We start from the raw sequence: 576,716 nt of genomic DNA, 5'->3' as shown, positions 1-576,716 counted from the left end.
GAACTGGTAAAATAATTATTGGGAAAAAAAATATGGGTAGAGAGAAATAACATTTGCAGCCAGTTTGAAGGACCTGTCTTTTTCTTGTTTTGATGTCTATTTTTACTGAAACCTGGTTATTACCTTGTGTGTGTGTCCCTTGCCAGCCTGACAAATGAGCTTAGGTGTGGACATTGGAAAGAAAAATGATCAAACATCAGATGTATTTCTTGTGTGGAATGAATCTCAGCTAGAAATGCAAAATGTCCTTTTTCCTTGATGTGTACCTCCAGTTGTTGGGACAATGCTATGTTATTCTCTGGTCAGAAGTGGCTTTAATCTGATCTGTTGAAAGCAGAACATAGGACATAGAAGTTAGAGGTCTCTTAAGTTGGAATTTGAGTAATATGCAATATGCTTATTATGGATATCTGCATAAAATATCTATTTCCTTTTAGATGTTGCCCACATTTGCTATAAACTTTATTAAAAATCATTGATTGGATTCTTCTCCATGAACAAAAGCACCTCAAACAGTAAATAGCTCTAGCAACTATTCATATTTTATTCAATATCCATTTTTTAATGTGATTTATTTGAACAACCAACATTCCTTCAAACATTAAACATAAATAACCAATATTCTTCTAAGTATTTATATACTACTTAAGGTGAATAAATCAAAATGTACACATTTAACTATCCAGATGCTTGCACACTGATTGCAAACTCATTTAATCAAACTCTTCTAAACACTAAATAAAATCACAAATCTCATCTATCTATGCTCCAAATACCTTAAGCAGCAGGGGAAGAAATACACAGAAGTATAGCAACCAAGCTGTTTGATCTTATTAACACTAGTTTCAAACGTGCAACAGCCATGGACTGAGTGATTGATTGATTTCTTATATTTTTCTGGGGTTGCCATCCTGGAGTTGTAGAGAGTTTTATGAGACCTAAGAGGAAAAAGAATCCCTCCTCCTACCAACTGAAGTTGCAGGATCTGGTTGTCAAGCAACTGGTTCTTAGTCAGGACCCAGCATCTACTGTGCCATCCGAGACTTTTGAATGTGAGCAATAAAAAAAGTCTGAGTCCCTTTTCACAATTCAGTTTCTCTTTTACATCAGTGAGACTTTTAAGTCCATGTCTTTCAGGAAGATTTGGTTCTTTCTGTTTCCAAGAAATGATATATTCTTTAACTTTCACGTGGTCTGCATTACCAAGCTTATCTTGCTGTTATGACCTGATTTCTTAGCAGGCCTGAAATTTATGAGTGGTAAGAATTATATTTAATAAGGTCATGTAGAGTTTTTGTCTACAAATGAGTGAGGGGTAATTCCACCTTTGGGACATTTGGCTAACTGATCATCTTGGAACAATCACGTATGACCACTAGTGTTCATGACCTGCTAGATCCTGGCTTCAACTGGGGATCTCACAGTTCCCTGAGTTCTGTTCAGTTTTTAAAATATATTTTTTCTCTCTGTTTTTTATGTAGGATAATTTCTACTTTTAACTTTTAAAAAAATTCTGACATCCTCAATCTGCTCTTAAAATTCATCCAATGAATTTTTAATTTTAAGTATTACACTTTTCAGTCATAGAATTTCCATTTGGTTCTTTTTTATGGTTTCTATTTCTCTGCTAAGATTTTCCCTCTTTGCATTAATTATAACACATTTTCTTTTATGCCTGCAGCATAGTGAAAATGGTTGCTTTAAAATATTTGTCTACTAATTTCAATTTCTGGATCATCTCAGTTATATCTGATGATTGTCTTTCCTCTAAGTATGGGTATTTTTTTTTCCTGTTTCTTTGTATATCAAATAATTTTGGAATGTGTCCTATATGTAGTGAGTGATATACTATGTAGATTATGAATGCATGTCACTACAAAACCTATGGACATGTTGTTTGGGCAGGTAACCTACTGAACTCAAATTGTAAACTTTTCTTCCCCGTTTCACTTTAGCTTGCAGTTGAGCTGTGTGTGTGATTTGAAGGTCAGCAAGGGGTCTGGGCTGTGTTTATATGCAGAATCTGGTTCTCTGGCCCTCTCGTTTCTGAGACTTTCTTCCTAATTTTCCAGCTGCTAGTTCTCTCCAATCGGAAGTCTCTTATTCTTCAAGCCAATAAGACTTACACCAAAACGAATTGTTTTGAAAAACCAGGTTAGCCATCTGGTACAGACTGGAACCTCCCCCTCAGGTTAAAAATGATAAAATGAGAAACTAATCCCCAGTGCCTTCCTTCTTCCCTGTGTTGGTCTCCTAGCACCTTCCTTCTTTGGTTTTTCTTTAACATCCAGAACTGTTGTCTTCATATATCATCCAGAGTTTATAGCAGTCGTTTGTGGGAAGATTGGTCCAACAGGAACTACCTAGCCATTGCCAGAACATATCTTAAGGTCAAAGGTTCAGCCTAATTTTTCCAGTTTACCATAATACAGTTCCTTGCCTTACTTTTTTTTACAATATGAAGTCTCATTGAGCATTAAAATGTTTTACTACATGATCAGAAGTGATTGCAAGGGAAGATTTTCTCTAAAGACGGAGTGCTAAAAAAGTTAGCTCAAGCTTATATAAATGTAATCCCATATTATTTGGCAGAAGTTGTGGTGGAATGATCTAGATTGATTCCATCTGCTAACAACTGGATGATTTGGGGCAAGACTTTTAACTTCTCAAAATCTTAGTTTTTCTTTTTTGTGAAAGAAGAATGGTGACTCACTGTCCTCTCTACTTCCACAAAGTTTGTATTAGAATTAAGTGATATGCTACCCTGAGTAGTATTTTTAAATGAAAGCAATTATAATAATTTCCTTTATCTCATCTCATCATTCACCAAATATTCTGAGCATTAAGGGTGGGGATGAGAACATAATGGTTTTGGCGCAAGCCCTGGACCTCCCATCTTTCATATGTTGCCATTGGAAGCCTGGTGGCCAGCCCTTCCCCAGATGGCTGAACCATAGGTTGGTGTTCCAGAACAGATCTGACTGAACTAACCAAACTCACAAGAGTCTAATGTGCACAACAGAAAGCTAACTTACTAATTTGCAACAGAGACCAGAATATTCATATCTGATGTAGGGGGTGCTCTGCACCATAGTGTCAGTGTTTCTGTACACTGAATTAATAATCCACAAGTTGTTTCCTGGTGTGGAAATGGGACAGAGAGAGATGGATAATTACAATAAAAATAACTGCTATTGCTGAGTGCTTTGCATTCCTTTTCGTTCATGTTCACAGCAACCTTACGAAGAAGATATTATCATTCCTGTTTCACAGTTGAAGGAAATAAAACACAGAAAATTTAAATATGTCTTTCAGATCCTCAATCCCAGAAACACTGGGGACACTTTTCCAGCTGGAGTGAGATCAGACCAACCATTTTGGCCCTGCAAGAGACAGCCGGGCTCCGCAGTGATAGGGATTCTTATGTCTGCAGGTTCAATATCTGTACACTCGATGGTGCAGGAAAAGACCTGCAAATTCTCTTTCTCAAATGCCCTTGTTATCTAAGTTTCATGCTAACTGTGCTTTTGTGTCCTGTTGTTTTCCCGATTAATTTCTTAGTTTCATGTGCAACCTAGCCTACTCTCCTTGGTATTCTGCCCAAACATCTTGCTTGGTTGGATTAGCGAATGTCCCCAAGGCTTTTGGGTACAACAGCCACATACATGTGCTGGGCTGAGACTCTGAGACCCTGCTAAGGGCTAAGAATGATGCTCCCCTCAAGCTGATGTTCTTTACATTTTTGTCCAACATTTTTTAAACGAGTGCAAGGGAAACTGATTTTCCATTATGTAAAATTACTTCTTTCTTTATGTTCAAAATAAGATAATGAATTTCTGATATAAACTGACATTTTAGCTTATTGGTAGTTATCTTTCACTTCATAGTGCTGCCTTCACTCATAGCTGGGCAATGTAAGTGACCCAACTCACTGAGGGCCCAAGTGAATTCCACTGAAATGATATAATGATAGTAACACATTGAGCTGAACAAATGCCTGTCACTGCTCTGCTTGCCTTTTTAAATTCTCATGAAAATCTCTATCAGCTATATACTATTATTTCCATTTTTACAGATGTGGAAAATGAGGCATGGATAAGGTAAGAAATTTGCTCAAGGACTCATAGCTTGTAAATGGCTAAGCTGGCCTCAAACCTAGGCCTTCTGCTAATACACTGATCTGCCTGATAGTGCATGCTACTGTTATGGGTTGAATTTTATCCTCTCTGAATTCATGTGTGAAGCTCTAGCCCCCAGTAGCTCAGAATGTGACTGTATTTGAATAGTCTTTAAAAGGTTGATTACATGGCAGGATTTATTTCTATTTTATGGCTGAATAATATTCCATTGTCTAGATGTACCACATCTTCTTTATCCATTCATCTATTGATGGGCACTTCAGTTGCTTCCATATGTTGGCTATCATAAATAATGTGGCAATAAACCTAGGGGTACCTATATCTTTTTGAATTAGAGATTTTGTTTACTTCAGATAAATTCCTAGAAGGGGAATAACTGGGTCATATGGTATTCTTATTTTTAGTTTTTTGAGGAAATTGCCACAGTGGCTGCACCAGTTACATTCCCACCAATAGTGTAGGAGGGCTCCCTTTCTCCACATCCTCACCAACACTTGTTATTCCCTGCCATTTGTAACAACATGGTTAGACTTAGAGGGTATTTTGCTAAGTGAAATAAGTTAGGTGGAAAAAGGTAAATACCATATGATTTCACTTATTTGTGGAATCTAAAAACAAAACAAAACAAAATGAATAAAACAGAAGCAGACTCACAGACATTGAGAAGTGACTGGTGGTTACCATGGGGAGGGGTTGGGGTGGATAAATGACATAGGTGAACGGGATAAAGAGGCACAACATCTCAGTCATAATATAAGTTAGTCACAGGGATCAAAGTATAGCATAGAGAATATAGTCAATAGTTCTGTAACATCTTTCCATATTGAACAGATAATAGCTACACAAGTTGGGGTGAGGATTTAATAATGTATATAACTGTTCAATGTCTATGTTGTATATTTGACACCAATATATATTGCATATCAACTATAGTCCAATAAAAATATATCCGTAACAAAAAATTTTAAAATATAAAAAGGTGATTAAGTTAAAATGAGGCTGTTGAGGTGGGCCCTCATCCAACCTGACTGGTGTCCCTTTAAGAGGAGGAGATTTGGACACCCAAATTTCCCTTCTTATAAGAAGCACACCAGGGGTGCGCGCACACAGAAACCACGTGAGCTGCCAGCGAGGATGGCCTCTGTAAGCTGAAGAGGGAGGCTCAGGAAACCCAGTCTGCTGACACCTTCACCTGGGACATCTGGTTTCTAGAATTGTGAGAAAATACAATTCTGTTGCTTATCCCACCACATTATGTGGTATTTTGCTATAGAAGCCCTGCCAAACTAACATATTAATCTTGTTTTAGGCAAGTTTTGATGTTCCTTCCCTGCATTTCATTTATTTTTATCAAATGATTTTCCGTTCTCCCATAGTCCTTCCTCTTCAGCCTCCCTTCCTTCCTTTGTTCCTCCCCCTCCCTTCTCTTCCTTCTCCTCCTCCTTTCCCTCTCCCTGCAATCTTTCTGAAACAGAAGACTTATTAATCATGTTAAATAAAGACCTGCATATTAAATTTAATAATCATATTAAAGGGTTTACATTTTTTATAGAAAAAGAAATCATTGGCCCTAGTAGAAAGGCCAGCTATGCATGACTGATTAGAACATTCTGAGGTCTTTGCTGACTTTTGGCCTCTCTCAGCTGGTGAGCTTCATGGCCTCCCCAAGACCAGGGTGCCTTGTGTGGTGAGCATGTGCACATGGCAGAGAGCCTCCGTGTGCATGGACCAGCTCTCAGCTCTGCTCCAGGCTTCTGTCTACTCTGCAGGAAGTGGGGCAGGCTTATATTCTGCCATGTAAGGAATCCTGACATATGAGCTAGTCTACTGATGCTGTTATGCCCTCTAGAAATCAGCTCAGGGTAGCTGACTGTCTGGCCAACTGCTTAATGTAGCTTTACTTAAAAATGTCCTAAGGAGCTTTTTTCTCAATTCAATTCTCAGTGCTCAATTGTTTTAATATCAGTTTTATTATTATTGAGGTATAGTGAGGCCAACAGATCAGGATGGTTGCCATTGAAACGATAGTTTATTATCCACAATTCCCAAGACAGGGCTCACTATGCCATGCAGGGCCACACAGAAAAGCACCAGGGTTGGTCAGGAGGCAGAAGGAGCAGGAGGGAAACAGAAGGCATGTACCTTTACTATGGTTTCCGTAGGGAGGAATGGATGAGGCAGGGTAAGCAGGCTTAGGATTGGCTAGTTTGAATCACTTAAGTGGCCTCTGGAGCACAGGGGCTGTCCCTGCTTGTCTGGTACCTGAACTGGGGGATTAGGGTAGGGCAGAGTGGCTCAAAATCTGAGAGCCCCATAAAGGAGACAGTTGGGGGATGGGCTCCCAAACTGGTTGGCTTGCATTTTAGCAGGCAAGCTGTTTATTATCTCTAGGAATTGGCTAACCCTGGGAGGGGCAGTAACTCCAGGTCTACAAGACCCCAGAGCAATAGAATACAGAAAATGAAAGTTGTGGTTAATACACCATAAAGTTATGTCTAGTGACATTTTGCACATTTCCTGCACTGACACACGGCTGCAGATCTGAGGACGAAAAGCAAGAGTCATGCTCTTGTGAGGCAGAGCTGAAGGAGCATACAAAGTGAGGATTCCCAAATCTCCATTCTTTTCTTTTTTTTCTCAGCTGTACACGTCTCAAAAGGTAATGCTTTTTTTATTAAGGTATCATTGATATACAATCTTATACTCAGGTTTCACATGAGCAATATTGTGGTTACTACATTCCCCCTATTATCAAGTCTTCACCACATATCCCATTACAATCACTGTCCACCAGCATAGTAAGATGCTACAGAGTCACTATTTGTCTTTTCTGTGCTATACTTCCTTCCCCGTGCACCCCCTACATTATGTGTGCTAATCATAATGCCCCTTAATCTCCTTGTCCCTTGTTCCCACCCATCCTCCCCAGTCCCTTTCCTTTTGGTAACTTTTAGTCCATTCTTGGGTTCTGTGAGTCTGCTGTTGTTTTGTTCCTTCAGTTTTTGCTTTGTTGTTATACTCCACAGATGAGTGAAATCATTTGATAATTGTCTTTCTCCACCTGACTTACTTCACTGAGCATAATACCCTCTGGCTCCATGGTAGGATTCGTTTTCTTCTTATGGTTGAATAATATTCCATCCTGTATATGTGCCACATCTTTATCCATTCATCTACTGATGGACACTTAGGTTGCTTCCATGTCTTGGCTATTGTAAATAGTCCTGTGGTAAACATAGGCATGCATGTGTCTTTTTGAATCTGTGATCCTGTTTTCTTAGGGTAAATTCCTAGGAGTGGAATTCCTGGGTCAAATGGTATGTCTATTTTTAGTTTTTTGAGGAACCCCCATACTGCTTTCCACAATGATTGAACTAATTTACATTCCACCAGCAGTGTTGGAGGGTTCCCCTTTCTCCACGTCTTCACTAGCATTTGTTGTTTGTCTTTTGGATGTTGGCCATCCTAACTGGTGTGAGGTGATATCTCATTGTGGTTTTAATTTGCATTTCCTTGATAATTAGTGATGTGGAGCATCTTTTCATGTTCCTGCTGACCATCTGAATTTTTTCTTTGGAGAACTGCCTGTTCAGACCCTGTGCCCATTTTTTAATTGGGTTATTTGCTTTTTGGGTGTTGAAGCATGTGAGCTCTTTATATATTTTGGATGTCAACCCCTTATTGGATATGTCAATTATGAATATATTCTCCCATGCTGTAGGATGGCTTTGGTTCTGTTGATGGTGTCCTTTGCTGTACAGAAGCTTTTCATCTTGATATAGTCCCACTTGTTTGTTTATGCTTTTGTTTCCCTTGCCCGAGGAGATATGTTCATGAAAAAGTAGTTTATGTTTATATTCAAGAAGAGTTTTGCTATGTTTTCTTCTAAGAGTTTTATGGTTTTATGACTTACATTCAGGTCTTTGATCCATTTCGAGTTTACTTCTGTTTATGGAGTTAGACAGTAATTCAGTTTCATTCTCTTGCATGTAGCTGTTCAGTTTTGCCAACACCACCTGTTGAAGAGGCTGTCATTTCCCAATTATATGTCCATGCCTCCTTTATCATATATTAATTGGCTATATATGTGTGGATTTATATCTGGGCTCTCTATGCTGTTCTATTGAAATATGGGTCTGTTCTTGTGCCAGTACCAAATTGTCTTGATTACTGTGGCTTTGCACTAGAGCTTGAAGTCAGGAAGCATAATCCTCCCAGCTTTATTCTTCCTTCTCAGGATTGCTTTGGCTATTTGGGGTCTTTTGTGGTTCCATATGAATTTTAGAACTATTTGTTCCAGTTTGTTGAAGAATGCTGTTAGTATTTTGAAAGGGATTGCATTGAACCTGTAGATTGCTTTGTGCAGGATGGCCATTTTGACAATATTAATTCTTTCTACCCAATAGCATGGAATGAATTTCCATTTCTTAGTGTCCTCTTTAAATACTCTTGAGTGCGTTGTGGTTTTCAGGGTATAGGTCTTTCACTTCCTTGGTTAGGTTTATTCCTAGGTGTTTTATTCTTTTTGATGCAATTGTAAATGGAATTGTTTTCCTGATTTCTCTTTCTCTAGCTCATCATTAGTGTATAGGAATGCAACAGATTACTGTGTACTGATTTTGTATCCTGCAACTTTGCTGAATTCACATATTAGTTCTAGTAGTTTTGGAGTGAATTCTTTAGGGCTTTTTATGTACAATATCATGTCATCTGCAAATAGTGACAGTTTGACTTCTTCCTTACCAACTTGGATGCCTTGCATTTCTTTGTGTTGTCTGATTGCCATGGCTAGGACTTCCAGTATGATTTTGAATAAAAGTGGGGAGAGTGGGCATCCTTGTCTTGTTCCCAATCTTACAGGAAAAGCTTTCAGCTTCTTGCTGTTAAGTATGATGTTGGCTGTGGGTTTGTCATATATGGCCTTTATTATGTTGAGGTACTTGCCCTCTATAGCCATTTTGTTGAGAGTTTTTATTATGAATGGATGTTGAATTTTGTCAGATGCTTTTTCAGCATTTATGGAGATGATCATGTGATTTTGGTCCTTCTTTTTATTGATATAGTCAATGATGTTGATGCATTTTTGAATGTTGTACCATCCTTGCATCCCTGAGATGAATCCCACTTGATCATGATGTATGATCCTCTTGATGTATTTTTGAATTCTGTTTGCTAATATTTTATTGAGTATTTTTGCATCTATGTTCATCAGGGATATTGGTCTGTAGTCTTCTTTTTGTGTGGTGTCTTTGCCTGGTTTTGGTATTAGAGTGATGAGGGCTTCATGGAATGAGTTTGGAAGTTTCCCTCCTCTTCTATTTTTTTGAAAAACTTTAAGGAGAATGGGTATTACGTCTTCTCTAAATGACTGATAAAATTCAGTGGTGATGCCATCTGGTCTGAGGGTTTTGTTCTTGGGTAGATTTTTGATTACCAATTCAATTTATTGCTGGTAATTGGTGTGTTCAGATTTTCTGTTTCTTCCTGGGTCAGTCTTGGAAGGTTGTATTTTTCTAGAAAGGTGTGCTCTACTTCTAGGTTATGCAGTTTGTTAGCATAGTTTTTCATAGAATTCTCTAATAATTCTTTGTATTTCAGTGGTGTCCGTAGTGATTTTCCCATTCTCATTTCTGATTCTGTTTATGTGTGTAGATTCTCTTTTTTTTCTTGATCTATCTGGCTAGGCTTTATCTATTTTGTTTATTTTCTCGAAGAAGCAGCTCTTGGTTTCATTAATTTTTTCTATTGTTTTATTCTTCTCAATTTTATTTATTTTTCCCTGATGTTTATTATGTGCCTCCTTCTACTACTTTGGGCCTCATTTGTTCTTCTTTTTCCAGTTTCAATAATTGTGAATTTAGACTGTTCATTTGTGATTGTTCTTCCTTCTTTAAATAGGCCTGGATTGCTATATACTTTACACTTAGAGCTGCCTTCGCTGAGTTCAACAGAAATTGGGGCATTGAGCTGTTGTTTTTATTTTCATTTTTCTCCGCATATTGCTTGATCTCTGTTTTAATTTGGTCATTGATCCATTGATTAATTAGGAGCATGTTGTTAAGCCTCAATGTGTTTGTGAGCCTTTTTGTTTTCTTTGTACAATTTATTTCTAGTTTCATACCTTTGTTATCTGAGAAGTTGGTTGGTACAATTTCAGTCTTTTTGAATTTGCTGAGGTTCTTTTTGTGGCCCAGTATGTGGTCTATTCTGGAAAATGTTCCATGTGTACTTGAGAAGACTGTGTATCCTGCTGTTTTAGGTGAAGTGTTCTAAAGATGTTTGTTAGGTCCATTTGTTCTAGTGTGTTGTTCAATGCCTCTGTGTTGTCCTTACTTATTTTCTGTCTGGTTGATCTGTCCTTAGGAGTGCGTGTAGTGTTGAGATCTCCTAGAAAGAATGCATTGCATTCTATTTCCCCTTTTAATTCTGTTAGTATTTGTTTCACATATGTAGGTGCTTCTGTGTTGAGTGCATATATATTTATAATGGTTATAACCTCTTGTTGGACTGACCCCTTTGTCATTATGTAATGTCCTTCTTTGTTTCTCGTGACTTTCTTTGTTTTGAAGTCTATTTTGTATGACTGCAATTCCTGCTTTTTTCTCCCTATTGTTTGCATGAAATATCTTTTTCCATCCCTTCACTTTTAGTCTGTGTATGTCTTTGGGTTTGAAATGAGTCTCTTGGAGGCAGCATATAGTTGGGTCTTGTTTTTTTAATCCATTCTATTACTCTGTGTCTTTTGATTGGTGCATTCAGACCATTTACATTTAGGATGGTTATTGACAGGTTTGTACTTATTGCTATTGCAGGCTTTAGATTAATGGTTACCAAAGGTTCAAGGTTAACTTTCTTACTATCTAAGAGTATAACTTTACTTACTTAGTATGCTATTACAAACACAGTCTAAAGGTTCTTTTTTTCTCCTCCTTTTTCTTCATCTTCCATTCTTTTCATATTAGTTATCATATGCTGTACTCTTTGTCTATCTCCTGCCTGACTTTGGGGGTAGTTGATTCAATATTGCATTTGCTTAGTAATTAACTGTTCTACTTTCTTTACTATGGTTTTATTACCTCTGATGATAGCTATTAAACTTTAGGAACACTTCTATCTATAGCAGTCCCTCCAAAATACACTGTAGAGATGGTTAATGGGAGGTAAATTCTCTCAGCTTTTGCTTATCTGGAAATCGTTTCACCCCTCCTTCAAGTTTAAATGATAATCTTGCCAGATAAGGTATTCTTGGTTTGAGGCCCTTCTGCTTCATTACATTAAGTATATCATGTCACTCTCTTCTGGCCTGTAAGGTTTCTGATGAGAAGTCTGATGATTGCCTGATGGGCTTTCCTTTGTATGTGATCTTTTTTCTCTCTCTGGCTGCTTTTAATAGTCTGTCCTTATCCTTGATCTTTGCCACTTTAATTATTATATGTCTTGGTGTGTCTTCCTTGGGTCCCTTGTGTTGGGAGATCCATGCATCTCCATGGCCTGAGGGACTATCTCCTTCTCCAGATTGGGAAAGTTTCCAGCAATTACTTCCTAAAAGACACTTTCTATCCCTTTTTCTCTTTCTTCTTCTTCTGGTAGTCCTATAATACAAACATTGTTCTGTTTGGCTTGATAACACTGTTCTCTCAATATTCTTTCATTCTTAGATATCCTTTTTCTCTCTGTGCTTCACCTTCTTTGTATTCCTCTTCTTTAGTTTCTATTTCTTTTATCGTCTCCTCCACCTATCTAGTCTGCTTTTTAAACCTTCTATTGTATGTTTCATTTCTGATACTGTATTCCATAATGACTGGATCTCTGACCAGAATTCATTACTGAGTTCTTGAATATTTTTCTGTACCTCTGTGAGCATGTCTATGATTTTTATTTTGAAATCTCTTTCAGGGAGATTCATGAGATTGGTGTCATTTGACTCTTTATCTGGTATATGTATGATTTTGCTTTGAACCAGGTTCCTTTGATGTTTCATATTTGTATATGGTGCCCTCTGGTGCCCAGAAGCTCTGCTCTCTGGAGATGCTTGGCCCCTGGAGCAATGTCTGGGGTCACAGGGGAGTGGTGCTGGTGCCTGGGGGGTGGAAGGAGCTGTTTCAAGCTTCTTGGCTGCTATGTCTGTCTCCACTGCCAGAACCAGTGTTCTGCACACACAGGTATAAGCCTCTATGCTTTGTGTTTGTAGCTGCTATAGGCGGGGCTTCCCTCTGGCTGGGCTGATGCCAGGGCAGGGTTTGCCCGTTTCCAAGCCAGGTGCTGTCTGGCCAGGAGGAGGGTGCAGCAGGTTGCTTATCATGGTGGGGGGCCTTGGAGCTGCATAGCCAGCCAGGAGCTAGAGCACCTGAAGATCATGAAAGTTCCCAACATTGTGGGTAGAGTACACCTGGACAATTTTGTCTACCTGTCCTTTCTCCTGAGCAGTAAGCTCTGTGCAATTCTTGCCCTGTTAGCAGCTCTCTCACTGTTAGGAAGTCTCTCAGACTGCCCACCTTTCTTTTGTCCCAGAGCAGCTGGATATGGATCCCTATTTTCCACAAGTGGCTGGAATCACAGTCTCTCCAGGTATTCTGCCTGTCTTAGCTTTCCAACACTCCTAATCATCAGAGCACCATGCAATGTAGGTTTGTGCACCCAGAGCAGATCTCCAGAGCTAGGTGTTCAGCAGTCCCAGGCCTCCACTCCCTCCCTGATCCTTTTCTCTTCCTCCCGCGGTGAGCTGGAGTGGGGGAAGGGTTTGGGTCCTACCTGGTCGTGGCTTTGGTATATTACCTTGTTCTGTGAGGTCTCTTCTTTTCTCCAGGGGTATGCAGTCTGGTGCAGCCTTCTTTCCTGTTGCTTTTTCAGGATTAATTGTATTAATTATATTTTCGTATTATATGCGGTTTTAGGAGGAGGCGTCTCTCTCACCTCTCATGCCACCATCTTTAATATAGGCAGCACAGTATTTCAATTTCTTAAGACTTGTTTTCTACTCTAGCATATGGTATCTTAGGGAATAAACATGTTCACTTGAAAAAAATGTGAATTTTGCCATTGTTGCTTATATTATTCTGTTAATGAATATTGGGTCAAGTTGATTGATATTGATTTCAGATCTTTTAATTTCCTACTGCTTTTTTTCTACTTCTACAAAGTGGTGTTTAGCTACCCAGTTATGAATTTTTTCCTTTATTTCTGTCAATTTTTTTCATATATTTTGAAACTCCATTATTTGGTACATACACTTTGAGGATTTTTGTAATTTCCTATTGAATTTATCTTTTTATCATTTAAGCAGCCCTCTCTTTGGTGACACTCCTTGTCTCAAAAGTTTCACCTTTTCTGATATGATGATAGCCACATGAGTTTTTATAAGTTTACTGTTTGTGTTGTGTATCTTTTCTTATCCTTTTATTTCATGTGTCTTTACATTTAAGACCCATCTCTTATGGGAAGCATGTAATTGGGTCTTTGTCACAGGCTGTATTCTTTAAAAGCAGGTGATGAGCTAGCTTGGAGTTTACTGTGCAAAACATTTGCTGTAGTCAGCAACTGTGGAAAAGGAGCCCCAGGCAAGGATGGGGCAGAGAGAAAAGTCAGACTGCACTGAAGCCTTGAGGGAGCCTCAGCCCACCCCATCAGGAGCTCCAGGGCATGTACAACTTGTCAGAGTTGTCCACCCTGGGCTGAAATGGCCAGGTCCTCATGAACCTGCCTCAATCCATAATTGGATGTGGACCACACTGGGAAGGGCATGCTTTGAGTGAAGCAGTTCTCTGCAGCTGTGGCAAACCTTGAAGTAACTAATAGATGAAGGTCCACTTCTATCAGTCTGAGCAACAACCCCTTCCTTGAAGAGGGCCTGGTAGAGCAGCTCCATGTTCACCATAGTCTAAACTTTCACCAGTCTGTCTTTCCATGGAATGTTTGGTCCTTTTACATTTAACTTAGTTATTGATATGGTTAGGTTTTAATCTACCATCTTTTTGTTTGTTTTCTATTGGTTATTTTTTTGTTCCTTTTTCTTTCTTATTTTATTTGGATTAATCAAAAAATTTTAATATTCCATTTCATTCCTTGCATTGGCTTTTAGCTGTGTCTCTTATCATTATTATTTTTAGTACATGCATCTTTAATGCATCACAGACCACCTGTGGTCCTCCACTTCCAGCCACAATGGAGTGATATAGACTGGATTTATCATCCCACCTGAAACAAAACACAAAACAAAATATAAGAAACAAGTTTTCAGACACTGATCACCAGTCAGAGCTGCCTATTGTCCAATGCCTGAGGACTTGCCTCAGATATTATTTCCAGTTTTAGAGATTTTACAGTGGGAAAGTAAATCTTTTTATTGTTAAATTTTGTCATTAATAATAATTAATATTGACAGAGTTCTTTAACATCATACTTATTACTCAATATTTATTGATTGGGATGAGCAACTTGACTTGAATGACTTGATGTGAGTCTTATATGAGGAATAGTTTCCTCAGGCTTATGAGGACAGTGTGAGCAGCCTTTATACTTGAGGAGCAATTACTATGTTCTAGTCACCTTATTTGGAATATATCCATGTAATTCCTAACAATCCTGTGAGGACTGTATTGCTATCCATATTCATTACATGAGGAAATGGGACTCAGAGAAGTTAGTTTATTCATTGTTTTTCATCAATGAGAAGTGAGGCTTGGTGGTCAGACTGCAGGGCCAGTGTTCTCCTTTGATGACACCCCATTCCGCTCCAGCTTTACCCACCCCACAACCCTGTAGGCAGGTTTCCAAAGTTTAGGAGAGTTGCCAATGTGACCAAAGTTCCCAGGCAGTAAATGTTTGATCCAGGTTCTTTTGTCTTCAGATATAGACATCAAAAAGAATGATTATCAAATGAAGCTCATCTCCACTATATAGTTTCTAGCTAAAAGAATTATTTTGTTATTATTCAATTCATTAAAACATGCCCACATCTGTAAGTCAAGTGAGATTTCAGAAATTCTTTGCAGCTTTTGCCACTGATACATTAAGGCAAAATGTGTTCCAGGAGAGTTTTATTATGCCACATAGTTAATATTATAGATGGATAAAATGATGCATTTGATGTCACTTCAATTTTTTTTCTTTGATTACTTAGGATCACCCTGATGGTTAAATAATAGAGAGTACAGTCTAGACAGCAGCTGCAAAACACACATGCAAACACACACACACCAGACCACAGGGTTTGACTGAGGAAGTAGTCAATGCTCATCAGCTATTCATCACCTGCTTATCAATGTGAAATATTCTAGGAAGGCAGGAATTATACATCCTACTCTCTACATATCCATTTTTTCAGGGACTTACTACTAAGCACACCACCTGAAGAAATATTATAGTGCTGTGAAAGGTCATGCCCTGTCTACTAATAGCACCAGGCTAGAAGATTCCCTGATGAGGGTAAAAGAAAAATAAATAAAGATGAAAGGTTTATGAGCTGTCTCTCTTCTGGAATGTGAGTACAACTGTCATTTGGTGATGAATTTGGCTTCTCGGCTGCTAGGATGCTCCAAACAAAGAATGATTGCTGGATGTCACTTGGCACTAAGTTTAAAGCAGACAGTAAACCTTGATTAACCAGAAACATAAACACATCCAAATTTTTTATAGCTTATGACTTTGGGGGGGAAAGCATGGGTCATAAGGAAACCAGATTATTTTAAGATTTATTCAAAAAATTACTATGCCAGCTATGCCCTGGGGTCAGTAAAGACTTGGCTGTATTTCCTATGCATTTTCCAGAGGAAACCAGAGCAGGGGTCTGGATGTATGATGGCGTTAAGGCATTACAATAGCTTCAAAGTTCAAATAAGGATTCCATTTTGCTCAGAATATTACAGTTCCTAAGTTAGTAAGACAGAGAACTTGAAACACACATTTTGACCAAAAAGTGTGCAGGCTAATCCATTAAGTAATGGGGTAATTTCATCAAAACATCTCAGTCTCTCCATCTGCTCATTATTTTCCAAAGCAGGGGATATAAAATGTCTTTATCAACAAAAGATTAACAATCCTAGGTGGGTGATGGTCCTTAATTCATGTGGACAGGGCTTCTGCTGAGGAAGTCTTTTCTCTCTTCCCCCAGTTATCATGTTGTGTCAGGCTCTGCAACTATCACTGCTTTGCAGCCAACATTTCTGATATTGCTTTGGTAGAGCTGATGTTTATTATATATCATGCACTTATTTATTAATTTACAACAAACAACTTTTGAGCAGGCACTCTGAAGATAGATAAATGAGCAAAACACAGATGAGCTCTCGGTCCATATAGGGTCTAAGATCACAGATACACTCCAGTTCACTGGGTTGGACAGGTACAGGTCTGTGGGTGCACAGGGACTGTGCAAAGTAATGGTGTCCTTGGGGCTGGAATAAGGTGTGATCAGGCAAAGCTTCATAGCAAGTCCCCTGGGCTGGGTCTTGAACAATGATGGGAATTCCTCAGGCTTAAGGGAGAGCATCACCAGCCCTAACCTTGGTGCACTCCCACCAAGGAAAGTCACCTCACCTTTGTGTGCTCCTGTTTCTTACCTCAGGAGATGGCAACAGGTCATCTACACGCATTGTCACCCTCTTTGCAATGGAAGTACCCTCTTGGAGTAGGCTGAGTGGAGGATATGATGAAAGCAGATGACAGCCACTGGGCGGTAGCTGTGGGCCCCCAAGCCATGGGGATGCCTCAAAGGCCAAGGCTAAGAACACAACCCTCAGTGCTGGGTTTTGTTCAGACTCCCTGTACCTAAAAAGAATCCAGAGGCAAGCACCACTTTGGAGACAAAACAGGCAAAATAGCAACTTCTCATCTTTGTACAGACTTATTGGGCAAACAGACTCCATAGAATGTTTGGGCCTGGCATGTTTTACAGGTCTGCATGTTTCTCAGCATTAACTGATAAAACACAGGCTCTGGGCCCTGTGAAGGTATACTCCAGAAAAGCTCTACATTTCTAGCTTTCATGGACCCAAATATTAGTACATGTAATTTGTTAAGACCCCTGCCTTCAGGGAGTAGGGATGGCTGGCTCTTTGAATCACTCAGATCCTTGCCTATTCAGAGGGTCTGCCAGAAGGAATCACTGATCAATTTACATACTTGAAAGATGAATGGGCAACAAAATATGAGGGCATTTGTGGGAGGCAGGGGAGGGGTGAGTGGAACCAAGATTTGCATCTTTCAGTCCTCAGGGTCCTTGCACTCACTGCACTATCTACCTGTGGTGCTCTTCCCTGGGTCTCCTGAAGGCATTCATTCTCATCCTTGGCTTCATCTCAAATAGTACTTCCACATAAAACCTTCCCCAACCACCTGCACTTTCCTTATATCCAGAAACTATTCTTTTCCCATAACCCTGTTTCAACCATATCATCATTTTATGTTATCTTGATTTTTCTCGGTTAACTTACTTTAGGTCTGTGACTCCCCTTAGAGTATAAACTTGTAGGTACACTGTATTCACTGCTAAGCACACAGTACCTAGGGAAGTCTGGCACATACAGGAGGCCAGTTGACCCTTCACACATGGAACCAGTTCAAGGAAGTAGGGGGGCCTGGGGAGGAGGAGCTCCAGGCCCCTGCCACGCATGGCAGAGCTGGCATTGTGGATTGAGGACATGTCCCATAAGTGGATTCCTATCCCAGAGGTAACTCAGTCAGGCACTGCTTCTCATGCTTTGAAATGAAGGTTACATAAACCTTAACCAAGAGGGGCCATGCGAGACAGAACTCCGACTGATGTTTTGAAGAGGAAGAGAGACCTTTTCATTATAACGCATTTCATCTCCACAGGATGGTTACTGCTCTGTGGACAAATGACTTTTATTTTTGCAGAACATTTGGAGATAACCTGTCTGCCAAGTACAATATAAATATGAAATTGCTTTATATTGAATCTAAGGATAGGGAGGATTACTATAATTTAAGAACCACGATAAAATAAAATGAACATGGCATTAAAGTGCGTGACAGAAGTTATTTTAGACAGAACACCACTGGGACTAATGAAGGTTAAACTTTAATTTTGTTAGAAGCACAACTTTTGAAGCCCTGACACAAATATTTATCTTTTAATGTATGCATTGCCAAAGGGAATGAAATATGAATTAAAGAGGTCTCCCTTTAAGAAAACACAAGTTTCACCCTACTCTTGAAAATGAGAGTTTTTTAGGTGTCTTTTTGTCAGTGTCCTTTTTGGTGGGAGCACTTGGCTCCTATTTAGATAAAGGAGAGTAATAATATATGTTCATCCAGAGGGTGTGTGCGTCTCTGGCCATCACCATTCCAGACACCTACCTCACTTTGAAGTTGCCTTCTGTGAATGTTCACTTGTGGCTGTAATTTGGCATGTTAAGGGAAAGGGGAAGCATTATAATATATTCAGCTGATTCCTCAGCTTGGAAGTGATTAAGTGAACTGAAACTAATTCAAGGCTCTACTTTACATTTTTGGCAAATGAGCAAATATGCAGATTTGTACCCAACAGATGTGTCTGCCAGTTACCCCAGGAGCAGTTCCAGAAGCTGAGGTTCATTGAGCTAGTGCTCCAATTAGTGAGAACATCATAACAAGTATATAATTATTCTGGAACCTGTTGAGCTTTCATCTGCTATCAATTTCATTTCATTTATGCCCAATTCAGCCTGAACTTGCAGTGAACTCTATCATTTTAAATGGAGATCTTAGATTGGCACAACTTTTGTGTTCAACATGTGCTTTCAGGAGGTGGTCAGGAAATTGCCTTTGAACTGGTCACATTTTATATTCAAATGGTCTCTCGGGTTGATTATAAGGCTCTGTTGGTACTGCAATCATTTCTATTTACACTATTCTCCAGTATTACTGTAGTAAATTACCTCCAATGAAAACTGTGAATCCTAAAGGAGAGGTGGTAGGTAGCTCATTGGATATCTTGAATTATTATTCAGTCCATTCCTGCAGTTAACTGGCCAACCACAATGCGCTAGGCACTGTGTTGGGATACAAGGGCACTACGACGATGTGGTTTCTGTGGTTGTGGAAAACAGAACGGGAGAGGAAGCTGAGTAATCCCAGAAAGATTACAGCCAAGTGTGGTGGGAAGAAGAATGGAAAAACGAATACATTGTTGTGAGCGCCCTGAAGACTTAGCAGCTGATCCTGGAGAGGTCCAGGAAGGTTCTCCAGAGGAGGAGACATTTGATAAGAGTTCTTATATAAATGATTTCCAGGAAGAAGAAGAATGGAGAGAAAGGGGGAACTCCAAGTGAAAGAGACATATGCAGGACAGGGATTCATGAAAGAGTGGACGTGTTTTAGAAATGATGAGGACAAAGATTGGAAATTAAGGGAGAAAAGACTACAACAAAGGTTCCCAGACTTTCATTGCAACCTTTGTATCTCAGCAATTTTTTCATGGCACCCCAAAGCTGAAAGAAATACCTAAAAGTTTCATGTATTAAGCACTTAGATTCAAATAATATTTAAGTAGCATCAAAGAAAAACTATTTTTATTTCATCTTAAATAACCGCAGTTACTTATTGTGGGGAGTGTATGCATCAGTTTGACACTATGTAACTGCTCAAATCTTTGATTCAGATTGGACACAGCCACCCCTGCTTCCTGTGCCACCTTGATTTTCATGCATTGCTTGCTTTTATAAGACCTACCACCAAAATCCCAGCTTCACAAAGATATTACTCAACAGAATGTGTCACTGTCTAATGTTGAAACTGAAACCTATCTTAAGTAGTAATAATCTAATTTTGAGTACCTTGAACTCAAAAATTAAAAATATTCTTGCACTGCCCCTGTAATTTTCATGTGGTACCCAAAGGCACCTAGGCACTCAGTTTGGGAAGCACTGGGCTAGTGAATAGGCTGAAGTCAAACCATAAAAGCCATTATATGTAAGGAGACATTTCTGAAATGCAAATGTAGCATGGCCATGACAATGAAGGTATAATCAACCATCGATTACTTTGAATGAAATTTCTGAAGGTGATTTGAAAATATGTAGATGAGTCAGGCAAATAAACATTTTCTCTTCACATCCCTGATGCATAATAAAGTAAACAGGGATTCTTATATTTCTTAACTCCCAATCCACAATGCAGACAAATGTAAGGTCCAGCATAAATGACTCTTGGCTAGTCTATCAGCATTGTTCAACTAAAATGAGCTCTCAATGACATGCACTTTAACAAATATTAACCTTCTCTACAAATGTTCACAGTGGCATTATTTGTCATAGCCAAAAAGTGGAAACAACCCAAATGTCCACCAGCTGATGAATGGATGGATAAACTGTGCCATAAAAACACATGGAATATTATTTGGCCATCAAAAAGAATGAAGCACTGATTCATGAGACAACATGGAAGAACCTCAAGGACATTATATGAATGAAAGAAGCCAGACACAAAAGGTCACGTGTTGCATGATTTCATTTATTTGAAATGTCCTTAATAGACAAATTAGATAAATCCATAGCAACAGAAAGGGTTGCCTGGCACTGGAAGGAGGGAGGAATAGGGAATGACAGCCAATGGGTATAAGGTTTCTTTCTGGGGTGATGAAAACATTCTGAAATTAGATAGTGGTAATGGTCACACAACTCTGAGAATATACAAAAAAACCACTGAACTGTATACTTTAAAGGAGTACATTTTATGGCATGTGAATTATATCTCAAGGGGAAAAAACCCAGAGATGGCATCAGTTGTTCAGACCTCCATTCTCCTCTCCAACCCTCTCAAAGTCAAGGATTTCCAACTGTCTCAATGGGGCTGCCATATATGCGATGTTCAATATACCTCTTGGACATGAGAGCTGCCAAATTTACATATGCTCATGTCCTGGGGGATAGCGTGAAGGTCTTGGCCAGGATTCAGAGCATTATCTACTGTCCCTGATGGGGTGCTCCAAGCCGCTCAACTCTCCTGTCATCCCCCTGCCTTCTCCCCTGCCTTCCTCATAGTGCTGAAGTGTTCACCTCACTGAGCTCCAGGAAGTGGAGCGAGCAGCCAACACACTTGGTGAAAATCTCCTCTGTTATTTAGGCACATGCCTGGGGTCAGAGTCCCGACTTGTTATGTGCATTGTTACCAGTGGGACACTGGGTGAAGGGAACATGTGACCCAGCAGGGACAAACTCATCAGGCCTGCTACGAAAGGCAAATTCAGCAAATGTCTAAAGAAAGAGCTTGCTAACCAGCAGGATGTTTTAACAAGTCATAACAAACCACAGTGTTAAAATCTTCAAGTTAAGTACGTCACCTCACACCTAGAGTCACAAATTAGAGTAATAATCCTAGACTGACTCAAGGACCCTATTCCTCTGCCACTTGTAATAGTTCAGAAAAGTTCCTTGATATTTTAAGTCTTTATTGCACCATCTGAGGGGAAGAGATAAGATTGTTTTTATCAGTTAGTATTCATAAAGCATTTTGTTTTTCAGTGAAAAGTAACTATGTTGAAGAAGCAAAAACTAATAATAACTACAAGGTCAGTGGACATAGAGCACCCTGTCCATGACAGTGATTCTGCAGGCATTTCATTGCAAATCCTCCTCACTTTGCCTCTCTCCCTTGGGCACACAGAGAAGCATCTTGCCCATGGAATTATGGCAGGACCCTCCAAAGGGGTTTAGGTTTGTTTGCACAAGGGCCTTTGCAAGATGACCTCCTAAGTTCCAGGAGGAAAATACTAGAACTTTATTTATAGTTTTTTACACTTACATTAATCGTATCCTTTGTTAATATTTGCTTATTCTTAATTGAATTTCCATTCTGCTTCTGCCTTAGAATTTTATTCAAATTAATATATTTTTATGTTTGAAAGCCTTTTATTGAATGCCCTAAAGAAATAGTTAAAATTTGCAGTAGATTGTTTATTTTCTATGAAAGTTCTAAATTTTTTTGAATATGTAGATTGAATTATCATTACAATTAGTGGTACACCACTAAGGAAGTGATCAAGTCTATTATATGAAAAAGAAAAGGAAAAATCAGAAATGTTCATCTTAGTAGATTGTATACAGTTCTTTCTTTGATGAGTTCCTATATCCTTAGATGACTATTCTTATTGCTAAAATGACACAGGGCACAACACAAATTCTATACTGACTTTTCTTTTTTGTAGATGGAAATAGATGGAAATATTGACAACTCCTTATTCTCAAGTAGATGGGAATAAAGGCAGTTTAGTATAGTAACGCCACTCAACTGCTAAGTTCTCCCTGAGTTCTAATTCCCCAAATTAGCCTACTAATGTGTTCTCGAAGTGTATTTTTAAATGATCTATTAGCTGACAACTCAGTCAAGCTCTCCTCCAATTTTGTTGTAGTCAATGATTAGAAACGACCTGACTTAGAAAGGAATCGCTACCCACCCACTCCACCCCTGGGCATCTATCACTTTCTTAGATCCACATCAGTATTTCAAATGATTCTTTTGCACAAATGTTTTAACACTTAAAAGCAACATAGGATAATACAATTTGGGATAGGGGAAAGGCATTCCGTTCTTCTGCAAAGCAAGAAAGGGGGTCATTAGGGTAGAAGAGCTGGTGGGAATGAAGAAACACAAAGGCCCTTAGACCACAGGGACGTTGTCAAGTAGATCAACTGGTCTGCAAGGACCAAGTCTGTCAAATGTGCATGATGTTAAAACTCTTCATGCTCACACCACATGGAACCCCTGTTGTACTCCCATACCTCCAACTGCCCCTGCTCTCTGGGTTGTGTAGCCTTGGGTGGGAGAAGGGACAGGTGTTCACCTACAAGCCTGGCACCTGTTGGGAAAAATGACAATGAGCGATCTCCTGTGTCAAGGGAGCCAAAGGATGTGAAAGGACAGGAGTGTCTAGCAATCAGTGCCAAATGGTTTGAGGTTCTGCCTGTAAATAGTCCCTGTCTCCCCTGACCTTGTGAAAATCTGCCACACACAAGGGCATCAGCCGAGAGGGCTTACAGAAATCAGTAAAAGAAGCTGAGTTCCACTTGAGGTCAGCACGGAAGAGAGAAGAGAAGAGCTGATGGGGAGAGACAGGGAGAAATGCAAGAATCCCATGGAAGCAGGAACTTGGAACCAGAACTGACTATGGGAACAAAAGCCTCCAGGAAACTGCAAACACCTTGGAGAGGAAGAGGGTTTTGTCCAGGATGGAAGCAAGAGTTTGTATTAATCTTGTCTTGATCCCTGGAAAGCAGGAGAGCCTCAGCTAAAAGCTGTTAGTTTAGGGCAAATTAACATCTGGCACAAAGAGGGCAGAAGCCATCCAGTGTCCCATAGCCACTGAGTTCTTACTAATACCTGAACTAAGGGTTTGGCTATAAGACATGTAGTCAAAACTTTCTGCTCTGCCACTTACCCTCTGGTGACCTGACACCATCTCTGTGGCTCAGGGTCTTTATCAGTTATACCTAGCTTATTCATTCCTTGTGAAGATTAAGTAAGATCCTGTCTTATAGCACACAGCTTGCAGTAGCTATCTGCTATTATTACTGTTCTTAACTATTGGTTCTATTCTTGAGAACTCTGCTAAAATAGCATCTGTCCAGTTTTCATTTCACACCTTCTAGAATTCACCATTCATTCATCCAGCAAAGTTTTACTAAATGCCTTTTATGGGCAGAGCACAATGTAAACAAAATTTTAATGTTTTACATATTATTGTTTTTATCTATTATCATAATTGTATCTTTATTCCTAAAAGATTTAAAGCATCTAAAAAATGTATATTGGACAATTAAGAGATTTTACCCCAAAGATTAAAATATCATGGCAAAGGGAGAATTGCTGTCACATAAGATTAAAAACAAGGAAAGTTAACATATAGAAATATACAGCCTACTGGCCTAGTTGGTTATTAAACGTAGGCCATGTATTTAATGCTGAATTGCCTAGTTACCAAAGTAAAGCCAAAAGCATAATCAGTTATAACATTCCCCTTGCCCATGAAATGGAACAAATATTATTTCCATGAGTGATTACAGTTGTCAGTGGCAGCAAGATCTAAGGAAAACTGCACCAGGTGACACTGAATGGTGTACCATTGAGTGACATGGTGGGCAACATCCTGAAGAATGTTCCCATAATAGCCACAGCAATATTGCACTTCTATTAAAAATTAAAATTAAAAAGAAACTGAAGACTTCCTCTGGGACCCAATGGGCAATAAATGGGATGAATTCTGGCCAAAGAAGAGAATCAAGAATTCTTGTTGCTCCCTCTATAGGCAGGGTACTGTCCACATGGATGGTGGAGAGGAGAGTGGGGTGTACAACAGCGTACCACCTCAGAAAATTGGATGCTTTCTCTACCTAACTGCTTCTTCCAAGGTCTCTGAACGTGCAATGCCAGAACACAATAGTAAAAATGATTCTGTGATCTGGCTTGGTCCCAGGTAGATTATGAGCACAGAGAACATGGAATCTCAATTCAGAGTGTAACTGCTCATATAACTACAGGCTTCTTTGTCCCACTCCAAAACTTTGGATTTCAGAGCTGCACAGTGGAGCCGGGGCCTCAGCATTTGTAAGGAGCTCTTTGGCGATTCTGTGCTGATGGTCCAGGGATCACAGCTTGTGCAATGCAGATCTAAGAATGGTGGATGAACTATTTATATCCTTCAGAGAATCTTCCTGAAACAGAGCTACAGAGAGAAGTAAGTTATGTTCAAAGTTATATTTGTTAACAAGAACCCAGAATTCATATTCTTGCTGCAAGTTTTAAAGAGAGCTACATATATTTTTAATAGGTTTGCATCACCTTGTAAAAATCAACATAGTTAGACTTATGTCAGACCAGATGATGGACAAGGAGGAATATTCCCTAGTTAGGGCTGACATTTCTCCAAAACAGAATTCTGTGCCTGGTGCAAGCCTGGATCCCCAAATTCCACACTTGAGGTCTTTACTGGTATTATTCGGATCTGGAGAAATGATAAAGCTCTCATAAACTTCTCACCTGCCATAAAAAAAATCTCAATTATATACCTATGAAATAATTAACCTCTTCTCTTTGGGTATTCCATGTAAGATTCATCTAGGAAAAAAGTTGTGTTGTAAAAGCTTTAAATATATCCTAGAAAAATGATCCTGAGTCCAACCAGAGAGGACACTCCAACAGAATTATTATGAATAAACAAATTAACCATCAATTATAATAGACCATGAGGAATTTGGGTGGCAGAAAGTATTCATTAGGTATTTTAATTAACTTTGGTGTCTAATTAACTATATTAATGAGGATGCATTATCAGACCAAATATAGAATGTGTGTGCAAAGTTCAGAGCACTTTGTTCCCTGGGTTATAATACTAGAACAAGGAAGACTCCAGAGTGTCAATAAAAAGTTCTACTCTTCTCCAATTTCATTCACAAAATTTATAAACAGGTCTCTTTGTGTACCATTTTGCCATCAATCCATTTCTGATGATCAAACATAAAGGTTCTCCCGTGGATTTTGTTATACTTGGTTTGGGAGAAATGATAGATTTAAAATAAAATCACTGATGGCCTTTTCCAAATTTTATTTCATATGAAAACTCATAACCTGGACAGTTTGGGGTCTGTTTTGTTCATCTCATTTCTTAATTTCCAAGCTAAAAAATAGTCCCTTCCAAGCCACAAATTTGGAGCAAAAGACTTACAATTTCCTCAGATGTGAAATTTGTGAAGCCAGTTTAATTTGTCCACAATGTATTTGTAAGGAAACTTAACAACAAAAAAAATTGAGCCTTATTTTTAAGATCTTCAAACAGCAAAAATCCAGAAACAAAACTGGAAAACCTCGTTCCACCTCCCTCTCCACGACCCTTAATCTCACTGTCACATTTACAGAACAGAATACTTGCTAATAGGACAACATTGACTACTCAGGCCAAGCCATAAATCCCAGGGCTAGGAGCCATTAGGAAGAAATGACCAATCTGTCCTTAACACTATCTTCAGAGTGGAAATCAGATTTACCCTGTGCAATCATATAGAGTAATGCTTCTTTTTCCAAATAAATATTATCAATGTGATTAAAGAAAAATAATCTAGTCATTTAGATTTTTAATATTTTTATAATAAAAAGAATAATGATATACTAACAAAACCCTACGAGGTATATAGTATCTTACATATGAGAAAATTTATGCCTGAAAGGATTTAAAATTTTGCTTTGAATTTTAGATGGGAAAGTATGTTTGAAGTGAGCAAGTCCCTAACTGTCTATTTAATGCAGAAATTTTATTTACAACCTCTCCAACTAGTGATTATTTTTTGTTTGAATACTTTCTATGATTCAAGAATATTCCCTCCACTTTTGAACAATTAAAATTAATAGAGAGCTCTTATTCATATGAAGGTAAAATCTACTCCTGCCTGAATTTCTCAAAAGGTCTTAGTTCTGTGCCTGGTAGTTACATAGAATGAATCCAAACTTTTTATGTAAATAACCCTTGACATTTTGGAGGTGTTTATTTCAGTCAGTGGCTTACACCACAGTGCAATCCTGGTCATCCTCTTGTGGATAAATGTCAAGTCATTAGAAGCTTTCTCACACTGGATATAACCTTTATCATGTGATACATAAATGTACAGTATAGAACTATTAGACTTGGATACTAACACTGGTGTCCTGAATCCCATATATGTATTATACTGTTTTTAAAGCACCATGTTAAATCCTACAACCTCTAAGTCTTTTTCGTATGAAACACACTTAAGCTACCATTAATTAATTGATTTCCTAATAGAATTTATTGCATTTATTCTGTTCAACTTCCCCATAATTGTATTAGTGACAAATTTAAAGGGTCAATATATTTTCAAAACTTGATACTGCCATCTAACACATAAGCTACTCCAAACTTTTTCATCCAGAATTTTTATATCCTATCTATATTTTTACCCAATTCAATAGTAAAAATAGTGACAAGATTAGGGTGAATTATAGATTATTCCTAAACTGATTATCATTAACTAATAATCTTTGGAAACCAGTTATGACTCCACCTAAGGGGATATAGGCTCACCCACGTATCTGTTTTAAAATGAAGGTTTTGTTATTATTCAGGCCACAGGTCAGGAGACAATTACCATTAAAATATTAGTTTGTAACTCACCATTCCAAAGAGGAGGGGAGAACCATACAGCAAGCAGGGCCACAGGGGAAGCACCAGGGTCAGGCAGGAGGCAGAAGAGATGGGAAAAGGTGGGCAGAAGTCTTTACTGTGTTTTTTGCTGGAAAGAATGGGGAAGGCAGGATAAGCTACTAAGCAGGTTTAGGAAAGCATAGTTTGAATAATTTCAGCAGGCTGTGGATGACAGGGGTGGTCCCTGGTTGTCTGGAGCCTGACCCTCAGCTGACTTAGGACATCGGTATAGTGTCCAGAACAGCAGGTGCCTGATAAAAGTAGGTGGGTGAGAGTATGGGCAGGGGATTTGTTGGTTTGCATTAAAAGCGGAGCTTGCAAGCAGTTGTTTGTTATCTCCAGGAATTATCCTGCCCTAGAGGGGCAGTTTTTCTTCATGGTTAGTGAGATCCAGATTTCAGAGCATCAAGAATACAGAAAATAGGATATGTAGTTAATACAGTGTGTTCAAATTGTGTGTAAAGACAATGCCCTGTTCTGACTTAACTACACCATTACTGTGGCATTTAGTTAGCAATTGCTCTGAGCATTTTCTGTTTGTTATAAATGTGTATTTCTAAGACACACTCTAGACCTTCTAAGGATAAGACTGTAAGGGAAGCAAGGAGAGAACAGTGTGTTCAGGGGGCAAGCCAACCTCATATGGGACCCCTTCACATGAAATCCATGCCAGCCAGCCAGCCAGCCAGCCAGCCTCCACAAAAAGCCTATCCACTGGAAAAGATTTTATAGTCCCTCAGGGAAGGGAATTTGACTTTCAATTGCCTGACTCTTCTTATTAAAATCTTTCCTGACAGGAACATAGTAAAGATCAGAGCAGAAATAAATAAAATAGGGAAGAATAAAACAATATTAAAAAAAAAGTAATGAAACCAAGAGCTGGTTCTTTGAGGAGATAAAATCAACAAACCCTTAGACTAATCAAGAAAACAAAAAAAGAGAGGACACAGATAAAATCAGAAAAGAAAAAGGAATAGTTTCAACTGACACCGCAGAAATACAAATAGAGAATTCTATGAAAAATTATATGCCAATAAATTAGACAACCTAGAAGAAATTGAGAAATTCCTAGAAAAGTATAATCTTCTATGAGTGACCCAGGAAGAAGCAGAAAATCTGAACAGACCAATTACCAGTAACAAAACTGAACTGGTAATCAAAACACTCCCAACAAACAAAAGTCCAGGGCCAAATGGCTTCACAGCTGAATTACACTGAACAGTTAAAGAAGAACTAATATCCATACTCCTTAAAGTATTCCAAAAAGTAGAAGAAGAGGAGGAAATACTTCCAAGCTTATTCTATGAGGTAGCATCATTCTAACACCAAAACCAGACAAAGACAGTACAAAAAAAAAGAAAATTACAGACCAATATCCCTGATGAGCATAGATGCAAAAATGCTCAACAAAATATTAGCAACCAAAATAAAAAATACATCAAAAGGATCATCCATCACAGCCAAGTGGTATTTATTCCAGGGATGCAAGGATGATACAATATTCACATATCAATCAATGTGACACATAACATTAACAAAAAGAAGGGTAAAAACTATGTAATCTCAGAAAATGATGAAAAAAACTTTGACAAAATTCAACATCTATTCATGATACAAATTCAACAAACTGGATATGCATGGTACTTCCTCAACATAACAAAGGCCATATATTACAAACCCACAGCTAACCTCATACTTAACAGCAAAAACTGAAAGGTTTTCCTCTAAGATCAGGAACAAGGATGTCCACACTCACCAGTCTTATTCAACACAGTACTGGAGGTCCTAGCCATGTGGTCAGATAAAACAGAGATGAAAGGCATCCAAATTGGTAAGGAAGAACGTAAACTAACTATTTGCAGATGACATGATATTATAATAAAGATTCTACCAAAGATTCCAACTATTTGAACTAATAACAGGATTCAGCAGAGTTGCAGGATACAGAATTAATACAGTAATCTATTGCATTCCTATATACTAACAATTAACTACCAGAAAGAGAAAACAGGAAAACAATTCCATTTACAAATGCATCAAAAAGAAGAAAATACCTAGGAATAAAGCTAAGCAAGGAGGTGAAAGATATGTACTATGAAAACTTTAAGACACTCATGAGAGAAATTAAAGACACAAATAAGTGGAAATCTAACCCATGCTCATGGATAGGGGCAATTAATATTGTCAAAATGGCCATCCTGCCTAAAGCAATCTACAGATCAATCCTAACAAAGTGCCAATGTCATTTTTCAAATGAATTAGAACAAATAATCCTGACATTCACATAGAAACATAAAGACCTTGAATAGCCAAAGCAATCATGAGGAACAACAAAGCTGGGAGTATTATGCCCCCATGACTTCAAGCTATACTACAAAGCTAAAGTAATCAGAACGGTATGGTACTGGCACAAGAACAGCCCATAGAACAATGGAACAGAATAGAAAACCCAGATATAAACCCATGCATATATGGTCAATTAATATACAATAAAGGAACCATGGGAAAAAGACAGTCTCTTTAATAACTGGTGTTGGGAAAACTGGGAAGATACATGCAAGAGCATGTAACTGTATTGCTGTCTAACTCCATACACAAAAGTAAACACAAAATGGATTAAAAACCTAAATGTAAGACATGAAAGCATAAAGCTCTTAGAAGAAAACAGGCAAAAAATCTCTTGAACATAAGTATGAGCAATTTTTTCCTGGTCACATCTTCTCAGGCAAGGGAAACAAAACAAAAAATGAACAAGTGGGACCACATAAAACTGAAAAGGCTTTTGTACAATAAAGGATACTATCAACAGAACAAAAAGGCAACCTACCACATGAGAGAATATATTCATAAATGATTTATCCAATAAGGGGTTAACATCCAAAATATATAAAGAATTCATATGCCTTGACACCAAAAAAATAACAACAAGAGCAAAACCAAAAAAAAAGCTCAAATAACACAATTAAAAAATAGGTGAAGGACCTAAACAGACATTTTTCAAAGAAGAAATACTCATGGCCTATAGACACATGAAAAAGTGCTCTACATTACTAATCATCAGAGAAGTTCAAATCAAAACTATAATGAGATATCACCTCACACCAGTCAGAATGGCCACTATCCAACAGAAAATTAACAAGTATTGGTGAAGATGTGGAGAAAGGGGAACTTTCCTACACTGTTGGTGGGAATGTAAATTGGTGTAGCCACTGTGGAAAATAGTATGAAGGTTCCTCAAAAATAAAAATAGAAAACCAAATGACCTAGTAATTCCACTTCTAGGAATTTACCTGAAGTAAACAAAATCCCTTATTTGTAAAGATATATGCATCCCTATGTTTATTGCCATGCTATTTACAATAGCCAAGATATGGAAACAACCTAAGCATCCATCAATAGATGAATGGATAAAGAAGAGGTGGTACATATACACAATGGAATATTATTCAGCCATAAAAAAGAAAGAAATCCTGCCATTTATAACATGGATGGACCTAGAAGGTATTATACTAAGTGAAAAAATCCAGGCAAAGAAAGACAAATACCATATGATTTTGCTTATTTATGGAATCTAAAAACAAAACAAAACAGAATGAACAAAACAGCAGTAAACTCACAGACACTGAGAAGTGACTGATGGTTACCAAGGGAGGGTTTGAGATGGGTTAATGTGGAGGGTGAGGGAGATAAAGGAGCACAAAAATTTTCAATCACAATATAAATTGGTAATAGAGCATGGAGAACATAGCCAATGATTCTGTAACATCTTTCTATGTTGACATATAGTAAATGCACTAGTGGGGGTGAGGATTTAGTAATATGGGTAACTGCTGAACCACTGTGTGGTGTATTTGAAACCAATAGAAGATTGTAAATCAACTACACTTCAATAAAAAAATAATAAGCTAAAATTTTCTAAACATTTTAAAATTAATTGTACCCATGCCCAAAAGCATAGTAATTGGCTGTCATTCAAGGTGAAATGGATATACTACAGAAGTCAAACAATGTTAAGATAAATTGTCAGTTAATCTTATATTTTTTAACTTGGTGTACTTTAAACTTGTTAACTTTAAAGTTAAACAGTGCTGTACTATACACTTAACAATTTAAAATAGGTCTCATGTTAAATGTTCTTATCTCAATCATAGAAAGTCACTTACAAAAACTTACTAGATTGTTTATAATAAGATGATGTGTATGGAACAAATAACTAAGTTTCTTATATAAAATTACAAATACATTTTAGGTTGTGGAATTAAACACAGTTGCATAATAACAAGATTATTTTCTCCAAAACTCTTTGGTTTTCTGAACAGAGCAAGCGAAGCACATATGAGAAAGATCTTACCAAACATGTGCTGAAAAATTTATAATACATTATTATTCAAGAAAAACAGGCATTTTTGAGACTTTAAAACAAAAAAGCTTTCCTAACAAGATGGATATCATGTCTTCAAGCTATAGCACTGGGGTATGTTTTCCTGATTTCTAGGTAAGACCATGAACAAAAAGAAGTGTCAATGCTCTGAACATTCATCTGGCTCTCTGAACAGCAGAACTGCTGACACAAGGGTTACAGTTGGGGTCATTTTGCCATAAGGATAAGCCTGGTAGGGCCTGAAAGGATAATACCTGTTTGGGATCCCTGCTGAGATGCTCAGATTTCTATTCTCACCGACCCTTTCAACGATGTGGACTTTTCTGCAAAAACATAGCCACAGACAATAAAGGCTGGAACTCAAATTATCTTGTTTTCCATCTCTTCTGAGTAACTTCCCTAAAATCTGGGAAAGCAGAAAAGAATAGCCAGAATAAGCACCATGATCATCCTCATTTAACAGCTTACTTTAGACCTAACCTCTTGATTTGCTGGTCCTGTCAGGAGGAAAGGTAGGAATGGATTACATGCTAGTTGGTACAATACAGCTTCTTGGGAACCCTAGTTGGTGTTTCATGCCTGACTCTATCATCTCCTTCCTAAAATCCTGGTGGTGTTGAGGCTCCAAAGAGTATGCTGTCAATATTTATTTTTCTTCCTAAACTCATAAACCTAGAGACTTGGAGTGAGGGGTGCTCATTGGAAAGTCCTCATGAGATTTCCCCTCCCTTTCCACTATCCCAAGTCCATATGGCCACACTGGCAACAAGATGCTTCCAATTGAAAAATGTACTGAAATGCTATCCTGTGTTTTGCAGAGGGATGAAATGGGGAAGACAAAAATGTGTACATTCATTTCCTGATTCAACTTTGCTTTTTCAGAGCCAGGGAAGGTGTCACACCAGGAAAGAACATTACATCTTTGCATGGCAGCTAAGCATGTAGCTTTGCAGTCACACAAGCTGGGTTCATATTCCATCTGATCCACTAGTTGTGTGAACTCAGGGCAGTTACTCATCTCTTGGTGGCTACATGTCCACATCTGAGGAGCTGGAGCAAGTATAACAGCCACCTTGGAGGATGATGTGAGAGCTCCATGAAAGAAGGTGTGTTAAAGGGATTAGCAAAGTTTCCAGCATGCAAATGGTCCTCTAGTCTCAGATGAGGCACAGAAGTCCTCCATAGCCTTACCCTGTGGGAGTGCAGAGGACACTAAGTACTCTCTGCACAAGGAAATAACCCCCTGCCCCTTCTCTTACATGCACTGATTCCAAAAAGAATTCTTATGAAAATAATGGAGATTTGGAGGTTGAAAAAAAAGATAGCAGCATGGGAAGTGTGGTGGAAATCTCCTGCTAAAACCACATGTATTTTGAAAATACAGAAAATACAACTATTCCTAAAAGAATGACCAGAAGTAAGAGTGTACCAGCCAGTCTACATCTGAGAGAAGTCAACATCTCATGGAAAAGGGTAAAGGAAAAGGTGGGACCTGAGCACAACCCCACCCCATCTCACCAGTGGGAGGAATAAAATCAGTATGGGGAGGGAGTGGAAGCACAGGACTGCTAAATACCCAGTGCTAGAAATCTACCCTGGGAGTATAGACCCACACTGCATGGTGCTCTGGACATTAGAGGGGCTGAAAACCAAAGTCAGAAACTAAGACTGCAAACAGGTTCCCACAACTGGCTTCCTTGGGACAAAAGAAAAGCAAGAGCTTTAAAAGACTTCTAAACAGTCAGAAGGCTGCTAAAGGGACAAGGGTTCAGGAGAAGGAACAGGTGGACAAAATCATCCTGGCACACTCAACCCAGCAGGTTGGAAACTTCCAGGAGCTTCAGACGTCCTATCTCCCTGGTTGGTAATGCAGCCCTGAGGACCGTCACCACAATGAACAGCCTGCCACTCATTCCTCCCTACTGACACCTGCATGCAAACCTGCTGTCCCTGCCATTGTTGACCAGCCAGAGGGCAGCTCCACCTAAAGCAACTACACAGCTTAACCCAGAAGGTTCACCCTGCCCATGACTAAGTAGCCCAGACAGTGGAGACAGGTACAGCAACTAGGAAGCAGGAAGGGACTTTGTCCTCCCAGCTGACACCCATGCCACTTGCCTGAGACCACTCCCATTGCTCCAGGACTATGAGAAGGCAGAAGAACCTTGTTCAATCCAAAATCCCTCAAACGCCAGAAAGAGGGCTTGGTGAGACTGAAATCAACAATCTTCCTGAAAAAGAATTCAAAATAGAAGTTATGAGCATGTTAATGGAGCTACAGAACAATATTTGAGAGCAAAGGGACAAATTCAGGAGGGAAATAACAGAAATGAAACAAACAATGGAGGGATTTAAAAGCAGATTAGAAGAGGTAGAGGAGACAGTAAGTGGAATAGAAATTAGAGAACAGGAATACAGAGAAGCTGAGGCAGAGAGAGAAAAAAGGATCTCTAGGAATGAAAGAATATTAAGAGAACTGTGTGACCAATCCAAATGGGACAATATTTGCATTAAAGGGGTACCAAAAGAAGAAGAGAGAGAAAAAGGGATAGAAAGTGTCTTTGAAGAAATTGCTGAAAGCTTCCCCAATCTGGAGAAGGAAATAGACTTTCAGGCCATGGAAGTCCACAGATCTCCCAACGCAAGGGATCCAAGGAAGACAACACCAAGACATATAATAATTAAAATGACAAAGATCAAAGATAAGGGCAGACTACTAAAAACAGCCAGAGAGAGAAAAAGACCACATATAAAGGAAAGCCCATCAGGCTATCAGACTTCTTAGCAGAAACCTTACAGGCCATAAGGGAGTGGCATGATATATTCAATACAATGAAACAGAAAGACATCAAATCAAGAACACTCTACCCAGCAAGATTATCATTTATATTTGAAGAAGGGATTAAACAATTCCCAGATAAGCAAAAGTTGAGGGAATTTACCTCCCACAAACCATCTCTACAGTGTATTTCAAAGGGACTGCTCTAGATGGAAGTGTACCTAAGGTTAAATACCAGTCATGAGAGAAAATGAAACCATAGCAAAGAAAGGAGATCAATTAAATAGTAACTAAATGCAAAATTAAATCAGCTACTCAAAAAGTCAGCGAAGGGATACACAAAGAGGGCAGAATATGACATGCAACATATAAAGAGTGGAGAAGGAAGAAAAAGAAGGGAGAGGAAAAAGAATCTTCAGATTGTGTTTATACTAGCATAATAAGTGAGTTAAGGTAGATTGCTAGATAGTAAAGAAGCTGCCCTTGAACCTTTGGTAACCACAAATCCAAAGCCTGCAATGACAATAAATACATATCTATTGATATTCACCCTAAATGTAAATGGACTGAATGCATCAATCAAGAGACATAGAGTTAATGAATGGATAAAAAAGCAAGACCCATCTATATGCTGCCTACAAGAGACTCACTTCAAACCCAAAGACATACACAGACTAAAAGTGAAGAGATGGAAAAAGATATTTCTTACAAATAATAGGGAGAAAAAAGCAGGTGTTGCAGTACTTGTATCAGACAAAATAGACTTCAAAACAAAGAACGCAGCAAGAGACAAAGAAGGACATTGCATATTGATAAAGGGGTCAATCCAACAAGAGGATATAACCATTATAAATAACTATGCACCCAACATAGGAGCAACTACATATGTGAAACAAATACTATCAGAATTAAAAGGGGAGATAGAAGTCAATGCAATCCTTTTAGGAGATTTCAACACTCGACTCAGAAATGGTCTAAATCATCAATTAAAAGACAAAGATTGTCAGAGTGGATAAAAAACAAGACCCAACTATATGTTGTCCATAGGAAACCCACTTTATATATAAAGACACACAGATTAAAAATACATGAATGGAGAGTATTGCCGAGGAGGGGGCTCAAAATGGCAGTGTGAGTAGGGCAGCAGAAATCTCCTCCCAAAACCATATGTATTTTTGAAAATATAACAAATACAACTATGCTTAAAAGAGAGACCAGAAGATACAGTACAACAGCCAGGCTACATCTATATCTGCAAGAACTCAACATCTCATGAAAAGGGTAAGATACAAAGCCGTGACCTGATGGGACCCAAGCACTCCCCCCATACCAGCTCACTGGCAAGAGGAAAAGAATCAGAGTTGGGAGGGAGTGGAAGCACAGGAGTACTAAATAACCAGCCCTAGTAATCTGCACCAGGAGCACAGACACACATGGCATGGTGTACTGGATATTAGAGAAACGGAAAAGTAAAATCCAAGACAGAGATGGTGAGTGGGTCCCCACAGCCAGCTCCCCTGGCACAAAAGAAAAGTGGGTGCTTTTTAACAGTCTTAAAGGGACAAGGGCTCAACAGCTAGACAAAATTGTCCAAGCACACTCAGCCAAGCAGGCTGGGATTCTTGAGGATCTCAAGCTCTGTAACCCCCTGGGGGTTAACGCAGCCCTGAAGCCCCTCATGGTGATAAGCAGCCTGCCATTCATTCCCCCCGCTTGTGTTGTAATCAAACTGGTTGACCTGCCACAGCTATGGAGCAGCCAGAGAACAGCCCCACCCACAGTGACCACACAGAGTCTCCTCCCAGTGTACAGCTATCTGGGGCAGAGAAGTCAGAGAAAGGACTGGAAGGAACCAAGGGGACCTGTTCTCACAGGAGAACACAAACATCATGGCTGCAACCCCCTGCAGTGAGCTAGGCTATCCTGAGGGCCGCCCCACCCACAGCAGCTCATGAGATTATCCCAGAGACTGCTCCCAGTGTGTGTCTAGATGGCACAGGCAGCAGAAGCCGGAGCAAGGTCCAGAAGGCACAAAGGGGCACCGTTCTTGCAGGAGAACACACCTGGCATGGCTGTGACCCCCACAATGCACTAGGCTACCCCAAAGGCCACCCCACCCATGGCAGCCCAGGAGATTATCCCAGAGACTGCTCCTGGTGTGTGAGTAGATGGCACAGGCAGTGGAGAAGAGCAAGGTCACCAACAACCAGGAAGGGTCTTTGTTCTCCAAGCTGACACATGCACTGCTTGCCTGTAACCACTTCTATCACCATGAAAAGGCAGAAGAATCTGGTCCAGTCAAAAATCACTCAGACAGCCCCAGAGAAAGGGCCTGGTGAGATAGATATAACCAATATTTCTGAAAAAGAATTCAAAATAAAAGTCATAACCATGCTGATGGATCTGCAGAGAAATATGCAAGAGCTAAGGGATGAAGTCTGGACAGAGATTGCAGAAATGAAACAATCTCTGGAAGGACTTAAGAGCAGACTGGATGAGGTGCAAAAGACTGTAAATGGAATAGAAATTGGAGAACAGGAATACAGAGAAGCTGAGGCAGAGAGAGATAAAAGGATTGCCAGGAATGAAAGAATATTGAGAGAATGGTGTGACAACTCCAAATGGAACAATATTAGCAATATAGGGGTACCAGAAGAAGAAGAAAGAGAAAGAGGGATAGAAAGTGTCTTTGAAGAAATAATTGCTGAAAACTTCCCCAAGCTGGGGGAGGGAATAGACTCTCAGACCATGGAAGCCCACAGATCTCCCAACACAAGGGACCCAAGGAGGACAACACCAAGACATGTAATAATTAAAGTAGCAAAGATAAAAGACAAGGACAGAGTATTAAAGACAGCCAGAAAGAGAGAAAAAAGATCACCTACAAAGGAATACCCATCAGGCTATCATCAAACGTCTCAACAGAAACCTTACAGGCCAGAAGAGAATGGCATGATATATTTAATGCAATGAAACAGAAGAGCCTTGAGCCAATAATACTGTATCCAGCATGATTATCATTTAAATTTGAAGGAGGGATTAAACAATTTCCAGACAAGCAGAAGTTGAGGGAATTTACCTCCCACAAACCACCTCTACAGGGTATTTTAGAGGGACTGCTCTAGATAGAAGCACTCCTATGGCTAAATAGATATCACCAGAGAAAATAAAATCACAGCAAAGAAAGCAGACCAACAAAATACTAACTAAAGGCAAAAATTAAAATAAACTATCCACAAAAACAGTCAAAGGAAGCATAAAAGAGTACAAAATAAAACACTTAACATATAAGGAATGGAAGAGAAACAATGAGAAGGGAGAGAAATTAAGAATCATCATACTGTGTTTATAATAGGTTAATAAGAGAGCTAAGTTACACAGTTAGATACTAAAGAAGCTACCCTTGAAACTTTGGTAACCATAAATCCAAAGCCTGCAATGGCAATAAGTACATGTCTTTCAATAATCACCCTAAATGTAAATGGACTGAATGCACCAATAAAAGACACAGAGTAATAGAATGGATATAAAAGCAAGACCCATCTATATGCTGCTTACAAGAGACTCACCTCAAACCCAAAGACATACACAGATTAAAAGTCAAAGGATGGAAAAAGATATTTCATGCAAACAATAGGGAGAAAAAAGCAGGTGTTGCAGTACTTGTATCAGACAAAGTAGCCTTCAAAACAAAGAAAGCAACAAGAGATAAAGAAGGACATTACACAATGATAAAGGGGTCAGTCCAACAAGAGGATAAAACCATTATAAATATATATTCACCCAACACAGGAGCACCGACATATGTGAAACAAATACTAACAGAATTAAAGGAGGAAATAGAATGCAATGCATTCATTTTGGGAGACTCCAAAACACCACTCACCCCAAAGGACAGATCAACCAGACAGAAAATAAGTAAGGACACAGAGGCACTGAACAACACATTAGAGCAGATGGACCTAACAGACATCTACAGAACTCTACACCGAAAAGCAGCAGGATACACATTCTTCTCAAGTGTACATGGAACATTTTCCAGAATAGACCACATACTGGGCCACAAAAGAGCCTCAGTAAATTCAGAAAGACTGAAACTATACCAGTGAAGTTTTCAGATAACAAAGGTATAAAACTAGAAATAAATTGTACAAAGAAAACAAAAAGGCTCACAAACACATTGAGGCTTAACAACATGCTTGTAAATAATCAATGGATCAATGATCAAGTTAAAACTGTGATCAATCAATATATGGAGACAAATGACAACAATAGCACAAAGCCTCAACTTCTGTGGGATGCAGCAAAGGCAGTTCTAAGTGGAAAGTATATAGCAATCCAGGCCTATTTAAAGAAGGAAGAACAATCCCAAATGAATTGCCTAAAGTCACAATTATTGAAACAGGAAAAAGAAGAAAAAATGAGGCCCAAAGTCAGCAGAAGGAGGCACATAATAAAGATCAGAGAAGAAATAAATAAAATTGGGAAGAATAAAACAATAGAAAAAATCAGTGAAACCAAGAGCAGGTTCTTTGAGAAAATTAACAATATAGATAAACCATGAGCCAGACTTATTAAGAGAAAAATAGAATCTACACACATAAACAGAATCAGAAGTGAGAAAGAAAAAATCATGATGGACACCACAGAAATACAAAGCATTATTAGAGAATACAATGAAAATCTATATACTAACAAGCTGGAAAACCTAGAAGATATGGACAAATTTCTACAAAAATACAACCTTCCAAGACTGACCCAGGAAGAAACAGAAAATCTAAACAGACCAATTACCAGCAACAAAATTGAATTGGTAATAAAAAAACTACCCAAGAGCAAAACCCCTGGGCCAGATGGAGTCACAGCTGAATTTTATCAGACATGTAGAGAAGAGATAATGCCCCTTGACCTTAAAGTTTTCCCAAAAAAAAGGAGAGAATACTTCCAAACTCATTCTATGAAGCCAGCATCACTCTAATACCAAAACCAGGCAAGACCCCACCAAAAAAGAAAATTACAGACCAATATCCTTGATGAACATAGATGCAAAAATACTCAACAAAGTATTAGCAAACCGAATTCAAAACTACATCAAGGGGATCATACACCATGATCAAGTGGGATTCATCTCAGGGATGCAAGGATGGTACAACATTCGAAAATGCATCAACATCATCGACTATATCAATAAAAAGAAGGACCAAAATCACACGATCATCTCCATAAATGCTGAAAAAGCACCTGAAAAAATTCAACATCCATTCATAATAAAAACTCTCAACAAAATGGCTATAGAGGGCAAGTACCTCAACATAATTAAGGCCATATATGATAAACCCACATCCAACATCATACTGAACAGTGAGAAGCTGAAAGCTTTTCCTCTGAGATTGGGAACAAGACAGGGATGCCCACTCTCCCCACTGTTATTTAACATAGTAATGGAGGTCCTAGCCATGGCAATCAGACATAACAAAGAAATACAAGGCATCCAGATTGGTAAAGAAGAAGTCAGACTGTCACTATTTGCAGATGATATGATATAGTACATAAAAAACCCTAAAGACTACTCCAAAACTACTAGATGTAATATCTGAATTCAGCAAAGTTGCAGGATACAAAATTAATACACAGAAATCTGTTGCATTCCTATACACTAATGATAAACTACCAGAAAGGAAAATCAGGAAAATAATTCCATTCAGAATTGCATCAAAAAGAATAAAATACCTAGGAATAAACCAAACCAAGGAAGGAAAAGACCTATGTCCTGAAAACTACAAGACACTTTTAATAGAAATTAAAGAGGACACTAACTAAAGGAAACTCATCCCATGTTCTTGGCTAGGAAGAATTAATATTGTCAAAATGGTCATCCTGACTAAAGCAATCTACAGATTCAATGCAATCTCTATCAGAATACCAACAGCATTTTTCAAGGAACTGAAGCAAATAGTTTTGAAATTCATGTGGAACCTAAAAAGACCCCGAATAGCCAAAGCAATCCTGAGAAGGAAGAATAAAGCAGGGGGGATCTCATTTCCCCAACTTCAAGCTCTACTACAAAGCTACTACAGTAATCAAGACAATTTGGTACTGGCACAAGAACAGACCCACAGACGATTGGAAGAGAATAGAGAGTCCAAATATTAACCCAAACATATATGGTCAATTAATATATGATAAAGGAGCCATGGATATATAATGGGGGAAATGACAGCCTCTTCAACAGCTGGTGTTGGCAAAACTGGACAACTACCTGTAAGAGAATGAAACTGGATCATTGTCTAACCCCATACACAAAAGTAAATTCAAAATGGATCAAAGACCTGAATGTAAGTCATGAAATGATAAAATTCTTAGAAAAAAGCATAGGCAAAAATCTTTTGGACATAAACATGAGCAACTTCTTCATGAAAATATCTCCTCATGCAAGGGGAACAAAAGCAAAAATGAACAAGTGGGACTATATCAAGCTGAAAAGCTTCTGTACAGCAAAGGACACCATCAATAGAACAAAAAGGTACCCTACAGTAAGGGAGAACTTGTTCATAAATTACAGATCCAATAAAAGGTTGACATCCAAAATATATAAAGAGCTAACATACCTCAACAAACAAAAAGTAAATAATCCAATTAAAAAATTGGCAAAGGATCTGAACAGACAGTTCTCCAAAGAAGAATTTCATATGGCCACCTGGCACATGAAAAGATGCTCCACGTCACTAATTATCAGAGAAATGCAAATTAAAAATACAATGAGATATCAGCTCACACAAAGGATGGCCACCATCCAAAACACAAGCAACAAAAAATGTTGATGAGGATGTGGAGAAAGGGGAACCCTCCAACAGTGCTGGTGGGAATGTAAATTAGTTCAACTATTGTGGAAAGCAGTATGGAGGTTCCTCAAAAAACTCAAAATAGAAATACCATTTGACCCAGGAATTCCACTCCTAGGAATTTACCCTAAAAAAACAGGATCACAGATTCAAAAAGACATATGCATGCCTATGTTTATCACAGGACTATTTATAATAGCCAAGATATGGAAGCAACCTAAGTGTCCATCAGTAGATAAATGGATAAAGAAGATGTGGTACATATATACAATGGAATATTATTCAGCCATAAGAAGAAAACAAATCCTACCATTTGCAACAACATGGATGGAGCTAAAGGGTATTATGCTCAATGAAATAAGTCAGGCGGAAAAAGACAAGTACCAAATGATTTCACTCATATGTGGATAATAAGAACAAAGAAAAAATTGAAGGAACAAAATAGCAGTGGACTCACAGAACCCAAGAATGGACTTATAGTTACCAAAGGGGAAGAGACTTGGAGGATGGGAGGGAAGGGAGGAACAAGGCGGAAAAAAGGGCATTATGATTAGCAGACATAATGTTGGGGGGGACATGGGGAGGGCTGTACAACACAGAGAAGACGAGTAGTGATTCTATAGGATCTTACTACGCTGATGGACAGTGACTGTAATGGGGTATGTGGTGGGGACTCGATGATGGGGGGAGTCTAGTAACCATAATGTTGCTCATGTAATTGTAGATTAATGATATCAAAATAAAAAGAAGAGGAAATTTAAAAAATACATGAATGGAGAAAAACATGCCATGCTAGCACTGCCCAAAAGAAAGCAAGAATGGCTATATTATTTCAGATAAAGCAGACTTCAAAGCATGGATATTTATCAGAAATAAAGAAAAATATTTATAATGATAAAGGGATTAATATTAAAATCTAATGATAAAGGGTCAGTTCTCTAAGAAGACATAACAATCATTATATGTATCCACCTAACAATAGATCATATAACTAAGTGAAGTAAAAAACTAAAGAATTGTGCAGAGAAATAGATAAATCCATCATAGTTGAAAACTTCAACAGCCCCTTATCAGAAATGGACAAAACCAGCACGTAGAAAACCAGTAAGACATAACTGAACTCGACAACACTCTCAAGCAACTGGATATAAATGACATCTATAGACTACTTCATCTGAAAGCAGTCAAATACATATTTTTTCAAGCTCACTTGGAACACTCACCAAGGTAAGCCACATTCCAGAGTATAAAAAATATCATAACAAGTTTGAATCCTACTATATCTGCTCTCAGACCACAGTGGAATTAAACCAGAAGTAAATAACAGAAAGATAAATATAAAAATACTTGAGATTAGGCAACATACCTCTAACTAATACTTGGGTCAAAGAAGAAATCTCAAGAGAAAAATTATTTTGAACTAAATGAAAATGAAAAGACAACTTATCAAAATTTCTGGGATGCAGTGGAAACACTGCTCAGAGGGAAATTTATAGCATTAAATGTATAAGAAAAGAAGAAAAATCTGAAATCAGTCATCTCAGTATCCACCTTAATAAACTAGAAAAAGGGCAAACTTTAACCAAAGTAAGCAGAAGAAAAGAAATAATAGGAATTATAGTAGAAATGAATAAAATTGAAATTAGGAAAGCAATAGAGAAGATCAATGAAAACAAAAGCCAGTTTTTTGAAAAGGTCAACAAAATCTATAAGTCTTTAGTGAGACTAACTAAAAAAAAGAAAAGAAAGGGTGCAAATTACTAATATCAGAAATGAAAGAGGGGACATCTTTGACCCAAGTATTAGTCAGAGGTATGTTATCAAATCTCATAAAATGGAGATAAAACTCCTTGAAAGACACAATTTACCAAAACTCACAAAAGAAGAAATAGACCATGTAAACAGACCTCTATCTGTTAAAGAAATTGAATCAATAATTAATAATTTTCCTAAACAGAATTTTCCAGTCTCAGATGGCTTCACTATTGAATTCTGTCAAACATTTAAGTAAGAAATTATATCAATTATCTGTAATCTTTTTCAGAGGATTGAAGCAGAGGGAACACTTCCTAACTTATTCTATGAGGACAGTGTCACCCTAATACCAATGCCATCCAAAAACATTACAAGAAGAGAGAACTGCAGATTAATATCTCACATGAACATAGATGTAAAAACCCACAATGAAATATTAGCGAACTGCATCCAACCACGTATAAAAAGATGTATAAAACTCAACCAAGTGGGATATTTGCCAGGTATGCAAGGCAGTTCAACATTTGGAAATAAGTTAATGTAATCCATCCCATCAACAGGCTAAATAAGAAAAATCATGTGATCGTATCAACAGATGCATAAAAACATCTGCCAAAACCCAACACCTATTCATGACAAAAGCTCTTGTCTAGGAATAGAGGTGAGCTTCCTCAACTTAGTAAAGAATATCTACAAAAGATGTACAGCTAACATCATAATTAATGGTGAGAAGCTCAATGCTTTTTTTCATTTAAATCAAGTACAAGGTAAGGGTGTCACCTCTCACCACTCCTTTAAACATCTTACTGGAAGTTCTAGCTAATGCAATAAGACAGGAAAAGGAAATATGGGCATACTTCATTTTATTTTTTATAGATGTTGCATTTTTTACAAATTGTTTTGTGGCACCCCTGCATTGAGGAAGTTAAACAGCATCATTTTTTCAATAACATCTGTTCACTTATTGTCTCTGTGTCACATTTTGGTAATTTTCACAATGTTTAAAACTATCATTATTATGTTGTGCTTGTTATGGTGATAAGTGATATGCATGACTCACTGAAAGCTCAGATGAAGGTTACCATTTTTTAGTAATGCAGTATTTTTAGGTTAAGATATACACACTGATTGTTTTAGACATAATGCTATTACATACTTAAGACTTTAGTATAGTGTAAACACAACTTTTGTATGTACTGGGAAACCAAAGTTGTGACTCACCTTATTGTGATATTTGCTTTATTCAAGTGGTCTGGAACTGAATCTGCAATATCTTCCAACAGATTGGGAGAGAAGAAATAAAACTCTTTGTTTGCAAATGACATGATAATCTATGCAAAAAATCTGAAAAACTCAATAAAAAAAACTTCTGGAACTAATAAGCTGTTGTAGCAAGATTTCAGGATATAGGGTTGACATATAAAAGTAAAAAACTATACTATATACAGTAAAAAGCAAGTGGAATTTGAAATAAAAAACACAAAACCACTTACATTAGCACCCCAAAAACAAAATACTTAGGTATAAATCCAACAAAATATATACAAGATCTCTATGAGGAAAACTACAAAACTCTGATGACAGAAATCAAAGAACAAAATAAATGGAGAGAAATTCTATGGTCATGGTTAGGAAGACTGAATGTTGTCAAGATGTCAGTCCTTTCTAACTTGATCTATAGATTCAATGCCATCCCAATCAAAGTCCCAGTAAGTAATGTTGTAAATATTGATAAATTAATTCTAAAGCTTATAAGGAGAGACAAAAGACCCAGGATAGCCAATATAACATTGAAGAAGAATAAAGTTGGAGGACTGACATTACTCTACTCTAAGACTTACTATAAAGCTATAGTAACCAAGACAGTGTGGTATTGGTAAAAAAAATTGACAATTAGATCAATAAAACAGAAGAGGGTCCAGAAATGGGCCCACATGAATATAGTCAACTGATCTTTGACAAAGAAGCAAAAGCAATACAAAGGAGCAAAGAGTCTTTTTAGCATATAGAGCTAGAACAACTAGATATCCACATGCAAAAAAAAAAATCAACCTAGACACAGATTCTTTTGCCCTTCACAAAAATTAACTCAGAATGGATCACAGACATAAATATAAACTTCAAAATTGTAAAACTCCTAGAAGATAACAGGAGAAAACCTAGATGATCTTGGTATGTTGAAGACTCTTTAGATAACATACCTAATCATTATCCATGAAAGAAAGAATTGATAAGCCAGACATCATTAAGGAAAACTTTTGCTCGGTAGGAGACAATATCAAGAGAATGAGAAGACAAGCCATAGACTGGGAGAAAATATTTGCAGAAGACATATCTGATAAAGGATTGTTATGGAAAATATAAAAGAACACTTAGAACACAACAATAAGAAAACAACCCAATTAAATAATGTTCCAAAAACCTTAATGACACCTCATGATTTTAAAAAATATACAGATAGGAAATAATCATGAAAAGGTGTTCTATTTCATATGTCATTGGGGGAATGCAAATTAAAAAAACAAATTCTACACATCTATAAGAATGGCCAACATTTGGAACACTGACACCACCAATTGCTGGTGGGGAACAACAGGAATTCTCATTCATTGCTGGTGGGAATGCAAAATGGTACAGCAACTTTGGTAGACAGTTTGGCAATTTCTAACATAACTAAACATACTTTTACCATATCATCCAATAATAATACTTCCTGGTGTTTAACCAAGCCGACTGAAAACTATGTCCACACAAAAAACTGCATGTGGATGTTTACAGCAGTTTTATTCATAACTGCGAAAAATTAGGAGCAACCAAGATGTCTTTTAGGAGGTGAATGGATAAACAGACAGTGGTGTATGCAGAAAAAGGGATTCAGTCACAGAGAAATGAGCACTCAAGCTATGAAAAAACATGGAGGAAACATAAATGCATATTACTAAATAAAAGAAGACATCTGAAAAAGCTCTGTACTGTATAATTCCTACTCTATGACATTCTGACAAAGGCAAAACTATGGAGACAGAATAAAGATTGGCAATTGCCGGGGAGTGGTGCAGGGGAAGCAATGACTAGGTGGATTTTTAGGGCAGTGAAAATACTCTGTAGATACCATAATGATTGATATATGCCATTTTATATATATATATATTCCAAACCCATAGAAAAGATAACACCAAGAGTGAACTGCAATATAAACTAGGGACTTTGGGTGATAACAATGTGTCAATACAGGCTCAGCAACTGTAACAAGTGTCCCACTCTTGTGTGGGATGTTGAAATGGGGAGGCTATACATATATGGGGACAGGAGGCATATGGGAAATTTCTGTACCTTCCCCTCAATTTTTCTGTGAACCTAAACTTCTCTAAAGCAACTGTCTTAAAAAAAGAAAAAAAATCACAAATCCCATTGTTCATTCAATCAGTTAACAGCATAAAGCAAAAGAAGACAGTGGATATTTTAGCACACTTCAGAAAGACTACAGGCAGTGGAAGGGACACATTCTGAGCTATGTTCACTTGTCCTGTCTTTGTGCCTTATCAGCCTTTCCCCCTTATGATGTGGCTATGAGGACAAGAACTGAGGTTTGAGCAAGACAACTCACAAAGAAGTATGTCTTGGGCCAGTGACATAACCTTGCTCATCAGAGATATGTAGGCACAATAAAACCTGGCTATAGGTATAGCTTGCTATTAGTTTGTTGAACAGTCATGAGGTTTTTTTGTTTTGAGGTTACAATGGATGTCACCAATGAGTGGTGAATTAAGAGTTCTTGAGTATTGAGTGCTCATGAATATTTCGTGTATCCTGAATATTTTGAGGTTCTTGTATATTTAGTACCATATATGCTTTATACATACTTGATATATCATAAATATTTAGTACCTCCAATGTATTTAGTGTATTATGAATATTTAGTATCCAGGTGCTGCATGAATATTAGGTGTTTTCTGCTCCATCCACCCTAATTTTAACCTATGTTTAGCACACACATGCTCTACTTATAACTCTTTATCTTTCCCTAGCACATTTTATGAATCTTAATTTTGTGAATTGTCTATTCTAGCAAAGATTTTGCTTACTAACTTATCTATACTTAAAACACTTTAAAGTTGTTGCCAATGTTTTACAAGCTACATTTTCATATTTTATAATAGAATTGAACATTTCAAAAGTAAATGTGCATTACATGTATAAGAGCACAATGTCATAAAACATTGCTGTAATTGGAACTCACATACATAGAAAGATATACCATGTTCCTGGTCTGGAAAACTCAATATTGGTAAGATATCAACTTTCCTCAAGTTGATTCATAGCTTCAACACAATCCCAACAAAAAAACTCCAGCAGACTTACTTTGTAAGGGTAGGATGAGTAAAAACCCACAATCTGATTCTAAAATCTATGTAGAAACACAAAATGATTTTGAAAAAGAAAACGGAAGTTGAAAGATCTAAACTGATTTTAAGACTTACCTCAAGACAGTGAGATATTGCATACACATATAGAATAGAGTTCAAAAATAGATTTACATATATATATTCAACTGATTTGCAGCAATGGTGACAAAGTAATTCAATGTGGATAAAGAGAATCTTTTCAACAATTAGAGTTGGTTTAACTGGTTAAAAAAAATGCTCTGCAACCCAGACCTCCCACTATATTTAAAATTAATTTGACATACCTCATCACCCTAAATGTAGAAGCTAACAAGGAAACAAGAAATAAGAGAAGGACTTCATTAACTTGAGGTCAACAAATATTTCTCAGACTCAAAACACTAGCAAATTAAAAGAAAAAATTCAAACTGGAGTCTGCCAAAATGAAAAATTTCTTCTCTATAAGGACACCATGAAGACAGTGAAAAGGCAAGATACAGACTGGGGGAAAATGTTCACATTATGTGTATATGAAAATTGTCTAGTATCCAGAACTCAATAATAAGGAGAGAAACAATTCTTTAAAAAGTGGGTGAAAGACTTGAATGATAAATAAGGAAATGAAGACTACAAATGTCTGATAAGCCCACAAAAAGATGCTCAACATCATTAGTTATTAGGGAAATGCAAATTAAAATCACCGCAAGATACCACTCCACTAAAATGACAAAACTGACAATACCAGCTATTGATAAAGATGTAAAGCAACTAGAATTTTCCTGTGTTGTTGTGGGAGGATACAATCCTGCAACTACTTGGGAAAATCTTGTGTCAATTAATTTCTTACCAAATTAAATGTACTACTATTTATGATCCAACATTTCTACTGCTAGGTATTTACTCAAGGGAAATGAAAACATATGTCCATGAAAAGACTTGTATCTGAATATTAATAGCAGTTTTATTCCTAATAAACCTGAATCTGAAGTAATCTAAAAGTTTATCAGCAGGATAATGTCTCTCAACAGGATAGTATATAAAAAACATAATATAAGGGTACATATTGTATGTGCTTTCAGAAGTCTGTGAATGGCCGTCTGTCTCTGCTCACTTCTGATGTGGTGGTAATAAACACTGCTTTGTGGACCCCACCTTAATAGGCAGTGGAGAGCAGAGCTTCCCACAGCAGATAGCTGAAATAGATCCAGGGAGGAGGAAGAGATGTCCTTGTTTCTTTCTTTTCTATGCCCCGAGAGGTTTTTCACATCTTTTTGAGAGCAAAGGAACAGCCATGCTGTAAAAATCAGTTGGTGTACAAAGAAATATTATTCAGCCATAAAAAGGAATCAAATATTGATATATCCTACTACATGGATGGATCCTGAAAATATGCTAAATGAATGAAGCCAGACACAAACGGCCACATTTTGTATGAGTCCATTTACATGAAACATCCCGAACAGGAAAGTCCATAGAGACAAAAAGTGATTGCCCAGGGCAGGGGGTGGGGGCAATGGGAACTGACTGCTAATGGGTTTTCTTTGGGGATGGTGCAGAAATTCATCACCAACAGATTAGACTGTGGTAATGGTTGCAAAAAAATCACTGAATTATAAACTTTAAGAGGGTGAATTTTATTGTATGCAAATTACATCTCAATAAAAATCCAAAGGATACTTTTTTAGCCTTTATCTTAACTTGATGTCCCTGCAGCATTTTTCATTCTTAACTGTGCTCTCTTTCTTGATCCACTTTCTTCTATTTTTCTCTGTGATATTATATTCTTCTGAGTTTACCTCTATTTCTCAGATTGTCCCTTTTTGATTTCCATTGGAATATCCATTCCGTCAAGAAATATTGGTGGTTCTCACAGTGCTTTCACAGCCTCCCATCCCCAGTATCTCTCCACTAATTCAATTATCCTATGTCTCATAATTGATCAGTATGTCTGTATGTGCCACCCCACCTCTGTCCTAAGCTTCCTACCTTCCATCCAGCTTCCCACATTTGGCTATCCTAGTGCTCTCCAACTCAGTATATGCCAATGATTTATATGCTTTTGACTAAAACCAAACTTGCCGGTCCTCTTGTTTTTTCTTATCTTAAAAAACTAGGGATTGGCAGCCAAGATGGCGGCATGAGTAGAGCATCGGAAATCTCCTCCCAAAACCATATATATTTTTGAAAATACAACAAATACAACTATTCCTAAAAGAGAGACCAGAAGACACAGGACAACAGCCAGACTACATCCACACCTGCAAGAACCCAGCGCCTCACGAAGGGGGTAAGATACAAGCCGCGGCCCGGCGGGACCTGAGCGCCCCTCCCCCCAGCTCCCGGCAGGAGGAGAGGAGTCAGAGTGGGGAGGGAGAGGGAGCCCAGGACTGCTAAACACCCAGCCCCAGCCATCCGCACCAGAGCACAGACACAGTGCATGCGTGGGGTGCTGGAAACTAGGGAAACAGGACAGTAAGACCTGTGAGCAGGTCCCCGCAGCCAGCGCACCCAAGACAAAGAAAAGCAAGTTCTTTTTGAAAGTCTTAAAGAGACAGGGACCCAACTGCTGGATGGAAGCATCCCGGGACACTTAGCCCAGCAGCTGGGAATCCTGGGGAATTCTGGGAGCCCTAACCCCCTGGGCAGCAGCACAGCTCAGAGGCCCTTCATGGAGATAAACAGCCTCCCGGCCATTTTCCCTCCAACGCAGCTCCGCCATATTGGAGCAGCAGCCTGAGGCAGGCCATGCCCACAGCAACCATGGAGCTAAACTCCACAGTGGCCAGGCAAGAATCAGAAGCCCCATCTGTGCATAGCTGCCCAGCACAAGCCACTACAGATCGCTGTTCTCCCAGGAAAGGAAGGCCACAAACCAGCAAGAAGGGATGTTCTTCCAGCCGTCACAAACACCAGCTCTGCAAACTATCTCTATCACCATGAAAAAGCAGAAGAATTTGATATAGACCAAACTCACGGAGTCAACCACTGAGAAGGAGATAGACCTAACCAATCTTCCTGAAAAAGAATTAAAAATAAAGGACATAACCATGCTGATGGAGCTGTAGAGAAATATGCAAGAGCCAAGGGATGATGTCTGGAGGGAGATTACAGAAATGAAACAATCTCTGGAAGGATTTATAAGCAGAACTGATAAGATGCAAGAGGCCATTGATGGAATAGAAACCAGAGAACAGGAATGCATAGAAGCTGATGCAGAGAGAGATAAAAGGATCTCCAGGAATGAAACAATATTAAGAGAACCGTGTGACCAATCCAAAAGGAACAATATTAGCATTATAGGGGTACCAGAAGAAGAAGAAGAAGAGAGCGAAAAAGGGATAGAAAGTGTCTTTGAAGAAATAATTGCTGAAAACTTCCCCAAACTGGGGGAGGAAATAATCGATCAGACCACAGAAGTACACAGAACTCCTAAGAGAAGGGACCCAAGGAGGACAACACCAAGACACATAATAATTAAAATGGCAAAGACCAAGGACAAGGACAGAGTATTAAAGGCAGCCAGAGAGAGGAAAAAGGTCACCTACAAAGGAAAACCATCAGGCTGTCATCATACTTCTCAACAGAAACCTTACAGGCCAGAAGAGAATGGCATGATATATTTAATGCAACGAAACAGAAGGGCCTTGAACCAAGAATACTGTATCCAGCATGATTATCATTTAATATGAAGGAGGGATTAAACAATTCCCAGACAAGCAAAAGTTGAGGGAATTTTCCTTCCACAAACCACCTCTACAGGGTATTATAGAGGGACTGCTCTAGATGGGAGCACTCCTAAGACTAAACAGATGTCACCAGAGAAAATAAAATCACAGCAAAGAAAGCAGACCAACCAAATACTAACTCAAGGCAAAAAATAAAGTCAACTACCCACAGAAACAGTCAATGGAAACACAAAAGAGCACAGAATAAAACAACCAACATATAAAGAATGGAGGAGGAGGAATAAGAAGGGAGAGAAATAAAGAATCACCAGACAGTGTTTATAACAGCTCAATAAGCGAGTTAAGTTAGACAGTAAGATACTAAAGAAGCTAACCTTGAACCTTTGGTAACCAGAAATCTAAAGCCTGCAATGGCAATAAGTACAGATCTTTCAATAGTCACCCTAAATGTAAATGGACTGAATGCACCAATCAAAAGACACAGAGTAATAGAATGGATAAAAAAGCAAGATGCATCTATATGCTGCTTTACAAAAGACTCATCTCAAACCCAAAGACATGCACAGACTAAAAGTCAAGGGATGGAAAAAGATATTTCATTCAAACAACAGGGAGAAAAAAGCAGGTGTTGCAGTACTAGTATCAGACAAAATAGACTTCAAAACAAAGAAAGTAACAAGGGATAAAGAAGTACATTACATAATGATAAAGGGCTCAGTCCAACAAGAGGATATAACCATTATAAATATATATGCACCCAACAAAGGAGCACCTACGTATGTGAAACAAATATTAACAGAACTAAAGGAGGAAATAGAATGCAATGCATTCATTTTAGGAGACTTCAACACACCACTAACTCCAAAGGATAGATCCACTGGACAGAAAATAAGTAAGGACATGGAGGCACTGAACAACACACTAGAACAGATGGACCTAATAGACATCTATAGAACTCTACATCCAAAAGCAACAGGATACACATTCTTCTCAAGTGCACATGGAACATTCTCCAGAATAGACCACATACTAGGCCACAAAATGAGCCTCAATAAATTCAGAAAGACTGAAATTCTACCAACCAGCTTTTCAGACCACAAAGGTATAAAACTAGAAATAAATTGTACAAAGAAAGCAAAAAGGTTCACAAACACATGGAGGCCTAACAACATGCTCCTAAATAATCAATGGATAAATGAACAAATTAAAATGGAGATCCTGCAATATATGGAAACAAATGAGAATAACAACACAAAGCCCCAACTTCTGTGGGACACAGCGAAAACAATCTTAAGAGGAAAGTATATAGCAATCTAGGCATACTTAAAGAAGGAAGAACAATCCCAAATGAATAGTCTAACATCACAATTATCGAAACTGTAAAAAGAAGAACAAATGAGGCCTAAAGTCAGCAAAAGGAGGGATATAATAAAGATCAGAGAAGAAATAAATAAAATTGAGAAGAATAAAACAATAGAAAAAAGTCAATGAAACCAAGAGCTGGTTCTTTGAGAAAATAAACAAAATAGATAAGCCTTTAGCCAAACTTATTAAGAGAAAAAGAGAATCAACACACATCAGCAGAATCAGAAACGAGAATGAAAAAATTACAAAGAATTATTAAAGACTCCTATGAAAACCTATATGCTAACAAGCTGGAAAACCTAGAAGAAATGGACACCTTCCTAGAAAAATACAATCTTCCAAGACTGACCAAGGAAGAAACACAAAAGTTAAACAAACCAATTATGAGCAAAGAAATTGAAGCAGTAATCAAAAAACTACCCAAGAACAAAACCCCCGGGCCAGATGGATTTACTTCGGGATTTTATCAGACATACAGAGAAGACATAATACCCATTCTCCTTAAAGGTTTCAAAAAAATAGAAGAGGAGGGAATACTCCCAAACTCATTCAATGAAGCCAGCATCACCCTAACACCAAAACCAGGCAAAGACCCCACCAAAAAAGAAAACTACAGACCAATATCCCTGTTGAACTTAGATGCAAAAATACTCAATAAAATATTAGCAAACTAAATTCAAAAATATATCAAAAGGATCATACACCATGACCAAGTGGGATTCATCCCAGGGAAGCAAGGATGGTACAACATTCAAAAATCCATTAACATCATCCACCACATCAACAAAAAGAAGGACAAAAACCACATGATCATCTCCATAGATGCTGAAAAAGCATTTGACAAAATTCAACATCCATTTATGATAAAAACTCTCAGCAAAATGGGTATAGAGGGCAAGTGCCTCAACATAATAAAGGCTATCTATGATAAGCCCACAGCCAACATCATACTGAACAGCGAGAAGCTGAAAGCTTTTCCTCTGAGATCGGGAACTAGACAGGGATGCCTACTCTCCCCACTGTTATTTAACATAGTACTGGAGTTCCTAGCCATGGCAATTGGACAAAACAAATAAATACAAGGAATCCAGATTGCTAAAGAAGAAGTTAAACTGTCACTATTTGCAGATGACATGATATTGTACATAGAAAACCCTAAACACTCCACTCCAAAACTACTAGAACTGATATCGGAATACAGCAAAGTTGCAGGATACAAAATTAGAACACAGAAGTCTGTGGCTTTCCTATACACTAACAATGAACCAATAGAAAGAGACTTCAGGAAAACAATTCCATTCACAATTGCATCAAAAAGAATAAAATACCTAGGAATAAACCTAACCGAAGAAATGAAAGACCTATACCCTGAAAACTACAAGACACTCTTAAGAGAAATTAAAGGGGACACTAACAAATGGAAATTCATCCCATGCTCTTGGCTAGGAAGAATTAATATCATTAAAATGGCCATCCTGCCCAAAGCAATATACAGATTTTATGCAATCCCTATCAAATTACCAAGAACATTTTTCAATGAACTGGAACAAATAGTTCAAAAATTAATATGGAAACACCAAAGACCCCAAATAGCCAAAGCAATCCTGAGAAAGAAGAATAAAGTCGGGGGGATCTCGCTCCCCAACTTCAAGCTCTACTACAAAGCCACAGTAATCAAGACAATTTGTTACTGGCACAAGAACAGAGCCACAGACCAGTGGAACAGAATAGAGACTCCAGACATTAACCCACACATATATGGTCAATTAATATATCATTAAGGAGCCATGCACATACAAGGAGGAAATGACAGTCTCTTCAACAGATGGTGCTGGAAAAACTGGACAGGTACATGTAAGAGAATGAAACTGGATCACAGTCTAACCCCATACACAAAAGTAAATTCAAAATGGATCAAAGACCTCAATGTAAGTCATGAAATGATAAAACTCTTAGAAAAAAACACAGGCAAAAATCTCTTGGACATAAACATTAGTGACTTCTTCATGAACATATCTCCCCGGGCAAGGAAAACAAAAGCAAAAATGAACAAGTGGGACTACATCAAGCTGAAAAGCTTCCGTACAGCAAAGGACACCATCAATAGAACAAAAAGGTACCCTACAGTATGGGAGAATATTCATAAATGACAGATTCGATAAAGGCTTGACATCCAAAATATATAAAGAGCTCACGCACCTCAATAAACAAAAAGCAAATAATCCAATTAAAAAATGGGCAGAGGAGCTGAACAGACAGTTCTCCAAAGAAGAAATTTAGATGGCCAACAGTCACATGAAAAGATGCTCCACATCGCTAGTCATCAGAGAAATGCAAATTAAAACCACAGTGAGATATCACCTCACACCAGTAAGGATTGTTACCATCCAAAAGACAAACAACAACAAATGTTGGCAAGGTTGTGGAGAAAGGGGAACCCTCCTACACTGCTGGTGGGAATGTAAATTAGTTCAACCATTGTGGAAAGCAGTATGGAGGTTCCTCAAAATGCTCAAAATAGACTTACCATTTGACCCAGGAATTCCACTCCTAGGAATTTACCCTAAGAATGCAGCCTCCTAGTTTGAAAAAGACAGATGCACCCCTATGTTTATTGCAGCACTATTTACAATAGCCAAGAAATGGAAGCAACCTAAGTGTCCATCAGTAGATGAATGGATAAAGAAGATGTGGTACATATGCACAATGGAATATTACTCAGGCATAAGAAGAAAACAAATCCTACCATTTGCAACAACATGGATGGAGCTAGAGGGTATTATGCTCAGTGAAATAAGCCAGGCAGAGAAAGACAAGTACCAAATGATTTCACTCATATGTGGAGTATAAGAACAAAGGAAAACTGAAGGAACAAAACAGCAGCAGGATCACAGAACCCAAGAAGGGACTAACAGTTACCAAAGGGAAAGAGACTGGGGAGAATGGGAGGGTAGGGAGGGATAAGGGCGGGGAAAAAGAAAGAGGGCATTACGATTAGCATGTATTGTGCTTGGGGGGCATGGGGAGGGCTGTGCAACACAGAGAAGACAAGTAGTGATTCTACAACATCTTACTATGCTGATGGACAGTGACTGTCATGGGGTTTGTGGGGGGGACTTGGTGAAGGGGAGAGCCTAGTAAACATAATATTCTTCATGTAATTGTAGATTAATGATAACGAAATAAAATAACAAAAAAACAAAAAACAAACAAAAAAAACCACTAGGGATTACTACTGAAAATCCTCTCCTCTCAGGATGATCTTCCAGATAGGTTGTTGGCTTCTACAGAACTCCATACAAACTGGCTATGGCCAGCCCCATTCTTACAGCATTCGGTCCTGGTGGAGAACCTAGGTGGCAGACGGGCAGCAGAAGCCACTGGTCCATCGTGTTAGGGCTACAAGACTTGGATCTCACGACCTGCTTAATTTCAAGAGAGATCCTGAAGATTCAAGACAAAATAATTAAATGAAAAAGAATTTTGCAAAATGGGGAAAGTAATTTAGTTTCAGGAACAGGTAGATACCTCACTTTTTTTTTTTTTTTGTGAGGGCATCTCTCATATTTATTGATCAAATGGTTGTTAACAACAATAAAATTCTGTATACGGGAGTCAATGCTCAATGCACAATCATTAATCCACCCCAAGCCTAATTTTCGTCAGTCTCCAATCTTCTGAAGCATAACAAACAAGTTCTTACATGGAGAACAAATTCTTACATAGTGAATAAGTTACATGGTGAACAGTACAAGGGCAGTCATCACAGAAACTTTTGGTTTTGCTCATGCATTATGAACTATAAACAGTCAGTTCAAATATGAATATTCATTTGATTTTTATACTTTATTTATATGTGGATACCACATTTCTCTCTTTATTATTATTGTTTTTAATAAAATGCTGAAGTGGTAGGTAGATACAAGATAAAGGTAGAAAACATAGTTTAGTGTTGTAAGAGAGCAAATGTAGATGATCAGGTGTGTGCCTGTAGACTATGTGTTAATCCAAGCTAGACAAGGGCAATAAAACATCCATGTATGCAGAAGATTTCTCTCAGAACAGGGGGGGTGAGGTTCTAAGCCTCACCTCTGTTGATCCCCAATTTCTCACCTGATGGCCCCCCTGCGACTGTGCCTGTCTTAGGTTGTTCCTCCCTTGAGGAATCTTACCCGTCTCTGGCTAACCAGTCATCTTCCGGGGCTACCTCACTTTTAACTCTTTTAAGATGAGAATAAATATGAAAAAGGGGGAAAAATTGCCCAAATAGTGGGGCTGCTTAATTCAATTTCCTTCTTATTGCTTCAGGAACATGGTTCATGGATTTCCAAGCTAATCCCAGAAAAAAAGTAAGTTGTCTTGTTAGGGAAGTATCACGTCACAGTCCACTCAGGGTTTCAGGGCAACAAAGGGAAACCACATCTGTCTAAACACAAAACGAGGTAGAGAGACTGCAATAGAGAAGTCAAACTACTAGGGTTTTTAACAATGGTATAAAGGAACTGTAGAGGCCCATCTGGTAGAGAAGGGAAATGGAGAACAACTTAGCATACACATGGGATGCTTACAAAATACAAAAGAACCATAAAGAAGGAGGCCTTAGACAGCTATGGAAATTATCAGGAGCAGAGGGCAGAAGAAGTTAGAGCTTGAAGAAATAAAAAATGAATATTGCAAAAGCTGTCTCAATAAGGAGTTTTCAAATCACTGAACACAATATAGATAAAAGATAGCACGTCTTTGCCAAATTGGTTTTCAAGGGCTTATTTCAGATTATAAAGAAATACGAGAGCAATGAAATGGTTACTTTGCAATTGTTTTAGAAAAGGGAGAGAATTAAGATTTACGTCTGATCAAAAAGTCAATGTTCTCCAGGAGCTATGGAAACAGAACTAAATAGTGCTTGGAGATAACAAAGCAATTGATGCTAAAGGAAATGCATTGTCCTGTTTCCATTTTCTTCTGACTGTGGGTTTTAAAGCAAAGAATTGGTGAGTTAGAGACAGTGCTAAATATGAAACTAAATACTGGATAATGAATTTTAGTCCTGGCTGCACTACTGAAGAGGTCCTTGATCTTGGCGAAATCATTTCATTTCTCCGTTACAGATCTACCCACTGAGATTTGGTTGCACACTCAGTAAGCATTTATGCAGACCCCACTGTGTGCTAGGGCTGTATAGCCTTGGCTGTCTGTAGAGTCTGTCTTTAATGAAAGACACTTGTACTGATAGGACAGGCCATTTTTCGTTCTCTTCCCTCACTCAGCAGATGGATAAACTGAGATCCAGAGAGATTAAATATATCAGTTCAGATGTGTTAGCTGGCAATGGAGCTGGAATGAGAACCCTGGTCCCCTGCTGCCAGTGGCCCTGCACTACTGCAGGCTGAAAGCTCAACTGATATTCATGAGACACAGAAAGTTCTAATTAATGTGGAGTGAGAGTTCCTTTACTTCATTTGGCAGAAAAATAATATCAGCATGAGCAAGTTATTGCCATTTTTAACATGCATAATAAACCCTCATGGCTTCTGAAAGACAAACCTGGTCTTTAGAGGAAATTGGATTCATTAACAAGACTAGTTTAATGTTTGTTGATACCCATTATGTGTGGAGAATGGCCCTATAGGAGTTTTAGGGTTAGTGCTCAGCACTGTCTGGTGAGGTCACAGGTGAGGAAGCAGAGGCCCTGAGGAAGAAACAGCCAAGTCATGGGGTCACCGTGAGCTTGTGTGCGATCACCGGGGTTACTTCTGGGGTGCAGAGAGATTTGGAGGACCAGAGAGAAGTTCCATAGTTCCAGGAAGAGGCAAGGCAAGGTACTCAGCCCCGGAGTGACTGGCTGCAGGGTGAAGGGGGATGAACACTGAGGAGTGAGGCCCGGGATGTGGAGTGGATGCTGATGGAGTTGTGGAGGGTGGCAACCTGGGGGCTCCAAGGCCTTCTAAACACCAAACCTTAGCCTGTTAGCCCCTAAGGCCGGGGCAGGGGCCACGCTTCCTCCCACCCTTCAGACCCTGTGACTGCCTGTTGCCTTTCAAAGCAGCCAATTCTATCAAAATTAATACAAGTCCTAATACATGTGATAATAAAATATGAATGTAAATAATATCTGCAGCATTTAAACATGTAGTAATGTATAATACACACATACATAATATACCTTAATGAATATAATAGTCACCATTTATTGAATGCTTGTTATGTGGGAGGCACTGTGAAACATATTTGAAAATCCATATAAAATACTGCACCATTTTAAGAACTGCCTAAGGTCACCCGGTTAGGGGTGGCAAAGCCAGGATTTGAATCTAGTCGGTCTTATTACAAAGCTTATTGTTCTTAAATCTCGCTCTTCCTCATGGTCAAGAGCAAGTGGAAGGATTGACATGCATCTTCCCAGCCTCGGAGAGACTGTGTTTTAGAACTGTTGTTAGCGTGGCAGAGCAAAGAAGTGAGTTCAGAGTAAGCCTGATAGGAGACCAGAATTAGCATGAGGCATTTAATAGTGAGATACTCAGTAGGTCGGCTGGAATGATTGATGCCTGCATGTGAGGGAGCCTAGAGAGAAGATGTGACTGGGGAGTCCTGGCATCACCCAGCTGCATCTGTACCCACTACCCCCTCCAGCACATACCCTTGACCTCCATGCTGCCTACTGCCTTCCTATCTACCTCTTTGGCTACAGACATAAGCACCAGTGATCAAGGGTATTGGAGGGATGCTATGGGTCCCAGGAGTCTCAGGTTCCAGAGAGAGTCTGCTTTTCAGTAACTCAGTGTGGCCATGGTGAGTGATAGATGCCTTCCCAGAGCTTTCAAGACCTCCCAGTAAGAGGAAGAGGCCAAGCCAGGGAGCCTGGAATGGTCTTCTCAGCATGGTGAAGTAGAAAGAACATTAACTTTGTGGTCACTGGTTTGATTGTCTGCTGTGTGATCTTGCACTTTTAGTTTAAACACTCTGAGCCTTGGCTTTCTCATCCATAGAATGAGAATAATAATTTCTGTCTCATAATGTGACTGTAAAAATTAAATGAATTTTGCCCCTCAGGTAATTTCTATCCCAATATCCACCTAATTGTTCAAAACAGACGCCAAGGCTTTTTATCCTTAATTCTCCCTCCTTTGTCACTAACCCTATTCCTAACCCCATCCCTGCCTGTCTCAATGACACTCATGTCTGCAGCTCAAGGACTACTTGTGTCTCCCCATCCCCACCCATTCACTGCCTACTTTACAGCCAGAGTGATCTTTCAAGAGCACAATTTTTAATATGCCCTTCCATTTTTTGCAATGTTCTATTAGCTTCCCACTGCTCTTGAAATGGAGCCTGTCACATCCCAGGCCCTCCTGTCCCTCCAGCCTCACCCTGAACTCACTGCTCCAGGGCCCTTGTGAGTGCTCCCTTTCAGCAGCAGTCTCCTCTGCTGAGGTCCCCTACTTGTTCCTCTCCTTCCTCAGCCCTCAGGCTGGAGCACCTCCTCTCAGAGGTGTCTACTGAGCCCAGATTTGGTTAGGTGCCCTCTGGGCATCCCCCCTCAGCACTCCTCACCTTGGGTTATAGTTGCCCCTTTACTGGTCCATGGACCCCTCTATGCTCTGAGCACAGGTCAGGGACAATTATCCCAGCACCTGGGACCCCAACAGACCATAGAGAACTTCATAAATATTTGATTGGCTATGGAGGGGAAATGCTGGGTATAGGGCCTGGCAGAGAATAGGTGCTAAATAAATTGCCATGATTATTCTTTCTTATCCCAGCTCTACTATCCTGGGATTATAGAAAACTGACTAATTGCATAGCTAGCATCTGGTTGGCACCAATCTTACTGTGATGAGCCTACAATTTTTCACAATTTAAAGAACCAAATATAGACTGCACAGGCAAAGAATTCCTATTTGCAAATGGAGACATGACAGCGTACTAAATGGCTGGGTCTGGGGATGTCTCACAGCTAATGCGCTGTGGCTCACACTGTGCCCGTGGCATCTGTTTGATGCTGCTGTGTGCTCCCTGGGGGCCTGCTCCCACCTGGGCATGCGATTTCCTTCTCTGATGGCCCATCCCACGCTTTGTGCTCAGGAGCCTGCCTTTGTTTCTCAGCTGGGAGTGACCGCTCCTTTTCTCCACGTTCAAAGCACCGCTTCTTGTGCTGTGTTTTGATATTGACAAGTGGGGCAAGGACAACCTGTAGTACTGAACCCGTTCTGGTTACTTCACAGGCTGGGAACATTCTGTGTCATGTATTATCGCATGTAATCCCAACAACAAGCTCTGAAGGTATTATTGTCATCTCTATTTCAAAAATGCGAAAGTGGAGGCTCAGACACTTGCTCAGATGTAGCAAAGCCCTCGGCCTATATGAAGCTAAATTCCACAAACCTCAGTGCTACTGCAAGACAAGGTTGTTTTTCTCTTACTTGGTGAAGTAGACTTAGAAATAATTTCTTCTTTTAGTTTATGTTTTTTTTTTTTAATATAGACATTTGAAAAGAATTTAAGGTAGTTGAATTCTTTCTCCCCTTTTTAAATGGCTTCTGGATTTTGAGTCTTTCTTACAAAGGCCTTTTCCACTTTGGGATAATAAAACAGTCCTCCAAGACTTCCTCTAATTCTCTAATCAAGTTTTCATCTGAAGGATGTTGAAATGCTTCAGACATCTGGAATTTCTTTTGATATAGATAGGGAGTTAGAGATCCAACTTATTTTTCCCTCAATAGCTACTTGTTGACAGGGACATGAGTCCTGTCCCCACTGATGTGCAAAGCCACCCTTGTTTCGACCAAACGCTTATCTATCTATGCATTTATTTTTGGATTCTCTCTGTTCCCGTCTCCCTATCTATCTGTTAATTACTGAAGCTTGGTAACATATTTAATTCTTTTCAGGGCTAGATTGCCCTATTCCTGTTTTTAGAAGAATTTTCCTATTTTCTCACTGTTCTTAAAATTGCACAGAACTTTCTTAAAGCTTAACTTTATACAGATGACATAGATGTGGTCACAATAAGCACATTGATAATTTCACTTTGGGCTTTGGAGCACAGGGACTCACGAGCTGCCTTTAAACAATAATCTGCTTGTAGGTAGAAAAGGTGCTGTGCTGTGCGCTGTCTGGTGTTAATCAACAAAGGGGAAACTTGGAAGGAAAGATGTATAGTTAGAAGAAATATAAAATTGCCTGAGAACCAAGAATATTAGAGCTGGAAGGGATCTAGATCAAATGTCACTTGATAAACGAAGAGATGGCATTTTTTGGAATTTGAGTGACTTGGCTAAGATCATACAATTATGGTGGAAAAATCAGAATGACAACCTCTTCTTTCACCAGGTGAATCTTCTTCCTAGTATACAGTGTATCAACTCTTTAGAATCATTAGCAGAAGGTTTTGTTTTTGAAATAGAAGTGTGGGAGATTCCAGGTCTTTCTTTTCCCTCCCCTTTAAATTTTCCACAAAAGGTGCTTATTAAAAGAAAGTGTGCCAGATCTTAAAATTCGGTTGGATTTCTTCTCCATTCAAAGGCTACTTAGTAAGTTCGCCAGAGTAGAAGCATAAAAATGAGACTCTAGAATATTCTTTTTACCCAAATTAGTAAGGGTAACTCATACATTTTATAGGAATTGCACACATCTTTACCTCTGCTTTGCATGTTTCCTGTTTATAAAATATCCTAAACCATCTGGAGAGAGCTGGAGCTTGACTTTATTTCTCTTTAGCAGCCGTTGTGCACTGGGCAGTGAAGAGAGGAGAATGACTTGTCTCCAGAGTAGCCATTTTCCTAGCCAGAGACTGCTAGGTCTAGAGATAACTTTATATTTTTTTCTTCAGTGATGGAACATAAGTTTGCAAGTGGACCCCTTTGAGAGCTTACTTGGGGAACAAGGTCTCCCAAATGCATACGCACTTTACAGAAAAAATTTGAATGATATTTTCAGATAGCAAAGAGAAGACACACACTTCAAAATTAAATTTGATAAAGAATAACTGAGTGTGCAGCTCAGAGCCCATGTTTATCTTTAAGTGGTAAATTTGAATAAAAAAAATTTAATCTTTGCATGTCATGCTTTTTGCTTGGGGAATATATATTTGTGTTAATTATTTTCTATTTATGTGAAAGGCAGTTTAAAATGTGATAAAATGTAAACCAAACATATACTGCTTTCCTTCATTTGTGCCAATTTTTTTATGCCCCACTTTCCAATAATGCATCTTATTCCACAAAGAAGTCAAGTCAAGATGTATGGCCAGAGTTAAGTATATTGGGTATTAACAGTCTGTGTTGCACATGGATATTTATAAAATGCTCTATTTTTGCCATCTGTTCTGCACATCCTCTTGTCTCTTATTCTATGTTCCTCTCCTAAAATGCTAACTATGGCTCCTAAATTAATTCCCAAGTGATTTTTTTTTTTTTGGCTCAGGTTCCTTTTTGATATTTGCTATCATTCAGGGATTGTGTAATGAAATGTCATCCACTCTGCCCATCCCCACATTTTATACTTTGGTTCTCTCCTTCCAGCTCAGTGGAACATCCTGTAGCCTCTTCTTTGCCTGCCTTAGACCTAGAATGGATGGGAGCCTCCCTGTGGTGCTGGTGAGTCATGAAGACAATCGTTTTTCTGCTCCTCTTCCCAGACCAGGCCTAACTGCTTGTTGTTAGAGAAGCTTCTTTCATCCAAGTTGAGTCCATTTTTAAATTGCTAATTTGAGATGAACCTGATTTTCTTGGAGATCACAAAATGCAGTCTTTCCATTTTATGGATGTGGAAATTGAAATTCAGAGAGAGTAAATGTACTGCAGAAGGGTACTACATGAGTATTGGTAGAGTAGAACAATTTAATTAATAGATTTATACCCCACGCTTGTAACAGATTTAGAACATATAATTGGGAAATAAAAATAATAAATCCTATAAATGAATTAACAATAGTGAAAGTCACAAACTCTTATTAACCCTCATGATAACTTGTACATTAGTTTGCTAGGACTGTCGTAACAAAATACTGCAGAATGGGTGACTTAAACAACACGGATCAGTTTCTCACAGTCATAGGGGCTAGAGGTCCAAGATCAATGCACCAGCAGGCTTGGTTTCTCCTGGGGATGTTTCCATTGGCTTGCGGACAGCTGCCTTCCTGCTGTGTCCTCACATGGCCTTTCACCTGTGGGCTCCTCCCTGGTGTCACTCAGTGTGTCCAAATTTCCTCTTCTTATAAGGACACCAGTCAGACGGAATTAAGACCCACACTAACAGCCTCATTTTAAATGAATTACCCCTTTAAAGGCCCTATCTTCAAAAACAGTCACATTCTGAAGTATTGGGGGCTAGGACCTCAAAATATGAGTTTTGGACACACTTCACCTCAGTGAGGCCAGGGTTATTAATATCTCCATTAACTGACAATGAAGGGATGGCACAGAGATGTTAAGCAACTTGCTCAAGGTTGCACAGCAAATAAATGGTATAGTCAGGATTTGAATTCAGACAATCTGGCCTCAGAAAACCTGCTGAGAATGTTGTTAAATATTCTGGAGTACTGCTTGGAAAATGTTCTATGGCAACATTCTTATAATTTAAGAATTTTTCCCTGAATAATTTGTGCAACATAAAGATCCTTTTTTTCAAGGGACAGTTTCTGTTCATTTGCTATGACTTTTTCCAGTCCACTTGGTCCTTTGTTACTGAATGTAAGAAGGTCAGGGTTCTGTGTTGCCCAAGGAGTGTATAAATACATTTGTGCCACTGAGACATACATAGAAAATAATGCATGAAGAGGAATACATTACAGGAAATATTCAAAGCCGATAATGAAATTTTCTTTCAAAACACCTAATCTTAGATCTTCTTTAATAATTATATTTGAGATCAAGGTATATGAATAACAATTTTAATCCCAGAAGTTTTACTAAGGATAGTTAGCTACACCTTCATTTTATGGAAGTTTCCTATTCTCATAAGAGATGAAAATGGTCCCATAATAGTCCTATAATCTGGAGAAAATTTCCCAAGGAAGTTCAGTAACATAACCAGAGGGGGTTGAATTCCTAGGAAGGAATGATTTTCTGTATTGGAAGCTGTACATTCATATTTATTACTGGCCTTCCTATCATCTAATGCAGCAGTCAGCCTGTCAACCCCCTTCTTAATTGTAACTTTAACACATTTAGTGACAAAAATAGCTGTCCTCACTTCTTTAGATCTCCCACAGAAGTGACCTGCCCAGGCCCGGCTATTATAAAATTTTCATGGTCACTGTCAGCTGGATGGGCCCTGACACAAAATGTCAGTGAAACTGCTAAAGAAAGAATCAAGGCCTGTCCTCAGCTAAAGGGAGGTCCAAATTTTAACCTCTACTTAACACTTGAAACAAGATGAAAAAATGTGCACAAATTTATGCAGTGGCAGCAACATTTTTTATAATACTAAAGTCTTTTTCAGTCATAAATTTCAAATTTCTCAATGACTTAATTAAGAAAATGCATTTATAGATGCAATAAAGTTTTAAGCCCTTCATTTCCCCACTTTAATGATGAACTTCAATAGTAAACAACAAAATGTAAACCTATGCTATGGGAAAGCTGTCAATGACAATACAATAGATGCTTGATTTCTGATTAATAAGTATTTCTAAAATAAAGCAGAGTAAAAGTAAATGCAATGTATGTCTCAGTTTTAGTGATCAAAGTCAAGAAAAATTAGTTGTCTCTCTCTCTTTGTCGTTGCTTTCAATGGTTGACTCCCAGTTCTCTGAATGACACCTGGGTGCCTCTTAACAGGCCCTATATATAACCATAAGGAATGTACAGTCAAATTCCCGATTCATTTATGAGGAATTTCTGACCCAGATGTGTGTCTGTCTACATCATGCAGCTTCTGCTGTGTGAGGGTGCAAGGACTAAAATCCAGGTCTCCCTTGCCAGCCTTCTGTCCATACTTGTCTTTACAGGAAGAAGGCACTGAAGAGCGGTACAAAGACACTTTCTCCAGTACAGAGAACTTTCCAGGATCTTAACCTTAGAAAAATTATGATCCCAGTACTAAGCACAGTTTTATCTAAGGTAATGTTATGATATCATCTGGATACTTCCATTAAGCCCAAATATATTTTCCCCTTCTTCCTAAAATCACCTTCACTAAGATATTTACAATTGCAAAACCAGGTGCAGCTTTTCTCTCTTGCACAATAGTTAAGTATGCTAAGCAATCTGAAAAATTCCAAAGCATGCAGGTTTCACTGCAGCTGCAAACTTGTAAATATAGTGAATAAATACTTAAAAAACAATTGCAGCTGATTAGTGAGAAATGCCAGCACACTTCTTCCTAAAAAAGATCTGAAAAGCAAATAACCTGCCTGTGTAGAAACTGCCACAGAAAATAAGAGACATGTATTACATTACTGAAATGGTACCTTCAGTGATAAAATAATCATTGGTAGACTGGGTCTTTGCACCAAATAGAAGTGTATAAAAACGGGCAAGCTCCTGACATAAAACGCTAATATTTTGAAGTGACATAATGGCCTTGTGGTTGGGCTGCAAATTCATTTAGGGTTGCAGAGACCAGCACTAGCTCTTGGAATATTCCCCTGAAGCCTGTGTCGATTGAGGTGTTTGGTAAGAATGGATAAACCTTGTCTGGTTGTCCAGTTCTGTTCCAATATTGTTGTGATGGAGACATGTGTAATTATGTGCCATGATCCATGTCAATATATTATTTGAAATTTGAAGGAAGAACAATGATTTTGCCTGGTAGAGTAGGGAGGTATCTATATAGGTAGAGTTTAAAAGATTGTCCTTACATCAGGCAGAGCCGAGGTGTTGGGAGAAGAGTGGAGGACTTACAGGGAGGGCATAACCTGGGCAAAGGCATGGACGTTTCAAGGTGCAGATCTTAGTCAGGGTTGGGGAGACTGCTGCAGAGAACATGGCCCCAGGGAGCTGATTAGAGCCAGCCTATGGCCCGTCTTAAACTTTCATGGTGCTTCCAGTGCAGGAGCCTCAGAAGTGATACCATTAGGGCTCTCTTGAGCCTGTGTCTGTGGACCACTGCTTTTTGGTTCAGTATCTGTCCCTTCTAGAATGTAGGTCTGGAGCCATTGGTCACTTTACCAAGGGTTGCTTAGACTCTGTGATAACTGAGCCACACATTTCAAACCAAAGTTATGCCCAGAGCAGAGAATGAGCTACGGATGTGCCTTCTGTTTGACTGGGCACAGAGGTCAGTCTTCTGCAGAGTGTACCTCCTGACCTATTAGGCAGAAGTCACGGAGAGGAAACCATTGTCCCCTAGATCTTCAGTCCTCTTGTATGCACACTGGGAGCCTGGTCTCCGATGAGTGCAGAGAACACTGTGGTAGGCCCTTTGTGGCCACACAGAGTGACCTGGTTCATCAGCGGAGCTGGGTGGTCTGTTCAGCAGTGTATCAAGTCTTGATGTCATGTAACAAGGTTGGAGTCTAATTTTTTTCTGTTGCAACAGTGAAGACACAGTTCCTAGTGTTACCAGAGGGGCAGAGGTGGGAATGCCTCCCTGAAGGCTTTTCCAGTGAGCAAGGTTGTAAGGGACCTGAAGGTCTGGGAACTATGTGTATTATCATTTCACATATGTTCAGTGGGCTGTTCACCTACAGACAAAGACATATTACAGCTGTGTCTGAGACCTAGACCCTACTGGGTTCAAATGCTTGTCAATCCTGTAGTGAGAAGAGGGGTTTCAAGTTCTATGGTTGGGATAGGTTTAAACAAGTCTTTTCTAGACGTTCTAGTATTGGCATGGGTTGAATTGTGTTCCACCGACCCCTCCCCACCACAAAAAAAGAAAGCATATATTGAAGCTCTAATCACTGTGATGGTTAATTTTATGTGCCAACTTGACTGGTCTATGGGATGCCCTGTGAGGGGTGTCTGGAAGAGATTAGCATTTGGTACAGTAGAGATCTGCTACCAGTGGAGCAGGCACCATCCGGATCACTGGGGCCCTAATGGCATGGAAGGTGGAGGAAGGGCAAATTCTCTCTGTCTCATATTGAACAGAATGCTCATCTTTTCCTGGCCTCAAACATTGGAGTGCCTGTTTCTCAGATTTTCAGCCTTGAACTGGGAGTTACACAGTTGCCTCCCCTGATTCTTAGGCCCTCAGACTTGGACTGAATCACACCACCAGCTTTTCTGGTTCTCTAGCTTGCAGATGGCAGACTGTGGGACTTCTCAGGCTCTAAAACCACATGAGCCAATTCCTCTAAGAAATCTCTTTATATATAAAGATTATATATATATATATATGTATATATATATATATATGTATATATATGTAAAGATGAAATCTCGCTGTATATCCTATTGGTTCTGTTTCTCTGGAGAACCCTAATAAACCATCAGTACCTCAGAATGTGACCTTATTTGGAAAAAGGATTATTGCAGATGTAATTAGTTAAGATGAGGTGTTACTGGAGAAGAGTGGCCCCTAATCCAATATGACTGGTGTCCTTAGCAGAAGGGGAAATTTGGAGACAGACACACACACACAAGGAGAACACCATGTGGTGGTGAACACGCAGATGGGGGTGATGCTTCCGGAAGCCACGGAATGGCCAAGGTCGCCTGCAGCCGTCGGAGCCCCTGGGAGAGAGTTGTGGAGCAGATTCTCCTTCACGGCCCTGGGAAGGGACCAACCCCGCTGACACTTTGACGTACGTCTGGCTTCCAGAACTGTGAAACTGTTTAAACCTCTTGGTTTGTGATTCTTTATTTGGCCCCTAGCAAACAAATCCAGGTCTAATGACTGAGGAGGAGACCCTGCCCAAAAGGGGATGGTGGAAAGTGATGGGGTTTTTTCCCATAAACTATAACAGGACGTCTGCCTTCTCTTTGAGGAATTTCTGCCAGTTGCATTTTATCCAAATGCCAAAGTTCTCTCTTACCAAAAGGCTGGCTAATTTCAATCAAAGTCTGAACTATGATACATTTTTGGCTACTGTTTAAGTTTCTGCTGCTGCTGAGAATCTGGTCAATTCCTCAGGTTGTCTAAACTAGAGCAGAACTTCTGAACTAACTAGAGTGAAGTTCACACAAGTTTGTTCTTGAACTATTATTCATTGCAGACCTAATATGTGCAATATTTTATTCCAAGCGCTAGGCAAAGTGCAAAGTTAAGAATATAAAATCCCTGTCCTCAAATTAGCCTATAATGGAAAACATGAACTATGAATCAATAATCATAAAACAAACTTTAAGATGATAAGAGCTCTAAGTGAAATTTTGTTTCCAGTAATGGTGGGTTACGTTATTCAGACCAATCCTTCTTATGAAAATAATAAATCATACTGGATAACATATTTAAAATGATATCTTAAAGGCCCTGGAAAGATGACAAAGTAGTAAGGGGCAACCAGGGCAGCTATGAGGGCAAGTGGAACAATGAACACAAGGCTGGTCCTCTCATCTCTCCCCTCCACTGGGGCTGGTTCATAGCACACAGTCTCCTCAGAGCCAAGGAGTCATATTTCATACAGGAAGATTGGGATGCTATTCCTTGGCTTTGTCCTGGAACCATGAGCTATGAAATGCTGATAACTATTTAGAATATGCAAGGAGAAAACATCCTGGAATGGAGGAAATAATAAAAAGATAGAACTAAGATATATGGAGAAAGAGAAACCATGCCCTGGAGACATTTTCAGAGCCCTGGACCAAACTGTGTCTGAAGGGTTTGTTCAGTTACACAAGCCAGTAAACCCCTCTTTTGCTTAAGGAAGTCTTATCTCCCTCGCAAGGAAGAATCCTGATAGAGGAGCCATCTCTGTGACAGAGATAGTTAAGTCATGATTTGGATGGGTTATTTTTCAGATGAATGCCCACGAGCAGGAATCTGGGAAATACCTACATTCAGAGTCTAGGGAGAGGGTGAGAAGCTGCACCTGGAGCGTCCAGAGGATGGGGAGAACACAGCTTCCCAGATCCGAAGGGGAAGAGGGAGATGTCAGCAGTGTCGACTCAAGGACGATGAACACTGAAAGGGACAATTGGGTTTGAGGACTGGCAAGTTGGTGGTGACATTTGAGAGACTTTTCAGGGTAGTCACATGCACAGAAATCTGAATGCAAAAGCAAAGGAATACATGGGGGAAAAAAGTGAGACAACTTTCCTTATGTCTGAGAGGAGGACTAAGAGGGAAAAGGGTGACTGCCTTGGGGTAGGGTGGCCAGAGTGGAGGAGGCGAAAGTTGAAAATAAGAAAGAAGGAAACAGACTAGAAGAGTCTTTTAGGAAGGGGAAAAAAATCAGAGGTGCCAAAAAGTGTGATTATTGGGAGAAAGTTCTGAAAGTGGCCAAAGGAAATGAGAGTGAAAAAAAGGAACACAGAGGGAGAACTGCTTTTTATTGGAGCAGGAATGAGGGGGAAGAGCAGGCATGAGGAGCAGCGGGGGCCCCTTGTGCTCCTGAGGCTGGGGGAGGTCCTGGTAGAAATGCATGTGGTGAGGGGGCAGTATCCACAAATGGGACCCACGTACACTGTACCTTCTTACTTAGAACTCTGCTGCTCCTGACAATAGCTCTGGACAGCTGAAAGGGACTGGTTTGCATTTCCTCAGGCTTTTGCTCTCTTGCATGAAGGCCTGAGGAGGCAGCCTTCTACCTATCAGCCTGCCCAAGACACACGTGCAAGGACATCAGGTTACTGTACAGGTATACTTTCCCAGCTCTGTTACGGCAGTACCTGCAGCAGTGACCAGATTCCATTCAAATGCTACTACCAGCCTCAGTTGATCTGCATGTCCCAAAGGACTGTTCTTTTAATAAAGGTATTTATTTTTCCAAGGTGAGTCTTTTTGTAGGCAAAACAGGACTTAACCTTCTTGAAATTGCCTCTCATTCTATTAGTACGCTCTAAGAGAGATGCTGAATACCCAGTTCCTTAGAATGGCTGCCCTTGGCTGCATTTCTGTTCCATGTTCACTGGAACTTTCAATAATTCCACTGTCAGAACTAACTAGGTCCTTTGTTAAGCTAGCTCAGTCCCAAGGGGAAGTGCTGCCTCAGTGGATGAATGCAGGCCAACCCAGATCAACTTGGGTGGTGGGGAGAGGCCACTGCCGCCCTACTTCTCTCAAAATTCAGTCCCATGAGCAAAGTAACAACTCCTCTTGAGAATGCAAGCTGCACATTCAAGGAAGAGCTCCTCTCTGCTGAGACAGACACCACCCATGTACCACCTGCTGTGGCACACGCTGCTTTGAGAAACACATTAGGGTGTGAGCTCTGGAGAAGTTTCTCTCTAATTCTAAGGCAGTATTAGTGTTTGTATCTGAGCATCTGGCTGTACAGTTCTTATTTATGTTAGTAGTTTTCCTGTGGTGCTGAGGGGACCTTATTCCTGGCCTACAGTGGGGAGGGAGCTGGTGTGTGAGGAAGAGTTTCATTTGAGACTTCTGGCATCTGGATAAAATTTTATTTGAACAAGAGGCTCTTTAAAAAGGGCAGAAAACCACTATTTTAAATCCACCAAAGCCTATTACCAAGCACATTACTGGCAATTAAGCAAGCAGAATTTTCTGAAAGGGAAGCTATTATCCTGGTCTGTAAATAAGAACCATTGGGTGATACATTAACAATGGCAATGCCTCAAGAAGTAAACTGCTTTTTTTTTATTGTTGAAAACTTTAGTGAAACCCCCAAAGCCATATCTTCCATCTGTCAAAATTGTACTCCTAGTAAAAAGATATTTTTTAGCTGTAAGATCTTGCACAAAACATCTCTCTTCCAACAGCACATCCCAGATCCCCCAGTCGTTTTTTCCTCCCTCCCCGCTCCTTCCATAGCATTTGTTAATGTCTATATTATACTACAGATCACAGTAAACTTTGCTTTAGATTTGCTTTTGTGTGAGTTTGTCTTTTCCACAAGGCTCTGAACCTTCGTAAGGCTCTCGTTCATCTTCATATTCCCCATTGCACTTGTCTAGGCATGGAGACTTGTGGAGAGGAAATCCTAAATAAATGTTTGTTTTCCTGAATTCTCAGAAGTCAAAAGTTTTTCCAACAGGATAAGGTGGCTGAGCAAATCATCATCATCATAATGAAAGTGAAATAGCTGCTCATAATAATGCAAAGTATTTAGGGGAATGTTTTCACTTATTTGGAGAAGTCATGGATGGAAAAAAACATTGTGGTAAATAACAGGACAAAATCCTATTTAGGCTTAACCTCTCTTGACTATTCTGTTTCTAGAAACTGCAAATGTATCTAATAGGAATACTCCCAGTATACCTCAGGTACACGGGATCTGTTCATTGGACTCAGAGGCTTTGAAATGTCTTTATCATCTTCAGCCTATTGTTGACCAGGTGCTCAGTCTCCTAAGACTGTGTAACTCAGATGATCTCTTGGGGTCCCTTCTAACTCTAGGTTCTATGAATATCTGTGTTCTAGACTCCACATTTTTCTTCATTTTGATTTCCAAGGGAAGACTTTGAAGTTGTTTGAGTCACTGTGCTTGGGGATGAAAGCACAATATATGTGCATAAAATTTTCATCACATAAATATAGGACATGTAAGACACATTGATCATAGATAATGGGCAGTCCTAGGGCTAGTTTATTTCCCTCTGCTCATAGAGCTGGGAAACAATGATCCACCTCTTTCAGTTGTGTCTTTAAGGGTTGGGTGAGGAAAGACTCTTGGAAACACCAGTTCACTGAACAATGACCCCCAAGGACATCCCATTCTAATCCCTGGAACCAGTGATATGTTATTTAATATGGCAAAAGGGCTTTGCAGGTGTGATTAAGTCAAGAATTTTGAGATAGGGAGATTATCCTGGATGATTCAGATGAGCCCAATATAATCACAAGGGTCCTTATAAGAAGGAGGCAGGAGACTAGCATAGATGGTAGGAGATATGACAATGGAAGCAAGGGGTTGGGGGGATGCATGGAAACTCATGAGCCAAGGAGTGCAGACAGCCTCCAGAAGTTGGAAATACAGGGAGCAAATCTCCCCTGCGGCCTCCAGAAGGAACCAGCACTGCCCAAGCCCTGATTGTAGCCTTGCAATACTAAGTCTTCTGACCTCCAGAAGTGTAGAGACTGCATTATGTTGTTGGAAGCTACCAAGGTTGAGTAATTTGTTATGGTAACCATAGAGAACTAACACAGACGTTATGTATAGCCACAATTCATTTGAGAGTTTCTTATGCTGTTGTAGCACTGCATGCATGCACACACACACACACCACATTCCCTGCAGGATGCTCACAGGCAGAGCCTAGGAAAATGGGAACATATGAGTACAGTATATATAGTTTTTCCTTTAAAGACCAGAAGAGCACTGGACATGGGACATGCTGAGTAAGTGTACAAAAGAGCCTTTTTATAAATGCCTGTCTGTATCCCTTCCTTCCATTAGGCTTCCTTTATCATTGACAAGAATGTTCCAGTGGCTGTTGGAAAACTGTTTGGTGCTAATTAGAAGCTTTACTCCTGAAATAATTATAAACCTCTTGGTAGAATTGCCGATGTCATCACAGGATCAGAGGGGGCAGTTTGACATTTTCAAGAGGGGGCAGTTTGACATTTTCAAACATATTTAGACTATTTTGGTTGCAAAGAATACAGCTTCCGGATTCAATCAAGTTACTTTGTGGAATTAAGCATTTTTTAAGTGGAAGCTGATTGTTAAGTGTGCATGTATGATTTTGTTCCATAATGCTGGGGTGAAAAGAAAGGGATTTCTTTTAGTTTTTCTGAGTCACGTAAATTTGGCTTGACCCTTATTTGCCTGAGTTTGTAGGAAATTTACAACTAGTCATGGTTAAGTTCTCTCTTTCCCAGGGTTCTTGGAATCTGGGAAAGAATCCTAAGAACACAAGTTTGAAAGTGCACATCTCTGCTTGCATCGCACTAGTTGACCAAAGTAGTCATATGGCCAAGCCCAGAGTCAAATGAGTAGGGGGTGTTACACAAGGCCGTGGACACTGAGAGGTGGGGGTGGTTGGGGGTCACACTGTATGTGCTGTAACTACTAAGCACAGACTGACCTAGCTCATCCACTTACACATGGTCAGTGCAGGTTAAATTTCTCCATCGTGCATTTTTATAACACTTGCTGCCTGCTGTCTCTGTGCTCTATTAGACTGTGAGTACCTAGGGGAGGAAGCCTCATAGGTCTTGTTCCATGCCATAGCACTACCCAAAAGCACAGTGCCTGGAACATGACAGGAAGAGGTCCTCTTGCCCCAGGAGAAGGTGACCGACTGTGGAGACTTTTATGTGACACAAACATGGCTGACAAGGCTGCCCCATGAGCAAGTTTCCCTTAGACCTAGAAGACCCTGGGTTGGACACTCTTAGTACAAAGAAGTTAGGAAGAAGTTTGGGCAATATGTATACATCATTAATTGAGGGAGCTCAGGTCAGGTTATAGGCGCATCAGGTCCTAGGGCAGGCCCAGTCCCAGAGTGCCTTTCCAGTTTCAGAGCCATCCCCAGCATGAAGCAGTTTTTCAATGTTTCTTTGGTTCCCCAATAGGCTCCCAATTAAAAAGAGAGATTTCTCTCCTTGTCAACTATTATAATATCCTCCCATATAAAAGTGTCATGTGGACTGGTTCATGCACTCCACAATTTTTCAAATAGGAGTGTTTCAAAATTTTTGACCAGTGATAGCTGCTTGGGAAGAAGCCAAGTGGAATAGAGGTGAACATAGGCTTTACATTAAGGCAACCCTGGATGTGAATGACCTTTGGCTCTGCTGCTTCTTTTATCTGGCTAGTTTTGGCCAGTTTACTGAACCGCTGTGGGTACATGTGGTTCCACCATTTGCAAAATGGTTATAATAATATCCTTCCTTTAGGGTTTCAATGAAGATTGGATTAAATAACATAAATAGAGCTACCTTTTCCCCTCTACCCACCCCACCTTCCCTTCCCCCTTAGTGTGTCACCCACTTACTGACACTAAAGATTTTTAGGACAACAGATACAGGCCTTGAGTATATCATGATATTAAGTGTGGAGACTGAGCATGAAGCATTTTGGTGACACTAGATTAAAACAATTTTAATATTAGGAAGAAAATAATTTTAAAAATAACATGTTTTTAGGGTCTTAGTGAAGTCCCCAAGCCAAGAATAGTGCTCTATTTATTAAGTGAAAAATATTAAACACAAAATGAAAATAATGTATCTTAAAAGCTTACATTTACTGACTTGGGATGATTAAGTATGCATCTACATATGTGCTCCATGCCTTTCTATTTTTTTTTGTTATCATTAATGTACAACTACATGAGCAACATTATGGTTACTAGAATCCCCCCATTATCAAGTCCCCACCACATGCCCCTTTACAGTCACTGTCCATCAGCGTAGGAAGATGCTATAGAATCACAACTTGTCTTCTCTATGTTGTACTGACTTCCCTGTGTACCCCCCCTACATTATGTATACTAATTGCAATGCCCCTTTTTGTTGAGGTGTGTGAGCTCTTTATGTATTTTGGATGTCAACCCTTTATTGGATATGTCATTTATGAATATATTCTCCCATACTGTAGGATGTCTTTTTGTTCTATTGATGGTGTCCTTTGCTGTACAGAAGCTTTTCAGCTTGATATAGTCCCACTTGTTCATTTTTGCTTTTGTTTCCCTTGCATGGGGAGATATGTTCATGAAGAAGTTACTCACATTTATGTCCAAGAGATTTTTGCCTATGTTTTTTTCCAAGAGTTTTATGGTATTCATGACTTACATTCAGGTCTCTGATCCATTTTTTAAAAATTCATTTTATTATCATTAATCTACAATTACATGAAGAACATTATGGTTACTAGACTCCCCCCTTCACCAAGTCCCCCCCCACAAACCCCATTACAGTCACTGTCCATCAGCATAGTAAGATGCTGTAAAATCACTACTTGTCTTCTCCATGTTGCACATCCCTCCCTATGCCCTCCCCACATTATACATGCTAATCGTAAGGCCCCCTTTCTTTTTCTCCGCCCTTATCCATCACTTCCCACCAATCCTCCCCAGTCCCTTTCCCTTTGGTAACCATTAGTCCATTCTTGGGTTCTGTGATTCTGCTGCTGTTTTGTTCCTTCAGTTTTTCTTTGCTCTTATACTCCACATATGAGTGAAATCATTTGGTACTTGTCTTTCTCTGCCTGGCTTATTTCACTGAGCATAATACCCTCTAGCTCCATTCATGTTGTTCCAAATGGTAGGATTTGTTTTATTCTTATGGCTGAATAATATTCCATTGTGTATATGTACCACATCTTCTTTATCCATTCATCTACTGATGGACATTTAGGTTGCTTCCATTTCTTGGCTATTGTAAATAGTGCTGCGATAAACATAGGGGTGCACCTGTCTTTTTCAAACTGGAGTGCTGCATTCTTAGGGTAAATTCCTAGAAGTAGAATTCCTGGGTCAAATGGTATTTCTATTTTGAGCTTTTTGAGGAACCTCCATACTGCTTTCCACAATGGTTGAACTAATTTACATTCCCACCAGCAGTGTAGGAGGGTTCCCCTTTCTCCACAACCTCGCCAACATTTGTTGTTGTTTGTCTTTTGTATGGTGGTGATCCTTACTGGTGTGATGTGATATCTCATTGTGGTTTTAATTTGCATTTCTCTGATGTCTAGCGATGTGGAACATCTTTTCATGTGTCTGTTGGCCATCTGAATTTCTTCTTTGTAGAAGTGTCTGTTCAGCTCCTCTGCCCATTTTTTAATTGGAGTATTCCCTTTTTGTTTGTTTAGGTACATGAGCTCTTTATGTATTTTGGATGTCAACCCTTTATTGGATATGTCATTTATGAATATATTCTCCCATACTGTAGGATGTCTTTTTGTTCTATTGATGGTGTCCTTTGCTGTACAGAAGCTCTTCAGCTTGATATAGTCTCACTTGTTCATTTTTGCTTTTGTTTCCCTTGCCTGGGGAGATATGTTCATGAAGAAGTCGCTCATGTTTATGTCCAAGAGATTTTTGCCTATGTTTTTTTCTAAGAGTTTTATGGTTTCATGACTTACATTCAGGTCTTTGATCCCTTTTGAATTTACTTTTGTGTATGGGGTTAGACAGTGATCCAGTTTCATTCTCTTACATGTAGCTGTCCAGTTTTGCCAGCACCATCTGTTGAAGAGACTGTCATTTCCCCATTGTATGTCCATGGCTCCTTTATCTTATATTAATTGACCATAAATGTTTGGGTTAATATCTGGGGTCTCTATTCTGTTCCACTGGCCTGTGGCTCTGTTCTTGTGCCAGTACCAAACTGTCTTGATTACTGTGGCTTTGCAGTAGAGCTTGAAGTTGGGGAGTGAGATCCCCCCAACTTTATTCTTCCTTCTCAGGATTGCTTTGGCTATTCGGGGTCTTTGGTGTTTCCATATGAATTTTTGAACTATTTGTTCTAGTTCGTTGAAGAATGTTGTTGGTAATTTGATAGGGATTGCATCAAATCTGTATATTGCTTTGGGCAGCATGGCCATTTTAACAATATTAATTCTTCCTAGCCAAGAGCATAGGATGAGTTTCCATTTGTTAGTATCCTCTTTAATTTCTCTTAAGAGTGTCTTGTAGTTTTCAGGGTATAGGTCTTTCACTTCCTTGGTAAGGTTTATTCCTAGGTATTTTATTCTTTTTTGATGCAATTGTTTTCCTGATTTCTCTTTCTGCTATTTCATCGTTAGTATATAGGAATGCAACAGATTTCTGTGTATTAATTTTGTATGCTGCAACTTTGCTGAATTCAGATATTAGTTCTAGTAGTTTTGCAGTGGATTCTTTAGGGTTTTTATGTACAATATAATGTCATCTGCAAGTAGTGACAGTTTGACTTCTTCCTTACCAATCTGGATGCCTTGTACTTCTTTGTGTTGTCTGATTGCCATGGCTAGGACCTCCAGTACTATGTTGAATAAAAGTGGGAGTAGTGGGCATCCTTGTCTTGTTCCTGAACTTAGGGGAAGAGCTTTCAGCTTCTTGCTGTTCAGTATGATGTTGGCCATGGGTTTGTCATATATGGACTTTATTATGTTGAGGTACTTGCCTTCTATACCCATTTTGTTGAGAGTTTTTATCACGAATGGATGTTGAATTTTGTCAAATGGTTTTTCAGCATCTATGGAGATGATCATGTAGTTTTTTCCCTTCTTTTTGATAATGTGGTGGATGATGTTGATGGATTTGCAAATGTTGTACCATTCTTGCATCCCTGAGATGAATCCCACTCAATCATGGTGTATGATCCTCTTGATGTATTTTTGAATTCGGTTTGCTAATATTTTTTTGAGTATTTTTGCATCTATGTTCATCAAGGATATTGGTCTGTAATTTTCTTTTTTTGTGGTGTCTGCCTGGTTTTAATATTAGAGTGATGTTAGCTTCATAGAATGAGTTGTGAAATATTCCCTCTTCTTCTGTTTTTTGGAAAACTTTAAGGAGAATGGGTATTATGTCTTTCCATGCCTTTCTTATTAGTGGTGGAAAAATACTGGTGAAATTGGAAAGAGGCCCAAGCACCCTCATGTGAAAGAAAAGAGTTTTATTGTGATATGGAAAACAACACAATGAAAATTTTAGATTTTGTTTCAGTGTTTATCAAAGAATAGACTCAGAAGGTTTTATGCTCAATTATCTTGTGAAGTTGATACTTTGGATAATGCATAGGATTGTCAAGAACCAAATGGCAAAGTAGACATACATTAATATGATCAGTTGAAATTCACTGAATCATTTTGGAGAAGTCATTTTTAAAAGTGCTTTGTCCAGGAGCCTCAAAATCACTATTCAGGGAAGCCATGTTTCCCACATGTATTCTCTGTATTGCTGCTCATATAGCTTTAAGAACTCTATCTATTATTTGAATAGTTTCTTCATCACATTTAGATGCATTTCCATGGACTCCTTTTGACAAAAATTTTTCTCTTCACTTATTTTTTTTTCAAATTGGAGTCTTCCCTAATTAATCACTAAACTATGTAGGATTATGTTTCTGAAATCATTGAAATTCAAAATAAAAGGAGAGTATTGATTAAAAAGTATTTTAGAAAACTTTTGGAAGGAGAGATTAATGATGTGCCTAAAATGTTTATCTTTGTATCTTATGCATATCATTAGTTTTCTAATGGCCAATCTCCCCTATTCTAGATAATTCTCAGTATTGCTTTATAAAATTAGTTCTTCTTAATGAATTAGATATAGATCAATTAAAAATTTTTTTCTTTAAAATGTGTTTATTTGACCTGCATGTGATTTATGCCTGCCCATTTTATTTGTCGTCCTGTTCTGAAAGGCTGTTATGGACTGAGCAGTCGGGTTCCCTGAAAATTCATTTGTTAACTCCCCAGTGTAATGGTTTTAAGAGGTGCAGCCTCTGGGAGGTAATTAGGGTTAGAGGAGGTCACGAGTATGGAGCCCATGGAATCAGTGTCCTTAAAAGAAGGGGAAGAGAGCTCGCTTTCTCTCTCTCCCCCACATGAGGATACAAAGAGAAGGTGGGTGTCTGCAAACCAGAAGAGAGCTTTCACCAGGAACTGAGTCCCTGGCTTGATCTTGGGCTTCTCAGCCTCTGAAACCATGAGGGATAAATGTCTGTTCTTTAAAACATACTGTCTATGGGATTTTGTTAGAGGAATCAAAGCTGATTAAGACACAGACTTTCTGTCCTTTGAAAGTAGAACTGGACTTACTCAGCTGCTTATTAACGATTCCTGGTAAGGGGATCACATGAACAGCAAGGGAAAATGTTAATCAGCTGATGAAATCGTCTAGCCAGGGGGACGGCCACAGAGCCACAATACACACCAGTGGACATCTGAGAAACATGGATGACGTGAACATTCTCCAACAACCTCAACAATGATCCAGAAATTGCACATCAAAAAACAATATTTTTTTCTCCAAATTAATGAGTCATCCAATTGTTTTGGTGTTACAGTCATGGTCATTTCAGTACCTTTCTATGATTGATGGTAATATCATAATTTTGCAAGTACATTTTAAGAACTGTTGTTATATTTGATACACCAATGAACTTCCAAATGAGAGCATCTGTTATTTTCTTGTTCTTTACAAATTTTGTTAATCTTATAAATAGAACTATCAAATTTGTTGGAGATGCTTTATAAATTTTGTGAACTTATAGCATTATTTTCCTATTATCTCAGTATCAATCCTTAGGCCCCAGGGAATTACATAGGGAAGGTGGACTGCTCCTCCTTCCTTCTCCACTTCCTGATCTCCCTCTTCTGTCATTGTTTCTATGTGACCAGTAAGGCTCAGGGTCAACAGTACTGAACTTCCTTCTACATTTGAAGAGGAAATATTGATTTCAACAGTCTGGAAATCCATCTTAAGAATGAAAATAAGCAATGAAAGGACAATTATTAAATAGTCAATAATGCTATTCCCTTGGATGGTGAACTGGGAAAAAATCCCCCTAGACTTATTGCGGAATTTGCCACTTAACATTATAAGTTTCTGTTGACAAATGACTTCAGACCAGTATTTTCCTTTTTGATTTAAGCAGTTTTCCCTAAAGGGATGAACCGTGGGAGAGGCAGGCTTTCCAAAGGCAAATTCCTATGGATAAAATTTTAGCAGAATCTATAGTTTGTGCAGGAGTGATGTAAACCACGAGCAGGGTGTACCCTCAGGATTTGATGGTGCAATGAAAATAGGAAAATCACCTTCAAAGATAATTTGTTACTGATGAGAATAGGAAGAAAGCCTTTAAATAACATGAAAACATCCTCAAGGAGGTAATATGAATATAATTTAATAAACTTGGTCTAATTAATGGTGACATTTATTATTGTCAAGACAGAAGGGTGATATTCTGCATGGAGATTGGAAATGAAATAAGGAGGAGTAAGAATTTTTCAATATTTCTTGACTATAGTACAGTCCCAGGTGACTTAGGAAGAAATATTTTCCCTAGAGCAGAGAATAAAAATTTATCATGAAACTACATATCTTACCAGTTCCATTGCCATTGTTACTGCATAATTTTGGCCTTTTGGTTTACAAATATGAATCTGGGTATATTAATCAGAACCCTTTTATGAGCAGATAGCAGAAAACAACTTAGATTAACTTAGATAGGAAAAGAGTTCTTAGAGGCTGTAGCTCTGGGGGAAAGGGTGTTCTGGGCCGGCCTGGGGAGGTCCCCTATGAAATCGGTAAAACCAAAATAAGTCAAGGAAAAGGGTAGGTTAGGATAAAGGCTTTTATTCCTTAAAGTCACTACCCAGGTCCAGTTCCATCTGACTCATCCAGCCACTGCTTTTCCTCTCTACCTCCTGCCCACCCCTTCTGGGAGGAGCTCCATGGATGGGTCCTTGCTGACTGGCAGATGCCAGACCAATTACATACCAGGAATGGAGGAGAGGAGAGAATGGCTGTTGTCTCTCCACCCCTTGCCCTGGAGGCTGTAAGGCTCTTCAGTGATAAATAACCATTGGTATGTAAATGGCTAAGGCTAGGGAGGAGATTCTGGAAATTCTGCCATTTACCCCACAATCCACCCCTCCAGAATTCTCACCTCACAATCAACACATGCCTCATCTTCCGCAATGACCCCTGTGTGAGAAAGCTGGAGCACTGTAACCAGATTAATAACATGCAATAGCAACACAAATACAGGTAGCAATAAAATCATGACAATCCTTAAGCCTAAGGATCTACTTGGGTTCAAAGTCCTACTCAGATTAAGTCCATAGCTCACCAGTTCCACAGGAGGCCAGGAGCTGAGCCAGTAGGGAGCTCTGTGCCCACTCAGCAAGCAGTAGCTGTGGCTAGGAGGTGGGCCTAAACTGCGAGGACTGGAGAAGAGAGAAACCTTAAGGGCACTAAGATACATGTTTTAATGAAACCAGCATAGGCAAATTCTTCCCATCACATAGGATGCATGCAAGAGAGTGGTTCTGTGATAGGACAGTGGCAGAAATGGAGCCCCATCCTGGCCTACCATACCAGACCTTCACTCCTCTCCCTGTGGGTCTTATAGATTGGTTAATATGTAGGGCTATGGGAGGCACATGCACTGGCCATAATGACAAAACAAAACTTCCTTGTAAGATGCTCTTACCTTCTGGCTGCTTTGGGTATGCTCCCATGCTCTTTGGGGGCCACTCTGCTGTTACTCCAGGAACACACAAGAAGTCAGCTTCCAGGCCTTGTCTCCAAGGTGCCAAAAGGACTAGCCATCACTGGTCTACGTGTTGACATGTCTAGGGCCATGTCCACTCAACAGAGTCTCCAGGTTTGAGCACAGTTGGTGTTGGTAGCAGGATGTTGTTCTGCTGGCCAAATACCAGCTTCAATAATTTATCCTTAGTTTGCATCTGGGGTTTCTCATTCAAATGCCATAGCACTGTCCACAAGCAGGCTGACCAGCCCCACAGACTATTGGTGTCTAACTTCAGGCCAGATTTCAATAAAACATTGTACTTGTGTATCATGCCTGGCCTGGTAGGGTTATGTAGTACATGGAACTTCCACCTTATCCCTAATTGTTGCACCTATTCTTGTAACTCATGGGTAAAGTGGATGCGTTGATTGCTCTCAATCACCTGTGGTTGGCTGTAGGCTGCAAAGAGACACTCTAGGCCCCTTTTGGTCATTTGCTGATTGGCACAACATGCAGGAAATGCAACCAGCAGTCCAGTAGCTGTGTCCACACAAGTCATGGCATACTGATATCCTTCTGATGTGGGCAGAGGCCCAGTATAGTCTATCTGCCACCTGACAAGGGGTATCTTCCCGTTAACTATTATCCCATGTTGCTGCAGGTCTTGGTGTCAGTCCCTCTTAGAGCATACAAGGTACTCCTTCCAGACTCTGCTGACTTCTTCAAAGGTCAGTGGCAAGCCCCACCAACACGCTACAGCCCACATTGTCTTTTGCCGTGCATGCAACAAATGCTGATGTAACCATCAGATTACATCAGAGGCAGGCTTTCCTTCTAGCCAGCACACCTGGGCCAATGTGTCTGCTTCATCATTCCCTGGGGATGCCAAAGGCAAATGGCCAGTCACATGATACAAGGTAACTGTTTTAGTCTGACCAGAGGCCCATAGGTCTTGCCACAACTCTTGCCCCCAAAGGGGCCAGTGAATAACCATTCAATTGGCATGGTACCATGTTGGTAGCCACAGGGTCAAGTTCTGGTAGACAGCCCAGCTCTCAGTGCATAAAACTTTTGGGGAGGGCTCCTGAGTGATCATGAGCCATAGTGCCCACAACTAGGCCCATAGACTGCTCTTCCCCACTCCATCCTCCATCCATATGGGAGGCCTCAGTCTTAGGATGGAAAGCCTCAGTCCTCCACTTCGGGGGCTGCCCATGACTGGAGCCATCTGTATACCAAGCATCTTCAGGTATAGGGGCTCTCCCCTGCTGATAAGAGCTCTCTGTTACTAATGGCTCCAAAACAAGTTCTTCCTACTTTCCACTAGTGTTTGTCACTGGCCCCAATAAGCGTTGGATTTCTCCACTTATGGGACTAGTAGAGAGGGAGCTACACTGCTGTAAATATGCACCCCATTTGGCCAGTGTAGGTGTCTGTGCCATGCCACTCTGTTGCCTTTGGGTCCAGTCATGCTCCCACCCCATGATGGGGTAAGTTATTACCTTTGCTGGAGCTGTTTCACTGATGGTTCCATAGACAGCAAGGCATGGTACACAGCAACCAGATACTTCTCTATCAAGGTATACCAGACCTTTGCTCCTTCCCAGAGTTGCGACCAGAATCCAATAGGTTGAATCCAATTCAAGCCACTGTTAGAGGCCCCACCCATAACCATTTTTGGTTTCATGAGCATCTAGCTCACAGGGCCTTGATCCATCACACTCAAGGTCTGCACAGCCTTGACTGCTCGCTTAGCAGTGGTAAAGGCAGATGAACATGTTTCATCCAAGTTCCACCTGATACCTTTTTTACCAACTGGTATAAGGGCCTCAGAATTTGTGCCAAGTGTGGGATAAACACTCTCCAGTACCCCAAAAGACTCAAAAACTCTTGTAATACTGCCACACTGGTAGGGGTGGGGAAAGCCTGGACCTTGTCTATGAACCTCTTCCGGGATAACTTTAGTCTTACCTGACCAGACATCCCCCAAGAACTTTACTGACAAACCAGGTCCCTGAACCTTGATGCTGTTCATAGCCCATCCTTTTTCCTGTAGATGTTGCAGCAGTCTAGGAACTGCCCTTTCTAAATCTGCAAGAGAATCAGACATGAGCGTAATATCATCAATGTAGTGATACAGCTGCACTGTTGGTGTTTTCTCCCATGCTGCCAAGTCCTGGGCTACAAGTCCATGACAGATGGTGGGACTGTGGATGTATCCCTGTGGAAGGACAGTGAAAGTCCACAGCCGGCCTTCCCATGTGAAGGCAAACTGTTCCTGGCTTTCCTGTGCTATGTCAATAGAGAAGAAAGCATTAGCAAGGTCCACAACATAATGATACATCCCTAGTTTATAACCAAGGGTGTTCCATAAGGGCTACTATAGAGGATACAGCAGCATGCAGAGGGGGTGTGTCTTTTTTCAATTCTCTGTAATCCATGGTCATACACCAGGAGCCATCTGGCTTTTTCACTGGCCACACCAGGGAATTAAAAGGACTATGAGTGAACTTTATGATGCCCACCATCTCCAGCTCCTGTAGAGTTTCTCCAATTTCTTTGTGGCCCCTAGGCAATTTATATTGCTTAGTGTTCATCTCCTGCTGAGGTACAGGCAGAGTTATATGCAGGTGCTTAGCATGTCACCTCAGAACTGCCCTTACCTCACACATCTTCAGTCTGCACTCACCTGCAGTGGTCTGTAACCACAGGCCCTGCAGGATATTCATCCCCCAAATATATTCAGAGATGGAAGAAATATACACAGTGTACTCCATTGGGGATAAACGCCCCCATTCCCAGTGGAATTTGGGCTTCTTTCACTAATTGCTTTACCCCCATGGCCATCTATCATAGCGAGGGTCCCAGAAAACCACTCAGGGTTGCCGTACATTCAGCTCCTGTGTCCACCAGCACCAGGACAGATTGTACATTGTCAATGAATTGCTAATTCTACATGTGGCCTCCAGTCCCCACCATGACCCCCAAGCTGGGGGCCTTGGCCCCCTCTCAGTCAAAGTGCAATGCTCGGTCACCTTCCTGTGGGGGCAAGGGCCCATATGGGGTCTGAATACTCTCCCCCAGGTAGTCCTGCAGGCACATAGGCCAGACATGGGGCTTAGCCCACAGCTTCCATGTCTTGGATCTCATCAGCTGGAACTGATGCTCCAGCTTTAATTGATGCCACAGCTCTAGCAAGATTCTATTGGGCTGTCCATCAACTTTTTCTTTCACTGCCTCTGCCTTTATCCGATCAACCCATATCTGGGTCCCTGAGACCTTCACGGGGCCCTTTGAACCTCTTCTTTCAGTCGTAGACTGTATTTCCTTTTGTGCTTTTATTATTTCAACATTCCCAGATCTGCTATAGTATGAATAACCTCACTTATGGGTTGCCCTATGGGGAAGGCAGGGATGAGAATGACTAGGGACCCAAAGAGGGATGAGAGCTTTATGGAGCACCAGATTTCTCATCCCCATGGTGAACAACTCCTCATTGGGGCTCTGAAGGTCTATATTATACACGATATTTTTCATACCCAACTCCCATAGAACCTTCTGGAGCTCTGCATATGTTTGCCAGCTTGCGGGGAAATATGATAAATCACCATGATTAGGCCAAACTGCCCTGATGGCTGCAGTCAGCCAATCCAAAAATGCATGATTCCCTGGGGTCTGATGTGCATTTTGTAACCTCTGCTGGAGAGAGGGGTGAGTTGTTAGGGAAGCCAGTTTACCCATTTCTGACCCAGACAGAACAATGTCCTCTACTTCTAAATCCCAAAGATGCAAAAGCCATGGAGGCAGAAGCAACCCAAAATGGGTGCTCAAGTCCACCAGCTCAGCCTAAGTATAGGTGCAGAGCATGGAGGGCTCCAAAACCTGGGGAGGAGGCTGATCATCTCCCTGAGGAACCCGCAGTTGTCGCATCTTTATTTTCTTAATTACAGCAGGGGCTGGTACCTCAGGTGGTAGCCTCAGCAACAGCTCAATCCCTGGCCCCACGGCCTCATCATCCCCCAGCTCTTCCTCCCCTGACTCTCCTCTACCATCTCTGGGGCTGAAGTCACCACCCCCCACTTCACCTCCCCCACAGCCCCTTGTAGCTTGCCTTTTCCTGCTGCCTCCTCTGGCTCCACTAGTATGTCTCTCAGCAGTGAGACCTCAGTTTTCAATAGTTTTCATTCCACCCCACAACTCATCTTCCTGTTCTGCTAGTTGATGCTGAAGCGCATCTCTTTCCTTGGTAACCCTTTCCAATGCCTCAAGAAACAGCCACCCCACATTTCCTGCCACCCTGTGACCACTCAGTTCTAAGGAGGCCCCAATTTTCAAAGGGCCAACTCCACTGCCTCTGGTGTCCCCAACCTTCCCCAATTCTGGGGAGGGGCCCACTCTTCAAGGAGACACTTTATCCCAGACCAAATCCCCACTGGGGAATCCCTGGGTGAATTCCCACCACCCACAGGGAGTTCCTGGGTGTCTCCCCACCACCTACAGGGTAGTCCAAGGAGTCCATCTATAGGAGTAGCCTGCCCAAACATTGCACCTATGAAGACAGATTTTGGATTCACCTGATCCTGCTGACTGACACAAGATGTTTCTCTGGGGGCAGGCAAAACCGGTGGTACTGAAATAAGTAAAGGGAAAGGGTAGGTTGGAAGAAAGGCTTTTATTCCTTACAGTCACTACCCAGGCCTGGCTCTCACTCTCTACCTTCTGCCCACACCTTCTGGGAGGAACTCCATGGGTGGGTCCTTGGTGACTGGCAGATGCCAGACCAATTACATACCAGGAATGGAGGGGAGGAGAGAATGGCCATTTTCTCTCTACCCCTTGCCCCAGAGGCTGCAAGGCTCTGCAGTGGTAAACAACCATTAATATGTAAATGCACTAAGGATAGGCAGGAGATTCTGGAAATCCTGCCGTTTACTCCACAGGGGCTCACCGGAGTGGCTCCATGCACTAGTGACCCCGGTGGCTGCACACACAATCCCACATGTTCTGTGGGGGTCTAGGTTTCTGTGGTCCCCATTTTGACATTCTTAATAATTTTACCTTTCAGCTTATGTTTTGTAAGTGAAATCTGATAGGAGGACAGAGTGTGGCCATTGACTTGGAGCCTTGCCCACAGACCCCCAGCCTCCCTTCTCCACTGCTCACTTCCCAGTGCCTGGTGCCCAGGCCTAGGGCTGCCACATTTAACAAAAATAAATACAAACAAAAAGAAAGCAGGATGCCCAATTATATTTGAATTTCAGATAAGCAATAAATCATTTTTAAATATAACCATGTCCCAAATTGCACAATATATACTGCAAAGTGATCTGAAATCCCAATTTCACTGGCATCCAGTGTTCTATCTGGCACCCAACTCCATGGCTGGGTGGGTACCAGGGAGGACCTGGGTGGGGTGCATGTGGCCCTGGGGTGCTCAGGTGCTGTGGGACAGGGAGATGCCTGTCCAGATCCTCATAGGACAGAGCTGTGGGTGGGCTGAGTTTAGGCAGAGAAGCTTTGAAAGTAAAAGCAGGCCTGCCAGCATGACTGTGCCCAAGAGTGAGACCCTTAGGAGTAAGACACACTGGGATGGATCCAAGAGACTGTGGAAGAAAGGAAAATGAAGTATTTTTTAGTACCTTTAATGGTATGTTTTTCCTACTTTTGAACAAGGGGCCCCATGATTTAATTTTGCACCATAGCAGGTTCTGGGATCATTTAACCACCAAGGGCTGTGGTATTTTGGCAATTTACTGTGGGTGGACACTCACCATGGACAGAATCCTTTCTAGGTCACATCTCTGGTTCTTTATAAACTTTGAGTTTCTTGGAGCACTGCTGAAGGAGCTTTATGATTCACAGCTTTGCAACCAGGGTCAAAGGACAAGATTCTGGTGTGAGTAATGTTGGGCTGCTGTGGCTTTGGCCCCCGAACACCCTTGGACCAGTCCCCTGGTGAAATAGTGATTGCACAGTTCCCCTCCTTGTCAGCAGGAGAGAGTTGGGGGATGGGGGAGAGCCAACCATGTTTTGATAGGAAGTCACTGTGAGATTGTTTCATTTTTCTACTGTAATTTGATTTTCCTGCATTTACTTAGCATACCTCTTTCCTAGGGCTCTTTTACCTCTGAATTAATTCATACAATTAATTTTTCAAAACTGCAAAGTTTAAGGCAGGGTGCCCACCCACTATGACCTAACAAAATGCAAACCTCCTCTGCAACCCAGCCTGAGGGAACTTCTGCAAGTCAAACTCTCTTTTAAAAACTGCAAATATTCTTACATTTAGAGTACCTTCAAAATTATGTTTGGGAGATTTTCATGTGAAAATTAGTATTTATCCTTCCATTTGTTCATTCAACAAGTATGTAGTATATGCCAAGAACAAGTCTTGGTGGTTGAAGTCTGCTTGGTGGAGAAAGATCTTAAACCTGTAAATATTATTAAAACTGCTTAAAACTCAGAACCAAGATGGCGCTGTGAGTAGAGCAGTGGAAATCTCCTCCCAAAACCAAATATATTTTTGAAAATACAACAAGTACAACTAATCCTAAAAGAGAGACCAGAAGACACAGGACAACATCCAGACCACATCCACACCTGTGAGAACCCAGCGCCTCACGAAGGGGGTAAGATACAAGCCCCGGCCCAGTGGGACACGAGGCCTCTCACCCCAGCTCCCGGCAGGAGGAGAGGAGTCGGAGCGGGGAGGGAGAGGGAGCCCAGGACTGCTAATCACACAGCCCTAGCCATCCACACCAGAGCACAGACAGTGCATGCGTGGGGTGCTAGAAACTAGGGAAACAGGACAGTAAGACCTGTGAGCGGATCCCCACAGCTGGTGCACCCAGTACAAAGAAAAGAGAGTGCTTTTTGAAAGTCTTAAAGGGACAGGGACCTCACAGCCGGATGGAAGCATTCTGGGACATGTAGCCCAGCAGCTGCAAACCTCAGGAGCTCTGGGTGCCCGAATCCCTGCAGCACAACTTGGAGGCCCCTCACCATGATAAACAGCCTCCCGCCTGTTCCCCCTCTGACATGGCTCCACCATATTGGAGCAGAAGCCTGAGGCTGGCCATGCCCACAGCAACTGCAGAGCTAAATAAACTCCATAGCGGCCGGGCAAGATCAGAAGCCCCATCTGCATGCAGCTGCCCAGCACAAGCTGCTAGAGGCCGCTGTTCTCCCAGGAGAGAAAGGCCATAAACTGGCAAGAAGGGACTTTCTCTTACCCAACACACATGCCAGCTCCCCACAAATATATCTATCGCCATGAAAAGGCAGAAGAAACTGATACAGACCAAGATCACAGAGGCAAACCCTGAGAAGGATATAGACCTAACCAGTCTTCCTGAAAAAGAATTAAAAATAAAGCTCATAACCACGCTGATGGAGATGCACAGAAATATGCAAGAGCTAAGGGATGAAGTCCGGAGGGAGATTACAGATGTCCGGAGGGAGATTAAAGATGTCCAGAGGGAGATTATAGAAATGAAACAATCTCTGGAAGGATTTATAAGCAGAATGGATAAGATGCAAGAGGCCATTGATGGAATGGAAACCAGAGAACAGGAATGCATAGAAGCTGACACAGAGAGAGATAAAAGGATCTTCAGGAATGAAACAATATTAAGAGAACCGTGTGACCAATCCAAAAGGAACAATATCTGCATTATAGGGGTACCAGAGGAAGAAGAGAGAGAAAAAGGGATAGAAAGAGTATTTGAAGAAATAATTGCTGAAAACTTCCCCAAACTGGGGGAGGAAATAGTCACTCAGACCACGGAAGCACACAGAACTCCCAACACAAGGGACCCAAGGAAGACAACACCAAGACACATAATAATTAAAATGGCAAAGATCAAGGACAAGGACAGAGTTTTAAAGGCCGCTAGAGAAAGGAAAGAGGTCAACTACAAAGGAAAACCCATTAGGCTATCATCAGACTTCTCAACAGAAACCTTACAGGCCAGAAGAGAATGGCATGATATATTTAATGCAATGAAAGAGAAAGGCCTTGAACCAAGAATACCACATGCAGCACGACTATCATTTAAATATAAAGGAGGGATTAAACAATTCCCAGACAAGCAAAAGTGGAGGGAATTTGCCTCCCACAAACCACCTCTACAGGATATTTTAGAGGGACTGCTCTAGATGGGAGCACTTCTAAAACTAAATAGATGTCACCAGAGAAAATAAAATCACAGCAAAGAAAGCAGACCAACCAAATACTAACTCAAGGCAAAAAATAAAGTCAACTACCCACAAAAGCAGTTAAAGGAAGCACAAAAGAGCACAGAATAAAACACCCAACATATAAAGAATGGAGGAGGAGGAATAAGAAGGGAGAAAAATAAAGAATGACCAGACAGTGTTTAAAATATCTCAATAAGTGAGTTAAATTGGACAGTAAGATACTAAAGAAGCTAACCTTGAACCTTTGGTAACCATGAATCTAAAGCCTGCAATGGCAATAAGTACATACCTTTCAATAATCACCCTAAATGTAAATGGACTGAATGCACCAATCAAAAGACACAGAGTAATAGAATGGATAAAAAAGCAAGACCCATCTCTATGCTGCTTACAAGAGACACCTCAAACCCAAAGACTATAGGAACAAAGAAAGACTGAAGGAACAAAACAGCAGCAGAATCATAGAACCTAAGAATGGACTAACAGTTACCAAAGGGAAAGGGACTGGGGAGAAAGGGAGGGAAGGGAGGGATAAGGATGGGGAAAAAGAAAGGGGACATTACGATTAGCGTGTATAATGTGGTGGTGGGGGCATGGGGGTGCTGTGCAACACAGAGAAGACAAGTAGTGATTCTACAGCATCTTATTACACTGATGGACAGTACTGTAATGGGGTTTGTGGGGGGGATTTGGTGAAGGGGGGACCCTAGTAAACATAATATTCTTCATGTAATTGTAGATTAATGACAACAAAATAAATTAATTAATTAAAAAAAATAAAATAAATAAATTAAATTAAATTTTAAAAAACCTGCTTAAAACTCTCTAATAAACCCACACCAGAGACACCAAAAATAGGCATGGTGCATATACTTTCTTCTCTTTTTCTTTTTTTTAAAAGTTAATTGGGAAAAATAGGTTTGAATTGTGGAGTAAAGGCTCAGTCTGGCTGGTATTAATTTATTGAAGTGTTCTAAGGGACGTCTGGATAAAAATAGAAGGGGCCTTGAGGGTCTGAGTAGTCTAATCTTGCTTTTTTCATGGTGACCTGTACCTGGGAGAATTGCTCTGTGCTGGCTCCATTGCATCAAATGTAGGTGTAGCCTAAAGAGCGTAAACTGCTTTCCTAGGGAATTACTAAAGGCATGTTCTTACTGCAGAGGGAGTCAGAGACAGTTTTCCTTTTCTGTATTAAAGATGGCACCTTTCTTGCTTTCTTTATATACACATATAGTGGCTCGTTATTTCTGCCTCTTCTTTACAAAAAAGCAGTTAATACTTTGAAGTGAGAGAAGTGTCAAGTGGACTTGGCTGATTGATACTAAGGTAGCCTCTTAATGGTTTTGATTGTAAAGAAAAAAAAATTCTTTTGACCTCAATTTAACTTGATATTTCCTTGTGACAATAACTAGATTATCAATTTATAAAGAGTAAAAATCAATGACAAGGTTTATCTCAGTGCATGGTGCTGCAAACAGTACTTTGTGCTAATGTAAATAGGTTTGTATTTTTAATTTTGAATTTCACTTGTTCATTGCTGGCATGTAGGGACATGATTAACTTTTGTATGCTAATTTTGTATCCTGCAACTTTGCTGTAACTGCTCATTAGTTCCAGGTGTTGTGATTTTTTTTGGTCAGTTTTTTCAGATTTTCTACATAGATGGTCACATGAACATGGACAATTTCATTTCTTCTTTCCTATTATGGACTGAGTGTTTGTGTCCTTAAAATTCATATGTTAAAACCCTAACACCATCCCTCCCCTCAGATAATGGTATTAGTATGTGGGGCTTTGGGGAGATAATTAATCATAATGGTGGAGGTAATTAATTCATGAATGGGATTCGTGTCTTATAAAAAAGACCTCCGAAGAGTTGTCCAGCTTTCTTTCAGCCACGTGAGAATACAATGAGGAGAGAAACAGTCTGCAGCCTGGAAGAGGGTTTTCACCAGAACCTGATACCATAGTGGCTCCCTGATCTTGGACTACCAGCTTCCAGAATTGTGGGAAATAGATTTCTATTGCTTATAAGCCAGGATAGTCAGTCTATGGTATTCTTTCATAGTAGCCCAAACTAAGACACTTCTCAACTAAAAAACCTTAATTTCATTTTCTTGCCTTATTGCATTAGCTAGTTCCAGTGTGTTGCTGAAGAAAATTTATGAAAAGGAGCATCCTTGCCTTGTTCCTGACAAAAGTATTTAAAGTACCATTTCAGAGGTTATCACTTGACTTAATTTAAAAAAATCTAATATTTTCCATATTGTTAAGGATGAAAAGATGATACACAGGATGGGTAAGGGGATCTCTTACCCTCATAATAGGATTACAAACTGGTATATTTTCAGAATTCTGATCTAGAGTATCTACTTACATTTAAAATGAGCATCTATTTCAACCCAGAAATAAAATTTCTACGAAATGCTTACACAAGTACAAATATTTGAAAATATTGTTGCATTGTATTTAGCAGCAGATAACTGGAAGTGACCCATTTTCCCACCATAATGATAGATCAAATAAATTATGATATATTAACACAGTGGAATATGCTATGTGGTTTTTAAAAAGAATACTGGATTTCAATTATGTCCTGACATTGGGAAGATGTCAGTGATTGAGTTAAAACACAAGTCACAGAACAGAAGGCATAGTATGATTCCATTTGTGTAAATAAAGGGTATTTATAAATATGCCTATATAAGCACAGAAAATATTTGGTAGAATTCATGAGAAACTGTTATCATTCATGAGTAGAGGGAATGAGCATGTCACTTGAAGAGAAAGAGAACTTACTTCTATTCATATATAAAGTATAAATATAAAATATAAAAATATTTTCTACATGTTAAGAGAAATGATAAAATATTTAGCACTGAGAAGAACTGTCGCAGATTAAATGCTCTGAATCTATGAAACATTTGGGGCCTGTGCCTCATAAATGACTAAGAAAATGTTATTCTTTCTCTACTGATTTGCTTCTGGCCATTAAAAAAAGTAGCAAAATATTCCTTTTACTTTCTTTGAAATCTTATATTGCCTCATCAGTATTTAGAAAGGAGTTGTTTTTTTTTTTTGGTGACTCAGTAATATATATATTAAAACCTCACTGAAGCCTCAGAATATTCACTTGTATTTTTCTTTGTTGTGTTTTTAGGGTCTGGAGGGATATATCTAATTTTTTCTCATTCCCTTTCTTAAGGGAGTAGCCATGTTGAAGGGAGACTTATGCTTATATGTAGGAGAGAAGGAGAGAAAAAGAGGCAAAGTTGAAAGGTTAGGGTAGAATTTCAACAAAGGGTAGGTAAATAAATGCAGAGATTTGTTGAAGTGGAGCAAACTTTAGTCACTTGTTGACAATGATTTTCCATTTGCTGGCCGGGGCTCTGACACTGGTGAGAGTGGGTGAGGTGTGCTGGGGCAGTGGTGAGCTTGTCAGGAACCATGGAGACAGGGATGGTGGGTGTAGTCAGAGTAGGGTGAGGGCCTCTAGAAAAAGCAATGCAGGATATTTACAATCAGAGCAATGCACAATGTGCAAAGAAGCCCCTATGGAAACTCTGTGTTAAGCATTATGCAAAGTCAAGGTCACACTAATTCTCTAGGGTAAAGATACAAGACTAGGAATATAGACATTTTCAGTGAGATAATTTAAAGGTCAAAAGGCCAGGAGCAACTTGGCCTGGAATGTTTGAGTGTTCCACAAATAAAGAAGGGTATCTCAGCATAACCCATGACTTCACTGTAAACAGTCCTAGCAAACAGACAACAATCCAGCCCACTTTGGGGGCAGGGCAGGTGGTACAACTCCACACCCTAAGCCCTTTATCAGTTCCTGAAAATCCTCAACTGACTATAAATCCCAGAGACAACACACCATCATGGGCTCCCTTGTCCCCTCTTGGTGTGAGCCAGGAGCTCTGTTCTCTCACTGTATCTCTCAATAAACTCTCTGCCCTGACTCTCCTACCTTGGGTGTTTGTGAAATTCATTCTTCAACTCCGCAAACAAGAACCCCAGCATCACCATCTGGGGAAAAATAGTGCCCTGATTGTCACATTCATGGATTTCTGTGATATAAATACTCCCATCAGGATCAATTTCAGGATATCAATGGTTTAAAAATAGGCCTATGACAGTCCTGGAAATTTATTAATTGGAATTCATGAGCTGCTAGGAGCTGGCTACCTCCAGTAGACCACTGGAGGGGGTATATTAAGCCATTGAATAAACATAGTACCTCATTCTAGTGTGTCAATTTTATTTGAAGGTGTGTGGAGAAAATATCTTCATATTAAAACAAACATGGATATCATTTTAGTTCATTTGGGCTTCTATAACAAAAATACCACAGGGGATCACAGGAAGATGGCAGCGTGAGTAGTTCAGAGGAAATCTCCTCCCCAAAACATATATGTTTGTGAAAATACAATAAATGCAACTATTCCTAGGGGAGACACCAGTGGATGCAGTACAACAGCCAGGATGCATTTGCATCTGTGAGAACTCAACATCACATGAAGGGGGTGGGACACAAGCTGCTGCCAGGCGGGGCCCAAATGCTCCTCCACCCCAAAACCCGGCGGGAAGAAAGGAGTTGGAATGGGGAGGGAGTGAAAGCCCAGGACTGCTAAACAACCAGCTCTAGAAATCCGCACCCGGAACACAGACACAAGGTGCACAGGGTGCTGGATATTAGAGAAACGGAAAAGCAAAACCTGTGGGCAGGTCCCCGCAACTGGTGTCCCTGAGACAAAAGAAAAGCGAGTGCTTTCTGCAAGTCTTAAAGAGGCAGGGACCCCATAGCTGGACAAAGTTGCCCCAGCACTCTCAGCCAGCAGCTGGGAATTCCGGGGAAACTTAGGTGCCCTATACCCGGGGGAGGCAGTGCAGCTCTGAAGCTTCTCATGGCACTAAGCAGCCTGCCAGTCATTACTCTAACTGGCAGGGACCCCGACACACAGGCCCAGTAGGGGGAGAGTGGCAGCGTGCACCGGGGGACGGAGGTACCGGAAGGGACCAGGAGCAGATCTGTGCACCAGCAGTGCCAGACAGGACCATGACAGGATTGTGAAAGCCCATAGCAGTGCGAACAAACAGCCCGGGTGCAGCTCATGTGCACTGGTGGCAGTGGAGCCAGAAGAGCCCATTAGAGGCCTGTGTGCACCTGCAGCAGAGCCAGAGGGAGCAGGCGTGCTCCCAGCAGCTGACCGGAATCCCAGCCCAACGCACAGCTGCCCAGGCCAAACCCAAAGGCCGCTGCTGCCACACAGCTGCCCAGCAGGGGTGCTGCTAGCATGGAGGAGCGCACCTGGCCTGCCTGCCACTCCCTGTAGGGCTCCGTGCTGCTCTGACAGAGACCAACCCACAGCAGCTTAGGGGACTAAACCAGTGGCTGCTCCAGGAGTGTGGGTAACCATCACAGGAGGCGGAGAAGGGCAAGGCATCCAGCAAGCAGGAAAGGACTTTCTTCTACCAGATGACACACCCGCAGCCTGCCTACAGCCACTGCAATCACCATGAAAAGGCAAAAAATATAGTCCAGTCCAAGACAGTTACAACACCTCAGAAAAGATCTGCAGAGGCAGACCTAACCAGTATCCCTGAAAAAGAATTCAAAGTAAAAATCATAAACATGCTAACAGAGCTGCAGAGAAATATGCAAGAGCTAAGGGATGAAGTATGGAGGGAGATTACAGACATCCGGAGGGAGATGACAGATGTCCGGAGGGAGATTACAGAAGTGAAACAAACCCTGGAAGGATTTATAAGCAGAATGGATAAGATGCAAGAGGCCATCGATGGAATAGAAACCAGAGAACAGGAATGCATAGAAGCTGATGCAGAGAGAGATAAAAGGATCTCTAGGAATGAAACAATATTAAGAGAACTATGTGACCAATCCAAAAGGAACAATATCCACATTATAGGGGTACCAGAGGAAGAAGAGAGAGAAAAAGGGATAGAAAGTGTCTTTGAAGAAATAATTGCTGAAAACTTCCCCAAATTGGGGGAGGAAATGGTTGCTCAGACTACAGAGGCACACAGAACTCCCGAGAGACGGGACCCAAGGAGGACAACACCAAGACACATAATAATTAAAATGGCAAAGACCAAGGACAAGGACAGAGTATTAAAGGCTGCCAGAGAGAAAAAAAAAGGTCACCTACAAAGGAAAACCCATCAGGCTATCATAGACTTCTCAACAGAAACCTTACAGGCCAGAAGAGAATGGCATGATATATTTAATGCAATGAAACAGAGGGCCTTGAACCAGGGATACTGTATCCAGCACGATTATCATTTAAATATGAAGGAGGGATTAAACAATTCCCAGACAAGCAAAAGTTGAGGGAATTTGCCTCCCACAAACCACCTCTACAGGGTATCTTAGAGGGACTGCTCTAGATGGGAACACTCCTAGAAAGAGCACAGAACAAAAGACCCAACATATGAAGAAGGGAGGAGGAGGAAAAATAAAGGAAAGAAATAATCATCAGACTGTGCTTATAACAGCTCAATAAGCAAGTGAGGTCATACAGTAAGGTAGTAAACAAGCTAATCTTGAACCGTTGGTAACCATGAATCTAAAGCCTGCAATGGCAGTAAGTACATATCTTTCAATAATCACCCTAAATGTAAATGGACTGAATGCACCAATCAAAAGACACAGAGTAATACAATGGATAAAAAAGCAAGACCCATCTATATGCTGCTTACAAGAGACTCACCTCAAACCCAAAGACCAGCACAGATTAAAAGTCAAGGGATGGAGAAAGATATTTCATGAAACAACAGAGAGAAAAAAGCAGGTTTTGCAATACAAGTATCAGTCAAAATAGACTTCAAAATAAAGAGAGTAACCAGAGATAAAGAAGGACATTACATAATGATAAAGGGCTCAGTCCAACAAGAGGATATAACCATTATAAATATATATGCACCCAATACAGGAGCACCAATATATGTGAAACGAATACTAACAGAATTAAAGGAGGAAATAGAATGCAATGCATTCATTTTGGGAGACTTCAACACACCACTCACTCCAAAGGAAAGATTCACCAGACAGAAAATAAGAAAGGACACAGAGGCACTGAACAACACACTAGAACAGATGGACCTAATAGACATCTATAGAACTCTACACCCAAAAGCAACAGGATACACATTCTTCTCAAGTGCACATGGAACATTCCCCAGAATAAACCACATACTAGGCCACAAAAAGAGCCTCAGTGAATTCCAAAAGATTGAAATCCTACCAACCAACTTTTCAGACCACAAAAGTATAAAACTAGAAATAAATTGTACAAAGAAAGCAAAAAGGCTCACAAACACATGGAGGCTTAACAACATGCTCCTAAATAATCAATGGATCAATGACCAAATTAAAATGGAGATCCAGCAATATATGGAAACAAATGAAAACAACAACAAAAAGCCCCAAGTTCTGTGGGACACAGCAAAAGCAGTGTTAAGAGGAAAGTATATAGCAATCCAGGCACATTTAAAGAAGGAAGAACAATTCCAAATGAATAGTCTAATGTCACAATTATCGAAATTGGAAAAAGAAGAACAAATGAGGCCTAAGGTCAGCAGAAGCAGGGACACAACAAAGATCAGAGAAGAAATAAATAAAATTGAGAAGAATAAAACAATAGAAAAAAATCAATGAAACCAAGAGCTGGTTCTTTGAGAAAATAAACAAAATAGATAAGCTTCTAGCCAGACTTATTAAGAGAAAAAGAGAGTCAACACACATCAACAGAATCAGAAATGAGAAAGGAAAAATCATGACAGACCCCATAGAAATACAAAGAATTATTAGAGAATACTATGAAAACCTATATGCTAACAAGCTGGAAAACCTAGGAGAAATGGACAACTTCCTAGAAAAATACAACCTTCCAAGACTGACCCAGAAAGAAACAGAAAATCTAAACAGACCAATTACCAGCAACGAAATTGAATCGGTAATCAAAAAACTACCCAAGAACAAAACCCCCAGGCCAGATGGATTTACCTCGGAATTTTATCAGACATACAGAGAAGACATAACACCCATTCTCTTTAAAGTTTTCCAAAAAATAGAAGAGGAGGGAATACTCCCAAACTCATTCTATGAAGTCAACATCACCCTAATACCAAAACCAGGCAAAGACCCCACCAAAAAAGAAAACTACAGATGAATATCCCTGATGAACGTAGATGTAAAAATACTCAACAAAATATTAGCAAACCAAATTCAAAAATACATCAAGAGGATCATACACTGTGACCAAGTGGAATTCATCCCAGGGATGCAAGGATGGTACAACATTCGAAAATCCATCAACATCATCCACCACATCAACAAAAAGAAAGAAAAAAACCACATGATCATCTCCATAGATTATGAAAAAGCATTCAACAAAATTCAACATCCATTCATGATAAAAACTCTCAGCGAAATGGGTATAGAGGGCAAGTACCTCAACATAATAAAAGCCGTATATGATAAACCCATAGCCAACATCATATTGAACAGCGAGAGGCTGAAAGCTTTTCCTCTGAGATCGGGAACAAGACAGGGATGCCCACTCTCCCTACTGTTATTCAACGTAGTACTGGAAGTCGTAGCCACAGCAATCAGACATAACAAAGAAATACAAGGAATCCAGATTGGTAAAGAAAAAGTCAAACTGCTACTATTTGCAGATGACATTATATTGTACATAAAAAACCCTAAAGACTCCACTGCAAAACTACTAGGACTAATATCGGAATTCAACAAAGTTGCAGGATACAAAATTAACACACAGAAATCTGTAGCTTTCCTATACACTAACAATGAACTAATAGAAAGAGAAATCAGGAAAACAATTCCATTCACAATAGCATCAAAAAGAATAAAATACCTAGGAATAAACCTAACCAAGGAAGTGAAAGACCTATACCCTGAAAACTACAAGACACTCTTAAGAGAAATTTAAGAGGTCACTAACAAATGGAAACTCATCCCATGCTTCTGGCTGGGAAGAATTAACATCATCAAAATGGGCATCCTGCCCAAAGCAATATACAGATTCGATGCAATCCCTATCGAATTACCAACAGCATTCTTCAATGAACTGGAACAAAGAGTTCAAAAATTCATATGGAACCGCCAAAGACCCCAAATAGTCAAAGCAATCCTGAGAAGGAAGAATAAAGTGGGGGGGATCTTGCTCCCCAACTTCAAGCTCTACTATAAAGTCACAGTAATCAAGACAATTTGGTACTGGCACAAGAACAGAGCCACATACCAGTGGAACAGAATAGAGACTCCAGACATTAACCCAAACATATATGGCCAGTTAATATACGATAAAGGACATACAATGGGGAAATGACAGTCTCTTCAACAGATGGTACTGGAAAAACTGTACAGCTACATGTAAAAGAATGGAACTGGATCACTGTCTAACCCCATACACAAAAGTAAATTCGAAATGGATCTAAGACCTGAATGTAAGTCATGAAACCATAAAACTCTTAGAAAAAAACATAGGCAAAATCTCATGGACATAAACATGAGTGACTTCTTCATGAACATATCTCCCCCAGCAAGGGAAACAGAGGCAAAAATGAACAAGTGGGACTATATCAAGCTAAATTTCTGTACAGCAAAGGACACCATCAATAGAACAAAAAGGTATCCTACAGTATGGGAGAATATATTCATAAATGACAGGTCTGATAAAGGATTGACATCCAAAATATATAAAGAGCTCACACACCTCAAGAAACAAAAAGCAAATAATCCAATTAAAAAATGGGCAAAGGAGCTGAATAGATAGTTCTCTAAAGAAGAAATCTAGATGGCCAACAGGCACATGAAAAGATGCTCCACATCGCTAATCATCAGAGAAATGCAAATTAAAACCACAATGAGATATCATCTCACATCAGTAAGGATCGCCATCATCAAAAAGACAAACAACAACATATGTTGGTGAGGTTGTGGAAAAAGGGGAACCCTCCTACACTGCTGGTGGGAATGTAAATTAGTTCAACCATTGTGGAAAGCAGTATGGAGGTTCCTCAGAATGCTCAAAATAGAAATACGATTTGACTCAGGAATTCCACTCCTAGGAATTTACCCTAAGAATGCAGCACTCCAGTTTGAAAAAGACAGATGCACCCCCATGTTTATCGCTGCACTATTTACAATAGCCAAGATATGGAAGCAACCCAAATGCCCATCAGTAGATGAATGGATAAAGAAGATGTGGTACATATATACAATGGAATATTACTAAGCCATAAGAAAAAAACAGATCCTGCCATTCGCAACAACATGGATGGAGCTATAGGCTATAATGCTCAGTGAAATAAGCCAGGCAGAGAAAGACAAGTACCAAATGATTTCACTCATATGTGGAGTATAAGAACAAAGGAAAACTGAAGGAACAAAACAGCAGCAGAATCACAGAACCCAAGAATGGACTAATATTTACCAAAGGGAAAGGGACTGGGGAGGATGGGTGGGAAGGGAGGGATAAGGGTGGGGAAAAAGAAAGGGGGCATTATGATTAGCATGTATTGTGCTTGGGGGGCACGGGGAGGGCTGTGCAACACAGAGAAGACAAGTCGTGATTTTACAGCATCTTACTACGCAGATGGACAGTGACTGTGAAGGGATATGTGGGGGGGACTTGGTGAAAGGGGGAGCCTAGTTAACATAATCTTCTTCATGTAATTGTAGATTAATGATACCAAAAAAAAAAAAAAGGAAACGTAAACTGAAAAAAAAAAAGAAAATGCCATAAACTGAGTAGCTTATAAAAAACGAACATTTATTCTTCACAGTTCAGGACTGGTTAATTCAAGATCATGGCAGTTTCATTTAAAATAATATCAAACAGTAAGTATAAAATGCTTAGGAATAAACTTAAATAGAATTAAAAGACTTGTTCACTGAAAACTACAAAACATTGCAGAAAGAAACTAAAGAAGACACAAATAAATGGAAAAACATCCTGTGTTCATGGATTGGAAGACTTTATATAGTTAAGATGTCAATATTACCCTAAGTGATTTATAGATTTAACAAATCTCTATCAGAAATCCAACAGCATTTTTTGCAGAAATAGAAAATTACATCCTAAAACTTAGTACAGTAATCAAGAGGGTGGTACTGTAATAAAGACAGAAAGATAGATGAATGGAACAGAAGAGAGAATTTTTCCTTTATGGACTGGTTCTCAATCGCCTTTAGCTCAAAATTACCCATATGCCAAAGAGGCATACTTGAGGTTGCATATGCTGAATATGCCAATTTCATATTCAGATGCAAGGTCGATTGTGTTATACAAGTGCTTTATATCCTTTATTTCAGTTTGTATAAATCAGTTGATTTATGAGGGAGAAGATCTATTGTGGCTTTTATATATCTTCTGTAATATTTCTAACGTTGTTTTGAGGCTTTGTTTTCATGAATGTATCTACTTGCTGGATTGAGCCTTGTTATCAGTGTAAAATATCTCTTTGTCTCATAAATTTATCAGGTATTAATACTTCCATTTCTGCTTTCTTTTTTTATCATTGGTCCAGTATATCTGTTAATGCTTTCAACTGTTCTGGGTTCTGCAAATTCTATATCACTTTTTTTGAATTGTTATTCCCATTTTGTTTCAGTAGGCAAATTAAACTTAATGACATTTAAAAAATAAATTTTACAGTTGGTCCTATCCTTGATGTTTTGCTTTGTGCTTTTCATATGATGCATTTTTTTGGTTGATTCTTTTCACTTTGAATTTTGTCCGTTTTTCCTTTTTGTGGCTATCCATTACGTTTTAGGAAAATGTTTAAATTTAATATATTTGTCAATAAATACAAAGAATCACTATTTATGAGATTTAAGCCCCTTGGTCCAAATCATCTGGCCAAGCCAAGACCCTCAGAAAACTTTATCTTTTATTTTACAATTATTCACTTCCTACACATAATTCAGTGACCTATTGACTACTTTCTTAATTTGGATATTGTATTTTCTCTGTGTGTCTTATTCACAACTAGGGGATTCTAGGCTTTTGATTGCTGAAATTTGTTCTTGAACCAATTGGTCTGATTACAAATATTATGCAATCTCTAAATGCATCCAGAGATGAGCATTCATAAGAGTGCCTGTTGTGGTAACTGCTCTTATATTAAAGTAATGTGCATATTTTATACTTTGCATTTTTTCTAAAGTAAAGATGTAATGATATTCAATTCAGTGAATTCTGCTAGTGAAACACCTCCAGTCATAATCTCTTTCAAAACAATAACTGAAAACATGTATGCATATGTAACTGATATAAACTGCACCTGTGTGAAGGCAGAGGGAACATCATATCTGATAACTGAATCATGCACACTCTCTGGGGTCCTTAGAGACACTAGCAGTGCATCTGAGGGCTTTGGAGTGGCCCTGCTTCACCTTCTCGCAGAGCTGCCTCTGCCCGGGCTACCTGCTTCCTGAGCCAGCTGGCCGTACACCTTTGCCTATGCTGTCTTCTCTGCTTGTAATGGAGCAGGTCCATGAGAACAAGTTGAAAACATACTGCCTGAAAGCTGTTTAATAGAAATAAATAGATAAAGTATTAAGTATTATGGTAGGATTTGATTAAATCTAATGTGTTAGCTTGCTGGGGCTTCCATAGCAAAGCATCACTGAGTGGGTGGCTTAAGCAACAGAAATGTATTTTCTCACAGCTGCAGAGGTTGGAAGTCCACGATCAAGGTGCGAGCACATTTGGTATTCCCCGAGGCCTCTCTCGTTGGCTTGCAGATGACTGCCTCATCACATCCTCACATGGTCTTTTCTCTGTGCCCTCATGCCTGGCATCTTTTTATGTCCAAATTTCATTGTCTTATGTCAGATTGAGCTCCATCCTAATGACCTCAGTTTAACTTAATCACTTCTCTAGAGGTCATATCTCCAAATACAGTTGCAATCTCAGGTAGGAGGAGTTAAAGCTTGAACATGTGAATTTTGGGGGGGCCCAATTCAGCCTATAATACAGATCAGTGAAACAGGGGTGGAGGTGGGGGCTTGAAGATGAAGGAAGGAGGGAGAGGCCCCAATCCAAACCAGACATTGAGTATTCCGTGTCTTTCTCAAGCTGTCCTCCTCACCCCTCCCCGTCTCCACCTTCAAGTTCTCTAGACCATCCTTCACCCTACCAAGTGGTGTGGTGCCTAGAGAAACTCAGACATAAAAGTTACTGAGAAGCATAGAATTCTAGGTTGAGTGTAGGCATCAGTAGGCCTGGTCTGACCATGCTTAGGTGAGGAACTTGGTAAAACAGGGAGAAACCTGGCAGGTGCTTTATTCTGATAGAGGTCAGGTGTGGTACTAACATCTTGAGATTCCTCACATGAGGTGCTGTGAGAGTCTATTTCTGAAACTTCTCTCTGCATATTTTATCACTAACAATCAGCTGCACACATGAACGCACCCACCCCCCAGGCCCACTAGGTCTCCAACTCCTTGCTTCTGCCCTCCCATCTCACTGGAACTTCTAACTTTGCTTCATTGGAGAATGGCAATACTCAGTGTTCATCTTATCTAAGTGCAATTTGAATATATTTTCCAAAATATCATTGAATAGCTGGTTCTGTTTGAAATTATGACTCTCATAAATAAAGGACTTGCTATCTGCTGAGTGTGGCTACATTAAATTGACTAGATACTGAAACGCATATGCTATGGGAATGGAAATAGTGGGGGAAGAAACATGTATGTGGATCTTGTTTGAAACATTTTGGGATTAGCAACTCCAATTTTCAGGGCATTATTTTACCTGCCTTTTTAAAAAAATTGCTCCTTTTGGCAAAAATTTATTGCTGCTTTTGGCAAAGATGTCATTACTTCCTAACTGACTTAAGTTTATTTTCTTGTTAAAGACAAGTTTAATGACTGAATTCATTATCTCAGAATTTAACACTCTAGTTTTTTAGCAACTGCCCATCATTGCAGTACTCCAAGGAAGTATTAATCCAAAGAAATCTGTATACATGTTATTTATCTAATTAGGGTCAGTTAAAAGAGAATAAACATTCAGACCTGAAATGGAGTTCTTTAACAAATTGCTATGAAGTGAATTGTGCCCCTCCGCCACCACAATTTATATGTTGAAACCCAATGTGAAGGTATTAGAAGCTGGGGCCTTTAGGAACTAATTCAATGTTGATGAGATTATGAGGGTGGGGTCCCCATGATAAGATTGGTGCCCTTATAAGAAGAGACCAGAGACCTTGCTTTTCCTTTCTCTATGACTGAGGAAAGGTCATGTTGATGCCGGGGTTCTTGTTCACGATGCCGAAGAATGAGCTTCACAAACACTCAAGGTAGGAAAGCAAGGTACAGGGTTTTATTTAGAGATAATGTGAGAGGACAGAGCTCCTAGCTCACACCAGGAAGGGACAAGAGAGCCTTTTGATGGTGCATTGTCTAGGGGTTTTATAGGCAATTGAGGATTTTTGTGAACATGAAAAAAAGGCTTAGGGGTGTGGACTTGTACCACCTGCTCTGCCCTTACGGTGGGCTGGGCTATTGTCTGTTTGCTAGGGCTGTTTACAGTGAAGTCATGGGTAATGCTGAGATACCCTGGTGGAACACTCAAACATTCCAGGCCAACTTGCTCCTGGCCTTTTGACCTTTAACTGATCTCACTGAAGATGTCTATATGCTTAGTCTGATAGCTTTTCCGTAGAGAATTAGTGTGACCATGACTTTGCATAATGCTTGACACAGAGTTTCAATAGGGACTTATTTGCCCATTGTTACATTGCTCTGACTGTAAATATTCTGCCCTGTTTTTCCTGGAGGTCCTCACCATACTCGGGCTACACCCATGATCCCTGTCTCAGTGTGAGCAGTGAAAAGGCTGGAAGTGGCTTCTCACTGGGAACTGAATCTATCAATGCCTTAAACTTGGATTTTCCAGCTTCCAGAACTATGAGAAATAAATATCTGTTGTTCAAACCCACCCAGTCTATATTTTGTTATAGTAGCTTGAGCTGGCAAAGCCATAACTATTCATATGTGATTATCATATTTAAGAACCGTGGATAAAATTGCAATATTTCCAAGGATTAAAGATGGCAGCATGAGAGGAGAGAAACAGGCTTTCTCCTAAAACCATATACAATTAGAAAATATAGTTGGTGCAACTAATACTGAGAGAGAGCAACAGGAAAGAGGATGGTGCCAGACTGCTTACACCTGGAGAAAAGAGCAGACCTCACAGAACAGGGTAACTTACCAAAGCTGTGGCCAGGCGGGACCCAAGCCCTTCCCCCACCCCAGCTCACTGGCGGGAGGAAGAGAAATGGAGCAGGGAGGGAGTGGAAGGTCTGGGACTGCTGAATACCTAGTTCCGGAGATCTGCTCTGGGAGCACAAACCTATATTTCATGGTGTTTTCATGATACTCACATGATTACGGGGTTGGAAAGCTAATACAGACAGAATCCCTGGAGAGACTGAGATTCCAGCTGCTTGTGGAAAGCAGGGATCCATACCCGGCTGCTCTGAGACAAAAGCTTATACCTGTGTGCTTGGCCCACTGGTTCAGGCAGTGGAGACAGGCATAGCAGTCAGGAAGCAGGAAACAGCTCTTTCCTCTCCCCAGGCACCAATACCACTCCCCTGCTATGTCAGATATTGTTTCAGGGGCTGAGCAGCTCCAGAGTAGGGCTTCTGGACACTAGAGGGCGCCATATACAAATATGAAATGCCAAAGGAACCTGGTCCAGAGTAAAATTAATATAACTCCAGAGAAAGATTTAAATGACAGGGATAGAAAGTGTCTTTGAGGAGGCAGTTGCTGAAAACTTCCCCAATCTGGGGAAGGAGATAGTCTCTCAGGCCATGGAGATCCACAGACCTCCCAACACAAGGGACCCAAGGAAGACACATAGTAATTAAAATGGAAAAGATCAAGGATAAGGACAGACTATTAAAAGCAGCCAGAGAGGAGGATCACGGGAAGATGGCGGCATGAGTAGTTCAGAGGAAATCTCCTACCCAAAACATATATATTTATGAAAATACAATAAATACAACTATTCCTAAAAGAGACACCAGTGGATGCAGTACAACAACCAGGATACATCTACATCTGCGAGAACTCAGCATCACACGAAGGGGGTAAGATACAAGCCGTGGCCAGGTGGGACCCGAACGCTCCCCCACACCAAAACCTGGTGGGAAGAAAGGAGTCAGAATGGGGAGGGAGTGAAAGCCCAGGACTGCTAAACAACCAGCTCTAGAAATCCGCACCTGGAACTCAGACACAAGGTGCACGACGTGCTAGATATTAGAGAAACAGAAAAGCAAAACCTGTGGGCAGGTCCCCGCAACTGGCACCCCTGAGACAAAAGAAAAGCGAGTGCTTTCTGCAAGTCTTAAAGAGACAGGGACCCCATAGCTGGACGAAGTTGTCCCGGCAGCTGGGAATACTGGGGAAACTTAGGTGCCCTAAATGGAGGCAGTGCAGCTCTGAAGCCTCTCACAGGACTAGGCAGCCTGCCAGTCATTCCTCCAACTGGCGCGGACCCCGACACACGGGCCCAGTAGCAGGAGAGTGGGAGCGTGTGCCAGGGGCGGAAGTACTAGAAGGAACTGAGAGCAGATCTGTGCACCGCAGGGCTAGCCCGCAGCAGCACAACCGAACAGCCCGGGTGCGACTCATGCACACCGGCATCAGTGAAGCCAGAGCCTGGTAGAAGCCTGCGCAGAAAAGCCCCGCGCACACCTGCAGCGGAGCCAGAGGGAGCAGGCGTGCTCCCAGGAGCCGACCAGAATCCCAGCCCAAAGCACAGCCGCCCGGGCCAGACCCAAAGGCCGCTGCTGCTACACAGCTGCCCGGCAGGGTCGCTGCTAGCACAGAGGAGCACACCTGGCGTGCCTGCCACTCCCTTCAGGACTCCACGCTGCTCTGATGGACACCCCGCCCACAGCAGCTTAGGAGATAACCCGGTGGCTGCTCCAGAAGTGCAGGCAGCCGTCACAGGCAGTGGAGAAGGGCAAGGCATCCAGCAAGCAGGAAAAGACTTTCTTCTCCCAGCTGACACACCCGCAACCTGCCTACAGCCACTGCAATCACCATGAAAAGGCAAAAAAATCTGGTCCAGACCAAGATAGTTACACCTGAGAAAGGATCTGCAGAGGCAGACCTAACCAGTCTCCCTGAAAAAGAATTCAAAATAAAAATCATAAACATGCTGACAGAGCTGCAGAGAAATATGCAAGAGCTAAGGGATGAAGTCAAGAGGGAGATTACAGAAGTCCAGAGGGAGATCCCAGAAGTGAAACAAACTCTGGAAGGATTTATAAGCAGAATGGATAAGATGCAAAAGGCCATTGATGGAATAGAAACCAGAGAACAGGAACACATAGAAGCTGATGCAGAGAGAGATAAAAGGATCTCCAGGAATGAAACAATATTAAGAGAACTGTGTGACCAATCCAAAAGGAACAATATCCGCATTATAGGGGTACCAGAAGAAGAAGAAGAGAGAAAAAGGGATAGAAAGTGTCTTTGAAGAAATAATTGCTGAGAACCTCCCCAAATTGGGGGAGGAAATAGTTGCTCAGACTATGGAGGCACACAGAACTCCTGAGAGACGGGATCCAAAGAGGTCAACATCAAGACACATAATAATTAAAATGGCAAAGATCAAGGACAGGGACAGAGTATTAAAGGCAGCCAGAGAGAGGAAAAAGGTCACCTACAAAGGAAAACCCATCAGGCTATCATCAGACTTCTCAACAGAAACCTTACAGGCCAGAAGAGAATGGCATGATATACTTAATGCAATGAAACAGAAGGGCCTTGAAACAGGGATACTGTATCCAGCACGATTATCATTTAAATATGAAGGAGGGATTAAACAATTCCCAGACAAGCAAAAGTTGAGGGAATTTGCCTCCCACAAACCACCTCTACAGGGTATCTTAGAGGGACTTCTCTAGATGGGAGCACTCCTAAAAAGAACACAGAACAAAACACCCAACATATGAAGAATGGAGGAGGAGGAAAAAGAAAGGAAAGAAATAATCATCAGACTGTGTTTATAACAGCTCAATAAGCAAGTGAGGTCATACAGTAAGGTAGTAAACAAGCTAACCTTGAACGTTTGGTAACCACAAATCTAAAGCCTGCAATGGCAATAATACATACCTACTGATAATCACCCTAAATGTAAATGGACTGAATGCACCAATCAAAAGACATAGCATCATTGAATGGATAAAAAAACAAGACCGATCTATATGCTGCCTACAAGAGAGTCACTTTAAACCCAAAGACATACACAGACTGAAAGTCAAGGGTTGGAGAAAGATATTTCATGCAACTCACAGAGAGAAAAAAGCAGAAGTTGCAGTACTAGTATCAGACAAAGTAGACCTCAAAACACAGAAAGTAACAAGAGACAAAGAAGGATATTAAATGATAAAGGGGCCAATCCAACAATAAGATATAACCATTATAAATGTCTATGTTTCCAACACAGGAGCACCCACATATGTGAAACAAATACTAACAGAATTAAAAGGGAAATAGAATACAATGCATTCATTCTAGGAGATTTCAACACTCCACTCACCCTGAAGGACAAATCAACCAGACAGAAGATAAGTAAGGAGACAAGGCACTGAACAACACAGTAGAACAGATGAACCTAACAGACATCTACAGCACTCTACAACCAAAAGCAACAGGATACACATTCTTCTCAAATGCACATGGAACATTTTCAAGAATAGATCATATACTAGGCCACAAAAAGAGCCTCAGTATATTCAAACAGACTGAAATTGTACTAACCAGTTTCTCAGATCATAAAGGTATGAAACTAGAAATAAATTATGCAAAGAAAATGAAAAATCCCACAAACACATGGAGGCTTCACAACATGCTCCTAAATAACCAGTGGATCAATGACCAAATAAAAACAGAGATCAATCAATATATGGAGACAAATAACAACAATAATTCAACACTGCAAAATCTGTGGGACACAGCGAAGGCTGTGCTAAGAGGAAAGTATATTGCAATACAGGCCTACCTTAAGAAAGAAGGACAATCCCATATAAGCAGTCTAAACTCACAATTAATAAAACTAGAAAAAGAACAACAAATGAGGCCCAAAGTCAGTAGAAGGAGGGACATAATAAAGATTAGAGCAGAAATAAATAAAATTGAGAGGAATAAAACAATAGAAAGAATCAATGAAAGCAAGAGCTGGTTCTTTGAGAAAATAAACAAAATAGATAAACCCCTAGCCAGACTTATCAAGAAAAAAAGAGAGTCTAAACACATAAACAGAATCAGAAATGAGAAAGGAAAAATCACTATGGACACCACAGAAATACAAAGAATTATTAGAGAATACTATGAAAAGTTATATGCTAACAAACTGGATAACCTAGAAGAAATTGACAACTTTTTAGAAAAATACATCCAAGGCTGACCAAGAAAGAAACAGAAAATCTGAACAGACCAATTACCAGCAATGAAATTGAACTGGTAATCAAAAACCTACCTAAGAACAAAATTCCTGTACCAGATCGCTTCACCGCTGCATTTTATCAAACATTTAGTGAAGACCTAATACCCATTCTCCTTAAAATCTTCCAAAAAATAGAAGAAGAGGGAATACTTCCAAACTCTTTCTATGAGGCTAGCATCACTATCATACCCAAACCAGGCAAAGACACCACAAAAAAAGAAAATAACAGACTAATATCCCTGATGAACATAGGTGCAAAAAAACTCAACAAAATATTAGCAAACCAAATTCAAAAATACATAAAAAAGATCATCCATCATGATCAAGTAGGATTTATGCCAGGGATGCAAGGATGGTACAACATTCAAAAATCCATCAATATCATCCACCACATCAACAAAAAGAAGGACAAAAACCACATGATCATCTCCATAGATGCTGAAAAAGCATTTGACAAAGTTCAACATCCGTTCATGATAAAAACTCTCAGCAAAATGGGAATAGAGGGCAAGTACCTCAACATAATAAAGGCCATCTATGAAAAACCCACAGCCAACATTATATTGAACAGCGAGAAGCTGAAAGCTTTACCTTTAAGATTGGAGCAAGACAGGGATGCCCACTCTCCCCACTTCTATTCAACATACTACAGGAGGTCCTAGCCATGGCAATTAGACAACACAAAGAAATAAAAGGCATCCAGATTGGCAAGGAAGAAGTTAAACTGTCACTATTTGCAGATGACATGATATTGTACATAAAAAACCCTAAAGAATCCACTCCAAAACTACTAGACCTAATATCTGAATTCAGCAAAGTTGCAGGATACAAAATTCACACACAGAAATCTGTGGCATTCCTATACACTAACAATGAAGCAGCAGAGAGAGAAATCAGGAAAACAATTCCATTCACAATTGCATCAAAAAGAATAAAATACCTAGGAATAAACCTAACCAAGGAAGTGAAAGTCCTATACTCTGAAAACTACAAGACACTCATGAGAGGAATTAAAGAAGATACCAACAAATGGAAACATATCCCATGCTCATGGATTGGAAGAATTAATATTGTCCAAATTGCCATCCTGCTTAAGCAATCTATAGATTCAATGCAATTCCTATCAAAATACCAACAGCATTCTTCAACAAACTAGAGAAAATCATCCTAAAATTCATATGGAACCACAAAAGACCTCGAATAGCCAAAGCAATCTTGAGAAGGAAGAATAAAGCAGGGGGAATTATGCTCCCCAACTTCAAGCTCTACTACAAAGCCACAGTAATCAAGACAATTGGGTACTGGCACAAGAACAGACCCATAGACCAATGGAACAGACTAGAGAGCCCAGAGATAAACCCAAGCATATATGGTCAATTAATATATGATAAAGGAGACGTGGACATACAATGGGAAAATGACAGCCTCTTCAACAGCTGTTGTTGGCAAAACTGGACAGCTACATGCAAGAGAATGAAACTGGATTATTGTTTAACCCCATATACAAAGTAAACTCAAAATGAATTAAAGTCTTGAATGTAAGTCATGAAACCATAAAACTCTTAGAAGACAACATAGGCAAACATCTCTTGAATATAAGCATGAGCAACTTTTTCCTGAACCCATCTTCTCGAGCAAGGGAAACAAAAGCAAAAATGAACTCATGGGACTACATCAAACTAAAAAGTTTTTGTACAGCAAAGGACATCATCAACTAAACAAAAAGGCATCCTACAGTATGGGAGAATATATTTGTAAATGACATATCTGACAAGGGGGTAACATCCAAAATATATAAAGAACTTACATGCCTCAACACCCAAAAAGCAAATAACCTGATTAACAAATGGGCAGAGGATCTGAAGAGACAGTTCTCCAAAGAAGAAATTCAGATGGCCAACAGACACATGAAAAGATGCTCCACATCACTAATCATCAGGGAAATGCAAATTAAAACCACAATGAGATATCACCTCACACCAGTAAGGATGGTCAGCATCAAAAAAGCTAAGAACAACAAATGCTGGTGAGAATGTGGAGAAAGGGGTACCCTCCTTCATTGCTGGTGGGAATGTAAGTTAGTTCAATCATTGTGGAAAGCAATATGGAGGTTCCTCAAAAAACTAAAAATAGAAATACCATTTGACCCTGGAATTCCACTCCTTGGAATATATCCAAAGAATACAACTTCTCAGATTCAAAAAGCATATGCACCCCTATGTATATCACAGCACTTTTTACAATAGCCAAGATATGGAAGCAACCTAAGTGTCCATCTGTAGATGAATGGATAAAGATGATGTGGTATATATATACAATGGAATATATTCGGCCATAAGAAAGAAACAAATCCTACCATTTGCAACAACATGGATGGAGCTGGAGGACATTATGCTCAGTGAAATAAGCCAGGCGGAGAAAGACAAATGCCAAATGATTTCCCTCATTGTGGAGTATAACAATGAAGCAAAACTGAAGGAACAAAATCACAGCAGACTCAGAGACTCCAAGAATGAACTAGTGGTTACCAAAGGGGAGGGTTGTGGGAGAGCGGGTGGGGAGGAAGCGAGAAGGGGATTGAGGGGTATTATGTTTAGTACATATGGTGTGGGGGATCACGGGGAGAACAGTGTATCACAGAGAAGGGACATAGTGGATCTCTGGCAACTTGCTGCACTGATGGACAGTGACTACATTGCGGTATGGGTGGGGACTTGATGATATGGGTGAATGTAGTAACCACATTGTTTTTTCATGTGAAACCTTCGTAAGAGTGTATATAAATCATACCTTGATAAAAAATTTTTTTAAAAATTGTGATGTTTCCAGAATCTCTTGCCTGGCCTTAATGCATCTCCTTATCAATAGGGGTTTCCAAGGGGTGGAGAGAAGTAGTCCATCTCCATATCAATAGGTAATTACAAGGTGGAGCGAGGGAATATCTGGACCAGAGAGGGTTGGGTGGGGTCCATTTTTGGCAGCTGGGTCGTGAGGGACATGGGCGAGCAGAAGTGGATGACTGCTTGTAAGCAATAAATGGGTTTCTCCATCTCTATTTCTCCCTTTGACTGATTTCAATTTTGAAGGTATTTTGCCCCAGGCTGGGAAAATATTTTCCTCCCAGAGTTATAAGAACATTCTACAGTTCAAAACTTTATAAACTTTGGGGTAGGTAAAGCATTCAGTCCATGTAAAAACAGACTCTATTCCTTATCAACTCAAATCTAGATGCTATCCAGTCTGTCTGCACTGTCATGATCTTATTAGCATGCCCAGAACAGGATTAAAATAAACACATGAATCAGCAAGTGGTATTGAAATTTCTTTGTGTTCTATGTATCTGGCAGGGCACTGGGAATGCAATGGTCAACAAGACACATAATGATCCCTGATGTTGTGCTTACAGTACACAGGAGATAGCAAGAAAATAGACAATTATAAGGACAAGTGTTCTGAAAGCAGCAGAATGGACTGCAGTGGGAGCTCCAGGAGCCTGTGGAAGGAGTATGCAGAGAAGCTGAGATTAAAGGTGGTCAGGAGTTGGAAAACTTAAAAGCACAGGAAGAATTCAAGGCAGAGCACTATTTGAGAAACTGAAATAAGTTGTCTGAGGCTAGAAAACAGTAAGAAAATAGTGTCATGAGAAGTGAACCTGAAAGAGTTATGCCCATCTAGACTATGCAGGGCTTTCTGATCCATAGGAGTGTGAAGTTTATTTTAAGGGCACTGATGAACCAGTGAGGCTTAATGGAATGAATTGATTATATTTACATTTTAGAAAGATTATTCTGGTTCCTGTGTGAGATGGATTGGGTTAGAACAAGAAAGGAGACAAAATACCCAATAGCTGAAAATGTAACAATCCAGGAGAGAGATAATAGAACTGGGCAGAATTTAGAGGTAGACTCACTTTGGTAGTTGACTGGGAATTGGAGGAGTCAAGGAAGTAATGATAGAATAATGTACAAGAAAACAATGTCCATTGGCCTTTGCCCTAGAAAGGTCTGTGAGGACCTTGGTGAGAGCAGTCCCAATGGCATGGTGGCCAAACTGAGCAGCCTGAGATAAAGAAATGGAGTTAACAGGGAGGACCCTTCTTCGTTGGAATACTATTTACTGAAACACACCATTGCCCATTTGCCACATAATACATAATTGGGAGAGAATGATGTGGGGGAAAACCAAAATACTGTGTTTTCATGCTGCTGGGCAGATGGATTTCCAGAATATGGTTCTGTGGATTGATGATGTTTCTCATAATATACTTATAGGTTGGGATGAGGTTGGAGCAGAGCGGATTTCTGATAGCTCTTCATTCCTGACATTCCAACACCACTGTGCTGAATTAGAGTGGCTCAACTTTGTGACTACTTGTATACCAGAAGCCCTGAACCACTGCTTACTGCCTTGAATTGAGTTGAAAATAAAATGATACGTTCTGGTTGAACATCTGGTCAGCCAGTTGTCTTGGCTTGATCCTAAGATGGGTTGGGAAACAGCGTGTTTTATTCTGGTTTCCCCAAAGAAATAATACTGTTTATTCAGAGAAATTTGAAGAAGTCCTTAACCAGCCACAAATCATTTCTACATCTAGCGTCTTTTAAGACTGGAATAGGTGGCTTACAGGGAAGCTGCCAAGAGAAGCCTTGGGTAAGTTTCTTGGGAAGAAGTCAAGTTATGGCTTCCAACAGGCTAGTTTTTTTTTAAGCTGGGAAATTCAAATAGAAGTCAATTTAGCAATTCAAGTGAGAAATAAGAGTCAATTTAGTAGTTTAAGGTGAGAAGTGACAAAGATGTGAAATAGAACAGTTAGGATATATTTGAGACAATTAGATACTATAATCGACAGAACTTGGTGACAGATTGACTGTTGGGGAGGAGGGAGTGTGAGTAATTGAAGATACCACTGAGATTTTTCACTTGACGTTCAATGATGCTTTAATGAATGAGGAGAAACAGAATGATAATAATGTTAGTTCTTTATATATTGAATTTCAAGAGCTTCTGAAATGATTAGGTAAGTGAAATTTGGTAAGCAAACAAAATTAATTATGTAGAGCTAGGGAGACATTCAAGGTTAAGGATCAACACTATTAATCTATTTAGTTTTCTTTATTTGCTTATTTTTATACTTCCAAATTTCAAAATAAACCGAGGTCATTTTCAATATACTGGTATACCACAAAAGAGTTTTTAAAGAACACAAAATGAAGAATCTTCAGAGTGGAATTGGCAGTGGAGAGCAGAAGTGTTAAGTTTAAAAAAATCCCCATTTGTACAGTACATACACACACACACACACACACACACACACACAAGCCCACCCACGTGTACTTTTACATTTTGTTAGAAGTAGGCTTCTCTGAGTTTCCTATGATCCAGTATGAAGAGGGAAACATTGATTTATAGTATTTACAAGATAGAACTGCTATTTGGAGATACAACTATCTTTGGTACTGAGATCTGAAAGACATATCTTTTGGGAGTTCTCATAGAGGGCCACAGGGAACAAGATTCTTAACAATATCCATAAAACTAATAATAAGGGAGCTTATATTTTTAAAAAATCATTTACAATGGGCCAGTGGCATAACACCAAAGGCAGTTCACTCACCATAATTGTTTATGGGGAATATGATGGGGGCTGGGTTTATAAGCCATCTGGTTTCAACAATAAAAAAAATAAAATCTAGATCTACAAAGATCACAAGTGGTTGTCTATAGGGCATATCTGGTCAGTAGACATTGTTTTGTTTTTTTTCCCATAATAATACAAATTCAAATAATTATTTAAGAAATTAATTATTAGGTGTTTTCATATAAAACACTTATCATCTTTTGCTTTTCTTGAGCCACAGAACTTGGCACCATGGGGCCTGCCTTCCTTTATGGCACCACTTGGGTAGCTCTCTCTTTAGTTGGGGAATGTGCCCCTTAGTTTGCCATAGACACCACTCATTTACATTACTTGCCTGACCCCTGTAGATATAAAATGTGCAACCTCTGCTGCATAGAGGACTACATGCCATTCAGGAAATCCTTAATGTGTATTGGTCATTACAACTTCAGACAATTATTGTGTGGCAGAGAAATATAAGGTTATATACTATGATAACAATTTGGAACACAGGTAGTATATCAATCAGCATTTTCAGAAGACAACCAGGCTTCAACAGCCAATTGCCCTTGAGTTAAGTAAGGTTGATACCATTTTATGAATTCAAAAAATTGTTGCTGAATGTCACGTCACTCTCTCTTCACCCAGCAGTGAGAGGAAAGAGGCCTGGCATGAAGGGTAAGGGTTCTCCTCAAAAGTGTTTTGAATTACCACTGAGACATGAAGAATTGTTGATAGAAGTCCCAAATGTCTGGTTATGATAATTTAGCCTTGAATACATTACAGTTGATGTTGTACCCAAAGAATCATAATTCTGAGTAATGTCATTTCTTTTTTTTTTATTTAAGTACTGTTGATGTACAATATTATTATATTGGTTTCAGGTGTACAACACAGTGATTCAACAATTACATGCATTAGTAAACACCATGATAAGTGTAGTTACCATTTGTCACCACACCAAGTTATTACAGTATTATCAACTATATTCCCTATGTAGTACTTTTAGCCCCATGATTAATTTATTTTATAATTGGAAGTTCGTACCTCCTTATCCCCTTCACTTATTTTGCCTACCCTTTCCCCGTTTCCCTATGGCAAACACCAGTCTGTTCTCTGTGTTTACAAGTCTATTTCTGTTTTGTTCATTTATTTTGGGATTTAGATTCCACATACAAGTGAAATCATATGGTATTTGCCTTTATTTGACTTATTTCACATAATATAATGCCCTCTAGGTCCAAGCATGTTGTTACAGATAGCAAGATTTCATTCTTTTTTATGGCTGAGTAACATCCCAGAATCATGTTGTTTCCTAATGAACCCTCCAGGTAAAAAACTGTGTTTCTAGATAATTGAATATCGTGACTTGCTACATGTATTTAAACCTTGCTTAAATTATGGAGATTATTTACAACATTTCTGATCTACATCTAGAAATTATGATCTACTTAGTCAAAGGGTAATTAGCTAGCAGGGAAGGTTGTCTGTAGAGGCTTGAGCCAGTGAATGCCAGTAAAATAATTTCACTGGCACACAGAATATTTCTTTCCACCACGTGGGTTGGGAAGGAAGAAAGAGGATGTATCCAATTCACCAAAAATGAATATTGATTCATGAAGGTACAAGTTAAAGAGCAGGATTAGGAGCAGAACACATTCCTATTTCACCCACTGAAAACATGCACTGTATGATAGTTGATAGTCTTGATGTCCACAGTAGTTTTGCCTAAATCCCAACAGAGGTGGATATGCTGCATTTATAGCCTATGAAAACAAAGGATGAACAAACATCAGTAATACTAACAAACAACCTTATGCAATTCCTGACTCATTTCTCCTGAAGGCAATAAAGAATTGACTAAAATCAGTAGTGAAATAACTACACTGAAAATCCCTCTGATCTTTGTGGAAATTTATTTTGGGAAATCCATTCTTGGATTATATCAAAAGAAAGTGGGAACACCTTTTGGTTGTCTGGTGATTAAAATCTGGGGGACTAGATGATTGTTTCTTTTCTTTAGGTCGGAGCTTATATGTCCCAGCCTAATGAAAGGAGAACCTTTACCCTGCATGCCAGGCCTCCTTCCTCTGCCATCTGGATGAAGAGAGAGTGACCTTACATTCAGGCACAATTTTTAGTGATCTTCTGGGTAGAAGATGTTAGTTAAAGCCACAGAAGTGAGGAGAGTGCCTAGAGAGATAGAAGAGGAGGGCTGAGAAAGGGAGCCCCACATGGAGGCAGGGGACAAGGAGGAAAGGCCACCGAAGAGGGGAGAGGGAGAGCGCAGACAGGGGGGAAGATCCGGGGGGAATCCACTTTCCTAAGTTTTAGGAAGGAAATGTCCAATAGTGCCAAATGCAGCCGGAAAGGTCAAATAGGAGGAAGGAAAAGGCCATTGACCTTGTGAATTGATAAGTGATTTATATTTTTGATAGGTAATTTGACAGCAGTAACTTGTGTTATTTATTACTGTCTACTAATTTGTAGCTTCTGAGCTAGCTGATTTCAGAACAGAATCTTTATCTTCCCCACAACCACCATCCTTTAGATGAGAAAAATTAGGCTGCAAGAATTTAACAAATTTATCTATGGTAGTGTTCATTCATTCAAAACAATAACAAAGCCATGATGGAATTTATGCTTTTATTTTTCTACTTATGAATGAATAATGTTATATTTGTACTTTCTTCATTCAAGAAGAGTAAAACAAAGGGAGGAGACAGGAAGAGGAGGAGGAGGAAGGGCAGGACAAAAATCTAGGGTTTTGGTTTTGTCTGGGTAAGTTCAGCACTATGGGAGACAGAATGAAAATGGTCTCAGAAAAAACAAAAGACAGGAAGAGAAGATGGAGAGATGCCCTACAAATGAAGTAAAAAATAGTTGAATTTAAAAACCTACATGGAAGTTTAAGCCTTGAGAAAAGATATAAGGAATCTCTCTGAGTCAGTGGCAAGGATGGTTCTAAATAAGATGGATTTTGATTTTCAGGAGGAGGGCCAACATGGCTATCTATTATTTTGTCTGAGAGAAAGGCAGCAAGGGTGTCTAATCTGTGAAGGGTTGGGATGGTACCAGGCACTCAGCAGGCTGGGTAGATACACAGAAATGGTACGGCATTGCCTGAAAAAGAGAATTTTAAAGACAGAACTGATTCAATCAAATGGTTTGGGTGGTTATTGGCTTTGGCTCTGCTGTTCAACTGAGATCCTATTGCATGTGGTAGGTGCTGTTACACTTTGACACCATTGCAGAACCACAAGTGCAACCACAAGTGGTTTCTTTGTAAGACTCCAGTGGTGCTGCCTTCCTGCACACGTGTTCTCAGTGTGGCTGTTTCTCATTTTCTCTCTTTTTTTTAGCACTCACTTGTCTGAAAAATGCAACCTTTACCTAAAGTCTCTCCAGACCCAATTCCTTTTTGCAAACCAGCTCTAGGTACAAATCCTTCAGAGCAACGTGCACTTGCTCTCCTGCATGGTTACATCTTTTTCAAACATCTGTCAGATAAATTCAATTCACACCGGGTATAGTTGCCAATTTCATTCTCAGTGATCGACTGGTGTGTCAGTCAAGACTATTCTCAGAGCTCTGCATATTTAGCTAGAGCCAGTTCTCTTCCCTTTCAATATTCTTTGCTCACTATACCATAATTTGCTTGGTATCATAATACACTACTGCATTCTGTTTATAGTTTACCAAGACACTTATTTCATTGCTCTTTACTTTCAAATGAAGTTTTCCTAATTAATATTGTTATTTAATGCAATAAAGACACTTTCTGTATTATTTTTAGGTGTTGCAGGGTTTTCACTATAAGGATGTGCCATCTAGTTTATTTCTTACTGCTTATTTTTCTGTTCCTAATTTTTATTCTTACTTTCCCAGTTATGAACATTTTTGTAGATATATATTTGTCCAATTGAGCAGGTTCAATTTTTTTTTCAGTTGATTTTTGAACAATTGTGTTTCTTCTTTAAGGGAAGTAATAGAAATACACACGTATATCTGTAACCAAGTGAAAAAGTGGCATCTCTGCCTTTATATATATCTGTCTCCTTTGCTGCTTACTCTTTGGGTCGAAAAGCTTCTGCTCAGCCCTGCAGCACTGTACATGGACTGGTTAATCATCAAAAGAAATTTCGCTGATGCCTTAAAATTGAAGCAACCAGTCCCTTACCCCAAACTCGCCTCCTCTGAGGGGATAAAGAAATATGTACAAAAATGGCGATGAGATTGTCAAGGACTTATAGGAAAATCATGGCTGGACCAATGTCAACAAAATGACTGGAGGCAGCTACCCAGGGATGAGGAGTTTCACCACCTCCTCAGGCCCTTACTGGCATTCAGATGTCTCAAGTCAGTCGCCACCTCCTGACCTCAACCTCCTACTGTTACCCACATTTCCTAACATAGAAGAAGGTTTCAATCAACCCCAAGTTAAGACAGTGTTTTAGAACATTAGTCTGCCATCTTCTCGGTCTGCTGGCTTTCCAAATAAAATCGCTTTCCTTGCCCCAACACCTTGTCTCTCCACTGACTAGTCTTGTCATGCGGTGAGTGGCATGAACTTGGACTCTGTTAATATATCCATCTCCTTAGCCTATTCCTAATTGCTTATAATTCCCGCCCCCCCTCTGTGTCTCTTTCACATTTGGAATAAAACTTAGAAAATATTTCCCACCTCAGGTGAGATTAATATACCATTTTTGGAGTTGTACTTTCTCACCATTTTATCTTCAGTCTCTATGACCTGAGTTTTGGGTAAGAGATGTCCCTAGTGGTGAACTGGTTATCCTAAGACTATCTGTCAAAGAGGCCATCCTTTTTGTACTAATTTAAAATTATCATATATTGAATTAATTTGTATAATATGAACAGATTCTATTTTTGGACCCTTAAATATATTCCCGGGCTCATAGCACACACTTATTGTAAACTTAATAGGATGGGAGGGTAAAGCACCATCAATACATTCATTTGAAAACAAAATACTTTATTATTCTATTGCTTTATTTTTCATATAAACATTATAATCATTTTGTCAAGCTTTTTAAAATATCTTTGTGGCTTTGTTTGGAATTGTATTGTTTCCAAATTCATTAGAGGCAAATTGCATTCTTTATCAAATTAAGTTTTCTAAATACGGTGCATTTTCTTTTTTTAAATTTTCCCCTTAAGTATAAATTTTATTTTTCAGATTATAATAACAATACCTACTCATGTAGAAAATATGAAAAAGTACAAATAGCCATTTATTTTTCTCCATTTTTTGGAGGTCACACAGAGAGAGTTGAGCTAATTCTGTATCCCTGTGGTCCATCAAATGCTCCTTTAAAAGTCATAAAAGGCTAAGTGCCATAACAAACAACCCAATGTCAACAGCTCAACCCAGCAGAAGTTTACATTTTGCTCATGTCCATTTGATTCAGCCAGGGTAGGGTGGGGACTCTGATCCGTCCATTCATTCAGGGACCCAGGCTCCTTCCTTAATATGCCTCCCTCACCAGCCCCACCGTTCTGCGGGCTGTGTTAGATCCTCCCAGAATAGTCTGTACGGATCTCTGCTTTTGCTTTTACCACCAACTACTATAATATTAAGAGTATCTGGACTCATTTCTCGACTAGACTGTCTTCTTTAAGAAGAAGTGTGTCGTATTCATATTTACAAGCCCAACACCAAGCATGTCAAATGGTTGTGATTTGCAAAAACGTTCCTTAAAAATCACACCATAAAATAATATAAATGTTTGTAAAAGAGACTGGAAATAAGTACATCAAAAGGGTGGGCTTCAAGTGTTTTTACATTTAGCATGTGTTAATTAGAGTCAGAAAAAAAGAAAACTCTAATAAAAAAGGAAACAAGTGATTCTTGAGGTTTTTTTCATTCCTTTGTTCCTTCTAATAGTTTTCTTTATCTGTTTCTATTTGTTACTTATAGCAGTTTTGAAACATATTCAGAGCTTATGCTACAGTTCCCTTTCAACATTTTACAAAGGAAGGGTTTTATAACCCAGGACTCATACCAAGTTGTGTAGAAAATGGAAAATTTCTTTAAAACAAGAAAAATTAGAATGTTTTAAGAAAAACAACTGTATAAAGCCTAAACCCTAATTTTGTAGAAAACTCAGGCACTTAGACACATCATCTTTTTGAAAAGTACTTTTGTTCATTGCCAATTGTCCCTTTTATTAATGTTTCAACAAATTATTTAGGTTTTTAAGTCTCTTGGTGATCAAAGACACCTCTGAAATGTTCTGTAGCACTTTCCAGAAATAAAATAAATAAGTGAAACATATCCTAGAAATTGATGTAACTTAATTTTAAATTTCAGGCTTGACCGAACTCAGCTTTGTTTATTTTCAGGTTTAAATCACTTTGTCTTGAGACTAAGCCTGTGAACACCCCCTTCTCCTCCTATTTTCCCATCTTAGGCCCACAATGTCCTTGCTCTCTTCCTAGGGTTAGAAAAAATCAGGAACTCAGACATCTGTTAAAATGACCACAGTGTACTTTATTTAATGATTTTGGTACCTTGTGTTGCAATAAAATAAAAAAAAATCTACAAAATCCAAATATATAAAATTTCAAGTTTTCTTTTTTTGTTTTACAAGAAAAATCATGTAACCAAGGAAATTTGTTCATTATGAAGCACTACTTTCCACTTCATTTCATCACAAATTGAAACTTACTTAACAGACCAAAATAGCTATGGTATTGTAATACATCAAATACGCCACACACTGTGCTTTCGACTAGAGCACACAGGGCCTCAGCCCAGAGACGGCGGCCTCCAGCCAATAAAGACACTCTTACAATCCGAACGCTAAAGGAATGTTTGGATACATGGAATTTGAGTATATATATTTACAGGAAGGAAAAAAATTTAATAACTAGTTTAATTCTTCATTTCAAATAAAATTCCAAATCCATTTGTACAATGTTTACAAAGGAAAAGCACAAGAATTGCCAAGGTTATCATTCGGTCCAGGCCCTGTGCTCGCACTGGGGGAGATGTCTACACCGTTCCCTGAACACATAACCCAGGGTCTCCCAGACTTTCTTTCTGCAATGGTCATGGGAGACAGAAGCCCAGGAATGACACTTGTCACATCAGAATGTCATGTGGAGTTGACAACAGGGAACTGAGAAATGACTGGTCCATTCTCTTTAGTTTGCTGTCCATCTGCCACCTGTTAGGTTTCCTTTTCAGAGAGAGACTTAAAACAAACAAACAAAATTGAACAGGGAAAGGAGCACAAAATGTTTAAGGCAAATTAAGCAAGTATAGAGCAGCTTCTCTTGGTGTTGAGTGGAAACGAGGATTTTACCCCAAATCAAATTTAGAAAAAAACAAACAAAATTAGGTACAACCTCCTGAGGCTGGGTTGCTTATTGTCATATACAAATTTTTGAAAATTGCTTTGCACCAAGTATCCTTTTGAAATTTTAAATGAAAAACTTGTTGGTTACAAAGTGCATGATTTCATGTTTCTAAATAAAACAACAGTAGCTGAGGTAGTTAGATGTGAAACTTACTTACTTAAAATAACTGGAGAATGAAGAACAACTGTCAGTAGCAAAAATCCTTGCATTTAGAAGCAGGTTTATATTGTGAAATGGTTTAATGCTGAGCAAAATACTCCTGTTTTTCTATTAGATGTTGTTAATTAAACCAGAATATTAATGGTGGTAGTATTTGTTTCCAATTTGCTTGGTAGGATGTTAGTACAAAGTCTGTGTCCCAGTAATTTTGTTTGTAACTCATACTTTCACTGTTTCTGCTTTGAAGCTGTAACATACATAAAATGGCATCAGTGATCCTGAGTATGAACTTCTGATGTAAGCTGTAAAAAAGAATTTAGTAAAAACTGTGAAAGAATAACAAGGATGATTTCACTCACGTTTGTGTCTTAGCCCTAAATTCAATGTACTATTTGGTTTCAAAGGGGGAGGAAAACTCTGGCTCACTGGTTGCCCTCCTTCTTCTAAGAATGGGAACAACCTAATTTGCACATCCATCATTTCTCCCTCCTGGTTAATGAGCTGTCTGGTAACTGAGCAGAAAAGCAGGAACAATCCGGTAGAGGCAAGGTCCTTACTCAAGCCTCTCTCCCTTCCTGTCCCCCACCCCCTATTAGTAAAGAGTGGTTTCAGGTGGAAACTTCAATAAACAATTGACAAAAAGCTTCATTTTTTCAGCCACTTCATACCATCTAAATATGAAATAATAATATGTGATAATAATATGTCAGGGATAAGAATGGATATAAATGAGTTGGGAGACATTCCTTTTGAGCAAAAAAGAGCTTTCCATGTGTTTCCTACCATGTATTTATGGGACAGAATGTTAATGGGAAGTAACCATGAAAGCTGACTATATTTAAAAAGCATCCCATACATGATGATGACATAAGGACTGGTCCATAGCAGTGGTTCATCTCTGTGAAAACTAGTATCCTGTAAGAGTCTCTTATTTTCAGGGAGAACTTTGGAGAGTTTCCCTTTGGGTTGGAAAGCCTTAAAAGAATAAAAGTATGGGGCATTCCAATCTCCTTTTTCCCAGTAATTATATGTATAGCTTGTATCTAGTAACATGCTGTCTTCACTTGTTTTTCCATCTATTTGGTAAAGGATTTAGATTCTGTCACTTCAAAGACTTGTCCAGCTCTAACAATTAAATTTTGTTTTGGACCTTTGTGGTAAAGCCTCTTAATGACATAGTCTCCCAGCTGCCCTCTGCTCATCCTGGCCAAGCCACTTGAAAGCTTGCCACACCTTTCCTGATTTCTGTGCTCCTGCATCTAGTCCAGGTAACTGCAGTGTTTCTTATGCAAAAATAAAGGAAAGTCATGGATGTTTCCTTTCAGAAATAAGGATATTCTGCTGCATTTCCAGTTTAGAAGGTAACTGATGCTAGCAACTGGGAAAAAAAATCCAGAGATATCCAAATTATTCTGACTCACTACACTCATATTTTGAGTCAAAAAAACCAGCATTCATCTTAAGTCTGGTGTGGCAACTTAAATATTTTTTAAATGGATGTGATAATTGCCTACGTTAAATTCATGCTTCAGAAAGCTTAACACCATGCATTAGAAATGTTTAACTAAGCTGGAATTTCAGCCTTTGCTACACCATTGGCAACTAGGTTTTAGAATCCAGAAGAGATTATGTTGAATGTGCACATTGTCAGCTCCAAGTGTAACATGGTGTTAACCCACTTATCAAGATAAACTTTCTGAAACCTTATTTCATATTTTTAAGAGCATGCAAATATTTTTGGGAAAGGAATATAATTATTAAATAAGAGCACAATGATAATACTTATGTACACAACTTTGCCTCATGAAGTCTGATCATTAAGACATTATCTGGATTGTTAGTATAGATTCATAGGTATATCCCTGTTTATATTATTGTCTCCATGACTTAAAATGACAAATGTTTAAAACCCGAAATCATGTTATACTGGTAGTTCTTATCAAGACTAAATATTTAAGTAAGAGGAAACATTACTTTTGGGGAAGTTGTACATGTTCTCTGTGGTTGTTTCCCCATCACCTCCTTTGTCCTTAGTAGTACTCAGATCTATGCACGCATAAGGGCATATATATATATGTGTGTATCTCAATGTATACCAGAAGTTCTTGTATAAATACTTCTCTGAAAAATTTAAAATGTATTTACAATCTGAAAATGAGTCAACTCAGAAGTTCCAGGCAGAAATAAGGCTTTACGTTCCTTTATTGGGTTGTAAAGGGTAAGATGTGTCATCTTAGAGATGAAAAATAACCTCACTGTAAGTAACACAAAATCTATTCTCAATAATATCTATTTAAAATGTCCCCTCCTGATAGTGGGTCGCTGAACAGCGCTTGGCAATCATTAGTACTGAACTCAGGTATCATGCATGCATTCTGGAAAAGGTAGTTTGGGATCATGCATGCAAACTCCTTAGACATCAGAAGAAGCCAAGTTTTCTGGGTACATTTAATGAAAATGTAGTAAAATCCAGTTTTGCTATGAGGAAAATTGTTATTTTATACGAAGCTTCTCAATGTTTGTATGAAAGGAGTTAATTTTCTCCATAAAGAGCAGATAATTAAAAAAGAAAAGTTCTATGTAGACCTTTGAACACGTTTCAATGTTATTCAGTGATCAGGAATAATCATACCGTCTGCTTGCGGAGTCATTGTGGTGTGTCTGTGAGCTCCTCCGCCTCCTCCAGGACAGCCTCTCCTGGGCTGGTCACGGTTCTTCTCTGCTTATGCTACTTATCAAGTGCAAAAGCACTTTACAAATTCTAATCTCAACACTACAATGAGGTAGGTAAATATTCTCTCTCTTTTTCATGTGGGAAAAACCAGGCCGGGTGAGTTTCTGAGGCTGCAGTGACCCACCTGTGATGAGGAAACAAAGGTGCTGGGGTTCTCATCATGGGCCTCTCCCCTCCATGTCCTTGTCTCCATAAAGGAACAGATTTCACAGTGTAAAAGGATACTGTTTCACAAAATAAATTTGAGTATACTTCAAACAGTCATTGTATTCAACACAGGGATTTGGGGTTTTCCACTAAGCCATAAATTCCACCCAATTATTAAATAATGAAAGATAACTGAAAAATATGCCTACTGTATTTGTAGTGGCAACTGATTGCCACCTCTTTGTTGCCAATTCAGTGAAACACTGCACTGAACAGCCTGTCAGTGACATGAAGGTAAGATTTGGAAAAGGATTCAGTGGAGCAACAATTTCAAGGAAGACTTGTGTCAAGTCGGATTGGTACGCATCTGTGAGTGGAAGGAGCAGCTATGTTGGCCCAGAAGCTTTCACACGTTGTGTGGGATAGCAAAACAGACCTGTCCTCCAAATTTGGCTTTACAGAACCCAATTAGCACAGAGTAATGACAACACCGGCTGGAGCATGCATTTGATTTCAGGGAACTTCGGCACCGGTTGGGAGGGGGGACCCAACAAGGAAGGAGAAGGGACTGTCCACCCCCTGAAATCATTCTAACTGGGCACTAAATGTAGAGCTTGACACAATCAAAACACTACCCAAGAACCCATGAAACATTTAGATTTTCTCTGGAAATCCTGTCATGATCTTTGCATAGCTGAATACCTTCCTGTGCTCTGGGTGCCGGCTTACAGTCAAGACTTCGGAACAACATCTGCAATGTCACTTCACGTAATAGCTTGCCTGGTTTCCTGTCCCACTTCAGAACAGTAAATGAGGTAAGCACAATCTGATGAAACACACACACTCAACAATCTAGAGCCAAATCAGATGAAACAAGGAAGACATGTCCACAAGTAATCACAAATACAAGAGTCATATGAATATCTCAAACTTCCCTTCTGGAAAGTGAATTTCCCTTTGACGTCACTTCTTTTTTCTGTGGCTACAAGGAAAACATCAATATTCCAATATGTGTAACCAATTGGTCCTTGGCAGTCAGAATGACATCAAGAAACCAAACCAAAAAAAGTCATGTATTTTGTTTAACTTGAGAAAAATAGCTTTTCTTCTATGGACATCATAAAATTCACCATGAAATAACTGCATCAAATAGCTTAAACTCTTTTTATGCTTACAAGGTATAAGAAATCCTTAAAGTTAAAACTTCCTATTTGAAGAATGAAAAGTTAACAAATTTGTTTTTCCTATGAACAATTCTGTTAAGTAGACCTTGTGAATGATTAAAATTATGTGAAGAGAAAAGGGGCAATTATACAATTATGAAAGATGGAAAAGGGCTAAGAAAAAGTGTCCTTGCCTGGAAGGAGCGGAGTGGCAGGCCTCCAGAACCGTTTTCTGAATATCTATCTGTTTACAATCATGTCTGAATACACCCAAGCTTACCTTCCAAACTTCTTCTATTTGTGTTTGTCGATAGTAAATAAAAATCAAATAGCATTTGCTGTGCATTATTTATTTCTCTTTGCACAACAAAGATATTTTTAGCAGCAGAATATCACCAGTAATAGAGCACTGTACAAGAAAGTTCAATTTCATTGCCTACAACACCTGAGCATTTTCTGTCTATCTAGGCACCACCAGACAACCAGATGAAAAACTGTATGACTCAAACATCTGGATTTTCTGAAATATCCAGATGTTTGACATCACAAAGACCCAATTTACTTGGTCATACTTTTCACTTTTCATTGGTATATTTGCATTCACGTGGACACTCTTTATGTTTTAATACCACTACTTCAGTTGTGTGACGATGGTTCAGCGATCATTAGCCACGAGGGAAAAATCAAAGCTTTAGGGCTATCTAGTGGTTTTGTCTATTTTGAAAAATTGCTTACTTTTCCACTTTTATCACTTTTATTATTCTGAAAATCATTCTCACAAGCATTACTTTTTCAGTTTGGGGATAGATACACAGACTAAGTACTTGTAAACTGGTTTAGTGGATCTGAACGCAGAGGCTCTCGTGATTTCATGATATATTTACAATGGGATGATGAGTAAGGCTCTGGTAACCCTGAATTTCATTGCTGTTAAAATTAGGGATAATCCAATGGTTCATATTCTACAAGCAAGAGTACTTAGAAAACCTTAAATATCTCATAATCCATCAGAAGCTCTTGGCGTGCAGAGTTACCTAGCAGTGCAGAGGCCAAGGGCCAAGGAGAACTGCTCCCTTCAGGACCATTAGTCTCAGATATGAAGCCACTGATGTCTCTATGTCCCGCTTCGGTCAGGTGTTGGGCTTTCATAAGAGCACGCATCTATTGTCATCATTATGGAGTAGCAGGGGCTACCTTGAACCTCTGCTCTATAAAAAGGCAAAAATTCTGTTGAGACACTGATGGGCTTCCCCTTTGACCACCACACCTGCCCCTCTACAGTAAAGGAAACCTTCTGTCTCAACACCACTTATCATCACTCTGACTCATGAGCCTTGTTTAAGAGGATTGTATATTGCGCCTGTGTCCCCACAGGCAACCAACTCATTGTACAGTACAGAATATCTTTGTGCCCGTTTTGGCACTGGGGTTCAGGAAATTAACAATTTCTTCAACTTGTTAGTTTTCATTGCCTTGCAGTTGAAAATGAGTCAGGATGGCAGGCCACTTTTTTTTACCATTACATTTCAGTGCTTCTGCCAAGAGCTATTTCTGAAAAATGCCTTACCCAGGAGGGAATGCAGTGTGCTACTGGTGCCATAACAGGCTATCGTTAGTAGCTCTTGGTACATCTTGGAGACAATCACCAAGATGGTCACTTTAGGAAGGAGAAACATCTCTGAAACACAAGAAAATTATCCTTATTTATCCTTATTATTTCTGTAAGATTGCTTATGGGATAAATCTGATGACTTTCACTCATTTATTTAGGGTTCACTCTAAAACTGTTATACCAAAAGGTGAGGCAGAAAACCTTGTAAGATCATTTGGATGCCTGATTCTCTTGTAAACTCTTAAGTTACAATCTGAAGTACATTCATTTTTGTCTTGCATTCCAACCTTTTCTTAAAAACGGAGAAGCAGGTATGAAAGAATCATGATTTTTAATTACGAGACTACCTGTCCCTTTTAAGTGAGCACTTAGGCATTAAGAATGTCAGATTGGTGATCTTAGAGCTTGTAAGCAAGGTTTTGCAGGCTCTGAGAAGCAGTAAGAAAGCCAATTCTACATACATATATACCTTAGTTTGAAACTGGCAATGCCACCACCTAGGAAAGCAGGAATCCAATTATTCAATAGCTACGTCCATGTAGATTTTACTTCTGAAATTGAATTTTAAATTCAGTATTTATAAATTGGTTAGTACAATGCTGACAATGGTACTCTTAAGAAATGAAGGAAGGGCAGCAGCTGTACTCAGATCAGTTATTAGAGGTGACAATGACATTTCTTTTCCCTGTCCAAACACAAGTAGATGTGTAACCATTTAAAGGGAGTCTCTGTGATCCAGCATCCATTCTCTGAGCTGTGCAAGCCCTCAGGATTCCATTGGCTGTCTTCCCTTTTTTCAAAGCAGTGTTACTGGCAAAAACAAATGAAGTGGCTGAATGGTCACAGCATGAATGACGAGGAAGTAGCGCAGAGGCCTTTCCCTTCAGGCCTGGGCGCGTCATAACACAGCACAGAGCAAGGGCTCCTTTCCACTAGCTGATTAATTTTCCCTTGCAGTAGCTTGGCTACAATATTGTAAGTCAAGAATTTGCCAGATTAAAGGGTCTGTGGAATTAATAACTCAAATCACCTTCAGTAAAGCTTGACAAGTCCCAAGATGTTTCTGTAGAAAGAGAAGGGAATCGATAGCATCAGCAATATACAGCTTTGCGACAATCGAGGCTCACACTTCTGAGCACCCCCCCTCCTGTGGGCACCAGACATTTTATTCTTTTCACAGAGCACCACGCCTCTTCAGACTAAGGAAAATGTTTCACCCCAGGCTTTCAAAACAGACGTCAGAGATCCATTTCCTTTTCTATATGCAATACCTCAGAAAGGTTAATAAGAGAAGTTGAGTATTTTCCTTCTTTGACAGCAGGATAAAATAAAATGACAATTATCTGACTAGCGGACAGATCTCCTTTGGTTACAGGATGATATGCTCTGGCTCCTGATGTGAATAGAATGAGAATACACAGTGGGACCTATAGAAAGCCACAGGTCCAGGGTTAATTGCTAAGTGAATGTAGCAGTACTCAACACATCCGAAGTAGCACTCATTTCCCAAAATCACAATGGCTGAAATGCCACTGTTGATTAAGACATATTCTACTGGTTTGTCATCAAAATAGGAATTTCTTACAATTGCAGAAACTGGAAATATATTTTCAACACACCTCGGAGTGTTTTAGAACTTCTGAGAAATGAGTTAATTTGAAATAATTAAGAGTGTTGATGTAATACAACTCCATATCAGAATGCCACTAAAACAGTTAAATTAGCTTAAACATAACATCTCTATTTATTAATATTTGTAGTACTTATATGAGAATTTGATTAGTTCTATTTTAATGCAAATCAAGCAATGGAGAGAGGAGAGGGCCACCAGCTTAATTTGGTGGATGAAAATACAATAAAAGCATGAAACCTTACATTTTCTGAAATTCTAATAACAGAGTAGGTGACAGGCTTTAATAATAACAGGAGAAAATTTCATGTTGTACTACGCTGGTAATATTTGCTTATCAAATTGATTAATACATTTTGGTGTTGATCTGTTTTGTTAAACATGATCTTTTCTCTGCAAACATTGTATCAGTAACTATGCTCTTCTCCTTGGGTGCAATGGCTAAAATAGCAGTAATCACAGTAATGAACTATAAATGGTGGCATGAACCTAGAAATCATGCCTTGGACCTTGCAGCATTATGAAGTCAAATGTTTTATTGAGGCTTAATGGGAACTCACCAAGGAATTTTTAAAGTTATTCTGTGCTTGCACAAATTAATATGCTTTTGTCTCTCTTCCCTTTTGTTCCACAGAGGACCCTATTGGTTTATGCATTCCCTGACCAGAATTACTACACTTAGAGAAAATTAGTTATGCAAGTTAATAGTTATCTTTAAACAATACACTCCTTGTATCAGTGGGAAAGCCAATCACTCAGGGCCATATTGCAGGAGAGACTTGGACTAGGTGGAATGTCAGTATGAGTTTCCGCATGAGGTGGGTCTGGCTGTCCCAACTCCTCAAGGTAATGCAGCATGTCCTGGACATCAGAAGTATGGCTTTAGAACAACCTCTCAGGTTGCAGTAACTGAGTTTTATGTCTGGAAATTTGTTACTCCTCAATAACTGGTATGCTAGAGACATATTTTATGAGCTAATGAAGGATGTTCCCTGAAGATAGAGAAGCAGCCTATTAGAAAATTCTTGAGACATTTTAGAGGCATCCTAATTTCATGTCTCTTATTAACAGAAATGTTCAGGAATATCTTCTGTGTTTATCCAGAGATGATTGATTTGAGTCAAATACTGTGTGCCAAAAGAGTATTTTAATGTTTTCGTTGCTTTGTGGCCTTGCTTTAAAAAAATCTAGTGTTGAAAATGCATAAAAACAAATTATAAAATTAGTTTCTCTTTACAGGCAGTCATCCATTGTTGATTTGTCTTTATACTTATATTTTCTTATATTTGTCATTGTGTGTGGCAATTGTTTATTATGAGGTTTACATAATACAATCTTGGAAAAGCTTATCTTTATTGCTCTAGTATAGAATTAAATATAGATGCAGTGGTAGAGCAGAAAAGAATTATAGTTGAAGTTATAAGATTTTAATTCTATTACTAATAAGCAAAGTGTGAGCTGCTGAAACATGGATTCCTTTTGCATTTGACAGTATATTGCCTGGCACTGCTAATGATATAAACCAGGCTTTTTGAATGAAGGACTGAAGGAATCCTGATCACAAAAACTATCTGATCACTTTGGATCTCAATTGTCTTATCTACAAAAAAATGTGCTGAAGGAACACTTAGATCACTTTTAGATGCTATTTTCTCTAAAAATTAGTGACTTTTAATTTAACATCACTTCATAGAGATATGCTTACATTTTATGAAAGTAGGAGGCTGGATGATCACTTATATTTTTAATAGGTTAAATTCAGAGTGATCACTGCATATTTTTTAGAAATAAACACCAGGGTTGAGAAAACTTTTGGTTTATTATTAGCTACCTTTTTAGCATCAATTCAAACAACACGCACAAAGCTTACTACACAACATCATCAAATGGCTAATAACTCCGTCATCCTGTATGATTAGAGCCTGTTATATCTAAGGTAAGGAGAAAAAGGGTACATCAATTGTTTTATAATCAATTCAAAAAATATTTGGAAAACATTTGCTATCTTCTTGTATCTAACCTTTCAATCTAAAACAAGGCTCCTAGATTTATAAGACAGGTCAAGTTAGTGGTATAATCATCTCAAATACTAAATTTTGTGACCTGAAAGACACTGAATAAAATTTGGGGGAAATTATGGCAATGGAGTAGAATAATGTCACTCAAGATTTGTTGATCTTTCTTTCCCTCCTTCCTCTCTCTCTGTCTCTCTTTTATTTCCCTGTCAGAGTGCTAAAATAAGTAGTTGGACTAGTTCTCAGTCTGCCTAATTGGATGACATTAGTGCACAAGTGTGGAATAACAGAAAAGAACAATCAGTTAATTTATATTTATCACCTGCTTGAGTGTAGAGTAGGGCCATGGGTGGACAGTTGTCTGGATGGAGGAGCAGCGTTTCTCTGCCTACCTGAATTAGGGAATTGAAGTAAAATTCAGTTATAGGTGGTACAGACTTCCATCCTCATCGTTGACTTCTTTAACTTTTTATTTTGGAAGACATCTTTCACTTTCAATGAAATGTTCCTTGAACAATTTGATTGTTAGACCATGATTTTGTTTCTCCTGAAGGCTTGACAGATGAGGAATAGATTTTGGGGGGAAAAAAATATTCCTTGGGCTTCCGGAAGGATTTGTGGTTGTTACAAGTTGTGTTCAACTCTCAGATCCACTGTTTCTTAGCTGTGGGACCTTTGGCAATTTGTTTAGCCCTCTGAGCTGAAACTTTGTCTTCTGTAATTGGTACTTAACTCATAGATGGTTGTGAGAATTAAAATGATATCCCATGGATAAAGATCTCTAGTAGAGCACTAAGCACATGACAAGCTCTCAATCACAGTAAGCTACTACTAATACAGGGAACTGCAAGAAAATCTAAGGGGAAAAAGTAGCTAAAGAAAAAATTTGCTTTAGTCGGCATTTCTGACTATTATTTCAGTATATTATTTATGTCAGTAAAATATTTTAGCAAAACAATTAGACACTTTGGAGTTATTAGGCTATCCCTTACTTAGCAGAACATTTCACAAAAAGTTCACTGAAATCTTACATTTCTGGGCTAGGTCATTGCATGTACTTTAACAAGTCTGTTCTTTTTTTCTTTTTTTTCTTGTGGAATCTAAAGGAAAAGCTTCAAAAGGATAGTGTGAAACAACATACTGCCTCCAACACTCAAGGGAGAGTTTCTGAACCCCTCATTTCTGTGGGCAAGTGGCTGCTTGCCACTTCTTCCATTTGGCTTTCTGCTGTGAGAGCAAGGCTGCATGCGAGCTAGCCTAATTGCTATAATTAGCAAAATTAAATGGCTCATTGTGTTTTTGTACAATTCCACCATATCCTGTAGAGTTTCACTTTGGAACGACTAATTATACTATTGAGGCTGTTGCTCACAGGCTCATCGTAAGTCTTTCTATGTGCCCATTTTTAGGAGAGCAACTGGACAGGACATATGTCCCCAGAGAGAGCTCGGCAGCAGACAGTGACGCCTGCCGGAGTGTGGAGAGGAGAGGCAACCCAGCTGTCAGATCCTGTACAGCCTGATCTAGGTCAGGGCCGGAGGCTTGGAGACGAGGGTTGGATGGGGTGGGCATGTGCTGGAGGGAACTGGCCCATCCTTAGCCATTTTTAAATGCTCCAGCTTCATTTGGAAGAAGGGGTTTTATAAGTCACAAACTGGCAAAAGTGATCATTTTGATTGTTTTCAAAAGTGACAATGAATGGCTGAATTGAACATAAGTCGATCTGCGTCCCCCACTGAATTTATAGAAATGACCACCTCAGCCCTGCTGTGTCTTCACCATGCACTTCAACCATCCTCTGAGCTATACTTCTGAAAGACAGTCTGAACTATTTTTAAAAAGGCTTTAAGGAATTCTCCTTAGAAACATAAAAATGCAGGCATCTCATCCAAGCTTTATATAGAAACAGTAATGGCTAATGGAAAAGATGTGTGAGAATGCACAAGAGCATGTATTTAGTCTAGGAAGTGGTTCATTAGGAAAAAACATCTCTGGATTCTTGTCTAAACATTGTGCCAGAACTTGTTTCCACTCAATGGCACGTGGTCCATTGAGAGGCAAACATGTAACCTTACACAATCCTGGTATCAGAGGTTTTCCTTGTGTAATTCAATCAGTTCAGAGAAAGAAACTTTGAAATGACTCAAAACTATTCTATTCAGTTGCTTAAAGAATGAGATCCTTAAGGAGTGATAAAGCTCATTCAAGCTCAAAGAGCTAAATTATGTTTAGTTATTTCCCGCAGCATCAAAAGTGTGTTCATATCTTATGGAAATGGACAGTAATCTTGACCTAATGTTGAAAAAGGAGTAGGAAAAAGCTTTTCAAATGAAAGTTCATGTGTTGGTAACATATCACACTATATGCATGAAAAGGCAGTATTCATTTCTGTTGCTTTAGTTGTGTGTGTGTATAAAAACATGTATATGTGTTTTATATATATATATATATATATATACACACACACATAACATATACACATTATAGTAGTTTTTTAAAAAGTCATTGAGATTTCAGTTATTCATTCATTTTTAACTAGTTAATCATCTCATTTCTTCATAGAGCAAAATAAACTGGGCATTTAGAACTTAAGCATAAATACTTCATTACACTTTTACCTTCAGATTGTCTTTGTATTTTACATTATGCTAATATTTGAATTGCATATTCCTGCCATAGCAGTAAAAGAATTTATTTCATTTGTTGGGCTCATCGCATTATCATAAATGAACAGTAACCGAGTGTCTGCAAAGCCAATGTTACTGAACCAGACAGTGCATAATTAAGTAAGGCAAAGTAAAGGTGCTAAGAGAATTTAAAGGACATAGTCATTTTGGTGGACCAAACTTTGACTTATGTGGAAAAACAGTTTTTTTTCAGACAAATACTTATAGTCTCAGTATGGTTAATATGTGTTCCTTAACTTAAATATGCTTTCATTTATAAACACTAATTTGAAAGTGAAAATATTTATAATATTTTCTTTAAAAAAATTTTATGGTCCTATGCAAAAAGCAAATACGAAAAGCAGACCACCCTCTCAAAGAAGCCAAGTAGATTCAGGCCCAGGCCATGGAATCCCACAGAAGAAGAATCCAGCATTTCCAGTTTGTATGCTCACCGTAGCTTGTTCCTTTTGGATTCTCCAATTACTTTTTGTGGAGGGTTAAAGGGCAGATTGAAAATTAAATCTTAGGAAGAACTCAAATATGAACACAAAAATCAAACTTTGTTCCTTTGTACATTGACAATGTCCCTTTAAATCCTAATACTTTAAACTCTCTGTTATCTGTGTCTTTGGAAACTAATCCAGGTTCTGATCACCACACAGTCTGATGACAGTGCAGGACTTTCTGAATCATGGAAGCAGGAGCAAGTCATGATTTTCCTTGGAAAGAAATTTTTTTGTTTTTGTAATCTGGAGAAAGTATGTAATTTATAACATGGTGAAGATGTCCTTTCCTTAGCAAGAATTTTGGACTAACTGAACACACATTGTTATCTTCGAGAATGTTGGATAACAGAGTATTTACAGTATTTGGGAAATCACTGAGAAATTCAAACTTCTTACAGCCTCCTGACTGCAGTCTTAACTCCCAGACAAAGCACCGTACATTATCTTTTGTTCACATAGCACTCATTTTGATTCTTAACATGTTAAATGAGGGACCAAGTTGGAAATAATGTAGGACTTAAATGATTGATGAGTGGTAGGCCTGTGGTTTGTGTTGATTGACATTATTATTCTGTAATCTGTTATTTACTTATGGAGTCAAAGGTATAGTTCAACTGAACAATTTCCAAAGATCATCAATTAAAAGTTGTCTTGGAAATAATGAAGCTAATGACTTATGGTTCTGCACAAAAGTGAAGAATTTGCCAATATAATTATTATTTTTTTCCCTTCTACAATGGGGGTAGAATGTTTTCACCAGTTGCTGACAAGAAGAGCATCTTCCTGGACCTTTACTGGTGACTAGGTGATCTGTTCACATCTGAACAAGAGATTATTATTTTTTAGAGGACATCTTGCTTGGAGGATCAAATCATGGAGTACTAGGAAAGTATGTCTACTGATTAAAAATAGTCTACTTTCTACACATTGCCTTCACACATTGTACCATAAGAAGTCCCAGGTTGAGCCCCCTGTCTCTTCCTGTGGATATTATCATGAGGACAGCAGTCTCTGTGTGACACACCCACTACCGGGGCGGCTATAGCACTTGACTACTTTAAATGACTTGGACAGTCCACATAACTGAATACTTAAGTTAAACTGACTTTCTCCTTTTCCTTGACTTGACTAATATTGGATATCAGTTGGATTAATATAAAACCAGGGAAGGAAGTTTAAGACATCTTCCACTGTGGTCAGGTTTGTCCTAAGGGATGGATGAAAGTGATCATTTACAGCTTTGATTTCCTGGGAAACATTGGCCAGTCTTGACAAGCCCTTTCTAGTTAAGCTGATTCTCTCATCACCTGATAGATATTTCTGATAGCACCCCTGGCCAGGTTCCTGGGGGCACCAACATTGCAAAGTAGGGTGATCTTGCAAGAGATAAGTATTCTCAATCTGCCAAGGCAGGCTGATGGAATTTGTGGACCAGTTTTGTGACCATCCCAAGTAATTATGATGCTTAAAGTATTTTAAATAATTCCAGGTCTATAAAAAAAGTGATGATGCCTATGTGTATACCCTATATTTTTTATTACAAAAATATTGAAATAATCCATGAGTTATTCCACTCTGCACCAACTATAAAAAAATACTATCAAAGTTTGACCGGCACTTTTAATGCAACAAAAAGCACCATGACCGAGGACACCGGGAACAGAAAGCGGGGAATGTTAACTTGCTGTACGGAGGTATTTAAAACCCAGAAGCTTGTTGAAAGAGCATGACTTTACAAATGATTCAAATACAAATCTTAGCTGGATCTAGTGATAAGCCCTCAATCAGTTCAGATGGGTTTTCTCATTGTATATTCACTGCATTTTTCTGCTCATACTTACTAAAAAGTGTCCCAAAGCCTCTAAAAGATACATCATTTTGACCTTGGACTGGGGGGTAGGGTATCTGTACACAGTGGAGAATTTGATTGTTCATTCTCACGTCCGCTTTTGCGGGGCTCATTTCCAGTTGTTGGGGGCTTCCGTGTCAGTCCTGTGGTCGGATGGCGTTTGGCACGAGAAGGGTGTGGTATGGCGTGTTCTGGAGTCGCCCGCCTGCATTCACACAGAGCCACGCTTTCCCCGCCATGGAGAGCTGATACCTCTCCCGCTGCTCTGCACCTACTCCAATGTGAGCTGTGCAGGCCGGGAAATCAGATGCTAGTTTTGCCTCGTTTTCCTACTTCATTTTTGTGTATTTATCAAATTTTTGCAACTGAATACTGAATCATGATTATTATTTAATTTACATTACTAAGTTATCAAGCTCCTTGGTCTTGTCAAAAGCCATACGTGTGCTGCATAGGATTTCTATCATAAAGGATGTTCTTAACTGACAACGTAAAATAAAAAACAAATCCTGAAATGTGTCGAAAACGAACCATTCCAAAAATTCTAATACATGTGTAAACACACTTGAGTTTGCTGTCCATTGGATAGGCTTTTCACACATTGGTTTCCAATCAATTGGTTATGAATTTGTTTCTAAGCAGTACTATCTTTTTTTTCTCTTGAAGACTTGAGAGAGATATTCTCTCTGTTTTTATATTCCTGTGGAAATCAGAGCATTGCATCAAGAAAAATCATCTAAGCTATGTTGATAGAGGACTGGTGTTGTGTGTGTTAGTGTGTGGGTACCTGTGTGTGTGTATGCGTATGACTGAATATTTTTTTAAGCAAAGATCGTTAATTCCATCCAAACACCCAATCCAGTGGAGGCAACATTTTCCATCATAATAGTGCCCCCTGGTGGATATGCTGAAGACTGCACGAGGGGTTGATAGCAACCAGGAGTCCTAAGGGGCTATGTCCCCTCTGGGTGGAGCAGGGGACTCTTTCTGGTCGCTATTTTGATAGGAGACCGGCAGCTGGCAGTCAGCTGATGGAGGCAATAATCATGACGATCGCAGACTAAGAGCATTATGGCTCGTTGCCCTCCTCTCGGATGAAATTTCATTATTGCCACAGCCCTGCTGTCACCCCTTCCTCTGGAGGTCAAGGCCCCTCCAAGTCCTTCTGTTTTATAAAGTGGTTTCGTACTCCAGCCTCTCCTGAATAAGGGCATCATCTTTGTACTGCAGCCTTGGAGGAGATGGGGAACATTCAAAGGCTAAAATGGCCTTTCGTAGGCTTCGGTCCAAAACGTGTCTCTCCCACGCTGGGTACCTGTTCCTGAACAGGTCAATTTTAATGACAGATTCTTCAATCCGTGGCGGGCGAGAAGAAGGGGTGGATGGAGCAGTGGGCCTCACCTGAAACACAGGCACACAGCCGTCCCGCTCTGCGAATTTCTGGTCGCTGACAACACCACGGTTGTTGGAGATGGAGCGTAGCGTGCTTGAGGCCACTTCTGGAGGCAGAGTGAAGGCAGCAACTGGGTCTTCACAAGCGCAGCTTGGTGACTGCCCGAACCTGGGTCCGTTGGGGTGAAAGAAGGCATAATACATCAGCATAAAAACAACGCCCGTTAAAAAGCTGCTGAATACCACACACAGGGCTGGGATGGCAAATGCATCTGCAATCTGGGGAGCCTTGTAGAGGTACCAGAGGGCACTCAAGGCTGTATTTTCCAAAAGGATCACAAAATAGTAAATGAAGAGCCTGCAGCGTGTCCTGCCTTCCTTGACATTGAACCAGCTGAAGATGTAGATGATCCCCACCACCATGTCGAACACAATCTCTTCCCATTTGGTGATACAGAACTCTGTCTCACAGTGGACGATCCAGAAGGTCATGATGCACCAGTGTAGGACGATGAAGATCCCGAAGTAGAGCTGGAAAACTGAGGCAAAGAGGGCGAAGGTGATGACCCTGGCGGCGATGGTGAAGAAGTGCCAGCAGAACTGGATGATGACAGCCATGTAGCTGATGGGCTTCTTGTCGTCTCGAGAGTCCCGGAGGGCCTTCTGGTAAGAGGCCAATGCCCAGGCCAAAGACACGAGGGAGGCTGCAGCTGTGAAACCTGCAGAGGTGAACAGGAAGACATTTGGTCAGAAGTCGTCCCCTGGAAACAAGCCATGTGGAGCTGTGGTTGGGTAGGGGCTTGGCACTGGCTCTGACCTCTGCAAAGCCAGAATGTCCTTGAATTTCAGCGGGCCTGCACACTCAGGTGGGGTTCTAGCATCTGTCTTCTTTGGGTCCCCGGCCATATGGAGAAGTAACAAAGCTAACGGGAATGCTGTGCACATGTGATGTGGTGTGGGATCTGCATGTGATGTGGTGCGGGATCTGCAAGCGGGGTGGGTGTTGATATTCTATATATAAAGTGGAAATGTCCTCACTTTTAAAGCGGATGATCTCCAAGGCTCCCTGTCAGCTTTGAGATTCCGTGATTGAAAGGGTAAATAATCACAGGAAACTTGAGGGGCTAACTGCTTTACTTTTCTGCTTCTAAACAAGAATTAATGTAGCTCATTAACAAAAGAAAGTTGTCTTTCTTAAAAATAAGAAAATGAGTCTACAGCCCTCCCTGGCAGCGGTTCTCCTAATGCCTGGTGTGCTGTCTGTCCTAATGTAATCTGATACTTTTCCTACAGCTTCGGTCTGTCCCTTCCTGCCTTTCCCTTAGTAGAAGACTTTCTGCTTATGGTCATTCATCTCTTATTTTTTTTGTAAATTAAAGATTTTACAGAAGTCACTTCTCAACTATTTCTCTTAACATTTTATGAACCCTATTTGGTCAGTATTCCCTCCAAGGGTATGTTTCTAAAATTATCAAAGCATTTTTGTTGCTTCCCTTCAGTGTTATTCCACCTACTGTGTCTGAAACATTACCTCTGTGGTCCAGATGTGAACAGGGCTTACGTAAAACCCACTGGCCTCCTTGAGAAGACAGCTCTTTGGGGGAACCCCACTTTGTCACTGAAATGGTATGCCAACCTGCACTGTAGTTGGTTTACTTAATGAGCTGTATGTAACAAGACTTACCAAGACTAAGAATTTTTTGTGTGTGTTTTAAAGTCCATCTGGCTTTTCTTCACCAAATCTATTTTTAATCATACTGGGGCACATTAGAGTCATTGGACTATAGCGGAAATAATAGGAGAGGATTTGCCAAGAACTTGTGATGGTACTGGTGGTTTTATTTTGTATTTTGATAGAGAAAATCTGTTGTCTGTGATTTTTGAAAAATAAGTTTGAAAAAACTGACTCTTGTGGGAAAGCAGCATACTGATAGAAAAAATTTCCACCTCAACAATCACTTCTTACACCTTCTCCTTGAGTAAGGTGAACTCCAAAATACAGTATTGATAAAGAAAGTATTTTCCAACAGCCATTTCTCATATCTACTCCCAATAAAACCAGCAGAATGTCCATGTCTTACCCCGGATCCTCAGTTTTTTTCTAGCCAGTACAAAAATCTTTCATCACCATAATGCTCAGGCAGTCAGGGCAATATTTTTAGGTCAGTTAGAAACCAGTACTTAAAGGAAATAGTATAATTTTTATGTGGTGGAAAACACCTACATCAATTACAAAGAAAATTCAGAAGTAAAAAGAGGGCTGGAGGAAAAGTTAATAAAAAGAAGAAAGGTCAGAGGACGGGAAATAAAAGATGATGGAATAATGACTATACAAATGATACACATCAGTTTAGGATTTAAGAACGAAAGGCAGTGAGCCATTTTAATTTCAACACCTTTGTGTGGCATAGAAACAGCTAATGACCTCGCTCCTTGTCTGTGCCATTTGCGAATGTATGGACTGCTTCTTGAACCGACTGTACGCTCCTTGTGCGTGTCAGCAAGCTGCGCGCACTGGCTCGCCCCTCTGGTCGGACGCCGGCGTCCTCTAGGACAGGGCTTAAGCACAGCGCCGCCTTCAGGAAGGCGACTGCATTGTCGGTCAGGCGCGAGCAAACAGAAGCAAGCCAGGGGACACCATCACGATGGTCAAGGCAAAGTAACAAGTTTTCACAGGAAATTGTTATTAAACACTGTTTGAAAAGCAGTGAAAACAGTAAAAAAAAAAAAAGAGAATATGTACACATTATCATAAAATTATCTGTTTTCATATTGAAAAGTATTGTAAAATCGACTTAGTCCAAATTCCACTGTAATCTTCACCCTTTTTATTGCACACCCTAAAGAAGTAAATTCAGGCTGCATTTGACACTCCAGGAACTTAAAATGATATTCTGGCAGTATTTTAAAGCCACTAGAGTAGGAGGGAGCTACTTCTAGCTTCTCAGACTCTGATTTTGAATTGTTACAAACACTACTTAGTAACTCAGAGACTAGTTTCGCAGATGACTAAGACCCTTGTCCATTATGAATAAATAATTTTTCAGAATAAGGGTTATGAGTCTAATACTAGCGAGTCAGCTAATCAGCATTCCATAGGGAACTGGTAGAAATCGATATCATGTTGTTGAAGTGAACAGCAAACTTCTGAATTTCCTCCCTCTGTCTCTTTGCTTCCTATGGCTGTCTTTTCCCGTTATGGTGTCTCCATGACCCCTTTCCTGTCCTTCTATCCGTCTCTCCTCTGATTTGCTTCTGTTCTACCATTCACTTTTTCCCTATTTCCTGCTTTCTTGAACATAACATAGAATTGAATTACTAAAAGAAATACTAATAAAAAATGTGTTAATGAAATAGTATCTGGTGTTCCCCATATCTACCCTCACAACTGTTCCTAAAACTCAAATAGACTCAAAATTTGTATTTAAATGTCAATGGTCTTCTGCAAGTATTCATCTCCCTCCCCTGCTCTGAATCCTATGGCCTTGCTCCAAATGCAGATTTACTTTCAAGGCTTCCACAGCTCCCATTACCACTAACCTCTGTTTTTCATCACAAGTTACTTCTTTCCTATAATCTTCCTCTAATTTGGATCTAAATGCAACCTTAATGAGAGATGTAGGGAGTTCTTTATATTTTATTTAGGATTATACAAAATAACAGCTTAGAGGGCTATGGGAGGAGTTTGTGGGCAAAAGCTGTATCATCTCAATTTAAACATTCTTTCTTCTCAAAAAGAATGGATAAAGAGTTAGTATGGGGTGATGTTTGGAAGTATCATAATCCAAGAGACCTTGATTTTACAGCCTCTAGACTAGGAAGGGGCTACTTCTTGTCTCCAAACATAAATTCGTTCTCTCCACGAGCATGTATTCATACCAAATACCTCATCTGCTTCCTTCAGAACATTTACCCCAGTTTAGAATTATGCTTCACTTTGTGCTTGCTTAACTATTGTGTCTCACTGGAGTGGACATTTAGGTAAAGATACATGCCGGCCTTGCTTACTTTTCTGTCCTCTTCTGCTTGGTACAGTGCCTGGCTTATACTGAGAATTGGCACTTTATAGAGAAAGGAAGACGGAAAGGAAGGAAGGGGGAGAGAGAGAAATCTAAATACAGAGTCACCACCACAGACAGAATGAGATATAAAAATATGTACAATTCTTCTTTGCTCTCCTATTCTGATTCTTTGCAATTTTAGTCTGAGCTGCAAATGTCAAAACACTGTGAAATAAAATCTGTACTCTTATCTTGTTGTTTGTGGTCTGGGTATAAACAAGAATTCCCGGAAATCCACAGAGAATGCTTTATAGGATTTATAGCCTATTTCCTTAGAGGTAGGAGGCTCAGGAGATTGAACCAAGCACTCTAATTCTGTGATTTTTCAACAAACAGAATGAGCCTGTCTCTCTTTTTCTCCGTAGAAGGGCATAACCACGGCTCTCCCCCTGCACTAGGCCAGCCCAAGGTTATGTCTCAGGAAGACACCTGACCGCTGGCCCATGGTCACAACCAAGCTGCAGCTGGTGAGAAGGGCCCTTTTTCACAACTTAAAACTTTTATTATTATGCAAAATTTCAAACATATACAAAAGCAGAGAGAATAATAGAACAAATATGTCCTTTATGCAGAATCAATGAAAGCTCTGAAATTCATGACCAGGAAACTAGGGCCTTTGGCCCGTAGGTGGACCCTCTTGATGGAGTTTTGGATCCTCTCTTTCCTGGATCTTCCTGCATCTACTCTCCCCACCACACCTTTCCTGAACTGACAGGGAAGAGCCATGCTGATAGACTAACTTGCTGATCATTGATGTTTTATTGGCACATCTTGGGAAGCCTGACCTCATAGCTCTCTCCGGGCCACCCAACCTCTCTGGCTCATCGTATCCCTGCCTTTCTCTGCTGCAGCCACACTGTCTCTTCATTCCTCACCTGCTCCGGCAGACTACATCCTCTCCCCAGAGACAGGAAATGCTGTGTTTCCCTTGAAAAGCCACTTCTCTCCAGTTAATCACTACTTGTCCTTCAGTTTTCAGTCTCAGCATTAGTCATTCCCTAAAGAAGTCTGTCCTGGCCTCGAACCCAATCCAGTCACCTGTTCTAAGTGCCCACAATCTCAGCACTTGTTCTTCAGGAGTCTGCTCAGCACACCTGTTGTAGGACCATCTGTGTGGGTGATGACGTGCTTTCCCAGGTGGGCTGGGTCTGCATCCTGTGGCTGACTGCTGTGTCCCCAGCATCTGTCACTCTTTTGTGTATCACTTTTGGAAATCTGTACATTTGTCATCTATTGTCTCCTAACTGCCCACCATCTTGACTGTAGGTATCTTGACTTTCCTTCTCTTCACCCCATTTCTTCATTCTGCCTGTCATTTCAACAATTTGGAGGAAATTAGTTTTCTCACCACTAGTTTTGGAATAGATGCTTTACAGCATAACCCTCCTCAGCTATGACAGCGAGATGTGACTGCTCATAGCATGCACAGTCTTTTTATAATACACACACAATAATTTACCCCCTAATGGTACAGTCCCAAAACAAACATTGAATTTTAGATGATAATATAATATTGATTTATTGTAGTCAAAACCTTTATGTTTTCTTTGAATTTGAATCTCATGATCATAGACAAAGGAAGAAGGAGTCGATTTGTTGGGCTCTAGGTTTGTTCACAGAGATATGCGGGTTACCTACATCTTTGTCCAATTTAAAATTTGTGGTAACACTCTGAGGCACTGCTTTGCACTCAGGGAAAACAGACCCAAAGAGAGGTTACGTAAGTTGCCCAAGCTCATGTAATTAGCAAGGAGGGCAGGCATCAGAAGTCACAGATTCCAGACTCTGTCCACCATGACAATAGACAGGCATAATTATCTGCACTGTCAACCAGGGAGATGAGATGTAGATAAGTGCACTGAGTTTTTTTAATCACCCACAATCTAAACTCATGTGATAACAACACAGTGGGGTGTAGAGGACCATCTTCTGACACCCAAGGGGCTACATCACACCTACTCCTTCAGGTTTGCAGTAACCACATTTGTTCCCAGGCCAAAGGATCCCATCTGGGATTCTTTTCACGCAATTGGATCAGAAGCACAAGCAACTTGGAGGAGAATCATGCTTTTCCCTTCTTCACATTTTTTGAACTAAAACTGCCCTCCTAGTTTTCCTGGATTTTTATCTGAGGAAAAATGATGCCCAGTTCAAGCTAATTCTATGATCTAAGAGCGGCAAGTCACAAAATGAATATCGTGAACCAGACCGGTTTTCTATTTCTTCAGCATGTTTAGAGCTTGTCTGTTAGTTACAGATATAAAAGCAGTGGATCCACTTGGCTGGACTCACAGTGAATTCACCAAGTGAAAGGATATAGTAATTGAAAAAAATGTAAAGCCCTCTCTGTTCTGATCTTTGTTGAGTGCTGGGAAGGTAGGAACGTAACACAGCCCCACTGGTTCTAAGAAGTTCCAAAGCTTCTTGCATCGAAACTATTTTATCTCTGTTTCAAGACTTGTAATTGTCCTGATTAAAAATATTTAAGTGCTTTAATATGTTTAGTTTTGGTAGGGAACATTCTTTTTGTAATCCATTCTGAGGATTTCAACTTCATTGCAAGGTAATTGTAAGGCTGCTAAGGTGTTGATAAGGGAAACACTGATTTGAAATAAAAAGTGTTTAAATATGAAAGTACATTAAGAAAATTGTTGAGAGAAGCAGTGTCTCTCCTCCTTAATAAATGTGGAAAGTTATTTCCTTCTGATTGGAAAAAATATCTCAGATGATCCCATTTAAAATTTTTAAATTTTATTAATTTTAGGTCTTTACTAAAACTGCCCAAGAATGTAAACATTTTGTGTGTGGGAATTTGAAAACACCCAATACTTTCTCTAGGAAAAAAAATTATGTGTACTGAAGGCAAGAAGTTGCTGTTCTTCGGACAATATCATATATTGCATGGTTAAATTTACACTGAAAATAAAATAACAGAAATTGCTATGCAAAAGACAAAAATTGCTACTCAAAAGACAAAAAATGATAATAGAAATTGTTACTAAAAAAAAAGATGTGAGATGCCCAATGGAATTATATTTTCCTTTAGAATAAGTTTATTTTCTATAAGAATTTTTTTTATCATGTTATTTTTTCTTGAAGTTTTTCTTCTTTGGATGGTGGGGGGAGAGTGTCATGGGCATTGCTCACATTAGAGAAGTGAACTAATTTCACTGGGGGTGGGGAAGAGGAACAGCAAACTCTTTCTGTAAGGGGCCAGACAGTAGATATTTTGGGCATATGGGCCTCTGTCACCAGCGTTCAGCTCTGTCATACCAAGAAAGCAGCCACAGGCAATACCTGAATGGATGAAAATATTGGCAGTGGGCTGAATTTGGCCCACGGGCCTTATTTTCCTGACTCCTCAACTAAGCCATGGAAGTAGCAGATTTATACTCACATTTTATACCCACATTTTTCTGACCTTAAAGTCCTTACATTTTTCTCTAAGCATTTTGAAACATTTTGGGCTAGTCATGAAACCCGGTCCCTTTGGGAACACTTTGTTAGGTGTTGTGCGGCGTTGGCTGTCTGAACTAAAGCCCAGAGGCCCTGGGACAGACCAGCCAAACAAACAGAACCGCAGGAAACCTCTCGGCGTCAGCATATCCTATGCACAGGATGAAGCTGGGGCATGAAGAAAGGCCTTGCAGGTTGGTTGACCCTTTGGACCTCAAGCTATCTAAAAAGGAGTACAAATGCCATGCTTCAAAAACTTCTTGATCATTTCAAGGAAAGCTGGTAAGCCGGGAGCTGCAAAGTGAGAGGGCAGCATGGTCCAATGGTTCAGACTGCACGTTATCTTCTGTCTCTGCCCATGGGAAGGCAGCTCCCAGACCTGGCTTGGGCCCTAATCCAAGCAGACACATCTGAGACAGAATCAGTCCTTGTTTCTCCTTCCTTATGTTCCCAAGGTCTGCCATGCATGGGACTTTGATGGCTCACATGCTAGAAATCACCTGATAGCATCACCAGTATTGACAGTTACCAGCCTATTTAGGGGGATCTGTAATTCAGGGCATCCATGAGAGAGTGTCAGAGTCTGGGATTCCATAGTTTATAATCAGGCGTTAACTCTAATGAGAACTACTGTCTGATCACACACATTCAGAGTTATTCATGCTTAAATGACTTGGAAGGGGGCCTAGAAGATGGCGAATGGTGACAAACTGTGGCCAGGTAAATAAAACTAAGGAGAGCATGGCATGCTTGGAATGGCAGGTGTCGGGGTGGGTGGCAGAGGCAGGGCCAAGGACCTGTAGGATGGTGCTAGAATGTGATGGCCATGATGATGTGAAGTGGCATAAATATTTCTGTTCATGGTCACTGACAGTAACAGCCAAAGCCCTTTTCTGGTAGGACAGTTGAGTGTCTGCTTAAATGCAACTCTTCCTACCTTGGAAAGAGGAAGACAGAAAGAAGGCCCATGGTGGGAGAATTGTCAAGGGAGAAACCACATCAAGAACACACAGACCATGCCCACTTGTGCTGATGTGCATTTGGCACCATCTTCTGATGACAAGGGGGTTGCATCTGGAAGGCCCAACTCAGGTCCTCCCTTCCATCCCTCCCTTTCTCCCCATTCCTCAGTTCTTTCCTCTTATATTTACTGAACACCTATGAAGTACCAGGCATTGAGGGCACACATGCAGGAGGAACTGCAAATCAGTGAGGGGAACTGACATATGTTTGCACCACACATATTTACAGCCTGCTGAGCAGGCTGTGGAGAAAAAAGAAACAAGTGGCTTTTCCTTCGGGGCTTTGTCTAGGATGGGAAGGCAGCTCAGGATGGGGTGCATACACCACAGCTTGTGGTACAGCCTGGCCACATTGGAGCATTTGAAGAGGAGTGTAGAGCTGGCCAGGGGACCTTGGACATAGCATAACAGATGCAAGGACTTGGACATGGGCCTCATCTTGGAGGCAGCGGCAACTGCAGTAGCCTCATGGCTAGGTGTGCATGATGCTTGAGGTGCAGGGCAAGCGAGGTGGAGGAAATGCTCCAGGCAGAGGTGGGAGGCTTTGCAATACATGTGGGGAGATAGTAGTGAGGTGGGGAAATTTTATACCTACTAGCTGGTCACTCTGGGCAAGTTACCCGATTTTACCTGTTCTTCACAGGTCAGGGTGAGAATCAGTGAAAGAGTGTCCATTATTTGTCATCAGAAAACTTTCTATAGAAGTATGATAAGCGATTCCAAATCTTAGCTTTCTGCTTAATTTTGCCCCCTTCTGCCAGATTCTCCCTTCCCCCACTGTTTTATGTCTGGATTCAAAAGAAGTCTTATTGGAGGAGGCTGGCTGTAACAGAATAATAGGGCAGAGAAAGACTAGGATGAGAGGTGCAATCTCAGTAAAGACTTTTTTTCTTTACAGATATTAAAGAAATTCTTTTGACAGGATGCTATTTCTAAGAATCACTTTGAAGGAGGAGGAAAAATTACTTGACATTATTTACATAGGTGGAACATGTATTTCACTTTATTTAGGTTAAAGTATGATAAAGTAGAGGCCACTCAGATGGAAGGAAGGGATGTGGGAGAAAGGGTTTCTGGGTTTGTAGAAAAGTGTGAGGCAGAAACAGGTTTCAGTGGCCTGATCTTGGGAAGCCCAGGCAGCAGGGACAGTGTAGGTCCACAGGATTTCCTCAAATGCATACAAGAAAGGAGGATTCCTAAAGGAGGGTAGGGCTGGCCTGGAGCCCAGGTGGGAGACCACTTCCACTGTTGCAAAATGGAAAAACTAGATGTCCATGTGACGGGTGCCTCTAGCAGCAACTTGCTGGCCATTTGCCTTGGCATCCCCAGGGACTGATGGAGCCAATGACTTGGTGCAGCGCTGCAGTCCGCCGAGCTTGTTAGGCAGAAAGGGGGACATAAGTGGGTGGAGGGAGAATAAAGCCCGTAAAGCCCACAAAAAGGGACTCAAAGAGTTAACCAGATAAAACCAGAGAGCCAGAAAAGACTTACAGAGATGATTAGTTGAAGTTTCAAAGACTAGGAGTTACTTGGAATGTCCAAACACTCCCCAGATGGAAAACAAAAACAAACAGAACATCAGAAAACAACAAGCACAGAAATCATCAGAACGGCCCCTGTCTTCTTTTTATCAATTAGACCAGGCCTCCAAGGCCAAAGACTGTCAGTTAAAGACTTCTCTGTCCTGCCAAGACCCCATAAAATAAGCCTCAGAGTAAACTGCCTGTACCTATCTAACCTTAGGCAGGCCCACTCTGCTCTACAGGGAGAAATAAAATTTACTTTGTTTTCCTAACTTTGGTTTTGAGTCTCAGTCTGACTTCCCTGCATCTCTGAACCAACTTTCTTCCAAACAAGCTCCCTCCCAGGGGCCCTGGTGAAGCTGGAGAGGAGGCTGTGGAGACAGGACAGGGGCCTGGTTGGAGAAAGGCAGAGAGGGAAAGGCGATGGGCCCCAAACCAGCTGAGGTCCTTGGGGAAGTCAGAAGGCACCTCACTTACCTGCTCTTACTGCTTATTTTCCTGGCTTCATTTCTCCAACAATTTCTGGTGGAAATGGATGCCAGAAATCCTTTCAAAATAGCTTGCTTTTTACAGGATGTAGCTTTCCATAAGGATCCTGAGTGTCTGTTTGTTTGGACTGCAGGGTTCAAGTTGAGCAAGAAGAGGCCATTTTGGAGTATGGGGGTGGGAGTGGGAGCTGGAAACCCCACTTGTGTCTTATTTTCCAGGGTCCTGCCCTTTGGGCTGCATCATCTTTACAGTCAATAAAAAGAATGTGACTTGCTGCTGGACCATTTAATAATGCAGCAATAAGTTGTGCTTTCAAGCCCAGCAATGTCTTTCTAGGTGATTTACAAAACATGACTCAATCCCCCAGGGCGCAGATGTGCAGCATTAACTGTTTTTATGGTTGGACTAGCTCAGAGAAGCTCATGCTGCAAGGACCCCAGAGAGTTCACAGCCAGCACAAGGCCTGGGCTGGGTTTGGTCTTTCCAACCACCCTTTCCACTTTGGTTTTGAGTCTGTCTGACTTCCCCGCATCTCTGCGAATAACTGCAGAGCAGCCCCAAAGGTCATGGTAGTGAACTCAAGGCTGGAAGGTGAAAGCACTTTGCAGGGAAGTTGTGTCTTATTATTGTGGCCTTCTCTCCAGGTGCTGAGACTTGTGCCTGGCCCCACCTTGCAGGGGTTACCTTGTGTATTTCCAGAATCTCTTGCCTGGCCTTAGTCCCTCTCTATATCAATAGGTGTCTACAAGGGGTGGAGAAAAGCTGTTCTCTCCTTAGTCCATTTCTATATAAATAGATGTTTACAAGGGTGGAGTGGTGAGCTTGTGCCTGGATGGGGAGAAACAGGGGAGTGAGAGTAGCTGCCCAAGAGGGACAAACAGAACCAGGCTTCTTGTAAGCAATAAATTGGTTTCTCCCACTTTAGTTTTTCCCTCAACTGATTTCAGTTTCATGGATTTATTCACCTCAGGCTGGGAACACGTATTCCTCCAGAGCTACACCTGGCAGTAGTTGGCAGGACCTCTGATCCTGAAATCTGTATTCATGGGTACAAATGTTTGGGTGGGCTGCCCCTAGGGATGGTGGGGTGATACCCAGAAATCCCCCTGTGGATGGTGGGGACCTCTCCCAAGGATGGTGTAGCTTTTTCTGGGAACCCTCCATCTGTGGGGCTTCCACTTGGAGAGCCCCTAGTGGGGAACTGGTCTAGGGTAAAGTGTCTAGACAAGCGGGCCCCTCCCTAGAAGCAGGGAAAGATGGAAACACTGTTAGCTGTGGAATTAGCCCTCCATGAGATAGGAGACTGCTTAGGGGACCTGAGCAGCCATGTGGCAGCAGGAATTGTGGAGTTATTGTTTCTTGGGGCATTGGAAAGGGTTACTGAGGAGAGAGACACTTCAGTGTTGCGTGGATGAGCTGGGTGATGAAATACAGGATGCCTTTAAGAAAGAGAGACAGCTATTGAGAACTGAGGTCACACTGCTGAAAGACACCCCAGTGGTGAGGATGGAGGAAGCAGGAGATTCTGAGCTGCAGGAGGCTGTGGGGGAGGGAGAAGGAGCGGTGCTTTCGGCCCTGGTGATGGCAGAGGAGATGCTGGGAGAGGATGAGGGGGTGGGGCCGAGGGTGGAACTGCTGCTGAGGCCACTTTCTGAGGCACAAGGTCCTCCCATATTAAAGGCCCACCTGGTTGTAATTAAGAAAATAAAAATGCAAAAACTGTGGGTTCCTCACAGGGGGGAGCAGCCCCCTCCCCAGGTTGTGGAGCATGCCATGCTCCACCCCTATAGCCAGGATGAGCTGGTAGATTTGAGCATCAGGTTTTGGCAGACACCTCTGCCTACATGGCTTTGAATCTTTTGCATCTCTGGGATATGGGGGTGGAAATCATTGCTCTGTCGGGTTCTGAAATGGGTAGACTGGCTTCCCTGACAACTCACCCTTCCCTCTGGAGCCAGTTGCAGTGCCTGTTACACTGCAGGGAATCATGTGCTTCTGAATTGGCTGACAACAGCCATCAGGGCAGTTTGGCCTAATCAGGGTGATTTACCGTACTTACCCACTAGCTGGAAAACATATGCAAAGCTCCAACAGGTGTTACAGGAGTTGGGCATGAAAAATAGCATCTATAATATGGACCCCCAGGGCCCCGATGAGGAGTTGTTCACCCTGATGAATGAGAAATCTGGTGCTGCATACAGCTCCCCCATCTCTTTTGAGTCCCTAGTGACTATTCTTGCCCTCCACATAGCGCAACCCATAAGTGAGGCTACTCGTACTTTAGCAGATGTGGGGGAGGTTGAAACAAGAAGGGCACAGAGGGAAGTATGGGCTACGACTGAAAGGAGAGGTGCAAAAGGCCCCATGAAGGTCTCCAGGACCCAGATATGGGTTGATTTGATAAAGGCAGGTGCAGTGAAAGAAAAACTTGATGGGCAGCCCAGTAGCATCTTGTTAGAACTGTGGAACCAATTAAAATGAGAGCGGCAGTTCCAGCCACTGAGGTCAAAGACATGGAAGCCGGAGACAAAGCCCCATGCACAGCTTGTGTTCCTTGAAGGACTTCCTGGCGAAGGACAGGCAAAACCCTCCTGGACCTTTCCAGAGGACAGTTTGGTGTTACAGTTTGACCAAGGGGAGGATCAAAGCACCTGCCTTGGGGGGCTGGCTGGGTCCTCCTGCAACAGAGGCCCTGTGTTGAGCAAATGATCAGTCCCCAGCAAAGGTTTAGTGTGTCCTGGCTTTAGTGAACACAGGAGCTGGATGCTTCTTGGTTTATTGTGACCCTGAGCAGTGTCCTAGAGCCCCCACTCCTATAAAGGGGTGGGGCTATCAGAGTGAAAATAAGCCTGAACTCCTTTGGGAATAGGGCAGTCTAATGTTGTATATGATGTTATGCTCACCTCTGATTCTCTTACAGATAACTTTGGCATTATTGCAAGAGGTTTTGGGTCTTACAGGCTACTAGAGGATGTTTATCCCACAGTTGGCACAAATTCTGAAGTCCTTGTGCCCCTTGGCGCTCAGGGGCATCAGGTAGGCTGGGATAAAACATGTGTGGTCCTCCACTGCTGCAAAATGGACAAACTAGATGTCCATGTGATGGGTGCCTCTAGCAGCAACTTGTTGGCTATTTGCTTTGGCATTCCCAGGGACTGATGGAGCAGATGACTTGGTGCAGGGCAGAAGACAATGTGGGCTGTGGTCCATCAGTGAGGCCTGCCTCTGATGTTTAGAGCAGTCAGGAAAGCCTGGCAGGAGCACACTGTGTGACTGAGGCCCACAGTGATCTGGAGGCTACATGGCCTTAGACATCTCAACACACAGGCCAGCGATGGTTGGCCCTTCTGGCACCTTGGGACAAGGCCTGAAAGCTGGCCTCCTGTGTGTTCCTGAATAACTGCAGAGTGGCCCCCAAAGATCATGGTAGTGAACTCAAGGCTGGAAGGTGAAAGCACTTTGCAGGGAAGTTGTGTCTTATTATTGTGGCCTGTGCCTGTGCTTCCAGGAGTGCTGCATCTACCCCTTTCCTGCCACTGTCCTATCACAGGACCACTCTCTTGAATGCATCCTACCTGATGGACAGGATTTCCCTATGTTAGTGTCATTAAAAAATGTATCTTATTGCCCTTGAGGTTATTCTCTTTTACAGTCTTTGCTGCTTGAGTCCACCTCCTGGCTACATCTGACTCAGTTCTGGGAATCCTCAGGTCTGCATTCAGCCAGTGACCTGCTCTTGCATTGCTGCCTGCTGAGTGTGCACAGGGCTCCCTACTGGTTCAGCTGCTGGCCTCCTGTGGAATGGGTGAGCCATGGACTTAATCTGAATAGAACTTTGAACCTGGCTGGGTCCTCCAGGTTGAGGATTTTAATAATTTGATTGCTGTTGTTATTGTATGTTTTTTCCTTTCCAGAATCTTTCACCTGGCTTTAACCATCTCCATATCGTTGAAAGAAGCTGTTCCCTCCTTAGGCCATTTCCATCTTAATAGGTGTTTACAAGCAGGGAGAGAGGTGAGCACACATGGGGATGGGAGAAACAGTGGAGCCAGAGCAGCGGCCAGAGAAGCAGGTGAGTGGGAGTAGGTGCAGGAGAGGGATGAACAGAGCCAGACTTCCCGTAAGCAGTAGGTGGGTTTCTCCCACTTTAGTTTTTCCCTCGACTGATTTCAGCTTTATAGGTTCATTCACCCTGGGCTGGGGTCACGCACCCCCCTGGAGCTGCACCTGGCGTGCACCTACAGGCTGTCTCTGAGACACGCTCGTGCTCCTGAGAAGAGGATGCGCACCTCTTACACCCTGACAATGTTGGCCCTGGAGGAGAGCTACTAGTTGCAGCTGTAAGAGGGGGTGTGGCACAGGGTTTAGGCCCAGCTGGCAGGGCCCTACTGGCTTGGGGTGAGCGGTCCCCTCCTCATGCCCAGCTGCCCCCCTCATAGCCCCACTGCATGCAGCCTCCTGGCCTTCAGGCCCCTTCTCCGAGCTCTGCGGCCTTTTCACTGTGGTTCAGGAGAACTGGCTACAGTGAACAACTGTCAAATCCTCCCTGTGAAAACCCTCCAGGCCTCCTGTGGGCCCGCAGGATATGTGAGACCTGAATGCTCTTCCAGAACCCTCTGGCTGTGCCCCCCAGTCCTCTCGCCCCAGCCCCTCTGTGGCCTGGGCCAGTGTGGGTCCCTCTTCAGCCCATTTCTGTGCTCCTGGCTGCAGCCTCCCTGCTACTCCCACCTCCTGGGCTAAGGCCCTGCACTGCCCATCCCCACCCAGGACACAGAGGAAGGAGCCGTTCTGCCTGGGAGAAGGGTCTTCCATTACTTGTGAATAAATAGGCTCAACTCAACTCCAGGCCTGCAGCTAGGAGTAGGGGGCATGGCTGTGAATGTGCTTTGTAAACTGTAAAGAGCTTGACAAACATTGGTTATCTACATTGTTCAAATAATAAAATCCAGAGGAAAGGACCTCACAGGATTATTGAGTAATACTGTGAAATATCTTTTAAAAAACCTCTCAGTGTGACAGGTCTTACTTTGTGAAAGGAGAGACCATCAGAAGGTCAAGGACCCTTCCCTTCTGGGAGTCTTAAAATGACAAGATGTCTGGAGCTTTGGGAGTCTGCAGAAACTTGTGAGTGATAACCAGCTCCCAGGTCCTCCATCAAGGGGTACTGAGACCAATGCCACCAACCTTTTCTAGTATAATCTTACTGAAGAAACAAATGAGCCCTTCACCAGCTCAGGTTCTATATGTACATGCATGATTAGGGCAAGGTTCCTCACCACACCTACTCCTAAGAATAGAAGGAATCACCTTTTAATGCATCTGTCATGTTTTCAGGTGCTTTTCAGTTACTGTATATTTGAACCACAAATTCTATTTGGAAAGACGCAGTTACTTAAAATGACCTACATCATTTCTGGATTATAGAGATTTACAGACTGAATCAGTGAGAGAGAGAGCAAGAGAAAAGAAAAAAAGGAGATAAAGAAAATTAACTCAGTTTAGAAATTATTCTTGGAAGTATTTGTTCACAATTAAGTTTTGGTTCTGACAGAGTTCAGGACATTCTGCCCCCAAATATGACACCTTGGCACATTGAATATTTCAAGCTGAATTTGAGAAACAGTTACTGCAGAAAGGATTTTTCTTATCTCTCCTTAAAGCAGGTCATAAGACCCTCCTGTGAGAGGCGCCTCACTGTAACTGGAGGAAAGGAACAGCCTGATTTCCAAAGATCGTGTGACTCAAGAGAGGAATCTGAACCAGCACACCTTGCTCAGTTCCCCCGTTTACTGTATACACTTAGCTCATACCTCTCTAGTCCTCACACTTTCCCATAATGCTCCCATCTTCATCAAACCCAGCAAAAAAATGCTCAGGTTTATCTGCCTCTCAGGTCTTTATTTCCTTGTGAAGATTTATGTGTCATGTAAAACTTAAATAAATTTTATTAGTTTAGATTAAACAAATTTGTACGCTTTTCTCTTGTCAGTCTATTGTTACAGGGGCCACAGCTGAGAATTTAGAAGGGTAGAGGAGGAGATACGCCTCCCCTGTAGCTCTTACAAATTATGTTTTTAAAGCAACACAGTAAGTGGTTATATGAAGATCACTGATAGCAAATGACAACATGTGTCGGGTGGCACGGTCTCTATCAAGAGCCTCAAAGACCTGCTCAGAATCTGCAGTGTCTTGAACAATGCAGGAAGAGGGGGGAGAGCAGTGCTCCTGAAACTGTCCTAGACGACTAAAACATGGTGATGGAGGAAAAAGGTAAAATTCTTCAATCTATGTATTAATTGATAGGTACGTGTGACTGAATCAAGTTAAACAGTATAAATAGGTATTCAGCTACTTCATCTCAATCCCCAAATGTTTATATGTTAAGCTTCAAAACTATGTTCTATCTCCTTGAAAAAAATAGAGGGTTTGCTTTATATAAAGAATCACCTTAAAATCAGGTAACTACACTAATCCCCAGTTCACACCAGTTTGTACTCTGAATTTGGAACACCTTTACAGAGCCATACAAACGAGTAGTGGTCATCCCTTCACCGACACTGTTCACATATTGTGCTTCGTTTTAGATTCCTTCACACTCTCATGTAATTCCATGAACATTTGCTGGGCACCTTCCTCTCCTGCCTTGAGTCTGCTCCTGGGCTAATGCTGGGAATGTTCAGGGAGATTATGGTCCTCCACCTCTCTCAAATCTTTCGGGTTTTTTGATCAATGTCTGGGCCTGGACCTCTGTCCCATTCCCCACCCCTGACCTTATGATATCTGCATGAGACATCTCCTTTGGGAAACTTGTCCCATCTTCCAACTGTGTAAGTTCCTCTTCAGTGGTCTCTTACCACCTCAAGTGCAACTTTGATTTTAATTCTCAAGATATTTATTAGCCTTTCTTTTTTTGTGGAATCCAGATGGTAGCAGACTGAGTTCTACTCATTGCTATACTCTCAGAGACTCAGAAAATGCCTAGCACACTTGATAATTACTTGATAAATTGCACTGAATTGCATTGAACTGAATTTGGAAGTGTTGTAAATTGAGGTATTGCTTGGATGCCATTCTTGCTATAATAAAGAGATACAAATGACCTGCACCTCGGATGTTTATTAGTGTCCTGGGGCCAAACTAGCCCTGAGAGACCGACTGTATAAATCACAAATCATCAAGATTCCAAGGTGCATTTCTTCCCTGACCAAGACATGTTCCTAATAGGACAGAAGTAAATTAAATGCATGCCATCAGCAGGTGTAAAGGTTTTTCAATTAGGTTTTGTATGCTGGCAAGCAGTAAAAGAACAGTAATTTCCCAAGACAGTGACTTTAAAATGGAAATGACCAACTCCAGATACATGGCTCTAAATCTTCTAAAATTGACCAGAATAAATTATTTTGAGCTTTCTAAAATACATGTAGGGACAATTTTGATTGTATTAAGGGAAAATTAAGTCTGAGTAAAACTCTGGGATTATATGTGTCTCCAAATTTTTCCATTAGTACAATGCAAGGCATGGTACAATTTGGAGATTATATTCAGGTGGTCCAATGACCACGACAATTACATGATCATTCTGAAGCAAATAGCATTTAGTTTATTCTGAATGACAGACTTGTGAAAAATATTTTCAGCAGATAATTATAAAATGAACATGTTTAAGTAATGATTAAAAGAGAATAAGAAAAAAAGTGATACTGCAACTCTAGGCTAATATTATAGCTCTAATTGAGCACTGAAATTTATGTCTGCATTTCCAAGATGTCAAAGTCAAGAATAAAAAATTAAAAAATAAGCTAATGGGTTAAGTAATTCTCACTGTTGTTTTTGTAGAAGTACAAATAGTATTTGTCCTGTCAGAATATTCTAAAAGTATTGGACCAGCACATAGTCACTACACTTTTCATGGGATAAGTGGTAGGTTCAAAGACTACTGTCTGCACTATAAATTTTCCCCAAAATCTAAGTCAGGTCTGTTCCTCATGTACTTCTCCTCTCAGGTATGAGACAGAATGAGGGCAGGATGGACCTAAACTCTAATTCAAACAAGTCACCAAACCAGCTTTTACCAAAAGAAAAAACAAAATCAGTGTTCTCTACAAGGTGGAAGATAGGGAGTGGGCCTTCCTAGGGTTTCAAAAAGGTTCTTGAGGAGACACTGAGAAAAAGCATGCAGACATGAAGACATTGCTGCCGGGCAGTGACTGAACAACTCATTGTAGGACAGGCCTAGAGTACACGCTCTGACATGTAGTTGTTCCTATTGACTGAGGTCTAAGTGGGGACACTTGGATCTGGTGAGTGATTTCTACTGGGAGCTCTTCAGCCCATCTATTTGATCTCCAGGTGGTAGAGACTGCAAAGTGGTGCAGGAGTCCTTTCTCTGCACTACCCACTTTCCTAAGCCCTCCTGGGATGTCCTGTGGGTTAGCAGAAATCACCAACTGAGTTGTATCTGCATTTTATGCTTTCATGGGAGTGGGGGCATACCAAAACCTGTACAGAGTATAGGATGTGCATTGGGAGGAGAATTGCAGTCTACCCTTCCATTGGCCCAGGGCTATGAAAAGGTGGCTGCTGGCCTGCTAAAAGAAAAATCCAGTTCACCAATCTAGACCGGATAGTGCATAACCTGTATGACCAAACATGACAGCCCTAAAGAAAGTTGCTTCAAATGTTCAAATATATATATTTTGATATAGGAAGACTATTTAATGTGTGGTAGATAAAGCCTGATTTGGAACAGATTACTTAAAGTATTTTGGGGTCTTCTTTATTCCTAACAATTTTTTTTTAATTCGGTGATGACCAACCAGAATGAAGACCAGTAAAGAAACAGAGGATTTGAACAACAGTGTGTACTAACTGGGCATAACAGACATATGTGCAGAATACTCCATCCAATAATACCAGATACATGTTTTTCTTTAGAACACATGGATTATTCTTCATGGTAGACCACATGTTAGGACACAAAAAAGTCTTAATAAATTTAAAAAGATTAAAATTAGACCAAACATCTTTTATACTTAAAATGGATAAAAGTAGAAATCAATGGCAGATGGAAAACTAATATTCACCAACATGTTAAAATTAATACACTCTTCAACAACTAACAGGGTTAGGGTGTCAAAGAAGAAATCACAAGGAAAATTAGGAGATGTCTTGAAATAAATGAAAAAATATTACAACATACCAAAAACTATGTGCTTTTATATTTAACAATCTCATCTAATCTTCCCCAAACCCTACAAAATTAATGTTGTTAACAAAATCATTGTTCCCTTACCTGCCAGGGCCCCGAAGTTATTTAGGTTTGAAACCTATGAAACTCCACCTTGCATCTCTCCTGTTTCCATCATCTTGCCAGCACACATATTTGTTGGGGAAATAGCTGTTCTCAGTTGTTGGTACAGACATCTGATAGACTGGCAAGAGATTGGATTTGGACTTCAGTTTAGATGTAGAATTGCATATTAGTTCAGCCTTCAGCAGTCCTACAGCACATGGAGCTTCCTTGTCTTATGTATAAAGTAGGGTTAACAACATTGATTTTGTAGGTTTGGGGAAGGTTAGATGAGATTGTTAAATATAAAACCACATGGCACATGCCTATTGGTCACCAGAGGGTTCAGCAACTGTTGGTTTCCTTCTTCTCTTTGCCTCCATAAACTGTCAGTCTTCCTGTGAAAGGGAATGGTGACCATGCCATGTGATTTTCATGGATTAGTGGTAGGAGAGGATGAGAAGGGTGGTTTGGTAGTCTGCATAAGGGTCTCCTGTGGTGAGTTAAATGGTAAGATCCTAGACACTAAGGACTGGTCATTGTCTTTTATCTATAGGTCTAATATGCTGCTTAATGAGTGCATAGAGAATAATCATTGAATTTTGTCAAGGTGGTAAAAAAATCACCAAAATGGCATTCACCTCTAGCTTTGATGACAATCTCAGGGAGAAAAATATATAGATCATCTGGACTTTTGGGAATAGAATATATCTTTCAATACTGGTGAAGGTAATACCTTATGCTTGCAGAAATCTGGAGAAAAATTAAAGGTAGGAAAAAAGGAACTCAAGGATTATGTTACTTATGATTCATTTTTCCCTTCTTGCAGCAATATTCTCATTTTTTAATGTTTTTTTTGGCCCAATTTGCAGGAGCAGATGCTTGTCCCAGAAATTCTGACCAACTTGCTCTAAACCTGTCTTTCCTCTCTTCAGTGCAGAGCATTCCAGGGGCACATTGTGGGCAGACAGTGTTTCCGCTCACCTTTACTCTCAAACTCCAGAGAACTAGGATGGAAGAGATCAAGGAAGAAAATGAATGTTTATCAAGTTTTTGACACTGGCTATTGCTTTTCTTCGCTTTTACTTTCAACCATATGCATGCCCTGTTTCATAACAGAAACTAGGAAGGTGCACCTAGGGATTGATAAAGTCATAGGCTGGGGGGAAAATCTCTAGGCTCCATCCTGAATTCCAGCTGTAGCCCAAACAAAACAAAACAAAACAAAATCAGAAAGGAGAACTGTGAGCTAAAGCTGGAGCAACAGCTGGATATTTAGCTGACCACTAAGTAAATAAATAATTAGAGACCAAATTAGTATTATTAGTGCATGATGGCTTTTCTTGCCAAGCTGCTGCAATCAGTTGCTTTGAATTCTCCCTGTAATCTTTGCAAATTTCAGCTCCATGGCCTTATAGGTCCCAGGGGCCATCTCACAATAGGTCACTGCAGATGTGGAGAGCTCTCTCTCTCTCTCTGTTAAACAGACCACACTTCTGGAATACTTTTCAAGTTCTTATCTTGTAAATTTGCAAAAATAATACCAGACATGATATTTTTCTAGTCGTTATTTTTCCAAAGATGAAGCCCTCTGGAGCTGAAAAATTGAGATCCCAAGAACTACTGTGTGTCACATGGTAAGTGGGAAATGCTTTTCAAATGGCAGGAAGAATGATCTTGAGAGAAAGTTGCTTTAATTTAAGAAACATGCTAATAACCCCTCTATTTAATAGACCTCTATCCTCCAGGCATTTAAAATAATAATGACTCCTTGATCTCAAGTTAATGTAATAGTATTTTCAGTGTTTTTTTCATACATCATCTTAGGATTCACTGTGGTTTGATATCCTTCACATTTAATGTTTAACTTCAGTGCCTATAGTTTCCATGAGATTACTATCTAGAAGTCAATCAATACCCCCTTCTGGATTCTGAAGCTGTTTATTAAAATTTCCTCATCTAAGCAGAAGATAACCAAATTTAAAAAGATGGTATTTTATCTTATGTTTGATTGAAATACCAGTGGATAAATCTGTGGAGGCTTTGTTTATGGCCACTGAAGACTTCTTTCTCACTCCAAGCTTTACCACCTAGGAAGGTGGTTGAATATCCAGTGTTAGTTCCAAACAGGGTCCCAAAAGCACACTGCCTGGGTGTGAATCCTGGTGCTGTGACATTAGGCAACTCACTTTAGATGAGTCAGTTTCCTCATCTACAAAATGGAAATTCAGTTATTCAGCAAATGATTATGAACTACCACTTGCAAATCTCCAAAGCTGGGCTGTGGTGGTGAGCAAAACCCAAAATGTCCTTGATCTTCTAGAACTTTTATTTTATGGAGGGACAGAACAACAAACAAATGCCCTAGGGTGAACTTGTTCTGAAGAATATTAAACTGCGGAAGAGGGTGGAGAATGATGGGCGAGGAGCACTTGTTCTCCAGAGTGCATGGAAGCCTCCATTGGGCAGCATGTGACAGAGCCTCTCGGGAAGTCCCAAAGGAGCCCTGTGGGTCTGGAGAGCGGCTGTAGCAGGCAGAGGAAGCAGTCATTGCGAAGCCCTGAGAAAGGGCCAGCCTGCACATTAGAGGAACAGCGAAGAGGCCAGCAGGGCCAGCTACATAGGCAAGTGGCTGGTCCCATGCAAAATGAAAAGTGGGGTCCTGGCCAGGCGCGGGAGCGTCCCTCTTCCCTTACTACGGCGTCACCACACTACATGGTAGACGGGAAACACAAAGTGCAACCTCCGCGGCAGGACGCGCTCGGGGCCTGCCAGGTGGCTGGGGGCACGCGGTCCCCGGGCACCGCACGCCCTGCGCAGGACCCAGCGGGGAGCGCGGGCTTCCGGGACCAGGGGGCCCATACGTCCAAAGCCGCGGGGCCGGCGGTCCGGGCGCCGGAGGCAGCGCGCCAGGCGGCGAGAGGGCGTCCTGGAGACGGGAGTGAGCTGGCGGCGGCGTCCAGCCAAGGCAGGCGCCAGGCTCTGTAGGCCTTGCTTACCCCGCACACTCAGAGATAACACTACTAAGAATATCAGCAGGCGACACAGCGCCAAGCCCCTCGCGGGGGCCCTTGCGCCCTGCACCCGGTGGCGGGGTTGCCGCGGGCCTTGCAGGGCCCGACGAGGGGCGAGCGGAGCGTGGGAGGGGAGGGAGGGCCTCCCGGCCGGCCAGCACGGAATTGGCGCCCTATCCATGGGGCGGGAAGGCGCCCCAGGCCTTGAGCGCAGGGGTGACCTATCCGGCTTCTGTTGTAAAAGGAATACTGGCTGTTGTGTGGTCCCTAGACTTCGGGGGACAAGGATGGAAGCAGAAAGGTCAGTTAAGGGGGAGCCATTAGAACAGTCCAGATGGTTTGGAATACGAAGCATCGAAAATGCAAACATTCCAAATTTGCAGTTTGCTGATGGATTGGAGGGGGGGGAGTGAACGGAAAGCATCTAGGATGGCATCGCCAAAGCATTTGGCCTGAAAAGATGAAGAATGGAGTTACATTTTCTGAGATGGGATCTTCTTGGGATGAAAATAAAGATAACGGGACCTACTTGCAGTATTGGATTGTTGTGAGGGTAAAAAGTCAATAAAGCAAAGTTTATAACAGTGACATATAATAAACATTCAATAAATACTAGTTACTTTTCCCCCAAGCTATAGCACATTTTAAAAATCCAGTAGAAAAAAATGAACTGCATATCTGGTACTGTGGTCCATTTAAAAACAATAAAGTTAAAAAGAAACAAAAAGTCCCCCACAGCAGTTTTGCAGAGTTCTTATCAGAGCCTTTTTCATTATCATATTTTGATGAGCACATACAAGTTTACAGTCAATCTCTTAACTGACTTTCAGCATTCACATTAAGTACTAAAAATAATAGGGAAATGGCAATTTGATAAATGGGCGTCTGGGAAATACTCAGAATTTTGATTTTAGAGCGTTAAAATATTTTTCACTGATCACTGAAGCGAGGGGTAACATTTTCGTAGACCAGCTGCATTCATAAGTCAATCTCCTTTTCTTGACGCATACAGGGTGAAAGCACTTAACGCTTTGCGAAATGGTAGGGCGTGGGGGGAATTCCCGGACAAGCTCTTACAGGTTTCATTCTCAGATGGAGAGCACTACTGATGGAAGAGATACACTGTCATGAATATTTGATTTAAATTTTCCCCTACAACTATTCATATCTACTGAATAAGTCTTGATGTATCAAAAGCTACTTTATTATGATGGGATTATAATTTATAAAAATATTTCAAACATTTGATAAGTATTGCATTTGGGAAATTAATTTCCCACTTCATGCAGGATTAGATATTTAGTGTTTTGTTTGAGATGTACTTGTAGTTTGTATGACACATAGATATTCAAATACAAAATCACATTCAAAAGACAAATAGATTTCTTTTTGGAGTGTAGCTTTCTGCTTAGTTTTTAAGGAGGTTAATCATTTCAGAGTTGCCTGTAATTACAGGTTAGGTTTATAATAAAAATTTGCATTACTTATGCAAGAAGTATACTCTTCAATCTTGAAACATTATTATCAATGCTCCTAATTTTTACATGAAAAATCTGAGACTCAGGAGGCAGACTGCCTTAAGATTTCACCCTTTGTAACAGGCAGAGTCAGAATTTGAACCCAGGTCCTTGGTTGACTCAAAAGCAGGTACATTTTAAAAACTACACTATGGGGTCCTTTTGGCTGCTGTTTAAAGAGAGATTCATGTGACCAGTGCTGAGTCTGGGAATTAACTGAGATGCTGAACAAGTGATAGTAATCCTGTTGGATGTGGAAAGGGTCTGAGTCTTTTTACGTGTTAAGCGTTAGAGCTTAGAAGGATTCTCCTTAACCTGAATATCTCCATCCACCTCAGTAAACTTATTTCTAAATAAACCAAGTACTCAGTAAACTTAATACTATTACTAACTTATGGTAAGTAATACTATTACTTACTTATGGTAAGTATCAGGTTGGGTTTATAATGAAAAGTAAGTACCTGGCTTATTTCACTTAGGATAATAATTTCTAGGTCCACCTATTTTGTCACAAATGGCAGAATTTCTTTTTATCGCTGAATAATATTCCATTGTGTATATTTACCACATCTTCTTTATCCATTTATTTGCTGATGGACCTTAACATATCTTGGCTATTGAAAATAATGCAGCAATCAACACAAGTGCATATATGTTTTCAAATCAGAGATTTTGTTTGATTCAGGTAAATTTGCAGGAGTGGAATTACTGGATGATCATATGACATTTCTATTTTTAGTTTTTTGAGAAACCTCCATACTGCCTTTCACAGTGGCTCCACCAATTTACATCACTACCAACAGTACAAGAGGGTTTCCTTTTCTTCACATCTTTGCCAACACTTTATTTCTTGTTTTTTGGATAGTGGCCATTTTGAATGGTGTGAGGTGGTATCTCATTGTGGTTTTGATTGAATTTCCCTGATGATTAGCTACATGGAGCATCTTTTCTTGTGCCTGTTGGCCATATGTATGTCTTCGGAAAAATTACTATTCAGGTCCTCCGCCCACTTTTTAATTGGATTATTGTTTTGGTGTTGAGTTGTGTGAGCTCTTTATATATTTTGGGTGTTAACTCTTTATCAGATACATCATTTACAAATATATTCTCCCATATTTTAGGTTGCCTTTTTGTTTTGTTAGTTTCCTTTGTTTTGTAGAAGCTTTTTCATTTGATATAGTCTCACTTGTTTATTTTTGCTTGCCCAGGAAGATGCATCCAGAAAAAAATTACTCATGCATGCTTATATTCAAGGGACTTTTGTCTGTTTTCTTCGAAGAGTTCTATGGTTTCATGTCTTATATTTAGGTCTTTAATCCTAAATTTTGACTTTTGTGAATGGAGTTAGATAGTAATCCAGTTACATTCCCTTTCATATAGCTGTCCAGTTTTCTCAACACCATTTATTGAAGAGGCTGTCTTTTCCCCATTGTATTTTCTTACCTCCTTAATCATAAATTCATTGACCATATATGTATGGGTTTATTTCTGGGCTCTGTATTCTGTTCCATTGATCTACGGTCTGTTCTTGTGTCTGTATGTACTGTTTTAATCACTGTAGCTTTGCAGTATACCTCCAAATCAGGTTGGATGATCCCCCCAGCTTTGGTCTTTCTCAAGATGGCTTTGGCTATTTGGAGTCTTTTGTAGTTCCATATGAATTTTAGGATTATTTGCTCTAGTTAATTGAAAAATGCCAGGTATTTTGATAAGACTGCATTGAATCTGTAAATTGTTTGGGCTGGATGGCCATTTTGACAATAATGGTTCTTTCTAGGTATAAGCATGGGATAGATTTCCATTTGCTTGTGCCCTCTTCAATTTCTTTCATCATTGTCATAGTTTTCAGAGTACAGGTCTTTTACTTCCTTGGTGAGGTTTATTCCTAGGTATTTTATTCTTTTTGATGCAATTGTAAATGGAATTGTTTTCTTGATTTCTTTTCTAGTTCATTGTTAGTATATAGGAATGAAACAGATTTCTCTATATTTATTTTGTATCCTTCAACTTTTCTGAATCCATTTATTAGTTCTAATAGTTTTTGATGGAGTCTAGGGTTTTCTATAGTATCATGTCATCTGCAAAGAGTGACAATTTTACTTCTTCCTTCTCAACTTGGATGCCTTTTCTTTTTTTTTTTTTTGTCTGATTTCTGTGGCTAGGACTTCTAGTACCATGTTGAATAAAAGGGGTAAGAGTGGACATCCTTGTCTTGTTCCTGATCTTAAAGGAAAAGTTTTCATCTTTTTACCATTACAATGTTAGCTGTGGGTTTCTTTATTACATTAAGGTATGTTCCCTCTATACCCATCTTGTTGACAATTTTTATCATGAATAGACGTTGAACTTTGTCAAATGCCTTTTTAGCCTCTATTGAGATGATCATATGGTTTTTTACCCTTTTTTTTCCTGTTAGTATACTGTATCACACTGAGGATATTGTACCATCCTTGCATCCCTGGAATAAATTCCACTTGGTCATGATGCATGATCCCTTAGATGTATTTTTGAATTCAGTTTGATAATATTTCACTGAGGATTTTTGCATTTATATTCATCAGGGATATTGATGTATAATTTTCTTTTTTTGTAGTGTCTTTCTCTGGTTTGGGTATTAGAGTGATGATGGCCTTATAGAATGAGTTTGGAAGTGTTCCCTCCTCTTCTATTTTTTGGAATACTTTAAGCAGTATGGGTATTAGCTCTCCATTAAATGGTTGGTACAATTCACTTGTGATGCCATCTGGTACTGAACTTTTATTTGTTGGGAATTTTTTGATTACCAGTTCAATTTTGTTATTGGTAATTGTTTTGTTCAGATTTTCTATTTCTTCCTGGATCAGTCTTGGAAGATTATGTGTTTCTAGGTATTTGTCCATTTTTTTCTAAGTTGTTTGACTTATTGGCATAATTTTTCATTAAATTCTCTTATAATTCTTTGAATTTCTGTGGTGTCAGTTGTAACTATTCCTTTTTCACTTCTGTTTTGGTTTGTTTCCTCTTTTTTTTCTTTATAAATCTAGCTAGGAGTTTGTCTGTTCTGTTAATCTTCTCAAAGAACCAGCTCTTGATTTCATTGTTTTTTTTCTATTGTTTTATTCTCTATTTTATTTATTTCTGCTCACTCTTCATTTTGTCCCTTCTTCTACTAACCTTGGGTTTCATTTATCCTTTTTCTAGTTTCTTTAGTTGTGAATATAGACTGCTTACATTGTTCTTGTTTCTTGAGGCAGGCCTGTATTGCTATGTACTTCCTTAGAATGCTTTCGTGGCATCCCACATATTTTTAAATGTTGTATTTTTGTTTTCATTTGTCTCCATGTACTGGTTGATCTCTGTTTTGATTTGTTCACTGATCCACTGGTCATTTAGAAGGTTGTTTAGCTTCCATGTGTTAGTGTTTTTTTAAATTTCTTTACATAATAAATGTCTAGCTTCATACCATTTGTGGTCTGAAAAGATGCTCGATGTAGTTTCAATCTTTGAATTTATAGAGGCTCTTTCTGTGGTATAATATGTGATCTATTCTCAAGAATGTTCCACTTGAGAAAATGTGTATCCTGCTGCTTTTGGGTGGGATGCTATGTACATATCTGTTAAGTCCATCTGGTCTAATGTGTCATTTAATGTCTCTGTTTCCTTATTTACTTTCTGTCTGGATTATCTATCCATTGATGTAAATGGGGTGTTAAATTTCCCTACTATTTTATTGCTGTCACTTTTTCACTTTAGGGCAGTTAGTACTTGCTTTATATATTTAGGTGCTCCTATGTTGGGTGCATAGATTTTTTACAAGTGTTATATCCTCTTGTTGGACTGATCCTTTTATCATTATAATGTCCTTTTTTCCTTGTTACTTTCTTTGTTTTGAAGTCTATGTTTTCTGATACAAATACTGCTACTCCTGCTTTTTTTCTCCCTTTTATTTGCATGAAATATCTTTTTACATCCCTTCACTTTCAGTCTATGTATGTCTTTAGGTCTGGAATGGGTCTTTTGTAGGCAGAATATAGATGGGTCTTGTTTCTTTATCCATTCTGCCACCCTTTATCTTTTGACTGGTGCATTCATTCTGTGTACATTTAAGGTAATTAGTGATAAGTATGTACTTATTGCCATTTTGTTTTATTGTAGTTCCTCTCTGTTCCTTTCTTCTTCTTTTAAACTCTTCTCTGTGATTTGATGTTTTTCCTTAGGTTATTCTTAGACATTGTTAAAACATTTTTTTTGTGTATCTATTATAGGCTTTAGGCTTGTTGTCATAGTTTCCTAGATATATGACAGTCTATATTAAAGTTGATAGTCACTAGATTTTGAACACATTCTAAAAAAACTACATTTTTCTTCTTCTCCACACTTTATGAATAAGATGTCATAATCTACATCTTTTGTGCATTCCTTGACTAATTTTATGTATAGCTGACTTTCCTACTTTTGATTTTTTAACTTCATACTTGCTTTATAGATTATTGGTGTACTACCTTTACTATAGGTTTATTTTCACTGATGAAAAATATTTGGACTTAAGAATATTCCCATCTAAAGAAGTCTGTTTAACATATCCTGTCAGTCCTGTTTAATAATGGTAAATTCCTTTAACTTTCATTTATCTGGGAAACTTTTAATCTCACCTTCAATTCTGAATGATAATCTTGCTGGATACAGAATTCTTGGAGTAGGTTCTTCCCTTTCAATACTTTGAATATTTCATGCCACCCACTTCTGGCCTACAAAGTTTCTGCTGGGAATTCTGCTGATAGCCTTATGGAGTTTCTCTTTTAGATAACTTTCTGCTTCTCTTGCTGCTTTTAAGATTCTCTCATTATCTTTAATCTTTGCCATCTTAATTACTATATGTCTTGGTGTTGTCTTCCTGGGGTTTCTTTTGTTAGGTGCTATCCATGCTTCTAGGACCTGGGTGTCTATTTCTTTCCCCAGATTGCAGAACTTTTCAGCTATTATTTCTTCAGAGAGATTTTCCTACCATTTTTCTCTCTCTTCTCTTTCTGGGACCACTAGTATGTGAATATTGTTTCATTTGGAGTTGTCACACAGCTCTCTTAGAATCCTATTTTTAGAAATTCTTTTTTATCTCTGTTCCTCAGCTTCTTTACTCTGCAGTTCTTCTTTTTCCACCTCACTGATTCTTTCCTCTGTTTCCCTGCAGGGGAGCATTGATTGAGTGACTGTATTAATTTATAAGCAAACATTTTGAGTTCATATTCTCAAGTTAATTTAACTTGAGGCAATTTTTCTGAAATATTTCTTGCATGGTGCTTTTAAGGTGTACAAACCTATGCATTTGATAAAGAACTGCTTTTACTATAAATGGATGGATACACAAGTTATTAACTAACACAGCATTCAGGGAACACAAGCAACTAATATCACTGTGAGCAGGAAATCAATAAATCTTTCTTTTATCCATCCCTGAATGGATAAATGAGAACTGTGCAAATAGTAACATATTGGGTAGAGGATAGTATCAGTCACCTTTATGATCACCTTATGTTTCTCTAAGATGAGTCCAGAGATAGGTTGACTTTTCATTCTGTTGCTCATTAATTAATAATAAAACAAAACCCACAGTGATTTCATATGAGTGTCCTATGTGCCAGATACTTTTCTAAGAGCCTTAGGGACTATACCTACTTTAATTCTTGCAATTACCCTGTGAGGTAGGTACTGTTATCATCACCATTTTATGGATGAAAAGACTAAATCTTACTAGATGGAATATTTGGCCCAATAAACTGTGCCAAGTATTATCTGTTGATAGAAGCCTTTTTCTACTGTCCCTTTTCTACTTGGACTTTACTAGTGTCCCCTAAATTACTGTGACTTTTTTTCCTATTGTCTCCTAAACCACTGTGGCTGGAAACATGAAAATCTCATTTTCCAGATGCCTTGCTTACCTGGGTCCATGGGAGGCAATGGAAGGTAATCATAACTAAAAAATGTGTGAAGAAAATAGAAACTATCATATTTTTGGCAGTGGCAGGTGACTACAGACCACTGCAGTAGTTGCCAGCAGTCCTAGTACCACAAAAGTGAGCATGGATACACACACACACACACACACACACACACACACACATACATACATACATACATATATACCACATCTTCTTTACCCACTTATTCATTTATGGGCATTTAGGTTTTTTTTCCATATCTTGGCTATTATAAATAATACTGCATTGAACATGGGGGTGTTGACATATTTCTGAATTAGTGTTTTCACTTTCTTTTGATGAATTCCCAGAAGTAGATTTTGTGTGAGAAACAATCTTACTGTTTTCCATAATGATGGCACCAAATTACATTTCCACCAACAGTGATCAAGGGTTCCCTTTTCTCCACATCCTTACCAGCACTTGTTATTTCTTATCTTTTCAATAATAGCCATTCTGACACATTGAGGTGATTTGCATTTTTGCATGTCTCTGATCTGCATTTCACTGATGATTAGTGATGATGAGTACAATATAGCTTTCCATTTATTTGGGTCTTCCTCAATTTCTTTCAACAATGTCTTACAATTTTCAGAATGCAGGTCTTTCACTTCCTTGGTTAAATTTATTCCTAGATATTTTATTCTTTGATGCAATTGTAAATGGGATTGTTTTCTTAATTTCTCATTCTGCTAATTCATTATTAGTGTACAGATATGCAAAAAATTTCTGTGTATTGATTTTGGTATTGTGCAACTTTATTGAAATTTGTTTTAGTTCTAACAGTTTTTTGGTAGCATCCTTAGTAGTTTCTATAGATAAAATCATGTCATCCTCAAACAGTGACGTTTTTACTTCTTCCTTTCCAGTTTGGATGACTTTTATTTCCTTTTCTTGCCTAATTGCCCTGGCTAGAACTTCCACTAAATGCTGAATAAAAGTGATTAGAGAGGCATCCTTGTATTATTCCTGATCTCTGAGAAAAGCTTTCAACTTTACATTATTGAATATAATGTTAGCTTGTCATATGTGGTTTTTATATTGAGTATGATGTGGACTTGTTATATATGGCCTTAATTATGTTGAGATATATTTCTTCTATATCCATTTTGTTGAACGGGTTATCATAAATAGGTGTTGATTTTTGTCAAGTGCTTTTTCTGTAACTATTGAGATGGTCATATGATTTTTATTTGAATCTATTTTCAACCGGGATATTGGCCTATAATTTTCTTTTCTTGGGATTGTTGTTTGGTTTTGGTATCAGAGTAATGCTGGCTTTGTAAAATGAGTTTGGAAGTGCTCTGACCTCTTCAATTTTTTGGAACAGTTTGAGAACGATAAGTGCTAAGCCTTTAATTGTTTGATAGAATTCACCAGTAAAGCTGACTGGTCCTGAATTTTGCATATTGGCAAGTTTTTGTTTATTGGTTCAATCTCCTTACTATTAATTGCCTATTCAGATTTTCTGTTTCTTCATGATTCAGTCTTAAAAGATTTCATGTTTCTAGGAATTTATCTTTTTCTTCTAGGCTGTCCAATTTGTTGGTGTGCAATTGTTCATAGTAGTCTTGTGTGCTTTCTTATTTCTGTGGTATCAGTTGTAACTTCTATTTCATTTCTGATTTTGAGTCCTCTCTCTTTTTTTCTTGGTGAGTCTAGCTAAAGATTTGTTAATTATGTTTATCTTTTTAAAGAACCTGCTCTTAATTTCACTCATTTTTCTATTATACTTAGTGTTTAATGTACTTACAATTTTTAGGAAATGTGAACTATTAAAAAGACAGTATTTCAACTTAAGAAAGTTTATAAAACTTTGACAGACTATTCAGTACTGGATTTTCCCTCTTGCCATAAAAGGCTAGACCTGGACAAAATAGACAACTTACATAGATACTAGACAACATGCAGTGCACACATGTATCTTAGAAAGGAAATAAATCATGTAAGACCAACAATTGCCCTGGTTTTTTGCCTGGAGGAACTTTCTAAACTGTGGTGTAGGAAAGGGAACTCAAGTGGAACACTGCTCTGAAGATAGATATCAGTGTTCAGGAAAGATGAGATGTTTGGAATTTGTTGGGAAGAATACTGAAGAGAAGGATATGATGCAGAGAAAGAGCTCCAGAAATCTGCATTCAAATTTTTTGCTGAATACCAAGCCACATATGCATAAGCCAAACAAAAATCAACTACTAGGGAGCTGTAAATTGAATAATTCTCAGAGCTTACATGGAGCAGGCAGACTGTAAATTCTGACCAGCTAGAAATGAAAGACCTCAATTAATACCTGGAGCACTGAGAAAAGACCCCAGAAAGACATGCTTGAAAAATTAGGGCCAGTGTAATGGGTACTCCAGACTTGGCTTGGCAGTTCTTTAAAATAAACCCTGAATGATGAAGCTCATCCACAGGCAAATTAACTTGCTAGGTCAAAACTCAACATTCTTCAAAAGACAACAAAATTCAGATTCACAATATCCATGATCCAATAAAGAAATCACCGGACATGTAAATATGCAGAAGCATGTAGCCTAAAACTGGGAGAAAAACCAGTCAATAGAAACAGATTGTGAAATGACAAAGATGATGGGATCAACAGAGAAGGACTTTAAAACTGTTCTTACAAATTTGCCAAAGAATTTAGAAGAAAGCATGAACATTATGAAGAATGGGAGACAGAAAAAAGACCCAAGCTAAGCTTTAGAGATGAAAAATACAGTCAGAAATAGAAAATACAATGGATAGGATTAACAGAATACCAGGCCTCAGAAGATTAAATTAGTGGACTTGAATACATAACAATAGAAACTATCTAATCTGAAGCACAGAGAGAAACAAAGTCTGAAATAAAAAAGAGACCCAGTGACTGATGGAACAATATAATACTACCTATTATATGTGTAAACTGAAGTGCAGAAGGGTTGGGGGGCAGAAAAGATATTTTAAAGTAAAATGGATGACCAGTTGTAAACCCAAGCATATATGGTCAATTAGTATACGATTAAGGAGCCACGGATATACAGCGGGGAAATGACAGCCTCTTCAACAACTGGTGTTGGCAAAACTGGACAGCTGCATGCAAGAGAATGAAACTGGATTGTCTAACTCCATACACAAAAGTAAACTCGAAATGGATGAAAGACCTGAATGTAAGTTATGAAACCATAAAACTCTTGAAAGCATGAACATTATGAAGAATGGGAGATAGAAAAAAGACCCAAGTTAAGCTTTAGAGATGAAAAATACAGTCAGAAATAGAAATTACAGTGGACAGGATTAACAGAATATTAGGCCTCAGAAGACTAAATTAGTAAACTTGAATATATAACAAGGCAAAAATCTCTTGAATATAAACATGAGCAACTTTTTCCTGAACACATCTCCACAGGCAAGGGAAACAAAAGCAAAAGTGAACAAATGGGACTACATCAAACTAAAAAGCTTCTGAACAGCAAAGGACATCATCAGTAGAACAAAACAGCATCCTACAGTATGGGAGAATATATTCATAAATGACATAACTAATAAGGGGTTGACATCCAAAATATATAAAGAGCTCACATGCCTCAACAACCAAAAAGCAAATAACCTGATTAAAACATGGGCAGAGGATCTTAACAGACACTTCTCCAAAGAAGAAATTCAATTGGCTAACAGGCATATGAAAAGATGCTTCATATCACCAATCATTAGAGAAATGCAAATTAAAACCACAATGAGATATCACCTCACACCCGTTAGGATGGCCAACATCCAAAAGACAAGCAACAACAAATGCTGGCAAGGATTTGGAAAAAGGGGAACCCTCTTACACTGCTGATGAGAATGTAAATTAATTCAACCATTGTGGAAAGTAGTACAGAGGTTCCTCAAAAAACCAAAAATAGAAATACAATTTGACATAGGAATTCCACTCCTAAGAATTTACCCTAAGAAAACAGGATCACAGATTCAAAAAGACATACGCACCCCTATGTTTATCGCAGCACTATTTACAATAGCCAAGATGCGGAAGCAACCTAAGTGTCCATCAGTAGATGAATGCATGAAGAAGATGTGGTACACAATGATAATGGAATACTATTCAGCTATAGAAAGAAATAAATCCTACCATTTGTAACAACATGGATGGAGCTTGAGGGTATTATGCTCAGTGAAATAAGCCAGGCAGAGAAAGACAAGTACCAAATGATTTCCCTCATTGTGGAGTATAACAATGAAGCAAAACTGTAGGAACAAAACAGCAGCAGACTCAGAGACTCCAAGAAGGGACTAGTGGTTACCAAAGGGGAGGGCTGGAGGAGGGTGTGTGGGGAGGGAAGGAGAAAGGGATTGAAGGGTATTATGATTGGCACACATGATGTGTGTGTGGGGATCACAGGGAAGACAGTGTAGCACAGAGAAGACAAGTAGACTCTGTAGCATCTTACTATGCTGATGGACAGTGACTGCAGTAGGGTGCTAGGGGACTTGATATTATGGGTGAATGTAGTAACCACAATGTTCATGTGAAACCTTCATAAATATGAAATTGATACCTTCATAAGGTATCAATGATACATTAATAAAAATAAATAATAATAAAAAAATAAGTAAAGTGGCTGGAAATTTTCCAAATTTGATTAAATTTTAAGCCAAGAATCTCAACAAACCACAGGCAGGAAAAATGCATGCGCACACACACACATGCACACACAGACACATACATACCATACACAGTCCCCAAAACATTTCATAGTCAAATTGCTAAAAAGCTGTGATAAAGAAAAACAATCTTAAAGCAGTCAGAGACAAGAGATATTTTATGCACAGGAACAGATAAGAATGATTGCTGACATTAGAAACACCACAAGTCAGAAGACAATGGGACAGAATCTTTAAGGTGCTGAAAGACAAAAAAAAAAAAGCACCTGGCAAGCCAGAGTCCTTTATCTAGAAAAAATGTCCTTCCAAAATGAAGGCAAAGTAAAGGCACTAAAAAAAAAAAAGAAGCTGAGAGAATCTGTCACCATTACAATGACACTATAAGAAATGTTAAAGGAGATTTGGGTTTGTAGGGAAGTAATAGATGCAAACTTGGATCTACACAAAGTAACAAAGAGTTCCAGAAATGGTAAGTTTTGGGTAAATACAAAACACTTCTCTTGATTTTAAATTATTTTAGGATAACCTACTGTTTAGGTGAAAATGATTACGATATACTGTGGGGTTTACAACATTTGAAGAAATACATGCATGATGATGACAACAGCATAAGGACTTGGGAGCGGTAACTGGAAGCACACTATTGAAAGTTTTTAATAGAGTGGTTTAAAGTGATTTGAAGGTAGTTGGTGAAAGACAGTATGAAGAGCCAAGACTTCATCTGTTCACTCCTAGTTTAATTTTTGAACGTAACATTCCAGGGTTTTTGTTTTGCAAAACTATCTCCAGGTTTTTATTATAAACGTTGCCCCTCTTTTGTGGAAGTCATTAAGTAGTTTTTGAAAGGGTGGCACTGTTACTGTTATCTTTTACAAAAAGTAATAGATTTGATATTCTAGAACAGTTTTAGGTTTATAGAAAACTGAGTGGAAACTACAGGGAGTTCCCATAAACATCCCCCACCCCAAGTTTCCCTTGTTATCAACATCCTGTAGTAGTTGGGATACTTGTTACAATTGATGAGACAATATTGATACATTGTTCTTAACTGAAGTCCATAGCTTACATCACAGTTCATTCTTGGTGTTGTACATTATGTGAGTTGTGACAAATCTATAATGACATGCATATACCAATACAATATCATAAGGTATAGTTCCATTGGTCTCAAAATCCTCTGCGCTCCACCTATTCATCTCTGCCCCATGCCCCTGGCAACCACTGATCATTTTATACTGTCTCTATAGTTTTGCCTTTTCCGGATGTTATATAGTTGGAATCATACAGTATGTAGCCTTTTCAGGTTGGCTTATTTTATTTAGCAATATGCACTTAAGGTTCCTCCATATCTTTTCATGGTTTGGTAGCTCATTTTCTTTCATTGCTGGATAACAGTCCGTTGTCTGAATGTACCAGTCTATTTGTTCATTCACCTACTGAAGGAGGCATCTTGGCTGCTTCTGAGTTTTGTCAATTATGAATAAAGCTCTTATAAATATTTGTGTGGTTTTTGTGTGCACATATATCTTCAACCCATTTGGGTAAATAGCTAGGAGTCTGATTGCTGGATCATTTGATAAGACTATGCTTAGCCTATTGAACTGTCCTCCAAAGAGGCCGTACTATTTTGCAATGAGAGTTCAGCAGTATGAGTTCCTTATGCTTTACATCCTGTCCAGCATTGGGTGTTTCACTGCTCTGGACTTTGGCCATTCTAATACATATGTAGAGGTAATCATTGTATTAGATGGTTTTTTAAATTTTATTTAATTACATGTCACAAACCATGTGATAGGATCATATTCCCGAGTCGTTAACTCAGGTTAGTTAGTAACTCCTGCTCCCCCTCCCAGAGGCAGAATTGTTGTAGAAGAAGATTGGAAAATCAAAGGAAAGAGCCACGGAGCTTGGACAGGCAGGGTTGTGCTTAGTGTAAGCTGAGGCTACTTGGTTTGGAAAACTGTGTGTGCCAGGACTGCCAGACAGTCACCTGCAAATGGTTCTGTCTGTTCAGGCCAGCTTAGCACAGATCTCCCCAGCTGGATGGCTTTGTGTCTAATTAGAAAATAAGCCATTCCTTCTTTCCTCTCTGCAGCTTCTCACAAGCTCTGACCTGTTTTCTCAGCGTGACTTCTCTGGGGTGAAATGGCACCCATTCCAGACCAGGGCAGTGGTTTGTCTTCCGCACCCCTATGCCTCCTGCTCAGCTCTCAGCCATGGCAGCAGCCAGTCCCTTCCCAATACTCCAGGGCCTGGGCTGACCAACCAACAGGAGAGAAAGCAGAGGGAACACAGCAGCCAGTCTGTAACCAGTGGGAGATGTTTTTCACAAGTTTAACTTATAAATTTCCTGGCTGGCTTGTTTACCTCACAAAGGTGATCATCCATAGGTTCCGTGGGTGCAGAGACACTCTCTCATTCTGTTTTTCTATGAAACCTCCTCAGCTTTGTTCAGGTTCTCTTGTTGGTGCTAAGCATCACTGCACCCTGCACACCTGAGGCTATAACTGGGCTGTGCAGAGTAGAGGAGAGCCTTTGGGGGTTTTCTCGGGGCTGCCTTTTGGCTCAGTGGCTTGCAGAGACTTTCACTTCCTCTGCTCTTGAATACCCTTTAAGCTCTGTCTGCTAATCCTCCTGAACCCATTTTCTGAATGCTAAACCAACCACCTGTTTTATATGAGAATCCTTGTGTGCACATTATTATTTGCATTTAACGAACTAGAGAAGTATTCATCCTTTGCAGCAGTCCTGTTCTACGTGTACCCCATCTGGCCTTGCCACAGCTAACTTTCCTCATTATCCAGTTCTGTATCAGTTCTTCTCTTCACCTCCCCTTCCCCTCTCATCACAGCAGGGAAGGTCTCTTTATTCTTTGCCTTCATTCAGCATTTCCCTTCATTTGTTGATTCATTCATTTATTTAACAAGTACTGACTTTCTGCTTTATGCACGATAGTGTGCTAGGTGCTAACTACAGCCAAAAACTGATGCCAGCTGGTGGGGGAGGAACAGAGGGGCATGTTAATGATGATAACAAAGTGCTCGTTGCTTCTGTGGGTAGAAGTAGTGCTGCAAGGGCATGGGAAATAGCACCTCTAAGTCTTCAGCAGAGCTGGGGATGGTCTGGCAAAGCTTCCTGAAACATGACCAACTTGGTACTCAAAGGCAAAAAGGGATAGATAGGAGAAAAGTGGAGTCCTGGGGGAATGTACCAGCAAAAGGGAGCTGCTTGTAAGGAAGGCTGGAAACAAGCATGTGAAGGACCTGGAAGCAGTACAGTGTGGCTAGGTTGTAGAAGAGTTCTTAGGCTGGTTGCATAGTGAGTTCTGAGGCTCACTGCACAGAGACAAGGAGGTGCAGTGTAGGAAACCATGCTACTAGGGCTCTATCTTGAGAGAAAAATGGAGCCACTGAAAGGCTTTAAGAAGGGCTGTGACATGATTGTGTTCATGAGTGGGAAAGACTTACCATGCAAAGTGGGTTAAAGTGGAACAAGAACAGTTAAGAAGATGGTTCAGTAATCCAGGGAAGAGGGAAAAACTGGAACAAAGGGTAGAGAGAAGGTGACAGATTCCAGACACATTGAAAATGAACAAGTGCTCTTGGGTATTCACTTGTGTTAGAGAGAAAGAAATCAAGTACATTCCCAGTATTTTTGGCTTGGGAAACTGACTTGACAATGGTGCATTCACCTAGGTAGGTGAAATTGAAGAGGACAGCTAAAAAATATTAATAAATTAATTTTTAGGATAGTTTTCGGTTCACAGTAAAACAGAAATTTTCCCATATACCCCCATCCCCATATACACACAACCTCCCCCACCATCAGTCTCCCTCATGACAGTAGTACATTTAATACAATTGATGAACCTGCCCTGAAAAACCATCACCAAAAACTCGCCATTTACATTAGGGTTCACTCATGGTGTTGTACATTCTGCGGATTTTGGCAGATGTTTAACAACGCAGATCCACCATTGTCATATCATACACAGTAGGATCACTGCCTTAAAAGCTGCTATGCTCCATCTACTCATGTCTCCCACCACCCAACCCTGGCAACCACTGATCTTTTTTTTTTAAGATAATGAAGGGTAGTTGACACACAGTATTACATTAGTTTCAGGTGTACAACACAGTGATTCAACATTTATATACATGATAATTCTAGGTACCAGCTATCACCATACCAAGTTGTTACAATATTTTGACTATATTCCTTATGTAACATTACATCCCGGTTACTTATTTATTTTACAATTGGAAGTCTGTATATATATATATATATATATTTTTTTTTTTGTGTGTGTGTGTGTGTGTGAGGGTATCTCTCATATTTATTGATCAAATGGTTGTTAACAACAATAAAATTCTGTATAGGGGGGTCAATGCTCATTGCACAATCATTAATCCACCCCAAGCCTAATTTTCATCAGTCTCCAATCTTCTGAAGCATAACAAACAAGTTCTTACATGGAGAACAAATTCTTACATAGTGAATAAGTTACATGGTGAACAGTACAAGGGCAGCCATCACAGAAGCTTTTGGTTTTGCTCATGCATTATGAACTATAAACAGTTCAAATATGAATACTCATTTGGTTTTTATACTTGATTTATATGTGGATACCACATTTCTCTCTTTATTATTATTTTTAATAAAATGCTGAAGTGGTAGGTAGATACAAGATAAAGGTAGAAAACATAGTTTAGTGTTGTAAGAGAGCAAACGTAGATGATCAGGTGTGTGCCTGCAGACTATGTGTTAATCCAAGCTAGACAAGGGCCATAAAACATCCACGGATGCAGAAGATTTCTCTCAGAACAGGGGGGGTGAGGTTCTAAGCCTCACCTCTGTTGATCCCCAATTTCTCACCTGATGACCCCCCTGCGACTGTGCCTGTCTTAGGTTGTTCCTCCCTTGAGGAATCTTACCCGTCTCTGGCTAACCAGTCATCTTCCGGGGCCATACAGGGAAACGTAAAGTTGGTAAGTGAGAGAGAAGCCTTATTGTTTGAAAAGGTTAGCTTTTGACTTCTTTGCATATTTATGCCCTGTGGCTTCTATGCCCAGCATTTGTCTTGAGGTGTCTTTAGCAATTGGAAGAATTATGATACTTGGTAAATTTGATATGAGGCACGAATTCTATTTAAGGGTTGTAGTTAGGAAGGAAGAAGAAAAGCTATAGAAGTAGCAGGCGGAAGAAAACATGGGAAGATTGATTATTTCTTTGACATATCTTCTTGTAGAGTAACTTCAGCATGTATAGGTTTTAAACTACTAATTAAATTGCGCACACACATTAACATAATAGGAGTACAGTTACATAACCAAAGCATACCTGTAATTACCAGCCATCTCCAGTGAAACCAAGAAAACCAGTTAGGCACCTTAGGCATTTGTGAAAACTTATCTATGATATGGTGGATATTGTCCAACTGAACTTGAACAGTCTGAGAGAAATCAGACAAATTAAAACAGTCCCTTCCTGGGGACTGTTCACATCCCGTATGTTCTTTTAACAGTAAATAGTCTGTAGTTGTAAGATTTTGGAGCGCTACAATTTGCAGTTCTCCTAATTCTTGGTTGAGTTCCAACAGTATAGATCCAGTCAAATTTGTTGTTTTACTGTATGCACAGGCCAGCTTAGATATGTCCTTCTTCATTTCCATGGCAAGTCCAGGAACTGGTGGGATGAGTGCATCTACAGCTGTACCAGTGCGTGGATGTTTGTTGGGGATTTTTGATGATCATCTTCTGGCATGAGTCTTCCAGAGAGTGCTGATGTTGGAAGTTCTTTTTCATATCATATCTTAGTTCATTTTCGGGGTAGCCAAATTGGGCTTTGATCCTCTGTATAAACACAAACAGACCCTTTGCCTAAACTTTTATATGCCCTTTATATCATTGTGTAGAACTCATTAGAGGTCACCACACAGGAACTGCTTTTTTTTTTATCATTAATCTACACTTACATGACGAATATTTTGTTTACTAGACTCTCCCCTATACCAGGTCCCCCCTATATACCCCTTTACAGTCACTGTCCATCAGTGTAGCAAAATATTGTAGAATCACTACTTGTCTTCTCTGTGTTGTACAGACCTCCCCTTTCTCCCACCCCCCCATGCATGCTAATCTTAATACCCCCGTTCTTCTCCCCCCACTTATCCCTCCCTACCGACCCATCCTCCCCAGTCCCTTTCCCTTTGGTACCTGTTAGTCCATTCTTGAGTTCTATGATTCTGCTGCTGTTTTGTTCCTTCAGTTTTTCCTTTGTTCTTATACTCCACAGATGAGTGAAATCATTTGGTATTTCTCTTTCTCTGCTTGGCTTGTTTCACTGAGCATAATACCCTCCAGCTCCATTCATGTTGCTGCAAATGGTAGGATTTGTCCTTTTCTTATGGCTGAGTAGTATTCCATTGTGTATATGTACCACATCTTCTTTATCCACTCATCTATCGATGGACATTTGGGTTGCTTCCAATTCTTGGCTATTGTAAATAGTGCTGCGATAAACATAGGGGTGCATTGGTCTTTCTCATACTTGATTGCTGCATTCTTAGGGTAAATTCCTAGGAGTGCAATTCCTGAGTCAAATGGTAAGTCTGTTTTGAGCATTTTGATGTACCTCCATACTGCTTTCCACAATGGTTGAACTAATTTACATTCCCACCAGCAGTGTAGGAGGGTTCCCCTTTCTCCACAGCCTCGCCAACATTTGTTGCTGTTTGTCTTTTGGATGGTAGCCATCCTTACTGGTGTGAGGTGATACCTCATTGTAGTTTTAATTTGCATTTCTCTGATAATTAGTGATGTGGAGCATCTTTTCATGTGTCTGTTGGCCATCTGTATTTCTTTTTTGGAAAACCATCTGTTCAGTTCCTCTGCCCATTTTTTAATTGGGTCATTTGTTTTTTGTTTGTTGAGGCGTGTGAGCTCTTAATATATTCTGGACGTCAAGCCTTTATCGGATGTGTCATTTTCAAATATATTCTCCCATACTGTAGGGTTCCTTTTTGTTCTATTGATGGTGTCTTTTGCTGTACAGAAGCTTTTCAGCTTAATATAGTCCCACTTGTTTATTTTTGCTGTTGTTTTCCTTGCCCGGGGAGATATGTTCAAGAAGGGGTCACTCTTAAGAGGTTTTTGCCTATGTTTTTTTCCAAGAGTTTAATGGTTTCATGACTTACATAAAGGTCTTTGATCCATTTTGAGTTTACTTTTGTATATGGGGTTAGACAATGGTCCAGTTTCATTCTCCTACATGTAGCTGTCCAGTTTTGCCAGCACCATCTGTTGACGAGACTGTCATTTCGCCATTGTATGTCTATGGCTCCTTTATCAAATATTAGTTGACCATATATGTCTGGGTTAATGTCTGGATTCTCTAGTCTGTTCCATTGGTCTGTGGCTCTGTTCTTGTGCCAGTACCAAACTGTCTTGATTACTATGACTTTATAATAGAGCTTGAAGTTGGGGAGTTAGATCCCCCCTACTTTATTCTTCTTTCTCAGGATTGCTTTGGCTATTCAGGGTCTTTGGTGGTTCCATATAATTTTTGAATTATTTGTTCCAGTTCATTGAAGAATGTTGCCGGTAGTTTCATAGGGATTGCATCAAATCTGTATATTGCTTTGGGCAGGATGGCCATTTTGACGATATTAATTCTTCCTAGCCATGAGCATGGGATGAGTTTCCATTTGTTCGTGTCCTCTTTAATTTCTCTTAAGAGTGACTTGTAGTTTTCAGAGTATAAGTCTTTCACTTCTTTGGTTAGGTTTATTCCTAGGTATTTTATTTTTTTTGATGCAATTGTGAATGGAGTTGTTTTCCTGATTTCTCTTTCTATTGGTTCATTGTTAGTGCATAGGAAAGCCACAGATTTCTGTGTGTTGATTTTGTATCCTGCAACTTTGCTGTATTCCGATAACAGTTCTAGTAGTTTTTGGGTGGAGTCTTTAGGGTTTTTTATGTACAGTATCATGTCATCTGCAAATAGTGACAGTTTAACTTCTTCTTTACCAATCTGGATTCCTTGTATTTTTTTGTTTTGTCTGATTGCCATGGCTAGGACCTCCAGTACTACGTTAAATAACAGTGGGGAGAGTGGGCATCCCTGTCTAGTTCCCGATCTCAGAGGAAAAGCTTTCAGCTTCTCGCTGTTCAATATAATGTTGGCTGTGGGTTTTTCATAGATGGCCTTTATTATGTTGAGGTACTTGCCCTCTATTCCCATTTTGCTGAGAGTTTTTATCATGAATGGATGTTGAACTTTGTCAAATGCTTTTTCAGCATCTATGGAGATGATCATGTGGTTTTTGTCTTTCTTTTTGTTGATGTGGTGGATGATGTTGATGGACTTTCGAATGTTGTGCCATCCTTGCATCCCTGAGATGAATCCCACTTGTTGATGGTGTACGATCCTTTTGATGTATTTTTGAATTCGGTTTGCTAATATTTTGTTGAGTGTTTTTGCATCTACGTTCATCAGGGCTATTGGTCTGTAGTTTTCTTTTTTGGTGGGGTCTTTGCCTGGTTTTGGTATTAGGGTGATGTTAGCTTCATAGAATGAGTTTGGGAGTATCCCCTCCTCTTCTATTTTTTGGAAAACTTTAAGAAGAATGGGTATTATGTCTTCCCTGTATGTCTGATAAAATTCCGAGGTAAATCCATCTGGCCTGGGGGTTTTGTTCTTTGGTAGTTTTTTGATTACCGCTTCAATTTCGTTGCTGGTAATTGGTCTGTTTAGATTTTCTGTTTCTTCCTTGGTCAGTCTTGGAAGGTTGTATTTTTCTAGGAAGTTGTCCATTTCTTCTAGGTTTTCCAGCTGTTTAGCATATAGGTTTTCATAGTATTCTCTAATAATTCTTTGTATTTCTGTGGGGTCCATCGTGATTTTTCCTTTCTCGTTTCTGATACTGTTGCTTTGTGTTGACTCTCTTTTCCTCTTAATAAGTCTGGCTAGAAGTTTATCTATTTTGTTTATTTTCTTGAAGAACCAGCTCTTGGTTTCATTGATTTTTGCTATTGTTTTATTCTTCTCAATTTTATTGATTTCTTCTCTGATCTTTATTATGTCCCTCCTTCTGCTGACCTTAGGCCTCATTTGTTCTTTTTCCAATTTTGATAATTGTGACATTAGACCATTCATTTGGGATTGTTCTTCCTTTTTTAAATATGCTTGGATTGCTATATACTTTCCTCTTAAGACTGGTTCTGCTGTGTCCCATGGAAGTTGGGGCTTAGTGTTGTTGTTGTCGTTTGTTTCCATATATTGCTGGATCTCCATTTTGATTTGGTCATTGATCCATTGATTATTTAGGAGCGTGTTGTTTAGCCTCCATGTGTTTGTGAGCCTTTCTGCTTTCTTTGAACAGTTTATTTCTAGTTTAATGCATTTGTGGTCTGAAAAGTTGGTTGGTAGGATTTCAATCTTTTGGAATTTTCTGAGGCTCTTTTTGTGGCCTAGTATGTGGTCTATTCTGGAGAATGTTCCATGTGCACTTGAGAAGAATGTGTATGGCCTGTTGCTTTTGGATGTAGAGTTCTGTAGATGTCTATTAGGTCCATCTGTTCTAGTGTGTTGTACAGTGCCTATGTGTCCTTACTTATTTTCTGTCTGGTGGATCTGTCCTTTGGAGTGAGTGGTGTGTTGAAGTCTCCTAGAATGAATGCATTGCAATCTATTTCCTCCTTTAGTTCTGTTAATATTTGTTTCAGGTATGTTGGTGCTCCTGTATTGGGTGCATATATATTTATAATGGTTATATCCTCTTGTTGGACTGAGCCCTTTATCATTATGTAATGTCCTTCTTTGTCTTTTGTTACTTTCTTTATTTTGAAGTCTGTTTTGTCTGATACCAGAATGCAACACCTGCTTTCTTCTCTTTGTTGTTTGCATGAAATATCTTTTCCATCCCTTGACTTTAAGTCTGTGCATGTCTTTGGGTTTGAGGTGAGTCTCTTGTAAGCAGCATATGGATGGATCTTGCTTTTTTATCCATTCTATTACTCTGTGTCTTTTGATTGGTGCATTCAGTCCATTTACATTTAGGGTGATTTTTGAAAGGTATGAACTTATTGCCATTGCAGGCTTTAAGTTTGTGGTTACCAAAGGTTCAGGGTTAGCTTCTTTACTATCTTACTGTCTAACTTAACTCGCTTGCTGAGCTATTATAAATGCGGTCTGATGATTCTTTATTTCTCTCCCTTCTTATTCCTCCTCCTCCCTTCTTCATATGTTGGGTGTTTTGTTCTGTGCTCTTTTTAGGAGTGCTACCTTCTAGAGCAGTCCCTGTAGGATGCCCTGAAGAGGTGGTTTGTGGGAGGCAAATTCCCTCAGCTTTTGCTTGTCTGGGGATTGTTTAATCCCTCCTTCATATTTAAATGATATTCGTGCTGGATACAGTAGTCTTGGTTCAAGGCCCTTCTGTTTCATTGCATTAAGTATATCATGCCATTCTCTTCTGGCCTGTAGGGTTTCTGTTGAGAAGTCTGATGATAGCCTGATGGGTTTTCCTTTGTAGGTAACCTTTTTTTTCTCTCTAGCTGCCTTTAATAGTTTGTCCTTGTCTTTGATGTTTGCCATTTTAATTATTATGTGTCTTGGTGTTGCCCTCCTTGGATCCCTTGTCATGGGAGTTCTGTGTACCTCTGTGGTCTGAGAGGCCATTTCTTCCCCTAGTTTGGGGAAGTTTTCGGCTATTATTTCTTCAAAGACACTTTCTATCCCTTCTTCTCTCTCTACTTCTTCTGGTATCCCTATAATGCGTTTATTGTTCCTTTTCGATTGACTACTCAACTCTCTTAAAATTCTTTCATTCCTGGAGATCTTTTTATCTCTCTCTGCATCAGCTTCTCTGCGTTCCTGTTCTCTGTTTTCTAGTCCATTAATGGTCTCTTGCATCTCGTCCATTCTGTTTTGAAGTCCTTCCAGAGCTTGTTTTATTTCTGTGTTCTCCTTAGTTCTTGCATATTTCTCTGGAAGTCCATCAGCATGGTTATGACTTTTGTTTTGAATTCTTTTTCAGGAAGACTGGCTAAATCTATCTCCCCAGGTTTCTTCTCAGGGGAAGATGTAGCAGATGCCGAAGCTGTCTGGGTTAGTCTTGTCTGGATCATATTTTTTTGCCTTTTCATGTTGACAGGTGCTATTGACTGTCAGCTGGGAGGGCCAAACTTTTCACTTGCTACTGGCCTTTCTTTACTGGGACAACTGCGACCCCTAGTGGCTTGTGTTGGGTAATTGCGTGTAGGCTGGGTCTTTGTGTCTTGCCTGGCTGAAGTGTAGGAATTTTCCTTTCTGTGGGCGTTTTGCCTTAGGCTGTTTCTCTGGTTTTGCAGCGCCCGGACGGGTAATGGACGGGGGTGCTGTTTGGCTGTTTACCTCCGTGAGGGGTCTCAGAGATGTTGCCCAGGGGGTTAGTGCACCAGGTTTTCCCTGTAATTTCCAGCCACTGGGCTGTGACCTGTGTTGTTTCCGTCTAACTGTTAAATCCCTGTCCCTTTAAGACTTTCAAAAAGCACTGGCTTTTGTTTGTCACAGGGGCATCAGCTTCGGCACCCGCTCAGAGGTCTTGCTGCCTTATTGCCCTAGTTTCCAGCCCTCCACGCATGTACTGTGTCTGTGCTCTGGTGCGGGTGGCTGGGGCTGGGTGTTTAGCAGTCCTGGGCTCCCTTTCCCTCCCGCCGGGAGCTGGGGGGAGGCGTGCTCGGGTCCCGCCGGGCCGGGGGTTGTATCTTACCCCTTTCACCAGGCTCTGGGCTCTCGCACGTGTGGATGTAGTCAGGCTGTTGTCCTGTGTCTTCTGGTCTCTCTTTTAGGATTAGTTGTATTTGTTGTATTTTCAAAAATATATATGTTTTTGGGGGGAGATTCCCACTGTCCTACTCATCATGTTGGCTCCCTATCAACCACTGATCTTTTTACTTTCTCCACGGTTTTGCCTTTTCCAGAATGCTGTATAGTTGAACTCCTACAGTATGCAGCCTTTTCAGACTGTCTTCTTTCTTTTAGTAATGTGCATTGAAAGTTCCTGTGTCTTTTCATGGCTTGATAGTGCATTTCTTTTTAGCACTGAAAAATATCCCATTGTCTGAATGTACCACAGTTTATCCATTCACCTACTGAAGGACATTTTGGTTGCATCCAACTTTTCGCAGTTTTAAATAAAGCTACTGTAAACATTTGTGGGTGCAGGTTTTTGGGTGAACATGTTCTCAGCTCATCTGGATAAATACGAATGGGTGTGAGTGCTGGATTGTATGGTAAGAGTGTTTAGTGTGTAAGAAACTCCCAAACTGTCTACCAAAGTGGCTGTACCATTTTGCACTCCCACCAGCAATGAATGAGTGTTCCTGTTACTCCACATCCTCACCAGCATTTGGTGCTTTTAGTGTTCTGGATTTTGGCCATTCTAACAGATGTATAGTACTATTTCATCATTGTTTTAATTTGCATTTCCCTGAGGTATGATTTGGAGCATCTTTTCATATGTTTATTTGTTACCCACATTTCGTTTTTAGAGAGGTGTCTGTTATGGTCTTTTGCTTGTTTTTTAATCACGTTTGTTTGTTTTCTTATCATTGAGTTTTCAGAGTTCTTTGTGTATTTTAGATAAGTTTCCATTATCATATGTGTCTTTTGCAAATATTTTCTCCCACTCTGTGGTTTGTTTTTCTTTCTCTTGACATTATTTTTCACAGAACAGAAGTTTTTAATTTTAATCAAGTCCAGCTTATCAGGTCTTCCTTTCATAGTTTATGCCTTTGGTATTGAAGACAGAGCTTTGAGAGAAGATACATTCAACTCTGTTCTTGTTGGAGCCGAGTGCCCTCTGGACACCCGTGAGGACTGGCCCCCTGTGGACGTCCAGCTGGGTGTAGCACAGTCAACACAGAGAGAGGCTTTGTCTGGCTCACTGGGGACCCGTCTTCTCCTTGTCTTCTTCCCCGGTGCTCATGCGCCTGGATGGCAGCCCTGCTCCCCCTGTAGGCACTGCAACCACATCATGGTCTCTCCTGGAAGCCTCCTCACGTTGCCATTGGGGGTTTCCTTTTCAAAAGTAGCAATTCAGATTCAGAGGCAGGGAAAAGCTGCTGTTTCCTTGGCATTCTGGGGCCAATTTCCTGCTTTCTGCCGTTCAGGAAGCAAAAGCTTTCTATATACACTGTTCTCTGGTGAGCGGCTTGGCTTTACTCTAAGATATTCTTGGCTTTGCATTCCCAAATAGGGTCTGGGAAATTTGATGTTTAGTTGCAAGATGGCACATGAGAGACTGGTGGTATAATTTGGGCTCTCAAGGGGCTTTGGCTCATATGATCCAGAGCCAAAGACTGTTGGACCGACCACAGATACAAAGCCACAAAGGGGGAAGATGCAGCATGTGACAAGGTGCCAGGACATGCAAAACAGTTTAGCACTTTGCTTTCTGCCTGGAACTAGGGGAAGAGACCATGTCCCAGGCTGACCCCAGTGGAGTACACATGGCCATGTGGTGACTAGACCTGTTTGTGTTGTCAGTTCTTTGGCATCTGGATGGCTGTTTGCCTTAATCTCAGAAACTCTCAATAGGGAAAGTCCTTCCATCTTCTGGCTTGGATCAGTTAATAACAAATGCTTAGAGATGAAGTAGAAAGAGATTCTGTAACTAGCTGCCCAAACAGCTGCCTCTTCCCTGATACCTGGACAGTACTAAGTATCCAGCCTGGAACTTAGATCACCACCTGGCAGAATCCTGAATTTGGCCTAGTCATTCACAACAGACTAATTTGCAAAACAGGAGGGACTGAGTTTGATGAATGAGTGGGGTTAAGATATTTTTTCCCTTTTTCCCTTCCCCTCAATGTAAATCAGTACTCTCAAGCAAGATGTGTAAAACAGGCCCATTTCTGCACAACTTATAGAGAATGTGAGATTTGTATCTTTTGTCCTATCTCCCATATCACTTCTGGAACATGAAAGCTTTTGGTTCTCAAAGTCCATAATGTCCAATGACAGCATCCTTTCCCTAACTTTGCTGCTATGAACATTGTGTCCCATTGCAGCCCACCTGTGAGGCATCTGCTTATGCTCTTCCTCTTTACATGGCTCCCCAACAGCATCTCTAGCCATTTCAATAGATTTCAATATTTATGTTGGCCTTTTGTTACTGTCTTGAGCCGCACGGCTCCTTGACCTCCTTGCCATGAAAATCATTATCTGCTAATAGCAACCACAGAGTAATACCTTACTGTTACATTATGCTGCTCTGTTTTCAAAAGTGTGGAATTGCTGTGCCCCTCTGTCTCCCTTTACCTTTCTGCAATCCTATGGAGCCTTTAGCTTTTGGGACCCAATCAATTCAGTCACTAACCTGCTTGTGGTCTCATCTACTTCTCTGCCCAACTTAGGTACCACAGTCAGCTATTTTAACATGGCTCTCTTAATACTCAAGGCCTTCATAAGCATCCTGCCATGCCCAATTTTCTACCATTGCTATATTCATTCTTCATTTCTGCTTCTGAGACAGTGTTTGCCAAAGACAGTTCTGGAACTTTGCCAACTTGATTTACTACACATTCATGTTAACTTTAAGTGGGCACACATTTCTGCTCATAGGTCCCATCATTAATGTCTTTTGTATCTCTAGAAGACTGCAGTGATCTTCTAAACCAGAGTACATCCTAAACCAGAGTACATCCTAAAATAATTTTGAAAATCCATATTAGTTAATATTAACCTTTTAAAATAAAAGTGCTGCCTTACTCCTTTAAATGAGTCTAGTATAATAGAAATGTAAGGTAATTTGACAGCTGGCATTATCCATTTAAAACACACAAAGTCTTTTTTCATAGACAGAGATTTTACATTACTCCTTCAACTTCTTGAGCTTATATTCCATTCTGCTTCCCCCAAATTTTATCTGAATGTACTTGTATGTTTAATGCTATTTATCACTCTATTAGACTTCTATACAATAAAATGCACATGTATCTATTCATTCATTTTTATTTACTATGACTACAAGACTGTTGTGTGTTAAAACATTGTTTTCTGTACTGGGTTATGATGAAAATGATTATTAAAAATAGAGTTGCTCCATACCTTATATATATATGACAGCTTGAGATATATTTATTAAAACAAATGCTTATTGGAAAGGCGTATCTTCATTAGACAGTAAGAATAGGTTATCTGGTTACTTAACGAAAGCAACTGTTGAGTTTTTTCTTTGTTTTGTACACCTGGGCAATGTATGGGATGGGTGAGAGATTTGTGTACTTTTGAGGAAGTGAAGAAAAGGAAGGTTGTAAGGGAGAGTGAAGAGAGAACTGCAAGATGCACCAACTCATAGGGTCACAAGGATCCAAGGATCCGGAAATCAGTTTCCTATGGCACTCCTTACCTTGTGATCCCAGGGTTCCTGGGATCCTGCTTTGAAGATCAGTGTCCTTGAGCGCACCTTTCCTTGAGCCCCAGTTCACAAGCAGTGAGAAAAATGGCCCAATAAGATCTTCATTTTTCATCCCTGCTGCTGTAAAAGATCTGATCTGTTCCTATTTTCTTTTCTTTCTCTTTTTTAGAAGATGTTTCCTTGCTTGTTAAGTCGACTTATTTCTTCTCACGAATGTATTTTCATATTTTTAATTGCATCTTCTCTAGTGAACCACCTTCAATTTCTTTCTTTATAGATGCTTTTCCTTGCAATAACCTTGCCAGCTCTCTTCTGATTGTTTCTTCAAAGAATTTTTAATTAAAAAAAAAAATCTTCACTTGAACTTGCTGCCTCATCAGCATATATGCTATTTCCCTTCTCTGTGAAGTTACATTTTAGAATTGTGTATCCAACTTCTATGATTAAGTTCTCTCAGTATTTTATCTCCCACCCCCAACCTGCAATGACCAACACTTATATTTCCTCCCTAGAGTCTTATCCATGTAGTCCACTCCCCAAGTACATTGATTTACATTTTCTGGATTTTCTACCTCTTGAATACCAACTAGTCTGTCTGCTTTTCCTGTGTCCCCATGTGGTGTACTCCCAATGCACCCAGGTGGCTGTTTTTCCCCAGAACCTTCACAGACCTCTGCTTGGTGCTGAAGCTCTCTTCTGATGGGGATTACTCACCGGCTCAGACAGTCTGCCCCTTATGCAGAAGTTCAGTTAATGTATTTTTGAGACTTCATCTCTGAGCCATTTTGAAGTGCACTGTTTAGCTTCCAGGTGTTTCCACCTAGTCTCCACTACCAGTGCAAGAGGGAGTGGATCAGCTTGCCTTTTAAATCCTCCACACTCTGGCGCAGTCTGTTTTCTAGCTCCATTTCCTGTTACTGCTTTCAACGGAAACCTGATTTCCAGCCTAATTTCATGTTCCATACCATTCTTTGAGTATTACCTTGGGCCTTCCTGGCTTTGCATTTTGCTTATATTTAGAATTCTGTGATGATCATATTTTCTTCTAGTTTCCCAGATAATGGTTGCAAAGTTATTTTAAGGCTATTCTACTTCTTAGTTTATAACAAGACTGTATTTGAAATTATGGAACAATAATGAGTGTTGATTCTGGAGGAAAAGATACAACCTAAAAAGAGTGATCAGATTAGTGTGTAGGATCTGGGTTGTTAACCACATACCCAACTTGTTACCAAACAATACAGAATACAATGCCTTAAAATGTATGATGAATGTCTATTGCTATCTGAATGAATGACTATATAGTCAATTCCCACACATATTCATTTGCTCTGAGAATTTGAGCAAATTCCTCATGTTTTCTGAGTTTCTTTTGAACAGGGCTATTAATAATGATTCATTTGCAAAATGCCTGGGGTAAGATCTCACATTTGCAAAGGTTTTATATATATATATATATATATATATATATATATACACACACACACACACACACACACACACACATATATATATAAAATTAGTAACAGCATGGCTTGAGGTCTCACAGAATATTATTATAGTATTTAATCTAAGAGAACAAATACAACTAATTGAGGCCTGTTAAATAATGAAGAATAAAGATTTCTTTTCTGGAAACCCAAAATACCTTCGATGAAAATTATTAGGTTAGCAAATTTAATGCAAACAATATCATTCTATTATAACCCTTTGAATTTATGTTGTATTCCTTCTGAAGTTCAAAGAATTTAATTAAATGACTTTTTTTTTACAAAACCAAATATATAATCATTCAGTAAAATCTACTCATTAGTAAATGAATCACAGAATAATAGTTTTCTGTGTACGCCTGTACATGCATTTATAATTTCTAACATGAAATTTCACCAGTTAAAATGGTATCTGTTTCTTGTAGTGAGTGGCATTTTGACCACTGGAGGGATCATTCTAAAATTCCTTTCCGTGCCTATGTAGTACCTATTACCTGTGGTCAGGAACACCGTGAGTCCTCTTATTGGCTTCTACCTTACAACACACATAGGCTGGGCTGGCGTGAACATCCTTCTCAGTGGGCCTCACACTGGTGTCCTTGAACTATCTCTGCCCTTAGAAGACTGGTGAAAATGCCATTTCCCAGGCTCTACCCCATAGCCACAGAATCAGAACATCCAAAACTGATCCTGAATCTGTTTTCTTTTTTAAAGCACCATAAGTTAAGTCAGAGCTCATTAAAATTTACGAATCACTGGCCTGAAACAAGACAATCTGTATTCTCAGGGATGGACTTGCTCTGTCCATACCGTAATTTGACTCACCTGCCCACATCCCTGGGGCATTAGATATACTATCTGCTTCTGAGAGCCATTTTACATTACTTTTGTATTATCTGGTAGGGATAGAGGTCACTATTTTGTCTTCATCTTATTAGTAGTCATCAGCCTTACTTACTACCTTGATATCTGTGTACTGTTTAGTATTACTAATTTTATACTATATTTCTATGTTTATAGGTTATTACCTTTTGGTTTGTAGTTGCATAACATGCATATGTTTTGAGTCCCTGAGCAGATTCTACACTCCTCAAAGACAGAGAGAATAGCTTGTTTCCTTAATATTCTGGACCAGTGCCTTGCTCAGAACTCCAAGGCCAGCAGGTGTTCATTAAATGCACTTTAACAGACTGGTTTTCTGCATACATATATTCAGTTTTAGAAGAACAAGTATGCCCTGGGAGCTCTATGGTAATGCAGTGACTGGATATCCATGTATAGATTACCTAATGAGATACCCAAATACAGCATTAGATACATGGCTCATTTGGCACCTCGTGAGAGGGAAAGGGGCCATTTTGGTATAGCCTTATTAGCATCCAGGAGGGATCTGTGATTAATTAGAAATGTTAGTGATCATCAGTGCCTGAGAGTCAGGGGAGATGGTTATTCAGCATCTTCTCTAATTACAACTTAAATGCCAAAAAAATTTTGCCTATATTCTAGTCACTTCAGTGTATAGTTATTCCAGGAACATCTTAGAATAATAGATGACATTTCACTTAAACCAATTAGCATATCCTAAAAACCCAAGAACACTTTAGTTTCTTCTTCTGAAAAGAACTTTGTACTCTTTTGATTAAATGGCATTGTGTGTGTGTGTGTGTGTGTGTGTGTGAATAGTGTATATACAACCATGTGGACACTTAACAAGGCCACCTCACTTTTAGCTGTGATTGAGGACAGAGCACTAATATGTTTGCCAAAAACTTAGAGCTAAATTTAAAGCTCAGCTATGCCAATTATGCAGAGATTTAACAGCTGAATATCTGTATTATTTTATCATCCAGTCTTGACATTTTATTCTTATTTTTTTCAGAAGCCCCTACCTGGATCTCCATGGAAAATGTGGAATGAATGCATTAATGAAATAAATAAATAAAATAGGATTATTGCTTTATGATTTTGTAGGGATAAAGATGTTGGACAAGTCATAGAACCTTAATTTTCACCTGCAAAATAAGTAGAATAATATTTTCCTCCTACTTTACAGGATGGCTGTGAGGATTAATTTAGGCCTGGCCAATTGTGAGGGACAAATGGTATTTTTGTAGAGGTCCCAGGTTTACAGCTTAGGCTATATGCACTCTGAGGATTCAGACATGTCATTAAGGTATGTGGGGCAGGCCCTTACACTGTGAAGGATTAGAAGAATCCTAGAAAGGAACCCATCCTAGGTGAAGGGAGGATTGAGGTGAGCTCAATTGTTGTCTAATGTTTGGGCCAATATCAGGGAGTGAAATAATTTTATTTTATAGTATGCTAGCCCTTTCATGGCATATTCATGCCATGGCCCTGGGGAAAGAAAGTACAGGCATACCTTGGACATATTGTGGGTTCAGTTGCACACCACTGCAAAAAACGTGAATATCACAATAAAGAGAGTCAAATGAATTTTTTTGGCTTCCCAGTGTTATGGGAATATAGTTATGTTCATACTATACTGTAGTCTATTGAATATGCAATAGCATTATGTCTAAAAAAATGTGCATAACTTAATTAAATACTTTTTTTGCTAAAAATTGCTAACTATCCTCTAAGCTTTCAGTAAGTCATAATCTTTCGGTTGGTGGAGAGTCTTGCCTTGATGTTGATGGCTACTGACTGATCAGGGTGATGGTTGCTGGGTTGAGGTGGCTGTGGCACTTTCTTAAAATAAGACAATAGTGAAGTTTGCTGCATCAACTGACTCTTTTTTTTCATGAATGATTTTTCTGTAGTGTGTGATGTTTTATAGCATTTTACTTACCATAGAACTTCTTTCAAAATTGGAGTCAATCCTATCAAACCCTGCCACTGCTTTATCAATTAAGTTTATGTAATATTCTAAATCCTTTGTCATTTCAACAATCTTAAAATCATCTTTACCAGGATTAGATTCCATCTCAAGAAACCATTTTCTCTACTTATCCATAAGAAGCAACTCCTCATCTCTCCAAGTTTTGTCATGAGATTGAAGCTATTCAGTCACACTTTCAGGCTCCACTTCTAATTCTAGTTTTCTCACTATTTCTACCACATCTGCAGGTGGTTCCTCCACTGAAGTCTTGAACCCCTTAAAGTCATCCAGGAGGACTGACATCAACTTCTTTTAAACTGTTAATGTTGATATTTTGACTTCCCATGAATCATAAATGTTCCTAGTGGCATCTAGAATAGTGATTCCTTTCCAGAAGGTTTTCAGTATACTGGGCCCAAATCCATTAGAGGATACACATCTATGGCAGCTATAGCCTTATGAAATGTATTTCTTAAGTAATAAAACTTGAGAGTTGAAATTACTCCTTGATCCATGGGCTGCAGATGGATGTTGTGTTAGCAGGTCTGAAAACAACCTTAATATCATTGTCCATCTCCATCAGAGCTCTTAGGCAACCAGGTGCATTGTCAATGATCAGTAATATTTTGAAAGGAATATTTTTTCTAAGCAGTAGGTCTCGAGAGTGGGTTTAAAATATTCAGCAAAACATGTTATAAACGGATGGGCTGTCATCCAACTTTGTTGTTCCATTTAAAGAGTACAGACAGAGTAGATTTAGTTAATTCTTGAGAGCCCTGGGATTTTTTGAATGGTAAATGGGCACTGGCTTCCACTTAAAGTCATCAGATGCATTAGCCTCTAACAAGAGTCAGTCTGTGCTCTGAACTTTGAAGCCACACACTGATTTTTCCTCGTTAGCAGTGAAAGTCCTAGATGGTATCTTCTTCCAAAAGAAGGTTGTTTCATGTACTGAAAGTCTGTTGTTGGGTGTAGTCATCTTCATTTGTTTCTTAACTAGATCTTCTGGATAACTTGCTCCAGCTTTTCAATCAGCACCTGCTGCTTCCCCTTGCACTTTTAAGGACAGCTTCTTTCCTTAAACCTCATGAACCAACCTTTGCAGCTTCAAACTTTTCTTCTGCAGCCTCCTCACCTCTCTCAGACTTCAGAGAATTGAAGAGAGTTATGGTGTTGCTCAGGATTAGGCTTTGGCTAAAGGGAATTTTTTGGCTGGTTTGAGCTTCTATGCAGACCACTGGAAGTTTCTCTAATCAGCAATAAGGCTGTTTCACTTTCTTATCATTTGTGTGTTTACTGGAGCAGCACTTCTAATTTCTTTCAAGAACTTTTCCTTTGTATTCACAACTTGGTTAACTGTTTGTCACAAGAAGCCTAGTTTTTGGCTTATCTCAGCTTTTGACATGCTTTCCTCATTAAGTTTAATCATTTCCAGCTTTTTATTTAAAGTAAGAGATGTGCAATTCTTCCTTTCACTTGGACACTTAGAATTCATTGTAGGGTTATTAATTGGCCTAATTTCAGTATTGTGGTATCTCAGAGAATAAGGAAGCCCTAGGTGAAGAAGAAATCTGTTCACAAATCTGTCCCTTTCTAATGTAAATCATTAGAGATGTAAATCAGTGGGATTCACACTTCTGTGATCCCAGCTGGTCTGAGGCTGCCAAACAAAGGGGTAAGAGTAAGCAAATCACACCTTGAGAAGCACTGATTTACAGCTCTACTGTTAGTACCCTAATTTTTTCTCTAATTCTTTCTCACTTGTCTTGGTCATTTTACTCTCCCTTCCCCCAAAACTCCAGTGCATCCTTTATGCCATGCTGTATAAACTTTCTATGATGATGAAAATGTCCATTCTGTGCTAATACAGTGGCAAGTAGCCATATGTGGCTCTCGACTTGCCCTTGAAATGTGGTTACTACAATTGAGGAACTGAATATTTAATTATTAAATTATTATTTAATTTTCAATGCAATTAGTGGCTACTATATGGAATGGTGTAACTCTATACTGTTGTCAGACTGTTCCAAGACAAGAACCCATTCATATTTCTTCTTTGTTTAAAATATTCTAATGGCTCCATATGGCCTACAGTATTTATACTGTATTATATAGTATTATATATATAGTGTAATTATAGTGTAATACTGGCTCTAATACTTAAGAGCTATGTTGCTTTAGGCCATTGAGTTCATTTTTGATTTTCAGTTTCTTTGCTACATAAATCACTTATCATAGGAATCATAACACGTAGTCAATAAGCAGAAACAATTTATGATAAGCTGATGATCATTACTAATAATGGTAGTAATAGTAATAATTATTATTCCAAATTCCTTTGTAGGGCATACAAATCCCTTCACAATTTGGAGCTTGATTCTTGATTTTTTTTTCCAATTTTAATTTTGATATGTGTCTAGTATATTGACTTCCGAATTCTCATTTGTTTGTGTTTTCCCCAAATAATTTTACTTAATTCATGCCTTTATTCCTTTCATTGTGTTGGCTCCTTGTTGGTCTATCCTGGTGAATACTTTCCTTTTTACATGATGTTCAAGGGATTACCTTACCTATGAAATCCTGCTTTCCCCTGTCATAGCAGGTAGAGCTGACTACCTCATTCTCATTGTCTGAATAATGCACACTATCTATTACAACACATATCACCCTTTACTACATTTAACTGTCCACAGGTATCTCCTAGCCTGTGTTACTGGAAAGCAGGGCCATTTTCATTTTGTGTTCCCAGGACCCAGCACATCGCAGGCACTAAATATCTATTTTTGAGGGAATGATGGCCCAGGTCCTGTGAAAAGCTAGGTTTTGATAGTTCCTTGAACTATAAAAAACTGTTCACCTCTTTGGTTCAAGATTTGTTCCTGAGTAGCTATGTGACCTTATTAAGTTGCTTCACTTCTCTGGTCTTTACCCATGGATGACTGGAGAAGAGGCTCTCAAGAGTCCATTTAACTCTAACATACTCAGCTTTCAGTGTCTTCTGCACAGATTTAAAAAAATTTTAAAGTTCAGCTGTATTTCACTGACATGTAATATGTTTTTTAGTCCCAGGAAAAACAACTTTTTGAGTGAGGATAAAGACTTAAAATTATATATTATTTTTTCTTTTTTGGTGAAAATAGACATCCCAAACATTGCAGAAACTTTAAACACTGAAAATACAAATTCAAAATCAAACCAAAAAGGCAAGGATATGGCAAAATATAGGATGTATTCAGGAAATTATGTGTGTGTTGGATGGCTAAGACACTGGGCGTATGCTGGGGGAAGACAAAGGAATGTTTGGAAACTAGTCTGGGCTTAATGTAAAGAGGCTTCATTGCCAGGCTATGTAGTTTGTTCTTAATTCATCAGACAATAGGAAACTATAAGAAAGTCAACTGGGCTACAGTGTTCTGGATTAATCAAATCAGGGAAGATTAAAGAATTTTCAACATTGAGTCCTGGAATGATATACTAGGAGCCTGAACTTATATTGGTAAGAATTGAAAGGAGGTTAAGGAGACAAATATTGCAGTGGACAGGTATTTGGCCTAGGATACTGATTAAATATTGGGAGAGAGAAAAATGAAAAATGGTCCCTTATTTCATACCAAGAAGGAGAGTAGTAAAAATTCTAGGACTATGGAAACCAAGATGTTTGAGGGAATGGCAAGAGTTTGACTTTGAAATGATAGTGGAATGTTTTACAAGAATGTATACTAGGAATCTGAAAATTAAAAAGGAAGAACCTAAAGACAAGACTTAGGACTGGGAGTTTTGAAAGGTCCAAAGAAAGAAAGGAAGCATAAAATCCTGAGTCAAGCATCACGCAGAATGGGAATGTCATACTTCAGTAGGATCTCAGATGTCAGCTAGTGTAACTTTCTCTTTCAATAGATGAGAAAATTTAATGCCCAAGACTTCAAGGAAGGCTAAGGAACTTACTTATATCCTTATATTATGATTTATTCATCTATAAATGAAGGGAGGACTTGAGGCTACTTTTTAGCAGATAAATCATGAAATGATTTTGTTTCTGCCAAGGAAATATTTCATCATTATTTCTTTAATTCAGCAGGGAGAACTAATCTTGCCTGAAAGACATACTCTTTCAGTTATCCAAAGTGTTTCATTAAAAAAAAAAAAGAATAGTTTTAGGCCACAGAATAAATGGAAATAATAACTATAATATGAATTAGTCTTAGAGATGGGGATAAAACTCAAGACCAAAACTAAGAGCTTTAGAAAAAAGCCATCTCATACTTCTGTTTGTTTTAAAAAACTCTGAGCTGTAATTTGACAGCCCAAAGACAAAAAATGGAAAACTAAAAAAATGGAGCTGACACCTGATATCCTGAACTATTAAGAAAACAACCATCATATATTTCCCTCCATCAAGCCATTTGAAAGAATGATGTATTCATGTCTCTTGCTGGATACCTTGGGTTAAAAATTGGTTTACATAAGAATCAGAAGACTGCTGGGTGGTGCGTTATTAGGAACTCATGTGTATTCAGTTTCCCTAGTCTAGAGTCCCTGCCATGTGAGATGGAAACTGGAAATTCCATCTGATTCTTTTACTTCTGTCTTTGTAGAAATAAAAAGCTCTTTTTGCAAAGGAAAAGTAAAAATTGCCGAAGACTATAATAATCTTGATGCTAATCAAGAAATCCAAGACTTCTTACATTGCCATACCTATGTCCCATGGTGTCAAGCCAGCAGTACTTGCCTGTCTTTGTCAAAGATTAAGAATTATGATAATATCCAGTAATGGGAAAACTAGAATTCTGTGGGTGGGGATATAAATGTTCCTTAGAAAATTTGGCCATCTGAATCATAATCTTAACAAATGTGCAATATCTTTGTGATAGGCAGACTTCTAAGAGCCCTGATTTTCCTGCCTCCTATTGTACTTATCTGTACAATTCCCTCCTCTTGAGTGAGGCAGGACTGTAACATGACAGGTTGGCACTCCTGTGATTAGGTCATAATATATGACACAGACAAAACCATTTTTCAGATGCAGTGAAGGTTGCCAATCACTTGACTCTGAATTAACCAAAAGCAAAGTTATCCTCAATGGGCCTGGCCTAACCAGGTGAGCCCTTTAAGAAAGGGTCCAGAGGTAAGTAACAAGGTTTAAGAGCAGCAGATGCTCTTCTGCTGTTTTTGCAGAAGCAAACTATCATGCTTTGAGGCTGATTACATGATGGAGAATGCACGTGGCCTCTAGGAGCTGAGAGACAGTCCTTCAACCACAAGGAACTGAATTCTACCAACATCACTGAACTTGGAAAGGACCCAGTACCCCAGATGAGACTTTGTGTTGACTGACATCTTGAATGTGGTTTGGTGTGATCCAGTGCCAAGAATCCAGCTAAGGCCTAACCCACAGAAACTGTGGTAATAAATGGGTGTTGTCTGAAGCTGCAATGTTTGTGGCAATTTGTTCCACAGCAATAGAAAAGTAATATATATTTTGACTGAGTAATTAAATCTTACCTTGGGAATTTATTGTGAGATAATAATAAGGTATGCAAAAAAAATATATGGATGTTTCTTTTAGCATTAACTATTGGTGAAAGACTAGAAACAATCTAAAAACCCAACAATAGTGTGTGAATTAAACACATTCTGGTATTTCATATAATATATGGAGGACTATACACCAAAGTGATAGCTGATTGTATGAGCAGTAAGATTGTGAGTCAAGAAGTTTGTTTTCCCGTATTTTCTGTTATTTTCTTTGATAAATATCTATTGGTTTTTAAAGCAGCCTTATTGATGTATAATTGAATGCTGTTAATATTTTAAGCACATAGGTTGATGATTTTGAGTAATTTATACAGTCATTACTATAAACCATTTGAGAACACTTCATTACCCCAAAGTGTTCCTTGTGCCTGTCTGTAGCCAGTCCTCACTCCCACTCCCAGCCTCAGGAAACCACTGATCTGCTTTCTGTTTTTATGGTTTTGATTTTACAGAATTTTCACATAATTGGAACTTTATGTAGTCTTTGTGTGTGAATACTTTTATTTACAATACTTTTGAGGTTCATCCATATTATTGCATCTATCATAGTTATTCCTTATGTATTGCTGAATAGTACTCAACTATCAATATACTATATTTTTTATTGAAGTATAGTTGACATTATATTATGTCATAATATTATAATAGTTTCAGGTGTATAACATGGTGATTTGACAATTACCTGCATTCAAAATGCTTACCATAGTGTTATTACCAACTGTCACCATACAAAGTTATTACAATATTATTGACTATATTCCCTATGCTGTACTTTTCATCCTCACTATTTTTTTAATTTTATAATTGAAAGTTTGTACCTCTTTATTCCCTTCACCTATTTCACCCACCCCTACCCCCACCAGTTTGTTCTTTGTATTTATGAATCTATTTTTGTACATTCATTAGCTTTGGTTTTTAGATCCACATATAAGTGAAATCATGTGGTATTTGTCTTTCTCTGTCTGACTTATTTAACTTAGCATTATACCCTCTAGGTCCATTCAAATTCACCATATTTTGTTTATGCACTCACCAGTTGACAGTCATCTGTTTTTTCCCCCAGGGTTTAGCTCTTCTGAATAATGTGGCTATGAACATTAGTGGACAAGTCTTTGTGTGGACATGTTTCCATTTCTCTTGGGAAGATACCTGGGAGTGGAATTTCTGGGTCATATGCTAATTAATGTATATTTAACTTCTTAAGAAATCACCAGACTCTGAAAACTACAAGACACTCATGAGAGAAATTAAAGAAGATACCAATAAATGGAGACACATCTTGTGCTCATGGATAAGAAGAATTAATATTGTCAAAATGGTCATCCTGCCCAAAGCAATCTACAGATTCAATGCAATCCCTATCAAAATACCAAAAGCATTCTTCAATGAACTGTAACAAATAGTTCTAAAATTCATATGGAACCACAAAAGACCCCAAATAGCCAAAGCAATCCTGAGAAGGAAGAATAAAGCTGGGAGGATCTTGCTACCCAACTTCAAGCTCTACTACAAAGCCACAGTAATCAAGACAATTTGATACTGGCACAAGAACAGACCCATGGTCCAGTGGAACAGAATAGAGAGTCCAGATATTAACCCAAGCATATATGGTCAATTAATATATGATAAAGGAGCCATGGATATACAATGGGGAAATTATAGCCTATTCAGCAACTGGTGTTGGCAAAACTGGACAGCTGCATGCAAGAGAATGAAACTGGATTATTGTCTATCCTCATACACAAAAGTAAACTCAAAATGGATCAAAGACCTGAATGTAAGTCATGAAGTCATAAAACTCTTAAAAGAAAACATAGGTAAAAATCTCCTGAATATAAACATGAGCAACTTTTTCCTGAATACATTTCCTCGGGCAAGAGAAACAAAACAAAAAATGAACAAATGGGACTATATCATGCTAAAAAGCTTCTGTACTGAAAAGGACACCATCAGCAGAACAAAAAGGCATCCTACAGTATGGGAGTATATATTTGTAAATGACATATCTGACAAGGGGTTAACATCCAAAATCTATAAAGAATTCACACGCCTCAACACCCAAAAAGCAAATAACCCTATTAAAAAATGGGTGGAGAATATGAACAGACACTTCTCCAAAGAAGAAATTCAGATGGCCAACAGGCACATGAAAAGATGCTTCACATTGCTAATTATCAGGGAAACACAAATTAAAACCACAATGTGAGATATCATCTCACACCAGTTAGGATGGGCAACATAGAAAAGACTAGGAACAACAAATGCTGGTGAGGATGTGGAGAAAGGGGAACCCTCCTACACTGCTGGTGGGAATGTAAATTAGTTCAACCATCACGGAAAGCAGTATGGAGATTCCACAAAAAACTCAAAATAGAAATACCGTTTGACGCAGGAATTCCACTCCTAGGAATTTACCCTAAGAATGCAGGATCCCAGTTTGAAAAAGACATATGCACCCATATTTTTATTGCAGCACTACTTACAATAGCCAAGAAATGGAAGCAACCTGCGTGTCCATCAGTAGATGAACGGATAAAGAAGATGTGGTACATATACACAATGGAATATTATTCAGCCATAAGAAGAAAACAAATCCTACCATTTGCAACAACATGGATGGAGCTAGAGGGTATTATGCTCAGTGAAATAAGCCAGGCGGAGAAAGACAAGTACCAAATGATTTCATTCATCTGTGGAGCATAAAAACAAAGCAAAAACTGAATGAACAAAACAGCAGGAGACTCACAGAACCCAAGAATGGACTAAAGTTGCCAAAGACACATTACAATTAGCACACATAATGTAGGTGGTGGTGGGGCACAGGGAAGGCAGTATCACACAGAGAAGACAAGCAGTGACTCTGTAGCATCTTACTATGCTGATGGACAGAGACTGTAATGGGGTACCTGTGGGGGACTTGATAATGGGGGGAATCTAGTAACCACAATGTTGCTCATGTGATTATATATTAATGATACCAAAATAAAAAAAAAAGAAATCACCAGCCTATTTTCCAAAGCGACTGGATCTTTTTATGTCACCACTAGCAATGTATAAGAGTTCTAGTTTCTTCATATTCAGGCCAACACCTGGTATTATTGGTCTTTTTTATTACAGTCTACTGCATGTGTGGTTTTAATTTGCATTTCTCTAATTGTTAAAGATGTTGAGGATCTTTGCATGTGCTTATAGTGATCCATATATCTTTTTTGATGAAATCTCAATTCAAATCTTTTGCCCATTTTAAGAAAATTGAATTGTTTGTTTTACTGGTTTGTAAGAATTATTTATATATTCCAGATACAAGTTCTTTATCACATACATCATTTTTTAATATTTTATTTCAGTCCATGGCCTCTCTTGCCATTTTCTTAAAGTTGTGTTTGAAGAGCAAAATTTTAAAAATCTTTTATGAAGTCCACTTTCCAATAATTTTCTTTTGATGTCACACACATTTAATAAATTGTTTGCCTAAGCCAAGATCAGAAAGATTTTCCCTCTGTTTCTTCCAGAAGTTTTATAGTTTTAGTTCTTATAGTTACATCTGTGCTCTATTTTGAATTAGTTTTTGTGTAATGTGAGCCAAGTTCATTCTTTTCCCTTATGAAAAATCCAATTGTTCTAGCATTGTTTGTTGAAATGACTCTCCTTCCCACATTGGATTGTTTTGACCTCTTTGTCAAAACTCAGTTGACCATAAGAATGAGAGCCTATTGTTGGACTGTATATCCTGTTTCACTGATCTACAGATCTGTTCTTACTCCAGTATCATTACACTATCTAGATTTATGTACTTTTATGATTAGTTTAAAAATCTTGTACATACACATTCACCAAATTGCATTTCTTTATTCAAAATTATTTTGGCTATTTTACATCTTGCATTTCCATACAAATTTTAGGACAGGCTTGTCAATGTCTCTGAAAATTGCCTGTTGGAATTTTGATAGGGATTGAGTTGAAGCTATACATATGGAATCTGGGGAAGAACTGCCATAGTAACAAGAAAGTCTTCTGATCCAAGAATGTGTATGTCTTTTTAAATTTAGATCTTTAAATTCCTCTCAGCAATGTTTTGTAGTTTTTGGTTATAGATTTTGCCCATCTTTTTTCAATTTAATCCTAAATATTTTATTTTTTAATGTAATTGTGAAAGGAATTGTTCTCAATATAATTTTCAGATTCTAGATGTACTATTGACTTTTTAAAAAGTATATTTTATTTTTCAGAGCAGTTTTAGGTTCACAGCAAAATCTGAGTATAAGGTACAGTGACTTCCCATACAGTTGATTTTTATATATGGATCTTGCATAGTATGGCTTTGCTAAATTCATTTACTAGTTTAAATAGATTTTTTTTGTAGATTCTTTAGGATTTTCTACAAACAGATCATATACTTTGTATAAAGTTTTAACTTTTCTTTCTAATCTGTATGCCTTCAATTGATTTTTCTTGTTTGATTGTACTAGCTAGATCCTCTAGTACAAAGTTGAATAGAATCCTTGTCTTGTTGCTGATTTTAGGTGAAAGTATTTGATTTTTTTTATCATTAATTATAATGTCAGCTGTGGATTTTATATATTTTTTTATGTGTGCACTTATCAGATTGAGGAAGTTCCTTATATTCTTAGTTCCTTAGCAGTTTCTATTGTGGATTGGTTTGGATTTTTAAAAATGACTTCTTATTTTGGATAAGGTTGAAGTTCATAGTAAGCTGCAAAAATAGTGCAGAGTTCTTGTTCACCCTACATCAAATTTTCTCCAGTAATTATATTTTAACACAACCATAGTGCATTGTCAAAACCAGAAAATTAATGCTGGTACAATACTATTAATCCAAGTATACTTTATTTGGATTGAGTATTGATGTTAACAAAATTTTTTTCTGCATGTATGGAAATGACCATGTGGTCAGTATTCCACTCGTAGGATAAACTTCACATAGTCATCATGTATAATCCTTATTGGTTTGCTGATATTTTGTTAAGGAGTTTTGGGTCTATGTTCATGAGATATTGTTTTGTAGTTTTTAAGTCATGTCTGTGTCTGGCTTTATATATTAGGATAACACTGACCTGATAAAATAAGTTCTGATTATTTCCTCTACCTCTAGTTTTTTGAAAGAATTTGTATAGCATTTTTGGTATTCTTTCTTTCTCACATATCATCAGAGACTCTATTAGAAGCTGTCCTTTACTTGTGGGAAGACTTTAAAATACTAACTCAGTCCTTTTACTTAATGTAGTAGGAAGAATTGGAAAACAGCTCAACTCCAGAGTTTCCTGCTTCATGATATACGTGTCCTGACCTTGCATGCTGAGGGGAAATCAGAATCTGACGGCTAGGTTATGTTAGAGCAAAAGCAAAGGGGAAGTGATTTTTGGAAACATCATTAAGGTCTCAAGTCAGTTGACTTCGAGTTTTAAAAGGGTAAATATGAATTAATCAGGTGAAAGCCCTTAAAAGAGGGACTGGGCCCTTACTGAAGAGAGATTCTCTTGCTGGGCTTAAAGAATTAAGCTGTCATGTTATGAGAGATGCTGGGAGAGGACTACATGAGAGGACACTGCAGGCTGCCTCTAGGATTTAAGGACACCTTCCAGCTGACCACCAGCAAGACACTGGGGTTCTCAATCATACTGTAGCAGGGAAACTAATTTTGCAACAACCTCAACGAACTTGGAAGCCATCTTTCCCCAGTCAAGCCTCCAGATGAAAACAGCCCTGATGCACCCTAGCTTGTAGTATTGTGAGACTCTGAGCAGGAACCCAGCTAAATTGTACTCAGATTCCTGATCCACAGAAACTGAGATAACAAATGTGTATCACGATATCAATTTTGTAGTAATTGGTTACACAGCAATAGGAAAATAATGTACTTGATATAGATCTGTTCAGATTTTCTATTCATGAAAGAGATTTGTTAAACCGTGCCTTTTAAGGAAGTTTTCCATTTCATCTAAGTTGTTTAGTTTTTTGTTATAAAGTTGTTCAAAGTGTTTCCTTAAAATCTCTGGTTCTGTCTGTACAATGTTTCCTCTTTTATTCCTGACTTTGGTGATTTCTATTTTCTTTGTTGGTATTGGCTTATCAGTTTTGTTGATATTTCAAAGAACCAAAATATAGATTTTTTCCATTGTATTTATATTTTCTATTTCATTGATTTCTCCTCTGATCTTTATTATTTCTTTCTTTCTGCTTAATCTGGTTTTGATTGCATTTTATTTTGCTGGCTTCTCAAAGTAAAAGCTTGGATTACTAAATTTAGATTTTTTGCCTAATATAAAAGACTTAAAACTGCAAATTTCTAAGCAATTTTTTAAATGCATCCAAAAAATTCTGATATGTTGTGTTTTGATTCATTCAAGGTATTTTCTTAGTTCCCTTGTGATTTTTCCATGGATTATGTGGAAGTGTGCTACTGAATTTTCAAATATTTTGAGATTGCCTCCATTTCTGTTGTTAATTTGTAATTTAATTAAACTGTGGTTGAACAAACTTTGCTTGCTTTCAACTGTTTTAAATTTATTGAGACTTCCTTTGTAGTCTAGCAAATAATCTTTTCTGGAATATGTTCCACATGTACTTGAAAATAATGTGTATTCTTTTCTTGTTGGTTGTAGTATTTTATATTAAGCTAGGTTAAGTCAGTTCAAGTTTTGTATATCATCATTAATTTGCTATCTAGTTTTTTATATTATTTACAGAAAGATCATTATTACAACTATAATTATTGAATTTTATTTCTCCTTTCAATTTTGTTAATTTTCCCTTTTTTTTGGCTCTGTTGTTTGGTGCAAATACATTTATGATCATTTTATCTTCTTGATTAAATTATTCTTTTATGATTGTGAAAAATCCCTTTTGGTGTCTAGTAATATATCTTTGCCTTAAAGACTATTTAGTCTGATATTAATAACTCAAGCTAATATTTACTGTTTGTGTGTATTTTTTTTATTCTTTCACTTTCATCTTATTTGTGTATTTGAATCTGATGGATATCTTTTGTAGGCAGATTATAGTTGCATCTTGCTCTTTAATCCAGTCTAAAAATCTCTTCCCTATTTATAGTACATCTAGTCCATTAACACTTAATGTATTTATTGATATGGTTGGATTTGTGCCTGCCATTTTGACATTTGTCTTCTATGTCATGTACATCTTTTTGTTCCTCTGTTCCTTCCATACAATCCTCTTTTGTGTTACACAAGTATTTTTTTAGTGTATTAGCTACTCTGTTAACTTTCTGAATATTTTTTGAGTTAATTTTCTTATTGGTTATTCTAAGGAATGAAATATTTATTATGTTTGTTGAGCTTATTACAGTATACCTCAGGTTAATGCTGACTTAATTCCAGTAAAATATAGCAAGTTTGCTAACAATATAGCTTGATTTCTCTCCTCCTCCTCTGTGCTATGTAGTATATATTTCATCTATATATGTTACATACTCAACAATTGTTTTGCAATTATTATTAAAAAATTTTTTTAAAGGAAATTAAGAAAAGTCTTTTAATTTACCTATATATTTACCATTTCCAGTGTTCTTCATTTCTCCTTATGGATTTTAGTTTCTGTCTGGGAACATTTTATTAAGCCTAAAGGGCTTCCCTTAGTTCCACTTACAGCTCAGGTGTGCTAGTAATTCATTCTCTCAGTTTTTGTTTATCTGGGAACATGTTTATCTTGCCTTTATTTTTTGATGAATAGTAGATGCAGAATTCTTGGTTGATAGGTTTATTGCTTTTGTTTTTGTTTGTTTTTAAATCAGCACTTGAATATGTCATTCTGGTCTTCTGGTTTCTATTGTTTCTAGTGATGTCAGTCACCAAACATATTGTTGTTTCACTCTACATCATGAGTTATTTTTCTTTTGCTGCTTTCAAGATTCGCTCTTTGTCTCTATGTCTCATTGCTTGACTATAATGTGCCTAAGGGTGAATTCTGTTGTTTATCCTATTTGGGATATGTGGAACTTCTGAGAGTTTTAGCTTTTTTTCATCAAATTTGGGAATATTTTAGCTGTTATTTCTCCACATATATGTTTTTCCCTTCCTTTCTCTTTCCCTTCTGGCACTCTCATTTCATATATGCTGATATGCTTAATATAGTCTCACATATCTATAAGGCCCTTTTAATATTTTTAAATCTTATTTTTTTCAGAGATAATTTTTATTGATCTTTCAGTTCCTTGATTCTTTCTCCTTTCCTTTAAAATCTGTAGTTGAACATAACAAGTGAAACCTTCATATTGATTAGTGTACATTTTAGCTGTAGAATTTCTACTTGGTTATTTTTCAGTTTCTATTTCTTTATTGAAATTCCCTATCCATTGAGTTATTATATTTTTTCCTTTAATTCTTTGGTCATAGTTATAATAGCTGCCCTAAAGTCTAAGTTTGCTAAATACATTATTTGGGTCTACTCAGAGACAGTTTCTATTGACAATTAGTTTTCCTGATTATGGGTCATACTTTCCCGATCCTTTTCATGTTTAGTAATTGCTCTGCTTAAAAATTGAAATTTTACACAATATATTGTAGCAACTCTGAATTCTGACTAATTTTTCTGAGAATTTTTCTGAGAATTGTCATTGTTTAAGTAACCTCCATAGACATAAATGTACAGTATTTCTTCCCCATGACCTACAGCTATTAAGTTGACCCTGTCTGCACAGTGGTCAGTGAAGATTTCAGCAAACAGAAATAAACCCATACATATGTGGTCAACTAATATTTGACAATGGAGTCAAGAATACTCAATGAGAAGACAATCTTTTCAATAAATGGTGCTGGGATAATTGGATATTCACATGTAAAAGAATGAAACTGGACCCCTCTCTTATACCACTCATGAAAATTGACTTGAAATGGGTCAAAGACTTAAATGTAAGACATGGAACTCCTAGAAGAAAAAATTAGGCCTAAAGCTCTTTGACATGGACTTGGGTAATGATTTTTTGTATATGATATCTAATGCCCAAGCAACATACTAAATAAACAAGTGGGACTACATAAAACTAAAAAGCTTCTGGAAATGAAATAAGCTGTCAAAAAGTGAAAAGATAACCTATGAAACGGGGGAAAAATATTTTCAAACAGTATATCGCATAAGGAGTTAATGTCCAAAGCACTCATGAAACTCAATAGCAAAAACCCCCAAATAACCCAATAAAAAATGGATAAAGCCCCTGAATAGACATTTTTTCCAAAAAAAATATGAAAAGCTAACAAGTACATGAAAAAATGTTCACCATGAGTAGTCATTAGGGAAATGCAAATTTAAACCACAATGAGATATCACCTCATGCATATTAGAATGACTATTATCAAAAAGTCAACGGATAACAAATGCTGGCATGGATTTGTAGAAAAGGAAATCCTTGTCCACTGTTGGTGACGCTATAAACTGGTACAGCCACTATGGAAAGCAGTACAGAGGATCCTCAAAAAATTAAAGATAGGACTACCATATGATCCAGCAATTCCACTTCTGGAAACATAGCCAAAGGAAACAAAAGCACTAACTTGAAAAGATATCTGGACTCCCATGTTCACAGCAGCATTATTTGTGACAGCCAAGATGCAGAAACAACCTAAGTGTCTATTAATGGGTGAATGGATAAAAATGTTTATGTGTGTATATATACATATATATATATATATATAATAGAATATTACTAAGCCATAAAAATGAGGACATCCTACCATTTGCGACAACATGGATGGACATTGAGGGTATTGTGTTAAGTGAAATAGGTCAGACAGAGAAAGAGAAATATTGAATAATCTCACTCATATGTGGAATCTATAAAACTGGAAAATGGAAAACAGAAAACAAAAAAACTCATCAAAAAAAAAAGAAAAGAAGAGAGATCAGATATGTGGTTCCCAGAGGAGGGGGTGGTGGGAAGAAAGTGAATTGGAGGAAGGTAGTCAAAAGGTACAAATTTACACTTACAAAATAAGTATTAGGGATGTGATGTATGACTGATGACTATAGGTAACACTGCTGTATGTTATATGGGAAAGTTTCTAAGAGAGTAAATCCTAAGAGTTCTCATCACAAGGAGAAATTTTTTTCTATTTTTCTCTTTTCCTCCTTCTTTTTTCTATATTGTATTTATATGAGATGATGAATATTAGCTGAATCTGTTTTGATAATCATTTAACAATGTATGTAAATCAAACCATCATGCCATATTCCTTAAACATATGCAGTGATGTATGTCAATTCTTTCCCAATAAAACTGGAAAAAAATGACTTGGGCAGAGATCTTTCTCAAACACTTTGAGCCCATAATGCTTTACCTTCTGCTAATCAATCTTTCTATGAGTTCGAAAGCATGCAGAATTTTACCATTCTCAGCTTTGCCTTGGTGCTAATTTCCCACCAGCCTCTCTTGAGTCTCTGCCACACATAAGCATAGGCTTCCCGGAGGCCAGGAATATATGGAGAGCGTATCCAGCTCTTCTATGGGTCTCTCATTTCCCTGTTCAGTTTTTCATTGGGCTGCCGCTTGTCCTAACTAGGATTGCAACCTCAGGCTGGCATAGCAACAGCTTTCCTCTTTTGCTTCATATTCAGTCTGCCAATTTTAGAAGACAAAGCTATGGGATTTTGACCCATTTCCTCCCCCAGCCCCCAAATTGAATCATTCCCCTCTGGCACCAAAGCTGATGGTTTCCATGTCTAACCCCAAGCTGCTAAAACTACTGTTTTCACTGATAAACTGGCACAAGGGATGGGAGCAGTTCTTGTGCAGAAGGTCAAAGACTTCCACTGGACCTGTCTGGAACTATATAAAATTTTCAAGAATAAGTAGGTCTCAATTTGTTGTTTGCCTTTAGTCAATTTGCATAGTTCTAACATGTTTTGGCATTTTTTTCCAGTTTAATACGTTTTTTTTTCTCCTGAGAGGATTTGTTGAGCTCTTAACATTACCATGGTTGCAAAAGTTCAAGTCCTCTATTGTTCATATACTAAATAATAAAATTGGATTTCAGGTCTACTAGAACACTGTTTCAGGTCTGTAGGGCACTTGACCACAGAGCCGTAAGGAGTGTATTCTTCCATGGCCACTCTCTGATTTCTTGATCTGTATACATGGCTGCCTTGGCTGGTTCACCATGGTTCTTTATAATATTATGAGCAGGACATAATGTGCTTGTTTGGTCTCTAGCCTCATTTCTGTTCCAGGAAGCAAAGCTCTAGAAAACTGGGTTGATCACACTGAATTTCAGTTGACTGATTGTGTTGGCCATAAGGAAGATCTTCAGTGGTGGAGATAAATGGTGGATAAGAAACCAGAAAACCAACAATCATAATCATCTTATTAAAGGGTAAAATCTCAATAAGAGAAAAATACATAAAATGTGCTAGTTAGCAAAACCACCTGGAGCCTGTATCTTAAACCACAATCTCTCCACTGATTAAAAAAGTATCTCACTTATGAAATAGACGTTACACCCAAAAGTAGATTTTGGTTTAATTAAATTCCAGTCGCATGGGTTTCCCTGGATTCATTTTGATTGCAAAGATCTCTTCAATCAGTAACTTGTAAAATAAATGTTTAGATTTTTTGAGACCGAGTTTTACTTTGCACAAAATGGTTTTCATTTCATTGATTGTTCATTGTACACACTGCATCTTGTTTTCTGGCTAGAAGTCCAAGTATATGGGAAGATGAGCACTTTATTGAGTCAGTCTTTTTCAGAGCAGTGACTATTTTGTATGAATAAAATGAAGTTTATTAAATCATCTGGTAATGACAGGCTTATGAATAGAAACATATAAAGCATAGAAAGGGGAACAGATTTCTGCCAACCTAAAAATACACTGAAAAAAGAAAGGAACTGCAAGATTGTACAAGCTTGGCTGTTCCTACTTTTACCATTCTTTTTAGCAAAACTGACAGGCAGCTTGCTTGCCAGCGAGCTTTGTACCCACAACTGACTCAATCTCAGGAGTGAGCATGGCAGCTTGGTGTCATTCACTTGCTGACTGATATCCTACCAAGAGTATCTGACAGACGGGCACCATTTACTTTGAGGGGCTAATGTTACCTTCCTTCAAAATGAATAGTTTAATAAACCAAGCATCAAAAGGGAGTTAAGGAAGTCTCAGATTCCCCAGTCTCAGGCTCCAGATCTGCTGGAGACAAAACACAGATGGAAATATAAGGAGCTTATTGGCTGTCTGTTAAAATTCTACAGGTTAGAAAGGGCCTCAAGAAAAAAAATCTTGTCTGAATTTTATTGCGAGCTGCAAAAGGATTGCTGGTGATGAGCAATTTCTTTTCTGTGAAGGGAGACCTATGAGGTTATCTTTTAGATAGTAGAGGACAGATGCCATTTCATGGCACTCAACAAACTCAGTGAAGGAATGATAATGGTGTATAGTGATGCTAACATAGCAGTAAAAAAATAGCATCAAAGGACTTGCCAAGTGAGTCTTTGCTTCCACCCTTGCTGTTACTCTTGTTCTTTCCTTTCTTTCTCTGCCAGCCTTCTTGGAAACCAGGATGTATTTGCTATTTTCATGTCCTGCCCTCTTAGCCCATGACAAAAGCTGGAGGGTAAGAGTGTGCCATCTATCTCCCATGGTTTCACCCTCGGAATGATGTACGGATTTGGCTTTCACTATGCATCTGATTTAAGTCATTGCCTCTTTTCACTCTTGCCACATAAAGTGGTTTCTAGTATATTCCTGCGCTCTCTGGCCCAACTGTTAGCAAGTTCCTAGATTTAGCTTTGATAGTCTCAGAACTGGCAGATCATTCAGCTCCTATCTAGATAAATGGCCCACATAGGTCTCCATCTGTGCATTTTCATTGGTAAGGGCTTTATTCACACTTCAACCCTTGCTTTATTTTTTTCAACCAGATAGGCTATACCATCATTTCAAAAAAATGGGTGAGAGATAAGACTAAGTTTCTTCTTTGGGGTTAATTGAAATTAGATTTTGTTCTATCCAGTTTTTTTTTTTTTTTACAAAAGAGGGATTGAAGTTTTTTTATAATAAACATAAATGGGGAGTATACTATACTTTTCTGCAAGGTTCTCCTCCTTGGGGATTCACTGTCCCTCACTTTGTAGGTATTGATTGACCCAAGCAGGTGGCCACATCCTTGAATAGTTGGAGGAATCTCTTCTAGAAGATACTGGAAAAAAGGGCTTGGTTGTCACTGAGTAGGTATCTATTTGATGGTGGATACATGAAGCCACTTTACTGGGCAAGCTCATCGCAGTAGAATTACGCTGCTGAAACAGGTGAGCTAAAGCAGTTTTGTTTCAGTCTGAAATCTCCCAGTGCCAAAGTTCTGGAGGAACTGCCAAGCCAGCCAAGTTCAGGCCCCATTAGCCCACTGTGGCATGTAGACATGTCCTATCCTTTGTATTCCTAGGGATAAGGCTGTAGATTTGGGCTGGAGGCAGAGCCTGGAATTGGGGTGCGGAGAAGCAGGAGGACTAAGTCCAGAAGCACAGAGGCAGCAGTTTAAGGACAGTTATCTGCCTGGCTCACTCACAGTCATCCCTGCATGCAGAAATGGCTCAGAGCCCCAGACAGCAAGAAGAGATTTATCTTTGGAAGACTTTAGCAGGCATGCAGTTGGGGACGTGGGCTTATGCAGCTGGCATTGCAGACATAGAATGGCAACCTATTTAGCAAGGCTTGGTACTGAGCAGCCATGCATGTGAGTAAGAATACCTGGAATAATGTTGCTACTCTTGCTGTGGTCAATTACTTTTATAATTGTTTATTTGTCAAAAGCTTTTGGTGTGTGTTGTGGGGAGGGACAGACCATGTCTTCTGAGTTAACTAGGGACAATCATGCCTGATCAGCTGGGGAAATGGGAAGGCATCCCATTCAAATCTTCCTCTCCAGCCAGAGCATGTTCTGAGGAACCACTTTCTCTCTGTTCATGGTCCAAAAATGCCCCATACAAGGTATAATTTCAGGCCAGACCAGAAAGTTCAACCCATTATTACTAGGCCCTTTTCTTTTAGGGAAGAAATATTTAGGAAACTTTCCTTAGTTCAGTGAGAATCTCATATTAATGGGGGCAGGCATATTCATATAATCACTGTATATAAAATTAAATGTATATAAAATAATCAGAGTGCAGTGCCCTTCTGTGATTTGCTTCTCCCCCTCCATTCAATATTATGTTTTTAAATTAACACATGTTAATATAATTGTGGTTCATTCATATTCATGGTAGTATAGGATTCTATGAGATGGAATTTTTACTTTTCCTCTTTACAACCAATTGACATTCAGGTTGTTTTGTTATGATTACAGATAATGCTGCTATGAATAATCTTATACTTATCTCCTGATATGCATGCAAGAATTTCTCTAGTGATTATGTATTGTGGTGGAATTGCTGAGTCATTGGGTGTGTGTATATTAATAGGTAATGCCAAAACTATTGTTTTCCAAAGTGATAGTATGATGTACATTACCATTTGCAGTATATGAGAGTTCCCAACTCATCAACACGTGATCCTGTATAACTTAAATTTTTATCTACTTGGTAAATATGGTTTTAATGTGTATTTCCACAATTTCTGAAATGTTTGGGCGTCTTTTGCAAAGTTTATTAGTAATTTGTATGTTTCTTTTTTTAAATGGCCAAATGGCTTATTTTTTTTATTGACTTAAGAGAATTCTTTATATATTCAGGTTATTAATCCTTTGTCTTGCAAATATGTCTTCCAAATAGTGACTGGCTTGCATACTTGCATTATTGCAACTGGGCCTGAAGGAGTTAAACACTGGTCTCTAGCTCTCTGTGGCTGACAGGAGGAAGATAAGGGCAATGGCATGAACAGGACAACATTGTTTTGTTCCTGGTGTTTAGAAATGGAAATAGTCCAAAGACAAACCAAGGATGGGGGGTTTCATGACCCTCCTCAGACCCTCACTAATGTCCAGATGTCCAGTTTTCTGTCACCAAGTATGACACAGCATGCTTTTTCCTTCACATAAAAGGAACTTGAAATCAATCCTGAATTAAAATGGGCCTTTAGGACAATAGTGCTCCCATCTTCCAACCTGCTGGCTTGTTGAATAAAGCTCTTTCTCTACTTGATACTCTGTCTCTGGGTGTACTGGCTGAATCTGGTGGCAATGGAGCCGAACATTCATGGTTACATTATCATTCTTTGGTGAGGTGTTTTCATGGAACAAAATTTATTTGTTTTAATGAATCTGTGCATCATATTCTTCATGTTTTTTCATTTTCTGTACCTCAAGATAAATTAACTGGGATCCTGAGTTCATAAAGGTTTTCTTCCATTACTTTCTTTTAAAGATTTAAAGATTTTGCCTTTTATAGTTTCATATCTTATATTTCTTCATCTGGAATTGCTTTTATGTTATGATGAGTCTCCTTTAATTTTCTATACCTATATTTAATCCCCAGAAGGGTCCTTCCTTTCTCACTGTTACAAAGTACCAGTCTGACATATGTCAGGTATGCATATAGGCGTGGGTCCGTTTCTTGGGCATATTATTTTGTTTCTTTGTTCTCTTCATTTATATCTGAAGCATTGCTTTACAGTTTTAATAACTAGTGCTGTCTCTTAGTCTTCATGTTTGGTCCTCTTTGGACTATTTTTAAGCCTTTGTTTTTCTGTATAAATATCAGAGTTATCTTGTCATATATACAAAGCCCAGCAGTAAATTTTATTAGAATTTCATTATATCTACATATCATTATGGGGAAAGCTAACATCTTTACAATATCAATTTTTTCCACATGGAGTTCTCTCCATTTATGGTCTTTTAATGTTTCTGAAGTCAGATTCTTAATTTTTAGATAAAATTCTTATGCATACTTTAACTCTGTTTCTAGGTATGATGCATTTTTTTGCTGCTTTGAGTATATAATTTCTTCTTGGAAAAAATTTTCTAACTATTGCTGTTAGAGGAAATATAATTGAATTTTTCATGTTGCTGTCATAGTCATTAATTTTACTGAACTATGAATAACTAGTAATTTTCCCATAGATTTTTCATGCTTTTTAAAATGTAAATGATCATAAGTCTGAAAATACACAGTACTGTTTTTTTTTTCTCAATCCTTACATCTCTTGTTCATATGGAGTTAAAAAAATTCAGTCATTGAACATCATAGTTGCTGAGGAAGTATTTTCTTTTCATCACTACTGATTGTTAAATTTTATCAGTAATGTTTCTGTGTGTATTGAAATGTTATTCCTTCATTAATCTGATAATGTGGTATATGATTGTCATATATTTTCTAATGTATTAACTTGATACTGTTGCTTGACCCTGGTGAGTTATCTTACTATAAATTGTTGGATTCAGTTTACTACTGTTTGCTTATGATTTCTGTGTCTATGCTCAAGAAAAAATGTCCTATACTTTTTCTTTCTTGGAATCTCTTTGCTGTTTCATGATTAATGTTGTATTAGTATGATAAGACGAGTTGTGTTGCTTGACTTTCTCACCTCTACAGAGTTTGTTAAAGACATAGAATTCACTTGTAAAATCAAATGGGCCTGATGTTGACTTTGTAGAAAGATTTGAGACTACTGATAAGAACATTCAGACTTTCCATACCCTCTATTTATTGAGATGTAATTCACATGTCATAAAATTCACCTTTCTAAAGTGTTGTACACCATCTCCTCCATTTAATTCCAGAAGATTTTTATGACTCCCCGTTCCTCTTAGCATTTACCCCCCACCACTTCCCTCTCCCTCCAGCTCATGGCAGACTCTAATCTGCTTTGTGTCTCTTTTGAACATTTCATATGAGTGGACCTTTTTTGTCAAGTTTCTTTTACTTAGCATAGTGTTTTCAAGGCTCATCCATGTTATAGCTTGTATAGTATTTCATTCTTTTCTGAGGTTGAATAGTATTTCATTGTAAGGATATACCACATTTATCTACTCAACAATCCATGAACACTTTTTTCCCTCTTTTGGCTATTATGAATAATGTTGATATAAATGTTAATGTACAAGCTTTTGTGTGGACATATGTTTTCAATTCTTTCGGCGATAAGCCTAGGAACTGCTGTGTCATGGCATGTCTATGCTTCCTCATCTTTGGCTACTTCATTATTTACTGAGAGCTGTGTTAAAGTCTGCTTTGGTGTTGAATTTGTAAATTTCTCCTTACATTTCTGAAAAATCTTTGCTTCATATATGTTGTTGGTAAATTATGAGATACCTATAAGTTTATAAGTATTGTATTTTCCGAGTGATTTATTTATTTTTAATTGTAATTACCTTCTATTGCTGTGTTGTACCTTAAAGCTTCTATTTTGTCTCTTGATAATTGTACCAGCTAGCTAGCCAGCTAGATTTTATCATATTTTCATCTTTTAATCTTTTTGAGTCCTTAGATTTTAGGAGCATAAGAGTCTGAAAATTCTTATATTTTAATTGTTGATTATACAGTCCATTCACAAGCATTGTTATTTTCAGTATGTTTTCATTTATCTACCATATAATTTATACTTTATATATGCCCTACTCTTTTAGTCTCTTTTACTTTCTGCTTTTATCTGCATCATTTTAATGATTAATATCTCCCCTTCTTTCCATTTTTCTTGAAACTAGTTTGGAAGTTATATACTCTATTTATATTCTTTTAGAGATTGTCTTAGAAATTTTAACATGCATATTTAATCTAAAGTTTAAATTGAAATCTCAGGTAATTCCAAGACCATAACTTCTTTTCAGTCTGATCACCCTGTCCAGATTTATATGCTATTACTTTAATTCTACCTCAAAATCCAAACCAAATCATCTATCGTTGTTTATTGTTTAATATCATCACTGTTTGCTTAGATTTACCTATACTGTGATCTCTTTTTTCCACCCTCTCTCCCCATCCCTTCATGCATCTTCTTTATGGAATCATTCTTAGTCTACCTGGAGTTTCACCTATGTTATAATTTCCTCTAGTGAAGGCCTGCTGATATTAAAATATCTGTTTTGTTGCTATGAAAATGTCTTTATTTAGCCCTTTCATTGAAATAGATTTTGATTAGGAATATACTTCTAGGTTGACAGTATTTTTTCTCTCCATACTTTGATATATTATTCTAACATTGCCTGGTTTCCCTTTCTGTTCTTGAGACCTAGTTGTTAATATAAAACTAATTCTTTGTAAGTATTTGTCTTCATTGTCCTTCTTCCCACCCATAGCACCTTATATTCCTCTACTTATCATTATTTCTTTGAGGTCCTCAAGCTTCACTATGTTATGTCAAGTTGGGGATTCACTTTTGTATAATCTGCTTAAGGCTAATTGTTAGGTTGCTTGAATATGAAGATAGGCATATTTAATCAATTCTGGAAAATTCTCAGCCATTATCTCTTCAAATATTACCTATCCCTAATTTTAATTTATTCTTTTGCAATTGCCATTAAGTATATGGCAACCCTTTTTAGCTCCATCTTCTACATATTTTTAAAAAATAGTGTCTATGTCTTTGTTTATACATTTAAAAATAGTGTCTATGTCTTTGTTTTCTTGTGCTGCATTTCTTCAGATTTCTTTTCCACTTCACCAATGACTTCCCTGGATTCATCTAATGTGCTGTTTAATCCATCCATTGAGATTTAATTGTTCATTGTTTTACTTCTATACATTCTATTTATAGGATTCTAATCCTATCTCAAAATCCAAAACTTCTAAATTAGACATCATTGTTTATTGTTTAATACTACCAGTGTTTGCTTAGATTTACCTACATTGTGATCTCTTTTTTCCATCCTCTCTCACCATTCCTTTGTGCATCTTTTTTATGGAATCATTCTTGTTCTACCTGGAGTTTACTTGTCTTATTTCTACACCATATTTTCATTTCTCTGAAAATATTAAAAATTCTTATTGTATATTTAACTCTGACAATTCCAACATCTGCTGACTTAGCAGATCTGTTTCTGAGGTCTTCTGGATCTCACTCATGGTGGCTCATTTCCTTGTATGTTTAGAGAATTTTGGCTGGGAAGGAGCTCATGTTCCTTGAGACTTCATATGTGACAATTGTTTGAGGTATGTATTTAAAGTGCATTTGTGTTTACTTCTGACAAGTGCTTGGGGAAAAAAAACAATCCATGGCATTTTCAATTAAACTTATAGCATGAAAATTTTCAGATCTCACAAGTAATGGGAATTTAAGACACACATTCATGTCAGACTGAGCAGCGGTTGCAATTTCTTAGAGGAGATATTTTAGTTTTATTTGCTTCTCTGCTTAGAGTCCAGGCTGAGCTATGCAAGTTCCGCTGTGCAAGATTATTTCCTCCATTTCTGCCCTCCTCTCTGCTGTAGTTTTAGCACATTTGGGGTTTCTGGCTTTATGGGAAGGGGTCTGTGATAGGCTCTCTTCACCATAGGCTCACTGAAATTCAGGTTTTCTGCCTGTATGACTGGATGATTGGATGAATGGATGATTTCCGAGTATAAAGTGGCTTCATACTCAAAACTTTGGCTTTCCTGTTGTTTGTAGCATCTCTTCTTCTTATATTTATGTCAACTCAGCTATGCCTCAAAATATACTTTACCCAACATTTTATGAGTTTTGCACCATAAGGTTTTCTTTGTCTGTGTAATAGGCCATATTGCCTAGCATAGATGACCATGGATTCCTTAAAATTGATTTGGGCAGGTTCAATTCTTGGCATCTTCTATAAGCTTCTCTCTTGGTGTTTTGCTTCCTATTCCCACATCTATTCACCTTCAAGACAGAAAGGAACTTGTCTGCATTACTGCTCACTGAACATGCGGGGCTATGTTGGCACATCACTTTAGGTATTCCTCTTTGAATTGAGTTCAGGCCTAAGTGAACTTCTTCTGGTAATATCATCTGGTAATATGCCCCTAGGGTCCCACTTCCTGAGTCATTCTGGATCCAAACTCTCTCTTCAGCTGCTCTAGCTATCATAGCTTCTCTTATGATTACTTCTGGGACAGTTTTAGTTTTAATCCATTCATCTTGTTTCTGACCCTTTAAAGGAGATCCCATGATTCTGCCTCTTTGTTCTTTGTAGCTCACTTAATATTTCCTTTTAAAATTTCACATTCTTATTGCTCACTCATTTAAATCAACAGTTGGGTGTATTTGTAAACTGCATTCAAAACAATTCTTAGTCACGATTTATAATAAATGTAGACCTATTATTTGCTAACTTGACTTGGGTATTTTCTATGTTCCATGTCTTGGTTTAATCACTGTTTAGCATTATCTCATTTAATCATCCCAACCTCCCAATAAGCAGGTATTACTTTTACTTAAAATTGTAATGTATATAAATGTTGAATCACTATGTTGTATACTTGAAGCTAATATAATATGTCAATTGTACTTCAATTAAAAAGAAAAAAAGTCCCCATTTTATAGATGAGGAATTTGAAGCAAATTCAGATTAACTAGCCACACTATTGTCTGTGAGCAAGAGTAATGCCATCTTGACAAACCCACTCTGATGACTGCTGCCTCATCTTACCCCCTCCACACATCCTGTATGTCCAGTAAACAGGGCACATCCCATAGTTAAGATCTCATTTGGAACAAACAACTTTGGGAAGATGTAAGCTCTTGCTTTGGCTAAACACACAGACAGCCCCTGTACAGTGGACCCTTTTTCCTTGCCTCTATAAATTAGCATCCTTAAATCAAAGTGGTGTGGATATCTAAGCATCTGTGGCTGCCCAGGACAAGCCTCTGTACATAAGCTTTCTGCAATAAACTTCTATGGAATTCAAGTTGGACTTACCAGCCTCTTTCTTTGGTCTCAAAGCCCCTTTGGACTTCAGGGGTTGGTTCTCTTATACCTTCTCCAAGTGGAACATCTATATTTTATTATTATTGAATAGTGTAGGTGGATTTGACCTAGACAGTTGATTTCAGAACCCCTATCTTTTCCAGTATGAAACTGCTTTCCAATAAATAAAAATTATGTATATTAACTAGCACTGTCCATGCTACACAGTAGGCACTCAACAAGTGTTTGTTCCTCCTCATTACATCATTCACATTCACTCAGCTCAATATGGTTTTGGAGAACTGGTGGAATTTCTTTACAGCAAGTCTCTAAAATTAGCCAAGCAGGTAGCTGGGGAGCCCAATTACAATACGGAAGCTTTGGACTCATGCTATGAACTCTTGAAATTAGATCAGAATCCCTCAGCCACCTGCTGTATTGCTACTTAACCCTGATTCAAAAATCACATGTAAACTTCTAAACTTGATTTGGGTTAGAAACCTCCCTCTTTAATATAGCAAATTGAATAAGCTACTTGCTGAAATCATCTTCTGATTCAGGTTGGGTATTAGAATCCTGCTATCAATACCTTTATGCACAAGTTACTTCCTTGACAAAAACTTTTTTTCTATGAAGAACACATATTCAATCTTTAATCTCTGTATTGAATTCTGAGCAGAAATGGCAAATCCCATAACCTGTGTAACATAGATTTAGTTTCCTTGTTTAGAAAACTAGATAGGACAGAAATAGCATGAAAGTCATGAAAAATGCTGAGCACACACATATGTGTCTGAGAACCCTCTCAGAGTGCCCAAACCCAGGGCTCAGATGTACCAACAGCCAGACCTTCTATGGTATCTCAACCAATCAGCTCTTGAAGCATGAATGGTCCATAATGATAATCAAATCCAACACTTTTACTTTGCAGAGGAGCAAATGGAGGCTCAGAGAGGAGGGAATGACTTGCAGGGGCCAACCCTTTACCCTGTGCCCAGTGTCACAGAAGCCAAAGACCAAGCCATTTCTCTCTTCTCTCTATGTGTGTGGTTTAGAATAAAGGACATTTCTTTGACCTGTTTTTATAAATAGTTTCATAACTGAACATGGCTGCATAATAAACTGTGTGTAATTTCAGTTTTTTGCATTAAGTCTGTGCTATCTGTATTTTTCTATTTCTCCTGCAGATGAAGACCTACAAGAGATACAGGATTTAGCCCCAAACATGGATACTTAGTTTGGCCAGTTTTCTGACCATGTATTGGTGAATGACTACTTGTGAGATTCATGTGCCCACTTGTCTGCAGTTCAGAAAGCTCAGGAGGAGCCTCTGTGGATTTTCTTTGATGCTGTTTTAACGAGGCCTCAGATCTAAAATAATGGCGGCAATCTATAACAGCACTGTTCAATCTAGGATAATGTGTACAGATAAATTTATTTTTATTTGAAAAGAATATTTATTTTATGGTTATGTAGAGTTATATATTTAGTTTTTAGGAAAAAAACTTTTTCATTTATGTCATAGGCAGCATTGGTAGCAACAGGAGCAATATTAAGGGCCAGGCCATTTCTGATGACATGTACTTGGCAATAAACTGTCAATGTGGGATGTTAGAGGTCCAAAGACCATAGGGAGAAAAATCCTCTTTGAATTATAAGAAAAAGTGTGGCCCAAAAAAGCCAAAATGTCTTTCCTAAGTAATGGAAAAAGACTTCTGAGGTCAAATCCAAACATATTTCTGGAATTTTCCAGGATAAACTTCAACTTCTGTGCAACACCATTCTAATTTGGTTGTGGTAAATATAGGTTTCTGATCAGCAACTTGTCAAATACATTTATTTTTAAACCCTCTTTACTTAAAAGCACATCTGTGGGCTATTCTTAGAAAAGCTGCAATACCAGTGACACACTCATTTCTTAACTGATTGTGGTACTGAAGGACTCTCAAGGGTTAAATTTTGGTTGGCTAAATATTGTCATTAAAAATAGAAGCACCATAAAGTAAAGCATCTAGGCATTCTGTGCAAATCAAGAACTTGTTAATTTACCTTAATAAGGAAAATGTCTGTGATTGAATATATTATGTGGCTGTTTTAAAAACCCAATTCATCAAATGGCTTGTACATTAAAGTTAAGATAGATATAATAGATTTGCATGTGTAAGGAAAATGGAGTACTTGATAAATATGTAGCATTTGAGGAAAATGCAGTAGACCCTTGAACAATGAGGGAATTGGGATGCCAACTCCTATGCAGGCAAAAACCTGTGTGTAATTTTTGACTTCCTAAAAAATGTAACCACTAATAACCTACTGTTGACTGGAAGCCTTACAAATAACATACAGTCAAGTAATACATATTTTGTATGTCATATGTATTATGTACTGTATTTTTACAATAAAGTAAGCTAGAGAAAAGGAAATATTAAGAAAATCATAAGGAAGAGAAAATACATTTACAGTATTGTACTGTATTTACCAATACCATAAGTTTACATTGTTTATAAGATGAATCATTTTTCTGTCAGTACCTACAATAATATTGTCTTAGATGATACAAAATATTGTAGATGTCATTTGTATTACTTAGCTTAGACATCAAAAATGAAAAGATAATATAAAAAAGAAATTCATATTTATTTACAGGAATAACAATTCATACAAAGCAGCAATACAATTGCTTTATGGTAGCCTAGTATAGTCCATACAGTTGCTTAGCCTATATATGCACGAATAAATCATTAAAACATTTTTATGGTATACAGAATTATAATCATATTCATAATACAGTATTGGACATACCTAACTGGTTCTGATTTTTTCAATATTTCTAGGCTATGCGGTTTGCCGGCAAGTTTTTCCAAATTGATGCAAATCTCCAAAAAATTTTCCAACATATTTATTGAACAACATCCACATATAAGTGGACCCACAGAATTCAAACCCGTGTTGTTCAAGAGTCATTGGTGCACTGTACTGAAAAATGCTTTGTAAGAGGGCAGCTTGTTTTGGGCAGCCCAATGTGCAGAAAATTTTGTAGTGTTACACCTTTTTGTCCTCAAACACAGTACTAGCAGCACTTTGAGGATGAGCTGGAAGGTTTCAGGAGCAGCTAACTTATCTCTAAGTATTTTAAGTGGATTAAAAGTTAGAATTCTTGTTGGGTCAAACCACAGGCAAAACTATGAAATGGGCAAAATGTGCCTGGATGTTCCTTTCCTTCTGCTGCAGGCATATTCTGGACTCTTTATGCCACTCTGTGCCTCACCTTTAGTGGGGTCATGGTGATCTCACTGGATGATCAGGTGCACGAAACCCTTTGAACACCTTGCCTTCAAGCTAGTTGGAAGTCCTATTCACAGCAGACTTATCTGTGGGACTTGAAAGGAATACAGCAAGAACACATATGTACACCAATGTTTAGCCATCCCATTCTTTATAATTAGGAGCAAGTAATGGACAAGGGTTCGATGCAGTATTCAACCATAAAGTTAGAGCTTAGGCTCACAGGAGCAATTTCCAGGGCAGGTTTGAATTCAGCTTCACCAGCCTTAAACAGCAGGCTGTTTGTAATGGAATTGCCACTCTGTGCCTTACCCTTAGTGGGGTCATGGGTTCCATGAATGCCCTAAGCTTCAAATTTGTCTCCTTTCTTCTCATGGATGCTTTCCTCTACTGCACTCCCCTTTAAGGAAGGAGACTCCTGCGTCTAGGACACAATGGCTGATAATGGGTCAATAATTCAAACCAATCATAATATGTGTCATCAAACTAATATATGACCCTTATTAAGTGGGTTGAGTGCTTGAACCTAGGCAAAATTCATGCTTCTTCTGAAAACCCTCAGCAAGTGACCCTGTAGCTGGGATTGGTACTACTCTGGTAGACTGATGGGGGTGTGTTTTGACCAGGTAAGACTTCTGATATCACTGTGTGGGTGAGTGGCCTGTTTTCAAAAGCATGAACATTCCTTAGACTTTTAAAAGTGCCTGTATGCATGCTTAGGTATGTGTGTGTAGTAAACTCTTTTGAGTTTTGTGGGATGAGGAATTGTATGTTGGGTTGCAGGGTGAACCCCTCCTTGCAGGTTAGGAAAGGGAGAGCTGACTATGCGTGCCTGCTTTGAGTCTTTGAAGCCAGGCAAAATAGTTCTGGGGCTTAAAGAAGCAGGCATGGTGTAACCATGCAAGGAATTTTTGAATTAAACTGTCCTTCTACTGAACAAATAAAAAGGCAGTTAAGTAGAAAACAGTGGGATTAATCTTTCCCCCACTGAGTGGGTGGAAATCCCATTACTAGGAATAGATTTACACATGTAAGTCCAACACATCCACAGGAGAGTGTTTGCAAACATTGTATGATGAATAATAATGATAAAACTAAAATCTTAGGACTGATTATTCTGTGCATTTTAATGAGGTGTAGGGTATCCATGATGGAACCTCATTTTCAATCTGACTTGTACACTGTGATCTGATTTCACCCAGTTAATTAAAATCTAAACAGTCTTGAATGTCAGAGAAAAGTTTAGTATCAAGCAAAAACAACAGAAATGAGGATTTTCAAATTCACATTAAGTTCTTCATGAGATATTTTCAAAGCTGCATTTAATTCTTTTCCATTGGTAGAACTATTCAAATTGACAAATAGTTAAAATAGGAAGGCTCCCTTCAGAGCTGATTGAATTATGTTACAAGTTTTGGAGAATACAGAAAAAATATGCTGTAGATTTATACTGTGGTTCATTATTAAATGTATCTAATATATATATACATAAGCTCATCATATTCCACATGTATGTATATATATATATTGTAAAGTAAACAATTTTAAATAATTTTAAATAAAAAGAGAAGAACATTATTTTGACTTGGCTTTTTCTTTGGTAATAGCTAATTCTTTAAAGAGCTGGACTTGTGCTCTCTATCCCTTCCTTCCATTCTGATGTGGAGTTTTACATCAGAAAATTAGCTCCTTTCTCTCCTTTTCAATCCTTCTGATTAGTCTTGCTTTCCCAAAGAGTTTCATTCATTCAAAGAATATTTTTCCCTTTGGAGAGATGATAATGTTTTTTTCTCTGGGGTAAAATCCAGACTCATAGAAACTCAAACTTCTTTTCATTTACTTATGACATCAGTGAGCCAGAAGAAGGGCCCCATTTAAATCAGGAGTCTTGAAAATAAGAGTATAAAAAGTAAAAAAGCTTGAGTTAATGATTTGCTATTATTGTCTACCTCTATATTAACCATTATTCAATCACAGCTATAATAAAAGGAGCTCCCAGATTCTATTGGCAGATAACTAAAATGCTGTCACTTACTGAATTTTGTATAAATTCACTATTATTGTATGCCATTAATGAAAAAAAATCCCTCTGTGGTGTGTTATAATTCAAAGCAAAAACTTGCTTGTTAACTGACATTTAAGAAATTATAAGCCAATTGCATTTATAGATAACTATTTTTTTCCCCTCTGTGATATATTTTGTCTTAATGTTTTGAATGGGAAAAAAAATTCTTGGGCTCAGGAAAAATAAAACACTGCCACTGTAAGAGAAGTACCATATATACTTTCAAAAATAATTTGTATTTTAAGTGAAAATCTTAAATGTTTTAAGTAAACTAAAAAGAAATGCCCCTCTAAGAGCCTGTTTGTCTCCTTGAAGGGTGGACACAAGAGGGCAGACAGGGAACGGGGGTGTGGGGGGGTGGGGAGAACCGCAGAAAGACCCATACTGACCCGTGTGTTCCATGACCTCCCTTTTCCTTGCCCTTCTCTGATACAAGGAGGGGTATAAAGTCAAGGAAGGAAGAAGCTTGGGCAAAGGAGAGCCAAGTATGGCCTTTTCATGGAAAAAGTGATGATAATAAGGTCAAGGGAGGCAGTTAGATAAGAAGCCTTTCTGGAAAAAATGAACAATAAGGATGTAATTCACATAATTGCTCTGATAAATAGAATTTCCTGAGAACTTCATATCCCCCCACAAATATTTTCATATTCACAAAACAATAAACATAGAGCATATATATATGTATTCATCTGTCCACCCTTTAGCCTGTGGTGAGGATTACTGCCAATACCCATGAAGTTCCCAGGGCTGCTGCCCCCTCTTCCATTCCCCACTTCTTGCCATTATCTGCCTTATTCTATCTAGTTGGAGGTAAAGCCAGATTGGATACCAGGATAATAGAAGGAGTAGATGATTTACAACAGCTCAGGATGAAAAATATGCACTTACACAATGCTTATTTGTGTCAGGTGCTGTTTTAAGAGCTTTAAAATAATCTTCACAAAATCCCTAAATGATAGGTACTACAATTGCCCTCATTTTACTGATGAGGAAATGGAGGCACAGAGAAGTTTGTGGTAGTTGCTCTAAGACACATAGCAAATGAATGGTGGAGTTGGAATTTCAATCCATACAGTGGTGCTCCAGAGCTCATGGCCTTAAACACTACATTCTGCAGAGACAATAACCCTCTTCGTGCCCCTGCTATCTCCTGTCCCTCCACAGGTCAATGTCCAGATTGCAATGGGCTCTTCATAGATAAAATATAGCTCTTACAACCACAGAGATATAGTTTTAAATTATAGAGAAAGCTAAATGCTGCAATCCATAATGTTATATAGGCATGACTGGATTAATCATCAATGGGTTTGTTCTTCCTGTCCATGAAGAAAGAATCAGATGCCAGAATAGTTCAATTGAGCAACACTCAAAAAAATGCATCTTATCTGATAATAGTGAGTTTTTCTTGAGCAGTTTGTTAGCCTTTCCAGGAATACAGCTAAGGAAAATATAGAAGAAAGTATAAGACAATAAAGAAATTTAATACAAAAATTGTTTATGCCAGGAACCCAAAAGTACAGTTTCAGATTACTGTATGGGGTTGAGATGTTGCACACATGATACATATATCAGACATTTTTGCTAAATGCTAACAAAGAACTCATTTTGACAACATAGACAAGCATGTACTTCTTATGCTCAAAACAATAGGAATGACATGATAAGTCCTCCAGCTAGAAACAAACCCACATTCCTGGAATCTCAGCAGACCAAGACAATTGATCTTTAGTTGTAGTTACTGATATTATTAAATAGTGGCATTAAGGACATTTTGAACTTTGATTCTGAATTCCTTTTAACTTGAACTGAATTTGCATTCAATCTGTATGTAGAGTTACACAGTCTAGTGATGTTTTCGGTATTAAAGGAATTCTGTCAATTAAAATCACTTAAAAGCTTTTCTCTATATAAAACAAACAGGCACTTAGATGTTCTTTCTCTCTTCTAATAACCTTTTGCTTTATCTCAGGGAGAAGACTAAACTTCTTTGGGAACAAACCTAATTACTCCTTCACTTAATCAAGGTCTAGTTACTTGTAGTATATTTCACTTATTAATCAAACACCTTTATGCATGCTTTTTATTTTATTTTATTTTTTGTTATCATTAATCTACAATTACATAAAGAACATTATGTTTACTAGGCTTCCCCTTTCACCAAGTCCCCCTCACAAGCTCCATTACAGTCACTGTCCATCAGTGTAGTAAGATGTTGTAGAATCACTACTTGTCTTCTCTGTGTTGCACAGACCTCCCTATGCCTCCCTCCCCACATTATACATGCTAATCGTAATGCCCCCTTACTTTTTCCCCACCCCTATCCCTCCCTTCCCACCCATCCTCTCCAGTCCCTTTCCCTTTGGTAACTGTTAGTCCATTATTGGGTTCCTGATTCTGCTGCTGTTTGTTCCTTCAGTTTTTCTTTGTTATTATACTCCACATATGAGTGAAATCATTTGGTACTTGTCTTTGTCTGCATGGCTTATTTCACTGAGCATAATACCCTCTAGCTCCATCCATGTTGTTGCAAATGGTAGGATTTGTTTTCTTCTTATGGCTGAATAACATTCCATTGTGTATATGTACCACATCTTCTTTATCCATTCATCTACTGATGGACACTTAGGTTGCTTCCATTTATTGGTTATTGTAAATAGTGCTGTGATAAACATAGGGGTGCATCTGTCTTTTTCAAACTGGGCTGCTGCATTCTTAGGGTACATTCCTAGAAGTGAAATTCCTGGGTCAAATGGTATTTCTATTTGAGCTTTTTGAGGAACCTCCATACTGCTTTCCACAATGGTTGAACTAATTTACATTCCCCCCAGCAGTGTAGGAGGGTTCCCCTTTCTCCACAACCTCACCAACATTTGTTGTTGTTTGTCTTTTGGATGGTGGCAATTCTTACTGGTGTGAGGTGACATCTCATTGTGGTTTTAATTTGCATTTCTCTGATGACTAGTGATGTGGAGTATCTTTTCATGTGCCTGTTGGCCATCTGAATTTCCTCTTTGGAGAACTGTCTGTTCAGATACTCTGCCCATTTTTTAATTGGATTATTTGCTTTTTGTTTGTTGAGGTATGTGAGCTCTTTATATATTTTGGATGTCGACCCTTTTTCGGACCTGTCATTTATGAATATATTCTCCCATACCATAGGATGCCTTTTTGTTCTATTTATGGTGTCCTTTGTTGTACAGAAGTTTTTCAGCTTGATATAGTCCCACTTTTTCATTTTTGCTTTTGTTTCCCTTGCCCAGGGAGATATGTTCATGAAGAAGTTGCTCATGTTTATGTCCAAGAAATTTTTACCTATGTTTTTTCCTAAGAGTTTTATGGTTTCATGACTTACATTCAGGTCTTTGATCCATTTCTAATTTACTTTTGTGTATGGGGTTAGACAATGATCCAGTTTCATTCTCTTACATGTAGCTGTCCAGTTTTGCCAGCACCAACTGTTGAACAGGCTGTCATTTCCCCATTGTATGTCCATGGCTCCTTTATCTTATATTAATTGACCATATATGTTTGGGTTAATGTCTGGAGTCTCTATTCTGTTCCACTGGTATGTGGCTCTGTTCTTGTGCCTGTACCAAATTGTGTAGATTACAGTGGCTATGTAGTAGAGTTTGAAGTTGGGGAGCGAGATCCCTCCACTTTGTTCTTGCTTCTCAGGATTGCTTTGGCTATTCGGGGTCTTTGGTGGTTCCATATGAATTTTTGAACTATTTATTCCAGTTTGTTGAAGAATGCTGTTGGTAATTTGATAGGGATTGCATCGAATCTGTATATTGCTTTGGGCAGGATGGCCATTTTGATGATATTAATTCTTCCTAGCCAGGAGCATGGGATGAGTTTCCATTTGTTAGTGTCTTCTATAATTTCTCTTAAGACTGTCCTGTAGTTTTCAGGGTATAGGTCTTTCACTTCCTTGGTTAGGTTTATTCCTAGGTATTTTATTCTTTTTAATGCAGTTGTGAATGGAATTGTTTTCCTGATTTCTCTTTCTGTTAGTTCATTGTTAGTGTATAGGAAAGTCACAGATTTCCATGTATTAATTTTGTATCCTGCAACTTTGCTGAATTCTGATATCAGTTCTAGTAGTTTTGGAGTGGAGTCTTTGGGTTTTTTATGTACAATATCATGTCATCTGCAAATAGTGACAGTTTAACTTCTTCTTTACCAATTTGGATTTCTTGTATTTCTTTGTTTTGTCTAATTGCTATGGCTAGGACCACCTGTACTATGTTGAATAACAGTGGGGAGAGTGGGCATCCCTGTCTTGTTCCCAATCTCAGAGGAAAAGCTTTCAGCTTCTCATTGTTTAGTATGATGTTGGCTATGGGTTTATCATATATGGCCTTTATTATGTTGAGGTACTTGTCCTCTATACCCATTTTGTTCGAAGTTTTTATCATGAATGGATTTTGAATTTTGTTAAATGCTTTTTCAGCATCTATGGAGATGATCATGTGGTTTTTGTCTTTTTTTTTGTTTATGTGGTGGATGATGTTGATGGATTTTTGAATGTTGTACCATCCTTGCATCCCTGGGATGAATCCCATTTGGTCATGGTGTATGATCCTTTTGATGTATTTTTGAATTTGGTTTGCTAATATTTTGTTGAGTATTTTTGCATCTGCGTTCATCAGGGATATTGGTCTGTAATTTTCTTTTTTGGTGGGGGTCTTTGCCTGGTTTTGGTATTAGGGTGATGTTGGCTTCATAGAATGAGTTTGGGAGTATTCCCTCCTCTTCTATTTTTTTGGAAAACTTTTAGGAGAATAAGTATTATGTCTTCTCTGTATGTTAGATAAAATTTTGAGGTAAATCCATCTGGCCCAGGGGTTTTGCTCTTGGGTAGTTTTTTGATTACTGCTTCAATTTCGTGTCTGGTAACTGGTCTGTTTAGATTTTCTGTTTCTTCCTTGGTCAGTCTTGGAAGGTTGTATTTTTCTAGGAAGTTGTCCATTTCTTCTAGGTTTTCCAGCTTCTTAGCATATAGGTTTTCATAGTATTCTCTAATAATTCTTCATATTTCTGTGGGGCCCATTGTGATTTTTCCTTTCTCGTTTCTGATTCTGTTGACGTGTGTTGATTCTCTTTTTCTTTTAATAAGTCTGGCTAGAGGCTTATCTATTTTGTTTATTTTCTCAAAGAACCATCTCTTGGTTTCATTGATTTTTTTTTATTGTTTTATTCTTCTCAATTTTATTTATTTCTTCTCTGATCTTTATTATATCCCTCCTTCTGCTGATTTTAGGTCTCATTTGTTCTTCTTTTTCCAATTTCGATAATTGTGACATTAGACTATTCATTTGGGATTGTTTTTCCTTCTTTAAATATGCCTAGATTGCTATATATTTTCCTCTTAAGATTGTTTTCGCTGCGTCCCACAGAAGTTGGGGCTTTGTGTTGTTGTCATTTGTTTCCACATATTGCTTGATCTCTATTTTAATTTGGTCGTTGATCCATTGATTATTTAGGAGCATGTTGTTAAGCCTCCATGTGTTTGTGAGCCTTTTTGCTTTCTTTGTACAATTTTTTTCTAGTTTTATACCTTTGTGGTCTGAAAAGCTGGTTGGTAGAATTTCAATCTTTTTGAATTTATTGAGGCTCTGTTTGTGGCCTAGTATGTGGTCTATTCTGGAGAATGTTCCATGTGCACTTGAGAAGAATGTGTATCCTCCTGCTTTTGGATGTAGAGTTCTATAGATGTCTATTAGGTCCATCTGTTCTAGTGTGTTGTTCAGTGCCTCTGTGTCCTTACTTATTTTCTGTCCGGTGGATCTATCCTTTGGAGTGAGTGGTGTGTTGAAGTCTTCTAAAATGAATGCATTGCATTCTATTTCCTCCTTTAGTTCTGTTAGTATTTGCTTCACATATACTGGTGCTCCTGTATTGGGTGCATATATATTTATAATGGTTATATCCTCTTGTTGGACTGAGCCCTTTATCATTGTCTAATGTCCTTCTTTATCTCTTGTTACTTTCTTTGTTTTGAAGTCTATTTTGTCTGATACTAGTACTGCAACACCTGCTTTTTTCTCCCTGTTGTTTGAATGAAATATCTTTTTCCATCTCTTGACTTTTAATCTGTGCATGTCTTTGGATTTAAGGTGCATCTCTTGTAAGCAACATATGGATGGGTCTTGCTCTTTTATCCATTCTATTACTCTGTGTCTTTTGATTGGTGCATTCAGTCCATTTACATTCAGGGTGATTATTGAAAGATATGTACTTATTGCCATTGCAGGCTTTAGTTCGTGGTTACCAAAGGTTCAAGGTTAGCTTCTTTAATATCTTCCTGTCTAACTTAACTTGCTTATTGAGCTATTATAAACACTGTCTGATGATTCTTTATTTCTCTCCTTTCTTATTCCTCCTCTTCCATTCTTGATATGTTGGGTTTTTTATTCTGTGCTCTTTTGTGTTTCCTTTGACTGCTTTTGTGGGTAGTTCATTTTATTTTTTGCCTTTACTTAGTATTTGGTTGGTCTGCTTTCTTTGCTGTGATTTTATTTTCTCTGGTGACATCTATTTAGCCTTAGGAGTGCTCCCATCTAGAGCAGTCCCTCTAAAATACCCTGTAGACGTGGTTTGTGGGAGGCAAATTCCCTCAACTTTTGTTTGACTGGGAATTGTTTAATCCCTCCTTCATATTTAAATGATAATCGTGCTGGATACAGTATCCTTGGTTCAAGGCCCTTCTGTTTCATTGCATTAATTATGTCATGCCATTCTCTTCTGGCCTGTAAGGTTTCTGTTGAGAAGTCTGATGATAGCCTGATGGGTTTTCCTTTGTGGTTGACCTCTTTCCTTTCTCTAGCTGCCTTTAAAACTCTGTCCTTGTCCTTGATCTTTGCCATTTTAATTATTATGTGTCTTGGTGTTGTCTTCCTTGGGTCCCTTGTGCTGGGAGTTCTGTGTGCTTCCGTGGTCTGAGCGACTATTTCCTCCCCCAGTTTGGGGAAGTTTTCAGCAATTATTTCTTTGAAGACACTTTCTATCCTTTTTTCTCTCTCTTCTCCTTCTGGTACCCCTATAATGCGGATATTGTTCCTTTTGGATTGGTCACACAGTTGCCTTAATATTGTTTCATTTGTGGAGATCCTTTTATCTCTCTCTGCATCAGCTTCTCTGTGCTCCTGTTCTCTGGTTTCTTTTGCATTAACAGCCTCTTGCATCTCATCCATTCTGCTTTTAAGTCCTTCCAGAGACTGTTTTATTTCTGTAGTCTGCCTCCCTACTTCATCCATTAGCTCTTGCAATTTTCTCTGCAGGTCCATCAGCATGATTATGACCTTTGTTTTGAATTCTTTTTCAGGAAGATTGGTTAGGTCTATCTCCCCAAGCTCCTTCTCAGGTGTTGTCTCTGTTAGTCTAGTCTGGATCAAATTCTACTGCCTTCTCATGGCGATAGACGTAGTTGTGGGGAGCTGGCGTGTGTGTCAGCCTGGAGAACGTCCCTTCTTGCTAGTTTGTGGCCTTCCTCTCCTGTGAGAACGGCGACCCCTTTTGGCTTGTGCTGGGCAGTTGCATGCCAACGGTTCTCTGAGACTGGCCCAGTGGCTGTGAAGGTGGCTCTGTGCGGCTCCTGTGGGCGTGGCTGGCCTCAAGCTGCTGCTCCACTATGGCGAGGCTGTGACAGAGGGGGAATGGGCGGGAGGCTGTTTATCGCTGTAAGGGGCCTCCGAGCTGCACTGCTGCCCAGGGGGTTAGGACACCCAGAGTTCCCTGGGATTCCCAGCTGCTGGGCTGAGTGTGCAGTGATGCTTCTGTCCAGCTGTGAGGCCCCTGTCCCTTTAAGACTTTCAAAAACCACTCGCTTTTCTTTTGTCCTAGGGGCACTGGTTTCGGGGACCTGCACCCAGATTTACTGTCTCATTTCCCTAGTATCTAGCACCCCACACATGCACTGTGTCTGCGCTCCTCATGCGGATGGCTAGGGCTGGGTGTTTAGCAGTCCTGGGCTCCCTCTCTCTCCCCTCTCCGACTCCTCTCCTCCCACTGGGGAGCTGGGTGGTGGGCGCTTGGGTCCCGCCGGGCTGGGGCTTGTATCTTACCCCCTTCATGAGGTGCTGAGTTCTCGCAGATGTGGATGTATCCTGGCTGTTGTACTGTATCCTCTGGTCTCTCTTTTAGGAATAGTTGTATTTGTTGTATTTTCAAAAATATATATGGTTTTGGGAGATTTCTACTGCTCTACTCATGCCACCATCTTGGCTCCACCTATGCATGCTTTTTAAATTAAAAATTTCATTTTGAGATAATTGTAGATTCACATGCAGTCATAAGAAATAATATGTAGAGATCCCGTATGCCCTTTACTCAGTTTCCCCCAGTGGTAACATCTTAAAAAACTATTGTACATCACAGCCAAGATACTGACATTGATACAATCATGATATGGAAGAGTTCACCAACATTAGGCTCCTTCAGGTGCCCTTTTATAGGAACGCCCACTTCCCTCCTAAACCAGGGCAACTACTAATCTGTTCTTCATTTGTGTGATCTTGTCATTTCATGAATGTTACGTAAATGGAATCATATGTTTGTTTAGCCATTCATTCGCTGAAGAAAATCTGGGTTGTTTCCATTGTTTGAGTATTTTGAATAAAGCTGTTATGAACATTTGTATATAACTTTTTATGTGAACATAAGTTTTCCTTGCTCTAGGATAAATGCTCAAGTGTGCAATTGTTGGGTTATTTGGGATTTACAGAGCTAGTTTTTAAGAAATTGGCAAACTGTTTTCCAGGGTGACTGTACCATTTTAATTCCCACCAGCAATGTATGAGGGATTCAGTTCCTATTTATCCTTATCAGCATTTGGTGTAGTAACGATTGTCTACTTTAACCACTCTGATAGGCATATGGTAATATCTCATTGAAGTTTTAATCGCTAATGATGTTGAACATCTTTTCACATGCTTACTTGCCATCTATATATCTCTTTGGCAAAATACTCTTTATGTCTTTTGCCCATGTCTTAGATTGCTTATTTTTTTTACTGTTGAATTTTGAGAATCTTTATATTTCCTAGATACTAGTTCTTAGTCACATATGTGGTTTGCAAACACCTTTCCACAGTCTGTAGCTTGTATCTTCATTCACCTAATAGAATCTTCCACTGAGCAAGTTTTTTGTTTTTATTAAGTCCAATTTATTAATTTTTCTTTTTATGGATTTGCTTTTGGTGTTAAGTCTAAAAATTTTCTGCGTAACTCTAGATCTCAAAGATTTTCATCTGTATTTTTTTCTAAATGATTTGTAGGTTTGCATTACACATTTAAGTCTATGATCCATTTTGAGTTAATTTTAAATAAGGTTGGAGACTTAGGTTGATTTTTTCTCCCTATGAATATTCAGTGGCTCCAGCACCATTTGTTGAAAAGGCTATCTTTAGCCTATTGAATTTCTTTTGCATCTTCATAAAAAATTGGTGATATTTCTGTGTCTATTTTGAGGGAGTTCCACTGATCTATGTACCTTCACATGACTTGATTACTGTAGTTCTGTAACACATCTTAATATTTCATGGATTGATTCCTACCATTTTGTTTTTAATTTTCAAATATCATTTTAGCTATCTTATTTCCATACAAATTTTAGAATAATCTTGCCTGTATCTAGAAATAACATTGCTGGAATTTGAATCAGAATTCCATTGAACCTATTTATCAATTTGAGAAGAATTGACATCTGTACAATGTTGAGTCTTAAAAGTGATAAGCATGGTGTATCTCTCCATTTACTTAGGTCCTCTTAACTTTCTTTCATCAGTGTTTTATAATTTCCAGTCTAGAAGTCCTGTACATGTTTTGTTAGATTTACACTGAAGGAGGAGAGTGGCTTGCTGACAGCTGGTGGAGGCAGCAGTCTGGGGTCCCCACGTGATCCCTCCTTACATGAGGAACTCATTACTGTCTGGTCGGGATGGAAGTCCAGGTTCCTTGCTTGCCTTTTCTAACACCACCTTGACGGGGCTTGGGCAACTTGTTACAGCCTGATAAGGGGTAAGTCTAGGCTCCCCACTCAGCCTTGCTGGTGTGAGTAGATGTAGGATCGCAATGTTTTCTGTGGTATTTGATTGGAGTAGAGCAGCTATTGTTAAACGTTTTCTATTTTGCTAGGTTACCACTCTCCTGGTCTTTTAGCTGGAGAGAGCAGGTTTTCTCAGGGCTTTATTCTCTGTGCTCATTGGTATTTCTAGGTTTTCAGGCTTGAATTTCTAATCTGGGATATATGTAGCAAAAAGAAAACTCGGGGAACTCACTGCTGTGATGTTCATTGGGTACCAAGGTCCCTCAGTAGTTTGGTTTATTCTCTATACCTTTCAGAGTCTCATATTTGTTTTATATATAATATCCAGGATTTTTAGTTGTATTTAGTAAGAATAAGGATATGAACATATGAACATACATTCCATCTTCCTAGAAGTGGAAGTGCTACAAATATTTTTTAAGATACAGTAAGTTACATAAACCACATTCAGTTTCCATAGACTGAAAAAAATTACACAGCATTCTATTTGTCTCAATAGAATTTAGTTCACACAAATGATAATCTTCCCTTAGAGACTGCCTATTGCAGCTCCATTATGAGACTCTGAGTACTGGTTTCTCAAGTAGCTCATCTGCAGAATTGGGATAATGACTCTAAGCTCCTAGAGGAAGGACCATGCTTATTTTTCACCTTTACAGACTTGAACACATACTAAGGGCTTGCTTAATAAACATTTGTTGGAGGGATAAACAAATGACATCTCTGGGATGATATAACCATTAAGTAGGTATTGACTTTTGGAAGTCAAGACATTTGTTCAAGAACATTTGTTTGAGAGTCTATTATTTAGTTGGGAATAACTAGTGCTTCTAAAACTAAATTAAACAATTACACAGAGTGTGTATGACAAATGGACCTTTCAATCATGTTATTTATAGAGAGATGGAGAGAACGATTTTCCTTTGCGTTATGTATTTGCTTGTAACCAAAATTTTAACATACGGTTAAGCATTGATTCTAATTAATACCATAAAAGTATATCAACTGTGATATACTTACTCATATCCAACCACAGATAATTTAGAGTTAAACCATCCTTTTATCTTTTAACCATTTTCGTAATAATTATCTAACATGCTTTCACTTTGATCATATCTCTTCCAGTTATTGGATCTCTATTCTGTATACAGTAAAGCATTGTTTGTAACTTTCAAGATTACCACAGAATATCAAATTTAATAATGTTGCTATTATCCAAATATATGTTTACATGAGTGAAAAATGTAATATTACAACGATAATCTAAAAGGCTGTTACTAATAGTGACCATCTTTTATATGTAGCAATGACCTAATTTGCTTTTACTACCTGGAAATTCTGGTAAATTTGCTGTGAATGGTAAGAAATCATTATTTCACAAACAGTATTACATCATCTAAGAATTTACAGAAAGTCAATATTAAGAAATCAATTTATCTCTATAGTCAAGAGACACCATTCGTTTGTCTAAAAATACTAAGATATTTGGAAAAAAGAAAATATATCCAACTGCTCAACTTTTTAGCACAGTTTGGGTTGGTTTCCTGATTGGGGATGATAAAGATGTTATCTGATTTTAAATTGTTGGTTTGAGTTGCTTCTAGCTCAACTTATCCTAAACATCAGACCCTTATTTACTATCTGAGCCACACTTTAAGTTTCTGGTGTCTTTTGTTTGCTCATTCATTCCTTCATTTAGTAGCTTTGAACTACTCTGTGCTTGGTTCTTGGAGTCTTTGCCCTTAGACATGTACAGGTCTAGTAAGGGAGATACAAATGTGAAAAGATAATTAAGATATGATTTATTAAGTTCCATGGTAAATGTGTGGACATATCCTTAGGGGAGTATAAGTAAAGGGGACCAAACCTAGCCTGTTGTGTGTGTGTGTGTGTGTGTGTGTGTGTGACAGGGCGACAGGGGTTGGGATGCTGTGAGTTACAAAGAAGGACTTCCAGGAGACTGTGCAGAGTTTTAAATACCGAGTAAGAATTATCCAGGCAAAGACAGAGGGAAGAAAAGGAGTAGAGTTAGCATGACTGAAGCAAAGCAAACTCTACGATTGTTCCTACCTAACTTTGAAAGATCAAGATCTTTCAATTAAAGCACGGGCTTCCATTGCTATGTTTATGAACAAGAATCTGTCTTACAAAAGTCTCTACCTTTTTATGTTCATGTCACATCAGAGATCATTCCAGTTATTCATTTAATTTTTGCTCAGGGAAGTCAAAGCAGTTTGGTGGTACTGAGGAACCAAGAGGGAAGTAAACTGTGGTGGGAATTCAGTCTGGAGAAGGGGTGGGGCAGAAGGGGCTGGACCCTGAGGGCCTCTGTTGCAAGGGAGGGAAAAGATTTTACACACTTGGGGACACCCAAAATATTTATTTTTTAGCTGGTCACCCTAATGTTTCTTTTGGGTGGCCTTGGAGAAGCCATGGACAGGACAGCTGTTACAGGGGATGGACCAGACCGTGAAGCTCAAGCCAGGAAGCAGCAGAGAAAATACATTAAAGATGATGGGCTTGAGAAATATTTAAGTGATAGAGTCTCAGGCGACATGAGAGGGGGAAAATCACAGGACACCCAGACTTCTGGTGTGGGTGACTATAGGGAGCCAACAACACATACCTCCACAGGGGAGGAGATCACAGAGAAAGATGCATTTGCAGGTTTGGACAAGCTGAACTGGAGACTTCTCCAACACCTTCAGGGTGATGTTAAAGGAAATGGCACGTGGCAGCCTGATGCTCAGGAGAAGGGTCCAGACTGGGCTTCCCCATCTGATGATCACCACCCTTAGGGCAGTAGCTGCAATCCAGACAGTGAGCAAGGCCGGGAGAGAATGAGCAGAAGGAAAATGAACAAGTGGATGGGCACAGGTGATGACAGATTAAATTCCCAAAGGGCAAGGAATTGCCCTGTAGGCAGCACGCTAATTCCAGAATTGGCACTCATGCTTTTTGTGACTCTGAAATTATGGATGGCCTAACTCCAGGCTGGACTCTTAGTTACTCTAGCTCTGAGTTTACTATTTGCCTCAAGGGGCCAGGAAAATAACATTAGTTAAGGTGCTTGATTGAAAGGCAATAAATAAATGTCCAGCTACTGAGGGCTCCGATGCTGATTTAACCATGCTAAGGCAAGGTGGTGCCTGAGGCAAGCAGAGTGTGCGCCCATCTGAAGAGGGCAGCCATGGAACCATGGCTCGCAGAATGTAAGTGGAAGCTGTCAGGTCTTCCAGTTTTTCATAAGAATTAAGAAATTGAGATTCTTATGTAAAATATTCCACTTTTTCAATCTTGGCAGCTAATTAAAATTCAAAACTCAATGCAGAGACCTAGGGGAAAGTAAAAATGTCTGTCGTCTCCTACTTTGTATTTTCTGCAACAGGCAATTTGGGTGGAAACAACAGAGAATAACATTGGGGGTCAGAAAGTGGTGAAATCCCATTCACAGGGACCACAAATCCCATCAACAAGTACTTATTTCAAGCCTGATATGTGGTATGTTCAAGGGATTTAGTGGTGAATAAGAGAGTCAAAACTCCTGAAAAAATGAATTACACGTAAGGAGCTAAGCCCCCCTTCTGGTTTTTCTCTTTGTGATATTGACATGTGGTTGAAACAAATCTCCATGTTTGTGGTGGAAGGATGAGGCCAGTGCTTGCCAGCATCACATGGCTTCATATTTAGCCTGTGACTTATTTGATGCCATATATTTGTCTCTCCAACTCTTAGAAACAGATCCTGGAAAGGTTCTTGAATTCTCTGTGCTTCTAATGAAAATACTAACTTATAGAATGACTGCGAAAATAAAGTGAGGTGTTGTCTATAGAGTGGTAAGTAAGCCCATGTTATGGCTCATATTACCTATGAAAGAGGTTAGCCATAGTGATGATTATGGTATGAGACTTGGCACCCTGCCCACATGTCTAAAACAAGTGATTTATAATGCTTACAGGATGCAAATATGATTTTTACTCATGGAAGTATGAGTGGCCATTTGAGAGGCAACCTACACATTTGAAATCTGCACTTCAAAGAAATTGATTCCTGGAGTACAGGGCAATGTTTGGAAGTGATCCTAAACAGGTGCGAAATCAAATTAATTGCCAGTCAGTTTCATGCACTAATACAAATAAGATCTCTCCTGCTGAACTTCTGGCAGGGCACAGATGTGTATTTGGATCCTGTCGGGACTGGGGGTTGCTCTTGACAGTACAGTTGCTCCAGAAAGGTTTGTTCATATGGCTACAAACTGACATTTCTTGTATTTCAAGTGAACTGATTCACAGAAAATCATTTGCTGACCCTCTATGGTGAAGGGGTCTGGCTGACCTCATGAGACAGAAGCTGTGAGTTTGATTGGGTCTGACAAAAATTACACATATCAAAGAGTCTGTCTTGTAACATAAAGCATTTCTTCAGTATCAATTAGGCGTTTCCTATGTGCTAGGTGCTGAGACAGGTGCTGGATATGAGAACAAAACAGGTAAATTCACAAGCCTTCAAGGAGCTTCTAGTCTAATGAAGAAGTCAGGCTATTAAGCTAGAAACAGCATAAGTTAAGGCTGCTAGTACTGCACAAGAGGGAGCACTTAATTTGAGGGATAAGCAATGGTTTCCCAAAGGAAGTCATGCAAAAAGTGACATCTAAAGTTGAGTAACACAGAAAGCCAGACAAGGGAAGAAGTTGAAAGTTCAAAGATGAACAGGAGCAAGTGTTTATTCCATTATGAAGTCAAATAAGGTGTCTTTTGACTCAGATGGCCACCATTTTGCAATGTCAAGGTTTGGTTTTAATATAATTTCCAAGACATGTTGTTGTTGATCTAGTAGTTTATATTATTAAAGTACACAGCCTAGGAGCATCATCTTGGACTCACTGCCATTTTAAAATGAGCATATCACCTGTCAATTTCATAGATCGCAGAGACACTGCATGTGCAATCCATGTTAGAGACAGATAATCCATCTCCCATTTATCCCTCTTTCTCCCATCGCCTCTTCTCACTTAGATCTTGTTACTGAACTAATACAGTATCGTCTTCACTGATTTCCTTACCTCAAGTTTTTCTTTTCCCCACTTCAATTCCTTTTATGCTTTGCTGCAAAATTAAATTTCCTGAGGGGCAACTCTGATTCTACCGTCCCCGTGTGTGCAGTTTCTCATGGAGTCCCTACAGCCTGAGATGTTGGTAATAAATCATTCATCCTGGCACTCAAAGCCTTCTGTCTGATTCAGCCTACCTTCTCAGTTGCTCTTGCACTACTCTATCCCATGGGAGTCAACACAGACTACTCGGTGTACTGCTTTCCTGTTTCATTATTTTTAGTTTACAACATCCTTCAGCTCTGAATGCATAGCTCCAGCCTGTGCATGTTGAAACAGCCACTTCATGGACCAGCTCAATTGTTCCAGTGACTGTGAAGTCCAGCACGAACCTCCTCACTGCCTTTTGTATTTTCTCTTTCCTTTAAATCCCCAGCACTGTACCCAAATGCACAGTACCATGTGTATATCTCTTGTTTTGTACTTGTAAAATTATATCTTATTAGCATAACATGTGTATATAATCTGATGCACTTGAGGTAAGGGTCATGTATTCCTCAACTTTGCCCCTTTTAGACCTTTTAGCATAGGATCCTTCACATTGGAGGTAACTAATATTTACTGAAGTCTAGCAATTCTGCTAGCTAGTAAATTTTTTTTCACTGATGAAGTGTTATTATTATCAGAAGAGGGAAATTAAGTAAGACTTTGAATTCAATTCTGTTAAGAAGTTTGAGTTAAAAGTCTAACTAACTTACCTGCAAGGCTAGTTTTTTTCTTTATCAAGCCAAGATAGCATAGAGTTTGCTAAGTTATTCTGAAGTATCACATACAAATACTTTATATTTTCAACTTCATTAATCAGCTTTAATAATTAAACTACAAGGAATGAGTACAACATTCATAATATATAAAAATAATAAAATATAAAAGAAAAATGTACTTTAGCAAACTGTCTGAGCAATGATTGCAAAAAAAGATACTTGTAAACACCCTTCTGGACTTTTCTTGCTCTGGACTAGGAAGATAACATGACTTCCTTTTATGCATATATTTTAAAACTAAGAGGGTTTGATTCCATTTATTGTTCTTTCTGCATTCTCAGGGAGAAAGGTTTCATCTAAAAAGCAATAGCAACATAAAACCTAAAACAAACACCAATTCCCATCATAACAAAACAAAAAAAGAGCTTTCTGTGTACATGGTGGCTCTTCACTGAAAGTACCAAGGCTTTTTATTACAATGATTTGAGTGATTCTTAGTTCAGAAATCAAATAGCAATAATTTTCCCCTGACTTCAAAAGGACAGCCTGTTGTTATCACTGTGTTATTAAAAGAACTGGGGGGAAGAGGAAGGAACTAGAAGAAGCTGATGAAAACTAGTGACAGTTCCAAAATCTTTTCCGTTCTACCCATCTGATTCTCTTAATTATCCTAAGTAAAAGCAACAACCGATCCAAAACAAACAAACAAAAACTTTCTTGAAGCTTTATGCGATGAAAAGAAAATGGTCAGCTATTGAAGAGAATGAGAAACTGGACATCAAGGAACAACAAATCAATCTGTTATTAATTTGTTAAGTAGTTGGACCCTAACTAGGTGTCAGGAATCATTTTGATTCATTCTCTTCTTAAGAATATATCATTGTCTTTAGAAGCCCCAGGGAGCTAGCTCACTTACATCGTGTATCAAAAATATTTGAATATATCAGTAGTAATAACAAAATGCTACACTGAAAATTGTTAGAACTAGTACTAAGTATTGCATGGAGGCTAAAATGGCCGGTTTTTAAAGATGAGTCTAATACATCAGAACACCAGTGAGGTGTTCTCTGAGTTTTGCAATTCAGTGTTTCTTTCTTGGTATTTCTATTGATGGATTGAGCTTGGACCATGTGCCAGGCACTGCTCTAGGGGCTTGGAGATTCCAGTGAACACAATAGACAAAAACCCCTGCCTGTCCTAATGGAGCTTGCCTTCTATGGGGAAAGACAGTCAACAAGTACATGTAAAAGGAGAAAAAGGCAGGACAAGGACTGGAAAGGCAAAGCATCAGATGGAAGCATGGCCAGGAAGGCCTTGCTACGAAGGTGACTTCTGAGTAAGCGTTTGAGAAAATACAGGAGGGGGCCAGATGGATGTCAGGAAGGGTGTCTAGGCAGAAGGAACAGACACTGTTAAGACCCTGTAGAGGCTGGAAGCAGCAAGGGAGAGGGGATGGTGGCTAATGCCCTTCACTGAAGTTGGAATGGTGACTTTGTGTGGGTTGTGGGGGCCTGAGAAGACCTGAGAAGATAATAAAGAATTTTGGACAGAGGAGTCAGAAGATCTGAATTTCCATTTAACAAGATCGCTTTGCTGCTTATTGGAAATAGGTGGAGGGAACAAGGGCAGAAGAAGAGTGACAAGTTAGACCAGTTTCACACACTCATGTAAGAACTGGACAAAGTTATTGTATCGCAATAATGGGGCTGGAGGGTGTGAGACACAATTGAATTCTGGATTTATTTTTAAGCAGAAACCAATAGGGTTTCCTGATGGAAGAGATGTGGGTGTGACCAATACAGTGTAGTTGAGGACAGCAGCAAGGCTTTAGCTAGAATAACTGGAAGAATGAACTCACTATTAACTGAGATGGGGACGTGTGAAAATTAGCAGGTTTGGGGAGAACTACCAGGAGTTCATGTCAGGTTCAAATGCTGTTCCTATTGATGGCTCTTAGCTGAATTCCTCTTTGGGCATTACCCCCAAAATGGTGCTGCCTTGCCAAGGTTGTGCCTCTCTATGAGGACAGCCTAGTTCCAATCCAGTGGCTACTCGAGGTGGCCTTGCCCCAGGGGAAGGCCTTGTCTCCTGGCCTTCATGAGGGACCACTGCAAGGACCCCTGGAACTGGCTCAGGCCTCTGAGGCAACTACATCACCTTTCAGCGCCCCCGGGCCCAGTGCTGTTCCCACACCCCCATACACACAGTGTCATTCCTGAGAGTGCACCCCAATACATTTTCTGCACACAAATCTCAGTCTGTTTTCAGGGGATCTACTTTAAGACACCTTCTGTGGGTCCCGCCAAATAGAAATTATGTCTTTCTTCTTGGGGTAGCTGACCCTATCCAGTTCTACTTAGCACCTGCTTTGCAGAGAACCATAACGATTATCTCCCCACCCAGATTATACTGGCTCCAGCATTGTGCTACACTTATATCTATAGTTGGCTTCGAAAAGTTATGGAATATTGGATAGATGTTATGTGGTTAACAGGTAACTGGATGACTCTGAACAGAAACTAGAAACAAGAAACTGAAGAGGAAAAGCAAACCTTTAAATTGAATTCAGATAAATTTGTTTCTTTGTGATTCATATAGATCAGCAAAATAGTAATAACCCTATAGCTATTGTTTTCTTGAAAATTTGAGTGCTGTTAGGTCTGTCAGCATAGTGACCAGTTTGCTATTAACTGGTTTTCTCCTCAGCCCTTTAATATACATTTGGATCTGCAGTTTATCCAAAACTTGAAAACTGAAAGATCTAGGCAACTATAAGCAATTATTTTTGTCAACATTGCACCAAAGAACATCAGATTTGACTGTATCTTTTTGAATGGACTGATCTCTGAACTGAATTAACCTATTTGTGAAACATTTGGCCATTCAGTGAGCCTGGGAAGAAAATAAAAGAGAAGCATTTCTTACAAACCCATGAGCTGGGTGCATAATGGACTGCAAGGCCTCATCTGGTCCATTCTCAAAATGCCCCCTCAGGGAGGACCCATGTGACTCCTGAAAACTGTATTTAGGGGAAAAGGGAAACTAGAGTTTATAGCATGGTTAACCCAAGTGGTCATTCTTCCAAGTCAGTCTGTCTGTGTGATACTAATGTGTAGACAAGGTTGCAAATTGCTGCTCATCAGGTAAAATACATTTGTGTCTAGAAACAACGGAATGGAAAGCATCTGACCAGATACAGTGTAACTAAAAGCAATTGATGGTAGCAAGTTGCTTGGTATGATCCTGCTGCTGTCCCCTGACCTAACCCCTTCCTGTCATCGCTTGCTCATGATGCTCCCTCCAACCATGCTGGCCTTCTGGAAAAAGCCAAGCTCTTCCTGCTGCTGAGGACAGCGTGCCCCAGATCACTTTGAGCATTTTAATGTCACCCAACTTCCTACTGATGAAATTGATCCCAGCCAAATAACGTCTAGTCAGATGCTTGAGTGCTCTGCCATTCCAGCAAATGACATTGTGAAGCTGTGGTTCAGAGAGCTTAAGAAATTGGCACAGCAAGTAAGGGGTGGGCATGTAATTCAAACCCACAACTAAAATATCTTCGTAAAAGATTCTGAAACTTCCTGTGTTAGCAGAGAAGTTTCTTCTGTAATATAATCTAAATGAAATGAGTAACAAACCATCCTTCATGGCTCCTAAGTTAGCATCCTTCACAGGACTCTCTTTTCCTACTCAGTAGCTTCATTTCTTATGGGCTTATCTCATTGGCCTGCTTTTCCAGTTTTTTAATCACTCTCAGTGCTTTCCTCAGGGAGCTCTCCTAGTTCTACACATTCCTTTAACTTGCAGGGTTCCAGACCAGGCCTTTAATTACAAATATTTAAATTATGGCAGGCGTGGAAACATAATAACCTCATATTACTTAGTGCTATGCTTGCTTCTAGAGCCAACACCATTTTGTTTCTGTTGCATTAGCTTTAGTTCAAGGTTGCTCTAAGCCACGAGGTTATAATTATTCTTATCAGTGTGATTATTATTAATAATGATGATGACTTCCACTTACTACACAGTTACTATATGCCAAGTTCTGCACTAAAGGCTTTTCAAGAGTTGTATTATTTAATCTTCATAACTCTGTGAATTTAAGCCTTATGTCCAAGGTCACAGTTTTTAACTTGCAGGACCACGAGCAAGCCTAGGTATCTTTGATCCCCAAATCTATGTGTTTTTATTGCATAATCATTCTGTCCTTAAAACAATTTTCAAATTAGGTTTTATTGTTTGAATGTTAGAAAATAAAAATGTTGGGACCAGGAATTCTTTGTAATAACAGCCTTCGAAGGAGTCTACTGGTTTCCAAATACAAAAGAGGATACTAGTTTCCTCTAGCAAAAAGTTGCTGATGTATATTCAGATTTTTAAAAATTCTTCCTCCATGGATTCAGCACCCACTCATAATAGGAATGCAATAAATGCTTGCTGAATGCAAGGCAAGGGTCTAAGGGATTTCTTTCTTTTCCCACACTGTATGAAGCTAACTTAGCCGCTATGCCTTTAGCTTCTGATGTACTCATGACTTTTTACAACTGTGGTTTTCCTGGCCAATTAACACATTCTTTTCCAACCTATCCCCACATTTAGTCCTGGCTTGCTAGTTCCAGGGTGGTTCCCTGCCCTCCCTGCCTCACACAGACTTAACAGGGTAATAAATGGAAGTTCTGAAGTATAAAACTTCACTTGACTCCCAATCTGAATCACCTGAGATAAAATCGTGACTTTGAAAAGGCAGTACATATTGCTGTCTGGCATTTCTTTGTGAAGCTGTCTTTAAGATTTCAGTTCTTTCTACTGCATGATTACAGACTATTGTTAGCTATGCAAGCTGCGCTCTGCCTGTTTTGACAGGACTAAACATTCTGAACAAGAAACAAGGAGAAGAGATGTGAAAAGCGCTCCTGCACACCTTGGTCTCCTGTCCTGGAAGCACTTCAACACCACATTATTTTCTAGCATGTAAGATGCTTGAGATGGCTAGAAAAAAAAATATTATGAATCCTTAATAATATATAGAAGGCAGAGGAAACAGCATGTTTTCCCCCTTCCTAGAGTTCTTATTAGACTTTTGATTCAAGATGATTTTGGAAAATTGGATGGGCAACTCCAGACACAGCAGTGAACCTTGTTGTCCTGTGTTCGCATTTAAGTAGAACAGTAGTGGGCAACCTTTAAGGTGGCCCCAGGGCTCCCCCTGTCCTGATCTGCCTGTGCTTGTGTAATGCCCTATCCTCGGTTGTAGGCTGGACTTAGTGAACAGAATATAGCACATCTGAGATTAGGCTGTAAAAATACTGTGGCTTCCACTTGAGTGCTTCCTCTTAGACCAGATGCCATGGAGGAAGCCAGCAGTCAGATCATGTGGCAGCCCTATGGAGAGGCCATGGGCCAAGGATGAAGGCTGGCCAGCAACACAAGAGTATGTGGGAGCAGATTCACCCCTCCCCACCTCAACCCGGTTGAAACTTCAGATGAGATGGTGGCCACAATCTTGACTGTCAGCTCATGAGAGACCTTCAGACAGAGGAACTCAGTTCAGCCAAACCCACAATCCTGTATGACAGTAACTATGAGATAAATAAATATTTGTTGTAAGCTTCTAAGTTTTGGGATAATGTATTGAACAGCAATGGGTAAATAATATATTAAAGGTGCAAAAGCTTTCCTTCTATTAACTCCAGTGCATTTTCTTCCCCTTGTCCTTTGTGATAAAATACCAACACATTCTCCTATGGCATTCACTACTTTGTAACTTTTATTATAGATATGGGTCATTTTCCTGCTTGTCTGTAAACTTCTGGAGAACAAAAACTCACTGCTGCTGATTTTTGAATTTCTCTAGGTCCCAGAAATGAGTCTCACACAGAACAAATGCTAAATAAATATCTGATTAGTAAATATGTGAATAAATCTCATCTTTAAGGACCAAGATGCAGGGGGTAACTTGATGTTAGGCAAGGCTTCTACATGACCTGCTAATCATTTCCTTGATTCTTCACACATCTTACATCTTACTATATTAATAACTTACTTTCAAGTGTAGTCGCTGCCAAGATTTCTTTTTTCTACATAAGTTTGGGTCAATGACGTGGGTTCATTATTTCTTTATGATGTAGGTAATTTATAACATGCATTCATAAATTAAAGGATAATCTTCATTACTATCATCAAAAAAAGGATGCATTTAGGTAAAAATGAGTAATCATTTGAAAGTATAGAAAAAATGAGCTGTCTTTATCAGCAAGGCACAGAACTACTGCTAGTAATCAAAGCAATATTTTCACTTAAAAATTTACTTTATATTGTTGGCCAATCTTACTTTGTTATTGTTTTCTTTTAATACAAAACATAACTGGCATAGGAAGGAGAGGAGGGCTACTGAGAAGTGGAAACTGGGCCTGAGATACACGATGTCACCTGTGTAACAGCATGTGCCACTGTGATTATTATGTGAACTGGTAGAAATCAGACTGAGTTTTGAGGGACTTGAACAGAAACAAAGGTTTTAAAAATTTTTTACAGTAAAGGACTTAAAAAGGGCGCTCTTTTGCTGCCATCCCAAAAAGAAGCAATAAGGGAAACAACTTAAAAGTGAAGATTGTCAGAGGACAGTGAAGATATGTCATTGCTGTGTGGTCAATAGAGCCAGTGACTTTTTCATCTTAATTTCTTCTCACATAAGAGGAAACAATCACTAAAATGCTGTCATGTATATGATTAGATGTGAACAACTATGACTAACTAAAGGATCTGGAAATGTCAATAAAATCATCCAGAGTGCATCTGGGTTCCTTCGTCTCTGGTTCCTGCCCTGCAGCATGGACATCACTGTCGATGGTTCTGTTATCTGACTCAAACATACGGATACTACTGCTGGTGGCTTTAATTACTTTCTCATCAGAGCCACATTGGACAGTCTCAGAAATTTCTTCTTTGCCTCCCAGGACACCTTAAAGGACAAATGATCCTCTTCCCTGTGTTGTTCATCAGCAGTGGCAGCAAATCATTTGGTCTTGCCAACTTGAGTCAGGTTCTCCGGGAGCTGTGTGTGCACAGTGGCAATGGAAGTGTGTGTGTGGGGGCGCTTCCCAACTTCTCACAGCTTAACTCAGTCAAAACAGTTGTTCTTCCAGAGCCGAGATTCTCCGATTCAAATCAGGCTGACTAGAGTTAAGGAACTCAATGGTCTTTGTTTCAATCATTTCAAATATCCTTTTATATAATGAATTCTTTGAGGGCTTAAAATGCTTCCGTTTCATCTGTGTCATATGGCCTCTTGTGACTGAATGAAGGGGACAGCATGCGTTGGGTGAGCAAAGGACACCTGGAGCAAATGTTGCAAATAAATTAATGTGGGGCCAGGAATCAGGGCCCTGGGGGCTTGTCTTGGCTCTGCCACTATAACTTCATGGATTTTACATTTTTTTAATAAAAGAGAGGGCTATTTTCCTCTTTACTTATCTGAGAGCTGTGACTGGGATCACAGTTCATAGAATGATAACTTTGGAGCTGAGAAGGACTTTGGATATCATGTTGTTGCCTGCTCCTATCTCAGATTTACAGTGAGGCCAGTTCCCGTGTTCACAGTTGATGGATGAATGCCAGGGCTGCACAGACAGCTGGTTCAGACCCAGCCCACAGCCACCCTGTTTTTCTGCTTTCCCTCAGTGACTGGCCAAGGGGTCTCTATAGCCTCCACAATCTGCCCTTTCTGATTGCCAGCCACAGATTTGGGTTTCCTCTGTCTGGAGCCCTACGATAATTTCCAGCTGCCTGAAGGAGGCTGATATGTGATACCATGTTTCCCTGAGTCATCCCCCTACCTGATTTTTGGGAGACTACATGTGAATCTTCTAAGATGTGCAACTTCCAGAGAAGCAGGCTTTTCAGGGAAGCCACTTCCAGTCCATGAGCTGACAGGATGTCTTGTCACTGAGCTTCATGGAAGAGTGCAGCCTGAGGGCTGGCAGGCAGTGTTGGGCCCAGGGGACCCAGGTGCCCACTGTGATTGATCGTTACTGCACCTGGCCCATTTTCCTCCACTGGCGATGGAGAGGCCACCCGCTTGATCAAATTCCATTTCACTCAGCTTGAAGCAGACGCTGATGGCTGGGGGGAGAATGCCGACCTACTTAATGAGGCTGCTCTCATTCCCACATAGCCAGGGGGCTTTGGTCTTCGGTTTCTAGCCTGCTTTTTCCATTTGTGTTCTGGGCATCAGTGTTAGATGGGCAGGTGGCCAACTGACCAAGAACCAGCAGAAGCACTAACCTCACATCATTCTTAGGTTGCTTTCATGTGACCCTGAGTCTCTGGATTTAACACTTTTTTGAAATCTCATTGAGTGCTTTTCTATTTTTCCTGGCACAAAACTGAGGAATGAATAATAATTTATAAAATCAAAGCTCACACTTATGGAACATGTGCAGGACTGTGTGCTAAGCACTTTACCCATGTTGTGACTGTCAGTCTTCATGGGAATCTGATCCTCATCTAACACCTCAGGAAAGGAGAGCGATTTGGCCATTGGACTCAGGTTTCAGGTCCCAGGGTCCTTCTCCAGAGAGGCCTGCCAGGGGCCAAGTGAGAGGTGGCGAGGTCACAGTAGAGCAGGGACAGGTGGGGATGGGCATGAGTAGACATGTGGAGCTGGAGGTCTGGTAGGCCAACTACATCAGAATCTCAGGGCCAGGGGAGGACTCGGGCTGGGGATTAGATTGAGGGAAGGAGGGTGAGCCAAGAGACAGGAGGAGAGGCCTTCAAGACAGAACTTTTCCCATCTCCATTTCAAAAGGCCTTACTTAGTTTTTAAAGGCAAATGAGAGAGATGAATCAACCAGCCACACAAACAGAAACGCAGTAATCCCCCATCATCTCCCAGCTCTAGTTACACTGTTCAACACCATTTATTTCAAACAGATGAAGATGTGCTTCCCTGTAGCTGGGAGCAGTCAATTAAAGAGATTAAAGGCAGAAAAGCTACTGCAGCAAAAGTATTTATGTTCTGGTTCCTTCTGCAGCTGTGCTTTCTCTACTTCTCAGCAACCCACTTCCTCACCCTCTGTTCTCTCTGACTGTTGGAATAGAAGGGAAGTTATTTCTTTTTCTCCTACAGGATTTTTCTTTGTTTAAAGAGATACTAAGGTCATAGATTTCCATTATTTTCAGTATTTATATTATGTATTGCCTAAGCACAGGAATGTTTTATTTAGCTTCAATTACCTTAGCATGCCCAAAGAACTCATCCCTCTATCCCTAATTTATAGCTGAGCATATCAAAGTTAAAGGTTTTCCTAGAATTAAATACTGTAGGTTAGGCACCTTCAAAAAAATCGAACCTTTGATTCCTGTTCCATTGATCTCTCCAGACAAATCACCTTTCAATATCTATTCTTGTTGATTTGTGATGCTTAGAAAAAGTCAGAGACTGAAAATTGGACGGTGCTATGGAAATTATCAAATCCCACTTATTTTTACTGACTTCAGCTCCCTCTGGTTAAATAACTTTCCCACAGTTCATAGTGCCTGAGCATCACCCCCGGCCCCCATCAGCTGAAGCTTCTCATCACCCCACCCACAGGCTCAGTCCCACCTCCTGAGCAGGAGGGACTTCAGAAAGCCTAGCCGTCAGGGCACCTGCACTGGCTGCCAGACCGGGGGGGTCTTTCTGGCCCAACTTTGAACACACAGCTTCGGTGTCACTGCTGAGTGTGGGACCCCAGCACCCCAGTTTCAGTAACTGAAGGTCTCTGCTGTCTCTGGGCCTCAGTGTCTGCCTTGGACCTATGCCCTAGTTTAGTCCCTCCTGGACACCGGAACCTGCTTTCCCCACCTCCACCTCCTGATTCCACAGCTCTGTCTTTGAGTTCTATCTAGCCAGTGCTTGGGGCGCTGCCACCTTCCCAGAGATTGTGAGCTTGGACTGCTCATTTCCTGCTGCCAGACTGCCCACCTGTCAGGAGACCTCAGGGCTGTCTCAGGTCCACTGTGTCTACAGCCTCCCGAAGCGCCTCTGCCAGGTGCTCTGGACTCCTGGTCCCCTTGGGGTTGTTCAGCTCCTGCGGGGCCTGTACCAGCGCTGGGGGGCTGTTCCTGAGTCCCGCCCCCTCACCTGTCTTCTTCATCCTGGTGCCCCGGTCCACAGTCTGAGATGTTACATAAAACGAGTAACAAAGCCAGGACCATGAACTTCTGAGCCTGCAATGTTTTTTATTGAGTCATGCTTTCTCTTTCATTGCTGTGTGACCTGGGCCCGCCACTTGCTAGCAGTATAATAGGGCAGATTCTGCCACTTCTCTGGGCATCGTTGTCATTGGATAGAAATCAGGTGATAATATTAATTTCCAAGGGTCACTAGGAGGATTAAATGAGATAAAAAGAGTTTGTGGTATCTACTTGGCCCTCACAAAAACCATTTTATCTTAACTGAAGGTTCTTGTTTTTTTTTTAAAGCAACGGGTATTTATTCTTTTACCGTTTTGAAGGCCAGAGGTAAAAAATCAAGTTGTTGGTGGGACTGGTTCCTTCTGAAGGTTCTGAAGGAGAATGTGTTCCCTGACTCCTCAGTTTTGGTAGCTGCCAGTAACCTTTGGCATTCCTTTGGTTGCAGCTCCATCATTCCAATGTCTACCTTTGTCTTCACGTCTCCTTTCCCTCTGTGTGTTGTTTCCCTGTTCTTTCTGAGACGATGTCATCTCAAGATCCTTAACCTCATTATATATGCCTAGACTCTAATTCCAAATAGTCATATTCACAGAGACTGAGGGCTAGGACTTGGACATATCTTTTCTTGGAAAACACAATTCAATCTACCACTACACTCCCCAGTGAACCACCTGGTATTCATGTCTTTGTGTAGTCCCCTCTTTTGTATGTGGTTGGGCCCCAAGACTCACTGGTCACCAATGAAGTGCCTCAGAAGTGATGCTGTGTGACTTACACAGTCAGTTCAGGAAGAGCCTTGCAGTTTTCACCTTGATCTTTTGGAACCTTCATTCTCAGGGTAGACAGACACCACGTAAGAAGTCTTACTGCCCTGCTGGAGGTATCACTTGGAAAGGACTCAACTAAATATGGAGAGGGAGTCAGGTAGCCTTCCAGACTTCCTACCAGGGCATCAGGGGAGTGAAACCCATTTCCTAGCTTCCATTTAAATAGCACCAAGTGACCCCACTTGATGCCATATGGAGCATCTATTGATTACACAGCCAAGAACTGACAAAATTCCTAACCCACAAAAACATGACAAATAATAAAACGGTGTTGCTTTAAGTCACTAAATATTGTGGTGGTTTATTAATAGCAATAAATTGGAAGGTTCTTGTTTTTTAACACTCATCTTTTTTTTTTTTTTACTACCGATCTGCCTTCTCCCTGTGCTAAGAAATGTAATAGGGAGTCTGCAGCAAGGCAAAGCACCACCTTTTGTGGATCTGCACTGGAGCAGCCTATAAGCTAAGCTCTACTGTGGCTTGCTACTGAAGGAACTACTCATTCATGCCTTCATTTATTAAACTACTGATCTGGTTAAGTATTGAGAATGCTTTCAAATGCTGGTATCATGTCTTCAGGTTAGCTACACAAGGGCATCGGATATTCATGAAATGTGATCAGCTGGCCTTGTTTTCAAGGTCCCATTGAAGCCTTCCATGGCCTTTGTTGTGTCTTTCATGAAAGAACGGGCATGATGATGCTCCTTTCTGCAGGTATGAGAGCAAAAATAAAGGCACATATCCCATGTGGAGCAAAATCAAATGAGACCTGTCCACTGAAATGCTTACCAAGGAGAAGTGGCCTGCCTAGTGCCCAGTCTTCTCAGTAACTTCTTAAGGTTTTTGCCAGCACTACTGGTACTTGGTGCTCCATGCACATTATTTAGTCCTCACAACAGCCCTGGGAGAAGGCATTTTAAAATTCATTTTGCAAAAAGAGAAAACTAAATCTCAGAGAGACTGAGAAACTTCCCTGGTGACACCAGAAGTGAGTAAGTGGTGGAGCTGGGCTTTGAGTCCAGGTGCATTTGACCTGAAGGCTGACTCTGCTCCACTCTGGGACACTGCCTCTCCAGTCAGCTGACCTGTGAGCACAAGACAGGGTCTGTGACATAAGGGCTGAGAACTGATGACAGTGGGACCTGTGGATGACACTGAAGCTCTTGTAAGCCAGTAATTCTCAAGTGTGATATTGAAAATCATTCTAATGACCTCTGAAGCCCTATAATCAGATGCCTGATTTCCTTTTCCTCCCTTCACAGGATGATGATTTAAGGGGACAAAGTAACAAAGGCTCAGCTTGAGTCCTGAGAATTTCCCCTTTTCACTGGAGACGACTTCTGCCTCTAATCAGGACCTGAATACTGTTTAAAAGCCCAAGTGTGCTCCATGTGAGACCGATCCTGTGTGGTCCTTTCTGACCATGATCCTTGTGGGGTGGGTGTGTGGCCCTGCCTCTCAGACTCCCTGCAGTCTGAAGTCTGTCCAGCTGGGGATCTGCAGACATCTCAGGACCTATGGTAACCCTTGGTGAGTGATGATAAAGGTCAACGGGGCCAAGAGATGGTTAACTGTATTTTCTCAACTTCATGGTTTCCTGGCGCCAAGAGTTTGGATATGGGCAACAAGAACAAAAAGATGTGAATCTTTTTCTATAAGAACTACTATAAACTATTTATTTATTTCTAACAAAGTCTTATTGGATATTTTGGTCAGCAATCATGACCTGTCTTCCTCCCTGCCCTCTGTATTTACTGACTCCCTGAAGGAAGAAAAGGAACCAATAACGAGAGTCTTGATAGTTCATTCATTTGTTCATTCATTCATTCTCCCATGTATTCCCTCAATAGACACTGAGTGATTCATTATGTATCAGATACCACCAGACTCCATGCTCCCCATTTCACCTTTTCGGCAATGAGTTAAGTATTATTATCCCCTCTTGCAGCTGGGGTAAATTAACTTCAGAAGCTTTAAATAATTTGCCTCTCCTTACAATGTTAATAAAAGCTAGGGCTGGGATCAAATGCTTGTTGGCACACATATTGACAAATGTTCATTGGCCGGAGAGCAGAAAGCAGGGAACACCTTAATTCTGGGGTCAGGCTGAGCTGGGTCTCTCTCTCTCTCTCTGTTCGATATTTATGTATAAGCTGTGCAATCATGGGCAAGGTACCTAAGCTTTCTGAGGCTCAGTCTCATCTGTGCGATGAGATGGACCAGCATCCACCTCAGAGAGTTGCTGTGAGGACTGAATGATGCATGTGCAGGCCTGAGCACTGTGTCTGTTCAGGTAATGCTCTGAAGTAGTGGTGACTATTACTGTTACATTATTTCTCATAACAAATCCAGAGGCTGGAAGAAAAGAGGCAAAAAGGGAAGCACTTGACTGTCTTCATTAAAGTATTAGCTAAATACATTTTACAAGTCTTATGGCAGTCAAATCACTGTTATCCAAAAGCCATGACTCCAGCCAGATGTCCTACCCCAGAGGTTATAGGAGGAAAAGAGCCAACATCCCTGTGCCACGGGCCACCTGATCAATCGCAAATGGTTAGAACTGTAAGATCCACATGTGGTTTAATGATGACCCAGAATCACATGGCCATGGTGATAGTCACGGCTGTGGGTCCAGATGCTGGTCAGTTCTGCATGCAAACAGAAGGACTCACTTAGGAATAAGGACACCTACCATGGAGTCACAAAGGTCTATTTCCACAGTACGTGTTCCTTAAAGGAGGCCCTCCGAACATACCAGCTAAGGAAAGCTGTGAAGTTATTCTTGTAAAACAACTCCATTTTGCCTAAGTCATACTCTTCTTGGCCTAAGAGAACACTTCTGAACCCACCTCATCGTTCAGATACCCTGGAAGTAACCATACTCTGACATGAAGGGATTCAGGGGGCCAAGGAGCACCAAGAGCGCTGCCAGTTCAGTACCTCCTGTGGCCTCCTCACCAGCTCATCAGGGCCTGCCAAGTCCTCGTCAGAGCCAATGGCTACAAGGCGTGAGTTATAATGTGGTTCCATCTTAACTTGTTGCCATGTAACTGATAGAATCTTAGAAGCAAAGAGGATGACACACTGGCGTCTCTCAGCTCTCCTCACCATCGAGAAGAAGGTATGGTTTCTGTATTTTCAGGAAGCAGACAATAGAGCCAGCTAGCTATGCTTTCCTGAGGATGGGTGCCGTCCTAACTGTCATTTAAGCTTTTTCAGGGAGCAAATCCTAATGTGGGCATGGTTTTACCATCTACTGCTATCAGATATCCTGGTTTTTTCTCTTGCCCCTTTCTTGGCTTGCCCATCCAGGCTGCCAGGCCTGATTCTTTGCTACACATATCTAATCTGACCATGATAATACTGACAGGTGGACTTCCAGAGAGGATGGGAGGGTTTCTCTTCTGGCCCAAGTTAGACCTAGGGTATTACTGGTATTTCAGGCAAACAGCCCACCATTCTCACAAAGCAGAGAAACACTTTAAAAGAAATGTCTAAATCACCTGGTGTATTAAGGCATCAAATTCTCGCACAAATTGTAACAGACATTCTTTTCATTGCGGAGAGACAGAGATTTTGCGAAGATGTCAAATAGCGTAAAGCCTCAGCACAACACAGCATCAAAGATGTAATCTGTGCCGGTTGCTTTGTGAGGCAGGAAGGCAAGTAGGCATTAATTTATCACTTGAGTGAAGTGGATCCAAACAGTTTATGCCTCCACCTGAGGAGCAGGCGAATGCTTTGCAAGACTTATTGTCATCCTCTCTGCCCCTAGATATCTGCTTTCTTTTTCTCATCTGCAAAGCAGCCAGCAAGACAGGCTGAAATCAAGAGCTGTATATATTAAGAGCTTTGATCAAAATCTTATTCTTGAGAAATGAGATGAGCTGGGACCAAGCAGTTCAAGCATGTGAAACATATGGCTTGTTAAGTATTGATCACAAAAATTAAAATAACAACAATGGGATTAAGAAGATAAGTGGACACAAGGGCATTTCTGTTGGTAGTGTGGAAATAGAGGTTTACTTGATCTTTCTTCATGCTGGAAGCTCTTGGGGGATGAGTCCACCCTGCTGCCAGCACAGAAGATGCAATACAAGATTTGCTGCTCATCACAGTTGCTAAATACGACTTCAGGTAAATTTCTCTGATCCCTAATCATGGAATAAAGGTATTGTGCTCTAAATATCTATCTATCTATCTATCTATCTATCTATCTATCTATCTATCTATCCATCTATCTATATCTATCATCTATCATTTATCTCTTGTCTGTATCATCTATTATCTATTTCTATACATACACACATACATCATTTACCCCTCCTCATATTAACAGATAACAATAGAAAATGTTAATATTTTGAAATTAGGGTATGATAAAGCAGAGTTTAAGGTAATCAAATATATATACGCATACACATACAGATACATCTATACATATGCATGTGCACTCTTTCAGGAACTGCTCCTGGGACTGCTGTCTATGCCCCTCTTTCTCCAAGGCAGTAGCAGGCTAGTGGAGAGCATAAAGGGGTCCCAGCCAAGTGATAAAGGCTATGTTGACATCAGGCTGGAAGGGCGCAGCCAACCTATGCTCTGGACATTCTGTGAACTTCTGAGATGTGAAACATTCCAGGTCTCAGGAGCGAATACCATAAAGTTTGTGCCTGGGGGAAACCCAGAGTTCCTTACTACATGAAGGTGCTTACTAAACATTTATTGAATGGATGAGGGAAAGTGGCAAGAGAGGGAAAAAAGAAGAAAGTTGGCAAGGAGAGGCTTGATGGAAGCTCTGGTGGTCTGTTTCAAGCTCTCAGAAGACTGGTAATGTTAAACTGTCTCAAAAAGCAACCTGCTTTCCATGGTTTTGCTTATAATGGACACTCAGTGCAGACCTGCCAGATTAATACACGATGATGAAACAAACGCAAACGCAACCTTTTAATTACTTAATTGCTGGTCATAAAGTGATGGCTGACTGCCCAAAGGCTAATGCTCATCTGCAAAAGGATGGCATCTTTTGAAAGGTAAGTCTATTTATAATTTATTTGTCCTTCACTGGCAGATGTTCACAGTTTGAACAAGATACTTCTAATTAACTTATCTTACTAAAATTATAAGTTGTTCCCACATAAGTAGCTTAGCTATAAATTGAAAACATGGTAGAAAGTTAGAAACTATTTAAAAGTCCAAGTAATTAGTCAGAGGTAATTTTGGACCTTAAAGGCAAAATTTGCAAAGTTAATGGAAATGGCAGTTCAAAAAAGATGTTCATAGAAATCTTTAAATGCTCAGAGCAGACATGAAATATTACATTTAAAAATTAACAGGATTTAACTACTCATAAAGTTGAATATCCTATTATGTTATAGATCTATAAACTATCCTGTTATAGAAATGATGTTAGATATGCTCTGTACAGACACCTTATGGCTTCAAGTGGAGCAACCAGCAAGCCAGCCCTCAATATCTGAGACAGCTCTCACTGCCCACATAGTGTTTCTGGAAGGAAGCCAAGCCCCAGCCTGCCCTTGCCCTTTCTGATTCTGATTTGTGATGCCCCTGACCTTGAGCTGAGTAGGCAGGGGTCTGTTTTCCTGACCACAACTGGGCAGCCTGACTGGCTGGTGTTGCTGACTGCTGTATTTCCCTGCTGGGCCCTCATTGGGGTTCATCTGGCTCCAGCTTGTTAAGCTGACCCAGGGCCCTGTGTGCTTCCCTTGCTTGAAGGTTCGATTCAATGGCCATTATCCTGAAGGCTACTCTGACTCTGCTTAACCAGCCCCACAAGGAGAGAAGCAGCCAGTGCCCACTGTCTTGCCCCATGACAATATGAGGGTCTATATGTTAGCGAAAATGAAAGTAGTGCCTTGTGGTAAATGTCTCAAATCATTTTGAACACAAGCTGCAGATACACAAAAGAAGGAACTTATGATGGTCAGTCTGGAAGAGTGGACCTGTGCATGGCTTCCCAGGGTGTGGCTACCCCACTTTCTAAGAAGCACAGACTTGCAGGCATCACATGAGTGACAAGGCTGCTCTTTTGGACCCACACTGGCAAATGGGAAACCATCTTGTCCTCAAAGGAAGCCTTAACCCTGAGATCCTTGGAGCAATGTTTCTAAGACTGACTTACATGGTGGTTAATGATCTAAGTGACAGGCCTGCATTGGTGAAGGGGGCTCCAGGGTACTGCCCAAGGCAGACCCCACCAGTCCCCTGCAGGGTGATGCCACAGTGCAGCAGTTCTCAAACTGGGTCTGGAAATGGAAATCCCTGGGGTCTCTGACACCCTTCCAGGGGGTCTTCAAGGTAAAAACTATTTTCAAAATAATACTAACGTATATTTTATTCATCACACGAGATCCAGTAGACCTTTCTAGAGGCTATATGATAATAATGGAACAGTTTGAATACAGAAGAATATACAAGAATCTTCTATTAGCTAGACATTAAAGTGATTTGCAAAAAATGTAAAACAGCATCATTCTCATTAATAATTTTTTGTTTTGAACAGTAAAGTTATTTTTCATAAGACAGGCTGTTTTTGTTTATACTTAATGTTGATTTTATTATTGTTAACTTAAAATGAATTAAATGTATATTTAAAATTTTTCTGTTTTTATTTCTAAGATGGTAAATGTTGGTATATATAAGCAATACAAACAAAGTCCCTTTGGGGTTTTCAGTAATCTTAAAGGGTGTAAAAAGGTCCTGATCTCAAAATGCTCACAAACTGCTGCCCTATTGGGAAATACATGGGCTTTGGTGTTAAAGAGATCCAGACTTGAACCTGGAGTCAACCCAAAGCACTAAGAACTTTAGCAAGTTTCCAACTGTCTCTGTGCTTCAATTTACTCATTTTGGAGCGAGGATAATACTCAGCCCCAGGGAGACCCTGCAGCCTAGCTGAGATATGGCATGGTGGCTAGCAGGCACTCCAGGAGTGGGGGCCATGGAGGAGGGTAGCAACTATAGCTGTGCCCATAGCCATCCCTCAGGTCCCTTAGCTGCTGGCTGGTGAGGTGACCGACAGCACCTGCTCCTTTGTCCTCAGCCTGGCATAAGGAGAAGGCTGCTTTTGGTGAACTTCAAGGACCTGATTCACTCATGTAGGTTCCTGCTCCTTTCCTCCTTATCCTGAAATGCATGATAATTAAAATGCCTCCTGCCACTTTATGCTTTGGAATACCAGATGGTAGGAGATGGGCCATTTCACTCACAAAGGGAACCACCCTCAGGACAGCCAAGTAATCACTAGCTCAGCTGGCATGTCCTCTCTGGCTACAGGTGGAGCAGGTGGAGCACAAAGCATCTGACCAATATCTGCCATAAGTGGCGATCCACATGTAAATGATACCTCCTATGTATCTTCAGTTGGCTGCTGGCCCTTGGCTGCTCTTTGCAGACACTGTGCTTTCCCAGTGACAGGTACCTGGGGTTGAGTGAATCAAGCACTGTGTCCGCATGAAGGCACCCCAGTGGGAGCCTGCAGGTTGGGAGCTAGGTGTGCAAGGCTGAGTTGATGCATCCTGCTCGTTACTTCCACTGCCTCTAAGACTATGATCTCAAGGTCTTTCTCTGGGTGATTCCATAGGGTGCTCAGGTGTTCACAAGGCTGCTTGGAGTGTCACAAGAGCACAGCACACAGGCAGGCCAGCTTGTGGACACAAGTTTGAAGAGGGAACACAAAGCACAGTTACTTCAGGTTTTGAGATCAATGTGTATGTCCAAGTCTGTGTCATTCAGGAAACCATTGCTCACCCAGCTGGTACAATCTATATCTGTTGATTCGCTGTTGGAATGGAAACCTCTTGGGAAGTGGGCTAGACCTATTCATTTGGAAGCAGGGGTAAAATTTGACTTGGCTGTGGACTCTCACGCTCATGCTGTCTTACTGCCATCCCCCTGCCTCAACCCTGCTCTGACCCGCTCAGAATGATGCAGTGGTGTTCCTTTCTCTAGCCTTATCCCTTGACCTCAAAGAGATATGATCCCACAGGGACCATGCATGCCATGTGGTTCCTGTATCATCAAGGTAATGTTTCTCCAAGAGTGGTGCAGTGACTGCACCTTCGTGGGAGCCACTCAGGCAGGGTGCATCAGAATGATTCGGGTGGGCAGTCTGAAGGGAGGGCTGCCTTTATCAGGCCCCAAATGGTTCTTACATAACCCAAATTTAAGAATTATTGTGTAATGATATCACATATTTTCATATAGTGACCTTAATTTAAAGGAAGTTTTAAGAGCACACTTGCCTGAGCTTGGGGATGGGATCTTGTTTGAGTGTTTTCATAGAAGATTCCAGAGTTGTGTGTAACTGATAACTGGGGCTAGGAAGGAGGTAATGGTTTTGGGGGTGCAGAGAGTTGCAACCTAGTTATGAACAGGGCACCAGAAACTAGAATTGTGGGGCCATGGGGAATCTAGGTCTAAACTAGATGTTTTTGCATTTCTTAGAGATGATACTTAGGCAGATCACTTCTGTGCAGTGGGAAGTAAGATGGCCAAGGGCAGCCCTGGAGGGAAGGAAATTTGAGGGTGCCTGTCACAGGTTAGAGAATTTTAGGTCTAGGAAAGGCCTTTACTACACCTGTTGGTTTCTTCCATATCTAAAACCTATAATTTGGAAAGCTGAACTTACATGGTGGCTGTATGCTCTGAAATGATTTTCCCCAGCATATAGGTATTTGAGACTTCCAGCCTGTCTGAAGGGTGCCAAGGACAAAGGTACAGATGAAGCCTTATCTGTCCTAGAGTGTGAATTTTTATGTGAGAGTAGCACATACTTAGTATGTCGGGGATTGTGGGAAAACCCCACAGGGTAGGAGCAAAGTGGGGACACGGAAGTGCCTTGAAGTTCCTCCCAGGGCCCTGGGCATGCTGGGCTGTTCCTGGCTTGACAGTTCCATGTTCTATATACTGAAGCCTCACTGTGGCTCTGCAAGGCTCTCCCTCTCCCTGCTGGTCTTACATTCCTGATGCTCACCCAGCCCTCCTGCCCAGGAAGAAGGCACCATCCTCCTGTCTGACCCTTGGCTGTCAACATTCAGCTCCGCCCTCCCTGGTGGCTGGACTGGCAGGAGCACCCATGTCAGAGAACTGTGCGAACACTTTCCTTCCCAAGGACAGCTGCGATGACATATTTGGATTCCTGTCTGTGCCCTTATTTTAAGATCTCAAGGTCTTGATTGCATTTCTACACATTTTAGAGGTGGGGATGGAAATAGGAACATGCATTTTAAATAGACAGAAATAACATGAGAGGTCTAATAAAGTCAGGTAAAAATCAAAATTACAGACTATTCTGCTCACATAGTGAACATGCAACTTATGAGCTGTCACTGGGAAGAAGTTAACTCACAAACCTATTGTTTAGCCCTGGCTTGTTTCAGAAAAAGTGGCTATAAATGCCACTTGTATTTTAGGCTGAATTACATCTTTTTTCCTTTGGTCCCTTCTGTCTCCTTCCATGTCATACATCCATCTTCCATGCCTGGGGGCAATAAGAGGTGCAGAAAATCCTAGCCCTGTAGAGTTGGAGGCGGCTGTGCCTAATAGTCTTGTTGGGCACATGTTGTGGGAAATGAAGTTGGGGGCAGAAGAAAGACTCCAGTCCCACTCTCACTAAATCTCTTTCCTGGAGGTAAACCAGGACAACAACTCCATAACTTACAAATTCTGGAGAATCTTTGTTGGTGGAAAATAGAGAAATGGGCAACAGTGCTTTTTTATATGAAAATATTGCCATGATGCAAAATAAAATTTGAATTTGAAATGTTTATGAAATCAACAGGCAGGTGAGCTTCTGTAGAAAATCATTACTGTTTCTACAAAGCCTCAAACATGTCAAAACATCATCTTCTCAGATGATGATATTTGAAGGCCACAACTTTAAAGATCCTCTGGCGAAGGTTCACCCTGAAACAAATCTGCCAACATGTTTTACTTGGTTTCAGAATTTTATATATAAATTTTCTTCAGGTTGCCAACAGGCCCTATTTCCTTACAACTTTGTCTTTTCACTCATTACCAATTCCTTCTTGTCCCCTCCTGATGGTTATGAAGCTGATGCTGTCTTTTTCCTAGTGTTTTCATTTCAAAGATAAGGGCCCAGAGAGGTGATCTACCCATAGTCCTAGACCCTATTTAACACCCAAGCAAAGATTAACACCCTATCCCCCACCTCCACTGTGTCTCTTTCATCCCATGATGATGCCTCACCTTAATTTTTTAAATCCAGCCAACGAAGAACAAACCTATTCTGATGTATTTCTATGTAGCATGCTATTTTGGACTGATACAGAAATTTGCAATGACATAAAACAATATATCTGCAGAATGACTGTGCTGGACCAAGTCTAAACCATACCTAAACAAGGACCTTCAGCCACTGGCCAGCTTTCATTTTCTCCCTAAGTTAGCCAGGTAGGGGGAGGAGGACAGTCTTTGTCACCTCTTTCCTGCAGCTGCTCTGGTGCTCTGGCTGGCTGAGTGAGCAGGTGGGGGTTAGCATCACATCTGGGGACTGTTTTGGCTCTGGGCAGCCTGTTTTGAAGAGAGGAAGATTTGGAGGAGAGAGGGAAACTTCTATCCTTTCCATCCTTTCAAAGTGCCCCTACACTCGGCAGGGCTTCAGGAGTCTTTTCTATATATAAAAACTAGGTTCTGTTATCCCATTACTTGAAAAGGACTACATAGGTTTTCACTAAAATTGGGAGATATTTGAGTTGGCCTGATTTGACATAATGCCACAGCACATACATGGATGACCCCCAAAGAGGAAGTCACCCCCTTAGGAGATAGACTAGAGCCCCTAAGGGTGGTTCACACTCTCAGGAAAGTTCAGATCCTGGGGATGGGGGGCATGTCCTTAGGTGGTGCCCTGCCATGAGTAGTAGCAGGAGGCCCCGAGGGGTCCTCTAATCCTACACCGAGTCAGGTGACTGTGTCAGGACACTGAGGGCTGGGCCCAAGGCAGCAGGGTTTTTCAAGATGGTGCAGTGAGGCCTACAGACCACTGACCAGTAAGGACCTTAGCTGAAAACTAGCTGACTGTGATAAGGGGACTTAGAATGCACATGGGGCTTGAGAGGGGTGTGTGTGTGTGTGTATGTCTGTGTGTCTATGTGTATGTGTATCTGTCTTCATGTGCAAGTGTCTGTATGTGCATGCATGTATGTGGCAGGGTGGAACAGCAGGAAGGAGTTTCTAGGAGATATAGAGAAAGTTGTACTTCATTACTGACAGCTCAGATAACCGCAGAATCCATCCCACCAACTGTTCAGCATAGATCATGGTTGTCTCTGACTGGGGCACTCAGACACCTCTTACTTCCAGGTCACAAGTTTCTAAACCCAAGTTAATCCACCACTGAGAGATGCTTGTTTTACCTTCCATGTGCTGCCCAGAGATAGGCAGCCACAGCCTTGTGAATACAGCTATGTGAAGGGTTCTGGCTTTCCTTGCATTGTTTCTTGAAAACCTTTCTATTGAGATTATACAAAAGAGGGAAGAATTAATGTGGCAGAATAAATTTTACATAAAACTAGCATTATTTACACATATTTAAGTGAATGCTCATACAATTCACCTCTTAAAATTTTTTCAGTTGAAATAAAGAGAATAAATGAAGCAAAAATTTTGCTCTGACTTAGCTAGATATTGCCTTCTTTCTCATTTTTGTACATGTAGACATAGAATTAGGGGAACCAGGGAATTTTGTACATGTAGACATAGAATTATGGGGAAATATCAGTCTTAAACAAAATGACAGAATTTAAAAATTAACCCAACATTTCTCTTCTCTTACATTGTTTTACAGGTGATCATACACAAACTACTCCCTGAAAATGAAAAGATGGCAACAGTAAGTATCAGATGTTGGAAAACAGTTTCACAGAGATTTCTCAGTAGATTTTATGTTTTACTTATAAATGACATGACTACAACTCAGCCCACTACAATGGCTAGAAAATCCAAAGTAAATACATATGAATTCTTTAAGTAGTTTTAGTTATTGCAGTACTATTAACCTTACTAATTTACTTAAAAAAATGAAACCATGGCTGGAATGGGGCATGAGCACAGATATGTGCCTTTAGGATATACTCCTCAAAGAAACCACAACAATACGTTTTCCTTTCTGCCTTGCTATCCTAAAGACAGCCTGAAGAGTGAGGAAATGAAGAAATACAAGGGGAGTTGCTGGCTTACAAACAGTTGTGAAGAAGGGGAAACCTTTCTTCATGCCCCTCCTTCTGTACTATTCTTGTCTCTCCTCCCTCTCTGGGGCTCTGCTGACATTCCTCTTTCCTTCAGCCACCTGATGCACTCAGACTGACCCCCGAGTGCCCAGAATTTTCCACAACATCAATTTCATTCCTTGCAATGGAATCCCCTTGCCCTCTATCCCACCAAGAAATTTGCAGGGTGTCTGCCTACCCCAAGTGATAACCCCATGAGAATCAGGTGTAGATTTGCTGCTGTGCATTTTCCCTAGCCAAACAGCACAGGCTTTTATTTTCAAGGGGCCTTGAGTCTTGTATGAACTGAGTAATATAAAAATTGTCAGCAATATATCAGGTATAGTGAGAAAATATCTTGTGAAAGGCAGTTTTCTCTAATGTCCCTAAATCACAGTTCCTGGAAACTACATTGCTACTTGTCCCCCAGACCTAGGGAGCAGGATGGCCCCGACCACTTAAAAACTCTCCTAATGGGCCTTTGCCCTCATCTCTTGCTTATTTAGCCCATTTATCATGTTCATCAAGATGAGGGACCACCTGACAGTACTAAGGGCCAGGGCCCCCTCCTTTCAAACCTCCCCTGCCTCCCCATTACCTGTTAATCCTAAACTCCTGTTCTGTCATCCCAGACATCATCTTTCTAGAAGGCTGGGCCAGCCCTGCCTCGCTGGCCTCTTGTTTGACCACGCCCCTGTGAGAATCCTGTGCATGCTACTTTCCATTTCTCAAACACCTGCTCTCATCTTCTTCATGGCCATGTTCTTCCTCAGCCTGGACCACCTCTCCCTCCACTCTCCGCTGGCAAACTACCACCTTCCTATTTCCAGATTTGGCTCGCTTACTCCTTGCTCGGAAGTCCAGCTTGAATCTTTGCATGCTCTATGGCATCCTCCACAGTAGAGACCACACTCTTCTGGGTGGCTCTCTATTGGAAAGGGGTATTGGTCCTATTCATTTGAGGACCATTCTCAGTGACTCCTAGGCTCCCTTTCCCTCTCCCCAGACCACTTCCCAGAGTTCCTCAGCAGATGTTAGAGGAGGAGAAGTTGCATGCTACTGTTCGATTTGTACAATGCTTGTTGTCTGAGTACTAATTGTCCAAGTCATAACTAGGCCACTTCACAGAGAAGTAAATATTATGAATAAACTGACCACTTATACAACTAGTTTCCTTAACCATGCCTGTTCAATTAACACTAGCATCTATTTTGATGGAATATCTTGGTCAGGCTTGCTGATTTTTGGATGGCAATCCAATGCAGTGATGATAAAATGAGAGAAAAGACAGGAAATTTTATGAAGTTGATGAACTGATGCTGGGAACCCTAAATCACAAGCCAGATAAGTGGGTATTGGCAAGTGAAGGCTAGATCAGTGAAAAAGAGAAAATAAAAAAACAATTGAGGACATGACAGGTGCTTCTAGAGTGAATGATTTGAAGAGAACAGAGTCAGAGATACTTATGGGAAAGCTGGTACAATGTGTGTGTGTGTGTGTGTATGCAGTTGTGGTGTGTGCTTTATGCTCTTTATGATCCTGCTGTGAGAGCCAAATGGGAAGGGAGAAATATTATATCATGTTATTATAACATTTGTTGCTAAAGATTATGCCCACACCCTCCATTAACACACCTAACTTGGTGTTCTGTGAATTTTGGTGTAAATATAAACTATGTCTTATTAAATGCAATAAAATAAATATATTTTCATGATGTTTAGTTTTATTTTTTAAGATGAGGACTCAATCAATATTTTATATGCCCACCTTTTCTATGAAGTTTTGGCCCTTACTTATGAAAGTTCTTTTAACTTGTCCTTTTCTGGTATCAATTTTCTTCAAATAGTAAGTACTTCCTATAGTTATGCAGTTGTCTGATGACCTTACCAGGGGGTAAGCATCTTGCAGGCATGAACCATGTCTTCATTCTTGTATGTACACTATGCAGTCTGTACTCAAGGGGGGATTAAATGAAGGGGAAGCTAGTTAAAATTAATAGTGAATGGCAAAGTTGGGTTGGTTTTCCTTTGCTTAGCAGGGTGCTAAGAACAGGATTCTCTAGGGCTTTAGAAATGCAATCTAGTCTCACAACCTTGGTCTACCAAATCCAGAGTTAGATTTGTCTTTTTCTTATGTCTATTTCTTAAATTTATTCTATGTTCCCAATTAAACTCCTCATGGTCAGGGTCTGTGCTTTGTTCTAAATGCTTGTGTCAACTCAAAATTCCTATGTTGTAATTCTAATACCTAATCCTAATGTGACAGTATGGGGCCTTTGGGAGGTGTGTAGGTCAGGAGGGTGGAGCCCTTATGAATGGGAGTAGGGCCCTTACAAGAAAGTATCCAGAGATCCCTTGGCCCTTTTACCATGTGAGGACACAATGAAAAGGTGCCAGCTCTGAATCAGGAAGAGGGCCCTCTGCAGAGAACATATTCAGGTTGGCACCTTAACCTTGTACTACCAGTCTCTAGAACTGTAAGAAATAAATTTCTGTTTCTAAACTACCGATGCTGTGGTGTTTTATTACAGCAGCTTGAACAGACGACGACTGCTTTCTTTTTCAACCTCACTGTGCCAGAAATGCATCTTTCTGTATGTCAGACAGAAAGAGCTCCGGCCGGTGACTAGCTTGCTTGAGCAGAAGGGGATTACTCAGATAGGCTCACAGGCACAATCTTAAATTCCAGAGAAGAGAAAATTCTAGTTCTCACTTATTCCAGTTCTCATTATTTATCTACATTTTACATTAGTGTTTTAAGATGATTCAATTGCTTCAAAAAGAATGTTTGTTTATTATGAGCAACCTACCATCTACACTTTGGATCCTCACCTGAAACTAGCAGCCAGCTTGCTGTCTTTCAACCATGACTTTATTGCCAGGTACCCTGTCATCTACAACTGGCTTGATTATTGCAGACAGCAGGGCAAGACAAACTGCTCCAAGGTTTCTTTATTGCATAAAATGTTTTCTTAATTTTTTATTAAGATTCAAACAAAACCAAAGTGGAGAAACTAGTCTAACAAGCTTCTGCGTATCTATCATATAACTTCAACTGTTACTGTTTTGCCACATTTGCTTCATTTAATCCTTCCTTCTTTTCTTCTTTAAGAAGTATATTCCATTCATTTGTCATTCCATCCTTCCTTACTTCAAACAGTACCAGTTAGTGCTTTTGAAACGCCATCTTTTAGAATTTCTGCTTGATTCCTTGTGGTGTTAATTCAGTTTGATTATATTTTTGCTCTTTCTGGAGAGGAGGTGGTGATGGGCCCTTCATATGGCATCCTTTTAGGAGAAACACAATGTCTTGTCCCCTTTGCACCGTGCTAAGATGGTCTGATCTCTACCTTATAAAGTTTCCTATTAAACTTTTCATCAAATGGCTTCATCCACTAATGATCCTTGCTGAGCCAGTATTCCCTTTGGAGTTTCAAAATGATGATTTTTCTAATTCTGTCACTTTCTAGACATAGGAACTAAAATTCTTTTTGAATAAGGATTTTTCCTCAACTGAGGCAATGTGAATACTGCAAAATGCTGTTCTTATAGGAGAGGCAAGCTAAATGTCTAGTTCATTACTTTTAACTGCCAACTTTTGGAGTAAGAATTTGGAATGCTAGTTATTTCCAAAGTGCTTAATAAATTTTTTTCTTCTTTGGGCTTTTTCTCTTTTATTTGTGAGTCTCCATTCAAACATTCCTTTTATATATATTAATGTACTTCAATCAATTGCATTCACTATTTTTTTTTAATTAAAATAATTTACTCTTTTGCCAATGGAAGTTCCTTCATGTTGCCTTTGGTTTCTTTTTCATATAATCTCTGATTCTTTGGTAGCTTCTTTGCTTTCCAGGACAACAAGATGTTCCAAGGCTCATCTTGTGTGCTTCCTCCTCTGGCCTGGGAATCAGCCATTCCTCCAAGGAATTCCCTTGCATAGAAAATGATATTCAGACTTGCCAGGCAGGGCTCTTGCTGTATTAGCTGCAGCCAGGTTATTGTGTATTCTATTCCTTTTTCCTTTTTAGTGGGCATGTATACAAAGTTGATGTATGGAAAACAGCAGCAGAGAGAAAGCAAAACAACATTGGGCAAACCAACATGTAAGAAAAATTATTAAAACACAGGTGCACAGCACTGCACTTCAGTGAAACAGGATTCTTGTCCCCATCCCACAGTCTGAACTTGTTCAAATGTGGGTTTCAATGGGAAAAGAAAGTTCAAAAGTCTCAATCTTACAGACGTTTACAGGGTCTCCCATATGTCAGCAGAAACAACAACAAAAAAACATTTGGTGCAAACTATCTCATCTGTTGATAGAGTAAAGATGCAGTTCTTCCTCTGTGAAAAAGCCTTTCTGGAATCCTCTAATGTGAGAGCAAATGGTACAAGGCAAAGATGAATTTCCTCTTGATATCAAGATTTTATTTGTTATCAAGGCTTTATATTGCTAATCATAAAATTTGGATTGAAATTGACAAATGACATCAGTAACCTAACTTCTTCAAGTTTTTGGTGTGACTCACAAAAACATCAGTAGAAGTCTGAGACCAAGAAATTAACTAGAGGAAGAAAGAGATTTTCTTTCTGTTTTTAAATATACCTCAGCCAGAAACCTCCACAGGCTCACAAATGAGTTGTTAAATTTATCTCTTGACCTATGGGGAAACTTGCGGGAAATTGAGATAACCACAGGCCAGTTTCCATTTGTCAAAATTTGGCTCTTTCTCTTAGTATTTTGCCCGGGGATCTAGACTCACTGCAGAGGCCTCCGTACAACCTGCACAGAACAATTAGGGCACAGAGAGCGGCCTTTGGCACAGACTTGGCGAGCCTCGGGTCAGACTGAGGAAAAGAGAATTATTAGATGTAGAGGGTCAAGCAGGCACCAGGAGTCTGAGGGGACGGATGTGTTTCCAGGTAACTGGAAATCACAGTAACTAAGCAGAGATGAGAGTGGGTTGCCAGGGACTTAAAGGTAGGCTTACAACTCCATTTTATTTCAACAGATATTTAATAAGCACTAGAAAAGGCTGGCAAAGCAGACACTCAGTAAATATTTGTTAAGCAGTAGATGCTACAGGAGATAAAATCCAGCACTAACTTAATTTTTCTACCATGTATGGTGTATTCATGTTCCTTCTTTATTATTTGCCTGTTGACTTATTTCACTTCTTGAAATTTCATATTAAAATGCACATCTCCCAATACATTTTCTGATGGACTCCTTGAGGCAAACAGTATCCATCAGCCACTAATGTGGCCCTCATCTTACCTTGTTCTTCCTTTTAGAATTAATTTTATAATCATTTTGGGTCTTCTGAACATTATGTAAATTCTGAGTAGGTTACAGGTGACAGTTCGGAGTGACACACTAATCAGCGAGCAATCGTTCTCCATCAGTATGACGACTGCATTGGTTGGCTAGGGCTGCTGTAACAAAATGAATGGTGTAGACAACAGAATGTACTGTCTCTCATTATCGGAGCTAGAAGTTGGAGATTCAGGTGTTGGCAGGGCCATGCTCTCCCTTAGGGGAAGGTCTGCTCCAGGCCTCGCTCCTAGATTCCGGCAGCTCCTCAGTTTGTGGCCGGATGACTCCCTTTTCCACACAGCACTTTCCTTGTGCATGTGTCTGAATCCAGATTTCCCTTTTTAAAAATAGACCTGTGATATTGGATTGGGGCTTACTCTACTGACCTCATCTTAACTAATTATATCTGCCAAGATCTTATTTTTAAATAAGGTCCCAATCTGAGGTCCTGGGGGTCAGAACTTCAACATATGAATTTTGGGGTATCACAATTCAGCTCAGAGATCACAGTGATGAGATCATCAGTGGAAATTAATTGATTTTAAATGCATGGGTACAATCCTAGTTAACAGATCTTAACGTGGAATTAATGGAACCCAATATCCTCTTGTTGTGAGATGGACATGGCTGTGAGGCCTGTCAATAAGAAAAATGTAAGGGTAAAAAATTGTAAATAAAGTAAAAAAGTAAATTTTTTTTTATTCCAAAAGAAGTCTTTTGAGAGTATACCAAAAAGAATACGAGATATATCTTGCCCTTAAAGGAAATTGTCCTTTGGGATACCTGAACACATGTATTAGAATTTATAGAGCAACCTCTTAGTTAATATTAATGACACTCTTCTGATCCTGCAATGAAAAGCTAAATATTCAGACAGATATGATATTAAGGTAACTGTCATATAGCCCTAAGGGACTATTTCAAATGGAGAAGCATCTATTCAAGAAAATCTAAATCTCTGTAAGAGAAGCAAGACACTGTGGTATTTGAGCCAGGACTGCTCACATTCACTCCCCATGTCCCCCAGCTCAGTGTGACAGAAGCCCCATCCTGGGTGAGTATGGTTAAGAAGATGAGGATCCCTCTCCTGTCTCTCAATCTGGAGCCACAGTCTTGCCATAGTGGGGGCACGCTGTTGGTATGACTCACTGTCCCAAGCTTCCAGCTCTGTATTGCAGACGTTTGATTCCAGATGGGTACAGCCACAGGATGAGGCAGCCTTCCCCCACTGAGGCCCCACTTGTAAGTCTAAATTCTAATCCAGACCCAGCTGGTTGAGAGCACTGGGCCCTGGGCTCCTCCCCTGCCCCAGCTTGCTCACTGGGCAGAAGATCCATTCTGGGAGCAGCTAGCTGAGGAGACTAGGATCTACCATCACTACTGTTCTGAGAGAAGTTGGCTGTTGCCACCAGCCCCGGCTCAGGGGTAGTGGCAGAAAGGTTCTATCTGGGAGAACAGGCAACCTCGAGAACAGAGAATTCCAGTGTGTCTGCCTAAAGGGAATGACCTTTATTTGGAACTGAGCATGGGGAAGTTGATGCCTAAGGGCATTGTCAAACTGGAGATCTTGGTGGTGAGCAATAAAGAAGGTGATCCATGATACAGCAAAAGTGAAATGGTTAAGGGAGCCAAGAAAACAGAAATTGGGAAGAACCCTCTTGGGGTCACAGCAGCCTCAAAGACTGGCCGTCCTTGCTCCTATAAAGGGACACGACTTTAACAGGATCAGACTATGGGGCAATTTATGCCACAGGGTGTTGTCAAAACAATTAGAGCGTTCAGCTAATAAGTAGTGGAGACTAGTGGCCAGGCTTGATACCAAGAGAGGCAGACCAGGCAGAAGCCTGATGGGAAGATCAGGAAACAGAAAAAGAGCCAAGCTAAAACCATACTAAAATTGCCAAATGAAGACCAAGATTTTAAGTCTCTGATTTCATGTGGTATTTCATGCAGCATTTAATGCTGTTAATATTTGCTATGTGTATGTAGATCTGGATTTTTTAGAAGGGAAAGACTATGGTATGTAACACATGTTTAATGAAGTTTCTTCACATAATAGAATATTTGTCTAAAATTAAAATGAAAAGAAGTGTTAGAAGAGAGAACTCTACCAATTGAAAAGGAGGTGCATTCATTCCAATGGTTTGTATTTCCACTCCCATTGTGAAATACAAGGGTGCAGAGGTTTGGCTATCCTGCTGCATACTTATGTGTTCTTTGCTACCGTATCCCATGAGAAATTAAAACCAAATTCCCGTAGAGGCAGCGTGAGTAGAATCACCTTCACTTTCATGTTGTCAGTACTGGGTGGGACTTCACCAGTTCACAAACTGCTTATTGAACCAGCAATTAGAAAAGTGGGAAAACATATTGAAAAGATGTCAGTTTGCCTGGCCATTATTTGAACGAATGCCTTTTGGGTTCGGCTATACCCAGATCATAAGATGGGATTTTTATAAAAAGGCTTCAATCAGTGCTTTGTAAGGTGTACTAATTGACTACTGGAGACAAACAGCCACGATGAAAGGTCAGGGCCCAAACTCCCTCTGCAAGGACTGTCAGGCTCCCCGAGGCATGTGTGAAGGTCACTTGTGGAGCAGGGCAGGCTGTGGGAAGGCCGAGAGGATGCATGCGTGGTGATGCAATAATTCCCAGATGCCGGTTGGGGGTTCCTTAGGATTTGTATGTTCCTGAATTTGCCATTAGGGACATTTCAGCTCCTGTTGGTGATTATTTGCTCTTCCCTAGTCCTATAAGTGGATAAGCATTTTGATGTTGTGACATTTCCTCAGGCACAGGTGTAATCTCCTGCAGAGAGTAGCTGGGCTGCTTTCAGAGTTTCTTTACATATGCTTTGCATAAAATGATTGAAAAAGAATTTTTAAATCTTGTACATATGAAATATATAAGCCATTAATAGAGAAAAATACAGGTAGCACACAGAATTTGATGGCATCAAATAAATTTTTGTTTCTATTACCTTCATTACCAGTTCTTTTCAGAGTCTTTTTGTTGGGACAACAGAATGTCTGTTCTCTTGGTTCTTTCCAATGCATTAAGCAAAATATGCATGTCAGTGAGACTATGTACTTTCTAAAAGCTGAGGCTAAAGATGAACCAGTTTCTTAAATATAACAAAATGTGCACATCAAAGCTAGAATTACTGATTTTTCAAAGCAATTTTCTTAGGAGGTCGCTCTGTCTCCTCTCTTCTGTGATGCTACTTTGCTTAACATTCACTGGAAGTGGCTTATTTCATTCCATCAATCAGCAAATATGTACTGAGCACTTATTATGTGCTAGGTACTCTGCAGAAGCTACAGATACAAAGGCAAATAAAACAGGATTCTTCAAAAAGCACATGTCCTGGTGAGGAGGGCAAAAATAAGGTACATGCCAGTGGGTGTGTGTCTCAATTTCTACTGGGGGCCAGAGACAGCTTCACAGCAAGGAGGTAATACCTGAACCAAGTGTTAAAGGGCAGGATTTTGCCCAACTAAGATGGAAAGGGCTCATTGGTGAGGCCTAGTGAGTTAAAATGAGGACCCACAGAGCCCTGGAGTATTGAAGCCTATTAGCTAGCCTTCTAGGAAGCTATGTTTTTGTCTCAATCAGGGTGAGAAGGAAAATGCAGAAACAGTGGGCCAGCTGGTGGGCAGGGCTTCCGATAGAAAAGCCTTACTGAAACACTATAGATCTTTGTAATCACAAATTTTGGTTAACCCTAGAGAATACTGAAAATTTAGAGCACCTTTCTTTACTGGACTGAATTTGGTTTTTTTTCCACATACTCAAAAAAAATCACACCTACTCCCAAAGAAAAAAAATAAACTATTCATGTATTAAGGACATTCAAAAGAATGGCCATCAGTCATGATGGCAACTCTCAAAGATTTTTTTGGTATATTTTTACTATGACAGTAACTCACTAAGCTTACCCATGGAATCTGCTTTGGAGGTGCCAAAAATTATTTAAAACTTGTATGTTGGTGTATTTGCTGAAGAATCAGACCCAGTGCCTTACAAACACACTCATGTGGGCTGATAGATGCTTTTAGAAGCAGCTTGCAGTCACTCTCTGCTATTGGCTTTGATTGGTTTGCTTGACAGCCTATATTTACCACCATGATGCCTAATCTCCTGTTTACTAATTTATAGGTAAATATCTCCATGGTGTTTTACTGTCTTGCTATTTTCAGGGATCTTTTTCCCCCAGGTAGAATAAACTTATCTCCCTGAGTCTCATAGCCAGTGGTTCTGTTAAATACAAACAAAGCCAAAAGCACAGAGTCCTCACCTGGAATTGCCATTTCTTATCCTATCTTTTGGCTATTATTTTCTCCCTTGGTAAAAATATTTCAGCAGTTCAAATCTTAAGTTACAAGGCTACTATTTCTACTTTACTGTTCTGACCCTGCAGCCATTCTTACTCTAACCATGATCTGACAAGTTAACCACAGCCAGTAAAATAATACAAAATAAATAACACACTTGATCCCACACATTTTTCCCAGTGTGCACTTCCCTTTCCTCTAGAAAAGTGAAAAGGATTTTCCTGAATGCTTTCTTCTGCCTGTAGGAGCACCTGACTCAACTTGTTCTTCCAAACTGAGCCCACAATTCCTGTAACAGGCCTCATGCCCTGTGCTTTGATGTGTGCTTCTTCCTCTGGAAAAGTTCTCTCTGAAATATTACACTTTCCACACTGACGTTCTGCACGTCCAAAATGATGCAGTACCACTAAAGAGAATTTGCCAGGGGCACTCTGGATTCTCCTTGACTCCTCCCTTCACTAATTATATATTAAAATATAAGGCAATATGTGAGACAATTTATGGGCGAAGATGGTTTGTAGTACAGTGCAGTGGCTGCATGTGTTGTCCCTGCAGCCAGACTGCCTCAGTTGGAATCCTGGTTCTGTCCTTTTTCTTCCCATGACTCCAGACAAGTTACTTTTCTGCACCTTCTCTTCTTTTAACATGACATCTGGGTAATAAAGTACCTATGCAACCTTCTCATTACCCTCAGGTACATAAACTAGACATTACTGGAACTTTAAAGGCCTCTGGAAGGATTAAATGAAATTAATACCTTAACAATTAGAACACTGCTCTAATTATTAGGAAAATAGCAATCATTTCAGAAATGTTAACTATTTAATACTTATCATCTTAGCAAATCCCAAATTACCAATTCACCAAAAATAAAAACCAGTTATGCAAGAAAATGAATACCCAAGCCCCAAATGCCTGCTCTTTCAAACACTCAGAATGCCTAAAGTGAGAGTGCCTGGGTGACTCCCTTTGCTGTGATTAACTCCTTCTCCTTGTCCCTCTAGGCACTTAATACAGTTCCTGTAGCTCTGTGCTGTTTGCATTGAGGATTAAAAACTGTGCCAGAAACTTCAGATACATAAGAGAGCTCTTTAGGTCCGAGTCGTGACCAGCCAGGTGAAGGCTAGCTGAATGCAATTGCCCTTCAGTCTGTTTAGGTTAGGCATTTGCACATTCATTTACTCACCCCACCTTTGCCCTGGTCTGTGATGTACATGTCTATGCATCTTACACTCCCCACCATTCTTCCCAAGCAGGGGCATATTTTAGAAATTAGTAAGACCAGGTACCTAAATCCTGAATGATTAAAAAAAGAGCTGCTTAAAAATTAGTAAACATTAATAAATAGAACTTCCTTCCAGATTACAAGCTGATAAAGCTTGGTATTAGTTGGGCGCTCACTCAACCTTCTTCTGTAACAAAACAAATTTTTACAAACTAATTTTCCACCTTTAGGATGTTCTAAGTGTCAATGGAATCAATACCTAATTGTAATCTTCCAGAATCGAAGTTCTGACCTCCAAACGCCCTCCTTTTGCCTCCCTTTAATGGTCCCACTGCAGCACTCTTGGCAACATTAAGAATCACCTGATTACCTTTATTGCTATAAACTCTAAAACAAGCCACCTCAGCCATATCAGCTAAAATATATTACCCCTCAGTAAGTCAGTATCATATTTTATTCTGCTTCTCAAAACCTAGTAGCTAGCATTTTATTCTTTGGAATATATTCACAACTGCCTTTAAAAAGTGGTTGTATGACAATAAATGCTACTGCTTTGTGTAATAGTGTCATGTTCAAAGTGATCTTGTTCCAGGTCAATGACCATTTTCATTCATTACTGCATAGTCCTGTTGGAATTGAGTTGAATACAAGTCATACTTTGAGTTCTTCTACTAAATTGTCAAACCTCAGCATCAGACAGATAATTATTGCTTTTCTTGGCCATTTAGGACGAGAAAAATTGACAAAGGCATCTCTAATTATAATGTTTTACAGAGATAAAGAACAATGCTTTCTTTTAATAGCAGCATTTAGAATTTGCACAATATTTAACTTTTTGAGGAGCTTTATAACAGAAACACAAAGTAACTGGAAAATAAGACACAGGTCTCTTCCTGACCCTCATCTGACCTCTCCCCTTAGTTCTGGTGTTTAACCCTCTGGATCTCAGCTCCCCATTTAGAAAATGGGAGCAAGAATATAGATTCCACCTGTGCGTAGAGGGGAGGCAGGGTAAAGCAGAGCCACTTGGATGAAATGATGCCATCTAAATGTTTATTACTGGAATTTCCACTTAATTTGAAAACCTATTAAACATCCTCAAAGAATTCATATTTAACAATATTAAGACACCTTATTATTGATTCTAATTATTATCCTTTGCCTTGGCAAAAAAATATTTCTCAGTTAAGAGAAAGAGGCAAAGGAATAAATGGCATGATAAAATATGAAAGCAGAGATCTGAAATACATTGTATTGAGAGTAATTTTACTTTCTTCTTGAAATGAAAATATCATCTTTTTTTCAACATGTCTTGCAAATTTGGACTTTTTTATAATACTTGGTTTTATTATCAACTACATGGACTATATGTATTGCCAAGTCTCCTGTGTTGGATGTGCAACACATCAGAAATTAATTTATTTTTAGATGTGAAATGATTTTCAAGGATAACTGTTACCTTAATATTAGATCTACCAAAAAAAAAAGGTGGACAGAGTTTTAGTAAAACATATTTTTGACTGAAATAAACATGATTTTGCTTATTTTGAATCTTAGATTTAGAGATGACCTAGCTAAGTTCCTTCTCTGAGTGCATAAATCACCTGTGCAGGATTCTGTTCAGAGTTTTCCATAATAATAACTAGTTGGCGCAAAGCACAGAGCAGTTGCTAGAGATATCAATTCTGCAAAGCCAACAGAGGGAAGTCCTGGAAGCACACAGGTGGGCTGTTAGAGGCATGGGTTCTCCTTTGGGTGATTTAGTGGATAAAGCCCAGTTTCTGTGTTTGCAGGTGGGCTTAAACCCTACCTAGTATCTCATAAGAAGTCATTTGCTGGTTATCTGAATAAATAGAAAACACAAATAAGTAGGAATGAACAAAATGAGAAAAATACAGCAGCTGGAAGTTCACTTAAACTGTAAGTTTTTGTTACTCTCTAGATGTTTGCATAAGCAGAAGAATGTCCCAGAACTCAGATTTAATTTCCTGAGGGGTTTCCTTTTCCTTTCCATATTTAGAATGAACTTCTCTTTTCTCAATAATTTCGATTATTATAGGAACAGCTTGTACTCTTCTACATGCTATCACAGACATTTTGTAAACTTCTCTTATTAATTCTTGAAGGGGCTGGACTAAGGAAAATGGCCAAATCCAGCAGCCTTTTGATGACATCAGTCTTTTGATTTTGCTTCCCAAGATGTCACAACACATTCAGTGTCATTGGCCCCTTCATTTAAGCATATACTTAAATCTGATTATTCCTCAGGGATACCTGGACATATTTGAAAGACTAGGATGCTGCCAGATTCCCTCAGGGGGCCTCTCATCAGAACCATCAGAACAGGAAGGCAGCAGGCAGTTCTGAGGACAAGGGCTTTCCTCATTGTGCACTTCATTATTTTAGGACAGTAAGTGGATGTACACATAATGTTTTTGAGTTAATACTAAGTGCCAGGCCTTGAGCTCAGTGCCTTAGGTGTGTTAGGCCATAGTAAGCGTTCCCAGCATTCATTAGACACCCTAGGAGGTTCTTTGTTTCAGAGGGAATAAATTGAGCCTCTGAAAGCTTGAGACATTTGCCCCAGTTTTCAGTGTGTGGCGCTCAACTTGAGAACCCCGGTGGGTTCTCCCAGGGCCTCTGGGAGTTCTGCTTGCAGGTGGCACAGTGCTCAGGAAGGAGTCCGAGGAGCTGGTTGGGTGACAAAAGTGCATCTTGCTCCACTGACCTTGAAGCCTGAAGAAAAACCAGAAGTGGAGGACAGCAGCCCAAATCTCTCTATTCTCATTTCCCATACAAATCCAAATGAGTAGGAGGGAACTCCAGGACCTGAGAAATTGCTACAATGTCCCAGAGCACATTTGTAATAATCACGTCTCCTATCTGGGCTCTGAAATTAAGTAGGAACCAGCAGCCAGCACAGGGCGTTGTGCACTGTAGGCACTCTGTAAAAGCTTGTGGAAAGAAAGAAGTAAGAGGATGGTTCTATCTTCTTGATTCTGCAAACCAAAAGTGAGCATCTTCTTGAAACTCAATTGACATGGTAATCAGCCCAATCTGAAAAGCAAGTTATTTTTGGGTAGTTAGTTGGGGGAAATGAAGCACCTGATCACTGAACATGAAATAATTAGATGCCTCTTAAGTTCAGCATGTTGCTAGTTTGCAGGCAGGGAAGTTGACAAGCCAAGCTGACAGTCACAGAGAGAATTGTGAGTGTTGGTGTCAGACAGAACCTCTGACCCCCACATTATAAGTTCCATCATCAACCTCATAATATGGCACCTTTCGTAAAGAATCTCCAAAAATCTGCTCATCAAATAGTGGGATTACTTATCCTAGCTCAGCTAGGATAAAAGACTAACTTACTCTGTAGTCAAACTGGGGTAGATGATTGGATGGTAACTGTAGAATTTTTGGTTTTGCATGACAAAAACATAGTATTTCCCCAAAATGATCAATTCATCAATATCATATTCCATGTGATAAATAAAGAGTGGATAGTTTTCAAGCTGGGAGGGAGGCTACTGACCATTTAGCGTGCCTTATTTTATAGATGAGAAAAATTGAGGCTCAGCCAAGGTGACAGGCCAATAATCACTTAGCTAGTTAGTAGAAGAGTCAAGACTTGAATCCACTGCCCCTAGTCCATTTCCTTGCCGTATTTTATTCTCCCTCTCTACCTCTTCAAGTGAATTTTTATTGTGAATATATTTCACTGTCTATGTGGAGTTCCAAAAGGAATAATACAATACCTTTCAACTTAAGAAATTGAAATTATCCATGCCTATGAAGCCCCTTCCTCCCTTGGCCTCATTCCCATGGGTGACCACTTTCCTGAATTCCAAGTTAATCATTCTCTTGTTTTATTCCATAGCAGGTTACCTCTCTTGATTTGCAATCTCTTTTACTATGAGAGCCAAATGCACAGATGTTCCCTGAAGCACAATGGCTACTTTATAGGTCTAATATAAGATCAGATTTTAAAGTCATAAAAATAGCCAATTAGTCTTCCAGATCAATCTTGCCCTGGCACCCCATTAGTCACTGACTCACTCTCTTTGGCTCTCAGATGACACTGCTGCTCCTGACCATTAAGAACTTGCTTTTTGGCATTTCCGCATCCTTTGATAATGTAAATGTAAAGAATAATGAGCTCCTTTGGGGGATTCTTTGTTTCTTTAAACTCACAGCACTATTTCATACCCTACTCATTTTAATGTACTATTGTTTCAAAACCAGGAAATAACGACAACAAAACTAGATCTCTCCTTTCCCCAAGCACTAACACAGCTTACGGGGACAAACACAGTTACACTCCAACGTTGTCAGTTTTAATTTCCATTCCCAGATGAAGACAACAATCTGATTGGTACCATGGCAACATGTTGCCTCGAGCATTGAATAGGTATTACTCGTACACAATCTTGCTCACAAATTCTCTTTATAAGTGTTAGGAGAGGTGTGATATTCTCCTAGAACTCACTAAATTAAAAAAGGCTGAGGAAAATCTAATTAGTGTTTCCAGAAGTGCCTTTCTGGGGTCTGATAGTTATCAAATTACCGTTTCATATTTTTTTACTGAATCTCTGAGGTGAAAGGTGCAGCATGTAGAACCCCCGCCAAGCACTGAGTATGCAGAGAATTAAGTCAACAACGGAACGTGCAGGCCCAGTGAACTGATGGAGTTCTGGTGTTTTTCTTTCAATTTTTGATATTTCAGGTTGTTGAGCTTTTCTCCTACCTTCCTGCCATCTTTTCTCCCTCCCCCTTTCCTTGAGGAAAAAGAAGTGGTAGAATTCCTAACTAATTCCCTGAGTTTGTTAGGGAAGTCTTGGTGCTGTTTGATATTTTGGTTATAAATGGTCTGCTCTTTGTTGTCAGTACTGACACATCACAGTTAAACATTCCCTATGGAAGAGAAGCTTCCTGAGTAGCTGCCACCTGCCAGGTATGATGTGGGACATTTGCCCTTTAGTGTCTCAGCAGGTTCTGCCAGATGCTTGCTCTGTGAGGTGGGGCTCACTTTTCCCATTTCTTCAATGAAGGAATAGATGAAGGCAGGTAGAGAAATGAGTCAAAGCTCAAAGATATTAGGTGGGGGAGCCAAGATTCACAACAGTCTTTTGAATCAGAACTTCCTCTTCATCATGGCCCTTGAGGAGCCAGCCTGCATATCTCTCTCATTCTCTGAGTGGTGGTGGAGGTGGAGGACAAATGCCATTGTCATTAGGCATCATGACTTGTAAGTTTGAGAAGAAGTCTGTGCCTGAAACACTAGGCACATTTGTATTTCTGGGTGTGTGTGTAGACAGTAAGAAAGAGGGAGAGAGAAAAGGGTGTGAGATGAGGAAATGGAAAGAAATATAATCACTTATGATGATTCATTTATTGGACTAATGCTTTTCATGGAAATAAGAGTGAACCCTCTGTAAACTATGGACTTTGTGTGATGATGCGTCAACACAGTTTGCTCTTGGTAACAAATGTGAGATGTCTCTAACATCAAGAAGATATGGCAGGGAAGGAAACAGAAGGTGTACAGATTGAGAAAGAAGTAATACAACTATCTTTGTTCACAAATGACATGATTATCTATATAAAAAATCTGAAAGAATCAACAAAACAACCCTAGAACTAATGTGATTATTGCAAGGTTGCAGGTACAAGGTTAACATTGTTTTCCTATATATAGCAGTGAACAAGTAGAATTTGAAATGAAAAACATAATACCATTTACATTAGCACCCTCACAATCAAAATACTTACGTATAAACAAAACAAAATATGTTCAAGAGCTAAATAAGGAAAGCTACAAAACTCTGGTGAAAGAATTAAATAAAGACAGAATTAAATTCAAGACAGTGTGTTATTGATGAAAATTTGGCAAAGAGATCAATAAAGAATAGAGTCCAGAAATGGACCCACATATCTTTGACAAAGGAGCAAAGGCAATAGAGGAAAGACAACAACAAAAATCTAGAAACAGACATTATAATCTTTACAAAAATTAACCCAAAATGCACTATAGACTTAAATGTAAAATGCGAAATCACAAAACTCTGGAAGATAACACTGGAGAAAATTTATAGAACATAGGGTATGGTGATGACTTTCTTAGATGCAACACCAAAAGCACTCAGTGGAAGAAGTGGAAGATAAGCTGGACTTTATTAAAATTGAAAACTTCTGCTTTTCAAAAAGCACTGACAAAATGATAAACTACAGACTGGGAGAAAATATTTGCAAAAGGTATATCTGATAGAGGATTATTATCCAAATACAAAAAGAACTCTTAGAACTAAACAATAAGAAAATACAACAACCCAACTAAAAAATGGGCCAAAGACCTTAACACATACCTCACCAAAGAAATACAGATGGCAATAAGCATATGACAAGATGTTCCACATCATTTGTCATCAGGAGAGCATAAATGAAGAGAACAATGAGATACCATTATACATCTATTAGAATGGCCAAAATACAATACACTGACATCAAATGCTGGTGAGAAAATCTCATTCACTACTGATGGGAATCCAAGATGGTAAAGATTGGAACCATCTGTACCTTGGAAGACAATTTGGTGGTTTCTTACAAAACTAAACATAATCTTACCATGTAATCCAACAACTGTGTTTCTTAGTACTTACCCAAAGGAAATGAAGACTTATGTCCACACCAAACCCTGCACATAGATGTTTATAGCAGCTTTATTTGTAATTGCCAAAAAGTGGAAGCAACCAAGATATCCTTCAGTAGGTGACTGGATAAACACACCATGGCACATCTAGGCAATAGAGTATTATTCAGTGCAAAAGAAATGAGCTATTAAATCATGAAAAGAAATGGAGGAACCTTAAATAAATATTACTACGTGAAAGAAGGCAGTGGAAAGCTACATACTGTGTGATTCCAACTATGACATTCTGGAAAAGGCAAAACTATGGAGACATTAAAAAGATCAGTGGTTGCCAGGAGCTGGGGGAACCAGGGCAGCACAGAAAATTTTTAGGATGGTGAACATACTCTGTATGATACTACAATGGTAGATACATATCACTATACATTTGTCCAAATCCACAGAATGTATAACACAAGAGGGAACCCTATGTAAACTATGGACTTTAGGTGATAATGATGCATCAACACAGTTTAGTCTTTGTAACAAATGTATCATCTGGTGGGAGATATTGATAATGGGGGATGCTATGTATCTGTGGGGCCAAGGGGTGTATGAGAAATCTCTGTACCTTCCCCTCAATTTTGCTGTGAACCTAAAACTCTTTTACAAAATAAAGTCTATTTTAAAAAAGGAGATAAAACTTCCAATTTAAGGAATCTTATACTTTTCTAGGACTTTAGAAAATATCTTAACATTGAAGATATGAATGCTAATAAGCTTGTGTGAAAAAGAAATTTTGATGTCTAATGAAGCGAAGATGATGTGTTTTCTAAATTTTCTAAATTTAAAGACAATGCACAACATTTTTTTCTCCCATAAATGTGCATTCTTTCAAAAAAATCAAGGTTAAAGGTATTTTGTGCTAAAAATATAGGTCAGTGAAGAGATCAAAGCCTAAGTGGTATTTGCTAGAGGATTTCTGAGGTTCATAATCCTCAGGGACGACTCTGAGTTCAAGAGACAAGAGCACAGCAAACGCACTTGGTGCTGGCTCCAGAGGGCGTGAGTGACCTAAGGCCAGACAGAACTCTTGAGAGACAGCAAGCTGATATTTAACTTTAAGGTTAGGTAAAATGAGTTCAAAATGGTCTATGGTCATTTAAAAGAGAAATCAGATTGAATTATGAACCTCATTTTACAATGCAGACACATGCTGAGGGTGCTCTTCCCCTTTCTCCATGAGACAGGAGGGGAGGAAGGGAGAAGATGGCAAAGGGGGACCACTGAAAACCTCGTGTGCCACACAACAGGCTTAGGTTCTTCACACTGTTTGATCCTAACACAACACTGCAATTTAGATATTCGATTCTTTTCTGGTCAGAGAAGGTAGGCTTCAGTGTGGTTATGCAACACCCTTAAGGCTGCAAGGTGAGTGAAGACATGAAGATGACTCCGGATGGAATTTCTCTACATCAAGGTCCTTTGCCAAAGGGATGGAGTCTGGATGGAACCCTGGGCTCTGGTCCAGCTCCCTCACTGGTGGAGTCTCCTTTATCAACTCACTCTAACCTTTGTTAACCACCACGGTAGCTGAGTAGGACCTGGATTAGAGAGAGACACTGCTTTTGTTCTGCTTCTAAAGTCTGTCCTACAATGATTCCTCCACCATAGTCTTGTTTGTGTGTAGATCCTGAAATTTGTAAGCTTAGGCACTTCACTGATTGGATTCTTCCCTTTATGGTCTCGAAATTCTGTACTTGCTACCACTATTTCATCTTGTCCAATCTGCATTCTCACTTCTCTCCTAAACTCTGCACTCAAATGTTCTGGTGTGTTCAGTAATGTCGTAATTGCCAGATCTAACTGATGAGGTTCAATTCTCTTCTTGACCACTCTCTCACGGCATTTATTTTGCAACAGCTGCCTTGCTACCATATCACTCTGCTCTTTGATCTTTCCCCTTCTCTTGATTTCCTTCTGCTCACAGGCTCCTCTTCTATTCTGCACCCTTAAAAGGCAATGTTCCACCAGGATTCTGTTCTTGGCCTTTTTCTCCTCCACTGATCCCTATCACCGTACCCATGGCAGCCTTTGCACTTACTCATCCACATGTTGCTCACTCTGACTGGGCTGGAAGCCCTGCAAGGGTAAACGGTCTTAGGCATCTTCATTTTTCCAGGATCCAAACCAGTGCCTGCTGACTGAGTGAATGAAGGTTTCCTTCAGGCCCTAAGTAAGACATTGCAGCCTATTGTGGAAAGATGTGAGGCTGGACCTGAAGAACAAAGAGTGATTTTCAGAACCCCCAAGCTTCAGAATTCTGTCCTGTTTGCTGGAATTTGCAGTCTTAGCACCCACATGCCTCATGATCTGACTTCCTTCTCAGGGCCCACAGACCTCCCAACCATTTCTACATCCAGACTCATTTCCCTCATTCTTTAAGGTCCCATAGTCCCTCTTTCACAAAATGCCCTGGCATCCTTGAATTTGAAATACATATCTCCTTGTGTGTTCATAAAAACATTTCAGAAATGAAATTTACTTCAAGTGGTGTTTGTAGTGGCTTCACTATGTTGATTTTTTAAACCTGTGATTTTAAAAATCCGTGCATCTATTTATTCAGTCATTTATCCCAAAAGCCTATGTTAAAAATATTTGTTTCCTATTTTTGTCATAGGAGATGCATTTTAAGGTTTTCAAATTTGAATTTTCACTCAGTGTTACAGCTATCAAAAATCTGGAAGTACTTCATCAAAACTCCTATGTTGGCTAAAACCCCACAGTTGGAGAACTTCATGCCCTATAGAATTGTCCAAATTGATAATATTATGTACATTTGAAAAGTTTTGGAGCTTTGAAGTCTTGTTAAGTCTCCTGGCCTCTCAAGCTTTTTCTACAGCTGAGTGGAAAGCTGTGGAAATTTAGGATCACAATGAAAGTGCTGACAAAACCTCAGGCAGGCAGCACTCAGCAAGCCCATCCTTCTGCAATCAGCGCTTCATTGTCAGCTTTGAGGAGAGAATCTCCATGAGGTTTTAGACTAAGGGACGTTTTCCATACCAATTGAATCACTTGCTCTTCTCACCGCCTGCTTGCATCTGGCTCTGACAGTACGCGGGTTACTGGATCTCTCTCCACTGCATACATATACACTGCTATGCATGAGCAGTACATTTTCTTAAAAAGCCTTTCTTGAATCATTCAACAGGAAATGATACCAGTTTTTATTCCTGCTGAGTCATCAAGAAGATATTAGCTTACATGTCTAAGGGCTGCTCTAAGGCTCAGTCTAACTCCAACCTGCCTGGTGAGTGCAAAATACAGTCCTAGGTCAAAATGTGCACTTTATGATGGCAAATGTTTGCTCATAGTGAGCAGGCTGCAAAGTGAAAACTATTTAAGTGGTTGTGGGAGCTTCCCTCATCCACCCACCCAATCAGACCTGGGCCAGAAAATCCTGATCATGTACTTGCTACCACTGTCTGTGGCTTCCTAGAAAAAAAAGCTATTTGGGAAAATACCTGAGTAAGCCACTTCTGAATTTTGTATTAGGTTGACCTCAATTTGCCCTTGCTTGGTAGCATTTTGAGTATTATTCACACTACTTATTTTTAGTATTTAGAAATAATCATTACAGAATGTTAATATTCAGTGAAAGTAAACACCTGCTCTGAGCTTGGGCTAAAGTCAGGTAAGTGGAAAATAAACATGGGCTTCCGTGCCCTTGAAGGTATGAAGTCTGAAACACTCCTGATATCTGGGGAGGTTGGCAAATTAGAAAAGGCCTTGAGAAAGTCAAGGGACAGTGAGTGAATAGAGACAGAAGCACTGTAGACTCGCCCACTATTCAAGTAGAAGCCTCTGCTCCCAACAGGGTGTGCCAACCACTGTGCACTTGTCTATCAGATCTCCTCTCCACAGCCATGCATGTGCAGTTATTTACATTCTCTGTCACCCCCTCTAACCCACAGAGCCCAGTGTATTGCCCTGTGCCTGAACATACACACAGGCTCACCACATCTCCCAGGGATGGAAAGAAATGGAGAGAGAAGGAATACTGAGTGGAAAAATACCAAGATTTGTGCTTGATTATTGGAGATAATTAAGTAGAACCCAAAAATAGTCAGGCCTTTATTTCATATTATGTTCAAAATGATTCAAATTCAAAACTATTCACAGCTGTGGTGGGGGCTGATAAGCCGCATAGAGTTGATTTCAAGCAGTGGAATCAACGATGAGCAAATGAAGCTTCTCTCTGTTCTTCTAAGTATAACTTGGGGTGGTACCATCATGACTCAGAGGCTATTGAATATGAAATAAGGATCAATAACATCATTACCCCCATGGCACTTATCTTTTACTCTGCCAATACTTTCCAGTAGAGTGGAGCAATGTGGCCAACATGCCATGTCAGTTTTGCAAGTCTCTCCTTACAAATATGATGATGACAACGCTTTAAAAGCTCAACTTCATATATGTATTGATCGAGCAGACTGGCATTGTACTACTTTATTGATTTATGTATCGGTAATCCCAAGCACTGAGCAGTGCAAAAGCACAGGCTGAAAAGTAAGAAATATAGGAAAACAGGTTGTGTTTTGCTTAAACCATATATGTAAGGATTTACCCTGCTACTAGAAAGACCTTTCAGTGTAAGGAATAAATCTGAGTATGTGCTGTAAATGGCACCAAGAATCCCATTGCTTCGAGGAGACTATCATCACCACCATGGCTGAACAGACAGATGTGGACAAAACCACCAGCTTCCCCTTTCTGCTTCAGTTCACATTGCTATCCTTTCCTTATAGAACGATGAAATGTTAGGCACAGTTTGTGATGCAGCTCAAAGGCCACTCTTCTCATGAAAACTTTCCTGATCCTCCCAATATCCCCTGACCCTCCTCTTTTGAACATGGACAGCATGGCATTCTACTTCCTTGGTGCCATTTTCCAGAGATCATCCTGTGTCACCAAAGGGTCTTAACATGGCCACCAGTAGGATGCAGCTTATTGAGTTATGATAATTTTCTGGTCTTTCTTTTCCATTAGGTTGAAATCTGCGCAAGCAGAGGCTATGTCACTTGGTTTTGTATCAATCACACCTAACGAAGGGCTTTGTCACACATCAGGCATTCATTTTTCCTTTTATTCAATACATATCGATTGGTTGCCTACTATGTGCTAATGGTGGTGGTTCCATGCTCCTGGGAAGGAATGTGTAATGGCCTTTGAGTTCAAGCACTACACTGGTGTCACCTTGTCTAGGAATTTGTCAGCACCAGCAGGGGAGAATATGCTGTCTTCCTTATACCCTATAGGGCTTCACACTAAATGCTGTGGAATACATTTAATATATTTATAAAGCCAAAGAAATCACAACTGTCCAGTGAAAGCAGCTGCTTTGTAATCTTTTCAGGGTTTAGCTCTTTACAAGTTTTCTTTGGTCAGATTTTTGGCTTGTGCTTTGAGGAATTTGCATTTGCTTTCCTTATAATTTTGTTTCAAATCAAGTATGGATGATGCTCTTCTTAAAATTTTGTTTCATCAGTAGTGAACTGCTGTTGCTCAATGGGCTAGATTTAATAAAGTTTATAAAGGTGGGGACAATGAAGTAACAAGGAAAGAAATTAGGACGCTTTCTGGAATTAAGCCCTGCATATACAAATGGTCACTATTAAGAGCTATTTCTCCAGTTCTCAAGCGATTTGTCCCATTCTCAGTCAGTATTTATTGCCCTCATTGACTCCCTGTGCATTTGGATCAGAAACCTGAGACACTGCAGAATTCTTCTTAAGAAATGTACTATAAAATGGCCAGTGTAACAGTATGTATCGAAAGTCTTCAAACCCTGCTTCCTCTTGAGTCCAGTAATTTCCCTTTCAGATATTCATCTTTGACAGATAATTAAGACTATCTACAAAGATTTGGTTCTTAATGTGTTTATCATAGGGCTATTTATTATAGCAAATATAGATGATAATGTATGATTTCAAAAACAGAATTAATGGAAAAGAAAAAGATAATCCTTACATTGGCAAATGATGCAGTCATTAGAAATGATGTAGAATTATGTATATTTTAATGGGTATGTATGTTCATGAGGTGTCAAAAAAAGGTTACAAAATAGTATCCATATTTTAATTATGTTTTAATGTCATATATACTAAAACAGGAAAGAAGTCTATAAAGATAAGCAGCAAAATAGGATAATTATTTTTCAGTGGCAGGATTTGTATTATTTTTGAGTAGTAGGAGGCCATTTTTATTTTCTTCTTTGTGCATATTTGTGTTTTCTATTTTATCTCCACTATCAGGTGTACTAGAGAGTAAAAACTTAATATTTTAAAAATTCCAAATACATAGAAGTTTTAAAAATATAATATTTGGCAGGGGTAACTCATGTCTTTCATCTATATTAAAAAAAAAGTATGATTTTCCATGGAAACTTAATCATCAGTCTGTACTGCCTAGTCCTGTTGAGAAGCCAATAAAAAATAAAATAGCTCCTAAGTATGCTAATTACATGCTAAATTCTGTAGTCAGATAATATTTCAGGCTAGTTTCTATACTCCTTGCCTTCCAGGAGGGGTGACAGAGAAGAACAATACTAATACATATGAATGAACACAATTTCAAGTGGCTATGGAGAAAATAATGGAGATAGGAAGAGTCTAGCGGTGGGGGAAGGTGACAAGTTTTAGACATGATGTTCTAGTGTGGTCCTGAGTAAGGAGAATGAACCATGTGCAGGTCCAGGATGACAAGGCAAAGCAGCAGCAAACGCAGCATCTCTGATGGGGAAGCAAACCTGGCTAATCCTCAAAACAGCAAAAGGCCAGTGATGCTGGCCTTAGGGAAGCAGGGAAAGGGCAGAGAGGCGTGGACGTCCCAGACCAGGGTGCCTTGTCACACGTTCATTACAAAAAGCTGTACTTGTTTTAACTGCAATGGAGAGTCATCAGGGTTCTAAAGAGGGAAGTAAACTGACAAAAACCAAAGCAAACCCCACTATGGCTGCCGCATGGCAAACAGACAGCATGGAGGCAAGGAAGCCAGACAGCAGTTCATTGGAGAAGTTCAGCCAGGTGGTGGCTGCGATGAGGGAGTGAGGGTAGTGGTGAAGGGCGATCAGATTTGGAATGTATTCTGAAGGCGGAGCAGATAGGACTTCCTAATGGATTGGGTAAGTGGGTGAGGAAAGAGACTTCTTGATCAAGGATACTTTTTACCTTGATCGTTATAAAGAAATGCAAATTAAAATCACATTGAAATATTGCTCATCGCTAGAATTAAGACTATCAATGCCAAATTTCGGAAGTGATTTGCAGCAATCTCCACATGAAAGTACTGCTGTAGGAATGTAAACTGGTACTATCACTTTGGAAAACACTTGACATTATCTGCTACAGTTCAACGTGCCTGTACCTAAGACTCTGCAGTCTCACTTAGTATTAACCCAACAGAAATATGTGCATACATGTATCAAAGACATAAAACCCATTCATAGTAACATTAGTCATAATGCCCCCAAACTGAGAAGTGTTCATCAACAACAGAACCGATAAACAAATGGAAGTTCATTCTTATGACAAATTATAGAACGAGAATGAGTTACAGCTACATGCAATTATACTGCACGAGCATAAAGACCAATGAAAGAATCCAGAAACACACATATGTGTGTAACACACACAATCATATATGATTCCATTGATAGAGAGCTCAAAACCTGCAAAATGCATCTATTCAAAATATTGAGCACACTTGGAAGAGGGAGATGCTGATCTGGAAGGGGTAAGAGTAGGGCTTCTGTGACGTTGCTAATGTTTCCTTGGTGGTTAGTTTCTTGTAAGTGCATACTTTCTGTGTATATGTTACACTTGAGAAATAATGTTTAAATACTATGAAACAAAAACAGAGACAGAATAGGAAGTGAGGAAGAGGAGAGAGTATAGACAGATCTTTCAAGGAGTTTGTGAAGAGCAAGGAAGTTACATGTTAGTAAGTGATGTGGGCTAATATTTTAAATCAAGATGAGGGTTATGACAGTATGCTTGTTTATGTGTGATTGCAATGATCCGGTAGAAGGGAAAACTCAATAATGCAGGACAGGGACAGAGGGGATAGTTCCATGAACAGGAAGCTTGGGCAGGGGACGGGGAATGGAATCCAGTGCAGAAGAGGAGGGGTCGGTAGATAGGGGCCTGGACAGTTTATCCACTGTAGACGGAGGGAAGCCAGGTAGATGGAGGCAGTGCATGTAGAGTGGTAGATTTAGTCATGGAAAAATAAAGCAGTTTTTATTTTATTGCTCCTTTTTCTCACTGAAGAAGTGAGGTTAGCAGTCAGAGTGATGGCGGCAGATCACTGGGAGTGGGGGACACAGGAGAAGGTAGGAAACAGTCAGTTTGGAGCAGTAAAGTGCAATTTCGAGGAGAAACCAGGTTGGGTTGCTAGGCAATACTGAGTGACCACCTGAGATCTGTGGTCATAACGTTTAAGGAGCAGCGGAGCTCGGCAGCTTGGACTTTTTTTACATGGCACAATCTCCGTGACCTTCGTGCCTTTGTCCCATATGACAGTCTTTAAGGCTTTTAGTAGGAATAGCTTTAACAAGCTTGGTTTTCAAGTTTCTCGGCTGAAAGCAGACAAAAGCAACAGAACAGAATGGGGAGTGTGTGCCAATCACCTCTTCCCTGGGAGGCAGGGGCTGGGACTGTGGCTGTTTCCCAGCTTCTGGCCCATTAGGTTCTGCTGAGAGGGGGCACTCGCTGGGGTGGGAAGGTGGGAGGAGAGCACAGGAGACTTTTCCAGCTTCCAGCTCCCATCAGCATCCTATCACCATTGGACCTCCAAGGCTCCTGCCTGCAGCCGGGCTTCTTACGGCTCGCCCAGCAGGCAGGTGGCTAGGACCCATGCCCTCAGCAGAAGGGATACTGGGGGATGCTTTGTTCCCTAGCTGCCTGGCTCGCGTCCCGGGGCAGGCTTAGCAGCTGCTTGGCTGACCCTTTGATCACCCAGCACTCATCAGGCTGGGCCCTTCCCCAGGGATCTGAGCACTTCTTCCTTCTTCCTCTGGCCCTGGAGGTAGGAGCGCCCTCCTTTAATTAGGAATCTCTCACTTTTATGAGCATCTGGTTTTTGTCCTCTCTGCTTTCCAGCAACTGTGGAGTACTTTCCCTGATCTAAATCCTTTCTTTTTGAAAGGGCTAACATGTGATGCTTTCCTGCTTGGGGATGGTGCTGTACTCGACACCTCATTATAAAAAGCAAAACTCAGCAGGTAACAATCAGAGATATGACACCAAAACCCACAGAGTGGTTTGGGGACATTGGAGGTACGTGCATACAGCTCTTGGCAAGCATTGTGCAAAGACGAGCCAGTGGTACACAGAGCAGGCTGCAGAAGAGCAGGGTGGCAGGTGCACGGCCCTCATAATCCACAGCATTCTAGGGCAGCACTCGCCCCCCTAGGGGCCAGACAATGGGAGACAGGAAAGGGGTCCTGACGCTCTGATGCTGTGTGATTACAGGAGCACACTGCCCTGCTCTGGTTCCAAAGTTGTCAGCATAGATCTCATAGAAACAGCTCTCTTCATCCTCTTATTCCGTCAGTAATAAGCTGTATCAATTAAACTAAATGGTTGCAAGAGCAAGGACGTTAAAATAAACAGCTTCAGAAGCCCAAACTGGCTCTTTGCAGCCTTAGTGGGGGAGGGTGAGCTAGTATGCCCTTAGGGCTCCCCCCCAGATGGTGGAACTGCCTGTTCTGGAGTACACCCAGATAAATTAGGTGTTTCTAAATATGTTTTGTCACATTGTTTATAATGTCACATCATAGACTTTTAATAAAAAGTGAACTTTTTTTAGGCCATATTCTTCAGAGCTTCGCACCATCATGCACACAATAGACATTCAGTAAATGTGTTAATTAACTAATGAAAATAGCAACCTCAAAGTAGAGATATCTAAAGGGATGTGGGACGTGGTCCCACTCACAGACTGGAGCTCTCGCCTTTTCCTCCCCTGCAGAAGTACAGAGGTGGGGCCAAGCACAGGCAGGGACAGGGCACTCGGCAGAGGAGGAAGGCGGAGCTCCTGGGGGTGGCTGGGCTTCTTCTCTAACCTGGGCCTCAGACAGGCAGCAGGGTGTGGCTCACCCGCTTCACTGTGAAGTTGAGCAACTGAAATTCAATGATTTGGATCTGGAAAGTCCTATCAGGTCATGACAAGTGAGGTATGTTCACACTTCAAGGTGTCACAGTTACCCACTGGGTACAATCCAATCCCATATCCCATGCGGATTAGCTGGGGACAGAGTTTGCCAGATGCTTGAGGGCAGTACCCTCACTTCTGACTTCCCTGGTAGTCTCAGGATGCAAGACAGGAAAAGAACTAGAGGAAACTCCCTCTAGTCCTCTGTCCTCCCTTCCTTTTAGGAAGTATTCAGGGTAAACTGTCAACAGTCCTGGGCACATGACCTGTGAGAGGGCGTTTGTTAGTAATTCACTTTGCACATCACAGCTCAAGACTGTAAAATGAGAGTTTCCCACAATGACAAGGAAAGGTGGAAATTGGAAGTGAAGAACTAAAGCCATCTGGAAGGAGTAAACATTTGAAATGGTAGATTGGCATCCACTCACATCTGGTGAAGACCTTATTTTTTGTTTTATCTAAGTGGTTTCTTAAATGGCTCCACTGGGTGGGCCGTCGGTGACAGATAACCCCGTGCTGCAGGCAGCCCGGCTGTGGTTTGCACGCACTCATCGTGAAGGTTCAAACCGCGAACCGTGGTGTGCCACAGTCCTTCACAGATTCCCAGGGCTGCTCCTAGGAAAATGGCCCTAAGTAGCACTCTGTTGCTAGCCAAGGCCTGGGGACAACTGTTTGCATGTGAATCAGTATCTTCTCTTCCAACTATGGGAGGCTGGGCCTACACAACAAACAGGGTGTTCAGATAGTCACATTCACAAAACTAAAAGTGACCCTCCTATCCAGCCTGATTATTGTACAAGTTCTCCTGGTCATCCAAAATGCCAGGTAGGCTAACTTCTGTCTCTGGAGGTGGACAACTTTCTGCCTTGGTTTGCACCATTTAGATAGAATCAAAGATCCTAGATAGGTTTGAGATGTCACTTGAAAATAGGATTTATAGGTCTTGGACCACATCTTACATCTTTAGCACCACGAGCTGTGTCCTCTACATGGAGACTAGTAGGGCACCACTGCCCACCTCTGCTTACTGGGCAGAGTGTATATTCCTCCTCCCCTCTCTCCATCCCTCTGTCCTTCTTCTCGGCCTCTCTCTCTCTCTCTCTCTCTCTCTCTCTCTCTCTCTCTCTCTTCTGGTGCGGACATGGGACCGGATTGGAAAACCATAACAAGGTGTGAACTGGAACCTCTCTAAACACAGAGTACTGTACTGAGAGCAGCCTTACCTACCATGTGTACCTTAGTCATGCATGTAGAGGAAGGCCTCCTTGGAAATTTCCTATACTCCAGATATAAATGTCAGCAGTCCTGGGCACATGGTCTGTGGGAAATTCCAGGTCTAAAAAAGAGCAGCAGCTCTGTCTAAGGTGACCGTGTGGACTGAAAAGAACTGGATGTTCATGATTGCGGTTGCACTCTGCCCTGATTCTTGGTCTCAGAACAGGAGTCAAACTGTCCTTTCTGGGACGGTACAAACTGAGGCATGAGAAGCAATGATGTTTTTCTGAAACAGCTCTCCATGGAGGCTGTCAGCCTCCAGTACAACAAGGTACCTCTGACTTAACTATTCAATAAGTAAGGAGAGCTGGGGTGGGATTTTCACAACTTACAGTGTTTTAGGACTACACCTACTTCCATAAGGAGGATACAGTTTTTAAACATCAGTTTTGAAATGTCATATTTCCTGTTTGATTTTCTTATTGGTTTTAAAAGAGTATCCTTCAAAGAGTACTAAATAGTTGAAACTGGGTTAAAAAAAAGCAATTTTCCTTCTATCTGTAAAAAAATAACAATTTTAGACACTCATATATGGAAATGACTTGCAGACTTAGGGCCACTCTCTATCTGCCAAATAAGAATATTTGAAATATTAGAATTCAGATCTGTTTTCAAATCTTTCACAGGTTTCATGCCATTGATTCTTTGCATTCATTGCAGAAAGTTGTGTTTTACATACAAGTCCCAGGAATCTTTTACAATAGAGATGTATGAAAATATATGTTAGCCTAGAGTCTATCACATTTATTTTTCTCTTTCTAGAGGGGAAAAGCTCTGTTCTTGTAATTCACATCAACTTATAAGCTGATTCATTTGTAAGTGGGGCCATCTATCAACAGAGAGTTGAATTTAGAAGTTCTCTCTGAAGATAGGTTTCTCTTCAACATGCAGAAGAATTTAGACAGTGCTTTCTGAGATGGTCTTCAGTTATTGGAAGTAGCTGTTTGTTGTCAGGTATTTCTACTCTTTGGTTTTTTAACAAAACTTTCAGTCCACCTCTCTTGTTAAAAAATGGCAACAATAAGATCAACCTAGTGGGCTATTCCTCATCTCATGCCCAATGACTTGCATTGACCTTAGTGACCTTTGGACTAACCTGTCTTTTGACCACTTTGGGAGTGATACAGAAGGTATTTTCCTCACGGCTTTCTAATTCCAACAGCAAACCTTGCCTTGGTGAAGGATGAGGTCCAGCTCCCAGTCTGCAACAAGCCTGATATAAATGTGAGCTTAGCATAAGCTGGGGGCCCCAGGTGTCTGGGAAGAACCACATCTCTTAAGAGAAATTTTGACTCCTATGTTTAGAATGAATAATCTGATAAAGACTAAGGATTGCCTTTTTCTACTTTCTTTTTTATAAAACTTCACAGAAAACTCTCAAACTGAAAAGTTGATCTCATATTCTTAGACTCTCTCTTGCCTTTCCTCCTCTATTGCCATCATCTTTAGGATAAAAACTTTTTGCGATTTTCTAAATCTTTTAGAAAACTAGTAGAGACACTCAGCGATTAATCTTGAGCCACAAGAAGGTGACTTGCAACATTCTACATTTGGGTTTGGATTTTCCTCTTCTAGAAAGTTCTCAATTGTGCGACAATACTAACTGTACTAGTTGCCAAGTTGTTCTGGTGATGAGGACTAGCTTCTTTGATAGAGATTTAGTTTGATGTTGCCTTTGAGCTTGTATCCTCATTTACAGACCACTTCCCTGTCACATTTCTGGCCCTGCAAGTTTACTGGACACTCACTGATACAAAGATGTTAAGGAGCTTGGAGATCATCTAGTTTAGTTTGTGACCTTTACATTTGAGAAACCAGGGCCCAGAGAGATGGGGTGACTTGGCCAAGGTCTCACAGAAAGACAGTGAGATACCAAAGCCTTGCTGTGCAGCTCATGGTCTTCCCCACCAGACATGGGTGTCCACAGCTAATATATATGCCTCACCTTCACCATACTTTCTTCTTCTGTTTCTGTGCCCAGACACCATTTTCTCTTTCTTCCAATTTGCTTTCTAGTATTTCAGAATCACATCCCATGGATCTTGTTGACACTTTTCTCAAACTTCTTGAACCCGGCTATTCTAGCACGGAGCCAGGGTTGGGCCAGGAGTTCATAAATAATGGGTCATATAAATAAATGGCTGCCAGTACACCTCCATCTCTCTTTTCCTATAGTATGCTTTCCCCCACCCCCTGTCAATTAAAGCACTCAGCCTAAGCTAATGTACTCCCTGCTATAAAAAGTTTTAAGGACACTGTGGCAATTCCCTAGACCAACCAGATCAAGTCTCAAGTTAGAGCATGGCCCAGAACATAACAGGGTATGTGTACATAGAGGAAGTCACAGCAAGGCTCTGCTGAGACTGAAACAAAATGAACACATTATGATGTGTTTAACTGTTTCACAACATCTATTTAGTTATGGGATTGACAAATTACCAGCAAACTCTTTACTTAGAAAATGGTTACCATCATTTTCTAAGTAAAATTTTCTAAGTAAAATGGTAATCCATCATCCATACCCGCATTTACTCATCTACCTATCCATTGGTCCTGTCTAGCTTTTTCCTGCTTCTAGAAAAGATTTGAGCAGCAGGTCCTAAGGAAACATCACAGCAGATTTGTTATAAACAGAATTGTCTTCCTGATGAGATTATGAAACAGGAAAGCAAAACACAGAAATATTAATCTGATGTTTGCTTTCTAAAACTTAGTATATAAACAATATATTATAAAATATTGACAACACTTTTTCCATGTCACCATTTAAAAAAATATTAAGGTAATCCTGATCATTTCCTTTAATCTCTCTCTGTTTCTTAATGTCAAAAGGAAGTAAAGGAAATAGAGATTACCCTAATATTCAAATACATATAATATTTATTAAATATATATATATGATGTTAGAGAGAGCGAGCTATGGCTTTTTTTTCAAATTTTTGGAAATTACTCTGTCACACAAACCAGAAAGCCTCAGTTGACTCTACTCTCATATTGATCAAGTTTAAAATCATAAAGATTTTTTTCCACTCAGAGGGCCAGTGGAGGGCAAAAAAGAATTGTCTTTCTATAAATTAGCCATGACAAGTGACGGCAAAGAAAATATGCATCATTCACACATTCCTGCATCACACAGCAAACGAACCACAGGGAGCACCATGGCCCTGCCAACAAAGGGTATTAGAACAGTTGCTTGGATTGTGACAACAGTAGCCAGCCAATCTTCCCCCAAATTCAGAAACCAAATTGCAAGCCCTTACCTTGGAGGGCCTGTAAGCTATGAGTCTGTACGATAATGCAGAGCTGCAGGACCAGCTGTGGAGCACTTTCCAGAAAGGTGGCTAGCAAATGCAGCATACTCACATCTGCATACTCATACACCATTCTCCAGTAAAACCTCCATCTGTCACTCTCCCCACTCTGGCGACTTCGGATGCCTAAGTATATTGTGTGGAAATATCTAGAAAGAAAACACGGAGAATAAGAGAGATAAGTGATAATTTGTCATTCAAACACCAGGGCTGTTTTTCTTTTCTGCAAGTTGCCATCTGCGAGCACACCCAAAAAAGAATTACCTAGTGGCCTATAATGAAAGTCTGAAAGTTAACCTTTTAAGAGGACCCTTATTATTCAATCTTCACTTTGAGAAGTCACTGTAATTTTAGTTCCCACTAAAGGCTTTCCACTGAATTGCAATGGGAAAAGTGAGGTGAAATGTGTTGGAAACTCAGGTATCGAAGGGATTTGCTACTTTGAAAATCTATGTTGAGACTTTCTTGTCAGTGCCTCTAAGAGCTCAATGGTAATCAGGAGGTGAATTTCTCTAGGGCACGATGCAAATTTGAAGTACTAGAATGTAAGTGCCCGTAACCCTCCTGACGTCTTGTTAAGAACTTATAACTGAAAATTTCAAACCTATATAAAAGAAGGAAAAAAGTAGCACACTAGATCTACCCAGATTAATTATCCATACCCTGCCAATCATTTTTCATTGTACCTCTACTTACTCGCTGACATCAGATTATTTTGAAGCAAATCCTACACATCTTACTATTTCATTGGTAAATATTCTATAAAAATGATTTACAAAATATAAATGTAATAACATTATTACAAATAAGGGTAGTTTCTTGATAGCATTAAATACACGTGTTCATATTTTCCTTATCATGATTATTTTTTCGGGTTGTTTGAAGTACCACCCAAACAAGGCTCACACTTGATGATTATTTGATATGTATCTTAAGTCTCTTTTATGCTTCTAATATTTCCTGCATATTTTTCATTGCCTTGCTTTGGATGACTGTACTCTACTCACAGGGTGTGGCCAACACATCAGCCCTTTGTGTTTTCTTCATTTGGAGAGTTAGTATTAGAAGTCTGATCAGATTCAAGGTGGATCATTTTTAGCAGGTGATGTTAAGCGCTTTCTCGAGGAGGCACTGATGTTCTCTCTATGAACGTCATCATCTGAAGATGATCCTTTCCCAGATCCACTCATTCACTAGCAGGTGCCAAAGGAGGATATTCTGTGTCCACCACCCTTCTTTTTTTATGGGCTAAACTACTTTTCCAGTCTTGTGTCAATGTCTTTACAGTATGTTTTACTGTCTGGAGCTTATTCTCTAGCAGATCCCGTAAGAAAGGTACACAGGGATAATGTTCTCCGAGTTCTTGCATATTTATCACAGTATGTGCCTATCACTCTTCTCTTGGGTGGGGAAATGATACCTTTTTCTATGCAGACCATGACACCTAACAGTTTTAACTGGACACCAGTGCTCTTTTTTGGAATCTGTGGAAGAACTGCACCTACCCAAGGCTATGACTCACAAATACCAAGACAGAAAGATACCAACCAAGTGCCAAAACAGAAGAGCTGGGTGACCTTTTCACTGGAGAGTCAGGTCAGATAATAAAACCCATGCAAAAGTCAAGATCTGCAGTTTGAGCATATTAAGTGTTATTTCATTGTTTAGTAGCATTAAGTGTTGCTATGGAAGTCTGATAAAAACCTGATATTCTTTCTCTTATAAGCTACTTGATCTTTTTGCTTACATGTCCAAGAAATACTCTGTTTCTTTTTAAAGACCTATAGTTTTATTAGAATGTATGTTGACATAGGCTGTTCTGCATCAGGTTCCTCAGGAATGTGGCTTATATCTTCATTATGTTGTTTCCAGTTTCAATACGTAGTTTCAAGTCTTCTTTAATGACACTATTTACTATGCCTTTTTAATCCACCACTTTGGTTTTCTTCAAGTACTCCTATGGATTAATGTAACATCTTCTTTATCTATCAGCTTCTCTGAGTCCGTTCAATCTCAAATTGCTCTTTGATTCAATTTTTTTCCTCCTTCTCATCTTCTATTTATCTTCTAACTATGGTGTTTGAATTGTGACTTAGGGGGTACATAAGTCTCCTATCCCTCCCTTGCTCCTTATATTTGATAATGGACTACGTTCTGGAACTTTTATTTCCTCAATATATGTATTTTCCCCCTCTTGTCTTAAGTTTGATTCTCTGCATTTCTGGTTTGGTTCTGGAACCTACTACAGTATGGCCTTGGCTTAACATCTTGCCATCTCTAAAGGGGGCAGATAATAGTATCAATTGTATATGTTGTTCTGCAAATTAAATGACATAAAATTGAAGGACATAGCACAGAGCCTGGAAATAGGTGCTGGGTAATGTTCATTCTTAGTATTGATCAGCTGTGAACTCTCTAATGGGTTCTTCCCATTGCTTCTAGGCATGATGAATCTAATCTCTCCCATCTTAAAACCTCAATGACAACGCATTGCTTTTAGAAGATAAAATGGTGAACTCAAACAATGCAAATATCGATATTTAAGGGTTTTAGTTTACCCTTTCCAACCTAACTTTTGGCCTCTAAGGCCCCAGTCCCCATCGCATCCGATCCTCTATGTCCTGCCATATAAACCCCTTGATGCTTCCTGGCTATGCATGCACACCTGAGTACTTCCACTTCTGTGGTTCTCTTTCCTGGAAAGCCTCTCCATGTCCTTAAACACACTGGAATCTCTACTATTTTATGACTCAAGTGTCCCCTCTCTTCCTACCCAGCTAGAACTGGCCATTTCATTGTTTGTGCCCAAACTATCTTTATTCCGACCTTGACCAGGGTGGAAATAACATAATTCTTATATTTATTCATTTGTGAGTTCATCTTGCATCCCGGAATATAAGCTCTTGGAGAGAAAAGAATGTCATTTGTCTTTGTATTTCTAAGACTAGTTCAGTTTCTGATGATTAATTAATTCATGTCATTTTATTCATTCAATAGGATGTCCTGAGCACATGCAATCTTTGCATTTTGCATTTTTTTTCCCTCAGGGAGATGAAGTTATTAGAGAGTATTGAGCAGAAAAGTGAGGAACTGACTTGATTGTAACAAAATTGGTTACATGTGGAAAAGAAAGGGCAGTAGGGCAAGGGGTGAAACAAGGATATTGGCTAAAAGACTGTTGTAATAACCCAGGTGAATGACATATAGTATAGATGAGGCTGCCGGTGGCACTGGTGTTGACAAGGCACCAACGTTGGATGTATTGTGAAGAGAGCTCCAGCAGCCTTTGCATGCTAAGTGAATGGATTAATGAATTAATGCTCAACTTCCTTGCAATTATCACAGAAATTTTAAATCCAGGACCCCTATGGCACTAACAAAGACAGCAAAGCTTCCTCTCAGAGTTATTTTATTTCTACTTTTCACCTGGGGAGGAGATTATGCAGATTCTCAGCTCTTCTGCCACAGGCTAAAAAGTGACAAAATGTGTCTCTCAGGCCTGTGGCCCACAGGGACTTGAACTCTTCTGGTGCAAGGAAGCACTTGGTTTTGTGGCCACCAGGGGCTCCCAGTTAACCTGATACTGGTGATAGGTTCATCACAAGTATTTGGCCTCATGGGGTTTTATATAATAAGACACAAAATCAAGCCTTCCAATAATGAACATAGAGAGTTCAGACACCTATACCAAGGATGGTAAGACAAGCTATTTCCAAGTTCTGAATGGGAGTTGTGTTTTTTTTTTAATTGTGGTAGAATACACATAATATAAATTTACCATCTTAAATATTTAAGTGTTCAGTTCAGTGGCATTAAGCACATGGACACCGATGTGATTCTATCACCACCGCCCTTCTCCAGAACTCTTTATTGTGCAAAAGGGCAACCATGAAACAGCTCTCCCCTCCCCTCTCTCCCCAGCCTGTGGCAACCATCCTTTTATTTTCTTCCGTCTTTATGAATCTGACTACTATGGTAGGTATATCATATGAGTGGAATCATACAGTATTTGTCTTTTTGTGATCCTTCTTAAAAATTTAACATAATGTCCTCAAGTTTTATCCATGTTATAACAGGTGTCAGAATTTCATTGCAGTTGGGGAGTCCTAAAATGCTTGAATCTTTGTTTAGGAGGAAACTGCCCATCCAGATCCACCTATGGTGCAGGGACACAATACAAGTGCTCTCAGAGCAAAGCATGGAAGGGATGGAATTAATCCGTAGATTCTATATAATGCAGTAAATCCTTGATGAGTCCAGCTCACAAAAAAGTCAAAAAAGTGAAATGGGATACTATTCACCAATAAAGCTCCATCAACTAGCCTGCAAGTGCTGCCATTAGGGAACAGGGGGCAGGGTCAGCATGGGTAGAGTGCCAGGTGTCCCAGTCATATTTTTGCTCTTTTAAAATAATAAGTAGCAAACATACACAAACAGTTCCCTAAAAATTAGCTAAAAAGATATAGAGCATAGCATTATTTATAATATAAAAAATGGTTAAACTCCAAATGTCCAACAATAGGGTAATAAAACAAAATTACATTACATTCATTGTATGTTTTTAAGGCAAAAGGCAGGTTAAAACAGCATGTGCAAAGCATTCCATTAATAATTTTTAATGTGTGTGTTTGGGCACCCAGAATAAAGATTAGAAACTTAACAACAACATAATATTAACATGGTAATCTCTGAGTGGGTACCGAGCATTGATTTATTAGTCTTGAAATTCATAAATGATGATGTGATAAGCTTTCAGATAACTAAAATTTAAGTTCTGAAAGAGCTTTACTATTTTGTATATATTGTATATATTGTAAAATTGCTCTCTAGAAAGACTGTAACAATGGCAGCATATGAGTGTTGTTATTTTCTTAAACCCTTATGTGCTATCATTAAAACAGACTTCTTGTTAATTTTATGAAAAATAACATAGGTTTCAATCAATGACTTCCTTATTACTATTGAGGTTTAACATTGTGTCTACTGTCCACTCATTTTCAACTTTTATATGTTAATTTTTTAAGGCCCTGATTCTCAAATTTGGCTCTATCTATGGACCACACTAATTAAATCCCTGACAAATTCCCATCTTATAACTTACACTATAATATTACAGACTAGAGTTATGAAGGGCTGTATGTAACTGGGAAGATTTAGGAAGAAGTGGTCCTGGGTTCCGTGGCTGAAAAAAAAAGCTAGGCCAGGACCCCAGATATTTAGATGCCAAGTCTCATGATCTTTTATTAACATACATCCAGATCTAATTATTCCGATATTCACCACACACACAAACAAAAACCCAGACACAATTTGGTGTATTTATTCTGTTTTCTACATTTGTTTGTTTAGGTTAAAAATTTTTTATTCTGGGGATAGAACAGACTACAATCTTGGCTCTGCCAGTTTTAGGACTCTGAGAAATTATATTTCCTAAGCCTTAAGTTTCCCTTCTGTTAAAAAAAAAGATGATGGAATAATTAAAAGTGAGATTCAGTGATGTAAATCAATTACCTAGCAAGCAGTCAATAAATGTTAAATGTCATTAGCAATAAGCTGTTTTAGTTTTTTCAGAAGTAAAATGGGAGGTCGCGTCATGAGACTCAAGGATATGAGTCACCTTATCTCAGAGGACTCTAATTCTGTGGAACATTATCATCTATCTACTATCTATATCTGTACTATCACCTATCTTTATCTATCTATAGCAATCTGTCATCTATCTATTCCATTGTCCAACCATCCATCCATCTCTGTTAGTCTTTCCAAAAAGAAACCAAAATAAAACAATAAAATTACCCCATTCACTGAAGAAAATTTCCTTATAAATAATCACCACTGTGATAATATTAAGTGTTACATGTTAATATTCCCAATATGGAAAAGTATGAGAATGAACAGCAGCTTGACAACCCTAAAGCCAGTGTTGTTTCTTCCAGGGTGTGAAGGGCGCTGCCTCTGAAAGGCCAGTACATTTCATCTTGACACACCTGTGTTTGTTCTCTAACAATGAAAAAGAAGCTAAATCATCTTAGGGAGAGACAAAGACAGGAGGGCATGGATACCACAAAGAATGCCAAGCAGCGAGTCTCTGATCTAATTAACACTCTGCTTTCCTGTTCCTGGAGGCACACGACGTGCTCATGGCTATGGATGAGTTCTCAGACTCTGGACCTGGAGTATGGCCAGCCCTAAGAGGGACAATGTTTCTGAAACACTTCCTCCCTATCCTTTGCTTCTGGTTCATTCCCTAGGGTCATTATAGAAAAAATTCAATCCATCTTTTCTATACAACCTTTGAAATATTGGAAGACAACTGGGAGTCCCTGGAGAATTCCCTTTTCATCTCCTCCCTGATGAAAGTTCTAGCATCCACAACCATTCCTCCCCTGACACCCAAGCCCCCTGACCATGCTGGACACTCTGATCATGCTTCATTTGCTCCTTCACAGCACTTGGAAATCTAATCACTTGTAAAAATAATATGGATTTATGTTATATTTTCCCTCACTGTGAAGCCAACTCTGCTACCATTGTCTGGGTCAAGGGTATTACGGGCAGCATTTCCGTGCTGCTTTGCCACAGTGCTGACTTATTTATGTAAACTAGGTTTGTATATTGTCCCTTTGTGTTCTATTTCATTCTTCATTCAATAAACAGCATTTGAAAATTTGATTCTGGAACAGAAATAGAAAGTGGTTTTGCTTCCCCTCTGATGTATTAGGGGACAGGGCATCGGCAGTGGGGAAGGTAGGGACGTTTGTTACCAGAGTTGCTGCACATTTCATGCCTCACATCACTGAATATTAGGGTTGTCTTCTCACTTGCAGAAGGTTGACCAGAAAGTTGAGGTCCTTAGAATAATTTTATCTATTTAAAAATTCAAAAGTTACCCAATACATGTATGTGTATATATACATACATACCTCTTATACATGTAACATCCATGTGCAAACGATTTCAGAATTTTTGAAATTCAGAACATGCAAAAAAAAAAAAACCTCAAGAACTTCAGGCCAAGGGAACTACATATGCAAAGGCACAACCAAGGGAAAAGTGTCCTGTATTCTGATAATAAGTGCCTTTGCATACGTAGCTCCTTTGGCCTGAAATCTATTTTGCACATTCATGTTACCTTTTTTTAGAATGCCCTTCCTTCTTTTCTTCACTAAGGAAATTTATATTTGTGGTTTAAAACTCTGCCAGTATATCTCACCACAGCAGACCTTCACTGATGGCCCCCAACCAGGAATCACTCCCTGCATCAGCCTGATGCATACCCCCAGTATTGTACGTCTTTCCCTGAGTTGGCATTACTTACTTATATACTGGCTTCCACCCAGACTTTCCAAGGCTGGAATATGCCTGTTGATCACTGAAGCTATACCACTTGACACTATGTTTTTGTTCCAGGGATTCATCAAATGTGTGTTGAATTAAGGGAAAAAAATATCAAATTATATTTCTTTATAATCAGTTATTTTCATGAGATTAGCAAGTAGCCTATATGAGATCAATTTTTGCTTTCAGTGGGAAGCACACCATGGTTTATGATATTTAACTAACTCTAGCACAGTTATGAACATAACTTAGTCCATCACTCTGTCATGAGGAAATGTCAGCTTGGGCTTTTCTCAAGTTTATGCTGCGGAAAATGGTGAGTTGAAGAGGTTATACAATCACATTGGGTTTTTTTTCCATCTTGTCATTATGTAAAGAGTTTACCACATTTTGGTCATATTATTTTTTAACTTTATCTTCATCTGCTGCCAGAAGGAAAGGTTGAAGTAGGAAAGAATCAATGAGGGTGAACATAAGCCTATACTATGTATCACACATGCTCCCGTTTATTCCTCACAACGCCGTGAGAAAAATTTGCCCCAAGTGAGTGGGAGAATGGAGACATAAATTTGTATCTCAATGTCACATTCTTTTCCCTCTGCCATTGCTACCACCTATGTAGGCCACTTGACACCTGCCTTCTGGTTGTAAAGCAAGTCCTGAGAGAAGTCTTCAGTTCTTCAGCTTTTGTTCAACATGGGACCACTGTTCAACCCACATTGTGCTTCCACAGCATGTATGGCAAGAGGTTTGGTTTCAGGGAGGGCTGATATCAAAATGATTTTTTTCTCAGGACAGGTATTTCTGTCTGTGTTGACAAAGAGCCTCAAACAGCTGTCCCCTAACTGGTAATATGGCCTGTTCTTGAGACAAGCCATCAGTGCAGAGAGCAAAGGAAGACTGGCAATATTTGTCATTCAATTCTAACAAATGGGGGAAAATGTTGTATTGTTCAAAGAAGCTACACTGGCCTTCCATTATGTTGTTTTTTTTTTTTGAGAGGGCATCTCTCATATTTATTGATCAAATGGTTGTTAACAACAATAAAATTCTGTTTAGGGGACTCAATGCACAATCATTAATCAACCCCAAGCCTAATTCTCAACAGTCTCCAATCTTCTGAAGCATAATGAACAAGTTCTTACATGGTGAACAAGTTCTTAGATAGTGAATAAGTTCTTACATGGTGAATAGTGCAAGGGCAGTCATATCACAGAAACTTTCAGTTTTGATCACGCATCATGAACTATAAACAATCAAGTCAGATATAATTATTCGTTTGATTTTTATACTTGATTTATATGTGAATCCCACATTTCTCCCTTATTATTATTATTATTATTATTATTATTATTATTATTTTAATAAAATGCTGAAGTGGTAGGTAGATGCAAGATAAAGGTAGAAAACATAATTTAGTGCTGTAAGAAGGCAAATGTAGATGATCAGGTCTGTGCCTATAGACTAAGTATTAATCCAAGCTAGACAAAGGCAACAAAACATCCACGGATGCAGAAGATTTCTCTCAAACCATTATGTTTTTGACTAGTAATTTTCATAGAGGACTGAGAAATAAATATAGAAGGATGGACCCATGAGTTCCTTTTATACAGAAGTTTAGAATAACATGAAGAAGAGCTTGCATTCCAGTAAAAATAATTGTATTCCTGGGACAGAAGCAAAATTGTCAAGTTTACTCTTCCATTGAAGTATTTTTGTTTGTTTTTTTTAATAGTACCTGGCCAAGAACCTTGAAGTTACTTCCTATGTAAAGCATCTTTAGGCTTTGATTAGGTTTCAAAAAGGAAAGGGTTTTAAGAGTGAGTATCTTCTGTAAAGAATTACAATCCATTTGGCGAGAACTGACAATGTGCTAGACATGAGGCTTTAGGTCTGGAACTGAATCCCAGGAGATGGGTCCCTGACTAGGGATGGCAGTGTAAGATCACTCAGAATCATCACAGGGACAGAAGAAACTTGAGAGGTGCTGAATTCCACCTGTTGGTCATAGATAGATACAGTGGTAACATTAGCCTCTGCTTTCTACCATCCCCATACAGACCCTCATCATGACTGCCTTTGCACATTCACTCAGCAGATCTGATAAATGCATCTACCGTGCTCTGTCAAATACACCAGGGGAAGTCAGGAACCCAGATGCTTGTCAGATATGCATGGTTGGTGCTCTAGGCACTGAGATGCAGCAGCTTGGTCCATATGACACCCCATTTCAGCTTCTGGATGGTTCTTGGAAGTGATCAAATGGGTAAACAGAGTCAGGAAGTTCATGTTTGTGAGCTACCTCCTAGTCTAATCCCCATCCTTCACACTGCATTAGAACTACAAGTCCACTCTGACCCTGGAAGAGAGCACGGCTGTCCCTGAGAAATGGCCCTTTCTATAGATGGAGGCAAAGGCCACACAATCTTGTCCCCTTGCCATCTGTGCTGTTCTCATCTCACTGGAGAGGATGTCCTCACTCTGCTTCTTACAGCCACTTAGCTTCTGAGTCAAGTGAGGATGACTTGCCTCCCTCACCAGGCGCTGCGAGGGCTCAGGGAGAGGCTGTGCCTTACACACGTGCCTGGCTCATGACAGCAGCACTGCTGTTCACCAGGGTTGCTGATGTTCTGGGTTCCTCTATATGCTCATCTTTTTTACCCTAATAATTTAAGATAGTTTGATGTCTCCAGTTTTCCCCATTTTCTTTAGGCATTTTTCTAGGGAGTGTTTCCATCATGTTGGATCTGGCCTTCCCTTGATCTTCCAGAGGCAGATGAAGATTGCCTAGAAACAAGACACTTTCTAGAGCATCTCTTGAGTGTCAAAGGAATCCAGGTTGGGGTTTTAGTGGGAAGTCCTGGGGACTCACTAAGGTTTTTCTCCTTAGGATTCTGCTTTCTGTCTTGATGAAAGAAACAGTATCTCTGAAGAGGGCATAGATGACCAAGGCAGTTCATAGTAATGGAAAACTTCAGTGCTTCTTAGAGACTCATACAGACGGCTGGGAGGACTCATAGAAAGCCATATCTACTGTTAAAAATTTAGCACATTTACCAAAGAGTATCATTTAAAATGGGAAAAAGGTTTCAAAGCTTTGCCATTGAGGATTAAATATGCCCTGAGTGAAGAGAGCAGTGCCTTAAATACACAGTTCTCATTAATGTTAATGGGAGATGTCCCCAATACAGGCTCCCTTCGAAATGTCAGTGTGTCCTGCCTCCTCCTCCAAGGCAAACACACCGAGAAGGCATTGGCTGGCCCCACTGTGCGGCTGATTCGCTTTCTAATTGAGTCATTCTTACTATTTACTGCCTTGGAAAGCATACTAATGGAAGATACAGTTTTCTTGCATCACAAAGGTCACCAGGAATTCTGCACTTTATCAACATAATCTCAATCTAAAAATATTATTGAAGATGCGTACACAAACTCATCTACATAACTCCCTACCACGCTGCGCACACAGACCCCCAGGCAAAAACCCCTCTTCCCATACACACAGACACAAAATCAAGTTCAACGATTTCCTGAAGATTTAAATTGCATTTAAATTCCCACTTCCTTTTCATTCATACTTTCCAAGTGCAAAGAGCAGCCTGGACTAAGTCACAGCATTGCCTCCCTCGTTGCCAACTTCAGTCTAGACGTAATATGGTGAAAGCAAGAAACTTGGAAGGAAAACTCCAAATATTTGACATGTCAGGCATTATACAGCTGGTATGTGTTTAACCCAAAATTTAACATGAATGAGATTATCCTTCCATTATTTGTGAGGAAATGAGATGTGTACAACTCATGTTTCAGATAGCCTGTATTTATAATAAATACCTCAATTTTAAACAATATTTGATCAAATGTTAACTACTGATGTCTAAATAATTGAATTTGAAATCATTAATAGCTCTGAGGATGTGCATATATATTCTAATATCTTATATTCTTTTATAGTACATTAAAGACTTCAGCTATTAACAGCTATTATTTTTACTATCTGAAAAATACAGAGTAAAAATCTATGCAGAAGAGCTTTAAAGAAACAACATTAATAACCAGTGATTCCAGCAAGTGGTATTTCCTTCTGTTGCCTGGCTACAAACAAAGCTTTACACTCTCTATATGTATTATATTTATGGTATATATATGTACACAGCCACACATGTATAAATCTGCTCAACAGTGGGCACTAGTAAGTAACATCTGAATGGTTTGTCACCTTAAGAAGTTCCTTACTGGATATATTAAGCAACAACAAACACTACAGCTTGTTTACACCCCAGAACATCAGGTTTCCACCATCTCCATTTATGCTGAATAACAGTAAAATGACTAAAAATTCTGGCCATATTTTCATGCTGTGGGAAATTTTCTTAATGTCAATTGGTTTAAAATAAGATCTATTTCTTAGTCATCATTCAAAGGGGAGAAAATGTGTGTTCAAGGGGGAAGACGGAATTGGATGACCTTACATCTGACACAACCTTAGGGGTCACAGCTGTAAGAGGACGGTCTGAGCTGCTGTCACCCTGAGAGGATGGCAGTGAGCTGTACCCACACCACGGAGCCGCCTCCTCATGCCACCCCACTCAACACTGTGACAGTGCCCTGAGGATGCCATCTCTGTCCAGAAGCGCATGGGGGCAGCCAAACCAGTGGGCGTGTTTGCAGGGCACCTTGCAAGTTCATGTTATGGATACTTGGCAATATGAAAAGAGAGGCAGGAGCATATACCCAGGATTTCCCAAGAGATCCTTGAATGGAACAAAAACCTGAACGCTTTTTCCTCATTTATGGTATGTTTATTTTTTTCCCTGAAGGGTAACGCTGTCTCTCAAACTAACATGGGTTTGGTTTTTTCTGCATGTATTTGACTGGTGAACTCTATTTCTGTTGCCTCTATCTCCTGCTTGCATAATTAGAATTAGTTTGGGTCCTCACTAAAGAATAGAACTTTGCTTGTCATGGTATATAGCAATCTTATATAATATAAGCTTATACAAGGTAAAATCATATGGAGTTATAACTTCTATTTGATAAAAGTCCTTTTTTATTTATTTTATTTTTATTCTTTTGTGAAAATAAAATTTATCTATGGGACATGGTTATTTTTGTTTGTTTGATTTTCATGCATACCTCTTATAAAGATAGTTATTATATAAATAGGCAATCTTCATATATTTCCCCAAATCTGGAGTAGGATATATTAGAGTTATTTTTCCACCAAATCATTTCCCTGTAATAGGCAGTGTGTCCAAGGCCTCCTGAGAAACTTGGTAAGTCCAGCTGAAACAGGTGAGCGAGTTACTGAACTTAAAGATTCTTTATTCACTCATAACACCTCACAGCAACTGTTAGTTAGCTCTCAGCGAGAACAAAAGAAGCCTTTCTTCCCTAGTTATTCTTTGCTTTAGAGTCCTAATATGCTAGTATTTTAATAGTAAAATGTGTGATAAAATGGAGAAAAGTGGTATGGAGAAAATACAGCAGTCTACTATCTGACATAATATTCATATGGTATAACTTAAATTCAAGTCTTCAAATGATTAAGAAATGACTGGCGGAAATTATTAACCATATTTTTTTTCAAAAACCAGGTTAACAGAATATTTGTTCTTATATTTGTTATATTTGTTCTTATAAGAAATAGTGATTCTGACAGAATCAGAACCTTCCTACTAAGCCCTTTTTTAATGGATTTTATGGACAACAAGCAAAATTCTGAGTGTGTGTGCATGTATATTTGTGTAACATTTTATTCTTAAAAGACAAGATATTGCCTTGCAACCTTTAAATTCTTGACTTCAGCAGACTTATGGACATTTATAGTTTTCAGAGTTACCTGAAAATCCATAGGTCTGGGACATTTGACCTGTCACATCCCTTGGGTGGCCAAGTGTGGGAGGGAGAATGAGGTGGCCAAAGGTGTCAGACCATGGACACCTTCTGAGAGCCCGGAGGGGGCTGAGTTCCTGGGTGGCTTTGGGGTCCTTTTTGAAGTATCCACTAGCAGATGTACATTACAAGGTCTATTTCATCAGCATCACTGAATCCTTAAAGTTGTTTTGGGTCCAAATGCAATCATTTTGCATTCTCTTTAAGACAAACTTTATTACTGTTCATATTATTGTCAGTATAATTTTACTTATTCATTCATCCAGAATCTTGGAAGAATTAGGCCATGTAAAATAGTGTTGTGGAAGGATGAGGGAACTAAAAACCACAGGTCTCAACACCTCATAGCAACTGGTAGCTAACCTATAGGTCTGGACAGATTGGGTCAGAAATACTGTAGTGCTTGTGCCCAGGACAGCTCTACCATAAGCAGATTCTCTGCCTTTGTGTCACAAGCCTGCAAGCGTCATTTTCTACAGAGGCCTTCAATTGTGCCCTGTGTGGCAAGATTCTGAGATGGGAACATTAAATGTTTGCCTTCCCCAAGCCTACATTGGCTGAGTTAGTCTAAAATTTATCACACTTTTGCCCTTGGCAGCCTGATTTCCAAAATTGGAGAGCTGAAAGGCTCCAAGGGTCAGAGATTTGAAACATGTATTTCAGTTCAGTAGGAGGGAAGTATGATAGGAACTTCCTGTGCTGAGTGCCAACTCTTGTCCTAAGACTAGAATGTTCCCTCCTGGGGGTGGCTAACATGATGTACAATATAGAGTGGCTCATGGAGATGAATCTAGGAAAGTGGGAAGACCTCCATCATTATAGACATAATGATTTTCTTATCCTATTTGTTCCACAATCTGTGTTCTCTACTGTTTTTAATGCCCCTAGGAAAACTGTCAATTGGCTGTAAAAATTTAGCAAATGGGATGTGAAAAAACAATGTGCTAAATATGGCAGGGAGCTGAGCCTTTGTCCAAAGAGTCTAAGGACATGTAGAGTCCTGTTTGGGAAGATCACAGTCTCAGCTTCCACGATCACCTCTAAACTATTAACTATAGAGATTGTTCAATAGGAATCGTACTTATAAATGAAGAGTTCAGTGTTTCTAAAGGCCAAGTCCCCTTTGCCTAAAATAATGAATTAATTTACTCATTCATTCAAATATTTATTGAGCACTTATTTGGAGATTGACACTCCTTTGACTATGGGATTATAGCAGGGAATGAAATACGTACTTACATCTACTGGGAGAAGGCAGGCCATAAGCAAGATAAACAAGCAGCAGACAAAATATAAAAGCTCATGCTATGTGCCAAGGAAAAATAAGCCAGAAGAAAGCAGGATAAGGAATGTTGGCCTGCTTGTCAATTTAATTATATAGCCAGGGAAATTTACTGGTGACATGTAATCTGGGTCAAAATCCAAAAGAGGAAGGGGAAGTAAGCCCTCTTCACTTAAAAATCTGTGGAAGAACATTCCAGCCAGAAAGGACATAAGGATTAAGGTGCTGAGGTGGGCATGTGCCTGGTCCATTCCAAGAGCATCAGGTAAATGGGTATGAGCAAGGGGGAAACAGTAGCAGGTAAGATCAGACAGCAAACAGGTGGGTCAGACCACGAAGGTCCTTGTAGGCTCTGTACAGACTGTAGTATGAGTGTATAAAGAAGCAATTTGAGGGTCTGAACAGGTGAAGGACGTGATCTGGCCATTTTGCAATGAAAATCTGATAGTTGTGCTAAGAAGAGAATGAAAAGCAGCAAGTACAGAATCAAGGGGCTATTGCAATAACCTTGGCAAATGATGATGGTTGTTTGGACACAGATAGCGGCAGTGGGGACTTAGGCAGATTCAAGTATTTATTCGAAAGTCAGGGTCAATGGAATTTGCTGCCACATCAGACATGGGTGTGAGAGAAAGAGGAGGCAATGCTGAATCCAAGATGTTTGTCCTGAGCTACTACAAAAATGGAGTTGTCATTTACTGAGATGAGGACACTGAGATGAGCAGACTAGCAGGTGATGATGACGAATTTCACACAGTTACTTTTGAAATGTTTCTTAAATATTCAAGTGGAAATCTTGAGTAGGTCATTCGATAAGTTTGGGATCCAGGCCCAGTCTAAGGATGATTTGGAGACATTATAATATTTCAAGCTACAAGACAAGGTGAGAACTCCCCTACTTATGGTGAAACTGAGCAGTCTTAACAAGTTGGTGCCCCTCTTCACTAGGTACGGGTTTGATGACCACCAAGGGAGAGTATCTTACTTCATAAGGCACCATGCCTAAAAATATATCAGGTGACTTCAGGCACAGGAAATCCAGGTTCTCTTGGGGAAGTGTGAATGCTCAGGGGTCTCTCCCTTCCCAAGGACTGAAGCAGGGAAAGAAGGCTGCCAAAGGGTACAAGGATTATTTCAGACTCCTAGGAGAAAGTTGAACAGGATGGGTTTGAAAGTAACATGATGATAACTTATCCATTACATCTAAACTTAGGTGCAATCAGGTCACCTTTTCTCAATAGATATGCTGGTGAAAATGACAGTTTTCTTCTGAAAGTTCTTCCTTATAGTAGCCAGAAATTGCTAGGCTAGCCCTTAATTGGAAAGGGAGAGAGGAAACAAAATCCAGGTCACCCTCAGAGTTTTTCTCTCAACCCGTATGGGCAGCTTGGAAGGACTGAGGAGCTAATGCCCTGGGTCAGCCCTCTGTCAATGACAAGGGGAATGGATGGATACATACCCAGCTGCCTCAGGTGGTGTAATCCCTACTGCCTTGTAGAGTCCCTGGTGGCCCAAGTCCCAGCTGCCTGCAGTGGTGACTACTCATTAACACACATGCTTCTGACTGCCTTCCCTTCCCTGTACACTTCCTCACCCCTACCAGTGCTTCTTGGGATAGCCTTCAATGAGCCATGTCGTACGCTCAAGTCATCTTCTTTTTTTCATCACAGGTTCACAGTGGCACCCCGATGATATGCTTTCCGCCTCTGGACATAAGTCCTCTAAAAATACACTGGCAATCATATCAGTGCAATCATCAATTACTCACAAATGCCACCCAGTTTTCCTGGGTGTCTTCATTCCTCTGCTAAGCTCCCCAAATTTTATCTTATCAGGTCCAAATTCATGGGATATCTTCTTGCGTGGCAATGCGTATGTGATCCATGTGGACTGTCTCTCCGTTCCCGAGTGCCCTGCTACTTCCTCCGTCGGTGATCACTCACATCCGTCCTTCTGCTCAAAGTGCTCAGCCACATCCAAGCACTGTTCCTCTGTGCTTAGCTCGCTTTCCCTCACCACTACTCCTGCCACTGTGATCCTTATCCCCTGAGATTTTATTGAACTCAGCACCAAAAGTTTTGATACCCAATCATCCCTAATCCATGAATGAAAAATAGGTTTTGTTTTGCATACTAACTGATCCCTTGGAGGAACTGTGCTGAGAAGGATTCTGAGCTAGTCTTTGAGCTTCTTAGGTATTAATTATTGACACTTGCCATTTGATGAGCAATAGCCAATGCAACAGGTATTTGTTCAAATTGCTTCATGTCCTATTCAGTTCTGACTCATTAAACTATAAACCCCTCAATTCTATGGTACTTATTTTCTCCCTCCTTTGCACCTATCAAATTCATGAATCTAAACAGATTCATTAATCTAAACATAAAGCTGAATTATGAGGTTTAAACTCATATATATATATATACATGTTGGATGTATCGAACACCACCACCATCACCACACACACACCATACATCACATAGGTCAGGTTAAAAGGCATCTCTGTTGGCTGGAAGTTGAGAGTTAGCTATGTATGCAATCAAACCTAATAGCTTTTAAACCAGTTTATTCTCATCTTCTGAGCATTCTGCTATACAGACCTTCATCTTGTGCCAAATCATATTTTATTATCAACTTGTGTGTCCCACCCAATTTGTCTCAAAATCACAAAATAAATCAAGAGAATTGGGGGTGTACACTTGTTCCTTGAGGATATAATTTGTACTGTTTTGGTAATCTATGAACTGAAGTAGTATGTTGTGCTTTGGACTCAATTCAGCAACATCAGGTCAATGGGACCTGATTTTGTGTTTTCTAACATAGAGGAGAATCCAATTGATTTCACACTTTATTTAGAGGATGGCTTTAGTTGAGGAAAAACAATACTTGTAAAAATCTCACACACTCATAAGCTTTTCCCAAATCTGTATTGCGGTTTATGGAAATGTGACTCATGACAATGTATTAAATATTAAAACAATGTAAGATATAATTGAAATTCATAGGGCAGCTTTTCTTAATTTACTATCTATCGCATAATTTTTAGCATGCTACATAAATAACAAAGACTGCCTACATCCTTCTGTTGTTTTACCCTATCCCAGAATTAAAATTAAATCTGTTGACACTATAAAAGAAAAAAAAAAGGAAGGCACTGTGCAACCCAGACTCAAACTTCCAAGTTGGTTTTGAGAGGCAGCTGAGGGGCAGTACATGGAACTAGTCTAGTATATGTGAGCAGTTTCAAAGTTTCCTTCTGCCTTTCAGCCTTCTGCTATGAATGTGCACAATCAGGCAAAGGGAATTAACTCTGCCTAAAATACACAGGCACTGGGTAAAATGCTTTATGAATGTTTTTTGAAGGTGATATCATTTACTGCCTTTGACCCACAAGGAATCCTTGCCATAAGAAGCTTAGGTCGCTTACAAAGGCAACACAGCTAGTGAGCAGTTGAGCTGACCACAGATGCCATTTCTGTCGGCTTTCAAAGTCCATATCATCCAGACACAGGCTGACCAGTGTGCGCAGCATCCTATGGTGTCAAACAACCTCTGTCTCCCAGTCCAGTCAGCTCCCCATGCACAAACACCACTTGGTCTTATATTACAATGTAATTTGGGCCAGAACTAACCAGTTCCCTTAATATGACATTGCACCCGATAACTATGTGGTTCAGAGCAGGTTTTAGAGTGTGAGCTTCTAGAAGGGAAGGCTGGGATTCCTACCATGGGTCCTCAAGCAATTTGCTTGTCAACAGCTGCATGAAACAATTCAATTGATTGATTGATTAACTTTCTACAAACAAGCATGATTTCTCTTGAACATGTTTTTAAAATTGTCTGTGCAAATCCAAAACATCCAAAAATCAAACCCTAAGGCTTGACCTGGTTGAGAAGCCCACAGCTTCAAGTGTTGAGGAGTGACTCTGCTTAACTCCCCTCACTATGCCTGCCTCCTCACCTCCAGCCCAACTGGATTTCAACTGTTGCTGAGTTCACTGGCATCTCACGAGGAAATGGGATAGCATTTTTTCCCCCCATCTTTGCCTCAGATTTCTCACCCTTGGGGCCCCTCTTGATCAATGAGGATCGGAGGAGTCACTGGTTAAAAGCTCCCCTCTTCCTCATCCAGGATCCAGTTCCCACTGGATAACCCCTGGGCTGGGAGTCCCTCCTTTTCTGTCTCCCACTCCTGTTTCCAGGGACCACCTCCCCAGATGAACAACATGCGCACTAGCTCTTGTCTCAGGCTCTGCTCTCTGGGGGATCTGGGCTAGGACACTTACCATAAGGGAATCTAGAGCTTCATTTTTCTCATCAAGGATTGTATGGGAAGGGGGACTAGGTAAGTGACAGTTGCCCACATTAAAGAAGCAAAATTGAAAACAAAATTTGGGGAAGCAATTATCATTTTTAAAAGCAGATCCTATTTTTATATTTAAGAGCAGATCTCAAATCTATGTGACTTTCCATTTTCATGACCCCTGACAAATTTCTTACATTTTTTAACTTATTGCTCAATTAAGTTTATCATACAGGGCATGCTAAGCCAGTTTATTTCTGTAATCAGTTTTTGTTTCCAGGCATCTCAGGGAAGAGACAATACAGGAGACACACTGCTCACAGCCAAAGGAAGACACTTGATATTGAACACGGCAGCAGGGTAATCAAATGTCACATGTTTGCCTTATAACACACTGAGGAAAATACCCTGCCTTTTCTGTCAAGAATAAGAAAACTACTTATCTTATTCTTAGAAAAGACCACAGGATTCAGAGGTAAGAAAAGCTAGCAAAGGGTCTTCCTTTAGCAAATCTTCATCTAAAATAATTCAGTAATGTTTCAGATCATGTGAACTTTTCAGAGCCATTCCTTGCATGCCTACCTATTTATGGAAATACCGATTTATTTTACCATTATCCCTCCCAGCACATACACATTTTCTCTCTCACCCCCTCCCTTCTTCCTTCTCTCCCTTTTACAGCTTTCACCCTTCTCCATGTCAATATTTGAAATGATAGGCCCTTCCTAGATGTTTTCACCCTTCCCCAGCATAAACTGAGAACAAAGAGTAAGAAAACACAGCCAGGTTTATTTCTGAGCACCTTCATTACACATTTAAAGACTGCAATTACTAGTTGAGAAACATGGCCTTGATTCATAAAATATCATAAAGGAATATTAAATTATTTGCAGGCCCTCTTAAGGTAAAAGAGAAGCATGAGGAAAATATAAAAACTAGTGAAACAGAAAGTATGATTTGATTAATGGGGCATTATATTCAAGAGTTCAACTTGGGTTCCAGAAACCAGCATGTTGCCATTTCTTGGAACTATAATATATCTTCTGTTGAAAGGCAAATCTTAGTAGAGGAGAGACTTAGGCCCTGCTCAGTGATGAGACCACATTGCCTCTCCATCTGCTATTTCCCACTGAATTCATGAATTTATTGACAGCAGTCACATCCACTTTGGGTTAAAAGCTGGACATGATGTAATTGTATCACACAGAAATGTTTCAGACCCAAATATAAAGCACGATGGTTAAAGTATGTATGTACAAAGTGTCAACATTCCACAAAGCAAAAAACGAAAGAAACTTGCAAACTTAGAATTGTTTGCTTTTGGAGTTCTGCTATGAAATATATTCACTAGGTCGTTTGTTTAATAATAGAATGAGAGTTTACTGTGACCTTAATTTATACACACCACTATGCTAGTCACTGAGAGATCCTGAAATGATTAATAAACAATCCTTGACCTCATGGTGTTCATAATTTAGTAACAGAGAACTGTAACTGGAAAATGTATGTAACATTCTAAGACACAGGTATTCATTCTTGCATTTATTCTGCTTGCCTGCATTTGTTTATTAAACAGCATTGCGCTAAAAATACTTTATTCTTTTTCCACCCAGTGTATGTTTTTAAGATCCATAGGTATTGCTAAGTGTATATCTAATTCACATAAAGATTATTTCCTTTAATTACTGCATAGTATTGCAAAGAATCTCTTAATTTCAAATAATCCTATAAAGAGCCATTTTGTAAAGTAAACAATTCCTTGGAAATATATATATCCCATAAATAATTTGCTTAGTGAATTTAGGTTTCTATGTATTAATTCTTCTTAATATATTGTGTATTTTTATTATCTCTGTGTTTGCTTCATGGTCTTACATGTTTATGAAAACATTATCAGATACTAACAACCACTGTCTAAGTTTCAATCCAGGGCATGCATGATTAATGGGGCATTATATTCAAGAGTTCAACTTGGGTTCCAGAAACCAATGCTGTCTGAGAATAGTCTAGAGTTCATAGCAGCAGAGCTAACCACCCATGCATGGAACAGTTCCATAGACCCATGCTATTCCTGTAGGTTGCTATCAAGCTCACAACAGCTGATTTTGAGATCTGCTGATCCCAAGCCTACGACTGTAAGACCCAGAAATAGCATGAAGTAATCCAAGAGCAGTGTTATCATTAGCAAAAGGCCCAGAAAAATTAGCTACATGTACAGGCTTCAAGTACATGATTTTCACACAGGACTAGAGGTCACATATCCTTAGTCCTTCAGACACAAAAATGTTTCTTTTTTTCTGTGCAGCTTTCTCATACAGAAGGGAGCAATTTTAGGCAAGGCCCACATATTATCTATTCTACCTCCATGCATATCTCAGGTGATCAGGCCATCAGTTGCTTTATTAAATGTTTTTTTAAATTTCCTGAAGGCACAGGTATAGAAGGATGGTATTTTTGGTGATTATAGGGAATTGAGATTGGAGAGGGGGGGCTAGGAATATGGGTACAAGTTTGATCAGACCAAACTCAAGTATGTATCACAATCACCTGGAGAGCTGGGTAAAACAAAGGTGCCAAGATGCTCCCCAGGAACTTCTAATACACAAACAGGGAAGAAGAATTTGCTGCTGCTGCTGGTCTGGGGGACCACATGCTGAGAATCTCTGCTATATATGGGGTTGGACAAGAACCCAGTTCTGAACCCCAACTGTGCCAGATTAATATGTATACCTGTATCAGCCTTCCTGATTTTATTTGTATCCTCTAGATTGACAAAGGACATCCATAAATGTATTTGTATTTACCCAATATGTAGTTTCTGGCACAGCGAATTCTGTTCCCCTACATAGTTATTTCATAGCAATTACCAAATATGAGTTTCAACATTCCATGCCATTCATTCCTCTCAGTCATCTCTCCTCCAGTAATGCCCACCATGCACATATCTTAGGGTTAAGTAGGAGATACTCTTTTTTGTTTCTATTTTTTTGTTTATTAAAATTGTACAGTCAGTGGTATCAGCAAAATGGCTACCTAGCCTTACTCCCCAAAAGAAATATTAAATAAATAATACAGGCTGGCTAAAATAACTATATAGGAGCTATGAAAATTAATTCAAAGATCTACAGCAACCAAGTGAACTCCTAATCAAGAAAAAGTCACGTTGAAAATGGTAGTAAATTCATAGTCTGTTTACTCACCTTTCACCCACCTCTGCCACCCCTGCATTGTGCAGCATGGTTTGGGGCAAGCAGTGGCAAGGTCCCTAGGTACCTTCCACAAACCAGGAATAGCAGAGCAGACAAAATATGCAATGCCTTAATCTGTCAGAGGGAAGCCTGAGGGATTGGTCTCTGTGTGACCTCATCTGGAGCAGACAGCTAAAAGTAGCACAACTCAGATATCAAGTTAACTGAATCCCTGGAGGCAGTAGTCATGGTTCAAAAAAACTGCAAGGGGACTACAGACCCACATATGCCTGCAGCAAGAGAGTACTGATTGAGGAACACAGTAGAACAGCTAAGGAAGGCCCCGTGAAGAAGCAGAGGTGAGACTCCTAGGAAAATTAGGACCTTTAAAAGCAGTCACATATACAGGAGAATCAGAAAGAAACACACACATGCAGGCTCAGGGAAAAGTACACATAGTCACTGGACTTACTGGATAAGGACTTTAAAACATCTGTCTTATATATGCTCAAAGAGCTAAAAGAAAACATGGACTAAGAACTAAAGGACATCAGAAACATGATATATAAACAAAATGACAATATCAATAAAGAGATAGCAATGATAAAAAGAGAAACAAACAGAAACTGTGAAGCTGAAAAACACAATGACTGAATTGAAAAATTTACTAGAGAGATCCAACACCAGGCTCAATAGGTAGAAGAAAGAAAACTTATAATTAGGTAATTTGAAACTATTGAGTTTGAGAAGCAAAAACCAAGAAGGATGTAGAAAAGTGAACAGAGTATGAACTTGAAAAAATAATGGCTAAAAACTTCCCAAATTTAATGAAAGACATATCAATGGTATACAAATAAAAAACTCAACAAACTCCTCCAACTAAGATAAACACAGACACCACACTGAGATCCATTATAATTAAACTGCCAAAAGTCAAAGACAAAGAAAGAATATTGAAGAATAATGAAGAATACTGAAACAGAAAAAAACAGTGACTTAACTATGTGTAAGAAATCTTCAACAAGATTTCCAACAGATTCTTCAGGAGAAATCTTACAGGCCAGAAGGCAGTGGAATGACATATTTAAAGTACTGAAAGAAAATGAACTGTCAACTGAGAATTCTATATCCGGCAGCACTGTCCTTCAAAACGAGGGGGAAATTAAGACATTTCCAGGTAAAAAAAAAGCTGAGGAAGTTCACTTCCACTAAACCTTAATGTAAATACACTAGCAATAACTTGAAGTCATATGAATAAATAAAGATCTCTGGTCAAGGTAAATACATGGACAAATATAAAAACCAGCATAATTATTTATGCAACAATCCTGACCCAAATAATAGCAAGCTGAATTCAGCAATATATTAAAAAGATTATCTATCATGATAAAGTGGAATTTAATTGTACAATGCAAGAATGGCTCAATATATGAAAATCAATTAATGCAATAAGCCACATGAATAGAATGAAGGGGGGAAAAAACCATATGATCATCTCATGCAGAAAAAAAAATTTGAAAATATTCAACACCTTTTTTCATGATAAAAACATTCAACAAACTAGCAATTAAAGGAAATTACCTCAACATAATAAAGGACATATATGAACAGCCCACTGCTAACATCACATTCAACAGTGAAACACTAAGTTTTCTTCTTGGATAAGAACAAGCTAAGGATATTGGCTCTTGCCACTTCTGTTCAAAATAGTACTAGAAGTCCTAGTCAGAGCAAATAGGCAAGAAAAATAAATAGAAATAATTCAAATCAGAAAGAAAGAAGTAAAAATAAATAAGTAAGTAAAATTTAGGGTAGAAAACCCTAAAGATTGTACAAAACATTGCTAGAGCTAATAAATTCAGTACAGGTACAGCACAAAAACCAGCACACAAAAATAAGTTGCCTTTCTTTACATTAAATTTGAATGACTTGAAAAGGAAATTAAGAAATAATTCCATTTACAGTGGCATCAAACAGAACAAAATACATAGGAATAAATCTATCCAAGGAGGTAAAGGGCTTATACATCGAAAATTATAAAATATTGCTGAAAGAAATTAAAGAAGACACAAATAAATGGAAAGACATCCCATGTTTATGATTAGAAGACTTAATACTGTTAAGATGTCAACACTACTCAAAGCAATGTAAAGATTGAAGTTAATATCAATGCTGTTTTTCACAGAAATGAAAAAACACCATCCTAAAATTCATATGGAATCCAAGGGACCCTAAGGCAATACAATCTTAAGAGGAAAAACAAAGTTAGAGATCTCACACCTCTTGATTTCGAAATTCATTATAAAACTACAGTCATCAAAACACTAAAAATATATAGATCAATGAAATAGAATAGAAAGCCCAGAAAAAAGCTTTTCCATGTATGGTCAAATGATTTCCAACAAGGTGACAAGGTCGTTTGATGGGGAAAGGACAGTATATCAACAAATGATGTTGGAAAATTGGATATCCACATACAAAAGAATGACTTTGGACCCTCACCTTACACCATATGCAAAATTAACTCAAAACAAATCAAAGACCTAAATATAAAGACCTAACCTAACATACTCTTAGAAGAACACAAAGAAGAAAAGCTATATGACATTAGATTTAGCAATTATTTCTTAGAAGTGACACCAAAAGCACTGAGAGAAAAAGAAAAAGTAGATTGATTGTATTTCATCAAAATTAAAAATGTTTGTGCATCAAAGGATACTGTTAAGAGAGCCACACACAGAAACGGAGCAAATATTTTCAAATACTACAACTGATAAAGGATTAATCTCCAGAATATATAAAGAACCTTTAAAACTCAACATTAAAATATAAATAACTTGATTAAAATATGGCAAATGACTTGCATATATATTTCTCCAAAGAAGGCATGCAAATAGCCAATAAGCACATGAAGACATGCTCAACATCACTAGTCATTAGGGAAATGCAAATCAGAACCACAATGAATTATCACTTCACTATCATTAGGATGGCTATTATTTATAAAAACAGAAAATAAGTGTTAGGATGTAGAGAGATTACTATCTTTGTGCATTGCTGTTAGGAATGTAAAACAGTGTAGCTGCTGTGGAAAATAATATGGCAGTTTCTCAAAAATTAAAAATAGAATTACCATATGATCCAGTAATTTCACTTCTGGGTATATCCACAAAATAATCAAAGCAGGGACTCGAACAGATATTTGTTCACCCATGTTCATAATGGCGTTATTTACAATAGTCAAAATTATAAGCAATCCAAGTGTCATCAATGGATGAACAGGTAAAACATAGTACATACATACAATGGAATGTTACTCAGCCTTAAGAAGTAGGAAATGTTGACACATGAAACAACACGCATGAATCTTAATGCATTATGTTAAGTGGAATAACATCACAAGGGCAAATACTGTATGATTCTACTTATATGAGGTACTTAGAGTAGTCACATTCATGGAGACTAGAAGTAGAGTGATGGTTTTCTGGAACTGGGATGGGGGACTGGAGACTTAGTGTTTAATGGGCATGAGGTTTCAGTCTGGGATGATGAAAATGTTCTTGAGATGATGGTGACGGCTGCATGACAAGGTGAATGTACTTAATGTCACAGAACTGTACACTTAAAAATGGTTAAAATAGTAAATTACATTACCATGCATATTTTACCAAAATAAAAAAGATTGTATAACATGGAAATGATCCCTATAGACTCAAAACCTGAATAAAATACAGACCTTGCTGGCTAGTCACATATGAGCCAGCACTGCGGTCCTCCCCCACCCTCCCACCTTGTTCTGGTCAGCAGGAAGCACTTATGGTGAGGATGCTATGACCCCGTGAGGAAGAGGATGAACCCCATCATGGAGAACTGTGAAGCATGCCTGGATATGGACAGCTAAGGGATATGCAGGTGAATTTTAGGAAGTTTAGGATCTTGGTAGAAAGCTTAGGGTGAGCATGAACTTCATTACTACTGACTTCAATCACTTTGGGTAGAATAAGCAACCTCTTAACTGCATTATATCAAGAGGAGTCAAATGACATTTAGTTTACTGTGAACCATAATATATGTTTTTATAGAATAGCATGTCTTTCTCAATTTTTTACTTTGAGAGAATTCAATACTAAGATGAATCATAATTCACTACTTTTCATGTGTCAGATACAACAGTAAGCCCTTATGGGTATTTCCTCATTTAATCCTCATTCCCTGCCTCTCCCTGTGGTAAAAACAATCATTTTTCTCATTTTTCAGGTGAGGAAACTGGATCTTAGTGAGACTGGGTAACTGGAGAGAAGTCACCTAACTAGTAAGTGGCACAGCTGGGCTTCTGTGTCTGTACTATTAACTCCTTAGCTATATTGTCTCTTTATTTTGGGGACAGGTTCTAGCAGAAGAGAAATATTACATGATAATTAAAAAATCATCAATAATGTCTGATCTGGCTCAAAGATGATGATGATAGTGATGATAATTATGATAGTATACCTTATATTTATAACCACACTCAATTAATAAAGGCCTTTTACATATGTTCTTTCACTTCATCCTGGAATTAACAGTGAACTCATTCTTGTTCCCATTTTCCAGATAGATCCTAAGGCTTGATGAGGTTAAGTGAAAACTAGAAACTGGTAGAGCTCATATTTAAACCAAATCTCTGCACTCTGTGTCTAGTATCTTCTATCACATCATGTTGCTTCATGTATTGGTGTGTGTGCTTTTGATAGCTGAAAATAGGCCCAGACATGGAAACATAAAGCAATATTCTTGATGATAAAATAAGAGGATTTATTTTTGTGGGTGGATTGATGAAACCTTATCATTTCACAGTCACCTTTTATATGGAACATTGGAAAACCTTATATATCTTTGAGAAAGAGCAAGGGAAGGAGATTCTGTAAAAAGTCTAAGAGGTACAGGCTAATAAACAGATATTACATCTTCAGAATCTCTAATTATTAAGTTATGTCAAATGTAATTGTGTTACCTTTTATATAGTATACTATTATTGCTTAAATGTAATCCATGTGGAACTTTATGTAGACTCTGTAGGCTAATATGGGATTGTAGACCCCTCTTTCCCTCTACTTTTTCTCTACTCTATTTTTCTTCATGATTTTAAATACATGAACTATGTGTTCTACCACCCTGGGGTAGGGGCCAGCACATGAGAAGATTTAGAAACCCAACATTCCTGGTTGAAAAGAAAATACCAAACAATCAAATCAGGGTTACTGGAAAGATCCACACATATTCACTGAGGGTCTACCTTATTCCATGCACTGTTCTAGGTGCTGGAGAAAGAGCTGTGAGCAAAGGGACCCTTGTCTCAGGGTATCAACAAGGTTGTGGAAGTGAGACCAGGAGCAATACATGAACAGAGTAACGTCAGGAATAATAATAATTAAAACAGAGAGTGCACATACATGGTGGTGGAAAAAAATTGAGTCAGCAGTTAGGGAAGGATTCTCTTAGGAGGGGCCCTGTAGGTGAAATCTGAATGAGATTGCAGTGCTAACCCTGAGGAGTTTCAGGAAACAGAACTGCAAGCAGGAGGGTGGTAAGTGCATAGGCCCTAAGGCAAGCATGGGCTTGGTGTGTTCAAAGAGGAGGGAGAAGGCCATGTAGAGGGACTGCCGTGAGCAAAAGGAAATGATTTTAGAGAGGGAGCAGGCTGGGTGAGGCAAGACGAGCAGCCTGAGCCTACTTGCTCCCATGTGGAGGCTGGATTGTGGGGAGTACAGATGGAGGCTTTTGTGTTCTCGGGGTAAGACAATGATGGTGAGGTTGAAAGGCAGTAAATGGGTTGGACATATGTTCTGGGGGCTAAATCACTGGCATTCCAAAGAACTAGATGTGTGAAGGAAGGAGATGCTTCCCAAGGTAATTTAGAGAATCTGAGGCATTACTGAAATGTTATTTCATTACGGACAACATTCTCTGGGCCATTGCTGTTAAGTTCTAGAGAAGGTGGGCTACCCGATGATAAGGACTGTCCCTTCCATGTCACCATGGACTGCTCCAGTGACATCATGAGACTTTCATGTGAAGGTAACACATGACAATTCAATCCACAGAGATTGGAATGTGAACTTTTCTAAGACTTGACATCATCACTACACTATACTAGGACTTTGATTCCAAAGCTATATCTCATTTTGTACTGCCAGAGTTAACAATGGGAATTTGGTAACTGGCATCTGATTTGTTGTGGTTGAAAGGTCAGGCAGACTTATTTTTCTCCATTTAAAAATGTCAAAAAATTTGAAATTATTATAGGGAACATTTGTTTTTACTCCATTACTTTGCTGAGTTCTATGTCAAATATGTTCTTTATGACTAAAAAACATTAATTAAGCTTGAGGCAATCACTGAAAAGATACTATGCTACACTTGTAGTTACTAAGGACACAAATACTATTTGACTACATGGTCTCATTAACAAATGGCTTCTGCAAAGTACAACCTTGAAGCAATTAAAACTTATAATGACCTTAATAATAATGAAGCGGAGAGGCTTAGTTGAACTCCAGTTTGACCTCTGTGCCATCTACAGCAATGAATTAATAACAGTGTTTGCTAGAAATTAAGGGGGAAACTGCCTTCAATAAATATGTGGGCAGTTTGTGTTTTTTACAGGCACCATTTTTCCTTCCTCTAGATTTTGGGACAGTATAAGAGGACTTCAGAGCAAGGAATGGATTCTGAGTGTATATTGTAAACAGTTTATTTTTTCTAATGAGGAAGAAAAACCTCTCGACTTCAATAAAAGGTCTCTCTTACAAAGGTCACATCTAGGCAAACTGTGAAGTAAGTTCACAGGGTTCTTATCATTGCCCTGCTCCCCTCGTTTCTGGGACAACTGACCTTTTGATTTGGTTTCTGGACGAGCTAGTAGAAGCCTTTTGGCCAGAAATTATCTGATATGTTTTATATAGGCCTTGGAGTGAACTTAATTGATTGTGTTTCTTCTGGTACTATGGCATCCTCGGTTTGCCTTGGGTAAAATGATTCCATGCATGCAGAAGCAAGTGGGAGGAGCTTCCTCGTCATTCCTGAGATTATCTTGTGTTTGTCCTGCATTTGACTCTCGGCCATGTTCATTTCCTGGCCTCTTTGGGCCTCCCTGTCCTTGAAAATTGAAACCAATTAGGCTCTGGAGCTCAGACAAAATTTTTCAGCCTACTTTCAAATCCAAATAGACTTAACTTTCACAACTTGGAAAACCAGTTGAGGATAACATTATGTAATGTACCTTAGGATTCAGTGACCTGATTCATAAGCTCATCAAGAAAATCACTTAATCGCTGTGAAACTTTCTTCATCTGCAAGAATGAAGACAGTAACACAGACCTTGTTTGGTTACTACAAGAACTGGAAGTAATGTATGTTAAGGTCCCATGACAGAGCCTGGAATAGCAAGTACTAAACAGATAGTTGTCATTATTATCACTAATATCCCCATCCAGGTGTATACAGTTTCCTGTCTGGGCAATTTTAGTGCACCCCTACAGGGTTGCCTGCCTCCATGCTTCTATCCTCTACATTTATCTTCTTAAATATCACTCACATCAGATCATTCTGCAACCCAGATGTTTCATTGGTTTCTGTTGACAACAGGATCAAGTCCAAACATTTGGTTTGGCATTCAAAACTGCATACTACACAGTTTGACTCAATCCACACTTCATCCTTATCTCTGCTCTAAATTGAGGCACACTTATGTTACTGATTTGAAATCTATCATACTCTATTTTGTACAATAGCTTTTTTTCCTTGTGAACAAACCTTATACATATATATATATATATATACACACATATATATATATATATATATATAAATTTCCTAGGGAGGAATTATCATGATTTATTCTTTTGTAAAAATTTTCCCATAGAATCTATTTGTATAGTGTCTCTTAAATAGGAAGCTTCTAAAAAATTGTCTCATGACAGTGGTAAGATTGTAGGCCAGGAAGACAGGAAATCATGTATCATAATACATAATCAGGAAGTGGACAATATTTTAGTAACTGGTGTTTTTGAATTTTGTCATCTCTTCTTGAATCCTTCTGAAATGAATTAGGAAAGAAAAAATAATATTGAAAGTTGACGTAAAAACATTTGCATAAAGGAAAAGGAAGCTTTTCTTACAAAGTCTTCAAAACTCTCTGGGTTTTAACACATTTTATTTATATTCAAATTGAAAGGGCAAAGTTTTCAACTTAAACTGAAGGCCCCAAGAGTAAACTTTTTACTCATGCCTACACAGTAAATGAATAGAGGATTTGGGATCAGAATCAAATCTTTCTACCTTGCTGTCTGGATACTCAAAACAGAGATTAACGGAAAGAATTCCTGAAGTCAGGAAGCTGTGGAAGCAGACTCAAAAGTTAGTTTAGCATATATAATTAAACCTACCCCATCAAACTCAAAATAATTATATGGGCAAATATATAGGAAACATGTTTTACAATGTGTGCTCCTCTGATTTTGTTTTCTGATTATACCATATCAATATTAACATCTTCAAAATGGACAATTCTTTGCAGCTCCTGGCCAAAACATAGCTAAAATTATGCCTCATATCTTTACCTTTGACTATGGCTTTATTTTTATTTTTTATTTTTTTCCAAATCTCTTTAATATGATTTTACTTAGCATCTATTTTGTGGTATGTAAATTTTGTGGTACATGAAAGATGTACATATTTTTTGAGAGATACATAAAACACAGTTTTCACTCTCAAGAATATTTCATTCTTATTGAAGAAATAAAGAATACATTAATCAATGAACCTACAGGATTATGTACTGAGAAAGATGGTAAAATATTTGCATAGGAGGCCACATTGAAGGCTTTTAAAGTTTGACATGGTAAAGGAAGGCTTTGAGAGTGTGAGGGAGGTGGTGGTAAAAGAATAGGTCTTTGTGTTAGACCCCGTTCAGTTAGAACCCTGCTGCTGACGTACTAGTTGTATGATCTTAGAAAAAACTATTGCCTGTACCCTAGTTTCAACCTTCTTCTATATAAGTCAGGGATAAATATAACCACTTCATTGGGGCATTGCTTTCTAATACAAGGCCTAGTGTGTACCAGGAACTCAAGAAATGACAAGTTTTCTCCTACACTGAGTTAAGCCATAGTAAAATGTGACAATGTAGAGATAGAGGGGAAGGTATTTGAGGTTAGTAAACATTGAGCAAATCTCCAAGTTCAGAGGAAAATGGTATGTTTGTATAATAATGAATATGTGTCTATTTAAGCTACAGAGCCATGGGAAATCAAGACGGGTAGACAATTAAGCAGTAGTGTGGGGACCTTGGGGAATCTGGATTTGTAAATAGCAGGGGAGGAATTAGTATCTGAGCTCTTAAAGATGTGACCTTTCTATATTAAGGTGTAACTGAAAGCTCATTTTACTGACTCTTGTTTTTTGTCTTAGTTTGCAACTAGTTTGTTCTTCCTAGATTCTTTTATACCCTTAAGAGTAAAGGAGGGGGAATTGCTGTAAAAATGGAAATAGACTTGGCAGAAGAAATTCAGGGATGTGAATGCAGACAAGAGAATGTAAGAAAATACTTCTGTAGCTTTAGAAGAAGGAAATGGAATAGGCAAATATGCTAGAGAATGAGAAGGGAAAAAAGATTTGAGAGATATTTAAGTACTGTCACGATTAAGTAAGTCATGGTTTGGTTCTAGAGGAGGATGAGAGAGAGACGAAGGTATCCAGAATGACTCCTGGGTGGCCACACAACAGGAGGAGGGTGTTGTCTTTCACTGAGAGAAAGAATTATTGATGAGAAATAAGTTAGCAAACTGCAGGTCAAGTGTTGAGTTTTGGATATTGAGTCTGACAAGCTTTTGAGCCATTCAGATGGAGAGTCCCATAGGCAGTTTCATATCTGTGCTTGGACTGAGAGCAGTGGTTCTCAACCTGGAAATTTTGTGTCCACCCCAACCCTCTCCAGGGGATATTGGTCAAAGCCTGGAGACGTTTTTATTTTCACAGTTGGGGGAAGAAGTATTATTGGTGTCTGTCCAGTGGGTAGGGCCAGGAATACTGCCTAACATTTTACAGTACAAAGGACAGCCACCACCCCAGCCCCAACTAAAGAAGTATCTGGCCCCAAATGTCAGCAGTGCTGAGGTTATCAGCTCCTAAGAAGAAGGAGGAAAAAGGAGAAGAAGGAGATCCCTAATTCTGTGTATGAACCCAAAGTGTCAGGCTGCCTTCTGAGCTGTGTTTACAAGCAATAGATGCAAAGCACATAGTAAAGGTTTTGAGGACAAAACTGATATTCAAACCACCTTCCAAATCTCATACTAACCTGAAAGCGGTGCCTGCACCAGACAGATGCAAACGAGTGGCTTTGAAAGCTGAATTGAGATTAGAACTGCCACCCAAAGAAGCTGAGATATAAATTGTGGCCCGTATAAAACTGGATTGATTTCCTCTTAAAGGAACAAGCAAGGAAACATTAACATACTATAGAAGATAATAACAAGATCGAGGACACAATCCAAAATTATACAACATATGGAAACCAGAAAAATATGACCAATTCTTAAGAACAAAAACAACCAAGAAATGTCAACTCAAAGAGACCCAGATATTAGAATTATAAAAAATATTAAAGCAGCTATTCTAACTATGCTTTATAAGATAATGGTAAATATACTTAAATAAATAGAAAGGTAGAATGAATAAACAGTGAAATAAAAGTTATAAAAATGAATTAAATGGAAATGTTATAATTGAGAAGTGTAATTTCTGAAATTAGAAAAAAAGTCATTTCCCAGACTTAATAGTGAAACAGTGATGACAGAGAAAACAGTCAGTGAACTTGCAGATGGATTACTAGAGATTATTCAGTTTGATGGACAAAGACAAAGCAAATACTGGGGAAAAAATGAACAATGCACCAAGGATGTATGAAACAATGTCCAACAGTCTAATGCAATGATCTGGGAATCTCAGACCTAGGTTGTTTACACAAGAGAAATGGAAATCTAGGTTTATACAAAAATCAGCATGTGAACATTTATAGTGGTTTTATTCAAAATTTCCAAAACCTGGAAACAACCCAAATATTCTTCAACTGGTGAACAGATAGACAAATAGTATATCCCTACAATGGGAAATTATTCAGCAATAAAAAGGAACAAAATACTGATAAACACAACAACACGGCTGAATCTCAAATGAAGGTATCTCAAATCTCAAGTGAAAGAAGCCTTCCTCAAAAGGTACATACTGTATGATTCCACTTATATGACATTCTAGAAAAGACAAAATTAACTAGACAGAAATCAGGTCAGTGATTGCCAAGGGCAAGAATTGGAGTTGGGGTTGACTGCAAAGGAATAGAATTAGTGAATATTTGGGATGATAGAGCTGTTCTATATCTTGATTGCAATGGTGGGTACAGAACTGTATGTATTTGTCAAAACTCAGAACTGTACACTATGTAAATTTTACCATGTGTAAATTAAAGAATAATAATATTAATAAATTCACATTAATAAAGGAATAAGATCATATGATTATCTCAATAAGATATTTGACATGATATGATTGTTTCTGTGTTATACCAAAAAGAACCTAAGATAAATGATTAGAATATTAGCAAGTTTGTATTGTAAAAGGTCAGCAGAAGTCAATTATAAACATAATTTTAAAAGAACATGTTCCATAGCAGGAAAGTGCAAATTAAGACTGATGAGATACTATTCTACATGTATCTGATCAGCAAAAGTAAAAAAGTATGATCATATCACATTTGGTAGATTATGCAAAAAAAGAAGTTCTCAATCTCTAATAGTAGGAATATAAATTATTTTTAAAAATCAGAAAACAATTTGTTAGTGACAGGGAAATTTAGAAATGTTCATATCTCATGGCCTGGCAATTTCAAGGTAAAGTATATCCAAGAGAAACCTTTGCACATCTGTAAAACATGACATGTGAATGATCATAGGTGCTTTGTTTTTACTAGCAAATAAATGAAACAACAAAATTTTCATCAACAGCAAAATACATAAATAAAAGATGATACATATGATATGCACATATACACATTTTAATACTATATATAGGTGACGACAAAGGAGTTACATTTCTAAACAAGAACATGTTAGAGACTTAGAAACATATCATTGAGTGAAAAAGTCACTTTAAAGAAGAATACAATATGGTTCCAATTTATACAAAATTCAAAAACATGCTAAGTTAAGCAGCTGCTTAGTGATAAAGTATATGGCAAAATGGTAAGCAAGAGTGTAAGCATAAAGCACACAAATTAGAATAGTGGTTATCACTGAGGAGAACAGAAAGAATGGGGCTGGGAAGGTGAAGAAGGGATTTTGAAGATAATGGAAAGCATGTATTTTTAATAGGTGGTGGGCTCAGAAATGTAAGTTGAATCATTCTATTTTATACCATTAACATATATTATAGATAGTCTTTTTATTTCTTCAACACTTAATAAGATGCAAGGTAAAATATCTAATGGCTAGGTTGGGAAGGACAAATCTGCAAAAAACACGGAGAATATGGAGGAGTGAAAAATGAAGCGTGATGTCACAGATGCCAAGGCCACTGTCTACAGTTTCAGGTGCAGCTGAAAACCCCGTTAAAGGACAAAAAGTTCCTGCAGAGTTCACCATCACACAACTCCTGGACAGCTTCACAAGAATGGATTCAATGAAGTAACTAATGGGTGGGATGGGTTGTGTAGAAAGCCAAGGCTAGAATTGGAACCCATAACTACAGACAACACTTTCAACAAGCTATAGTTGGTGGCTGGAGTCACTGGTGATTTGGTTTTATGAGAAAGCAGGAGGAAGCAATGATTAAAAACAAAGCTAGATGGAGGGATTGGTCCTAGACAGAAGAAAAGTTAGCTTCTCTCTTCTATTATCAGGAGAGAAGGAAGAAAGGGGAGGTGAAGATGGAGATTTAACGGAGGCAAGCTAAGGGGTTCAGACCTGACTCTTCTTTTCTCTGTAAAGAAGGATGTTTGGAGAAGGTAAGGAGGTGGATGTCTCAGGCTTGAAGAATGTAGAGAAGGTTTGAAATAGTCCTTTTGGATACAAAGAGTAAGTCAATCAAAGGAACAGAGTTAGGTCATCAATACTATTGAGGAGAGCATGGGGTGGGTGATCATGCATGTCTAGCGGCACTAATCTGTCTTGTTGGAACCGCTGTGGCAGTGCTCCACTCCGTGGGGCTCAGCTACTCTGATTCAGCCGAAGAGCTGGGTTCATCCAGGACTGGGACTTAGCAGATGTAAGTGACAGGAAAAAAGAGTATCTTGGGAGTTTAGGATCCTGTTAAGAGTATTATGTCAGAGTGAAGACAGGAGAAGACTGATTGATGGTCCTTTCATTCAGAGAGCTTGTGGCTACCTTAAATTTAGAGGGAGGCACACAAATAAATAACTATGACAGGAAGCTGCTCTGGAAGGCACAAAGAGGGACATGTCCTTTGTCTGTGAGGGGATCATGTCTGACTTTATGGAAGGGATTAACATTGAGTTGATTCTTGATAAACGATGCAATACATTATTGAGGTGGACTACCAGAATAAGGCAGGATAGAATCAGGCAAGATGCAGTGCAGATAGAGTAAAATGTCATTATGCTCCCTAAAACACTGGCATATTAGGCAGACCTAATGTAATGTAATTAATGTACCCTCAATTTAAAGTCCAAAGAAAACATTTCTACTTTTGTGAAAAGACCCATCCACTGTGAGTTTTCGTAGTACCTGTGCAAAAAACAGAGCACTCCTTCCTCAACCATTTCCTGGAGCAACCAACTTCTGCTGCTCAGGGCTGCTAACCCCACATTTGCACAATGGTTCAGTACCAGTAGGCTATTTTTTGATATAATGGTGAGCAACTTGATTTACACTGAACTCAAAGCTCTTCCATCATTCTGCATAGTTACTTAAGGGCTAGGTAAAGTACATGAACACCTACACATTACCAGGGCAACTTCTGAGCCTAAAGGGTGAGGTGCTGAGGCTACACAGAAGTCAAGCAAGGGGTCTGGCTTTTTTTCTTCAATAGAAATATTCATTGTTTGAACCTACTTTTAGTTTGTTGTTTTGCTCTGTTAAGTACTGCCTTTCAGTGACTTTTTCAGATCAATACATAGTAACGCTTTCCAGCCTGCCTTACCTGATAAAACCCATTGCAATGTGCTTGGCTCCTTCTTAAGCCCTTGTGTTCTGCAGGAGACGGCAGAAGGAGATGAAGTGGAGAAATGAGAGAGGATAGAGGGAGAAGTCAGTTTCACCCTTCCAGCAAGGAACTGGGGGAAAAATGATCATAACTGCTCTTAAGGCTCCTTTATTTTACTTTGATTAGTGCGACCCCCTCTTGGTCACAATGCTTTGCTGAGAGCTACCAATTACAGGTTGCACAATCATACAGACATCATTTCTGCCACTGCCTACCAGGGAAAACAGGGAGGAAGTATTCCAACTTTCCAAATAACTTCTAAAATAAAAACAACGACTGACTTCCTAGAATTGTAAAGATTCAGAAATGAAAATAGCTTTTGCCTAATGTAGGCCTTTAATATTTATGTGTATTTTACAGACTTACCATAATGTGTCTTGAATGTCACAGTTGAGTATGTCTATGTTGTTTCCTCGAGTAGACTGTAAGCCCCTTCAGTGAAGGAGTCACAACTTATTCATCTTTGTGACCAGCAACACATATTACAGTTTCTTGCTCATGAATTAATGCAAATTGGAAAATGATTATTTTCACATTTTTATTCTTAGAACAGAATGGCCTTTAGGACCATGGCAAATGACTTCAGCATAGTAACCTTACAGTAGCCAGCAGTGTGTGCACCAAAAGAGCGATATATTTGATATGCAAAATGAATTTAGATACTTATATTTCATGATGTTAATGGTTAAAGAACAATGCTTTTGCTTTTCTGTAGTGAAATTATTTAAAATTCACTGAAGAATCACAAATTGCAAAATGTACTTTATGTCTTAGTAATAAGTAAAAATGTGTGAATCTAGGTTCTACATCTTTTATCAGAATTTTTGTTATAAAAAATCACAGAAAAAATAAGTAATGTAAGAGTTTCTTTGATCTGACTTGATTATGAATTTTTCCCAGTGTTTTTCTCTCTTTTCTCTCTCACTCTGTAACAGGATGTCACAATGACCTTAATAGTTCTCCATGGAAAAAAATTAGATGCAAAGAGAGCAAGCTACCACAAAAAGAAACAAAATGAACCAAAGTGGACAGTTTACAATCTTGGGAGGCACTGCTTTTTTGTTTTGCAATATGTACTGTACTAGAACATTGTTATCCTACAATTTTAATATTGAAACTGAATTTATTATCCCCTAATTCTCTTTCTGGTTGTGGATCTATATTGCCCTATTTGTTGATTTGTCACATCTGACAACAGAGGACCTTTTAACAACTCTTCCTGCAAAGTGGGAAGCACTTTCTCGTATGAAGTACTGGAGTTGAGGTTAGGTGTCTTATGGGAACAGACTTGCTCCATTCTAGGGATGTGTTCTGTGTTCTCTTTGCTTCCAGACTGTAAGCTATGTCAAGACAGTAATCACTCGGTATTCATCTCAGCATTCCAAGAGTCCAGCGCAATGTTGGCCACAGAGAAGGTTCTTGATAAACGTGTCCAGATGGTAAGCATAAATCCCATTTCCCAATCCTGATATTTCTCATTTCACAGAAAAAGCACATCTGCACTTTACCTACACCCCACTTTGAGGCCATGCAAGGGAGAACGGTCCTTTGGCTTCTGTCTGAGGTTGAAACAAACTATTACTCAGAACAGAGGAGAGGCACTGAGGCCAGAATTGTTTTGTTTCTGCCATCTTGGCTTCCTGCACTTTTTCCAGTTGATAATAGGTGTTCAATAAACACTTGTTGATATGAATAGAATAATTTCATTAGATCTTTACTGGCAAACAACCACTTCTCAATGATCAAGATATTTATAATGCTACTTCTGCCTTCACTAGTCTCAGGATTATCTGTTCTTTTTGTACCTATCTGTCAGGATTCAAATTAGATGGAAGAGATGGGCCAATGATTCAGGATAGTCAGGGTAATTTTTAGTAAGATGTTTGCAGAACAGAGGATCACTCTGTCTCCTAGCCCCAAACCTAAAATGATCCAAAGCCAGCAGACAAGCCAGCAATTGAGACAACTTAGCATCAAGGCAACTTTGGACTGACTTTAGTCTGACTATGAACATTGGTTTTAGTAAATGGGCTTGGCTTATTACTTGGCCCCTATGAATAAATTACATCCTGGTACTACATTTTCAGGAAATGGCTTCCTGTATGGCTTTTGCTTTTGTTTTTGTTTCTGGATTCTTCAACTGCACCATCCTTGGGCTACATCACACACCTGAAATCAGGTTCCCATTCAACATCTAATCTCTACACCAGTATTTCATACAAGACAGCACTTCCCACTTTATAGGAAGAGTTGTTACAGGTTTCCCTGTTATGAGATATGACAAATCTGGTCCTGTCCTGAAGTTCAGTCTCTGGGGACAGACCCTGCTACTTCCTGTGGACCTCTTTGCCACCAATCAGGTCTGTACAGCTGGGTGATTTCCAAACCATTTTCCTGACATCATGCTTTTTCTGATCACCTGCTGCTCAGGTTGTCATGGCAGTCTGTCACCCACAGTAGTGAAGTGATCTCCATGCAGAGCCTCCCATCACCACCTGGGCCCAGCATGGATGACAGCAAAGTCTGTCATGATCACTGGCTGGTGGTGAGGGCTGACTCTCAACAAACTCGGCTGAAAAACAACACAGTAGCATTTCTTCTCCATAAAGATACCAAAGCCAAGGTAACATGCAAATGTCATATAATATGAGTCCTACTTTCTCAGAAGTGGTATGAATTCTTTCTTCTAACAAAAATGAAATAATAGGAGCAATATTTTAATTTACCAAAGCCTTGCTCAAAGAACTTAGACTAAAACCCCAGACTCAAAGACACACAATAAATATGAGGTTTTACAAAAATGAGGGCTAATTACAGAGAGGGGGGTTGGCTTTTTTTATTTATCTGTGATCAATCTTTCAGAGACATTTAGATGCAAAACAGACTAATTCTATGCTACTGAAGATGTGAGTAATTGTTTCTGCCACTCATCATCTATGGTAATATGCCAAGTAATTCAGATAAATATTTGAAATGAGAGACCAAAATCTTTCAGAAATGAGCAAGCTAACGATTACCTCAATTTTTTCCCCTAGTTTAAAATTTTCTAGGACAGATATCTTTGTATACTCTGGCATAAAAGAGATTTTTGTTATTTTAGAGGGTAGTAGAGGTGGTAGAAGAGATGACAGTGCATAGGGATGGGGGGGTGGATAGTGGAAGAGAAAATAAAAATCAATGTTTAAACACAGCGAATTGATTTGTGTTTATTCTCTTCAGGTATTGCATCACTGTCCTGCATAATATAGGAACAATAACTATTTTAGGGTGGAAAGATCTGGCACAAGGCCACAGTTATTTTTGCAGGGGCAACCTTAGAGAGTTCATACAGGTAACTTTCTCACTTTGTAGATGAGGACGCTGAGGACCAGTAAGATGTTGAGAGCATGACCCACTCTGCAGCTTCATACAAATTCTCTACCTATCACATTACGTAGACTTCTACATAAACATACATTTGGATCCCTCTTTCTTTGGGGAACTATGTCAAAGTTTGTTAACAAAACACTGTATTCTATAAATCAAATGGCTGTTCTAAACTCTATGCAGGACAGATTCAGTGAGTGAAATTTTAAGGACAATGGGGAAACGACCCAGAAAAGAAAGTGAGGTAGAGCAGGGACATGGGATAAGCATCATGATTAATTTTTCCTGCCTATTAGCAAAGGCCTAGTTTATTCTTTAACTTAAACTTTACCATGTTGTTTCCCCTTGTTCTAGTTACATTACTCAATTAAGTACTACTGCATCTGAGACAGGGGACATACCTCCAGAGTGTAACCAGGACAGAGAGCAGACTCTGGAGTGTTAATTAACCTATGTATCTATTTTGATGGATAAAGAATGGCAAAGTACAAATCAACAATGACAACCCCGTTCTTAAGACAAAACTTCCAAGGAATTATTAACCACCTGTATACATCATGCCTTTTACTGGGCCTACTCAAAAGGCTTTATAAAAACCTATACACAAACCTTTAAGTGCACCTCTTCTCTGAGGCTGCCCACACTCCCCTTTTCTTTACAATGTGTACTTTGCATTAAATAAAACCTTCTTGCTGCTGAGCTTATTACACTTTGTTTCCAAGTTCTTCCAGGACTTTTGGGAGGTTAGTAAGAGACCTGTTTCCATCACTGGTAAGTGACTTTGCTACCTTGCTATTTTGTTCAACTTTCTAGTCATAAATGCAAGCCTTTTCTCTCTCCCTATTTTATTTCAGACAAGTAGGGAAGTGGCCGCAGAGACCTCTGATTTGGGGGCTTGCACGTTCCCATCACCTGGGTGACCCGGACAGGGCTGCAGCCATACATACGATCATGTTCTTTAACAGCCTGCCTGAACATCTCCTTTTCTTTATTTTGGGAAGTTCTAAGACCATAAACTCATTCCATCCAGGGTTCTGCAGCTTCCCCAGTTCTGGGGTGGTAGGGATATAATCCCCACACCAAGCAGATCCAAAAGGACATTGGAATGCCGCGTGACCCCGGCTTTAGGAGTTAGCAAGGGATTTTTCCTCTGCTGAGCTGTACTTCAATGAAATTCCCTCTCCTTCCTCTGTTCTTTCTTGCTTTCCACCTGCGTACGTGACTGCATGTATAAATGGGCCACTCTTTCTGGCACTGCTCAACTTTGACACTTTTTTTTTTTACTTTGTTTGTAGTGAATTCCTTCTCACTTGTACTTGTTCGACCTCCTTGTAAATTCTTTCTCAATCAGAGTCAAGGACCTTCTCCTGGATTGAGGTTTCATCTAGAGTGCAGAAAAGAAACCACCCGAGACAAGACTGCTGGCAACAAAAGGACATAAAAAAGAGGAGGAAAATGTAAAGTAACATGACTAAGGATAGAATGCAAGTGATGCTTAAAGTTGAAAAGTTTTAAGTGTAATAAGCAGGTGCTTTAAAGAAAATTCTGGAGAACTCCAATGAGTTAGGTGCTGATATCAGCCACCACTAATTCAAGTCTTCCTGACACAATCGTTTCATGGGAGATACTGGTTACAGATTTAATTGACCAAGTGCCTCTTATATGTCAGGAAAGAAATATTAGTCCTTAACTATTACAAGTAAATTTAATCAGCCTCAGGCTATTTTTAACAAAGGCTACAGAGTCATCTCCACACTCTCCCTAACTCCTCTGGCAGCTTTATTTTTTAAGCCATAGAAATTAAGTGTTTATTAAAAGCTTCCCAGCCAGTGATTCCTTTCAATTATCAGTCCCCTTAAGATCTGATATCCTTCTGTTATTCCCTTAAGAACCATTTTAGCAGGAATCGCACTTAATATTGAATTTGCACCAGAGAAATTCACTAGATACAAAGAGTATAAGAATTCCTTTATGCATTGCAGAGGTTCTTTTAATTCAGTTCAAACCACTGTGCCTCCTAATCATATCAAATACTCTTGGGGGTTGAGGTAGAGAATGGGTGGAGGGAGCAGGACCAGAGGAAAGAACAAGGTGAAGGAAGGGGAACTGGGTGTTCCCTCTAGGCTAGGGGCAGTACAGGGAAGAGGTGGAGCAGGACCCAAGGAAGGGACTAAGGCAAGGAGGGAGCAATGGGGTTTTCAAGTGCATTAGCTGGAATACGAGACAGCTGACTTTGTAAACCATATTTCTAAACCCAAGTCAATGTGGTTTCCTTTCATGCCCTCTAAAAATGATAAATTTCTATAACAGCATTTCAGCTATAGATATATTTGGGCTCTAATCAACTTTGAAAAGGGGGTTTATCTAGACAAGTCATGATGTTATTCCTGAATCAAAGGTACAGGCATGTCCTAAGCTCAACCACTACGAGCATGAGAGCGGGGTGGACTGCCTCAGCCGGAGCCTGCGTGTCCCCTTCTTCACAGCCTGAGACTTGGTGCTGCTGGTCACAAGAGCAAGGACAGGAAGATTCGGCATTTGGGTAAGGAACTTCCCTCAAGAGACATTCAAAATAAGAGAAAATGCATGTGACCATGCTTTAGAAATTGTAAAATATCAACATGAATATTATTGTTGTGGAGAGGGATCCCATAAAATGGTTCATCTAAAATCTGGCAGAGCCTTATGTTTTAAAGACTCCACTGAGTCAAACAACCGGCTTGAAGGGCCTTTACTTTCTGTTGATTTTGGCTTCATGCAGCCCTGAGCCAAGGCCTCCCAGCCCAGGATGGCAGGAACCTAATGAAGTTCATCAACGAGTCTTCTTGCTTTTAGTTCAAGTTACATTAAACCATGAGGGTCCACCCAGGTTTTAGGATTTCCAGAGAGATGCTATAGTTTTCCTGTGTTAAGCATTTTACTCAGGGAAGCGCACTGAAAATATGGGAAGTGCATTAAAAATGTCAGTGTTTCTTTAAATCTGTAGTTGTGGACAGCCACTTTCTCCTTTTCACAGAACACTGGTTAAGCACATCTTGGGTATTTTCTGGACTGAAAGGCATAAAGAGGTGGTTTCGTAGAATGAAGAGTTTTTCCAGTTTGAAAGGGTTCTAGGTTCCTCCTGGGAATGACACAGCCAAGGGTGTGGTCACCAGCGGTGGAGCTGCCCAGAAGTCTCCCTCAGAGAGCAGGTTAGTTGTCCTGGCAAAGCTCTGTTTATTTATTCTGCAACATTGCCCAGAAAATGCTCCTTGCTGACACTGACTCAGACTGGACAGGAAACTCAACCCTTTATTGCATTTCCAAAAACTCCTTTGGAGCCATTGGATGGTAAACTCCTGACCTTGAGCACCTGGCTTGCTCATCTCTGTGTCCTTGGAGCCCAGCACAGTGCTGGGTACATGACAGCTGGTCTATGAATGAGTGAGTGCTAAAACTAACTGCTAATGAAATTACTACCTGCCCTTTAAAATTGGTCTCCCTTTCCCATTCCACTCAGGTATAAAGTTGACACATTGCTCTACCCTGGAATTGTTCTTTCAGTAGGACAATCAGGAAATACACTTTAAGTCTTAAAGATTGTTAGTAATGAAAACAATGCCATAAAATCACCCAGTTCAGGAACAGCAAATGCATGGCATTGTGTTCTCTCTCACCTCTCCTGACCTTGTAGTCAACATTGCTGGTCCATCAGGACATTCCTTCCATGTGGACCCTGAGCCTTCTCCACACTGACCTAGCACTGCAGGAGAACCTGCCTTCCCTGCTTCATCTACCTGATTGTACCATTTTATGGATAGAAAAGCTGAATTCTTCAGAATCAGAATGTAAGCCGGCTCTCCCGACAGCTGGGCCGGAGGACAGGATTAGCTCCCAGGCATCGGCAGGGGATTCTCATTGTGTTCTCTGTCTCCCTCTGTCCAAGCTTTTTTTGTTGTTAACTGCTTTGGGTGCAGAGAGTAAGAACATATGGATTAACAGCAATGACAAACTTTGCAAAAGTATTTTCTAAATTTATGTTCTTCCATAATCATGAGCAAAATGAGGGTGAACTGCCTTAAAAATTCTAAATAGAAAAAAAGAAATCTTGAAATTGTGTTATTTGTTTTAAGCTATGTCTAAATATCACTTCATAAATACCATACTGGCTGTATACTTGCTGTCATATAAAAAATGCCTTTCTTTAACACTGATGGGGAAAGTTTTCTCTATATATGAATCTTTACCATGCTCACAGTTCCTAAACAACAAAAATTTTAAAAAGATTAGCATTAGGAGTATACCTTAAAGGCAGAATATTTATGCTGAAAGAAAAATATTATGCTCAAAAAATTCTACTCCTTAAAGAGAAACATTTACACTTCATCTTATCAGAAATACTAACCAATCCTCCAGTAATCTTTGTGTAACAAAAAGGTGTTTGTATCAGCCTGGCAGTTTCTCAAGGAATTGAATGTCAGAACAAATAGTGCCCACCTGCTGCTCTTCAAGGTCAATACCCCAGAGATGTGGGCTTGGGGCAGGAAGAGCATCCCAGGTTATCTTCAGCCCAAGGAAGACCTATTAGGACTACCAGGTTTCCCAGGGTCAAAACCCTCATGCCTGGGGTTGGGATGTAATTGAATTACCTCTGGTACAGGGAATAACCTCCCTGACCTAAATTCAGGGAGCTGTCTGCCAGCTTTTGTTTGGCACTGGGTGGCTCATAATTTGATTCACATTTTAAAATCTTAATTGCTACAATAACCGTGCCTGCCAAGTTCACCATTTGGCCAAAGCCTTAAAAGAATTTTAACCAAAGGATGGAATTTCCATCTGGGGTTGGCTGAACCCTGGAATTACCGCTGCTCCTGCTGGGTGCTCTCTTCCTCAGATTCATTCACTAAGGGCTGACCACAATTGCAGCCCACCTGTAAACCCTAAGTTACCATCACCTTGGAGAGCTGTTGCTGACAAGAATTAGTCTACTCACTGGGAAGACAGAAACTGTAGGGCCTCAGGGTTTAAACAATGGGGCCAGAATTATTCCTAACTCTGGAGAAAAACTGAGCAAAACAACTCACTTTTATTCTAATTAGGCATTCTGGAATGACTGGTTTCCCAGAGGACCACCACTTTCTACCAGGAGCCCCAGGGAGCAGATCTATGGCCATCCTTCCCTGGTCAAACCAACGGCGGCAGCAGGGGCCTCAGCAGCCTTGAAGTCACTTCTGATATTCAGTACATGTCCCTTTCTATAAAAGAATGGCACCCAGTAGTATGGAACTTACTTTTGTAAATTACCATTGTAACCTTTCTTTCACACCAGTTGGCTTATGGGGTATTTGACCAGACTGAATAAGCAGACACCCCCATCTAGTGGCTTCCATAGCTGCCTGCTATCTCTCAGCATCTTGGGGCTGGTGGCTGCCCAGACATCACACTGCTGCTATGTAGCTCCTGCACTTATTTCTGTTGGAGCCAGAAACTGCCAAGGGTACTGCATCCAAAGCCATAATGCCATTTTGATCTTTTTCTGAAGTAAATTTCAGCAAATCAGCTCTCCCTTCACTCCGCCCATTGCTCTAATAGCGTCCTCAGAATGGGTTGGACAGTAGGCTTATACAAATCAATGTTATAGCTTCTTGACAATTACTGTTTATCCAACCCTAAAGTATTCCTCCTACTCATGATACTGATGTTGTAAAAAGAATACAATGTCTATAGCAATTTTTATTTCAAAGAGTGAATTAGGGAATCTATCAAAGCACTAAAAGACTGGGAAATGCATAATAATAACACTTTTTACTAGGGATTCAATCTACCAAGGGAATTATGTGTGCTTTATATAAACCACAATATTAAAACAGCAATTAAAATGCTAAATTCCTATAAAGGAAGGAGAATAATGTAACCAAACAACTATGTCATGTGTGTCTTTAAGCAAAAATAATCAAATGCTCTGTCTTGTTTAAAGAATCTAAGTGCAAAACTAAGGGGCAAGACTAAAAGATGACCATCTAACGACCACAACAATCTGGGTCTTTCCTCTTTCTCCTTGTCTTGATCCTCCCTATGAGCTGAAGATGACAGGAGGGGTCTTAGACTATAGCTGGCTTTTGGATTCTCGTGATTTGAGCTTTATCAGAAAGTTTTCAATTAATTCTATCTTTTTTACCTTCATTATAAAAACAGAAACTCATGAAATTCATGAAAAGAGACTACTTCTAAACAAGATCCTGATGGGCATTAATTATACTGATGATGGACTATTGTTCTACCACTATCTCAACAGAAGGAACATTGGTAACCATGTAATCAATCGTATCAATGAAACAAGTATCATATATATTACTTAAAGTCTCATGTAATGAGCCTTGAAAAAGACAAAGGTTTTATTGTAGGTTGGCAAGGTACGAATTATTGGTAATGTGAATCAACAGAAATATCTAAGTGAGTCTCCTATTTTCAGAAAGAAATCTCTCACTTTTCCCATCAGGGTAAAAAAAAGTTAGGGTGGGCACAGACAAAAACTTTAGTACCCACACCTAAAAACCACAGAACAGGGTTAGAAGTGGCTACATTTGCAACTAAAAATCATAAGAGGCTCAGGGCTAAAAGCTTTTTGGATAAATTATCCTCATTTGACCATGAAATTAAATTGTGCTAGAACAGGCTTTTCAGAGCAAATCTAAACGAGAATCTACTGATTTGATTCAGTAGCTGGTAGACTCCTCTGGACCACAGAATGAGGAAAATCCATAACATTATTAACATAATCAACCATGGAAGCTCTTCTTGTGTTAATTTTTTTTAAGCTAAATTACAGAGGCATTTTTTGTTGTTTAAGGCTTTACATAAATTTTGTTTCACCTTCCATCATGCAAAGATTATAAAAATTTTATGTCTACCTAGCTTCAACTCTTTAAAAACGATTAATGTGTTCCCAGTGACTCCTCTCTCTAAAATAGGTGGATGTTAACGGGAAAACAGAATCTAGTCTACAGGTTATCATCTCATTGTAAATTAGGAAATTTGGATCCTCTTCTCCACTGTTACCTGTTTCTACTCAAACTGTGTGTGACGCTAAGACTACAAATTAACTTACATCACTCACTTCCTGGCCCAGCCCCTCCTCACCTTCCAGCCTTTAGCTGTTCCTCTCTCCTTCAACCCACTTATCCTGGCCTTATTTTTAATTCCTGGAATGTCATGTTCTCTTTAGCTAGTTGGACATATCTCACCATTTTCCTATTTTGCTTTGCTAGTTTTTTCTTTTCCTTCATTTTTCTCCTGAAATTACTCCCTCCGCTGTTCCCTGGCCCCTAGGCTGAATTAAGACTAACTCCTCTGTGTTCTTCCACATCCTGTGTGCATTTAGCCCCTCCTAATCATGTGTCTACTTGTCACTTTACTCCACCACATTATAAGTGCCATTAAGAGAGAAAAGCTCTGCCTTGCAGATGCTGCCAATATTTTCCCCATGCCCCCTTGGGTCCCTCTTTCATTTTCAGGGATGCCAGCTCCCTGTGTGCTTTCACTCTTATAAAAGCCAACAGTTGCATTTTTTGCCAAAGTGCTGCCCTCAGGCCATCACAAGTTGCTTTGCTAGCTCCTGTGCCGAGCAGGTAATGACTGTGAATTTTCCTAAGTGTGGACTGCCTAAAATAATGATGGGGGATTAGGGGTATAAGTACCACAGTTCCCTGGTGGAGATGATGCTGGTGGTGATTTTTATCATCTCTAGCACTCTCTGCAGGACTGACACTAAGACACCCTCTGTGGGTCTTAGCTTGACCTTCTCTATCTCACAGCACCGCCTGCCCCATTTTTCCTGGGTACTACAAATAAACCTATTCTCATGAATTCCCTGCTCAGGGTCTGCTTTTGGGGGAACTCAACCTGAGTCTCAGGGACTCCCCATAAATGATTCTTGAGTGAATTGATGCATCTTGGTAACTGGTGCAGACACAGAATCACTCCAAATCAGAGTCTTAACCCGCTTATTCTATGGCTTGGGGCTCAGAGATGGTCTCACTTGTCCAGACTTACTTGGTGAGCCAATGACAAAGCAAGTCTGCTAACACCGATGTTCCTTCCACTCAATTGTTTACCCTTTATTCTGTGATTTCACACAGTTCCTTTGACGAGAATAATCTGAACCTTTAGTTCTTTCAATCTGAACCATAATAATCAGGCCACTGATAAGAACTAATATTTATTGACTTCTTGCCATGTGTTAAGCATTATGCTAAATCATTTATTGCATTACTCCATTTGAAACTCACAACAATCCATGAAATAGGAAATACTATTTCCTCATTTTATAGATAAGAAAACTGAGGCTTAGAAAGGATGAAAGGATGATAACCTTGCCAAAGGTCACAAACCTACTGGATACAAATTAAGGTGTTGGCAGGTCTGTGTTATTTTCTGAAGGTTCTAGGGAAGAATCCATATCCTTGCCTTTTCCAGCTTCTAAAGGCCCCTGCACTCATTGGCTCACTGTCCTCTACATCTATCTTCAAAGCCAGTAGGAATGGATTAGGTTTTCCTCACATTGTACCCCTTCGACCTCCTCTTTGCTTCCCTCTTCTATTTCTGAGGACACTTCAAATTAAATTGGGCCTATCCATAAAACTCAGGATAATATCTCCATCTCAAGGTCATCTGATTAGCAAGTTCAATTCCATCTGCAATCTTAATTCACCTTTGCCATGTAACATAACATATTTACAGGTTCTGGGGATTAGGATATAGACTCAGTTTGCTTATCCATTTACCTTTTGCAGATAGTTAGGACTGATTCTAGTTTTTATCTATTTCAGATAAAGCTTCAATGAACATTCAAGTACATGGTTTTGTGCAAACATAAGTTTTCATTTCTCTAGTATAAATGCTTAAAACAGAATTGCTAGATTGTATGGTAGGGGTATGTTTAATTTTATAAGAAACTGCCAAGCTATTTTCCAGAGTGGCTCTACCATTTCACATTCAATTCACCAGCAATACATGAATGATTCAGTTTCTCCACATCCTTACCAGCAATGGTTATTGTCACTATTTTTTATTTTAGCATTTTGATAGCTGTGCAGTGATATCTCCTTGTGGTTTTAATTTTTACTTCACTAATCACTAATCATGTTGAACATCTTTTCATGTGTTTATCTGCCATCTGTAAATCTTCTTCAGTAAAATGACTCTTTATATCTTTTGCGCAGTTTCTAATTACATTGCTTGTTTTTTATCTGTTGAGTTTTGAGAGTTCCTTATATCTTTTAGATACTAGTTCTTTGTACAAGTTCTCAGACTCAAAAAGACATATGCACTACTATGTTTATTGCACCACTATTTACAATAGTGAAGAAATGGAAGCAACCTACGTGTCCATCAGTAGATGAATGGATAAAGAAGATGTGGTACATACATATAATGGAATACTATTCAGCCATAAAAAAGAAATAAATCCTACCATTTGCAACAACATGGATGGAGCTAGAGGGTATTAAGCTCAGTGAAATAACCCAGGCAGAGAAAGGCAAGTACCAAATGATTTCCCTCATTTGTGGAGTATAACAACAAGCAAAACTGAAGGAATAAAACAGCAGCAGACTCACAAACTCTAAGAAGGGACTAGCAGTTACCAAAGAGGAGGGGTGGGGGAGGGCTGGTGGGGAGGGAGGGAGAAGGGGATTGAGGAGTATTATGATTAGTACACATGGTGTGGGGGGATCATGGGGAAGACAGTGTAGCACAGAGAAGACAAGTAGTGACTCTGTGCCATCTTACTAAACTGATGGACAGTGACTGCAGTCGGATATGGGGGGTCTCAGTAATATGGGTGAATGTAGTAACCACATTGTTTTTCACGTGAAACCTTCATAAGAGTGTATATCAATAACATCTTAGTTTAAAAAATTGTTTAAAAAAAAGAACTCATTGCCTAGTCTTATATCCTAAAGGTTTTCTCCAATGTTTTATTCCTAAAACTTTCATACTTAAAGGTTTTACTTTTAGTTTATGATTCATGTTAGTTAATTTGTGTATAAGGTGTGAGGTTGAGGTTGAGATTCACTTTTGTTGGCCTGTGGATGCCCAGGTGCCCAGTACCAATTGTTTCACTCCAAGGCTAGCCTTCTTTCATTGAGTTGCCCTTACACCTTTGGCAAAGTTGAGCACATTTCTGTGGATCCACATATTTTATAGCATGTTGTTTCCTTATCTTTTTTTGCACTGTTTTAGGAGCTGATTTTCTTATTCTCACTTACATTTGATCTTTTTCACTGTGTCTCTATCCTTTAAAGTTGAATAGCTACCTATAGGACATGCTGAGTAGCAAAGTACAATATCACTGAAATGAGCATTTCCTTAAATGAAATCAGCCTACTATCCTTTTCAATGTTTATGAACCATGTAAAGTTTATCTGCCCACATGCACAGCTTTCTGACAAAAAATGCACACAGCTTTTATTTATCTGTTTTGGAATAGGTAAATATGCCCTACTTAAAACAAAACTGTGGCATGTGAAGTTTGCCTTCCCCAGGCATTGTCTAGATCTCAAGATTCTTGTCCTGTTTTCACCCAAATTTTTCAGCCCCTTTGGCTAGTTCCTCGTAGTCAGAAAGGGAAGACAAAGTGATTTATTTACATTTCTTGATTGAATTCATTGGAATTCATTTATGCTTAAATGTTACACTTGAAATTTATTTATACGTGAAAGCTTTTGATACCTGATTCTGGTAGGAAAGAGTGTTATTTTAATTGGTGGGAGGGTGATAAAGATATTTCATGAATCAGTAAGCCAACTCGGAATTTTTTTTCCTTAAGTGATTTGAGAGGGTTATTGAATTTGGTGAGTCAGAAAGGGGAACTGCTGGAATTCTATTAGGCATATTTCCCAGACATTAGTAGTATTATTCCTAATGTTTAAATAGTGCTGTGTTTTTTAAGTTAATAAGGAATTTTATACAATATTTAAAATATAATTCTCTCCTGGCCATTGTTAGGTATTATTATACCCAATTTAGATAGGGAAAGTCCGTGACATGTAAATTTAACTGAAGTCATCTGACTTCAAGTCCAATATTCACTCTGCTCTAACAAGCTCACAGGCAATTTGGAAGTGAGAGGAGAAGCTCCACAGTCTTCCAGTCTGCACTCCCTTTCTCTAGATTTCCTAGAACAACGAAGGGTCCAGGAATGCTTGTCTCAGCCCAGGAAGCTCCTTCTAGAGCAACACTGTCCAATGGCACTTTTTGCAAGGACAGAAATGTCCTACACTGGGATGCCCATATAGTGGTTACTAGCCAAATGTGGCTATTGAATACTTGGAATGTGGTTATATGCTAGGAGGAATTTAATTTTAATGTTACTTAGTTAGCATTTAAATCTGAATAGCTATTTGTGGCTAGTTGCTGCTGCACACGACAATGAGTTCCAGTCTTTCCATGTCTCTCCCATTTTCACTGGCTGAGTACAGTTTGGGTGCCTTCCCACCATCTCTGACCTTGGCCTACTCCTTAGCCTTACCAAACACAAATTAAGTATTTTAAATTTTCAATAATTTATTTAAGTGTTTAGTAATCTCATTTTTATTATCTCTCTTTTCTGATGTCATGAAGCTTGTTTTTCTGCCTCTATATAAGGTGTCTGATGAGAGAACATCCTTATGGACCTCACTTTATCACTATTATTCTCAAGTTAAAATATATTCCTCCTTTACTCTTAGCCTTATCACAGTCAGCTGTTCATTGTTCCCTCCTTCCCCCACAAACGTTTGCCTTCCAGAAACCCTATTCCCAGGAAATTCTTCTCCAATGGTGTTGTCATCTTTTCTGGGGTCATCATCTTGCCTTAATGAACCTGACTTTGTCTTGCAGACCCTCAAGTGAAACCATCTTCTGACCCCACGTTTAGTAAGAAGCCCACACTGAGGGTGGCCCAGTGTCCTCTCCTCTCCCTAGGGTTGTTCCCCACACTTATCCCTCCTCCTTACTCTAATGTCTCTCCTCATCATCTCTCCTTGCTGTCACTCACCAAAGTGTTTGGTACCTCATCATAAACTTACTTTTTACTCCAAGACCCATCACTATTCAGATGTTTTCATCACCCACAAGGACAATATACCTGAGACTTGACAGCCTTACCTACTCAAATCCCTTAACCTCAAGAACTTCATTGTCACCCACTTTATAGCAATTGCCTGTTGCTATCCTTGACCTGGGCGTCATTTCACATACACTCAAGAAACTCTGGAACATGAACATCCCTGTCGCTGATCTACACCCCTCTATACCTCCCTTCTTCTCACTCAGATAAAGCTGCTCATCTAGTGCTGAACCAATAGAGGCTCATCTTCAACCCTCCATAGAGCTTTGCTTCCTTCAATGGGCAGCTTAGAATCTGTCCTCTATCATTTCAGTTGCTCATATGCCAGTGATTTCCACTCCCTTCCTTTATGGCCTCCTCCCACACTCACCTGTTCCTCTGAACAGCGTCTTTCACCTTTTCTATACCTGAGCTATAATGTGCTGCCTGAGAAGTCACCCTATCTCCATGCTCTTATCTATGAACTTAACGGTTCTCCAACTTCAGTGAAGCCATCAACACTGCCAGACAGTCCACCTCCCGTGCTCCAAAATCACTCTTCAGGCTGGCCTCATTCTCCAGGGATACAGCCTTCAGCCTATGGTTACACTGACAGTGCGGTAACGATGCCTAAGTTTGTATCTCTGGCACAAACCTCTCTCTTGGAGTCCTGGAGGATGGCTGTTTTTGGATGTCCAACAGCCATCTCGAATGTACCATGCCCCAAATGATGTCCAGCCTCTTCTAACATCCACAGAGCTGCCTCCTCCTGGTTCTCAGCCTTAGTGGCTTACACCAGCCAGCATTCTGTACACACAGCACCATTTCAGGTGTGACGCGACCCAGTCTCCCCCTTTACGTCACATCACCATGTTCTCTAGATTGACTACTACATTTCTCTCAATATGTTCCATCTTTTCATCCTCACTTTTACAATAATTCAGATCACAATAATTTTAACAGAACTCTCACCCTGTTATGTGCTCTCAATCAGATCAATTCACTGAATTATCTTTAACACATTAGCATTCTAATAAACAAAAATTATTATGTCCTTAACTGAAATTCTCCAATGATCTCCATTGCCCTCAGAATTGAGTTCACATTCTAAACCCCTCAGCACCCTCTAGATTATCTCTAATCCCACTGTTTGCTTCTCCCTTCATGCTTTAACTCCACAAATTATAAGCAGGTCATACCGAGCCTCTTAAATTTCCTTACTGTCATACATACACTCTTGCTCTCTCTGCATTATGCTCCCCATGCTGTCACGAATACCTTTATTCCCCATTTCGTCCTATGTGTACTTATTAGCACCTATTTATTAAGATTAGCAGGGAAAGATGAACTCATTTTTGAGAGCCATTCTATAAAAGAATTGACTGTTTTTCAAAAAATGTCAATGTAATGAAAGGTAAGATAAACCTTAAGAAAACTAAAGAAATCTGACACCTAAATGCAACATACAGTCCTGGACTAGATCCTGTGTTAGAGGAGAAAAAGGTAATAAGGTGAACAATTGGAAATAGAGCAATAGGGACTATAAACCAGTAAGAGATCTGTATCAATGCTAATTTCCTGAATTTGATAACTGTGTATTAGATGTAACATCTATTATTACATTAGAGAATATCCTTCTTCCCTGGAAATCACACTGAAGTATTAAAGGGTAAAGGAGCATGATACATCCAGGTTATTCTCAAATTGCTCAGAAAAAATAAATTTTATACAAACATTTTTTTTTTCCCCTTTCTCCCTTCCTCCCTTCCTCCCCACCTGCCCTCCCCTTTGGTAACCGCTAGTCTCTTCTTGGAGTCTGTGAGTCTGCTGCTGTTTTGTTCCTCCAATTTTGCTTGTTGTTATACTCCACAAATGAGGGAAATCACTTGGTACTTGTCTTTCTCTGCCTGGCTTATTACACTGAGCATAATATCCTCCAGCTCCATCCATGTTGTTGCAAATGGTAGGATTTGTTGCTTTCTATGACTGAATAGTATTCCATTGTGTATGTGTACTATCTCTTCTGTACTCATTCATCTACTGATGGACACTTAGGTTGCTTCCATATTTTGGCTATTGCAAATAGTGCTGTGATAAACATAGGGGTGGCATATGTGTTTTTGAATCTGAGAACTTGTATATACACACATATTATTACATGTAACTATCTACATATACAGTGGTATATATACACACACCCATGCAGAGAGAAAGAGGAGAAAATGATTAAACAAATGTGGTAATATGCTAAACTTGGTGATTTTAGGGCAAGGGGCAAAAGAGATCTGTGTATTCTTCTTGCAACTTTTCTATAAGCTTGAAATTATTTTACCAAAAAAAGTTAAAAAGGAAATTCTAGGATTTGTGATTTCTAGTTTTGTAAATGTTCTCAGGCAAATGTTCCCATCACTATTTTTGGTATATAAGAGCTAAATTTAAAAGGTGTTATAGAAATTCTTACAGTGTAAATTTTTTTTAATTGCTGGGTAAAAGCCAGAAGAATAGACTGGAAGTATAATTAATCATATGGACTGTTTAGAGAAATTCTGATTGTATTCAAAATTATATTGTCACTGGATGATGGAATTATTGATGTAATTTTATATGATTTTATTTTCTTTACCTTAAGTAAATGTGAGTAAATTGGTTAATAAAATTGAAAATAAATTTAAGATGCTTTAACAATGAACAGAAGAGAGAAAAGAAAGTAAATAGGCTCCATCACCCCCACAGTCTTGATTGTTAGGGTCTGGGAGTAAAGCCCTTTAGACAGAGCCTTCTACTTTAGGAACATCTTATGTTACTTGATTGTCCACAGGCCTAAGGAATCTAAGTATGTTATTCTTAGAGAAAGAAGTATTCACAACAATTTTTGTATATTTAAAAGTTATGACAATTTTCCACATCTTCCTTATTTCCATCCCTTTTCCAATAAAATGGCAACCCTGGGTTCTACCCGATAAGGACATACTTTTACATCCCAATAGATCACAACAAGATGATATGACAGGCACCTTATGCCAAATCTCAAAAATCCCCTAAATTCTGTGCCCTATATGCCAGTGTTGAATGTTGTAGGTTTTTTGAGGACCGGGACCCTGTCTGTTTCAACCACTGTTGAGTACCCAGCATTTAGTGATTTTTATCAAATATTTCATGCAGAAATAACACCATTCTAGCTCATCTTGCTTGAGTTGAACATTGTCTACTCCTTCTAATTTTTTAATTTTAATTTAGCATAATATCTTGGTTTTAGTTCATAAAATATGAATTAAGTATTACTTATTCATCAGATTTGATGGTTCCAGTCTGAACTTGGAGCCCCTGCTAAGTCTGTTCCCCAAGCACCTGACACCTCTTCCTGTTACTGCATCAACCAGACTGTATTGCAATGAACTGTTTCTAGTCTGTGCAAACCCTCCAGGCCCAACCTAAGAGAACATAAGCTCCTTGAAGCATTTATTCATATGTCTAGAATATCATGTGGTATAGAATTGGTTTTAAAAGTGTATCTTCCTTTGTTGATAAATCTAATTTGACATTCTTATTTTAAGATGAACAAACAGAGGCCTTGGGCTGTTAAACCTCTTGTTCAGGACCACACAACTAGATATTTACAGACAGTAAAAGAACCCAGACTTCTTCATTACTCGCCACTGCTCTTTCTTTTATAACATAATGCTGTTCTTTCTTTTGAATATCTGTGTATGCTCATAAACACACAAATGTTTCACTCCAAAACAAAAGCTGTAGTGAGTGTGAAAACTGCTGATTTCAGCTGTCTTGACTGACTTTTCCAATATTAAGTTCTCCCCTGAAACTGCCTCTTCTCAGGCAATTTCTTTCTATCTAAACTTCCATCTTCTGATCTCAACAGAAGCTCAACCATGACCTTTTATGTATGCATGATGGGTCATTATTGTTCATTAACTCCCTAAATTTTCATTGAAATTGGGTTCCAAGGATGAGTTTCTGTGTGGGATCTGCATTTGTTTTCCCCATAAGGAAAAAATAATAATAATGGCAAATTAGGAAGATGGATAAAGGAGCCAAGGCCTTAATTAACAATGAAATAACTTGACTGTAACTTAACAGATAATTATGACATAACCATTAGCTGCTACCCAATACCCAATCCAGACCCTTCTTTTAATAATAGGATGTCACATTTTAGCTGGTCATATGGCCATTCAGCCATGGAATCATTTTGCAGACTCCCTGGAGTCCATGGAGGGTGGCCCTAGACTAACTTTTGTACAAGGAAATGAGAATGCAAGTGATATGTGCAGTATCTGCTCACCCCCTTACAGGGAAAGGAGATGGCCCTGCCTGACTCTCTTTCCTGTTGTGCTGCCTGGAATCCCAGAATGTCAGTGGTAGACAGAGCAGTCATCTTCAATATAAGACGGACGATGTGTGACCAGGCTGTCAGAGCAACAGGATATAAGCAGCCTGGATCTGTCCAGCCCCATACCAGCCATGGCCCATTTGTCATCCTTCAGTATGAGAGAGAAATAAACGATCTTATCCATGTCACTGTTATTTTGCATTTGTCTGTTACAGCCTACAAACTGATAGCCTATGAAATACAATCTTCATTTAATGCTATTCAATCAAAGTCAAAGATTTGTGGAGTATGAAATAATACAAATGGAACGAAACAACTAAAACCACTTGAACATAAAGTGAATTCCTATGATCAAAAAATCTGCCCCATTTATATGCTATCAGGAATAGATAATTAGTACTTATACTCTATTGGGCATTTTAAATGTCATTTTTTGGCAATAAACTTAGTGGACAAAATTCTAATCAAGAAGAAGGCTGAAATCCAGTGAGTGCCAAGCAAACATACTGTGTAAATCAATAAGTGCCTCTTCTTATGCCAACGATCCTATTTACATGTACACAGCTTTTACCCCTTATGTCCCACCACTTCACACAACCCATTTCTCCAGCTAAGCTGATTTACAGTTTGATGCAAGAATCATTTCATATACTGTTGCTGTTTCTTTGCCCATGCTACTATACATATTACGTGCTCAATTAATATGTATGGAGAAAATGGTTGGACATTTCTTCAGTTTAGTCAAAATTAAAGTGCAAGCCTCAAAATCCATCTCCTCCAAGAAATATTACCTGATGCTCTTGGCTGGAAAAGATCTCCTCTTTCCCTGACTTCTCATAATACCTTTCCTTTGTCTCTCTCATGTCATTTATCACTATTTGCTGTCACAGAAATTCATATTATTTCCTCCTCCTGCCTATGTGGAACTTGGAAGCAATGGCAGATGTGAACCCATGCCAGAATCACCTCTCCATTCCTTGTATGGCTAGCATAATTTCTTACACTTAGTGTTAGTAGTATTAACACATACATTAATACACAGTATGAAATACATATGTTTTGCAGATATATTTTTAGCATGAATTATCTGAAGTGGTTTTGCTGATATGGCATGGAGAGGAAACAATGAACAGAAAAGAAATGAAAGAGATATGTTAATTTAATGGTCTTCTATTGGCTTCTTAAGGAGCAAAGGGGAATTGGATTGGATGAGGTTAATTATGGGAACGTGGTTGGGTAACATTTTCAACTGGTTTTGTATGAATTTCCTCACTGGAATCCTGAGGGTTTCCTCTCTCCCCTATGTCACTAAGTAAAACCAGAAACAAAGGTTGCAAATACTCAGCTCTTAAGCGACCAGAGCAAGCAGTCCAAGTGATGGAAGAATTCTGGGGACTGCTATGAGAATGATTTTTCCAAATCCTGAGATGCTAGGTAGGCAGATTTAAGAGTTCTAGAGACAAAGAGGGAGCCACAGAGCAAACGTAAACCATTCCAGGAAGCTGTGGAGCTGGAGTCAGAGTGAATTGTTCCTCTTGATACCATCTATTGAGGATTACCAATCCCCAGATGTTGTCCATCAACTGTCCAGTTGGAGATACGCTTATTTGTGTCCAATCCTCTTCCTGGTGGTAACTGGAATGGATAGCTTAAATACAGATATACAAAAATCACAAATTGATTGATATTTTTACCTGAGTATTTTATTGCCCAACTGTTAGTCTAAATTAGCCATATGAAGGTAATTACGACAGAAACATGATTTGACACTGAAATCATAATCCATAAAGGAAGATTAATAAGTATCATCAAAATCAAAAACTTTTGCTCTGAAAAAGACCTTGTTCAAGACAAGCTAGGTTCTGGGAGGAAATATTTACAAACCACATATCTAACAAAGGTCTAGTATCTAGAATATATAAAGACCTTTCCCAACTTAACAGTATAAAAGTAAATAAACAATACAATCCAAAAATATGAAGAGACTCTCCACCAGTAAGGATATACAGATGGCAAATAAGCACATAAAAAGATGTTCAACATCATTAGCCATTAAGAAAATGCAAATTAAAACCATAAGATGTCATTGAGTACCTATCAGAATGACTAAAATTAAAAAACAACAACAAAACACCACCACCAAATGCTGGTGAGGATGAAAAGAACCTAGATCAGTCATACAGTATAGGTGAGAATGTAAAGTGGCCCAGTCACACTGAAAAATAATTTAACAGTTTCTCAGAAAACTAAACATACAACTTCCCTATGACCCACAATTGCACTCCTGGGGAGCTATTCCAAGGAAATTAAAATCTATGTTCATACAAATGTATGTGTTTATAGCAGCTTTATTCATAATAGTAAATACAAGTAAAACTGGAAACCATCCAAGTGTCTTTCAACAATAGTAAACAAACTATGGGGGCATCCATGCCTTAGAATACTACTCAGCATTAAAAAGGACAAATTTTGAAACAAGGAACAACTTGGATGAATCTCCACAAATCTACTCTCAATGAAAAAGAACTAATCCCAAAGGTTACATACTGATTATTCTAGTTACATAACATTTTTGAAAAGAGAATAGATTAGTGGTTGCCAGGGTTTAAGTCAGGGGAGGGAGTGAAAAGAAGTGAGTGTGGCTACAGAAGGACAACTGGACTGTCCTTGAAGTGGAAGGTTCTTTCTTGACTGTAACAATGCCAATATCCTAGTTATGATACTGTACTCAAGTTTTGCAAGATGTTACCATTGGGGAAACTGGATAAAGAGTACAAGGATTTACCCACATTATTTCTCACAACCCCATGTCATTCTACAATTTTCTCAAAATTAAAAACCTGAATGAATAAAAACAATAAAAAAAATCAGCAGTTGTAGGAAATAATAGCATTTGCTTTAAAAAAAAAATCTGCTCTGTACTGAGTTTAAATATTCTCCAAGCATAAAATTATTATTTGGTGCACTAGGAAGATAAGACAGAAATTACTTTTAACAAGTGAATTATAATATCTAGTTTCATTCCAGAAAGTACCTTCAGGATCCATTGTAGAAGCCACTGTTTTGAAGTTTTTAAGTATAAGATTCCTAAGTGAATTAAATGAATTTTACATCCTTTAATTTTCTTGGCAATACCTTTAGCTATTATTTTTTAACTACTGTAAAACAGCAAAGCCTAAAATTAAGTCGCTAGACATTGTAATCTTCACAAACAACAGGGCTCTTTGCCTGAGTCCTTGAACACCAAGTCATCGTCTTTGTGTGTGACTGCGCACTGAATGTTCCCCTGGTGGGAACACACTGCTCTGATAATGATAGAATCCCTCATAATCTTAGATGAGAGGAGGAAAGGAAGGGGGAACATGTCTGTGCAAAGGAAATTCAGTCAGGTTCTAATAGTAAGTCAGGGCTGCTCTTTTTCCTACTAACAGACTCAGGCTAGCAGTACTCAGAGAAAGCCTCTTTTAAAATTTTCGTTTAGCAGAATTTTAGCAATAATGCACAATAATGCTTCTAATTCCCACAAGCAAAACCCCTTAGGAATGGTGTTCTGTGTAAGGCCCTTAGGGTGAAAAGGGGTGGGGAAGGAAGGGACACTGGCTGGTCTCCTTCCTCCAAATAGCAAGCAACCTGTTAGTCTGCAAAGAAGGCCTTCTGGTAAACCCACTGCATCTGGCTTTGCTGGTATAGCTGGTATTATGAGCACACAGTGTCTCTTAGCATCCATTTCCAACATCCCCTCTCTCTTCTTAGGTAAAGGATTTTCTTTGGCTCTGGGTTCCCTGACTGGAATCCTAAGACCTCTTAAGAGGAGCTGAAATATCTTGGATATTGAGAACTAGTATTGGGGGAATCCTAATGTTTATTCTCACCAGAACTTCAGGCGTAGGAGATTTGCCTGACATCTCCAACATGCAAATGTACTGAGGTCTAAAGTGATTTCCAGTATGGCCTTGAACATAGCCGCCCATCACAAGGTTGCCCTTTGAAATCTCCAGTGACCAGTACCTGATTACTTAACAGATTGTATTCCAATTCTGACACTTCTAATTTGCCTATTTATATTTTGATTTTTTGAAAGTACAAGTTGGTTGAAAATGTTGGGTGATTTGTTGATATGTATATATGTTAATTTATAATGCTTCCTGAGTTATGGGCATTATTTTCAAGAAGTGTTTGAAGTAACCTTGTTTGGACACTTCAATTTTCAAAATCAAAGTGTAAGTTCCTCTTCTGTACTTCAATGTTCTCTAACCAGCCAGATTTTGTGTGCCCCATTTTTATATAGTCCAGGTATGGATGAACTAGCACCAATATACTTTAAAAAGAATCTTTAAAGCATGGAGAGAAAAACAGGGATGCCAAAAATGAAAAAACAATGTAAGTCAAGGAGTATCACAAAACCATGCTGTATTTTTGGAAGTTAATAATCCCCTAGATAAGTAACTTTTTTTACTAAAGCATCATTTAAGGACAAATTTTCTGGAGGTCATTATTTTGGTTCTGAGCAAAAGTCCACGTCAGGTCACTTCATGTATCTTTCCTTAGAACACAGACTCTTGAACATTTGGCTATAAATAATATTAAATCTTGGTATTTTGAAGAAGGCTCTCCTATTTGATGGGAAGTGGGCACTAATCACATGTAAGCAAGTTCCCTATCATGCACACTCGCTGAAGGAATAAACCCAAAGACTCTGGTGCCATGAAAGAGAAAAGGAGCACAGCCTTCCAGATGTCATCAGCTTTCCAGCTGAAGGGCATGCATCTGTTTCGTGGACCACACTGGCTGCTGGCCTCATGCCGGACACCTGTGCCAGCTTGATGTTGGAGGGCAATCCCTTTCCAAGGGTGCTCACTCTTGTCACCCTGTGGGCTCACCACTCAGAGCACAATCCACAGTGTCATGTCCCTGTGAAGCCAGAACACACAGCCTCCTACCCAGTTCTCCCAAAGTAGAGAGGTTGCCACTTGGCACAATGCCTTTGAAAGATGTCTATACTGTGCATTCCCACCAGGACATGGGGGAATAAATGCCACCTACTGTCCAACAGTAACCCTGAAGACTAAATACTTTCTCTGGCTGTCTTGTCTCCACATTTTCATAAATTTTATGTTCCCCTTTCAGACTACCTTCAGCCTCTCCACCTTTTGACTTTCCCAGACAATCTCACTGTGATTTGACTCCTTTCTATTTCTCTGTCCTTTTTACTTTCAGATCCAGAACCACTCATTTCCCAATTGTCATCTTGAGATAGGAGACCCTGAGAAATCCTCTTTATTTTGCACTGGGGCTCTTTGACAATAACTATGACAATTCTTTCTTCTTGTGGGAAATAAATGTGGCTGTTATTCTCAAGCCAGGGACTGCAGGGCTCCATGCAGCCTCCTCAGAAGACAGATTCACACACGCAATGGGGGAAAAATCAATAATGTCTGTAGAATTCCTGCGAGGTCCCTCTTGTTTCCATTAGAAAATAAACACATGCTTGCTTCTTAGTGTCCTGAATGAGCCAATGTCAGTTGCCTTGAATAAGGTATGAATGGTATCACAGACTGACATCAAGGGCAGCTGTTGGGAGGGTGAAATATAAGGTTCAGAACAGTTGTTCCCACGTGCCTATAATTCTTGGCTACAGTTCAGCTGCACTGGGTAAAGCCATCTGATGGTCCCCAAGACCAAGTGAACTACTCAGCTTGGAACTTTGAACCACCTCTGATGGAGAGGTGAAAGCAATGAGTGTAATATTGAAATACAGAATAAAAGGGCAGAAAAACTCGTTGAGTGGATTCCCCTCCTGTTTCATTTCAATTAAAAGGAATTAGCAGGCCCCACTCTAAATATACCTTTTACTCATCTATCTATCAACCTACCCACCTATCTATATATAGCTTTCTTACCTCTTCTTTCTCTCACTCTCTCATACACACACACACACACACACACACACACACACACATCAACCAGGCTAATTTAATTCATTCATTCAGTTAAAACTGTGTGTTGCTACTTTTTAAAAATGCAATATATATATTTTTCCAACTCAAGTTTTAACTCTAGGGATTTCCTACTTCCCATTTCAGCCTTCAAGAGTCTCTCCTCCCCCTTCCCTCTATGTATCCTTTATGGGAAGATAAGTCATGCCTACATTCTTGAGCACCAGTAATTTTGTAGAGTAACATAATCAACTTTACTTCATGGGTATATGTGATTATTTGATATACAACTTAATTTTGGCCACCCATTCAGCTGAGATCAGAGGATCAAAGGGAGTGAAAAATAGGACACTTGTCCAAAGATGGAGACAGGAGCGGAGGGGCTTACCAATCACTGTTAAGAACTTGGGCTTCTCCTCTGAGAGATGGGTCATGATCTGCCTTGTGTTTTAACAGGATAAATCTGACTGCTATATTAAAAATAGTGTGAAGGTTGGGGTAGGAGGGCAAAACAAGAAATTATAGTAACTAAGAGCAGCATCTGAATTAATAGTACAGGGTTGGATTCTGGGTTTATTATAAAGGTATAGCCCACAGGACGCACTGATGGATTGGTGTGCATTGTAAGTAAAAGAAAGGAGTTAAGGCTGATGCAATAGTTTAAAAATATGTCCACACATTGTTTGACAATCCTCCCTGTAGAAGGTGGAGACTAATTGCCTTCCTCTTTAGTGTGGGCTGGGCTTAGTGACTCACTTCAAATGAATGGGAAGTGGTGGAGGTCATGAAGTGTGACTCACAAGACTAGGACATAAAAGGCACTATGGGCTCCTTCTTGCTCACTCTATCTCAATCGCTCGCTCTGGGGGAAGTCAGTTGCTGTGTCATGAGGTCACTCAAGCAGCCCTATGGAGAGGCTCAGGTGGTGAGGAACTGAGGCCTCCTGTCAAAAGCCAGTGAGTAATGGAGGCTCCCTGTCAACAGCCATGAGGGGAGCCATCTTGGAAGGGGATCCTCCAGCCCCAGTCAAGTCTTCAGGTGATGCAGCCCTGCACGGTATTATCTCAGCAACCTCATGAGAGGTTCTGAGCAACAGCCACACAGTTAAGGGGCTCCTGAGTTTCTGACCTGCGGAATTGGGAAAAAAATAAGTACTTCTTGTTTAAAAACAAATTAATGAATCATTAAAATGTAAGAAAATAACAAATATTAATAAAGATGCAAATTACATAATTTAGTAAATTTATTGATTTAATTACTGTATTTTCTCACATAAATAAGAGAAAATATTTTCTGTAAAGAAACTTAGCACCTTGGCCATCACCTCCTCCTAATTCAAGCCTCTATATCTCTATTATTAAAATCATAAATAATAAATAGGTCTCTAGGCTTCAGTAAAAAAGAGGAGAGGAGAAAGCATTTGCCTGTACCCACGAGTTAATCATATTCAACTTCTGTCGTGGTTAGGCTTCAGTGAGTAATCAGGGCAGGGTTAGTAAGGATGGCTCAAAGCAGCTACCATGTTCTAGTTAAAAAAATTACCAAAGAGTAAATTCCCTGCTATGTCCTCCTTCTCATTCCTGGTAATTTCCCAATAATGCCAGCTGTGAAATGGGCTGGCCTCATGTCAGACCTGAGAAGAATGTTTGGGAGTCATACACAGACTTCAAGGAAAGCCATCTGATGAAACTTTAATTTCCTTTGCTATTAAGGGAGAAATATATGTACTTTTAGATGCACAAAAGTAAATACTTTGTTAATTATAATTATATTGGCACTTAGTCATTAAGAAGGTGGATCTGGAATGGAAAAAATTACCAGCATTCACCTCCACAAAACAGCTCTGGCTGTCAGGATGGTAGTGTCTATTCCAGTATGCCTCTGCTGGATCATTTTAAACAGTCAGCGCAGACATTTGGATAGCACTTTACAGTTTATAAAGCACTTTCTACACATGTAGAAATCTGTCATCTAAACAGTTATGTTGTTTATACATTGATAATGATGTATAAAGTTAACAGACAGGATTCTGAGTCTCAGAGAAGATTGGAATTGCTCTGGACCACAGAACAGCTGGTGGTGGAGATGGTATTCAAAAGCAGGTTTTCTAACTTTAGGTCCACTATTCCATAGCTACTTCTCCAAATCTTCTACTTCTCACTTGTCACAAGAAATAAATCACTTTGCATCATGCCAGGTATATTATAATAGCATAATAAATGATTATTACCATTAAAGGAGCAAAAATGGCACCCTTCTCTGAGAAAGCACTGTGGCTGGAATTCTTTCCTTAGAGTAAGTTTAGGTTATGGACCTCTCTGACTCCACCCCACTGCTAGTCAATATGCAGTCTGACAGCTGTGTTTAATGTTCAGCACGTAAAGTTTTGAAGAAGTCTTTCTTGAAAAAAATCACAGAAAGGAGTTCACTTGGGGATTTTTTGATGGAGCATTGCCAAGGCCCCAGAATATAAACAAGAGACGTGACTTAAAAAATCTCTCCTATCATCTCCCAACCCCACTTCAAATCAAGAATGAATGAGTCATAAGAAGTTTTTCTCTTGAAGTCCACAGTTTCCTCCTGTCTTATAGGTTAGCAACACTTGACATTGGCTGTGAGGCTCTCAGTTCAATGTGAGTGGCATGTATGTTTCTAAGTTTTTCATTTGAAATAATTTTTCCAACTCAGCTTTTCACTTTAGGGATTTCCTGCTTCCCATCTTAGACTTTGAGGCCCTCCTCTCCTCTCTTCCTACTTATATACATCCCTTATGAGAACAAAAATGATGTCCATATCACTGAGCAGCTAATAATTTTATAGAATAAGATAATCAACTTCACTGAATGGGTATGTGTGCCTATCTGATATACTATTTAATTCTGACCAGCTAACTTGACTGAGATCAGAGATTATTTAAGGTAAACCACTATCATCATAAACCTAGTAATTTTTCCAACATTAAGAAAAATTAATATTAAAATTCTCTTAGGAAAGAAATTGCCAAACTGCTATAGAGAGAAAAACTAAAACCCAGAGAAATTCTATGGTTTTCCTAGAGGCAAATTGGAGTTCATTTTTCCATTGGTACCTATTGTCATTTGAAACCTGATCCACCATTAAAGACCAATCTCTCCTAGCTACAAAGGAAAAGGTAATAGAATATGCAGTTCTTTATATAGTATATTTTAACAAAACTGTTAGTTCAAGTTCAGAACAAAATCTTCTTAGACCAGTCTAGAACTGTTAATTAGGAGATTTTTGCATTGACATTCACAAGAAAGTGGACAATTTTTAGTCTTCAAATCCATTGTCCTGTAATATTTTAAAGTCTAGAATGGTCATTATTTAGTCCTCTCTTCCAAATTGTTATTAATTTTAATAAAACCAGTGATACCTCATCTTATTAAAGAGTCTCTAAATGATTTTTATTTTCATATCTAAAATCACTTTAAAAAATCCCAAATATCTTACTAGTTCAAAGTTATCATAGTCCTTTAAAAATGATTATGATCATGGCAAGTAAAGAGTATTCACACTCATTTAAAAAAACAGAAATAAGTGAAGTGTAGGCTTAAGCTGTGCATCTCATTTATATGGTCTCACTGTAATGACACAGAACAATAATTTACAAGCTGATTAATGGCAGGGAATTCACAACCAAATGTTCTTGTTTAAGTGTCAGGACACCCTGAGTTAACATAAGCTTACCTCACAGGTTTGCCCGTTTGCACATTATGAAATGCCAATGATACTCTCAATTCAATCTGATGACTCAGTATGTACATAGCAAACTCTCTTTAGTGCCAGAAGGAGACAGGAACAATGGCTTGGACAAATACAAAAATACTTCGGTTAATTCTTAGTTACTTGAAATACACCCTTGGATTAGGGGAATTGAAAGCTTTTCTAGTCTCTTGATACAAACCTTAATAAAATGGCTTTATTTTTATTTCAAAAGTGGGCACTCCTTCAAACAAGTAGCTTGTATTGAATGAAACACAAAAATATATTACAAAGCCAAACAGAAATGATTTGTCCATCATTAATGATAATGTTACCTTTAGAAATTGGATTCATCTCTCAAACAATTGAGAAAGCTTTGTCAACTCTTTTTCACCCTCATTCACCCTTTTTATGCCCTCATTACCATTGGCTTGTATTTGAGAGATGAACAAATCATGGCTTTATTCTGTAAAGTATAACTGTTTGCATCTAATCTGAGCATATTCAGCCATTTCTCTGTTGCCCTCCACAGGATAAAACTCCCAGAGAAAGTATTGCAGGCAGTTGGCACCACTCCAGAAGAAATGAGTGTGCCTTCATGATGAAGACTTGCTCACCCTGGATAATGAGGTTGGGAGAAAGGGCTTTCCTAGCATCCAATCCTAGCTCATACAATTAGCATTTGAAGAGGTAGCCCAGGCAGAAAATAAAAGGCTCTTCTCAGACAGTGGCAGCTTTCAAACCAGTGAAACAGGACAGTTGTGTTGAAACTATATTCACTCTACTAAACTATATAATTTGCTATCCTCATCACTTCTGATATATCAAAATATAGGAGATGGATAACAGGTTAACTCAACAGCAGTTGGCCCACTAAAAAAGTGGGCAAAAGGTCATATCACAATTGAGACAACTCAAGTGGGCCCTGCCAAGTGACAGTAGAGGCCACTGAAGTGTCCCACCTTAGTGTCACTGGAAAATTCACAGAAGTACAGTGGGTGGAGATCAATGGCATACTATTGGTGGTTTGGACATTTTAGATGTGGAAAAGAGGAGCCCTGCAATTTGCAACACATTCGTGGTTAACATTTTCAAACTTCAGAGACATATCACTGCAGGTATTGCTTATGTTCTCTAGACAAAACAAGACCTCAGATGAATGCCTTCAAGTTTTGTTATTTTGCTGCCAGAGCTGATGCTCTTTGACGTGGGGGGAGACTGCAGAGGTGGAATCACTTAAGAGAAAAGAAAAAGAAATTAATCCTTGTGTTTTTTTTCTTAGAAGGCATGGACATATAGGTTCTTGAATAATGGAGAATGAATTCCCAACAATTACCAATTTTTTTTTTCTTTTTTGTGCATCTCTTCATGTCTAATTTATGGTTCCTGAGTTACCCAGGAAGTAGCATGGTATCTGAAGAACTGCTCATGGAAGCTGGAGAACATTTTGAAATAATAAAATATTTAACATGTCATTAAATAATTAAATTTGCTTATATGTAGCATGACAGAAGTACCAGGCCAATTCTTTACTTAGCTATATGGGTCCAGCTATTGTTTCCAGAGGGGGTGAAAATCATACTTTGTGACTGGCAATTTATATAATGAAATTAAAACATTTTGCAATATTTTATAAAGTAATGACAACTTATCATGTATGATCGCTTATAATATCTAAATACGAGCATAATCTCTGAATCTAAGTATTGCCTCAAAAATTTCATGACATTTCTAGTTGGTACTTCCTTATTAGAAGGAAGTTTCCATAAACTGAAATGAATGAAAAAAAACCTAAAAACTATAATAACCCAAGAAAAAGTACTAATTTGACATTACAACATTTAGGACAAAAATTGTGTGAAGGTACTGATTATAGCAACTTAGTGATTTGTTGAAATAAAGTTAAGAAAAACAATATTTTGGAATAGGTATATAGTAATTTGTGAGATATATGCTTGATTTAATTACTTAGCAAGTGCTGCTGATTGACAGCCTAATACGTAGACCTTTTTTTTCTTTTTTGCCCATTCAGGATGATTGTGTAATCACTTTATTTTTATGAAAGGCTTAACAATTTGAGGTAAAAGAAGAGACTAGGGCACTTTTATCAATAGGTTATTAGGGAAGATTTTTGTAAAAACATTAGATTTATGCATTGATTTATATATATATATATATATATATATTATTAAGGTATTATTGATACACACTCTTATGAAGGTTTCACAAAGAAAAACAATGTGGTTACTACATTCACCCATGTTATCATGTCCCCCAATACCCCATTGCAGTCACTACCCAACAGTATAGTAAGATGCCACAGAGTCACTATTTGCCTTCTCTGTGCTACATGTCTTCCCCCCAATCCCTGCACACCGTATGTGCCACTCATAATGCCCCTCAGTCCCTTTCTCCCTCCCTCCCCACCTCTCTCCTTTGGTAACCTCTAGTCCCTTCTTGGAGTCTGTAAATCTGGTGCTGTTTTGTTCCTTCAGTTTTGCTTTGTTGTTAAACTCCACAAATGAGGGAAATAATTTGGTACTTGTCTTTCTCTACCTGGCTTATTTCACTGAACATAATATCCTCCGGCTTCATCCATTTTGTTGTAAATGGTAGGATTTGTTTCTTTCTTATGTCTGAATAGTATTCCATTGTGTATATGTACCACATCTTCTTTATCCATTCATCTACTGACGGACACTTAGGTTGCTTCCATATCTTGGCTATTGCAAATAGTACGGCGATAAACATAGGGGTGCATATGTCTTTTTGAATTCTGAGAAATTATATTCTTTGGGTAAATTCCTAGAAGTGGAATTCCTGGGTCAAATGGTACAGCAGTGTAGGAGGGTTCCCCCCTAATACTTAGACTTTTCATTAATAATTACAGTCAGTCCATATTGATATTTTGATGACTTTCAGCCATATAGAAGCAATATAAACAATATTCACAAGTTTTTTGTTTTGACATTTTGAAAGTATATTTATCAAGGTAGGAGGATGAACACAATATAATAATTTGTAAGATAAATTTATGATTTTTAAAGAATTAAACATGATACATGGGCCTCTATCTGTATTCTTATTCCATAGCCTGGAAATGTTCATGAGATATGTGTCTCTAAGTATATACATATACACTTAGAAAATAGTTATCAAATAGTATATCAGTGGATATATTGTCTTATTCCATTAGCAGCACCTTACATTATGGATGTAAATGATGTATAGTAAATAAATGATGATATCTGAGGGATGAACATAACTGAACAACAAACATTTGGAGGACCATATATCCATAGCTCACATTGACCCCCATGGGAGCTGAAAGAGTGTTCTCAAGGGCAGGATCTGGACATCAGTCCTGGGAGGTGGTCATTCTATCAAGCATTTTTCAATAATCCAGCTTGGCTACTAACTGGCTTCTCCAAGTGCTGTCAGCCTCAACTATACACAGAAGCAGCCAATGAAGTCTAGTCCTCTAGTTTAAATCATGCATAAATAGTTACAAATGGTCCACAGTAATACTGTAGTTTACATAGCTTTGCCTAAAATATAATTCATTTTTTCTATTGTCTGACTGGGTTTATTTTGCTCTTTCCCTTTCCAATTCAGATGTTGGATGTAGATGATCTCTGGAATTTACAAGAAAAATAAAATTGTCCTTTAAAAAAAATTATTGCTAAATAAAATAACAAGCAATGATTTGTTTCTGTCTTGACATTTCAAAAACAGCAATTAATGTGTCCAATATTTACTGAAATAGTGTAAGTCAAATTTATCTCTGCTTATTTAGAAAACAGTTAAGAAAAATGGTTGACTATTTCACAGCAGGATTCTCTGAAATTTTGGGGTTCTAAGGAATGAACAGGAAATAGAAATTACTTTAGATTTTATATTTGGATTTCTATCTACAAATTAATGTGAAGAGTTGGCACTATGGTTTCTAGGTGTTCAAGCTTTCTTCTGGGAAGGGTAGAATATGAGGAGTGATTATTGATGCCTATATGAAGTTACTCTTATTACTACTGTTGTATTATTACTATTGTTATTACTATGGTTATTACTATGGTATTTACTATCTATGCTCTGACTACTTGATAAAGGGAATTAGAAAGGCAAGCCATCTTCTTGTGCATTTGTCAGACAACTGAAATAATTTTGTCCCACATCTCCTGTTTTGAAGGAAGTAAAATTTATTGCTGAGAAGCTTGATTTCTCCAGGTGAACATACCTTAGGGTTTCCACTATTCATCACCGAACCAGCATCTTCAAAGAAAATAAGCACTGAGGGCCTCCTGTTAAATACAATCTAAGAGAGCCAGAAAAATACTGGCATTTTAAATGTGGTGTGAAGGGCATGCAATTACAGGGGTGCACCAAGTACGGTGATTTGGGACATTCTAGTAGAGGAAATTATTTCTACCAATTTGCCAGAGGCCTGAAGAATCCTACTTTTGGCAGCACTGTTAAGGGAGGTTTGGAAGATTGAATATGTGAATGAGCCGTCAAAATGCTAATGCAGACAACTTTAACATTCTAACAGGTTGAAGTAGAATATGGAGGATTTTTCTCCACCTGGAGAAGAGGACATATTAGAAAAGCTGGCCCAAGTGAGATGTTTCTGCCCAGTAGAGAGATGATCTGGGGGGAATTCAGCAAAGGAAAAGCGCTTTATGGTTCAGCCCTGTACACCAGGTGATTTGTACTAATTTGTATAAACTAGATACATTTGGGATGAACTCAATAAACTGATGGAGTGAAACTGTCTTGGCTCAGCAAATTGCTCAAGAAGAAATTCATGAGGAGTATGAGCAATATCATGTTGAATTACCAAAAGGTATTTTGTGACAGAATATCAATGCTGCAGATCTAGATTCTGGGTTGAGGGATGCATTTCTTCTTAGGATGACCCAGGTATGAGGAAAGATCACTGAATTTAACATTACTAACTAAGATCCTGCCCTCACATTCTTTAGCTTAATTACACCCAACCCAATAATGCTATTTATGGTGTTCAGCCCAAAATGAATATATTTATTATAACAATACCTTGGAGGAGCCAAAGATATCCATGTGATTAAAATTTTCATTCCCTATGTAATTAAAAACCAAATTTCACTATCATATTCCTTTTATTGAATATTCAAGCTGAGTCAGTTATCTTACATTTATTACCATGAAATCTATTCACTATCTTCTATAATAGCATTTAAGATAGCCTTAAGATATTATACTTTAAAATCACATGCTTTAAAAAACTGTTTTTAGATATTTTACTCTACTAAGTATCTATTAAAATAGAAACATGAAATGATGTATACTTCTTTCAAAATTGAAACTATTTTCTTTAAACCTAAGGCATTATATTTATCTTTCCAACATTTCATATAGATGTTCATCTTATAGGAAAGATTTTCTTCAAAAATACATAAACTTGTTAAATTTAAAATAACACTTTAGAATTCTAATATTCTTGTACTTCCCAAGGAAACAAGATATAATTTCAGATTAATTTCAGTGCAAGCATCCTGTTTTTTGCCCAAAACACACAGTAAAGAAGCCTGCTTTTATTGCAGTAGGCACCTGATATGGGTTGAATTTTGTCTCCTGAAATTCATATGTTGAAATCCTAACCCCCAGTGTCTCAGAATGTGACTGTATTTGAAGCCTTAATCAAAGGGATGATCAAGTTAAAAATGAGCTCTTCAGAGTGGGCCCTATTCCGATATGATTGGTGTCCTTAAAAGTGGAGGAAATTAGGACACAGACTCACATAGAGGGAAGACCATGTGAGGATCCGGGGAGTAGACAGCCATCTGAAGGTCAAGCAGAGAAACCTCCTGAGGAGCCAGTCCTGCTGACACCTTGATCTTGGGCTTTCAGCCTCCAGAACTGTAAGAAAATTAATTTCTGTTGTTTAAGCCCCCAGGCTGCTGTATTTTGCTATGGCAGCCCTAACTAATACAGCACTAGATGTATTATATTAGTGATAGTGACACTGACACTTACTTGTTTTTCACATTCCTGGATTCCCATAATCATTATCTTTATCTAGTTCATATGAACCTGACCTTGTGCAATGCCCTCATTTCAGTTTGCTGAAAATTCTTATACATAAACAGTGAAAGAAAGAAAACAAGCTTTTTTCCTGTTTTCTCACTTTAAGGCAAGAATTCAGAATCAGAGAGCACTGTGTATTCCCTCTCCTTGGAGTATCACTGGGTGGTACCGACTCACAACAAATAAAGGCATAATTAGTCAGTGAAGGCATGGCAATACACACACACACACACACACACACACACACACACACACACACACACACACCTTTTCCTGATATTATATTGCTTTCATTCCATTCTATTCCTATTACACCTGGGGAAAAACTAAGCTAACAGATCCTGTACTGTTTTCTCCCACTGAATGTGATTACATCACCTTGTCACACCCGACAGGCTGAGATAATCTAGGCATTTTTGTTGAAATCCTGTTAACTGGCCCAAATAAATGACGTTGTTTATCAGAGAAGTTTATGTCAAATAGTTTAGGTATCTCCAGACATGATTAATTAACAGAGTAAAGTGTGTCATTCTACAGCTAATTAAAACTTACTCTAAAGCATAATACTTGGAATTCTTCTTTAAAGGACAAAACAGAGTAATAAACTATTCATCATACTGGTAGCTAAACACAGAAGCATTCATCTGCAGCAAATGTTCAGCGAATGCGCACGCTCAAGGATAAAGCAGCATCTGTTGTGTCTGCTGGCTGAGCATGACTTGCGGGTGGTAGAGACAGAACTAAGGGAGAGGTGCAGGTAGACACCAGGTTATGCAGACGTGGAAGACAGATATGGTGAGAGATCCTGGAGGAGGAGCTGAGGCTGGCAGATGGACAATTAACAGAATCTGGTATGAAATGGTAAGATCTGTCAAAGATGTTCCAAAGCTGCACTCTAGGAAGCACGTTTTGATCTCAAACTGAGGACTGTGATATGCTCTGTGGCAAATGGTAACCTCTTAAAAAACCCTGTTGAATATCTTCCCTTTGTCACTCATGTTTACTGGGTTCCCCCATATGCAGTGGCTTTCCCTGATGGCAGCTTTAAGGCGCTACTTACATAGTTCTACGATGTATTTACTATCCAATTGCTTGTTAATCTTGGATTACTGACTTGCTCCAGATTTTTGTTTTTTTTAGATCAAAAGCCTTCAGTTCTGTACTTGCTCTAATAGTGGTATGAAGATGCCCTTTGTCATTTTAGTAGCTGCTTGTCTTAGGGAGAATGACATCATTTCTTATTCATTGCTCTGTTAACAGTTGCTCCTCTTAAGCTCTAGCCCCACCAGAACTCCCCTGTGGCCAGCTCTCCCCAGTTCCCTGGCACCACCATGCTTACACACAACACAGCAAACCCTGAGGTCACATCTCTGTCTTGAGAGACTTAATATACAAATGGACAATAGCCAGATGACATATATAAAAAGAGCACTTTGATTCACAACCTGCAGCAACCTGCCCTGGAAAGCAAGCCCTTACCTATGACGAACAACACAGGAAACCGGTGAGCTGTAAATCAGACTCCAGGAAGCTGGATTGCTGTCCCTAGTGACAATCCAGCAAGCTGAACAATAACTTCTGTAACAACCAGCCCCAAATGGCCAGGACTTCATTAATAACTGACAGCTTCACTAATTTTTGTGCCTGTTTCCAATTTAGAGCCAACCAGAGAAAGCCAGCTATGCTCCCCTACCAACCTCTGAATACCCAGCTTCTATAGCCCACTTTCAGCTTCTCCACACCAACAGGTTCCAATCAGGGCATGCACCAGAAGCCTTCCTGTTTTTGCACCAGAAAGATTTCCCACTTCTCTGCCTGCCTTCAAGTCTCGGCAAGTAACATGGCTGACCCCTTTGCTACAGCAAGTTCAAAATAGCCTTTGCTTTTCTCATTTGGCTGGCCTTTGTTTATCTCTGCAATCTCTTCATTCTCTGCCTTCTCTCTGTATTGTTACTTTTTTGAGCCTTTAGAACAAAAACAAGCCATCAAAGATATGTGTACTTAGCCTTGCCCTCCATGGCTTTGTTTTCCCTTAGGATCAAAATTTACTTTATTTCCTAATAGTTTCTACTGTCACTCTGCTTTCCAACTCTTCCATTCCCTCAGTGTGTATTAATTAATGACTATGTCTGAGATATTGTGTTCTCTTAAGCTAGGCAGCAAGCAGTGGAAAAGGAAAGACTTCACAGGTCAAGACTGTCTAAAGTAGAGTCTTTAGACTATAAAGATGGGATGAGAAAGAAGAGTTAGAAGGCAAAGATGACATGGTATTTTGAAGCTCAATGATGGGAATATGATCATGCCTTCAAAGGCAAGAGTGGCAGTCTGGAGGAAGAGCCTTGTAACAGAGAATGCTAGCTCTCCACTAGCATGGATGTTCCCCATTCTTCGGTATACAAATGGAACCCATATTCCATCTCCCTGGCTCACAGGTTCAGCCAGGGGATGGTATTTTGGCCTATGGGACTGAGCAGAAAAGCTGGGGGCATGCTGGGTCAGAGTCTTTACAGCCAAGGTTTAGACCCTCTTCACCCTCTTCTCCTGGCTGAGATGGCCGAGTATGGAGTGGTCTGGAAGCCATGTGTGGAAGAAGGAATGAATGACCTAAATCGGCAAAATGAAGTAGCTATCCTGGTCATTACCTGTTCCACACTCTAACACTCCAAATAATTTTGGGACTTCTTGTTAAGTCAGGCTAGCCTGCAGTTTCTAATGTAGGCAAGCTGGAAGCATATATTCTCAGAGCAATATAATTAACCTTATGACTTGAGTACCTGTAATCCTCCAGACATTATGTTAGACCCCAGGAATATAAACCAGGTAACACATGGTGCCTCCTTCAAAAAGCACACAGTGGGGATGAACATATATAAAGAAATACACCAGAAAGAACACCTCAGCAGTGCTAGTCCTAAGCACTGAGGCTGGTCGAACACTTAACTCTTCCTGTGTGCACAGAGAGGGCTCTGAGATTGGAAGCCTATGAGCTGCCACTTGAGGATGATTAGAAGGTTGTCAAGTGGTCAAGAGCTCAGCAGAAGCAAAAACGGTCCAAAGGGTATGAGTGGTGAGCCCCAGCATGGCAAGGCACAGAGTAGCGCCTGTGAGGCAGCCAGGCAACCTGGGGGCTGATTTAATCTGGCATTTGATGCACAAACTGCTGAAGCCTCCCAGGCACAGGGCCCCATCCCTCTAGAGAAGTAACCGGAGTGCAAGGAACTTGCTGCCCCAAGAAACACATCCTCTGCAGAACACACCTGAATGTCGGATGTTTTCATTTATACTGAGTTAAAACAAGGAGCCATGACACAGTGAAAACGACTAATTCATGGTTGGCTGATTATTATAAAGAAAACACAAAGTAATGATGCCAATGACTCCAAAATAACCCCTCCAAAAATGCAGCACAATTATAAGATCAACTTACCACAGTGAACCTTTTACTGGTTTAATTGTTCAGAACTTATTTCCTACTGTGTCTATAACATGGGTCTCCAGATTTACCTATTTACCAACTTACGTAGGGTTCCTGAGCACTATTACAGCATGAAAGGATGCAAAACCCACAATGGACAGAGCATCCAGGTTCCATATTGCAGGATTCCTTTGGGTTTTTGTCAGCTCGGTCTGTGCTTTTGGGCAGCTGTGACAGAATGGGTTTTTGGAGGCTGATGGTAGCTCTGATCAGGAGCTGCCTCCAAGACCAGCTTCCCTGCAGCTGGCTCTGAGCCTGGCTGTTATTAACTATGGCATAATCTTTGCATGATAGCTCTCATTCTCACCCCTCCTCCCTTCATTCTTCCTCTGTCTACTAGCAAATGCAGTATTCTGGCAAAGGAGAATTTACACACCTTCAACAGCTCTCGTACTATCACACATACAGAGGTGCATTTTTTGCCATGGCATCTAAAACTGAAGGCTTTCATAACCATACTGGTGAGTTTAGATTAAACAATTTTTAAACTGCTAACGGTGTAGTGATCAGAAACAAATTATAGGAAAGAAAGTATTGACAATGTTTCCTTCATGCAACATGTGCAAGGGTATCTTACGTAGGCCACAACCTAACTACACAAATCATGGCTTAAAAACAGAGGAGAAACCAAAAAACAAGCAAACAATGACTAAAAGCTCTAGAGCAGCCAGCACACATGACATTTATTTCCAAAGTGCATTACTTTTTAGAGCAAGTTCATCCAAGCCCAGAGTTAAGTTACTCTTATTTTACACATAGTTCTAACTATTTTGGCTTCTGTCAGTCTGACATCACTCAGAATAAACAACCAAATTAAAACAAGATGAAACATCTGAAGGGCATTGTAGTACTCTAGCCATCAAGGAAATACTTCCAGAATTATCCTGTCCTGTGGGACATGTGCCACATGCTTTAGTACAGGCTCATCCAAAATGATTAAAACAAATGTAGGGACTTTGAATATATCTTCATCTGTCTGGAAATGAATTTATGGAGATCAACTCAGTCTCTGACAGAGACGGAGAAACTTTCCGAGCCTCCGTTTTCTCATCTATAACATGAGAATTGAAATATGGCACTTTTACAGGGTTGTTGTGGGGATTCATGATTTAATGCCAGTAAAAACAATCAGCTGTAGAGCTAGGCACACTGCACTCAACAAACATTAGCGCTGCTATTATCATTATTGAGTGTTGCATGTATGAGAATTGCCTCCCTAATAAGATCATCTCCTCTTTTGAAGGTGGAGACTATATGCTAAAATTCTTTTTATTTTCTATACCATTTAGGACAGGGCTTTACTTTTAGTAGGTATGTGGTAAGTATGTGTTGACTAAAAATCCTGATTATATGATACAGTAATTTTCATATGCATATGAAAATATCTATGATTAAAATATCAACATCAGTTGCAAACTGTCCTCCCTAGGTACTGAATCACTTCAACATTTTACTTTGAAGCTACCATTGTTATCCTTATACTTATTTACTGTTAAGATAGAAATAAATCCCTTTTAAAATTATTATTTTGTAAAGTTCTCATCTGCTAGATCTCAATTAAAATGCTGAAAATATGACATACTTTCATTTTCTCAAAATGAAAATGACTCTAATTTATGGAGAATCTTGTAACTCCTGTCATTCATTTTAATCTTGCAAAGTTGAGTATAATATACTCATGATGGCAAAATCAATAAACTCCTGTACTAATTTCTACAATGTCTTTTCATAATTATGTATCATCCATTAGTTGATGTAATGAACCTGTAATATAGGGCATGGCCGAACTGCACGGTTCCTTTTTTTTCCTAATCTCATTTCCTTACTTCTTTTATCCCTTAGCCAGGATTTTTTTTTCTAAATGAATATCATTTAAAAGAGAAATAAGGCTGTCACAGTTTATACATAACTACAAACTATTCAGCAGGTCAGCAAATATTTCATGAGACCACTCTTCTTCCTGCAGAACGCTACATTCTATGTGTGGTGGGAGAAATAATGTAATGGGATGCAGGAGGTGGGAGATGTGCTTAAATAACCCTGTCCTCCCAAGATCAGAAACTGATAAAAGGAGTGTCTGTTGTCAATTATAAAATTACTATGGTCATTATAAATATAATGAAAATATATTGCAAAAAATGCAAAAAGAATTACATAAAAATAATATTCCATAAGCCCACCAGACTATCACAACCCTTGTTAACATGTTGGTTATAATTTACTGCCTGAAATATCTTAGTGAGGCTGCAGCTACTTTTACCTATCTATCTATCATCTTTCTACCTATCTATCTATCTACTCCATAATCTATCTATCTATTATCTATTATCTATCTGTTTCATTAAGCAAGAAATGTGCTTCTGTTTACTAGGACACTATAATTTGGGAACTGTTTGTTTCAGCAGCTATCATGCATGATCCTAACTAATACAGTTTCTGTGTCCTGCAGACAGAAGTGTAAGGTTTTCTGTGTCTCACTTCAACTGTAAAGTGAGGATACTAATACCACACTTATTCTACAGAATTATTGGGAAAAGCAAAGCATTAATTATATGTAGACATGCTTTGTAACCTATAGAGTGTCACATAAATATTAGTTACTAGTATTAGTCTGGATGTGTGCTTGAATTTTATTTGTAATACGTGACAGACACCAGATATCTGCTGTATAGTAGCCCACAGATTTTATTCTCCAGCTCAAATAATGCCAATTATACTCTTTATCAGTCTCTAAATTAGTCCTACTGATCTTTAGTTTCTCTTCCTTCCTCCTCTTGTACACACTTGGTATCCTCAATCATACTCTGATTATACTAAAACCTGTAAAATACTTCGTTCTACCCCCATGTAAGGAACTTCGTTCCAATAATTATTAAAATATCACCTCCTCTTTGGTATTTTCCCACATGATGGGAGAAGACGTTGCAAATTCATTTGGCAATCACTGTTAGTACATGCAAGTCCCAGGTTTCCTCTGTCTTGGCCACTACTGCACACATAACATGCAATTTATTCCACAGATGTGAATGATATTCAGATATGACATTAGCTTTTTTTTATCTGTGCTTTCTACCTGGTTCGAATAAGAAAACTCAGAAAGAGGCTTCATCTCTTTAAGAGGATAAATGGGCCCAGGCAGGGTTGGGGGTTTGGAGGGGTGTGGAGAACAGGTCATTCTGATGATTGCTCGAAGAGAGAATCGCAGCTTGCTGATCCTTTAATAGCAACACATGGCCACACCATCCAGAGTCACAAAACCTTTCATTTCTGATCTTGTATTTGAGCAAATTGCTTTTCCCTCTCTATATATGTACACCCTGTATTTGATACTGGTTGAAACTGACCCTGGTCTTCAACTTTTTCAAGGGTGTATTGAATTTCTATCTTCTTTTGAAAGGACTGAACACTCCTCCTTTCTCGGTGTGCTATCATTAGTAAATGTCATGGGCATTCTTTCTGCTCTATTATCCTATTCGTGGATGCAGTCTGTGCTCATCTTGACTGTGGACTGCAGTCAGGCCTGGCCAGCACTATGTAATGCACTGATGAATCCAGGTGGCTCAAGAACACAGGCCACTGGGAACCCTGGGCTTGCTCCATGCCTCTATTTTCACCTTTGCTCCGGACTATACACAGTCAGCTCTTGGGCAGCTTTGCCTCATAACTGCTCCCAGGGTTGCCTCATCAGACTAGACAATCAGATTTATAATTTTCCATTTCTTACCCTTATCTTGAACATGGCTTTTACTACCTCTCTAATCATTTTCCCTCTTTCCTTCTCTGGGTAAGTCACAGTGCCCTTCAAACCCAGCTGTGGTCTTCAGGACCCCACTGCTGAAGGACATCTGCCTGGATGGGTGCACTTCCAGGCCAGCCCTGGGACCATGTCAGGGAACTGAACCTCTAGAATAATTCACAGCTGCTCCCAAATAGCAAACAGGCAAAACTGAATTTGATCCTGAAATAGGCGCATGTCTAATGCATGTTTGGAAGTAATTGTAGATCTCATGTGACACACACATTTGCTAGTCCTTATTTCTTGATATGCGGGAAAACACTTAGCAGAGATGACAATATGCCAATGATCTGTAAGACAATGGATCCATACATTCAGAATATTTTTTCTATTAACTGACAGGACAACCAGGTTCTGGAATACAGTCCATGCTGCCAGTCCTGAAGCCCTACTTGCTGGAATGCCCTCTGCTTGATGGAACAAGGGTAGGAGCTGGCTGACAGTAGAATATACAAACAAGTGTCCTATGGTGAGTGCTTAGTGGCTAAAAGAAAGAAATGCTTTAAGCCCTAATTTAAGACAATATAGATAGTCTGGAATTCTGGGAAGCAGCTATAGCTCACAGAACCATCTGGCAGCTAACAGAAGAGACTTGTTTTTTGGAAACATTTTGGGATTCTTCACATATATCACTAAGTCTTAAAATTCTGTCTTCAAAAGCAAATAAAAACCATGCATGCTATGTATGTGTATGTGTATTATATACACACATATATGCAGAGGGTGTGTATGTATCTATATATACATATACTCTGACTATATTCTGTATAGACAGAAATAATCAGACATATGAATAATAATAATGATCACATTCATGATTAGAATTTGCACCGTAGTTAATAGGATATGTAAAAGTTTCTGCCTTGTGACAATTTGTAGACCATGAGATTACCTTCCCTTCACATAGTTTCTGTTTAAAATTACAAGTCTCAAACAACAACAAATGTTGGCAAGGTTACGGAGAAAGGGGTATCCTCCTACACTGCTGGTGGGAATGTAAATTAGTTCAACCATTGTGGAAAGCAGTATGGAGAATCCTCAAAATGCTCAAAATAGAAATACCATTTGACCCAGGAATTCCACTTCTAGGAATTTACCCTAAGAATGGAGTAGCCCAGTTTGAAAAAGACAGATGCACCCAGATGTTTATCGCAGTACTATTTACAATAGCCAAGAAATGGAAGCAACCTAAGTGTCCATCAGTAGATGAATGGATAAAGAAGATGTGGTACATACACACAATGGAATATTATTCAGCCATAAGAAGAAGACAAATCCTACCATCTGCAACAACATGGATGGAGCTAGAGGGCATTATGCTCAGTGAAATAAGCCAGGCAGAGAGAGACAAGTACCAAATGATTTCACTCATATGTGGAGTATAAGAACAAAGAAAAACTGAAGGAACAACACAGCAGCACAATCACAGAACCCAAGAATGGACTAACAGTTACCAAAGGGAAAGGGACTAGGGAGGATGGGTGGGAAGGGAGGCATAAGGGTGGGGAAAAAGAAAGGGGACATTACAATTAGCATGTGTAGTGGGTGGGGGTGTATAGGGAGGGCTGACAACACAGAGAAGACGAGTAGGGATTCTGCAGCATCTTACTACGCTGATGGACAGTGACTGTGATGGGGTTGGTTTGTGGGGGAGACTGGGTGAAGGGGGGAGCCTAGTAAACATAATGTTCTTCATGTAATTGTAGATTAATGAGACCAGAAAAAAAATCACAAGTCTCATGGAAATTCAAGAATAGTTTCATGTACTAACTTATTGTGGCTATAGCATCGATTTAAAAAACTGAAGAATAGATAACTAAGCACAGCTGTAGATAAATATACTGACTGTCCTATTTGTACCACAGATATTGGTCACAGGCCATTTGTTCCTCCCTTTATTTATTGATTCATCAAATATTTACTGAGGGCCTCTATGTTTTGGGCACAATTCTAGGCACTAGGGGATACAACAGGTAAAAAATAGACAATGTCTTGCTTCATGGAATCTGTATTATGGAAAGGAGAACACAGTTAACAAATAAACATAAAATCTACCAGATGCTGATAAAGGCAAAGAAGAAATATAAAGTAGGAAGGCAAGAGCCTCCAGGCAGAACAACAAGTGCAAAGGTCCTGAAGCCAGAGCATGCCTAGTGTGTTCTCATAACAGAAGGAAGCAAGAGTAATAGGAGGGCGACGAGCAAGGAGAGAGCAATGAAAGATAGCAAGTAAGGTCAGGAGGCAGATCCCCTATAGTCCAGAAGTACCCTGCCTGTTTATTATTTTATTTTAAAGCACTCCTGCCTACTTATTAATAAATACCACCTTTTCTATATGGTGAAAAGTAGCATGCTTTTACATAACAACTCATGTATAGAGGCTGCTCTGGCCTTCAACACCCTCGTAATTATTATGTTTCTAATTCCAATCAAGAAAATAAGAGTGGCCCTAACGGGCCTTTGGTGCATTTCTGCACACCTGAGTGTGGCCTGATGACTGCATTTCCTCTGATACTGGTTACAGCTGAACACTGCATCAGTCTGCGCTAGAGAAGGCACAAGTCGTGGAATGCAACACCTGTGTTAAATAACCAACTGCCTACAGTACCCCAGCGACGGTTTGGAAGGTGAACAAGGGGAAGAAATTCAAGGGGACGAACAAGGAGAAGAAAGACAGCATTTATAGTCCAGTTTAATGAAGAATGGCAAGGATTAGAAAGAGAGTATCTGTAAACTGCTTTGCTGGTCTTTGTGCGAAAAGGTGTTATATAAATAGCACTACAGTGATTACTTTAAATATGCATTATTTATATTTGCATACAATTTCAGTTTCAAACACTTAATCATTTATTTTTGTATTTCTTTCTGCCTTTATTCCTAGAAAAGCAAGCCTGCTTACTGGATCTGGCTGGTTCTAAGGAGACAAGCAAGAGAAGGATTGAGAAGAACTGTCTCAGGTCATATAAAGGAGACACAGCAGAAGGGGCCCAGAGCACAGTCCTAGGGTCACCATGGGGTGGGTTGAATTTTCCACAGTAAAACTGTGGTCCACAGTGATGCTACAGACCACAGTGATGCTGTGGTCCCTAATGACCATCTATCCCATGTGTTCTTAGAACACGGATACTTCCTCCACTGTATCTTGTACCACTGAAGGATTTAAAGCAGGGAAGTAATGTAAATGATTTTTAAAGAGATCACTCCCGGGTTATTAGAGTGCACTGAAGGAAAAAGACTGAGAGCAGAAAGCCCAGTGGGGAGAGAAGGGAGAAGGTGCTGAACTGAGGCAGGAAGAGCAGGGCTGGCCAGCAGGGACAGATTTGAAATAAAGTAAAGAGATAGATGCTACAGGGCTTAGACACTAATTTTGCATGGGCATATGTGGGAAAGGGAGAAACCCAGAAAGGTGTCTCTACTTTCTGGGCTTCTACTTTGGTAAGAAAGGAATCTCCATTAGGTTCTAGTCCCTTGGACCCCAGTGATCCAAAATCCTTTGGTGCATCCATCTATCCAATGCAATATTCCCTCACTCATGACACTTCCTGATCCCATATCTTCAGTGGTGTGGACTTTGAAATCTGACAGAGCTATGTTGTGATACCAGTTCTACCACTGTCTTAGCACACAGGCTGCTATGACAAATCCTTCTGATCAGATGGCTTAAACAACAAGCATTTATTTTTCACAGTTCTAGAGGCTGAGAAATCCAAGATAAAGTTGCTGGCAGGTTTGGTTCTTGGTAGGATTCTCTTCCTGGTCTGCAGACAGCCACCTTCCTGATGTGTGCTCACAAGGTTTTCCTTGTTGGGCCATGCTCACGGAGGCACAAACCTCCAATCTCTCTTCTTCTTATGGGGATACTAATCCCATTGTGGGGCTCCACCCTCATGACCTTATCTGCCTAATCAGCTCCCAGAGGTCCTGCCTCCTAACACCATCACACTGGGTTAGGGCTTCAACACATGAATTTAGGAGGACAAACATTCAATCTGTAACAACCACTTGTTAACTATTTGTTATTAGGCAAGTTAGCAAACCTCCCTGAGCCTGTTTCCCCATGCGTTTAATGGAAAAATAATATCTCCTTCACATATTTGTTGTATGGATTAATTTTAGCCAATTAATAGGAAGGATTTGTTCAGAGAAGATGCTTATAAATGTCAGTGACATTCTACTTACTATGTTTCACTAATGAATTAATTTATTCATCAACATTCTGCCTATTAACAGCCATAAAATATTTACATGTACATTATCCATTAATATTATGCAATGTCAAACTCATTTTAAAATTTATCTGTAAAAATTCATCCATTTTCAGATGATAACTGAAAGATGTTGGTTTTGAGCTTGTTCATCAAAGTTCCCCAACTTAGTGTTCTCATGAGGTCTCATTTTACTAAACTAATAACTCTCTCTCTTCCAGGACATGGATGAAGATCGATTATAGTCTGAAAGGAGATATTTTGTATGAATATACTTCAATTTTTAATCCAACTCTTCTACTTTTCAGTGGAAAGAATTTAACATTGCCAGCAATAAGCAGAAGAGTGACCTGTCAGCTTATTAAAGACCAAAACCTGCTTTTAAATTCCTCTCATTTCCCATCCCCCATGGAGAGTCAACATGGTATTTACAGAAGGAAATCTGTTCAGCTGCTGGTTTCCAAATCCCCATTAGTTACAAAATGATTTTATTTTCAAAGAAATCATGAAGCTTTACTTTGCATGTTTTGCATGAGTCCAGAGAACAAATTTAACAGGTTGCAAGGGCCATTTTCCACCAATTGTGAAAATCATGACTGTCTTGCCAATGGGTTTCAGCCCTGGGCAAGTTCGCTATGGATTCAATGTGACCAAAGAAATTGACAGCAGAACATTCTTTGGGGTGAAAGGATTTATTACCCAGCTTGTTCTCCGGTGGTAGGTCGAGCACTAGCGTCTCTGCCTCCGCCCAGAGCACTGGGCCGAGCTCTCTATATAGAGCAGTAATAGCTTATGGCCTAAAGGTGTGGAACCGGTAGCTTAGCAACAGGCCAGTTACATCATCAGGTGGTTTAATTTCAGTGAGGATCCTGGCCATAGGAACCCCAACTTCCCCACAGTGACAATTTTTGTTTCTATTACTCTTCAGAAAATGAAGGGGTAGCTTAGGTGCAAAGGAACTCAAAATAGAAGATCCTTAAGTTAAACTTGTTGGATCACTGATGCTAAAGGAAAACAATTCCTATAGCATCACAGAAAGAAGTAAAACTGTGCCCTTGACATTAGAAAACATTTTGTTATCTTTAGTCACAGAAGGTTAGACCTCTGGAGAATGATGAGGTCATCTGATCTGACCCATTCGTTTCCCAGGAAGAAACCTTAATTCCAAAGAAGTACAGTGTTTTCCCCAAGCCACACAATAAGTAATGGTCATTAGAACCCAGTCTGACACCTGGCCTATTATCCTGTAGTCTATGTCTTTTCCTCCTTCTCCTTTTTTTCCCTTTAATACTATACTAATACAGTTTTCCTAAAGTCCTGCCTCTCTAGATATCATGATAGAAATACTGAACAGCTTTTTCCGTGCCTTTCAGAGAAACAAATTCAATACTTCTAAGGCAAATAGACCCATATTATTTATTTACCAGTTTAACTGAGGTCACAGTAGGTGATGAAATAGAAAGTAAACTCCATGAAGAGCTTTAGAAGCAAATTGTAAAGGGTGATTTTGATTCTGGGGAGTAGCCAAGCTGAGGGGTGGGCACAGGGAAGACAGTAAAGAAGCCTATCTACTCCTCAGCAAGCAGTTGTTGAGCACCAACTGATGAGGCTTCCACCTGCATAGGGGACACAGCACAAGATAAAGGAGTGAAGTAGAGAATCCTATATATTGGTAAGTGCCAAGCAGGACACGTAAAGAAGGGAGCAATAGGAAGCTTCTGACATTGGTTGAGAGCACCTCTCTGTGTATGCATGCTGTGTGATATTTTAGAGAGGATGGCTAGGGCAGGCCTCACTGAGATGCTATTTGAACAAGGCTTGAAGAGAATTAGGGTCAATTAAGTTGAATAAGAATTTTTCATTTCTAAGTGTAACAAAGTCTGTTAGAATTCAGAGCTCTTAATTAATATAAGCCTTCAAATTCTACACTAAAAAGTACCATAAAAATGACGAGATGGTGGGTCAATAGGGCTCATAATTTACATCATTATAGTACAAGAGCCTTTGAAAAAATACACCAGCACCCTCAGCTCTCTGAACGCGTTGCACCTGCAGGCACGGTGAGTGAGGGCCCTCACCCACTGAAGGGTGCTGTGCTCCCACTCCTTGGAGCACAGTGTGTCTCAGAGGCTCTCAGATGGCAAGAGGGGCAGGGAGTTAGATATACCTGAGAACAACCCCACCTCACCACTCTCCAATAGCTCTGTAACCTTGGTAGATGTCATTAATTAATTCACTGTGCGCCAGAGTCCTCATCCACAACAGGGTAGTAAGGACTAGATCAACTAATATAATATTAACAGCCATCGTTCATGTAGTGTTTACAAAATGCCAGACACCATGTTGAGCCCTTTACATATCTAATTTAACACTTATAATTAAATTAGGTATTATCATCACCATTTCACAAACACAGAACCCAAGGTTGAAGAATTTTCTCAAGAAGGACCTGAACCCAGAACAATGGATCAAGGATCACCACTGGGTCACATTCCCTGCCCAGGCATCCTCTCCGGGGCTGCAGGTGCTGTCAAAGGGTCTGAAGCTCAAAGGCGCTTGGTCAACATTAACTTATCTTTTTCCCCTCATGGGCTCCATTGTAGGGTATGATTGCTTAAGGACTCCGGGACACACTTCTAAATGTGACAGAGTCCCAATGGGCAGACCATAATGTACTTGCTGAACTAACCCCTTCTCAGGGGCCAGTGAGTACCTGCCAATAAAAAAGGCAACAGCCAAGCCATTAACCTGAGACAAACCCTCTCCATTGGCATATGCACAGTTTATGACAATAAATGGATGTCTCAGTTATGGAGCTAATCAATGTTATACTTGTTCAATGTTTGTGACACTTCTCTTAATAATCTAGAGAAATAATGGAGGTAAAGACAAGAGAGGTCTGCAGTGACCCAGAACTTGCCAGTCAAATCCAGAGTGAATAAAGTCAGAAGAGGTGTTGAGTTTCCTGACCACCCTCTCAGATTCAGCTGGAAGTTAACATTCTGATGAGGGCAATGCAAACATAAGATACTCCCATATAATAAACCTGAGAAGAGGTGGAGAAAGGGGGAAGAAAGGAGGAGGACAGAGGAGTACGAGTACGGGTGACATGCAGGGAGTGAGGACACAGAGCAAAGAGCGCTCAGCCACCTCCCATTCCTCTCCAGTTACAGGAATGGAGCCTTGAACTGTGGCGCCCTCAGATATCCCTTCCTGCTCTCAGGAATCCACGTAGAGGATATTAGCACTTTTAGGTAAGGGTCAGTCAACCACAGCCTACATCCCTTTCCCATAAAGTATGGCACAACTACATTAAGGGGCTGGTCAACTTAGACACCCCCTGGGTGAAGGTCCTTTCTGCATACATGGCTCCTTAATTAGAATAGGGAGAAACTTATCCCTGTATCCCAAATAAAACCAAAGAATGTTGTAAGGGGATTTCTTCAAGGGCAAAAACTGCAATGTAATTTTATACAAGTGGACCATCTTGCCCCAGGAAAAGTAATAGTAGGGGTCAGAACAGCACTCCCCAGCTCCAAGTGTGGTGGTACCTGTGCACACTCAGCAGTGAGGCGACTCCTCTGGGGTCAACTCACGGGGCCACACCAGCACGGCCTGGAGGGGCCAGGGTCTCTGGTGAGAGTGCAAGCAGGGCAGGCAGCACCTGACGGTCCTAGTGCGTGCTGACTGCATCTGTCTGTTGTGTCCCAAAATTTCAGTCTCCTTATGAGGAAGGCACTCAGTTCATCATCTGACCAAGAGTAGGCAGAGACCTTAAATTTGGACAATTTTAAGCCAGTCTGTTTACCATGGCCACCCCACTCCCTGCTGACCTCAGGTGTGTTTTACCAGCCTGCCCACTCCCTGAGCTTCTGAGGGGACAGCAAGGAAGTGAGAAGCACCTAGAGGCCCAATGCCCAATGGAAGGCAGATCTGATCATCAAAATAATATTATTATTATAACATAAATAATTATATATATAATAACATGAATACAAATAATAAAAAGTAAGATTGTTCTTTGTTAAGTAAATAATATAATGTGTTTAAATAATAGCAATGATTGCTCCCCCTGGAGTGTTTACTGATACCAGGCATTGGGCTAAGAGCTCCACCTCACTCATTTCACCGCCCACAGCTCTGAGACCTAAATGAGGATGTTTGGATTTGATGTAACCAAGACACAGCTGTAAGGTGCCTCACCTGGGTCACTGGCTCAGAGCCCAGTGCTGGGATCTGAACCAGGCCAGGCTACTCCTGCCCAGAGCCTGTGGCCTGAAGGACACACGGCCACAGCCCAGCCTGTTGGGCTCCTGCCAGGTGCCCACTGGCTGCAGGAAGAAGCCTGGTGGCCAATGGAAGAGCCACCTTAGAGGAAAGAACAGAGTTTGTGTACAAGGAAAGCAAGTATAACCTGAGAAATATTTTCAAAGTCAGAGAGACCCAAAGCAAACACCAAAATGCAGACCTTAATAGTTTTCCTGTTTCTAGGCCCTGGGAATATTTTCCCTTCATTTGAGAGTAGCCATTGGTATCAATTCAATATTAATAAAATGTCACATGCCCAAACACACTCTTCAAAATTAAAATCCATGCAATTTGAGGTACACATTTAATATTGATTCTATATATATTTGTATAAAAGTTTTACCTTCCTCACTTAAAGGATAACAGGCAGGGACTGCTGCAGGATTTCTAGTCCCCTCTGCACATGAGTGGCCAGGAATTCTATGAGCTCCAAATTCTCATGAGCAGGAATTCTTTCTCCTCCCATGAGATTTTCAGTCTCTGTCTCTCTCTTCCCCTCCCTGCTTTCCTCTCTTCCTCCCTCTGAATTGCTCTTTATTCTTTTTCCTTTACCCCCTCTCTTTCCCTTTCTTTTTATGTCTATTCCTCTCTTTAGAGGAACAGAAATACCTATTTTTTTCTATATTAAACCGCAAAGATATATTCATTGAATGAACTCCTTTGATGCCATATTCGACTTTAACATGCGTGAGTGGGAGGCATCCTCTGATTCCCCAGGAAGCTCTAGGAGGCTCAGAGTAGTCACGGAGAGGTTCCGATCCTCCCCACACCGGATCCGTTTCCTACTTAGATTAGGTAACCATGCTAACTGGTCACAGTTTATGCCACAGAACTACCTCAGAGGTGAAATTCCTGTCCTTCTTGGTGCCGATGACCCCACCTCTCTAGTCTAGGTTTAAATCTCTTCTGTGAGTTAAACTCAAAGACCTTTAGCCTCTAGTGGGATCTCTGACTCGCTTCACCCCCTTCCCCACCACACCCTTCCTCCTCTGGGATTCTCTCTCTCAGGGGATAAAATCATCTGACAACCAGCCATGCAAGCGAAACACCTCAAATTGTCCTAAACTCCTCCCAATTCAACATCGATAGCCCATCAATCACCAGTTTCTGCTGACAGTTATTTCCTAAATATTTCTCAAATCACTACCTCCTTCCATCACAGCCTCCTCACCCTGCTTTCCAGTTTCTCAGACTAGTTGCAAACAGTCCCTCAATTGTTGTCAGACCCAGTCCTGTCTTCCTCACATCTATTCTCCACAGAGCCAGCACAGGGATTCATTCAAAATGCAGTCTGGCTGTGCTGCTCCTTGGCTTAACATTTTTTGGGGAACAAACTACTGACAGGATGAAATTCAAGCCATTTAATAAGATCCATGGGGCTGGTCTCCAGCCTCCTCATTCTCAGCCCCTATTTCACCCTCTAGCAATATAAGGTTCTATGAAGCTTCCACCTAAGTTTGCTAAGCATCCTTTTCCTGGGACTGCCCTGCCTTACCCACCTTACAACTTCCTACCTACAACCCTTCTACATTGTGTCAAGGCAGGGAACTGTGCCCCTACCCACCCCCTGCATCCTGGGCACACCTCTATCATTGCATGTCTCTCTTGCTGATGTAACTCTCTGACTACGTCTCTCCTACCATTCTCTTGCAAGCTCACGATGGACAGGAAACACCCTTCATACACTTTCTACCTCCCGCACCTAGAACTTTACCTGGCATGTAATGATACTCATTTTTATCTCTGTGGCTCCCATTACAAGTAATTTGTTTATCATAGCTCATGTAACTCATGACTTCACAAACTTAAAAAGAGCCACTTCTAAATCTCTTAAAGTTAACCATTTCCTATTCATGTAGTCTTTGTGGAAGGGTTTACTTTAATGTTTAACTATGAACCTTATACATATAAAGATGTGATTATTACTATTACTTAGCATGACTCTTTAAATTTATTCATTCTCCCCTGAACATGTACTGATTTCTTTCTTTATGCTTAAACGACACTGTAAGTACTGAGAATTCAAACCTGAATGACCCAGCCTTTGCCCTTATGTTTATAATAAAGCATTTATTTATTAATTTTATAATTTGGTGAAAATAAAAAGTTGTTGGGGGTATCTGCTGAGAGATGTGGAGGAAATGATGATGGTAGCTGGTCAATGACAGGTGACTCCTTTGAAAATGCTACTTTCATTAAATACTCATATGCACCAACACTGTTGTTGGTACTTTATAGATTTTCTCTTCAGTTCTTACTATAGGCTCTGGAAAGTCAAGTAACTTGCCTATGGTCACAAAAAAAAGCCAGTAAAATTTAAAACTAGGTCTGTCAGCTTTCAAAACACAGACTCTTCACTATCCAGGAACAGAAAACACCAATAGAGAAGTTTTCGCTAAAAAGCCCGTGAATGCAACTGTGCAGACATGCAGGTACCTAATGGAAATATACTCAGGAAAGTATATTATACTTGAGAAAGTTGTATAGAATACAGAAACTAAAAACCTATTTATCATGCTTGGTTTTAGCTAAATTCTGCAAGCTGGCTGTGGGAATGCTGATTCTCTTCTGGCACCCACTCAGCGCAGCTGTCCTGCATGCCATTGGCCTGTATAGAGTGTGTATCATTACTTCAGAAATACAATTTCTTGGTAGATAAAATCTTCTAATATTGAAAGCCTATGAGGAAAAGTAGTAAAAAGAGCCCTTGGGAGTGAGGAAGTTTGTAACTATTAAATAAGGCAACTGAAAGTTGTGAAAATCACTTTGAGTCTGGACTCCATTTCCTGGGCCTGGAGCGGGGACTGACGAGAGCAAGGTGCTGGGGGCTGGAATGACTGGCTGATTTAGGTAGCATGTGCTTCTCAGGCTCACAGGGATACCTTGGGCACACCCCTCCCCCAGCCTCCAGAACAACCTAAACGCCCTTCCTGCACCAGACACAGGATTATCTGGGGCACTGCTGGTGTCAGTGCAGTCTTTATCAGAGCATGGGCACTTCTTTCTATTTTGAAAAGGGTCACTGGTTCCATGAGATTATTTGGCCAGACATTGCATAAGGGCCATTTATAGATTTCTTCTGGAAAAAGAAAAGCACTTGTCCTTTATCCATGACTCCTTGAATTGCTATAAACCCTGTCCATAACAAGTGTGTGCAGTGGAGACGGGCACACCAATGGTGACAGGATTACACACACCCATCATTTGGTTGGAACAAGCAGCTCCAGTGTGTTTAAAATTCATTCGGGTCCATTCTCAACAGACACCATGCAAACGAATAATAATATTTTGTATTTGGAAAGGAAGAAAAGAGCTGAAAGAGCTTACCGCATCTCACGCTTTCCTTTTGTCTTTTTTTGGAACAGCACAGATAGGAGGAAAAAAGACTCAACTGAAAATTTTAATCTGTATCAAAATGTAACAACTTCATGGCAAGGAGCACTTTCACTTGTTGGAGAGAAAGGTAAGACCAAGCAAAAGTGATAGAGGAAAGACAAAGGGGTGCAGGAAAGCGCAAGATGACCTTCGAGAGATCCTTGCCAAACACAGCACTGTCACGAAAGCCCCTCCCCTACTGGCTTGGAGCTTTTCTAAATAAAACGGGACTTGCTGCCTGCAGTGAAGCTTATAAATCCCCGAGGGAACAAGATGCAGTCTATATGGTACCCAAGAACAAACATAAAACAGGACTGGCCTGTCATTTTTCATAATGGTTAGTCTGAAAAAAATTAGAAGGTTGAATACTATTTTGTTGCTCTTTTACTTATTGCTATAAAAATAAACCCAGTAGAACTTGAACATGAAAGTTACCAAAAACGTGTGTTCCCTACCATCTACGTGATAAACGGTATAAATTCATTGTCTTTGGGAAGAAGCATGCCAGGAAAAGAGTCCGGTGATATGTTGCCATGCTTTGCATTTGGCTTCCATAGTGGATAAAAATTCAGTGGTGAGTTTTTTCTACCACTGAGTTGAGGAAAGAAAAGAAAATTTACACTGGAAGGGAAAAAGCACACAATGGTAACTAACATTTTGAGATCACCCAATTTTGTACAATTCATTTTAGGATGTTAGGTTATTTTTGTTTTGCTTTTCTAAATTGCTAGCAGTATGAACTTCCCTAACGGTCCCCTCTTCCTAGTCTTATACACCACACCAAACTAATCTTATTAAAAAACAGCTCTACATCTTACTACACTGATGGACAGCGGCTGCCATGGGGTGTGGGAGGAACCCAATAATATGGCCAATTCCACATTTTTTGCAGTGTTTCTGCACACAAAACTTCAGTAAAATACTTAAAATCAAACAGATTCACCTGACTAGTGCTAGTGTTTTGGCCACTCGCCTATGCCTCTTTGCACCATACTCTACTTGCTCTGGCTTTAGGAAACCTAGAGACCAGGTAAATTCTCTCCTTTACATCCACTACCTGAATATAGTGCAAGATGGGGAAGGCTGGAGGCCATGAGCTCCAGGACTGGCCTGTGCTTATTCACTTGGTCTCTGCTCTGTCTGATTTTGACTGATTTGCACTCTCAATTGTATCTTCTGCCTCAGACCCTCTAGTCAGATGGGTAAAAGAGCTAAGCCCAGCTGCTCACCTATCATATCACCTCATTGACTTTGAGAGGGGTCTCTTCCTTCCAAGTAGGCTTTTCCAACAACCAAATGATCAGTAATCAGTACCCCAGCACACTTCTGGCATAACCCACTGAAGCCCTTACTTACATATGCCCTTGAGGCAGCTTATCCTGGGAATGGCCCTGTTTACTGAGGGCAAACCTCTGCAGCTTATGTGTAAGACCTTAGACTGAAAAATCTTACAGATTTCAGATTATATTTGCAGCAACTCCTGACTTTCCATCTGTGGCAAACTGCTCCTCCACACTGTTCAGTCTCCCAGGCAGTAACCCTCGTCCCACATCAACTACTCACTATTCAACAGACACTTACATGTCTGCATTGTTCCAAGCTTAGGCAATCAAAATACAACCATAAAACATAGAACAGTCCCTGCCTCTCAGGGTGCATGGTTGAGATCCTTAATTTGGGGAAACAGGAAAATCAAAGGCAAATAGTTCATACAGTTCTACAGCTGCATTTCTTTTGAATAAGAAATCTCAGCAGAATTCCCAAACTTAATATCAAGAATCTAACTGGAAAAAAGACGTCATGGACCCAGTTGCTTTTCTTATGATTAGTTTGTAGTGCTGCTGCTCTGAACCGCTCTTTCTTAAACCACTGGGACATACTGAATCTAGTTGGGGAAATTTTCTACAAATGCACGCAATTTAAATCTGTTGGAAAAGGATGACATTTTTACAAAGTTTTATTCATTCAAATCCAATGTGGGACAAATATGGATTTTCCATCTGGGAGGAAACTGATCCTTCTACAGAAATACAAAGCCCTGGGTGCTCATGGGATTGCCAGTTAGTATGACATGGTGTGAAAAAAATAACTATCATGACCAATAATGGCAAACAGAACAAGTCCATGATGTAAAAATTGACCAGATGTTAGAAAGCTAGTTCATTTGTTTTAAAGACTAACAAACTATGTCGACATATTTTCTTACTAGTGACTCAAGCCAAACATCTGTTAAGTCCCCAAAGGGTAAAAAGAATGCTACCCTCATTATTTTACTGAGAAGCATAAGGAGCAAAGTATTAGAACAATGACTTCATGCCCCTTCTGAACCTCCTAGGCTACCGTATTAAAACCAATAAAGGATCAGACTTTCCTCATGGTTTAGAGTTTTAAATCTTGATTCTTTTTTAATTTTGTGGATTATTTAACTCAAGCTTCCAAATCATTAATAAGAAATAGCCATTCACTAGCTCCCAAAGCTGTAGGCATCTATAGGACTCCTTCTTTCTAGCTCCATAACTAATTATCTCATTCAATGGCATTTATGTCTCAAGAAAGTTAATAGCTTGACAGTGGCAACAAAGACAATATTCCACATAAACCTTGCAGAAGATCCAGCTGCCACTTACATGCAACTCGAAATTCAGCATCCCCCTTAATATTCAGAACTGAAGGCTGTCTCTGACTCCATTTAGCTTGACCAAAAATGAGTTTGGTTTTATTTTCAGAGGTGCAGACAATTATAGCTAGTGCTATTCCTATTCCTATAGCCTTTGGAGGGCACACCTGGATCCCTGTTGGATCCTCAGCATTGCCATAATACTGTGGAATCTATGAACACATTGTTCTCCCAGAAATAAGGATGAATTATGATGACCACAGAAAGTGGCCTAATACCAGTTTGCTGTCAAAGTGCCTAATTATGAAAGTTTGCACTCTTTTAAGGTAAAAGATCACTTAGTATTTGAATTATTCAAAAAGTACGAATGGATTGCCTGTATGTACTAAGTCATGTCTTCACTTCTATTTCAACTGAACATTCTGAAATTGACATTTACAGTTGATCTTACATTTTTCCCATTTCAAACAATATGATTACAAGCCAAAACAGTGAAATGACACCTATTTAAAAATCTCTTTAATACAGGAGAATCCATAGCCAGTTGGGCCAGGGAGGAGGGACTGGGTGAACTGAGATGATAACTTTGGGTCAGGCTCATGCACAGTGATCCTAGATGCATATAGGAGTTAGGGAACTCATTAGTGCTCTTAGAGAAAAGTCTCTTAGGAAGCTCTAAATTAGACATCCGAAGACACAGAATCAAGGCATCCAGAGATGAGAAAAAGCAAATTGAAAAAAGGAGAATCCAATGGCTTGTTAAAGGTGTTCCTCAGGATCTATGGATTTGTTGATAGTAAATGTCTCATTCTGTCATGTTATTGTTGGAAGAGAGATAATTTCGGTTTTATGTATGGAAATCAACCTGCTGCATCTCTTCTGAAAAAAAAAGTGTTCTTTGATTCATATATAACTATTCTTTGGCTGTCACTAAAGTTCATATTTAAATATCCATAACTTTCTATTCAGACCATCAGAAAACTAAGTACTTTCTCTGAAAAGAAATTTGTAAATGACCTTGAAAAACATTTATTAACTTAAATGCCATTAAGATTATAGTGGGTGAGATAAGGCTAGTGCAATTTGCTAATGCTAGAAAAAAAGACATACTTAACTTTTCAGACAATTTCCCTGATCCAGAAGATATATAAAACAAGCAGCATTCATAAGTAATGCCTTAGTTATTCAAGTTTTTTGTTTCCCACCCACATTCTTATACATTAGAATATCTCCACTTAAAACATTAAAATAGATGCTATTTAATGATGTGTAATTCTATATAAAATTAAAGTAGTCAATATGGATATAAAGTAAGAATCACAAGAGTTGACACATTAATCTACAGAATACTAAATCTAAATAGGACACTAAATTTGACATGGCTACATCACTGGCTGGTGTAAAGAAAGTCTATTTCACCTCTACATAGGTCTTTGTGGACATTTTTTGGTTCATCTTCAACTATGTTTATTATGATGGAGATGCCAGACATTTGGAAAGAACATAACCTACTGATAGATATCCCAAAGCTTAAAACTCAAATGGCAATTTGAAATTGTCAACTCACAAAACGTGTGAGCAGCATTGTACACTGGGCCCTGGAAGGGAGTCAGCCCACTGGGTGGACAGGGCCAATCACAAGAACAGGAATTCAGAGATCCACCTGGGAGGTCACGGGAAGCCAGGTCTAGGCAGCCATTTGACTACGTGTAACTAGAACAGACAAAGCCAGGCTACAGGAGAATGATGCTGCCAGTAACAACTTCAAAAATACAAAGCAGAGAGAATCATTGCTTTACCTTTAGTGACTTCCCAATTTCGTATCTAGTTCTTCATGGTATTGATCCTATTTATGTTCCTGAATTGCACGACATGCCCTTTTTGTTAGCTTGAGTGCATTTCTTTTGATATAACCAAACAATCCTAACAAGACTACAAGGTTCATGAAAGTAGAGATATTGCTTTTTAGCCATGATTAAGAACCATACTTAGCAATCAACAAAGGTTGTCGAATGAATTAGCATAGAGAGATATAAACACTCTGCGAGAGGAAGCTGGGAAGGATAGATGGTGAAGATAGAAGAGAAGCAATGCCTAGAATACCGGGCAGGACTTGAGCAAGCAGAGAAGAGGAAGAACTTTCAGGTAGATGGTGGCACCAGAAGAGTGTCTCAGATTTAGATTTAACCAACATTTAGTAGGTGTCTACACTCCAGGAATGGTGCTAAGTGACTTCGCAGACATAATTAACAGAGCAGGTCACCCTGATGTTATGCATCAATGCCTTAGCCACACCTTAAACATCTCATCTCCTTTGCAACTCTAGGTTTCAGGAGGCCTGTCTTTATGTCTCCACTGAGACATGAGAGTGAAGTGGCAGATGCGAAGGAATGGCTTACAAGTTAGTGTAAGACCACATAGCCCTGGGCCACCTGCTCTGAGATTCCAGCCTGCCTACCCTGGTCACTGTAGTGTTTTATCTACAGGTTTCAAAAAAATAAGGACAGAGGAGAGTCTAGGAAGGGCGGAGGAAAAAGGAAGTAATAAGTTTAACTTATGTGAAGGAATACTAAATTGGAAAATATGCTGACATATATCTCTCCTTGTATAAGAACATTTAAATTATTTACATGCAGGTGCCCCTATGAAACATACAACAAAGCCTGGAGATAAATGAGGCAGAGTGCATATCTGAGTGCTTTGAGAAGTAGAAAGGCTCCCTCTAAAACACAAGGCACTCTTACTGTTATATATTATTTGATATACAATAAAATATTCACCATTGGATGAGGGACATGGAGGGAAAAACTGTGTGTAATGCAAATTTTCCAACATGGCCGACATGTCTGCTAATTTTGAGCTATGATGCAAGTAAGAGCAATCACATGCGTGTATGAATGTAAGATGACAGAAATTAAATTACAGAACAGAAGATGACTGCTCTTCAGTGGGGATGAATCAGCTACTTAGAAAGCACATATCGTATTGTAAGCCAAGGAAAAGGAAAAATTAAAAATACTATTGGAAACTGGGCTTCATGTGAAGGATGATAAATGTTCCAGGAAGAGACTTCCAGGCTTTCTCCACTGGCTCTTTGGTAGGGGTAAGAAAGAGGAAAAAGTAATGTTAGCAGTTCTATTCTGGTTCCTCCAAGCAGCCTGGTAGAGCTCTGCACCCACAAGAGAAAGGGCACAGCACTGTGCTTGCGGTTGTGAACTGCAGGTTTTTAGTCTGGCAAAGAATGCAAAGGGGATGGAGGCATGTGGGTGGCTGGGGAGCCCCAGCTCCATCTACCTAAGTGTTCAGCAACATTTCTGTGTTAAGAGAATATGGGACTTGTAGCTGGAGGTCCCAGGATTCCATCAGACTGTATCACCTGCTGGCCATTTGGGCTCAAGAAAGCCATTTAATTTCTCTAAGACTGTTTCTTCATCAGAAAATGGTAATGGCTTTTGCTCTAAGTAAGGAATTGTGAAGACCAAAAGGGATAATGCTTGCAAAAGTACTTTCAAAATTGGTGTTATATAAACTCCATCATTGAACAACTTCCTTTGAGGAGTCCTGGGGCCAGGCTGGGGTCAAGTAGTTTGGGAAGTAGTTTAAGCAGAAGGGCCACTCTCCCAAACGGTGCTAGGAAAGCTTCTAGCTCAGTCCCTCCACCTCCCATCCACTCACCACTCCATGTACCTCAGGCTTCCTTTGCCTGAGGGAGGCACATTTTCACTTTCACAACTCACCTTATCTGCATATTGACCCAATTTCTCCTCTTTGGCTTCAAAATATTGAGGAAAGGGGTGGAGAAAAGCAATACTTGGGACAATTTTTCTTAGCTCTGGTCTCCCGAAGAATGCCCTTACCTTTCCCTTATCCTCCTGGCTTGGGTTTTATGCAACCCTCCCAGACACTGAGTTATCTTATCTCTGTGTCTGCAGGTCTGCAGTCAGCCCACCCCGAGGGCATTTCCTTCCAGAAATCCAGAGCGCTGTGAATGAAGGAGGAATCTTCCAGAAATCCAGAGCGCTGTGAATGAAGGAGGAATCTCCGTGATGCTCTGGAAGGTAGACTGTGGCAGCTCTCTTGACCCTTATGTTACAAGAATGAAGGTAGGGAACTGAGGCATTGAGTAACTGACTCAAAGGAGCACTCTGAGTCACTGATGAGTCTGAAAATGGAATCCAAATCTCCTCAATCTGGACTCAAAATTCAATGAAACTGTTCTTCCTGAGACCCAGAAACCTCCCAGAATGCTCATCACTCTACGGCTTTGCAGGAATTTGCTTTATACAGCCCAGATTGAGGAACAAAGTAAAACTCACCCGCCCAATATGAATTACACACTTGGCAGGTAGAAGAAACCCTTTCAAGGGATCAAGAAGCCTGTTCCATAAACCACAAAGTCCACAGTTGATCAGTCCATTTGAATTGCTTGAAGGTACAACTGACTCCAAAAGATGGGACCAGGGTTTTCTTTTGTTCCCCTCCCCAGGTATGTTCTGGCAGCTGACATGCTGGGGAAACCACACCATGTTCTCCTGTGATGAACTCTTCTCTTCCTCCTACTCCCTGTGCTGCCCATGACCTGCTTCAGGGTGCCCACTGCTGCTCAGGCATCAAGTCACACAAGGGTTTATCCACAACAATTTTGCTCTGAGCCCTCTTTGGGCCCTCATCCATTTCTTCAGTTCCGCAGTGTATGTCAGATGCTGGCAGGTGCTACGGACACTACAATGACCAAAGGAGACTCAATCCCCAAATAAAAATGTAGAAGGCAGAGGCTATCAAAGGAGGAGAGGGATTGAAGGGTCAGGTAGGGGTGTGTGTGTGTGTGTGTGTGTGTGTGTGTGTGTGTGTGCAAGCTCACCCTATCTTAGGGCGGTCAGGAAAGAGGAGAGCTGGGTGACACCAGAGAAAGTGAAGGAGTGAGCCGTGAGGAGAGCTGGACTAAGAGTGTTCTAGATGACTGAGCAGCAGAGTAAGACTCCTGCCTTGCAAGCACACTGGCACTGTTAGAGAACAGGTGGTGGGGAGCAAGGCTGGAGAACAGTGAGGGGAGCAATGTGATGGCAATGTCATGCCCGGTGCACAGAGGGCTGAGTGGATCAGACCACGTAAAGCCTTACATCTATGCTGAAGACTTTGAATTTCACTTGGGAAATTCACATTTCAGATGGGAAGCCATGGGAGGTGGTTTTAGTTTTTTCCACCCACCAGATGGTCTTAATAGAGCAGTAAAACAATCTGGCTTGACTAAGAATACTGTAGCTGCAGGGTCAAAAAGTCCTTGGATGCAGAGACCAGTCAGTGCAAATGGTCCAGGTGAGAGATGATGGTGAACTGGACGTGGGTGTTTGCCCTCAAGGTGAGAAGTGGCTGGGTCCCCAGGTGCACACCTAAGACAGAGCCAGTTGGAGCTGATGACAGGTCGAGTGTGGAGAGAGAGGGATCAGGGAGGACATGACGATTGTTGGCCTATCCAGCAGAAATCATCAATCCCTCACTGAGACAGGAAGACTTTGAGCAGCGGGTTTCTGTGTGAAATTCAAGAGTTTTGTTTTGGACTTGGTAAGTTTGATGTGCCCGCTCAGCATCCAAGTGGACAGGGCATAGAGGCACCAAGAGCAGGAGAAATGGGACCAGCTAAAATCCTCAGAGGCACAATCAGAAAGCTCAAGACCATGCAAGAGCGGGTGCTGATTAGCTGGGAGACATGTGCACCTTTATTTAAAGTTGCTGCACTACACTGTAGGAGTTTATTTTGAAATATAAAAGGGTTTTTTTTCCGTACTCCAAAGGAATATAAATGGGTTTTTTAAAATATAAAATACCCAGAAAAGAAAAATAAGAATCAGAATGTTTAATATTCAATTTTCAGTTTATAGACATTACTTATTTTTCCCTAAATGAGCATTCATGCACATGCTCATATAATTCTTGTCGCAATGTTTATTGAGTGCTTATCATGTGCATGGCAGGCACTGTGCATGCATTTACACGCATTATCTCACTTAATCTTCGCCACTACATATCAGGGAGGTCCTACAATCATCACCTTTCTCCTGGAGTTGTCCCCTTGGCAGAGGTGTGACTGGAACTTGGGTTTTTTTATTTTAGGACCTGATCTTTGCATACTGCACTTACAAACCTAATGGAATTGCAATTAACATGTGCATACTGAGCATAAACCCTCATTCATTGCTGGCAGGAATACAAAATGGTATAGCCACTTTGGAAGGCAATTTGATGGTTCCTTACAAAGCTAAACATACTCTTACCATACGATCCAACAATCAAGCTTCTGGGTATTTACCCAAATGAATTGAAAACTTATGTCCATGCAAAATCCTCTATGCAAATGTTTATAATTCATAACTGATGAAACTTGGAAGCAACCAGGGAAAAGACATGGAAGAAACTTAAATGTAAATATTAAACGTATTACCAAGCAAAAGGAGCCAATCTGAAAAGGCTGCATAATTGTATGGTTCCAACAAGAAGGCATTTTGGGAAAAGCTTAACTATAGAGACTAAAGAGATCAGTGGTTGCCAGGGGTATGTGGGGAGGGAGGGATGAATAGGTGGAGCACAAGGAATTTTTAGGGCAGTGAAATTATTCTGTGTGATACTGTAAATGGTGGATACATATTATATATGTTTGTTAAACATACAGAATGTACAACACTGAGTGAACATTAATGTAAGCTCTAGACTTTGGGTGATGACTATGTGTCATTGTGGGTTCACTGATTGTAGAACTGGGTGGGCAGGGCCTTCACACTGAACTGTGGGGACAACACTGCCACCCCCCTGGGCCTGGGGCAGAGGATGGAACCAAAGGGGATCATTCTTGAACCTTAAGATTGACTAGAATTTGCTAAGTTTTGGACTACAGTTTGGACCCCTTCCTTCTTTCCTACTTCTCCCTTCTGGAAAGACAGTCTCTATCCCAGGCCTGTCTTACCATATTTGGAAGCACACATCTATCTAGTCTCATAGGGTCTCAGCTGGAGAGGAATTTTCCCGCAGGATGTATCAGAGTCTCACCCACATCTGATTTAGATGTTATTTAAATGAGACTTTGGACTTTAGAGTTTGGGTTGATGCTGGGAGGAGTTAAGATTTGGAGGACTGTTGGGATGGAGTGGATGTATTTTGCATGGGAGAAAGATGTGGTTTTGGGGGGGGTCAAGGGTGGAATGTTTTGGACTGAATGTTTATGTCCCCTCAAAATTGGATAAGTGAAGCTCTAACCACCAGTATGGCTCTGTATTTATATATAGGGCCTCTAGGAAGTAATTAAGGTTCAATGAGGTAATAAGGATGGGGCAGCTCTGACAGGATTTATGTCAGAACACCAGAGCACTTTCTCTCTCTCTGCTGTGTGTGTTCATTAAGCGGAGAGGCCATGTAAGGACACAGCAAGAAGGTGGCCCTCTGCAAACCAGGAAGAAAGTCCTTCATCTTGGACTTACAGCCTCCAGAACTGTGAGAAACAAATGCCTGTTGCCCCCCAGGCTGTGGTATTTTGTTATGGCAGCCCAAGATGCCTATGATGCTCATTATAATTTTCCTCATGTAGTGGATATCTTTATATAGAAGTCTTCAGGCACATTTATGATAACATCCACAGAATAAATTCCTAGAGCTAAAACTGTACGCATGCTTCCTGTGCTTTTCACTGCTGACTGTCCTCTAGAACCATGGGACTACTGCAGAGTCTGTTGCAGTGCAGGCTTGTTCACCAACTGTTAGAGTTACTGCCTATTACCATGTTGAAAGTGATAATGGCACCTCACCAATTACTCTATTTGCATTTCCTTGATTATTTTTTTAAACATTTTTATTTACCCTACAATCCCTTTCCTTTTTGAACTGTCCAGTTGATTAGGAATCCTGGCTGTACCTCTTCCTTTTTAACAGTCTTTGTAAAGGTCTTGTCTCATTTCCTCTCTCACAGTTGATGGAGCAAGTCCTGAGGTCAGCCTGTCTCCCTCTAAGATTTAGGAAGATGCTCGATGCTGGTATAGCAGTGATGGGACTGAGGCAAAGCTACCATAGGCCGGTCCCCACCAGACCCTTTGTATTCATAACCTATACACAGTAGAAGGACACCAAGGAGGGGCTGAGGCTGACTTCTACTCCCAAGTGGAGTCTCTGAAGAAACGTGTACCAATCAGAACAAGAACTATGGAGCCCTATAGCAGACTGAAGGAGATCCAGATGGGATTAAGTTGAAAGAAAGTGAGAACAAAGCAAACATTTAATTGGTAGATAAATAAGTAAGCGTAAGTTGCATTCATTTTTTGGTACTTAAATTTGGCACTACATAATTTAGGATAGAGCAGAGTTAATTTTTTAAATTAGTAATGTTTTAAGAAAAAAATTACTAAAAGTTTAGGACTTACAAATTTGTAAATTCATTTATAGCCATACTTAACTCTCAGTATCATCATTATTGCTATCATTGTTATTACACGTAGGTAGGACGTTAGGCTCACATTTACGGTTTAAACTACATACTAGTTATAATAATTATATATTATCTATATTAGCTATCATTTATTGAGTCTATACTACATGTCAGATGCTAAGTACTTTATCAACATTATCTCATTTGATTAAAATCCAGCTCTGGAACTCTGAAATATCAAGGCAGGAAGAAGAGGTATTTGCATCAAGTTCCTTAAGCCAAATATGAGAAGTAATGAAAGAGATCTAGGCTGAAAGATCAGAACTCTGAAATTGAGATTTTGCAAAGAAGTGGTTATGAAGCCTCCCCAACATCTGAGAAGGCCAGAAACTCCTTCAGTCAGGAAACAAAACATACATCCAGAGATGCTGGCTGTTCCAGGGTCTACAGGCCAGTCCCCCAAAGACCTATGTTTGGGGGCAGAAGAAATTGCAGTGAATATAGAAAGGCTAGCTTTTAAGGGCTTAAAAGAAAGAGCTCTATTCACTCATGCTTAAAGGGCTCGTACAACTCTGAGTAAGTGAGAAACAGAAGCCTACAAGAGTGGTGCAGAAAAAACAGCCACTGAATGCAAATCTCAGGACTCAGCTCAAGACTCCCAGGAAAAGAGAAGGGGCTGGTATGTAAGCACCATGAGGGCAGGGATACAAAGGAATATATGAAGACTCGACACAGGAATATACAAAGTGCTCAGAAATTCTTGTTGCAAGAGCGAATGATTGCGTAAATGAATGAATGAATGGGTTGGGAGTTCCAATAACAAAAACATGATGAGCTAAGAGCCAAAATCCATGGTATATTCGAAATCCATTGTACATTCACTGTCTGACATTAAAGTCAAACACACCAGTTTGAACAAATTCCTTTTCTTTAAGTCGATGTATGCACAGGAACTTAGAAGTCTTTGTCCTTAAAATGGAGTGTTGGCTAAAGACTCAGTCTGATTAGCATGTGAAATGGTCTGTTTAAGGGAGGGCCAAGCAGTTCTCTGCAGGTGGTTTGCAGACTGGCTTACCTTCTGAGTAAAGCATCATGTAACACTGGAAATAAGGAAATTCTCTCAAGTTGAAATTGCTTTTCACCATGTGTGATTCAGTTATTGTCTCATTTCTGAGCCAGAATAGTCTTAGGAAGTGTCATGGTCATCAACTTAAAATTACTGTTTTCTTGCGAAATGAAAATTTATAGAAAGGTTTTGTTTGTTTTTGTTCTGTTTTTAGCAAATGTCATCCAGAGACTTGAAGTTATTCCCTGGCCTGTATATCCTGAAATCTACTAATCTGCCTCCTGTGTTTAATTTTCCCATGGGGAAAATAAGAGTTTTCTTCCTCTTGTCCCCCAGGAGGCTCAAATAATTCCCAGCTGCCATTTTCCATTCCACTAACTCATGATCTCTTTTGCTCTTTAACTCCAATTTTCTATTTCCCCTGCCCCTGGCTTACCCTTTCCTGCCTCCAAACCCCCGGTACAAACAGCCTCCCAGCTTCTTTAGCCTTTCTTCTCTCTCTGCCATGCCAGGTTCAGATACTCCTTTGGATGCTGGTCAAACTGTCCCATGATTCATCAGTATAAGTGATAAAGCCCTTCAGCTCTATGCCTTTAAATTTTTTTTGTATGTAAGAACATGTAGATTGCTTATTAGGAATGCTAACTTTCGTGTCCAATATCTTTCATTTTCTCATTTTGTTAAGACTGTGTTTTTAGAGCAGTTTTTGATTCACAGCAAAGTTCAGGGGAAGGTACAGAGATTTCCCAATATATATCCAGCCCACACACATGCAGAGCCTCCTCTATTATCAACATCCCCCCACCAGATGACACATTTGTTACAACTGATGAACTTATGTCAACACACGGGTTCATTCTCAGTGTTATACATTCTATGAGTTTGGCCAAACATATAATGACATGTATCCACCATTATGATAACAGACAGAGTACTTTCATTGTCCTAAAAAATCCTTTTATTTACTACTCCCCCTACTCCCCAAACTCTGGCAACTACTGATCTTTTTACTGTCTCCATAATTTTACTTTTCACAGAAGGTCATGTAATTGGAATCATACAGTGAGTGGCCTTTTCAGACTGGCTTTTTCCACTTAGTAGTATGCATTTAAGTTTCCTCCATGTCTCTTCATGGCTTGGTAGCTCATTTTATTTCAGTGCTAAGTAATATTCCATCGTCTAGATATACCAAGGTTCATCTATTCACCTACTGAAGGACATCTTGGATACTTCCAAGTTTTGACAATTACAAATAAAGTTGTTGTAAATGGCTGTGTGCAAGTTTTTGTGTGGACATGTTTTCAACTCTTTGGAGTTACATGCCAAGGAGCTCCAGTGCTGCAACATATGGTGAGTATGTTTAGTTTTGTAAAAAAACAAAACAACCTATCAAACTGTCTTCCAAAATGGCCATAACATCTTGTACTCCTACCAGCAATGAGTGAGAGTCCCCAACACCAGGATTTGGTGCTCAGTGATCTAAACTGCAGCCATTCTAATAGGTGTGTAATGGTAGCTTCTTGTTTAATTTGCATCTCCCTGTTGCCATATAATCTGGAACATCTTTTCATATGCTTATTTGCCATCTTTATGTCTTCTTTGGGGAGGTGTCTTTTAAGGTCTTTGGCCCATTTTTACTTGGGTTGCTTTCTTATTTTTGAGTTTTAAGAGTTCTTTGTATATTGCAAGCTTTGTTTTACATTTATTTTTTTGAATCCTTATGATCCTTACTATTGGGAATGTTTAATCAACATGGTCTTACCGTCTGACTCTGAGAAATCCCAGGAGGAAAAGGATCTGTTTAATTCAACTCAAAGTTGCATCCACAAGAAACTTTGTGACAGCACTGAATCAGATGACAGGGACAAGAGTGTGGCTTTGCCTTAAGGATCTTATAGTTCAGAGGGGAAACAGAAATACATCCAAGCTCAGCAAGGCGTTCAAAGTGCAGTGATGGAGATGCAAGCACGATGCAAGCAAGATCACAGAAACAGGGTGTTTAGCTCGGCCTGATGGTGTCAGTGGGGGCTGAGATCTGGGAGGCAGCGTTGGGGTCACATGGGACCAGGAAGTACTTTGCGTACTTGGTTTGTGGGAGCTTCCTCAAAGTGCCAACCAGCATACAACCTGTGTGAAAGGATCTACTTTGGAAAGCTGCAGGATGGGGTGGGAACCTGGGTAGAAAAACTGGAGAGGGGATACTGGAAAATTATTATAAATACCAGGAGGGGTCATGGCTAGGCATATAAATTTGGTCATTTCCCAGATTCTTGAAGAAATGGGAATGGCTAGGTTTTGAAAAGAGAACAGCCAGTGTGAGATGAGTTTCAGGGAGGAATGTTAGAAGAAAGTCCACACAAGAGGCCAAGGAAGGAAGAAGAGCCTAGGGAATGACGTGCAAGAGCAGGAGGACATGGCGCAGAGCTACAGCGTGGGAAGGGGATGAGCAGGGATGCCCCAATTCCTGGGGCTGGGAGTCAGCAAGAAGATGCTGCTTAGTTTTCAAAAAGCAAGAGGCATTTCTAAACTGCTCTCAGCTGCAGGCGGTGTCTTTTGCATATAAAAGAACATGATATGGTAGAGCATAGAGGTTATTGATATTGATCTGTTGCCTTCCTTTTCTATCTGAACACAATTTGAGCTATCATCCGAGACCAAACAACAAGACACTTCATGTATAAAGTGACACAAATTCATGAGATCTGTACCTAACACAGAGCAACGAAGCTAACAGTGCTTTTCAAGCTCAAGTATCCTAAGAATCTACTGGTATTTCCAACATCACTGTAACAAGTCATTACATAATTGTAAAGAATATAGAACATTAAACCAGAGCCCAAATATTTACATTTTTGCTATGGGTTAATAAGAAAAAACAAAATTTTCTAATTAAGCATGGAAACTGAAAGACAATCTTAAATTTATTAGCTAATGTGAAGTAGTCATTAGTAGAGTATAGGGAAATATATAGTTTTGGAAGCCAGATTTAGAATTGAGTCTTCACTCCACCATTTACTCATTTGCTATTTACATGAACACATATAACTGATTCATGTTCTCTCAATCTCATTTATTCACCCTTAAAATGGGATCAGAATAGCTTTGTTGCCAACATAACTGGCCAATACCTGAGATTTAGTTTATGTTGTTCTAATTTTTTCTTGTATGGTATGTGGCAGGCTGCTGACAGGGCTTCTGTATTCATTCTCTCCTTCTCCTTTTAATAACAGAAACACCCCTTCCCCTATCCTTATACTGATCATCTACTATATGCTAGATCCCACACTAATGGCCAAGGCATGAAAGTGTTTGAGATGCATTCTCTGTTCCCCCATCCAGGAAAGTCAGCTCAGTGGGGAGCCAAATGGGTACAAAGTTTCCTACAGCATGCTGTGGACTCACAGATGGAAAGTAAACAAGCAAAAACTACCTCTGCTTTGGAGTGTCCAACACATCAAATCAGAGTGACATTTGAACTAGACCTTGAAGTGAAGTGCAGCTAGAAGAGACAAAAATGAGAGAATTCATTCCCCACCCTGATTATACATGTTTCAACAATAAATGGGTGATAGGTTGCCAGGAGGTTTTAAGACTGTCACTGTCAAAGAAGCAGTGGGAATGCAGTGATTGAAGACAGCTCTGGAAGGAGATGGCGGGGGAGTGGCCTGGATTCCAGCAACCCTTACTCTCCCCTGTGCAAACCTGGCCTTGCTTCTGCTTTAAAGATGCAACAGAAATTGTCCAGGCAGGAAGGAGGGAAGGACAAATGCAGAGACCAAGAGGGGATAAGGACCCAGTGTTCAGGGATTGGTGAGCAGCTATGTGTGGAGGAGCTGCGGCCAGAGGTGAGGAAGGGTGGATGGATGGATTAGGGACAGGTATGACTTACTGGTCCATCAAGGGCGCTGCCTATCAGGGCTGGCCATCTACAGTGTGAGGACAAGATGTGTCAGCCACGCAGCAGGCGCTGACAGAGTCCACCCAAGGCCAATGCCACGCACCACCCACTGGGCTGTCTTTCCTCTGGCCAAGCAGGCTCAGGTGACTCCCTTCACATCTGCATTTGGAAAGACCTTCAGCCTGGTCTGGGCTGCACTGAAGCTGGGCTGAAATTACCTATGCAACACTATGAAGTGCCCATTCATGTGGACCAGAAGACACAGGGCATAGACCTGGGACCATGGCAAAGACCATAGGAAATCTGGGCCACGGTGGATGGTGTGCAGGTGTGGGCCCCACCACAAGCACAGTTCCTGTGCAAACGGAGGGAAGGACAGGGCGATAAAGTGCCCTGTGCCATTCTTCTACTCAGGTTGTATCTGCTGCCTTTTGTGCCCATCTGTGTCTGGGTAGTTTGAAGCCAGCCTTCCTGCCCCTCCACAAGCCCCTACTCATATGTCCCGGGAGGCCACCCTGGGCCTGTAGACTGGGAGCACCTGTGCTTCATGATGGGAGTGAACCAGGTATGAGGCCTACACCAGCCAGTGGGCCTGCAGTGAGACAAGCTATGGCATTGGAAATACAGTCAGAGGACCACAGTTTTATGCCAAGAAGCCTGAGCTGGCTCACTCAGTATGAAAAATCAGAGCCTGAAGCTCAATCAGAGGCAATTTAATTAAAGTGAGTTGGTTATCTAGGCCCAACAAGACTTGCCAATTTGTAACTTGGCAACCAGCAGCCATGAGCTCTTTGGACGGATTCCTCACCCCCCACCCCTCCCTGTCACCCAGGATCGGCTGTGCATGGTTTGGCTGTCTGCTCTCTTTCTACTGCAGCGGCAGCGTTTTGTGCCATGGCTGGCCTTCAGGTTCTTGTCTATATCGTGGACAGTTTGGAGGGAAAGGGAAAGAGAGTGGGCAAAGCTGGTGTTGAAGGGAAAAATGATGTTCTTATAAATGTAGCTGCAAAGGATTCTATGACAAATAAAAATGAATTTATGTTTGTTTACTGTGATCTTTTAACTCACTACTACAATTAACAACTAAAACACATACACTGCTTACCATGTACAAAGTACTTTCCTAAGCACTTGGTCTCCAGTGCCTAATCTATTACACCCTACAAGGCCCGTTGAGGAAACTGTAGTGGATTGAATAGGGACACTCAAAATTCATGTCCACCAGGAACTTCAGTAATTTATTTGGAAATAGGGTCTTTGCAGATGTAATTAAAGTAAGGACTGAGATGAGGGCATACTGGACTAGGGTGGGTGCTACATCCAATGACTGCTCTTACTATAATACAGAGAGAACCTAGAGGACCAGAGGAGGCCACGTGAGGATGGAGGCAGAGACTGGGTGATGCAGTCCAAGCCAGGGAACACCCGGGACTGCCAGTCACCCTCAGAAGCTCGGGAGAAGCATCAGATGGATTCTCCCTCAGAGCCTCGCCTCCAGACGGAACCAAATCAACCCTGCTGACGCCTTGATTTCAGACTCCTGGCCTCCTGAACTGTGAGAAAGTAAACTTCCATTGTTTTAAGCCACCCAGTTTGTATAATTTGTTATGGTAGCTACAGGAGACTAATAGGGCAGCAGGAGCTCCTGCCCAGGGACATGCAAGAGGTAGTGCAGAGCCAGGCAGTCGGGATCCAGAGTCCATTTCTAATCACTGCTGTATTGCCTCCTCAGCCAAAAGGCTGTGTGGATGTCCTGGGAGGTTCCCTAAAACCATCTTACCTGCTTTTCACTGTATGTCTTTAATGCATTTGATTATTGTATTCTTGGTGATAACCATTCAATATCCTCATTTGCTACCATATTCCTGTATTTGCTTCACTGGCTGATAGATTACAATGCCTGTTAAAATAAATACGCTTCAATTACCTTAAAATCACTCCACATTCCCAGTGTTCCTACTAACATAAAACTACTGGAGTGATACAAATTTTAACAAGAGTTTGAATTTGGAAGTAATAAGGTTTTGTGATATGTGTAATGTGGAGTGATCTCAGCAGAAGACATTTAGAAATGTCTGGTTCAGACTGAAAACACTTAAGCTCAGAGGCAGTCTTCAGACTTTGTCCCCAAAGGTATTTAACTTGGGATGACCTAGAAATCTGTGCCTCTTGTTTTTATCAATCATTTTAGTTCAAAATTCATGTACGTTTTTTATGAGAAGTATTTTCAAAGTAGTTATAAATGGACAAGGATGGAAAACCAAGTATTTTTCCAAAACTCTGACTTTGCATTGCCTTAAGAGCAGTAAGAACGATATCCAAATCTATAGGTTGGGTACAAGCCTGACAGCATTTTCAGGTCTGAGGAGCTTTAAGCTGTTAAAATTACACCAGTGTGATTTGTTCTCCATGTAAGAACTTGTTTGTTATGCCTCAGAAGATTGGAGACTGACGAAAATTAGGCTTGGGGTGGATTAATGATTGTGCATTGAGCATTGACTCCCCTATACAGAATTTTATTGTCGTTAACAATCATTTGATCAATAAATATGAGAGATGCCCTCACAAAAAAAAAAAAAAAAAAAAATTACACCAGTGTGAAATTGAAAGCTGCATCTATGTGGGTAATGCCTTCTCCATTCCAAGTCCATGGCAATTACAATTTGCTAATATCTTCCTTGACCACAGTTTCCTAAATCTCGTGCCATATCAACTCAGACTTCAGGGAACTGATAATCGCATGGACTCTAGTACATACCTATAAGCTCCTTGTGGCTCTGACACGTGTTTTCTGGGTTTACCATTTAGGACAGTTTTTCTTATCTGATTTTTGTCTTTCATATTAAGTCCTCAAATGTAATCATCACAACCTCTGAAATACTGTCTTCTGCTCCCACATTTATCCAGTGTGTTTGCAACAGGTATTTGCTTGTTGTATTTTCTTAGCCTGATTTTAGAGAAGGCTGTTTCTATGGGGCTAAGGAAACAAGGGTCTAAAGCAAATGTGGGGAAAGTCCAGGAAAATGTGCCAAACCACAGTTCTGCAGGTTTCTCTTCAAGTCACAGTGCAGGCACAGCGGGGGCATTCCCCGCCCACCCCCACCGCAATAAGTTCCATGACTGGGAAACCAGGTGCACCTCGCTGTGGCAGGTGCCATGGCTCTTGCCTGTAATTAGAAGCACTCTGCAGGAGTAGCGTGCCCACCCTTCTCAAGGAGTCCACTTCCTTCCAGAGGCTGTGGAATGAGTGCAGGCACGAGGCCTCACCCTTCTCCCAGCACAGCTGCTTGGACCAAGCACCGTCCATGAGCTGAAAGGGGGCACAGCTGGCCAGTAACTTTGGCTAAGGAAGAAAAAAAGATGGGCTGGATCAGATTTTCCTAGGGGCTTTGGAATGGATAGAGACTGTTAGTAGCAGGACATGAAGGAATAGAGATGCATTTCCTATGAGCTCTCCACAGTCCAGTCAAACTCCATGAGCTACTGCTGCAGAGCTCAACGAACACACTCCCTGCGTAGCCCTTTCCGAGGCTGGGTGTTGCAGCTTTCCCTGTAGGTCTGTGAGGCCTCTTTGGGTCCTTAGAGAGAATTTTCCTTTCCAACTAAGTGCTTGAACTTCCAGTCGAAGTTGAAATCCTGGTATGACTCCATCCTAGATGAAATCACTGAGTAAAAGTAACCCATGAATAGAACTTTCCCCTAACTAGGCTGCCCAGACCCCATGTACCCACTTTTGCTCCCACAGATGCATCTTTCCTCCTTCCTTCATCCATGGCCCACTCACAGTGGGCAGAAAAGACATTGGTGAACTCAGAATAAAAAGGATGCAGGTACAGAGAGGTCTGTGGGAGACAAAAGATCACACAGCCAGAATGCAGAGATTGGGAGACATCAAGTTGCATGAAGTAGAAAAATCCAGCCCAGGAAGGAGGACTGGGCTGTGGGCTGTGGATAGTTCATGGACACACACTGGTTGATCCCTGGAGTGGCTAATTTTATGTGTCAATTTGACACATAAACGTGATTTCTGGGTGTTCCTGTGAGGGGCTTTGGGATGATGAACATTTCAGTTTGTGGACTCAGTAAAGTGGTTGGCTCTCCCCAGAGTGGGTGGGGATCATTCAATCCATTGAGGGCGTGAATAGAAGAAAAAGATGGAGAAAGGACAATCTGCCCCCTTTTGCTTCCTGCTCGCCCACTTGAGCTGGAATACGGATCTTCTGCTCTTGGGCTGGGATTTACACCACTGGCTACCCTGGACTCATGGGCGTCTTTAGACTTTCAAGGTCTTTGGACTCAGACTGGCCCTACACCACAGCTTCCCTGCATCTCCAGACTGTGGAGAGCAGATCTGGGGGCTTTTCAGCCTCTGCAATAGCACAAGGCAGCTCCTCTTGGTAAATCTCATCATATATATATAATACATTATATATAAATATCCTATTGGTTCTGTTTCTCTGGAGAACTCTGACTATAAAATCACTAATCTTTTGTTGGAAATGCCTGCAAATGAGATGGGATACAAGAAGGACAAAACAAATGCTTTCTCAAGACTGTGGAGATTTTGATCCACTGTTACTGTTTTTACTTTTTTATTTAGCTCATGAGTGATTTTTTAAAATATGGGCTTTGCATTTAACAAAATCCTATTATGGGAAAAAGCCAGGCTTATACATGATTATCTGTATGTTCATAAAGATAAAAACACTTGATCATTCATCTGATGTTTCCAAATAAACCCCATGTACACATAAACATGTGGGGGACTGACCACAATTTTTATTTTTTTTCCTTTTGAGGTCTTATGGATAAAGTGTTACAGTGATTGTGGAGTATGATTCATTTTTGCATGCTTTCCAAGCCACCTGCAGGATACTAAGAGAAGAAGCACAATTTCCAGACTATGAACAACTGATAGCATGCTCCACATTCCAAACCATAGTGGCAGCTGGGTGCTAATGGACTTTCCCAGCAGTGCACTCAGTTAATGGCCTCTTCCTGGTACTTGGTCAAGCATCACTAACAACCTATAAGTTGCCTGTCCATAACAACAGTGAAAATTCCACTTTGGTATTTATGGAGAACTATCCAGGAGTTCCTTCCTTTGGCCATGAGAGCCAGGGGATTTGGATGCACTTCATAATAGGATGCACTCTTGAGAGGCAAGATGTGATCTGTGGTCAGGAAAGACAAGATGGAGATGGGATTCAATGTTGAGCAAACAATCCCATGCGAGGGAGACACAAAACTGTCAAGGACAAATGCCTTTTTTTTTTATGAGCCCATCTATCAGTTTGCTATTGATGTTAATATCAAAGAAATAGATGAAAATCTCAGTTACATTAAATGCTCTGAAATGATAACCTGCCCTTGAGGTTGGAAATGTACACCTGAATAAAGTGCAGTTAAGTATCTCAAGCTCTCTCAGCTCTCTGCTCCTCATGTACACAGAGTAGTAGGGGATTTTTTCAAATCAGATCAACTGGGGTGGAATGTATAGTGTTTATAGGTACTTCAGCTCTGCAAGTGGGCTCCCACTATAGACCCTGGGCCCATGTTCTGCACCCATTTTTCTCTTGCTCGGAACTACTTCCCAGATAGTACTGGAACTCTACAATACAGACTCATGGGGTCCCATCCATCTGCTAAGATTAGGAATCACAGCCTCATAATTCCTTTGCCAAAAAATATGAATTGGTATGACTGATTGATGACCCCCTCCTATTTTTGTCTGGGGTTCCTTTAATTTGAACTCTGATGCAGTCAGAGTGGGAGGGTTGTAGTGGGCTGGAGGTATATAAGGCAAAATCAAAGGGCTTAAAAATAACAATGTAGGTTAAATCAATGCCTTCACAGCTAAATGCAATGGGAAAGTGACATTCTCTTAGGATATCAGTGATGTTTTATTTTTTTTCTCACACTAAAATTATGTGTATGAAATGAGTGTTTTCATCATACTGTCCTACTTTCTTTACGATGTTCCTTGCCTTCCCAATTTACCAATGTCAAGCTAACCAGGTGTGAATAAAGAACTGTTTCAATTTAAAACTTTTATTTATTATTAATCCTCTGATGGGAAAATCCTTACCTATAATCCTCAATATTTTAATTTGGGTTTATGTTATAGAAAACCAGACTTAAATAGATATAGCTCTTATCTTTGATTAGGTAAATCGATCAACAACATAAGACTTTAGAACTTCAAGAACCTCATTACTATCAGCTTCAAAAGTATGAAAGTCTTCATTTTAAAGAGGAAGAGAGGGCCCTGAGGAGGTCAGGCAATATGTCATATGCCTCGTAAGTAACATCACCAGTGTACAGATGTGCTTAGACCAGCAGCTGCCAGCAGGAGGGGGAGAGATGAGTGCAGACGACACTGTAGGTGTTCTGTAAGGTTCCACGGGGCTGGACAGTGGCGGCTGCTGCAGGGGCACCACCAGTCCAAGGAATAAGGAGATAAAGGTAACCACTGGTTTGGGCTTTCATAAAACCATTGTTTCTAATTTAAAAGGTTGTCTTAATCTGAGATTGTGCCATTCCTACTTTTTTAGGATTAAAATGTCTGTGCCTGGATGTAGTAATGGCTACTATAGATGACTATATAAAAAATGTTTAGTCTTTACTAGGATAAATAAAAGAAGAGATTTCCTCCCTAGTTTTTTCCACTTGTTTTTTTCTAATTGCTTTATTTACTGCTCTATCATATCTAAAATTCTGGGAAACCACTGCCTTAAGCCATAATGAGTCACTGGAGATTTTTTAATCAGAGAGTAACATGAACAGAGAAGTAATTTGGGAAAATTAATTGTTCTTTGGTGGATAGTATCAACTTTAGTGGGAAGAAAATGGAGTCAGGAAGCCTGCTTAGAAAACAATAGCAACCCAGTCAGCATCAGGTGAGAAGAATCATCTGGCCGTGGGCTGGTGGGAGGGGATGGGACGTATGGAGACAAGCAGAGCAGGCACAGGAGAGGCAAGAGGCAAAGACGACTATGAGGTTTCAAGCCCAGGTACCTCAGAGGATGATCACTTACATAGGGACCAGGAGAAGTTAGGGAAAAACCTGATCAATTTGGCAATAGCTTTATTTGGTTTGAGATGTGGTAAATGCATATGGAGACTGTCCAGTTGGAATTTGGCAATGCAGGACTAAGATTCTGTAGGGATTTCTAAAGAATCCTATGGGAAATCCACAAAATGTAGTAGTCGCAAGAGTGGAAAGAATAGAGACACACAGAAGGCCCAGGGCTGGAGAGGGCAATACGTCCTTTACGGAGGAGAATTCTCGGCTATGCAGACAGTGATGGAGACAGAGAAGATAAGCCCGAGACAGAGAAGAAACCCAGAAAGAAAGGAGAGTTTTAATCTAAAAGAATAGTGTTCACTTCCCCCCCTCCCCCTCCCTCTTTCCTTCCTTCTTTTCATCTGTCTATTCATTCATCCATTCAACTATTTATTGAACACTTACTGTGTTCAAGCCTTGAACTTCACTCCGAAAAAACCAAAGGCTGCAGTCTAGGAATGGAAAGGCTGAAACAATTAAAGGAAACTATCAGGTTCAAGGAAGGGCAGACCCACAGTGAAGAGTACACCTCACCTCTGTCACCTCCCTCTCCCAGTTCCCTCTTCCCTTACTGTGCTCTTTGCTCACAGTCTCTGGCCCTGACCCAAAGCTTCCCTCAGAGAGCTGAGCTGAAATCAACAATCTGTGGATGGTGAATGCTGCCGTCAGTCCTTCAGGCATGCCCGGCAGGCTTCCATCGCTGCCTACGGGACAGGCAGAACAAATTTCAGTGGGGGCTGTTGGGATCCTTATCCAGGGCAGGTAGGCTCAGTTTGGGAACCTGGGCACAGAAGTCTGATAAAATGCTTCCAGGCGGGGACAGCAGCTGCTGCTCTGCTCCTTTGCAAAGGGTTATTCAGGTATTTAAAAAGGAAGTGTTTTAATGGCAAGATACAGGAATTTCTAACTGAAGTTAGAATTTGAAACAGCATTTGGATGGCAGGGAGCCCCAGAATCAGGGTTGTTTAGAAACCACCTTTCTTTTAGGCAATTCCCAAATCCAAAATCACAGTTTAGAGACTATGTGTGTGTGTGTGTGTGTGTGTGTGTGTGTGTGTGTGTATGTGTGTGCACATATATACACAAGTACATGTATTATACATGTGCTCATACATTTCAACAAATATTTAATAAAACACAAAATGAAAACAAAATAACTACAACTAGGCAAGTTATGAGGAATTTAGATATGGTGCTACTATATAAGAAATATCAGGAGGGGGCCTACATTAAGTTAGATTCAATCTACTCATTTTGGAGATGAGGGTGGAGGCCTTATTAAATTCTTTAAGTTGTTGCATATTTTAAATGATTTCTTCAATTAAATTGTAAACAATAACACTACATTGATTTTTTTTTCCTTTGTGGGGATTTTAGCTATTGGACTTAATTATTCCATTTATATTTCACATGTGTGCCCAAGGCTTCTGAAAAATGAGAGCACTGGTAGTAAGTCAAATAAATAATACATAGTAAATGAAATGCATTCTCAAAAAGCTTTATATTAAAATTTGACTTTTCTTACAAGTTCCCATTTCCTATAGGTTCATCTTTAGATGAATGGTAGTTATTTTTTTTAAGTGGTTCTTTTTGATATTTGATATTTACAGCAAATTGTACTTAATAACTATAAAATTTGCTATTATCAGAGATGTACGCACTGTGTTTCCTGTCATTGACTATTTCAGTTCCCACGTGACAGGCATGACAATAATGGCATCATGTGGCGTGCGCAGAACCAACGGAAGTAATTTCTATAAATATGCGTCTGAGAGGCACACTCCTGTCACACCAGGTGGCATGCTGAAGGCCAGGACGGCACTAGGTCACATGCACAAGCTTTGTGCTGGGGCTGCTCTTCAGCAGCCACCCTGCCACACTAGCCTTTCTTCCTCCCATCTGCCTCTCAGAGTTCTCAAGCTGTTTGCACTAAAGTGCCACCACTGTTAACGGCAAGCCAGGCAGCTCATCCAGAGTGCTTTCTAGGCTCATTGGTTCAGGCAATTAATTTTGTTCCCATATTTTAAGGAAGAAACATTGGTTAACCTTGATCAAAGGTGGACAAGGTCACCAAGATGGCAACAGAAGTCGTTCCTGACTTTGCTTTCCTCCTAAGAAAAACAGCTAACAACTATTCATGAACAAGACAGCACTGAAAGCATTCTAGAACACAGGTGCGGTTGAGGCACCCACTGCACCTCAGAGATCAGACAGGCTGCATTAGAAGCCGGGAGTGGCTGCAGGCTGACCACAGTGACTTCCCCCAGGCCAGCTCAGCACCACATGGAAAGGCCTCCATGGGCCTCCTTTCCTCCAGAGGGAAATGAGCCCTGAGGACAACCAGCTTGTGGGAGGCCTACTCTGATCTCATACCACAGGGACTGCAGGGGAGTCTGGGGGTCCCAGCCACTGGGAATCTGACTGTGATGAAGGGGAAAGAGGTTCACAATAGCCAGCACAAGGATCTTGGCAGCCCCAGTTCATACCTGCAGTGCCCAAGTAGTAATCCCAACCAGAGGCTTGACTCACCTGCAGAAACAAGTAGGGGATGCACTCAGACCAAGGAACTCAGCAGGGTGCAGATCTACCTGATTTCAGATCCTCGAAGTAGGATCTTTGCTGGCCCTAGAACCTGGTTTGCCCACACTCGGGCAAGGTGCTGAGTTACAGCCCCACCCTCTGTGGAGAGTGTCTTCCAGCCCTATCTTACCAGAAGGGCTGGCAAGAACACCTAGAAGCTGTGTGATCCAGTGGAAATTCAGCAGAGAAGTGGGTAGGCCGAGCTGATGCCCTAGAGCAAAGCTACTGCCAGGCTTGGAGGGCTCCCATGCCATGCACTGAGGATTACTTTCCAGTCAATGCAGAGGGTAGCCTGCAGCCCCTCCCAACCGAAAAGCCTCACTGGGAAATTCAGAGTAGCCAGGAGCAGTCCCTCACCTCCCTGCCCAGACAAGAAAGCTGAGACAATAGCCCCATCCACAGGGGCTCCAGTCCCATTGACCAATACTGTCAAGAACACCTATAAGCTCTGGGGCCTAGCAGCACTTGAGCTGAGATAAGGGCAGGCAGAGTTGATGGTTTGTAGAGCAAAGCTAGGGGCCCTGTTCAGCCAGGGAACTTGGGGTGCAGGTCAGCTTGAGTTAAGATAACAAAGAGCTTGACTGGCTTTAGAGCTACTTCTCCTACTGTGTCCAGGCAGGGAGACTAACTTGTAGTCCCACTCATCACTGAAAACAGCCATCAAAAAACAAAAACAAAAACAAATAGAAATCCTAGAGTTCAAACATACAATAACTGAAGTGAAGAATTCATATAGAGTTTCAAAAGCAGACTAGACATGCAGAAGAAAGAAATAGCAACCTGGAGGATATGACATTAGAAATTATCCACTCAGATGGGCACAGAAGGAAAAAGAATGAAAGACTGGAGAAAGCCTATGAGATTTACAAGACACAATAAGAAACAATATTTGCATTTGGGGAATTCCAGAAAGAAAAAGGGACATAAAGTATATTTAAAGCAAGAATGCCTGAACATTTCCTGAGATTGAATCAGTAATCAAAAATATCCCAACAGCAACAAAAACAACACAGGGCTAGATAGCTATATTGACGAGTTTTACCAAACATTTGAAGAATTGACACCAATACTTCTCAAACTCTTCCAAAAAACTGAAGAGGAGGAAATACCTCCAAACTGATTTTATGAAGCCAGCATTATTCTGATACCAAAACCAGAAAAAGACACTACTGGAAAAGAGAACTACAGGCCAATATCCCTGATGAATATAGATACAAAAATTCTCAATAAAATACTTGCAAACTGAACTGAGCATCACATGAAAGGAACATTCACCATCATCAAGTGGGATTTATCCCTGGGATGCAAGGATGGTTCAAAATATGCAAATCGATCAATGTGATATACTACATCTTTAGAATGAAAGAAAAGAATTACCTGATCATTTCAATAGATGCAGAAAAAGCATTTGACAAATTCAACATCCATTCATGATAAAAACTTAATAAATAAGGCATAAAATGAATATATCTTAACATAATAAAGGCCATATATAACAAGCCCACAGGTAACATCATACTCAAAGGTGAAAGGTTGAAAGCGTTTCCCCTAAGATCAGGAACAAGACAAAGCTGCCCACTCTCAGCATACCTAGTCAACATAATACTGAATGTAGCTAGAGAAGTCAGGCAAGAAAAAGATGTAAGAGTTGTTAGAATTGAAAAGAAAAAATTTTTTCTCTACTGGCAGATAGCATGATTTTATTTTTTTATTTTTAGTGTTTAAATTGAAGTATAGTTGATATATGATCTTATCACATGATTTTATATATAGAAAATACTAAAGTCACAACCAAAAATTATTAGATATAATCAATGAATTCAGTGAAGTTGCCAGATACAAAATTAATTTATAAGAGTCAGTTATCATTTCCATACACTAACAATGAATTTTCTGAAAAAGTAATAAAGAAATTGATCCCATTTACAATAGCATCAAAAAACAGTAAGATACTTAGGAATACATTTAACCAAAGAGGTGAAAGATCTGTACTCTGGAAACCACAGTGATAAAAAAAAAGTCAAGGAAGACACAAATAAATGGAAATATATCTCATGTTCATGGATTGAAATAATTAATTTGCTAAAATCTCAGTATTACCAAGAACCATCTATAGATTCAATGTAATCCCTATCAAGATTTCGATGGCATTTTTCACAGTAGGAAAAAACACTCCTAAAATTTATATAGAACCATAAAAGATCCCCAAAAACCAAAGAAATCCTGAAAAAGAATCACAAAGCAGGAGGTGTCACACTTCTTGATTTCAAGCTACACTATAAAACTACAGTCAGCAAAACACTATGGTACTGACAAACCAAACAAACACACTAATGGAACAGAATAGGGAGTCCAGAAATAAGCCCAAGCAATTAACATTTGACAAGGAAGCCAAGAATACTCAACTGAGAAAAGATAGTCTCTTCAGTAAATGGTTCTGGGATAATTGGTTATTCACATGTAAAAGGATTAAATGGGACCCATATTTTGTACCATACCATTCACAAAAATTAAATTGAAATGGAATAAATATAAGACCTAAACCATGAATTTCTAGAAGAAAAACAGTAATAAAGCTCCTTGACATAGGTCTTGGTGATGATTTTTTTTGCATTTGACACCTAAAGCACCAGCAACAAAATGAAAAGTAGACAAGTGGGACTACATCAAACTGAAAAGTTTCTTCACAGCAAAACAAACCATTGACAAAATAAAAAGACAGCCTACATAATGGGGGAAAATATTTGCAAACCATATATCTGATGAGGAGTTAATATAAAAAACATGAAGAACTCATACAACTCAATACTGAAGAAACCAGTAACCCAATTAAAAACAGGCAAAGATATTTCTCCAAAGAAGATATATGAAAGGCCAACAGGTACAGGAAAAGGTGCTCAACATCACTAGCCATTATGGAAATGCAAATCAAAACCAGAATAAGATATTTCTTTACACCTGGTAGAATGGCCATCATCAAAATGCAAGTCAAAACTAGAATGAGATATTTTCTTACACCTGGTAGAATGGCCATCATCAAAAAGACAAGAGATAACAAATTGTGTCAAGGATGTGGAGAAAAGAGAACCCTCCTATACAGTTGGTGGTATTGTAAATTGGTGTAGCCACTATGGAAAAAGAGTATGGAGGATCCTCAAAAACATAAATATAGAACAACTGCATGATCCAGCAATTCCAGTTCTGGGAATATATCCAAAAGAAATGAAAACACTAACTCAAAAAGGTATCTGTACCCCATGTTTATAGTGGCATTACTTAACAATAGCCAAGACAAAAAAAAAAAAAAAGAGAGAAAAATTCATAATTTAGGTCTTATATTTAAGTCTTTATTCCATTTCAAGTTAATTTTTCTAAATTGGTTGATTAATGGATAAAGAAGTTGTAATATATATATAACAATGGAATATTATTTAACCATAAAAAATGAGAAAATCCTACCAATTTCAATAATATGGATAGAAATTGAAGGCATTATGCTAAGTGAAGTAAATCAGATGGAGAACGACAAATACTGTGTGATCTCACGTATATGTGGAATCTAAAAAAGAAAGAAGCAACTCATAGAAAAGGAGCTTAGAATTGTGGTTACTAGAGGCTGAGGGTGGAGGTGAGGGAACTGGAGAAAGGTGATCAAAAGGTACAAATGTCTAGTTATAAGATAAATAGGTACTAGGGATGTAATGTACAATATGATAACTATAGCTGACCCTGAGCATCATACACAGGAAAGTTAAGACAGTATATCCTAAGCTTTCTCATCACAAGGAGAGTTTTTTTTCTTTTTGTTTTTTACTGTATCTCTACGCAACAGTGGATATTAGCTGAACCTACTGTGGTAATCATTTCACAATATATGTAAATCAAACCATTATGCTGTATGCCTTAAACTTTAACAGTGATACATATTAATTATTTCTCAGTAAAACTAAGGAAACAAAGTGGAGAGAGTGTGGGTACAGACTCAGGCAAATGTGGTTGGTGCACTGACTCTGGGACCTCAGGATGGAAGAAGAGCCTCCTTTTCCTCATCTAAGAAAAGAATGATAAATCTTATCCTGCAGTGTCATTGTGAAGTGAAGTGAGCAAAACACCCTTCGTGCTGGGCCTCCTTGGTCTCTCAACAGTTATTTGCTGAATAAAACCATGGCCTGGAAATTGTATATATTGAACAAGTGAAAATTCTCATGTCTTTATGCACAGTGTAGTGGGACCATTACATCATTAATGTATAATAATAATGATGATAATAATAGTATTAGTAAGTATTAAGGCCTATCAAATGTCAGAGTTGGACATGGTCTAGTGAAGGACATAGATAAGAAAATAGACAGTTGTGATGCGTGTGATAAATGTCGAGTTCACAGGGTGCCCTAGAAGAAGGTGGAGGGCTCCTGACACACACCTGGAGGGCAGACGGTGTTGAGGTGTTCCAAAAGGGGTTCTTGAATGAGCCAATTCCTGAAAGTAGGTAAAGGTAAGTAAGAGATGGGCAAATACAGGGGGTGTACTTTATGAAGCAGCCAAAAGGAGCAGCAATGTAATAAAAATGTTCAACTGTCTTGTTCAGGGTCTTGATTTTCATCTTGAAGCGGATGGGTAGCCAATCAAGAATTCTGAGTTACAGGATGACAATCAAATTCATTTTTTGAAAGATTACTCTGTCAACAATAGAATTTTTACCAATATGCACTGAAAGGAAGGTGGGTGGGTGAGATCTTTGAGAAGGTGACTTTGGTAGTACAGGCAAGAATGATGGGGGCCTGAACTAAAGCAGTGACAGTGGGGATGGAGAGGAGATAGAGTCGGGAGCTATTTAGCAAGTAGGACAGGGCACACTGGATGACTTATTGGACATCAAGTTTTAAGGAAGAGGAAACATCTAGAAGGAATCTTTAAAAAATGAGTTGGGAATATGTATTTTTCACCCAATAGGATGCTTCTCTCATTCCCTACCTCTAGCACAACTGCCATTCTTCTTCATATTTGAAGTATAAACGTTTTGTTCTGTGGGTAGATGATCATTTCATAGGTCACAGGCTATATGAAAGCCCTACTTTATCATACTTTCGATTTCACACCTACTAAAATTTCTCCCTCAGACTAATTTGTATGCTCAGTCTCTCTACTGGGTATGCCCTTCCTTCCAGGAATTAATGTAGTCCTGTAGATCTGAAGAAAGATTTATACTCTTGCCTTAGTTTTGAAGTTACTTAAACCATATTTGTTCCTTTTCCTGTGTCATTTCATGAATCCTTAAGTAAATTGTACTCTGCTAATCTTTGTATATAAAGACGATATTGACCTACCCTCATCAGGGTATGTTGAGGTTCTTGGTTATACTTGAAAAGCTTGTTTTAAATGCTGCCTCATTGATTGTTTTGGCCTAGGCATCTGTATGGACCACAATCCCTGGTGGATGCAGAGGGGGCAGCCATGGTAGAGGGTAGAGTTGTCTGGTTCATATGGAGACATGAGCCCCAGGACTTTGGCCACCTCTACTCTTGCTAATTCAGGCTACTAAATGTCTCCTATATTATTTACACGCAGCAAAACACAATAAACTTCCTTACTTCAAGAAAACAAATTAAAACACTTGAGGCATTATAACAATACATTTTGTGTGGACTGCCTAATTTCACTTGCTGGAAATGGTGAAATTGGTGCCCATTTCTAATGCTCTTTAGGAAACCATGACAACTGTCGGCATTACATGGTGCAATGTCATTTGTTCACAACAACCAGTTACTGTGCTGGAACAAGATTGATGTGCATATGTTCATATGGGCATTTTGCTAATAATGTGATGGTTTCATGCACAATTCAGCCTTTGGCTCTGGAAGAATATGACTAAAATGAAAACATGAGTCTAGGAGCTAGCACTGTGGGTCACTGCTAAATTCATCATCTATCTCCACAGGAAGAGAATGGTCCCATAGGCCTTTCAAGATGTAGCGTATCATTAGTATGACCATTAGTAGTTCCACAGTCCACCATGATGGGGCCAGTGCAATGATCCTATTATACAGTCCATTTAGGCTATAGGAAATGCAAAAAAGGCTAACAGGCAAAGAGCAGCATATAGTTCATCATATAATCTATGCCACCTAAAGTGCAATTTCAAAAAATTATAATTGTGCTATAAAATGTATACAGATAATATGCTTATCTGTAAGTAACTGTTCAGCTTGTAGAATTAGTCATCTTTTAAAAATGTAAATTTTAAATTGAAACGTATACCTTATCAAAATAAAAAACAGTCAAATGAGGAAGTAAAAGACTCATTCAAGCTTGTGAAATCTGGAATATGCATAGTCACATGGCATGGCTTTCTGATGCATAAATCCTAAATGAGACAGATTTACTTACTGGAATAGACTAAGGAGGCACAGGGTAAGGAAAACACAGGTAAATTAAGGTTATATTAAGTTTTATATCATGTTTTATTCTAAGTATTTATAATGTACTGTTTTTAAATTATCTTATTTAATTCACTATTGTGATGTAACAAAATCAGGATGTGTACTGATCTTAATATCAAAAACACTAGTTCATCAATGTCAGAAAAAACATAGTTCTTATTTTTTTAAAGTGAGTTTATAGCCCCTTCATTGCTTCTGAAATTGTACAGTAAATGCCATTACTTGAAACCAATGTTCTGTAGAATGAGAAATGTTACAAAGCAATATTTAGATAATCTAGCATGTTCCAAAGTGTTTACCACAGAATAATAAACCTTTATGATTCTCTGTAAGAAAACAATAACAATAACATTTGATTAAATAAGTTTAGGAAGTGTAACATATACTATATCCTATCTTGTTGGCTCTCAGATGAATTCTGAGAGATAAAACTTTAGTGTTTACTTAACCCAGGACTTCCTAACCCATTCTCTTTCCCCTAAATACCGAACATTAAGTACTTGCAGAACTAGAGTTCCATGTAGCATACTTTGGGAAGTGCTATTTTAAAAGGATTTTATAGCCCAAGTCGATTGTTGGGAGACAAGATAATTAAAAGCAAATGACACAGCTGAGCGTGAACAAAGTCAGATGAGAAAAATCACTGCACCGGTTCCAGGTCGCAGGACTGCCCAGGAGCCAAATACCTTCCCTTTTCATTTCCTACTCCAATATATTAGTTTGCAAATTCTAGAACTGACATTATGAAACTTCTAAATATTTCCATATAGAAAGGTAAACTTACTTTCAAGACACAAATATTGTCCATAGTGTTTATTTGAGAACTGTCCATATTCTTTACCCTAAAGTTAGCCAAATTGGACTCAGTTAATGGGAACTAATAGTAGGAGGTGGAAGTTTAGTATTTCTGGGTGAATGAGGACTATTGCAACACGTAAAGAAACAAAATCCTAAGTACTTGAAAGAATGAAAGAATAAAATTCATAGGAAGTGAAAAGGAAAAGGGATAGAAAGAGGAGGAAAAAAGAAAGTTTAGAAGTAGGGAGCAGATATATGAATTTATACAAATTTAGTGATGTAATTTTCTTTCCATCTCACTAAATATAATGTAAATAAGCTTAAATAACTTTTTTCTGAAAGTTCAGTAATTTCTTTTCTCTCTCTCATTTGATTTCTTTCACTTTCTACTACTGGCAGACGTGTATATGTTGCACAAGGAGTAAAGAGAAGCTTGGTGTTTGATCAAGCAGCTTAACCTTATCATGTCCCACACCAAATTATCTGTCTTCAGACAGCAAATTTGTTGCCTTCCAATGACAGGTAACAGTATCTGTCCAAATGCCCACAACAGAAACCTAGCTTTCACTCTAAATGTCTTTCCTTTATCCCTATATTAAATCAACTGACAACTCCAGGCACTGTTCAAGGAGGTTTGGAGTGAAGGTAAACAACTATATTTTTCATTCTAACTACTTCAAAGAAGTTAGAGGAATTTCAGCTACTTTCTAGGAATGCATTGGAAGAATTTTAGCTACTTTCTAGAAATGCAGAATAAAAGAAATGCTGTCATTTACTTTATAAATTTGGATGCATTCCTATGTTGAATCACTTCCTTAAAGTGCTAAATGTTTTGTTCTTCCATTTAGACTATAATCTATGGTAGGGGAGTGCTTTGCTTTGTTTTTATCCTATAAATTCCCATAGTGCCTTCTTATTACTGAACACAAAATGGCATTTTAAATACTTTCTGTATAAATAGGTTAATGATAATATTTTTATGAAATCAGAGTACAACAGAAGTCCTCCATGGGAAACCTATTAGTTTATATGCACAATCAGAGAAATGAAGGGTTTATAAGATTAAGAAATATTATCTCAGTTACTTAGCCAATGTCACACCCTGGTAGTCATTGCTAATTCTTGCAAAAACGGTGGTCATACAAATACGTGCATATTGGACATCCATTGGTTTTGCCTGAACAATCTTATTATGGTAACAGCATCACAGTTTCTCTTTGAGCAACTAACTATGCCACCCATTGCATGTCAGCTCACTCTCAGTAAGATGCTCTGTCCTCTCTTGCCCAAGAGAGGGACATGAGATACAAGTTTGGCCAGTCAGATGCTCTTTTCTAGGAGTTTGAACATTGACTGAAGATTACTTAACCTCAGGGTGTTGTCTTAAAGACAGAACCCCTCATATCTACTACCTTGACCCCTGAAGCTGCCTGGATCCTGTTCCTCCTGTGGCATGAATGACCTTATAGTCCTAAAACAAAAACAAAACTCCCTTGCTTTAAAAAAATAATTCACCAGAATCAGATAAAAGAAATCAACAGAAAATCAAAATGCCCTTGAGAACCAGACTTCCTTATATATACATATGTGATTTCATTCATACAAAGTTTCATTCATTAATTCAATAATCCAGCTAAGGTGTGCCAGGGACTTTGTGCTGGGCATAGAATGGTCACAAGACAAAGTTCAGCCTTTGTGCATCTTTCATTTTAAGAAGACAGAAATAAAGACCTAAACAAATGAATAAAATACATACAGACTGCTGTAAATGTTATGAAAGGAATTAAATTCTATGACAAAAAGTAATATTAATGACCTACTTTAAAATCAGTGATCAGAAAAGGATCTCTGAGGTGAGCAGACATGTCTGCATACAGAGTCTGTAGCAGAATGTCAGTAGCTTTGTATGAAAAGGTCTTAATACAGTATTTTTCAAACTGTGGGCTGTGACCCATTAATAGGTTAAAAAATCAATTTAGTGGGTTGTGATCATTATTTTTAAAAGGTTGAATAGATTAGAGTAAAATAGAAAATATTAGAGGGCATGGCATATAGTAAAGGTGAGTGTTTAATGAAACTTGTGTTGCCATGGGTCATGGTTCAAAGGAGTTTGAAAATCACTGTCTAAAAAAAGTTCTTAGAAGACAATGATTATACATGCTACAACTAATAGTACTGGGACTGTTAAATCTTAAAGCAGGGATGGGCAAGTGCAGCAGAGGATGTCCCCAGCATCTCGGAGTTCCTGAGGTCCACAAGAACTCCTCCTGGGATATGAAAAATACAGGGTCCACGGTCTTATGGCACAGGCTGATTTTGGGGTGAAGAATCCATTTATTTCACATTCAACAAATACAAAGTGAAGAATCTACTCAGCGTCCAGTCCTCTGTGTCTGGCAAGACAGAGTGGATTCGATGTGCTCTGTCTTCATGGAGCTGAAGGCTGGAGCTGGTGCTGGAGCGGCCAGTTTATAACCATTGGTGTTACCCCAAATCCCAGCAGACAGAGGAGAACCTGTCCCTGTGAGAGCCTCTGGAGAAGGTAATACAGTTCAGTAAAGAAGCTGTGACACTAGAGCCCTCAAGGAGGACACGCTCCTCCCCCTCCCCACACTGCTCCATTTGAGGAAGCTACGAAGGAGAGTTATGGGTGGTGGGAGAAGGAACTTCCTGAGCTCCAAGACTGTGAATGACAGTGGGGAGCGGGTCATCTAGAAGTAGTGTGAGCAACACAAAGATAAAAAGCAATTTATCTAAGGAAATATAAACTCTGAGCTAAGTAGGCTTTGACCATCAGGAGGCTCAGCAGGGCAGCACTCTGTGGCCCTCACGGTGCAGGGGAGAAGAACTACCACACACTATTTGCCAAGAGACTGGGAGGGGCTGTTAAGAAAGAATGAACCCTATGGGACTTCTCAGGATAAAAGGAGAGAGTTTCATTGGCTTTCTCAGAGCCAGAAATTGTCATTATTGTCATTTTATCCCTTATATTGTATCATAATTACATGGTAGTTAGGTTGACAAAATTCACCTGTGACTCAGGCTCATAAAACACATTGTCTGCTTACCAGCTATAATTCTTGTGCTATATTACCCATGGGTTGACAGGCAAGGAAAGTAAGAAAAAACCTGGAAGACTCCAACCAACAGGGCTAGGCTCCATACTGGTTGGCCAGCCTTGCAAATCCTATTGCTCAAAGGCCAACTCTTACAATCTAATCTTGCCTGGCAATGACACTCAAAACATCTAAGCCAGTGAGGGGGTGGAAGAAACAATAAGTATGTCTTGGCAGAGGTGATAATTGAAGATGGGTTGTAAGGAGGAGTCTATCCACATTGGACTATTAGTTGTAACAGTAACCATCATTAATATAGAGTGTACTGTATGTAAGGCACTATATTAAGTATGTTACATTTGGTCCTCATAACAGTCCTTTAAATTAATACCCTCATTTTAAAGATTATGATTAAAGATTACAACTGAGATTAAGTAACTAGTTCAAGATCAACTAGATGGCAAGTGGTAAAACTAGAACCAGATATTCCACATAGGGAATAGAGGTTTTAGCCTCTGAGGAAAAAAGAGATGGCAAGACCTAGAAAGAAGTCAGACCCCAAACAAAACTAGCTGGGGTTTAGAAGTGAGAGGGTGTGCAGTTTAGTGAAAGACTTCAGTGTTGGGCCACTTGGGTCCATGAAGCCCTTCCCAGTCACACTGGGACCTTCCCATCCTCCCCAAGATCTGGGCTTGATGGTTACTGGCTCAGGAACTGCAGGTTTCAGTGCCTGGAGCAACTGGCACTGCTATGCATTTTCTTTTTAATTTTGTTTTCAATTTTTAGAAAATTGTTATTATTTCTATTTGTAATAAATTGAAATATTTATGATCACTTTCACTGGCATTGCATTTTTTATACAGGATGTTTAATGTCTAAGAAGACTTGTGTGCTTCTTTCCCTGAGGCATATTACTGAACATTTTCAGGGTATTTGCCTTTGTTACACTTAATCACTTGCTTATCCTATTCATTTGATTATACAAGCTAGGATTTGAATTACGCAGTTTTCAATACTATCATAAATTTTTCACCTAGCAAATTAAGAACTCAGTCACCTGAAGGGAAAGATAGATGTCAAATTAGACTCATATACTCTGAAAATTTTTTAGGACTTCCTATGTAAACAATGGGCTTGCTATGGGCACATACTCCAGTATTTTATGGGAGGACATGCTCCCACTTATTTTTTGAGAATTCTTGACTTTAGCAATACCTATTTGTTGCTTGCATACTTCAAGATTCTGGTATCTATAAGTTATCAGGAAATTTACAGGGACCAACTTTAAAGAGTTGCTATAAAGACTGCAATAATGTAATAAATCAACTCATTAAGTTCTTCTTTCATAACACATGTACCAAGTGCCAACCATGTGCTACAGAGGGCAATGTGAGAATATAAAGAAGAAAATATGGTCCCAGCCTTTTGGAGTGCATGGCTGTGTAGGGATCTAAGGCAAATGTATGTAAAAAAAAAAAAAGAGAGAGAACTTTCAATACTTTTCTTGAAGCTCCCATTTTACATATATCCACAGAATATATATATAAAAAGTTTAAGCTCTTTCTATGCCCTTGTCACCAAAGCAAAGAAACTACTGAAGATTATAGGAGGGTAAAAGTTAAGGGATAGCTCACATACCTGATAAATTTTCCAAATTTATCAAAAATTGACAGAGGAGAGAATAGTATTTATTACACAGAGTTGCACACATCCTTTTCAGAGTCCAACCAAAATATCTGCAGAAGTTGAGTTTTTGGAGCCTGTTGGTTAGCAGGTCAACTTTGAGAAAGCTGAACAGACTAAAAACCACCAAGGCCCATTCCCACCATCCCGCCCCAGCCAGCCATGCTCGCCCGGAGCAGTCACACAGGAGCTCTGTAATCCAAGTCATCGGGAGGCTTGCCAACAATGAATTGCTGCTCTCAGCAAGAACTGCAAGCATCCAGAGGGAAGTGGGAAGAGCAGGTTCTGAATGGAAAAGGAACAAAGATCCACGGCATGACCAGGAATGGACCAGCTATCATTTACTATGTAAGGGTCCGGCAAACAATGCTGCTTTTGACAGGTGCCTCAGACATTACTGCCATTTCCTGTAATTACTTCAAGATGATGGCAACTGAGTGCCTGATTACTTGGGGAATGGCTTACAGAAGCCCAAACTTGACAAGGGACACGTGACTCTCCTGTGCTGGGTTCATGCCAGAATAAAGGCTTCTGCCTAAAGGAAAAAAAAAAAAGACTGCTTCTAGAATTTGGTGAGGTGGACCTTACTGTCTTTGAGACTATTAAATATCTTTCCGCACCTGAGGTGTTTGGAAAGCCTGCTTTTGTATGTGCATCAGATGCGAGGACAATTCCTGCAGAACACTAAAGCCCAGTAAACCACGTCATGATTGCGAGCAGATAAAAGGAATGCTTCTTTTTGCAGAAATGCAGTATTTCAAAAATTGTGGAATCATTATCTATTGTTTGTTCAAATTTTTACTTATTTCAAAGAATGTGATAACTTGCTATAAAGGTACCTTGTAGCTGAAAACTGAAATGTTCTGTATGAAGCATGAAGAAAAACAAGATCTATGGATCCACAAATATCAGAATTAGCTTTAAATCAATTTTCAAAAGAAATGTACAATCTTTCTATTTCTTATAACTTAGAAGGTATTGGTTGCAAAGATTTTGATACCAGTCTTTGCCCTTTTAATTTAATTCTGATGGAGAGTTTTGTTTTTTATCACTCAAAATCTATGCAGAATAAATACATGTGAAACATTACCTCAGTCTTTTCTGATATATGGATAACTCCCACTTAAATTTTAGGTTATCTTACATCAGATTATGTTTCAGAAGGAATTTAGTTTTGTGATAAGAGCAAATTGAAAGGCCTTCACTTCCTAGGGAAAATGTCCTTTGCTCTTAAAGGGTAATAACCACATACCAACATGATGCAACTGAATTACTCATTACAAACATGGGCTTCATAACACAGATGTGAATTCAAAATGGAGCTCTACCATTTTAGAGCTACATGATGCCATGTGGATAATTAGGCTTTCCTGGCTTTGCTTTTCTCATCTCTAGGGTAAGTAATGTTAATATCTAGTTTTCTGGTAAGTAATGTTAATATCTAGTTTTCTGGTTCTTGTGAGGAGTAAATGAAAACATTTGCTGAGTGCTGACCCAGAGTCCCCTCTCCATCTCCAATTACTTTTTGAGACAGAAAACTTTAAAAACATTTAGTGAAAAATGAAGGGAGAGAGGCATGGGGAAGAATCAGAAAAGAGCATCTCCTGTGACTTTCCTTTGTTTTGTTATTCAAGTACTGAATAGAAGTCTTCTGCTCCCATTACCTTGCTTTCCACCAGGGGTTAACTACTGTTCTTAGGTTTGCACACATGATTTCATTGTCCTTGCAGAAAACAGTCTTCTGAGACTATATTGTCTGTATTTATATTTATATCTACATCTATCTATCATCTCTATATCCAGACGTACGTACTGCCTGGTTTTGCCCTGTATACTTTTAATCTTTTTAAGAAAAACAGTATGGCACTTATATAGAACTTCTGTAACTGGGTTGTATCAACAACTCACTTGTTTATAAAAAACGACCTCTCAGATTCAAAAAGACATATGCACCCCTATGTTTATCACAGCACTATTTACAACAGCCAAGATATGGAAGCAACCTAAGTGTCCATCAATAGATGAATGGATAAAAAAGATGTGGTACATATACACAATGGAACACTATTCAGCCACAAGAAAGAAACAAATCCTACCATTTGCAACAACATGGATGGAGGAGAGGGTATTATGCTCAGTGAAACAAATCAGGCAGAGAAAGACAAATATCAAATGATTTCCCTCATTTGTGGAGTATAGATGATTCATTTTTATCTCTGAGTAATATTCTGTCATTTGAATATACCACAAAAGTACAATAGTATTTCCAGGTTAGACTCAGGAAAGGAATGGTTAGGTGAGACAGTAGTCACATGTTCTAGTTTCTGACATAACATCAAGTTATTTTCTAATGTGGTGGTACCAATTTACACTCCCATTGGCAGTATCTAGCAGATCTTCTGGTTTCAAATTTCCTCCAATGCTTTGTATTATCAGATTTCTTAATCTTTTCCAAACTACCTGATATAAAATGGTATCACTTTATAATGTTAATTTGGATTTCTCAGGCTACTAATTTAATTTAGCATTTTTTCATATGTTTATTAATGATTAATCTACCTTTTCTATGAAAAGACTATCCATGTCTTTTGTACATAGTTCTTTTGAACTTTACTTTTTTGCCAAAGATATTGATGTATTTGCAATTTTGATTCTTGTTTATATATATGGGAAATACCTCATTCCAGATAAAAGCTTGTTCTTCCATTATCTTTATGGTAATTTTATTAACAGAAATTTCTAGTTTTAATATCATTGAACTCATCAATCTTTTATGCCTAACACATTTTATTACCTTGTTTAGAAAAATCTTTCCCTGTCCTGAATTCATAAAGATATTCCCCTATATAGATTTCTAAAAGCTTTGCCTTTAATCTCTGTGGAATTTATTTATTTACTTATTTTTGGTTGGTATGAAGATTCAATTCCAGTTTTACCATATTAATAAGCAATTAACTCAGCACCACTTATTGAACAGTTAGTTCTCTCCAGTCATTACTGGAGAAATTATTCACAATGTTACCTGAATCACAATCAAGAGACCACAGATACGTAGGTCTCATTCTGGGCTCCTAATTCTGATCCACAGCCTTTTGTCTGCCCTATCCACTTCCTTGATTACTATACACATCCTTGATTACTATAGCTTTATCGTAAGTCTTCATATTAGGTAGACTATGTGCCACATTAATTACTTCTTCAGGAGAGTTTTTGCTATGCTTGCCCCTATACCCTTCCACATATATTTCAGAATCACTTGGTCAAGTTCCTGTGAAAGTACTCTATGGAATTTGATTTGGTTTTCCTTGATCATTATGTAGATATCAGTCTGTGGAGAACTGATAAGGCATGAATTTTAATCTTCCTATTTAAGACTGCATATATATCACTTATTTAGTTCCCCCCTTGAAAAACTTATAAAATTTTTCCAGGAAAGTGTTGTTTACTTTTGTTATATATATTTTTCTTTAGCAATTTATGTGTCTAGATTCTACTGTAAATGGTATTTTTGGGGGGAAGAAGGATAGTTTCTAATGTAGACAATCATGCCATTTACAATAAAACAGTTTGGTTTCTTCCTTTTCACTCATTATAATTATCTTTCTTGTTTTATTGAATTAGACAATATCCCAAAAGCAATCTTGAATAAAATGAGCATTTTTGTCTTGCTCTTGATTTTAAAAGAGATACTTCTATGTCTCATAGCCTTTATTAGTTTAAGGAAATATGTTCATTTTTGTCCTTGTTTCCAAGAGTTTTTTTTTTTTCATTATGATTAGGTGTTGAATTTTATCAATTTTAATTCTGCCTCTAGTAAAATGATTACATAGTTTTCAATCTCATCATTTACTATTATGGTGAACTACATTAGTAGATTTCAATGGCAAATTAATTCTTGCACTTTTAAAATTAACCCAATCTCATCATTGGATTCAGTTTGTTAGTATTTCGTATAGTAATTTTACATCTGTATCCATGTATGAGACTGGTCCATATCTTTCTTTTTCATAATGATTTTTCTAATTTTAAAATTAAATAATAAGTTAGGGGTGTACCTCCTTTTTTATTCTTTGGGAAAAAATTAAGATTGAAATTCTTATCTGCTTAATTCAGAAAATCCTTTTTGTGCTATATGCCCCTGAAGGACTTCATTGGACCAGATTAAGGTATATAGTCTATAAGTGTTTGGACATGTTATGACCTCAATACTAAGTCCTAAGGGGTTTCTTCTAATGTAGTAGGAGATGAATGAGGAAATTCTGATCTGTCCCAAGAGGAAAGAAAACGTGACCTAGAGTTTAGGAATTGTGTTTACAGTATTCTCTAAACCTGAATCAGTTTAAGAGGTGTATGATAAAGATGTTAAAATTCACAATATAAGAAGTATTAACTGACAGCAGAACCACAATTTATTATCATATTTTGCCAAGAAACATAGCTTTGGGGAATAATTTCTGGTGTATTTTCTCCTTTTGTGCACAGTTCTAAAACATGCACATTTTATAAACCAAAATTATCTGTAACATGAAGAGCAAAAACTTGTTCAATAAATATTTTCTTTTGTTTTGCTACCAGTCCCATTTGCAAGCATGAACATCCTTTACAAAGTGAAATGGAAAGGTAGTTTCTCTTCCTTTTCCTTCTCCACCCAATTACCTACAGATAAACTGGGAACTTCAGGGTCAGAGCACACTGCCCACTCCACTCCCCGAACTTAAGAATTATACCACAGATTACCATAGTCATTCAGGGATGCAAATGACCTCAAATCAATGAGACTGAGGGACTTGCCTAAATGATACTATGTTGTTTTAAAATGAAAAACCATCATATCTCAATACAATGTGGTAATGTCTACGTATGAATACAATCAATGGTAGCTGGATATTCAGGACAAATTAATCTTTTATTCATTTATTTATTCTTCAACAACATATATCAGTCACTATAGTTAAGGCACTGAGCTATGTAATATGCAGGAAATGTAAATAAAATATTCCATTAAGTAAGCATTTATTAAGCACCTTAAGTCACAAGGCATCATGTTAAACATTGTGAAAATTATGAAGTTAAGAGAGCATCATGGCTTTGATGACCTTAGAAAGAATATTGCTCTCAACATGTTTATAATCTAGCATTTTTATTCACAATATGCATACCAAAGGATTTAAAAAATTTGCTGAGTTATATGTTAGTAAAATTTAATTTTCTCTTTTATTTTGTCTGAGCTGATCCTGTATTGATAATAAGCTTTTATTGATTCAACTCCTGTTTACCAACTCAGTGAATAAATGTGTTTAACAGTAGCCTGCACAAAAAAAGATCCTGCAGCTAAGGAAAATATTTGACATTGTTACATGGGAAGTTTTCTAATGGGTTGATTTCACTACTGAGTGCAAAGTAGGAGTTGGAGATATAGATAAACTAATTACTTTAGATCTCCTTTAGGAAGTGACTCTACCCCAATGTGTTTAGAATTCCCCTTCATTGCCATATCACATAGACCAAAGACAGTCACAAAAGACAGAGAGTATATCAAAGGATACATAAGACTGACAGGTACTTGACACTTGGAGGACTTGGATTAGGGAGAACTGCAAGGCCAGGCAAGCGGACAGCAGGCACTCCAGGGTGACATGCAAGGCAAGCAGCTAACATTATGCAGAGCAGTGTGAAAAGCACAAATCTCAGTAGGAATCAGTTGGCAATGCCTACCTGAAAGATGCAAAGATAAAGAACTATTTCCTAATAGTAACAAAGACTCTGGTACAAGAAAATGACAAATCTCAACTTAGACTTTTGGGTCAAGATTTGGGTAAGACACCCAGAAAAGAGTCAACAAAACTTGAAAAAGTTTTCAACAATTTCTACTAAGAACTAGAAATGTCCTTTCCAAACTCTTTTAAATATTCCTTATTGTTCTGTATGTTAATACTTACTAAATGTATCATAAATAATGTTATTCTTGGCGGACAGTGTGCATCATTTTCAGCAAATTATATTTTGCTGTTTCAATATTCTTTAATAAATGACTGCTTCAGGTTTTGCTATAAATTAATATAAGAACTGGGTAAACAACCCCAACAATTTAACCAAAAGTATTTGCTAAGAGAGAGAAAAACTAGGAATACATCACCCCATACAGAATGTTACTTTAATGAGATTTACTTCTGTCTGAAGTACGTGAAGAGGGTCTGTATTAGCCTCTCTAGATTTTTATGACCAAAATAACAAGGCAACAAGGAATACTTGTGGAGATCTTTCCTTGTCTATAACCGAACCCAGTAGGTTAACGTATGATTGAGCATGACACACTTCAGAAACAACTATAAACAGCATTATTTAACATCAGGGGAAGATGAAGCACAAACTTTTTTCCCCAGCTGTATTGAGATATAATTCCCATCTAAACATAAATTATTTTAAAGATAGAAAACTGATGTTTAAATTCTTTCACATGGAATTATCCAGTAAAACTAACTGGTCATTCTTAAAGGAGAGACCTGGAATTGTTTTTAAAAATGAAATTACTACAGGGACTTACTTTGGTAAACAGTCAACTTGGGTTGGAAGTCTTGTTACTCTTTTCCTTTCCTGGGACATGACTGGCAGGCACTTATCAAAAGGATTGTATACTGAATGTAGATCCATGCAATCAAATCTTGATCTGTGCAATGTTCATTTTGACAAAGTACTTGGCCTAGAACCTAATTAACTAATCTCCAAGACCAAGTCAAATCTGGGGAAGGGCAATCAGATTTTCCTTTTGTTTGAAACTGATATATAAACAATGAAATAGTGATGTCTAAAGCTTCAGAATAAATAAAAGGTAGCCATACTATGAATGACATTTGGCTGTTTAAGGACTTCCTAATGAAGTTATCACTGACCAATTAATAGTGTAGGAACCCAATTTGAATCTCTCAAAAGTTTCCAATTTTCTTCTTACATTACTTGTAAACCTGCCATTTTATCCATGGGAGAGAGATAAAAATATGCAAGAGCTCTGACAGTGGTCATAGAGATTTTAATCTACCACATTAGGCAGTCTTGATCACACTTACATGTGGCAGATTTTTCAGAGAAATCGCTAACTGCAGGACCAGAACAAAATAACAGAGTGGGTGAAGACACAGACTCTAGAACAGGTGAAATCTGTGCTTCTTGGTCTGGTCTCCAACAGGAGTTCATTGTTCAAGCTTTGGGCAAATCACTGGATCCTTCCATACTAGATCTGCAAAAAACAAGTGCAACCAAAGATTCTGTACTCTTGTTTCCAAAACATTTTGACTCAAAACATTTGTGTACAAAAAGAAGTATGGGTATAAAAACATAAAAAGACATGGGTTTTAGCCCCGGTCCTGCCATTCAAATCTTACTTGGAAGCTTCGCAGGAACCCAAGCCACTCATGGGCCCTCTCTGGGAAGGGTCTGCTCTGGCTGATGGTTGTGGCCCCCAAGAGCTCTGAGTTGTGTGGAGAAGAGAGGAGATGCCTCCCAGCCTACAGAACAGAAGACCAGCTGCATCCAGCAACAGACACCAGGGCACTGTGCAGTCAGGTCCCCCTCAGAGCCACACGTAGACTTAAGCACACTGGGACCTTCTGCAATAAACCTGCTCTCCCCATCTGTGTGTCCATTGCACACACCATGGCAGCATGTGCAGGGACTTGGTAAACTCTGCAGCTGGGATTGCCACCCGTCACCCTGCCCTCCCTATAAAAACACCTCAAAAAGACATTTTAACAGGATCAGGTGGAGACCACTCAGGGTAGTTTTTCAAAGCTCTGGAACCAGACTGCCTGGGTTCCAAATCCAGATCTGCCCCCAGCTAACGTGAGACGCCAGATCACTAGCTGATGCACTGATATCTCCATGCCTGGCCCACGCCCCTGTAAAATGGGAATAATGGTGCTGCCAGTGCTTAACAGATGGTTATGAGGATCGAGTGTGTTAACACAGGTGAAGGAAGCCCCAGGACAGTGTCTACACCCACGAAGTACTTGGCGAACACTGGAAGATAAATAGCATGCAGAGATACTGCTTTCTCTCTTTTCCTGTCAGGTTTCTGAAAACCCCTTCCCCAAACTAAAAATATCCTACATGAAAGGGAGCTCAGATAAGTGCTGTCTTTGGTATTGTGCTCATGGCCGCCCAGGTATGCAACTGGGCACACTCACTTTACAGCACTGGGTAATGGTGGGGCAGAATGCAGGGAGGAGACTGACTTCCTGAGGTGAGCCAGCTAGTTCCTGCAGGCCTCAGCTACAACTCTGGGCTCCTGTGGGCCTAGAGTGGATCTTTTTGGGAGACATTAACTTGAAAAATGAGAGGGGGAAAAAAAAAACAAGAAAATGAACGTCACTGCCAATGACTATAGACTTATCTCTTCAACCTCTTTTTCCAATGATGTGAGTCCATCCAACGGAAGGATCATGTTACCTATGGCAGGGGACTGATAAAACAGCAGCTTGTTTTTGCATACATATCCGCACAGGCTTCTGGGGACAGGGAGTAAGGGCACTCACATGGTACGTTTTTTTTGTTTTGTTTTGTTTTATTTTGGTATCATTAATCTAAAATTACATGAGCAACATTATGGTTACTAGACTTCCCCCATCATCAATTCCTGGCCACATACTCCATTACAGTCACTGCCATCAGCATAATAAGATGCTATAGAATCACTAATTGTCTTCTCTGTGCTGTACAGCTGTCCCCGTGCCCCCCCATAGATACGTCTGCTAATTGTAATGCCCCTTTTGCCTCTGAGTTCCTCTCTTTCCACCCATCCTCCCCAGTACCTTTCCCTTTGGTAACTATTAGTCCATTCTTGGGTTCTGTGAGTCTGCTGCTGTTTTGTTCCTTCAGTATTTTTCTTTGTTCTTATACTCCACATATGAGTGAAATAATTTGATACTTCTCTTTCACCACCTGGCTTATTTCACTGAGCATAATACCCTCTAGCTCCATCCATGGTGTTGCAAATGGTAGGATTTGTTTTCTTCTTATGGCTGAATAATATTCCATTGTATATATGTACCACTTCTTATCCATTCATCTACTGATGGACACTTAGGTTGCTTCCAATTCTTGGCTATTGTAAATAGTGCTGCCATAAACATAGGGGTGCATATGTCTTTTCCAAACTGGGCTCCTGCATTCTTAGGGTAAATGCCTAGGAGTGGAATTCCTGGGTCAAATGGTATTTCTATTTTTAGTTTTTTGAGGAACCTCCATACTGCTTTCCACAATGGTTGAACTAATTTACATTCCCACCAGCAGTGTAGGAGGGTTTCCCTTTCTCTGCATCCTTGCCAACATTTGTTGTTGTTTGTCTTTTGGATGGTGGCCATCCTTACTGGTGTGAGGTGATATCTCATTGTGGTTTTAATTTGTATTTCTCTAATGATTAGCAATGTGGAGCATCTTTTCATGTGTCTGTTGGCCATCTGAATTTCTTCATTGGATAAGTGTCTGCTCAGCAACTCTGCCCATTTTTTAATTGAATTATTTGCTTTTTGGTTGTTGAGGTGCATGGGCTCTTTATATATTTTGGATGTCAACCCTTTATCGGATCTTTCATTTATGAATATATTCTCCCATACTGAAGGATGTCTTTTTGTTCTATTGATGGTGTCTTTTGCTGTACAGAAGCTTTTCAGCTTGATAGAGTCCCACTAGTTCATTTTTGCTTTTGTTTCCCTTGCCTGGGGAGATATGTTCATGAAGAAGTTGCTCATGTTTATGTCCAAGAGATCTTTGCCTATGTTTTTTTCTAAGAGTTTTATTGTTTTATGACTTACATTCAGGTCTTTGATAACATTTTCAATTTACTTTTGTGTATGGGGTTAGACAATGACCCAGTTTCATTCTCTTACATATAGCTGTCCAGTTTTCCCAACACAAGCTGTTGAAGAGGCTGTCATTTCCCCATTGTATATCAATGGCTCCTTTATCATATATTAATTGACCACATATGTTTGGGTTAAAGTCTGGAGTCTCTATTCTGTTCCACTGGTCTGTGGGTCTGTTCTTGTGCCAGTACCAAATTGTCTTGATTACTGTGGCTTTGTAGTAGAGCTTGAAGTTGGGAAGCGAGATCCCCCCTGCTTTATTCTTCCTTCTCAGGATTGCTTTGGCTATTTGGGGTCTTTTGGGGTTCCATATTGAATTTTAGAACTACTAGTTCCAGTTTGTTGAAGAATACTGTTGGTATTTTTATAGGGATTGCAGCGAAGCTCTAGATTGCTTTAGGCAGGATGGCCATTTTGACAATATTAATTCTTCCTAGCCAAGAGCATGGGATGAGTTTCCATTTGTTAGTGTCCTCTTTAATTTCTCTTAAGAGTGTCTTGCAGTTTTCAGAGTATAGGTCTTTCACTTCCTTGGTTAGGTTTATTCCTACGTATTTTACTCTTTTTGATGCAAATGTGAATAGAATTGTTTTCCTGATTTCTCTTTCTCCTAGTTCATCATTTGTGTATAGGAATGCCACAGATTTCTGTGTATTAATTTTGTATCCAGCAACTTTGCTGAATTCAGATATTAGTTCTAGTAGTTTTGGAGTGGAGTCTTTAGGGTTTTTTATGTAAAACATTGTGTCATTTGCAAATAGTGACAGTTTAACATCTTCTTTACCAATCTGGATGCCCGTATTTCTTTGTTTTGTCTGATTGCCGTGGCTAGGACCTCCAGTACTATGTTGAATAAAAGTAAGGAGAATGAGCATCCCTGTCTCATTCCCGATCTTAGGTGGAAAGCTTTCAGCTTCTCACTGTTGAGTATGATGTAGGCTGTGGGTTTGTCATGTATGGCCTTTATTTTGTTGAGGTACTTGCCCTCTATACTCATTTTGTTAAGAGTTTTTGTCATGAGTGGATGTTGAATTTTGTCGAGTGATTTTTCAGCATCTATGGAGATGATCATGTGGTTTTTGTCCTTCTTTTTGTTGATGTGGTGGATGATATTGATGAATTTTTGAATGTTGTACCATCCTTGCATCCCTGAGGTGAATCCCACTTGATCATGGTGTATGATCCTCTTGATGTATTTTTGAATTCAGTTTGCTAATATTTTCTTGAGTATTTTTGCATCTATGTTCATCAGGGATATTGGTCTGTAATTTTCTTTTTTTTGTTGGGTCTTTGCCTGGTTTTGGTATTAGAGTGATGCTGGCTTCATAGAATGAGTTTGGAAGTATTCCCTCCTCTTCTATTTTTTGGAAAACTTTAAGGAGAATGGTTATTATGTCTTCTCTGTATGTATGATAAAATTCAGAAGTGAATCCATCTGGCCCAGCAGTTTTGTTCTTGTGTAGTTTTTTGATTACCAGTTCAATTTTGTTGCTGGTAATTGGTCTGTTTTTTTCTTTTCCTTCCTGGGTCAGTCTTGGAAGGTTGTATTTTTCTAGGAAGTTGTCCATTTCTTCTATGTTCTCCAGCTTGTTAGCATATAGATTTTCATAGTATTCTCTAATAATTCTTCGTGTTTCTGTGGGGTCTGTCGTGATTTTTCCTTTCTCATTTCTGATTCTGTTTATGGTTGTAGATTCTCTTTTTCTCTTAATAAGTCTGACTAGGGTCTTATCTATTTTGTTTATTTTCTCAAAGAACCAGCTCTTGGTTTCACTGATTTTTTCTATTGTTTAATTCTTCTCAATTTTATTTATTTCTTCTCTGATCTGTATTATATCCCTCCTTCTGCTGACTTTGGGCCTCATTTGTTATTCTTTTCCCAGTTTCAATAATTGTGACTTTAGACTATTCATTTGGGATTGTTCTTCCTTCTTTAAATAAGCCCAGGTTGCTATAAACTTTTCTCTGTGAACTGCCTTCACTGCGTCCCACAGAAGTTGGGGATTTGCGCTACTGTTGTCATTTGTCTCCGTATATTGCTTGATCTCTGTTTTTATTTGGTCATTGATCCATTGATTATTTAGGAACATGTTGTTAAGCCTCCATGTGTTTGTGAGCCTTTTTTTCTTTGTATTTATTTCTAGTTTTATACCTTTGTGATTTGAGAAATGGGTAGAATTTCAATCTTTTTGAATTTATTGAGGCTCTTTTTGTGGCCTAGTATGTCGTCTATTCAGGAAAATGTTCCATGTGCACTTGAGAAGAATGTGTATCCTGCCGCTTTTGGGTGTAGAGTTCTGTAGATGTCTGTTAGGTCCGTCTGTTCTAGTGTGTTGTTCAGTGTCTCTGTGTCCTTACTTATTTTCTGTCTGGTTAATCTGTCCTTTGGCATGATCAGTGTGTTGAAGTCTCCTAAAATGAATGAATTGCATTCTATTTTCTCCTTTAATTCTGTTAGTATTTGTTTCACATATGTCAGTGCTCATGTGTTGGGTGCATACATATTTGTAATGGTTATATCCTATTGTTGGACTGCCCCTTTATCATTATGTAATGTCCTTGTTTATCTCTTGTTACTTTCTTTGTTTTGAAGTCTACTTTGGCTGATACAAGTACTGCAACACCTGCTTTTTTCTCCCTATTGTTTGCGTGAAATATTTTTTTCCATCCCTTGACTTTTAGTCTGTGTATGTCTTTGGGTTTGAGGTGAGTCTCTTGTAAGTAGCATATAGATGGGTCTTGCTTTTTTATCCATTCTGTTACTCTGTTTCTTTTGATTGGTGCATTTAGTCCATTTACATTTAGGGTGATTATCAATAGATATGTACTTATTGCCATTGCAGGCTTTGGATTTGTGGTTACCAAAGGTTCAAGGGTAGCTTCCTTACTATCTAACCGCCTAACTTAACTCTCTTATTAACCTATTATAAACACAGTCTGTTAATTCTTTATTTCTGTCCCTTCCTATTCTCCCTCCTCCATTCCTTAAATTTTAAGTGTTTTATTCTGTACTTTTTTGCATTTGTTTTGACTACTTTTGTGGATAGTTTATTTTAATTTTTGCCTTTAGTTAGTATTTGGTTGGTCTGCTTTCTTTGCTGTGATTTTATTTCCTCTGGTGACATCTCTTTAGCCTTAGGAGTGCTTCCATCTAGAGCAGTCCCTTTAAAACATCCTGTGGAGGTAGTTTGTGGGAGGCAAATTCCCTCAACTTTTGCTTGTCTGGAAATTATTTAATCCCTCCTTCACATTTAAATGATAATTGTGGTAGATACAGTATTCTTGGTTCAAGGCCCTTCTGTTTCATTGCATTAAATATATCATGCCATTGTCTTCTGGCCTCTAAGGTTTCTGTTGAGATGTCTGATGATAGCCTGATGGGTTTTCCTTTGTAGGTGATCTTTTTTCTTTCTCTGGCTGCCTTTAATACTCTGTCCTTGTCTTTCATCTTTGCCATTTTAATTATTATATGTCTTGGTGTTGTCCTCCTTGGGTCCCTTGTATTGGGTGATCTGTGGGCTTCCATGGTCTGAGAGGCTATTTCCTTCCCCAGCTTGGGGAAGTTTTCAGCAATTACTTCTTCAAAGACACTTTCTATCCCTTTTTCTCTCTTCTTCTTCTTCTGGTACCCCTATAATGTGAATATTGTTCCATTTGGATTGGTCACACAGTTCTCTTAATATTCTTTCATTCTTGGAGATCCTTTTATCTCTCTCTGCCTCAGCTTCTCTGGATTCCTGTTCTCTGATTTCTATTCCATTAACAGTCTCTTGCACCTTGTCCAGTCTGCTCTTAAAGCCTTCTATTGATTGTTTCATTTCTGTAATGTCTCTCCAGACTTCGTCCCTTAGCTCTTGCATATTTCTCTGCAGGTCCATCAGCATGGTTATGACTTTTATTTTGAATTCTTCTTCAGGAAAATTGGTTATATGTATCTCACCAGGCCCTTTCTCTGGGGTTGTCTGAGTGATTTTTGACTGAACCAGATTCTTGTGCCTTTTCATGGCAATACAAGTGGTCGCAGGCAGGTGGTGTGTGTGTCAACTGGGAGAACAAAGTCCCTTCCTGCTTGCTGGTCACCTTGCCCTTCTCCACTGCCTGTGCTGTCTACCCGCACACCAGGAGCAGTCTCTGGGATAATCTCCTGAGGTGCTGTGGGAAGAGCATCCCTCAGTATAGCCTAGCACACTGCACAGGGTTTGCAGCCATGGCTGGTGTGTTCTCCTGTGAGAATCGCACCCCTCATGCCTTCCGGTCCTTGCTCTGGCTTTCACTGTCTGTGCCATCTACCCGCATACTGGGAGCAGTCTCTGGGATAATCTCCTGAGCTGCCATGGGCGGGGTGGCCCTCAGGATAGCCTAGCACACTGCGGGGGTTTGCAGCTATGCGGCTGTGTTTTCCTGTGAGAATAGCACCCTTCTGTGCCTTCCAGACCTTGCTCCAGCTTCTGCCGCATGTGCTGTCTGCCTGCACACTGGAAGTAGTCTCTGGGATAATCTCCTGAGCTGCTGTGGTGGGGCAGCCATCAGGATAGCCTAGCACACTGTGTGGGGTGGCAGATGTGCTGGGTGTGTTCTCCTGCAAGATTGGCACCCCTTTGTGCCTTCCAGACCTTGCTGTGGTTTCCTGTCTGGCCCGGTTAGCTGTGTGCTGGGAGGAGACTCTGTGTAGTTGCTGTGGGTGGGGCTGTTCTCCAGCTGCTCTGCAGCTGTGGTGTGTCAGCTGGTCTGCTTGCAGTGCCAGCTAGGGGGAATGAATGGTAGGCTGCTTATTGCCGTGAGGGGCTTCAGGGCTGCATTACCCCCCAGGGGTTAGTGAGCCTGAAGTTCCTCAAAACTCCCAGCCTGCTGGGCTGAGGGTGCTGGGACAATTTTGTCCAACTGTTGAGCCCTTGTCCCTTTAAGACTTTTAAAAAGTGCTCACTTTTCTTTTGTCCCAGGGGAGCTGGCTGTGGGGACCCACTTGCAGTCTCTATCTCAGATTTTACTTTTCCATTTCTCTAATATCAAGTACACCATGCAATGTGTGTCTCTGCTCCCAGTGCAGATTACTAGGGCTGGTTATTTAGCAGTCCTGTGCTTCCACTCCCTCCCCACTGTGATTCTTTTCCTACCACTGGTGAGCTGGGGTGGGGGGAGTGCTCGGGTCCTGCCAGGTCACGGCATTGTATCTTACCCTTTTCATGAGATGCTGAGTTCTCACAGCTGTAGATGTAGCCTGGCTTTTGTACTGTATCTTCTGGTCTCTCTTTTAGGAATAGTTGTATTTGTTGTATTTTCAAAAATACATATGGTTTTGGGAGGAGATTTCAGCCCCTCTACTCACGCCACCATCTTGAGCCCCCTCCACGGTAGGGTTTTAAGGTCCCTTTCCCAAAAGAAAACAGAAAACCATAGCAACAAGCAACTTCACTCCCACTTAATCACTGTATTTAAAATAACATAACCAGGAACATTTAGAAAAACTAAGTAACATCTCTCCTTTAGCTTACAGGTATTTTCTTGGGTGGTTAAGTGGTGTATTGCAAAATTTTCTTATCACATCTCTGCAACTACATAGGTCAAACAAGCTGGTCTGGTTCCATGAACTTGAGTTTTGTTAACCAAAACTCAAGAGTTAGACTACAGGATCTCTACAGATTGGCATCCATCATTCTGTTCAAATAGGAAGGTAACAGGAGGTTTATATGTCAAATATCACACCAGAACACTTATGAAATTTTTCCCCAAAGCAGTTTAGAGAAGGAGAGTTGAAAGGGAGAGAGAGAGAGCCAGTGGCACTTGGAATCTGAGCAGGAGCGGGTGGGGTGGGGTCTCGACACCAGGCCTGACTCACTGGTTTGCTTAGATCTAATCACATTTCCTGTGTGAAAATGGTTGCTTTTTCCCTCCTATTCGTCTTCCTCTGCCTAGTTTTCTTTTCCTGTGTAGCCTGAGCCACTGTCTGAGAAGATGAGCAGAGATTAAGTTCCCATTACGAAGTATCACGTAGGAGCAAGAAACATTGGGTGTGTGTGTTTTGGGGTGGTAGCGAATCTGTATTTTGAAGGAGGATGGGGGCAGCAATAGAGGACAGAGTAGGGATGGAGCTAATGATGACCATTATAATGTTACCTGTTACAGCAGAACTCAAAATGTACTAGAGTTGACAAGAACATCCTGCCACAATAAAACCCGACAGAAGCACAATGTGATTTACTCCCCTGGAACAGAGTCATGGGATAGTTAGGGTTAACCGAGAAAAGGTTTGGAGACAGAGAATTCGAGATTGACCAGCATTCTGAAGGAAAGCAGGTTCACATCAGGGAGAGGAGGGGCCAAACCATCTCCATCTGTCTTGAGCTGGGTGCACAAATGGCCCAGAGGGAGTGACAGGAGTCTTGGGCAGGTCACCCATCTAGGTCAAGTCTGTAGCCACTGTCTTTCTGCTCCACCAGCCCTCAGGAGTCCTGCATGCTAGATGTTAAATAACTAACTAGCAAACTCAGAGGCTGCAAAAAAAAAAAAAAAAATGCTGTCCTTACCACTGAGGCTGGGAAAAGTGGAGAATGGGAGGTGGCAAAGCATCAAGTTTTTATTCAGAGTTTGCTGCTTCCCTGTCCCTGCTCAGTGTGCTAGCAGAAAAGAATGGTAAACTTCAACTTGGTTTGGGAAATTGGGGAGGTGAAATTTTTCTTCCAAGCTTCATTCTTAGCTGAGTGCTGTGAGGTCCATGGGGCTCAGAGAGCCAGATTTTTCCTGATTAAGCAGACTGTTCCTTGGGGTGAATGGCATTCTAATACATGCCAGTTACTCTTGAGCAAGACCAGTCTCAGTTCCCTTCCTGCAGAAATGGTCTATCATGCTAAGCCTTGGTTTGCTAATTCTAATTTACCTTCTGGTGCAATAATTATATGGAATCTCCTTCATCACTTCCAGTCTAAATCTTCACTCCTGGCCATGAAAAAAAAAAGGTTTCCTATTTTTCACCAGAAATTGACCTTTTTCCAAAAACATAAATATGCAAAATCAAGTGCCTGCTAAGGTGGATAATGCAGCAGCTTCTCCAACAGTTCAGTTTCTGTTAGAGAAAAGACGTTGGGATTTTCTTTGCCATAGTACAGGCTTGTCCCTACTCTCTTGTCTGGCTCCTAGTGGGTGCTCAGTAAATATACATACAAAAAAACCTGTATCATTATTATGTGTTGTGAGCAAAGGAAATTTCACACACTTTATATACTATTTTTATGTGCATAAGAAGATATGCCACATAAAATTATCATCATGGGATGCTCCAGAGACAAATCACTTGGACTTCCACATCTGATGTTTAACCAAACATAGAAACTTTGTTGTGGATTTATTTCATCCTTAAAATGATTGAATAAACTATTTTGCAAAAGAATGGAACTGAACAATGTTGATTTCTCTTGGCCAAATGTTTCAGTAATAATTAATTTTTCAAATGAAGTTGGAGGACACATTCTTTGCCCAGTATCCCCAAAGAGATAACCCTGTGTCTCTTTTTTTCTGAATTTGCTACTTCCAGTTTTCTGACATCGTATGTGTTTGTTCATTTATTCCCCAAGTCTTTATTGAGCCTCTCAGCATGGAAATAAAGTAGAAGGAACATTCCTGAATCTGAAATTGAATCTAACTGTCCAACAGCAAATGCATATCAGCACAATCTTGGTACAAAACAACATAAAACATATGAAAGTGAAAGTGTATGTTGTATGACATGAAAATTTTGAAACATGATGATAAACTAGGCAGGAAAGTTTTTGCTCCTTAAAAAACAAAACCAAACAAGAAAGAGTGCACTAATAGTCATCTCCTTTGTTCAAAATAAGATTTTTTATTATTTATGCTTTAGTAAATATGAAGAAGCATGGAATCAAATGGGTGTTCATTTTTACAGCCATAGCAGCAATAATCAGAACACTTCTGGAAAGACTTAGAGGACTGCTTTCATGGTTAGTAAAGTGGCAATTAGTAAAGTGAGTGACACCTAACACACATAACCCCCAGTAAATGCCTAGCTGGGCTTCCAGCATCCATCTCACCAGCCTTCCAGCCCATTTGCAAGGTGGCCCAGGGGAAAGTTGCCACAGAAGTTTATTATTTACCTCTGAGAACATCAACATGTATCAACTGATACATTCTTGTAATCTCTCACTTTGTCATCTCTGTTACTATTAAAAACTAAGAGAGTATAGAAAATTCACTTTTTATAAAGTATTCTCAGGTATGAGAAGTTGTACACTTGAAATCCCATCTCAAAATACACTTCCCAGGGATGCCCTCTCTAGTTCTCTCCAAATTCTGATCTTCCTCTACTCTCTGTACCCTCAGGTGGATATTAGTTGGTTTTTAATACCATTTCACATGTGATTTGTTGCTCAAGAACTGTGAATTCAATTCATGGACATCTCTCTAAGAGAGAACCACAGGCTCCAGAAAGGCGGGGCCCTTCCTGTCACAAAATAAGGCCACATATCTTACAGTGCAGTGCTTTGTACCCATGTCAAATGAGTGCTTGTTAGAACAGAGACTTTCCCCACAGCTAGAAACTCCGTTATGAGTCATTCCCTCCAGTTCCATGGTTCTCAATCTTGGCTATACATTCAAGTGACTTTGGCATTTAAAAGACTGCAATGTTTGGGTCCATGACCGAAGACTGTGCATGAAGTGTCCGGATACCTCCCGAACTTCGGGGTTTTCCCAGGTCCGCCGGTGTTCCATTGTCAGCCACGGCTGAGGGCCAGTGCTCCTGCGGCACTCCTCAGACTGCCCTGAGAAAAGTCAGCTGGAAGCTTATTATCTACACAGATCACCAAGGCTGTCCTATCAACTTCATTCAGGGGGGTCTGAGAAAGTCTCCCCATATGTAATCTAATCACCTCCCTCCAGGAATTCTCATCATCAGGGAATATGGGGAAGCAGAGACGGTCCACAGCTTCCCGGAAAGCAATGAGGTGCACTATTGCCACCTCATATTCATTAGTGGGACATTATTTTCATTCTGCCTTCAAGGCCCTTTTCCCCAGTGAATTCAGACATAAGCTGCGCTAACACGCAATTGGGCAGCAAGGGAAGCAGTGGTGGGGGGAGACAGCAGAGTGTGAGTCCAAGTTACAGCTTCTGGAAGCAAGGGTAATGGTTGGCAGGTGTTCGTGTCTGCTTTGTTATTACACACAATGAGTCACAACTGGTCACAGCTGGTGCCAACTGTGATGCATCCACTACACAACAGTCCTTTTATTCAATGCCCTGGTAGCTATTCTACACCAGGCTCCCCTGCCCCACAGTTTGCTAAGCCTACAATCATTTGAACTTCACTACACATGGTACAAGCACTCAGTAGCATGGTTTCAACAGTCATCTCAAATGCCCGTAACTTTGGGGAAATACTCCAGCTGTGGCTGGATTCAACGGCTCCCTCTCCCGAAAGGTCCAGGTGGGTGAGCAGGCAGAGCTGCTCCACAGACTGCAATCATTTTGGAAATTGCTATTTCTCATGGCTGCTCTTTTGGACCTTGTGAAAAATGGTATTTGCATTTGAGTTTAGGAAAGGTTCCTTTTCTTTCTTTAAATCCTCATAAAAAATGATACATTTTAACCTGTCCTTTGCTTAGATGCAGAATTAAATCTTATCCAGATGGAGGCACTCTTCTACCTTCAAAGGGTTACAGGTGTGCACAGATCCCTGGGGAGGGCCTTGAAGTAGCAGGAGACCCCAGATGACTGGCCTCCAGCCATAAATGCTTATCATTTCCAGGTGAGCTATGATGGCAAAACTTTGGGAAGTGCTGCTTAAAGAGCCTTCCTGGTAAGTTAAATGCTGAGCAGTAGATGTAACGTGCATGAGAAGCATAAAGACTTCATCACTGATAAATATTGAAATGTTACCTGTTGGTCCAGAATCGTTTAGAAGGCACTGAAGATGAATTCAAAGTCTGTGAGGGGGCCTCTTGGAGGAGCATCTTTCCAGGGTATTGGTACATTCTAGAAAGTACATTGTTTAGTGCTTTCCTCTAAGCCTGCCATGGCTGTCCAAACCTCCCTCAGTAGCCATCCTACTCTGGTTCTATAAATCATTTCACTTCTGGTAAGGCCTCGAGCCAATTGGCTATAATGACATATCAAACTTTGGGTCCCTCATGCCTCTGTCTGATTATATATTCACTACCTTTTAAAAGTCAAGTCCAAGCTATTGAGTACCCTTCAAATTTGGAACCAATTCCCTTGGTAAGGTTTCATCCTTATTAGAATCTGAATAACTGTTGGCACCAGTTCTTTCCTCTTCACATTATTTGCCTAAGTGGGAAAAATTCTTGAGCAGTTACTACTCTCTAATGCAGGTTACACTGAGCAGAACTAATATCAAAGCCTCCATATTGTAAATACAAAAGTTACGTCTCAGTTTTCACAACCAAAGAATGATGCTCCTTAATATTAAAAGGACATCTGCTTTAATAAAACATTTCCCAAACAACATAGAGGTTCTATTCAGACAACAAGATATTGATTGGAAGCTGTCTCTTCCTAAAAATGCTCAACAATGTAGGCAACAAGAGTCTGTACAATAACTCGATGGGAATCCCTGACAATTGCAGGACTTCTCCAGAACCATCAGATCATTGGCTTTCCATTTGGCCATGCCCTTGTTTCACAGAACACTGGAAAATTCCAGAATCAGATCTAAAGTTTCCTCCTTCTAGCTCATGACAGAGCTCCCCACTAGCTCTCTCTCCCTTGCAAGCTCTCCTAGACAGTGCAAGAGGTGAGCTGGAGGGAAGAGGCAGCTGCCCAGTGCTCAACAGCTAGGTACTTCTTCATGAATTAAAAAAACTCTCTGGGTCTCAGTTTTCCCAGACATGTCACAATAAAAGTAACATATTTTAAATTACTCCAGAAACCAGCAATGACAGGGCTATGTAACTGTAACACAGTGGTCTCCTTACTGTTCAGGTTAAACTAAGTTTGCATGATGATGGCATGGGCTCTGTCACCATATCAATTGTTGGCATAGAAATGTCTCAATGACATAACAATTTTTCAGATGCATTGTCTTCTCAATTCAGCTGCAGCCAGATACTTCTGAGTATCTTTTATTTGCCTGCACTGTCTCAGACAGACAGAGAAAGTATTGAATAATCTTGACTCCTAGACTTTCAACCAGGAGACATAAAGCCAACTTTATTCAATTGATTTAATTTTAGATTCATGTTTGTTTCATTATCTGTGCTGCAGCCAATACCAATCCATAAGAAAACAAGCAAAAAACAACAGCGACAACAAAATTCCCAAAGAGACTCATATGATGCTCCACTGAAAGGAAATGCCACTGAAATAAGCAGCACCTCATTATTAGTTAACATAAACTAAAAGGATATTTCAGTTAGATTCGGTGAGTCGACACTGTTAACTATGATTCAATGCTGCTGCAGCTTGAGCGACTGTTTACAAATATTCAGTTTGTTTTAGTTTGTTACCATATGTTTAACCTATTTAGTCATTATTAAAACATTACAAACATTATTTTTTCTGCTGACACATGCCCCAGAAGTCAAGGAGGTATAGACTCTGACGGAGATTCAGATGTAGAGTCAATCATGCTACAAATAGCATCTCTCCCTTATAACTTTCATAAATGAGGCCTTCTTTCTTTCAATAGTAAAAATCACACTAAATCATACTATTGTGGCAACATATTATTGCAAATCTGAAGTAGAGAATGACCTGATTGATTGGATAAGAAAAATGATTTTTAACTCACTTCTAAAATGCTTGAAGAAGTAATGATCATTTCTATTTCCAAAAACATTTTCCAGATATCATTTTTACAATTAACTTACAGATCAAATATGAACTTTAGGATTGCCTAAAATGCCTGCCAAAAGTTCTGAATATTTCATTGTATTGGTAATAATTTTTCTAGCTACCTTTAGCCTCACTATCTCTTACTGGAAGTACAAAGAGGGTGTAGTCATATGTTGACAGTTTCTACAACTTGCCAGTTATGTGACCTCAGGAAAGTAACTTAACCTTTTTAGGCCTCAGTTTCCTCATCTAAAAAATGGAGAAGACGATAGCACTTACCTCAGAAGGATAATGAAAGGACTAAAGGATAATTTGGGTTATAGCACTTAGTACAATGCTTGTCACATAGTAAGCCTGGGATAAATGTTAGCAGTTAATATTACACAGCTGTTTTATACATAATCCAACACTAAATCACCCATTACTTAATTGGAGGACCTTTTGTTTATCTATTTCATCAATGACAGTGGAACATACCCATTGTCAGAAGAGCTGACATACTGTGGAGTCCATTGAATCACAAGTTCAAAGACTTTGTCCACTGATTCTATAACTTATTAACTCTGAAACTATGTGCAGGTCATTAATATGTCCCTAAGCCTTTGTTCCCTTTATGTGCACAGCAAGGACATAACTTACAGAGAGGTTTGTGATGAAGATGAAATAAAATAACCATATGTACAACTATATTGTAAATTGTACAGAACCTAAGAGATGTGAATTATCGATAACAGATGTTTTAAGTAAAAGGAAATAATGATGAATTGGTGATGATAACCAACAATTATTTGGTGTTTAACATAAGGCACAGTGCTAAGCACTTTAGATGCATTATCTCCTGTCCCTAAGAGTAATCTAAAACCATATAAATGGAATACGGCAGTTTTGCAATCTCTGAATGGTTGAATCATTGATTTAACCTTTTTTTACCTTATTATTTTTTAAAATCAAATTCTGACCAAGTCCCTATAGTTTTGGGAAATGCCTTTGACCTTGTGTCATTGTGCTATTACCTCAAGCTCTGTGACGGACCATTTTACAATGCTACATTAATATGTTAAGAAGTAGCACTACAAATGCATTTATTGCCTTAATCTTGTTGCCTATATTGAGATAAGTTTTTAATAGCTTCTTTATATGTGAGCTGAATACTTTCTTCCTTTTTAAAAAATTGCTTTACATACCCTTTCCAACTGCTGGAAGCTGAAGTGTTTATAGCTGGTTCAAAGGCTAGACTATCAATTTTCTAAATTTAAGGTCAAATTATATTTTCTGTAGACATAAGGATACATAATATCTCTCATATAAAACAGAGATGGTTAAGATGTGTTTGTTATATATGTCCTAATGTTACAAAAGGACTCTGGCCTACCACCTGCATTTACCAGGCTGCATATCGTACAGCTATAGGGGTGCCATTCAGATTGTAATGATTATATATTTATTATGACATGTTTCTGAAAGATAAATTTTTCTAAAATCTCTGAAATATGGGTATAATTTTTCTAACAAAATTAACATTTTATTATAATTTTCTAGTTGATGACAAGTATAATTCAAAAATGGAACCCACTTCTTAATTACATAAAGGCACCCATATGGGTTGTATCTATATAAATATATATGTATTTATGTAAAATACATTTAAATATAACATATAATAAAAATATTTATATATTTGTGAAGTTATACTTATAACTTTTCCTGACTTAGGCCCTCAATCATTTGATCCTCCTCATTAGGTTTAAGTTGTTCTTTTACTATTTTTATTGATTTTTGATCATCTATACTATATTCCATAAAAAGGTCATTGAAGTTCAGTGAGCTGTGTTTTAGATTTGATATCAACTACAAGTTACCCAGGTAGAGGAGATGAGTTCACATCAGTGGTGTGATCCGCCATCACCGTGATAAAGTCACTATCAGGACAGCACAGAAATTTCAGTCCATGGAGACCCAACCTGGTTGATATGTACAGGCAGACAATTTTTACTCTCTACTTCTTGGTTGCTACATTGGAATCAATGGCAGCCATGACAGAGATATTCTGGTACTTCATGAAAAACATAAGCAGGCCTAGGGCCTGATATTATTTTTGATTTTCAGAAAAATATTTTAAGGGGCCAGTGTAGATACTTTTAGGCTGGCCATTTATTTTTTCTGACAGTCTCAGGATTCTTAAGACCACCATAAAATTAGAGCTTTAGTGAAAATTTCTTACTATAATTTTAATCAGAAATCTCAATCACAAAACCTTTTTTAAAAAAATTTGGCTGAACCCCAGTGCTTTGGACAGATTCCATTTTAAGGTTTAAAACATAAAGCTTATAAGGAGCTTATTTCATCTATCCACTTAGTTAAATTAAAGTGATCACAAAATGAATACCTTTTGTCCATAAAGTAACAAAAATCCAATTTTTGTGAGAAGCTCAAGAATGGTTGCTGTGGCTAAGGACACTTACTAAGTGTTATTAATACATCAGCAATGAATTTCCTAATATGAAGTTATATGGATACACCCCATTAAAAAGGTCACAGAGCAAAAGAAAATCAGATTGTAAGTATATGAAAATGACTGAGATGATGATTGAACTGAATCATCAGGAGTTTTGGCAGCCTTACACTTTATTAACCAAAAACATAAGTGTCAATTATCACAGCTTCTGAATCTGCAGTGTAAACTACCAGCTCTAGGGTTCTCCCTACAAACATCCTAACCAACAGATTATAAAAGGGAATGTAGATTGTTTTCTCTCATCCATCTTCTCTTCATTCAGGGTTGTGTTACTAGTTGTTACCTTGCATCCATTAATCACACCAGGAATACATGAGCCTGGAGGTGTTCCACTGACCCCACTCTAAAGATGCAGCTCTCCTTCTAGGGTCTGATCACATAACATCCCTTCCGTGTGAGCCTGGAAAGCACCAAAGAAAGAGAAGGCTACCCTTCTTTCCTTCCATTTCATGTCTTAAAGACTGTAACTTATTCTCCTTCTTTCTAATTTATTCTTGTTCTTGTAATAAAAATCTAGATATTAGCACTGTTTTTTCTGACTCTTTTACTGAATAAATTCAATTGTCTCCTAATTTTTTTCAGCACTTAAATGAAATAAATATGTCTTGATCCCCATACGACATTTGTTCTTGCAAACCCATAATCTGGTTTAGTTTTTGAAGGTTGTAAGAAAACACTGCAATTTTTTAAGATGTTTTTCAAAGTTCCAAGCTTTGAAAACATGGATTCAAAATCCCTAGTGAAAGGGTAACCACACATTCCTGTGGGGTTTACTACAGTTAGTATGCAGGAGTAGGGGGAAACTGCTGCTCATTCAGAGATCACCATATATCAGGTACTACAATGTCCTCTGAAGGGCATAAGAAAGACTTTTGCAGCCCAGAAAGGAAAAGTGCTTTGCCTCAGGCCACATAATACCAAGTGGCAGAGCCCAGTGCAAGCACAGGTCTCTCCAGAACTAATGGCTGCTCATTCTATATCAGCTGTTGCTTCCCTGATATCTCAGAAGGCAGCATGAGGACACCACCTTCAGCTCTGAGACCTAGAGAAGAAGAGCTCTACGATTGGGTCTGGACACACTTGGGCAGTGTCCTTTGGTGACCTAAAGCAGTGGAGAGCAGGCCAACCATTCAGCTCACTCACCTGGAGAGATTTATAAAAATTCTTATAGATTCCTAAGCCACATGGCCAGAGATTCTGATTTGGTATTTAGGGTGTGGCCAGGGCTTCGGTATTTTTTGATAAAATGAAAAATACTTCAAAGTGGTCTTGATAGACTGACATCTTTAGAAACCATGGTCAGTATCTTAAACATAAGTCTTCAAATATTTGTTTGTAGACTTAAAATAATTTTAAAAACTAGACAGCTCCTCTGGCACACAGCAGAAATCTAAAATTTTTCATTATAGTTTAAAAAAATTTTAAAGGATGTAAAATTACTGCTGTTTAAATTTTTAATTGTTATGTCATACTTTATATTTGTAATTGAATCTAAATATCTAAGCAATTTGATAGCCAAAATTGTTCATCTAAAAAATATGTGGAAAATGTGGAACCAAAGCAATTAAAGTAGCCAAAATAATCTTGAGAAACAAGAACAAAGCTGGAAGCATCATGCTTCCTGATTTGAAACTATATTACAAAGCTACAGTAATCATACGGTATGGTATTAGCATAAAATTAGGCACACAAATCAGCGGAACAGAATAGAGAGTCTAGAAATAAACTCATGAAAATCAGATCACTTAATTTACAACAAAGAAGCTAAGAATATACACTGGGGAAAGGACAGTATCTTCAATAAATAGTGCCAGGAAAATGGCATAGCCATATGCAGAAGAATGAAACAGGACTGCTCTTTTACACCACAAATAAAAATTAGCTCAAAATGGATTAAAGACTTCAACGTAAGACCTGAAACCATAAAACTCCTAGAAGAAAGCATGGGTGGAAAGCTCACTGACATTGGTCTAGACATGACTTTTTGGATTTGACACCAAAAGCAAAGGCAATAAAAGCAAAAATAAACAAGTGGGATACAGCAAACTAAAAAGCTTCTGCACAGCAAAGGAAATCATCAACAAAATAAAAAGGCAATCTACTAAATGGGAGAAAATAGTTGCAAATCATATATCTGATAAGGGGTTAATATCCAAAATCTGTGAAGAACTCCTATGCCTCAATAGCAGAAAATAAAATCCAATAAAAAATAAGCAGAGAGTGTGAATACACATATTTCCCAAGAACACTTACAGATGGCCAACAGGTGCATGAAAAGGCACTCAACATCACAGAAATGCAAATCATACTACAACGAGATATCACCTCACCTGTCAGAATGGCTGAAAAAACAAGTGTTGGCAAAGATGTGGAGAAAAGGGAGTCTGTGTGACTGTTGATGGTAATGTAAATTAGCTCAGCAGCTAAAATCAGAAAACAGTATAGTGGTTCTGCCAAAAATTTAAAAATGGAAATGCCATATGATCCAGCAATTCTACTTCTGGGTAATTTATCCAAAGGAAATGAAAACACTAACTCATAAAGATACCTGCACCCCCAAGTTCACTATAACATTATTTACAATACTCAAGACAGAGAAGCAACCTAAGTGTCCATCAACAGATGAATGGATGAAGAATATGTGGTGTGTACACACACACACACACACACACACACACACACAGTACAATATTATTCAGCCATAAAAAAGGAGGAAAGCCTGACATTCACAAGAACATGAATGGACCTTGAGGGCATTATGCAAGTGAAATAAATCGAAAAGAGAAAGACAAATATGATCTCATTTATTTGTAGAATCTAAAAACAGAACAAAAATAAAAAAAACAACCTGACAGAGAACAGATTGGTAGTTGCCAGAGCACAGAGGAGTGGGTGAAATGGATTAAGGTGGTTAAAAGGTACAAAGTTGCAGTTATAAGTCCTAGGGATGTAATGTATAGCATGGTGACTAAATTAATAACACTGTATTGCATATTTGAAAGTTGTTAAGAGAGTAGATCTTAAAAGTCTCATCACAAGAAAAATAAATTTGTAACTGTATGGTGATGGACATTGGCTTACTGTAGTGATCATTTCATTATATATACAAGTATCAGATCATTACATTATATACCTGAAACTAATATAATGTTATATGTCCATTATACCTCAATAAAAATACATAAAGATTTTTTAAATAACTAGATATTTTCTTATAATTCCCTTTTCTTCTTGAATTTTTATTTACATTTCACTTCTCTTTTAGGCTAATATAATGCATTTTTATTTTGCAAATGTAATTGATTATGCTATTAGACTTTCTAAATTATGTATATAAATTATGTATATAAATGAACATGAAAAAATATTGATGTGACTTTGACCTCCAAAGTGTTAAAATATTTTTTCATTACATTATTATTAGTGTACAATTGATCAAAAATATAAATATATTATAGGTTTGATAATTACTAACATTAAGAGTCAAATTTGATAGTAAATGTCTCTAGTAATGAGATGCATAATGCCTTTTCAGTTTGTTCATGTACTCATCTGAAAATTATTTATTGCTGGAATGGGCAGGGGTCAATATCAACTGTTTCTTTGTTCCCCTTTATTTAGAATTGAGTATAAAAGCTGTGTCCACATTAATAAATAGGAATGGAAAGAGTTTCCCTGTAGTGACCCACTCAAGTCATTGTATTCTCTACAAATTATGTCTCAAATCACAGTCATCTGTGATTTTTAATCATCTATCATCTGACAACTTTCCTCAACTTTGTTAAAAGCCAAGAATGAGAAACCAGCTAGCTTGTAAAAGGATTTGCTAGCCATAATTGTTACCCAATTAACAGTACCACTGATATTTTTCAACAACTGTATTCGAGTAATCACTTTATTTGACACCTGGGAGGTGTTTGAGCCATAGGGCTATGAACCATATTAGGGTTTCAAGTGGACATGTCTTTCTTATAAAGGTGGAAGGCCAACTGTGAGCATGTGGTAGAAATGGAGAGCTATGTAAATTAATGTTAGGACAATGCAGTGAGAAGCAGATGACCTGAAAACCCTGTCTACGCAGACAGCTGAAAGCCACTGTTTCTCCAAAGGTATGTTTAGACCATTATCAAGACTCCTGCCTTCCAGTGTGTTGGGGGTCTCTACGACAGACTGGTGTCCATGGGACAGCTAAGGAAAGAATGGTGTCAGACAATCGGGATATATGGGCTAAGGCACCCCAAACCCAAATCCTCACTGGGGAGAAGGGATGCTCACTTGTGAGGATCTCTAGGTGGGCCAGTCTTGCGACTCCACGTAGCGCCCAAGGTGGTACTCAAGGAGGGGAGGACTTCCCTGAAGCAGCCAGAGAGAGTGGGCTGGTACCTCACAGTTGTCAGGGTTTATAGGGAGCCGACTAATCTGCAGGGCTGAGGGACGTCATTTCCGTGGCTGCAGGCATCAGTCTGCAGAACAACCAGATCATTCAGTGGGGATTAAGGAAACACGCTCTTTCTCTGAAACATCAGGAAACCCAACTTGGCATTTAGTTACTTCCTCAGGAAGAGAGCGGATGCCTGATGGAGCAGACTCAAACGAGAGGTGGGAGCTGCAGGGGGTCTAGGGTGCAGACTGAGAGGTAGCCAAGGGGCACTGAGCAGAGACTCTGTAACCTGGGGCTAAATGCCGTGGAAGGCCACATCAGGCACCCCCCAGAAAGTGGACACAAGGCCAGCAAGGAGCCTGTGGGGGCCCCACGGTCTCAGCCGCTGTGTTTGAGTTTGGGAGAGTGGCCCGTCGGGCAACTGGTGTTCCTGACCAGAAGCACAGCGCCTGTCCTTCAGCTATCTCATACCCGGGGCCCCACACACTGAGCCAGTAGGCGACATCACTCTGCACCAGTCCCAGTGGCCGAGGGGGCCTCCTGTCCCTGGGTGTCTAAGAAAATCACACAGACAGGCTCCAGTCTTTCCCCGAGCTCGGTGGGCTCTGAGCTGCACTGGGCTTTTCTGGCCTGGGGACTCCTGTATCCGCAGAGGAGCAGCCACTACAGGAGGGGACTCCAGCAGCTTGCCTCTGCAGGGTGCCCTCAGGAAGGGGACCGCAGGGGCATGGGCCCAGGAGCGCGGGCTGAGCGCCCACGTGGGGACCCAGGCCACCCAGGTAGCTGCCCAAAGATGTGCCACGTAAGAGAGGCCAGCTTGAGCAGAGTAGAGGGTAGGGCACAGAAGGACTGTCATGTCGTGTGGGAAACATCCTCACGGTTCTCTAAGTGCGACAGAGGAGAAAATGTACATGGGGTTGGTGTTGAGATTTGGGGAGGGAAGAGCGAGTGACTATAAAGAAACATAGACACAGAAAAGGGGAAGAAGCTTGGACTTTAAGCAAGCATCTGTGGGGTTAATTACTGTAGAGTGGTTAGAATTAAAAAGGAGAAAGAAGAGCCTACACAAATCAGTTATTTGCCTCAGGCAGCACAGTTTGATCTCTTGGGGGGGGGGGGGACTGGGAATGCAGCTCTAAACCACTCCAATATATTCAGACTTCTTCATCTCAAGACCTCAAGTTAAGGGGTTTTACAAGAATTGTATTAAAAGAAAAGAAAGAAACTGGAAATGTAAGCACAGCCTAATCTTAAAAGCAATGGTGTGTGTTTACATGGCAGTTGAATGCTAATGCTTTACTTGGACATTAAAGCCGCACTCATCAGACCCTTTTAATGAATACTTGGGGAATGAATAATGGGCAGATCCATAGAGAACAGGCCTGCTCTTTAAAAAAAAGTCAGTTCCTGTGCAATAGAGATCCAGTGGCAGAGATCTGGTTTCCTATAAAACCTCAGTGACAACACCCATGGGAATAACTTCAACAAGCACAATAAACAAACAGGAAGTTGGCCACTCTGTGATCTGCTCTCAGCTGTTCTCCAGGACAACGTCAGGATTTGGGCATAGGGAGGGCCAAGGCAACAGGCCTGGAAAGGCTAAAGGAGGGACTTGAGAGCTTCCACAATACACTTGGTGTGAGGAAGAGTCATGGGCACCCACAAAACAGAGAGATTCCTTGAAAGCCTGTGTTCACCCAGGCTTGAGAAGACAGACGAGGCTTTTCCCACAGTGCTGTGACAAGCTAAGGAAATGCCACTACGAATCTTAGGGCAGAGCCAATGGCTCCTCCTCATAATTACAAGGGCTTTTTAAGGGCCAGACATTTAAATAACAGCTCCTACTGATCCTACAGCCCTATTTTCCTAATTTCAGTAAGTAGTAGAAACCCTTTACTGACAAACAAAAAGGCTGACATTGTCAGGAAATCTAGTCCTTAGAAGATGAGATGCTGGCAGAGACAGGAAACAGGTTAGTCTTGTATTGTTCCAAAGACTGAAAAAGCCCTATTTTCAGTATCTTCAAAAATAACAGTTCTCTGATTTGTCAAGGCTACAAGTCACATACCTGTTTCCATAAAGCAAAGTAGTTCTGGACTCTGGCGCTCAGTTCTATCTCCTGTTGGTCTAGAATACAACCTACTTGAAAAATATTTGAGGCTCTTGTCTTTCTGCTTTAGCAGATCTCATGTTTTCAAAATTATTCTTTTTCACATATACTTTTATTCTTATTTTTTATCTAAGCCTATTTAGCAGTGGCTCTGAAACTTAAATAATTGTAAGAATCAGCTGAGTTCTTCTTAAAAATATAAATTAAAACACCCATCTCCTGGATGTTCAGCTTGGTAGCAGAACCAGGACGTAGTTTATACAGAGCCCAGGTAAATTTAGGGAAAGGTTTGGAAATGTTGTGATAAAGACTTCTTGATTTAAGCAAGAACTGCTTTTTCCAGCTCATACTCTCTCAGAAGAAATATTTCTTTTCCTCATCTTATAGCTATGGCCACTGGCAAGGAAATGATTTTCTCTTAGTACAAGCCCAGTAATTATTTTTTTGACACCCAGTAATTATTTCCTCCTATCATTGGGCATGGAAAATTCTAGTTGGTGAGAAAAATGCTTGACAGTGATCCTTGCTCTGAGCTCAGCCATTCCAGCCTTCAGCTCCTGCTCTCATATCCTTGGGAGAAGGAAACATACAAGCAGCATTAGAAAACGGCCCTTTACAGTCTCCACTCACAAACAGGGTCCCATAAAGTCATTTCAAAAAATTTCTAATATAGATAAATCAAAGCCTGTCTGTTTCAGGTAGTTTTGGAATTTATTAGGTCTAGTGATACACTTCCTTCAGGTGTATCTCTCTGGACAAGGGAGTGGGTGATTTTTTCCTGAGCTGAAATTCTGGTCATGGTTCATGAATATATTTCTGATTAACAAAACCAAAGGTCTTTAAGGAATAAGAAATGTAGTTTTAACTAACTGAAATATGACAGAAGTGCCTGCCATGTAGATTTTCAGGCTGGGTGGACACCCATTCCTAATTCCCTTTCCTTCCTCTCATAAGAAATTTGAATTATTACAACCTTAGCAGAGATTTACAATCAAATGGTGGCAGAAAGGGGACTTTATAATGAACAGGAAACATAAATCCTGACAAATACAAATATTTACACATCAAAACATTCCTGTGACATTTCAAAAGATTCCTAATATAGACATAGATATTAGGCAGACATTTAAAACACTTTAGAACATTTGCATCTTTGAAAAGAAGTTTAAAAAAAGATTGTCAAATGCTGGGCATAGAAGCCACAGGGCATAAATATGCAAAGAAGTAAAAAGCTAACCTTCTCAAACAATAAGGCTTCTCTCTCACTTACCAACTTAACATTTCCCTGTATGGCCCCGGAAGATGACTGGTTAGCCAGAGACGGGTAAGATTCCTCAAGGGAGGAACAACCTAAGACAGGCACAGTCGCAGGGGGGCCATCAGGTGAGAAAATGGGGATCAGCAGAGGTGAGGCTTAGAACCTCACCCCCCCTGTTCTGAGAGAAATCTTCTGCATACGTGGATGTTTTATTGCCCTGGTCTAGCTCGGATTAACACATAGTCTACAGGCACACACCTGATCATCTACATTTGCTCTCTTACAACACTAAACTATGTTTTCTACCTTTATCTCGTATCTACCTACCACTTCAGCATTTTATTAAAAATAATAATAATAAAGAGAGAAATGTGGTATCCACATATAAATCAAGTATAAAAATCAAATGAATATTCATATTTGAACTGACTGTTTATAGTTCATAATGCATGAACAAAACCGAAAGCTTCTGTGATGACTGCCCTTGTACTGTTCACCATGTAACTTATTCACTATGTAAGAATTTGTACTCCATGTAAGAACTTGTTCGTTATGCATCAGAAGATTGGAGACTGACGAAAATTAGGCTTGGGGTGGATTAATGATTGTGCATTGAGCATTGACCCCCCTATACAGAATTTTATTGTTGTTAACAACCATTTGATCAATAAATATGAGAAATGCCCTCACACACACACACACACACACACACACAAATATATATATATATATATATATATATATATATAAACACACTTCCAATTGTAAAATAAATAAGTAACCGGGATGTAATGTACAGCATAAGGAATATAGTCAAAATATTGTAACAACTTGGTATGGTGATAGCTGGTACCTAGAATTATCATGTATATAAATCTTGAATCACTGTGTTGTACACCTGAAACTAATGTAATACTGTGTGTCAACTACCCTTCAATAAAAAATAATTATCCAGGAAAAAAAAAAAATAAAAGATTGTCAGCTGACGAAGTTCTATCTTGTTCAGATTATTCCAGCTTCTCTCACTAGGCATATATCTAGATATGCTCATTCTTAGGGAAAAACCTGAAATAAACTAAGTTAAACAGGAGTCACAATTCCACTGAAATCACAATTAACTCATCAATTTAGAGTCCAGGAACTAATACAGCAGAGGGGTAGTTCAAGATTCCAAACCTGTGTTTCTAAATTTGTACCTTGAATTGTAATTGTGCACCTAGATTTCTAGGTCCCAGTCATGATGACAAGAGAGATTTGTGTATCCTATCACCTAGCACAGAGCTGGTACTCCATGTACTCCATACATGTTCGTTGAAAAAACAACAAAAAAGTGTTCGTTAATTGAACACTTGGTATGAGCCAGATTCTGCGTCAAGGACTTTAACTTGCATTATCTTGTTTAACCTTCCCAATGACTCTATAAGTAGGTATTATTACTATTGTCTCTTTATAGATGGGGAGATTGAGGCTTAGCAAAGTTAAGGAACACGCCCAACTTCACACAATTACCAGGCATTGGCACTTACTTGTCACCTGCCTAGGAAGGGGTGGAACCAGGATTTAAAATTGACCTTAGACCCAAAACTCTTGAGCATTTCTCTCTACTCTTTTATAGATATCAAATCACTGGGACAATATCAGGAATTCAGTGTCTCTGTTTTTTAAGATATGCCCCACCTCTCTCTCCCCTGCCTTTAAAAGCAGAGGATTGTTGAGCTTGGGGCTGTTGAACTACTGAGTTCCCTTGGGGAAAGGTGCACTCTCCGTTAGGGTCTTATTCTTACTATCTGGCTTCTTTTAATCACTAAGGATTACTTTGGACAAATTAGAGATAATGAAAAGATCTCAAAGAGTTTTGCAGTTGCTTTTAAGGGAAGTGAGTAATTACTTTCTTAATAAATTCAATTCATTATAAAGTAAAATTCAGAATGAATCAAAACAAACCGACTTCATGGTTAATTAATTGATAAAACAATAAAATGTGACCATTTCTCATGAAACACTACATCACAACTTTAAAAGGAGGTTAGTGGCAAGAACTGTTCTGTAGATTTAATTCTAGTTGTGATTTAAATATACAGTCCTGTAAGTTCCTATGAATTCAGACTCAACTACTTTAATATCTGCATTTCTGAAACTAAAGTAATAGCATTCCTTTAACAGAATATTTCTGTAAGTTTAAGAAAATTATACCATGAAAAAGTTATGAATTTTTTCTTCATTGAAAAAGGCAAAAACAGATATACACATTGCAGAAAGCTCTTAAATTTCTAAATAGAATTAAATCTTCAAATATTGGTGAAAGAGATGTTTTTTATAATTAATTTGAACTTGAAAAGCAGGGGACTCTTTAACAGAAAAAATAAGAAATGCATCTCCTAAGTATGCTTCATAGGACCCCCTTCCAACTGTTGAACCATCATATTATTTCCAGCAGTTGGTGATCTGGCCTCTACCTCCATTTCTCTGTGCCTGCCACAGCTCTTGCTCTCTACTTGTGCAGAGTGAATAAACATGCAGAATTATGCAGGATCTAAGAAAACATAAAGCATTCCCAAACAGAGTCAGAGACAGTAACAGCTTTGAGTCTATAGGTGTTTTCATTAAATAGAAATTTTTTTTAATGTTGTTATCTCTAAAGTAAAATTCTTGTCACAATGTATCAGTTAAAACAAGATCTTGATGGGCTAGATGATCAGATTCCTAAGAATGCCACTCAGTTCAATTCACATGTCTAACAAGGTCACTGAAGGTCCTTAACATTCACAGGCTCATGCTCTGAGAACTCTGAGAATTCTCAAGTTCAGTCAAACATTTCAGGATATAATTTCCCCCACTGTTTAGTTTTTCCACATTTATGACTGTGTTAGTCTGTTCTGGCTGCTATAACAAAATAGCACAGATTGGATAGCTTACAAATAGCAGAAATACTTACTTTTCCCCGTTCTGAGTCTGGAAGTCCAAGACCAGAGTGCCCGCATGGTCAGATGACTCTTTCCTGAGTCTCATGCAGACGTCTCCCCGCGTCCTCTCAGGGCTGAAGGGGCTGCTTTCTAAGGCACTGACCCCCTGCGTGAGGGCTCCGCCCTCAAGACATAAGCATCTCCCAAAGGTCTTACCCATGAATACCATCACCTTTGGGGGTTAGACTTTTGACATATGAATTTTGGGGGAATACAAATATTTAGACCATAGCAGCTATGCTCCCTTAGTGCCATCACTATCAGTACTAGTACCTCTATCATTGTGCAAAGCCTCTCACCTAGATGAGAGACCCTGCACGCTCATGGCACTGCAGTGGGATGCCAGGTGGCCTAGGTTTCTTCACTGAAATGCTGCAGTGAATAATTCAAATCCATGCTGTGCAGTAGTTACAGTGGTACCGCCCTGCCAACTCCTAGCCACCAGGTTGAAACTGAGAATGTCAAATCCTGAATGCCAATGGTTCTGGTATTCAATCTGTGCATAACAGACACACAGTCTCTCAGACCTAAACAAACATTCTCTATGGATTAGGAACTCTGTTATGTAAATGACAGTCTGAAAGAAAAACACACACACACACACACAACTAAGAGGGGTTTATCTTTCCTTGTAATTACTTCTTTAGTAACCATGGCTCATGTAATTGCTTGCTCCCTAGAAACCGGCCACTTTTTGGTGACTACATAATTACTGATTACAAATATAACACTCTATTATTTCATTACTATTATTATCTTAATCTAGAAAACATAATTTCCTTCAAGAAAAACAGGATGTATTATGAAGCACATTTGAGAATGAAAAAAGTACATAGTCTGTACAGAAGAATTCATAGTCGATAATCTCAGATGGATCACCCCTATTTGAAATTTTAAAACCAAATCTCGTTTTCAAGTTCCCACTGGTATCATCATCTCTTTGGCCTGATTACTTTGTTGACATAAATGGGGTCCTTGCATCAGCACGAATGAGAAAAGAACTTTTTTATCTAAACTACTGGTGTACCTCATTTTATTGTACTTCACATTATTGTACTATGCAGGTGTTTTTTTTACAACTTGAAGGTTTGTGGCAACCCTGAAGCAGGCAAGTGTATCAGCATCTTTTTCCAACAGCATCTGCTCACTTCATGTCTCTGTGTCACATTTCGGTAAGTCTCACAATATTTCAAACTTTTTCATCATTATTATATGCATTATGGTCATCGGTGATAAGTGATCTCTGATGTTACTATTCATATTGTTTTGGGGTGTCACAAACCACAACCACATATGACAGTGAACTAAACGCATAACTGTGTGTGCTCTGACTGCTGCACTAACTAACCGTTCTACAGTCTCTCTCCCTCTCCTCAGGACTCCTTCCCAAAGACGTAACAATATTGAAATAAGGCCACTTAATAACCCCACAGGGGCCTCTCAGTGTTCAAGTGAAAGTGAAAGTCGCATGTCTCTCACTCTAAATCAAAAGCCAGAAATGACTAAACTTAGTGAGGAAGGCGTGTCAAAAGCCAAGGCAGGCCGAAAGCTGGGCCTCTTGTGCCGGACAGGCAGCCAAGCTGTGAAGGCAAAGGAACAGTTCTTGAAGGAAATAACACATGCTGCTCCAGTGACCACATGGATGCTAAGAAAGTTAAACAGCCTTACTGCTGATGTGGAGACTCTCCTGGTAGTCTGGATAAGAAGATCAAACCAGCCACAACATTCCCTTGAGCTGAAGCCTAGTCCAGAGCAAGGTCCTAGCTCTCTTCAAACCTATGAAGGCTGAGATGGGTGAGGAAGGTATAGAACAGCTGGAAGCCAGCAGAGGTTAGCTCGTGAAATTTAAGGAAAGACGCCATCTCCATAACATAAAAGTGCAGGTGAGGCAGCAGGTGCTCACGTAGAAGCTGCAGCAAGTTACTCAGAAGATGCAGTTAAGATGATTAATGGAGGTGGATACACTAAACAGATTTCCAATGTAGATAAAACAGCGTCCTATTGGAAGAAGATGCCATCTAGGACTTCCACAGTCAGAATGAAGTCAATGGCTGGCTTCAAAGCTTATTCTCTTCAAAGGCTGATTCTCTTGTTAGGGGCTAATACAACTGGTGATTTTTAAGTTGAAGGCAATGCTCATTTATCATTATGAAAACCCTAGAATTATGCCAAATAGACTCTGCCTGTGCTCTATAAATGAAACAACAAAGCCTGGATTTGTTTATAATAGTTTACTGAATATTTTAAGCCCACTGTTGAGATCTGCTCAGAAAAAGATTCCTTTCAAACTTTTACTACTCATGGCAATGCACTGGTCATGCAAGAGCTCTGATGGAGATGGACAATGACATTAAGATCATTTTCAGGTCTGCTAACACAACATCCATTCTGCAGCCCATGGATCAAGTAACTTTCCAGTCTTATTATTTAAGAAATATATCCCATAAGGCTATAACTGACACAGATAGTGGTTCCCCTCATGGATCTGGATAAAGCAAGTTGAAAACCTTCTGGAAAGGACTCAGCATTCTAGATGTCATTAAGAACTTTCATGATTCATGGGAAAGGGTAAAAATATCAACATCCACAGGAGTTTGGAAGATGTTACTTCTTACCCTCTGGCTTTGAGGGGTTCAAGACTTCAGTGGAGGAAGTCACTGCAGATGTGGTGGAAATAGCAAAAGAACTAGAATGAGAACTGAAGCTTGAAGAAGTGACTGAATTGCTGCATCTCTAATATAATTAGATGAATTATAATTAATGGTTGGCATTCATTACTGAATATTATGATATTGATATTCATACCTTTTTGGAGTTAAGTAATCCTTTAGTTGTATATCATTATGCTGTGGCTAATGATTTAGCTCTAAAAAAGGAAAAATAGAAATACTCCTGAGAGAAATGATTTCTATTATCTAAACACATGCAAGTCCTGATTAGAAGACAGAATTAAGGCTAATGCTGGAGAAATACTGCTTTGGAGGCTGTAAAAGTGAGTGATGTTCAGCATAGTTATCACGATGAAACCTGAACAGAAAAGGAGCTGCTTCTTATGCATGAATAAAGTGGTTTCTTGAGATGGAATCTACTCCTGCTGAATATGCTGTGAAGACTCCTGAAATGACAACAGAGGATTTAGAATATTACACAAACTTAGTTGATAAGCAGTGGCACAGTTTGAGAGGATTGACTTCACTTTTGAAAGAAATTCTGCCATGGGTAAATGCTATCAAACAGCACTGCATGCTACAGAGAAATCATTTATGTTCATGAAAGGAAGAGTCAATCAATGCAGCAAACCTCACTGTCTTATTTTAAGAAATTGCTCCAGCCACCCCACCCTTCAGCACCCACCACCCTGATCAGTCAGCAGCCATCAACACAGAGGCAAGATCCTTTACCAGTAAAAAGATTACAACTTACTGAAAGCTCAGATGATTGTTAGAATATTTTAGCAGTAATGTAATTAAGGTATGTACATTGTTTTTTAGACATAATTCTGTTGTACACTAAAAAGAACATAGTATAGTGTAAGTACAATTTTTATATGCTCCAGGAAACCAAAAAATTAATTTGACTCCCTTTGTTACTATATTCACTTTATTGAGGTGGTCTGCAACTGAATCGGTGGTATCTCTGCAGTATGTCTGTACTTCCTTGTCTTTTAGGGAAGCACAAATTAGCAGTTTTGTCACAAAGGGCCAAGCTTGTGCTTATACTGATCTTTCTCACTCTGAGAGATCAAAGAGTCCATTGCCAATGACGGGGGTGGCGTGGGGGGGGGGGATTAGTGAGTTTGCAGTTCGTATCACACTCTTTGGGGGTACACTGAGTGTCTGAAATGTAGAGAGATTATTACTGGTATATGAAGCACTTCCCAAAAGACATATACATAGTTTATCAATTAATAACCTTTTTTGATGATCAATTTCATGCTTTGGTTCCATCAACAACCCTACTGGCTTTTTCGGGCCTAAGACATTCGCAGGAACTTAGCAATGACTTGACTGCATTAATAAGACCTTGAGATGTGCGAGGATGGCAACATAGTTAATACTGATTAGCCTCCTTAGGTGAAATCAAACTCATATTCTCCTCTGGAAAATTCCTATTAATAAGTTAGTGATCTATCATTTCAACTACAGCCATGATGCATATGATTCTCTAATCAGAACTACATGTTTTAACCAGGCACTTTTTATCTAACCAAAGAAAGTGATCACAAGCCCTTAAGAGTCCAAAGTTATTGAATTCCAAATAATGCCTAAATATTTACAGCTGCTTTTCATCTAAAAGTTCACCTAGTTCCATTCCTATTACTCTGAATATTATACTAATAGGTATGCTAGCAAGAGGGCTTTTCATTAGCTTCTGAATTGTCTTACAATTATTAAAAGGTCATTCACATTGTGGTTATTTTCTGTCTGTGTCCATCAGACAATCCAGTGGATGTGAAAAATAGCTTCATGAAAGGGAGTGTGTATACATCGGATGTATGAAGGAGTTAAGGGAAGAATAAAGCAACAGAAGGTGACCTTTCAGTAGGAATCACTGCCTCAAAGCCTTTAGGTAGAACTGGGATTTCTAAACTCAAATGTATCAATACTGAAAAAAATTACTGTAGGTCATTTACATAGTGATAGATGGGCTTTGGTTTAAAATGGCTTTGCAAATGAGATTGCCTCAAGCAGTAAAAACAGGATCCCCATATTTCTCTAACCCATTTTCATCAAGCCAAGCTATTAAAAAATAAATTTGCTTTGTGTCACTGTTTAACAACCCAACATCTCAAAGCAGCTTATATACAAAAGCTATTGCTTGTCTGTGTGTGTGTGTGTGTGTGTGTGTGTGTGTGTGTGGTTTTTTTTTTTTTTTTACATTTTACAATCTTAAACAGAACCTCCAATGGTATACAATTAGATGAATTATAATTAATGGTTGGCATTCATTACTGAATATTATGATATTGATATTCATACCTTTTTGGAGTTAAGTAATCCTTTAGTTGTATATCATTATGCTGTGGATAATGATTTAGCCCTAAAAAAGGAAAAATAGAAATACTCCTGAGAGAAATGATTTCTATTATCTAAACACATGCAAGTCCTGATTAGAAGACAGAATTAAGGCTAATGCTGGAGAAATACTGCTTTGGAGGCTGTAAAAGTGAGTGATATTCAGCATAGTTATCACTGAGATCATCGCTACTCTTACTTAACATGTACTCAATAGTGAGACCCAGTTTGTTTCCAAAAAGGCACCAATGTAATTATACAGACACATAGAACAGATACATGTGACTATAGAAGAGAAGAGCAGAAAAATACTCAATCCCATTGTGAAAAGCCAATGCTCAGAAATGTGCAGGAAGATGTAAGAATATCCTGCCAGTCGACAGCTTCAATAGACCCTGATTCCTACAAACAAAGGAAGCCAAAGGGCAAAACAGCACAAATTACTATCAGTTAAATAATGGCAATAACAAAAACAGATTTTCAATTCTCAGAAATATTTGTGAGGCATCTGGTTTCAGTATGATGTAGGGGTGTCTGTCCCACTCTTACAAGCAGGAAAAGGCTAAAGTAGTAGCAAATGAACAACTTTTCTTAAATCTATGAGAAAACTCAGGTTGGAGAGCAACCAACCAAGAGGACATCTGGGACAAGACAGGTACCTAGAGGGAGCAACCGAACCCACACAGGCACTTGCCTGAGCAAGCACCGCTGCACACCATGGGAGCTGAGAAGGAGACTAAGCTAAAATGTTAACAAAATGCTAAAGGCTAAGTGCGTGCTCTCAAGAGGGGTTTAGTCGCTGGGGATGCAGAATCCTGTAAGGATTTGAGTGGTCTTGTTCAGTTCCTCTCCACCAACCCTGGCAGGTACTGAGGCTAGTTTGGTGAGAATCTGGAGAAAGCTTCCTTGATGGAGCTGATCAGTTAGAGAAGAGTAGCCATCCTAAATGTGTACACATCTTACACAGAGTCAAATCACAGGAGGACAAAATGAATACAACAGAAGAGAGAAAGAGACAAACCCATGCTGTAGCTGAGACTTCATAACACTCCTTTCTCAGTGATTGATAGAATAGGCAGAAAATAAGTAGGGATATAGACGGCCTGAGCAACGCTATCTGCCAAATTGCCTTAATTGACATTTATAGCACATTCCACTGAACTGCATAGCAGACACCCTTTTCAAGTGCACGTGGAGTATTCATGATAACTGACCATATTCTGGGGCATAAAACAATGCAACAAGTTTAGAAGAATAGAAATAATACAAAGTATGTTCTCAGATCATAGGGGATTAAACTCTAAATCAATAACAAAAAGATATATGGAAAATCCTCAAGCATTTGGAGATTAAGCAGCACACTTGTAAATAACCCACAGATTAAAGAAGTATTGAGGAAAATGTTTAATTATTTTGAATTGAATAAAAAAGGAATATATGCTATATAAAATTTGTGGGGCACCCAAAGCAGCACTTACATGTAAGTTTGTAGCATTAACACTTTAAAGAAAAAAGAAAAAAGTCTCAAATCATTAATCTAAGCTTCCACAAGAAGAAATCAGTAAAAAAAGATCAGTTCAAGCCCAAAACAAGTAGAAGAAAGGCAGTAATATTATTTATTTATTTGTTTGTTTGTTTGTTCGAGCAGAAAACATTGAAATTGTAAATAGAAAAAGAATATCTGTGAAGCCAAAATCTAGTATTTGAAATGATCAATAAAACTGATAAAATTCTAGACAGACTAAACAAGAAAAAAGAAAGAAAACTTAAATTACCAATACTGAAAACTGAAAGAGTTTCTATCAGTATAGACCCCATAGATATCAAAAGGATGACAGACAACTATGAAAAACTCTATCCTCATAAATTTGACAACTTAGGTGAAATCAATAAATCCCTGAAAGATACAAACTGCCAAAATCATTCAAGAAGAAATAGATAATGTGAATTACCCTGTATCTATTAAAGAAATGGAATAATAGGTAAAAATCTTTCAAAATAGATGTCTAGTCTCAGGTGGCTTCACTGGTCTAGAACTAATATGTGAATTTAGCCAGGTCATGGGATATGAGGTCAATGTACAAGAGCAAGTCTTATTCCTAAGTGCCACCAATGAGCAATTGGAATTAAACGGAAAAAAATCATAACAGCAACAAAAAATAAGCACAAAAACAAGAGTGTGTGAGAAGGAAATATGTGTAGGATTTATATGCTGAAAGTACAAAATTCTCATTGAGTAAAAGTCTTGAATCAATGGAGAGAGATACCATATTCGTGGATTTGGAAACTTAATATTGTAATATTGTTAATATCTCAGTTTTTCCCAAATTGATCTACTGCTTCTACACAATCCCAATCAAAATCCAAGCAATACTTTTTTGAAGATACTAACTAGAGGTTTCTAAATTTTATATGAAAGGCAAAGTACCTAGAACAGCCAGACCAATATTTAAAAACAAGAACAGAGTTGAAGGACTCATACACAATTTCATAACTTACTATAAATGAACAGTAATCAAAACTGTGGGTGAAACCAGACACATAGATAGAACAGCATAAAGAGCTCACAAATAGATTCACACAAATGTAGTCAATTAATTTCTGACAAAGGTCCAAAAGCAATTCAATGGAGAAATGAAATTCTTTTCAACAAATGGAAAAATTATACATCCACATGCAAAAAATAAATTCCGATGCTCCTCATACCTTATGCAAACATTAACTCAAGGATTACTACTAAGTTAAACGTAAAACTATGAAACTTCTAAAAAAATATAGGAGAAAATCTGTGTTGTTTGCAAAGAGTTTTTGAAATACACCAAAACCATGGTCAATGAAAGAATAAATTGATAAATTGGGCTTTAATCAAAATTTAAAGTTTATTTCATGAAACAGAATGCTAAGATAACAAAAAGACATGCCACAGACTAGCAGAAAATATTTATAAATCACATGTCTGATAAAAACTTTCCAAAATATATAAAGACTCTTAAACTTGAACAATAAGAAAACAACTTAATAAAAAATTGGCAAAAGATATGAGTAGACACTTGATCAAAAAAGAATTATGGATGGCAAATAAGTGTATGCAAAAAAGCTCATCATTAGTTATTCAGGAATTTCAAATTAAAAACTACACTGAGACACCACTACACACTTATTAGAATAGACAAACAAAACTGGCAATACCAAATGAGGTGAGGACGTGGAGCAACTGTACTCTCGTACTTCACTGATGGGAGTGAGTGTATGAGAATGTTACAGCCATATCAGAAAGTCATTTGGAGTCTCTTATAAAGCTAAATACATGTTTATCATGCAATTCAGCAAAACCACTCCTAGATGTTTACCCAAGTGAACTGAAAATTTATGTTGCTACAAAAGGATACTGGCAGCTTTGTTAATAATTGCAGCTTTGTACACAATTGCCCCAAACTGGAAACAACTTACATGTCATTACATGTCCTTCAGTAAGTGAAGAGATAAACCATGGTAGCTCCATCCATATGATGGAACAAAAGAGAATGAGCAATTCATTCATTCACCAAGAGGAATGAATCTTAAATGTAGTTTTCTAAGTGAAACAGCTATATATTGTATGATTCCATTTACATTACTTTCCAGAAAAGGCAAAACTATGGAGACAGAGAAGTGATCAGTTGTCACCAGGTTGAGGATGGAGTGAGTGGTTGACCACAAAGGGGTAGCATGAAGGAAATTTTAGATTTCTAGGGCATCATGTATGATACTATGGTAGGCTGACACTGAATTTATCAAAACTCATAGAACTACATTCCACAAAGAGTGAATTTCATCTATTTAAATGAAAAATAAAAGTCAACCAGGATGCAAAAGGAATCCAAGATGGGTACAGACTGTGACAAATAAATCCAATTGTATTCTAATTTACACATAACCACAATGAAGGCAAAGCTGCTGCCCTAAACAGCTTTGGAAAACAGTTTTGACTAGATATTGTGAGGCTAAGGACAAAAAGATCTGTACACACACTCATACATTGTATTCTAGTTTGTAAATTTGTTTCTCAGAGTTCAGTTAACAACTCTAGAACAACTTTTTATGTTTACCAGAGATGTACAAGTAAGGACATACAGCATATGTATGAGAGTCACGGTCTCAACCTCGGAGACTAAAGCTATAAATAAACAAAGGGGACTGCCGGAATGGACCCCATCATGCTGGACTGAGGCTCAAGGTATCATTCAGAACTCATTTTAACAGAGGGAAAGAGAGAAAGAAATGACAGCTAGACTGACAGATATACATAGATAATAAATAGGCTGATAGATAACAGAACTACAGATAAGTACACACACATGCTTTAGTATTCACACATGTACTTCCCAACTGTCCGCTGAGAGGGACCAGAAGCAGTGACCCTCAAGTCAAAGAACAAAATGCATATCCATTAGTTCATGCAGATATAAATAAGTAATGGAAATATAAACAAATGGGAAAGAAGGGACAAGTCTTCCTCACAGAAGAATTGCACTCAATAATTATAGAAAAATATAGAGAACTGAAAATCACCATTATATAGCAAGCACTATGACAATAATTGCTACAGGAAAAAAAATCTATTGACGACCTGGCAAACACTAACTTAATCGAATGATCAAAGTTAACATCACCAGTAATAAGACATACTGATGAGATAGTATGATAAAAAGGAGACATACCTTTGGGATATCTTTCCCACCAACTCCACAACCTTGGGTCAATCATGAAAAAAATCACACAAAGCCAAAACGAGATCCTTACCTATATTCTATGAAATACTTGGCCAGTATTTTAAGTGTATCAAGATCATAAAACAAAGTAAAAATGAATGGAGGAACTTTGAGAGATTGGAAGACTAAGGAAAAATGAAAACAATTTGTGCTACCGTTGATTGGATCCCGAAACGGAAAAAGAACATTGGTGGGAAAACATGGAAAATCTGAATCAGTTCGGAATTTACATAGTAGCATTAACATGAATTGTTGCATAAATTAATCATATGTACTATATTAATTATACTATATTAACATTGGTTTTTACATTTTGATGATTATCCATGGTTTAGGTAAGATGTTAGCAGTAGGGGATTCCAGGTGGAGATATACCAGAGCTCACTCTGCAACCTTTCTGTATGTCTATAACTATTGTTGTCTTACTAAAAACTTAAAAATGTATTTGCAAGTTACTCAAGGAATTCTGACCTACATTGTATGGTAGGCTGAAATTCACAGAAGTAGAGTGTGTCTTTAGATGTAAGAAAAATGGTCAGAAGAACAACTGCTGAGGACCTGTGAAGCCGTGCACCCCTGTGCTGCGTGCAGAAGATACAATACTGAACCATGTGCAGCCTCAGCCTAGAGGAAATGACTTTCAGATGTTGAAAATCAACAAAAACAAATAATTTCAATTTAATATAGTGCGATGGAAATCAAGAGAAGGGAGCAATTAATTCCATCTGACAGTTCAAAAAAGATCATGGAGGAGAAGACAAGACTTTTAAGCTGGTTGAGTCCTAAATTACCTAATGAATGCAGAAGTTTCTGCCCTCACTGCTCTAATGCACACGTCCTCTGCCCCAACAAACCAGTCTCTAAGTGCTCTTCGTTTTACCATCCATCTTCCTCTCTTTTCATTCTCCTTGTCTCTCTCCCCAAAGTTGAAGTCATTATCCTTGCTGGCGTGCATGCAGCAGGCTCCTAATAGGTTTACCTGCCTCTCAACCTTCCCAGCCAGATGACCCTTCTAAAATGAACATGAACTATTCCTCATTCAATCCACAAACGTTTATCAAATGCTCAGTCCATGTCAGGTAGCAGACCCTCCTCTTGTTCAGGACATTTCAATAAAAATTCCCAATAAATGTTCCTGGAAGGATCAAAGGAAGAAGGGCAAACACAAAGGGAAAGGCCTAAAGGAGGCAAAGAGCAAAGGGAAGGGTATAAGATGCAGATACTCAGGGCAGGAGGCAGAGGCCTGTGGAATGGTCATCAGAGTGACCCATGTATAGGATGCGTGTTGGGTGCCAGGAGATGCTGCTGCTGAGGAGTTTAGGGCCAAAATGAGGCCAATGCAGAGAAATAAATTAAAACCCAACAAATTAATCCTTACAAAGAATAATCTGGAGAATGTAGAAGCTTATTTGACAATCAAACCCAAGTATTAGAAGAACAACACCAAAGCCAGAGTAGGGATGATAAATAAGACTTGGTCCATTTCCTTGGAATTGCTTATTTATTCTCTTGAGACACAGTAGGTACTTGGATTTATTCACAGAACACCTGCCAATAGGCCCAATTTACTTTAAGGTTTTTATGTAATGGGTTTATCAATCAATTTGCATCGATAATCATCAAATGTTGGCATCATTCATCAATTTTACACTTCAGTAAGTTTGTTGTGATCTGTGTCAGGTAGCTTCTCATTACTTGAGAACAAAAAATGAATCTCTTGTAGACAAGAAAGTCTTCAGAGGGAGAAATAATTACAGAAAACATACGATATTTGTGCACAAGTATACACAGCCATACTAAAAAAAGTGACTCCCAAGTTCCTTTGGCCACATTGACTGAGCTATAAAAGATGCATAGGAAATGAGTTACCTCTTAAATAAAGCAGGCAGGTAGCCTTCACTAGAGCTATGAAATCTGCATATTTATTTTCCTTACCAAAGACCTCAGTACCACAGCTGCACATCCATTCAATGTATGTTCATTCACATATAGGTATATTCACACACCATTCCATGCAGCCCTGCCTATACCTTATAAAGTTCACCTCTGATGGATCAATGGCAACAAATGCTGAAATGGGTGATGTCACTGATGGTCTTAATAAAGTACCTTCTGACTCAAGTCTTTTCAGCTATTCAATCTAACATGATTTAATTAATTTGAACCAGTATATTTCAAATAGAAAGGTTCATAATCCATGAGTTGACATCAAGATATATAGCTCATTATACATATAATTATAATGATGTTACATTTAAACCTCACTTAACACGAAGAATGACTAAAATCAAGGTCTTCTAGGAGAATACTGGATAATCCTAGTTTCTGCTAGAAGAGGAAGAAACTCTTCTATAACACCTTCTCAGCAATCTTCAAGTTTCATTGAAAAGAAAATAAGACCATATTTAAGTAAGTTACTAGTATTTTTATTATAATATGATATTAATGGAAATAGCACAAAAGACAAATAAAAAAGGGTAGGGTGAGAGACTTCCCACAATATTCCATTACACCAGCCACACTTTGCTGTTTATTACAATCCATTCTGTACTATTGCTGTGCATCCAGAACCTGAAGCAAAGCTGTATTATTACCTAGGCAACAAAAGTAGACTGACACATTTTCTAGTGAAAAATGTTGAGAACAAATTACCCTCCTCAAACTAGCCATGCCTTAGACATTTGCAGATCTGAATGCAAAGCTGAAACTTTCTCCCTCAATCTTTACAAAATGTTGATTAATAAACTTGATTTTAAAAAGAATTGATCATTTCAGGCTCTAGATTATTTTCCAAAGATCAGCTGCACAGTAATTGGTAGAAACTCACAAATGGATACCAATCTGAATGTGTGAGAGAGACCTGTTTTAGGGACCAAATAATATCCTTCTTGCTAAAACTGGAGAGTGTTAGGACTAAAAAGGATTTTGAGAAGTCTTGCGTGTCAGCATGGGGACAAGGCAGGCACTCACTAAGTGCAGGATGAGCAAGTGAATAAATAGGGAGGCACCCTCATCCTCCCTGCCATTGGACAGAACTGTACTTAAGCCATCTCAGTAAAATTAAACTGTTTTAAAGTTTCTAAGGTAGATACTTCGAATATTGTTTGGTAATTGAATTCAGTTATTATTATCAGGATTTTTTCTACTAACAAACTCTAATATTCTATCACTCTGTACCAATCTCTGATTCCATGACTGCTAGCTCACTCTGCTACATTTAAACTCACTTCCCCTTGTCTAATTTTTCAGAGAACATAAAGAACAGGTTCTCATTATCACTCATATTTCCCCGGTGCTCAGATAAATCCATGTTACCTTACCACACTAATGAGAAGGAAAAAGTGAACATTCTGAATTCTTTGCTATTTAGGAGAGTAGGATTGGATAGTCTTTGGGGGAAACTGAAGTAGGTGGGGCCATAGTAATAACCAATAGCCTGAAACAGGAGTGGCTGTTTTCATAATTGTAGACTCAGAACTGTTAGAGATGATGGTGCTCTTAGATGACATGTCTTTCTATATTGCCTAGTCTTCATGCTGTATGTGAGGAAGTACAAATCAAAGAAGTTGGATTAATTTACTAAGGTCATAGGACTAGTTAGTGTCCTGCTGGGGCTAGAACACAGGTAATCCTGATGGTTAGCAGGGCTCTGTCCTCTACCATAGAACGTAAAGCCTGGTAGGCTAGTGACCAGAACATGTGACAGAACGACAGCAGAAGCTTCTGCTGGCTAGGGTCAGGAGATCTGCTTTGTTATAATACTACTAGTTTTCATTACTGGAAACATTGTTTAAAACATGACAGCATGCAATGCTTGACGTTCAATATTGTCTTTAACCTTCACAACGATAACTCAATGAATTAGGTGATATCATCAGTTCCATTGTACAGATGACAAAAAGGAAGCTGTTAGCCCAAGAGCACAGAATACATAGCTTGTCCTTGAAACTCACCCAACTACATCCTTTACCATGTCTCAACTGTTACTTAGTCAAGACAATAAGGGGATTGAACTCTAACGCCAGATCGTTTGCGAAGTAAGTGTATGTAATAAGGAATAACCGTTCTATGCTTTGGAGCAATTTTCCTAGAAGCCTTCCAGTGCCTCTTACCTCTGTCTCCATTTGGATGCCCACAAGCATAAGCATGTGTGCAGCCTCAATAAAACCAGTGGGCAATGCAAAGCATGCTGACTGTGGTTTGTCCTCTGAGAAATCACTGCTATCAAAGGGTTTTGTTTTAATCCTTGATGAGACAAACTGCAGAGCACCTCCGCAGGGCCTTGGGTGCCCCTAAAGGAGCCAAGGCTGGCCTTGGCAGGGTACTGGTCCCTGAGGCCGCCCATATGCTTCTGGAATTTGAAGGGAAGGGGCTGGAGTTGTAAGGGAAACTGTAGACATAATTTTAAAAGACCTGCTTTCAAGGTATGAAGAACAATAACAAGAAATGCAAAATAAATCAGGACCATCTCAAAGTCCATAGCTTCCATGCTAGAACACCAAATCCTCCAGGAAAGAAGCAATGTGACATTTATAACTTCAGAACAATGACATTCTTCAGTTAGTGTCAGTGAACACTACCTACAAGGAACAACAAAGAAAACATCTTTCCCCAGCAGGAGGGAATTTGTCTGAGCACACAGTCCTGCTCGCTGTGACCTACAGAGCTCAGTTAAGTCAGGGACAATTCCTTTTAAAGCCAATAGGAGGTCCAGGCCTGGGTAAGCTTTATGAGTAGTATGCCTAGTAAGAAAGAGATTCAAGGGGGGCACAAAATCCTCCCTTGCTATTCACATGGTCTGTCGCATTCAAGTTCTACCTGCAAACTCAACTGTGCCCGAGATGGCCCCTGCAAGGGAGCGCAATGCCTGACTGTGTTATTAAGCATCCTAAATGTAAGATCAATCATGGAGAAATATGTTATCTTATCATTAAGAAGGGTAGACCAATGACATATATGAATTTAACATTTCTTCTTGTGGTTATTTGAAAATTATTAGGCAATTATATCTGTTATTTTACAATTTGGCTGGGCACAAATTTGCCATGTGCACACCAAGACTGATGTTGGCAGGCAGATGTGAGCCAGGGAGTGAGATAACTGATTAGCACTTGCTCGGCTCAACCCATTACCATCACCCTTGGCTCCTGAGTCCCAGGAAATCATACACCATTATTTACTTGTGAGAAAAAAAGAAACTGACCATTCAATAGGAAAAAATTTCATAAATGTGAAAAGTATACCAAGGTGTGCCATGAGGCTTATGAACAGAAAAGACATGATTCTCAACAGAAATAAGGTCAGATCAAAGTCAGAAGCCTGTACAGATTTGAGAATTTGGACATTTACAAAGGTGTATAGAGAGACAATCCTTGTGAATGAAGCAAATTTCTTTCAGAAAGAATGGCTTCATGCAGTGTTTACAAAACCTGACAATCAGAATTAACTGGGTAGCCTTCCTACATATGCACAGACACACATTCTCACACACCAGACCCCAGCCTGTGAGTAGGAGCCTCTAGGACTATGCATTTGAACATGTGTCTCCTAGAGGCAGTGCTTGGCAGACAGAGCACAGGACGTAGAGCTGATTCCATGGTGAGCCCTTCCAGTCCTGCAGGGACCTAATCTGTCTATGTCGCAGAGTTAATCCCCAACACAGAATGCTGTATTTACAGAATATATACTTCTGAACACCTTGAAAAATGATGCAATGTAAGTATTATATACCAGAGATAAATATTAGTGGCTGTGCACAATTTGTTCTTCCATACTGACAACACAGATTTCCATTTTATCACAGCAACCTGCATCTCTATGATTTACTTTATTAGGTAACTTACAAAGAGGATGTGTGCTTATCTCAAGCTTTCGGAGGGAGTCTCACCATCATATCTGTCGAGTACAGACAGAAAAAAATCTTACATCTTTATGGATATTAAGAACTTCATTCTAAAGACTGAAGTAACTGTTCAGTGACTTAATCCATTTCCCAGAGTTTCAGTGACTAGGAGAAAGAACTCCTACATCCCCAAACATCGAAATCTGCACTTTTCCTAAAACGTATGACTCACTCACATAATTGATATATGCCTATTCTATTTATTTACCATTTGTTTTAAATATTTATACACACTGGCATGTTCTTTCTTATCTACAAGTGACTCAAAGGCAGATCATTTCTTACAAACAAAACCTAAAATAAAGCTAAATCAAGCATAATGCTTCATTTCTATTCTAACAGTACTGATATTCTTTGGTGCTTTTACTTCCATGACAAAGGCCTGGCCATCAAGAAAGCTGAAATTCTGAATAAGATGGTTTCTTCATGGATCTAGAATCCTCACATACCTCTGAACACATATCAGAGTGCTTAAAAAAGACTTCTTGAGTCATTGAATGACCAACCAATTTTGATTCATTCAGCAGAGTCTTTTAATTATGAAACTGGACATTTAAAAAAGGAATAATGTTCATCGGTCAAGTAGCTGCATCTCTTAACCACAGTCCTAAGCCTCTGGAAGCCAGAGCTTATATTATTCATAATCTGCCTAAGTTGACTCCATAGCAACCAAAATACTGGATACAAAACTGCTCTCTGACAAAGCCAATTTCTATTCAAGCTTTGAGGTACAAAACCTAAGCTTCTCATAAAAATGTCTTAAAAGCCTCTCGACCATGAGGTGAAATTACGGTTTTAAATCTCTAATTATTCACAGTAGACCAGCATCTCCTACGCTTCCTGACAGATCTCATATAGATGATAGTGATGTTCCAAAAACTATCTTAGGGTGTATTCTGAGCCAAATGCAATAGCATTTTATTACTTGCTATTTCGTATTATACTATTTAACATCCATGTGTACGTCCATATAAAATTCTGAAGTCCACTAATGAAATTACTTTTTTCCCAGCCACCACTGAAAGAAACTTGCCTTGGTCACATCTCTCTGGTTGTCTTCTTATCTGAGGAGGAACTTAAGAGTCCTGGTTAGATCCAGGAGGACAGCCGGAGATGAAAAGGCCACGGGGTGGGGCTGCTGGTGGAGACAATCACGCCGCGCCCCAGGCCATGCTGTGGAGAAGTCCGGCACTGCTCAATCAAACCTCTTGACTGATAAATGTTGCCTGAATTATCTTTAACTGTCAACCGAGAAAAACTAGAGAGAGTCACTACTCCAACCAATTGCTAAACAGCACTGGGGCAAAGCCCTCCATCTTCCTACCTTCACCTACGTAACTGCCCAAAACCTTAAAAGGAGCCGTTCCACCATGGATGGAAGGTAGCAGGAGTTCACCTAAAAAAGAACAGTTGCTTTATTTTTTCTGAAGAATATTTTCAATTAGACATTCAACAAGCATTGCTAAGTGTTGTATGCCAAGCAAGGTGTGAGGCACCAGACACTCAAATCTACGGTGTGCTCTCCACCCACAGTCTCTCATGCAAGCACCATCCTTTTGCTCTTCGGATGCTCACTGCAGGGTGCAAAAAAACTGGCCTTACCTTCTTTTATGCGGATGTTAGATCCATTTGTACCATTTCTTTTACTGGAAATAGAAACTGGCCTATAAAAACCAAGTGTCTTGACATCTTGGGATTGATGGGCTTATGCAAGAAATCCAGAAGACATTTTTTCAGATATTTTCTGACATGAAAAATGAAACTTGTCACTGGCTTAACCATCCATATCCCTAATTAGTGGTACCACCCTACCAGGCAAGCATGTTTGGGAAAGGCTATTGTGCCAGGCCCTCTAATCGTGCTAATTGAAAAGCATTTTTTTTACCAAGTGCTTGGTACTGTGTGCAGTGGGTTGCAGAGATGAGGGGAACTATCAGAATAAAGGCCAGCACCTCCATAAGAATCCCCAGAAAAAGTGCTGTGATAGCAGTGCAGGGAGTCAAGATGAGAGGGCAGCACAATTACAGGCAGAAAGTATGAAACAAAGCCAAGCCCTAAGGCTTCACGTATTTTTAAATCAATGGGGCATGAAGTAGGAGACAATGGAGGAAGGGGACTATTTAGAAACTAGGCTAGAGAAAGAAGGGGGGCAAGGTCATCCTGATAGCAAGAGCAGCAAGAACAACACACTTTGAGCCTGTGTGGCATGCCAGGAATTGGTCTTTGTGTGCATGCATTAACCCGTCTGGGCCAGGAGGGCACCCACCAGCTGAGCACACACAGGAAGCAGAGCAGGAGAGCTGCAGGGGGTGAGCACTTGTAGCAATTCAAAGCCCAAGGTCTTCGAGAAGTTATGAACCGAGGAGCAAAAGTACTTGCTCCAGCTGCAGAACCGTGTGCCAGCAACACTGCCATCTTTCCCTGCAGCCATAATGAATAAGCAGATTCCAAAGACATAGAAAGAGAAAAGAAAACAACCATACTGTACACTGAAACCAATCCACACCAACAAGCAAACAATAAAAGAGGGTCAACCCACCGAGCTCTAGTGCCCAAAATAAATGAAATTTTGAATTTCCCTATAAATTGCTGATGTCCTCACAGAGCCATTTTATTCCTGGCTTTTGCTTTGCTGATGTCTGAAAATGAACCCTGGACTTGGTGGATATGCTCATCATGTGAGAATATGACTGTTTCTCTTTGTGAACAAACTGTAAACTTGGTAAAACCGGTAATGTGTATTTGCATTTTAAATATTTGTGGCCCGTCCCCTTGTACTTCTGAATGTTAATCTCTTTCATTTTCTAAATGCTTTTGACTGTGAGTCTCATTAGTGTAAGAAAGGGGGAATTAAGAATATACCTATATATACACACACACACACGTACACTTGTATGTGTATGTGTATGCGTTCTATTTGTATAAAGGAAGTCTGAAAGGATGCAGAGAAATTAAAAAACCTGTTACCCATCTGGAGCAGAGAAGCAACTGTTTGGATGGAGCAAGCGTGGGAGTAAGATTTTTCCCACTGGTATGACTTCTGAATGGAAATATATTACCTATTTTAAAATAAATTTTTTACATCCTGTAAGGCTGCACACTACTATTATCTACATTTTAGGGATGAGAAAACTGAGGCAGACAAAAAGTGACTAACTGCCCAAAGCCCTTCTGTAAGTGAAAGAAACTGTTGAAGAATTTTAATGACTGGACCTGTGCCTGCTGTAAAGATACCTACAGGAGCAGAGGGAAGAATGAGGATGAAGTGGAAGTGGAAATGGAGATGGAGATGAGGCGGCAGCCAGGGAGCCAGGGCAGGAATTCCGGGGAGGATCTACTGGTGAGGATCTGAACTCAGATGTGCAGATGGAGAACAGCTCAGGGATATTAGGTGACGTAAGCTGAACTCATTACCTGACTGGCACATGAAGGAGAGGAGTGCAGGGCAATTCCTGGGGCTGGGGCTGCAGAGGGGATGGACTGCCGTGTCCCAAACAGAGAGAGGAAAACAGCAACATTCGGATGGGGATTTCAGTCACACTAGACAGCCAAGCAGAGGTGCAAGTCAGAGCTGGAAATGAGGGACCAGGAGACCCCAGAAAGAAGACTAGATGACACAGTGAACCTGATAACTAGCTGAAAGGATGTAGTGACCCTATGAAGAAAGACCTACGCTATCCCATTGTGCAGGTGGACCTACAGAGACCGTGAGCTCCTGAGACTTTCAAAAGGTCTCGGTGGAGCACTAGATGTGGAATTCAAACCCAGGCTCACCTGGCTCCAAGCCGCATTTGCTTTCCTTCTTCCCACTCTGCCTTCCTTCAGATGCTGTAACAGATGCCAGAAAGGGTGCGTTGTCCATCAAAGGCCTCACAAATAAAATTCAGCATTCTCACTTCAAAAATACTCTTTCATTCTGAAGTGCACTTTTATTTCCTCTATCATAACAATGGGGAATCATCTACACTACTTCCTCAGCTATTTTTTCATTGTATAGTGTATATAGGTGTATTTTGATACATTTTTTTCTGCCTTTTACTGAAGGAAGAAATATCATCTATGAAGTAAATACATTCACTATTTTTAGAAATATTATTTCTAGGAGGTATATAGTAATCTGATACCAAAAACACCTCAGAAGAATTGACAAGAGAATTATGAGAGAATACTTTCAGGAAGCACAAAGTTCACTGCTTAAAGGATAGCAGAGACACTTAGCCATCCTGTGATCTCACAGGGAAACTGTGAGCTGTGTGTCTCACCCTTGGCCAGTCACAAAGCACCATCCATATCCAGACAGTTCCAGAGGAGGATTTTAGTCCAGAAATTCAAACTATGAGGAGAAACATTCCTATCCCAAAGGCTCCTTTTTCTGCTGACCAACTAAAATGTTTCCACAGAGCCCACCATGGTGGCTTTCTGCCTTCCAGATTACAATGAGAGCAACCAATAGATACAGGAGGTGATGAACGCATATGTCTCATGAACGCATATTACTATTGCTACTGTAACAAACTTAGTGCTTAAAACAGTACAGCCTTATGTGCTCAGAGTAATGTAGGTCGATGGTCTAAGACGGATCTCACTGGGCTCTCATCAAGGAGGCAGCTGGGCTGGTGGTCCCTCTGGAGGAGGAACATGTCTCCTTGTCTTTGCTGGCTTCTGTAGGCCAGACACATGCCTTGACTGATGGCCCATTCCTCCAGCTTCAGCTTCAAAGACAGTTTATGTTGTATCTCTCAGATCTCTCTTCTGTACTCACATCTCCCTCTGATTCTCTTTCTCTGCCTCCCTCTTCCACTTGTAAGGAGTCCTGTGATTACCTTGGGCCCATCTGGAGCATCTAGGATACTCTCCCTACCGTTAAGTCAGCTGCTTAGCAACCTTAATTTCATCTGCATCAGCAAGTCCCCTTTGCTGTGCAGCCTAACATATTCACAGGTTCCAGAAATTCAGATGTGGGCCTCTTTGGGGGCCATTACTCTGCCCACCACCGTATCTCACACACTTGACTAGTTCATCACACACAACCAAAAGTGGCATGTTTGGAAACTCTGGTTTATGTGTATGACTATGAGACTATGAATATCAGTGTGCATTTAGAGAAGGACAACCATTGCCTCCTAGAGTGTAAGTTCCTTTCACTCAACATACATGTAGTATTATAAAATGGCAGATTAATACATCTTAAAACTAGGGTTAAGAAGATGTTAACTATAATTATTCTTAAAAGAGTCAATATTGGCTAGGAGAGTAAGTGCTTACATCCAATTATCCTTTTTTATTTGGGATTTCTTGGCTATATAAACCTTTATCAAAGTCTAAAATTTAACTTCTGAATAGTATATGTATCCATTGTGGCTATACAATTGTAAATGTTTATTTAATCGAAGAAACAACTTAATATCACTTTATCTGAAATAAATAACTTGAGTTGGAAGAACAGAGAATATTATTTTTGCATACTCATGTTTCCAAGCACCAACAAGGAGGCTGTCCCAATCCTGAGGGCCCATTCCATCCTTTGTGAAAGGACCAGCCCTGAGGCTGGGTCTTTGTCCACCTGGTGTCATGTTGAAAATGGGACATAAAACACAGAAGTCCTTGAGAAAGTGTCGTACCAAGGCGGTACCCTTCTGTAACCCTCAAATGATGACTTTCATGTTGGTTTTGGCATTTACGGTTCAGATTCAATCCTTACGGACAACGGGATGAAACCACTGAGGGGCATTATTGCCACCTCGCCTGCCCTGCCGTCTTTCTCTTGTAGTATGTGGCTGAAACGGGCTGGTCAGAAACCACGTCTAGTAGAGAGGCTCCAAGAGCTGGAGAGCCTTCCCCAGCACCAAGGTATGTGAAATATGAGTTGTATTTTACACTGTACATAAGACATGAACATATACACCACATGTAAGAACTTTACATTGTCAATATTTCTAAGGACAAGTGTTAAAAATCTAACTACTTAACTTTTCAGAATTTAGGGTAACATGTATCTTGAAAGAACAGAGATCAGATTAAAAAGAATGTTTTTCAGGGAACATGATTTGGAAAATTCTATTTGTTTCTGAAATGCTCATTAAGAAGCAGATGCAAAGTGAATTTTCTGTAGGCCTGCAATTTACTAGGACGGTTTCATGGGACCACAGTTAATCAGTTAAATGGATACAGGCAGACCGATAGACTCGGAGTATGCAGTGTAGCCACTTCAGAAGTAATTGCATGTCCTTGCTTATAAAATAAAGGCCAGAAGCCCTGGAATTTCTTGCTCATATGAAGGAAACAAGATGATTAGCAAGGAAAAGCTGAGAAGGTGATCTGAAAAGTCTTCAGACGTGTATGGATGACCTCAAATAACTTTTACCATGATTTTGACAGAAGAAGATTTCCTGGATTATAAAACCAGAGTAATCAAAATAAAACAATCGATGAGATGACACAAGGTGAGTGGACAATAGGCATCCACTTTTCCCATGGTGAAGATCAGTGCCTTATGCTAACTATCTCAGAGAAGTATTTCCAGAGTAATTTTCCTGACTCTATAAAAGAATGCACAGGAAAGGTGGGAGGTGTACAGAAGTAGAGAAATGGATGTATTTAAAAACTATTATAAAGTAATAACCTATCATCTCTCCTGTTGTTTAGAATGAAACAGAATGAAATGAAGGATTCAATACGTGTCACCCATCTCCCACTTCTTAATTGAAACCATCCATCTTTCCTTTTTATCCTCCATGAAAACCACCAAAACAAACAAAACAAAAAAAATGCAAATAAAACAACTTTCAAGTTCACCCCCACTTGGTCAGAAATGAGGGAAAAGGAATGTTTGGTCAACAGAAGATTTACAGGTAGTAAAAGAGAAATAGATATTTCACTGGGCTATCATTTAGAACAAGGTATTTTCTATATGATTCTTCTCTCCTTAAACAATGGCTTGAGTTTTTAAAGAGGCTTAGAATTTCCCAATCTTCATGGTGGTATTATATTCCACTACAAGCTATCCTCTCTCCAAAATTACCTACGCTTGGCCTATCAGCTTCACTTCACAGTGTATCATTCCCTCCTTGAAATTATGCCTCTTGAAATATTACACTCTCCTGGTTGTCCTTCTATTTCCCTGGCTACCCCTCTGGCTTCTATGCTGGCTCATCCTTCATCTCCTTGATCACTAAATATTGGAGTCCTCAAAAGTCAATCATTAGGTCTTATTTTCCAGTCCATGTTCATTCTCTTGGGATTACATCTACTGATAAGATGCTAAAACCCATCTATAAGCTGGTGGCTCCCAAATATGTATTTCTAACCTGAGATGTTAGTGTAACACTAATATTTGTAACAGATAAACCACCAAATGCAATCTTAATGCTACAAAAGTTTATTTCTTGCTCCCAAAATCTAAAATAAGCATTCCTAACTGGCAGGTGGCCTTAGACCTGGTTATTCAGGGACCAAGGCTCATTCCATCCTTTGGTTCTGCCTTGTTAGAAGCCCTCTAACGATGGGAAGGAGACAGGAGCACCATGCTTGCGAGGCCTTCACAGCCTATGTCTGGAAGCGATGTGCATCACTCATGCTCACATTTTCAGGCTGGAATTTGGCCACAAAGCCAGACTAACTGTAAGGAGGTAAGGAAATACAGTCTAGCTGGATGCCATGGAAGAAGAAGAAAGTCTAATAAACATCTCAATCTTAGAATTCTCAAATACAGAACACCCAATGTTCCTCCTAAAAAAAAACTCCCTTTTTTTTCTGGAGTCTTTCCTATCACATTAAGTGACAACTCAATTATTCCAGTTGCTCAGGCCAAACAGCATCATCCTCTTTCTCTCACATCCCACATTCAGTCCATCAAGAAATCTGTTGTCACTTCAGAATTACACAGAAAATCAGGTCACATCCTGCCTATTTTGTCACTTCTATCCCAATCTAAACTTCTCTCATCCTTAAACTGACAAAAGCTTTAAATTTCTACCCGTGCCATCTTGCAATGTATTCTCAACACTTAGCCTAAATGATCCTTGTGAAATGTAAATCTGATCATGACTCTCTGCTCAAAACCCTCCAGTGGACTCCATGTCTCCCTCAAAGCAAGACCATCTTTGCTCTGGCCCACCAGGTGGCTCTGGATGTGAGTCTGTCTTTATTCTTGCTCTCCATCCCCACACTCCGATTCAAACATGACTTTCTTACTTCCCTTGCACATGCTGTGCAAGACCTCTCTTAGATCCCTCTACCTGCACATCCCACAGATGTCACAGAGATCACTACCATCTTTTCAGGCAAATTTATATAATTCCCCCCTCTACCAAAAACTCCCTGTGCCATTCTCTGCTTTATTTTTTCTGCACAACACATCATCACCATACAGATTATGTGCTTCTCTTCTTAAGACATCTAATTCTGTTTCCTTCCACTGACTATGAGCTCTACAGAGGCAGAGACTTTTGCATATTTTTTGTTTGTTTCTGCTATTGTCTCTACAATGCTGGCTAGTGTCTGGCACATGGTAGAAGCATATTTTTAAATGAATATTTAAAAGAGTTCTTTTAAATGAATAAAGGAAACACATCTTCAAAAACTCAGGCTAGATGCCTGTTCTTCCACAAACCAGTTTCCTCATGCTCCAGCAGGATAATGGTGCTGAAATTTCTCTAGAAATGTGGGGTCCAATTATCCGTGAGCATTACCACAGAATCACGCATCATGGCAAAAGATACCTTCTGCAGCCACACACAACAGCCAGAGGTTGATTGTTTACTGCCAATGCCACATTTACTGGGCCACCCTAGCCCTAGTACTTCTTCCCTCCCCCAACTCAACTGCTTGATAGAGAAGCCAAATCCACACTTAGCTACACATACAGGTTCTGGTTAATTTTTTTCAAAGAAATGCCCAGAGTCATTTCCGAATACATCACACTTCACTCTGCGTGGGAAAGATATACAAAGCACAAAGGTAAAAAGTATCCTAACTCATTTTTTTTGTACTAAAGTAATTACTTTCTGTCAAGACATGTAAGCACTGACATCCAATTTTTCCACAATTTCTTTGACTCTCAACTACCATTATTTGTGAGCTCTCACCTGAAGAAATGAAAATTGAGGTCACTTTGATTTCGAAATGCCTCTTGGCTGACATGGACTATGACACCAAAATTAACTGGCAATGTTTAGAATTTAGGGGATGTTTTGGAGATTATTTTCAGTTTTTGGCAGAAACTACTCAGGCAAAAACAGCTTATTTGCTGGTACTGATGATTAATGTTGTATAACATTGAGAAAATTAAAAATATATAATTGTCATGAATACTAATGGTGCATAATATCTATGAAGGTCATTTCATGGTCAAGGGAAGATCTTAAAATAGCTAGCATTTTGATTAGCCCTGATTCCTCTTTTGTCTTCCTGAACATTCATTCATTAATATACCTCTAACATGTCATTAGTCTCACATTGAGAGGTTCTTGTAAGTTAGCATTCTAATTTCAAATAAAGACCAGTTAAGCAATTTATCTCTTCATCCAAAAAGGAACCACTGGGAAAAACAAGCATATTGAATTTTCATTGTCTCTCCTTCTCTGGGACCTGACCATCCTACTTCCTCTGTGCCACCAGGCCGTAATTTCACAGATTTTGCCTTTTGACAAGAAATGAATGCCTTGCCTTCATGTGAATTCAAAGCACTGATCCTGAACACCAGGTCTGAAGGACACTCAGAGATAGGGGTGAGTCAAGGAATCATCTCTGGGATATGAGAAAGCAGAGTACACCACTTTTGGGTATGAAAAATGGCCCTTATTTTATTTTATATATATATATGCCAACTTCTGTTAGGAAGATTTGCAATAGAACACAAAATAATAAAAAGAAATTGGTAATGGACTTACACATGGATCAGATTTGACTGTCTTTTCTCTTGTCCTTCCTCTCTCTGCCATCTTTAAATCAAAACATGTGTTAGAAAACGACCCACACTCTCCTTTCCCCTTTCTCAGGTACAGCCCTCACAGGGGCTGGTCCTATGGGTATTGGTTTTGCACCACCCTCAGGGCAAAAACAATTCTTAAACATTGTCTGAGGGCCAATATGCTCAGGAGATTGTGCTAGCAGCTGGGTACAATACCCAGATAAAAAATTTCAATCTTCAAGGTACTTATATGTTACTTTTTTAGGGATCTACCAGCAAAACATGAATATTAGCTTACAAAAGGCTAGATCCCTGAACATGTGGGTATTTACTTCGATTCCAAGGGTATTTCGCCCACCATGGAGCAATGATTGAAAGCATCCTGCCCAGCAGGACAGTGGAAGCAGTCAGGGGAAGAGGGATAGGGAAAGGGGGGTGGGTCCCAATGCCTCTGAAACACAAGAGGGGTGCTGAGGAAAAATTGGGCTGGGGAGGACGCCCATGTGCCCTCCCAGTAGTGCTCCACGCTCAGGGTGAGCTCTCATGGGGCAGGTCTGGGTTGTGGCCTAGACAGAAGAAAGGACAGAAGTCTCAGTGTGGGTCACAGGAAAGGGTAAAAGAGTTTCTTGAAGCAAAGGTGCATGTGAGAGGGGTGTGTGTGTATATGTGTGTAACCACACTCACATGTGAACATGCATGCAGGTGTTAGTGAGCTGGGCACTTCTTAATGAGCTTTCTCACTCTATTTTAAAGGGAATTTATTTGGTACTTACAATTATATATAATAATGCTAATTATTTAACATGGTTACCTGTGCTATGGAATCAAAAGACAGAGAGTACATAGGAACAAAGTAAGAATATTTTGAAGTCAGCGTTGAAGTGAAATTCTATGTGGAACCGCAGGTCATCTACAAAACCTGAGTTGCTCACTTTGCCATTTACTTACTGCTGTGTTTTATCTGTCAGGCCCACAGGGTTTCACTGTCTCTCCCCGCAGCCCCTCCCTAAACACAACCGAGTTGATTGGAAGGATCTGAAAGTCACTGGCACTTAAATGCAAACAGCTAACAGTAAGTAAAGGTCTTTTCTTCCCAGGGTTAGCTGCATGTTAAGAGACTGGACCTTTCCATATAAAGAATTAAACTTTAGATGTTCTAGTATGTAGGTGTATGTATGGAGGAGAGGGCAGGAGGATTTATTTCAGGAAGGAGGCATTCCCATAGGGCTGAAATTACAATATAAATGTTCTTGCCTGGTAACAGGTAAGTCCAGAACTAGAAATGTATATGAATTACAGGCTTTTTGTACACTGTACATCAGTAAAAAATGAAAAGCATTAATATATTATATATTCATATAATATGTATTTCATAACACTTTGGGTTATTATATTTTTTAAATTGTGCCCATCATATGTTCAGAGATACATACTGTTAATTCTAGATATTCTGCAGTGTTTACTAGCTCAGAATAACCATTTCAAATGGACAGATAAAACAGTTTTCCCATTAGAAAAAAACTTCTAGTGTAAATTTTGCACATTTCTAAGTACTTATAATATTAAAAGGGCACAAGTAGCCCAATTTCATGTAGTAATGCCCTAAACTGTACTCTTGAGGCCCCACTGATGAACGTACATCTAGCTTGCTTTCAAGGAGACTTTCAGATAGTGGTGGGAAGAACTATTCTGGAATTAGACTTGGGCTTGAACTCTGGCTTTAAAAATAATGATCATAACAATAATATTATTTATTCATTGACTGTTATGCACCAAGCTTTGAGTAAGCATTTGAAAACATTGTTCTATTTAATATTTACAGCATTTGTGTAAAGAAGACACTACCGTCATTTTACAGATGAAGAAGATGCAATGCTAAGAACTTAAGAAGTGTAGTTCACTCAGCTCGTTAAGTTAAGGAAGTGATATCAACATTTCAGTCTGTATGATGCCAGAGTTTGCGGTCTTCCCCATGAACTTCACTTTCTCGCTCCCATGCACAGTGCTCAGCATAATGCTGGGTGCTGTGGGTATGAAGACAAATAAGGCAAGGCTTGTGTCCTTAAAGGCCTTCCAGTCTCACTGAGGGACATGGTGTGCGCTCCAACAGACTGTAATGGATGTCATGAGGATGAGAAACAAGGTTCTCCAGGGCTCAGCGGAAAGTGGTGGCAGCCAGACTTCGAGTTAGGTTAGGGAGGGCTTCTGGAGGAGGAGATCCTCAAGATGAGCTCTGAAGGACAAGCAGAAATTACTGAGACACAGAGGGCCAATCAGTAAGGGAACTGGCCCTTACCAATTTCACATGATCTTTCTAAAATCTTGTGAAAATATCTTTCTAGAGTGTTGAAACTGTATGATTCTATCAGCTCTTCTGTCAGATCAAAGGTATGGTGGGTAGAAGAGGAAAAGAAGAGGCGACTGGAGGAAGAGGGAGCCTAGATCATGAAGAATGTATCTGAGAAACACAAGAAGTACCTCAGGATGTTCAGGAGGAGCTGACAGGAACACAATGGTTTTTAAGACCTCAGATACTTAATTTTTCTAAGCTCCAGTCTGTCACCTATACAAAACAATATAGCAATGACTAAATGAGGTAATACATACAAAGCAATAGGTGGCACCTGCCTGTAGCAACTGCTCAGTAACCAGCAGGGAGAACCCAGGTGCTTCTAAACACAGTCCGGGTATTATTAACCCATCCGATCTTCACTGCAGCCTTAAGAAGTACAAACTGCCACTCATCACATTTAACCAGTGAAGACAGGTGGAAGGTTTCAACATTGCTTACTTGCTTTTCCCTGCCTCTGGTGATGGTGGCTGTGAAGGGTCCACCACCGCCCACCCCACAGCAGGTGGTCGGAGACTCCAGCTCCCCCTCAGGACAGCAGAGAGAATGCAGGAGTTAGGACGTGCACCATGACTCGAGGAAAGAACCAACCAACTCCACAGCATGGGAAAATGTCATTTACATATTTGAGTCAGTCTAGGCCTGTGTCTTACATTCCAGGAAACATGTCTACAAATGAAATAAATACATCTGTGAAAGCAGAAACAAGAGTATCTAGTTTTATGACACGCACACAGTACCTCTGACTGTGTAAAAAGAGCACTTCCCTGCTCTGCACTCACAAGTCCTCCATCCTCCACGGGCAGCCACAGGCTGTTGCCAGTCCCATGTGCTAGCGAGACCCCAAGGAGAATCACCACTAGAGCGGAAGTTCAGGACACAGGGTCTGCTGGGATTAAGGAAGCCATCACACGGCTTGCTGGTTGCTGACATGTGTCCAGAAAGACCTTTTGCCTTTCCATTAAGTCGCCTGTATACTGCTGAGAAACTCCATCCAGTGGAACAGAGCACATGGTGCCCTCGAACTTTTGTGTGGGGGTCTATTTATGGAATTTGATTTATTTATTTAGAAACATTTAGTGAACTTCTATTGTATGAGAGACATTATGATAAATACTATAAATATAAATATAACATCATTCCTACCCTCAAGAGGTTCAGACTAATGAAAAAGGTATTAGGTTGGACCGTATGAAACTGCCCTTTTCACAAGCAGACAATCAAAAATTGGCAATTTCCTGTGGTTCAACCTACTATGCTGATGATGGTGGTGGTGGTGGTGGTGGTGGTCGTGGTGACAGAGAAGATAAGTAATTCACAGAGAATTATGGAAATGCAGTGAGGCACATGAACTTCCCTGATGGCTTAGAGAAGGCTCTGCCAGAACTGTGTTTGCAGGATGCACATACCTGGCACCCTCTCATCTTTGGACTCACTCTAAACTTTGTCTTTCCCAATAGCTGCAGTTAGCAACCACTCTCAAATCTCAGTCCCTTGCAGTCTACTAACCAACCATCACCTCTTCCCTTCCAGTTCATACCTGAAGAATTCCAACTCCAATTCTACTGGAACTGTTGATCAGTGGATCCTACCACCTCTTCACTATTCCTCTCCTGTCCCCCTCTTTTCCAGTTTATACTACATGGCAACCATTTAAACACTTCTTGCACTGCATGCATATTGCTGCATTGTTCTCACTTGGAAGATACCACATCCTGACTAAACCAAACTTTCCACCCACTTGAAGTCTGCACCCAGGAGGTGATTATGGCTGGAGTGAAAATACAACCACAAAGCTGGTCTCACTTTACATCCCTGACCACACCCGCACTGCTTCCAGACAATCCCACCTCGCCATGTTCATCTGTTCTCCATGTTCCTATATGGCTTTTATACAACTTCTCTTCTTCACTTAAGTACAGAACACCTCCTTCCTTCCCATCATTACTCTTATCCAGTGATCTCACCTAAAGAAGTAATCAGAGAAGAACCACATCTACCACCACATCTGCTTGTCGACCACATGGGCACCCACCTGAGCACAGTGGCAAAGTCACACCACAGGTGCCGGAGGTGACCCAGGCTTGCATGGAGCTAAAGCCAATTTTACGTGTGCCCTAGATACCATCCCTTCTCCAACATCAATTTCCCCCTCTTGTGGATCATCCCCATCAGCTATTATTTCTCCAACCTTAAACAAACACACAGAATCTTACCTTGCTTCCTTTTGATGTTCAACTTTGCATCAAAATTGCTTTGAACAGTCATCTATACTTGCTGTTTCCAATTCACTCCTCTCCTCCTGTTCCTTGCTTCAGGCTTCCAGTCTTTCATCCTTACCATTCTGCCTGAACTATCATATTAAGGACAACATGACCTCTTCAATTTTTGCTCAAAAGATATTTTTTCGTAGTATTACAATTGCATTTGCCCTAAAGCCTCCTCATGCTCCTCTCCTCTTTTGTATGGCATACATTGCCTTGCAACATAAAATATATGTGTGTGTATAAATAACATTATTTTTCTCTTGTCCAGTAGAATTTAAGCTCTAGGAGAACTGGGGTCTTTATTGTTCACTGATATATCTCAGGTGCTCTGAAATGGATAGCATATAGTAGACATTTAGTTCATGTTCATGCACTAAAAGAGTACTTCCAAAAATGTTTTGAGGTATAAATGTTTTTCTCATGCTTTTAGGAGGATAAACATAATATTAAGAGTTGAAATAATGTTCTAGGTTACGAAAACAGAGCACATTTCATGTTGTCCTCTACAGATGACCTGCATTCCTCTATCATTACTTCTTTAATCCTAAGAGAAAAAAATTCTTCAATTTATAAGAAACTTGAAAGAGTTTAGTGCAAGAAACTTCACTGTGCAAGTTATATACTTATAATGCTCTATAACTAAGTAAACCCATGTCCTATTATTTATAGATAAACATTCACAAGAAGTGATTACTGAACTATATAGACCAATCAAGAAACCATACTATAAAGATTACTTTACATATGTTCTAGATACTACAGTAGACAAAACTGAACACAAATCTTCTACATGAATGGCTATATAGGTTACAAGAATGCCATACAATTGCATCTTGAGCAGGCTTGGAAATATTTACTGTAAAACATAAAGACACAAAGTTCTATGCACAGTGGGATCAGAACCATACAGCAAATGAAAAAAAAAAAAAGAGAAGTTGGCTTTAAGTAGTATGACTATAGATGGTTTTTAACTTTTAGTTTTACTTTCCTTTATTTTTAAATTTGCTTATAGTAAGTGTATAGTAAGCTAAAAATAGAAAAGAGATACATTTTGTGTTTTTTTTATAGTCCCTAAATTTAATTTGACTTTCACGCCATTTTACAGGCAATGAGTGATTTCCCTGCCACTCACACATCCAACAGCTCCACATTGTCTGCAGTCTCCTGCCTAAGCACTTGCAAAAAAGGTCATTCCTGGGATTGGGGTACCCTCTGTGAACTGAGAAATACTCACAGAAAACTCCAGGTCAGATTAGGTATCTCCAATCTCTTTATGTTTCTATTTGCTGCCCCATGTATTTTAGACATGATTACAGAATTAACTACCTACTGAGATCGAGGTTTAACTCACAGGTTTATACTACTCTTTGTGGTATACAAAGGCTTCCTCCCCTGAAAGTCTGCTGAAATGATGGTCTCAGCCGCTCCAGAAAGGAAAGGAATGGCTCTTAAACAGATTTGAAGCAGTCAAAGCAGATGCCTTTGCCCAGCTCTACAGATTATGTTCTCCCCCTTAGTACTTAAAGCCCAGTGGCCCCAGCAGCCCATGGTTACACCCTGGGTTTAGTTTGCTAGTATCCAGTGTGTGTGATTAGGACAATCATGCCCAGGAGACACTTCTTAGAGAACAGCTCTAACTTTGTGCTCTTGTCTATCTCTGCCTGTGCAGACCTAACACAACTCCCTTCCTTGGTAACTATGCTGCATGGCGGCACTCTGGTGATGATTATGGGACAGCTGTCTGAGAGGCCGTGGCATAGCTCCAGGAGTGGTTTCCAATCCCAAAGCTGCAGGCATCTTGGTAGCTAAGAGGAAAGGGGGAAAAAAAGAAAGGATACCAACTATGAGGTGGTAAAGTCACACCCACATCAGCTCTGTTGCAGAAGATTAAAAGCAACAAATGTTAAGAATTTCCCAATTATCTCTCTTTTGTCTGGATCGTGCTGATTTTCTATATTATTCTAATTTCACAATGACTGCTTTAAGTTCCATTTGTAAGTTTCCCACTACTTCTATTTTTTGAACCTATCCATAAATATCTTTATAAATAAGGTACAAAGGGGATCAATGTTTGTTCAACAGATTTTTTAAAATTCAGCAAAGTTCATAAAGTCCTTCTTTTGGAGGGACCACGCCCCAGGCTAGGGGGCATGTAACAAGAGTTTGACTCTGAACACTTACCATGTACATCCCTTTTCCTCTCTTTATTTCTTTAAGGATTTTAAAACTTTTATTAGAGTTTAAATCTGTATCATTAAAGAAATCAAGTAGTATTAAGAGATTTTCACTGGAAAAAAGGACAACCCATGCTCCATTTTTTTCAGCTCAGATTCCCATTCGTACACACCAGACACAAATATGTTCAACTGTTTCAGGTTATTTATCTCCAATCTCTTTATGTTTCTATTTGCTGCCCCATGTATTTTAGACATGATTACAGAATTAACTACCTACTGAGGTCGAGGTTTAACTCACACCCACCTCACTTCTGTCTCCCCTTACCATCTCCTGTTGTGCTGATGTAAGTGTTATCTACTGTTTGGTGCACTTGCTTACATGCCCTTATTCACAAATATTTATACACTCACTTGAACTTAAAATTGTCCCTTTTTGCATTTGTTTGTCTTCTCATACACCAATTGTTAACTTCTTTCCAAGCATTCCAACTCATCTACTAAAAGCCTAGCAAGATATTTTTCCAAATGTACAGAAACAGCAGACATTCTACCCCTGTTCTCCACATGGGACACCACACTTCCCCCAGTTATACTTTTCAACTCCAATCAAAACTGGCTTCTCCTGAAGGCCACTCTCCTATGTCCAAGGCCCAGTTTCCTGCATCTCATGTCTTACTCATTCTGGCATAATACTTCTTTTGGCTGACTCACATCTTCCAGCAGCTTCTTAAGATAGGTTGTTGGAGAGGTAATTGTGTGTGGGGGGGTCCTTGTATGTCTGAAAATATCTTTGTTCTGTTCTTACACATGATGGATAAATGGCTGAATGTAGAATTTTGTATAGAAAGTCATATAACTCTCAGAATTTTAGAGTATATCTCCACTATTTTCTATTATCTAATGTTGATATGAGGCTAGACCCCTATTCTCATTTTAATACTTTTCAGATTTATACTTTATCCCTCTTAGATATTTCATAGTGGTTAGGACAGATATGTATGTGCACTTTTTTTTAATTACACTGGGTGTTTCATGATCTCTCTTAATTTAGAACTTGTTCTTTGCAATTTTATGTGTTATTCTTTGAATAATATCTTCCTTTATGCTTTTAGGTAAAACTTTTTTTTTGGAACTTCAACTAGTTATTTTAAACTTTTTGATCAATTATTTAAGAACATCAACTTTTTTCTCTTATGGGCTTTACTTTCCATATTAATTGACTTCTTCCAAACCCAACAATTTTTTTTTCACATTTCTACATTATTTTAAATTTCCAAGAGCTCTTTACTGTTTTCTGATGTTCCTCTTATTCCAGCATCTTTTTATATTATATGCATATCTTGTCTTTTCAAAAAATATTGCTATTTTGACATTTTTTCTTCTGACCCTGTGTTATATTTTCTCTAAGAGCTATTTTAAACAAATGCTGGTGAGGTAGAGGAGAAAAGGGAACCCTTGTGCACTGTTGGTGGGGTTGTAAATTCATGCAGCCACTGTGGAAACCAGTACAGAAGTTCCTCTAAAAATTAAAAATAGAACTACCATATAATCCAGCAATTTCACTTCTGGGTTTTTCTCCAAAAAAATGAGAATACTAACTTGAAGATATCTGCAACTTCATGTTCACTGCAGCATGACTTACCATAGCCAAGATAAGGAAGCAACCTAAGTGTCCATCAATGGATGAATGAATAAAGATATGGAATATACACACACACATACCATGGAATACTAATCAACTATAACAAATATGGAAATCCTGTCATTTGAAACAACACGGTTGGACCTTGCGGACATTATGCTAAATGAAATAAGTCAGACATAAATGATCTCACTTAAATGTGGAATCTAAGGAAAAGAAAAACCAAACTCATATAAAAAGAGATCAGATGTGTGGTTACTGGAGGCAGGGGCTGGGGCTGGGGGAACTGGATGAAGGTAGAAGAAACATACAAAGTTCCAGTTGTAGAATAAACAAGTACTGGGGATGTAATATACAACATGATGACTTTAGTTACCACTGCTCTATGGTAATTTGAAAGTTGCTAAGGGAGTAAACCCTAAAAGTTCTCACTGTAAGGGAAAAAAAAGTTTTGATAGCTATCTGAGGTAGAAGATGTTAACTTAATGTGGTAATCATTTCAGAATATACATATGTGAAGTCATTATGCTGTACATCTTAAACTTATACAGTGCTGTATGTCAATTTTATCTCGATAAAATTGGGGGTGGGGAGAGCTGTAGTTATTTACTTAGGTCCCAGTTTTTCACAATGGGAAAGTTCTTTTAATGTCTGGTGATTTTCACTATCTGTTCACATTAAGAGTTATTTGTGATTTTGTTTTCTCTGGGGTGTCCGCTTTCTTCTGAGAAGGGTAACTGAGGAGTAGGAGACTGGGTGCAGGCTCTCTGGGAGAACAGCAGGGTCTGGGCTGGGATCTCACTGGGCAGCATGCTGCAGTATATTCCATCTATGTTTTCATTCTTACATTTCAGCCTTACTCTTCCCTGGACCTGTTGACCCAAGCTGAGGCTCTCTGGATTGATTTCTCTAGAGAATCCATTTCTGGTCTACAGAAAGGGTGATAAAGCAAAGTCATCCATGTGCATGGGGAGGAGAAGGGAGCCCCTTGAACTGCTCAGGACACCATGTGTTTAATCTCCCATTTGTAACAGAGGTCTTGTTTAGTCCTCACATGTACACCAGTGATATCTGCTGACTGTGCGAATATAAATTTTATAGTGATTCTTCCCAGTCAATACATACCCCCAAATCTCCATTTAATTGACCTATTTCCCCTCAATAAATTAGCTGGTTTTAATTAATTATAACTGCTTTCAACTAAAACATTTTAAGCGGTTAATTTATTTGCAGCTACTAATAACCTAATGATGGGAATAAGTTTCTTATCTTTATTAACAGTGTCCTGATGAATAGGCCACTGCCCAGTATATTGCCAGCAAAAGCTTTTCAGAGGATTTTGTGTATTATCATGGATATGGGAAGGATGCTGTATGGTATGAGGTCACAGATAAACTAAAGGAATTTGGCTAATCATTTCCTACCCGACATCGTGACATGGCTTGATAGAACCTAATATCTTAAGTCAATGACATTAAGTACATTTTTCTCAGGAATCTCTAATATTTTAAAAGAAAAAGTTGCCCAAATATTTAGAAATATTAACCTTTGCTTGTTTTTTAAGGTTACAGTACATATGACAGGTATTATTTTATACATAGGAAACACTGAAAGAATGATGTAAACCACTTTCATACAACTGTCTCAAAATGTCCTTTCTATAGACTCAAAAACCATGACTTGAATTGCCATATTTAAAGTAATACTATTAAAATCTCTCAAGAATTAGAATAAAAACATCTCTTGAAATAATTACTGAGTGAGTAACGGAATCTGAAAAATAGATTTGTGAATTCCAAAGGTGTTAAGACCAGCAAGGAAATGCTACTAACCTTCCCTGTGTACGTAGGGAAAGGAATTCAATCTTCTTTCCTGTCACTGAGCCTAAATGTAATCAATGGGCCATATACGCTCTAATCTGTGCCTGGAGCTGCAAGAAATGTCAATAGAAACTGTGTTGGAAGATCAAGGCAATGAGTTTATCAATGTGTTTACCCTTCCTGCAAATACACTCTCATCAAAAGTACACTCTAAACGAACATACTTTATCAATTCCCCAATATCGCTGAATTGTGTGTATGTCTATTATCTCCATGAATTAAAAAGTCTGGCTTTCCTTTTTCCAAACGGATTTGCATAGACTCAAGACAGCACTGAACTTACCAGTTTAGTGGCAGAGGAAATACCTGATCTGTCTGTACCAAGGACTGGATCTCTGTTTTCATGCTCAGAAGGGAGCAGAACTGGGCACTTAACAGCTAGGTAAGATCTGGCAGCAAAACAGCCTTCCAAACAGGGAGAAACTATTTTTAATCTGAGCATACTCCTTTGTATTGGAACTCAAGGAATGTTCTCAGGGCTCACCATATAAACTATGAAGAAGCAAACAATTCAATCTGACCCACTGTGTTTTATTTTTGTCATTAAAGTGGATACACATCTGTGAAGGTAGTTTTTCTCCTAGCAACCGCAGTGCGACTGATGGCCAGTGACTGCATTGGGGTAGGGGTGGGGACTTGATAATATGGGTAAATGTAGTAATCACATTGTTTTTTCTTGTGAAACCTTCATAAGAGTGTATATCAATCATACCTTAATAAAAAATTTTTTTAAAACTTGACAATGAACCAAAGTAAGAAGCACATTTTATTTTGAGCTCTATCATACATAAACATATTTATAAAAAAAAAAACAAACTGCAGTGTGAATTTCCTTCTGGTCTTCTACCTGGAAGGCTGAAGCATAGCTGTGTATGCTCTTTGAAGGGTCTAGAAGTCACAGAATAGTCTTTGAACATTTTGTCCCATTAAGGGTCCAATGTTTTGAGACATAATTGGTTCTTTCCCCCTTATATCTTCCCTTTGGGGAAAAACCAGAAGGTGAAAATATAGGAAAAATCAATTTTTTAATGTTTGTTCTAGTAAACATTCTTCTACAGAACAGTTGGACCATGAATTGTATGTAAACTAAGTAAGCAGAATCACCCACCCATTTTTAAATTGGGAGATCCTTGAAAGGCCGATCTGATGCTTCACTTTATGTGACGCTTAAGGTCAACTCTAGTGTGGATCTTCAGTCTTGATTATTCTAAACCAAAGAAGCACACTAAACTCAAACCAATGTGAGCCTAGACTCTGCCAAGGGAGCACCAGAAAAATACTGGTTGGAAGACATTCCCTGTAATGGAGCTACAGCCTCCTGTTCTTCACGTCAATCCCTAAGCCATGGGTTCATCCTTATAAAGCACACGTACTGTGCTTGAGGTTAGACCTTCCGGTTACAGTGCATCACGCAATCCTCACACTCCACACGTGAGTAACTAAACCTGAGAACCATGAAGCAACCAGCCCAGGGTCAAATCTGGTTAAGTAAGGAGCTAGAATTGGACCTCAGTATCTCCATCCACAATGCTATGTGATCTCTTCAGTTCTCGGATACATTTCAGTTCTGAGCCGGATCTGACTGCTGAACTGACTGAACTAACAGCAAAATCAATCAGTTGACTTTACCGCTCACTTCGTAGTCAACAGTCTAGGGGTTTCCAGCTTTGCACATCACCAACACAGCATGAATAACTTTTTTTTCCTTTTTATTTGGATGAGTACCATTGCTAGATTTAGTATACATAATTTATGTTACATGCAAGTTGGAAAGAATCAATTAAAAAGCACTCTACACTTTGTGAGTATTAAGAATTTAGGAATCGAAATAACTGACCATTCACTCACCATGCCTTGAGGGCCGAATAGAATATTCACAGCCTGTGTGATATTTTCTTAAATTTTGCCTCTTTGAAGGTTCTGTATAAAACCTTCCATTTTTCTGGGAAAGATAAGTGGTTCATGACGCACATATTATCAGATTTCAAATCAGGCCTTAAAACTCCCTGGAAAGTTCTCTAAAATTACATTATATCTATCTGTTAGCTTTAAACAGAGAATGGAGATGTTAAAGATAGCAAACTATCACATCTACAAACTCATTAAGCCTGGCAGATCTGAGATCCAGGGTCCTCGTTCACAAATTCAGCTCATGTTGAAAGCATCTCTTCATGTTCCCATTTCTCAGAAAGATTTCTAGCTAAGGTTAATTCAGACTACTTTTTCTATTGTAAAGGTGTAATTTTCATTTAACTACACTTTGCCGTTATTAGAAGACATATGAGATAAGATGGGTAATTTGCCATCATATATATCAGGGGCCTTACAAATCTTCATATTTTGACCCAGCAATTGTATCTCTGGGAATTTAATTTAAAGAAATAAAGATGCACACAAAAAAATTACGCTCAGTTCTTCATTGTATGTAGACAGTAAAAATAGTGAAAACACTAGGGAAATGGTTAATTATGACAAATTCACCCACTGACTATTAACAAGGCATTTAAATCATGTTTTTCAGAACCATTTAATGGTTTGAGGAAATGCTCATGAAATAGCAAGTAAAAATAGAATACAAAAGGCATTTACAACTGGATTCCAATTCTATCTATGGATTGATCTCTCTTTGCAATTCAACAAAAATGCATGAAAATACTGATAGTGAGTGAAGGGCACAGAGTGATTTACATTTTCTTTTTTTATACCATTCTAAATTTTATAAGAAACATGTATTATTCTTACACTTATGAAAAATACTGTCTACATGTTTGTGAAGTGCACTCTGGATGATAATTGTCTATTTTTGGTCATACATCTGGCTATCTGAACTAAAAAGACATCATAAGGTCTGCATTTTATGTGTGGCTTAGTCACTGATCACTTACAGTCATGTCATGTATTAGATGACAAGGAGACACACATTTGCTGTGCAACTGGCAGATGCCTCTCCTTCAGACAAAGTGGGTGATGGAATTCTCCTTGAATTCCTATCATTTCTCCGTCTCAGGTTCTTTTAATGTTAGATCTGGTATTAGACCAAACAATTTTTTATTTTTTAATTTTAACTTTTTAATCTGGTCAGACACTGTCTTTTCAATATAGTTGTGAATTTTACTTTGCAAACTAGAAATTTAAGTGTGAATTCTAGATATAATAAGATAGTGCTATTCTTGTGTAAATATTAATGTGCTGCTGTGTGAGATAAGCCACTGATAGGCAATCTGAGGCAACCTGGGTATGTATTACCTATAGCTTGACAGACAACATGCCAAAAAGAAAAAGCCTTGCACTGACAAGAAGTACTAATAGGTTATATTACTCAACTTCTTTAAATACTGAATGCAAGTTTATTAACTGCCAATTGAAACGCTGTGATTTTCAACCACTTATACATTGGCAAGGCATTTGCTCCTTGAGGAGCTGAAAGGGGATAGGAAGGGGGAGTATCAACCATCCCACTTACTGACATAAATCTAGACAAATGCATGCATTCATTCTCCATTCATCCATCCGCTCCTTCGTTCTTTCCAACAGTGCTTTTGGGAATCTACTGTGTGCCAGACATTGTGGAGATTTCTACAAAGAAGACAACATCCTCTTCCAGTGGATCTCACAATTCACTGGCATATAAAAACAAAAAAACAGCTGTGACAGGTGATAAATACTACATGAGAGATACTTACAATGGGGCTGGGTAAGTCCAGGAAAGAAATGTTTAATTGTCTGGTCACATCTGAACTAGGAATTCCAGGATGAGGAGGAGTTTGTTGGGCAGAAAAAAGGGAGTGGGGTACGGTACAGGGGGCATTGGGAGGGGTGGTGGGAGATGGGGAGAGTTAAGAAGGGTCATGCATAATTTGCTAAGTATGAGCAATATCTTAGCAAAAGATCGTTCTGAAATTGTTGGGTGCTAAAATTATATTTGAGCTACATAGTCTGGAATAGCTCAATCTAGTCCTTTATTAACAATTTTCTCCCTCCCACTTTCTCTTCAGCAACTCATACAGTATACTAAAACATACCAGCATCATTCTGCAATAAGTCTGCTGTGTTTAACTTAGAGGCACAGGTTTGAATATAAACTGAACCAAAACAAGACGAGAAAGAAATGGCAGAAAAACACAGTTACAGTTACCAAAGCATTTGAACACAGTTACAAAGTGTTTGATGATGAAAATCTTGCTATGATTAATTTCTAAACTCAGTCATATAACCAATGATAATTTTAGGAGGTAGCCCATGAAGTGGTGCTTATATCATCTGAAAGCTATAAGGCATGATTAAGGTCATACTATTCCACATTTTACAGATGAACAAAACTGGGGCTTTATGCTGACCTGTCCAGGAAAATAGTGTAGGGGTAGAATGGCCAGGGCTGGGTCTCAATCTCCAGGCTCACGTTCCCCGCACTGCACCATGGTGCCCCATTGGGAAGCAGCCTTTTCCAAGATAATTAACAGTGTGGTATGGAAATATTACCAATCAATGGCCAAGGTTCCCAGCAAGAGTGCTGAGAGGGAAGCCTCCCTACTACTGTGGATGGTGCTTGAGCATTGCACCAAAGCCAGCACTGCTTCCACAGGACATTCCAAAGAGCTAGGCTCCATTGCCACCGCTACGGGCTGCCACCCTTCTGTGGCCTCAGCCGTCAGTACTCCAAGGACAGAGCCTGTGGCATCTTCTGAAATGCTCTTGCCAGCTGATGACCATCATGAGAATGGTCACCCTGTAAGTTATCAAATACGACCCCCATGTTGCCGAGAAACCCTGAGGAACATGACGTAAGTCCTATACTTAAACATTTTCTCAGTTCCACAGGCTTGAACAACCCCAGGGAAAGCTCACTTCTTTTCTTCATTTCTCTTTCTCCTACTTGCATGTGTTAAGTTTTCAGATGCATCATCAATAGGCTCCTGCTCCCAATACCAGCCTCCCTACTTCACATGCTTTAGGCATCTCTTTCTGACAATAATACAATATTTCCTTCCCCTCACTAGCACTTGGACAAAGGGGGTTCCATTGAAAAAGAGAAGTAGTTGACTGAGGTAAGTGAGGGGAACTTAGTCAGATGGTTCAGTGCGCAATTAGAATACTAGTGAAAATGCATTTCCCGAGAAGTACTTTTCGAGTGTCATCTAACTAAGCCGTGGGAGAACGTGTCTTATTTGTACTTGTGTCTCAATACCACCTTCATTCTCCAGGATGTAAAAGGTTAACTGCAGGAAAGCAAATCATTAAGAAGAGCCCATTCTCTGCTCAAGACTCTTTCTGTGACAGAGCTAAGGAAGTCTTTAGACTTTGAGAGCCAGCTTTGAGAAATAAATTACCAACTTAATGTAGCTGCACATACTTTTAATTTCCCCTTAAGCCAATTGACCACCTCATAGGCCAAGGCTTGGGTTTTAATTGTGAAAGGGAATAAAGAAAAAAATTTCTTTAATTATTCCAAAGACAAATAATAAATTATAATCCTCTAGATAATTAAATTGGACAGAATTCAACACAGTTTGTTGGGGATAGGGAGGGAGAAGGGAAAGGCCAGAATTTAAGTATTCCACGCTGTCATGTATTTTACAGTATTCGACCTGATGATTTGACAATGACTTAAAAGAGCTAGCTCTCCAGCACATTCCCGGCCTGGACATGACCCCCTTCTCATCATAGGGACAGGCATCATCAGGTCCTGATCAACATCAGCTATGGAAATTCTAAGGAAAAGAAGGCTATATCCCTCTGTGAAATGTTTACTTCTTAAAACCATACTTCTGAGGAGGGGTGGAAGATGGCGGCGTGAGTAGAGCAGCGGAAATCTCCTCCCAAAACCACATATATCTATGAAAATATAACAAAGACAACCCTTCCTAGAATAAAGACCAGAGGACACAGGACAATATCCAGGCCACATCCGCACCTGAGAGAACCCAGCGCCTCGCGAAGGGGGTAAGATACAACCCCCGGCCCGGCGAGAGCAGAGCGCCCATCCCCCCAACTCCCGGCGGGAGAAGAATAGGCAGAGCGGGAGGGAGACGGAGCCCAGGACTGCCAAACACCCAGCCACAGCAATCCGGGTCCAGACACAGTACGTGCCCAGGGGGCCCTGGATACTAGGAAAACAGGGCAGCAAGAACAGTGAGCGGGCACCGGAGGCCGGGCTCCAGAGGACATAAGAAAAGCGCGCGACAAATATTTTTATTTTTATTTTTTGCTGCTTTGTTTGGCGAGCGCTTTTTGGAAGTCTTAAAGGGATAGGGACCCCAATACTAGGGAAACAGGGCAGAAAGACCGGTGAGCAGAGGCCTGAGGCTGGCACCGGAGAATAAAGAAAAACGAGCGACCACCTTTTTTTTTAATTAAAAAAAAATTTTTTGTTTGTTTTAATTTAAAGATTTTTTTTTTTTTTTTTTTGGTGGTCGTTGTTTTGTTTTGGCGGATACTTTTTGGAAGTCTTGGGGGGGCAGGGCAGGACACTTAATCCAGAGGTAGGGAATCCGGGATCTCTGGGCGCCCTAACCCCTGGGCTGCAGGGAGCAGGGAGGCCGCTTACAGAGATAAATAGCCTCCCAGCCGCTCCTGCTCCAACGAGACTCCACCACTTTGGAGTAGCTGCCCGAGCCAGGCCACGCCCACAGCAACAGCGGAGATTAACTCCATAGCAGCCGGGCAGGAAGCAGAAACCCTGTCTGCGCGCAGCTGCGCAGCACAAGCCACTAGAGGCCGCTGTTCTCCCAGGAGAGGAGGGCCACAAACCAACAAGAAAGGAAGTCCTTCCAGCCGTCACTCGTCCCAGCTCTGCAAACTATTCCTATCACCATGAAAAGGCAAAGCTACAGGCAGACAAAGATCACAGAGACAACACCAGAAAAGGAGACAGACCTAACCAGTCTTCCTGAAAAAGAATTCAAAATAAGAATCATAAACATGCTGACAGAGATGCAGAGAAATACGCAAGAGAAATGGGATGAAGTCCGGAGAGAGATCACAGATGCCAGAAAGGAGATCGCAGAAATGAAACAAACTCTGGAAGGGTTTATAAGCAGAATGGATAGGATGCAAGAGGCCATTGATGGAATTGAAATCAGAGAACAGGAACGCATAGAAGCTGACATAGAGAGAGACAAAAGGATCTCCAGGAATGAAACAATATTAAGAGAACTGTGTGACCAATCCAAAAGGAACAACATCCGTATTATAGGGGTCCCAGAAGAAGAAGAGAGAGGAAAAGAGAAGGAAAGTATCTTAGAAGAAATAATTGCTGAAAACTTCCCCAAACTGGGGGAGGAAATAATCGAACAGACCACGGAAATACACAGAAACCCCAACAGAAAGGATCCAAGAAGGACAACACCAAGACACATAATAATTAAAATAGCAAAGATCAAGGACAAGGGAAGAGTGTTAAAGGCAGCTAGAGAGAAAAAGGTCACCTATAAAGGGAAACCCATCAGGCTAACATCAGATTTCTCAACAGAAACCCTACAGGCCAGAAGAGAATGGCATGATATATTTAATACAATGAAACAGAAGGGCCTTGAACCAAGGATACTGTATCCAGCACGACTATCATTCAAATATGACGGTGGGATTAAACAATTCCCACACAAACAAAAGCTGAGGGAATTTGCTTCCCACAAACCACCTCTACAGAACATCTTACAGGGACTGCTCTAGATGGGAGCACTCCTAGAAAGAGCACAGCACAAAACACCCAACATATGAAGAATCAAGGAGGAGGAACAAGAAGGGAGAGAAGAAAAGAATCTCCAGACAGTGTATATAACAGTTCAATAAGCAAGCTAAGTTAGGCACTAAGATACTAAAGAGGCTAACCTTGAACCTTTGGTAACCACGGATTTAAAGCCTGCAATGGCAATAAGTACATATCTTTCAACAGTCACCCTAAATGTTAATGGGCTGTATGCACCAATCAAAAGACACAGAGTAACAGAATGGATAAAAAAGCAAGACCCATCTATATGCTACTTACAAGAAACTCACCTCAAACCCAAAGACATGTACAGACTAAAAGACAAGGGATGGAAAAACACATTTCAAGCAAACAACAGTGAGAAGAAAGCAGGGGTTGCAGTACTAATATCAGACAAAATAGACTTCAAAACAAAGAAAGTAACAAGAGATAAAGAAGGACACTACATAATGATAAAGGGATCAGTCAAACAAGAGGATATAACCATTCTAAATATATATGCACCCAACACAGGAGCACCAGCATATGTGAAACAAATACTAACAGAACTAAAGGGGGATACAGACTGCAATGCATTCATTCTAGGAGACTTCAACACACCACTCACCCCAAAGGATAGATCCACTGGGCAGAAAATAAGTAAGGACACGGAAGCACTGAACAACACAGTAGAGCAGATAGACCTAATACACATCTATAGAACTCTACATCCAAAAGCAACAGGATATACATTCTTCTCAAGTGCACATGGAACATTCTCCAGAATAGACCACATACTAGGCCACAAAAAGAGCCTCAGAAAATTCCAAAAGATTGAAATCCTACCAACCAATTTTTCAGACCACAAAGGCATAAAACTAGAAATAAACTGTACAAAGAAAGCAAAGAGGCTCACAAACACATGGAGGCTTAATAACAAGCTCCTAAATAATCAATGGATCAATGACCAAATCAAAATGGAGATCCAGCAATATATGGAAACAAATGACAACAACAACACTAAGCCCCAACTTCTGTGGGACACAGCAAAAGCAGTCTTAAGAGGAAAGTATATAGCAATCCAAGCATATTTAAAAAAGGAAGAACAATCCCAAATGAATGGTCTAATGTCACAATTATCGAACTTGGAAAAAGAAGAACAGATGAGGCCTAAGGTCAGCAGAAGGAGGGACATAATAAAGATCAGAGAAGAAATAAATAAAATTGAGAAGAATAAAACAATAGCAAAAATCAATGAAACCAAGAGCTGGTTCTTCGAGAAAATAAACAAAATAGATAAGCCTCTAGCCAGACTTATTAAGAAGAAAAGAGAGTCAACACAAATCAACAGTATCAGAAACGAGAAAGGAAAAATCACGACGGACCCCACAGAAATACAAAGAATTATTAGAGAATACTATGAAAACCTATATGCTAACAAGCTGGGAAACCTAGGAGAAATGGACAACTTCCTAGAAAAATTCAACCTTCCAAGATTGACCCAGAAAGAAACAGAAAATCTAAACAGACCAATTACCAGCAACAAAATTGAAGCGGTCATCAAAAAACTAACAAAGAACAAAACTCCCGGGCCAGATGGATTTACCTCGGAATTTTATCAGACATACAGGGAAGACTTAATACCCATTCTCCTTAGACTTTTCCAAAAAATAGAGGAGGAGGGGATACTCCCAAACTCATTCTATGAAGCTAACATCACCCTAATACCAAAACCAGGAAAAGACCCCACCAAAGAAGAAAACTACAGACCAATATCCCTGATGAACGTAGATGCAAAAATACTCAACAAAATATTAGCAAACCGAATTCAAAAATACATCAAAAGGATCATACACCATGACCAAGTGGGATTCATCCCAGGGATGCAACGATGGTACAACATTCGAAAGTCCATGAACATCATCCACCACATCAACAAAAAGAAAGACAAAAACCACATGATCATCTCCATAGATGCTGAAAAAGCATTTGACAAAGTTCAACATCCATTCATGATAAAAACTCTCAGCAAAATGGGAATAGAGGGCAAGTACCTCAACATAATAAAGGCCATCTATGATAAACCCACAGCCAACATTATATTGAACAGCGAGAAGCTGAAAGCGTTCCGCTGAGATCGGGAACTAGACAGGGATGCCCACTCTCTCCACTGTTATTTAACATAGTACTGGAGGTCCTAGCCACGGCAATCAGACAAAACAGAGAAATACAAGGAATCCAGATTGGTAAAGAAGTTAAACTGTCACTATTTGCAGATGACATGACACTGTACATAAAAAACCCTAAAGACTCCACCCCAAAACTACTAGAACTGATATCGGAATACAGCAAAGTTGCAGGATACAAAATCAACACACAGAAATCTGTGGCTTTCCTATAAACTAACAATGAACCAACAGAAAGAGAAATCAGGAAAACAACTCCATTCACAATTGCATCAAAAAATATAAAATACCTAGGAATAAACCTAAGCAAAGAAGTGAAAGACTTATACTCTGTAAACTACAAGTCACTCAGAAGAGAAATTAAAGGGGACACTAACAGATGGAAACTCATCCCATGCTCGTGGCTAGGAAGAATTAATATCGTCAAAATGGCCATCCTGCCCAAAGCAATATACAGATTTGATGCAATCCCTATGAAACTACCAGCAACATTCTTCAATGAACTAGAACAAATAATTCAAAAATTCATATGGAAACACCAAAGACCCCGAATAGCCAAAGCAATCCTGAGAAACAAGAATAAAGTAGGGGGGATCTCACTCCCCAACTTCAAGCTCTACTATAAAGCCATAGTAATCAAGACAATTTGGTACTGGCACAACAGCAGAGCCACAGACCAATGGAACAGACTAGAGAATCCAGACATTAACCCAGACATATATGGTCAATTAATATTTGATAAAGGAGCCATGGACATACAATGGCGAAATGACAGTCTCTTCAACAGGTGGTGCTGGCAAAACTGGACAGCTACATGTAGGAGAATGAAACTGGACCATTGTCTAACCCCATATACAAAAGTAAACTCAAAATGGATCAAAGACCTGAATGTAAGTCATGAAAACATTAAACTCTTGGAAGAAAACATAGGCAAAAACCTCTTAGACATAAACATGAGTGACCTCTTCTTGAACATATCTCCCCGGGCAAGGAAAACAACAGCAAAAATGAGTAAGTAGGACTATACTAAGCTGAAAAGCTTCTGTACAGCAAAACACACCATCAATAGAACAAAAAGGATCCCTACAGTATGGGAGAATATATTTGAAAATGACACATCCGATAAAGGCTTGACATCCAGAATATATAAAGAGCTCACACGCCTCAACAAACAAAAAACAAATAACCCAATTAGAAAATGGGCAGAGGAACTGAACAGACAGTTCTCCAAAAAAGAAATACAGATGGCCAACAGACACATGAAAAGATGCTACACATCGCTAATTATCAGAGAAATGCAAATTAAAACTACAATGAGGTATCACCTCACACCAGTAAGGATGGCTGCCATCCAAAAGACAAACAGCAACAAATGTTGGCGAGGCTGTGGAGAAAGGGGAACCCTCCTACACTGCTGGTGGGAATGTAAGTTAGTTCAACCATTGTGGAAAGCAGTATGGAGGTACATCAAAATGCTCAAAACAGACTTACCATTTGACCCAGGAATTGCACTCCTAGGAATTTACCCTAAGAATGCAGCAATCAAGTATGAGAAAGATCAGTGCACCCCTATGTTTATCGCAGCACTATTTACAATAGCCAAGAATTGGAAGCAACCTAAATGTCCATCGATAGATGAATGGATAAAGAAGATGTGGTACATATACACAATGGAATACTACTCAGCCATAAGAAAAGGGCAAATCCAATCATTTGCAGCAACATGGATGGAGCAGGAGGGTATTATGCTCAGTGAAACAAGCCAAGCGGAGAAAGAGAAATACCAAATGATTTCACTTATCTGTGGAATATAAGAACAAAGGAAAAACTGAAGGAACAAAACAGCACCAGAATCACAGAACTCAAGAATGGACTAACAGGTACCAAAGGGAAAGGGACTGGGGAGGATGGGTGGGTAGGGAGGGATAAGGGGGGGGAGAAGTAGGGAGGTATTAAGATTAACATGCATGGGGGGGCAGGAGAAAAGGGAGGGCTGTACAACACAGAGAAGGCAAGTAGTGATTCTACAACATTTTGCTATGCTGATGGACAGTGACTGTAAAGGGGTTTATAGGGGAGACCTGGTATAGGGGAGAGCCTAGTAAACATAATATTCATCATGTAAGTGTAGATTAGTGATACCTAAAACAAAACAAAACAAAAGAAAACAAAAAAAAGGGCAGTTCCTGTGTGGTAACCTCCAATGAGTTGTACACAAGGGTATAAAGGGCATATAAAAGTGTAGGCAAAGGGTCTGTTTGCGTTTATACAGAAGATCAAAGCCTAATTGGGCTACCCCGAACATGAACTAAGATACTATATGAAAGAGAACTTCCAACATCTGCACTCTCTGGAAGACTCATGCCAGAAGATGATCATCAAAAACCCCAACAACGATCCACGCACTGCTACAGCTGTAGATGCACTCATCCCACCAGCTCCTGGACTTGCCATGGGAATGAAGGAGATATCTTAGCTGGCCTGTGCATACAGTAAAACAACAAATTTGACTGGATCTATACTGTTGGAACTCAACCAAGAATTAGGAGAAGTGCAAATTGTAGCACTCCAAAATCTTACAACTACAGACTATTTACTGTTAAAAGAACATAAGGGATGTGAACATTCCCCAGGAATGGGTTGTTTTAATTTGTCTGATTTCTCTCAGACTGTTCAAGTTCAGTTGGACAATATCCACCATATCATAGATAAGTTTTCACAAATGCCTAAGGTGCCTAACTGGTTTTCTTGGTTACACTGCAGATGGCTGGTAATTACAGATATGCTTTGGTTATGTAACTATACTCCTATTATGTTAATGTGTGTGCGCAATTTAAGTAGTAGCTTAAAACCTATACATGCTGAAGTTACTCTACAAGAATATATGTCAAAGAAATAATCAATCTTCCCATGTTTTCTTCCGCCTGCTACTTCTATAGCTTTTCTTCTTCCTTCCTAATTACAACCCTTAAATTGAATTCGTGCCTCATATCAAATTTACCAAGTATCATAACTCTTCCAAGTGGTAAAGATACCTCAAGACAAATGCTGGGCATAGAAGCTACAGGGCATAAATATGCAAAGAAATAAAAAGCTAACCATTTCAAACAATAAGGCTTCTCTCTCACTTACCAACTTTACATCTCCCTGTATGGCCCCGGAAGATGACTGGTTAGCCAGAAACGGGTAAGATTCCTCAAGGGAGGAACAACCTAAGACAGGCACAGTCGCAGGGGGGTCATCAGGTGAGAAATTGGGGATCAACAGAGGTGAGGCTTAGAACCTCACCCCCCCATTCTGAGAGAAATCTTCTGCATACGTGGATGTTTTATTGCCCTTGTCTAGCTTGGATTAACACATAGTCTACAGGCACACACCTGATCATCTACATTTGCTCTCTTACAACACTAAACTATGTTTTCTACCTTTATCTTGTATCTACCTACCACTTCAGCATTTTATTAAAAATAATAGTAATAAAGAGAGAAATGTGGTATCCACATATAAATCAAGTATAAAAACCAAATGAGTATTCATATTTGAACTGACTGTTTAGAGTTCATAATGCATGAGCAAAACCAAAAGTTTCTGTGATGACTGCCCTTGTACTGTTCACTATGTAACTTATTCACTATGTAAGAATTTGTTCTCCATGTAAGAACTTGTTTGTTATGCCTCAGAAGATTGGAGACTGACGAAAATTAGGCTTGGGGTGGATTAATGATTGTGCATTGAGCATTGACTCCCCTATACAGAATTTTATTGTCATTAACAACCATTTGATCAATAAATATGAGAGATGCCCTCACAAAAAAAAAAAAGGACAGACTTCCAATGGTAAAATAAATAAGTAACCAGGATGTAATGTATAGCATAAGAAATATAGTCAAGATATTGTAACAGCTTGGTAGGGTGATAGCTGGAACCTAGAATTATGTGTATAAATGTTTTATCACTGTGTTGTACACTTGAAACTAATGTAATGTAATACTGTGCGTCAACTACCCTTCAATAAAAAATAATTAAAAAAAAAAACCATACTTCTTAATATTCATGTCAAAACTCTTGTATTTATGGGGATTGAACATTTGGTATGAATTAATGCTGTAACATGGACCAGTGTGCCTGTACAACGACCTACCTGCCCTTTTTAAACAGGCTAGAGAAATGAGGACCAGGAGTCCAAGGACACAAGAAGTCCCAGCCCGTCCCTGCCCACCTGCCAGCCCGTCCTCCAGACACAAGACAGCTACTCTAACAAAGGGCAGAAGTCTTGACTCACAAATCTAGTAGCTTTAGTTTCTTAATTTATGTCATTCATTTGGTTCTATTTCCCCTTTGGGCACAATTTCATATTTATGACAGGAACTTATACAATACACAAAATAGGACAGAAGTATCAAAACCTGAAGAACCTGTGGTTTTACATCTTGCCCATCATCGGTAATTTACCTACCTGCCACCACATGCTTACGGAGATTCTTCCAAAGTCTCGATGTCATTGCTCTAGTAAGCACTACACTTCAAGCCAAGTGCACAGGTGTAGGAGAATGGCAAGGGGACAGGCAGGCGATGAAGCGTCCTGCCTCTTATGACCAGGAGTGTCACAGCTGTGGGTGAAGACCCTCCACTGGGAATCATAGCACGGGGATTTGAGTAAGCCACATAGTCTGCTCTTGATGGACTGGAAATAATTTAGCTTGTCACTTAAGAGTTTGGAGATTCTGTAAGGCATGCAAATTAGAATCTGAATCATGAGGTTCAGCACAAAATAAGATGTTCTTCATAATTAAAAAATGAAAGAGGTTATTAGATCTCTTCCTTACAGGTCTTTAAAAATAGGAGAGATGTTCTTCCCTTTCAGTGCTGTCAGCTCATTCCTGAAACTGGTCTAGCGAACCTCTCCAGGGCTCTCCCAGCCTCTTACTTGGGGTGTCACACTATTTGATAGGACACTTTATTTGTTAATTCATGACACTTTTTTTGTTAATTCAGTGATTTTTCCAAATAAAGCTTCAGTCTCTTCCTTTTAAATGAAAACAGATGTTAATTGAAGCTTTAAGATATGAAATAAAGCAGATGTGAATTGATTTTCTTCTATACCTGCTTCTCACATTTACTGGGACACATGCTGAAAAAAGAGATGTCTGACTTTAAAGGTTCCTAGAACCTACTTTAATGATAAGCACAAATATGTTTACTGTGCGGCCTATCATATTATATTGCCCTTGCCTTTAATAAACTATTCAAGCTTCTCAAGTTATTTTCAAAAATAGCATTTCATTGTATTGGATATAGTTTGTCCTTCTATGAAGTGATGAATTTCTAAATCACAACACCTGCTGTTGGGGAAGGGGGCCAGCCTGGGCAGGGGCAGCTGTCTCCCCCCACCCACAGCGCAGGTACATCCCAGAGACAGTGGAAGTGTGGGCACTCTCTCCCTTGCTCAGTAGCAGCCAGGCCTGGCATTCACACTGCCCACATCCTCCCTCTCCCCAAAGACTTTTGCCTTGAGAAATTAAAAAGTAAAGACCTTCACTGAAGATATTTGGGAGTTCTTGACCTGAACAGAAGAGCAAAAATTATTTTATTTAAGCTTTTCTAGAGACATGAAAAAGATGTATTTTCCTCCAAAACAGTGCTGTCTAATATGGCAGCCAGTGGTGACTATTTGTACTTACATTAATTAAAATTAAAACTTCAGTTTCTCAGTCACAACTGCCACATTTGCCACATTTCAAGTACACAATAGCCAAGTGGTGGACAGCACAGACAACATTTCCATCCCTGCAGAATGTTCTGCAGATGGAGAGTACTACTCCAGAAAATTTGTAATAAAATGGTATTTCTCAAACTGGAACCAAATGTGCACCTCATTGTAATTATCACATGCTATTACCACTATTTCAGAAAGTCCCTTTTCATTAACTTCTTGGAAACGCCGGTATTTCTCACCCCCACTCCAAGATGTCCTCCCTGTCAGCTGTCTTTGCTGTGTGTATAGCAGCTATTCAGGAGGGCTCCCAGGGCAAGTCTCGGCTTTTCCTTGGGAATTTGAGTCTTGCTTTGGACTAGGTAAGGAATGTATACATCCCAGACCTCCTGCAACACCAGTAGTCAAGTCACTTTGCAGAACATCGAAGTACAATTAGAACAGTGTAGCCTTAGATCACATTCCATGGTCTGGGTGACTCAGGTTACAATCTCATTTCACCATTCCCATTTCCTAAGCATCAGCTTACCCCACAGCTTACCCAACCAAGAAAAATAGAACGAATAATATCTACATTACCAAATGAGCCTGAAATATTCTTTTCCAAAATCTAAATGAATGGTAATGTCTTTATTTCACAAACAGATCTGATTCCAATAGTGAATCTCTTCACAAGAGCACTAGAGTGAACTAACCAGCTAAGAGATGTGCATTCTACATCTATCACACACAAAATGTATGGGATGGGTAGACATAGTGCTTGGCCCTGTTCTTAAATGACTTCACAAGAGAAATGCACCTTTGTGAGTATGCATGTAATTTTAAAGCTTTATTTCAAAATCCAGACTATTTAAATCTGCTTTAGTTTTTTAAACAGCAAATAAAACATCTTGACTTAGTCTGTATGCATTGCAACTAACTGAATAGTTGCTAAAATGTTATGATCATTTTAAAGAGCTGTAGTTGCCATCTCACATTTCATATGATCAATTAGCCAAAAAAAAGACAGTTACTCTCTACATGCTCCAGATTATCTCAAATATTGCTGGGGGTCAGGGAGGACAGGATGCCATAACACGGATCAAAAAACATGAGAGCAAACAACCTTCTCAGGAAAATTAAATTTTAAAAAATGTATTATGGTAATTGTGGTACCAGTGATTTTAAATACACAGGTTTTAAATCTATTCTGTTCAGAAAAAGGAGAAACCAATGTATCCTGAAGGATGAAGAATGGTTCAAAGGAGGAAGTAGGATGTCAGGCAAGCTTTAGAGAAGAGAAGGAAGTGGGGGGGATGGTGGTGGACAGCATGAGCAGATTAAAATTCAAAATTGGCCAAAAGGTGGCCACAGGGATGAATGGATATGTTCTCTAAAGAAGGCTGGTTGGGGAGTGGGCTCGGGGGTAGATCTAACTGAAGCTCAGCGCCTGTGTTAGGGAGAATGGGAAGAAATGCTAACAGCAAGGGTGGTCTAGCTACTGAGGGCAGTGCCTTTAACTATCTGATGGAGGGCAGAACTTGGCTAACACAGGGTCATACTTGACATACACAACCTTTTTCTCGTTTTTGACTTCCAAGGCTTCTTTTTCCCCAAAAAATGTTGGGATTAGATGCCAAAATCTACATATGAGGATATTTCACAGAAAAATTTGCCTTTTTCCAAATGAAAAATTGGAAGATGTAAAAACACAAGGCCAAAATCCATCACGGAAAGGATTGCTTAGAGCTGAGTAGCTGCAGACAGCTCTCTTTAAATGGGGAGTCCCATCATTATTTTTAGTTGGGCTTGTGCTGTTGGTTTTCTTTTGTAGAGTTAAAAGAGAAGTGATTTTTTTTTGACACAGTCTTTTTTATCAAATCAGGAAATGAAACCTAGACCAAGAAGTCCCTGGGTTTCAAGAAAATGGAACAGAGCATATTTCTCTATAGACTTGAAGAATATTACTACTGCATAATATGCAAAGGCCATTACTTGGCCTTCCTCATGCATATGCATCACCTGCCCCCATAGGTACATGGGTGTGGAACTCTGGTTGAAGAGTATTGACCAAAAGAGATGCAAAATTAATATGTCATTTCACAAAGACTAATCTGATCAGTAATATGATGAGACATATTAGAGATGACAGAAGACACAGTTGGGGAACCCAGCCAAGAGGATACCACAGTAATTCAGTCCTAGACAGATGTGGATCTGAATTAGGGGAAATGTAATGAAAAGGGAAAGAAAAGGTTCCATTTGGTATAAATGACTGGTTAGCTATTAGAGATAGAGTCAGGTAAGAGCCAAATATCACTCCGGCAGAAATAATGTAGAAATTGGTATTCCACTAAGGGTCCTATACTACAATGTTCCTTTCTGCCTTTACTACAATTCCCATATTGCTTAGTGTCCTGAACCTGCCCCAAGAAGGATGCCAACCTTGTTTGCTGAATTGAATGACAATGGAAAGAGCAGAAGTCACATAAATAAGGGACGCTGAGGCAAGGCTGCCCTGCCACTCTTTCTTGGTATGACTGTGGTAACCCCTAACCCTAAGGAATGTGTTTTATATCTCAAAATGCCCTTGATGACCTCTGCAAGCTCTTTTAGTTGAAAAACTCTAATTTCTTTTGCACCTTTTATTTCTTTGAACAATGATTCCTACTCTTCCAGAACTGAACAAAATGCAGTTTTTACACTACAAAGGTATTAGCTTTTTGGAGAAAAATAAAAATTGTATCAGAGATTAAATAATTTTTTGACACATTTAAATCATCATTGAGAGGTGAAACAACTCTGGAAACATTTGGGCAGTGTCTACTAAAGTTGAATTGATAACAACGATTCCACTCTCAGTCATACACCCAAGAGATAGGTGCACATGTGTTCACCAAAAGGCATGCATAAGAATGATTGTAGTAACATTTTCTGTAGTAGCCCAAACTGGAAATAAACTTCCAAACATCCAGCAACAATTGAATGATGTGGTAAATTGTAAGAGAAAACTACATAGCCATGAGAATAAGTGAACCGTAACACACAACAACTAGGATGAGCCTCCTCAGTTTAGTGTTGAGTGGAAGAAAGGCAAAAATGAATATATATTGTATGATTCCATTTATGTGACATTAAAACACATGCAAAACCAACCCAGACTGTTAGAAGTCACGCTTGTGGTCACCCTTGAAGGACTGCTGGCTGGAGTGGCATGAAGAGGCTGCTGGGTTCTGAGGGTTCACTGGGCTGGGCTCACCCGGTGAGAAGTCATCAAGCTGTATTTCATCACGCATGTGTGTGCACGTATGTTATACCTCATACATCATGCAATAAATGCTTACTAAAAAACAACAGAAAATGTCTATCAAATATTTCTAACTTCAAAGTTCAGAAGACTAGTAGATTTACTTACCAAGGTGGGGAACTTTAAAAGGAAAAAAGTTTATTGAATACTAAGAGTTAAAACATTTATAGGTCCTGGAGGGTGTGGGAGGAGGTTGTTTTTGTTTTTTTTACCTAAATCTTTGGAGGTCAATTCCCCAAATCTAAACTGTGAAAAAAAATCATGATCTACTTGGAGTAAAAAATTTTTAAATACCATTCAGTAAAAATTTCTAATATTTTTAAGTATAGACATTTTTTTCATTTTTAACAAGCTCTTGGCTTGCACAAGGCTCTCAGGCCCTGAGGTCTGCCCTTCAGAAAGACCTGGGGGGGGTGCATTGGACTGCTGACAACCTCGTGACTATTAAATGGGACCCAAGGGAGGGAGAATTTGGGCCCTTAATAAGGACAAGGAGGTAGGAAAGAGGTAGTCAGTCAGTAAACTGAGGCAGCATTGTGTTCTCCATCCCACTCATTTCCAGGAGAATGGTGACTTCTACTTTTAAGAAAAATGGAGAGAGAAAGGAGAGGGCTCACAGACAGCTTGGTAACAGGAAGTTCTCTAATTAGACCAGCAGACAGAGAGGATAAGCCAACAAGCTCAGAAGAGCACAGGTGAGTCGGCACCCTGGGTTCCCTGTGGTGGAGGAATGGAAGTAGGGAGGGGATCATGGCTTGTTAACAGCTCCCCAGAAGCTGGGAGGGTCACTAGGGGGTTGGTGTGGCCAGAGCAGGAGGAAGGAAATGTGGGTCCAGCCCTGGGCCTTTTAAGACAGCCAAGCTCAGGCTTGCTGACCATCCCTGAAGAGGGCAAGATGGAGCTGGGGCAGCATCCCAGAGGAGCCCCAGGCTAGCGACTGGTGCTGTGGCCAGCATGTCTCTTCTCTCAGCCTCAGAGTTTCCTTCCTGGGAAACTCAGCTCCTGCTGAGTGTGCAATGGGTGTGAAAGCCCCTTCGTGCCTCCCGTAAGGCTGACTGACTCCAAACCAATTTTAGTCAAACCTATTTTCTTTCCTGAGAGCCTATAACTGAGATTCTGGGATTTGGATCTCTGGCAAGCTGTTTTGGGAACCACTACTGACTGGCTAGTAGGTAGTAAAACAGAAGAGGCCAGAACACTGAGAGAGAGAGAGGGATGAAGCACACAACCAGGAGAAGTAGGAAGGAGAGCCCAGGCTCCGCTCAATACACACAGAATGAGAACTGACTGACACCCACAGCTGCCCAGGTCCCAAACTGGGGCTCCCCTGGCCTTCCCCGGCATCTCCCTCCCTTGATTAAGTCAGTTTCAGTAGATTCGTGATTAGTGTGAACCACATTCCTTAAGGCAGATGGGATTTGGGGCTCCAGTGGAGACTGAGGGTGAGGAGGGGGGCAAAGGAGAAAGCAGACGCCCCCACTCTGTGAGCTGAACCTCAGGCGACGCCAAGGCAGTGACAACAGGGAGGAGGTGATGATTCACAAGGGTCAGCAATGGGGAGGAAAGCCCCACAGGGAGATGGAGAAAGGGCCCTGGGACAGGGGGAGGAGGAAGGGCTGTCCTAGAGCAGCCATGCTGGGCAGGGCATCCATACTGCACAATTAGGATAAAACATTTTCTGCAGCACAGAATGAACACTACAATGAGCATCTTCAGTTCACCTGAAAGGTCCCTCAGGATGGTCTTATGATTTTAGCTTTATTTTTCTACTTGATGGAAAGTGTTCTGTTAATACAATGGGCCCAAGTCCACCCTTTGTCATATAAGCTGAGATCCCCCCTCAAACATAATACAGGATGCACCTGACCTGGAGCCAGGCAAAAACAGCCCCCTCAGACCAGGGAGCCTGCAACACTCGAAGTGGTACTTCATACGTATGTCCCAAGTCCACACTTTATGTCCATTTCAATATGAAAGAAAAAGAGAGAGAAGTTGAAAAGTTTAAAACCCCCAGAGGAACATACTTTGCAGCACTTGTGCAGAGCCGGGCTATTTGGTGACCCTCAGGGCAGCTGGTGGAGCAGGAGGAGTGACCAGCACAGAGGTGTGGTGGGGGGTTTGGGAACCTCTGCCCCCATCCCTGAGATGAAGCCATTCAGGAAACTGAGGTCCTCAGGTGCTGCTATGTGGACCCCACTAACAAGCACACCTCTCAGTAAGCAAAATGCAGACATTTCTCTGTCACACATAGTATCATACATAACCTTATCTGAAGACTTACTAACAATCTGTGACTGAAACAATGGCCCCAAATGCAAATTTTAAGACTTCTACTAAGACCACATTCCTAAATTTTCACACTTCTCTCCCTAAGAGTTGACATGAACTCCAGCATTTGAAATGAAAAATTATTTATTAGTCTGCAAATAAAACTCACTTTTGAGATAAGTACAGAAGAAAAGAGACTCTGTCAAGATGGTACCAACTCAGAATAACTGAGAGAGAATTTTCATCATAAAGAAAGTTTACCTTGTAAAATGGTCAAAGAAAGTAATATTTTTCTAATTTGACAAATAAAATAGGATGTGAACTTTTTCACTGACTCGCCCAATTTTTGTTAACTTAAAAATCAGCTGTTAGCTAAGTGGAAAAGAATCAATGATTTGTAAATATATTGACTTTTAATTATGCATAATTTGGTAAATTAAGGCCATATGCTTAATGGTGTACATATCAATTAAGTAAAAAGGTTTTATTATTGTTTTTTATTGATGAAGAAAATAGAAATAATAGCTAACCATTCCTGAGTACTCTTTGTATGCCAGGCACACTTTAAACATATTACCTCTTGAAATGTTCACAAAAATATTTTGAGGTAGCAACTATTATCATTCCCATTTTGCAAATGAGAAATTGGATATTTTAGTTCAGTATTTTCTCAAAGAAGGTAATTGTTCTAAAAGATTATTCTCTCTTTAATATTACACATATGTTTTCTAGGATCTGCAGTTTGACAAAACAGCACTGATAGCAAGTATGTTCCTCTGAGTAACCTGTTTCAGTAGAATCCTATTTCACTTAGGGCTCAAATGTACTTAAATGGCACTTCTTACCTCTCACTCCCTACAAGTCCTTTCTCACTGATGCTCGGGATCCTCCTGGGACGGAGATGGGATCAACATTACTACTGTCTTTTCACAGAACATGGAGTACAGTGTAAAGTCAGACAGCTGTGTGGGTATTAGAATTTAGGTTTCCAGAATCTTGTCCCAATGCAAAAAAATACACACACAAGCACCATTCACATTTTCACATTTTACTATACACAGGATATGCACAGAATTTAAAGATTTCAGCTGCCCCACTTCTTATTCAAAGGTCAACACTTAATATGTGCTCCTGAACTGATTGCCTCCACTCTATTCTAGGACTGGCCTCAGTAGTTCTTCCTCTCCTTCCTGCACACTCACCTTATCTCCTCACCTGAGTCCTTCACAGCCAGCATCAATTTTCTCTCACAGCAAAATAAAAAATGAGTAAGCACAACTCAACAAACCGAAGAATCACGTCCCATAACCCTGCACCCCCCACCCAGGAAACTTCCCTATCACCTCCCTTGGCACAGTGCCTGACATATTAGAGATTCCCAATCGTACTTGTTGAGTAAGTGGGTGAGCTGAATGTAAGCCTCACTGCCTAAGCCTGGATCGACAGTCACCTTTAATCGGACACACAGTCTTTGCTTTGGCAGAGCTTAGCATCAATTCTTAAGACACTGTATTTTAGAAATATCTAGGTTCTCTTTACCAGTCATTAAAATTTGAATCTATTTCTATAATATGTAAGAAAGAAGCCTTCACTTTTAGCCTTTATCTTTTTGCTACAAGAGTCTCTGAATATTTTCCTGTGACTTAACATTAAAAACTCTTCTCATCTCTCCATTTTGCCCGGACTCCTTCCCTGTCTCCTCCACCCCTGAGCACACACTCGTAGGGACCCATCAGTGGAGGGCTAGAACAGCAACAAGTGCTGAGACCTACAGATGACTTAAAACCCTTGTTATATCAGTGGGCTTCGATCTCCAGTTCGGCTTTTAACGAACTTACTAACAGCTAGGAAACTTGCCTAAATTAGCCAAATGTTAATAGAGGAATAATTGGTGAGACAATCCTAAAAAAAGGAATCACCCTTTGGACTGAGGAGTCATAAACAGAAACGTGCTTTGAAACTAGCCCCACCTTTCTGTATCCATTTTAGAACCACAAAGTAATGGCAGGCTTTAAAGTTAATCAGCCAGCCTCCCTCCTAACTTTTCAAATACATAAATCTATATTCCCACTCCACCCAAAAAAATTGTTGGCCTAAAGATCTTGTCCCTTTATCAGTAAAGATACTGTCCCAGTATCAGACCTTCCTTAGTGGTGCAGGATTTTAAATTAAATATGCAAAACCAGCCACTCTTTCAAGATGCCAGAACTTGTTCCTTAATACAATACTCTGCGTGTGCCGTCTACACTAGATCGTATTAAATAGTCTATCCTAGTTATTCTTTCATGCCAAGGTTGGGTCTTTTCTCGCTTGCAATTTCCTGTGAAGTGTCTATACCTCTTATCATTTTTAGCTTTGGATCATCAGTTATTTAAATTATTTCTGGTATTTTTATATTTTCTCTCTCTAATTACATACTAATCCCTTATAGGGCTTAAGGAAACCTTATAGGGTTTAAGAATCCCTTTAGATTCTTCTTTAACTAAATGCCTTGATCAGAGTAGGTGTCAAAAGTGTAAATTGGTTGGAAAATACTGGACAACTTCCGTAATCACCTTTAGGGTAAACTGTAAGATCCCTAGGCAGAGATTAAGAGGCCTGGGAAGAATGTCAGAAATTCTTTTCTTCACCTCATTCTTCTCCCCATCTCCATCCAGGAGGTTGAATCTGTGAGTCTCAAGTCTCTGTAGCTCTTGTGGACGTTTTCACTTTATAAGCAATCCATAACTGAAAAGCCTCCAACAATATTAACTTTGCTGCGTCTCCCATAATGTCAAAATATCTCTGGTAAATCTTCATCTCCATTATTTGTGATTAAATATTCAGACAAAATTAAGTGCTAAATAATTCTCCCTATCCATCTCTTCCTTTTAATTGATGACAGTTACTAAGGGGAGCAAACATCATCCATTATGTATCAAAATACCTAAGTGAAGACTTTGACAACTTTGACTAGTAAATACACTCTCAGTTCTCCTATATCCAGGAGTGTTCAGTGATCTTCAGTATGACGGCTACAAGCATCAGTCACTCTGCTTATTCAGTACCTGATTCCCACTCACAAACCACACTTTTGCCCTCTCTGCTACACCAGCCACTGACCTGAACCATGTTAATAACACATTGCCCCCAACAGCACCTAATGTGTTTGCATTTGATGGGAACTGCACGTGTGTGTTGAGCAGACTTCCAAGACTTAGGCTCTGAAACTTGCTCATCCATGCTTCTGCGCAAGACGCAACAGGTACATCTCACCCAGCAGTTCAAACCAGGGCAGTAAATAAGTTGTACCTTCATCTACCCCTGCATTTATCCTTCACGGTACAGTTTTTAAGAACTCTATTGCTCACCCATTCCATTATGTCCTTTCCCATAAACGTGAGGCTGCTTTCCAATACTCCTTCCCATTTTTATGACTATATGTTTGGAGAAATGGAAGGAAGGAGCAAAACAGACAAGGCTCATTGTTGCTCAGGCATATGAGTTTCTCTCTTTCCTCCCCCATCCACCTCCGCAGTGTATCCAAAACTTATCTTCTTTCAGGGACCAGCGTGGTCACTTCTCATCCACAGGCCTAACCCCACCCAAGCCAGGACGAAGGCTGACTGACCATCCCTGGTTTCCAGCCCTACTCAAAATCTTCAGTGGCTCCACATCAATAGCACAGGGAGCCCTCCCAGCTGGAGCACCCCACTTGGAGTAACCACACATCTGCCTTTTTCCTAGCCCTCCATCTCTTTCCTACTGTTCTTACTACATACAATTCTATTCCCACATCTTCGAGGCACTACACCCCACTTACACCTGGGTTTTCCCATTCTAGGGCTCCTGCTGAACTATTACTAGTAGCCACACCTCCTTGAACTTGATAGTCAGACACCTCAATTTCTAACAAGTGGTTCTAGCACAGAGGTTAATAATATGTCCTAGAGTTTGTACACCTGGATTTGAAAGTTGGCTTTGCCTATTAATTATATGATCTTGGATGAGCCATTTCACTTCTCTCTCAACTACTTTGTAAAATGGGCAGTAACAGTGCTTATAGGTAGGGGGTATGAGAAGGTAAGGAGACCATTTATGCAAAACACAGTGCCTGGCATGCGGCCAAAGTTCAATACATTGAAGCCACTGTTAACAGTCACCACCATCATGCTCTACCCATCTGGGAGGATGTTCAGTTGCTTGGATGTTCCTATGACCGGACTGATGATATGGGAGCACCATACCCCTTGGGCTCCATGCTTTAGCTACCAAATGAAACTGCTATGCCAGGGCAGAAACACAATCATTTTATCCCTAAAACAACTTTCATGAAGCCATGCACAAGGCCAAGCATTAACAGCACTCATACTGCAACCTAAATCCGAATGTTGGAAAAGCTTTATAGCTATCCTTTTGAAAAGTATACTAATCATGCAGTATGAGCTATTGAACACAAAGTTCAGGGGATACTAAAGTGAAGCATTTGATAAACTGAAGTCATCCAAGTTTCAAGGGGAGAGGACTCTTATCTAGAAAGACAAAACAATCTGGATCTTCAAAGAAAAGATGAAACAGGAATGATTTCCCATTGCACAAGTAATCAGAGGATGTGTACTCTATTTTGTAACAAGGTAATTATACAAATCTCTCTACTTTGCTCAAAGAAAGTAGAGAAGGCCTGTTATAATGTGCTTAGAACAAGAAGGATCTTAGAAGAATGATGTTAAGTAGAGAAAATAAAAACCCTCCAGTTTTTTATTTAAGGATCTCTAAAGCAGGCTTCTCCAGTTTAATATGCTTACAAATCACCTGGGGATCCTAATATGCAAATTCTGATTTAGAACAATTAGACTTGAGGTGTGGCCCAAGGGTTTGCACTTCTTTTTTTTTAATTGGAATACAGTTGATATACAATATTATATTGGTTGCAGATGTACAATATAGTGACTCAATAATTATATACATGACTACATTACTTGCCATGGTAAATGTAGTCACCCTGTTACCATATCAAGATATTACACTACTACTGTCTACATCATACTTCCATTCCTATGACTAGCTTATTTTATAATTTGCAGGTTGTACCTCTTTAATCCCCTTCATCTATTTCACCCATCCCCTCACTGCCTTTCCAATGGTAACCAACAGTCTGTTGTCAATATTTACAGGCCTATTTCTTTTTTGTTTTGTTTTTTAGTTTTCACATATAAGTGAAATCATATGGTATTTGTCTTTCTCTGCCTGGCTTATTTCCATTACTCTGATACCCTCTAGGTCCATCTATATTGTCACAAATGGCAACATTTCTTTTTTTATGTCTGAGTAATATTCCATTCTATATATGTACATCTTCTTTATCCATTCCTTTATCCATGGGCATTTGAGTAGCTTCCATATTTCCAGACTGTTAATAATGCTGCAATGAACATAGGCATTCATTGCTAACAAGCAAGCAAGGATGAAACTGGAGTGTCAAGACTGAGTCCCAACAGTGGCAATGCCAAGTAAACCCCAGGTCAATGGGTCACTTCCACACTTCAGGGGCTAACTTTAACCTCTCATCAGCAAGAAGACAAGTGCATGTTTACACACATCTGCATGCAAACACTTACACAGCACAAGTTTTGTGAACTCTCTCACTGACAGTGGAGGCCTGGTCATCTGGTTACTCACACCTGCAGGACAATGGTATAGAAACACCGTCCAGGGCAAAGCCAGAATTGATGTGCACAACCATGCAAACTGAGGCTCAATGCAAAGCCAATTAGATAGGGGGCGACAACTAGAAAGTGGGGGATCCTCTGCCCAGTCTGTCTGCTCCACACTGCCCCCAGGTAACCGAGTCTGTGTGTGTGTGGGGCAGCCACCCTGCCCTGTCATTGTCCCTGATCTCACAGAGCACCAGCATGCCCTTGGCACCGTGTGCTGGAAGAATAGACAGCATCTCCTCTAGACTACCTCCTGCACCACTGCCCACAGCCTGCTGTCCACCCAGGTGGCTTCCTGAAATATCAGCAAAGCAAGTGTTCCTCAAGGTCATGAGGTATGACAGTCCCTGGACCATTTCACTTTCCCAATCAATTCCCTTCTCGTCTCAGCACCTTTCTAACCAGTTTGGATGCATACCTCTCTTCCAAATGCCCTCAGCTTGTGCTCTTCTGTCTTGCTCAACATCCCTGGTGAACTAAGACTGAACGTCATTATCATCCTTCTACAACCTATACCCACTCACTCAAATTAAAATCCTAAGTCATTACTGTGGCCAAGCCCCTGGAGCGTGGCCTCCTGCTACCTCCCCTTCATCTTCCTCTGCCACCTGCTCCCTGTGCTCTTGGATCCCTTTTGTCAGCATCCCGGGTCATACTGCAACCAGGGATGCTCCTGCCTCAGACATCTGCATGGCTGACTCCCTCACTTCCTTTGATTCTCTGCTCAAATTACCTTATTGGAAACACTCTGCCTAACCACCTTATATTAAATAGAACCTTTCTCCCTGCTCTCTCTGTCCCCCACTTTACTTTTTTCATAGCATGTATCACCTGACATATGTGTTTATCAGTTTTTCTAATTCTTATATTTTCTCATTGTAATGTTACATTGTATTTACTTCATGCAAATAATAGTACCTGAATAAAAGCTGATTGAATGCTAATAAATGGATACTTCTGAATCTGAAAGCTGCAGAGAAACATCACAAATCAGGTAGATCAACAGTGCTCAAAAAACCAAGATCATAACATTCAGCTGGGACTGCTCACCCTTCATCTTGCCAGATTGCTCTAATCAGGTTATTTTTCCACTCTTTTAAGTCACTATTCCCACCATCATTCCTTCAAACTTGTAAATCCTGCCCCAACCATACACCCACCCCTTCCACAGCACATGGCCTTGTCTCCTAATTCAGAGAGGAAAAGTCACCAGAAGGTCTGCAGCTCCTAAATTAGCACCATCCTCTCCTTCCTCCATCTGAAGTAGACCATTCTTTCCTGTGCTCTGTATCCCTTTCCTCTCTGCCTCCTAGAGAAAGTTTACATGTGGAATCAAACGGGGCCTGAGGCGGCATCCACCTCTGTCTCTCCTCTCTCCCTCTCTGGGGTCCTTCCCAACCACATTCAAATGTTTCAGACTCTCCCATTTAAAACAGAACAGTAACAAGGTGCAAAGGGAAGAGTAGAAAAGAATAAAAGAAACACTAAAAGCTTCTCCCTGGACCCATGTTCCCATCCAGCCCCTCTTCTGGGCCTCACAGCCAGTCTTTTCTAGCATTGCCCACATTCACCCACCCCCACCCACGTCCCTGCCTCAGCTTCAGTCCTCCGCCCACAGAATGCTAGCTCTGTCTGCCAGGCTTCAGAACTGCTCTCACCCAGGTCACCTGTGACCAATCACCATGTTATTAAATCCAGTTTTGCAGTTGAGCGTTAAAGTCCACATAATTGGGCTCAAACTGCTGTAATCAGTGAAAAGAACAGTTTGTAAAACTCAAATCTTCCTTTAAAACTCCACCTGACTTCATAGGTATGTACAGCTCTGAGAACATGCAGTTTTGCTTCCTGGCACCAGACTTTGATACCACAGGAGAATGTAAGATTTTTTTTTTTTTTAGGAGAGCAAGTGAGAGGCTTTCATTTAGAGATACAGCAAGAAGACAGAGCTCCTGACTCAGGCCAGGAGGGGACAAGAGGATCCCAGGGTGGTGTGTTGTCTAGGGGTTTTATAGGCAGTTGAGAGACAAAGGGCTAGGGATGTACACTTGTAATATTTGAGTCCATTTGTAATATTTGCAATATTATTACATAAACAAAGGGATTAAAAAAATGATTTTAACATTTTTTTCAGGGCATTCTAGTGCCTCCTAACAGAGTGGTTTAAAAATGGAGAAATTCTGAGTTTGCCAATCAGTTCCTTGCATTCCTCCTGTTCCCACAGTACTCCATGAAACCTGCGGACATAGTATTTAACCATGCTGCACGGTTAAGACTGGTTTTCTAATCTGTTTATTCAACTGGATGAAATTTCCCTGAGGCTGACAACCCCGTGCCCTATTCATTTCTGAATCTTCTTTCATTTTTTAAAAGGATTCCTATTACAGGTTCTGAAAACAGTAGCTTCTTGAGTTTTATATGTTGCAGGAAAAAGACATAGTATAAATCAAAGTACACCTGAATTCATCATTGTGGTTTATCTGGTGACCCATTTCATTGAGATTTGACTAAATGAGTAAATGTTTAGAAAATATGTTTTATGAGATTTCAATGGGGAGACCCAAAAGCAAATCTAGCTTTAATTTACAGAAGGGTTTTTCAGCTGTGAAGTAGCTAGAACTAAAAATCTAATGGAAACCTCATGGAACTTTCCTTGGTTTTGATTGGCATGTTTATTTACATGCCTCTGTTATCCCTCCACCCTCCACCCCTACGTTCCAATGATCAAAACACAGTTTTACTTTCGAAATGTATCTGTTGAATCCATGCCAAATGGTTTACGTAGAGAAAGACTTATTACAGGGTATTAGATAACTTGAAGAATTTCCAGGTGATTAAGGAACCCAGCTGGGACCCTCCGCGGCTGGGGACAATGCAGCTAGAAAGGCTCACCACACTGAGACTCACTGCCAGGGGGTAGCTGCCCGGCTGCCCAGAACTCAGGAGGACAGGTACAGAGCGCTACAATCCTGGGTCATCTTACATTACCCAGTATCATTCTAAGTCACCACAAATGACCCTTTTGCCAGAACCTGGGTTCTCTAGCTGCATGAAAGGACTGAAACATTTTTTTCCTCCATCTCTGCCCCACCCCTTCCTTCTTTCTCTGTTTCTCTATTTTTTTTAAGCTTTCCAGTTTCTATCACGTAAGACACACCAGAAGGGCACTGGAATGGGTGTTCAGTGAGTCCATTTGTAATATTTGCGATACTATTACATAAACAAAGGGATAAAAAGATCTTAACTTATCCAGATGAAAACTATAGACAGGACGTGTTCATGGGTATGCAGCTGGGCCAATACAAGGCTCTGCACTTTCAAGAGACACAAGGCAGATTTTCTACATCAAGCAAATGCAGACATAGCTTGAAAATAAAGATGATTTCTTTAATGTGAAGTGAAGTTGATCATTTTTTTGGTGTGCTAATTTTTTTTCTGTGAACTGTCTTCACATGTCCTTTGCCCATTTTCAGTTGGTTATTGCCATTTGTTCTTATTGATTGATGAGAAGTTTTTGTTAGGAGAAAGAGCCCTTTGTCAGTTGGTAATACATAAAATGTGTTGCAAAGATAGTCATCCAGTTTGTCATATGTCTTGTGACAGTTTGTGGCCTGGGTATGTGTGTGTGAAAGGATTTTACCTTGTTATTGGGTAAGCCAATGTATTTGTAAAAAAATGAGAACCATCAAGTTAATATTGGCAGGCAAATAGTATTTCTTATAGTTTCATACACAATCTCTGCCATTTGAAAAGCACCTGCTAAACTGGATTTCTTTATTCAATGACATCAAATGTACTTATTCTCTCCTATCAACACCATTTTCCAGGAAAATGGCCTCATGTTAAAACTTGTAATTTATGAGTAAAAAATACCTTCATGGGATTAACAGAGGTAGGTGCTGCTGCAAATGGCTGCCTAGCATTTGATAGGACCTTATTAAATATTTAATAAATCATTGAATACAGTATTTCAAGCATGGCTAGATGAACTATTATTGAAGAAAATGGTGGTCACCATGTATTGCACTTTAGAAACCTCAGTCAAGCTTTCCAGTCAAAAACAAAGACACTGAAAATGGTTTGGATAGCGTCTATGTCTCTGAGACAAAAACAGTAAAACCAAGCTAAACTGCCATATTACCCAGATGCTGAAAACTCCTCTGAAGCTCAACATTTATGCTGATGCTATCAAAGAAATTATAATAAAAATACACTTAGCTTTAAAGTTTGTGGAATGCTTTGAAAAAGATAAAAGCTAAACCAAACTAATACCAGGAGACACCATATCATGACCACTACTGCTACTACTAATGTCATTAGTAATCATGTCTTTAGATCTTACAGCAGCCCAGGTGTTCAGACATCAACTGAAAGGAAGCCTGGGCATGGGCCAGTCACAGCACGTGTTGCCCTGTCTTTGGGAAGAATGACATGTGCCCTGCCCAAGCAAGAGGTTGGGCAGGAGGGACTCAGATGCAGACTCTGCTCCTTTCACAGGAAGAGCTGACGAGAGGGGACAGTGATGGGACAGGCAGTGACAACAAACAAGTGACTAACCAAAAAGCATAGCAGGGATGACATTTAGAGAAAGCTTGAAGGCCAGTGTGGGAAAGGGGTGGACCTAGCATTCCAAGCCACACCAGTCAGGGGAAGCATCCGTCAGGCACACACAAGATAATAGCACTGGGGAGGTGGAGGGAAGATGGGGCACAATTAAAACATGAGAATCCATCTAGATTTACCTGTAGTGGTAAAAAAAAATGAAACTTTGAGGAACTGCTATAAATAAATGGACTTTATGGTAACAGGCCAGCAGGTAAAAAAAGGTGTGCTGCTATGGTTACTCTGCCATCTGTTTTTGTCTAATCTGAATTACTAAGTGTACAATGTAGGTTTAGGGTCTAAGAAAATGGTACAAATTATATCTCCTGTACACTCTCACTCCACAGACAAAATAAGAATGGGACCAGCTGGAGTAATAAATCACAGCTGTCACTAGGAAGCCCCAGGGGATCCTCCCTGTGGGACACACACTGCAGGAGTGTATTTTACAAAGGCAGGTTTCAGAGGCTGCTTCTGTGAAGGGGCAGTGTAACAGCAGGACCAAAGCTTCTACTTTCTAAGGGCCAGGCTCTTCCAGGGTCTGATGGGCACACCAGCTTCCTTGGGTGGATAGCCACTCCTGAAATGTTCTCAGAGGGAACCGACAGGCAAACTTGGACTGGGTGGGGAAGCTGGGGTTCCTATGGCCGGGATCCTCACTGAACTTAAACCACCTGATGATGTAACTGGCCTGTTGCTGGGCTGCCGCTTCCACACCTTTAGGCAATAAGCTATTATTGTGCTATACAGAGAGCTCGGCCCAGTACTCTGGGCGGAGGCAGAGATGCGGGGGGAGAACAAGCCGGGTAAAAAACCCTTTGACCCCAAGAATGTTTTGCTGTCAATTTCTTTGGTCACACTGAATCCATAGTGAACTTGCCCGGGGCTGAAACCCATTGGCAAGACAATTGGTGAAAGCCAGCAGGGTTCACTGTTAACCAAGGAAAAAGACAGGCTGCCCTTATGGGAGGGTTGCTTCAGCGGGCTGCCCTGTGAATGGGGAAACAGTGGATCATCCCCCAAAGGGCATGTGGTCTGAGGTGGCTTGCCTCCTAGAGGACTGGGCTCCACCCCAGGACTGGAGGCAAGTGGAGGTGACACCTGAGGCAGTAGGGGTGGCTCTTGATATAGCAAGCAGATCCTTTAAGAAGCAGAGTGCCCGGGAGGCAGGAGGGACTGTGGGTTGGGGCTGCTTCTCACAGTCTTAAAAAGGTGTACAGAGAGACCCAAGAAACGGCAGTGCGAGAACATCAGGTGCAAAGCATTGAGCTGAAGGTAAGAGAGCTTCTGAAGACTGAGGCAGCATTGCTGCGAGGCACAGTAGAAAAGGTAAAGATTATAGCAGAGGACGCACTTGGGGGAGGAGAGAGAAAGGTGCCATCAGCCCCAGAAATGGAGGAGCTGGGGAAGGATGAAGGGGTGGTGCCGGAGGCACTGGCCCCTCCTGTATTGAAAGCACGCCCAGTAGTTGTAAAAAAAATAAAGACCCAGCAGCTGGAAGTTCCCCAAGGAGAGGAGCAGCCTCCTCCCCAGGTCGTGGCGCACTCTATGGTCCACCCCTATACTCAGGCTGAGCTAGTGGATTTGGGCTCCGGTTTAGGCAGAAGCCCTTGGAGTCAGTATCAGCTAGGCTCCTGCATCTGTGGGACTTAGGGGTGGATGGAATTGTTCTGTCGAGATCAGAGACGGGAAAGCTGACTTCCCTGACAGTGCAGCCTGCCTTGAGGCAGCGATTACAAAATGCGCATCAGACCCCAGGGAGTCACTCCCTCCTCCATTGGCTTATGGCTGCACTTTGTGCTGTGTGGCCCAGTCCGGGTGATCTGCCATCCTCTCCTGTTAGATGGCAGATATATGCTGAGCTCCAACAGGTGCTACGGGAGCTAGGCGTAAGAAATGCCATCTATAGTGCAGAGAATTATAACCCAGATGAAGAGATTTTCACTACTGGGATGAGAAATACTGTACTTCAAACAGCTCCTACATCCCTCTTTGGGTCTGTAGTGGCCATTCTTTCCCCTCACTTAGGGCATCCTATAAGTGAGGTGACACATACAGTAGCAGACTTAAGAGAGGCAGAAGCAACGAGAATCACAGCTGTCACTAGGAAGCCCCAGGGGATCCTCCCTGTGGGACACACACTGCAGGAGTGTCTTTTACAAAGGCAGGAAAGAAATAAGACCTGTTACTCACAAGAAGAATTTACAGGGCCCTATGAAGGTTATGATGACCCAGACGTGGGTTGATTTAATATGGGCAGGAGCAGAAGGAAGGAAATTAGATGGAAAGTCCAATAGGATCTTACTAGAGCTATGGCAACAGCTGAAACCAGAGCAGCAGTTCCAGCCATTAAGACCAAAGAGGCAGAGGTCAGAGACAGAGCCTCGAGTCCAGCCTGTGTGCTTGCAAGACTTCCTGCTGGAGAACGAGCCAACCTCACTTGAGCGCACACAGGAAGGTGATTGGGAACATGGTTTGACTGAGGGAAAAGTCAAAGTATCTGCCCTGAGGGACCAGGGAGGACCAGAGGCCACATGTTGAAATAGCTATCCGTTGGTCCCCAGTGAACATACAACGTGTCCTGGCTCTGGAGGACACAGGCTGAATGTTCTCTGATTCATGGTAACCCTGAGCAGTTGGGACCCCCACTATCATAGATGGATACAGGGGGAAGGCTATCAGAGTAAAGAAAGCCCAAATCCTTTTGGGAATATGGCATCTACCCCCAAAAGAGTATACTGTGTATATATCTCCTATTCCTGAGTATATTTTGGGGATTGATATCTTGCAGGGTCTATGGTTGCAGACCACTGCAGGTGAGTTTAGACTGAGAGTACATGTGGTGAAGGCAGTTCTGAGGGGACACGGTAGGCACCTGCCCATAGTTTTGCCTGTGCCTCCGCGGGTGACTAACACCAAACAATACAAACTGCCTGGAGGGCATAGAGAGATTGGAGAAACTCTCCAGGAGCTGGAAAAGGTGGGTATTATAAAGCCCACCCATAGTCCTTTCAATTCCCCAGTGTGACCTGTAAAAAAGCCAGATGGCTACTGGCATATGACTGTGGATTACAGACAACTGATTAAAGTCATACCCTCTATGCAGGCTGCTGTCCTCTCTATTGCACGCTTGATGGATACCCTCAGCCATGAAACTAGGAACATACCATTATGTGGTAGATCTTGCTGATGCCTTCTTTTCCATTGACATTGAGCAGGATAGTCAGGAACAGTTTGCCTTCACGTGGGAAGGATGGCAATGGACTCTCACCATCCTCCCACAGGGAAACCTCCACAGCTCCACCATCTGGCATGGACTTGTAGCCCAGGACTTGGCTACATGGGAGAAACCGCCAATGGTGCGGCAGTACCATTATATTGATGATGTTATGCTCATGTCCAATTCTCTTTCAGATCTAGAAGGTGCAGCACCTAAACTGCTGCAACATTTACAGGAGAAAGGATGGGCTGTGAAAAGCACCAAGGTTCAGGGACCTGGTTTGTCTGTTAAATTCTTGGGGGTCATCTGGTCAGGTAAGACCAAAGTTATACCGGAAGCAGTTATAGACAAAGTCCAGGCCTTTCCTACCCCTACAACTGTAGCATTGCTACAGGAGTTTCTGGGTCTTCTAGGCTACTGGAGAGTATTTATACCACACACTTGGCACAAATTCTGAAGCCCTTATACCGGTTGGTACGAAAGGGTGTCAGGTGGGACTGGGATGAGACATGTGCATCTGCCTTTACTACAGCAAAGTGGGCAGTCAAGGCCGTGCAGGCCTTGAGTGTGATAGACCCATCAAGGCCCTGTGAGCTGGATGTTCATGTCACTGAAGATGGTTATGGCTGGGGTCTCTGGCAGTGGCTTGAACAAACTCGCCAACCCGTTGGATTCTGGTCTCAACTCTGGAAAGGGGCAGAGGTAAGATACACTTTGATAGAAAAACAACTGGCTGCCATGTATCACGCCTTGCTGGTTACAGAACCCATCACTGGAATGGCCCCGATAAAGGTAATAACCACATATTCCATCTTGGGGTGGGTATGAGACTGGACCCTAAAGCCAAGGAGTGGTGTGGCACAAACACCCACACTAGCCAAGTGGGGTGCTTGCCTACAGCAGCATAGTGCCCTCTGTAGTAGCCCCTTGAGTGAAGAACTCCAAAGCTTATTGGGGCTGGTGACATATACTAGTGAAAAGCAGGAAGAATTTACTTTAGAACCACTAGTAGCAGAGAGTCCCTATCTGGAGGGAAGAGCCCCTATACCTGAAGATGCATGGTACACAGATGGCTCCAGCCATGGGCAGCCCACAAAAGGGAGGGCCATAGCTTTCCATCCTAAAACTGAGACAATACGGTTGGAAGATGGTGAGGGGAAGAGCAGCCAATGAGCAGAATTGTGTGGCTTGTGACCAGCAAGGAGCCCTCTGCACTGACAGCTGGGCTGTCTATGGGGGCATGACCCTGTGGCTACCAACCTGGTACTATGCCAACTGGCTGGTTGGTCACCAACCCATTTGGGGGCAAGAATTATGGCTAGACTTATGGGCCTGTGGTCAGACTAAAATAATTACAGTATACCATGTGACAGGTCATTTGCCACTGGCATCCCCAGGAAATGATGAGGCAGATAAATTGGCCCAGATATGTTGGTTAGAAGGAAAGCCTGCCTCTGAAGTAGGCCAATGGCTACATCAGCATTTGTTGCATGCAGGGCAAAAGACAATGTGGGCTGTAGCCCGTCAGTGGGGCCTGCCTTTGACCTTCAAAGAAGTTAGTAGAGCCCAGCAGGAGTTTGTCGTGTGGTCTAAAAGGGACTTACACTGAGTTCCACAGCAATATGGAACAATAGCTAAGGGGCCTATACCCCTCGTCAGGTGGCAGATAGACAATATTTACCTGTCAGAAGGATATTGGTATGCGATGATTTGTGTGGACACAGCTACTGGACTTGTGGTTGCTTTTCCTACCCATAATGCAGACCAGCAGATGACCAAGAGGCCTGGAGCGTCTCTTTGCTGCCTATGGCCGACCACAGGTGAATGAGAGTGATCAGGGCACCCATTTTACTGGACATACACTGCAAGAATGGGTACGACAGCTGGGAATCAAGTGGAAGTTTCATGTGCCATACAATCCTACTGCAGCAGGCATGATAGAGAGGCACAGTGGCTGGTTAAAATGTGGACTAAAGTCAGATACCAATAGTCTGCAGGGATTGTCAGTTCGCTTATAGACCGTGCTATGGTATTTGAATGAGAGACCCCGAAAGGGAGCTCTGAGCCCCATAGATATGTTAACACATATGGCTGCCTCCCCTATACACCTCCAAGTACAAACCAAGGAAGATCACTGAAGCCAAGGTTTGGCCACCAGAATAACATCTTGCTGCCAGCACCAACTGCACTGAACCCCAGAGACTCCATTGAGCGGACGTGGCCTTGGACCTTTCAACACATGGACCAGTGATGGCTGGCTCTCTTGGCATCTTGGGGACAAGGCCTGGAAGCTGGCCTCCTGTGTATTCCTGGAATAAAGCAGAGTGGCTGTCAAAGGTTACAGTAGTATATCCTGAACAGCCAGAAGGTAAGAGCATCTTACCAGGGAGTTTTGTTTTATCATTGTGGCCAGTGCATGCACCTCCAGTAACACTATACATAGACCCTTCAGTAACCCCCACGGGGAAAGGAGTAAAAGTAAGGTATACTAGACCTGGAAGGGACCCCCTTCCTGCTACAGTCATATCACAGGACTACTCTCCTGCATGCATCCTACCTGATGGACAAGATTTACCTATGTTGGTGACATTAAAACATGTGTCCTATCACTCCTAGTCTTTGTGGATGGGGAACTTCCTCTGGTTTGATGATTATTATTATTTTTGTTATTAGGAACATCCTCTGGCTTGAGGATTACTATAATTTTTTTATCAAAATCTTGCTGTATCTTAATTTTTATTATCTCTAAGTTGTTATCTTCTGTTGCTATTGTGGAATCTGGTTACAGTGCTCCAGCTTTCTCGTACAGGGACCATTGTGGAAGATTGAAAGCATTTAGATTGTAAGGCGAGAATCCTGGAAGGGTGGAGTGTGGGGAAGTTGGGGTTCCTATGGCCAGGATCCTCACTGAACTTTTACCACCTGGTGATGTAACTGGCCTGTTGCTGGGCTGCCGCTTCCACACCTTTAGGACATAAGCTATTATTGCACTATATAGAGAGCTCGGCCCATTGCTCTGGGTGGAGGCAGAGACGCTAGTGCTTGATCTACCACCAGAGAACAAGATGGGTAATAAACCCTTTCACCCCAAAGAACGTTTTGCTGTCAATTTCTTTGGTCACACTGAATCCATAGCGAACTTGCCCGGGGCTGAAACCCAATCGCAAGACAATTGTGTTGTGCCTTTGCTGGCAGGAGTCTCTGAAGTCCTGGCACCTGTGCTCTGGGGTCAAAGTCAGTCCTGACTCTGGAAAAATCCAGTCCTTCCATACACTAGCCTGAAGCCAACTACAAAATTCAACAGGGAGGTCACCAGGCATCTAGAAGAGGATGTCCTAGCACCATGTGCTTTTTTAATCCACAGAATAACTTTGCAAGTAAAGCAGAACATACAGAAATTAGGAGTTTACCCAAGTCTTTCATTGAAAGGAAAATAAAGTCCTCTAAGAATTTTCTGATTTTTATTTCATTCATTTAATTGACAAATATGTATTAAATGAACACCAGTGTGCCAGACACCATCCTATACACTGGGGACACTGCAGTGAACTAACCAGTTTCCGCTTTTACAAGGTGCACATTACAGAAAGGGTCAGAATTTACATACAAAACTGAGGCTGATGAAATCAAGCATCAATCTGAATAACTACATTCCAAAATAAGCAAGAGATACCACTGAAGAAGTGCAAGCCAATATACAAATAATGGGTCCAGGTGAGCTCATAAGGTATGTTTACATACATACACATGACCTGCAGCCTGCCGTCCTCACCCTTCCCATCCTTCCAGTTCATTCTCCACTCACTCACCTAGCAGCCCCTCCTCCCATGTGCCACAGGAAGCCTCAGGGTACTGCAGGTTTCACTAATTACTTCTTATACAAAGAGCACTTTGCTGCTAGTCAGAGCCTCCAGACTGGAGTTCACAGGAACCGTTTCTTTTTCTATCTTTATTGTATGTCATCTTACTCTTAATTCAGTAGATCTCAGAGCTTTCATGTCTATGTCAGATCAAAACTTTGTTCTTCCTCTAAAGCACTTGAAAAACTGATTCTTTAGCATTTCACTGTTAATTAAAGACAAAGGACCACAGACTGCACATTCACAAATCATCCATTCTGATCAACAGACTCAACGTTTATACAGAAGCATCTCAATGCTTTTCAAAGATAAGATCTCAACTGGAGAGAGTGGCTGATTCTGTTAAATGAACTTAGTAATGTTTTAGTGTCCTTCTCAGCCAGACAGCCTTACTAGAATTGTTATTATACATCATGCAAAACTATCAGTTTCACAAATATTTGTATACACTTTTAAAACCCAAAACGTTGGAGAGATGGAGACAAACTTGGGAACATGTACTGAAATGAGTATTTATGCAAAGAGAGGCAAATGTAAAGATATTTGACATGGGTACCCAATGCTATTTTGATGTAGCACAAAAGAAATAAGAAAATTATCTGACTATATAACTTAGGCTAAAAAGGATTAACCTGCTCATCTTATTTGTTGCTTGAGTTGAAAAGATGAGAATAAAATTTTTAATTCATTATCTGCATTTAAGAATGACAAAAATAATTCAGCTCAATGTCACCAAATAGTCTAAAAATCCAAATAAAGATTCTGACAAGGCCTTTTAAAAGGTAGAGAAACTGATTTTCTGCCATTCATCCATGTACAATCTCCATTCAAGTCCATGAAGGCAAAGACCAAGCTGAGCAGGGTGAGTCAGGTAAGACTGCTGCTACCCCAGGGTACCTGTTCAAGTCTTTGGCAGAACTCCAGAGTATTACAGAGCACGTGTGTATGGGATGTGCACTGCATTTTTTTTCTAAAAAATGAAGTATGTACCTCATGGTTTAGTGTTAAAGAAATAACCACCAAACAAGGTTATACATCCATGAAAATCACTAATCCCAAAAGTACATTAAAAAAAAAACTAATTTTTTTTCCCAGTAGTTTTTCTTTCACCCATGTGAAACCAGAGAGTTGGTACCAGAACTTACTGTCTAGATAGCTCACACAATAATTTCATAAAACTGTTTAAATGCATCACTAAAACTGTTGTGGTACTTTACTGTAATTTAAATGTTTTAAGCCCATTTCTCATTGAAGACTGTAATTTAAATGTTTTAAATCCATTTCTCATTGAAGACTAATTATGTGATTTGTATTATAAAGCATAGATCCTAGTCAGTAAACTACCCCCAAGTTTTAATTTATCTGCAACTTAGGTAAGTTTATGGTATCTTAATGCTTTCTAGAATAACTTTTTGTGCCCTTGCTCACAACTTTGAACAATGAGGGGCATTTGGCACATGGTAGGTACTCAAAAGTTGTAAAGTGTGGGAATATAAAATGATACAGCCGCTTTACAAGACAGTTTGTTCGTTTCTTACAAAACCAAACATACAATTCCCATAAGACCTGGCAATCTGGTTCCTTAGTATTTACCCAAAAGAGTTGAAAATGTATATCCACCCAAAACCTGAGCACAAATGTCTATAGCAGTTGTATTCATTATTGTCAAAACCTGGAAGCAACCAAGATGTCCTTTAGTAGGTGAATAGATAATTGCAGTGCATCTGTACACTGGAAATATTATTATCTTGCCAATGGGTTTCAGCTGCTGGCTTGTTCTCCCAGTGGCAGGTCGAGCATTAGCGACTCTGCCTCCACCCAGAGCAATGGGCCGAGCTCTCCATATAGCGCAGTAATAGCTTATTGCCAATGGGTGTGGAAGCAGTAGACTAGCAACAAGCCAGTTACATCATCAAATGGTTTAAGTTCACTGAGGATCCTGGCCATAGGAATCCCAACTTCCCCACACTCCACCCCTCCAGGATTCTTGCCTTACAATCTACATGCTTTCAATCTTTCACAATGGTCCCTGAGTGAGAGAGCTAGAACACTGTAACCAGATTCCACAATAGCAACAGAGACTAACAACAACTTAGGAGATAATAACAGAAATTAAGATATAAGATTTTGATACAGGTAACAAAAATTATAATAATCCTCAAGCCTGAAGAAGTTCCCAATCCACAAAGACCTTAGAGGCTATTAGAGACATGTTTTAATGACACCAACATAGGCAAATCTTGTCTATCAGGTAGGATGCATGCAAGAGAGTGGTCCTGTGATAGGACTATAGCAGGAAGGGGGTCCCTTCCAGGTCTAGTGTACCACACTTTTACTCCTTTCTCCGTGGGGGTTACTGAAGAGTCTATATATAGTGCTACTGTAAGTGCATGCACTGGCCATAATAATCAAACAAAACTCCCCAGTAAGACGCTCCTACCTTCTGGCCGTTCATAATAGACTACTGTGACATTTGGCAGCCAGTCTGCTGTTATTCCAGGAATACACAGGAGGCCAGCTTCCAGGCCTTGTCCCCAAGGTGCCAGGAGAGCCAGCCATCATTGGTTCATGTCTTGAAAGGTCCAAGGCCACATCCACTCAATGGAATCTCCAGGGTTCAGTGCAGTTGGTGCTGGCAGCAAGATGTTATTCTGGTAGCCAAATCTTGGCTTCAGTGATTCTTCCTTGGTTTCTACTTGCAGTTGTATAGCGGAGGCAGCCATGTGTTAACACGTCTACAGGACTCACGGCTCCCTTTCGGGGCTTTTCATACAAATGCCGTAGCACAGTCCATAAGCGGACTGAACATCCCCGCAGACTTTAGTCTGGATTTTAATAAGCCATTGTGCCTCTCTATCATGCCTGCTGCGGTAGGATTGTATGGCACATGAAACTTCCATTTGATTCCCAGCTGTTGCACCCATTTTTGCAGTGTATGTCCAGTAAAATGGGTGCCCTGATCACTCTCGATTACCTGTGGTCGGCCATAGGCAGGAAAGAGACACTCCAGGCCTCTTTTGGTTGTCTGCTGGTCTGCACAATGGTAGGAAAAGCAATCAAAAGTCCAGTAGCTGTGTCCACACAAGTCATGGCATACCAATGTCCTTCTGACACAGGTAGAGGCCCAATATAGTCTATCTGCCACCTGACAAGAGGTATCAGCCCCTTAGCTATTGTCCCATGTTGCTGTGGAACTCGGTGTAGGCCCCTTTTAGAGCACACGACACACTCCTGCAGGTCTCTTCTAACTTCTTCAAAGATCAAAGGCAAGCCCCACCTATGGGCTGCAGCCCACATTGTCTTTTGCCCTGCATGCAATAAACACTGATTAACCATTGGGCTAAATTAGTGGCAGGCTTTCCTTCTAACCAACATATCTGGGCCAATTTATCTCCTTCATCATTTCCTGGGGATGCCAGAGGCAAATGACCTGTCACATGGTATACTGTAATTATTTTAGTCTGACCACAGACCCATAAGTCTAGCCATAATTCTTGCCCCCAAATGGGTTGGTGACCAACCAGCCAGTTGGCATAGTACCAGGTTGGTAGCCACAGGGTCATGCCCCCATAGACAGCCCAGCTGTCAGTGCAGAGGGCTCCTTGCTGGTCACAAGCCACACAATTCTGCTCATTGGCTGCTCTTCCCCTCACCATCTTCCAACCGTATTGTCTCAGTTTTAGGATGGAAAGCTATGGCCCTCCCTTTTGTGGGCTGCCCATGGCTGGAGCCATCTGTGTACCATGCATCTTCAGGTATAGGGGCTCTTCCCTCCAGATAGGGACTCTCTGCTACTAGTGGTTCTAAAGTAAATTCTTCCTGCTTTTCACTAGTATATGTCACCAGCCCCAATAAGCTTTGGAGTTCTTCACTCAAGGGGCTACTACAGAGGGCACTATGCTGCTGTAGGCAAGCACCCCACTTGGCTAGTGTGGGTGTTTGTGCCACACCACTCCTTGGCTTTAGGGTCCAGTCTCATACCCACCCCAAGATGGAATATGTGGTTATTACCTTTATCGGGGCCATTCCAGTGATGGGTTCTGTAACCAGCAAGGCGTGATACATGGCAGCCAGTTGTTTTTCTATCAAAGTGTATCTTACCTCTGCCCCTTTCCAGAGTTGAGACCAGAATCCAACGGGTTGGCGAGTTTGTTCAAGCCACTGCCAGAGACCCCAGCCATAACCATCTTCAGTGACATGAACATCCAGCTCACAGGGCCTTGATGGGTCTATCACACTCAAGGCCTGCACGGCCTTGACTGCCCACTTTGCTGTAGTAAAGGCAGATGCACATGTCTCATCCCAGTCCCACCTGACACCCTTTCGTACCAACCGGTATAAGGGCTTCAGAATTTGTGCCAAGTGTGTGGTATAAATACTCTCCAGTAGCCTAGAAGACCCAGAAACTCCTGTAGCAATGCTACAGTTGTAGGGGTAGGAAAAGCCTGGACTTTATCTATAACTGTTTCTGGTATAACTTTGGTCTTACCTGACCAGACGACCCCCAAGAATTTGACTGACAAACCAGGTCCCTGAACCTTCGTGCTGTTCACAGCCCATCCTTTCTCCTATAGATGCTGCAGCAGTCTAGGTGCTGCACCTTCTAGATTTGAAAGAGAATCAGGCATGAGCATGACATCACCAATATAATGGTATAGCTGCACCACTGGTGGTTTCTCCCATGTAGCCAAGTCCTGGGCTACAAGTCCATGACAGATGGTGGGGCTGTGGAGGTATCCTTGTGGAAGGACAGTGAATGTCCATCGCCGTTCATGTTCTCATGCCACAATTTCTTGGGTCTTTTTCAGGAGCATGTCCTTCTCTTCTGTAGACTTTTTTAATACTGTGAGAAGCAGCCAACCCACAGTCCCTACTGCCTTCCAGGCACTCTGTCCCTCAAAAGATCTACTTAGTATACCAAGGGCCACCCCTACTGCCTCAGGTAACACCTCCACTTGCCTCCAGTCCTGGGGTGGGGCCCAGCCCTCTAGGAGGCAAGCCACCTCAGACCAATTCCCATTAGGGGATGATCCACTGTCTCCCCATTTATAAGGGCATCCTGCTGAAGCACCCCTCCCATAAGGGCAGCCTGTCTTTTTCCTTGGTCAACAATGAACCCTGCCAACTTCACCAATTGTCTTTCCAATGGGTTTTAGACCCCGGCTTGTTCTCCCGGTGATAGGTCGAGCACTAGAGTCTCTGCCTCCGCCCAGAGCACTGGGCTGAGCTCTCTATATAGTGCAATAATAGCTTATTGCCTATGGGTGTGGAAGCAGTAGCCTAGCAACAGGCCAGTTACGTCGTCATCAAGTGGTTTAAGTTCAGTGAGGATCCTGCATAGGAACCCCAACTTCCCCACAATTATTCACTGCTAAAACAATTGAGCTATCAAGACACAAAAACATACAGAGGCACCCTAAATGCATATTGCTAAGTGAAAGAAGCCAATCTGACAAGGCTACATGCGGTACAATTCCAACTGCATGACATTCTGGGAAAGGCAAAATAAAGGATAGCGTAAAAAGATCAGTGTTACTAGGGGCTGGGGAAGTCAGGGATGAACAGGAGGAGCACTGCTTTTTAGGGCAGTAAAACTATCCCATATCATACTGTAATGTCATACAGAGAGAGATCACTATACATTTGTCAAAAGCTATCAGGTTTACAACAGAAAGAGAAAACTCTAATATAAAGTATGGACTTATGTTAATGATAATGTGTCAATATTGGTCCATAAATTGTATCAAACGTACCATACTAATGTAAGTGAGGGGGTGAGGGGAAGTGTATGGGAACTCTGTACTTTCCATTTAACTATTTTGTAAATCTAAGACTGCTCAAAAAATAATAAAGTCTATTAATTAAAGAATAAAATATTAGAGTTGTTAAGTGATGATATACTGAAATAAAAGAGGTCAATTGGATCTCAAAAGTCCCTTGCTATGAGGAGTCCTTCATGAGCTACAGGTCAAAGATGGAGAACTTCACTGCATCCTGAAGACGTGAACGGCCCACCCCATTCAGGGAAAGTTCCCCACCTACAGTGGTCTCTTCCAGGATAGAGTTCATCTACCTACAAAGAGAACAAGTTCATTTCCTAAAGTAAGAAAGGTAAATCCTACTGAACACAAAAACAGCACCGAGAGTCAAGGGAATCGAGGAGAGGAAGAATCAGATTTACAACCACTCTTTGTGGGCTCACCAAGGAACCCAGGATCGAGGAACCTTTGGTTCAGGAGGTTAATCTGCAGGCTCCACTACCAGGCATCCCTGATTAATTTCTGCGAGGGAAATTTCCTGGCTAACCAGAGATGACTGTAAAGGCAACCCCTCCCTCTGACGCGCACTCATGTTAATGCACCATTGTAAGAGTTCAGGATAGTTATTACAGAGTTGTCACAGGCCCATTAATTATCCACTGTACTGTATTTAGCTTTACTCTGGTAAATCATGTTTAATTGCCCAGCCTGCATTTACAGAGCATCTTTATTTAACATGCTCCCAACTCTGTTTATGTTTATGCCTTTTCCAATAGCTCATTAGAGTCCTTAACCAGTACTATCAGAATCTCTCGTGAGAACCGGCCAGGCCCACTTCCAGGCTTCCATTTCACTCACTCATAGAGAATATTTTAAAGTTATGAATATACTTCAATAAACTTCTAAATATACTCCCCCCTCGCTCACATGTTTCCCCTGCCTCTGAGGAGTGCAAGAGACTTCCTTCTCCAATATTTCCAGACTGCGATTCAGTCTGTCCCACTGCTAAAAGGTAATTGTTTGAAAATACTATCTGAATGTGCCCTGAAACTCCACTCACCAACAGAATCCAGTTTGGGTTTCTCAGGAAAAGCACCCAAGGCCCTCGGTAGCTTGGTCCCAAACTCACAACTCATCTGCAGACATTCTTTCCCTCACACTTTCCATTTCAGCCCTTCATAGGACACAGCTTAAAAAGTCTGTCCTGACGGGTAAGATTCCTCAAGGGAGGAACAACCTAAGACAGGCACAGTCGCAGGGGGGCCATCAGGTGAGAAATTAGGGATCAACAGAGGTGAGGCTTAGAACCTCACCCCCCCTGTTCTGAGAGAAATCTTCTGCATCCGTGGATGTTTTATCACCCTTGTCTAGCTTGGATTAACACATAGTCTACAGGCACACACCTGATCATCTACATTTGCTCTCTTACAACACTAAACTATGTTTTCTACCTTTATCTTGTATCTATCTACCACTTCAGCATTTTATTAAAAATAATAATAATAAAGAGAGAAATGTGGTATCCACATATAAATCTAGTATAAAAATCAAATGAGTATTCATATTTGAACTGACTGTTTACAGTTCATAATGCATGAGCAAAACCAAAAGTCTCTGTGATGATTGCCCTTGTTCTATTCACCATGTAACTTATTCACTATGTAAGAATTTGTTCTCCATGTAAGAACTTGTTCGTTATGCTTCAGAAGATTGGAGACTGACGAAAATTAGGCTTGGGGTGGATTAATGATTGTGCATTGAGCATTGACTCCCCTATACAGAATTTTATTGTTGTTAACAACCATTTGTTCAATAAATATGAGAGATGCCCTCACAACAACAACAACAACAAAAAAAAAAAGTACACACTTCCAATTGTAAAATCAATAAATAACTGGGATATAATGTATAGCATAAGGAATATAGTCAAAATACTGTAACAACTTGGTTTGGTGATAGCTGGTACCTAGAATTATCATGTATATAAATGTTGAATCACTGTGTTGTACACCTGAAACTAATGTAATGTAATACTGTGTGTCAACTACCCTTCAATAAAAAATAATTATCTACAAAAAAAAAAGTCTGTCCTGAGAAAACAAGTAGTGATTTTACAGCATCATACTATGTTGATGGACAGTGACTGTGAACAGGTATGTGGGGGGGACTTGGTGAAGGGGGGAGCCTCGTAAACATAATGTACTTCATGTAATTGTAGACTAATGAAACCAAAATAAAACTAAAAAAAAAAGTCTGTCCCTTCTCTCCTTTTGCTTGGAATTCTTAGGTCCCACTCCAATGTTACTCCCTTGTGAAACCTTGACAGAAGTCCCTCATCCTTCCCCCATCCTCCCAAATAACCCTGTTCCTGCCAGTGTTGATGATACACTCCCTCTGAGGTATAAACAGATATGAATATGAATGAGACTCTGTTGCAGGACAGTGAACTTTACATCAGAGTGCATTGCATGAATCCTGCTGTGCCCAGAATTTGCGTACAGAGAATGCATGATAAATGCTTACTAAATGAATGAATGAGGTCATTTTCTCTTCAGACTGAATTAAATTAAATCATTTCCGCTCTTTCCAGCATATCTCAATCTAAAAACCACATAATCTATGTGATCAGGTGTATTCACCAAAGGAAATCATAAGACAATTAACAATGATATAGACATGCATGCTTTTTAGAACATATTACTTGGGAAAAAAATTCCAGCAAATTAGAACCCATTTAGTGCCATGGCCATTAAACTATACTTTGTAAAGATGCCACTGAATTAAAAAGAAAAATGATATTGCCTATTTTTTTGTGGAATACCACACACAAAAAAAAAATTACAGTATGAACCAGAGGGCAGTTGTGAACCCTGTCAAAGCACTTAGCCAATTATGGGGGCTGGGGGTTGGCATCTTTTAAAACAGACACAGGAGAATTCTCTTGATTTTTAAAAATGAACATTTGGAACCCTGATAAGGACCAGCTAAGTCTGATTCTGAGAAGTGTGAATTGTGTGCATTTGGGAGTGAATTTTCTAGCACTTGCATATGCTGGACTATTAGAGTTGGTCCTCTGACAGGACTTCAGAGTTGAATTTGAGGTTATGTCACACAGATGTAAATCTTGTTGGTCTCAGAGAGATGTGACTGGCAGGAAGGAGGGCTCTGCCTCACATGCTTGCCGTTGAATTCATAATTCATGAACATATGTAGGGTAGAACACTAGTATATGCAAAGCATGACTGCATGTGAAATGAGGATATAAATGCAGGTTAATTACACACCATTCACACAGGACTGCAGCCTACTTAGTATTCTTAGTGTCATGCATTTCCCAAAAGAAATAACTTGTATTTTACTGGCAGGTATCAAATGAAAGTGACACATCCTGGATAAATTGGTCCACAGTCTCTGTGTTTGAAGTTTGGTGTGACTGTCAATCCCAGGAGTAGTTTATTAGAAACCTAGCCCAGGTCAATAAAACATGAATATTGTAACTCAAGTGAATATTCAATATGGTACATAAAAAGTTGATATGCTCCATTTGGGCACCAGTTTCATAGAATTATAGAGCTGGAAGGGACCTTAGAAATGATCTGATGTAACTCCCACCCCCATCCCCCTACATTTTATAATTGAGAAGTTTACACAAGGTCAAGAATCAAATCTGGGAGCCAAGATGGTGGCGTGAGTAGAGTAGCGGAAATCTCCTCCCAAAACCACATATATCTATGAAAATATAACAAAGACAACCCTTCCTAGAATAAAGACCAGAGGACACAGGACAATATCCAGACCACATCCGCACCTGAGAGAACCCAGCGCCTTGCGAAGGGAGTAAGATACAAGCCCCCACCTGGCGGGAGACGAGCGCCCATCCCCCCAGCTCCCGGCGGGAGAAGAATAGGCAGAGCGGGAGGGAGACGGAGCACAGGCCTGCCGAGCACCCAGCCCCAGCCATCCGGGCCAGAGTGCAGGCACAGTACGTGCCCAGGGGGCCCTGGATGCTAGGGAAACAGGGCAGCAAGAACAGTGAGCGGACACCGGAGGCCGGGTGCCGGAGGACATAAGAAAAGTGTGCGACCATTTTTTTTTTTTTTTTGCTGTTTTGTTCTGGTGAGCGCTTTTTGGAAGTCTTAAAGGGATAGCGCCCCCAATACTGGGAAACAGGGCAGCAAGACCGGTGAGCAGATGCCTGAGGCTGGCGCCGGAGAATAAAGACAAACGAGTGGCCACTTTTTTTTTTTTTAATTAAAAAAAATTTTTTTTATTTTGTTACAATTTTCTTTTTTTTTTTTTTCTGGTCATTGTTTGGTTTTGGCGGGAGCTTTTTGGAAGTCTTAAAGGGGCAGGGTGGGACACTTAATCCAGAGGTAGGGAATCCAGGGATCCCTGGGCACCCTAACCCCTGGGCTGCAGGGAGCAGGGAGGCCCCTTACGGAGATAAATAGCCTCCAGGCCGCTCCTGCTCCAACGAGACTCCACCACTTTGGAGCAGAGGCCCGAGCCAGGCCACGCCCACAGCAACAGCGGAGATAAACTCCATAGCAGCCGGGCAGGAAGCAGAAGCCCTGTCTGCGCGTAGCCACCCAGCAAAGGCCACTAGAGGTCGCTGTTCTCCCAGGAGAGGAGGACCACAAACCAACAAGAAGGGAAGTACTTCCAGCTGTCACTCGTTCCAGCTCTGCAAACTATTCCTATCACCATGAAAAGGCAAAACTACAGGCAGACAAAGATCACAGAAACAACACCAGAGAAGGAGACAGACCTAACCAGTCTTCCTGAAAAAGAATTCAAAATAAGAATCATAAACATGCTGACAGAGATGCAGAGAAATACGCAAGAGAAATGGGATGAAGTCCGGAGGGAGATCACAGATGCCAGAAAGGAGATCGCAGAAATGAAACAAACTCTGGAAGGGTTTATAAGCAGAATGGATAGAATGCAAGAGGCCATTGATGGAATTGAAATCAGAGAACAGGAACGCATAGAAGCTGACATAGAGAGAGACAAAAGGATCTCCAGGAATGAAACAATATTAAGAGAACTGTGTGACCAATCCAAAAGGAACAATATCCGTATTATAGGGGTTCCAGAAGAAGAAGAGAGAGGAAAAGAGATGGAAAGTATCTTAGAAGAAATAATTGCTGAAAACTTCCCCAAACTGGGGGAGGAAATAATCAAACAGACCACGGAAATACACAGAACTCCCAACAGAAAGGATCCAAGGAGGATAACACCAAGACACATAATAATTAAAATGGCAAAGATCAAGGACAAAGAAAGAGTTTTAAAGGCAGCTAGAGAGAAAAAGGTCACCTATAAAGGAAAACCCATCAGGCTAATATCAGACTTCTCAACAGAAACCCTACAGGCCAGAAGAGAATGGCATAATATATTTAATACAATGAAACAGAAGGGCCTTGAACCAAGGATACTGTATCCAGCACAACTATCATTCAAATATGATGGTGGGATTAAACAATTCCCACACAAACAAAAGCTGAGGGAATTTGCTTCCCACAAACCACCTCTACAGAACATCTTACAGGGACTGCTCTAGATGGGAGCACTCCTAGAAAGAGCACAGCACAAAACACCCAACATATGAAGAATCGAGGAGGAACAAGAAGAGAGAGAAGAAAAGAATCTCCAGACAGTGTATATAATAGCTCAATAAGCGAGCTAAGTTAGGCAGTAAGATACTAAAGAGGCTAACCTTGAACCTTTGGTAAACACAAATTTAAAGCCTGCAATGGCAATAAGTACGTATCTTTCAATAGTCACCCTAAATGTTAATGGGCTGAATGCACCAATCAAAAGACCTAGAGTAACAGAATGGATAAAAAAGCAAGATCCATCTATATGCTGCTTACAAGAAACTCACCTCAAACCCAAAGACATGTACAGACTAAAAGTCAAGGGATGGAAAAACATATTTCAAGCAAACAACAGCGAGAAGAAAGCAGGGGTTGCAGTACTAATATCAGAAAAAATAGACTTCAAAACAAAGAAAGTAACAAGAGATAAAGAAGGACACTACATAATGATAAAGGGATCAGTCCAACAAGAGGATATAACCATTATAAATATATATGCACCCAACACAGGAGCACCAGCATATGTGAAACGAATACTAACAGAACTAAAGGGGGAAATAGAATGCAATGCATTCATTCTAGGAGACTTCAACACACCACTCACCCCAAAGGATAGATCCACTGGGCAGAAAATAAGTAAGGACACGGAAGCACTGAAAAACACAGTAGAGCAGATGGACCTAATAGACATCTATAGAACTCTACATCCTAAAGCAACAGGATATACATTCTCTCAAGCGCACATGGAACATTCTCCAGAATAGACCACATACTAGGCCACAAAAAGAGCCTCAGAAAATTCCAAAAGATTGAAATCCTACCAACCAACTTTTCAGACCACAAAGGCATAAAACTAGAAATAAACTGTACAAAGAAAGCAAAGAGGCTCACAAACACATGGAGGCTTAACAACACGCTCCTAAATAATCAATGGATCAATGACCAAATCAAAATGGAGATCCAGCAATATATGGAAACAAATGACAACAACAACACTAAGCCCCAACTTCTGTGGGACACAGCAAAAGCAGTCTTAAGAAGAAAGTATATAGCAATCCAAGCATATTTAAAAAAGGAAAAGCAATCCCAAATGAATGGTCTAATATCACAATTATCGAAATTGGAAAAAGAAGAACAAATGAGGCCTAAGGTCAGCAGAAGGAGGGACATAATAAAGATCAGAGAAGAAATAAATAAAATTGAGAAGAATAAAACAATAGCAAAAATCAATGAAACCAAGAGCTGGTTCTTCGAGAAAATAAACAAAATAGATAAGCCTCTAGCCAGACTTATTAAGAAGAAAAGAGAGTCAACACAAATCAACAGTATCAGAAACGAGGAAGGAAAAATCACGAAGAACACCACAGAAATACAAAGAATTATTAGAGAATACTATGAAAACCTATATGCTAACAAGCTGGGAAACCTAGGAGAAATGGAAAACTTCCTAGAAAAATACAACCTTCCACGATTGACCCAGAAAGAAACAGAAAATCTAAACAGACCAATTACCAGCAACGAAATTGAAGCGGTCATCAAAAAACAACCAAAGAAGAAAACCCCCAGGCCAGATGGATTTACCTCAGAATTTTATCGGACATACAGGGAAGACATAATACCCATTCTCCTTAGAGTTTTCCAAAAAATAGAGGAGGAGGGGATACTCCCAAACTCATTCTATGAAGCTAACATCACCCTAATACCAAAACCAGGAAAAGACCCCACCAAAAAAGAAAACCACAGACCAATATCCCTGATGAACGTAGATGCAAAAATACTCAACAAAATATTAGCAAACCGAATTCAAAAATACATCAAAAGGATCACACACCATGACCAAGTGGGATTCATCCTAGGGATGCAAGGATGATACAACATTCGAAAGTCCATCAACATCATCCACCACATCAACAAAAAGAAAGACAAAAACCACATGATCATCTCCATAGATGCTGAAAAAGCATTTGACAAAGTTCAACATCCATTCATGATAAAAACTCTCAGCAAAATGGGAATAGAGGGCAAGTACCTCAACATAATAAAGGCCATCTATGATAAACCCACAGCCAACATTATATTGAACAGCGAGAAGCTGAAAGCATTTCCTCTGAGTTCGGGGACTAGACAGGGATGCCCACTCTCTCCACTGTTATTTAACATAGTAATGGAGGTCCTAGCCACGGCAATCAGACAAAACAGAGAAATACAAGGAATCCAGATTGGTAAAGAAGAAGTTAAACTGTCACTATTTGCAGATGACATGACACTGTACATAAAAAACCCTAAAGACTCCACTCCAAAACTACTAGAACTGATATCGGAATACAGCAAAGTTGCAGGATACAAAATCAACACACAGAAATCTGTGGCTTTCCTATACACTAACAATGAACCAACAGAAAGAGAAATCAGGAAAACAACTCCATTCACAATTGCATCAAAAAAAATAAAATACCTAGGAATAAACCTAACCAAGGAAGTGAAAGACATACTCTGAAAACTACAAGTCACTCTTAAGATAAATTAAAGGGGACACTAACACATGGAAACTCATCCCATGCTCGTGGCTAGGAAGAATTAATATCGTCAAAATGGCCATCCTGCCCAAAGCAATATACAGATTTGATGCAATCCCTATGAAACTACCAGCAACATTCTTCAATGAACTGGAACAAATAATTCAAAAATTCATATGGAAACACCAAAGACCCCGAATAGCCAAAGCAATCCTGAGAAAGAAGAATAAAGTAGGGGGGATCTCACTCCCCAACTTCAAGCTCTACTATAAAGCCATAGTAATCAAGACAATTTGGTACTGGCACAACAGCAGCGCCACAGACCAATGGAACAGACTAGAGAATCCAGACATTAACCCAGACATACATGGTCAATTAATATTTGATAAAGGAGCCATGGACATACAATGGCGAAATGACAGTCTCTTCAACAGATGGTGCTGGCAAAACTGGACAGCTACATGTAGGAGAATGAAACTGGACCATTGTCTAACCCCATATACAAAAGTAAACTCAAAATGGATCAAAGACCTGAATGTAAGTCATGAAACCATTAAACTCTTGGAAGAAAACATAGGCAAAAACCTCTTAGACATAAACATGAGTGACCTCTTCTTGAACATAGCTCCCCGGGCAAGGAAAACAACAGCAAAAATGAATAAGTGGGACTATATTAAGCTGAAAAGCTTCTGTACAGCAAAGACACCATCAATAGAACAAAAAGGAACCCTACAGTGTGGGAGAATAAATTTGAAAATGACACATCCGATAAAGGCTTGACGTCCAGAATATATAAAGAGCTCACACGCCTCAACAAACAAAAAACAAATAACCCAATTAAAAAATGGGCAGAGGAACTGAACAGACAGTTCTTCAAAAAAGAAATACAGATGGCCAACAAACACATGAAAAGATGCTCCACATCGCTAATTATCAGAGAAATGCAAATTAAAACTACAATGAGGTATCACCTCACACCAGTAAGGATGGCTGCCATCCAAAAGACAAACAACAACAAATGTTGGCGAGGCTGTGGAGAAAGGGGAACCTTCCTACACTGCTGGTGGGAATGTAAGTTAGTTCAACCATTGTGGAAAGCAGTATGGAGGTACATCAAAATGCTCAAAACAGACCTACCATTTGACCCAGGAATTGCACTCCTAGGAATTTACCCTAAGAATGCAGCAATCAAGTATGAGAAAGATCAGTGCACCCCTATGTTTATTGCAGCACTATTTACAATAGCCAAGAATTGGAAGCAACCTAAATGTCCATCGATAGATGAATGGATATAGAAGATGTGGTACATATACACAATGGAATACTACTCAGCCATAAGAATAGGGCAAATCCAACCATTTGCAGCAACATGGATGGAGCTGGAGGGTATTATGCTCAGTGAAACAAGCCAAGCGGAGAAAGAGTAATACCAAATGATTTCACTTATCTGTGGAATATAAGAACAAAGGAAAAACTGAAGGAACAAAACAGCAGCAGAATCACAGATCTCAAGAATGGACTAACAGGTACCAAAGGGAAAGGGACTGGGGAGGATGGGTGGGTAGGGAGGGATAAGGTGTGGGAGGAATAAAAAAAAAAAAGAATCAAATCTGACCACTCCTCATCAAGTATGTCTTTCTCTTTCATGGTAATCAGAGGAAAATCCCATAATTGATCTTAACTAATTCCCACTGATGTCACAGAAAAATTGAACACATTGCACTCTGCCGCACAGTTACCAGTCTAAAAGGTCAGGAAATGCATCTCCAAGTGATTCTCTTGAATTAACTGAGGAGGAGTAAGATACATTGAGGAAAGCCCAAGATTTGGAAGCTGAAATCATGAATGTCAGGGCACATACTTGCTACTTAGTAGCTGTGGGCAAGGCTCCTACCTTCTCTGAATCTGTCAGTTCATCTTCAAATGGGAACAACAACAGTATCTGCCTTGAGAGGCTGATGAGAAAACCAGATGGTTTAATATGACTTCATGTGTCTGGCAAGCTCCAGTGGCACTCACAAAGATTCGGTCCTTATTGTCATCATCAAAACCACCTAATAAGCACAGCATGTCACTAGGTCTTAAGCACTGCAGGAAGCAGGGAAGATAATGGGGCTTTAGTCACATTAGGGATTTTATCCCCCAAAGACTCAGTTTTTACCAGCAGGTCATCTTATTTGCAAAATCTATGAAGTCAACTTGCTTCAGCACTGAAAGCAGCTCACTGCCCTGTCCCTAGCGACTTTTAATAAATTCTTCTCTTAGGCTTTCCTGAGCTCTGACATTGTCTACAACAGACCTGTCAAATAAAAATATAATGCAAGCTATATATGTAATTTTAATTTTCTGGTCACATTTAAGTACTTAAAAAAAAAAGCAAAAGGTAAAATAAAATTTAATATTAAGTTTCATTTATCCCAATACATTCAAATGTTATCAGTTCAACATAATAATTGTGAAAATTATTAATGAGGTAAGTGCCAGCCTTTTTTTTTTTTTTTTTTGCCACATTAAGTCCTCAGAATGCCCTGGGGCATTTGGCACTCACAACACACCTCAACTGGGAATAGCTACATTTCAAATACTCGATAGTGTAGCTACTACAAACACCTGTGTAGCTATTAGCTACCATATTGAAAACCATATAGGTCTAGAGCCTGGCAGGGTGACCACAACTACAGATAAAGCAGACCAAGAAAAATTACCTGCATAACTCTCCATGGGGACACTTAAGAACACAGGTGGAAACAATCACATCCTTATGCTCAGATGGGAGAAGAAGCCCTAGCAACAAAAGTGGCAGCTTAGCAACACCAGCTGTTGTACAAGAGGGAAATTAGGAAACTATTACTTTGAAAAGAAGCATTTCTGTTCTGTTTAATGTGTCATAAGGAAACTGATAATACATCTACACAAACATACATTTTATAAGGCACCATTCTCTTTCTCTCCTTATTCTACCCTACAGACACTGACATATTTTGCCATATTGTTGAATGTTTTATTTCTCCCTGTGGGGAAAACTGCATTATTTCCAGAATCTCTTGCCTGGCCTTAGTGCATCTCCCTATCATTAGGTGTTTCCAAGGGGCGGAGAGAAGTAGTCCATCTCCATATCAATAGGTGATTACAAGGGCAAGCAAGGGCATATCTGGACCAGAGAGGTTGGGTTGGGCCCCTTCTCCTGCAATGGGGTCATGAGAGACATGGGAGAGCAGAAAGGGGCAACTGCTTGTAAGAAATATATGGGTTTCTCTCACTTTATTTCTCCCTTTGACTGATTTTGGTTGCAAAGGTATTTTGCCCTTGGATTTTCCCCCCAGAGTCACACTCACTTAAGGAAGACAAACAGTAAAGCATGAAATCAGGCCAAACGGAACACGTTTCTTCCCGTGGTATAGCCTGCCTGTGGGCCTCATGAGTCACCATAAGGAGCTGAACTGCGTGGGGCAGGTTGACCATTGGATATCTTTCCACATTAACTTATGAAAATACCCTGCTAACTCCTGGCCAGGGCCTTCTCTTGCAGTCCTGGAGCCCTAGTTCCAATTTCTCCTATCTCTCCTTTAGTTCATCTTTCCCCATGTTGACATGGAAGCTCCTGGTTCTATCGGACTACAAGCTGGAGGTGACCTCCCTCTCTTCTACCCCCAAAACCCAATGTGATGTTTTCATCCTCACAACTGCTTCTTTTTCAGGGAAGTATGAGTAAGAACGCCACAAGCAGCCCAGCTCCACCTCGGCAACCCAGGCAGCAACTACCGTCCTGGTAAGAGCCACCTCCCCTGCATTCCTCTCCTCCTCCTCCATCATCAGGGCCTGGTCCCTCTGAACCCAGGGTTCCTCAGTGTCCAGACCCGGGAGAAGGCCTGGTTCTCCCTCACCAGCCCACATGCATTCCATCCCAAGTGACCTAATGGCAGAGGCCTGAGCACAATATAAAACTGTAAGACTTGGCGAGTCAGTGTGCTAAACTGTTTTCCTAGGGATCAGTTGCAAACAACAAAACTATAAAGTAGTGGATGTTTAATAAAGATTTTGCTAAAATCTTTCACTTTCTTTGCCAATGAAAGATTTTGAATTTTTGCTTCTAAGACTATCTATAAGGAGGCTCCTTTGGGTGTATGTGTATGTCTATCACTGTTACCCTTTCTAAGCACCAACCCTCAATTTCACACTGAGTGAGTGGCTTTGAGTAGAAAGCCAGTTAAGACGTCTGGATCAACTGTATTTTCCATTACCGTACAGCTCTGATTAGCCTTCCCTGACCATTTCAGCTCCATCCTCTGTAGCAGAGTAGATCCTACTCTGCTTCTCAAACTTTAATGTGCACAATAATCCCCTAGGGATTTTGTTTCTATCTAGCTTGTGATTCAGTAGGGGTGAGCCTGAGAGTCTGTAATCTTGAGACACTTGTAAGAGAGGCTGATTGCTGTCTGCAGGTCCTACCTTGAGTTGCAAGGCAATAGCTCCACTTCCAGCCAGTCATCACAGACAGATTTTGGGGTATGAATGTGACTTGCCTCCATAACTTGCCTCCCTTCCTAGACAGCAAGACCTTTTAAGAGCACATTCTTCTCAATATATGCTCCTGACTATGATTTTAAGCAGATGTGTGTGGAATCCATCATTAAAAGGTTATCATTAGTCATTTATTTTTGTTATTCTATTCTCAGCAACCAGTCACAGCAACCAAGTAGTGATTTAGTCAATGAGCTACTGATGAGTTTGCACATGTCAGCAGTGGTGGGGTGAGAAGCTGTCTGCAGTCCCAGCTCTTTCCTCTCTTCTCAGCGGGATTAGAACTTGATCTCTATTCTGAGGCCTTACTCTCAATACCTGACTGGGTGGCAAACGAATTTCCCTTTAGTTTTACATTTTGAAGCACAAGTGTTACAATTTGCTCTCCTGATGCCCTTGATTTCAGGTTCTTACCCACCTTTACTATTAGCAAGTTTGTTTCTGGCACTCACTTGGATTCCCAGGTTTCTAACACCTTCTTGTTTGTGATGTGCCTTGGACTTGACCCTCTAACCGCTGACTCCCTGCCTACTTCTTTCTGATCTCTGTGATAACACAGGACTCTGAGGCCAAGCACCCTCCAGCTATAGACCCCACTAGTGCCCTCAATATCGAGGTGATCCCCAGAGCTGACCATTATCACAGCTGGATTTTTGTCTCTTTTGTCCCTAGAACAAACTTATGTAATGGAAGCTTTGCCTGACTGGCAAAGCCTGCTTTAATCTTTGCTGTCATGGATTTTATAATGGTGATCAGTGCAGTTCTCCCAGCCCTACTACCAAGATTGAAATTTCACCCTCTAATGATGGAAAAAAATTCTCCATTTTTGCTTATTTCTCTCTTGGCTAAATTTTTCTTCCCCAAGCTAATAAATGCACGCCTCATCTACAACACCCTCATGTTCTATTAGAGGTCAGAGAGTAAGTGGGGCTCAGGATAGTTTTCAGGGCATTTGGACCTTGCTTCCTTGATAAAAACTTGAGGTTTCCTCTTCCTTACTCATCTGATTCCAACCATATTTTAAAGTAAGTAGATATTATATCCTTAAACAACTGTAACTGTAACTATTGATACTGGTTGCTTTTCAAAAGTATGAATACACTAATATTTATGCTTTCATTAGGATGATGTGTGTTCCCATCAAGAAAAATCCTACAGGATATCTGTGACTGCTACTCTTAATAGTAGTACATCCCTGGGAAACATGAAATCTTATGGGACATACTTCTTAGTTTATATTATAACAACAGACCCAAGTGTTGTAAATCACTTTGGAAAGCCCAATGGGATTGCAATACATTAAAAATATATATTATTATCATCATTATTATTAATTATACTTTTGTAAAACAGGACATTAATTCATAAGCTGCAAGTCTATTGAAACAAAAGAAGACTTTACAAATCCTTTCTTCTGCTTTCCTGAAGGATCATTTCTTTATTGTTACTGTTATGTGGACAAAGTGAATATGGTACAAACTAATAATGGAAGTTACGGGGGACCATGTGTTACTGGTACTGCTACAATAGCTATCTTTATTTTGATTACTGACTCACTGCAACAGAAAAGTAAAGAATTCAGCCCAAAACTGGTATCTTTATTCATGACTTTTCTCTGAACTGCAGAAAGAGGAAGGCCAACTGCTTTTTACTTGGATGAAATCTCCCTGATTGGTGGTTCAAGAAGGTGACTTTGTCCCTCTTGAATGCTTTGTACTTGATGGGAAGTCAAATCAAAGTAAGTGCAAGTCTTTTTAGACTAATACTCACTGTATGTCATACTTATTCTATAGATGCATGGTTTTTCCATCTGACTAATCCTTACCCACCCGACACACTGCCCACTGCTCTGTCTATATAAAAGGATTCCCCTGAGAGGAAAACAGGGCATGTACATAAATTAAACAAAAGAACTGATTCAAACAGCCTACTTACGAATCATGAAGATGAAAAAATAGTTTGACATACTTCAGTTAATTTAAAAATAGATGCTTAAATTTTTTCTTTTTATCTAAAAATCTGAGATGTTGTCACAAGGCTGAAAATTATTCAGCTTCACAACAGATCTCTAACATCCTTGAGATCCAGGCAATTCCCATCCAAGAGAGGTTAATGCATTATTCTCATCTTCTAGCAGAGTGTAGCATATCCCTATTCTCTAAAAAGCACAGGCCTGGATAGAGTATCTTTGTATACAGTTTAAATTCAATTTCTAACATATTAAATCAGTGACAGTGTAACCCAGGACAAGCTTTTAATTTAAAAGCAAATCTAGCTCTGACAACTGCCTTCTCATTGACATAATAGATAGTTCTCTTTAAGCCTGTGAAGCATTGTTCCTATTTACTAATCACAGCACTCCAGCTATGCAAACCTCCCTCCCTGAAACATAGATGGCAATTTTGGCTTCCCCAGTCTATATGGTATGTATCTTAGAACTAGTGATATGGAACTCTTTTTCACATCAGCTTCAAATGCTTAGATATGGGTTTTAATGAAAATGGTTTTATTTGATTTGAATTAAAGTTTGGAAATGACACAAAATAAGTTGCATTGTACAAATCATAATAATACACTTAAGATTCTCTCTTCATGTGTAAATAATACCAGTTCCAGGCATTTGGACACTAATGATATCAACTTTGGGATATTTTTTGTAAATCCCCTCTACCTTACATTACCCAGAGAACCACTGTAATGATGGCCTTAGCAGACACATAGAGACTTTCTGGCGTGTACACCCTGGGGACTTGGCAAGCAGAAAAGACTTTGTAGTAAGAATAGGACCAGAATTTTAGTTCTCAAAAGAGCCTTGGACATTATTTTTTGACCAGGCATGTCAGACAGATAGAAAATTAAGACTCAGAAAAAGGAAACCAAAGGACGACTTAGACTTTATGGAGATCCAGGAGCTGTGCTGTGCCATCTATGCATGCCGGCACACATAATCTGGAGCAGCTAGGTGACCAGCCTGGGGTCTGAGCTACTGTGCAGCCATATCATCTCTTCTGACCCTCATCTTGGTCCAGTTCCCCAAGGGACAGCTGCCTAAGTAAGATCCATCACTGACATTCTGACTATGACCCTCTGTCTCTATCTTTGGGTTGGAAAAGATCTAATAGTGTCATTCAGACCACCTCTAGGGAACTTCTGAGCTGCTTTATTTCCATTTTAACCCTTCTTTAGTTTTCTCTTGCAATCAGTTATCTGTATTATTTCTGAATATATAAAACATGGAATTAATGTTTCACGATGATAAGAATTTTGATGATGATGGTGGTGGTGATAGTAATAGTAGAAGCTACAAACTTTCTTTGCATAGAAAAATAGAAGCACCAAAAATGCCAAAAAACATTCCATTTATAAATATATCTCAGACAGTCAAGTGTACATAAGAATCAAATGAAAAATATCCATCCCAAAGTTTTTCCAGTCTGATTCTTCTGTCAGCAAGGAACATAAAAAGCCAGGTTTCTCAATGCACCTTTCTCAAACGAGAGCCAGTACTTTATGAAATTTAGCCCCACTTGCCTAATACTAGTAATCCAAAAAAAAAGCTGGATGAATTGTGGTATCTTTGTGGTAGCACTGTACCATTAGAAACTCAAGAAGCAACCAAGCAACAAATTCAGCTGACTCTCATAAAGAAATGATGCCTAAGCTTCATTCACAGATCAGTAAATATTCACTGAGCATGCACTCATACATCTAAGTTCTACAACCGCTAGACTTACTTCATGAGGACTTGCCCCCAGTCTTCCTTCCCAGCTGGCCATGCCATCAGTTACCAGTGACACCATCATATAGCTGAAAGGCAGCCCCTTGATGTGATGCTCAGAATTAAGGCATGCCATTCAAGAGAATGTTTTTGCCTTAGGCCCATCAATCCAATACAACCATTTTGTAAGATTACACCTGATAAGCACTTTCTTGTGACTAGCACCACACTGCACCTTATATTTGATAATACATAAGAATAATAAATCCAATTCAAATTCCAAGTCTTGTTTCCATAGGCCTAGTTAGTGTGTCACTCAAATTTTAAAGCAAGTCAAAGAAACATGCTAATCAATCAGAGTAGCAGTGAGTCCATATAAAGGTGAATCATCCTATTTATCTGTTACGCATAGTGGTACTATTTAAATCCACACATAGACTATTTCATTCAAACTATAAAATAGAGAACATATTTAATAGCAAGTTGTATACTTGGATATCCAAACATTAAGGAATTGTTTGTAAGTGACTGAGCAAAGACCCAAAGATTTGTGGACATTGTCCAAAAATGATAGCATCCATTTGTATAGATACCACTTTAAACTGCTCTGTGAAGGTAGTTTTCAATTCCCTTGGGACATAATAAGTATAAAAATATATATATTTTACCCATGTGAAACAAACTGCATATAGTTCAAGTGAACAGAAAAAAATTACAATCTTTGCACTAGTTAATGCATAGAACTGAAATAGGTATATCTACCATATAAATTCATGCATAAATTATTTCAACTCATACAGAAACCCAAGTAAATGCACAGAGGACTGTCTGATTTGGTGTGGATTTATATCTTTAACTAACTCAGAGATTTAAATACCAAGCCTACTACTAAAGGAGGTTGCATGGATTTGTGGTGCTCCAGGGAAGACACTGGGTCCATAAACCAATGAATAGACTTCGAAGTGACACAACTGCAGTATTTCAAATGAACTCCTACTTCTTTCATCACCAAAAAGCAAAGGTTAGTCCACTATGTTTGCAGTAGCACATAATGACAGAAATTGCTGGAAGATAATCCTGTGTGTTAAAGTCTTTTCTACTGTAACTCTGCCTAGAGCTTTCCAAACTGTGCTTTGACACTCCAAAGATGGGGAAGTCACTGAGTTTTGGATCCCCTTGACTAGTTAAAAAAAAATGCCTCCTTACATTAGTTCGAAATCTCTTCCAGTAGTCCCATCCATTTTGCCCCAGAGGGCCTACACAGAAGTCCAGTGCCTTGTCCACTGTATATATAGCCTTCAGTACTCGCCAGAGAGCTCTCAATGTCCAGGCTTCTCTCTCACCTAATCGTCTTCAGTCCCATCAACCATTTTTCATGTTGCTTTTTCCTTTGCTTTTTCCTTCCTACACCAATATTGAAATCTAGCCTAGAATCTGTGCAGAACCATGTGACCTAAAGGAAAACATTGAAAATTCTGTCTCAATTTCCACATATGCAAAATGAAAGTGCTACCTCAAAGATTATTCTGAGGATCAACTGAGACACTGAAGCCCTCTGAAATTTAAAAGTATTATAAAAATATAAGGAACAAGTTTCTAAGGACCAGGAAACTTAAACTTCAATAAGGTGAAGACAACCGTTTTTTAAGGAAAATCTCTTTAAAAAGTAACACAAAATAAACTTTTGCCAAGAATTTAATTTACTATAAATACAATGAAAAATGTCAACCAATCTGTTTTTCTGATAAACAACTCTTCTCCTTTGTTGGGCCTATTTATACACCTCAATTACATCCAGACTCAAATACTTAAAAATCAATGAATAAAACAAACATGACTGAATCTGAGGGGGAAATAATGACAATTCTCCGAAACTTTCAACTTTTTCGCCATTCCTTTGGGTAACACAGTATTTTAACACTTTTGTTAACAATCCCTCCCCCACATAGTCCTTCAAGGGTTTCTCAATGCCTTTAGAATAAAATCTAAATTCCTTTTCCTGTTCAGGCCAACCAATTCTCCACTCTTCTCTAGCTGTTACCTAGCATTTACTCCCTATTCAAAGCACACCCTTAATCTACCTTATTCTTTCTTGCCTCTCTGCCTTTACTCCTAGTTGTGTCCAAGGCTCTACAGCCAATACCCCACTTTAATCAGATAGCAGATTTCCTCACATTCAAACCTTTACTCAAATATCCCCTGCTCCGGAAAGTCTCACTTGAACCATTATGATGGTTTGAGCTTCCTGTGCTTACTTTCCTGTATCAAAATTGTCTGTTTACTTTTCTGTCTTCCTCGTCAGACAGTGATTCCATGAAAAATGTGTATTTTATTCATCCTGGGATAATTAGTAACTAGAACAGTGCCTTGCACAGAGTAAGTGTTCAACATATGCTACATGAATAAATTGATATGCAGTAGAAGAATACAAATATATAGTGACCACTCAATAAACTCAGGAAAGGGCATCAATCCTGCCTGATCTGTATCATACATTCAGAACTAACTCACAAACAACAAAGTAGTTTTTCAATAGTCGAAGGTGTAACCTACATGTTCTGTATTTTCCTACCCATTCCTTATCTATCATTTGCAAAGCACTTCCTGCATGTTCACATCATTATGCCATTTAATCATTAAAGCCACTAATAACATAAAGATCATGTTTATTCAGCTGAGATTTAATGCAACAATCTTAGCATGTCCAAATGGTGTAGTAAAAGGAGTACTGGTCTCAGAGTCACACAGTCTGAGCTCAAGTTCCTCTTCTGTCATTTAACTAGTGGTGTGTTACTGGAAAGATCCCGACCTATCCAAACTGCAGCTCCCTCTCCCACTTTGCCATCCTTAGCCAAGGTAAGTTGTCATTTTTATACGCTGTTGTCATTATTGTCCAAGCTAGCATTTGGAGGTAAGTGAGCCAGAAAGAACATAGACATTAAGAACACAGACAAAATGGCCTTGTTTTGACTCCTAGCTGTATCAGGAAAATTAGTTGAGTAATTTTGTGCTAGTGAATTAATCTCTATGAGCCAGTTTTTTCAACTAAAGGGATACTAATGACTTCCTCTTAGGTTACTGCAAAATTTAGATACAAAAAGGAGTATAAAAACATTTTTAGATTTCTTTTAAGTGCCATATACACTGTCTGTTGTTATTATTATTATTATTATTATTATTATTATTATTATTATTATCATTCTTTGGACAGGTCTTAGAATGGCAGAGCACAACATTTCTCAGAGTGCTTTTTGTGCCCCATCATCACACGAGTACTTAATAGGTGTGCCTTTAAAGTTTTTGACAACTGCACATTAGCTTATTAAAAGCTATGAGCAGTCCTGCTGTAGAGAGATCTGTTTAATTCTGTTTAACCTGCCATTTTCCCAGTTTGACTATGGAGCACATGTTAATACCTTGTGGAATATCAAGCATGGGAAGAAGAAAACAAACTACTCTTTCACCAGCTCTTCCCCACATGACTGATGATAGATATTCAGAAACAAAAACCAAAAAAGTAAAAGTAGTAAAAATAATCTCCACTCTACCATCCACTGACATTGTTTGCAATAAGCCTATTTTCTAGAAAGCAACTGAATATGTACATATATACACAGGAGAAATTCAGGTAGAATTTTAAGAGTAAGTCATAAATTCTAAAGAAAGAGGACATCTAGATATAACTGATCATGCGTATGAAAACTAAAAACTGTTCTTCTGATTGGCCATTTGTGATTTCCACTGGCTGAACTACATGGTAACTGCTGGAATCATCTGAATTGAAGAAGAGAAAAGTACTTTCTCATTCATTGGCAAACACAGTTCTTTTAAAGTCACAATTGCTCTTTTCACCTGGTAGCAAAAGTTCACCTCATTATTTCAAATGGCTGGTTCCCAGAATCAACTCCTATGACTTTAAAAGCTGCCATTAATTCCCCACTAGTAAACTTGAATTAAAATGGGTATGTATCATTGTTTTCAGCAGTTGCATTTGTAATAAATGTATAAATACATACAAATTTTGTCCAAATGTTTCAAATAGCTATCTCTGAACAAGCGAACACTTTGATGTTATTTAAAAGGATTTTATCTACAGAAAGTTTTTAGAACCTGGTCCTTACCTAAAATAACTAGAGTTTTATGGAAATACAATGAACAGTTACCAACCCAGCTAAAATCTATTTTATTGATCTTAGAAAGTAGAATGTTAAAACATGAAGAATGACCTCTGAGCTTTGAACCATCCAGTACCCTGGTGTTTCTGCAACATTTATGTGCAATGCATTGAGAAGAAAAGCTAGAAGGGGCAGACGGATGCTCTTAATTTAAGGAATCATAGTGGTCTAACGTAATGGTTTAATACAGTAATCTGAAATTACTTGCATTTTACCAGTTTATTGTCAAAGATGCATCTACTCTGACTCAAAGTTCCATTCAAATATTCTACACTCCAAGAGGTTGGAACAATGTAGAATGCATCTGAGTGTTCAATTCCATGATCTTTCTGATCCTTTTTCAATTCCCTACATTAGGCTAAAGTTGTGGTTAACATATTTTATAAGGAGAAAATCAGGCTGAATCTCAGACCATGCTTCCACCAAGCTACTCCACCATCCCCCAAATATCTTAGCCAGAATCTAACAACAGTTAGATTAGATAATTCAGACTTACATGTTAAACACATTATTCTGAAAATGTAGACAAATATCTGAAAATACTTCCTTCCGGACAACCATGCATTAGCAGAATAAACTTCAAAGCCTCTAAGGAAAACACTGCAGAAATGTTTAACAGAAAGGAACCACCTGTGACCATAGTTTCTCCAAGGGCTGGGTCACTTAATGCATTTGTCTGACAACCATGCTTTTCCTTCTGCATTCAACCTTACCCTTCAGTCACTCTTTCCCCTTTGACAGCTTTTCTGTATGGCCAGCTGACCCAGTGGCTGTGCTCTCACCAACATGTGTTTAGGCCCTTTTCTTTTCCTAATTGTTTCTGACTTTCTGCATTTTACATCCTGAGATAATTAAACATCATTTTACAACTGGGAAAATGATGGTTTAGAAAGTCTTAGTAAATACAGCTGATATTAGAATGACTTATTTAGCTCGTAGAATCTGACATCATATTTTTCATAAAGTATCAATCTGTAGGAAACATGGGTAATTCTTCATTAATAGAATTCAGAAGTGTTTGGATTATTTACATAAATCTAAACATTTTTAAGGTGATTGAAAGTGACTTCAAAATCCTGCATAAAGTTTGCAAAAGTTAACAAATGGAATGTTAAGCTTCATTTTCTACAGTATCAGATTAAAACTGCTAATCATATGCATCCTAGCCATAAATTTCCATTTGAAGTAATTAAATCAAGCATCTGAGTTCTTCATCAAACTTGAATAAGACATCACACTGTAAGACTCCACAATAGTGATCCATGAGACATACAGCTAATCACATTTAATTGGTATTTCCAAAAGTCATTTGAGTCCAAAATATGGAGGTTTCCAACATCAATTTGTTTGACTGCATATCATATACTACTTTTCCAGAAAGTATCTGCTTGAAGCAAGTTTCACAATCTGAAAGTTCACCACTGTGGCAATGCTCACCCCGCTTCACAGAAAAATGGTCCCAGGAAAGGTTGCAAAGTATCACACTTGCTCTTCTCAATGAAAACACTACTGTTCACAATAAATAAAAAAGTTTTCAGTTCCATTCCTTTCATTCTCTGAGTTGTTTCCACATGGGATACCTCGGCATAGTTAATGACTTACAATGTCTCTATCAGAAAAATAACTACAAATGAAATTGAAAAGGACACTGCCATAGCAGAATGTAGCCCCATATCGGTGCGCTTGCTAGGAGTTTCCTCATTTTACTTATTCTACAAAGTCACTATGTCATTTTAACCAAATAAAGTTTCAGATGTTAGCTTCAATACAAAGAATTTTTGTAGATGCAAAATACTGCTTCGAAAACCTATTAAAAATGTATAAAAGTCAGAACATATTCCTTAGCATACTGTTTCATTATATTCCTACTTCTAAGCAGTGACTTGTAGGTTCAAATGCCCTGCAAGTATACCCTTGTATTCCAGTTTGTAAGTGGAAATGATACCTGTGCAAAGACTTGATAGACTGAATGACAAGTAGCAAAACAGCCAAAGAAGATGTCCAGTGAAAGTTTTTTTAAAACTTTGCAAGACACAACACCCCTTTTCCAAGGTTCTTAGTTATATGAGAATTCAGATAGGGGAATCTGGCAAGATTATCAGAAAAGTAAGTCTGGGTCCCATAAGGTGCCCTTATTTGTAGACAGATGTAGATACAGATAGTCTCCAAAAAAGACAGGCCATGTCCCTACTAGGCTCTCCACTTGGAGCACACTACTTCTCTAGCAGTAAGAATTAAAATGTAGGTACTTCTGAGCAGCAACAATTCCCAACTAACTAGAATCAGCAATTTTTCTCAGGGAACAAAAGAAGCCATCCAAACTGCAACATACACCTCAAATTCAACATAACAAAAATTTTTTAAAAGATGTGACAGAGATCCTCTTCTACTCACTGAAACAGTGTCACTAAAAATGAGAGGGAGGTGTAGCATAGAGAGAGAGAAGCTAGTGAAGCAGACAGAAGGCATGAGGTGACCAAAACCAGTTTGCTGCCTAGTCCTTGTTCCTCGCTTCTGTCCCACGCTAGGTTGTGACCACTGAATGTAAAAATGGAAAATCCAGGTGAAAGAAGAAAAAACTGAAAGAGTGTGACTGGGGTTACTACCACAGCAACCCTAAACAATTCTCGTGCAAAACCAAAGCAGTGCAGTGGGTATGTAGCAGCGACAGTAAATCTCCCTCGTCCTCCACCCCTGATACAGTACCTCCAGATCTGTCCGAGCTGCAAGATGTGGATGAGTGACTGCAGGAGCCAGACGCAGAAGGAGCAGGACGCAGACCTGTGCTTGCCGCTCGCCCGGGCCGCCCCGCTGCCGTTGCTGCCGCTGTTGGCGGCGGTGATGTTCTTGCTGGCGTTGGACGCTTGCCTCTGCGGCGTGGAAGGACGAGCCTCGACTTCCGCGGCCGAAGAGCCGCCGCTGACCACGGTCTTGCAGTCGGCTCCCGGCTGTGGGCAGCTGGAGGCGGCTGCGGCCGTGGCGCTGTCCTCGGTGCTGAAGTCGTGCGCAAACCAGCGGAAGCTGAACACCTGCACAGACAACGAACCCAGCACCACGAAGAAGAGCGTGAGCCCGAACCACCAGCGTTGGCCACGCAAGTAGTAGTCCACGGCGAGCCAGATGTCCGTGCCCACGTCCGCGAAGTACACGGCCACGGCAGCCAGGATCCAGAGGCAGTCCCACAATGAGTAGCGCCGCTGCTCCCTTCCCAGGCGCAGGCACAGCGCAGCTGAGCCCGCCCCGCCGCCGCCCGGGCCGCCCGAGCCCACGGAGCCGCCGCCCGAGCAGCAGCAGCGCGAGCAGCCGCCGCCGTCCGGACAGCAGCCGCCCCCGGCCGCCTCCTCGTCCTCGGCTCCCGACCCCGACGGCAAGCCCGGGGCGAGTCCCTGCACCGAGCCCGAGTGGTCCGAGTTCTGCAGCGGGGTGAACGCCACGTCGCTGCTCTTCTTCATTTTCAGCCTCCCGTCTGATTTAGCGGCCATGATGCCTCCAAACCGGAGGAGAGCCCTCCTTTATCTGACACCTTTCCCCGCTGTCTCCTCCTCCCGCCACCTCCTCGCCTCGCCCCGGCTTCCCTCCCCGGCGGCGGGGCTCCCCCTCCTGCTGCTCCTGCGCCGGCTCGCCAGCCGCCCGCCGCCCGCCGGGCTGGGCGCTGGGCCGGGCTAGCGGCGCGCCCGGGGCCGGCAGGAGCGCCGCCTGGCTGCCTGCGCGGAGCCAAGCTGCTCGCGGCGCCCGGCGCGCGCCCCTGCCCGCCGCCCGCGCTCCTCGCCGTCCGGGCCCCGCGGCTGCCACCCGAGCCGCCGCCGCCGCCAGCAGCTGGAGCAGCAGCGGCCGCCGCGGCGCTCCTCGGACCTGAACATTCCTCTCCTCCCCTCGCGCGCGCTCCCTCCTCCCTCTTCCTCTTCTCCACCAGCTGACTCCGAGGGAGAGGATGACCTCATCCCTTCTCCTCCGGCTGCCGCCGCTCCCGCCCCAGCTCGGGAGGGGAGGGGGGAGAAGGGCCTCGGAGGAGGGGCGGGGACCCGGCAGCGCGGCGCGGCGGGGCGGGGGTAAGAGGCTGGCGGGCTTCGGGGGCCGGAAGGCGCGGCCGGGCCAGAGTAGGGCCACGGTCGTGGGCCCCAGCTCACGGGATTTCGGGGAAACCTGGGTGGATCTGAGCGACACTGGGGGAAGGACGGGACGGCTCGGAGAGGAGGGGTCCGGGCGTCCAGCCTTCGCGGAGGTCGCAGAGGAGTGGATACAGGCGGATGTGGCGGCCGCGAGGGCGAGTGGGCGCAGGCTTCTTTGTATTCCGTTCGGATCTGCGGGTACCTGGAGAAGGGCTGGGCGTGCCGCTGGGGCTGGCGAGGGTTGGGAGACCAGGTTTGACTCGGACGCCAGGGCCGCGAACGCTGGCCGCTCAGCGGGTGTGCCGGGTCTGGGAGGGCTGAGTGGGAGAGGGTGTGCAGGGCGCATCGCGGAGTGCATCGCGGAGCGCGTACCCCGGGCCGCACAAGGCCACCGGAAGCCCAGAGCCCGCGCCCTCGGGGAAGGAGCCGGCAGCCCGAAGGCTCCAGGCTCTTCCCGCAGACTCGGGGGCTGAGGAGGCGGTTCCGGCGCGGTTCGCTGCCAAGCCCACGCCTCCCGGCCAGTCCCCACTACGCCCTCTCCGCGGCCGGGAAGCCACCACGCCAGCAGGGGCGGTACCCTCACGCAGGTGGAAACGCAGCACCCCTGGCGGCGGGGCGGGGCCGCAGCCGCGGGAAACTGGTACCGGCGGGCGGGGAGTGGCGGAGCGGGAGCAGGCACCTCCTCCTACTCCAAAACCAGAATTTCCTTCTCTTAAAGAGATAGGAGTTACATACTTGATGTGTGGCCGCGCAACTCCCGAAAGGACTGGAATAAATTAAACCTGTGGTCAGAGTGGCTCACCACATTAGATATAAAGAGAATATTAAATATTTTGCGGCTTGAAAAGACTCAAAACCCAATACAAAAGGAATCTTCATTTTTTAAATAAGAAAACTTTGTTTCTGATTTGTCTCATTCAACTTTTGCAGTCTAAGAGACAGAGAATGTAATTCTTACATTATGCTGTGACTCACATGTTTTAAGACCAGAGGGAAGTGAAGTAACACATGTTACACTGCCACTAAGAGCACCAGTTGTGGTCTTCTAAATCTGGAGGCAAGATATAACACCTTCCCCTCTTCCCTGCTGTAGACACCAAGCTCTTTTTGAAGTGGTGTATGTGTCATTCTTAATTAGTAGCATTATGTAGCAGAAGTGCATTTTTAAAATCTTCTGCATGTAGAAATAGCCACCCCAGACATCTTGTACTACATACAGCTCATCTGCTGTTTTAGCACTAACCTGGACAAAGTGGGGTTTGCCACTCTCCTGCACGCATCTTCCTTTATTATTTACAGACTGGTGTCTTGAGTGCAGCCTTACCTCTCCTTTGCCTGACCCGGAGTGGTCGGCGGGGAGGTGGTGGTCCACAAAGCCTATAAACATAACATGGCATGTACAAATCCAGTATTTCTAACAAAAGTCATGGCCAACTGGTGAAGGAGGGTCAATGCAGTACCACTGAGCCAATTAGGATGCCAGGCAAAGGCTGTATTTTTTAAATCTAGCTTTGAAATTGGACCCTCTTGCAGTAGGAAAATCTCTTTTTGGAAAACAGCCGGTTCTGTCTCCCCAAGGTCCAAATCTAAAATTCCATCTCCAGGGCACACAGCTGATCTTTGTGCCAAGCCACTGGGGAGAGGAATGATCTCTTAGGAAACTGGGTCCTCAGGGATAGAGTGTATTCTAGGCCAAAGGCACTGCTTTATATTATACCAGGCCTGCAAAGGCTCTGCGGAATATCTGAGGTTCTGAAAGGCTGAGCTCATCACTGAAGTTAACCTTAGTGCAAAGATATTTCTTATTCAATTGTATCCTTTGCACCTAGCACTGTACCTGCACAGACTGTTTGCTCAATAAATTATAGTTGAATGAATTTTTAGAAAGAAAATTCTGCAACAGAAAGAATGTTACATTTTCTACTAACTAATGTTCCCATGGAAACAAGGAATTATGTCATCCTGTTAGGTTCTAAAAAAATTAGTAATAGTTGTCTTATTAATGTATTTATTTAAAATTGTTTGGACCCTTTTAAAGTGTCTAACTGGCCCATCTCTGGAAAGTGCTGGTGGAATTTGATGGAAGGGAGGTCAGAGGATGAACATTTACATCCAGGCTCTGCTACTTACTGGCCCCATGATCAGGGCCAATTGCTTAGTACACAGAATTAACATGAGGATTAGATGAGACAGTCCATAATCCTGGGCTTTATACATGATACTGTTCTCAAGAGTCTAATCCCATAAGTCTATTATATCTCAGGATGCAGGTTTTAATATCACCTGCTCTATCAAAATCACTGCTGATGGCCATAATAGTTAAGAGCTCAGAGTTTAGACTCAGAGGTGCTCTCCTTGGGCATGTTACTTAACCTCTCTGGCCCTCATGGTCATCATTATTAGGGATAATAACAATCTCTAGCATCCAATGTTGTAAATAAAATAAATGATGCATGTAAACTGTTTGACATAGTGTCCAGTGCAAACACTCAATACACAACATTCTATTAATACTCTTCATGCTTCTCCTTACCCCCTCATATTTTCTGGTTTAATTCTAAAACTCTATGTTTAGCTAGTCAACTCTCTGTAAAAGGAGATTTCCTCAAAACACAGTCCTTGGACCTCCCTGCATCAGAATCAGTGGTTTTAATACGGATTCCTGGTCTTCAGTACTGTGACCTCCAATGAACTTGCCATCCTATTTCAGAGGTTCATTCCCATTGTCATAACCTAAACCGTGTCATTACCCAACAGCTTCATAATATCAGTTGCAAACAGCCCACTGACTAATCCCTCCTAAATGATTAGATCCCTCCCTAATGTGCCCTTCAACTCAATTCTCCCTCCTGTTTATGTCCCTTACCCCTTCATGCCCTTACCTTTCTCCTTACACAAATTTAAGTTCCATGACCAACCAACACATCTTCATCTCTCTTGACAAAACACCAGCCCTATTGAGACCCTGCTCTCCACTGACTTCAGGCCTGAACCTGTGTGACTGGCTGTGGCTGCACCAAGGGCATGGCCATGCCACCGGTGTGCCTTTGAGATCCACAGCTGTGAGCCTGCCATGGGGCCAGGGTGACTCAGCAGCTGCCCAACGTCTTGCTAGCCCATTTGCTTCTCCTCTTTTAAGTTTTTATTTCTTATGTTCCCTTCTCAAACTTTAAACACCTCTTTCTCCATCCTTACTTTCAGCTGATGACTCTACTTCCCATTTCATTGAGAAAAATGAAGTGATTAGAGCAGAACCCACCTGCCTACCTACCAGCATTTGTACCTACCTATATGGCTTCCTGTCTCTGTAAGGGTACACCACTTGTTCACCAGCTTTCATCCCCTCTCACTGCTCAAGAGCAAAACTCAACACTAATTTCCACAATCGTATTTTTGCTTCTGCTGGCTTATCCCAATCAGCATATGAACTTGCTCTTATTTATCCACTGGTTAAGAAACAAAAGAAAACAAAAAACAGCAAAACTTTTGATTCCACTTTCCTGTCTAGCCACCTCTGCGTTCCACTGGAACCTATTACAACAAACTTCCTTAGTTACCTAACCTGGCTTTCTTTAATTCCTTCTCTCCAACCCTCTTGAATGCAGTCAAATAAACCAAGAACTTCTCCACTGAAACTGCTCTTACCAAGTCCATGACCAAAAATAACCACTTACTAAACATCTCAGCTCTCACTTGAACCCTTCAGCAGCATGTCACCTAGTCACTTTCTACTCATGGAAATTTGTTCTTCGCTTGGCTTTTCCTATACCACACGCTCCTGGTTTTCTCCTGTCTCAAAACCTGCGTCTTTGCTAATTATGGATCCTTTGCTATTTCTTTCTCATTTCCTCTGTCTTTAAATAGACTCAGTCCTCAAATTGTTCTCTATGTACTCTTGCTCCCTGGATAATTTTGTGAAATCTTATGTTTTAAAATGCCACCTATATGCTGATTTCCCCTATTGATTTATCCATGCTGGATATAGCCCCTGAACTCCAAAGTGTGTCCAACTGTTTTCTCCACATTTGTATTGGATGCCTATAAGACATCTCAAAAAAATAGTCTGAGACTGAACTTCTGATCTGCCTGCCACCCTACCCTATCAAAATATGCTCCTCCTTCCTCATTTCAGTTAATGGCAACTCTGTTCTTCCAATTTCTCAAGCTAACAGAAGATGGAATCATCCCTGACTACTTCATTCTTTTAGACCTTGTATCTAATCTGCCAGAAAATACTTTTGGGTCTACCTTCAAAATCTATTTTTATTTGACCATTTCTTACCATTTTCCCTGATATCACTCTGATTTCATTTTCAATAATCTCCCACCTGAATTCTTACCTCCTCCCTGTGCTTCCCGTTATGCCCTTGCTCTCCTATAGTCAATACGCAGTCAGAGTGATAAAAAAAGCAAGCCAGATCATGCTATTCATCTATTCACATCAGTATCAACTACATAATTTTTGGGGCCAGTGCAAAATGATATGGCAGAACTCTGGTTAGGGGCAGGCAAGTCAGTATCTCCCCTCCCAAAGGCCCCTACCCCAGCCCACAGCAGACAAGCAGTCCCTAAGACTGCAGCTAAGTGCCTGGATCCTGGGTGGGCAGAAGCCGGAGCTGAATGCACCTGGTGTGCTAGTCCAAGAAGTGAGGGGCAGCCATCTTGCTTCATCCCAAAAATCCCTGGAGCACAGGCCTGAGCCCACTTCTGGGCCCAGGTTCCCCCCGGGGGCAGAGAGCAACGGTGACAATGAGAGGGAATGAGAGTGAGGTCAGGAGGCCAGGCAGGGCTGGAACAGCAGGAGGTGGTGAGTGGGGAGCAAAGAATCCATCCTAAGGATGCAGGGGAGCAGGAGGCAGGACCACTCATGAGCTGAGGCCATGTCCTTTGCATATGCTCCATTGTCCCATCAGATTTCACTTATAAAATACAAATTCAAAAATGAGAAGATGACAATTGCAATGCATTAAACTGTGAGACCCTTCTAAGCATGGAGCCCTGTGCACTGCACCTGCACTGGTCACACACCCATGAAGCCAGCCTGACTCATATTTATCCAACATCTCATCTTGCACCATATAAAAAGGGAAGCTCTCCTATGGCATATAAGGCCTGACATAATCTGCCTCCGGAGCAACCAGTTTCTCTCTGACCCCATTTCCTGCCATCCACCCACTCCCTCCGTCCTCTCCAGCCACACCATTCTCCTTGTGATTTTTCAAATACACCAGGAAGGCTGCTGCTCAGAGTATTTGCATGTGATGTTCTTTCTCTCTAGGATGCTCTTCTCCACATATCCATGGGACTTGTTTCATTTTCTTTAAGTCTTTACATCAAATCCTTGTTTGTGAGACCCTTCACCTCCAGCTTGGTCATCCTTGTTTTGAGTAGAGGTCCTCTATTCACCTTAGTTATACACTTAGTCCCTATAGCCAGGCAAGAGGAAGAAGCCTTTTGCCTGTCTACCCACAATTCTGGTTTCCTGTTCAAAGTTCCACCTTGTTCTGTGGCAGCTAACATGGGGAGACAGGACAACCCCCATGTTCCACAGAGAACCCTCACACTTCCCACTAGGCACTGAGCCCATCCAGTAGATTCCAATACAAAAAACATCATAGTATGCATTGATGCTAATGTTTGCCCAAAAGATTTCTATCACGTGAGTCTTGGAGGGTGGAAAGCAGAGTAGGTTGGGTTCACCTAAGGTATGCTTCTCTTTTCTTACAACCCAAGTTCAGAGAGAGACTATAAGGACTCAGGGGAGAGGGAGGGAGTAAGACAGAGACAATATTAAATATTCTGACTCAGTTTATTTGACCCTGAAAAGAAGGTGAAATAAAGAAGTAGACCCATCTTTACCCTATGGCCAGCCAGGAAAATCAGTGGTTAAATACTAAGCAAGTTAAAGATTCCACTTACTGTGTGTTATCAACTGAATATTTGTGCCTCTATTAGTGCCTGATATTTTGTAGACACAAGCATTTGATAAATACTCTGGGATAAGGTTTCCCAGACAAACAGTCTGTACTTCTTGTGAGGACTGGTAAAACCATATAACTGTGATTTTCAAAATGCTAATGCTCCAAAAGCATAGAGACTTCTTGTTTTGCCAGTGGGTTTCAGCCCTGGGCAAGTTCACTATGGATTCAGTGAGATGGAGGAATGACAACGGAGCGTTCTTGGGGTCAAGTGTTTATTACCCAGCTTGTCTCCTGGTGATAGGTTCAGCACTAGAATTACATCTGTGTCAAATAGTCAACAGGTCTGTAGTCCTCCTTTGTCTCTGCCTCCACCCAGAGCACTAGGCAGAGCTCTTTATATAGTGACTCACTCAGTCAATAATAGTTTATTACCTATAGGTATGAAAGCAGTAGCCTAGCAGTAGGCCAATTACATCATCAAGTAGTTTAGGATCAGGTGAGGATCCTGGCCATAGGAACTTCAATTTTCCCCACACTTCTGAAATGCTAAAAAAAACTAACAAAAATGGTATTTTAACATAATTTAGAGCAATATTAAGGAATTCAAAGTTTAGAAATAAGTTGGGGAAGAGGCAGATTAGTGTGAAGGAGTTCAAGAATCACAAATGATCATTAGAGAAATTTAGAGGGTTGACTTGCCCCAATATTTTAATTTCCCAATTGGCATAGCAGCACAAGCTGAGTAAAAGAAAATAGAATAGGATGCAATTTAGAATCTGAAATAAAGTATCACAAAATCTGGGAACACAGGTTTAGATTTGATGCACAAAGAAAGAGGGAGCTCTGGGTTTCTTCCTCTGCTTCATAATTAAGCCTCTGACTGGTAAATATATTTTGTTTCTGAACTGTGTTAGTGAGTTATGTTGTTCTTAAAATGCATTTTTTCATAAGAAGGAAATGATGAATGGTGACTGAGTCTCCAAGCCAGCCAATAAAAACCTGTTTAACCCTGACATAGTTGAAGTGTACATTTGCCATAAAAAAGTAGAAAACACATCAATTCTATACTAGCACTTAGACAAATTTAAAAATTACTATAGTATTGATTAAGAAAGTTTTATTTATATTAGATTCTGGTACTTGAGAGGAGAGTAGAAGAATGAAAAATCATATGAGCCCCTTCAGGAGGAGCTGAACCCCCTCCCCTTCCCTCCCCTCCCCCTCTCCCCAAGTGTGACCAGCACTAGCACTTGCTGCCAAAGGGTAGAGTGTGGGAGGGAGGGGGAGTCATTTTCCTGTGGAGAAACATGGCAAACATTCCCTTGACCAGGTGACCTACACAACATCAACACTAAAAAATAGGATGAGGACTCTTCTCCTCTGTAGTCTCCTCTGTAGTCTCCCCTGTCTTGCCAATGGGTTTCAGCCCTGGGCTAGTTTGCTATGGATTGAATGTGACCAAAGAAATTGACAGCAAAACATTCTTGGGGTGAAGGGGTTATACCCAACTTTATTCTCACAGTGGCAGGTCAGTCACTAGAATCCCATTCACTCAGAGCAAATCTGTGTGCAGCAAGCCGGTCTCTGCCTCTGGGCCCCTCTGCCTGCACAGCCATCCTCTGGGCCCCTCTGTCCACACAGCTGTCCTCTGGGCCTCTCTGCACAGTCGTCCTGCACAGCCATCCTCTGAGCCTCTTTTCTTGGTGCTGCCACCACTCCAGCCTCTGCTCTGCTCTCCTGCAGTCTTGTAGCCCTGCCACCGTGTCATGCCCAGAGCACTGGGTGGAGCTCTTTATATAGAGTCAACAGCCATGTATTGCCCACAGGTGTGCAGTGAGCTAGTCAGTCAGGGCCAGGTGAGAATCCTGGCCACAGGAACTCTCATTTTATCCACACCCCCAAAATCCACAGCCCAGTGTAAATGTGGGGAAAGCATCAGACAAATCTCAACTGAGGAACATTGTATAAAATACCTGACCAGTACTCAGAACCATCAAGGTCATCAAAAATAAGGAAAGCCTGAGAAATTGTCACAGCCAAGAGGAAGCTGAGGGGACATGATGGATACATGTAATGTGGGCTCCTGGAATAGACCTTAGTGGATAAACCAATACAATTCAAAGTCCAAAGTGTGGTTAACAGTAACTTATCAATGTCAGTTTCTTAGGTGTGACACATGTATCACACTAATGTAAGATGTTAACAATAGGAGGAACTGAGTGAGAGGTATATATAGGCACTCTCAGTTCCATCTTTGTAACTATCCTGTCAATCTAAAACTATTCTAAAATTAAGTCTAAAAATGTTTAAAAATTGGTACTTTGCAAAGTTTAAAAATTGGCAGAGTTAAAAGCAAGACTGGTCAAGAAAAAGAGCAAGCAAAAATTACCAATGGCAGGTGTGCAAGAGGGGGTATCACTTCAAATTCTACAGACATTGAAAGAATAATAAGGCATGGGACTACCATATGGGCCAGCATTTGTAGTCCTGGGCACTTATTCCAGAGAAATGAAAATTTATGTTCACATAAAAAGGAATGTTTATGGCAGCTTTGTTTGTAACAGCCCAAAACTGGAAACAATTCAAACATCCTTCAATAGGTAAATGGTTACACAAACTGTGGTGCATCCACACTGTTGAATACTACTCAAGAATTACAAGACACATGTCAGTGATATGTGCACTAGGGCAAGTCTCCAGAAAATTACATTGAAAAAAGTCAATCCCAAAAGATGACATACTGTGGGATTCCCTTTACATAACCTTCTTCAAATGACAAAAACAGAAATGGAGAACATGTTTGTCATAGTCAGGGGTTCAGGATGGAAGGGGTTGGCTATAAAAGGATCCTCAAAGTGATGGAACCCTTCTGTATCATGACCATGTTGGTGAACATGCCAACCTCCATAGGTCATAAATTGCATAGCACTGAATACACACACACAGATTAAAAGGGGGTGATATGAACAACTTTAGGCCAAAAAATTTAAAAACTTAGGGAAAAGTATATGAATTTCATAAAGATATTGAAGGACACCCTCCCACTTTTGAGAGCATTAGAAGCTGATGACAGAGGTTCTTTATCCTAATTTTATTTTAAAACATAGTCCTCCTTTTCTTTGATTCAGATCGATGACTAGCATTTAAAAATTTAGGGCTTTGAGGATGGAGAGGGTAACAAATGATATGCATGCAAGGAAGGGGAGGACATAAGAAACAAGTGGGGCATGACTTCTGTGAGGAGTCAGTTGGAATTTGGAAGAGAGCTAGGAGGAACGGAAAGAACAAGAATGTGATTATAAAGAGATGAACTTTCAAGACTGAACAGAATGAGGCAAAAGGGAGCAAGTCAGCCCGGGACTAACTTGGGGACAGAGGGCAGCCAGATGGAACCTCAGGCAAAGGCTTCACCCCTCTGCTCCTGATGCTCCTTTGCAAGATTAGGGATTGGTACCAGTCAGGGTTCTTTTGGACACAAGTCCGTTGTTCCACGTGTGCACATATGCCTGGGAAGGCAGAAAAAAGGAGGGAGATACTAGGTGGGGAATATATTCAAATGCAGATTGCCCAGTGACTGGCTCCCATGGATCCGGTTTACTGGCAATGGAGAAGGCCTAAGGAGGGGAAGACCAGATAGGAAGGGCCGGGGATGAAGGAACAGCAGTGGGCACCATACCACTCACAAGGACAGGGTCCATTATAAAGGATACCTTTAGAGACACTTTTCTCCCATTATAGTGGCTTGAATAATGTTCCCCCAAATTCATGTCTTCTTGGAACCTCAGAATTCAACCTTATTTGGAAATAGGGTCCGCAGGTATAATTAAGGTAAAGATTGGGATTAAATCATCTTGTATGTGGGTGGGCCCTAAATCCAATGAACATGTGCTGGGACTTCTGCAAGGTGGTGGTATAGGAATATGCTGAACTCAACTCCTCTTCAATATGACACAATACTACAGCTACATATGGATCATTTCCTTCTGAAAAATATCTGAAAACTAGATGAACTGCTTCTCCAAACAAAAAATAAAAGGACCACATCAAGATGTGTAGGAGAGGTAGAGATACATTCACAGCAAAAACTACCCCCAGATCCCATCCCAGGGCAGTGACATTAGGGAGGGATGTCGGCAACCTGGTGCATCTCCCCAGAGGACTGAAGTGTTGGTCAAAAGGTAGCCCTACACCTGGGATCTGCATCGAAGAGATGAGTCCCCAAAATGTCTGGCTTAGAAAATCAACAGAGCTAATGTCCAAGAGACCTGAAGTGCTGCAGGAAACTGAGATTCCACTTTTAAAGAGTTCCACTGCTCCCTGGCTGGAGAAGATGAGCACAAAAGCATTCTCCCACTGCTAGCCTAAAGCTGGCACAGGTGCAGAGACAAGGCACTCTCCTGCTGCAGTCTCCTGAAGCCCACAGGTGTGCACAGTCAACATATTTTCCTTGCTAACTTTCTGAAGCCAACAAGTGGTGCCCTGCCCCCTGCACTCACCAGCCAGCTAACTAAAGTTGGCAGGTGTGCATAATCTACACAGAATTGCCTGGCACTGGTGGCCGAGGGGTCTGGCATTCCTGAGCTCTATGTAACAATCGGAAAGACCATCCTTAGTAGGCCACCACCCCTAGGGCTCTGCACAGACATGAGACTGAAACACAGTTCCAGTCTTCCTGGGAAAAAGGCTGATTTAATTAGACGGGAGCTTCAGCCTACAAGACAGGCTTCAGGTTTCCCACACATCTAGGAGCCAAGTCACTCCCATGAATATAAGGAGGGAAATACTATTCTCGCACGTCTCTTCGGCCTTGCTACAGTTTGACACAACCCCCCAGAAAGGAACTTTACACTCATCTGGAGCCCTGATTTTTTCAGGTGTCACAGGGACACCTCCACATCACCTGGTCTGGAGGCCAGTAAGGATTGATTTACATACTTTACAGCTGCTTCCAGAGCATCTGGCTTCCAATCAGCCTGAAACTAGGGGTTATATGAGATTCCTCCTCTTGGATTACTGACAGGTCTTGGCACACCCTCAACGAAGGGGACATAGAAAGAATAAATCAGGAGGTTTAGACAATCTAAAATAAGGTTGAAAAGGAAGGCTCATCACCAACATGAGGCCACCCCTTCAACGCTGGAGAGGTAGCTGTTTAATCTAACATATGGAAATAAACACAAAGTCAAGCAAAATGAAGAAACACAAAAATATTTCCCAGACTAAAGAATAGGATGAAACTTCAGGAAAAGACCTTAATGATATGGAGATATGTAAACTACCTGAAAATAATTCAAAGTAATGGTCATAAACATGCTCACCAAACTTCCGAGAAGAATGGGCGACACAGGGAGAACTTCAGTAAATAGAAAATATAAGAAAGCACCAAACAGAAGTCTGAAGAATACAATAACTGAACTGAAAAATACAGTAGAGGGGTTCAACTGCAGCCTGACTGGAACAGAAGAACGGATCAGAGAGCTGGGAGGCAAAGCAGTGGAACTCCCCCAGACAGCAACAAAAAGGAAGAAGAATTTAAACAAGAGACAACTTAAGGCACCTACGGGACAATATCAAACAGAATAATATTTGCATTATAGGGGTCCCAGAAGGAGAAAAGAGAGAGAAAGAAACTTATTTGAAGAAATAATGGCTAAAAACTTCCTTAACCTAGGAAGGAAACATTCATTAAATCTGGAGAGCTAAGAACTACTTCCTGCAAGCCTCAACCCCACTGTTCCTAGTAACACTTAGGGTAGTATTCCATATTGACACACTTTCTTGAAAGATCTAGGTTGGTGACATCACAATGGATTGACACCAGGAGTGAGTCTAAAGCAGGCTTGATAAGGGCAGAGGTCCATATCAAAATGAGTATTATGTTTGACTATATTCAGATTTTCCATTATATAAAACCAAAGACAGATGTCCTGAAGGCCATAATCAATTCAGAGAAGCACTTTTGGAAAAGAAACAGAAGAGTAGAAATATCTTACATACAAGGGGCCAAAAGAAACATTTCATTTTTTAAAAATTGAATATAAGCCATAGATGACAGGTGTTTAATTCGTCTCACGGAATTTACCTTCTCCTTTTTAAAATCTTACATTTATGCATATTAAGAATATACACTATAACTTACAAAATTTTAAAATCCAAGAGTTAAAATAAATTGCTATAATGGAGGACAGAAATATGAAAATTTTATTGTATTTCATACATATCGTTTAATTAGTCCTATTAATTACTACTAATTGCCACTATTAGTCCTACTGTTTTATTTATAGCAGCATGTACGTTACAGAAAAGTAAATATACAGAAAAACATAATTTAAAATGAACATCTATTTTCTTATTTCAATTTTTTGTCTATTGAGGTACATACAGTAAATATGCAGAAATCTGTGTACTGCACAAATCTGTGTACTGCTTGAATTTTTGACATGTGTATACACTTATGTAACCTATTTTCATATTTTTATATTAAAGAACATCTATTTTCATATTGTCATATGTTTTATTTACTGTTTTAAAAAATGAGAGTTTCCTTCTAAGAGACAGAAAAGGACACAGAGACAAAAGGGAGAAGGTAATGT

The 576,716-nt window shown here is 39.8% G+C and overlaps 1 protein-coding gene across 1 annotated transcript; it reads right to left on the bottom strand.

Moving 5' to 3' along the window:
- Positions 1-123,207: 123,207 nt before the first annotated feature.
- XKR4 (XK related 4) lies at positions 123,208-564,540 on the bottom strand. Its single transcript, XM_036878927.2, has 3 exons — positions 562,800-564,540; positions 295,934-296,133; positions 123,208-138,946 (listed from the first exon to the last, which is right to left on the bottom strand). The coding sequence occupies exons 1-3, from the start codon at positions 563,573-563,575 to the stop codon at positions 138,006-138,008; spliced, it is 1,917 nt and encodes a 638-aa protein (XP_036734822.2). The 5' UTR covers positions 563,576-564,540; the 3' UTR covers positions 123,208-138,005.
- Between the last annotated feature and the right edge of the window lie 12,176 nt (positions 564,541-576,716).

This window comes from Manis pentadactyla, chromosome 3, assembly GCF_030020395.1.
Source record: "Manis pentadactyla isolate mManPen7 chromosome 3, mManPen7.hap1, whole genome shotgun sequence".
Taxonomy (NCBI): Eukaryota; Metazoa; Chordata; class Mammalia; order Pholidota; family Manidae; genus Manis; species Manis pentadactyla.
The sequence above is the reverse complement of the archived record's forward strand: the minus strand, read 5'-3'. Positions and strand labels throughout refer to the sequence as shown.

Coding starts and splice junctions, on each gene's coding strand:
- XKR4 (XM_036878927.2), bottom strand. CDS start 563,575: ATGGCCGCTAAATCAGACGGGAGGCTGAAAATGAAGAAGAGCAGCGAC. Junction 296,134..562,799: donor CAGCTCGGACAGATCTGGAG/GTACTGTATCAG, acceptor TTTTCTTTCTAG/ATATTTCCACACAATATACT. Junction 138,947..295,933: donor TAGCTTACAGGCCCTCCAAG/GTAAGGGCTTGC, acceptor TCACCTCTGCAG/GTTTCACAGCTGCAGCCTCC.